The sequence below is a fragment of the Hemibagrus wyckioides genome, linkage group LG16 (assembly GCF_019097595.1).
Source record: "Hemibagrus wyckioides isolate EC202008001 linkage group LG16, SWU_Hwy_1.0, whole genome shotgun sequence".
NCBI classification, from domain to species: domain Eukaryota; kingdom Metazoa; phylum Chordata; class Actinopteri; order Siluriformes; family Bagridae; genus Hemibagrus; species Hemibagrus wyckioides.
Genome location: NC_080725.1, coordinates 10,112,501 through 10,655,000, shown reverse-complemented (window position 1 = coordinate 10,655,000; position 542,500 = coordinate 10,112,501). Strand labels below are relative to the sequence as shown.

Here is a 542,500-nt window from a genome sequence, read left to right as displayed (position 1 = left end):
TTGCAGCTCTGTGAATATCTGACCAGATTACGCAGATTCCCACATCTGGCTTGATCTGATTTTCTGGATCCTGGAGAAGGCCCTGAGCTGCACTATTTAGCATAATCTGCTCTGTGTCATTAGCATGAGCACATTTCATGAGTTTAAAGCTGAAACATAAAAGCACATTCTCTGCCATTCCCAACAAAGCCAGCCATCGATCATTATGGTGTAATAAATACAGAATAAAAGATGAAGCGCATGTTACAGGGAAGAACAGTACTGTAAAAGCTGGGGGGTCAAATCTGACAACAGGGTTAATATTCACAAAGCCACAAAGCAGGAGTCTTGAGATTCCTTTGGCAAAGGAAATGCTATATACACACACACACACACACATGCTGTAAATATATAAAAGCCTTCTGTTAAAAAAAAACAAATGCATCCAGTGCATGCCTCCCAGATTCCTCAATTGTACATCCTTCAGCCCATAACTTAGCCATTCATCCTAGGTCATCATCGTTAAGGATATAATTCTTAAAACTGAATTGAAGAAATTGTGTGATGTACACTTTTGTTTAAGGCAAATTCAGCGTGCAGTGACACTTTATTAGGAACACCAATGCAGCTACACTGCTGTAACCAGTTCATCTTAAGGTTTGACATGTTGCCTATTCTGAAATGCTTTTCTGTTCAACACAGCTGTACAGTAGTGATTTGAGTTACCGGTCAGACCCTTCTTCTCAGTCCTCTCTCATTTCTGCCACTTAATGGATGTTTGTTTTGTTTAAAAACTCTACAGTTGTTGGAGAATATCCCAGACAATTAGCAGTTATCTGAAGCTCTTGTCCTGTCTGAATGATGTCCCCCTTCAGGCATTGATTACTTTCTTTACACCCTTTCATCACATCCTCAGTGGGTGGAGCTAAGAAGTGAAGACTGGGCACAAGGAGAATGCCGTGGTTATGTCTCTATTAGTCGTATTTATTAACACCATTTGATGATTGCATTAAACACATATGATGTAGATACCAAAATACAACCAACATTGAGTCACATACAAGTTTATTGAAACACTAATCAAGGTAAACGTCCTAGTGTCACGTCAACCACACATTAATCCATTAGCAATTTATATACGATCATGACAGTATTCTCTTGCATGATGTTGGGCTAAAATGTAGACCTGTATCATTAAATTATAGAAGAGAAAAGGAAATAACACCAAGGTAAATTAATTTAAAATGATTTATCTAATATGTATAATACTGAGCACAAATTAAGAAATAGAAAACTATATTAAAGAATTATCTGCTAATTATTAACAAGATTTATTTATTTTTTAATATTTATCTGAACCCTGAAAGTATTTTGCTTTTTTTAATCTCATTTTCTTCATTTTTTTTCAAATTGAAGATATAATTGAGGCCAACAGAGAGAGAGAGAGAGAGAGAGAGAAACTATGATTAGATTCTGTTTGAATTTTGATTCTTTTGGCATAAGGAAGCAAAAGTGTAGAATTAAAATTGGCAACAAAGGAATGAAACTCTTCCATCAGGAGCATGGCGTGAGACTGAGTTGCTGCCTAAGTCCTACACTATTTATTATATACATTAACAAATCAGTCTGCATTTTAGATAGATCAGCAGCACACAGCCTGACTGGACAGCAGAACGTGGAGCTGCTGCTGCTGCAGTACTGTCAGACCTGAGCTAGGACACAAAATGTCAAGAAAACACAAAAGCCTTCTTCACTTTAAGGGCACACAGAGTTGAATTGAATGGAATTGGGAATTGAATTGACTGAAATAGCCAGAGAGAGAGAGAGAGAGAGAGAGAGAGAGAGAGAGAGAGAGATGGATCCATCGAATAGAATGAACTCCATGACATGCATGTGTGTGTGTGTATATGTGTGTGTGTGTGTGTGTGTGTCTTCACAGATGAGCTGGATGCAGAGATAACTCGTCTGGCTTCTCAGGGCTTTACAGGCTGCCTGTCAGTGGTCCAGTTTAACTCCATCTCTCCTCTGAAAGCAGCACTGCTTTATCCACACACCAGTCCTGTTATTGTCACAGGGACACTGACCGAGTCCAGCTGTGGCTCATCTTCGTCATCCAGCCCCTACGCAGCCGAGACCACCCACTCACTGCTTGGTATGTATCACAACACACCACATCACATCCTTACTACAGTTCCTTAAAGCTCCGGCCTCAACTTGAGGTTCTGGCTTGAAAGTTTAAATAATTTACATCTTGACAGCCAGTATTTTTTTTTTTAAGAGGGAAGAACACACAACCTCCGCTTCAGGCTTAAAAATAACATTCCTGCAGATATTAACACACACTACTAAGTTAGGACACTACGCTGACAGATATCACAGCTAGGAATCTTTTTTTTTCTATTCTTGTTTTAATGGATTTTCACCCACTCTTCCCTTCATTGTAGAGCGTTTCCAGTTCTGAGATAACCTTGGGCCATCTTGCATGCATAACATGTTTAAGATCTTCCTACATACAATATTTTTAAGGATTTTCAAGTCAGGAAACTGTGAAGGCCATTCCAGAGTTTCAGCTGGCATTTCCTGAAGTAGTTTTGGATTCCTGTCCTTTATTTTCTTCAGCTTAAGTTTCTTCACTGATTGTGTTACATATGCTTCCACATATTTGCAGATATTTACTAGACTCCATTCTACCTTCAGTGCAGTGATTCCTGTGCCACTGGCTACCACACAACCCCAGAGTATATTAGATCAACCCTTATGTTTAACAGTTCTATTTTTTTTGCTCAAAACATACTTTTGGAGTTCCATTTTTTCTTCAGATCACAGGACTCGTTTCCAAAATGCCTCATTCAGATATTGTTTTCTGTACATCACTTTTGTGATGAGGTCACATTTAAAGTTTCTTGCTGATGACTCTTCCATGCAGATTATGTTTGTGCAAGCAGTGCTACGGAGTAGAAAGCTAAACCTTCCTGCAAGGCCTTAAGGTTATATGATGATTTAAGGTTTTTTTTTTTTTATTGCTTGAACTTTCTAACTAGTATACCTGCAGTTCTGTTGGAAAGTTTTCTTGATCTTCCACATATGACTTCCACAGTTCTCTGTCTTAATGACATTCTGATATTGTGAGCTGGAGGTGCTATGATATTGTTTTCAAGCCATTTTCTTAGTAGGCATGAATTAATCTTCATTAACCAACAGCTGCTTAGAGGAGCTCAAGGTTGTACAAGGTTTGAAGAGACAGAATTTGGTATTCTCTGGAGTTATTATTCTGACGATACTTGACCTAGTTACCAACTGGAAGGGTGTCTAAAACTGTAGTTGTGTTTACTTCTTTTCACTTTAGAAATAAATATAAAATGGAAAAGTGTCCAGGGTTGGGGGTCACTTTGGTTTCCTCCCCATTCTAAAGACATGCGCTGTAGGCTGACTGGCATCTCTGATTTGTTCATAGTGTGCAATAAGGTGGCGCCAGGCTCCACACAGCTCTGTGTAGGATAATTGGCACACAACATGGATGGATTGATGGAAGTAATTTGGCTGCCCAGACTTTTTACAGCTGTGTATTATAGTTACTGCTACAAAAAAAAAAAAGAGATGACTTGAGCCATTAGGAATAAACTGACATGAGAGTAAAATAAATAAAAGTCATGCACACATTACAGTAACCACTTCCATAATAACAGGAAGAGCAGCTCCTTCTTATTATAAAAGAAATGGCATGGCAAAGTGGATTCTTTTCAACACTACAGCAAAAAAAAAAACTTTGTGAAACAGGCTGCATGCTGATAATTAAATGAAGGCTCTATGCTGATAATTAAATTAAGGTGGCCAATCAGTTTATTAATCTGCATGCTAGAGAATTTCATTTGCATAGCCTTTCTTCTCTCGGTTTCCACTTTCGCGCTTTACCGCCTCTCTGCACTGCAGACCTGTGAATGCCGACCATGACGCTGTGTGAGTCTTTTCTTTTCTCTTCTTTCTCTCTGCTGTAGATCATGTGGGCACTGTAGGAGAGCCCGTAGTCAATGCAATCAGCGGCGACTCTGCTTTGATTGGAGGTAACGGCCGTCTTTGGGCATTTTGCTCGTTTTAAGATGAAGAGGAAATGCATGTTCCCTCACAGAATCTGACTGTTTGCTTTTTCTTCTCTCCCCGGCTTTACACATCTGTACTTCTGTTACACTTTTCCTCCTACAGCAATATCAGCAACACTTTTTAGTTTATCGCGGCTGCTTATAACTTTTTATTTTGAGAGGGATGAGGTGAAACACCATTTCTATTATAGCACAGGGGTAATCTTAAATCGGATTGATCAGAAGGTGATTGATTTTTCATAACAGCAAATCTGATCTGGTATTTTTGTCTGTAATTCAAATCTTCTTTGAATATTTGATGGTTTCAATAGTAACAGCTTGTTCACAGGCATGCTTCATGTAAACAATTTTTTTAAATCGTGTTTATATTTTTAAAAAGTAATCGTATATATGGTGATGGTTTCTGTAAAGGTTTTTTATTTTTTATTTTATTTTATTATAATTTTACACATTTGTGGAAGGAGTCTCCAGTGGAGTCATTTTATTCCTCTTACCACATGTCAAATTTAACAGCAACTTAGTTCCAGTTTTCACTTACTTTAAGCAGTTGTTCCCTGGTCGGCCCTAAAAACAAAATTAAATAAATAAAAAATCTAGATTGTCATGTACCAAGAAACCTTTGACACTTTAAGTTACTGCTTTACTGTGAGAAAACACTGCTTCCATAAATGTTAAATTAATATATTCTCCACCATATCAACAATTCCACATGCTTTTAATCTGTAGATGTGGAGAGTCCACTATACAAATCCCTGTGTGTGGAAATGATAATGTAAGAGAAGTGCATTATTACAAACTTTAGAGCCAGCACTAATGACAAGCTGCTGCTGCTATAGAAAATAATACCACAGCATGGTTAAATGCTCAAATCTGATCGGTCAGAAGGTGTGCATTATTTGAGTATATAGGTGTGCTAAGAGCACAGTTAGTTTTGGCTGTAACAAAAATTAATATGAATATGCTTGTTCTAATATGTTAGTTTCTTAAGTTACAGCTCAGACAGACCAGCCTGTACAGCAGTGCATGATGGGAACTGCGTTGCTTTTGATAATGGCTCACAATGAATCGTTGTTTAATTTGAACCAAAGAAGAGGTAAAGCACCTTCGTTCAAAATCGGTCTGATGAACATATTACTGAGGAAAAAAATTAAAGAAAGCACGTCTCTCCATTTTAAAATGACCTGTAATGACTTCAACAAAACAGGTTAATTGCAACATTGTTGTCGTGATGAAATATTGATTTCTGCTCAAACCGATCAATTATAATAACAGCTAAAAAGAAAGCAGTAATAAGATCGCAGACCTGCTGCTGGAGCGCTGTGAGCAGAGGACAGGGACATGCTGGAAACCAGACTCACTCTGATCAATGAGAGGACAGCTTACTCATGTGATTTGCATAAACACATTTCTGTATGTTTTGAAGTGTTGCGCTGAGAAAGTGGACGGAGCAAAACGCAACAAACATAAAAATTTAAGTCCAGATCTACAGGTCTGAAAACAGCATAAGACTAACAAGATTTAAAAACAAGTTTAACAAAATAATTCTCATAGTTGTTAATGTGAAAATATATTCAGTCTCTGTGTGAGAGCGAGAGAGAAAAAGAGAGGCTGGTGAACAGGGAAAGACTGTTTTATCGCAGCTATAACATAGATGAGAACAGGAACTAACTTGTCTCTCGGATGTTCCACAACATTAAATCCGACTCTTAAACCGATAAAATGTGCGACATGTCACTCGCTCATAAATTACACAATGTACTCAGTACAGACAGAACGACACACTCCAGGCTGCTGTTATACAAAAATAACGCACTCCAGGGGAGTAGCTGCACTCCGCCTCACGCCGCCTCACACCACCCCAGTGTGCATTATTTTTATATAACAGCAGTCAGGAGTGTGTTGTTAATCCTTACTCAATCAACACCTTCTGACCAATCCCAGTTAAGAATTCAACAAATAACTCACACAAAAAAAAAAACTATAGACACTCCACTGATGTTTAATAGAAAATCTTAAGATCTTAAGGACACCAAAACTAATTAAGAAATGATTTGGCTCATTTTAGGAACTTCCACCGCCATCCTCTGCTTCACAGGAGTAATGTGGTAATAAATTAAGCCAAGATGTATTTTTGGCACCGCAATTAGACATCTCTTTTATCCTGCATAATTACATAGACGCTGCCTAACACAATGCAATGAAAGATATACACAGGAATCAAAACAAAAATTTGCATATATGCATACTATATAATAAAGTGAGAGGATCATAACACCATAAAAAGTCCAGATTTCTCAGATTTCTTAATAACATTAGTGTGTAATTACAGATTGTCCTAATTCCTGTTAAACAAGAACAAGACTCTGATCTAAAAATTCATAAAGACCTCATTATCCCCTTTAAATGCACGACTAAATGCATGCGACTCTGATGCTGTGTTGCTTTACATCAATCTTTTAATCTCCTTGCACTGTTTTACAAAAACGCAAGCACCGGTTTTACAGAGGACATTCAGCCCATTGAAGAGAGAAATATACGCCACAGTAGTGTTTATGGTTTTAATAAAAGCTTACAGTAACAGGAGCGTAGCTGTGATGTAACACTGTTCCTCTGCGTCTCGTCGTGCTCATATATACGAATGTGTTTTTTTCAGGCGTCATCGCCGTGGTTATATTTGTGATCCTAGCTTGCCTGGCTGTCATGGCACGATTCTTCTATAGACGGAAGGAAACATTTCAGACCCAGGAGTCGAAAGGAGCGAAATCGGAGGACGGACCCGAGGCGGCGTTTCAGACTGACCCCAGTGCACAGAGTGTCATCAGCGAAAGCCAAAAAGAGTACTTCATATGATGAGCCTTTCCTTTTTCGTCATCATTAAACAAACTTTTTTTTGACCTAACCCACGATCGCCGGAGGACAGAAATGCCTCGGCAAGCCTCGACTTAGACTTTTGCGTTGTCCGTGATGGTGATGCCCTGCCAAAAAAAGAAAAAAATCACTCACACGTGGGCCATCGTGCAGAAGACAACCCTGAAAACCGTCCGATCAAACGTGTCTGAGAACTCACTCTCGTTAATTTTTTTTTTTTTGTACATAGGGTGAAAAGTTCCAAAATTTACCACAGATAACAGTGTTTCTAAGATGTGTACAATGATCATCCACTGTAAATATTATTTTGAAATGTACATGTGGAAAAAAATAATATCTTTGTAACTGTTACCTTTGCGTTTTATTCAGGATTTGTTGAAATGCCCCGTTGCACAGTCGCACAGGAAGTGGAAAACCACCAACTGTCTCGTACACTGAGGTCCAAAACCCCGAGAATTTTCTATCATAACAAATGATACAGAATATTTCATCATCACGAGCCATATTATGAACAAAGCCTTGAGTGCAAGGTAGAAATCTTACGTTTTTCAAAATCTCACACAGAAATTTCATAATATTTCATCGTATGTCAGGCTTTAGCTTTTGAGCCATAAGGACTTCACAAGAAGTGTGTGTAAAATCTGATGCTGTAGGGCTTTTCACACTTCAAATATAATAGTTAACCCAGGGTGATTGTAAACTGTGTAAACACAATCCTGGCTTTTCTTGTTTCTTGCTTATACTTCACTCAGGGTTAACAATTAATCCTGGCTATTTATAATCTGACCTTTGGCACTGTATACTCCTCAACCCTGGCTTAACCTTCTTATTTGTGTATTTGCCGTGTCAACAACCATGAATTGAATGAATACAGTGAGAAATATAGGCTTGACACTTCGCTGCTCTTTAAGTATTAGGTCCAAAATTTAATCCAGCTTCTTCTAATTTTCATTTGTTATTTCTCACTGCACTATCCAGTTTGTCCTGAACAGACATTTCTGACCATAACTGTAAAGTCTCTTCCACTAAGCATGTGGTTTAGGGCTAAAGTGCTGTTCAGTTACGTTCAGAGTAACGTTGTAACATTGCATTGTTTCACACGTTTTGGCACAGCAGTGTGGGGTTAACACTGTGCTGCACCAGAGCAGGGTTTCATATCCCCGGGAAAAAAAGCAATGTTAATCCTGTGTCTGAATTCAGGTGTGAAACAAACAGTCCTCGAGCCTGGGCTAAAAGCAGGGTTTAGAACAATGGTGTAACCGTGTGAAAAGCCCTAAAGTGTTCAAACAAATCCATCAGATTGTCTGAATAGAGACAAATTTTCTGAATTTTAGACAATGAGCTAGTAATGGGTCAGAATCTTCAACAGTGAATATGCAACATATTGTACATCTACTTTTTTTTTTTAAAGGTAATATTTGCTAAAATTGATTCCCGTTTTTAATGAAAGAAAAAAATCCAAGGTTTTTCTTTGGACCTCACTGTATAACGTTGGTGAAATCTATTGGTAAAATGTTGAGAATGTAAAGCTATCTGTGTAGCGTATATATTAGAATATATTCGTGTGCCCGCACACACACACACACACACACACAAACACACACACACATGAATAATGAACTCAGCACTGAGTGATCCTCAATCCAGAAAGTCAACTGCTTTCTATTCTCTTTTTTTTTTAAAAAAAAAAGAAAAAAAAAAAGAAGATGGCTCGTCTTTGAAGATCAAAAACGAAAGCGTGGCGTTTGATGTGCTCTCGCGTGATTGTTCGGGTTCTCGGGTTGTGAGTGTTTTGCTCTGTGTGGACGGCAGACCTTGTTTGTTTTGGTGCCTCTTAATCTCCATTAGACTGAAAGCTCTCAGCAAGCGCTCGTAAGGTCCCCCGTTGCTTTCTGTGCATTTCCTGGATGAAAATAAATTGTGATTTGCACCTAAATGCCATCAAATGCTAATGTAAACCTTCTGCATTGAGGGGAAAGAGTGTGGACCTTTGAAGAACTGAGACTTCCTACATGTGGAAACACTGTAACTATGACAAAGTTTTGGAAAAGAGTGTGAAAATGAAAGAAAATGAATGTATGTGAGATGACGCTGGAAGTCATGGGGGGGGTAGTCAGTCAAATCTCACTGATTAAGTGTCAATTTATCAGACATTAACCCAACATACTTTGTTTTTTGTGCCATTTCTGGAGCAAAATCTATAGTGACTGCTTCTTTCACATACCATATACTACAGTACAAACCATCCACACTAGAGAAGAAAAGGTTGTAAGCACACTAACATACCCCCCAGATCTCAAGTACTAGAAAAAAGGTTCAGTCGAGAACAGAGAAACCTTCTTCAGCTTGTCTGTTTATGACAGGCTTTTCCTGATACTTACACTTCCAAAAAGGAACATTGAAGAACCCTTCAGGAACCTTTTTTTTTTTTTTTTTTTTTTTTTAAATGGAAGGTCCTAAAGTTCACAAGATTTTGCATTAGAATCACAACTCTCTCAAGAAAGTCTTCAGAAAGCAAATCATTTTAAAGTTCACACGACATTAAAAACATTTTTTTTTTAGATTAAAAAGACTATAAGAAAAATGTTCAATCTAGAACCTAGAAAGTTCTTCTAATCTTGACTCTATAACAGCCTGTAACGTTTCCCTGTTAGAGAGGGTTCCGTGAAGAGACCTTTAGAAAACAGAACTCGAGTAGATAAATCTTTCATGACCTACTGTATTTAAGAATGCAAGGATCAGGGAAAAAAAGTTCTTTCATATTTTTAGATTAGAAACACAATGAGAAAAGGTTACTGTGGGTGCATCCACACCCAGTTTACTGAAAGATTAACTGATTAAACAGGTCACTTCTGGATAAGATTGGACACCCCTGGGCTAGAACCTAGCCTCTCTGCAACAAAAAGTTTTCCTACATCTCTTAATCCTTCAAACCTTTGGGTTTTTTTTAGATTAGATTAGAAACCCTTACTGTAGTTCCTAAGGGAAATTTTCTTTTACTTTCTTTTATTTCTTTTAAAAGATCTTATACTTCAGAGAACAGTCCTAGAAGAAATCTGTGGGGAGTTCAGAGCTCAGAAGAAGTCTTCAGGAATCAATTTTTCAAGATAGACTTGAACTTGGAACATTACTTTATCTTGTTTTTGTGAATGTTCCCCTATCAAAGAGGGTTCTATGAAGAAAAACTTTTTAGGAAACAAAAAGCCCTTCAGGAATTTTTTTTTTCTTTTTCTAAGAATTCTGGAATTAAATCTTTTTAAATGGGAAAGATGATCAGAAAATGTTTAAATCAATAAGCTAAACAAGTCGTTTAACTTGTCTGTATATATATATATATTTGTCTCTATGGATGTTTCCATATCAGAGTGAGTTCCTAAAGAAGAAACAGGTCAGGAAACAGGTCAGGAACCTTAAGGCTTCACAAGTTGCAACACTTTATAGATTAGAAAAGTTTGAATCTAGAATCTTCCATGTCTCTCCAGGACAGAGGGTTTTCCATATCTGAGAAATTTCCAGAAAGAAACCCTTTAGGTAGCAAATAATAAATAATAAAGAAACCCTTTGGGGTTCCGTAAAACCCTTCAGAAACCAAAGAAACACTATTCTAAAAAGTTTCAATCATTAACCTAGAAGAGTTCTATAACTTGTCTCTCTCTTTGACTCAAAGGTTCACTCCCAAGTGGTTCAGTTTCATTAATTATGAAAACTTAATAGAAGCTTTGACCCACTTGGGATTTAAGAATGAATCATTAAAATGAAGATAGATGGTTCCCTGGATTATTATGCCACTTGGGGAAAAGTTCTACTCTAACAGTATTTCTATGTTACTGAGTTTGTCTCTAATCACCACTTGTCCACCACTGTTAAGAATCCACAACCGACCACGTATTTTATGAGTACAGCAGATACACTGATCTAGTACTGGTATGTTAGCTGGTCTTACAAGTGTACTGCATCTGAAGATTCTGTTCACTGATTCATTTTCCATGACCCAACACTTCCTGGGTTTTAAATGTTGCCATAGATGGCCCTCTTATCATCTTACTCCATCAGGACACACACTGAAATCCCTGTCCCTGTTGCTTTCCAAGCATTTCTTGTTAAAATTAAACTGGAACTGCTTCTTGTTCTTACCAATAAGCACCATGACCCGCCTGCAGGAGCTCACTCTGACAAATGTTTTATAAAAGCTGAAGCATTTTTGCTGATTACTGCTTTCTTTTTAAGTCCAATTTTGCGGTCATTCAGTGGAAAAACACTACTTACCTCAACTGAGCGGCTGCTGGCAGAGACGATGTGACCACAATGACTAGCAGGTTGTCGTGACAGTTTTGAAATTATGCCTGCTGCCTCTATGATTTAAGGTAATAATTGAAATATTCCAGTTAAAAATGCAATTACCCTTGTGCTGACTATCCCAGGGTTGGGGGTTTGATTCATGCCTGCACAGAAATTTACATGTTCTCCCAGTGGACTGGGGGAGGAAAATGGTGTACCTGGAAGAAACCCCTGAAGCGAAGACATGCATTGTAGTCTGATTAGCATCTCCAGGTTGACACCAGCAACACTGTAGTATACGTTGTACAGAAAATGAATGCATTTCTTACAGAAGGCGTCTAAAATGTATTTTAAGCATTAAGGGGTTTGCTCATGGGTCCAACATTGGCAGCTTGGCAGTGCTGGGATTTGAACTTGCAACCATCTGATCAAACGTTCAACATCTTGACACGCTGAAATACACTGCCCTGCTATCTCTGATAACCCTCATGATCTCATGGTCTAATGCCTGCTCATTCATACAAATATTTAATTAGCCAACCATGTGGTAGCACTACAATGCATTAAAATACACAAATACATGATAAGAGCTTCAAAATAATTTCAGTTATGATCTCAGATACTAGAAGAAGTAAGTGGTGAATAGCTAGATAGCTTCAAGCTGACAGGAAGACTACAGTAACTCACATAACTACTCTTTACATCCATGGTGAGCAGAAATGCATCTCAAAGCCCTGAACACAACATCTTTGGAATCTTTGAGGCTACAACAGGGTCAGACTCCCCATCTGAAGATTTGTAATCAAAAACTATATCCTGCTGCTCTTGATATAGATAACATTTTGTACTATTTCCAACCAGCCAGCCTATCAAATACTTCCAGTGGCCTTGTCCAATGTTCCAATGCTTTGTCCATTAGTTATTAAATACTATTAGTTATTTAAATAACCCCCTTTTAATAAAAGTGTGCAAATAATAATAAGACTGTCAGAATAAAAATCCTATTACATTAACATTAAGCTTGCAGCATTACAATATTATACTCCACCTGCAACATTAAAAATGTATGACTCATTTCTCCTCTAAGCCAAGATGCTGAATACAGGCCTAAAAAAATAGAAACAATTTCTAAGATAAGAATCAGGGGGAAAATTGTTAAATCCATTTGTAAGTAGCCTGTGAATTTTTTAGATACCTCAGTGGATGGTAATGTATGGATGTTTATAATGACTGTCATTTTAATGCCACATTAGCTTTTAGACAGGAAAAGTAATGGGATTTTTGTCACAACTAGCAGATCTCAATAAAGTCCTAGAGCCTGTACATTTTTTAACTTGAATAAAACATTCTGAGTAGATTTAGGGCTATTAACAAAACTGTACCTATCAGGACTGGGGAGAAAGAAGAAAAGGTACAAAAAGACTAATTTATCATACTATATTACATGTGCTACCATCAATACCAGATAAAGGAAATTAATAAAGGATGCTACAGTACATACGGTACCTTGTAATGATGAGGACCTTATTTTTCTCTACTATGGTTTATTACAATTTTCTGGACATTAAATTAGCAATTGAAGTGCTGCACGCTAAACAAAAATAGTAACTGGGTGCAATATTTATACCCAGCACAAGTCACAATCTGGTGTCTCAAACACACAGGAAAATCTGAAACGTTGGAAAAGAAGACTGTTAGCACAATAAATAAATAAATATTAAAAGACTTTTTCCATGTTTGGTCCATATTTTCTAAGCCTTTTTGCCAATTAATATTGTTTGTTAAAAAAAATACTGCTTCCTAGTTTAGTCCACATATTTTATTCCTAAGTTTATTTTTGCTTTTGTTTTGTGTTAAAAATAATTTTAACCTTTTTGATTTTCTCTTTTTTTGGCATTAGCTTTTCTTTTGTTTGTTCTCTTTTCTTGTTTGGTCCACATTTTCTACTCTTGATTCTTTTTTGGGTTAATTGCTTGTGTTTAAAGGTGGTGGTCTAGATGCTTTAAGACTTAACACTGTGTTTAAGCACCAGGAAACATATGATAACTTCCTGTAGATGCAGGTCTTTTGAAAGGCGAACTCACATAAGTATGTGCGTAACTCAGTTCTGAACACAGAAAACTATCCCTGTGTAAATAAGGACGTGTTTGAACTTCTGAATTAAAGGGTAGGTTTTGGATTATATTCCAGCCTCACTTTGTAAATCTTCTTGGATTAAAAAAACATCTGCCAAATGCAAATGTAAGCAACTGCATGATGAATGTTGAGAGCAAAGCTAAACCTGAGCGGAGATCAGATTCTAGTCATCAGGAGTCATAACGCAGTCAATCAACCAAATGATATAATCAGACGGGTCCAAAGTCTCAGGTCCTGGAGTTTTCACATCCAATTCCATTCACAAAGCTGATGCTAATCATGTGATAAATTGAATCTGCTTGGTTAAATGAGGTAGAATGGTAAATTCTTTCTATTTTTTTATGAGGCACCATTTCAGATTGGTGGCATTCCGACTGAGAGATTCAACAGATTTGGGATGTGATGCCAGCTGTACCATATGTCATGGGTGCTTGTGACCAGATTTAACCATGTAGTCAGTAGGCAGGAAGGTCCTTCACTCCCTCATGGCTACTTGAGCTAATTGAGCATCTAGGCGAGCGCACCGAAGCGCACGATAATTCAGAATAGCCGTTCATTTGCAGCTCAGGCTTCAGTGCACAGTGGAGATATTGCTTTTCCTCCCAAGCTGCTAGTGCTCATGTGGAAAGGAGAAACTCATTCTGCCGAGATACAACAACAACTAAATTAGACACAACAGAACATCTCTTTTTAATTGTTCCCTAAAATAATTGACCATGTAATCTTTTTTTCATGAACTGAGTTCAAACGGTTTTATGGTCTATTTTAATGATCATCATGCAAACAGTGTAATACTACATACAATACAGTATAATAATGCACAGGATTTTTTGTTTTTGTGACCATTTGAAAAAAATCTTGGCATGTTCAGAGAAAACTGCTGTGAGAAGCTTCTCTCCATCCCAACACGAACATGTTGACATTTCTCACGTCCAAATTGAACATCAGTATTTTGCGTCTGGCTGAAAGAACATTCAACAAACGACTCTTTCAGCTAATGAATCTGCAGCGGCTGGTATTTAAATAGTTGTATTGGATATTTTTATTCGTTCACTTAATGGTGTTCCATGTTTAATGATGCATCCTATGTCTGGTTCACATGAAATAGACGAAGACAGAAGACAGAGTTATTTGTTATATGAGAAATAAAATATGACAAGCCGTGCTGTTATTAGAAATAATCTCATATGGGAGTGACTTGATGCCCTCAAGTAGCTCCTGGAATTACTTGTGTTTTGGGAACCAGTCATTTGTCTTGAAGTTAATGAGATGAAGGAGAAAGAGAAAAAAACCTTGTTTTAAAATTACAGCATTACCTCCAACTATTACAAAGCATTCGCACTGGAGACAAAAACTTTAAATTAATGTCTCAGAACTTTAACACATCATTGATTATACATTTTTCTTTGGTAAAATAACTTTCTAAAAAATGATTATCAGGCAGCTTAGGTTGAAAATGAATGAACAAACCTATTAGAGGTGAGTTTATGAATCCAGACTGAATATGCAGACGTATAATCCCAAACAAACCGTTACACCAACACAAGTGTTCACAAGATTATCTCAGATGTTTCTGTGCTGTTTTTCTCCACTCTGATCCATCTGAGCTGAACCCGAGATCACCTCTATTATTTTTTCATGAAAGTGCTCTCACTCCTCCTGCTGCTTTCATATACAAACTAATGGACAGTGTCATACCAGTGAATAGGAATGCTAATGCAGCGTCCCGAGACTCTGTAACGATGGAAATATGGATACAGAAAAATGTCTGCAGCACAATCGCACAATTTAGAGATGCTAGTCAGCTTACCATGCATCTTTGGACTTGGGGAGGAAACTGGAGAACCTGGAGAAAAACCCTGAAGCACATGGATAACATGAAAACTCCACACACAGGGCGGAGGTGGGAACACCCGGAGGTTCGAGGGAAAAGTGTTAACTCTTTAACACTAATCACCAACTTAACCCCTTTACCTACTTTCTCTCAGATCACAACGATCAGAACATAATCTCTGTACAATTGAGTTGTTTAAAATCTAATTGTCTTTTGTTAGAGAAATTGAGCCAAACAAAAGACTTAGTTATATATAGCTAAATATAGTCATTTTGGCACGAGGCAAAAAAATCAAAGCTTCCTGAAGGCTTGAGGTCTATCCTAAAGCTTGAAAAAAAAATCTGATGATCTACACAAAGATCATGTGGTATTCTACTCTGATCCATATTCTGCCTGTACATTCAGACGAGCCTCTTAAAATGCAAAGAGAACCGGCCTGTTTGCTTACTCCATATCTGGAACATAATCAAGTGTATCGGCAATTAAGCACACGCTTTATTACGACCTTGACTTGCCAGTAAGTAAGACACGAGTGATATGCTGCTGAAGGTTTATTTTCGCTTAGAAGATGCCGTGTGCTGATTAACGGCAGTGTTTTCGTTATTAACAGGCCTGTCACACGTTTAAAGGCTTTTAATCCGGTTCAAGGTTTTATTCTGATTTCCTCCTCCGTACACTGAGACTAATTGGCAGTGATGAAGGTGGATGATGAAACCAGCTCTCGATCTCGGCGGCGTGGGTTTATTCTTGACGCCTGTTACACAGAATCTGTTTGTGTCCCAGATGGTAAGGTAGTAAAATCAAACGATAGTCAAATATTTGTTTCTTAGCGCTTATGTAACAGATGTGACTGACTGTGGCATCTTAGGATGTTCACCTCAAGTAGATCAAAACTATAGCTACAAAAACACCTGCTATGCAAAATCATTAATCATGACTTTAATGTCTACAGTGTTCTTAGAAACTGAGCTACAGTCTGGTATATAAGTTGAACTGAAGTCATATACTGAAGTCTGTAACTACAAGCATTTACACAGGTTTATGTCAAGAATGATTTAGAATTGTGTAATCTAAAGCTTGTTAAACTTAGAATTCTCTGCCCACAATCAGTTAAAAAAAATAAACACACCGGAAACAACCTGTAACTTGTCAACTTGGGGAGGTCTTATTGTGTCCTCCTGGGAAGTTTGTATTTACGAGTTAGGAAGTCGTAATTATGACATCGGTTTGGTCAGAGCAAGGGTATGGAGGTCTGCCTTCACTTATTTAACTTCAAAAAATATACAGAAAAACTCGACTTCTAGAAATTAAAGAACATAAACACATATCAGGTGTGTTTCATTTTATGTTTTTAAATCAATTTATCAAGCTTGCTTTTCCATATACAAGTTAGCACATGTTGAGGGTGCATTTTCATTTGAATTAGTTCACAGTTTGTGTTCATAAACAGAATATGCAATTCCTTTTGAAAATTGTCCGAAAACAAAATGTCCATATTAATGGAACCAGAACATTTATGAATTTCAGCCAGTGCAGTTTAGCCAATCACAGAAAAAATAAATAAATAAATAAACAAATCATCTACTGTATCTATCTAAGGTCTTATTTCACTTCAGCTAACACACCTATAACATCACTACCACAACAACCATCATGGACGTATGTGTTTAACAAATGATCAAGTGGAACACACACTGATCATTTGGTTTTATTTCTTTTCCATGGCGTCTTGCTTGTTCTGCAGACCTAGAAGCCCCAAGAAGCTTTTGCAGGCTTTCATATACTGCACCAAGCTGGGAGTCATATAACTTATTTAAGGCAGGTCAGGAGCAGCTGAGTGCAGAATTATATCACACTGGAGCAACAGAACATCAGAGTCCCAAACCAACGCAGCCAATGGGCTTTGAAAAGGGTCGCATGAGCGGAATAATAAGAAGCGTTTCTATTGCATTTTTCATTTCCAATCATGTCAGTGTGCTATACACAAAATTAATGACACGTTACAAAAGGCATAAAATTAAGATTTAAAAATGAAATAAATGAATGAACAACTGTCTTCTTCTTCTTCTTTCGACTTTTCCCTTCAGGGGTTGCCACAGTGAATCATCTCTCTCCACCTATCCCTATCTTCTGCATCCTGAACACTTGCACCCACTAGCTTCATATCCTCATTTATTACGTCCATATACCTCCTCTTTGGCCTTCCTCTTTGCCTCCTGCCTGGCAGCTCCATGTCCAACATTCTCCTACCAATATACTCACTCTCCCTCCTCTGGACATGTCCAAACCATCTTAATCTGGCCTCCCTAACTTTGTCCCCCAAATGTCATGAGCTGTCCCTCTGATGTACTCGTTCCTAATACATCGGTCCAACTTTGTCACTCCCAAAGTGAACCTCAACATCTTCAGCTCTGCTACCTCCAGCTCTGACTCCTGTCTCTTCCTCAGTGACACTGCCTCTAAACCATACAGCATGACCGGTCTCACCACTGTCTTGTACACCTTCCCCTTGATTCTCACTGATATTTTTCCATCACACAGAACTCCCGACACCTTTCTCCACCCATTCCAACCTGCCTGCACTCGCTTCTTTACCTCTTTCCCACACTCTCCATTACTCTGGACTGTTGACCCCAAGAACTGTACCTGTCCTGTACCTTCTTCACCTCTTCACCCTGTAATCTTACTGTTCCACTTAACTCCCTTTCATTCACACACATGTACTCAGTCTTACTACGACTGACTTTCATTCCTCTTCTCTCCAACGCAAACCTCCACCTCTCCAGGTTTTCCTCCACCTGCACCCTGCTCTCATTACAGATTACAATCTCATCTGCAAACAACATTGTCCAAGGAGACTTCTGTCTGACTTCCTCTCACAACTGGTCCATCACCATAGCAAACAGGAAGGGGCTCAGAGCCGATCCCTGAAGCAGTCCCACCTTCAATATAAATGAACAACTCTATAGATGATAAATATGCCCAAAAATATATTTAGAAATATTTATATAATTATATACATATAATTTATAGAAAATAAATATATTTAGTCTGTACGTTTGTATAATTTGCATTAAATTGGTTAAATCTAAACCTTTAAAAAATGAAAAACAAGTTTAATTAATCTTGGATCTAATTTGTTCTGTTCATAGAAATTTCATTAATAAAAAGTTCTATAGCTCGGAGAAAAAGCCAACATTTTTGCTGTGTACATTTAAACAATGATTATGAATTAATATTTGAATAGCTGGATTACGTCTTGAGGGCATCTGCAAAATCTATTTTATTTTTAAAGTGCTCTGCACGATGTTTGCAAACATCTGCATTCATATTTTGATATTAAAATAGAAAAAAGGTTTCAATGTTTATCTTGGAACTATAGAGTAATTGAAGTTCAAACACCTATAATATGTTTAGGACCCTAATTCAATAAAAGTATTTTAAAAATCAATAAACTCTTGGGAAGACTGTAACAACTACACTTCAGGTGAGAGAGAGAGAGCGAGAGAGAGAGAGAGAGAGAGAGAGAGAGCACTTTGTCCAGGCAGTTTCTCATATTGAAGCAAAAAAGGGAAATAAATATTTAAGCTGAACTGTATAATATATAGTAAAACATGAAATGTAAATCTTTTTCAGAATATAGAGAGTAAAAAAGTGTTTGCTGTTTAAAGTGTTTAAAGTCTAAGGCGAACAGTATTCGAGTGTGACAAGGTTCTCTGTCTGAATAGGGTACTGCGTGTTGCTCATACTGATCATTTTAATGCCTCTTGCATGGCCATTGTTTGACCTCCTGCAGGTCTACACTGAACACCCTCATTTAGGACGACAATCAAGCCATTAGCTCCATCTGTAACCAAACACACATGACTATGTGAAAGACAAAAAGAGCAAAGGAATAAGAAGAAAGATTTGGTGGAGCTCAAACAGATCATCAACTAGTTGTGAGATTTTTGGCTGGATGGATGGATGGCTGGCTGGCTGGATGGATGGATGGTTGGATGGATGGATGGATGGAGGGACGGACAGACGGACAGATGAACAGACATGTGGATGGATGGGATGCATGGAAGGATGGATAGCTGGATGGATGTTTAAAATTGTCTATATTTTCATGGCTCCTTTTAATTCTGATTCTTTTCAAGACTTCAGTATCTATGTGGAAGTTTGTGAAGTTGCTTCCACCAAAGCCACTGAATACTTTTCATAAGGAATAAAGCACTGCAAGTTATAGGAAAATGACAGCAATGTGATCCAACCCAAAGCAGAGTTTCTGTAATGATCCTGAGGTTGATACAGGTCCTGAGGTCTAGCAGCAATTCTGTAACACCAGGGATGCAGGGATACCATAGAGCAATAATAGAGTTGATGTGTAATACAGTACTGTAGAGCTGAACCACTGATTGCCTGCACTTCATGCTCACGTGTGACCTACACCGACCTATATAAATATCCACCTGAATGAGGAAACAAACAAAATGGCTGCCAGCTCGGAGGTCATGCAGGTGCACACGGTGTCCTGCGGTGCTGAGCTGGGAGATTACCAAAATGAATTCCCATTATGCGATTATAAAGAAATCCTTTGAATGAATCTGTGCTCGTGTAGAAATGGATGGCTGGTGATAATGCTGAAAAATTCATCCAACTAGAGAATGACTCCATATGTCACCTCAAAGACCATCCAGGGTCCATTATATGATAATTGGGTCACTTGTCTTCCTGCTGAGCCTTTTTTTTTTTCTTCTTTTTTTTTTTTTCAAATTAAGTTTTCCCAATCAGTGGCCTTGAACCTGGCCAAGTGTCATATACATCCTGGCAGCTCTTCTTATATTATTGACCATTTTTTTCTATTTGAATCAGTCAATTCCACTAACAGATGTGTGAGACATTAAAGACTATCTTTTTTTTATTATTGTTATTATTATTTATTTAACAAAGTCACAAAAATAAATAATAAACCAGGAACCACCATTTCTGATGTATTTTATCTGCCGACCTACTCTCATTAGACCACTTTATGTTTATTAACCTGTAAACCCTTCCAGGTGGCGAATTTCTTCATTCAATCAGCCTTCAAATAGTGATAAAATATGCAAAATGAGCAAAGAGGAATGAAAATAAGTGGCATGCCATGTAATGAGAAAGGACAGGAAAGATATTTTAGTCATATTCAGAGTTACAGCAGTATTTACACTGGGAAAGTTATGAGTTGGAACTGTTTAAAAGTACAAGCTAAAAATGAAGCTTTAAAGATTTGTTGTTTTGTTTGGAGTTTCTTGTAAAATCTGTAATCTAGCCAGGGTAGTGGATTTCCCATTTTATTTTAACTTACGAATTAAATCAAGATCATTGCAACACAATCATTTTCAGCATGTGGTGTTTTTCCATGTTTAAAGTTCACACCACATGCCTTGATAAGTTCACTTTTCTTTCTGTTCTGTAACTGGTTGATTATACAAATGTCTTCTTCACCTGTTCTGTGTTTGACTTTGCTTAGTTTGTCCATTAATGCCCTCTTGATTATGTCCCTCATTGCGAAGTCTTATTCTACATTTGCCAGAGTAATTCCAAGCCTTAGTTTCAGTATTCTGTGTTTCCTGGTGTGGTCCTCTTATTTTCATTATTGATTGTGGATATTCCTCCTTTAACCCTGTCTGCCTTTTCCTTGACCAAGATATGAACCATGGAAAAATTACTTGAATTTGCCTTACATAGACTGGTACTATCATCATAATCATCATCATTATCATCATCATCATCATCATGTGACCAGGATTGCCAGATTTGAACAAAATTCCCAGCCCACCCTCATCTCACAAACACAAAGCTCAAAGAAGTTTGAAAACAAAACTTTTTCCTTTTGCTGTGTGGGAAACAAAGTTAATGTGGCATGCACAGGTTTCTGAAACGCAGTGTTTGCAACCTACCTCTTTATCACGTCCTGGTACGGCTATTAACCATTCCATAGTTCTTCTTCCCTTCTCCCAATCTTCCTAATATATTCTTTCATATGTAGACAGTTTTAGAAGAAACACACAGATGAAATGTTCACTAGTCAGCCTAATGAATTTGTTATCTATCGAGGTCTGGCAGCAGGCTGGTGGACTTTCATATTAATGCCTTCATTAAAATGGAAAAAATAATCAAAAGAACCAAGGACTTACTGTATATCACAAGAACTGTCACAACCTCAGTAGCTCTATCAGGTCTACATCCACCATGAGTTTGACTCTGGAGTCCCCATAAAGCCGACAGAGCGAATCGATCAGGCCATCAAGCGCGCTGATTTGTGTGTAAGTCAAGCAGCTTGAGAGTCTGAGCCCTGTAAGTACTGCTGATCCCTCCTGTAAGGTACTCACTGCCACTTAATGGACTTCAGGAGGGTCAGAAAAGCAGGTTGTATTTCTTATGAAGGATTAAAATGTATGATGCTTGCTGTTTTATTTTTTATTTTTTCAACTGTGTCAGCCTGATCTCATCTTGAAAGCCATGAAATGACAATAAATCTTAACCTTGTATACAGTTGGTTTTGAATTTTGTTCAACAATTATATAAGCGGCAGTATTTAAGCTATGCTAAGCAGCCTTAGTTATTTCACAAAATATGTATTTATTCTGGCGAGACATGAAGGAAAAGTTATATATTGTGTAGAAGTTCTTATTCCGTGAATACGTTTACATAAATTGAAATATGCTTCATGCATACAGGAGAACAACCAAACTTCAATTAAATTTGTGAGTTAAACTCTAAGTGCAGGAGAGACCCAGACGGTGGCCTTAATCTAGTATATTTTTTACACAGGATCTCCATTTTTTTTTCTTTTGACATACCAATTTTAGAGGACATCATTCGCATGCTGCTCTCAGTCACATTGTGCATGGTCACAATTTTACATAAACCCTTTCCAAAAAAAATAAAAAGTAAATTAAAGTATGTAAATAGCTTGCCAGAGTGTCACATGTCAATGTATCTATTAGCTGCTTTTGCAGAGAGCGCTAGCTCAAACGTACTACTCCTGGCTGGAGTTTAATGATAAAAATCTGTCTGCTGCTTCTTTGATTGTGTCACCAAAAGAAAAGCTTGAATGTCCAAGCGCTACAGTGATGTATTGTGTCTCGGGTGAGCCACGACTGCACTATTTCAATTCAAGTGCATTTTCTGCTATGGCAAGCGGAAAATGGATGACACTTTACAGTAGCCTGTAGGCTTGTAAGGGAACAGTCCTCACTTGGTCATTTACAGACATCATTTTACATGGATGCTGATTCAGTGTGCAGGAGGACAACAAGCTCATCCCTTCATTTGTTTTTTTGTTTTTTTCATTAATATGTACATGACATAAACTAAACATTATATTATTAGTTATAAATCTTAGTCTTGTTGAAGTGACTGATGCATACAGACAAAAGTATTTGCAACCTGCCTTTAGTAGTCTGAACAAGCTCCTTTTGCCAACATGACAGCATCTTTCCAGAATTCAGCATGGAGATTCAGCATTTCAATTCAGCATTTAGTTGGCAGGTTCTTTTTCCAGAGTCGCAAATCTGGTGACAATGGGACAGTTTGTTTGTTTATTTTTTTTGTTCAGCTTCTCACTGGAAGCTTCAATAAAATACCTGCTCAGAGACCCAGCATCTTTCCAGAATTCAGCATGGAGAAGACTATAGGACTTCCAGTGAAGCTTCCAGTGAGAAGCTGAACAAAAAAATAAACAAACAAACTGTCCCATTGTCACCAGATTTGCGACTCTGGAAAAAGAACCTGCCAACTAAATTAATGTAAAATAAATAAATAAATGAATAAATAAATAATTCTCACCAAGACCAAAGAGAAAGTTTTCACAGTGGGCACATTTGCGGTAGTCCGAATCATCACAAAAAGACAGAGAACACAACCATATTGCCTCGCTAGATTTGTTTTTGCTGCTATTATTCACCGTCAGGAATCTCACCTATCCTATATGTCCCACAACATTCCTCTTTCACTCATACTACAAGCATGTTGTGGAAACTAATGATGTTGTTAATCGGCTAAAACACATATGCAGGTTAGTTTACTTCCTGAAAATGTGGCTCGAGTGACTCTCGAGTCAGAGTAGCCTTCAGATTCAAGGAAATCTTGGCACAGTTCCAGTGCAACCGTACTCGCCCCACCTCCTAGAGGAAGACTGTTTTTCATGCAAACCATGCTCTGATTAACCACCAGTGTGAACGTTCACTAAATTATATTCCATCACATTATACAGTAACGAAAGCTAGGCATATCATCTACACTGATTAAAACACTAAATATTACAGTAAGTCCTGGGGTAATGCATAGGGGTTGTGTTTTTTTTTTTTCTCTCTAGTAACCAAGCCTATTTGTTATGATTGATTGTTACAGGAGTCACTTGCTCTAAATAAAGATATCTGGAAACTACAATATTCTCTTGTATAGAGACAGTGTAGGTGGGCTAGATAATTATGCACGGGTTCGTTATCTGATTAGGAGTCACGCGAGACCTAAATAGTACAGGGAAAACATCTCCACGCATCGGCCAATTACAAATGACACCACAGACCTTCGTTGTCAGTTTGGATCCATCATAATCATCATGCGCAATGCCCCAAGAATATTAATATGACGTTTATTGATGCAAAAGAGACCCGCGGTGGGCCATGGTGTCTTCCTCACTGCTCTTTGCATGCTTGCCTGTCAAACACCATGTTGGTGCAGGTGACATGGGTGCAATGAAACTATTCCCAGGTCAGTAAGTAAGTTCATGAGTCAAAATCTGAAATGGAACAAAACAACAACACAAAAAATGAAAGGTGTCCGACTTCCAGTTAAATTGCACAGCTCTGGGATGATGGGATTGTTGCTTGTAGTGTTACAGTAATTAGGCCTCTTTGTCCTCTTTTGCCCAATGAGATGTTGAAGTGATGACCATCAGGTTTTTAGTAAATGAACGTAAATAAAATCCACTGGATCACATCGAGACATTAGAGGAACAGCTCTTTTCCATATAAGATAATTAGCATGCATGACATTCACAGTGGAACTTCATTTGCATGTCAGAATGCTTTCTTTCTCTTTCCTTTCATCTTTGCATGCAGAAGTGTCAGTGTCAGTGTGTAGGGTCGGCCATCGAGCGGTCAGGACTTAATTATCCTTTGTAAAGGAAGTGGGTAAATGTTGTGCGTGTGAGCATGTGTGTTGACTTCACAGGCTGTCAATCAAGACCCAGATCACATTTCAACCACAGCCTGATAATTAGGTGTCCCTAACACCAGCCTCCTGATCAATAAACACCAGCGTTTCTTGTTCAGACTGTAAATTGATCTTTCCAGAAATATACCCTGATATCTTCTCCAGGCACTTAATCAAGGTGCTATATACAATACAAAACAACCCCCATGTTCATTCTGGGTTCACATGACAACAGGACGTGTTAATGAAGCAACAAAGCAGATGCGTCAGATCTGATAGCTCTTAAGGCATAGATCACAGAGTTCTCTACAGTGCAAGATAGGATCTTAGAGCGAAAAGCCACATAAATAAGGAGCGATGTGAAGCTCCTTGAGCTCATGTTTTATTGATGCCAACCAACCTTAGCTCTGCTCGAGCGATAAGACTTTTCACTCGCCACTTAGCTGCCAAATCCAATAACGTTCGAACAGAGTCCTACTTTCATGCACTCTGGAATCTGCCACGTCGGGGAGCGGCACATGGTGCATTTTGTACCGGATGAGAAGCACAGTAAGAATATCGCTGCAACTAACAAAGGCATTTCAAACGGATTGACTTGCTCTCATTGTTCACGCAATGGTGAAAATTTAAACTGAGGCAAGAAGTCAACCCTGGCTGGGAAAGAATTTGGTATCAATGGAAAGACTCTAAATCAATGGATTCATTTTTAATGTACATGCAGTAGGGGCATCTGTAGCTCTAATGCTTAGTGCTTAGAATATCTGTATCTTTATTCAGATTTAAAGTGAACCTTTTTTTCATTTAAACAATACTGAAACAAACCACAAAAAAAAAAGAATTAATGTTTCTTTAACACGATACACAATAGCATAGTAATTCAATTAAATGCGCAATTTTCCTGTAAGACTTTTCATTTAACAGTAATGAACGAAAAACTGGTGCAATGAATGTACAACATAGTTGATTATATTTTGGAGAGATATGTTGCACTGGGTGGAACATATGGAGGACTGATTATACAGGATTCAACTGACAGGTTTTTTTTAAGGTAAGGTTAAACTGAAATAGCGCAATGGGATATTACAGACAGTTGAGCAGTTGTGAATCAGAATGACTGTATCGTATTGCAGGAACAATGAGCAGTGCAGATTGAACTATCCTAACAATGACCAAAAACAAAAACACGACACTAGTGAAAATGACCAGGCAAAATTAATCAGGAACCCTGAAAAGCGCACCTCGTATTCAGATCTCATGATTCTCAAGGACACTGTCACTCACAGTAGTATTAGTATTAGTGCACTTATAGCACTGTTTTGCTGCTGCCTGTTTTCAGCATTGAATTTCTGTGATGTCACATGACACAGTAGTTGTTTCTTTGCAACAAACGTATATATGGTGATGTATATATGGTGTTTTATATATGCAGATGGTGTTTTACTTTCACAAAAAAATTGTTTTATTTGTACTGTAAGATCCCTCTCCCTTTTCCCACTGACCTGCTCACCAGCAGCTAAAGTCACCAGCATACAGAAAACCAACAGTGACCTGACTAATCTTGTAACAGACTAGCATTTAATTAGATGAAGCCTTACATGCATTAATACATGGAAATTTTATGAACTAAAAATAAAGACAAAAAAACCCAACATGTAACAATGCAGCAATGGCTTGGCAAAGCCTGTTATATCGATTGTTAAAAAACAAACAAACACACAAACACAAACAATTAAATATTCAACAGTGCTGTCTTCCCTAAAAAAAAATAATCAAAGTGTCATGATATCAATTTTTAAAACTCATACTATCAGGATTCTCTACAAAGACTAAAATACTGACCAAAACACACCATGTTTCCCTCCACTCCTTTCCTAGAAAGCTCTTTCTCGCTCTTTCTTATATATTTTTTTAATTGTGCTGATTACAGGCTTCAACTTATTTCCAAATCCTTTTGCACAGTTGTTTTTTCCCCTCCGCTAAACTTAATGATGCCTTTAGATAGAAACGGAATTGGCCCCGTGAGATAAAAATGGCAATCATTGTGTCTATAATGTGGAATATTGTTCAATTTCCCTTTTCTATCAAAACCATTACGGGAGAGGAAATTGTCTTGATTTGGGTTGAGGTGGTGGAAGAGAAAGGCTATGGCGGCGAGCCGCATTGCCGCGTCTCAATTACTCCAACATTTGACTTTTCACAGATTGCATTATTTGAACACCTGTCATCTGTTTTGCTTCTTAGCATGAAAATCAAGTCAGAATAATGGCGAGATTGCATTTGCGAAGAATTTGGAAGACTCCGTAATTGTGGTGGATAGGGTTTTAGAAAACCATGATGTTGTGTGTTAAACTGTTTCTCGCTGGACAAGTGCTGTGGGTAAGTTCCTAATTGCTAAAATAAGTGCAATAAATCATTCAAACAACCCTGAAGGCATGATTTTTTTTAACCACTATGGCTTTGATAGTCAAGAAACTACTAACAATGGCTTATGAATATGTGTACACTTTACTCTAATAAAGGTTGAAAGAATCTATGGATATGCATGATATGCAAATTAAAAGAGCCTTAATATGGTAGCACGATCCCAAACCCTACCTTTTTTTCCTCTGTACTGGTGGTGTAATATGCTATTAGAGGACACTAAGAGACGACATCCTTGTACAATATGCAAGTCGCTTGTTAATATAGAAATATATATATCAAGCAATAGTTAATCAAGTAAGAGAGCAGCTATAGCTGAATATCGGCACAGCTGTAGAAAATGAACCTACGTTGTAAGTTCCCCTGAAGTACTTACACTCATGTATCAGATAATATAATGTGAATAATTGAATGAATTAATTGGTATTGAAATATATTTGGTGTCAAATTTAACAAATCTTTTTTTGTATATAATAATAATAATAATAATAATAATAATAAATTATAAAACGGCCAGAAAGTTTTTGGTGAGACAGAAAGTGAGGGGAAAATCACTACAGTACAACCATAAACATGCAATTTCAGTACATATTTCCATCCTTCAATTCAATTTCAATTTCAGTTTAATTTATTTGTATAGCACTTTTAACAATAGACATTGTCTCAAAGCAGCTTTAAAGAAGTATAGAAACATAGAAAAAAATGATAAAGTTTAAAGTTAAGTTAATATTTTATCCCTAATGAGCAAGCCTGAGTTGACGGTGGCAAGGAAAAACTCCTTGTGATGATATGATGAAGAAACCTTGAGAGGAACCAGGCTCAGAAGGGAACCCATCCTCATATGGGTGACACTGGACAATAAATAATGTAAATGTTGATAATGTCCTTTCTGCAACAGCAACCAAGAGCTCTTGAAGAACTAATAGGAAAAGTGTAGTTTCTGAGTTCATTACAGACTTAGTTCAAAGAGTTCAAAGACGGCATGATAGTGGGTTTATCACAGCAGTCTTCTGGTCACAGGCTGTCCACACAGGTCTATCCCCAGCAGCAGTGAGCACCACCAAGCGACGAGACTCCAACCAGGGGAAGAGCGTCTGGATGGATCAGACAGGTCCGGAAAGAAGAAGTGGTCACACTGGGAACTCAGAACACTGAGAGCTGTGGAGTTGGATGTATAGCTTGACAGAGAAAGACAGACAGGCAGAGAGAGAGAGACAGAGACAGAAAGAGACAGGTATTAGGTAAGCTTGTGATCATGTAATGTTTAAAGGCAATGTAGATTATGTGTAAAGTGCAGACAGGGACTCTGGCAAGACTAGCTATGACAGCATAACTAAAATGGAAAGCCAGAAGGTCAGAGACATGAAGGCTTCCTGAGACATAAAGCGTTCAGCCACGACTTGCGAGGGTGGTAAGGCGACAGCATCCAAACATTCCAGTACACCAAACACTCTTTGCCTTCCAAATCTGCTCCTTTACCCAAGAAAAATTATACATTGAAAGCTCGACTATACAAATGTGTTTTCAGCCTGGACTCAAACACTGAGACTGTGTCTGAGTCCCGAACACTAATTGGAAGGCTGTTCCTTAACTGTGTAAGAAAAAGCTCCTGCTTTACCCTTTGCTACTACCAAATAGCCTGCACCATTGACCTAGATGGTCACAGATATAAAACTAGACTCAATTATATAAAATCTTCACCACTACACACCCCTGTTGAAAATGGCAAGTTTTTGTGATGTAAAAAAAAATAAAGTCAAGGTAAATCTGTCAAATTGATCTAAAGAAGTCTTACAATAACCTAGTTAGCCACAGGTGTGCACCCTCCTAAACTAATACTTGTGTTGAATCACCTTTAGATTTTATTCCACTACTCAGTTCTTTTTGGGGGAAAGGTCAATGGCAATATTCCTCCACTTTGTCTTGCAAAAAAACATTTTGATTCATCAGATAGTACAGGCGGACTTTTGTACAACGCCTGCTTCAGGTCACCCTTTCTAGTTTTAGTTGGATTCAGGTCTGGGCTCGGTCATTCAGAAACACTGATCATTTTGTAAATTTCATTCTTTTTTCATTCCTTTTCATCTTCAGCTTACTAGCAGACACCTGAATGTTTTGCAGGAAAATCCACTGGTTTCATGATTCCTTGCACCTTGATAAAAGCCAAACATACCATACTGTATCACCTTGATATAGCACCAAACATACCATTTGGTTTCCTTTGACCATAACACATTTTGCCACATGGTTTGGGGTGATTCAACCTGCTTATTTTTCCTATTAGATATTTTTCTGATTTTCCCATATGAATGTTACAGATTGTTATTCACTTCATTTTTATATGCTGTAATTGCAATGAAGGTGAAAAAAGTTCTGACATAATTCATCTTGGTTTCATTTCTTACAAAGCCCTGCCATTTTAAGTGGAATGTGTAGACTTTTAATATCCATTGTAGTTTATAGTTTTTCTATACATAGTACTTTCCTTTAAAACTTTCCATTGAAAATCGAACCCAGATTAGTTATAAACTAGCATTACAGGCTATATTATGCACTTCACCACTTCAGTAGTGAAATTGCAGTGAGGTAAAAAAAAAATATGAGTGCTGTTATTTCATGACTGCTGCTCGATGTCATTTTATTTCACTGCAGTTTATTTTATACTCGACACTTCATTTATCCCAGCCGAGACATTTCATTTAGGCCCGGTTCCCAACTCTCCAGTCACCTAATGCAATTTGTTTAGATGCTATCATCACACCAACACGGCTTCAGCAGAAGGCGATGTGATTATGAGCCTCGCTTCATTTATTAGAAAATGCATATCACTTGGAAACTCCTGCTCCGTATCTGATCTCCATGCTCATGTCCGCCTGTCCGGTGTGTTTAAGGGCCACAGTGTTTGAGGATAATTATTCATCAGACTGCACTCATAATACATCAGCGGTGCTGTTTACAGCCCAAGGTCACAGCGCCACACCAGGGGAAAGAGATGCTTGATGGATTAGAATTTTGCAAGGCTCAAGACCGCACGAGACGGTGACGGATTCTGCGTTTCAGAAGAGAAGAAATGGACTTGTTTTTTTCTCCCCAAACTCCTCCAAACATGTTGCTATGGTGGAAAACAGAATGAAGAATGTCTTGCGCCTGAGAGAGGGGGGAAAAATGACTTGTTTCTCAAGTTTACTTAAGTTTTTTTTCATGTTTTGCCTTAAAAGAATAATCCTGAGGGATTTTTTTATTCATCAAATATCAAAGAGCTGACACCTACAAAAAGCATACACACACACACACACACACACACACACGCATGCATGCATAATGCAATTTAAAAAAAAAAGAATAAATGTGAATAAAAGGATCTGGAGCGTACAGACCACTAAGAATGTGCATAAAGAAGAACACAAAAAGCCTAGTTTCAAAATACATTATGTATTATTTCTGTTTGGTGTTCTGCTTTTTTGTGAGACTTTTCTATCTAATAAAACCTCACAAACTAAAAAAGTTCATGTATTTGCTAATATTTCACTTTAGACCACAGTGCTTTTCTCAATTCTGATTGGTCAGAAGATGTTGAATAAGTTTCAAATCCAGGGCATTTCATATTAAAGGAACTTTCGAGGAGATGTTTATTTAGACCTTTTTAGCAATAAATCTCTAGTGTCAGAGCTTTATAACAGTAAAGTTGTTGTTTTCTGATATAAAAAAAATAATAATAAAAGAGGCTGCTGGTGAGGGAATGACGTTTATAGCTGCTATAACGTAAGTAACTTGTTAGTTCCACAACAATTACTGTCACTATCACAGACAACATTTATGACTTGCTGTGTAATGAATAAATTGTAATCGTCCACACATTGCTGTGGTATGAAGGGAATAAAACATGTTTGAGACGCTTTCAGTGTGCAGCAGGAACAGTTGAGTGTAATCACACAACCTTGTCAATGAATATTTTTCTTCACCAGCAGCAAAGTGTTTATCCTCCTTAATTAATAACATCGTCAAGGTTCTGCCTTGATTTTTAATGATAAATAAAGAATAAATAAATAAAAATAATGGAGCATACTATAGTGATCATGATGGCGTTGAATTTTATATAAAGCAAAAAAAAAAAAAAAGTGGCAAAAATTTGCCAAAATCCAATCACATATGGATCCAGCAGAAACACCCTATGGGGTCTGTGCTTCTCTAAATAAATAGTGAATTACATTAAATTCAAACACAAGCCATCATAAAACAAACATCACATTCAGCAGCACTCTCTCTGCCAGTCAACATATTTTTAGACCGCACCAAGAACAGTGTAATTATGGACTGTAACACAACACAGGACATTAGAACCTACAGCAGTGACATTTATGTTGCAACATGAAAGAATTGATGCAGTGCCTAATTCGCATATGCAAATAGGCGTCCATGCTGGCAGACGTGATTGACGTGACCTCTCTCTACCATTAGCTGAGAGGGCTTGATGATTATTTGCATTTAGAGACTGCGGCACAATTCATCGACTAAATATATACGTAACATAACGTCAATCTATATATATATATATATATGTATATATATACATACATATACATACATTTTTTTTTGCAAATGCATATAATAAAAAGCTAAACCAAGAAATACAGAAGGGATATTAGAATTTTTTTATTACTTAATTTTATTTTTTTTATTCATTTATTTATTTATTTATATAGGCATATGCTTTTTATGTAACATAATGCAATGTTATATAATACAGAACATCTCTAAGCGTTTCACCCTGTTGTAATGTAATTTTTAAACGCTCTTCACTGGTACACTGGTGTATCATTATGCCAGCGGAATCGACTTAATCGGACATTTTTAATCAGTATAAACAAATGAATTACTTTTTGGCCTTGAGTCAGGACTCAGTGTAAGACGTGTGTTGGATAACCTTACACAGGGTTTTAGTGTTTGAAGATAATGCCTTCAGATTTTAGATACCTTAAGCACTTGGGGCATCTCAGAGAGCAGAAATGGGTTTGATATCAGCATTTAATTTGAGGATAGAAACATTTGTGGGGAAAAAACTTTTCTATGAATATATCGTCCCTGAATATATGGGTAAAAACAGAAATAATTATGAAAAACTACAAATTCTTAAAGCTCTGAGTGTCTGATTTCATATGAGTTTCATATTAAGCACCACTGTGGAGTACACTCTGGTGAAAAGCCGCTACTGCAAAATAATCAAAGACAAACTTCGCTACACACTTCTCCTTCTCCCTCACAATGGTGAATGGTGACAGTTCATCTCAAACAGGAAAATGAAACCAAATTCACCAACCATAAGGTGTATTCAGTAGGCAAGCGTTGTATACATTCAACATCCTAATATTAAATGTTGTAATAAAAAGATATTTAAAAAACTCCAACACTTCGGAATAAGAGTTTGTTTTTAGCCAGTCTCAATGAGATATTAAATATAGCTATCAGGCATAACATTATGACCACTGACTGATGACATAATGGCACCTCTTAGTGGGTGGGATATATTAGACAGCAAGTGAACATTTTGTCCTCAAAGTTGATAAGCTAATAGTATAAATTTAAAGTATGAAAACTGTAGTTAGCTGCTAGCCAGCTGTTTGTTATGTCTTTAGCTAAAACAACTTGCCAATTGGGTGAAGATACAAACTCCAACACAAGGATAAATCGCATAATTGTTACTTATTAGCTAATAGCTCACTGAGTTTCTTACAAGTGTGACATATCTGCCCTGGTGTATCATGTATGCATAGAAGTAATAAGTTGTTATTTTAGTGCTATCTGTCTGTTTTGAAATCACATTGTTGTCATTTAGTGCTGCTAGCATTAATTACTGTACTTAATAAGGCTTGATAAAAGTTTATTTGTGAGGGGGGAAAAAATGCAAGTCACCAAACTACAAAGAATTAGCAGTACAGATCTAAAGGTTTATAAATAGTGGCTTTAGAGGAAGTGTTACCAGGCAGATAAATCCACCTCAGCCCCACATAACCCCACATCTATTCACTGAACCACACACTAATCTCTCGTTTTCTCCCAAACAGGGAAAAGAATAAATGAGCTACTCTTCTCTTTCTTCCTCTCTCTCCCTCTTTAATCACCTCCCTCCTCCTGCACAATTACCTTTCTCTCACATTACGTCAGTCTGAGAACATTGTATCGGAAATATCCGAGCCCCTCCTGTACACTCTCCTTACTTTTTTTTTATGATGTTCATCCAAAACCAAGTGCTCAGGTTCTTTAGACGCTTGTCTTTTGATATTTTTAGGTCAATGGGCCTGGTGATTACTCCCTCAGTTCAGTTGGGAAGGAAATAGTTCAGGGTTAGCTTGGATGTGCATGCAGCACCTAATGCTGAGGGCTGTGTTTGTTTGAGCTTGGCGTAATTGTCCTTTCTTCAAGGGCAGCCTAATCAAAAACTAGGCCCAGAAGATGATAATGACTACGGCGGCTTTATTTGGACCCTTTTTAAAACAGCAGGAGTGGTTTAGTTGTTGCACACTGACCCGTAGGCCAGACCTACGGCAGAATTTTAATATTTTTGACTTTTTTGATCAAGTATTAAATAAAGAGGCACACTGGCCTTAATGGTTAAGCAGGTTTGCCTCACACCTCTGGGGTTGAGGGTTTGATGGAAGGCTGATTGGTATCTCTAAATTGTCTGTAGTGTGCGCGCGTGTGTGATTGTGCCCTGTGATGGACTGACACCCCGTCCAGGGTGTCCTCCGCCTTGCAAGTCCCTTTGGACAGGCTCCAAGTCTCACAGAACACAGATGGAAACAGGAATTAAATCAGAGTACTACATGATGGTCTGTTTTAATCGCCTAGGTGTTGAACAGCAGCTCAGACAATAATTTAGACTTTTACACACCAGTGTAAAAGTCAGTAGTGTCAGTAATTTAGAACCGCCACAGAAGGGTGATCAGCTCAGAAGCGTTTGCTGTTCGTTGGTAACATAACAGGCTGCAAATTTGTTTTTCTGATTTCTCTGTCTTATTAACCACAAGAGAACAGGAGTGGGTGAGTGTGTTATTTTGTAATATCTATAAACAAAGTAACCTGTTTCTTTGTGAATGTTCTGCAATAATAAACGGAACTATAATCAAATAAATTGTATGTGGTGTACCTGAAGAAATATGACTTGTTAGTGGTATAAGATGAATAAAACAGTAGCTTTACTTCAAAACTAGCTGCACTCATTGTATCTTTGTATATTGTATATTTCCCTGTCCTGTCATGGTTTTTCCCCTCACATCTCTCAATTTATGAATTAACATTTTAATATCCAGAATGTACTACATTTATTGATTTACCATGATTTAAAAATAGCCCGATTCATTTTTAAAGTCATGTGAATGTTTAACTTTCGAAGTCGTTCAAGAAGGTGATGCAACATTAAGTCGTAAAAAAAAAAACCCTCCCGTTTCTGATTTTTGCAATTGTAATATCTTAATAAAGAGAAAATATAATTGCATGTAATAATTTGTTTTAGCTCTGCGGCAACTGTCCTCCTGTCAAGGGCAGCCTGATTAAAAAGAGAGAGAGAGAGAGAGGAAAAAAAAAACACAGGAATATAATAACAAAGGCACAACACAAGCTCAGAACCTCTTACTTGTGATGACTCTATACAGACCTGCTGTGCTGCAAAAACACAACGTTAGATATAGGAAACGTTAGATTTCGTATAAATAAAAATTCTGATTCATGTGTAAACGTATTTTTTTTTATTGTCATTCTAGCAGATTTTTTTTTTTTCTTGCGATGAAGAAAGACAGATTTGGTCTGTCACAAGGTGGACAGTTTAGTATGTAATGTATGCAGCATCTTGTTGTCTTTGCATATATATTTGTATATCATACTGCGGTGTCCTTTCTGTAACCTCCCCATTTAAAAAAAAAAAAGAAAAAAAAAGAACTTTTTGAGCCACCGGGTGCAAACACAAAGCTCCCAGTAGAGCAGGCATGAATTGGTAGCGTTCTATTTTACCCATGATGCATTTAACATCTATTTAATCTCTCTTGTCCAGGGGCACAGTGTTTGCTTCTTTGACATTGACTTGATGGCCCAGATTTCGCAATAAACTCCCGGCGTAATTTTCAGCTCTGCTGTGTAAACAGTGGTGTCATGATCGGCGGGTGATTATACAGGCTTGACCGGCCGAGGCCGCCGTGTTCTCTCTCATTACGGGTCGACAATCAGAGCGTGTGACGAATGCCTAATGTCATAATTACTCCAGTGTCGGGCAGAAGCTGCTAATCAAAAGCCACTCGAAAAGATTTCGGCATGCTAACTTGGAGTATGCCGAGCAAGCTAGCATTTAGGAAACTGTCTTAATTCCAATTACTTAACATGTAGGTTATGAATTAGGGCATGAAAGTCAATTTAGCTTATCGTCTGGATTATGCTAAAGTGTAGAGCGTGTAATATTGGAAGAGGGTTTAGGTTTTTTGCGAAGGCTGAAATATATACTGACACGGGTTAGTTAGGATGTAATTCTGAGGACCTAATTAAGCTGTCATTATTTCTTAGATCTCTATGGATATGATTATGCCTCTGGCCCAAATTCTTTATTCTTACAGTCAGCCATATTATGAAACAGTCTCACAGGCGAGACCACACAGAATGGATCGTTCACCCATTTCAATACTCTCTCATGTCAGTATCCTCTCATGACCTGGAAGTGTGCAACACGCATAAGTTTTCTCTTAAGTCAGTCATTACTGTAACTACTCCAGTCATTACATTAACTACTCCAATTATTCTAAAATATATTGGGAGTTTTGTGATGAATCGCAAAAAAAATCTTTATTTAATGGCAAGCAGAACTGAGAATAATGAACTGAAAATAATGAGCTGGAATTCACACGCAATGTTCCTGAGTTAAAATCAATTTATTCACCAGGACCAGCACATCGACTCAGAAGTGTGACTTCCTGACTGACTGCAGCAGATATAATGTTTTGTCTACACCATGGGGAAAATAACACGTTTAAAAATGTAATAAACAACAAGCAGCTGCTAACATTAGCAGAGGGTGTGAATTTCAGCTCCACTGAGGCTGCTGTTGTGGCAGATGAAGTCACAGCAATTGAAAACAGGACTCCACTCCGCTCCGGTGCCACGCCACATCCAAATCTAATATATGTAAATGCATGCTAATGTGTGGTAATGAATAAAAGTACCACATCAGAAATTGTGTTCTCAGCCAGACATACAACTTCTTCCAAAGCTTCTTAACACTGCATAAACATTTCACCTGTCACATACGGAAATACATTTTCCAAAAATGTGAAAGTGCACCTGTTTTAATTGATGGGCTGCAAAACCTTGTAATGACGCGCTGAATAACAAAATAGTTAAAATGACATTGATTCAGGTTTAAGTAGTACATATGATCATAGAGCAGCATCACAGAAATCAGGAAGTTCTCAGAACAAGCCCAAGACAAAGTGATGAAACCTTGAAAGAAACCAGACTCGGGTAGCAAGCATCTTCTGGATAATAATCAGATAGTGGGATTATAAATCCTTAAAGTATACAGTAGATAAGTGAAGGAAAAAGAGTATTAATGGTGTTGATGTTCACTACAATGACTCGAGACATTTTCTGTATGGACTCGTCTCAGTCTCAGACATTAGTGTCTCTGTATATGGTCTTGGTTTTGAACGAGGCTTTGTAAAAATTACGTTTGTGTCGTCTTTTTCCTTTTTGCATGTACACAATTTGAGAATTCTTTCCTCTGCAAAACCTGAATCATTGGAACAGTGCACAAATTAAGCCAACTAAGGAAAGGATTGGCTATGAAAAGGATTTTGGTGGTTTCGAACTTCAAATTGGACTTGATCTTGTTTAGTCCAAGTCTTTGGTTTGAACCTCTAGTAAGAGTATTAAGGGTATAGATAACTTAACATTATTTGAAAAGAACAAAAGGATACCGTGTTCGAAAAATCATGTTAATTTGATACAGAATCGTGTTAACTGGAGCTGAATTCTGGTTTGGGGAGGAGTTTGTTTGGTTTTTGTTTGAAAAGCTTATTTTCAAGCCAGTCAGATTTAAAGCTAGAGGGATAAGATAGAATATATACATGTGAAGTTGCTCGAAGCATGTACAGCATCCTTAGTAACTGCCTGTTCAGGGTTACAGTGGGGTTAAGATACTAGTTTTAGAGAATTGTACTAATAACTGATAGAGATCAAATAGCAGGGAAAAGAACCCACATACATGTCTGGTGACCAGGAGACCAATAGAGATACAACATACACACTAAGCTGACAGTGCTGGCATTTCTACCATTTTATCCCGTTTTTTTCCAAGGGCATAGCAGTAAGGTTTTTTTGGTTTAAATGCATATTTATTCTCACTCTTTTTTGTACTTGCTATATGCTGTAGCGCATGTGCACATTTTGCAAAGTACTTTATTACAGCTTTCAGCACCATGTCATCACTGAAGATGATGTCAGTGGTTTTTGTATTCTACAGAAGCTGGGTCTCCTTCTCCATTCAGCTAGAATGAAACTGAAACGTGACGATTATCAATTTGATAAAGTCTGACTGCTCAATTAGAATTTTAATCCCGCTTAAGAAATAATGCGGCACATCCCTGTGCTCGCTGAAAAACATGAAACCCAAAGGCCTTGCTTAGAACTGTGAGATTCGGTGCATTTAGCTGTTATCATTACAGTGCGAACCCCATTACTCTTTGCTCACGTTTAATGGACTTGCCCAAGAGGAAAGCTGTAGAATATGAAATTAAATTTGGAAATGGGAATGCTTTAATGCTCCGCAATCAACATAATGAACTTTAAACGGAGATGCTCATTACTGCACGCAGTCTGTGGCCTCGGTTTGAAAGCATTAGTCTGAGGGGAACTTCTGGCTTCCTCCCACAAAAAAAAAAAAAAAAAAGAGAAGAGAAAAACAAAAATCATTCGCAGATGTACTTGTGGTGAAAATGTGTTAAAACTCCTTCGCTGTTCTATTTTTTGCTCCCTTCCATGTTTTATCAATATGTCTGACAGTAATACTGTCTCACTGTGTCACTGAGAGGTTTCCTGAAAAGAAAAAAGAAGGATTTCTGTGTTTCAAGTGTTATGAGATTTTCAAACCTGGAATAAGTGTAATATTTTCTGGCACAATGTAATACGTTGGAAAATAATACCATCTGGATAGCTGAGTTGCTCTTTCAAACAGGCTTTGAATACACAACGTGAAAAGAAATCCTGATTTTTTGCCTTGTATTAAATCCAGTGGAATACAAGCACTTAACTGAGCATTAATGTGATTTGAAGTTTGCTGAGCTTACTGTATAATTCATAGAATAATACTGGCAGATTTCTGTATTATTAAATCAGATGCAATTTTACATATCCATTTCCTCTCCGTTATAATCAGATGTGAAATGAACTTGTGTAATTGTATGCAGTTATATACAATACAAAACCCTGTGCAAATAAATAAATGACATTCAAGAAACTAAATTAAAAATTCATATGAATAGAAATAAGAATATGAAAAAGATATGAACTCATTTTTAGGTTGCTTTTAAATAATAAAGAATAAATAAAGAAACTGTGGTTCTTTCTGTAAGTTTTCTGGAAGGAGACGTTTTTCTTCAGCATTTATAGAAGGAGTCTCAAGTGGCAGCTCCATGTGACGGTCAGAACAAAAGTGTCTGGAAAACTTTGTACTTTGCGCTAGAGAATAAGTAATAATGGGACCAAACATTACATTACAGAGGCATAATTAGATGTTTCACATTACATAAATTAATAAATTACTCCATATGAGAAATAAAATCAAATTTCAGGGTGCTCAACATGTTTTGCACACAATGCTGTGTTTGTTATTCTTGATTAATGCTATTTCAAATGAAATAAAATCAAACTTAAATTCTGCCCTCTAATTTCAGCATAGATTTACAGTAGATACTGTTAGACTCCATACCCACACTTTCACTTAAATCTAATTATTCTGGACTTTTCCCGACACAGGTTTCGATGTTGGTTGTAGTCAATGCTGTCTCTAAGACTTTAAACCTATTTTTCTTATCCCGACAAACTGTTTTTCCTCTAACAGCTCTAAATGGTCTACCTACATGCTCTATTCACTCCGTGTTCTTGTGTATGGCAGCACGCTCTTGTTTTCCAGTGGTTTTGACAATCAGTCAGGCTTCACTGGGCACGGCTCGGCCTCTGATAGCCAATATTGTCTGGAGAGTGACAGCTGGCCGGCGCAGACAGAAGGCCCGGGAAATAAGAGGAGGCTGATAAAAACCCATTCAAGGTGAAATGATAGAGCCTCTTTTATTTACTGTTTCTTCTTCCTCACACAGCCTGTCTTTGGTTTTAGCTACTGTTCTGTTCAAGACTCTTTTTCCCTTGCCTCAGTTCCTGTTCTGGCTTTACTTTAATTCTGCTTGCCAGGCTAGTGGGTGTCTGTCACGTTCATTCAAATAAAAATCAGACATCTAGAAACCTTGTACCGAGCATCCAAAGTTACTTAGAGTAGTGTCAAAGCTAATAGACGTATAAATAACTTGCTAGCTAATAGCATTCATAAACCAGTGCTCCAAATAAAATGACACACACCAAGCCTGACATAAGGCTCAGATAGAAACACATTATACTCCATTTTATCTCTCTGAATAACTGACTGCTCACAACTTGCAAGCATTTTCACAACCTGTGCTGAAACCGTTCAGTGCTCACAGCATGTTATGGGAAAAGACCAAGGTTGTAAATTTTGAACATTAAAAAAAAAAAAAGAAAAGACGCTGTTACAATGGACTCTCTCTTTAAGCATTTGAGACAGAGTTTTGTACACTAACTAACATGTCGTTTTCCCGCTGGGAGAACCCTCAGAGGTTCCAAGAGAGAATTAATGGACTAATGGACTAGTCATGGACTTCATTGTCCAATTATACAGTGGAAGAAAAACCTGAAGAACCTTTTTTTTAAGACTGTATGTATTAACTGGGTGTGTGAAAAATGATTAGGGGTCCAAGCACTGAAGGTATAATTAGTCATTTTTTTCTTAATAATGAGAATGAGGAATTCCTCCAGCATTTTTTTTCATAGTTGCGGCTAAAAATGTTGGCTGTTTACAAAAAAAACAAAAAAATAAATTTTGGGTGTGTCTTTACTCAGCCTTTTGAAAAATTCCAAGCACAGGACTCTACTCTTTTAAACTCCTACCATAAGTAATTACTTGTATGATGGCTGTGAATCGAAGAGGGCTTTGACAAAACATGTGTTTCGATGATGTCATAAGGCACAACCCAAATCTGCAGACAATGTGTAAATTTTGAAAAACTGCAAGCTCATCTCAATAGCAGGGAGTTTGCTTTATTTTGTGCCAAACCCTAAAGAGACTGCATATGCATTTAAGACTTGGCTCAACTTGGTACACTCTTAAAGGGAAGGGCTATTTAATGGTGTGTTGGATAATTAAGCATTCTTCTCTGAACTTTTCCTGACAGCTCTGCTGTACTTCCCTACAAAAAGTCCCTACAAATGGGCAGGCAAAGAACACTATAAGAAAGGTTTTCAATATTTTCTTAAGGTTATAGTCATTACTTCCTTTGTTTATCTGTGTTAACTCAGTTCTCTGATCCATGGTAGGTACTATGACTAAGAAAAAAAACTCAATAAAAAGACTGTACACCTTTTGCCTCAATAAATATATCTTGGTCCTTTGGGTACTATTTGTTTCCAGGGATCCCAGAGAAGAGAATTTGTAGCACAGCTGCAGAGCTTTTCTGTGCAATTCCACTTCCATCATTGGTATATTTTAGAGCTTTGCAACAACAAAAAGAGAGAGAGAGAGAGAGAGAGAGAGAGAGACAGACTGTTAAATGCTTGTTTAGTTCACCTGGCTGCTCATTGCCCTGTTTTGTCTGCTGGAAAAAACTAAAATCATCCGCCTCAGTTTCCCATTTCCCCTGCTGATTTACAATAGGATCACAAAAACCAATCTGTAATCTTACAAAACATTACCCCCACTTGGTTGTGAAGCTTTCAGACGCCTACCTCAAGCAAGAGATGGGGAAAAATTCATAGCGCCGTCAGGATTATACCAAGTAAATAGAATGTTCCGAAGAGGGCGCAATAATCCCCTCAGGGTGAAGTGACATCATGGCAGCCAAGGAGGGGGGAGAAGAAGCCTTTTAAAAGCTCCATCGATGGGCTTCTTATCACTCCAGAGAGCATTGCAGAAGATATCATTTCTCATTTTGCGGTTCATCCGAATTACCTCCATCCTCTTTCCCGTGCTTATAAGAACACTCTCGCCACCAACTCTTATCTTTACACCAACCGTGTGAACCGGCCAACTGCATCGGCCATTTTAACAAGCTGCATCTGTCCCTCAAATAGAAAAAAAAAAGAAACTTCAAATATCTAAAACTACTTTCCATCTCTCTACTTGTTTTTTTATTTGTTTTGTTTTGGGGTTTTTTTTTTTTACCAGATTGATACAAATAAGAGCAGCTGTGTTTCATAACTAGATTCAAGCTCATTAGTGGTTTTCCAAGAATGGTCCAGAAGGTACACAGTGAACATGTGTAGCTATGATTCGTCCTCATTAATGATGAAGATATGTATTTCCAGGTCCTGTTTTGATTAAATTAACATCAGCAGCAGAAAGAGGAAAATGCATAAATTGCTCGGGAACTGGTAACACAATGCAAAAAAAACAGAAAAGTGATTTCCAAATGGCTAATTCCTCTAAAATGGCTGGTTGTGATTAGCAGAATTTGGGTCAAATGTGTCAACACAGCACAAAATTCACTTGATCTAGTATTGTTTTATTAACCCATGGTAAAGTAAGCAAATGAAAATGCATTAAATATGAGCTCAATTAGGGAATGAAATATTTTAACAGAGCAATTAGCTACAGAAGATCTTCCTTATCCAACTAGTTAGCTATGTGCCATATAACTGCCTTGTACTGTTGCTACTGTTAGCAGATTGCTAGCTAACTTGGCTAATGGTGTGACGAACAGAGCTTAACTGACAGGGTTTTATTTATTTATTTCTGACAGGAAAATAGACACTTCCACTCCTATACAAAAATCCTGTCAGCTAAGATCTGTTTACATTGCCATATTCACAGTTAGCATTACAACTGTAACATTTAGCTGCACTAATTTAAATAGCTAGCTAACTAAGCTAATGGTATAATGAACAGATCTTAGCTGATAGGATGTGGAAAAGAAAATGTCCATTTTCCTGTAAAAATAAATAAATAAATAAATAAATAAATAAATAAATAAATAAATAAATAAATAAACCGTCAGCTAAGTGCTGTTCGTCACACCATTAGCCAAGTTAGCTTGCTTGATAGATTAGTGCAAAGAAAACCAAGAGTTAGCAGTTAAACATCATCAACAGTACAAGGCAGTGATTTCTCAGCAATTTTTCCGGAATGTTCTTGACAGTCTGAATAAAGACAGTTGCATATCATAATCAGGGTGAATACTTTAAAATAAACCATCTCTGATTTACACCTCTGGTGTAAACAAATTAGAACCTTTTTTTTTTTAAGTATTCAATTATTTACATGGTTTGTCGCACACGTTCAATTCGTTTTATTTTAAGTTCTACTACCAAATGTCCTCAGAGACATCATTAATTAAACGCCAAAGTTAATTCTGTAATCCTTTAAAACTTATTCCACAACAATTTCCCTGCATTCAGGTTTCATTTATCTTTCCAAGCGAACAGTCCGCTCCAAATTTCTCCCACTTCTCTTCCTCTCTCTTTCATGCTAGGAAACTAATTAGAGTCTAAAATGAAGTTAGTCACTCCAAATGCTTGTGCTGAGAGCCTGCAAATGGCTGAAAGGAACAAAATGGCGTCTATGGAAATTCAGTCCCCTGTGGATTAGGATTGGGTGGGAAGCCACTGGTTTGAAGACCAATTAGCCATTTCTGTAATCAAATTCATAAGTGTTGTACATTTTAGAGGCCAAATCCTTGCAGTCCTAATGCTACAGGGGAGAAACAGGAGCATTTTAGAGAGTTGGCGTGGATGAGAGCTGACTTTTTGTGCTTGAACCGGATTCCCTGCTGCACGATCGGTCTAACAGGGCTGGACGGCGGCCAGTGGACTGCATTCAGGTGTTGGTCCTTCAAGCTTTGGCAGTTCACTGATTCTCACTTATTAAAGGCTTTCACCTCGGTGTGTGAAGAAATTGGAGTATATCTGGCAAATGCAAGAAAAGTTTCTCTTACTTCCAAATGGCCTCCGCAAAACTTTATTGTCGAATAGTTTTGTTAGATTTAAATTGCTTAACACAAGACCAAATGTATACGAATAGAATTACTGTTAAATCTAAAACAAGACTGCATCATGATTTATTAATGTAAGGAAGTTTATGTATCATTGACCGAAGAATAGTGCAGTAGAGTGGATAATGCACAATGCACAGAGAAGCATAGTACAACTGAGTCAATAAAAAAAGGCAACAATTAAAACTGGTGTTTCTGAGCAGCTTATGATATTTAAATTTTGTATATTAAATATTTTGTATATCAAATATTTTGTATATATATTTTTTTTCATTAAGCAAAGTTAAACAAGATTTAAATAATGCATTATTGAAAAGAATTTTGCATTCACTCTGAATAAATAATTTCTTTAGAAAACTTAGCATAAACAGTGAACTTAACATTTATAGACACTACAAACCAAACACAAGGACAGTTCAGTCATCTTTCAAGGAATAAATGTTAATTTATTTAATCAAGTGACATCCTCTACAAACTGTGAACAAATCTCTTAAAACTGTGTGTGTATTAGAACATAATCCCCACAGTGAAACATGGTGGTGGTAGCATCATGTTGAGAGTCATTATAATAATGATGCACTCTTTACCACAAAACTGACTTTTGATGGATGGGTTCCTCTATGCGAAGACACTGCTGTGTCATATTCATTCCATACTTTAAGACTTTAACACACTTTAAAACATGCAGTTTGTTTAGGGATACTACTTGAACCAGCTCTGGGACCTGAGACCGCATGACATACAAATCAAAACCACTAATTATGCCACTTCTAATATAAAATCCCCATAAAGTCCATTTACAGATTGTGAAAAGGTTGAGGTACTATACATAAATACCCATGCAATGCATTGTACTGTTACGGCCTACAGATCTATACTTCAGAAATGATGGCAAAGATAAAGGAAAGATTTCAGAGATGTTGGATTCTTTTTGAGAAAGAGGACTACTGAGAGTGTTGGCTACTCTATGGTTAGATGTATTTAACGGTAGCTCTTTAATTAGCTCCAGCCTCGCAAAAAAAGCAAACTGGGAGGAAAAGAAAAAACAAAACAAAAAGAGAGATTATTTCATTCACCGTGATAACATGGTGGGAAAAATGACCCTCTAGCTCTTCACTCCTGACCCCACATTAAAGCATTAATGTGCTGCCAAATTGCTTCTGTTCTCTTGGGTGCTACTGATTATTAAATATGTAACCTTAGACGAGAAACAGTTCACACCTACTCCAGGCTAAACCGTCTCTGAATAATGCTTTTAAATCAAGTTGAATTTAGAATCTTTATTATCATCTCTACAGATTCTACTTGGTTGAATCTGGACTGCTGTGTGTGGTCACCTGTTATTACTAAGTTTGAATGGCATTTTTGCATTGTTGCCTTGCGGCTACAAAAAAATTGGAATAAAACGTCCTTATTATAAACCAAAGATAGATCAGACCTAAACAACAAATTGGACTGAAACGCACTTATTATAAATCAAAGACAAATCTTCCTTAAGACTTCCCATAACCCGTAAAAAGCAGAACCCGGTCCAATTAAGTGCACTGTTTATCTGCCTTTGTTCTTCTAGCCAATGCTTTTTTTTCTATGTACCACATCCTGCGTACTACAACACGCAGTGCCACAGTGGAAGTCTTAGGGGGAGGCAGGAAACAGATCAGTGGAAGTCTCACAGCAGGCCAGTTCAGCATGACAAAACAACGAGAAATCAATAGTTAGCACAGCATCCTTCACATCTCTCAGAAGGCATTCGTCTTCTATTACTTCTAGTTGTTTATTTTTTTATTAACAGTCCACTGTACTTTGTTAAAATATGATAGCATGCTGTATAAAAGAACAAAAGGAGTGAAATTTTTATATATTTCATCTATCCTACTGTTTTTGGAAACGAGAAGTCATGGTGAGAGATTACGCAATGTTTAGCTTTGATAAAGTTGGGAGGTTTTGAGAAAAATCGCAACACATGAGATTTCACAGAATAGCACACAACGTTGGGAGTAGGTATGAGGTATGAGGCCTGAGGTGCGAAGTGTGAGGTATGAGGTAGAAAACAAAGAAATTTGTGCATATTGGCATTTTTTGTGCACAGCCTCCAACCAAGTCAAGCAGCCAGGATACAGAACAATTCAATCAGTGTCTACTGCATGTGCCGGGGAAAAAAAAGCTGCAGGTGTCCGGAGCAACCAGGGATTTTTAATGCAGCCGTTGAAAAATTTCCCTGTCAAACGACACAAATAACTCAAAAGCTGCTGATTGATTTCGTGGAGGCGGCAGACCTGAAATAACCGAGCCGACATGATGCTCGGATGAGTGGAGACTTAGCCTGGGTGTGCAAGCGTTACCTATTGGAGCATGAAACTTTGACAGTATATGAAACTCGATCAATACGTGAAAACAGAGTGCTAGATTTAGACACATCTGTATGGTCTGAACTTGTCTTTACAGAACAAACACAATACAACAACAATATCAATCCAGATTATTGCTCAGGTTCAATCTGAAATGACTAGGCCTTATTGCTAATATCTTTATTTAAAAAAATTCTTTCTCCGTTCAGTAGAGAACAATCTAAAGAATAACAACATATAAAAATCATATTCTGCTCAGTTCATTCTACAGTATATATGGGCAGTACACAATATGCATATATGTGCAGTTTAATTAATTTAAACGTGCACATCGGTTCATTGTGATTGATTTTACTCAGGGATTTGAAAATATGTCATCAAATCATGTTGGATGTACGAAAACTAATTGTGTTAATGCTATTCCATTAGATCACCAAACTAAATCTTGAGCTGAGACTCAAACCCACCGTGCAAACACTATAGTTACGGATCACAAAAGTGGCAACATCCGCATGGAATTTCCCAATGTAATCGGTTTGTGTTACATCGATCAGTACCAGCAAAGAAATTAATATTTTGTTGAGAAACTTCATATTTATGTAAACTACATGTAATATTTGTTATTATATTTGACTGCATATTCCAATTTTTCCAGTGCAAGCTCTTGTCTAATCTACAAGAATTACAGGATCAAGATGTTTGCAGCAACAAGTTTGTGGTAAAAAAAATTTTCTGTTAGAAATAGTCAGTGGTGGCTAAGTAATAATCAGAATGGAAGCAAGAATCAAAGCAATTTAATTTCCGTAATCATAGGCTATTACAAAGAAAGGGAACGTGTAAGTGCAGATGATGTGGCTATTGAGCAAAAATTATATTGTAAGATATGTGGTGGTGATTGAGAGTGAGAACCAGGGATTGGTATATTATGTCTTTTACTTCGATATTGTGAAACAAACCATAATGCAGATACCACATATGCATACACACCAAAACAAACAGAAAAATGCATTTCCCTTTTACCTGCCCAAAAGCTAGTTTCAGGTGATTTCATACAGTTTTTGAGATGTAGTTGAGTTGGAAATGCTGCTGACACATGGCAACCCATGCCTATGAGGACCAGAGATGATCACTGTAAATTGAGTGACGGAAAGAATTTGAAGCAACCCTAAAATCACTTCCGCTGTGATCTCACCTCTCCCAGGATTGTCCATCAAACTGTAACAACCGAGTACTTGATTGTTAGAATGGTAGAATTAGAACCTTAAAATTATGAGGTCAAGCCAACTCATAATGAGGTTTGTAATTATATATTGTATGTTGTTTATGTAGCACCATGGTCCTGGAGAAACGTCGTTTCATTTCACTATGTACTGTGTCAGCTATATGTGGTTGAAATGACAATAAAAGCTTCTTGATTTGACTTGATGTGACAAAATGCTAAGCTGATGTTTTTTTCTGTTTTTTTTTTTTGTTCTCTGCAGTGACCCAAATCATATTATTGAGCCTGAATACAACAGAAATCCAGCATAACTATGAATTGTATTCAAATGGTAAATTGTTTGACCCAGTGTGAATAGAATAGCTGCCACACTATGGAGTCTTCAGAGCCCTGGTGTCATGATGACATGAGCTGATTGTTTGAAAAAGAGGTGTTCTTTTCACTGTCAGGGTTTAACAAGTTCTCTGGGGCATTTGCTGAGGTGCTTAGTTCTCACTCGGATCAGAGTGATCTTTGATTCCAGCAAAATCCTCCTTTTTTAAATTAAACAGTTATGGGTCCACTGTGGTGTCAAAGTGGATGCTTTTAACAAGACATAGCCACACACTTTTGGACAAAGGTTTGTGAATACCTGGCCATCAAACACAAATGTGAGCATCTTCAATCCCAAAAGTGGCAATAATGGCCACATAATCAGAACCTGAGCATGGAGCAATTGAATAAGGTGGCCTGGTCTGATGAATCATGTTTTCTTTTGCATTCTGTGGAGGCTGAGTGCATGTGCATCACTTGGAGAAGAGATGGCACCAGGATGCACTATGGGAAGAAGGCAGTGTGATGCTCTGGGCAATGTTCTGCTGGGAAACATGGTTGCTGCATTGATGTAGATGTTACTTTGAGACATACCACCTACCTAAACATTGTTACAGACTAAATATATGGACCCCATCATGGCAACAGTATTCCCTAATGGCAGTGTCCTCTTTTGAGCAGGATAATCCACCCTGCCACACATCAAAAAATGGTCAGGAATGGTTTGAAGAACATTACAAATGTTGGTTACTTGGCCTCCAAATTCTCAGATCTCAGTCAGATTGTGCATCTGTGGGATGTGCTGGACAAAGTATGATCCATGGAGGTCCCACTTCTCAACTTGTTTATAGGATTTAAAGGATCTGCTAATATCTTGGTGCCAGATACTACAGCACAATATCAGGTCTTATGAAGTCCATGCCTTGATGGCTCTGAGCTGTTTTGGTGGCACAAGGAGTTCCTACACTATATTAGATACCAGGTGGTTTTAAAGGTATGATTGGTGCATTCTGTATCACCAAACATCTCCATCCTTTAGTTCCTGTTTCAATTGATTTTTCTGTGTATCTCATCTTAAAATATAATTTTAAACCCAGTTAAGTATTTGCTGGCTATAATATAATCTACAAAACGGTACTCAAGGCATTGGTTTATTAATACGTAGCCACACCTTATTAAAAATCACACCTTGTCACTTCAGCAGCTGTGTCAGCATTGGGCAGAATATCTAGTAGATGGGATCAATAATAACACCATTAAAGTCCTGTGTTTTTCTCTTTTGAACCACTGCTTCTAAAAAATATGCAGTCAATTTGCTTATTCTGTGTTCATAGCACCTTGCAAGTGGTCACGTGCAAGTTGTAATATTGTAATTGCCCACCTCAGGACATTGGACATTCTAAGTGAAAGGGGAAATGGCCGCCTTTATGAAAGTATGTCTCTTTTTTGTATAAAGCTCAATCAAAGCTACTTTAAACACAGAGAGTAACTTAGAAAGTAGCTAGCATACATAGCTAACATGTAGTTATTCTCAGTATACATGCTTCCATTGGGTGACATCATTAGAAGGCATGGGATTAGTTTCCATCGTTATGCCAATGATACCCAGATATATATTTCATCAAAACCAGATGAAATATCTAATTTGTCTAGACTAACTGAGTGTGTCAAAGATATTAGAGATTGGATGACCGATAATTGCCTATTATTAAATTCTGACAAGACAGAGATATTACTTATTGGCCCAAAAACCAGTACACAGAAGCTCTCGCAATTCAGCTTGCATCTAGAAGGATGCACTGTTACCACTAGCTCAACAGTGAAAGACCTGGGTGTAATATTAGACAGCAACTTATCCTTTGAAAATCATATTTCCAATATCACAAAAACAGCCTTCTTCCATCTTAGAAATATTGCCAAGCTTAGGAACATTTTATCTGTATCTGATGCAGAAAAACTAGTTCATGCATTCATGACCTCCAGACTGGACTACTGTAATGCATTACTAGGTGGTTGTCCTGCATCTTCAATAAACAAGCTACAGTTAGTCCAGAATGCAGCCGCCAGAGTTCTTACCAGATCAAGAAAATTTGATCATATAACCCCAATATTATCATCCCTGCACTGGCTACCTGTGAAGTTTAGAATTGACTATAAATTAGCTCTACTCACGTACAAGGCTCTAATTGGTTTAGCTCCCACCTATCTCTCCAGGCTTCTAACACGTTACAATCCACCACGCTCTTTAAGATCGCAAAATTCCGGACTTCTAGTAGTTCCCAGAATATCAAAGTCCACAAAAGGGGGTAGAGCATTTTCGTATTTAGCTCCAAAACTTTGGAATAGTCTTCCTGACAGTGTTCAGGGCTCAGACACAGTCTCCCAGTTTAAATGTAGACTAAAGACTTATCTCTTCAGCCTGGCATACATTTAACACATCCCATAACCTTGTACTCCAGTACATCTGATTAAATGCACATTCATCTAGAACTGCTAATATTATGAACAGCAGCTACGCTAATGCTGTTCCATTGTTTCCCTTCTTCTACCCATCCTGAGGCATACAGAGACTGTGCTGGCTCCAGTGGCATCCGGAGATGGACGAGCTCCAGCCGGGTTCTGCTTGTGAGGATTGGGATATTCAAGCAGCGCCATGGACAACAACCTCCTTATTGATTTACATAACACTATACACATGCTGTATCTGCATCACACAATTGTCACCCAAATGAGGATGGGTTCCCTTTTGAGTCTGGTTCCTCTCAAGGTTTCTTCCTCATACCATCTAAGGGAGTTTTTCCTTGCCACAGTCGCCTCAGTCACCTCAAGCTTGCTCACTTGGGATAACATCTAGGTCTGTTTGTCTGTTTATATGTTTGTTGTTTTCTTATGTCGTTTCTCATGTAAAGCTGCTTTGACACAATGCTCTTTGTTAAAAGCGCTATACAAATAAAATTGAATTAAATTGAATTGAACATTATTAAGAACTCTAAAGCCGAGTACCTTTTTAAAAGAGTGATTAGTATGAGCAGTGTTCTATATTGAACCAGGTACTGGGTCTGCATAGTAACTGATTATAAGCCAATACTGCTATAAACAGCATGGAAGGGGTATTTTACAAGGGCAGGCAATGTCGGTGTTTTTTACTGATTGTAGGTGAGGAATTACAAATGAGTTGTAACTTCGCCTTCAAACAGTTTACATTACACTGTAGATATTAAATTACCTACTTGTTTGAAAAGTATTTCATGTCTGAAATGTTTTGCTGGCTTCATGTCATGTTTGCTCCAAAAGTTCAAACCAATTAAACACAAAACTTTCAGTTCTGTCACCTGCCGTTTTGTTATTCATCCTAGATTAGAGATCTAATCTAGAGATCTAATCTAACCTAGAAGGCATTTCACTTTTTTTGTAATCACCTGACTGACTACAAGAGTTGGTGACTACAAGTCGGTGACTACTGTTGGTGACTACAAGAGTCACCAAGAGACTGAATGTATCTACAGTCTGGTCTAGAAAGAAATCAGCCCCAAAGTCATTTCTTCAAAACATTCTTCGTATTTTCCTTATAAGGTTCCCCAGAAGTCCAAAATAATCCACCTTAAGACATTTGTTAACATGCCAGATATGATGTATTTCTATATTAAGCCTTAGCCTTGCTAGTTCATTAATACCAACAACCCCCTGCTCTCCTCTGCTCCACTGTTCGAAACCATGGCTCAGACGTTCCACACATACAGCATGTATAAATCATCTGTGATACCTTTAGCTGGAGATTTTTAGTTGCTGGACTGTTTCTCAAGATGGTGACATGGAGGTATTTAAAATTCCAACCATCACTGCTGTGCTATTCACTTTCTCTCTCACACACACACTACTATGTCAGTGTCACCGCTGTGCTGAGAAAAGTCCACCACCCCAAATACTATGTAGTCAGCAGTGCTCCTGTGGTCGTAGCATCTTTTGATGGACAGGGTAAAGGGCGGCTGCTCAACTGTGCATAGCAACAGATGGACTATAACCGCATGCTTGCAAATAGACCTACACGGTAGATAAACCTGATAAAATGGCAATGTGGGGTATAAAAGTCTGCGCTTAGTCTGGAAGCTTCTCGTATACTGTCACTACTTGCTCCATGAAGAGCTTTTTCTGATTTATGCATTTCCAAATGGCATGCTGCCGTTATTTACTAAAAATAGCAGGAAAATAAAAGATATATGCAATCTATAGAGCTAAATAATTGAAGTATCTGTACATTCGTTTGGAGAAAGCCACTGGGAAATGGTGAGAGGTGGCTTTGTTAGGTGACTTCTCACCATTTCCCAATTTCATATTAATGAGAAAACTAACAGAAGTAGTGATGACACTGGTGCAAATGTTCCTGAATGTTCTAAGAATGTACAGAGATGTCTAGAGTGATGGTGTTGACGTCGGTTTTAGAAAGCTGATCTGTTTGAACAGAGTCTACAGATGAGGGAGGTGAGAGAGCTGGGCAGACTAAAGGACTAAAGCGCCACATCGATCTCTTTTGGAAGCAATAAAGCAAGAGCTTTTGGCACCACTATCAGCAGGTAGTTGAATAGCATTGTAGCTAATGTACAAAACTGTTAACAAAAGTGAAAATGGGCCAACATGTCAAGAGAGATGAAGGGCTTTCTACCAAAATGGCCTACATGCAAAGCAGCATTTTGCAAGTTGATCAGAAATGGATTAATACAGTATAATACGTATTGTCTGTCGATAGTACAAGTAGAAAAGGATTTCCAAATATATCATCATCATCATGTCCATTAGTTTCTAAATGAAGAAACCATACATATGTTCTGTGTTCATAAACAGTTGGAAATGTTTTGGAATTAAATATTTGTATTAAATGTCAAACATTATGAATAACAAAGTGGTAAAAGATCTTTGATTTGCTTTGCCATGTGGCTAAGTCTATAAAAAAGCTATATGTTGACTGTCAATAATACAGTGATGAAAAGAGTTATTGTCATGTAGTCAACCGGAAAAAAAAATATCAATCAATCATATGTAATATATAGACGCAACCTGTTTTTTTGTTTGTTTGTTTGTTTGTTTTTCAAAAATATGAAACCCAATTTTTTAAATTGAGCCAAGGTAAATGTGAGATTATTTTTAAACTGATATAGTAAGTACTAGAATGTATTGTGTATGAAAATAAGTATTTTAATACATTCTTTAGATTATTTAAATATATATTTCTGTATGCGTTATTTATTCTGTACATGGTGTTATTTTTGTGGTTATTTTGGTTTCTTTTTCTCTCTCTGTGATATTGCACAAATGTGTGTAAGGAAGAATTAAAAAAAAAAATGAATGAGTGATATAAAGAAGCATCCGCATTAATATATGTACATGCTCTCATTTGTTTTCATCTCTTCAGCTCCTGCATAAGCTTTGTATTTTCTCTCGTCAAAAAGAATGTGTTTTCACATCCACCGTTCCCGACAGGGATGAATTTCCCAGGGTCGCTGGTGTCACTCTGAACACCGAAGTGCATGTGTTTGCATTTCAATTTTTCCCTTCAACCTGAGAACAAGCGTCTTTAAAAAACGTTCATGTTTATGCCTCCTTCAGACTTCATCTCACAGCACACTACTTCATAAATCCTGCAAATGAAATTGGAACAGACGAGGGGGAAAAAAAAAAACCTCTGTCACAGATCCATGGCCTGTACGTGAGAATTTGCAGCAGATTGCTGATAACTCCGTTCCGTCCTGCATCTGAATAATGCTTTGGCGGTACAGGAGCTTCATGCGTATCTCTGGTCTGTGTGTTTTGGTATTAAGTCTCTGCCCGATGGCGGTAAAGATGGACGCGGGCCGCCACGGACGGCTTGGAGATAATGGCATCTGCAGGGAGGAGATGAGGTGAATTCCAGCTTGCTGATGTATCCATGTGTCCTGTAGGCTCCATGCTTGCATGGAGAGATATGGCAATGGAGATAATGTGCACCGTGAATGACATTCCAACATGGGAAAGTAGTATATTGCAAGATGGTGTCAGATTTACTGGGAGGGGTTTTTTTTTAGGATTTTTGAAATAATAAGGAAGAGGTTTTAGTGTGAGCGTGATATGAGACAAATGAGTGTGTGGAAGCCTATGACACATTATACTGTATCTATCTGTGTGTGTGTGTGTGTGTGTGTGTGTGTGTGTGTGTGTGTGTGTGTGTGTGCGTGGAGATTGTGTGGAATCTGCAAGCAGACAGGCTCGGTTATCTCCGCAGCTCGCTTAATGACACTCGGCACACTCAATCTGTAGCCCAAACAAATCACAGCCACTTCCTGTCACAGTTCCTCGAGGCGTTACAGTATTGCTCAGTATACATCATTAAAACAGCTGAGAGAAGCACGCATGCTGATCTGCTGCTGCTGTGTTTGGGCTGCAAGATAAAGCACGGAGACCATATTCAGTTAATGATCTCTTAGGGATATCTAGAAATATAAGGCTATTCATGAGCTTTAGTGGGACTCGGCACAGTCAAAAATAAGGTCTCATTTTCTTATTTCTCATTTAGTCTCCATGGCTGTACAGTCATATTTTTTCCCCTGCATGTACATTGCTAATAAAAACCACTGGGAGTTTAATGGGAAAATAGTGCACTGGCACATGTGAGGGTAAGCTACTGAAAAGATGATTACAGCATGTGAACTGAGGCTGAACCTGATTCATTGATTTTCTTCTATGCTTATAGAACTAAGAATATACTGTTGTGTAGTTTATTGTCCTAGATTGGGTGGAATATTTTCAAATACAAACAGCAAGAAGACTGCAGCTTATTCATCTATATTGGGGATGTAACCTTATATGAATAGTTTATACAGAATGAACTTTTTTCTGTTTTTGATGTTTACAGGGCATCTGGTTGAGACTAGAGTGAGATCCTGCAGGGGTTGTAAAAAAAAAATAATTTAATAATTAAATAATAATAATAAAAAAAATAAGCAGGAGGATTTTTTTGTGATTTTCATGTGATTGTGAGCAAGCAGTCTGAGGCAGCATGAAGCTCACGAGACAAACAAAGCCTGTGTTCATTAACATGACCAGCATGATGTGTTTACAGCATACAGATCTCCATTCTTAGTTGAAATTAGGCTGTCGATACTGTATTTTGGGACATATTGTGGGCAGGTACAAACAAAATTAACTGTCCAAGTATGATCTTAAAAAAAGTCCCACAAACATCTCTAGCTGAGACCAATTTGGCAAACTGGAGCAGGAGTCTCTTTATTCCCTACAATTTTTTTCCATTGTTTTTGGTGCTTGTATGGTAAGGCCCAAACTTATAATTAAAAAAAAAAAAAAATCAACTGTCCAGTTTTTAGCATAATATGCCTGTTCATGCTTTCTGAAATACTTTTCTGCGCACTATGGTTGTTACCTGGAGCGAGTCAGTCATTTAAAATGAGGCGAGTCGGTCATTTAAAATGAGGAGGGGGAGAAATAATTATAATGATGGCAACCTTGCTTTTTCATCGAATGCTGCTATAGGACCTATTTAATGATGTTACCGAACAAATAGCAGAGTAATAGTTTAAATAAATAAATAAAAAAATAAAAATAAAAAAAAGTAGAATATTACATCAAGGTGTGGCCAAGAGTTTGGTGTACAATGATATCATCAGCAGCTGCTTCTCTTTAAAAGTCCCAGGGTGCACCAGTGACATTTTTCAAATGATTAAATGATTAGAATTCTCTTTCAGTTTTCAGAAGAACTAAGCAGCTGGCAGAGAGAATTTACAGCAAATGTGTTATCTGCATTTCCATGGCCTTTTTGTGGGAGCTGGGTAACGTGTGAGCCTCTAGGACAAAGTGTTTATGTGCCAGTCACATTCGCAAGCATGATATTCAACCGATTTTATGCCATTTCAGTCAGTCTAGATTAGATCATTGAGTCAGGTGGATTTAATTAGACGGTGGTAAGTAGAAAATGCAGTATGATGAAAATAGTGTGACAATGAGTACAGGAAAAATGAGACCTCAGAAAAATATTAATTCAGTATTTCTGATATGTTAGGAGAGAAAGCTGAGAAAATAAACATAAATAAAATCCCTCTCTAAGGTAAATATTGTAATAATCTGAACCAGTTGTTTATACTTTCTTAAAAACATTCAGCATATTTAATGTTCAAGCATTGTATCAAGTCATGTCTTCATATTCTGATTTGTCTGTATTTGTGAAATATTTAATAAAACACTTGGGTAATAAATGAAATATTGTAAATGTCGGCACATTGCTGTGGTGTAAAAGGGATAAAAAAGAAAAAAACCTTCAGGATGTGCTGTTATTGGAGAATAATCACAATTGGGGTGATCACACCACATGCTGTCATGTTTTACGTGTTATATATATCTTATTTACAGTCATAGGAATATTATATGCTGCTTCATTTTTACCAGTCAACTGAAATCCCGTTATATAATACTGTTTAATAGAAAAGACAACGTGTCTTAGCCTTTTAAGCATTTAAATCAATCCAAAACTATAAGAGCGCTATAAGAACTATAAGAGCACTACACTATTTATGTGCATTTAATAAGAAAATCCATTTGTTCATAAGGCTGGAAGGAAGACATTGCAATAATTATCCATGAAACGACAATTGTTTACGTTTTAAACTGTGTAGCAAAAGCCTAAACACATACCACTACAAATTTAAATACACTTCTACATCAACACTATTAAAGAAATGTATGAGAAATGAAAAAAAAAAACAACAACAGCTAAGACTGAAGCATATTGAAGACAAAGCAGCATTTATCATCCTACATGTACATTTTCTTCAGTGGAGGCACTCAAGTAATTCTATTATAGCCATTAGACAATCTCTAGCTCCTCTCTCTCCCCCTCCCTCTGTGTGTGTGTGAGAGACAAAGCTTTGTTTGTTTATGTCAGCAATGGCAACGAGCGACAGTCACCTGAGCGAGTGCTCCCGTTATTATTCCTCTCACAGTGGGAGACACACCGTGCTAATGACACTGCGTTGTTTGCACTGAACACGTGTCTGTCCGATTGAAGCGCAGTGGGGTCCTCGAGACATAATGCGGCTTTTGGTAACGTTTTTCACTCCAAGCGACAGGCCTTGGCTGGGGACTGGCCTGTCAGAAAGAGATCTAATTGTAAATCATCCTTGAAAATATGCAGCCATTAGCAGGGAAAGCTGAGAATGCAGGACAGCAATTAAAGTGCGCAGTTATGTCATCTGTCCGACATGGCAGTGATGTTACCCTTGTATCCAAATTATATATTTATATTTGCTTCATTTCTTGGAACATCCCCACATCTCTCTTGTTCTTTTTTGTGAATAGACTTGGGAGATGCATCACGAGAGAGTTTCGTCCCAAATCGCATGCTTATGCAACAATTGAAAATGATGCATTTATTCAAATCACGTCTGGAATGTTGGACACATGATGTAATCAATGCTAGCAGTTTTGCTCATATAGTGCAAGAGGGCGGGGCTACAGGGTGCTGAAAAAAAATGTTAAGATGGACAAAACACTCTAGTGGACAAGACATCTTACAAATTAGGCTTATACGTCCACTTAGGCAAAAAGTGTTAGTGTTCCATTTGAGATGACACTCTACTTCTAAATTTCACACGCTAGATACTATACTAGATAGCACATAGTGTAAGTGCATAGTGTGCACTGTGTCATTTACAGCTTTATTCTCCAACAACAAAGACTGCTGGTTTTCAGTTAGGTTTATACCACAAGGCTGTTGAATGCTTGATTCTGATTGGTCAGGAAACATTGATTAAAATTCTACATCAGCAGCTCTAAGTCGTTCTGGCAATTCACACATTGACATATTAAACTTATTGTTTCTATAGACACAACACATTCATAAAGACTTACACCTAACACTAAGGATAAATAATTTTTTCTTTACCGTTTATGGAAGAAGTCTTCAGCGTAAGCATTTGTTACAAGAGGAAAAGCTTTCACTTCATGCTTTCCTCACTGTGTGTGTGTGAAATTTACACACCTTCTCCCTGTACTATGGGGGTTTCCTCCCCCAGTCCAAAGACATTAATTGTAGGATTGTTTGCATACCTAAATTGTCCATAGTGTGTGTGATTGTTTTGGCCAACCCTTCCAGAGGTGTTCTATGGAACATGTTGCAAGTTCCCTGTGACCCTGTGTAGGATAAGCGGTGCACAAAATGGATGGAGGATCTCTTGCTATAGACAGTGTTGCCTTCATCGTGACAAAGATCACCAAGGACGTGTACTCACGTGTCTCGTGTTTCATTAGGAAGAGTAATTATGTTTAACAACACAAGGTACAGGGACCGCATAGGCATGTAATTGCCATTAATTACTTCGAGTTTGCATGTGTGTGTGTGTGTGTGCGTGTGTGTGTGTGTTTTCTGCAGGTCATCATCACTGACGCGTTCCAGTTAAATAGATTCTGTGGTTAAAGCGGCTAACACACTCTGGATAGTTTTCTTTCAGTGATGCCTATGCTTCATTATTTCCGAGTTTATCTTAAATGCAATCTAATCTCTCTCCATGCACCGTCTATGAAATGAAAATATATGACTAATATATTGTAAAGAACATCCACATCTACATCTACACTGTGCTATTAATAAAGCAGCACAGCACTATTATAAGCCCACTTACTGAGCCAGGTGATAAATCAAATTTGCAATTGAAATATGCCAAACACTGTGTGACCTTTTTTTCCCGCTCGGATCCATTTAGCACAACAAAAAAAGGCAGGGGGAAAAAAAAGAAGCCCTACCTACAGCTGATAAATACTTTTGCAAAGCTACATTTAACTGTATAATTTCATGCTGTCTAGCTGAAAGTTAGAATAAGTAAAGCTTAATGGAGTTATACATCCACATGCATTATTCATGTCCTCCTGTTTCAGGAGCGTCGTCAAAGTGCCACGTTGAGGAATGGCTAGAAACGTGACAAATCCAGCACAGGAAGCCATGTCAAACGTCACGTGTCAGCTTACGTCAGTTTAGGAGGGCACGACATCTGTGATTTAAACCAAAATCGGCCTTGAACCTCATTACAGTTTACCTGATTACAGTCAGAGCTGCAGTTTCATTAAGATCGTGTCAAATGGATGAGATGCGTCTTTGTTAAAAAATGACATTATTTACATTACTGCATTATTTATACTGGGTGTAGTACATGATATTTTATGTGACTGGCAACATGACAGACTTGTAAGGATTAAATTTAGCATCTAATCTAGCAGGCAAGTTGTAGTGTTGTAGGGAACAGGGGGTCATGTGACAAATGAAAGGGATTATAATGCTTTATCAAAAGAAAGTTTGACATGGCAGTTTTGTTTGTGCGATGCTGCATGAGGATCTGTTAACTGCCTTCATTTGTTTATCAGCTCGAAGTGATTAAAAAGTTCATTACAAAATATTGCAGGTACAAGCAAAAACAACTAATACAGGAGGCTGGATTGGTGAGAATTACTTTGGGGGGAAAAAAATCCCACACATATCGATCAGAAGTCCTTTGAGGGAAAGAAAAAAAAAATCCCACACACATCTTTGGATCTTAGCTTTTCTTTTCAGATAGCACTCATGTGGTGTAGCTCTTAAAGGTTCATCCAGTGGGACAACTAAAGAAGTAAAAGCTTGAACATCTTCGCTTCGAAATTCTTGGAGAGACTTTTCTTTGGTAACATGGAGTGTTTAAAACATTTAGAAATGGAAATACAGCCTTGTGGGATAAAGAAAGTACAGACTCCTTTCATTCTACTGGAGTTTATCTATACCGAAAAGTCGATCACAGCTTTAAAGTGCTCATCTTGATATCTAACCTTATATGCTTTTTTATTTGTGTCTGTAGGATTTATTCACTTTTATTGCTTAGAAAATCTGCTCAAACTATCACTTACAGCACATAAATTCTAGCATTTTTGCTTACAGAACAGTTCCAGATGAGACATAAGTCACTTTTGTTCAGGTTGATCAGCTGACAGGAGCAGACACTCCTGAGATTAACTCTAGATTAATTGAACGAAGTGCATCTCATCAGGGTTTCAGGGTTATAAACTACCTATTTGTTCTAAAGTTCGGAAACAAATAGCCTGGGACAACACTTCAAATTATCACTTTATTTTTTGCCTCATGTACTGTACCGTCTGTTGTCTAAAAGGTTCCCTGGTGGACTAGTGGCTAGCATGCGGTGCTCTTAGGGAGAGAGAGAGAGAGAGAGAGAGAGAGAGAGAGAGACAGTTGCCTCAGGAAGAGCCAGAATCAAAATATGCAGGCTCTTGATTCAGACACACACACAGAGCTCAGCTAGCATTAGAAATCCATATGTCAGATATGTTACCTTTCAATATATGAGCTAGCATTATCTTGCCATACATTAGCTAGTATTAGCTTTCAATATATTAACTACAATAAATAGCTATTTTTAATATATTTTAGCTAACAAGCTTGTTAGATGCTAGTTTTGAGTGTTAGCATTATATGAAACATTAACTCTGTCAGAATCAAAAACTCTCTCTCTCTCTCTCTCTCTCTCTCTGTAACTAGTATTAAAACCCAGCTATATGACCTTTCATTATATTTAGCTCTTTTAATATTACTGTAGGGTATTGTTTTGCTGTACATCACAGAAATCTGCTATTTTACCAGGAGTTTGTAGATTTTTTTATACCCACTGTATATTCTTATCCATTTGTTTTCCCAACCAATATAGTAAAAAACACACTTTTGAGATCTTACATTGCCACGTCTCCCTGCTCTGTTTGAAATGATTGCTTAGGTGATTAAATTTAATGGCCATTCTGACAGCAAAACAGATTGATCATTAGTGCTTCAGAGAGACAAGTAATGACTGCTTTGTTCACCAAGCTTAAGGTTCACATCGCAGACCAAACGACAGGAATCCGAAGCTATTTGAAAAGCACTTTTGTTCCACACCTCAATGATCTGCATTCAATATTTAATTTGTCCTGAATAGGATTTGTCCTGAATGCTAGGCTGGAACACTACCTCAGTGTTAGTGTGTAGAGAAAGAAATGTGGACACATGCATTAAGTGCAATAAATAATATAGCTTCCTAGAATACACTAGGTGTAAAGGCAAAGCAGTCGAAAACAACACTTTACAACACAAAGCACTCCTTTGTGTATCATTAAGGATATTTAGTGGGTTTTTTTTTTTATAAACAAGTGTTTTATCATTTTTTTTTTTTAGCCAACACAGAATTGGCTGTGTTCCTCTGGTCTACGTACACATAAATATGTATATATAAATATGTGTGTCTATGTATATAATGAATGAAAATAAAGTTTCAAAAATCTCATTACTGAAGTGAAAGAAAAATCATTCAGCATACAGTTTGTCACAAATTTACAGCTAACATTAGCTTTTAAAAATTAGCAACAGTAAATTGTCTTTTGTACGTAATTTAGCGTTAAATCTCTTAATGTTAGCTAGCTTGTTAGATGCTAGCTTTATGTTAGCTAGCATTAGCTACCCTCATGCCAGCTGACATTGTGCTATCACTCAATTTAAAATTTAAAAAATGAGGTACTTCCTCATTTTTTTTCCCAGACAGAGATCTGAAATTGTGGGAAAACGTTAGATAACTAACTCATTGCGTTAGCTGGAATTAGTTCTAACTATCTACAGCTGATGTTAGTGCTGTGTTCGAATAAAGCTCGTAACTTGGGGTACCTCAGACTAAGATAAAAAGTTGGAATTCCTTCTTATTTCTTATTTCCTTGAGTTTTTTCAGTTGAATAAATGTCAACCATGTTCTTAAAGTGCACTTCATCTTGGAATGTGCAGTATATATTGAACACACTACAAAATGGAATGGTGCACAAGTATGTGATTTGGGACACACCTTTTGCAACCTGTATAAAAAAACAAAACAAACATAAAGCAGTATTTACAAAGTCTATGGTATTGTGTGGGCAAGTTCACAGCTTTGCTTGTAGCATCACCGGCTGCCTGCGACATGACTGCAAAACAGCGATAACGCAAGAAGTGGGCTGTTAATTAACACATCAATTTCGAGAGTGCGTTTCGTTTCACCCCATAGTCCTGAGCAAACTGTTCAAGCAAGAGAAATTTTTTATCCTTGTACTCATGTTACACTGTTAATCATTGGCATGGGGTTTTACTGTTCACTTCCCTCCCTGAGCTGAGAAAGGTCTATAAGACATTAAAATGAGTTAGTATTAAAACTCGGTGTGCTTCAACTGGCACATATTCAGATGCTTATGCAGATTTCTTTTTCTTTTTTCAAGTCTGTGGGTTTCATCCCAACGCCTTCGCTAATAAGCTTTTATGTAGTTTAATAAGCTGCCAGTTGTTAGGCTATTAACCCTACTTTTTTGAACACATATCAGCCAATTCATCAGCTAATAACTACTTTGAATCTCGCAGTTGAAACATTTTTATCCTTTTCATAAAAACGATTCAGAAATGTTTTGCATGTCTTCTGAATGAGTTGTCACTGATATAAAAGACATCACAGGTTTTTCTTTTTTTTGATCATTCACATTTAAGTCAGAAAATGGACAGTCAATACTCATATTGTTATCCCCTTAAAGATATTATCATTACTGTGTGTGTGTGTGTGTGTGTGTGTGCTTGTTGTTGTCCTCTTATCATTGGTTTTGTTTTGTTTTGTTTTTGTTAGTATTTCGCTTCCAGGAATTTCTATTCAATCTAACTGGATTGTTTTCACACACTGAAACTGTTTTCTTGTGAAAACTTTACAACATAAAATCAAAGCAAATAATATTTGAAATTATAGTGCACCTGGTTGGGGTTTTGACGTTTTTAAAGACCCCAAAAAGTTTTACTAAACACCATCTTTGAAAGAATTGCACAACTGCAGGGTAAAATGAACCTTTGCTAAAGCACAGCTACTTTGTAATTTCTTAGCTTAATGGTATGTGAAGTTGTTATTTCGTGGTGCATCACCTATTAGGCCTAGCACGAGCATAAGGACAGCCGATCTTAGCTCAAGGAAGCATTTTAGCGTGCGTTCTCATTGACAAAAAGTGATAGAAGCAACATAAATAAAACTTAACCTTAATTGCAGTTTTTTTTTTAAAGCTAATTAGCGACACCTGCCCACCTAGAGATTTCTAGTTCTTACAGGTTAAAGTTCAATGCACTTTAATCAACCGCAGCTAATCTGGGATCTCACAAATAATTGCTTGGAATAAAGATAAGAAATTGCTACCTGGACAAATGTGGATGTATGCACCTTAATATAAAAGGTGAAAAGAGCAGTTTTTTAGTTTTTTTTCTTCACAGGTTCTGAAATCCTGTGTATTTTCTCAGCTGTCATAATGTTAACACCTATCATTTTCAGAGTTCTACCTTTAAAGGTATCACGTTTTTACATGCATTTCTTGTTATGTTTTCAGACAGTGTTATGTATTTATAAACACAGGCATCTCAAATATAATATCTGACACATCTCACATCTGAAATTATCACACTGCCTTGAAAAAATGGAAACAATGTCACATGGCTTTGATGTGAAGACGTCAGAGGAAGTGGGAACTTCACATTTGAAAAGTTTTATGAAGTTGTTCAAAGTCTGTTATCTTCCAGTTTGATCAGGCATAACATTATGACCACCTGCTTAATATTGTGTTGGTCCCCCTTTTGCTGCCAAGACAGCCCTAACCCATCGAGGCACTGTGTATTCTGACACCTTTCTATCAGAAACAGCATTAACTTCTTCAGCAATTTGAGCAACAGTAGCTCGTCTGTTAGATCGGATCACACAGTCCAGCCTTCACTCCTCAAGTGCATCAGTGAACCTTGGCTGCCCATGACCCTGTTGCCAGTTCACCACTGTTCCTTCCTTGGACCACTTTTGATAGACACTGACCACTGCAGACCGGGAACACCCCACAAGAGCTGCAGTTTTGGAGATGCTCTGATCCAGTCATTTAGCCATCACAATTTGGCCCTTGTCAAACTCACTCAAATCCTTACACTTGTCCATTTTTCCTGCTTCTAACACATCAACTTTGAGAACAAAATGTTCATTTGCTGCCTAATATATCCCACCCACTAACAGGTGCCATGATGAGGAGATAATCAATCTTATTCACTTCACCTGTCAGTGCTTATAATGTTATGGCTGATCGGTGTATGATACATGGTGAGTCATTTAATTTTTTTATTTTTTTTTAATAATCACAAACCTTTAACATTAATTTAAGTGGATATTTGATTCTTCACAAAAAATGCCTAAAGGTTTAAATGTGTTTCAAAACAAAAAAACGCTGTATCTACCACACCAGCATCAGTACAATAAGACACAAGGGATTAATATTACAACAGACTTAACTAGACTAGACAAAAACTTCTCACAACTGCACATTCATAAGAATTTTCCCAAACTTGTTGGCATGGTTGTAGTTTTTTTTAATGATTAATTCATAAGTATGAACTCCAATGATATCACTCTCACTCATCCAAATTTCATGTGAAATCAATAAATCATTCTATTAAACCATACATAATGGAAATGGTGGTAGGATGTCAGGTTGTAGGTTATTTTCTACACCGCCTCAGTCCTCATGCTCTGTTCTGCAAAGAGGCAAATTAGCATTAATGCCATCATGCTTACTGCTAAAGCTTTATTTCCAGCTAACTTTCAAATAATGACCAGCCAAATTAGCATTTGATCAAAAGCATCCTCTCCCAAAATGGCCTTTAATCTGATATGATCCTTTACCAGATGGCGCACTATGCCCTATTTACTAAAGAACTGGGATTCGCTACTCTCTTTATCATTTGGACCCAAATCTATTGCATTATATATTTTCAAGAGCACGCTAAGTAGAATCCACTATATTCCATATATGGGCATGTTTTTAGACAACATGTGACAAAAACACCTCGACTATGATCTAAATTCTGACTGATTCAAATAATGCAGGTTCGACATTGTTTGATGTGCTTGCCTAGGGAGGCAGAAAACATACAGCCATTTAAATTTTGGCCTCTAATGCAATATGTTTGGCAGCTTGTTGACTTGAGAACTCCATTCCCACAGTGAAGCATGGTGGTGGTAGAGTCATGTTGCATGTCTAAGTCCTCCTCTAGACGGAGTCAGTCTGTGATTCAGACAGTCAATCGGTGATTCAGACAGTCAGTCTGTGATTCAGACAGTCAATCGGTGATTCAGACAGTCAATCGGTGATTCAGACAGTCAATCGGTGATTCAGACAGTCAGTCTGTGATTCAGACAGTCAGTCTGTGATTCAGACAGTCAGTCGGTGATTCAGACAGTCAGTCGGTGAGTCAGTCAGTCGTTGATTCAGACAGTCAGTCGGTGATTCAGACAGTCATTTGTTGAGTCAGACAGTAGCCAGTCTGTCAGACAGTCAGTCAGTGAGTCAAGCACCCAGTCAATGATTCAGACTATTAGTCAGTGAGTCAAGCAGTCAGTCTGTGATTCAGACTGTCAGTCAGTCAGTCAGTCAGTCAATCTGTGTGTCTGTCTGTGAATATCTGCTACACCTTGCTGACTTCCACTGCGATGGAATTAAACCAGAAAGGGATTGATAATCACATTAAGACAACATGAGGTACATGCCACCATGCTCACAACCCAACTTAGTAGTGAGCTTACCTAATTCACACTACATGTCTTCAGTCAAACTGTTCTGTTCACCTGAAACAGTCACCTCAGTGACGTTAGCACACCGCTCAGTTCTGCTACTCAGCTCACCTTCTGTTTTGTGAGACAGTAACTCGACTCCCTAGACTCTAATTAGTGTGAGCCAAGCAACTGTATTTCCCTTCACCTGGGGAGCGCAATTAACACCATGATCTCACATTCTGTCCCACAGACGACATCTCACATTACTGCCTCGTTTAGTGACGAGACTCAACTCAATATTACCCAGAGCCTTGTATAAAAGCCTCACTGAAAAGAGCTCCATTAAAAGCGCCAACCAGACACGCTGTAAACGAAGAAGGGTTTTTTTTTTTAAGAGGTGTTGAGAGCAGCCGGAGAGAAGCTAGATCATTTGCAAGTACAGAATAGCCACCTGTAAATTTCAGGTGAGGTTCTCACTCAATCAGTCGCCTGAGGGAAGTGATAGACAGAGGAGGACAAACTTGGGCGCTAGCAACAAGGTCAAGACCTGGATGTGAAGGTAATCCCTTAGAGAGCTCATAGAGATAGTAAAAGCTGAGCAAATAATGATCCTCTCATGGACTACTTAATGCACAATTTGACGTCTTCAACATTACAACAACGACATGCCCAGTGATTGAAGACATAGATCTACAGGGATGCCACAGCAATAGAGAGACAGAGAGAGAGAGAGAGAGCATTTCCATTGCTAATCTCTTGCCTGTTATCATATCGATTCATATTTCATCAACATAAATGATCCCTCCATAACGAGCTCCCCAAGAGCTTCCTACCAAAAAAATGTAAGACTAATAATAATAATAATAATAATAATAATAATAATAATGAACAAACATCGACAACAGCATATTGATTCCCCGCCTGTATCATCATCCATAGCATTATCCAGTCAGCAAGTTTATCTTTGACAAAATGAACCCAACCTTCTCAGAGGAAAAGCTTTTACTTTGTTGATGGTGACACCAAGAGCAGAGATATGGAAAGAGAAATTTGTATCTAATCTACTTCCATGACACCCTCTGAACTATCTGGCAGAATTTAGATCAGATGGCAGGTTGCAACATCTCCTGAGTTTGACAATTAGCATTTCCCTAGTGGATTTCTTTTAACCTCGAACCTTTGAGGAAATTTGCTAATTAACTTTTATTTTGTAAACATGTATCGGATATTTTTCTCCCCTCAGCACATAATCTCACAGGTCTGAATTTCTTGAAAAAGAAGCATTTTCACTACCATGTGGATTTCTTTTCTGTTGGAGGAAAAAGGAAGTGAGATGGAGGGAGTGGGGGATGTGGGGAGGTGTTAATTCATAAATGGAGTATTATTACTTTTACCACCCGCCAGAAAGAAAGAGAAAATTTGACTTTTATTTTGTAAACTTTTTATTGGATTCTTTTGGGGGGTTTTTTGTGATATTGTTGGACGACGGAATCCAGAACAATTGAGCAAAGGAAAGAAAGGAGGAACTTCATCTTCATCATAGTGAAGATTAGATTTTTTTTTTTCCAGAGTCAAAACTACTAAACTCGATTTGAAAAACTGAACTTATAGAGAAAAAAAATAGTCGCAGTGCTGAGGGTAAACTGTCTTTAGTACTAATTCAGCGATTTCAGCTGACATAATGAAGTTAGTGTTTAAGATATGTGTCTGAAAGTGTATTTTCAGATTAGAGTCAGGGTAGAGCTTTGTGTAACAATGCTACACAAACTTTTTACATTCTGTATTGAAAGACGTAGTCTAATTCCTTGTGTTTTAGTGTCACTTTTCTTTTCAAGTCACCACAAACTGTACACCAATTGCTGACAGGAATTTTTGCTGATGGTCACTGTGTCTGAGAACAATGCAGTTTACTGGAGTTTAAATGCAGTCATATGTTAATTACCACTGCATTGAGAAAACACTGGAATTTTGGGAATACAAAAATGCTGGCAGGTCTCTGTATCAACAGCCTTGATTTGCACAAGAAGTTAGAATTATTGAATTTTGGAATGGAGTAAAGTGATGTCTGATTGGGAAAATTGTAAATCAAGACCTGGATTGAATCTATCTGGATTTCTGGTGCATGTCATCAGAAATTTGGCCTTTATGACCACCCAAAGAGTCCGTTCCTCAAACTAACCCCCTGACCAAAGGCTTTAGTATGATTTATTTTCTCAGATGAACATAGATATTTGCAAAAATACTAAATGATACTAAAGTCTGCTTCAAAAGCATCCTCACTAATCTTAATATCTCATGACGGTAGCAGCAGAATGTCAACAATTGTGTCTGCCGATTTACGGAGATCCAATTGCATCTAATTGGGAGGAACTTCATCCTGCACCAGGACAACGATCCAAAACACACTGCCAACACAACAAAGGACTTCATCAGAGGTGGGAACAGTGGAAGGTTTTAGACTGGCCAAGTCAATCACCAGAACACAACCCGATGGAGCAGGACTTCACCATCTGACAAGGACACTGAAGTGATGACTGAAAGAAGTTGTGGTACAAGCCTGGAAAAGCAACACTAAAGAAGATTGGTGATTGGTCAGTGGGTTGCCAGCTTGATGCAGTTATTACAAGCTAAGGATATGCACCCAAAAAACAACTGGGTGGTTTTCCACCAAAAGGTACCATCTGGTTGTAAGGATCAGGAAATAAAAGCCAAAATCGCATCATATTTGTCTTTTGATCCCAAATGTCTTCAGTGTGTAGGGAAGAAAAAAAAGAAAAAGAACTGGCCTTGCTGTTCCAATACTTTTGGAAGGGAACTGTGTGTGTGTGTGTGTGTGTGTGTGTGTGTGTGTATATATATGTAGACCAGGAGCTGAGCTGCTGCCATCCTTCTATTATCTAATCCCTTAAACTGCCAAAATAGGCAAGCCAGCCATGAGGAGCGATGTATTGCCGCTCATATCTGTCACATATCCAGGAAAGAGCACTTCCAGCAAGCCTTCACACACTTCAGAAAGCTGCTGCAGGAAGAACGTGATGCCACAAAAAAAAGTGCACCCTGTCAAAGTCATCTCACATAGAGCTTTCGCTGTAACAGGGACCTGATGCGCCAGCACTACTCAGCCGAAGTTAAAGACTTGCCTTTAAATCATGAGCAAATGCAGACTGTAATTAAGTCTCCCTTAATGGAATACCTTGACCTAAGGTTTCAGCAAGTGACTACCAGTGAATGAAATATAACAAGGAACAGTTAGCATGATTGCATTTGCATAATGCTAACTGGTCCGTACTAGCTTTAATTACAAGCGTTAGCCAGACTCTCTTTGACACCAATGGAGTCCAAGGTAAGTAGATGGCCTTCGTGATCAGCAAACTCATTTTCAGCTCTTGGATTTGGAAGGAAGCAACTTCCCGAGTAGCAGATCAGCATGCACCACCTGGCTTCTGCTAATCAATTTACATGGAACTAAACCAGAGGGTCAGACCAGAGTCTTAACCCGAAACGTACAACTTTGAGCCCATGCGGTTTGCAGCAAAGGCGAGCTAATCGCACCATCATACAGGAAGGCGCTCGTCCGGTCTACGTCTGGAAAAGTTGCAAGAACGTGCCAGTGAAAGCCGCACCCACATCTCAGCTGGTGTCACGATAACAAATTGATCTGACCTCTGCAGCGGAGACACTTTGATGCATAAAAATCTATTCATGCGCTGTGCATTAATCCATTCTCTACTCCCGGAGACGGCCATGCAAAACTGCAGCCATTAATATTCATGAGGCAAGGCGGAATTACACACATCGCTGATAGGGAGAGGGTTACTCGTCTGGCAAAGAAGTTGCACGGTGTCACAAACAAGTCAGATTCACTGAGGATAAGAAGATAAATTGGCAATATGTTGTGGAATATGTGCTGAATGACATTAGGAATAACAAACATGTAAGTATGGAGTCTGCATATCAAATTAGGGATGTGGAGGCAGTTGTTAAATTTGAGTCGAGAAAAGGAATTTTCGTGGCTCATTCAACTAATTATGTGAATTCTGATGGGAACCAGAACTAATTTAGGAGTTTCACACACACTGGGAGTGAATACTTATGCAATCACACAATTACATTCAAAAGTTTGTTTACTTGTACAAAACATTTGCATACTACACTGATTTTTCCATTTCTCATTTCAATAATAGAGTATTTTTAATGTTGTTTGAATGACCTGCCATTAGAAATAAACCAGGGTTATGATGTCACAACTGTGGCGATATTTGCATACGATCATTAGCATGGCTCCACCCAATCAATCAAACTCAACCAAAAATTGCAAAGAATTGCACTCACTGAACTCATTTTTTTTTCCCTTTCAAAATTTTTGTCTAAATTTTAGCGATGACTGTTTTTCCACAAAATTTTGCCACTAATGTTGCATGTAAATGTTTTCCGTAGGCTTGAAATAAACAAAGGTTTAAGTACTAAAACCTTTTTAGTAATTTTTTTTGTTCTTTGTAAAAAAAAAATTAAAAAAAATAGTTTTACAACATTTCGTGATGTCCACAAAGCTGAAAAAAGGCAAAACAACAACTAAATAGCTAAATCTCATCTCCTAACATAACGTGCTAAATCCACACTAGCTCTTTCACCTGTCATTGACTAGCTATAGATGTTTTGGACTGCTTTTGTTCAAGTAATTCTTATGAAACTATTGCTTTGACAAAATTTATAATGTTTGCGTGTGCAGATTAAATAACCAAGCGATTTCAACATAGATGGTGTAATTCGTAGATTAATTGCATTAACTGGTTGCCAGTTGTACGATTTGAAGCCGATCACATGGAAGTTAAATGCAGTTAGTTTTCCAAACTAACTTTATTTTCTGTGAATCACTTTTCCTCTACAAGCAATTTTATGAATAAATTAGTCAAATTTTGAGAAGACGCTCAATTTTTACTCAAAGGCTACGGTTTCATCGTCTACCACAGATCCGAGGTTCGGAGTGTTTATGTAGCATGAGGGGAAGTACACAGCAATATGATTCACGATTCTGAGATTTCACAGTAATGTTTAAGACTTCGTTTATGAGTCTGTGTTCAAACCCCTGCCACTATTTGACCCCAGCTCCAGGCTCCACAATACACTCGATAATGCACGACCCTGAGCTCCGGCCCCGACTTCCTAATGAAAGATGGAAGGTACAGGAAAATGAAATTGCCTCCAGCTTTGCTTACACGGCAACAAAAGATTGATTTCATAAAACTCATGAATATAAATGGAAAACCTTTGACGTTTTAGGGCGAATCGAGACAATAGTAGGAGTATGGCTGGGATAGAATATCAGGACGTAACCCGTCCAACTTCTTTATTACATACTGATTGGATTAGAGCGGCTATGATTATACATGATGCCCGACATTTGTCCGGGAAACTTTGGTTCATCAGTTGATACAAAGTACTTGGGGACGATATAAAAATTCATAAGTGATTCTGCTATCATCCATATTTATGCTTAAGGCTAATAAATCATGCATATTGGCAACAGGATCAGATTTCACAGGCGTACATTAATCAACTGCACCGGTCAGGCACTCGCATAGCAGCACACACGTAATTAAGGGGAATATTATTTATACGCTGCACGTCATGTTTATATCATTCTGTACCATTTAAAAACAAGGTGGATGACAGAAATATCTAAACGCTTTCATGTTCACTAATAAACCTATATATATATATATATATATATATATATATATATATATATATATATGTTTTGTGTACAGAGAAAGTCCGGGTGGTCAGAATTTTTCCTGCCAAGCACCTGGGCTGATGATTTTGATTTCACAAGTGTGATTTTTGAAGCAGTAAATGGCCAGAAGCAGCCTCATCAGATCTACAAGGAACTTACAGGAACACCGTTACAGTTACAACTACACTGCCATCCAGAGGGCAGTCAGGGTTAATGCTTTACTGCTGATCACATGCTGAGGCTGTATGACGGCACTCCGTCCAAGCAGGAATGTTAACAACGGGTCAGTTTAAACAATTTTAGAGTGGGAGTCTGGATCACAGTGGATCTGGAGCTTATGCCAAATAAGGAATAATTTGACTTATAATAAGGAGCTTATGCAGGAACACTGGATGCTAGACACAGTGGAGCAGCAGTACATCATAAGAGAATCACACACACAAATACATGCTTAAACGGTGGAAATCGTGAGCAGTTTAGTTGCTTGCTTTGTTCTGGAGTCAATCATGGTGGAGGAGGAGCTTATCGGGGCAGGGCCCATCCTAGAAACACTAGGCAAAGTAGGCAGAACTTGGCCTATGAACAGTGGGCTGAGTTTGTCCCAGGAACAGTGGGCGGGGTTTGCCCTAGCAAAACTAGGCGGAGCTTGTCCTAGAATCAGTGTGTGGAACGCTAGACGGAAAGGCACCCTCCATATGGGCACCATGTCATTCAACAAACATTACATATACACTAGATTAACATACATATAGTAGAGATCAGACATTTACTTTTTTCTTTAATGTGATATCATAAAAAATGCATTATGTATTTTATTTGGTACTCCCCTGAATAACAGATGTTTACTTATTCTCCACAAGACGCAATAATACTTGAACTGACACAAATGAACCAGTTCAAAAGTTTACACACGCTCAAATCTTAATACTGAATGTTACCTGGATGATCAAAGACTGCTTTTATGTGTTCATGAAGCTCTTGTTTGTGCCAAGTAGTTAAACTCCCTACTGCATATTTGAAACCCTTCCAGTAGAAGCTAAATGATGTTGATCCATATTTCCGTACTGAGGACAACTGAGAGACTCGTAAACAACTACTACAAAAATTTAAAATGTTCAGCGATCCTCAAGAAGGCAATGAGATACACTAAAGAGCCGGGAAGGGAAGGTGGTATGAACCTTTGAACAGGATGATCAGTTTAAATGATTATTGTTTTGTCTTCTGGGAAGCATGCAAATATTCTATGTAGTGATCATCCTATACAAAAGTTTACATCCCTGCCCCCACGGGACAGTTGGGTGTTTATTATATTCTTATTAATTGAACGGTGAGGTGTTCTGAATATAAAATGATCAAATATTATCTTTAAGAACTAACATAGTGCTAGGCAAATTATGAGCTTTAGTTTATGTTGCTTTTGATTTTCTTCTTAGAATCAAATGTGGCCTAAGAACTGATGATTGCATGAACACCTACAAACATTTGAAGGAAACAAAGAAACATAGACAGGAAGTGCAGTGGAGGAGGTGTATAAGCTACAGTAGCTAGTGCACAGACCTGACTATTGTGTGCAAGCATCATCACAGGAGCGTGAAGTTAAATTATGTTACAGTATTTAAGTCTGTTTTTTCCCTTGAACAACTGAAACATTTGAGGGTGGATCAATACATTGAATTTAAATATCTCTACATGATACTCATTATATTTCTTAACCATCCGACAGCAACCGAGGAGTCGATTTATCACTAAAAAGTCTACATATGAACAGATGTCCAAGTGAGAATGAGATTTATTCCCATCACTTAGTACTTATCGAAAAGGAGCAATTCCTTTTTCATTTTAATTTTTACCTGATTAAAATGTTAAGTTATTTTGGTTACTTTTATAACATCTGGTGTGAAGAAATACAAAATAAATAAAAAATAAATAACTATCACCACAGCACCCCCTGGTGGACTAAGGATGCAAAACAAACCACTCGATACAATTCCTTGCTATTCATAACCTCCGTTTTATTCCACATTTACTCCACATATACCACCAAGACATGACTAATAGATAGAGAAAGTTGCTGTATCAGCACTTGAAGCAGTACATGGTATTTACACTCCTTTTGCAGGTCTGCACATGGTTTTACACTTCAGGCACGGTTGTGCGCTTTCTCTCTCGAAAAGACGAGAAAGTTGCAGAGATCTTTACACAAATACTGGAGACAGCTGGCGTTCAGGGCCGCCTCTGCAGTCTCTTGACTTGAAAAGCTGGATTTAGGCCAGAGCTGGTGAAATGAGCCGTCTGGGGAACGTTTTCCTCAGACTGGCTGAATTCATAGAATAATTTGTACGGTTCGTATGCGGGTCCAAAAATATAGCGAGTTCTAGCAACAATATATTCCGTTAACACTAGTCAGTACATGTACAATATTTTACAACCTTAAAATACTTATATATAGAATATTACTGTCTGTTTATTTATTTTTTTATGTTACATGGTCAGAATAACTGGTACAGGCTGTGCACCACAGACCGTCCACGCATGCCCATCACGACACGGCAATTTACTAATAGTTGGACGTCGATGCTTCGATGCAATCTTTTCTGGGGGAAGGGGGGTGGGGTTACAGATAAATCATGTGCACTACTCCACGTTCCAGTAACACTTTCAACACACCCTCGTCAAGTATAATTAGTGGCCACTTGGAGTTAAATTAGCTCAGGAACTCGCTAGCTAACTACGTGTCATGTATGGCATGTGGATAGTTACTAATGTAATGCTGATGATAAAACTCAAATCGGAAGTGTTTGATAGATGAAATAGATTATTGCTTTCCTTAATTGAGCTTTGTCCAGCCATTTGTATATTTATATATAATATATATATTTGAGGGTGTGTTAAAACCGGAACCGGGAAGCAGTCCTGTTCTGCCGTCTGTACGTGGTGTTAGAACCCATGCATGGACACATTCCTTGTGGGCAGGGGACACATGATGCGAATCTGGAAAAAAGCTGTCTGGGCTGTAATGATGACAGCAAGTTGGGATGAAAGGAGAGGAGGCTGGAATGCTAGAAAAGGACCATCAAATGAGGAAGGAGTGAGAGAAGGGGAAAAGAGGTGTTAGGTTCCTGTGTCATCTCCTAGTGACATGCGGATGGATGAGAAGTAGCCGGCGATATATATGACCAGCAAAACCTCCATATGGAAGGTTGGAATGCATAAAAACAGTACACTTCATTCATCTGCAATCTGGATGGAGAACTGGGGTGTCAAAGAGAGGGGAGACAGACAGAAAGAGAGACAGAGAGAGAGAGAGAGAGATGTTGCAAGTAGTAGTGAGCGGTTATGACTGATGATCTGCTAGACCAGCTGTTCATTTAAAATAAGGTATGGTCCTGTGAACGTATAAATTACTTAAAATTTCGGTGATGCCATAAAAGAAAGAAAGAAAAATTCATTCGTGCACGCAAAAATTTTGTGCCTTTCCATTTTTCGTGTACTCTCAACCCGTAACCCTTTAACAACAGCAAAGCAACAAATCCAACCAATTGGCCGATCATGATCATGTTGCACGTGTGATGACGTTTCCTTAGTTCCCTGATCACACCTGTAATTGATGCCCATAAATGGAAGAAAAACATTCGATCCTGTTATATAGGACCCCTCATTAAATATGCATAGAGACATTATGAAGAGACGTTAATTGCAGCATTAGTGCTTGGGACACGAGGCGAGACTAAAGGACACGAGTTGAGCCATCGTTCAGTCACTAATCAGATCGGAGAGTTATAAAGATAAAAATAACATTCAGGTCTATTTCTGTTTGTACTGATGTTTATGGCTGCACTGAATCGCTTATTAACTGTATAACGCAAGCTACTGCAGGTAAAATTAGTACAAATCATTGCCTTTAATGACGCATAACATCCATATATACAAAATAAAAGCATCCATATTTTCAGAACGTATTATTATTATTATTATTATTATTATTAATAATAAGGTGATATATGATTAGTAAAGATCCAGAAATAGAAAAAGCGTCACATCCGAGCTGCCTGCTGTGTTCACGCACACAAAAAAGGTTTGTGCATACAAAACGTAAAATGCCCTGGTTATTTTAGATTCAGGAAATAAATGAATAAATAAACGCTGTTTATTTCTGTAACTACTAACAATGAATAGAGAGGTATTTATTCAGTGTGTTGGAGTGTTGTGTCATGCTGAGTAGTAAACCTAACGTTTATTTGGTTTGTTGTTTACACTAGATTTGCATATTCAACAAGAAATTGTCACTTTAAGGACATTGAGTGATGTTTAGTGGGTAAAACATGCATTAGGTAAGATTTAAAAAAAAAATATATATATATATAGGTCTCTAACGTTAAATGGGTGGAGTTGAATATTTGAGCCCGCCTCTATTCCCAGCTTTTTATGCTAAGCTCTGCCCCAAAAACTTTCGCCGGTTCATGTTGGCTTGAAAGCCAAGTTCTACGACTCTGTAAATGTGCAAAATTCTCCTCGACATGATTTAAGAGGATGTGCGCAGTGTTAGAGGGCGTGGTTATAAAATGACTGAGAGGAAGTTCATCCAAATATAAACGAACGCCTTCTTCGGGTTTTTTTATTTGCCTACTAAACCTTTAACTGTTAAACATCTAACCCGGAAACAGAGGTGCAATCAATACCTTGTAAAATCGAAACAGCATCACATTTGTCCCCATAGCGTGCTCGAAATCTGTCTGTAGTGCTCACTACTAATTGCAAATGCTCTTAAAGCTCTTTGTTTGTGGGCAAATGGAATGTGTGTATCTCAAAAGTGCCCTTTGAAAATACGGTTTGTTAACATAGGTTGTTTCTAAGGGAGGGGGAAAAAAAATCATTATGAGGTTTTCAATTTTACCCTGGGTAAAGAGAGGAGGAGAAGGAGAAAGAGGATGGCTGTAGCAGGAAATGTTAAACTTGGAATCTTCAGAACCTCAGGAAAAGAAAAGGGAAAAAAAGAGGTAGCTGGTGACACTTTCATGGAATTATTTCAGTTTTTTTTTTTTTTTTTTTAGATGCGCTAAGACTGAGAACGAGCTCATGTTGTGCACATCTATGGGCTCATGGAGAGGTTCTGGAGGAAAAGAAAATGAGAATGAAAGAAAAATCTGCATGCGGTTCCAAAATAGTTGTAGAACTTTTTTTTTTTTTTTTTTTTTTTTTTAAGTAAACAAACAGCGTGCAGAATTTTCTTTTTTTTTTTCTGTATACATTTTGGACTCCCACCCACCCACAATACACACGCACACACACACACACACACACAAAACTTTCCTGCAAAAGTATAAAAACAATATTGTTTTTAAAAAAAATCATATTTCACGCAAAATGGCTTTTAAAGCAAACTTAAATAAACTGAAATAAAAAAAAAAATAGGGTTAAATGATCAAAACTCCTGCATAGAAACTTTTACCCTCCCAAAAAGCGATAAAATAAACTGACCAGCGCCTCACAGTAACTGCGTCATGGTCAGTACCTCTGTTAGCACCATCCTTCTTATCTTTTAACTTCAGCGTAACACCGTCAATGTAAAAGACACGTCAAGTGAAGGATGTGGCTCTGATGACATCCCAAGACGCTGCACAATAAAACTTGTCTGTGTCAATAAATAATGCATTAAATTCCTACAGTCATACTTCACTGGATATGTAGCTTTAAGGCTTGGTAACACAAAAAAAAAAAAAAAAACGCAACGACAACAAAAACAATCACAATCTCGTCACTGACCGCAGGTAATCTCATGGCTCTGAATCCAAAAGATGACAAATCTACGTAGAAACAGCTATACAGAGATCTATAGTCAATCGCTTAAAAACCATCTGAGCGTTTTCGTTAAACACGGTAAACTTAAGGATCTATAAAGTCTAAAGTCAAGCAATTCACATTACTGCACTTTGCCCATTAAACCTGACTCAACGTTGCATCTAGAAACACAAAGCGCTAAGTTTTCCATGTGCCCCACTGCAAGGTTTCACTCCATTTCTGCTACAGCACATCCGAGCCCTTTTTGCTGTTGCAAAATAGAGTAAAAAAAATAATAATAATAATAAAATTTTAAAGAAATGTTGCATGGAAAACCTTGGTTCAAAATTCAAGATTTAAACAAAAGATTTCAACAACAAACCGTGTTAATATTAAAACAAAATACAAAACCTAATTAAAAAGAAAAAAGAAAACAAATTCTTCTGGGAGGCTTTGCGGGGGCTTTTGCTCACTCGTTTTGTTTTTTTTTTTCTCTCTTTCTCCGAGGGCTGGAGGAAAGTTTGACGGTCACACAGTCACACAGTGCTGTCCTCCAGAAGAGGCTCGAAGTCCTCGTCGCTGCCCGGAAGCGGTGTGTTGGCGTGCGCTCCCGTCAGGCTGCCGCTTCTCTTCAGCTCCTGGCACGTCTTGGCACCCGCTGTCGGCCGTTCTGGGATGAACAGTGCCACGATGAAGGCTGCCAGCACCGTGCATGCACCCAGCAGGAAGGGAGGGCCTGGTATCGCCACCCGCTGGCAAACAAAAATCAGAAAAACTGTCGGTTTTAGTGATGACACAGACGGCTGATTGACACGGGCATCAAGACTTACACACAACCACTTTCGTGCTTACGATAACGTTATTGCAATGGGGCCAGGATTTTTTTTTGGTTATTAACATTAACATTTTTTTGGTTATTAACATTAAATATTGTCAAAAAAATATTTGTGCCCAAGCTATTAGCATATAGCTTAGCATATTTGTTTTGTTCAAATAAATCATACTCCTTTATTGACATTCTTGTTCACAACCCTTGAAACAGTCATTTAGCTGCTCTTTAACTTTTTTTTTTAAAACACATACACGCAAATATTATACACTATAATTATAAAATGTTTTTACACATCTCTCAATGGCTGACGATAGAATTTTCTTTTGGTCATAGCTGAATTAATTCACATTAATTAATTCAATTAATCTTTTCCAAATCAGGAAGGCGGAGGTGTGTGGAAACACTGACAAAAAAAAAAAGTGTGATTGTCAGGAAATCAAATTTTCAAAATCAAGGAAATCAAAGAATCTGAGTCACAGTCAAAAAGTTTAAGCGGTACTAAATTCTCAAACAAGGATCCAAAAGGCGTGAGATTTTCAGGACGATCCTTCGAACTAAAGGCGTTAATCCCTACACAATAGTGAACTGATGATCTTGTAGCACAGCCTCCATGTGGTGTAGGTTTCTATTTGTGTTTGTCATTTGAACCTGTGAGACCAAACACATGGACAGCTGTGTATAACCCTGGAGGTGTGAGTCAAACACGTTAAATCACTAAACCACTCAGTTACACCAATCAATGTAATTAATGTCAGAAACAGGAACGTCATTTCTAACTAGGACTTTTGCTTATCTGTGAGAGGGTTTGCTTTCTTGGCTGGATTTATGATTAATCTGAACAGTGATGACGAGTAAGACATCTCATCGAGATGAAACACCAGCACACGAGACATTCTGCATAGTGTATTATGATGTTAACACATTTTTTGTGTCTTATTGCACTGAACACCAAATGAGACAAACATCAGATTCCAATATAATTCTAAAATGCTCAGCGAGTTTTTATTGTACCTCGCGTCCTGACCAAGTCGACGCTTGACGTTTACGAAACTCAACATGAGGAAAAAGCTCTGGGATGGCTAATAAAATAGTAACGCTAGACATGGGTGGGCATGCCAGCAAATGTTAGCAATTTCACGCTTCCCACTCACGTCCTCATACAAGCATCAGTGAATTATTATGAGTGAAGTACACAGGACTGCTCGCTGCTAGAAAGAAGAGGGTTTAAAAGAGTTCAACATCACAAGACTGGTCAGCACTTGCAGCATAAATCATCAAAGATCAGAGTTCAGTGTAAATTTAAACCTACTCACATGCATAATTATACACTATCTGCTATATAAGTAACTTAAAGGTGAGGTAAAGATTGACTGCTGGATTCCGGCCAAAAGTTTTTTTTGCTGTTGTTGAAGCTCTGTACTATAAGCCTTTCAACAGAAACTGAGGTGTGTTCGTGAAGGTTGGCTAATACAGTGACCATCTGTCCTTGGCCTATATTTGGACCAGGCCAGGACAAAGCAGTCCTCGGAAAAGCAGATTTCGTGTCTAGGTCCAGCGTCTACAACTAGAGAAAGAAAAAACACAACCCTACTCTTTGTTATTAGGTTTGAGGGCAACAAGAATGTCCTCATGCTGGACTTTTTATTTGGTTGGCGGACAACTTTGATTTGTCCACTTCTATTAAACCTCAGCGGCTAAAAATATTAGCATGTGTGGGGCTATAAGTGGCTATGTGTAGCATGTGTGAGGCTATGAAAGACAAAATTTACACTTCATATCCATCTACACGCTGTTTGTTTATCCTTTGCTGTGGTGTTTTCGTGAACGTGTGTGAATCTGGAGTTTTCATGAAAGGTCTGGCAAGCACTCACCTCATTGGGAGTCTGAAGAGGGATGTTGTAGTCCGTCTGGATTGGTGCAATTCCACTCAGCTCCACATCGAAGAGGAAAAAGATGAAGCCGTAGAGCGCCGGACCCAGGCCGTTACACAGGCCTCGGATGCCTGTGATCATTCCCTGCACTAGCCCTACAGGAAAAGCAAGCTAATGAGTATGCTTAATCCTACTATCAATCTAAATAACTTCTGTTCCTCAGCCTCCATTTTATTCCATTCAAAGCTGTGATGCAATAAAAAATGTGCTAGCTCGAATGTTCTTTTTAATAAGTGAAAACGACATGGCTAAGAAGCATGGACGCACCTTGTTGGTCTGGATCGGCGCTGCGAGATACGAGTGCACTCACTGCAGGAAAGGTGATGCTGGACATGGCTGCCACGGCTCCAGCTGCCCACATCATCCTACACAGTTACACAAGCACACATCAGGCACAAAGTGGAAAGCGCCGGTCACCCTTCATGCTCTGAATATGCAACCTTCAGTCCGAGTTAACACAGATGAGCACACAACACACACAATACGTTTCCAGAAAAAAATCAATACAGAATTGTAAAATCACAGAGGTGTTTAAAGTGTCACAAGCATTGTGATTTATGTTTTGCCTCAAACATGATGATTTTCAGCTTTTGTGTCCTGCTGCGTTACAGCTGACATCATCTAAGACGATGTTGTTTAAGTGAACAAATAAATAATCTACTCCTTGCTAAAATTAGACAACAATTGGATTATAAACATGCATTTCAACATACACAGTAAAAAAAAATTTCAGAAGCTACAAGCCTTGTGACAGAAATAATTAGAGGACTCAGTTACTGTGTAACATGTACCTGAATGAATCTGATGTAATGATGATAATATCAGAAATTGTTGCATTAACCAATGAGAAGAAATCATGACTGGAATTTGTGGTTTATGTGAGCCTCTAACAGTGTATGTGTGACTCACTCACCATGGTTCTGATCCAAAGCCGTACCACGCCAGCTGTAGGATCTGGAATCCAAGGCCCAGCAGAACCGTGTTCTTGTTCCCAATGGTTCTCATTAGCAGCGTGAGAAAAAGCGTCTGTCAGGAGGTCAAGAGCAAACGACAGTTTAAACCAACTGTGGAAGCTCACAGGTGCTTAGCTCGGTGTTAATATTTTCACTAGAGACAGCAGTGAAAATCATTAGTTATACATTATTTAGGAGGTTTCAGATTTAGAACTGAAGTAATGCAAGTTTGGATTTGAAATGAAGTTGCAAATACAGTGCTGAGCATAAATATTCACCCCCCCCCCCCCTTCAACCTTTACATGTCGGAGTGTAGCAAGCTGAAACAATATTGCACTAGGAGACGACACAAATCAGTATCTCGTGCATAAAAACAACAAACATTATGGTTGTGTCTGCATAAGTATTTACCCCCTTAAATAAGTCACATAACTGCTGAATGTAGGCCACTTGTGTGCAGTTAAAGTGTTATGCAATCCTTATAAATAGATCTGGATCTTGTGACCCAGAATTGGACAAAATTCTGGGATATGATCAGGTTATAATGCTTAGAAATTATTTTAATGTCGATAAAGTTTATTTTCTGTTCCAGGGTGTAACACTACCTAATGTATAAACAGGGGGGTGAATACTTATACAAGGCACAGTAGTTTGAGAACAAAAGAAAAAAGATTTTACAAGGCTATAAATCAGGTACATTAAACCCTGCGACACTTTGTGTAGGGCTTGCAAAACACAGACGTCTAATAAAAATCGGCATTTGTTCCACAGGTTCTGTTTTATGCAGTGCTGTGGGGGAAAAAAATGCCTAGCGATGTAAGATGATGTGCTTTAATATTAACGTGTTCCGCTGCACAACCCGGACAACCGCAGCAGGAGTGTGGATGCGTGTGTGCGTTTATCAGCACAACTTTAATACCACTCTGTCAGTTTGTTTCATTGCCAGTGTCACTGTCGCTTCATTTACAGGCACGCTTCAGCAGCTCTCCAATGACTGAGCGATGTTCTTCAAAAAGGGCAGTGTTCCCAGATCGGCGTATTCAAATAGATTTCCGCCCATGTGCCATCACTCAGCTCCGACACTCCAATCTTATAAAAATGGCTTTTGTCTGCTGGCTGAGTCAAAGTTTACCTTGTACGATATTGGGCTATCAGTGAACACGATTCAATTACCACTACAGCTTATTAAAGAGTGACTTTCTCAAACAATGAGACAGCACAAAATCCTTCACACACACACACACACACACACACAGAAGTCTCGTCATTTAAGTACCTGGGCCACGATGGAGAGGATCCCCACCACTCCGATGAACACGGCGATTGTAGTGGGTGAGAAGTTAATGACCTGTGATATAAAGAAACAAGAGAGATGGAGAGACGCAGAACTGTATCAGTGCTCTCAGGGAATATCAAGACAAACTCCTTTTGACAAATAATAGCCTGTGTTGTTCCCGTAAGATATAAGGTGGGTAAAGGAAAATCTATTTGAATTGAAAAATGTAGTCGAGATCAGATTCAAGCTTTAATAAAAAGTAAAAAAAAAAAAAAAAGAAAGAAATGGGTGAAAATCTATACTGCCATTGAAAATCCATGTACACCCCTTAATTCACATGAGCGAGCAAGTGAATGAGTGTGCATGTGTGTGCGTGTATGTGTGTGTGAGAGAGAGATAGCGATTTCTTTTTTCAGAACCTCATGCTGAAAGCCGGTCGAAGGCAATAGCATAAGCAATCAGTTATCTAATTGCGAGGACAAGCGCTCCTATCACTCTACAGAACATGTTAGATGTAGACACGAGAGCCAAGACACTAGTCAAATGCTCGTCAGAGAAAATAGTCGAATAGTCCGATGTTTAACTACGCTGTGGTGTTTGTATCATTTTGGATCAAGATTGCTTGAAATATGGTAACATTCTAATAAAGAAAACAAAAGAGACAGACAGCTAAGGGTTAAGTCAAACAATCACTCTTTATATCCATGGTGATGAGAAATGCATTCTTAGAAGGCACAACAGGTAAAACTTGTTCTATGGTTATATCTTGCGCCATTCAATAAGATACAACAGCACCAAACCACATCAGGAAGTTCTACTATATAGATCAATCCAAGTATCACACTGAGACTCACCTGTCGTAAATACAGGAAGAAGCTGGAGTACTGGCCAGCCTCGGGTAAGTAAGACAGAAACACCGTGATGCAGATGAGAAGCACAGTCGTGTCCTTGCCCACTTTCCTCAGAGACTGCAACAAAAGTACAAATCATTACCCAGCAATCAAAACGGGTTCAATATCTCTCGGTGAGACCGTGACGAAAACGGCACTGATGTGCGTCATGTTTCGGAGAGCCAATTAAAATTTTTAACAGCTAGACGCCATTTAAGAGGCTGCCAGCCCATTAGCAATAAAGCCGAAGCTAATCTGCAAATATTGATTATATGAGAGTCATAATGGCTGCCTGAATCACTGTGGTTATTGTGCGAATTTTTTTCTTCTCATGTATTACTGACTACAACCAACATAAAGTTCCCGGGGAAAAACGAGCATTTAAGGTTGACTGCTGCTCTTCTGAGCATGAGTGATGGCTCAACACTCACTGAGGTCAATGACAGAAAAGGGGGGGGGGTTGTAAGAAATTCAAATCATCTTTCTGTATCCAGGAGAAGTTTGGATTTCTCTGCACGAGAACAATGGGAACGTTTTTTAATAATCAAGATGTTGTGAAATGCTGTACACCATGCAATGTTGTGTAATAAAACACAACATGCTGTGTTGTTACAGGAAAATAATTAATGGCGTGGTGGGTAATAATTTATTAAAGAACGACATTTAATGTGGTCATCACTTATGTTATAGTAGCTACCAGCATTGCCTCACCAGGCTCTTTTTCTTTTAATACAACAAAAAAACTTGCTAAGAAAAAGAAAAAGTGCTAATGTCCTCTAACGTACTCTCTAATTAAATCTGAATATCTGCTCGAATCACGTTTTTGTTTGGTTTTTCGTTTAAATAATTGCCATGCGTTTTATTACTCTGGCTGTTCGTGTTTGCCTGTACCGTATGTCTACATGCCGAGACAGATGAACAGATAAATATCCAATCAGTGAGCGCTAAAGATAGGGACGTTCAACCATGTTTGCAATGTTGGTGTCAGATTTCACACTCTAACCATGGAGAGCGGTGAAGCGAGACAGAAATACGAAGAAGTACGAGAAAGATATCTGTGGTGGGTTTCGGATTTGTTGTCGACTATGTTGCCGATAAAACTGAAACGGTAAACAAAAAAAATGACTGTGTGCAAGCACTGTTACACACGAGTTACATACTCAAATGGAAATACTTCCAACATGACCACACATCTGACCCAGCAATATCACTGCCTGGAAGCAGGATGGCACAGGAGGTAACACAGTCATCCAAAAAGCAACAGTCCCTAGCTGATTCCTTCCAGCATTCATACCCAAACGGTTCTGAGAGACCAGTTCAGTGGTGCAGTACGGGTATTCACTGCTAAAGATTTGCAGCCGTTTTCGGTGATCTAGGCTTTCGACACCTTATAAAAGTGCTTGACCCGCCATCACAAACTTTTTTTTGCACCGAGGTTATTCCCGACCTCTACGAAAAGACGCGCAACAAAATCGAAAACGAATTGGCTAAAGCACAAAGCCTTGATCTAACAACAGATAGTTGGAGTTCACAGGCAACTGAGAGTTATCTCACGGTGACTGTTCAGTACATGTCAGATTGGGAAATAAAGAGCGCCGTACTCCAAACCTATCCCCTGTAAGAAAGTTATACAAGCGCTAATTTGGCAGAAGAGTAGACAAATGCAGTGAATACATGAAAGTTGAGGAGGTCAAACATGTTACTTCCAGTAACTACAGATATTGCGCAAATATTGTGCATGCAATTCATGAAGCTGACGTGCTGTGAGCTGCCACTGTTCATTTTTTATATATATTTATTTTTTACATCTCACTATTTTCAGTACACTATGAATGTGGACAAGTTGATTTTTGCAATTAGGTAAAATAAAGAGAATGGCAACTGACTGTTCCTGTCACCTAAGCAAAGAATAATGGAAAAAACACTTTACTTTGCCAAGCCATTAGAACCGAACCGAAAACCATGGTTAAAAAACCGGGGTGCTTATTGAACCGTGTGTTAACTGTATTGTTGCATCCCTAATATTTACTGTACATAATGTGAAATGTTCTTACTAGTTGGTTAGTTTGTACAGCACACACACTACACGAGGTGATCACTTTGCTAAATTGCATGCTAGTAAAGTTACTGATTTACAGCGAATGGATCAGCCTGCTCCCAGGAGATCGGCGCTCCCCACGTGTTCAGTCTCATCTTGTCGGGCAGCGACTCAGGGACGGCCAGCAGGATGAAGCAGATATCTGCCAGGGCGATGAGCGTAGCCACCAAGACCACCAGGTTATCCCCGTAGTTGGCAGAGAGGTAAGCGCCGATTGCAGGGCTCGTCACCAGGCTTGCTGCGAACGTGGCGGACACCTAGAAGGAGAGCAAGGGAGAATTACAGCGTTAACAAATCAGCTAGATTTACTAAGTCATATGATCCAATTAGGATATTATGGGGTAAATATAGTTGAGTTTGAGATGGTAGCTTACGAGTCCATATGCAGTGCTCCTCTCCCGCTCCTCAGTGACGTCTGCTACATATGCAAAGATGACCGAGAAGGTGACTGAGAAAGCCCCGGACACTGAGATCATGGCAAAGTACCACCTGAAAATTCAAAACAAAGAACCTTAAATTTAAATACATATCAAACTGAGTATACACACATGGATAAAGTGCAAAAATGACCAAGAAACTGAAGTAAAATTAAGATGTAAAACAATAATTATAATAAAAGGTATTTCATTTGCTTGACTGAAAGGATATATTATGTATCTAAAAATAATCAGTGTATTAACTGTCAGTAGGTGCAGCAATTTTGGAACATCTTGTGACCTTAATAACTAAGAAGGATAAAAACGTAGTATTTTAATTCAATTTAGTACCACATTCTTGAGGATGGTTAGAACTGTTCTCTGTACAGCTGTGTAATCCTCTCAAAACAGTGACCATAGGAAGTTCCAAAAAATTTGAAATGACAGTTAAGACTACAGGATGATGCTGAAATTCATCACTGTGATCACCATTATACCACTCATTTAAGAATATAAAGGAAAAAATGTCAAACATGTCAGACAATTATTTTAAGTTTAGTCTGAAAGCCACAAGCCGATCTGACTGACAAATCAACCAACTGCAGACTTTTTCGATTCCAGTCACATGATAGTGCTGGGGGACTCGCCACTAACCACTTTAAAACACAACCTGCCTACCGGACACTCTGTTGGTTTGGAGCTTATGAATAGCGACGTCTGTTATGGTTGAAGACGGTCATAGCGGTCTGACGGTTGTTAAAACACGAGCAAAATGATTCAGTCCCTCCAGGATTTCGCTGAGTTTTTTGTGATGAATGCATGATTTTGCTGCAGACTGATGAGATTTGACTATCAAATTTGTGATGAAATTTGACTATCAAATTTGTGATGAAATTTGACTATCAAATTTGTGATGAAATTTGACTATCAAATTTGTGATGAAATTTGTGTAAGAAACCTGCTTAATATTTGGGAAATTGCAAGCACAGGATTCTTCTACTAAACCAATACCAGGACACACATGTAATTACTTTGACAGCTCTACTCATTGTCAACGCATGTGACCAGAAGAGGGTTTCGGCTGAATGCCTGTTGTGATGTCACATGACATGTTTTGGCCCAAATCTGTGGAAAATCCTTCTTTGGATCACCAAATCGCACAGTCCTGGAGGGTCGAATTATTTATGACTGGATGGTGGAGGGTTCAAAATCCAACGACTTACAGAAACTTTGATTTGATTCTGCCATAATTCTGAATAAAAAATGAGGGTGAACAGCATCTTCATAAAAGAAAATAATAAATTAAAATGTACAAACACTGCTTTGCATATTGCAGAGGCCTGAGTTTCCCTTAAGACTCAATGATGTATTCAGTCCAGAAAAAATTAGGAAATAAAAAATATAGAGAAAAGAAAAGAAATTGAGAACATACACAGAGAAATAGAGAGAGTGAGTGAGAGAGAGAGAGAGAGAGAGAGAGACATACCAGGGGCTGAGTCTCATCAGAGGAATAGGTGCGCAGGTGAAAAACACAGTCACCAGCAGAAAAGATCTCCTGCCCCAGACATCTGATAACGCTCCGATTAATGGAGCGCTCATGAAAGACAGCAAGCCCTGGAGACACAAACCACACTTTAAGCCAACAGACTAGCCAGAGGTAGTCACTAAAAATAATTCACACCCTTCAGCCTCACCTTCACTCCCTGAATGAGGCCGTTCATCAGGAATGTGTGCTGGGGGAATGTTTCGTGTAGCACCTAAATCGAAAACAGGAGCTTGTCAGTAACGTGTCGGGAAGAAGCAAGGGCTGAGATGAAAGACAATTAGTGGAAGAAAACAGACTTACAGTAAGCATTGGTGTGGTGAGCAAACCCCAGGCAAAAAACTCAAGAAAGATGACCACCACTGCATGGTACACACTCGGCTTCCCGATTCCTTGCTGCATCTAAAAAAAAAAAAGAGAGAGAGAGACAAGAAATGATGAATTGCTAAAAACAACTAAACGGCTGGTAGTTACGATTAACAAAATTAGACAATTGCAGAAAATACATTTTGACCACTCCAGAGATCTGCTTTTCTAATTCTTGTGTATATACATGCACATTAAAAAACACATTGTATAACCCTGTATCTGTTTTCTAGCACTGAAATAAAATACGACTGTAGATTTATTAAAAACCACAAAGAGAAGAAACAAATGTTCATACTAACGTGTAAGGGCATACTAACCAGTTTAATCATGCAAATAGACAACTACAAATATCATGGTACTCATGTCACTTTAATCACATTACTAAATATTGCAGTACTATTATGATTATTACATAATAGTGTATAGTAATAGTGTATTATTATTCTAATAGTGTATTAAATGATATCATACAACTGTGACACAAAGTGATTGATTTTTAAATGATTACTAGGTACATTAACCTACTTTTCATTTCCCCATCACTGTAGTTTACTGTTCATATTTATCAAAAAAAAATCACACACACTGACAAGGTGTAATCTGATGAACTCACAAGATGTGATTATATTAAATATCAAACAAAAAAATAGTGTTTTCATAAAGAATTTGATTCATTACTAAAGAAAAAAATTATGGCCAGTGAATAATTTGTGCAACAAGACACAAACATAAGGATACGAGATTAAATTAGGAAACATTATCATTAGAATTGTATAAGAATAAATAAGGTATCGGTTCAACTGATTCATTAGAAAAGGAGTCGGTTCCAGAGGACCACAGGATGAATCAAGCGTCGCTGTTGCTGTTACGTAACCCAGTGTGCCGCTAGCACTATTGTCAATGATAAAGCGCGTGGGCAGCAAAATAAACTGTCTAATATAATTATATGTATCAAATGCCTCAAAATAATGAAATCTATGTAATAACACAACATTTTACTCCATACTGAAGTAATGTTTTCCTGACCGAATGTCCAAAATGGTGACAGTAAAGAGCTAATAAATCAGCCAACAGGCTAGTTGTGTGCTAGTGTGCCATTTTAACGTTAGCTATTAAACAGCCACACTAATTTAACTATATATGGGGAAACTGTTATTTAATCCAATAGGTTTTTAATATAACTACAAGTTAGCTAGCGCTTCAGCTAGTAAGGCTGGAGGAAACACATCAGCTGCGTATTTCCCCCAATCCGTATTCCGAAAATCCCGCCTCCTCTACTATGATTGGCTAGTGTTCAATGGTAAGTCACCTTTGATTGGACAAGTCCGATTTCTGTCAGCGCTCTGCAGGTGCTTATTAGCCAAGAAGGCGGTATATGTCGTAAAACGGGTAGGAATGGCTAACGCGTCAGCTAAGACAGCTGGCTAGCTATCAGGCTAACTAGTTACATCACAGATTACAATTTCTTCGCTTGTCAGTAGCTAACATTAATGAAATAGTCTTACAGGGTTAATAAAACATGGTTATATTCGCTTACCGGGTTGTTGTCATCGTTCTTTATTATTCTCTTGACCAGCACAACACGGTTAGTCCGTTTCGGTTCTTTCCCTGCCTGAGCCATCTCATCACATCTCATATTAGAGACATAAAAGCCATGTTGTGTGCATATCTTCTCTCCTCCGGCTCCTTCCAGGATTCCTCCGTGTTTGGCCTCTGTAGGCTCTTCTATAAAGATGTACAGTGTGCGTTTTAGTTCAGCTGTAAAATGGAGATGTTGCGGGAACGTTAGCTCAGCAGCGGAAGTACAGTTTATTTTAATCCCGGCTTTCCCCCCGTGGAGAGGATTATTATTAGAAACAGCTCCACCGTGCGGCCATTTTAATGAAACACTCCACAGCTGCTCCTGAATCAGTAACAGGTTTGTGGAAAAGGAAATGCTTGTACACAGCCAGCCCTGTCGGCTGATCTGAGTTCAGCTCCCACTCGAAAACCCCTCCCAGTTACTTGTTTTCTTTACGTCCAAACATGACTCTTAGCGCCAAAAAATGTTTTTTTGTTTTCTGTTTCCGTCATCACAACCTACTGCATGACAACAGCATGGGTGTGGGCACGTGGTTGGCACAGGGTGGCAGCAGTCACCCTTAAAATAAACTCTGCCACCTCAGGTACCACCCCAACTCTTTTGTTGTCACATATTTTTCATCTTTGTCACAGATTTTGTTTTTTAAATAGCAAGTAGTAGCATTAGAAATAGCAAGAAAAATGATTTTTAAAATAGCACACTTGTGAATAACGTTTGAGAATCAGTGAACAACTGTGGCATTGATAGATTAATTCTGTGAGTCAAACTCACTGTGAAAGTGTCATTGCTATTAAACAGTGACACTATTTAAGAGAATCTGAGCCATAATGATGATCTTTTATATGATCTTTTATTTCGTTGCTGGCAACCACCTGGGATAACATCGCAACTGCATAGAAACACCCTAGCAACTACCTGGTACTCCATAGCAACCACTAATGACCCACCAGGAATCCAGTAGCAGACACCAAGCACCACTCATTCAACCACCTGCCCTATAGCGACTACTTAGCAACACCCTACCAACCACCTGTGATAATGTTTTAACTGCCTTAGAAACTCCCTAGTAACCACTTGGAATTACATTTTAGCCATTAAAACAGCACCATATGAAACCACCTGAGATGACAGAGCAATCACCTAGCACTATCCTTTTAAATTTAATAAACCTTCAACGCTGGAACCTTCAAACAACCTTTCATCATATTAATGTTTTAACATTTTTTACCATTTAACATTTTTAACATTTTTAATGAAGTTCTTTTTACACACACACACACACACACACTTCTAGTTTAGTTCTAATGACAGAGGAACACATCAATGTTTTATCATTCCACAGTGAGAATTTGATGGCAGCATCATCACACTGGATGATTGTGGTTGTGTAAACATTACCACAGCAGATTCAAACAATCGTCTTAGTGAACACCTGCCTGCATGATGAGCGGAGAAGCTTGTTTACCTCGATCACTAGGCAACGGCTTTCCTCATCTTACAGCTGGATGAATATGTTCCTATCAGTCACCAGGACTTGGTGGGACATGGATGCATGTTCAACTTGCTTTCTACTGTCCATATATTTCAAACTAATCACTAATCAATTTTGTGTGCAACAGAATTCCTTCAGTGCTTGAAATGGCCCTAGCAAGTGGACACTGGGTTGAAAAGGACACTGAAGGAATGCCACCCAGCCCGAGGTGAGGTACTCTCGTCTTTTATCTTGATACTCCTAATGCAAATTTAAATACAGAGACGTACAATTGAACATTTGTACTTTCAGAGCTGGTCATGCAGTTGCTGTGGCAGGAAATATCGCCTTCTTGCATGGAGGTGTCTCAAACGCAAACTCTGTGGTGTGTAACATTAGCAGCCTGAATAACATGCTTTCAATGTCATCTATCCATTATATCAACCTTAGTTTTATTTGATTCTCTTTCCAGCCTGAATATTTAAACGATTTCTACATGATTACAGGTATGCATTTGTATGCATACATTAAATTGAAATATTTAAAACTGTTATTATTAATGTCGCTTTCCGTTTTATTTATTTATTTATTTATTTATTTATTTATTTATTTATTTATTTATTTATTTATTTATTTAAAGTTTCCCTTTCCTGTACAACATGGGAGACGATGCCTCAGAATGGAGTTGTACCAACTGCAAGAGAAGGCCACACACTTTGGTAAACAAAAACAAAAAGAAAAGAAAAAGCAAACATGCTGAAAGAAGTGATTTTATTTTCATGTGAGTATATGATTGAAACTGGCTCTTCTTTCCAGTGTTGTCAAAGGGAAACTGTACTTATTTGGAGGCTCCTGCCACCCTGAAGCAAGAGAATGTCTTCCAGGTGTTTACAGCTTCGACGTTGGTAAGCGACTACACAACAGTTTTCATAAAAAGGAAAAAAAAATTACACTGCAACAAAGTTTTCATTTAGGTTTTAATACAATTTTACCCATGTTGCATCCATTTATTTATTATCCATTTATTTGTGAGGTGTACTGAATAAATCCACTCCAGGAGTTCTCCATTTCTGCTTATTTTGTTGTACAGAAAAATTGGCATACAGAAAAAAAGATGTTGTATTAAAATCTTTCAATTCACCGTTATTTGTGCTTTTAACAATGGACATTGTCACAAAACAGATTATACAACATTGTCCTAATGTGATGTACTTTTTTGTTTGTAGAAGGAGCCAATTTCAATTCCTATAACAATTTCCACCATTGGAAAGTCTTCAGGACTTTGCACATTTTGCACTTTGTCGTTTCTGAGTCTGTTTTATTAAGCTCAAGTGAAAGAAAAAAAAAGCAGAGACTGGTGAGGGAACAACAGTTTATAACTGCTGTACAATTTATAGCTGCTGTAATGTAAGCGATAACAGGAACAAACTTGTTTCTCAGGCAGTCCACAGCATTAAAAACTTAATTTTAAATGAATAAAAAATTGTGAGGTGTCGTTCGCTCATGTGGTCTAAAAGGAATTTGACAATTGGTGATAAAATAATGGAACAGTTTGATTTAAAGTGCGTGAAAGTTCTGGGAAAGAGGCAGACATATTGTAATGCAGCACATGTTTCCTCACTCGTTCACAGTTACATTGAGATGGGAGAAGCTGAACACTGGCGGTGTGGTGGTGAAGACTCTTAGACACAGCTCAGCAGCTTTAGGGGATAATATATACGTCTATGGAGGAATTCTGGATGGAACACCTAGAGATGATCTAATGATGTTCAACACAGGTCAGCAGCATACTGATAGAGTAGAAGATGGGATCTAGATGGCTGTATGGTCTAGTTCTAGGACTACTTATTGTAGAAGGTTATAGTTTATGAATTACAGGATTAGAGAATATGCCTCTTCCTGAAAAGCCAACAGGTTTGTTAAAACATTGTACAGGGTACAGTACTATATATCAGATTTATTGGATGTATAATATCTTTAAATATATCATGGACTTTTTACTAAACACACTTCCATTAAACTGCTTTTAGTGTCATTGATTTGGACACCTATCAAAACAGGCGGGACTCCACCATCTGCAAGGTAATGTCTTAATGTTTAGGCCAGAGAACAAGGGTTAGTTAAAAAAATAAAAAAATAAATGAATGAATAAAATAAAGGGGATACTAAACTGTATTTGTCCTTGTCACGGGGGTTGCACCATTAAGCATACATGTAACTTTGGCTTGTATGTTTTACACAGAAAGGTGCAAGTAGTCTGCCTTTAAAGGTGCAATCTTACTTGTACAAAGTGGAAAAGAATCTAGAAAAAAATAGTTTAAACCATGATCTCTGCTCAAGCATATTATGTGGCTGAGAAAACCCATTTGAGAAACTGTGTTATGGCCTTTTGTTAATCATTTTACAGATGCTCAACAACACCCTTTTATAATGCTTTTAACATTGGACATTGTCACAATGCAGCTTTACAGAAATATCTAAATGTATGGAATATTTATAAATAAATTCATAGATAAATTTATGGAATATTTCAATAAATTTCCATAAATCATTTCCATAAATTTATCCCTAATGAGCTTGAAAAAAACTCCCTGAGATGATATGCAGAAGACATTTTGAGAGGAACCAGAGCTCAAAAGGGAACCTAATCCTCATCTGGGTGACACCGGATGGTGCTATTATAAATCATTTTGCTGAAGTGATCAACCGTGAACTTGAATTCAAAAAGCTATCATATAAATTGTAATCGCAAGCCTTCTTCATGGTTTCTAAGTTGTATCTTCTGCAGTAATCTCATGTACAATCATTAATAGACAGATAATCATTAATAATGATTATCTGGATTGCTGGGTGCATACTGTGCATATTTTCATGCACAGTAAGCGCCCAGCACAGCCAGAAAATCATTATTAATAATTAATACTGGTGATGGGGTGAAACTGGATGCAAAATTAGCAATGTCAGTCCAGCAGGAAAATAAAGTCCCTGTAAAGCTATGAATTATTGGAGTGAATATTGTATAATGAATTAAGTGGCGAACCCGACAGCATTTTTATATAATGTTATCACCTGGCTATCAATCAGCAGAATGGCCTATTGTGTAGCTGAAAATGCTAACCATGCTAACTTTGCTAGCAAAGCATTAATAGCTAGAAACCTCATTACAGAGAAAAAGTCGGACAGCAAAAAGCACTCTTGGACTTCTCATAAATCAGTACGAGCTAAATTTTGCTTGGCTCATGGTGCAGCTTTAAAATGTTAATGATGCTAATAAAGGAGCTTAAAAGCGCAAAAAGTAAACCAGAACCACAAAGACATTCATGGTCAAACAATTTTGCATGTTTGTAGTGTTATAAATGAGCTTTATATGAATGTTATAAGTGTGCTTAAATGGGATTTTCCTTGCTAACTAGTAACTAGTTATGCTAACTGTAGTTGAAACGCTGTAAGTTTCTGGGGGCAGAGCTTTGTGTATATGGGTGGGCTCAAGTTTTAAATATAAAAAAATATTTATGGTTTATTTATGTATCTTCAATTTGAAGGTATATGCATGTTTCCATGTAAAATATGCATATTAAAGATACAAAGGAAATGAATTTTTTTTTTTTTAGCAAAAAAACAAGAAAGATTTTGATCCAACTGAATATGTGTCGACGGTTCAGCTCACGCAGGCTGTTGCCATGGTGTTTTGGTAGCAGGGATCATTTTCTTCAGCGACCTCATTTGAAAACGGAGCCGTCTATTTTTCATCAGGCCTTTTTGTCTGGATTTGGCTCAGAGGTGGTAGTATCCTGCTTTCAGACTCTCCCTCTGCATTCATGCAACTCTGATACGAGTGTTTCTTTCATAGATATAACCACACGTGTGCTCTAGTCAATGAGCAGATCTTCTTGTTTGGGGGATGTGAAGTGGACGGATCCTGCTACAAAGACATTCATGTCCTGAATATAGGTAAATTGCTCTATTTTTTAAGGCAAATTGATCTAAAAGTAATTCAGAATGTGACATGTTTCCAAAGTCCATCACCAGGAGTTTTTTTTTTTTTACTTTCCCACATTAAACGGTCTAATAAAGACTGATCTTTGAGCTCATCTTTGTAACTCCCTCTAGGTAACAAATCACTTTAAAGCAAAAACTAATAAATATTTGCTTAATAGACAAATAATATAAGGACTAATATAAGAATTGTGTTAATTTGCAGCATTTAAATAAAGTATATTGATACTTGCAAAAGTTTTTACCCCCTGGAACTTTTCCATATTTTGTAGTGTTACAATCTGTAACTGAAATGAACAAAATTGCATATAATGTTAAAGTTTTTGTAAAAATAAATAAATAAATAAATAAATTGATTAATGAAAAACCCCCTCAATATTGTTTGCAGATTTATAAGTAAAAAAGTAAAAGAAAGGTTGAAGTTGCATAAGTATTAACCCCCATTGTTGTGAAACCCCTAATGCAAAGAGACATGGTTACAGTGTCAGATTATTATTTTTTGCTTACTAATGAAGAATTCCATATTACTAGCACATTTTGTTTAAAAAGCTTATTTGCTCTGATTTCTCATTTGCCCTTATTTGAAGATGCTTTGAAGAAGTCTTTGAATCCTGGCCAGGTCTTATGTCTGACATACAATACTGCTGCTGTAATCATAAACTCCATCCTGAACTCATCCCAGGACTCTTCTTCACAGTATATTCAAACTCAGAGAAAAATCTCTCTTCTTCCTTAGAGACCCTGACGTGGCAGAGACGCGAGGTAAAGGGCGAGTCACCGCTCTCCTGCGCTGGTCAGACCTTTACAGCTCACCATGACAAGGTCAGCAATTACAATCTAAAGCAACCAATCACGTAAAAGGTCTGCTTTTCTTTGCCTGGGTTATGAAAGCTAGTTATTGATTTCTTGACACGCACGTTGTTTGTTCTTTTACAGGATATTTATTTGTTCGGGGGGAAGATCCAAAGCTCAGATGGAAAAATTTCATCGACCAATGAAATTCACAAGTTGAGCCTGGGTAAACACGGATACACTCTTATATCACACACATTGAAAAACAGCCAATATAAATATTTGATCATAAAGTGTAAAGATATGAAACACATGTGGAGATGTGTACATGAGGGTAGATAGATAGATAGATAGATAGATAGATAGATAGATAGATAGATAGATAGATAGATAGATAGATAGATAGATAGATAGATAGATAGATAGACACTCACCCTCCACTTTAACAGGAACACCTCTATACCTGCATGTTTCAATCAACCACTCACATGGCAGTAGCACGATCCATAAAGTCTTACAGATACTGTTCAAGAGCTTTAGCTAATGTTCACTTGAAATATCTTTAAGGGGGCAGGGGTAGGGGGAGTGTGAACTCTGTGACGTTACCATGATGTGGTTGTTGGTGCCAGATGGGCTGTGTTGATTAATTTCGGAAAATCTCCTAGGATTTTCACACACTCTAGAATCCGCATGTGTAAAATTCACAGGCATACATCATGTGCATACTGATACAGTATGTAAATTATGTACAAAAGTAACACAAATAACTCCTTTTTTTAAACCAGCAAAGATGAAATGGAAGGTACCTCTGTATGTGGGGATTCCTCCGGCTAGACGTCACGGCCATGCAGCCTTTATTATTCATAGTCACGTATGTGTGTGTTTGTGTGCTTTTGTGTGTTTAGTAAGGAATGAAACATTTTAAGAGTGTGCTGTCATTAGAAAATAATACACGACAGGGTGTGATGCAGTCCAATTGTCAGATAACAGCGCAGTCTAAAGTGTGTTATTCTAATTATAACCACAACAACTTGCCAATGATTAAAGTGATTGCCAATGATTCATTTATAAACATGGAAGTGGTAGCTCAGTGAATAAGTTGTGAGTTTAAATCCTAGAACCACCAAGCTACCACTCCTGGGCCCTTGAGCAAGCCCCTTAACCCTCAACTGCCCTATTGTATAAATGAGTTAAAGTCACTTTGGATAAGGTGTCTGACAGGCCATGATTTTTAACCCTTTATAGTTACATTTAATGTTTATTACTTACATTATAGCAACTATAAACAGTTCTTTCACAAGCGTCTGTTTATTTTTCTCTCTTGCAGTTAATAAGACACAAAATAAAACTTTCACACTTGTAATAGTTAACTCTGGGTGATTGTAAACCCTAGCCATTTACAATCCTAGGATAATAATAATAATAATAATAATAATAATAATAATAATAATAATAATAATAATAATAAATACTGCCCACAGAGCAAAATGTCCCCATGTAAATTGCTGTTTTAAGCACAAAGATGCACAAATGAATGAAAACAAAGAAAACAACCAAACATTCTATTTTAACAGTGCATCGTTTCACACTCTACACGTTTGGAACTGCAATATTGTGCTGCTTCAGAGCAGAGTTTTATAACCCTGGGTAAAAAGCAGTGCTAATCCCACCTCTGATTTACAAGTGTGAAACAAGAGAAATCTTACTGACCATTACAAAATACCTTCTGAACCTGGAGACTCCTTCCATAAACGTTAATTAAACTTCTCAGCCATTTTACTTTTTAATCTATTTATTATTAGACTTAGATTATTTGTTTACATTTAATGAGCTGTTCCTATAGAAACAATCATGTGTTCTAAGAAGTGCATTAATATAAGCCAATTATATACAAGAATTCACCAACACTGAGGTATAATATAAAATATTATAATACAGTACGATTTAATTCACTTTCTCCTGTCCTTTACATCTAACCAATACTAAACAATAACCATAAATGACTTACCATATACTGTATTTATGGTTTGTTTTAGATTTATGTCTTTGGAGGCAGAAATGAAGAACAGGAATTTAATGACTTGAAGATAATGAAATTAATCAACCCGTCAGAGAGACAACCCGGTAAAACAGTTATGCTTTTGCAATGTCTGAAGAAGGATGAAGAAATCAAACCTAAACAGCTTCTTATCTTTACCCGTGTTTGTTACAGTCATGAAGGAGATTCTGTCTGAATTTGGGCTTCAGGGTGTCAGTAACAGGTGGGTGCCCTCCTTGTTATTAAGGTCAGAGCTTAGTCATATTCAAACAAAAGCACAGTCATACGTCATTAGCTTAAAATGTACACAAGCTTCCTTTTCAGGCAAATTTCCTCAAAACAGAGGGGTTTCATTCTCAGTTTCATCAGAGACTTTTCCGTTATGTAAATCGACTGCACATGTTTATTCCTTCAGCTTCGTGCCGACGAAGGTTCCCAACGTGAGGTATGAGCTGAGTGAGACGCCGGTGACCATGAGGATCGAGAGAGCCGGGTCAGCACAGGTGATTTGTTCATGAGACAGATTTTTCCAAAAGTTTCCAGACGGTTCTTTGACAAAAATGTATTTATCATATGATACAATGTGTGGTGGTCTGGAGAAAACAGGCAAAAATGCAGATCAAAATTGGGTTTTCTGCTTATATTTGATTTTGACACCTTGACATTAAGAAAGCACAAATATTCTGAATTTAACCAAAACGACATGGAATTTTTATTTAGTCTGCTTTTCAACATTGTTTTGGCTCTTCCTTCACACGCTGAGGCAGTTTAACAAACACAGTCTGTCGGCTGAAAGACATCTAAAACCTTGCTATCTAATCAATCCAGTCTGTGATCATGTGTCACAACAGACTTTTTTTCCATATTTAAATGGTCTAACAAGGCGATATTAATAGCAATGACAGTATTTAACAGAACAGAAATGTCTGAACGTTATCAGTGATTATTTCAGTACAGATTAATGCAAGAACCATAATCAGAAGATAAGGCTTGTGTGTAAATGCCTCAAGTGAATTTTACCTCAGATGATGAGACAGAATTTGGATGATGGTCATAATCAACTATATGCAGCATAATTTCCCAGAATTAGTAAAAAAGTGAAAGCATTATTTTGGGGGGGAATAAATGCAACATTAGGTGGCCATTTCCATTTTATAGCTCAGGATAATATTAAAAATAATCATCTTGGGGAAAAGCCTGGTATAAAGATTGGCAAAAGATTTGTATTTGAAGAAATTATTATATCAAAATTACACCAATAAATATCTATTAGATTGTCTAGGTGTTGGTGTATTCTAACCAGACTGAAGGAAATATTTCAGTTCCAGGAAAAAGAAATGTGCTTTTCTAAGCTATATAGGGTATTAAATGTCCAAATTTTATTTGTGAAGTAAATTTCTCAGGCTTCCACACATATCAGCTCATCACTATATGCCATGCTGCAATATCGACACTGCAAATTTTAATTGTATACTGTGAACCAACTGAATGGGTGTTTTGATGAATCACATCACTAACACACCATGTATTAATAGATCAGAAAATAAAGCAAGTTGATGATAGATGATAGAGTATTTCAGGATTTTGACAGCGTCTTTGTTCTGTCTAGCCCACAGCTTATCAAGATTTTGCTGTAGTTCGAGATGAAGCACTGACCCTGATCCATAAAGCTTTTGCCATTTTAGACGAGCAGTCCAGCAAACTAGACAGGTACTGAACACATCCGAATGCACATGCTGAAAGCCTCACACAAGAAATCAGACATTGAATGGATTACCCCAAGGATGGCGCAAAGACACTTTTAGTGATGTTTGAGAAATCGCTGATTTTGTTAAAAGCTTCATTCCTGTGCCAGACTAGCAGAGGATTAATACACATGTCCCCTCACAACAGACTACGGAAATAAATCAACTTTTTTTTTCAGAGAAAAGTCTGATCTATCAGAAGCAGTGGAAGTGCTGCGCTGTGAGAGACAAGCCATCGATGAATATCACCAGAAACAGAGCCAGGTGTGTCACATTTATTTGTGGCCCTATCATGGGTTTGTTAGCACAAGATACACAACTGAGGTCAGGTAACAGCCGAGCATCTGAGAAAAACAGCCTCAGAAACAGATTGACCTACAACGTACTAAAAACAGATGTTTGATGTTAGGTGTTTGATGCCTTTTTGAAAAAACGAGCGTTTGTGGCTCTGGTTTGACAGGAGCTTCAGGAAATGCTAGAGAGACACAAACTTCAGAATGAGGCTTGGCTACGAGCTCGGGCTGAAGAGAATGACAAGGAGAGGAAGGAGCTGTGCAAACTCAGGGTATGTGACCACAAACAGTTACTCACCACACACTGTGTCTAGAGTGCCTGAATAGGAAGTAAAGCCACATATAATAATTTCTAACAATTATTTCTTATTTCTCCAAAATTTCTATTTCTAACAATTAGCAACCCCCCCCCCAAAAAAAAATATATATATATATATATATATAGAGATATATATATATATATATATATATATATATATATATATATATATATATATATATATATATATATATATATATATATGGTATAAAGTATATATATATATACTTTATATATATACCATATATATATATATGGTATAAAGTTTTTTGGTATATATTTTGTTTTAGTTTATGGTATATATTTTGGTTTTTTGGTTTTTTGGTATTTGGTATTTGGTATTTTGGTATTTGGTATTTGGAACTTTATGGTATAAAGTTACCCAACAGCAATGTGAAAAACTGGTGGAGTATTTGGGGTTATTCCACCAAATACTGATTTCTTAATGTTATTTGGCCAAAGCATTAACACAATTTGTTTACAAATTATTTGCATTTTGTTTTATTTGAGTTATTAAAGCTCTTAAAACAAATATTTTAGGACAAAATCTGGTTGCCCCTGCCATATACTTATGACTTAACTATATTTAACTAAATTTAAACTATAAACTACTTAACTATATTTATCAAAATAAACACAGAAATCAATTTGGGGCATGTTGGCTTTGGAAATTTCAAGCTCAGAGTTCCTGTTGAAATCTGTGGTCTGAATCAGAAGAGAACAATGCACATGCCACACCTAAGGATATAACACTGGATATTTTCCAGTGTATTTAGCCCTGGTAGACATCACAGGAAGATGCATAGTGCTGTTATGTTCTTCAGGGAATACTAAATATTATAATATTAATTTGGTTTTGGAAATCTTGAAATCCGTGTTTTGCAAAGAAAAACATATCAAATCTGTTCAAACATACTGTATACTACACAATCCTGATATTTTTAAGAATCATTGCATGTGTTAGTCTTTTTAATATATTCTAGAGTCAACTGTAAGTAAACAAAGCATCGAGAAAGATGGTCCTAGTAGTTAATGAATACAATTTAGAAGCCATAATCTCAAGGGATTAGCCATCACCATCAATCACTTCTTCAGGGAAGCATACATTTGCATCATACCAGTACAGTCCAGACTTAGCCATAGATTCCAATATGGCAGTATGACAATAACGCACACTCGGCCCATCCATTCTGTGCAGGAGGAAATGCTCCACGAGCAGGAGAAGCTGAAAGAAGAGCAGTGCAACATCCAAAAACGCAGCGAGCACCTCCTGTCCATTATGCAGCAGTTCAAAGGCATGTGAAGACACTGTCTCTATGGCAACCGGAAGGAGGGGAGAGGGGGCCGAGTTTTTTTTTGTTTTCCATCGCATTTCTTCAATGTCAAAGCGTGCTCGCTTACGGGCCGTGCCATCGATATGGACCATTGCAGAAATGCCTACGTGGATAGTATATTTCCATAATTACCATTTAGCTTCTGTCCTACAGAGAGAGACAGATGGAATTATGTAACTAAAAAAACAGCTAATTTGACTATCTAAGCAAGAAAAATGCACAGACATTTATAACTGGGAGCCAGAAGGAACGAATACCAGAAAATGGATTGATTAATTTAGTTGATTTTAAATCACATGTTGTTGAATTTAAATAGGTTTACAAAGCTATTGTCTATCTTTTGTTGTTGTCCTTATTTTAAGTAATATAGATAAAACACTGATTTGAAATCATCCAAGAAAGACATATAACATGTAGCAATTAATCTGATCAAGATCATGTCTGAACTTCAGGTTATTTATTGATTATGTCTGGATTATTGCATAAAATATAATAAAAGCTTAGACATCTTCGTCTATGAGATCAACCTTTGTTTTGACCAGATGTCTGATCAGTATGTCAGGTCTGTTTTCCTACCAGTATAATAATATGTTAAAATGTCTCCCAGATGCAATTCTGGGCTAATCATCATTTAATGTTTTCATTCTTTGTCAGTGGTTGTATTAGCATTTTCACACTAAAAGCATTTGTTACACTATGTATTACACATGGGTATGGATTCAGTTTGGTTTTCAGGGGGTTTTAAAAAATGGGTGGCAAACAGACAGGACTGTGTAAACATATATAGGACAAAGTTGCTTTTGTGGAAAATCTCATTTGTTACTTAGAGCAAAATGATTCGGCTAAATGGATCTGCTCAACATTACTATAAAAGGTCTGAATAAACCCCATTCATTCATTCATTCATTCATTCATTCATTCATTCAGTCAGTCAGTCAGTCAGTCAGTCATTCACTTCCAGAGACCGGCTTTCAGGTCAGGGTCCTGGTAGATCTGGAGCCTATCCTGGGAACACTGGGCATCAATTATATGACAGGGCACCATGTCACACACTCAGTCACACCTTGGGTTAGTCAGTACAGCTACTGGCACATGTTTTTTTTGAGAATGTAAGAAAATCTAGAGGAAATACACATGGAAAATGCATGAAACCCCACAGAGACACTAACATGACTATATAGGCATGACTGCCTGAGTTGCTGTGGCAACTTGTGTGGCAGTTTCCACCCTATACCACCCCTGGCCTGAATACACCCACACCCTGACTGAGAAGTCATTCTCCCAGTTTTAACAGAGAAATGATGTACTCAGTGCAGTACACATAGTCATGAATGTTGTTTTTTGTTAATTTGATTTAATTTAGTAAGCAAAACCATTACACAATATTTTTAACCTCGTGCTTGTCGCATTGTCTGCGCAGACACACAAATTTTTTGCCCTCAAGTTTAGAGCAGAGGGTGAAAAAGATGGAAACTGTACAGGCGCTCACTATTGTGCAGGAAGTGCGGGTTCCTTGCGCCAGACTGCCTCTGAGGGCGGAGCACTATTTGGCAGAGAATGGGAGGGAGGGGGAAGTCTCGGCCGCAGTTGAGCTCATCAAAACGGCTGCTGCTGGATTCAGAGAGCAGGAGAGGAATTTTTTCCGTAGCATGCTATAAATTCACAATTCTAAAAAGGGGGTAAGCTGACATATCACCAAACATGAAGACGGTTATTGCTTCGTGAGAAGTGTGAAACAAAACGACACCGCTTTCCGCGCGGCGCTGTAAGGCTGAGTGGAGGCGTTTTTTCCCTCTCGAGACATTTTTTTTTGTTTTCATTTGAAGTGTGTTTCTTGTCAGACAGGCAGCGTCGCTTTTTACAGTCCCTCCTTTGTTCGGCTGATGCGGGGATTGTAAATAATAGCCAAGCAAACATGGCTGACATCGCTCACTGCTTACGGAGCTAGCTGCCTGGCTAACGTTTGTGATTTTAGATGCATAGGTTGGTGTTTGCCTGCTTACGGCCCTTTTCAAATATGTGGCTAACCTTATTTTGTGTTCTCCTGGGATAATTACGACCTCTGCAGTCGATAAAGGTTAGCTGAGGTATTCGCTGGTGCACATTTAGCTTCGTTTTTGCTTAGCATTTTTGTTGAACCTTTGGTTATTGCTTAGCAGAAATCTATATAGTCTTTTTGAAAAGGCCGGTATTTTTTTTTTATTATTATTGGTAATGATCAAAAATCATGTCTTTTGTGCAGCTGTCATTGCAAAAAAAAAAAACCCCAATTACTTCCCAATTTCTAGTATAGTGAAATGATTGTTTGCAGTAATTCTGTAATCTTGTCGCGTTAATGTTCATTTAAAAAGACAGCTCTCATATATATATATATATATATATATATATATATATATATATATATATATATATATATAGCGGTCTTTTTGATAGCTATAAGGATTTGCATGCATTTTGACGTATTCCATAGGTTGTGTAAAGTGATTAAAATGCCGTGCTACAGATATGCTTCTGCTCGTCAGCTCTCTCAAATCTGGCCACTTGTGCATTTTGCAGAAAGGTGATCCGGTTAACTGACCGCGCTGTGCCATTCACTGTCCTTTAGCTCATTTGAAATTTAAAGTCCCAGTCTGAAACCTCATCACCACGAAATAATGGGTTCGGATTGCACCCCGAGATGCAGACGAGGCATGAATCAGTGGAAGGAAGCGTGGTGTGTGTGTGTGTGTGTGTGTGTGTAAGGGGGCGGGGGCCGCCGCGCCGCTTCATTTGTATTTGTGATGAACGCGTTTGTAGGGCACCTTTACAGCCCTAATGGATCAATTAGCAGTAATACTCACCTTCATGTAACAAAAGCCAACTGTACCAGCTGCCAATAATGTCCCCGGTTTGTTCCAAGACCTAATGGATTTTTCCACTAGGCCTGAATTTGTTCAGAAATGCACTTTTCCCCCCCTCCAGTTCAAAATTGGTCTTCTGGACACCAATGGAATTGTATATCTAGGAAAATTTCTGGGAAAACTTTGTTTTAGATGACTCATTCATCCTGTGCTGGTCTTGTGTTTGTCTAATTAAATGCTTTTTAGTACCTGTATGCCACGCCCCCCCCTCTTAGGCATGACTTGCGCTACAGTAGGAGCTCATTATCAGGAATCGTTTTTGTGGACGCAGTTAAAATGGCTTCTTCATTTTAAAGATGATGGATTTTGTGTGAGTTGGTGCTCATGTGACTTTTCAGGTGACTGTTTTACCAACTGCACAGTGCCAAAATCTCGCAATGATGGAAAATACAATTCAGACTTTCTACAGCATTTTGACTTCTCCATGAGTAAGAATAGGCAAGTTATAGGCATGAACGTGTACTCCAGCAACACTTGGCATAATAACTTCTAAGGTGATCATCCTCGTTAAGCGGACAGGCGTGGGTGAATCTGGCAGTGATGGATCCTTCGTAGGTTAAAAAAAGGCGTTCTTTAAACCCTTCACTTTCTCTATATTTAGTCAGTTTGCTAAGCTTCTGTCAGCAATGTTTAGATTTGGCAAAGGATTCAGTACAAAATTTATCATCTGTTGTGTACATCAATGACGCACTTTAACACGCCATGACTCTGACTTCATGTTTCAAAAGGAAACACATCAACATCTCGCCATTTCATAGGGAATTTACTACAGGAAAAACTGTATAATATAATGATTGCCATGATGATCACTCAATAATAATCAAAGACCTAAAATGTCTCTGGTTCTGTATAATCATTGATATGGTGAAGCTTTTTGAAGGAAGATATTTGTTTGATATTTCATTGAAGGAGTCTCCAGTGTCAGCCCTTATTGTTTTCATTCACAAGAGAGTCTTTAAGCCCAGGGACCTTCCAGTTTCTTATTAAATTTATGAATGAGAAATTGCATAATTTCCACAACATTATATGTGACTGTAAATGGATGAAAGGTACAAAGCTTTTACCTTCTTTACATAGTAATCATATGATATATATGTCATTATTCTGCACACTGGGCTACCATCAAGTTACAGGAATATTGTGTTTACTCAACATGTTACCTGATCTGCTTATAAACAATGCATATATTGTAAGCCAAGTGTTACTGGTAATCTGTGATCGACATTGACTTAATCCCACGCTAATAGGGTTGTGTTCAATTTTATTGGAAGAGAACAGGAATAGATCAAAGGCAGTGATGCATTCATCTGAAAGGGTCTGGCAATGAGAGATCAGGTTTAAGAACCATACTTTTATTAAGGCAATCAAATAGAAAAGCCCATGAGAGAACCTAAACTAGCATTTAGTTTAGAGTCATGCTCCATTCATCTGCTGGTCAACTTCCTGTCACCATTTCTTCTTGGAGAGACCACTTCACCATCTTATCCATTATTTTATTTTATTTATTTATTTATTTAAAAAAAGCTGATGTTTTAAGATGAGCCTTCGGAAGCCTGAGGGATCGACTAAACACGACTGTAGATTTCAGGAGCAGAACTGGCCCCAGCGGCATTGTGATCTGATGCAATTTCCTTCTCAAAAAAGCAAGAAGTGCTGGATGTATTCATGTAGTAAATGACATAAGCAACCGCGTGATTTTTAAAAATCCAAGCACAAACGTGATTTGATTTGAAGCCAGCTGTAAAGCATCTCACTGAGCCGATGCAAATTTATGACACCATACAGCAAGACAGAAAGCTAGCTAGCTCAGTTGGCTCAGCGATCCGTGCTGAACCATAAGGGGAAGTGAACGAGGGCATATTGAGAACAGTAATGGAATGACACTAAAGGTGCCGTTCTAAATATACAACTGCCACTGTTCACATGCTTACCTGAATATTTTCTGGTGGATTAAAAACGGTTTCCGAGTCAAACTGTAACGCTTAACAAATTGAACGATGAGCTGCTTTTCTGTTTGTAGCTTTCTGCTGTTGGAGTGATCACCGTCATGATCTGTGTCTCAAATTCAAAACCCTTATGCTAAATTTTAAATGTTTATTAATCTAAAAGATCCAGAACACTGGCACTCAAAACAGACCCACTAAAAAAAACTACCAAACACTAACTGTAACAGGAAACCTGGTCAGTACCAGGCATTAGTATTCAATAAAGATCTAGAAAAGGACACAAGTATGCAAGTGTGAATAAGACACAGAATTAGTTTGTGTATTCAGATGGGACATGGTGTCACATGGCGCTTTACCATCTTCGCTATTTACCTTGGTAAACGATTCTGTACCACACAGTAATGCCATGCTAATATCTGCGTATGTGGAGTAGCAGGATACGTGTGGTGGCCATCTTGGTTACACGTACCCCCAGTTAACAGCAAATATAAATCAGTCCAGTGGTCTCAGCTACAAGATCCTGTAATAAATTTCCAATATCCATTTTTAAAACAACTTTGTGCTAGCAGTTTCACAATGACCACATTCCATGCTGAAACTGATCAAGACGTGATGCTGCATTAAACATCATTTCAATTTGATTTGAATTCCTGAACCTGTGGTGAAAATGTTGTCTCTCGACACTGATTGTGTTTTCCAATAGCATTATTTTCCCTCCATTGAAAATCTTTTCTCCCCACTACAGTATTGAAGGATTGTGTCTTAGCCAGTCGAGTAATAATTCTACTGAAATAGTTTGAAAGGTTTGAGAAAGGTTGTTTTACTAAAGCTGACTTGTGATTCAAAATTTCTGCATCTGCTCCTCTTCAGTTTATAATTTGTCATTCAGGCTCAGCAGAATAAACTGTGTCAACCATTTTGCTGGGCTTTTTTTTGTGTGTTTGTTTTTAATGAAAAAAAAGAGCACCTATCAGCCTCCCTAATTTTTATGACCACTCTGATTTGTAAAGCAACAACCTTTCCTCGCTCGGCTATATGAGGGTTTTTGTTTGTTTGCTTGTTTTTTTTTGTATGTGTCAGTGCTTCTCTGATAGAATTTCTAAGACTCTCCGTATGTTTGTATGATCAAGACCGATGTACGAAACGCTCTGTAATGAGTTTACATGTCAGTCCAATTAAAAATCAATTTCCAAGTTTGGAACGCAACCAGAGACATCTGCTAAGCATTATGGCTGAAAGTTTTGAGACAAATTCTCTCTACCTCACATGTAGGGTGATTCAACTTGCCGGGGCTTCGTCTACAAATTAATAAAGCTGGCAGGGAAGCACTGTGATACCTGTTTCATGGTTTAGAATAATAAATCTGCTTCTCTTTTTCTTTCTCTCTTTTTTTCATAGGTTTTAAAAGCCCTTCTACAAAGGTAAAAGCCTGGATAACTATCACCTGCCAGAGCCCTGAATGGGCTGCTGATAACACCAGATCGGACTGTTGGATTACCTGCCAGCATTTTTTTCTTTTTTCACCCCATTTTCACCGCACCTCCCCCCCCCATTAGACAAATTTGAATTCATATTTTCACCCTAGTTTGGCAGCAAGGCTGCTCCCCTACATCCAGATGAATGAAGACCCCATTCGGGAAGAACGCAGGCCAGAGAGCCAGAGCTGATGCAGGTACAATTTTGTGTGAAGTCTTTTGTTTGTATGTATACAGTCTACTTCTCACAGGGCTGTTTTTGATAACGACATTGTGTTTCTGCATGGTTTACTGTTTAAGGACATGCCGGAGTCTCTGCAAATATGATGAAGAAAAAGAATTCCCACAAGTAAGTTCCTCAACCCTGGAGACCTTCTATTTACAATTAAATGAGTCACGCAGACTTTGTTTAGCCTTATTGTAGAATGCTTTAAGTCGTGACCGGTTGAGTCTGAACAGGCTTTAAAATGCTATACTTATTCAACTGAAATATTGCCGTGTGGGCTTATCGGTGTGGTTCACTTGTTTTGGCTGCTGACAGAATCTCTCAAGGTCACAACAGTTTTTAGTAATGCTTGACGCTGTGAAACATCTCGAATAAATAGCAAAAAGCCTTTTTGCAGTGATTTGCTGTATAGGCATTTCAACATGTTTATTTGTACAGAAAACACAAAAGCAGCGTGGGGCCCACCAAAGTGTCCCAGCCCCGGCGAAACATAGTGGGCTGCCGCATACAGCACATCTGGAAGGAGGGCAGCGGAGCAGCATCCCAATGGAAGGGCACGGTGTTAGACCAAGTGCCGGTCAACCCATCCCTCTATCTAATCAAGTACGATGGGTTCGACTGCGTATATGGCCTGGAGCTGCACAAGGACGAGCGAGTGCAGGGGCTGGAAGTCCTGCCGGACCGTGTAGGTACGCCTTGTTTTTGTATGTTTTGTTTTTTTATGTTGTTTTCTTTCCGGACACTTTGAATATGGATGTAACCAAATGCAAATACGTGATCCAGAACAAACAGATAACGCATTCTAAACAAATACAAATACTGACACTAAAAGGATGCAAATTTACAAGGTTGAGATTAGGGGTAGGTATCACGTCTGGGATCCAGACCCGATAAAAAGAAAAATTATGTGAATGGAGATTTTAATTTTTAGCTATCAGGTGAAGCTGACAGAACAAAGAAAAGAAGTTTATTTAAAATGGACTTTTGCTCATTCACTCATCCTTAGTAACTGCCTGGTCAGGATTGGTGGTGGTTTATATTCGGTAAATAAACCAATTCAAATTCTTCAGAATTGTTCAGAATATTGTGAGCACGTACAAACACTATAATAATTTATATAATAAATAATAACTATAATAATTTAAATGCTGATACTGGTATTTCAGGTATTGGTATGTCAACACATTACAGGCATTGAGTTTCACCCTTGATATGTTGTCTAGAAATTCCAGATCCAGCTACTGATAGATTACTTATTGTTCATTGACTACTTATCTTTTCGTAGGCTGCCACACACATCCTAAAAATATGATAAATATGAAAAATATCTCGATATCCCATTTTAATGAAGTGAACATTTTTACGTGTCTGCCACTACATGGCACTAGCAAGATTAGCATGATGTTATTGCCAGTAAAATGCAATTTTGGCCAAAACCAGGGTGATTTTATTTCTATTTGTTCTTTCCTTTCTTTCAACATTTGACACTTTGTCCCAGACCAATACACATATTTTCAATATGTAATTAGAAACTATACATAATTTAGGCAAACACATTAGGAACTGTGAGATGAAGGCAGAAATGGTAATTGAGAACTTTTGTATCAAGTGTATCAGTACCCTCAACTGTGTAGATATCAACAGGGCGACCTGATTTTTTTTTACTAGAACACTTATGTATCTTGGATATTCCTTTTTCTTTGTTAGGCATCTGAAAGACACATTCTGAAAGCTGCTGATATGGTGGTCACCAACCCTGTTTATTATTCTGTTCTCATTCTATACCCTTGACTTTGCCCTTGAAACTTCCTGTGGCATGTATGTATAAACATAACACTTTTCATAGTGGTGTGATGGACCCGAGCGCCGTAACTAATATACACTGAGTTGCAGCACTAGACATGTAACAATACACTCCGGTCACGTTTCAGTTCACGATTCTGGTTTCATGGTTCACATCATTTTAATTCAAAATGTAAATTTTAATGAAGAAAAGATTTTATATTTCTGAATCACAAACAATGTGAACGGGTGAGCAAAAAATAAATGTGTGGATACAAATAAGTAAATTTAAAAATAGCTATGAACAAAGATTTAATATTGTAAATATAAATTAATAAAGGTTCAACATATCTTTAAAAAAAACCTGAATAAACAAAGTCTCAAATGAAACCTAATGAGCTCCGTAGCAGCATCTGCGGAATCACTTTAACCAAAAATAGAGCTCCAAAGGCAGCTAAAATGCCTGAGTTCTGTAACCTCCTTTTTTAAACACTGTAGATTGCCGCAGCGCAGCACAGTGATGATGTTTAATAGCTACTGAAGAACTATTTTTATGTTATGGCACGTTCAAGCACAAATCTGTGTATAAAATGCATGATTCTGAGCTATGAGGCCCAGCATGCTCGCTATATATTTTAGTTCTATAGGATGAAGAGATTTGAAACTTTGGTGTTAAACAGTACAATTGAATTCGATGTATGATTGATAGACTGCTGACTCCCATGATGTGAAACACACGTTGATGAGCATTTTTGCATCTCGACGCCTCATGTCACAATGCATTTTTCCACACCTTCACAGCGCTGTTGAAACAGCAAGGCAAATATATTATATTTCTGTGCTGTCTCACTCATTAAACATTGATGGAAGGAGTCTCCAGTGGCGGCTTTTCTTTCACTCTTTCCTTCATGTACCTAACTAGCTAACTGTCCCACTAGCAACCAGTTAATTAGGTCGAAGATTTTATTTCCCCAATGTGTCATCTGATGAATTAATAATTTGTAACATAAACTGATTTAAGAAAACCTGAGCAGTAAAACTCAGTGGCTCTTATTTTTTTAACATAATTCCAGACCTTACAGAATATAGATTATATTATATTTAACCATACATTTCTTTATCCAATTCATTCATTTTTCTTCTTTCCTCATCCTCGCCCCAGCTTCCACACGCATCAGTGACGCACATCTGGCTGACACAATGATAGGCAAAGCAGTGGAGCACATGTTTGAGACGGAGGAAGGCTCGAAGGACGAGTGGCGGGGCATGGTGTTGGCCCGTGCACCCATTATGAACACATGGTTTTATATCACTTACGAAAAGGACCCGGTCCTCTACATGTATCAGCTGCTCGACGACTACAAGGACGGAGACTTGAGGATCATGCCAGATTCAAGTGAGTTTGCTTCACAGCACACACTGAAGAGATTTGCTTGAAGATCTGACATTTTTTTCTGTCCTATGTGAATTTCTATCCCATACTGAAGAGAGAAATTCAAGCCGAGTATATTTGTTCTCCTTTTTATTTGAGAGATTTTAAAGATTCCAAAGTATAGAAGAAAAGAGATGTTGCCAGAAAATACCAGAAGGTTCTCCGAACTTTTCAAATCAAAGGGTTACGTTATATGTTGCAATCTGTAACACTCTAGAGACACAGTGACTCCGATTTCCGTCTGCAATCTCTTTGCCTTTAACTTTGTTTTGCCTTTACGTTTTCAGATGATTCGCCCCCTGCGGAGCGTGAGCCCGGAGAAGTGGTGGACAGCCTCGTCGGCAAGCAAGTGGAGTACGCCAAAGAGGATGGCTCCAAACGGACTGGCATGGTCATACACCAGGTGGAGGCCAAGCCCTCCGTCTATTTCATCAAATTCGACGACGATTTTCACATTTACGTGTACGACTTGGTGAAGACGTCATAGGCGGAAAAAGCAAGGAGGTCCAGGAAGCCCAGGATGAGATTGTCTACGGATGGGATCCACAAACTCTGCCAAAAGTCCTCACGGAACGTTTCTTTGCACCATCCTAACGGAGATGCGTATTGGTGATGGATATTTCACTGGAGCCTTGGATTGCCACTAGTTAAGTGTCTTTGTTTTTGTTTTGTTTTTTCTTGTTCTCACACAAAAGGGATGGGTGTTGTTTTGACATGTTATTCCCTAAACAAAAGTAGCTACATGTTTATATTGTCTTTTTCTTTTTTTTTCTTTTTTTTTCTTGTTGTTCATTCCTGTTGAATAACAGGCGTACATCATTTCCACTCGTGAACGGGAGAATCGGAGGTCATCCTCCAGTTCTCCGCTTTTAAAATTCGGGCACTTTTGATGACTGAGAAACTCAGCCTTTAATCGCTAAAGATTTCATTTGCTTTGATGCAGTTCAACCACATAGCACACAGCAAGATGGGATGAAAATCTCAGTTACTCCCACCAAATCACACCTACTACAAATTTTACTCATCTGTTTGATAGATGATGCGTATTTGTAGTTTGCTCACCAGCTTCTTTCATACTGTGTTGTTTTCATTTGCTAGGTTGTTTTAAATGAAAGATTCCACATGATTCCATGATTCCTCTCAATTCTCGTAAGCACTAATGTATTTTTTCGTCTCAGCGACATATTGGCGCACTTGGTTATCATCTTCTTGAAAAGATTTTCAGCCACTTCTCTGAAAGCCATTTTTGATCCTTCGTTTTAAAAAAAAATGAAAAGAAAAGGTGAACAGAATTGATTATATAGTACTTGTGCTATTCAGCTATGGCTCATGGATGCCTTTGTACTTGTGTTTTAAATGTTTGCGATTTGTATTTCGTGCTGTTTTGTGAATGGCCCATAACTGTCTTAATTTTATTACGCAGCCTGCTTCATTTCACTACAACACAGGTTAGATGGTTAGATTTCCGCTGCTTTCGTATTCTGAACGAATACACGTGGGAAAATTGGCCAAATATTCCTATAAGACTAATGAGTGAAGATTAACAATACTAAGAAAACTGCAATAATAATGTTTAAGTATTCAGGTAGTACATGGCAACCCATTCTAATCATATTTGATAAACACGTAGCTTCTTACACAGTTAGCCTATTGAGATTTTATTTTATTTTTTTTAAATGTACGTGCCTCGCTGTAAACGACCGTCTGCTTTTCATACTTCTTTTGTACGTTCCTAATAGAGCTGTATGTATGTATGTATGTATGTATGATGACCTGAGGGGCTTTCTCTCCTCAGGAATGTTACAATGTTTAAAGTCACACATACACACTCGCAGCCACATGTGTTAGTCATTACCTCATGCCTTTTTTTCCCCTTTATTTTCCCTTTCTTCACGAGTATCTGTACAGCCCACTAGACCCTGTCCTATTCTTTTTCAGCAGTGTTCATTTGCAGTCTGAAATCATAAACGTGTGTGTGTGTATATGTATATGTATATATGTATATATGTATATATATATATATATATATATATATATATATATATATATATATATATATATATAATATATATATATATACACACACATATATATATATACATATACATATACATATACATATATATAAAAATAATGAAATAACAAGGACAAGGGGAGAACTTTGTCGCATTTGATACACTTTATTTCAACCATAATCAGTGGAAATGATGTCACAGCTGTTTAACCGTACGACCTTAACGCTTAGCTTACCAAAAAAGGAAAAAAAAAAAAAAGAGCTGGTGTCCATTAACACATTGTGATTCATAAGCATTCGGGAAGACTGTAAGAAAATCGTATGCACCTTTTAGTAACCATTGCCGCTTTGCATTACATTACAGACTTCTTTCAGCAGTGGCATACGGACGTGTCATTATGCAAAACGGACGCTCAGTTGGACGGTTCGGCCTTTTCTTTACACTTACCTACTGTAGTATTGTACCGTGTTTGATGTCCGGTCAACGTGGGAAATTCAAACGGAGAAAAAAAAAAAACAACTATGAATGCTAGGCCATTCTTTTTTTGCATGATATGAGTAGAGTTGTAAGTGTACGTCAGTGTGATGCATGTGTACCCGTCTTTTCTTTCAGTTCTTTGTTTCCTAAAACAAGGATTATTGTGTTTGATTGTGAATTTTTTTTTTAATTATTATTATTTTTTTATTTTATTTTATTTTAATTTTTTTTAACTTCTCGCCCATTTCTAAAATGAAAGTGTTTTATTTTTATTACTACGCTCTATCAGATCAAATGCACTGGTGTTTTATGTGGCGTGCCAACCGAAGGGCAAAGTACCAGTGTTACACAGCATTTGAGGGATCATATCGACTCAACACGTCAAAATGTACTAGCCTGAAAATCATCCAGGGGAGGAAATCAGCTCCCATTAATACCATTTGTCACAAGAATCCTATATAGGAGTTGTGTACGTGTATGCTTGTGCGTGTGTATGTGTGTGTGTGTGTGTGTGTGTGATATTTCATACTAAATCGCATACATATCTAATTCAACTTTGTACATTTGGAAGTAAGAGAAAGGGAAAGTGTTTTGTTTTTGTTTTGTTTTTTTTTCTTTTCCTGCTCAGCGCACACAGTGAGAGAAGAACACAAACTCATCATTATGGTCCCTTTGAGATGCTGATGCTCTTTGATTACTTTGTTTAAAGAAAAAAAAAAGAAAAAAAAGTGCAATTTGATGATCGTCACCGATACATGTATAGATTTCATGTTCTTCGCTTCTACGGCTTCTATTGGACGGCATTTTCTTTTTCTAAACATTGTAGATAGTTCATTTTATTTGCATTTAGAAGTATAAACACATTTTAAAACCTGTTACTTAATTCTGTAAGTAATTTTTATAATTATTATGTAAGTCTATCCTTATAAGATAAAAAAATAAAACTTCATGTGAAATTCGATATGAGTGGATCTTTTTTTGTTTTGAAATAATGGCCAGTTTTATTTCTGTGAAAAAAATAATTTAATTGCATTCAAGTTACTAAATAAACAGTAATTAAAAAATGTTTTTTTAAAAGTGAAAAAAAAAGAAATATAAATCTTATGGAATCCTCCAGCTTTCTGTTCTGTAATTTTACACAGCAGTGTCCAAGTCTAACTGTACAAAGCAGAGCTACTATTTTGTTGTTGTTAGATGCTGATGCAGACCTTAAGAAATTGTTTCCTGCAGTTGGTTTAGGAATGCCTGGAATCTACAGCTGGAGATAAAGAAGTCAGATAAAGAAACTATTATTATTATTATCATTATTATTATTATTATTTTCAGCATCATAGTTACTGACTATTGTTTTGTTATTTACTTTGCTTCTGATTTTATATATTTTTTTACTTTATATATTTATGTTGCATCTTGGGAAATTTTGGAAATATTCCAAGTTGGAATCTTAACAGGAATTTATGGGAATTTATTTAAATTATTTAGAAATTTGGGGAAGTTTATATAAACTGTATATACAAACATAAATATAAACGTTTTGTTTGGTCATAAGCTGACATGCAAGCAAACTAATGCATAAATGAGATTTTTGACTTCGCTTTAATTGTAAGTAGAATTTTAATTAATTCTTACATTGAAGAACACAAAAGCATAAATGTTGAATTTAAATAAAAAAAAACATATTTCCTTATGCTTATGCTGTAAAACAAAAGCATCCCCCATTCTTTCCTGTGGTTTCAATGTTCTTGTGATAGTCAGAGCCTGGAAAATAGTGACTGAGGGGGATTGTGTGTGTTTTATGTAAACACATAAATTTATATAATTTACATGACTACTCACCAAGATGGACATTTTTTACAATTATTTAGTGGGCAGGATTGAAGAAATGATCAGTGCATGTTATGGAGGAATGCACCGTGCATGTGGAGGTGTGTCCTCAATAGCCCTGCGGTGCTGTGTGCATGTGATTGACAAATATACAGGGTAGAAATTCAACAGAGATTGCATTCAATCTGGTTGTTTTAACCAAGATTATGCTGCAAGACATATATATATTTTTTTTTTCATTTGCATTTAAGTTCCCTGCAATTTTGCAAATTCCCAGTTTATTCCCAAAAATTCCCGTTAATTCCCATGGAAAGTTTCCAGCTTTGAAAATTCCCGGAATTTTACAACCCTACTGTTGCATCACCTGCATTTTATTACATCAAATTGAATGTGTTACTTTTTCAGTCTGTGCCTAAATAATTGCAGCTCAAATAAATAATACATTTGTTTGGTCTGCAAATAAAACACTGGTCATTGGAGTTTGCGTTTGTCTGAGATGGTTTCTGTTTTGTGCTTTGCCAAGTATCTTAATCAAAGTAAAATAATGTTAATTAATGAATCTGCAGGCACACGTGTGGACAGATGTTACCTGGCATCTCCTTGTAGAACACTTTATCATTATCTTCGTCATCATCTTCTTCCTCCTTTACCATTATAGATGGTCGACTTCATTTGTGAACACAGAGTTTCTGAATGATGCAAAAAAAAAAAAAGAAGAAAGAAAGAAATGTAACGGGGAGCATGAGGATCAGTGGCAGCTGGACTTGCAGAGGCTGCAAGAAGAGCTAGAAGGTTTTGAATAGGCTTGATGACTGGGCTTGTCCTGTTAAAAACTACATTATTGTGGATGACAAATGTTTAATAAATGTGTGTAAGAGGTTCAGCTACAACATAAGTTACACTATATGGCTAAAGGTTGGTGGACACCTCATCATTACACCATTATGTGCTTGTTAAACATTTACATTCCAGATTCTATTCCACCCTTTGCAGTTATAATAAGCTCCACTATTTTGGGAAGGCTTTCCACTAGATTTTGGAGTGTGACTGTAGGGATTTGTGATCACTCAGCACCAAGAGGAGCATCCCAAAGCATGGTTGAGGTGCAGGACACTCGAGTTCTTTCACTCCAACCTTAACATACCATGTCTTCATGGATCTCGCTTTGTGCACAGGGACATTGTCATACTCAAACAGGTCTGGGCCTCTTAGTTCCAGTGAAGGGAAACTGTAATGCTATGTCACACAGAGACACTTGTGTGCTTCCAATTTTGTGACAGCAGTTAGGGATGAACCACATATAGGTGTGATGGTCAGGTGACTGCAAACATTTGGCTATATAATGTATATCAAAGGCATATTTAAAATGGGAAGAATATTTAGATTAGTTTATGTTCAGCCTTTCCACTTCTAAGGTAAAGTCGAATGGAGAATTATGTTCACACATCTCTCATACTACAAAAATATGATGTTAGTGTCACCTTAGGAAAATGTGTCAAGTAGATAATTAAAAAGCTGATATAATTAAGATCACAGAGCCAAATTGAGGTGTAATTGTGATATTGTGTGTGTGTGTGTGTGTGTGTTGTGGTAAAAATCAATCTTCTAAATGAATCCAACACCACATTGACCAGACTAGCCCAGTGGAGCAAAATTAAAAGTAAAGAAAACCAATTATACTTCTTCTTCTCTCGGCTTTTCCCTTCAGGGGTCTCCACAGCGAAACATCTCCACCTATCCCTATCTTCTGCATCCTCAACACTTGCCACTAGCTTCATATCTTCATTTATTACATCCATATACCTCCTCTTTGGCCTTCCTCTTTGCCTCCTGCCTGGCAGCTCCATGTCCAACATTCTCCTACCAATATACTCACTCTCCCTCCTCTGAACATGTCCAAACCATCTTAATCTGGCCTCCCTAACTCTGTCCACATGAGCCGTCCCTCTGATGTACTCGTTCCTAATCCTGTCCAACCTTGTCACTCCCAAAGAGAACCTCAACATCTTCAGCTCTGCTACCTCCAGCTCTGACTCCTGTCTCTTCCTCAGTGACACTGCCTCTAAACCATACAGCATGACCGGTCTCACCACTGTCTTGTACACCTTCCCCTTGATTCTCACTGATATTTTTCCATCACACAGAACATCTCACAGTAGCTCCCTGCTCTCACTACAAATCACAATGTCATCTGGAAACATCATTGTCCAAGGAGAGCTTCCACTATTCTTTCCCATAGCTTCAATGTATGGCTCATCAATTTTATCCCCCTATAGTTGCTGCAACTCTGCACTTCACCCTTATTCTTAAAGATCGGGACTAACACACTTCTTCTTTATTCCTCAGGCATCTTCTCACTCTTTAAAACCCTGTTAAACAAACTAGATAAAAATTCCACTGCTGCCTCTCCTAGACACTTCCAGACCTCCACCAGGATGTCGTCAGGACCAACTGCCTTTCCACTTTTCATTCTCTTCAAAGCCTTCCTGACTTCATCCTTTCTAATCTTATCTACTTTCTGTTCCACAGAGTTCACCCTGTCTACTCTTTTTTCCCTCTCATATTCCTCATTCATCAGCTCTTCAAAGTACTCCTTCCCTCTCCTCTGTACACTCTCCTCACTTATGAGCACCTTTCCATCTCTATCCTTAATAACTCTAACTTGCTAACCTTCCCATCTTTTTCCCTCTGCCTAGCTAACCTGTACAAGTCCTTCTCTCCTTCTTTAGAGTCTAACCTAGTGTACAACTCATCATATGCCTTCTGCTTGGCCTTAGACACCTCCCTCTTCACTCTGTGCTGTAACTCCTTGTATTCCTGTCTATTCTCTTCAGTCCTGTCCATGTCCCACTTCTTCTTGGCTAACCTCTTCCCCTGAATACTATCCTGAACTTCTTCATTCCACCACCAAGTCTCCTTACCTTCTTTCCTCCATCCAGATGACACACCCAGCACCTTTCTTCCTGTCTCCCTGATCACTTCTGCAGTAGTTTCCCAGTCATCTGGCAGCACTACCTGACCACCTGACTACCAGAGCCTGCCTCAACTTCTGTCTAAATTCCTCACAACATTCCTCCTTTTTCAGCTTCTACCATTTGGTTTTCTTCTCAATCTTTGACCTCTTCTTCTTACAGACCATTAAAGTCATCCTACCCACCACCATCCTATGCTGTCTGGCTAAACTCTCTCCCATTACCACTTTACAGTCACTAATCTCTTTCAGATTGCCTCTTCTACATTGGATACGTAGTCTACGTGTATGCTCCTACCTCTACTCTTGTAAGTCACTCTATGCTCCTCCCTCTTCTGAAAATAAGTGTTAACCACAGCCATGTCCATCCTCTTAGCAAAGTCCACTACCATCTGTCCTTCAAGGTTCCTTTCCTTAACTCCAAACTTGCCCATCACCTCCTCATCACCTGTGTTCCCTTCACCAGCATGTCCATTATAATCTGCTCCTATCACCACTCTCTCACCCGTGGGAATAGTCTCTATCACCTCATCTAATTCACTCCAGAATCTCTCTTTCTCCTCTAACTCACAACCTACCTGTGGGGCATAACCACTAACAACATTCAAGATCACCCCTTCAATCTCTAACTTCAGTCTCATCGCCCTATCTGACACTCTCTTCACCTCCATAACACAAACTCCTCACAAACTCCTCCTTCAGGACCACACCTACCCCATTACTCTTACTATCCACCCCATAATAAAACAGCTTGAATCCTGCTCCTATACTGCTCCTACACTACCTGTACTAGCCTTACTACCCTTCCACCTGGTTTCCTGTACACACAGTATATCCACCTTCCTTCTCTCCATCATATCAGCCAGCTCTCTACCTTTCCCTGTCATAGTACCAACATTCAGTGTTCCTATTCTCCTACACTCTTACCTTTCCTCTTCTCTCTCTGTCTACACACTCTCCTCTTTCCTCCCTCTTCTACTTCTTCGACCAACAATAGCCCAATTTTCACCTGCGTCAATGGTGCCAAAGGCGGTCTTAACTCTTAACTTAACTCTTTTTGCTTATCTTATTTTAAGATGACCAGCCAAAATGCCCCAAGTCAAAATGCCCCACCTTTTTTTTCTCTTTGAAAGATTGTGCCTTTCCAGATTATATTCTACAATTATATTCTACATTTAACATTTTTATTTCCCATTATAATCGTTCTTTAATGCCAAACATATTTTAAAAATGGCCATTTCTTATTCCATTCTTATTATTATCACTGAGTGTTTCACAGCTTGTATTGTGTAACATTTACACTTGTTTGAGGAGTGATCATGGGTAAATTTTCTGAGCCACATTCTTTTCCCTTATTCATTATTTTTAATTTATAGCTACTGAGTGAATTCTAGTGTTATGTGTCCCATCTTTGACCTGTGCTAAACTTGATCTACTTCAAGCATTTATTAATATGCTTCAACAAAGTGTGGACTCCCAGGTTCCCAGGTGTGGTTCCCAGGGAACCAGCAATACTCAACCTGCCCTTGACCTCAACTTCAACAAACAGATGTGATGTCTGAAACTGCTCATGATGGCTTCTTGTCTTTTACAAGAAAGGCTCAAAAAATATTCCCAGAGAGAGAGAGAGAGAGAGAGAGAGAGAGAGAGAGAAAGAAATGCTTACAGTATTGTGACTGGTCTGGTACTTTGCTCTTGGCTTTCATGCCAAATTCAACTATAACTAAAATAATAATACATTTCAGTCACTATTCAATTTAATTCAAATACATTCTCAGAAATTGTAAACAAAACTGAACTGTAGAAAAAATTGACTGAGGGCATGCCTTTTTTTACTCTGTACAATACACAATGCAAAACAGCATGCAACAATTAAAAATAAAATGTAACTGTCTATGTACAAAGGCTTAATATTGTAAACAAAATATGTTACAGGTTCACCACATTTTCTTCAGAAAATAAACAAATTCATTTATAAATTATCATTTAACATTTTGATTGGATAAATAAAGTGCATGATTGACTAAAATACATTCGTGTAGCAGAAATAGAGCTCCAAAGTCAGCTAAAATTGCCAACTTCTGCTGCCTTTTCTTTGGGCACCGTAGGTTACAGAGGTGCTGAGATGGTGTTGTCTGAATGCTATAGAAGTGTTCTTTTTTACCATTATATCATGTTCATGTAACATTATAAAGATGTTTTTGAAATCTGGAGCTATGGTCATTTAACAAGTGTAGATGATTCCTGTCTCGGTAATGAGACAGAAATCTCAGTCTCGCCACGAAAGAACATGATCATGACCATCGTCCTTGTTATATATTTTAACTCTATACAATGCAATTGCATTACATGTGTAATGAATAGAATGCTAATATTCCACACTTCCATGCTGCACATCATTACATATAATATTATATAATATTAACTTTTTTACTATTAACTATATTGATATGGGGGGGGGCCCTTTGGACAGAAAACTTATGTTATACTTGTTTTACTTTCTTAATTATTTGTTTTTATTATTAGTTCTACATTATGTGGCTCATTCGTTGTACAAGTTCCTGTGTATGATCTGTTACTATAGAAACAGTAAGGTATGAGAATGACTGCATCACTATTAACCTATTGTTCACGTTACAAAGGAACGGAACTACTTTTCTAGGCGTGCTGTTGTAAGAAAACAATGCACACCTTCTGACCAATTTACGAGCGCTTGTATATAGTTACTTAATAAAGATAAAAACTTGTATTGGTGAACCCCAAGGCTATGCATTTCACGGAAATCCTCGGATGTCCCTCAGGGTGAGAGTCAGGTGTTAGACACGTTCCCGCGGGATTTCATCACACCTGGCATCCACCCTCCTGTCACTTGGAGTTCCTGGAGAGCGCTGATTGGTGCTGACCATCATAATTTGCATATTGGGCGGGTCTTAGCAAGTTTATCCGTCCTCGCAGTGAACATTAGAGTCGGTTGATCAAAGTTGCTAGTTTTCCGCATACAGCTATAATCTATGTCAGTGGAGGTTAAATAGAGGTTACAGCGATTTGACGAGTGTTTGTTAACTTTCCAGCGCTTGTCATAACTGCTCAATGAGTTGTTGACATATTTCTGAGTGACACAGTGCTGGTGTTTATCATTTCTCCGGTGATGGCGGAAGTGTTTGCGGGGCGCGTGCTGCTGAATAAAGACGGAGATGCGGTTGACCCAGAAGATTCACTCCGTAATAAAGTAGTCGGTTTGTATTTCTCCGCCGGCTGGTGCCCTCCGTGCCGTGACTTCACCCCGGTGCTGTGTGATTTCTACACCGAGCTGGTGGAGGAGAGCGACCCTCCGGCTCAATTCGAAATCGTGTTTATATCCTCGGATAAATCCGCCGAGGACATGGCGGAATACTATCACGACATGCACGGGGACTGGCTCGCGCTGCCCTGGAACGACCAGTACAAGCAGTGAGTACCTGTACCCTGTACTCACATCCCTGCACTGGTATGCTGCAGTCCATGCAGCGTTCAGATGCATGGCATTCTCCTTTGTAAGAGGTTTATCCAACATCAGTGGAGGATTATGTTTAAAAATATCTCCCATCTCTCTAGCCATTCATTCATTCATTCATTCATTCATGACTGGCAGATTTCATTTCACTGATAGCGGCTTTGTAAACTCAGTGCATTATTTTGACCTCCAGGAATGAATAAATCTGTCTTATAGTCAGAAAGATTTTATTAACACAGTATATCATGATATTAGAATTTAAAGGAAGGGGGTAAAATATTATGCACAAGCGTATATGTTCCTCTAAAAACCAAAGATTAGTCACAGTGTGTCAGCAAATTCAGAGGAGAAAAGGTAAAGAAGAGCAGGAGGAAATAAAAAGCGAAGCAAAGGGAAGATGACAAAATAACATACAGACAAAATTTGCAAATTAATTAAGGAAAAAACAAATGAAGGGAGAATAGGAATGAAAAGAAATTTAAGAGGAGAGAAACCCAATAAAGAAAATCAGGGTTTTATTAAAAGGAATGAGGAAAAAAAAAAAAAAACAGAAAGATGGGAAAGGAAAAGCAGAATAAATAAATAAATAAACAAATTTTAAGATAGGAGGGGAAAAGAAAAAATATTATGCACATTTGCAAAGTGGCAATTAATAATTAAAAGATAAAAAATGCAACCTGGCAGCAAATACATGAGAAACAAAACAATCATAAAAAATAAACAAAAATTACAAAGAAATAAGAACACTACAATGGGAAGGAAAAGTTGTATAAAGTGTAAATTAAAAAGGAGTAAATTGCTAAAATTAAAATAAAATTGTTAGAATATTTGTGCACTCAAACCTTTTTTTTTTTTTTTTTAAGGAATATCATTACTTAGAATTAGCTTTTCACATTTCAATATTGTCACAAAACCAGAACTAATTTTTCTTTTTTTTTTCACATTTAAAAAAAAAATTTTGTTTGTCTTTTTTTCTTCTGATTTCAGCGATCTGAAGAAGAGGTACAACATAACAGCCGTGCCTAAGCTGGTGATTGTGAAGGAGAATGGGCAGGTGATCACGGATAAAGGCAGGAAGCAGATCCGAGATCAGGGCCTGGCCTGCTTCAGGAACTGGCTGGAAGTAGCTGAAATCTTCCAGAACTTCAAATGCTAGTGATTTCTCTTAGTTTTGTTCCTTGTGCAAAGGGCTAGTGAAGAAATGCTGCATCCTGCACTTTAACCTGGGGGGGAGGGGCTGGGGGTAGAGGGGGAAGGGTTTTCTGGACACTTTAGAATTATGCTTTATAAATTATTTTTAAATTATTGCTACTTCTAATTTTATTTTTTAATAAGAGGAGCTGTTATCCTCAGTTGTAGGATAGCAGATGAGCGTATGTTGTATGGAGGATTGTCGCTACACTGGTACTCAGGGACTGTTTAATGTCTAGCATTGTCATGGTGCTTCAGATTCCCCGGCGTTTCATTAAAACACTGTGATGTATTCCCGAGAGTGTCTTTTTTTTTCCACTGTCCTCTGCTTTGGCAGCAGTTTGCAAAACACATACTTCAGCCATCCCGTGACTGCAAGAACGTTATTAGGTCACATGAGTAAAACTCATGGGGGCTTTCTTGCAAATGAGTACCTTTTACTGCTTAAAAAATAACCAGGTTGGGTGAAACAGATGAACATGAGAAATATCACACCGATGTGAGGTCTGTGTTCTTCTTCCAGCATATTTGAGGCACAGGTATATAGTATTCATCTTAGGCTTCATCAGAGACTAATCTCATAAACAATTTGTTTAACCACATCTGAAAGGTTTGCCCTCACTTCGGGGATTGAGGGTTTGATTCCCATCTCCGCCCTACGTTTGCATGTGTTCTCCCAGGGATTTCCTCCTGTCTACTCCAAAGGCATGTGTTGTAAGCTGACTGGCATTTTTAAATTGTCCGTTGTATGAATGATTGTGTTAGTGTGCTTGCAATTGTGCCCATGGTGTCTCCTGTCTTGTGCCCCGAGTCCCCAAGGGATATGGTCCAGGCATGGAACCAGTGACCCTGTGTAATAAAAGTGACTGGATAGATGGATGCTCTAGAGCAGGAGTGTCCAATCTTATCTGCAAAGGGCCGGTGTGGGTGCAGGTTTTCATTCCAACCGAGCAGAAGCCACACCTGAGTCTACCGAAAGCCAAGATCAGTCGATTAGCCAGTTGGAATCAGGTGTAGCTTGTGCTTGGTTGGAATGAAAACCTGCACCCACACCGGCCCTTTCTGGATGAGATGGGACACCCCTGCTCTAGAGTAACAATGTATATAGGGACTTACATCGACATAGAAACCGCTTCACAAAAGTAAAGTCTACCATGTGCACATTTTGAGACACATCGAGCCATTCAGTCTTTTCAAATTCCTACTTATAGCTACTTGAGGGTGTATTGATGGGCCGGGAACAGCAGTTAATGAATCCATATACAGAATACTTAACCTCAAACAACAGCAGGGATTCTAAAAGTCTGTGTGAAACGGAAGTGCTCAGTGAGGGTTCCATCTGGTGGTCTGGAGGGAGAAGTGCAGGTAGTTAGTTTTAAGGTTAAATGGTTGAAAAAGAAGGTATGTGGAAGAGAACTTATAACGAGTTCACAGATGCCCACAACTGGCCAGTGTGACGGTGATCAACAGGGAAGATGTGGTGTCTGCTGCGACACTGGGTGTTTAGTTGCTTCTTCTCAAACTACTCAAAACCAATAAACATTTTAACAAAATAATACTCACAGGAGCTGTAGATGAGAAAGGCAAAAATATAGTTTATTGCAAAATAGCAATCAACCCGAGGACCAGTTCATCAGGACGTCCCAGAATGATCTGATCTAGCTCTGAAATTCCCCTGCATTTATATTATGTGCTCACAGATGTGCCTCTGGGAACACCTTCCATATTTTTTGTAAGATTCCTGACTAAAAATTTCCCATTCTGTTCAGATTTCAGCTTTTTTGAATTCCCATTATTTTCAGTTTTTAGATTTTTCAATTCCCATTTTGTCAAATTTCCCTTATTTTTATCCACACTCTTCTAGCATATTAAACCCCCAGGGCTCCATTCAGAAGTCTCTCTCCAATCACCAAGCTAAGCGGGACAATCTCCCCTTTTTTAGATGACTTTTATCATATGTAAGTATTTTCTTCTTTTTCCTCCATCTCTTTTCTCTTTTATTTATAATCTGTTTAATTCATAATGATTCTGTGTATACATATTTGAGTATTTACTAAGACCTAAACAATGTCTGCTTGTCCACAATTTTTAGAGATAGACTGTTAGTGAGTGGCATGACTTTCTCACGCGTGTACATGCATTACCTTATGTTTTCTATGTTATTCTTTCTGGGTATATGTATTTTTTCTTCATAGGTTGCTAATACGTCCCATTGTTTGTCTGCTCCCAGCTTCTATCACTAGGTCATCTTCACCTGGTGGACTCGGTCGTTCTAATCTGGGATGCTGTGTACGTCACCAGCTGGGTCACTTAGCTGACGACCTAAAAGCCCTTCTGGAACAGCTCTGTACTTCTCCTACTCCTTCAGACTTTCCCCCTCCTCGTTCTACCTCATCCTGCCACCTGTGACCATAGCCCATGCTTCTTCTAATACACCCCTCTCACTCCTTCTGGCTTGCCCATCAACCCTATTGTTGAGGACTCCTCATCTGCATCTGACTACAGCTCCAAGTCCCACTGATCACAGTCCTACCAGTTCTGTCTCATCTCCTCACTTTAACCATCACATCAGCCTCAGTGTCAATCTAGTCAGCCCCAACTATTACCTATTACTATGTTTTATTAACCAAATCCTGTGTTGAGTGTGTTTTATTCAGTTTTCATTCCCACAAAAAGAGTAATGCATCCCATTGATGTCCATTGTCCATTGGTCTCGCAATCTCCAGATCATATGGCAAATGTTTTACTTTTGTGATATGAGGGAGCCCATAATCTGATTTTCTATTTTTAAGGTAAATTTGTTGATTATGGTGATGTTTTCTGTCAGGAGATTTAAATAGCATTTTGTAACAGAGGCAAAGTTGTTCCTTTTCCTGTTTTTCCAGCACTGAGATGTCAGAAGAGATTCACAGTTTTTCTGTTAAATGACAAGATGCTTTATTATCTTAAAAGAGAGACACAAAAGGTGAGGTGAGGGAGCTACAGCAGCTACATCTGAATAAATGATAACAGCTGAATTTTGAATGTTCCATAACATTGAACATACCTATTGAAAATAAATAAACTATAAGTTTTCCTTTAATAGCAAAATAGGTTTAGTGAATTGTTGTGATATAATAATAAAACACTGTGCTGTTATTGGAAAATAAACAACTTTTATTTAGAGACAGCAGCTCTGAAGGTAGTTGGCTGGCTGAAAGTAAACTCACAAGCAGATGTCATTACGCTCATTCAACTTAACTTATCGTTTTCATAATTTTCATAATAACAACTAAGTAAGAATTGGCCTGGATGGCGGACAATCCACATTATTTATGTCAAAGAACAATAGCCTGTGAGTGCTGCTATGGAGAAGCTTCCTGTAAAAAGTGATTTGTTTCTTAAACTGTTTCTTAGAACTGTTTCTTAAAGTTTTATGCTAATGGAAAATGTCTCAGACGGTTCTGTCCAAACTTCAAGAATAAAGGGCTCAATGGATCTTTCGTCCTTTCAATCTTCTCGGACTGGTGTAGAATATTAACCAGTGAGCTGTCTGGCTCAGATTCAAGATTGCGCTGTGCATTATCTCCACCAGGGGGCGACAAAGCAACAGTAGAATATATGAAAGTACTATATTATTATTATTATTATTATTATTATTATTATTATTATTATTATTATTATTATTATTATTATTATTATTATTATTATTATTATTATTATTATTATTATTATTATCCAAACCACATGTTTAAATGTTTTTGTTTTATTGTATGGCTGAGTCAAGGCTAACAGAAATGCTATGTTAAACAGCAGAGTTACAATGAACAGCATATTCATTCATTCTTTCAGTCAGTCAGTTATCATGGCCAGGGGTCAGGGTGGATCTACAGTCTATCCCAGGACTATAGACAGACTGACAGACAGATAGACAGATTACAGCCTGCATGGTACTCCAGTCCAATGTAGGGCAGCATGCACACACACACCTAGAGGAGAAGCCAGAAGAAGGTCATGTGGACACTAGATGAACATGCAACTCTCAGCACAGAGAGTAACTATAGTAGAAGAAGAACAAAAAAAGAGGAAATAATAGTACTGGTAATAAAAGTCATAAAAACTCAAAACAGAATGACTTGTTCAAGAACTAAAGAACAAGAAAATGACATCCTAAAGTACAGGGCTGAATAAAACCAGAAATATGGAAACAGAGTGCTATTTTCTCGGTAATCATTCTAATACCCTCACCAACCAATTTATTAGAAACATCTGAACACCTGCTTATTCATGCAAATATTAAACCAAACAATTGTACAGATCAAGAGTTTCAGTTCACCTGAAACAACAGATTGAGATATTTTGATAAATACAGATTGGAAGAATGGAAGAAGCTGGCTAACCTGCCTTAAAGTTCAGCACATCCTGAGATGCTTTTCAGCCTAGCACAGTTGTAAAGAGTGATTATTACTTGAGCTACTGTTGCCTTCTTGTCTGCTCATAATTGCTCATGCTTCTGGATAAACTCTATGCAATGTTGTGTCAAAATCCAAGGAAAAATCCCGGCAGTATCTGACACTAAATGTTCAAACCAGCATTCAACATTCAAGCAATGGTTAAAGTCACACAGATCACATTTTTTTTTGATGTGTGTGATGTGAACATTAACAGAAGCTCTTGGCCTTGTGCCGCTACCACATGAATAACATCATTCAAGAACATTACACATAAATGACACTTCCTGGTTTAATAAATCCGTTACCACAAATGAGTCACATTATTACCCTGACTTCAGTTTCTGTTGAGTAATTATGGGCGTGTCTGTCTTTTATGAATTTTGAGTCTTAAGCTAGTCTTACACACAAAGACAAGTTTGCCGATTTTGCCAAGAAATAACCACAATATTAACAAAAAACACCCATCTACTTGCAAAAATGGACACAGTCTAATTCACAGATCCCAAATCTGAACTCTTCCCAACAATCACGCTTAAAAAAAAAAAGCAGAATCAGAGATACAGAGATAAGTCTTTACTGTATACTACTGCAGTAGTCAAACGGTGTTTCGATGATGGTCAGTTTCTGGTTTTATGACTGAAACTGCATTTGCTCTCGGTGAGAGAGCCACACACACCCAGGCCATAAAACCCGCAGCACTGATAAAGGAGTCTAAAGGCCGCCATTTGGACAGAGGTTCAGAAATTCAGGATATAACAGCACTCACTGCTGCTCACTGAGGAACAAATTACTTGAATCTTGGATACAAAATGATTTCTAGACTTTCTTTTCAGTTTTTCTTGATGGGGATCATGTGTGTCGGTGCAGTGATATCAAGTGAGTTGATTGAGTTTCTGATTTTCTAATTGTCTGCCAAAAATGTTCTGAAGAAATATATTTCCTGTTGTTTCTTAAAAAAAAAAAAAAAAAACTATATCAGGTTTTGATTCTCGGTCTTGCCAAATAATATTGTCTAGAGATTCTAAAAATCACAGAACATCAGAAAAGGATCGGGATCGATTTCTTTGGGACTGAAAACCATAAACCATTTAAGTTTGATCTTACTATGTATATTTGTTTTTTTCTTTGTTTTTGTTCAGCCATGTTTATAGTTCTGCTTATGATCATGGTTGATCTGGGGAATATCCCATAAACACTGGGCAGAGGTACACCCTGCACTCTGGAACGCCATGCTTTAAAGAATATTTGCTATTAAAATATCATTGAAAACGGCTGAAATAATAGGAAATGAGCAATAATTTTATTTTCAAAACCTTTATAATAAAAAATAACATATTGTGTATATATATATATATATATATATATATATATATATATATATATATATATTAAAATAATATCTTGTATATATATTTCTTCTGCTATAATGTAAATAATTACATGAACAACAATAATCCACACAGGATCCTACTGTGTTATGGTGGTAATGTTATTTTCTTCATTATTGCACAGATCCAGATTGCACTGAAATGATAAATGAAGGCACTGGACAAGACAAAATATTGCAGTTCTACTACAACCATGACTTCGGATATTGTCTGCCTTTCTTCTATAAAGGAGAGGGAGGCAACGGCAACCGCTTCGACACCAATCAGCATTGCATGGCAAATTGTTCCTCTAAGTATCATGAGCTCTTTCCAGAAGGAGGTAAAAAAAACAAACAACTTAATTAATCATTGAAAATCATGGGGTCCAATAAATGCGCTTGAGGTATGTTATTGTATATATGTTACCTAACACTAATAATAAACAAGTTGAATTGTTATTTAAGAAATCATTGATATGGTGTAGAGAAGTTTATTTAACATTTATCTAAGGAGTCTATAATGTTAGAGCTTTATAACACTCAGAGAACTTTCTAGTTTCTCTGTCACATGACGGTTTTTGTTGCTTTATTTAGAAGTGCGAGATAAAGAGACAGTATTGGAGCCACTGTTTATTTGCTATTCTTTTACAATGGATATGATAACAAGAGCTTGTCTCTAAGATGTAACAATAAATGGATTTGAAGGACCTGTTATTCAATTATTGTTATCAAATTGATGTGGTCTAAGAGGAAAAAAACATTCCAGGACATGTTATCACAATACATCTTCGTTGATTATTTTCTAATAACAGCACACCCTGTCATGTTTTTAGTCTGTAGGTATTAAAGAAACCGAACATTTATGCTGGTGTATTAGAATAGATAAGCAGGTTTTGATGCTTTGCTTTGGATGTTATATCCACTCAGATGCAGTGTGCAGTTTAAAGATGGATCCAGGCAGCTGTTTTGCTCGACAGGCCATGTATTACTACGACAGCACGGAGAAAGCCTGTCGCCTGTTTCTTTATGGAGGCTGTCAAGGAAATGGAAACCGTTTTGATACTAAAGAAGATTGTGATAAGATGTGTCGAGGTCAGTTCTCTTCTCTTCTCTTCTCTTTTTTTCTCTTCTCTTCTCTTCTCTTCTCTTCTCTTCTCTTCTCTTCTCTTCTCTTCTCTTCTCTTCTCTTCTCTTCTCTTCTCTTCTCTTCTCTTCCACATTGCCTTATATGGCCTAAGCCATTATCAGCTTTTTTATGATGTATAGATGACTACTCTGTTCAGTTTATTGAAGTTAAACATTAATCTTAAACGTAGTGATTGTTCACTTTGACTTCCCATATCTTACCATATACCAGATATACTAGAATACTCGTGCGTTATATACTTAAAGGAGAGTTCCCAACACAGCTTCAGACTGATGGCTCCCTTAGTCTGTGCCCTAGTGAACCAGTATTGATGTATTTAAAGGATGCATAAAAGACAGTTAGAAATGATCAAGCATAAAAAGTGCATTCTTAAGATATATAAGCTATAACATGTCTCAAAACAAAGACCAAAGTTCAACAGAACAATGTTTTTTTTTTCACTCCAGCTTTGAAAAAGGCATTAAACATACGTCCTTGAAAATCATATTTCATTATTCATGCATGTCATTAGGATATTCATGTCAGTTTATTTTATAAACCCTACAAGACAGAGTCAAAACACATTAAACATTGTGTGTTTTTAAAGTTGTTTTTCCAACTTAAGTACATAATTAGAAGGATAGTACAAAGAAATGTCCAAATGTGTTTATTGCTGTATTAATTTGTTTTGTGTGAAAATGGCATAAAATATTTTTTTAACAGTGCCTGGTTGATTTAAAACAATGATATTCCAGCACTTTTCTGTATTTCTTTTAAGATTCTTCAGAGTAATATTAAAACAGTATCAGTAAATGTGGTTTGTGGAGGTTTTACGCATCAGGTTGGTACATTTAATTTTATTATTGGGCCGATTTTTTTAATACAAACACAGCTATTTCTCGTAGATGAAGTTTAAACTGAATACAAACTCTAGCTTATGCCTGTCGTGTCCACAAGAGGTCGCTACAAGTAAATCTACATACAAAACACACTACTGGTGCAAGTCGGATGGGAAAAAAGATGGCCTACTGTGTTCACACACTATGTAGTAAACTACAGGAGTAGATTTTGGATGAAACTATAAAAACTCTTTTGAATTTTACAGCAAAGTCTGGAAGGATGTTAGGATCAGCTCCTAGCCCTGATGAGCAAACGGTGGATGTAGGTGAGTAGACAAAATGAGCTCATTAATGATCCGTAATTTTGATATTTTTTTAACAATTATAACGTTATAACGTTAGTTATACTATAACTAATACTGATGTTGAATTTAATAAATGTATTTAAGTAACTCAGTCACTTCGCTACATGTTTCGCTTTTTGAGAAGTTGCTTGATCATAATAGAACTCCACACACGACCACGCCCACGTCATTTTGTGACACCGCCCATCTACAATCTAACCACGCCCTCCCCCGCAGACCAGGCAGTCCGGATCGCCTTCATTTTAATTATTATTAAAATCATCTTTTAATAATTTGTGTTTGGTTTGAGGTAATAGATGTAAATCCAATCAGTGTAACATAAAGACAAGCTCTTTTTAACTAATGAATCAGTTTTATTATTCAGATTTTTTTTTTTTTACATAAAAACTCACCAAAAGTGAAGTGTTCCTTAAAAATCTTTAAAATTCTATTTAGAAAACCTCCCTTTTTTCTCATTTCTAAAGAAATAGATTAGTCATTAGGTTTTCTGGCTAAGCTGCATACATACATTTTTTGTGAACGAAACCTTTAGATAAACAGGCCATGGATACAATTATTTGTAGGAAATTGGATTTTTTTGTCTGACTTTTTTTCAGTTTCCATGCCCAAGCCAGCTCTCTTCTGTTGTACAATAAATACTGACCAGGTATTTACCATGTTGAAGGTTAACACAAGTTCCCTCTGTAACACATGAATCCAGACAACCAGAAGTTGTTCAGTTCATGCAGCATCACAGGGAGACATAAGAGCTCTCTACCCTCTTCTGCAAACATGAGCCCATGCTAGGTCACTGTGATTGAGAGGGGAGAGAGAGAGATGTCATCCTTCCTACCCAGAGAGCACAGACAATTTTGCTCTCTATACCTCAGACCTTGGATGTCTTTGGATTCTAACTTGAGGAATGCTTTTCTTTAACCTACAGTAAAGGAAATAAAATATACAGATATGTACATAGACATGTATATATTTGTGAGTTTTTATACTGTAGCACATATAAAATATATGTGTTTGTGTGTGTTCCAGGTTTGATTGTGGGTATTCTGGGTGGTGTTGTGTTTGCAGTGGCAGTGATTGCTTCTACTGCACTATTTGTAGTCCAAAGGTGAGTTTCATCATAAACAATGAATGCTACTAAAAAAAAAAACACCAGTAGTCTGAATAGTTTTATACATGAGACACTGCGTATTGACTTCTGAGGTTTGTATTATTCATTTTATCAACAGGAAAGGGAAACGTACTGACATGAAGAAAGTGCCCACAAATGATGTTGAGATGAGATAAAACAAAAGACCAGAGCTTTGTGTGTGTGTGTGTGTGTGCATGTTCTTTTGTATGACCTTTTTATTATCCTGCTTCATGAGAAGTGTTGGAAAAATCACCTAGCATTTGATTGGTAATTGACTCAGATTTGTCCTTTAGCATTAACTGTTAACTTTTAACTGTTTAGAAACGTACAATTGTAAATGTTCTATTGTTCAAGATGATGTAATATCTTTCTAATAAGGGTTTGTTTTACCTAAAAAAATAAAGTATGAACTTGTATGTGTTTTATTACTTTTTAAAAAATGTTTGACCTCATTTGCACCACAAATGAGAACTGTTTTCAGTATTTAATAAGAAATTTGTATTTCATGGATGTAGTATTATGTAGCACAGTACTCAGTTCTCACAGCTTCAGTGATTTGACAGAATTACAATTATGCACTATTGTTTAAATGTGTGTTAATATCACACTCAAAATGAGTCATAATTATTAGTAACCGAAATGTGCAGCTCACTATACATTGTAGATATCACTGATTTGACACATGAATGCAGAATCTAAAAGGTACTAAAAATTTGTAGTAGTGTAAGTAGGTTTGATTCCTGTCTCCACCGTGTGTGTGGAGTGTGCGTGTTCTCCCCATACTTTGGGGTTTCCTTTGGTTTCTCTGGTTTCCTCCCCCAGTCCAAATACATGTGATGTAGGCTGATTGGCATCTATAAATTGTTTGTAGTGTGTGAATCGTTGTGTGAGTCACCTGGGATAGGCTACAGGCTCTCCAGGACCCTGTGTAGGATAAACAGTGCAAAAAATGATTGGATGTTACTGGAGGGGAAAAGTATATTTATATATTTGTATATACACTACTCACAAAAAGTTAAGGATATTCGGCTTTCGGGTGAAATTTCAGGATGCACCTTAAATGCACTATAACCTTTACAGGTGAACTTAATTTGACCTTCTCTACACTTTTGAATGCACATGTCCAACTGTTCAGTGTTTCAGTACTTTTTGCATAACTTGCTGTTCTCTAACAAGGTGCTTAACGGCAAAATTCACAACTGGTGTTTGATCCATGAATCGACCAATAAATTTTCTGGTTCAATTAGAATTGGTATTTAAACAGTCCTCTTCATCATGCTGTTCACATTTTGACATCATGAGACCAAGACCACACCTAACAATTGATCAACAGTTCCTCGCCATTGCAAGGCTTCAAACAGGATGTTCTCAGAGGGAAGTGGTCACTGAGCTTAGAGTGTCACAGAGTGTCATCAGCAGGTTGCAACAGAGATACAGAGAGACTGGAAGAGTCACAGAAAGGCATAGAAGTGGACGTCCTTTGTCCACATCCCATGTTGATGACCGCTTCATTGTGAACAGTGCCCTGTGGAACCGGATGATGAATGCTACTACCAGTACTACCAGAATAACATCATTAATCCAGTCATTGTGCCCCTGCATGAACAACACAGGCCTAATTTCATCTTCATGGACGACAATGCTCCAGCTCATCGAGGTCGCATCATTAGGGAATGGCTGCTGGAGGCTGGGTACCTCAAATGGAGTGGCCTGCACTTTCTCCAGACCTGAATCCCATAGAAAACCTATGGGATCAGCCAAGTCGCTGTGTAGAGGCTCATAACCCTGCACCCCAGAACCTCAATGACCTGAGGGCCGCCCTTCAAGAAGAGTGGAATGCCATGCCTCACCAGACAATAAGTCGACTCGTGAACAGCATGAGCTGTCGTTGTCAAGCTGTAATTGATGGTCAAGGGCACATGACAAATTATTGAGACATTGACATTTTTTGTTGTGGTATGCCCCCCACTGTTGTTGGCTTTTGTTTCAATAAATTGTTTGAGATGAGGAAATCACCATTGCATGCTTCTACTTAAATGCCCTACTTTCATGATATAATATCACTGTAGCGTGAACTTTTTACATTTTCCATAAATTTCACCCAAAAGCCAAATATCCTTAACTTTTTGTGAGTAGTGTATATTCGGCTATCAATTCAATTCAATCTGGATATAAATTAATACATTTATCCTTATGGAGCAATACAAAGGTGACAGCAGTAAGCAAAAACTATTTGAGATGACATGAATAAGATTCAAAAGGGAATCCAATCTCATCTGGGTGATATAAGATAATTTCCCTTCTATGACTGTATACTGACTAATCAAACATGTGATTGTGTTGATAGGACCCGAGCTTGTGAGCAGCTCATGAATACGAGTCATTTCTGAAATCATATTAGAGATATCTGAAATCACAGTTATTTAGATATCCCTCAGAAAATCCTTAGCTACAAGAGAACAGGAGTCCAAATTTTATACCAAATCCACTGGTGAGTTATAAATCTTAGCCACATTGATTGCGTAACACCTATTTTATCTAAGATGATTTGTAATGACTTCTGCATTTTTGGATCAGAAAAGGGGTTTTTCATGCCAAAAATACTGATTTGCTCAATTTAGTGTCATTTACTGCTCATTAAATAAGTTTATTTTTAATATGTCTGTGAAGATTCTCCGTCATCCAGGCGCGGTTATCTGGAAGTTGAGTCCTATCAACTGGACTTCTTTCTAGTTAGATCAAAACGTTTCACTACTCATCTGAACAGCTTTTTTCAGTCTATTTAATTATGATTAAGAGAAAACATGTCATATAAGACATGTTTGTTTCACAATAGCTAAAATTAAACTTTCTCATTAGGTCACACTAAATGAAGGGGATGCAGCGTGTGCTCCTCTCTGCTACGAATCGCGTGCACACGTTGTCGCATCCCCGGACACGCCCACAAGCATTAGTGGACACGCCCACCAGCTGATATGTCATTCAATAAAGTGTGGTACCCTGTTGATTTCACTGAGTTTGAGGTTGTCTGATTATTAATCATGCCCTGAGGGGAAGAAAACTTGCTAGATAAACCTGTAATCTGCTTAAATGTAGGAAAATGTTCATGTAAATACATTTTTTGATATGCAAACGCCGATGCAATTAATATGCAAATGAATCCCTGCCGTCATATTGGCGCCTCCTAGCGATCATGGTATTAACTGCGGTGGTTTGTGCAGCACAGCATCCGGCTAGGTGAGGGTTAAACGGCGTGTATGCGCTGGAGGCGGAGGCGCCGTTTCTCAAGCTCTAAAGGTGTAAGTGAGTTGGTTAGAGGAAGGGAAAGGAGTCAAGAGATTTGCTTGAGAGCACATGTACTGATCTGATGGCGTTACAAAACCGCTCAACCGGCCAGTTTTAAGCGTTTGAGGCATCCTTGAAGGTACCATGGAGGAACAAGCCCATGTTCAGGAAGATCTGGCGACTCTGTCAGATTTGGATGAGAAGAGTTTACTCGAGTCACTGACTAGAAGATTCAACCACAGTCACATTTATGTAAGTAATACTCCGTGTTAGGGTGTTTATATTATGAATATGTTCATAATCGGACATCTGGGAGCACCACGTACTGCAAGTTCTACAGGTTCTGACAGTCATTTTTACACCGCATTTGAACCTCATGAAGATTTCAGTGAGGTGTCGTTGGTTTGCTCTGAGTCATAGCAGAAACATTAGCGACCCTGAATGAAGCATGTCTGAAAGCATTGCCTTGTGACTTACTGACAGTGTTTTTCCTCTCCAACAGACTTATATTGGGGATATTTTGGTCGCTGTGAACCCATTTAAGCAGCTCCCACTGTATGGCAAAGAGGTAAATGCAGTCATGAACGTTTTGTTTATTTCAGCCAAGCTTTTATTTACTTTAGTTGTTACCTTGAATGCACTTCCTCCTAAGAAGATAGCAAACTAATCAATGACACTGACAAAGAGTCTTTACTCTTCCACTGATGTGACTCAATAATAATAATAATGAACTTCCTTTTAAAATGCAATTATTTTGGTTATGTAATATAGCACCAGTTGAAACTATGCATCTCTCTCTCTCTCTCTCTCTCTCTCTCTCAAATTCTAATGTAAATTATATAAACTTAAAATTTGAAATCAATATTCCAGTCGTTTTACAGCATATCTGTTATTGTGTCCCTTCCATCCTTTTCCTATCTAAGAAAAAAACACATTGCAAAATAAGCAAACATTCGTCAGGTATCAAGATTAACAGGAAGTTGCGTTATATATTTTGATCACCATTACAATGACTCAAGGACAATAAATCTCATTGTAATTTTAATTGAATGTTTGATAAGGCTTAATCACTCGTACCTTTTCAGGAACACTGGGTGCGAGGCTTTTAATGTATAAAATGCTTATAATTGTTGTTCAGAACATCATAAACTCCTACAATTTGTTTCTTGCTGTGTTAACTGCTCCCTGGGTCAGTGGTCAGGGACCTGATCAGAGAGTCGGCCATTTTAAGGTCTCTCTCTCTCTCTCTCTTTCTCTCTCTCTCTCTCTCTCTCTCTCTCTCTCTCTCTCTGTCTGTCTCTCAATGTAAAAATCCTACGTTTGCTCCCTAAAACAATCCCACAATGCACTGCAAAAACATGGAGCATCAATGTTTACTATGTTCACTTTTTGGAAACCTGTACATCATATTTACTGAAGTCTTTCAGCTCGGAAAGAAATGGCATGCAATCTTTCAGCCAACTTTGTTTACAAATGTTAGTACCTTGTTATGGTTGTCAAAGAATCACACACGAGTTATTTTGTTCTATAAATGGTTTGAGTCTAATGACTTTTAAAACTCCACTATCTAGCTTACAATCTTGCTTGAAATACCATGATAGACAAAAATACTTAAAAACTAATGACAGATATTGCTTCTGCCTGGTGTATAAATGTCAGTGGTGATGTTTTACTACACGATTGTGTCACCGGAAATTGAGACATTTGTATTGAGCCTGGGTCATTACCAGTGCCTGATCTCGTCCTACATGATGATTCAGGAGTTAGGGAGCTGATTGAGACCCATCTTCTGTGCCCTTCATTATAGAGCCACACTTTTTATTAACCGATTATCCAGAATTGCTGCTTCTGTTTGCTTTGTTGTTTTGTTACTGAAAAGTACATGGATAATGTAATATAGAATAAAAGGTTTTACTCATCCTATGTAAAAAAAAAAAAAAAAAAACTCTCCTCCATCTGGATAATAATTAATAATGTTATTAATAATAATAATAATAAATTGATGATGTCTTTTCAGGTGTCAGAGAAGTACAAGTGCCATGAGAAAAGTGCTTTACCTCCACATATATTTGCTGTAGCTGACCGAGCATACCAGTCCATGCTGGGCCGCCTGGCCACAGGGCCAAAAAACCAATGCATCGTCATTAGGTGAGTTTTTCTGCTTCTTGTCTTAAAACATTTTTTTTCTTTACAGCAGGTTGAAAGCTGTTTTTCATGTAATCCACTTTGGTTTGACTTCAACCCTGACATGTAGAGTCTGGTCTATTAGGACATTCCTGGTTAGGCAAGCTAGGACAAGACAATTGGAGGAAAAGTTTATACACAGGGTTGCTGGTAGACCATAACTTGTGATATTTGAGGATTTTTTCATCGTACAGAAGATTTTCACTTTGCATTTTTTTTTCTATTTCTTTGCTGCTGCTATGGTTACTTTAGTGTCAAAAATTCGAACCTGCATGTTGTTCAAGTGCATGCAGATGACCTCTAAGCAGTTTCATTTTTACTAGTCTTCATGCTGCTAGGGAAGAATGAGGAGGTGTGTGTGTGTGTTAGATGTGTGTTACGTGTGTGTGGTGAAGAGAGCTTGATAATCACCTCGACAACAGGGAGCACAAATTCACTTGGCTATACGCAATCATGGCATGTGACAGCACACCTGGTCAGCCATGTTTGCATGATCGTGATGAAAGATGTAAATATGGTGTCTTTTTTTTTTTTTTTTGTTAATGTCATCAGCATTAAAGGAACATGGAATTCTTTTCTTGTCTGTGTGCATTTCACTCATCAACTTCCTATAAGTTGTGAAGGAGAGCTTGTTTTACACACCTCCGGTCTATTTATAATCATTGTTTTGTTTTGTTTTTTCCTTCATGCCTGATATATTTCCAGGGTTTAGTAAAGCAATTAGCTGGGTTTGCTTAGTGGCTCCTTTGCTCTGCATAAGCGAAGGTCAGCAGTGCTTTCTTGTGGTCACAAGCATGTATTTGCAAGTTCCATTGGTTATGCAAATGGGACCGAATTGGCGCAAAGTTTTAGATTTACACGTCAAGTGGTCCAGAGCACAATCGCCATCGTGTATTTGCTTATCAAATGCCCCTTTTTTTTCTTTTTAACAAGGTTTCAAGGTCTGTCTTGGAAGTTTGGTCTGTTTCATGAAACAAAATGATATGTGGGATGAAGTTTAAGGAAGTTTCTGGAAATTGTATACAATACAAATACAATTTAATTACGTTTTAGGGTAAACCTATTAACTGCACTGCTCGTCTTGTTTTATTTCTTTTTGTTTTCTTCTTTAGTGGTGAAAGTGGTGCAGGAAAAACCGAAAGCACGAAGCTATTACTGCGCCAGCTTATGGAGCTTTGTCGTGCGAACTCGCAGCTCGAGCAGCAGATCCTGCAGGTAAGCAATGCAGCCACACTTATTTGAATATAACCTTGTCGTTTGCACATGTCAGAACCTAAGCCGCGCATAAGACAAGGGGGTTGATTCATCTAATTTGCACATTATTATTATTATTATTATTATTATTATCACCGAGATTTCAGTCTCTATAATTTATAAGTAACCTGTAGATTAGAATGAATAATAAGTAATAAGATGAATAATTAATTACATGTGATTTACATAACATTCTAAACATGCTCTATCGCCATCACACAATTGACTACACATAAATGCACAATATAATCACACTCTCCGCTGTCACCCAAATGAGGATGGGTTCCCTTCTGAGTCTGGTTCCTCTCAAGGTTTCTTCCTCATACCACCTAAGGGAGTTTTTCCTTGCCACAGTCGCCTCAGTCACCTCAAGCTTGCTCACTGGGGATAACATCTAGGACTGTTTGTCTGTTTATATGTTTGTTGTTTTCTTATGTTGTTTCTTATGTAAAGCTGCTTTGAGACAATGCTCTTTGTTAAAAGCGCTATACAAATAAAATTGAATTGAAGTGAAGTGAATTGATCAGTTCTTCTGATTGAGAAGCAAATGTGCAACAGGGATAGTGTTGTTACGGATCAGGGAAGATGAGGTACCCATGGATACAGGGTTAACACTGTGGCTGAAGAGATAAGACATATCAATATAGTGGAGAACGTGTCACAAATATCAGTATTTTTTTTGTTTTGTTTTTTTATAGAAGCATAGCATTCTAGCGTTTGACCTTTAAAATGTAGTCCTTAAACATTTGTGCAGATGTGTGTGTGTGTGTGTGTGTATATATATATATATATACATGTCATACAACAATACAAGATGTCTCTGTTTTATACAAGTGAATTTGCTGAGCCTTCAGACTGACTGACGATGTTTTGATTGGCCATTTACATCCAAATCTTGGACAATGCTGTAGAGTCTCACCTAAGAACTGCTGAGAAGTGGAATCATAAAAACTGTCCTGTGCTCATCCCAGGACTCCTGAATACCCTTTCAGCAGCATAGAGTTGTAGTAAAGTAACAGATTATAATCCTGTTTCCCCATAAAATGACATTACAGACATGACTTTGCTGCATGTAAAAGAACTGTTAGTTTCTGTGGCTGGGTTGAGTTTATTATATTATATCATATGGAACGGAACCCAACATCAGAAGGCCAACATTGACTGAGCCCTCAGCGCCTCTCTAGTGGTGTCCAAGGAATAGACAAGAGACTACGAGCAACATTTGCAAGTAAATTCTACAGCCATTTTCAGACCTAACGCTCAAGGAGACAAGTTCATTTCTATGGTAACTGCAGCACTTAAAACAAGTGCTCAGTGCTTCCTTATGAGCACAAACATGTATTTCTTGTTCCTCCAGCAGTAGAATTTCTTACACACCAGTCATCATTCTGTCACCATTATGTTTTCCCGGTGAAGCAACAGTGAAGAAATGAACGTCAGTCAACTACAGATCACCTGTAGTTTCAATAAGCAGGTTAAACACCATTCTGTTTGTAATGTAAACAGCTGGTTTCAGGGTTGTTCGAGTCTGGATTTACTGAAGGGCGTGTGTTAAAACCGACAGAAAATTATGGATCTGTAAAATGTTTAATAGGATCTTTGGGTGTATAATTAAGCCTATGTGGTAAATGAAACCCGCTGTACAGGCTTTAATCATATGCTTCAGCTTGATGCCACAGCGACGGCATGTTATTATCAGACGCTTTAAATTTTTAAAGTGAAATTGAATTGATTTCCATTGCAAAGTCACCACAAACTCTTGAGTTACATCTCTTGGGTTATGGTGGAACGTTGGCCCATGTTACTCTTGACAAATAGTCATCAGCATCCCATCGTTAGATGGCTCCTTTTAAAGGAATTACCTTTTTTAGAAACTGTATGATGGTTTTTTGTCTTTTTGAAATATTTGTCTTTTCCCAAGATTCAGCTCTTGTGTTGGTGAGATTGAGATCATGTAACACCACAGTACAATCTTGAGAGAAGTTACTCTGTATTCCTCTGAACATGTTGAGCTGAATTAGCGCCAAATGACCTTTTTGTCTTTTGTGCCATGAAGCATTTATCCGCTCACCTCACAGGGTGTTGGAATGGAGAACTTTGTTTACTGCTTATCATTAGTCAGAGAAATGAAGTGTTATAACTATCTTATGTGTGGTGTGTTACGGTTACGTTACGGTTCCATAAACTTTCCGCCAGCATGTTAATAAACCAGTTATGGTGACGGAGATGTTTATGGTCTTTGCTGTGGCACTGCAGCTTTTCAGCTTAAACCATTAAAAATGCCGTCCTTCAGATCTTTGTGAAGCTCCTTCACTTTCATCGTGATTATTAATCAAGTGACCTCTTTTATAACAACACCAGGTGCAATGTGAACGAAATAATTGTTTTTCTTACAAAAGAAATAATAAGCGAGGAATCTACAGTGACTTTGAATGCGACTCAGCTAATCAAAATTTTAGATGTTCCCTTATATTTATTTAGTTAGTTATAAGTTAACTGTTAATACACTGTACATATGTATGAAAAAAAACTTTATAAAATGTAATATTTATTTAACATTTTCCTCATCAGTTAAAATTTTCTTTTAAACCTATATTGTTCCCTTCTTGTCGGCACTGCGAGGCATTTTTATCTGAAAAACCACTTAGTTTAGTATACATTCATTGATGGTTGTGTAAGTGTTCCCCCAGATTTTTACATCTGTCTCAGCAGGACAGGAAGTCGGAAAGTGGGGGAAGGAGAGAGGGTTAAAATGAGAGTGGGATAAAATGAGAGAGGGACTGTGTGAAACTTAAGTAAGTGTGGGAAGCACTACCCTCAGGGAAATGATGTCATACGGCTGAGTAACTTTGCACTGGTCTGCCCTCAGGCCCGGCTAACACTGCTTTCAAAAGGACTGCCTTCCAGGGAATTAACTTTGATACCGAATGCCAAATTCGTATCATTTATTTATTACGTTTTCCTGCATACACCCTTTGTTTGTCAAGCATATTGTCTGTCATGCGATAGATTTGAAAGACGCTGCTGTTTGAATGTAACTTGAGTCATGGGAGGATTTCCAGAAAGAGTTCCACCAAGTCAAAACAAACTGTTTTCCAGGCCTCATGTCTGTGTTTTTTTTGGGGAGGTTTCCTCTCCTGTGTCCTTCCTAGTGGTTTGTTTGTTAACTGCTGACTTCAGGCAAAGCTGCTTAAACAGCACATCCTTACTGGCTTGTTACAGGAGATGGCTTGATCTGCCCACGTGGCACATTCTATTTTCCATGTGCTTTGTGTTGAAACCTATCCATCCATCCTTCCTCTCTTCATTGAATACCAAGCACCCTGCTAATACCGAGGAACACCTCATCTTCCTCATCTGGGTTTTTAAACAAATTAATACAAGTCTGATCTTCAGTCCTGACACGGTTTGTTTAGGTTCGCTGTGTGAAAGTGGTTTGGAGATTCCTGTAATAAGGAGTTTCTTTTTCCATCAGCTGACTTGTGGTTTTTATTTCTGCAGGCACACTGAGCTCTGTATTAGCTGCAGATTTCTGTTGCTTCAGAGTTTGTTCTGTTACTCAACTTATTATTTGCAGTGTACGGCAGGCTTTCAGGGTGTGATGGCTGGTATTCGCCGCCCTGTCTTTCAAAGCTAAAAAGCCACCAGTTTGAGGCTTAGTTTTTGACACGTAGGGGAATGTCTCAAGGGCGGATTAGGTTATTTCCGAAACTCGCTGTGTACATTAATGGGAACACCTGTAAACGTCTGTGAAAACTATAGGGCTGTATGAGAAAATTCAAGGGGATCAGCAGTTTCTTAAATACTTAAATCAGCCCAGCTGGTACCAACAACCAGGCCACGGTAGTGTGTAGTTGATGTGAATATTAACTGAAGCTCTTGACGTGTATCTACATTATTTTATGAGGACGAGGAGGTGTATAGTTGTTCCTGTGAGTGTATGTATTTTAAAGCGTGTGTAACAATTCGACCATTCTCACTATGCCATCCTATAATACACCTAGAAATGTCTTCCAAGAAAAAAAGTAATTATTTTTCAGTGATTTGTATTTTGTATGAGCACTAATATTGCTTTTTGGAACAGGTCAACCCTCTTCTCGAGGCGTTCGGGAATGCCCAGACAGTCATGAATGACAACAGCAGTCGGTTCGGAAAGTATATTCAGCTTCGCTTTCAGAACTCTTCAGGTGAGTTTATTATTAGACATAGCAAAAAAAAAAAATGATGTCCAACACTGAGCATCACAGATGGCAGATGATGACAGTGAGGGGGAAATAAATATTCAGACACTATTGTTGTTACTGAATATAGTTCCAGTTGATTATAGTTCCAGTAATATCTTTTGACTTGGAAACATGAACAGAAAAAGTATGTGTTGCAGTAAATAAGAGAACAATAAGCAATGAGCTGAAACGCAATCATTTCAGAGCACTAAAAAACGTCTGAATACTTGTTTTTCACTTTGTATACCGTGCTGTCATTACTAACACCGTCTCCACTCAATCCTGTAGTAAAAGGAGCCAAAATCAACGAGTATCTACTAGAAAAGTCCCGTGTGGTCCACCAAGACGAAGGTGAAAGGAATTTCCACATCTTTTACTGCATGCTTGCTGGCATTTCTGCACAGGACAAGGAGATGTATGGCCTCCTGGACCCGACTCAGTACCGGTGAGTCATTTTGTGATGTTGTTTAGCAACAGGTTATAGCAGCTGTAGTAAAAGACGTAATTTGTTTCAGGGTGGAAACTATTTCAGGAATGGCAGAGTGGTTTTATCATTCTGTTTGTGTCATGCATGTTTGTCCTGCCCCCTAATTTGGTTTGTTTTAGAAGGAGGTGTGGCTTTACCATTATGCTTTTTATAGACATATAACACATTCTTTTGTGGAATTTGTCTTTGTTTTCATTCCAACTCCTTTTATCTCATCATGCCACAGTCCTGACTCATGAATGTATGTGTCCTAGTTACCTGAACGGGCGATTCGGCCAAGGCGATATGGTGCAGCACTGGAGTGAAAAGTACAATGAAGTGTCCAATGCCATGGATATGGTGGGCTTCGAGGAGCAGGTGAAATTTCTACCCCTGGGGCACATAACAAGCTCTCACTCCTCTATCACACTACTCAGTGCTTACAAATACCCTCACCTGGCACTTTCAGGAAAAGGTGGACATGATGACTATCCTGGCCGGGATTCTGTCTCTGGGAAATATCACGTTCGAGCCGACTGAGAATGACGCACTGAAAGTGAGCGAGACGTCAAAGGGTTGGCTCAAAGCCACCGCGGTGAGTTGGCTCAGATGCATCAGTATTTAATAAGTAAAGATCAAAACGTGAAATGGCCATGATGTCATCACCCTGATGTTGATTATCTTCAACATTCCGAAGTGTTTTCTTCCAATATACGACAACAGTTCCCAAACAATTACAGCTTTTTATTTGTTAATCAAAAATGTTGTACTTTAAACTGTTTAAAAGTTACAGTTAATGTTGTGGAACATCTGTGAGACCATTTAAGATACCATTAGAGCATTGTATAAACAGTAGCATCTCTATCTGTCCATGTGTTAAGTTATTAAGATTTTTTTTTTTAAATTGCTTGTGTAACTAAGAAATCAGAAAGCGTCTACAGAATCCTCTTTCTGGAAAACCTTAATGTGACACTTCCACTGGACACTGGAGTATCCACCCTATAGGCAAATTCATATTCAATTCAATTGATAAGATTCAAATGGGCACATTCATTAATAAACACATTAATTAAAATGGGAACATTCATATTATACTGTCATTTGAATTATAGCCTGCAATCTTATTCAGCAATGTTTTAATATAAAGATGAATAAGCTGATCTTGTTTATGCTTCTTCAAAATATTTAACCTATTAACAATAGGTCACACTTCTTGTATTCATTTGATGTGGACTCACAACAGCTACAGAATTCCTTGAATGAAGGAAACAAAGCAATTGCTGTGCTCATTTTCAACACATCCTTCTAACTGGATCCGCTCCTGCCTCGTTTACACAATACAGCTGCAATATTACACCAAGTTCCCCTGTCGACGACTGGTGTAAATATTTCATGCTTTTTAGATTAGCTGAGATCAGGGCGGCGTTTCTGTGCTCCGACGTGTTCTTACAGACATGAGGAGTAGGTGAAGGAATACAGCTGGAGGATTTATCTCTCCAGCACATGCGTAGTAAAATAAACAGTCCCATTGTCCGCCTAAATGCCCCAGCACGGACGCAGACCTCAGGCCTGTATTCTGTGTAGAGAAAGGTTAAGTAGCCATGCAACTGCCTCTCTTCCCCACCTGATAATCAAACAGATGAATTATGGGCTGCTTGGGCACAATTAAACTCCTTAGAGCAAAGGTTGGGTTGTTGTCGCTGGCTACATCTGGCTGATTGTGATAAGATGGCTGGCACCATTAAATGTCACGAGGCTATATTTAAATGATTTCCGCATGACCACTTATAGCTGATCATAAAGTCACCCGTCATTTCCCTAAAACTGCCTACCTCACTTCCTGTAGCTTCAAGATACTTTCATTACTGATGACGGTAGGTGACCTGTGGTGAATAGAACAATGTGATGCAAATTAACATTTCTTAACAGCAGCTGTTGCAGCTAGATTTAGTTCATTGTTTAAATGAACATTTGCAGTTTATTAGCAAAATTACCTCTTTAATCTCTGTCTCTGTCTCTCTCTCTCTCCCTGTTTATACACAAACACACGCACATATGCATACACACACACACACACAGACACACAAGCATCATGTTTTATGGAACCATGTGCACAAAAGAAAAAAATGTTTTGGGGGGAAAAAAGCCAAAATACTATCTGATGCATGCTATTTCTTTTTGCTAAGCTTTAAGAAGGGTGCTCAAAATACTAAGTAGCAGACTGTTCTATGGTATTAAATTAGTTTATATATTGTCTGGTTATACGCCTGGTGAGATCTCTAATCTGACCTCACCTTTTTCCCTCCACAGGGTCAGTTTGGTGTTCAAGAGGAGGACCTGATGAGGTGTCTCACCTGCACCATGTCAGTAACAAGAGGCGAATCCATCCACCGCTTCCACAACCAGCAACAAGCTGAAGGTATGATTTCCTGCCTGCTGTGGATCAGTTTCATCACTGATGCTGCATTTTTAATGACGCTGCTCCCTTTCACTGTTCAAACCTGACATGTGTATGACGACTAGCACTTCCATTCGGATGAATGTGTTTCAAACACTCAGCCGCTCTGGCCTGATTTTTGTAAGGCAAATCCAGCTGGCCATGCCAGTCGGCAGTAAGCGGTGCTGAAAGCTTTTTTGTGATTTCCCTAACCACCTGTGTCTGATACTTTTTCCTTTCAGATGCCAGAGATTCGATTGCCAAAGTGGTATATGGCAGAGTGTTTGGCTGGATTGTTAGTAAAATAAATGAGTTGCTGACGCATAAACTGGATACAAACGTTGAGCTGAGTGAAATAGGTAAATATTTGAAGGGGTTAGTACAAGTTGCTTATTTGCTTGTATTGTATTTTGCCCCTAAACTGGCTGTACTTATTAATGACATGAAGAAAATTCAGTAAAACAGATTAATCATGCTTGATTTATTAGGTTTCATTTTCATGTCAAAGACAGGACCCAGTCATTTGCCCTGCTGTACCTCAAGAACTAATTTTACACACATGATTTGCTATGGTAATGATAATACAAAGGTTTTCCTACTCATTTGGACAAACAGCAGAATCTACATGTACAAACAGATGTAGGATTTGTTAGGATATGTATCTTCTACCCAAAGCGTTATTTTGACATATTGCAGGTATTCTTGACATCTTTGGGTTTGAGAATTTTGCCGTGAACCGATTCGAGCAGCTCTGCATCAATCTTGCGAACGAGCAGCTACAGTATTTTTTTAATCATGTAAGTACTTACACATACACACATATGACCCAGTGATGGATTGGATCTTGCAGCTTGTTTTTCACTAGAATTGCCGAAATCACAAGCATGGGATTGAAGACGTTATTGCTTTCTGTAATAGCTGCTCTTATATTCAATGCATTTGTATTAAAGAGGGCTTCGGCTGAATGTGTGTCATGTCAATCTGCTGAAAATCTGTTGTAGATTTTGAAACGGTGTCAAGCTCCTCTGAATACTGCAGAGTTTGCTTGATTTTGTAGTAATTTCTACGATAACAAATCAAGTGGTTAAGGCTTTGGGTCGTTGACCGGAAGATCAGGGGTTCAAGCCCCAGCACCTCCAAGTTGCCACTGTTGGGCCCTTGAGCAAGGCCCTTAACCCTCTCTGCTCCAGGGGCGCTGTATCATGGCTGACCCTGCGCTCTGACCCCAACCTCCAAGGATGGGATATGCAAAGAAAGAATTTCACTGTGCTGTAATGTATATGTGACAAATAAAGGCCATTTCATTTTTCATTTCACAAAATCCTGGTACTGGCTGCAGGCAGTAAACAAAGTAAATACAGTTATCACAGACCTAAAATATTTATAGTAGGAAATTAAGAGAGAAATGAATATATTACATATATTGAATATATACATATATGATCACATGATGAAAAGATGACCATACACATTTGTGCTTTAGCATACAGCAGTAACAACAAAGAACAGATATTTAAGAGAGACTAATAAAATTGCTCAATTTAATCCAATTAAATAAAAATATAAATTCTACTTGCCTACATAAATTTAATGCATCTGTTCAGTTCATGCATTGTTCTGAAGTGATGGCGTCATCTTTTCAGGTTGTCCATTCGTCTGTGCATCAAGAGCGAGTGGTTGAATGTTTGTGGGATTTATATGATTTTATTCTTCTGACCACCAGATTCAGTTTTGGAACTGATCCAAATAGGTGAAGGTCGGATGGAAGAAACAGTTTTCCATTAATAGCTTCTTTCATGTCTGGAGTAATTTTTTTTTATCTTATTTCTGACATTTAAAAACAGAGAGAGAGAGAGAGAGAGAGAGATGCAGAGAGAGCAAAATAGAAACACATGGCAGAGAAAAAGAGAAAAAAAAAGACAGACAGAAATACACACTACATTATAAGATTTGTGATGGAAAGCATTTTTTAATTGCTACATATAAAAAAAAAAGGCAAAAACATGACTCTCTCTCTATCCATCTATCTCTCTCTCTCTGTCTTGTTTTTGCTCATAAACCAGTGAGGAGCTTCTACAAGCTTACCCTCACCTTACCTCGTTTTTAATTAGGATTTTCTCTAAACTGCCACATGTAATGTCATGCTTAACATTATTTTATCGCTGCTCCTTAAAGAAAGTAATTGCTGCGTTTCCTCTTTTCATAGCACATTTTTTTAATGGAGCAGAACGAGTACAAAGAGGAGGGAATCCAGTGGGAGACCATCACCTTCAAGGATAACAAACCAATTCTGGTAGATTTTCTCCTGATCTCTATGTTGCACCACACTTTCTCTCTCTCTTTTTACTTTATGTCTATCTATGAGGCAGCAGTAGCAGAGAGTTTGGCATACTGGAGTCTTGTGGTAAAACCAAGGAACAGGAAATGACAAGTGTGAAGCATGTCAATGTTTTTAGCTGCATACCAATACATTTTAGCCCTCTCATATCAGTGCTATGCATCAAATGAACAGAATAAGGTCAACTCATAAAGGTTATAGTCAGGGTGTGGGGTGTACGGTTTTTATTGTATTATGTTTGTTTATAGAAAAACTTCAGCATGTCTCACACTGCCTAGAAAATATTAACCCTGGCCAGTAATTATGGTTGTGTGCAGCTGCTGCTCCTCCCTAAAGGAACAAATTTATTTTGGGGTGAAGTATGCTACAGGAAACGCCAGACCTTTTCACTTTCTGAAGCATTAAATTACTTATACATTGCTCAACCTTAGTCACATTTATTATAGAACCCGTTAAATCGGGTGTTCTCAATCCTTTAGTAGACAGGGGACTATAGATAGATTAAAACTCTTAGTTTAGATTAATTTGCTATTCAGATATCAGACTCATTATTTAAATGCATTACATTTAATATTTTGGCTTTGTATTTGAGTTTTAATTCCCAAACCTTCCACTTACAACACATTTTTTTTTATTCATTTATTATTTATAGAATTGCTTGTTACTGAGTTAATGAGGTAATGAGGCAACTATAAGGATGCAATAATTAACGTAATAACTGATGGGTTGTAGTTTTCAATTTTGAAAATTATTTTTATTTACATTTTTTTTTGTAGAAACCCCAGCTAGAAGAACCATGTTGTTTAATAAGTCCAGGATAAATGATCTGATTATACAGCTTGAAAATATAGTCTTTAAAAAAGAAAATCTAAACTGGAAGAAATAAATGAAATAAAAAAAATAATAATAATTAAAACCTGGCTGAGCTTTAAGTCTGACATCAGCATCATTAACAGAGTAATGATTAGCAAACACTGTCTCCCTCAGGACCTTTTCTTAACGAAGCCAATTGGGATTCTGTCCTTGCTGGATGAGCAGAGCGCCTTTCCTCAGGTGAGTGGATGAGGTTAGAACCACACGTCATTCATTTGGGAGCAGTGGATCATGCGCTTTGTTTGCATACATCCTGCTGGCTTCTCAAGTCAAATGATCATTGTTGGATAATACTAGAGCTCATTATACATACAGCGTCTTGCATAAGTATACACCCTTTTAACCGTTTCCATGTTCTAACCTGGAACTGAAGTGATTGGGATTCTATATTATAAACAAATACAAAATAGGTCAATGATTTTTTTTTTTTTTTTTTTTTTAAGTTGAACCCCTAAATTTGTTTTGTTGCTATCTCCTGCATAGAGTCAACCTGTGTGCAGTTAAAGTATCACAGTGTATAATTTCAAAAATAAAGGACAAGGACAGTAGGAATGTTGACCTGTTCCCAGAGTTTGTCAGAGTCAAGACTAATGTCATCATGAAGAACAAGAGAGATCAAAAGTCTGGGATTAAACTTCTGAAAAAGCACCAAACAGGGTTTGGTTAGATATAACACCCTAAACTTGCTAACAGAGCATCATTAATTACATTATTTAAAAAAGGAAAGCTTTGTTTTGGTTGTTCACCAAACTTTGTGCACAGGAATTGAAAAGATAACAAGAAACCACATTAGTGAACATCTTCTTGAGCATTAGTCATAGTGGCTACTTCATAAGATATCTGATTGAAGGGTTACATGTTTGAAAGCCTCTCAGTGGTCTGAGAAACTGCAGGGTGTGATTTTAAAAATTTCCATTTAATTCACAATTGGGTTTTTTCTCACCACAGGCCACAGATGGAAACTTTGTAGACAAGCTGAACAGCAAATTCAAAGCCAACCCCCACTTCGAGGTGGTCCGGAGCCATAGCCCTCTCTTTACTGTCGTGCACTACGCTGGAAAGGTAGAACAGACAAAGACGGGGAGGAAAAATAAAGAGTCGACTTACAGGTTTTGTCATCCAGAACAATATAAATGTTGGAATATGAGTAATGCTGACTTCCTGGCTTGTACAGGTGCAATATAACGCCAGCGGCTTCCTGGAAAAGAACCGGGACAACATTCCAGCCAGCATTCGCTCTCTCTTCATCAACAGTGTTACTCCGCTCCTTAGCGTCCTCTTTGCTGGTAGGTTGACGTGTCACTACAGAAAACAAGGCTGTACGATTAAAAACATGGTTTACGATTTTTTATTTATTAATATGTTTTTCACACCACACCATCTTATTTAAACAGTGTTCATAATGGTGTATTTTTTTTTTTTTTTTTGGACCTGCAGCTTGTTTATTAATTAGTTGTTAGTTTTTTAACCTTGCTTGAGTTACAGCTTACAGATGTGAAGATGCATCTGCCTGCGAAGCCACAATGATAAACAACAAGCCACAGTGATAAAAAACACTCACACTTTCTCACACTTGTATATAGTTGTTACAGTCTTATTATAAAAGTCACACAAGAGAAGCAGAATGAAAATCAGCATGACTTTTACTACAGTGCCACCTCCTGTGCAGCTGTAAAAGTGTAGCTTGGTAGATTCTTATTGTTACCAGTGTTAAACTTATTTTCTGTCCAGACCAGATTAACTTAACAATAATATAGTCAAATCCATTTCTTTATTATTATACAATATATATATATATATAATTGAATAATTCATTATTACAAAGAAATTACAAAATTACAAACTGCAGTTAATAATAAATTGCAAAAGCATGACAATTCCTACAATTTCTAAAAAAAAAAAAAAAAAATGAAACTATGAACCACGTGATTGTCAATATACATTTAAAGCCAGATTTAAAGGCATCCATAAAGACTTAAAAGCAGTAGACTAGCTAAAAGCTGTGCAGTGCTTGTGATTAACAGCAGGTCTGTCTGAGCTAAGGCTGATAACTGCTTCAGATCAGAAATACAGACTTTTATTGTTGTAAAATGTCGTTTTCATTTTTCAGCCACAATTTCCAGAACAGGGACATTGATGCCGCGGAAAGCAAAGGTAAACCTTAATCATCTCATGATGTTCTGTAGGTCACTGGTCTAGAATAAAAAGAAATGACAAAATGGAAAAATGTGGGTTATTTTTGACTGTTTTGTTGTTTTTGTAAGATGGTAAGCTTTGTAGACGACAACTTCAACTCGACCAGGAAACAGTCTGTAGGCACACAGTTCAAGGTAAAGGGCTGTTCCTGTCAATGAGATGCTTTACTGATTAATTTCACATCTATAATGGAGTTAAATGGTCTGTTTTGTCCAGCATTCCCTGGCTGTACTGATGGAGAAGATGTTTGCTGCCAGTCCGCACTTTGTGAGATGCATCAAACCCAACGGCAGCAAGTTGCCTGATCAGGTGGACAGTAAACTCATCATGGATCAGGCAGGTCACTTTTAATGGGCCCCCATGTTTTGCACAAGATCATGTACTCTTTCCATCCATATAGACACTGCATTACACATTTCTGTTTCCTGGTAATGTATACATCACTCACTTTGTCCTGAACAAGAGCATTTCTGGTTGTAAAATCTGGGAATTCACCCGCTGTCTGTGGACATGAATGCCAGTAACCTCAGCATGTAATATACGGAGTCAAATATTTCATTTAAACCCCTTTTCCTCTAATAGTTTTTCTTGTTAAGGTTATTGTTCTGTGTTCAGTCTTTAAATGCTTGACTAGTCACATGACTAGAGAACAAAAATAGAACATCAGCATGTCTTTTACTCCAACACCATCTACTGACCAAATACAAAAGTACAGTTTATAAAATAAATAAATCAAAAGTATGATAATATTAAAACTAAAATATTTATGGTAAAATATTAATAATAAAATTCAAATTTATTCACAAAAAAAAGTAAATAGGTAGAAATAATGATAGAATAATTAATGATAATGTAAAACAAAATTAAACACTGCATGTCTGTGGTAAAGATTTCAATTAAATTTCTCATTCTTAAAAAACGAGTGGCTGATAAGGTTATCTTTTTTTTCTTTTTTTTTCATGGCTATGGATGTCAGTACTGTACAGTACACATTAAAATGCTAGTCATTATCTTACACTGATATTTCTCTAATGTTTTTATTCCTTGTTCTCCTTAGCTGAGGTACAACGGCCTGCTGGAGACGATCCGCATTCGAAGAGAAGGTTTCTCCTGGCGACCGTCTTTTAAAGAGTTTGCGCAGAGGTAAATAAGCATCTGTGAGTCGTTTAATAGAGTTAGCCAAAATGGAACAGTGAAGATTCAAAAATTTTTTTTTTTTTTTTTAATCATCAGATATAACATCCTGCTGCTTAAACCGGATCTGCCAGTGGACAAAGAAAGGTAAATAACTCCTCCAAAACACTGGTGAATTAAATCCACGTTTATTTAGATAGCCTTTATATACTGTATGAATTATGAGTTTTTGTTTCTTTATTCTGTGAATGTATATTTTCTGTATTTAACTTGATCTCTGTTTTATTTGCCAGCTGTATGTCGATTCTTAATACCACAGAGCTGCGTGGTTGGAAGTGTGGGTAGGTTGGTGTTAGGCACACCCATACACATATATGATCTCTTTCTCTCTCTTAAATGATCAGTAAGATTTATATATCACAATGAGTTAATTGTTGTATTTTTATTATCAATCAACTACATTAAATTTTCAATATAAGATAAAATCCTTGGAGCATGAAAGACTAACCTTTCACCTTTTTTCCCCTCAGTTCATCTCGGTTATTTTTTAAATACTGGCACCAGGACGAGTTGGCACGTCTCCTAGAAAGGCTTGGGAAGGCAGCTGTTGTCATTCAGAAGAGTAAGTAGCACTGAAAAAAGTAGCGCCCATTATTTGTTTTATCTATTGAATAATGGAGCATGGGAATCGTTGCGTGCAACAGTTTCTCGTAATTGCTCCTCCAGCCCATTGACAGCCACCAGCTTTATTTTCACACATTATTTTGCCTAAATCAGTTACTCATGCACATGACTGAACCCGAAAGGGCGATCCAGTCACGAAAGAACATGACCAAACCTGAACAAACTGCTTGTTGTTTGTTCAGGATCATGGTCATACAGTTGTTTTGCTTTACACTTTCGGTTTTTGTGGGTGACAGAAAAAAGACAATGAGCAGAAATGAAACGTGCGGCCACGTAATGTCAGTCCTGATTTAAAACGTAAATCAACGTCAAGTTTTGTAATCATACTGCTTGTTTTAGTTGAAGAATTTTAAATGATTCGTGTCAGTAATACACTACAGCCTCAATCTTTATCGTCTTCACCCAACCTAATCCAACAATTATTTGAAATGGATATCAGGACTGTTTTCGTGCACATGCGCAGATCACAAGCAGATTCTGTAAACAACTACAGACAAACATTTGCCATCATTCTACAACTTCATGGATTATTTAAAGAGATTATCCACCTTGTTCAGTGTCAGTTAGTAACCAACCTGCACAGCAGTGACGCTGATATTTCAGTGTGTGTAGCTGGTATTCTGTGAATCACACATTGTATTTATTTATGTATCTGTCTAATATAATTTGTCAGTCATCCTCCAGTCCCTCACTGTTGATTCATGTTTATTTTCCCGAAACCCGAGTGTTTAAAGACTCACTGAACAACAATCATGTCACTGCTGAAATGAGAACGAACCACCACATAAATAACATCTAGTCCTAACGTGATGGTTTTCACTGACGGATAGGTATCAAGCTGATAAATTGTTCATAGCAACAGCTGCGGCTACAGACAGTAACTGTATACCTACAGTGTGCAAACATATGGTAGGTGAATCTGATGAAAGATAAACCAGTTAGTGAATGGAGGAGTAACTTAATTTAATTTAAATTAATAAATAATTTAAGAGGAGCCAAGCATTTAAAAATCATGTTTGTGAACTGAGGGTAGTAAATACAAATTTTTTTCTGCATAAAACTTTAATTAATTAATTGTAAATTAAAGAAGTAAATATAGAAAAATAGGGAAAAGGCAAGCATGCACTATTAAGCAAAGTGAAGCATTTAGCTAATCCCATGATAGTGTGTCATCCTTTCTTCACGTTATTACTAATCGTATTAGCCCGCTGAACCATGCACAACTGAATGTCTAGCGTAATGTGAATTTGCCAGTGTCATGCCAGGTAAAATTATATGAGCAAAATTTATATGTGTCTAGACAAGAAGGAAATTCTCAGAAGTGGCTTCTTAACAAATAGCATCCTGCCAGCTTTGATGGTGTTCCATGTGACTGCCAGCTACAGTAATTCCCTGCTTCTTTGCTTTACTTTTTTTTTTTTTTTTGGGAAGATGTTTTTTATTCAAAGAAGTAGCATTGAACAGGAACAGAACACTTCTGTGAACACAGCTGTGATCCAGGCTACAGCTGGGAGAGATGGATCTAATAATACTTGCGTCACATCCAAATTCCGAAACCAGTGTTTTGTGGGGATGATGCGTATAACTAAACTGTATATTTGAACACAAAGGCTGTTGTGTTTTATAGTTTATTAATTTCATGTAGGGTGTCTCTACTTCAGATTCTTTTTCCTCTGTTCACATGATTCATCATGACTCTTAGGATTTGATTTATTAATTTTGTGCTGAAATTTCAGACCTGTTGTATCACAATCAGGAAACTTTCCAACTGACAGTATAGTATAAAATACAATAAGAAATAATATACACATACAATATAATTGTACAAATATAAATTCAGAGGACTGAAGAATGCAGCAAACATAATGTGTGGTTTATTTATTAATGTTCTACAGAACCTCCACTATAGCATACTTTATAGCATACTTTTTTTTTTTTAACCCGAATGTGTCTCTTGTGCCGCTCTGTTTTAAAGATTACCGTGCAGTGAGCTCCAGGAAAAAGTACTTGGTCCTGCTGGCTGAGGTCAAGAGGCAACAGCAGGCCCAGCGAGAGAGGGAAGAAAGGGAAGAAGAGGAGAGACGGAGGCAGGAGCTTCTGGAACAAGAAGAGAGAAACAAGCGATTGCTTGTCGAGCAAGAAAACAAGAGTAAGACACTGCAATGCATTTAATTACTGTCGTTTCTGCATTGTTTCATGTGCTCTATGAGAAAACTGAAGCTGCTGTTCTGTGGTTGTTTCTTTTAGGGCCAGTTTCGCCTCCAGTACCTCTACCCAGGAAGAAAAAACCTCAGCCCAGACCTCGGGCTATACTTGCTGCAATTGCCCTCGCACCACACCTAGCACCTGTACCTCGGCCGCGCAGTAAGCAGTTTGAGGTGAGAATCTATATCTGTTACAAAACACACTGCTTCTACAACAGGTATCACTCACTCAGGCATTATTCCATCCAACATTCAGGTGCTGCGTTTACTTATTCATTTCAGTCAAGACAGATAATTTAAAAAAAATGCTTAAGATTTTTTAAAAAATCGAAATAATTGTTCATATTCACAGATTTTAAAAGACAGAAACATGGGTAGGATGGAGGCTGCAACTGGCAGCTGGTTTATTTTCTGAGCTAGAATTATGCAGGTCATTTACATTTGCCAATGAATTTGGCAGACATATTTACACAAAGATAAACGATTACACAATAACTTTCCATTTGAGCAAAGTCTATGTCTTTGTTTTAACAAAAATAAAGACACTTTTTTTTAATAGTCAACCTTTATCTTAATTTAGTGTATATTCTAGATCATTATTATGCTATGAAAAAATAAATGTTATTGGTACTAGTATAGAATATTTTAAGTAACTGCAAAAAAAAAGTCAAATATAAAAATATAAACAATTAAAATATCACTGGAATCAAGTTTAGTTCTAAGCCATAAAAAAGTTTCACATGTCTAACTATCAGGGTCACAATTTGCGCAATTTTGTCGATTCTTGAATATAATTTCTATCGAAATATCCCTTATTGCTCCTCACGTGCCCAGATGTGTAGGTAAAGAAAGTTTTGTGTGTCATTCATTGGAATTAAAATGTCTTTACAGGTTAACAAACAAACAAAGTCAGTGGCTTGTTAAGAATTCACCACTCGTTCATCATGAACCTTCTTTTACACCTGCGTTTTATAGGCTACTCCATTTGATAACGACCTGCATGAGAACAGTGATTTGATGAACTTTCTGGCTCAGGAGGTAGATGAGGAGTGGGCCAATGAGAAAAGAAAAAAGAGGAGCAACACCATTCGCTGGTTCAGAGAAACCCAGGCTCGCAAAGTGGCCAAAAATGGCACTTTTCCTTGCTGGTTCCATGGCATGATCACTCGGAGGTTTGTTTATTTAGACAGGAGAGAAAATTGATCGTTTCGAGTTATTGGCTTCTTGCAGACTGATCATGACCTTACTTTACGTTTTTTTTTAGACAAGCGGAGGATCTGTTGATTGACAAGCCTCTTGGCTGCTTTTTGATTCGAGTGGGACAAAGTCGAGAAGGATACACACTGACATACAGGTGAACTTTTGCTACCGTGACGGAAAGCATTCTTAAATGTATAACATTTAAGCTTTAACAACCTAAAAACCATAATGTTTTCAAACATTTTTGAAATTGTGGGAGAAGAACCTTGTAGTGTGAACACCTCTATGACATGTAGCAAGAACAAACAGCATGAACACATAGCATAAGCAACAACCAGTTGGACTCCAAGATGAAATTTAATTCACCTGAAGTCATGCTTCATGCGTCCGGATTCTAATGATTATTGTGGGAGGACGAGGGCAAAGTATAAGCACGATATTATAGCATAAAATATGTCATAACCAAATGGTTGTTAGGAATAACACGAATAAAAACATGACCTGTTTCCTGGCGATGCATCGTTTAAAAACAGCTACAGTTTTCTCACTGGAGCTCTAGTTCTCTTTGCATAACAGACAATCCTTGCTGTCTGCGTCTCCTTAAACAACCCTTTCTCTCCCTGCAGCTTGTTTCTATTCAGAAGACAAACTTGATAGACTGCTCTCACATTAATTTTAATGAGAAAGCAATTTAGGGATTTACTCCAGGTGAAAGGTCACATAGTGTGTGGTTTCATGTGTGAATATTTTTGTAGGATGCACACAGCTACATCTACAAAGCAGCACGTTGCAATTGATAAGTCAGTAGTAAGCAGTAGTGAGCAGTAAAGTGATTTAGAGATTGTAAGAGTATCATAAGTGTCATTTAAACTGACAGTTTCCTAATTCTGAAACGCAGGGGAGCTGACCGGCCTCGTCACTACATGATCGAGATGCAAAGTAACTTGAAATATGTGATTCTCGGCGAGGACCGGGCGCATGCCTCCCTGCTTGAGCTTGTCCAATATCACACACAAGTGGGAATCATGCCCTTTATGGAGCTCCTCACTGAGCCATGTGGACAGGTGAGCTACGCTCTTACACATTAAAAATTACAATATAGTGACATCACTGGTATAAGATGTTAAAGCTTTTTGGATTTGGATTCTGAGTGTTGGCTCCACTAAAATTAAAGAGAATGGAGTTCCAACAATAGCAAAGGAGTTTTCCAAATCAGTAACTACAGTAAGCTTGGTTTCTCATTATAACTAGAATAATTAATATTCATAAAAATTATTCCTAGCTGCCAGTTCTTTTGGCTGGAAAATAAAATTTACAGAAATGAGCAAACATACAGAAAACATGTTTGAAAACACTGCTGTCTCGACCAGAAGGTCTCAGCATTTGAATCAGCATTTTTGTATTGACAGTGATCTAGTCCAACTCTTAGTACTTCATTAAATGGGGCAAAATTTACTATACTGGTCCTACAAAGAAGGTTTTAATAAATAGTCTAACATCAGTATAATGAGTGGTTGCCACTGGCTGGTGATTTTTGTGCTGCTGGACATTTTTCAGGGTTTGTACTGGCTCTAAAGTCAAATACACAAGCTCCAATGTGCTATTTGTAATAAAACAACAGGAGAAGGAGTTCCTGGTTTTCCCCTGATATTATACTGCTCAAAAAAATTAAAAGAACACTTTTTTTAATCTGAGTATAGCATCAAGTCAGTTAAACTCCTGGGATATTGATCTGGTCAGTTCAGTAGCAGAAGGGGTTTCAGCTGCTTTGCACTGGATGGACAACAATGAGACGATCCCCGAAACAGGAATGGTTTTACAGGTGGAGGCTGCTGACATCTTTTCCCTACTCATCTTTTTTGACTGTTTTTCACTAGTTTTGCATTTGGCTAGGGTCAGCGTCACTACTGGCAGCATGAGGCGATACCTGGACCCTGCACAGGCAGTCCAACTCCTCTAGGATGGCACATCAATACGTGCCATTGCCAGAAGGTTTGCTGTATCTCCGAGCACATATCCATGGAGGGAGACATATCCATGGAGGGAAGCACAGACCTCTACAAGCTAGACAATGGCACCCTGATTAGGTATCAGGATGAAATCCTTGGACACATTGTCAGACCCTGCTGGTGCAGTGGGTTCTGGGTTCCTCCTGGTGCACGACAATGCCCGCTCCCATTTGGCGACCTAAATCCAATAGAACACCTCTGGGACATTATGTTTTGCTCCATCTGACGCCTCCGGGTTGCACTTCAGACTGTCCAGGAGCTCAGTGATGCCTTGGTTCAGATCTGGGAGGAAATACCCCAAGACACCATCCACTGTCTCATTAGGAGCATGCCCTGACATTGTCAGGCATGCATACAAGCATGTGGGGGCCATACAAACTACTCAGTACCATTTTGAGTCGCTGCAATGAAATTTCAGCAAAATGGACTAGCCTGCCGCATCATTTTTTCACTTTGATTTTTTGATTAATTTTTTTGAGCAGTGTATTATCCAGTATAAGTATATTACTGTATTTATGCTGGAGCTGGAGCATACAATGACCTCAGGGAGAATTCTTTCTTACTCATGTCATGCTGTAAATCAAACCCCTATGCCTTTTGGTATGTTCTTTTGGTTTCTTTCCAGAGGACCTTAAAGATATTAGTATGTGAGAATGTATCTTCTGTCAAGAAAAACATACCATAGCTGTGAAGGATTTATATGCTGGAAGAATTGATGATGATTCTATGATTTGATTCAGTGATGATTAGGGTGGAGATAAAGGATATTAATGCTGTCTGTTTCTCTGTCTGTCTGTCCATCCATCCCCTCCTAAAACAGACATGTGACCATGACCCAGACTATGAAGAGCTGAAGGCATTGCTGGGGCCTGGCCAGTCTGACAGCAGCAACACAGACTCCAGAGAGAACAACCACAAAGATACGGACCATGTGCATGTCGAAATGCAGAGACTATTTCAGCCTCCAGGGCAGAACCTGGAACTGGAGGCCCCTAAAGCCCCTGTCCTAAGGCGTGTATCGGATAGATACAGACGTGTAGACGCTGCTGAGATAGATCAGAAAGGAGACGAGGATGTAGAGAAAGGCAGACCTGTTCCCCGCCTGTACCCTTCCATCCGGTTAGCCATGAGGGAAATCCAGCAGATCCAACAGGTTTAAATGCACTTTCACTCTCCACTCAAACTCCCCTCTGTTTTATTGTGATCTTATAACCAGAAATAATAGAAATCTTTGACAATATTCATGATAAACTCAATACTAAGATGTAATGTTTTGAAGTACACATACACAGCACTAAAAAAGTGACTGTTAGCCATTACACTGTGAAGAAACATACATACTGCTGAAAAAATACAGAGCTGCTGCAAGGTGCATGATGAGGAACTGATACAGAAAGCCAGTTTGGTTTTGAATTAAATGTCATTACGAGTAGTATATTCAGTCAAGACCAACAGTTCTATCATTTTAAGATGACTGATTACCTGCCACAAATTTGCTGACCAACGAGCAAACAAAGTTGTTCTTGCAAGAACAAAGTTGTTCTTGCAACTCAACTTTAAAATATGAATCAGCTTAAATATCAGTGACTTCTGTCTGGTTAAGACATGATGCATTTTCAAAACCTTAGATTAAATATTAATTAATTAAAATGATCATTATTTAATTATATTATTAATAATTTTCTGTAAATCAGCATAAATCTACCCTTCCGAAGTCAATGTTTAGGCGGTGGACTAAAAACATTAAGTAACAGTAAGTAACTGAAAAAACGCTTTTTCTCTGATTACAGAGGGAGGCACTCTGTATAATTGCAGCCTTTGCCTACAAAGATTGTGTTGCAACAAAAGGGTTGAAACATGTAGATTCCAGTGGTTCAAGAATATTAGACACTAAAACAACTTCTAATTTTGTTCCACATTTGCACAAAGTGCCACAAAGCAAAATCAAACTGAACTGATAGAGATGGGACCACAAAGTGAAACTCCTCTCATGTGTTTTTAAGTCATAGTTATACTTTCAAAAAACAATAAATCTCCTTTCAGTTAAAAGGTTTTTCTAGAAAGTGGTGAACACCGATGTTAAAGAACCTATTTGATTTATAGACATTTACTGTATCAAGTATACCTCTGGCCATGAGCTGTTTAGGATTCAAAACTTAGTTATATACCAGATGTTTAGCTGCACATATAAAGAAATATCTCTGTGACTGCAATGCCAGTAAAGCCCCAGGAAACGTGAATCAATTACCATCTTCTAATGAGGTTAATATTAATCTTGTACAAACGTGTACAAAGCTTGAACATTTGGTGAGTTTCCAATGTCTGTTTAGGAGAGGGTGGGGCTGAACTTTGGTGCACTTTAATATTTAATAATAAGACTTGCCTTTAAACAGATTTGTAGTTTTAAGTGAATAAAAATCGAACTAAATCTAAAGCTGTTGTGGTAATTCAGTGAATTCAGTAGGATTCTATAAAAGTAAGGAGCAAAAAAGGATGGATGGATGGATGGATGGATGGATGGATAGATAGGGTAACTGAGCAGACCCTGAATCTAACGGATGAGAGTAACACCGTGATGTATATACCATACATGTAACACCGTGATGTATATAGCAGACGAGCCTTAGCCTAGATCTCCCAGTCCACATTACCATGTCCCTGTAGAGAGGTTCTGGTCTTGCAACTAGCACAATGCCTTGTAGAAAATCAACGCACCATTTCAGGTGATTGCATTTTTTCCCTATATTCCAGATTTATATCATTATATTATACAGTGAAACCTTGACTTACGAGTGAATCAACTTACAAATTTTCCGAGATATGAGCCGTCGCTCGGTCGATTTTTTTTGCTTTAAGATACGAGCCGAGATCCAAGTTACGAGCGAGCGAGCTTACGCCACCCGCCACTTGGTAGCCCAGCGAGCGTTCAGTTCATGTGGTTATCTCTCCAGGTCGTGCGTTAGTGCTGTGTAACGACACTTGCCTCACTCATTTTCCAAACATTTTGAAAGGGAGGAAGAAACAAACCTCCTTGGACAGGTTTTTATTGAAACGCCCTACAAGTGAAAGCGAGGAAAGTGTGGCGAAAAAGGCAAAAGTCAGTGAAGAAGACGATTAAGTGAAGTGAAAAATAAATAAATAAATAAAGTAGCAATTAAGTTTAGCGATAAAGTGTAGCATAGTGTGCAAGTTAAATTTAGCAATTAATTGTAGCATTAAGTGTGTAGCGAGTAAGTTAAGTTAAGCGATAGAGCGCGAAATGAAAAACTCCGCCTATCTCCTCCGCCAACCTAAGTAAATACACTTAATAAAACCAGTTTATTTCTTTACATTCTTTTTTATTATGTATTATAATTTTTTAATACATTATTTGTTATTTATAAAGTACATTTTTCTTATTTAAAAACATGTAACAAAAAAAATTGGTGTGGTTATTGGGGGCTGGAACAGATTAATAGCATTAGTTACGAGCTCGGTCACAGAAAGAATTAAACTCGTAAGTCAAGGAATTACTGTATATTTAATATATTTTTCATTTGTTTGTTAGATAGAAGAACCCATTCATGATGCCGCCATGATAACAAACATGTCTGACATCAGATATCAAGCCATTCAGAACACATCTGCACACTTGTCACGAAAAGGAGGAGGTTGTGTTCCCTCGTGTTCAGACATGTGTCTTGATGTGGATAAAAAAATAAATAAATAAAATCTTCTTCATCAGTATAGTTACTGTGCACCATTCAGGAGGATATAAAGCCATTGGGTGGTCCCTGTATAAACTTGTTTTATGTCTTTCTTGCATTCATTCACAGCAGTTCTCAGGCAACCAAGAGCAAAACTTAAACCGTTGGGCACCCTGGAGGAAGAAAGGTAAATGTTCAACAGCCTATTCCCAACATGGGCCTGTGTGTACAAGCCTCTCTTTTATACCAACACTATGTTTTCATGTATTCCAGATTCGTAATGGAAGGAAGGATGACAACATGGGGCTTGGGTTTTTTTTTGTTTTGTTTTTTTGTTTTTTTTGCTGCTACCTAGGACAAAATGTGAATGGCTGAAACTGGAGGAGGAGGAGGAGGCCTGGATGTGAATGGGGCTTGAACAAACTAAGGGAAATTCCTCAAAAAGACAAACTTTAGACTTTTGTTTACCTGGGGCTGTTTGGCTATTGTTTATTCGTTATTTTTACATAGATATTTAATTTTTAACTTATGTATTGATGGCATGGGACCCTTAATAAACGGTGTCTGATTTTGTATACTTTCATCAGTCTGGGATGTAGTATTTGTAAATAAAGAGTTTTAAATGTGCCGGTGTTAGGAACGGATCAGCAGCTGTTTGAATTTGGTGCACTGACCTTCTGTTTCGAATAGTGGTGATGTGTGTGTGTGTGTGTGTGTGTGTGTGTGTGTGTTATATACACAAAATAAATCAGTTAGAGGTTACAGCAGATTTGAAAAGTCTACAAACCTGTTAAAATTGCAGATTGATTGTGATGTATAAAAAAAGACACCAAGATAACTCGCATCAAATCTTTTTCCACCTTTAAACGGAGAAAGCAACCAACAAAAAGTCAAGTGTAAAACAAAAAAAGTGTTAGAGGAAAAGAAAGGGTAATACAGTCACACTGTCTTTTGGAATAAGATTCTTAGCATCAGCTTGACGCATCTTGATTCTGTCATTTTGTTCCACTCCACTGAATACTCCAGATTTATCAAATTCAGGTGCACAGCCCTTTTCGTCATTCTTCAGGATTTCAAAAGGATTACATTCTGAACTCAGACTTGGCCGTTCCAAAATACTGATCATAATCTTTTGAAGCCATTTTTTGTTCGCTTTGTGCTGTGAGTCATTGTCTCGCCAAAAAGGGAAATTTTTCCTTCATCTGCAGCTGTTTAAAGACAGATTTTGTGCCAAAAAAGGCAGAACTATTGATGATTCCTTGTAACTTGAACAGAGCCTCAGTCCCAGCTGAAGAGAAGCAGCCCGATAGCACGATGCTGCCACCACCACCACGCTTCCCCATGGCTGTGCTGCTCTATGGATGTCACACTGCCTTGTATTCATGCCAAACATCACTTTTGGAATCATATCCATAAAGTTCCAACTTGTTCTGGTCAGATGATCACACATTTTGCCACATAGTTTCGGATGATTTTTCTTTTCTTCTGTCCAGCCACCCAATACCACAATGCAGATTTTTATATGGGGTTGGTAAGAATCACTTTATTGATGATGGCTGTATTGTAAGTTTTCCACTTGAAGTGCATTGCTATGCTGTATCACATTAAAGCTGGACTGACTGATCTGACATCATTTATTATTAGTCTTGTCCTTTTTTTCAGTTACAGAGGCGTAATCCTTTTTCATTAATGTCACAGTGAAACATTCAAAGTACAGATTTATCTATTATCATTGTTAAAATGTCTGCAGTAATATTTTGCCTTCTTTTGGAGCCAGTAAGGGTTTTTCTTCTTCTTCATCTTCTTCTTATTCTTCTATTATTATTATTTTTATTATTATTATTATTATTATTTTTATTATTATTATTATTTCCAAGCTGTCCACCCATTTTAATTAAAACTATGGGTTGAGTGCCATGAGAGCTTCTATAGTCCCGTGTGAAACATGTAATGTAATAAACATTTTAGTATTTATGTTGAGTAAGTCAGGCTAACATTCTTTTTTTTTCTTTTTTTTTTTTAGGAAAAAAAAGAAAATGTACAGGAATACACTGATTAATGGCTTAACAATGAAGAAATGAACCACGCAGGTAATGACAACTCTGTGAGGTGTGGCTTCCCGTCATGGCTTGTATAAAAATTCATAAGCAACACAGAAGCTCTTTAAAGCGCTACAGTGAAGTATGAAGATCGAATCAGAGCAAAATGGATTTCAAAATTCTTCTGTTGGTCCTGTGCATCACCTTCACCTCAGTCCAAGGTAAACGTGAGACTTTGGTCAGATATAATGCAGTAAATTAAGTTAAAAGTTTGATTGAGTACTGATTATTGTAAGCACTTTGAATTTTTTTTTATTATTAGCATTTATTTTCGCAATTTAATGTGGGTGTGCAGGATGAGTATTACCTTTCAAGAAAACAATAAATCTGATCTCTCGTTATTTCCGATCTCCTTGTTATTAATGCTGCCAAATTCCAGGTGCCATTCCTCCATGCTGCATTGCAACAGCTCCAATCAGGCCAAGAATGCTGGGAAGAATGGACGATTTCACCATACAAAATAGCTACGGTCGCTGCGAAATTGACGCCGTTGTGTGAGTTTTAACATGACTTAGAGTACTGGTCACCTTGGTGTATAGAAGTAATCTATAGAACTATTCTATAGAACTAATCACCTTGGTGTATAGAAGTTATTAACCTAAACCTCTCTGATTTCAGGGTGAAAATCAGAGAGAAGAGATATTGTGCACCAATGCAGCAAAGGGCACTTGTGGAAAGAATTAAACAAAAGAGGCTGCGAAATAAGTAAGATGTAACGGAGATCCTGTGTTTTTACTGCTGGTACATCATTCTGCTGACTAGATCTTATTTCATTTGTTACTTCCATTTTGTCTTCCTTTTTTTTTTTTTACTAAACACTTTCACTAGATGCTATAGTTGCAGATGTCCTCAACAATTGTCATGAAAATAAATCTTGATTTTATTATGACTGAAAAAGCCCTGGGGTTATTAGAAATGATTATAATGCATGTTTATAGATGTGTTTGTGATGAAAATAATATATTCAAATCATTATTACGAGGCAAATATTTTGTACATTAGAAACAAAAAATAGTGGAAGAAAGTCATCTTAACTTTCACATTTTACATTCTACCTTTTGAATGTCAAGGGTAAAATAGGTTTCAAATAAATAAAAGGTTCAACATTAAAAATTTGCCTCAGAGCTTTGTTTTTTCAGGAAATGTTGCTTGAGGATATGTTTGTAAATTAAAGCACTAAAAATGTTAGCTTTATCTTCAAACAGCTAAACAGTGAAAGATGGTGGGTTTTTCATGTGCTGCTGTTCTTCTCTTTTTGTCTACAGCTACATGTACCAGTCCTCATGAAAAGAAAAGTGGCTGATGTAATTCACTGATCAAATCCAGTAAACAGAACTTTGTCTGACTGATGTATTGCTTCTGTTTATTTGTCCTAATCATTAGGTTTGTTAATTGGCTTGAATCCTAATCTTATATTCTGCTATACATGTACAGTGTACTATGCAGGCACTAAAATGTATTCTTTAATATAGAAGGAGCTGCCTCTATTTGTGACCTATACAATTTTTCAATCTATTGTATCATATTGTCAGCCAAACAACTGAAAACTGAATATATATATATATATATATATATATATATATATATATATATATATATATATATTCAGTTATATATACATATATATATTATATATATATATATGTATGTATGTATATATATATATATATGTATGTATATTTGCGTTATTTGGTATAAGGATTTTGTATTAATCGCATGCGTTAACGCGTTCAAGTTGACAGCCCTAATATATATATATATATATATAATTTTGCTATATATATATATATATATATATATATATATATATATATATATATATATATATATATATATATATATATATATATATATATATATGTATGTATGTATGTATATGTATGTATATATATATATTAGGGCTGTCAATAGATTAGATCTTCATTAGTGTATGCACACACAGATGCATACTATCTGTGGTAGCATTCAGTCGCTGGGTTCACACTGCACGATGGATCGGCGACAGGAGCTTTCACACTGCATAACTTCACAATAGGAAGAATCGCCGACATCTCTGTCTGATCCGCAAACTGCGTTTCACAACCGAAATAATAAGGAAATAACGCAAGATCACACGTAAGATCAGAGTTCTCACGCGAGACTGGAAATGGAACCCCACAAAAAGTTCACGATCCAAATGGTCAGTGCGAGGACAGGGATTGTGCGTTCTGTATAATTAAACAAATGAATAATTTTGCAATGTCCTGCTGCTGATGCAGTTGGTTATGCAAATTCTTCTGCTTTATTTCTGTTTGATGCTATTGTACAGATTAATTATTCTACTATAACTACATTTAAGACATTTTTTTCTGATAAGAAGCTATAAACTCTATTAAACTATAATATTGGACTTTAACCGTGCTTGCTGATATTGTGGTCTATAACTCAGAACTGCCCGCTGCCCTGTATGTCGCCCTCTCATTGGGCTGTAGGTCATCGCCGGGGTATGTTTCGGTCAGAGCTCCTTTCACACTGCACTCATCGGCGATTTGGTCAGATCGAGTTTTTGGTCATTCACACTGCGCGATTGTCACTCGCGTGCACGCGCTCCGCTTTGCCTTGATTTGGCAAAACTAGTTGGCGACTGAAAAGTCATGCAGTGTGAACTCGGCGATGATAAACTCCCGACCCTCAATATCATCTGCGTGAAGCAAATTACGTCGTTAATGACCCACCTTTGTCCTTTGTCTGTTTCTGTAACTTATTTGTGTTAAATTATTTTAACGCGATAAGGATTTTTGTATGAATCGCATGCGATAACGCGTTAACGTTGACAGTTAATACCCTAATATATACACTATATTGCCAAAAGTATTCGCTCACCCATCCAAATAATCAGAATCAGGTGTTCCAATCACTTCCATGGCCACAGGTGTATAAAATCAAGCACCTAGGCATGCAGACTGTTTTTACAAACATTTGTGAAAGAATGGGTCGCTCTCAGGAGCTCAGTGAATTCCAGCGTGGAACTGTGATAGGATGCCACCTGTGCAACAAATCCAGTCATGAAATTTCCTCGCTCCTAAATATTCCACAGTCAACTGTCAGCTGTATTATAAGAACGTGGAAGTGTTTGGGAACGACAGCAACTCAGCCACGAAGTGGTAGGCCACGTAAACTGACGGAGCGGGGTCAGTGGATGCTGAGGCGCATAGTGCGAAGAGGTCGCCAACTTTCTTCAGAGTCAATCACTACAGACCTCCAAACTTCATGTGGCCTTCAGATTAGCTCAAGAACAGTGTGCAGAGAGCTTCATGGAATGGGTTTCCATGGCCGAGCAGCTGCATCCAAGCCATACATCACCAAGTGCAATGCAAAGCGTCGGCTGCAGTGGTGTAAAGCACGCCGCCACTGGACTCTAGAGCAGTGGAGACGCGTTCTCTGGAGTGACGAATCGCGCTTCTCCATCTGGCAATCTGATGGACGAGTCTGGGTTTGGCGGTTGCCAGGAGAACGGTACTTGTCTGACTGCATTGTGCCAAGTGTAAAGTTTGGTGGAGGGGGGATTATGGTGTGGGGTTGTTTTTCAGGAGCTGGGCTTGGCCCCTTAGTTCCAGTGAAAGGAACTCTGAATGCTTCAGCATACCAAGACATTTTGGACAATTCCATGCTCCCAACTTTGTGGGAACATTTTGGAGCTGGCCCCTTCCTCTTCCAACATGACTGTGCACCAGTGCACAAAGCAAGGTCCATAAAGACATGGATGACAGAGTCTGGTGTGGAGGAACTTGACTGGCCTGCACAGAGTCCTGACCTCAACCCGATAGAACACCTTTGGGATGAATTAGAGCGGAGACTGAGAGCCAGACCTTCTCGTCCAACATCAGTGTGTGACCTCACAAATGCGCTTCTGGAAGAATGGTCAAAAATTCCCATAAACACACTCCTAAACCTTGTGGACAGCCTTCCCAGAAGAGTTGAAGCTGTTATAGCTGCAAAGGGTGGACCGACGTCATATTGAACCCTATGGATTAGGAATGGGATGTCACTTAAGTTCATATGCGAGTCAAGGCAAGTGAGCGAATACTTTTGGCAATATAAACATAAACTAACAAAAAGTTAAGGATATTCGTCTTTCGGGTGAAATTTCAGGATGTACCTAAAATGCACTATAAACTTTAAAGGTGAACTCAATTTGACCTTCTCTACACTTTTGAATGCACATGTCCAACTGTTCAGTGTTTCAGTACTTTTTGCATAACTTGCTGTTCTCTAACAAGGTGCTTAATGGCAAAATTCACAACTGGTGTTTGATCCATGAATCGACCAACACATTTTCTGGTTCAATTAGAATCGGTATTTAAACAGTCCTCTTCATCATGCTGTTCACATTTTGACATCATGAGACTAAGACGACACCTAACAATTGATCAACAGTACCCCGCCATTGCGAGGCTTCAAACAGGATGTTCTCAGAGGGAAGTGGCCACTGAGCTTAGAGTGTCACAGTGTGTCATCAGCAGGTTGTGACAGAGATACAGAGAGACTGGAAGAGTCACAGAAAGGCATAGAAGTGGACGTCCTTTGGCCACATTCCACGTTGATGACCGCTTCATTGTGAACAGTGCCCTGCGGAACCGGATGATGAATGCCACTCAACTCCAGACAAATTTAAGGGAGGTTAGAGGCACCCAAGTGTCACATCAGACCATTCAAAACCGTTTACATCAGCGTGGTCTGCGTGCTAGACGACCTGCAAGGGTACCTGACCACACCACCAGGCACAGGTGTCATCGTCTTGCATGGGCCAGGGAGCATTTACGCTGGACGAGGGACCAGTGGGCCTCAGTGCTATTCTCTGATGAAAGTCGATTCACGTTGAGCAGAAATGATGGCCACCAACGATGTTGGAGACGTCAAGGAGAGCGCTATGCATCAGTCACTGTTGTGGTGGTGTTACAGTCTGGGCAGGTGTGTCTACTCAATACAGAACTGCCCTACATCTTGTGAATGGTACAGTGACAAGCCAATACTACCTGAATAACATCATTAATCCAGTCATTGTGCCCCTGCATGAACAACACAGGCCTAATTTCATCTTCATGGACAACAATGCTCCAGCTCATCAAGGTCGCATTATTAGGGAACGGCTTCTGGAGGCTGGGGTACCTCAAATGGAGACCTGAATCCCATAGAAAACCTATGGGATCAGCTGAGTCATCGTGTAAAGGCTCGTAACCCTGCACCCCAGAACCTCAGTGACCTGAGGGCCGCCCTTCAAGAAGAGTGGAATGCCATGCCTCAGCAGACAATAAGTCGACTCGTGAACAGCATGAGCTGTCGTTGTCAAGCTGTAATTGATGGTCAAGGGCACATGACAAATTATTGAGACACTGACATTTTTTGTTGTGGTATACCCACCATTGTTGTTGGCTTTTGTTTCAATAAATTGTTTGAGATGAGGAAATCAGCACTGCATGCTTCTACTTAAATGCCCTACTTTCTTGATATAATATCACTGTAGCGTGAAATTTTTACATTTTCCATAAATTTCACCCAAAAGCCAAATATCCTTAGCTTTTTGTGAGTATTGTGTGTGTATATATATATATATATATATATATAATCACAAATACTCTTGCATGCACATTTATATATAGTCATTATAAGATTACAAGAATGTAAACTTTTTTTTTGTAAAAAAAAGATTTGTTTTTACCTCTGAAATCTGCTGCATTGTGCGACAAACCTATTTATCAGAATACACATCAGGAATTACTGCTACATATTGTTGAAATCATATTTTATTAATCAATATTAAATATTTTGCTATGTTTTCATCAACCGTAAATATTTCTAATGGTATTGCTACAGATGGTCAAGCCATTTATTTTTCAACGTAGCTAAAAAAAAAATGACGGGGGGGGCGGCGGCGTATCTATATAGAATCGCCTATATGTGTCCAATGTCTCCCCCTACTGGCAATATTGAGCATAACAGGATTACATTATATTCACTTCTCTCTTTATAAAAAGCTTGTACACAAAGGAGGCCTTTATACAGATATAAAGGCAGATTCTCCTCAGACGTTCTTCTCAAATGGTGCTACATATTAACTGGTTCCCATGTTGCTATGTACACTATATAATTAAATATTTATAGAACGCATGTTTTCTTCACTGCCATTTTTAATTGAAAGTAAAAACACCACAGAAACTATGGGTTTAGAGTGCCATGAGAGCTTCTGTAGTCCTGTGTGAAACATCTAATGTAATGAACATTTTAGTATTAATGTTGAGTAAGTCAGGCTAACATTCTTGTTTTTTAGAAAAAAAAGAAAATGTACAGGAATACACTGATTAATGGCTTAACAATGAAGAAATGAACCACGCAGGTAATGACAACTCTGTGAGGTGTGGCTTCCCATCATGGCTTGTATAAAAATTCATAAGCAACACAGAAGCTCTTTAAAGCGCTACAGTGAAGTATGAAGATCGAATTGGAGCAAAATGGATTTCAAAATTCTTCTGTTGGTCCTGTGCATCACCTTCACCTCAGTCCAAGGTAAACGTGAGACTTTGGTCAGATATAATGCAGTAAATTAAGTTAAAAGTTTGATTGAGTACTGATTATTGTAAGCACTTTGAATTTTTTTTTATTATTAGCATTTATTTTCGCAATTTAATGTGGGTGTGCAGGATGAGTATTACCTTTCAAGAAAACAATAAATCTGATCTCTCGTTATTTCCGATCTCCTTGTTATTAATGCTGCCAAATTCCAGGTGCCATTCCTCCATGCTGCATTGCAACAGCTCCAATTAGGCCAAGAATGCTGGGAAGAATGGACGATTTCACCATACAAAATAGCTACGGTCGCTGCGAAATTGACGCCGTTGTGTGAGTTTTAACATGACTTAGAGTACTGGTAATAAATCACCTTGGTGTAGAAGTTATAAACCTAAACCTCTCTGATTTCAGGGTGAAAATCAGAGAGAAGAGATATTGTGCACCAATGCATCAAAGGGCACTTGTGTTTTTACTGCTGGTACATCATTCTGCTGACTAGATCTTATTTCATTTGTTACTTCCATTTTGTCTTCCTTTTTTTTTTTTTTTTTTTACTAAACACTTTCACTAGATGCTATAGTTGCAGATGTCCTCAACAATTGTCGTGAAAATAAATCTTGATTTTATTATGACTGAAAAAGCCCTGGGGTTATTAGAAATGATTATAATGCATGTTTATAGATGTGTTTGTGACGAAAATAATATATTCAAATCATTATTACGAGGCAAATATTTTGTAAATTAGAAATGAAAAATAGTGGAAGAAAGTCATCTTAACTTTCACATTTTACATTCTACCTTTTGAATGTCAAGGGTAAAACAGGTTTCAAATAAATAAAAGGTTCAACATTAAAAATTTGCCTCAGAGCTTTGTTTTTTCAGGAAATGTTGCTTGAGGATATGTTTGTAAATTAAAGCACTAAAAATGTTAGCTTTATCTTCAAACAGCTAAACAGTGAAAGATGGTGGGTTTTTCATGTGCTGCTGTTCTTCTCTTTTTGTCTACAGCTACATGTACCAGTCCTCATGAAAAGAAAAGTGGCTGATGTAATTCACTGATCAAATCCAGTAAACAGAACTTTGTCTGACTGATGTATTGCTTCTGTTTATTTGTCCTAATCATTAGGTTTGTTAATTGGCTTGAATCCTAATCCTATATTCTGCTATACATGTACAGTGTACTATGCAGGCACTAAAATGTATTCTTTAATATAGAAGAAGCTGCCTCTATTTGTGACCTATACAATTTTTCAATCTATTGTATCATATTGTCAGCCAAACAACTGAAAACTGAATATTTATATACATATATATTAGATTATAAATCCTCGAGGACAGCAATGAAGTAAAACCATACTTGTTTTGTCTTTGACATGCTTTATTGAGCTTTGTAGTCATGAACTCTAGCTGATTTTTTACATTTTTTTTCTAGAAGCACAGCATGAAGAATTGTAACGAAATATCACTGGCATATTTTACAAACAAAAGTATAACAATTTTACATATATATATATATATATATATATACACATACAAATTTACCCCTCCTGCTCATTTTCTCATTTTCAGAACTGTGCTTTCTATCAGGTATTCTTTATTTGTGTTAAACTAATATTCACAGCAAGCAGTACAGCATGAACAGGACTCATGATTTCAGCATGGTTACAGAAATAGATTTGATTTTTGGCTCTGAAAATTTAGAGAGAAATTTAAATTAAAAAGGATTTAAAATACAATGATGTACTGTATTTCCTCACACTTTTCAGAGATATATGACAAAGTGATTGTGCCAAATGGGTTAAACCTTAAAGCTTCTACATGTATAGTTTATTGCTGTGAGTGGATAAAAGCAGTGAAATAAACATGTTTCTCTTGATATTTTAAATACTACACTTTAAGAGAAGACATCTCAAAACAATTTATCTATCAATCTGAAAATCTATTGACCAAAACAGCTTCTCTGTGCAGTATCTTGCTGTGATCAGCAGGACTGAGCCCTCCACCCTCTCCTGAAGCTGCACAAAGCTGTTGCATGTTGAAGGCTTCACAGTTATTTACACATTCCCACTGAGCGTGAAGCAGGATCTGTGTGCACATTCCTGGTTTAACACTTACACAGTGGCCAGCACATGCTCCCCTGCTGATAATACAGCAAAAAGAAATAAAGGCTTTTCCGTTATTATCCATGGCTTTGTGTTTTCTTTCTCTGGCTTTCCAGCCCGAGAAGTTCCAGCAACACTGAGGCAGCTTCCAGAGCGGAGTAAATGATCAGGATGTCAGTAGAGAGAGTAAGCCACATTACTGGAGCCTGCTATGGCTCATCTGTGTGGATGCAGTTTGTGTGAACAACTTTCTGAGCTCCTCCTCTTGCTAACATACTTTCATAAGTGAGCTGGAAGAAAGAGGGGAAAATTGTGCAGATCCTGGGCCGTGTCCGGGGTCTGTGTGTCCCAGACCCGACTCAAACGTGCTCCAGGGTCAAGGGACCTGTTAAAATCACATAACAATGCATACTGTCAAGCTGCACCCAGCTGGTTAGAGAGAAAAAAATCCAAGGTCAAGTGTGTGTGTGTGTGTACACGCATTTAAAAGTACAGGAACACGATGTAATTTCCAGACTTCTCATTAATTCTAATGTGATTTAAAACAATCGGATTGCCTCAGACTCCATATGAACAGTCTTTTGTTTACGTGACAACAGTGTGCTTATTCTCAATATAATATCAAAAGTGACAATCTGCATGACTCCACATAGCTGTTCTGAGGGAGGACGATTTGTAGGATTAAACGTTTGACACAATTTTGTGCTCACTCCCTTTTGGCCAACAAACAGCCGTGACAAGACATTCTCCATTCCCGTCTTCTGCAGTTGTGTTCTTGTCCTGATGTGATGCAGATATGATTTAAAATAATCAGCATGTACTGCAAGTATGAAAGTTAGCATCCCCCATGATTTTTCATTCCCCAAATTGACACAGTAGCCATAGCTGGCATTGTATTGGTTGGTGTGTATTTAAATCTCTACAGATTGATGTAAAGGCGGCAGGCTCCGTGTTCAGCAGCCTTGTAATAAAGACTACTATAGTAGTCGGCTTCACTATAATGAGAGCTCGCATAAAGAAATTCAAACAAAAACCTTTGGTTTCAATTAAGGATCCTTCCTCATCATACAAAAGAGGAAAAGTAGAAGGGAAGGGGAAAAAAGCATACTTTTACTCTTACAGAAGTAAGATATTCACAATATCTGAGTGTTTAGATCTGGCAGAATCTCATCTGGAACGCATAACACTCTCCATTTCGTGAGATCTGGCTGCTAACCAAGAATGGGGGCCTGAAAGCTGTATGCATCTGTGTTTTAAATGCATGTGCATCTGTGGAAAAGGTGTGGGTCAAAGCACTGTCAAAGGAAAACTCCTTCCTCTCTTCACTCATTTTCTCTTCATTCTGAATCCTCTCAGATTTCATTTCCTGCAGATCAGGAAAACAGTAACAATGTGTTTCAGACTTTCTTCCAAGTCTCTAATGCTGCAAATGAGTCAGGAGCATGCATGCATGCTGTATCACCTAAACTGTGTTAAGCTTCCTTTTCAAAAAAGAATGTGCCAAACCACATTCCACAACACAGGGCTTTAAAGATTGAAAAGGTTGTTGTACATGCCAGGAGAAATTCAACTTAGGTTAATACAAAAAGAAAATCACAGTTGCTTCTATTAAATCTTTTATCTACTAAAGAGCTGTTTATGTCTATGCATGTATACAGTATTGTTTTATGTATTGTTTGTTTTTGTTTCTAGACTATCTGCCTGTGTGCATATATATATATATATATATATATATATATATATATATATATATATATATATATATATATATATATGTATGTATGTATGTATGTATAAATATATGTATATATGTATATACATATTAGAAGGTGTGTCCAAACTTTTGACTGGTAGTGTATATGTGTGTATATATAGTATACCAGTCAAAAGTTTGGACACACCTTCTAATTCAATGTTTTGTGTTTAGTGACTTATTTTCTACATTCTAGAACAATACTGGAGATTTCAAAACTATGAAATAACAGACATGGATTTATGTAATCCATATGTAACGACAACAAAAAACATCAGTCAGTTGTTATTTTAAGACACGAAGGTCAGGTGTTCTGGAATAGTTCTTGTAAGAACAGTATTGTCAAGTGTATTTGCAAAACCCATCAAGCACCATGATGAAACTGGCTCACATGAAGACCATCCCAGTAAAGCAAGACTTTATATATATATATATATATATATATATATATATATATATATATATATATATATATATATATATATATATATATATATTATGGCTGTCAATAGATTACTCTTTTTTTTTAAAACGCGATTAATCCCCACAAAAAGTTCACGATCCAAATGGTCAGTGCGAGGACAGGGATTGTGCGTTCTGTATAATTAAACAAATGAATAATTTTGCATTGTCCAGTTGGTCATGCAAATTCTTCTGCTTTATTTCTGTTTGATGCTATTGCACTAGCGTAGCCAGGAATCACAATGTGGGTGGGCCCAGAGAAAATTGGGTGGGCCTAGCCTAAAATGCATCTTTTATCAAAATAAGCCAACATAACTACACCTGCTTGAATGCAAACCACCATTTAATCAGAGCATAAGCTTGTATGTCATCGTAAGCAATGTTAAGAACATAACAATAAGAACAGCATGAGCACGGCGGCCACACCACACATACATACACACGCGCGTGCGCGCACATGTGACAGACGCGCCGCAACACCATTATCAAATCAGCAGGACAGTATGTAAACTGTCCGATATATGGCTCAAAGGCCATAAAAACCACATGAAATGAACAAATGAACAACAATGACTATACAACTACATAGTAGGAAAATGTAGATTGGCTTACTTTTACACTGGTGTGTAGGGATAGGTACACGCTGGAGAATAAAGTGCTGCTGGTGATGGAATAAAAGGTAAATGAACACTAGCAGAGCTCCTTACTACTCGAGCTTCATGGGTCCTGAACATCGAAATTATCTTTCTCCTCCGGCTGCACACAGCGTCTTTTTGACACAAACTTTAGTAAGTTGCTCTGTTTCATTTTAGTTTAATGTGCAACTAAACTTCGGTGACCCTCTGTGAAATGTGCTCGGTGTGGAGGGAGAGGGGCGGCATGAGCGTAGAGACGTTTCATTCATACTCGAAAACGGAGGGCGCTCTCGCGCAGAAAGTACAAAAATTGACTCACAGAAGTAACATATGACGTGCCAAAAAACCTAATACGGACAAAGGCATGTATAAAGGCATCCAGCAATCTTCGTAGTCAAAGCAATCTTTTCTGTAGCAAGCAACTGACTGGGTGGGCCTGACTGATAGGTGGGTCAGGCCTAGGCCCACCCATAGCTACGCTACTGTGCTATTGTACAGCTTAATTATTCTACTATAACTACATTTAAGACATTTTTTTCTGATAAGAAGCTATAAACTCTATTAAACTATAATATTGGACTTTAACCGTGCTTGCTGATATTGTGGTCTATAACTCCGAACTGCCCGCTGCCCTGTATGTCGCCCTCTCATTGGCTGTAGGTCATCGCCGGGGTATGTTTCGGTCAGAGCTCCTTTCACACTGCACTCATCGGCGATTTGGTCAGATCGAGTTTTTGGTCATTCACACTGCGCGATTGTCACTCGCGTGCACGCGCTCCGCTTTGCCTTGATTTGGCAAAACTAGTTGGCGACTGAAAAGTCATGCAGTGTGAACTCGGCGATGATAAACTCCCGACCCTCAATATCATCTGCGTGAAGCAAATTACGTTAATGACCCTTCTTTGTCCTTTGTCTGTTTCTGTAACTTATTTGTGTTAAATTATTTTAACGCAATAAGGATTTTTGTATGAATCGCATGCGATAACGCGTTAACGACAGCCCTAATATATATATATAGAGACAGCCCTAATATATATATATATATATATATATATATATATATATATATATATATATATAGCCCTAATATACACTATATTGCCAAAAGTATTCGCTCACCTGCCTTGACTCGCATATGAACTTAAGTGACATCCCATTCCTAATCCATAGGGTTCAATATGACGTCGGTCCACCCTTTGCAGCTATAACAGCTTCAACTCTTCTGGGAAGGCTGTCCACAAGGTTTAGGAGTGTGTTTATGGGAATTTTTGGCCATTCTTCCAGAAGCGCATTTGTGAGGTCACACACTGATGTTGGACGAGAAGGCCTGGCTCTCAGTCTCCGCTCTAATTCATTCCAAAGGTGTTCTATCGGGTTGAGGTCAGGACTCTGTGCAGGCCAGTCAATTTCATCCACACCAGACTCAGTCATCCATGTCTTTATGGACCTTGCTTTGTGCACTGGTGCACAGTCATGTTGGAAGAGGAAGGGGCCAGCTCCAAACTGTTCCCACAAAGTTGGGAGCATGGAATTGTCCAAAATGTCTTGGTATGCTGAAGCATTCAGAGTTCCTTTCACTGGAACTAAGGGGCCAAGCCCAGCTCCTGAAAAACAACCCCACACCATAATCCCCCCTCCACCAAACTTTACACTTGGCACAATGCAGTCAGACAAGTACCGTTCTCCTGGCAACCGCCAAACCCAGACTCGTCCATCAGATTGCCAGATGGAGAAGCGCGATTCGTCACTCCAGAGAACGCGTCTCCACTGCTCTAGAGTCCAGTGGCGGCGTGCTTTACACCACCGCATCCGACGCTTTGCATTGCACTTGGTGATGTATGGCTTGGATGCAGCTGCTCGGCCATGGAAACCCATTCCATGAGGCTCTCTGCGCACTGTTCTTGAGCTAATCTGAAGGCCACATGAAGTTTGGAGGTCTGTAGCGATTGACTCTGCAGAAAGTTGGCGACCTCTTCGCACTATGCGCCTCAGCATCCGCTGACCCCGCTCCGTTAGTTTACGTGGCTGAGTTGCTGTCGTTCCCAAACACTTCCACGTTCTTATAATACAGCTGACAGTTGACTGTGGAATATTTAGGAGCGAGGAAATTTCACGACTGGATTTGTTGCACAGGTGGCATCCTATCACAGTTCCACGCTGGAATTCACTGAGCTCCTGAGAGCGACCCATTCTTTCACAAATGTTTGTAAAAAGAGTCTGCAGGCCTAGGTGCTTGATTTTATACACCTGTGGCCATGGAAGTGATTGGAACACCTGATTCTGATTATTTGGATGGGTGAGCGAATACTTTTGGCAATATAGTGTATGTATATATATATATATATATATATATATATATATATATATATATATTTTTTATATATATATATAGAGAGAGAGAGATACACTACTCACAAAAAGTTAAGAATATTCGGCTTTCGGGTGAAATTTCAGGATGCACCTAAAATGCACTATAACCTTTACAGGTGAACTTAATTTGACCTTCTCTACACTTTTGAATGCACATGTCCAACTGTTCAGTGTTTCAGTACTTTTTGCATAACTTGCTGTTCTCTAACAAGGTGCTTAACGGCAAAATTCACAACTGTTGTTTGATCCATGAATCGACCAATACATTTTCTTTATAAGAAATAATATAATTATTTATATATATATCACAAATACTCTTGCATGCACATTTATATAGAGTCATTATAAGATTACAAGATTGTAAATCTTCTTAGTATGTTCTTCTTAGTCTGTATCACTTGAGATCATTACTGTCATTTAAAATGAAGTTATTGTCCGGATTTATGTTGCTCTTTTGACTACTTCACATTCTCATGCTGCATGTAAATTTGAACAAAATCACTGAGATCACATAGATAGATAGATAGATAGATAGATAGATAGATAGATAGATAGATAGATAGATAGATAGATAAGCTGCATTGTGCGACAAACCTATTTTTCAGAATACACATCAGGAATTAGTGCTTCGGGTGGGGGGGGGGGGCTGGGGTATCTGCATAGAATCGCCTATATGTGTCCAATGTCTCCCCCTACTGGCAATATTGAGCATAACAGGATTACATTATATTCACTTCTCTCTTTATAAAAAGCTTGTACACAAAGGAGGCCTTTATACAGATATAAAGGCAGATTCTCCTCAGACGTTCTTCTCAAATGGTGCTAGATATTAACGGGTTACCATGTTGCTATGTACACTATATAATTAAATATTTATATAACGCATGTTTTCTTCACTGCCATTTTTAATTGAAAGTAAAAACACCACAGAAAGCCAACACACAAACAAGTGTTTTATCCAGTTGTGCAGTAAGCCCTAGAAGAACATTTCAATTAAACTTCACTTTAATTAGTTTTCTGAGGATATTCTTCTGTACCTTCAGAGTCCTACATGCCTTTATGTAAAAAAACACCACAGTTTATACACTGATCACCCATAACAATATGACCACCTGCCTAATATTGGTTTGGTCCCCCTTTTGCTGCCGTGACCCGTCGAGGCATGGACTCCACTAGATCCCTGAAGGTATCCCTGTGGTATCTGGCACCAGGATGTTAGCAGCAGAAGTCCTGTAATTTGTGAGGTGGGGCCTTCATGGATCTTCATGGATGGTCTGCAAAAATGCAACAATGCCCAAACCATGACACTACCTCTGTCAGCTTGCCTTCTTCCCATAATGTATCCCTGTGCCATGTGTTCCTCAGGTAAGTGACGCACACGCACCCGGCTATCCACGTAAAAGATCGGACCTGATCGGAGTATAAAGCTATATAAAATATTAGTAACTGAGAAGTACCAAGAAATTCTACTTAAATGAAGAATAGAGATGTGGCAATTTTTTCTTGTAAAATAAAAAAGTCTTGCAGCTAAAGAGTTATTTTAATTTTTTTTTAATGGGGGGGTATACTTTTAAAGGTCCTCGAGTATTTACATATGCACATATTAAGTTAAAGCCATGTGCTTTGAAATGTGCTATTTTTCTTAGTTCAAACTAATTTCCATTTAAAGCTGCTATTTCGTTTTGCCTGAAAACATCATTCAGTCTTTGCAAGTTCTGCAACATTTTCCATCAGCTTGAATTTCTAACGTAGCATTAGCAAAGAAAACAGGCTAAATCTGTTCAATGCAGCTAGTTAGCAAAATTTAACTCGGAATGTTTTCCTTTGTTTTCCAAATTAGATGGAAGGAGAGTCTACATTTTTCATTCTGGTATGTTTGCTTACTGTAGCATACTGAAACATTTGTACCTCGAGTTCCTCTCCCTGTCTGGTGGTTTGTCCGTCTTCACGTTCACATAGACTGCTGCTAAACTGCTAAACTGAGCCAATTCTATCAAAAGCGTGCAGAGTATAATTAGCTGTAGAAAGAAGAAGAGACCTTTGAGATTTGGAATAAATTCTTTGAAGGTCTACTTAAAAATGGAGGTGTATTTTATTTTTGGACATAAGTGGAAAATATTTTTGTAATGCTACTTCGTTATTGTACTCAAATAAACTATAACTCAAAACAAGAGTTAATTGGGGGGTGCTAGTGAGCAGGCATGGAGTAGGTTGGGTTTTAGGTGAGCTCTGCTAAATTTATATTAAGTTAATTATTGTTCAGGGCGCTTTATATTCTGTTACTTTGCTTTGGTGGCTTAACTTTTTCTTCGTTACTGCGGTATATAAATGGCTAAAAGTCTGCGGCAATACACCAACACAGGAAAAAGTATTGCAAGTAGGCCTGGCACCTCGAGCAGTGATCAGAAATCGCCGGAGAAATGAACTGAAATGGCGGATACGAAAGCAGAAATTTTGTCGCTGTTGAGAAATGATATCCCCACGCTGTCAAAACGGAGGTTGTCAGTAACATCGCACTGTTACGCTCGGATCTGGAAACTATGAAAAAGTAACGGATATGGAACAAGGACTGTCTGCGTGTTCGGATGATGTGACCTCACTACAAAGTTCTGTGGGCAAACTCGAATCGGCTGTTGCGGCTTTACAAGAGAAGTGCACTGATTTGGAAGGGAGGATGAGGAGGTCAAACATCTGTATACTGAACGTGACAGAGGGACCAGGCTCAAGCTCCCCAGACTCAGTCTCGAAGCTGTTGAAAGAAGTCCTAGGCATGGATAGGGAAGTGCTCGTGGATAGATCACACCGCGGCCTCCAGCCAAGGCAGCCTGGTGGTAAACCTCGGTTAATTATGGCCAAATTGCACTACTACAAGGACTGTGTCGAGAAAAAATACAAACAGCCAGACTTGAGGAATTAACAAATGCTATACTAAAATTAGATGCTACCTTGGCGCTTACACCATCACCCGCCCTAAATAAACAAAGATTATCACTTCAAACAGAATATAATCTTTTACGTACTAAATGTATTGAAAACTTGATGAATAAAACACGTTATAGAACATGTGAACATGGTGAGAAGACTGGCAGAGATCTAGCCCATCATCTGAGACAAATGACAGCAGATCGTACTATAACTCAAATAAAAGATAAATTAGGCCATAAGTGTACTGAACATTCACAGATCAACTATTGTTTTTACGAGTTTTACTCAGAATTATATAGTTCAGAATCCCATAAAGGTAAGAATTTGATCTCGTCATTTTTTGACAAAATTACTATGCATTCAGTTGATAGTGAGACTGCAGCTGAACTTGAAACCCTTTCTCAGTTGAAGAAATAAACACCTCAATAATGTCAATGCAAAATGCAAAGTCACCTGGCCCTGATGGGTTTCCAAGTGAATTTTATAAAAAGTTTAAGAATGAGTTGGCTCCATCATTATTGAGCGTATTTGAGGAATCTTTTTCCTCTGGTACTCTGCCTCCAACAATGCGACAAACAATCATATCACTTATTTTCAAGAAAAAAAAGACCCTTTCGACTGTGGCTCTTATGGCCTTATTTCCCTTCTCAATGTGGACAGTAAAATTCTGGATAAAATGTTGGCTCATAGGTTAGAAAATGTTCTGCCATCTATTATATCCAGTGATCAAACTGGATTTATTAAACATAGACAGTTGTTTTTTAACATGCGTCGGCTCTTAAATATTCTTCATGATCCCACCCCATCTAGTGTTTCTGAGGTCCTATTATCACAGGGTGGAATGGGACTTTGTGTTTTGGAAAAATTTGGGTTCGGTTTAAAATTTAGACATTTAATTAAAGTTCTTTATACTTCACCAGTAGCAGCAGTACGTACAAATAATAACTTATCCCCTTTTTTTCTTTACAACGTGGTACGAGACAGGGCTGTCCCTTGTCTCCTCTTTTGTTTACGTTGCGTAATCAAACCACTAGCAGTGGCTCTACGTGAGTGGAGTACTATCAAGGGAATACATAGAGGATTTACTGAACATAAAGTATCTCTCTATGCAGACGATATTCTTGTATACCTGTCTCAACCACTTACAAGCTTACCAGCTCTGATCAGACTGTTAAATGACTTTGGCAAAATCTCTGGATACAAAATTAATATGCAGAAAAAGTGAACCCATAAATTCTACATCTCATTCAATATTCTTTCCCATTTAAAAATAAGTACCGAAAAATTTAAATACCTAGGTATCTGGGTCACTCGTGAATATCATAATCTTTATAAAGCTAACTTCCGCCCACTTATTGACAATTTAAAACAGGATCTTGACCGATGGAACTTGCTTTTACTATCTTTAGGAGGTAGAACACTTAAAATAAACATACTACCTAGATTTTAGTTTTTGTTCCAAAGTCTCCCCATTTTTTAAACAAAATCTTTTTTTTACGATCATAGACACCCTGATATCTGATTTTATTTGGAATAGGAAAACCCCCTTCGGATGCGTAAAAATATACTGCAGAGACATCGTTCTTGTGGTGGCCTGTCTCTCCCGAATCTTCAACATTACTGCTTGGCTTCTAATATTAAATTTATGTTGTACTGGGTTAACCCTTCTGACAGCCCAGCATGGCTGCTGTTAGAAAAAGCTTCTTGCAAATCTGCATTGTCTGCTTTACTTTGTTCTAAGATTCCTCTTTCTGACCCAGTGTCTAAATATTCTCTGAATCCAACTGTTAGAACATCGTTTAAAATATGGAGTCAGTTTAGACGAACTTTCTCGCTTACTGACCTCTCAATGCAGGCTCTTATCATGAGAAATCATATGTTTCTTCCTTCAATTACAGACGCTGCTTTTAAGTGTTGGGTAGAGAAAGGACTTACTGCATTGAAAGATTTATATGGTGATCTTAGCTTTATGTCATTCCATCAAACAAGAGCAAAATATAACATTCCAAAAACACATTTCTTTGATATTTACAGATTCGTAGCTTTATGATATCTAACACTGAGGATTTTCCAGTTCTACCTTCAGAGTCACTACTTGATACCATTCTAAAAATCAACCCACTCTCTAAAAATATCATCGGTTTGATATATTCTCTGATCTCTTCGCAAAACTTAACATCCCTAACAAAATTAAAGCAACAATGGGAACGTGACCTTAATTTGATTTTCTCAGAAGAAACATGGCAAGATATTACTAATAAGGTTCATTCATCTTCAATTTTGTCTATGACATTCAGTTTAAAGTGGTTCACCGCCTACATTGGACAACAGCAAAATTAGCAAAATTTTCACCAAATATAAACTCCTTATGCGACAGATGTAATATTGAGATCCAATCGCTCACACATGTTTTGGTCATGTTCTAAGCTTGTAAATTTCTGGCAATTAATATTTAATTTTCTTTCTAATCAATATTTGGTCTAACTATAGAACTCGGTTTAGATAATAATACAAAAAATATGATCTCCTTTTCAAATTTAATTGCTAGATGTCTTCTATTGCGTAAATGGAAGGACAAATCGCCGCCTACTTTTAATCAGTGGATTAGGGACTTACATTAGATTATTAGATTATTAGATTAGACATTAGATATTACGTTATTCCACTAGAGGCTGCAGTCAAACTTTTTTCAATATTTTGGCAGCCAGTGCTGACATATGTAGAGTGAATGGATCCAAATTTAATATTTGATGGTTAATCTTGATGTCCTTATTCTTCCTTCTCTAATATAATAATAATATGGTATAGAACATGATGTATAATAATGGTGCAGTGGGGGTGGGGAGCTCTGTTGGAGCAAGAAAACTTCATCCTCTTTTTCTTTTTGAAAGTGTTGATATATCATGTAAAATATCAATAAAAAGACTTTGAACAAAAGAAAAAAACAAGAGTTAATTAAAACTAAATATTTTCCATTCCTGGTCGTTCAAAGCATCATGTCATTTACTATGCGGAAAAGCTTATTTATTTGAATTGTTTTAGTGAAAATGGGTTGTGGTGCACCCTCTGCTGGCACCTCCAGCTGTTACACACTGCTGCAGGTAAAGCAATGGTTCAGGTAAAAAATTATGTTAACATACAAGTTGGTTTCTGCAGGGCATCTTTCCCAGCCCACTATAACTACACTTAAAAACAATCATTGAAATAGGTCATTTTAATCAAAACAGTAGTTAAAGAAGTTCTAATAATAGTTCAAGAAGTTAAACAGGAAGTTGCATCATCCGAATTTCCTGACAATCTAACTAAGACGAAAAGTATTATGCTGCAGTTCGTATTACGCTGCAGTTGTGCACTAAAAGTATCGTATCTCATAACCTTTAGTACAAAAAATGTGTAAATACTTTTCCAGAAGAGAACTTTGTTGCCTAGGTCACCATAAAAAAAGTCCTTCTTGCATTTCAGTTTTTCATTTAATTTATTTTTCCACATTTAATTTCTTCTTCTTCTTCTTCCGGCTTTTCCCGTTAGGGGTTGCCACAGCGAATCATCTCTCTCCACCTATCCCTATCTTCTGCATCCTCAACACTTGCACCCACTAGCTTCATATCCTCATTTATTACATCCTTTTCCACATTTTATTTACACCTCTCTAAATGCAGCTAAAATGTGCTAAAAAATGCAGTGAAGCAAACCGTCACAAAATTGATATCTCTGTCATGCAAGGATTTGTGAACAATCGGAATTGAAAAAGTCTGCACAGATCAACACTAAATCTACTGGAAATAGTAGACCTCATTTTAACATGTAGCACAATTTGGGACACTGTAATTCTGATCTCTGATACCATTTAGGAGGGATAGTTGAATTGAGATGCAGGGTGGTTCAATATTAAATTGAGATGTTGAATGATGATGAGACAAATTACTCAAAAGTATGTTTTGAGAGCAATGTATTGTTTTTTTCTTTTAAATATTGCTAAAAATTCAGCTAAATTTAAAAGAAAAACCCTTAGCCAAACTGAGCCACTGTCAACGAAGAAATATTTTATACAGTACATTTTATACAATACAGTTCATGTTAAACTTCATAAATGTATTCGATTCCTTATATAGCTTTGCTAGAACATTTCATATTACAGAAACAAAGAGCATTTCAATATGAGGGAACTGTTTTATTAAAAAGGTAATTATAACCACCACAGGAACGTACTAACAGAAATGCCAAACCAGGTCACAGCATGTACACATTATTCTCACAGCAGAGTTTGGCATTAAATAAATGTAATAACTTCATATTTATCTTAAGAAAATTATATAGATACAGACTGTCCAGTCTAGCTAAAGACATATGGACACAATCACGCAAGCTTTATATTAGTCACACAAGTCCAGTTTAAACCCGAACATTGATCACTAATTATTAGAATATCTTTCTTTCTTTTTTAACACCATGCCAGCTTCTATGGCTATATTCTTGGCGAGAGTCAGTTTTTGTTATTCAATATTAAAACTATATAAGATGTTTAAGATTAACTTTTTTTAGGAACCGAAGATGGGTTTACTTGTTTAAAAACTTTTTCAAAAGTGTCAACAGAATAAAAGAGTTTTCTTCTAGGGGTAAAAGTGTTACATTCGAACAAAGTATGTTTGATGGACAGAAGGGTTTTACATGATAGTAAAAATTGGTGTAGCTTTTGAGTGTCTTATTCTGCATCTTGTATATACGACTTGATCCCAACGGTTATTAAAGGGAAATGTATGTTTTGTTCCAATGTTTGGATTTATTTCATGCAGCTTGTTAATTAAACATTGGTTCCATTCTGATTGCCATTTATTTTTGATGTATACATTTAAAATTGGTTTCAGATCTGTGAAAGGCATAGAGCATTTGCTTGGTATTTTAGTTAATGCTTCTTTGGCAGTTTAGCCTGCTTGCTCATTACCTGGGATTCCTGAGTGTCCAGGTATCCAACAGAAGATTATGTTAAAATTTTTTGATTCTAAAAATGATAGCTTGATTAGGACTTCCACAATCAATTATTAGAATATAATAAACAGTAATACAGGTTTTCCATTACAACTCCATCCACTCATTACTGACGCCAAATCCAAAACGTTCAGTAGGTTTATAATGCAGGTGCACAGGAAAAGAAAATATTCCATCAGACTGGATGAATGTAGAGTGAAAATTTTTTTCAAAATAAAATATGAGAAGGTCAATTTTCATGAAAAGCTGTAAGATTATGATTCCAAAAAAAAAGGCATAAATCTTTCAAATAAGATTTACATGTAGTAATAAATCATTAAATCCCAAACGGCAGCTTTAAAAAGCTCTAGAATTACTTTTAGAAAACACGTCAGTTGGGACGATGTAAACACCGCACCAAACAGGAAGAGCTGCTAGAAAACAGAACAGAATATCATTCAACACTGAGAGAAATGTCAAGTCCAGCTACATGTTACATGTTCGTTAAACTGGCACAATAGCTTGAGTACACAGATGCTACCACTGCAGAACCCAGACAGACAGCAGAACATGTGCTGAGCGACAGATAGACCCTTGGATGCAACTTAACCAGTCAAGTTCAAAATTATACTGATTGTCACTTTGTATAACAAATTTTGTAGAACACTGAGAAGAATTCGGTTTTATTTTGTGTCAACAGCTAAAGCTACGGAGATGCTGCACAGTATATTTAGATATCATGAAAGGGAATAAAACACCACAGGATGAAGTGACTACCATGCCAATAACAGCACATGCAGAAGTGTTTTAATTCTCCTTCACCTCTGCAATTTGCCAAATCTTATTAATTTTTCATACTTAGTGAACATTGCATTATTATGCAATTATAGAAACCAATCAGTTTCCGTCATTCCTTACATTATAGCAGCTATCTTTGTCAACAGCATCCTATAATAATTAAAAAAAACAAACAAAAAAAAACAAACATGCAGGTCATCATGGTAATGCCAAACTACAAAACATCCAGTGTCAGGACGCTTTACTTCTGACCATTAAATAGCACCGACACTGGAGACTCCTTACAAAATTGTTAGATCAAGAATCTCCCTACAGAAAACGTCAACATATCGACAATTACCATATATGGCACTTCACCATACAAATCACTGGCTAAGCTGTTACTATGGAAACAATAGCACATTGCAGCCGGAACTACTTTCTGAGCGATCCTTAGAAAAATTATTCCAACACCTTCTGACCAATCAGAATGGAGAATTTTATGTCACTGTGAGATTAAATTAATTCACTACACAACCAGAAAATAAGTCTCTTGGTTGAATACCACAGTCTTGCTACAGTACATTCTCCACATTTCAGTAGTTATTACTCAATTAAATAAAACTTTCCAAAAGACAGCCTGTTGCTGGGCAGGAGGATTTCACAGGAAAAATTTCAGGTATATTCTACACAAAAGTTACTATCAAAGAGATATTTCCTTTTCTTCGGGCGTGTATGGCATGCTGTTTCATCATCGCCCCAAAGAGTTTCTTCATTAAATGGAATTACGTTTGCCATGCTTTCAGATAATTACAGCTGGGAGGATGCTCTTTTGCAGGGCCGTCTGTAGAATGTCGCCAAAAAAACTAGAAAGAAATAGTTTAGATGAAACTAAAACTTTTCCGCGTACCCAGATGAAGCCGATCAGCCTCCTTGTCTAAAAAATAAATATCAAGTAGCAGAATCACTTTCTTTCTAATCACAGAGTTTGTATATTTCTTTCTTTTTCTTTTTTTTTTAAAGTGGACATGCACATACACTATGTTGCCAAAAGTATTCGCTCACCCATCCAAATAAACAGAATCAGGCATTCCAATCACTTCCATGGCCACAGGTGTATAAAATCAAGCACCTAGGCATGCAGACTGTTTTTACAAACATTTGTGAAAGAATGGGTCGCTCTCAGGAGCTCAGTGAATTCCAGCGTGGAACTGTGATAGGATGCCACCTGTGCAACAAATCCAGTCGTGAAATTTCCTCGCTCCTAAATATTCCACAGTCAACTGTCAGCTGTATTATAAGAACGTGGAAGTGTTTGGGAACGACAGCAACTCAGCCACGAAGTGGTAGGCCACGTAAACTGACGGAGTGGGGTCAGCGGATGCTGAGGCACATAGTGCGAAGAGGTCGCCAACTTTCTGCAGAGTCAATCGCTACAGACCTCCAAACTTCATGTGGCCTTCAGATTAGCTCAAGAACAGTGCGCAGAGAGCTTCATGGAATGGGTTTCCATGGCCGAGCAGCTGCATCCAAGCCATACATCACCAAGTGCAATGCAAAGCGTCGGCTGCAGTGGTGTAAAGCACGCCGCCACTGGACTCTAGAGCAGTGGAGACGCGTTCTCTGGAGTGACGAATCGCGCTTCTCCATCTGGCAATCTGATGGACGAGTCTGGGTTTGGCGGTTGCCAGGAGAACGGTACTTGTCTGACTGCATTGTGCCAAGTGTAAAGTTTGGTGGAGGGGGGATTATGGTGTGGGGTTGTTTTTCAGGAGCTGGGCTTGGCCCCTTAGTTCCAGTGAAAGGAACTCTGAATGCTTCAGCATACCAAGACATTTTGGACAATTCCATGCTCCCAACTTTGTGGGAACAGTTTGGAGCTGGCCCCTTCCTCTTCCAACATGACTGTGCACCAGTGCACAAAGCAAGGTCCATAAAGACATGGATGACAGAGTCTGGTGTGGATGAACTTGACTGGCCTGCACAGAGTCCTGACCTCAACCCGATAGAACACCTTTGGGATGAATTAGAGCGGAGACTGAGAGCCAGGCCTTCTCGTCCAACATCACTGTGTGACCTCACAAATGCACTTCTGGAAGAATGGTCAAAAATTCCCATAAACACACTCCTAAACCTTGTGGACAGCCTTCCCAGAAGAGTTGAAGCTGTTATAGCTGCAAAGGGTGGACCGACGTCATATTGAACCCTATGGATTAGGAATGGGATGTCACTTAAGTTCATATGCGAGTCAAGGCAGGTGAGCGAATACTTTTGGCAATATAGTGTACGTCATTACTGAGCAGTCGTTTGGCACAATGCTAAATAAGCAAGGATTTGCAGGGTTGAAAACACAGCAGGAAAGTCACGAGGTAGTTTCCTACAAACATAAAAGACTAACAAAAATGTGATGCAGTCTTTCAATTCATAAATGTTCTCTCCCATAGATACTGTATTGTTTGTTCAACATGCCACAACTTTATAATTAAAAGTGTGCATATCTAACCAAAGTTGCCAGATCATGTCAAACAGAGTAAGAAGACGAGCCAATCAGACCATTTTTATTTTTTTAAATTGTCCAACGTTAACTGCCACCCACTGGAGGCCCCGCCCACTTTATCCAACTCACATTGGTAATCTATTTGATCTATGCTTTTGTGCTTTTCCGTGTTTCAGCTTTTTACCGTCAAATGTTTTCAGTTTGTTAATGTGAGATAAAATCCTGAACAAGTATTTAGTTAACACTAATCAAGTGGATCTGTTAAGGATGTTTGACCATTTAAAATTATTTGTAAAGTGACATGTTTGGACGCAAACCTTTTTAATCAACACGAAACTATGGTGGAAAAATTCAGTCATCTGAAAGCATCAGTTTTCCTCAAAAAGACTTATTTCATGAATGATCCAAAGACTGAAAATCTCTTGCTATAGGTTTTGGGCTGTGATTTCATTATTAATCTTCAGGAGTTGGCAGGTCTGAAACAACCTTGTCCGTTTTATATTGCTTTTTGATCCGATACAATTTCATTTGGATGTAATTAACCAGATTTTGTGAAGTTGTGTAGTCAACCGGTGAGGTTTAATCTGTGATTGGTGTGGAACTGCCAGTCCAATCAGACACCCCACATTTCTATGTCATCACTTCCTTTAGATGTACATGCATAGAACTAAAAATATCTATAATAGTGACACACAGGTGGTGGGGTTGGGATATCAGGCCCTGACTAAGCTTCTCTTTCTTGTTAGTTTCATTTAAGTCACAAATAAAGAAACAAAACTATAGTACATTAATTATGATCGACAACATCTGGGGTGAGGAACGTTTTTTTTTTTTGGCTAAACTACTCCTTTCAAAATGTGCTCATTATTCATTCAAGTACTTAAACCGAATGGTACGTCCATGTCATCTAATACAGATGATGAACTGAGAACTCCTGCTATGATGACACGTACGTATAATTGTACACCATGAACAACAGCACTGAACATACAGTAATGACTGTTTTGGGTACCAGGCAAAAGCTGTGTGCTCTGGGGTTTATTATGGAGTTCAAAACCACCCCATCCTTTCTTTCCTACTCCTCCAAAGCCTCCAAGAAATCTGCAATGCTCTCCACCACATAATCGGGCACAAAGTCCTTCTTCTCCGGCTCGTCACTGTCCTTGTAAACCTGTGCTTGTTCAAAGGTCGAGACGCCCGTTAGTGTGAGCACTGTGGAAAGGCCACAGTTAACGCCAAAAACGATGTCAGTCTCTAAGCGGTCGCCCACCATCAAAGAGCTCTCTGGGTCTAAATCAAACTGACTGGCGATGCACTCGAACATGAAACGACTCGGTTTGCCGATCACCGTGGCCTTCCTGCTGCTGGCGGTTTCCAAAGCCGCAGTGAGACTCCCAGAACCTGTAGATGCAGGAAACAGAGTCAGTGTTTTGTGAATGTGCTTAACCCTGGAGTGACGTTTATTCAAACAGCTCTTTTGACATTGTTGGGTTCCCTCCCACAATAGAAAAAGCATTCATCCTATTCATAAAGAACACTCAACAAGTCAACAATACACCTGTAGACTGTGCTAGTGCAGATGGATATAACATAATACACAACAGTGAGTTGTGTATTCAATACATGCTACACAAGAGAATAAATACTAAGTTTACAAATGTGAATTATCATCATTTGTCTAAAATCATGAATGGATTATTTTCTTCTGTTTTCTTTGGGCTTTGCCCTTTCATTCATTGTCAGTGATCTATGGATTTCAGTTCAGCTCAATCATACTCAACAAAGATAAACACAACAATGTACAAAGAGAATGACTTATCTTTTTTTTTTAAAAAGTCATAAAAAATTAAAAATAAATTAAAATAAAAAACGGCTACTCTTATCACCCCAAAGTAAATCTTTTCCCAGTAACAGCATATCCCAATATCAAGTGTTTTATTACTTTTATATCACAGCTATTTGTTTCTTTTTTTTTTTTATACATTAATGAACAACACGAGACTTTTTTCCATTTATATTAACATCCCATGTTTCTAAATGTCCACAAAACTGATCAGTTCTGCTTATAACTTATGTTCCAGCAGCAATACCCAGTCTCTGTTAAAGATTTTAAGAAAAAAATGGCAGCTTGTCATCATGTCAACAATTACACATGTTTAAAGTATAAAATATAAACCTGCGATTTGCTTTTTAGCCAGGACTACTGTCAGAGCTGCTGTTATATAAAAAATAAAGTAAAATAATAAAACAATAAAAAAAAAGCATTGTGAAATAAAGCCGTATATTCTACATTTTTAATATTATTTTTGCCACTTTTAATTAATAACGAATACATTTAGCTTTCTATTGTAACGATGTTACCCTGCTGACTGCTGGTATATTTGAAAGCTTCAATGTATGTGAAAGCACAATTCACACAGTCAGTCAAGATATGAATAATTTCAGGTTTGTTTAACATCACACCGTTTCAGTCAAATTTACCACAAAAATAGGAAACATGACACAGCAAAAGCCGCTAGTGAATATGGATTGTCAAACCCTGAACCAATCAGTGAATATCTACATTATTAAACCCTCCTACTGAGTTGTTTATCATTAATGCCGAAGCACAGCATGGGTTTTTTTTGCAGATAAATATCTGACTGCGCTGGGCGCTTACAGCAATATCTTTTTTTTTAACAGACTAGCATGGCGATGGAGTGAAGAGGCATTGGGGGTGTCTCTATAAAAAGAGGCCAAACTAAACACTATCATCTTAGCCACATATCACAATTGTGCTGAGTATGGCTTTGAAAAATTCATTTTTTTAATACAATTATCTGTGTGTTGCACAGAATGACTACTTTACATTTAATGGTGTTTATGGAAATGTCCTGAAAATGGATTGTTCAGAATTACTCAGTGCTATAGTGAAAACAAAGATGTTGACTGTATAAGGCCATGGAGAATGTGTTGGGTTAATTGAAGGGGAAAACTTGTCTGTTTTTGCTTTGTTTTTTTGGGGCTGGTCTAAATTAGATAGAGTTCTAAGCTCTGCGATTAACTGTATTTAGTTTGACTCTTACATTTTGGTGTTATTGGTATTTACATTAATAAAGTTTGTCCCAATCTATCTAAACAAGGCCCACTGGATGGATTGGAGCTGACTTTTTGTTTGTTTAGCTGAATTAAAAGTTTTTGAATCTTATTTTAAATGAGTGGCTATTTGCAGTTGTATGTGTGTATATTGCACTTCTACACACATGTACTTCTAGTAAATAATAAGGGTTAAACAGTTCATAAGAATTAGGCTTTTACTACAGAAGCTATCTACGTTTTGTCGGTTTTTAATGGACAAAATGGATTTAATGGACTGGTTCTGGTTTTGTAAACCGGTGTAGCTATTTGCAGTTCCAATGTATTTGCACTTCTTCACACATTCAGAAAACAAACTTTTGTATAAGCGATTAATAATTATTTAAAGCAATGTACAAGATATTTTGGGTGTTTACTACCACTTTGCTATGTAAAGAGTAGCTACGTAAAGGTTTTTAGCCCCATTCCGCAATAGAAAATATCAGACATTAGGTTAAACTAGATGCTAACTGAGCTAACTGAAATAGAAACTCAAGGTATATGTACTGAATCGACTCTCTGATTCAGAATCGTTCAATGAATCATTTAATTGACGCTTTTTTCTCGGAGACTTTTTGCAACAAATTTGACGTGTTTCTAAAAAATAATGTCTTACATTCTTGCATATAACGCATTCATAATACATTATAAGAATAACGCATTCATAAGAATTAGGTTTTTACTACAGTAGCTGTCTACGTTGTGTCGGTTTTTAATGGACAAAATGGAATTAATGGACTGGTTCTGGTTTTGTAAACCGGTGCAGTGTTGATGACGGAATCCCTCAAGAACACTTGTTACCTGGTGTGATTCTTCCTCCACGAAGAGGATGCCAAGGGTCAGGGTCAGTGGCCAAAAACAAACACTCAGAGTCCTGCAAGTAGCAGCTGGCTTTGGCCAGCTTCATGAAGCTGAATTTCTCGTCGTAGCCCACAAGCACGGCGCGCACGTCCGAGTCCAGGGCGCAGTTGGAAATGTTGACGTCCGGTCCGTCTTCTTCCTCCTCGACCACGGTGATACCGGCATCCCGCAGCTCGGTGTGCACGCCAGGGCAGCCGATGGCAAACACCTTGCCGCTGAACGTGGCCACGTCGCGCAAGTAAGCAGCCGAACAGTACGCCGAGCTGAAGATTTCGTTCTCGTCCACATCGGCGAACCCGAGCCGCGCGAACTTCTGCACGTAGCTCTGCCTCGGCCTGGTGCAGTTGTTGGTGACGAAGAACACTCGCTTTCCGCGCTGCTTGAGCGCGCGCACCACCTCGGGAGCTCCCGCCACCGCCGTCTCTCCGTTCCAGATCACACCGTCGCAGTCGAACAGCACGTTGTGTTTGGACTCGAGCAGCTCCTGCAGTTGAGCGCCGCGGATTTTCTGACAGCCACTGCTCGCTGTCGCGCCAGCCATCCTGATCGATGCTTGCGGTAACGAGCTCGCGTGCGATCCTATGATTGCGGGCCGAATCGATTGCGTCACTCGTCTGAAACCGTCGCCGTTACAATCAACACGAGACTTTTGGGGGGGGGGATAAACCGGAAAATTAACCCCTACACCTAATTCTAAATAGGTCTGAGATTCACACAATCATCAAACCTTATCCCCATTTCTCCTGAGGTACAGAGTCTCGCGCTGGGGGCGTGGCGCCACGACGGAACCAATCAGGTTCAGGTTACAGTTTGCCACGCCCCCTCACCCGGTGATCACCAATAACAGGCGACTTGAGTCACTGATGGTGTAATCAATTACCGCGGTTTAGGAACTCGGCCTTTTTAAATGGCGCAAATATGAACTCAAATAAACGTCTAGAAAATATCTTGTAATAATGTGTTTTCAGACTATATCAAGATCTTTAATATCTTTTAACAATGGAGAACAGAAAAGAACACATACTGCAGTATGATTTACTGTAATCCCTAAGGGAAGACACTACATGAAATAAAAATATAGATATCACAATCGATTATCAACAGCTCTTTGGATGTTCTTACTTTTTTACAATTACAAAATTGTCATTTATTTGTGCATTTTTAATATGTATGCAATAATTAAAGCCAAAAATCTAGTGTTTAGATTTTTTCCCCCTGTAAAGACACTCTCAAGATAAATAATTTATAGAAAGAGTTTGGGAGAAAATACTATGAACTGTTATCGTTTTTTATTTCAGCCTAAAATCTAATGTAATTCTAACAATAATCAACATTTTGGTGTAAGTACTCTAATAAGCTACTAGAACATTTCATGAATGTTTCTGCACACAGGTCACGTACTTCATGTTCAAACATTAGAATGGGGGGAAATGTGATCTCAGTGACTATAGCGGTGGCATGTTGTCAGTCAGGCTGGTTTGAGTAATTTAGAAACTGCTGACCTTCTGGGATTTTCACACACACACACCTCTAGAGTTTACACAAAATGGCGTGACAAATAAAAAACATCCAACGCCTTGTTGATGAGAGAGGTCAGAGGACAACGGCCACACTGGTTTGAGCTGTTATGGTAACTCAAATAACCACTCTTTACAAAAATGCAGTGTACAATGAACACAAATATTATTAATCATTTAAGAGACCATTGTATAGATTTTAAGCTAATATATATATATATATATTATACTTCTGAGCTAAAAAATGTTGGCATTACCAATATTGTCACTTAAAGTCAATTTGACACATTTATAGTCCAGTAGCTATTGTTTTTCTAATCCACATGTTCCCAACCTTGATCCTTGAGTAACTACACCTTGTCTTGCACATCTTTTTTTTCTGCTCTAACAGCACTTCAACTCCCAAAGGGCAGTTAGCTGATTAGTAGAATCAGGTGTTTAGAGCACAGAAAACATTAGCCTGGTGTGATTGTAAGATTAATCCATTGTTTTGATACAATCAGGTTTCTCAGCAGACGTGTGTGCGACAGGGTAAAAAGTGCAGTGCTCTCCCGGCCGCTAGGTGGCGACAGTGGCTCTGCTGAGCGCGTTTGTAATTCACAGGACCGCAACTCTCGATTTCATAGCATGAGGAAGAATTTACTGAAAGTTCTGGAGGAAAGATGGAAATGTTACAGACACAGATTCGTTCCCTGGATTGCTTTAAATCTGAGGAAAAACGACAGGTATTAAAATACCCTTTAACTTCTACTATACAGCTTGCACAGCAAAATTTATTGTGTAGCACGATGTATAATAGCTTGCTGCTTGATTTACTATCGGGACGAGTTTTTGTTTACTTCTGTGCACTTTGTTGTGATGGCTAGTGCGCTGTCTCGGGTGCTATATCCGGTTTGAGACGTAACCCGGATAGTTTCCTTCTTTGCTGTATATTTGTTGTGTAGGACCCTTCGCCAGGTGAAACAGCGAGCTGAAGACAAGCGGTTGGACGATGACCATGTCCTCGCGTCCCTCGTGAGACTTTTTACCGAGCTGCTTAGAAACGACGCGAGCAATCACACCGAACAGCTTCGCCTGTTACCAGAGTCCACTCGCCGCCATTACTACATTACCCACAATGCCGCGGTGCGCAGCCCGGAAGCGCCGCCTGGCGAGGTTATGCTGCACACCCTGGGCTTCTGTGTGGAGAAAATGGCCAGCTCTCTGCCAGGCGCAGGAGTTGGGGTGTTTGTTACCCGGGGACAGGTGCCCAAAGGTGTACCTGTAGCCATGTATCCAGGTACAACAGACTTTAATTATACGTCAAATAAAACACACTTATTTTCACCCAAAACTCTGACCTGCTGTCACATAAACCTGAGAGCTTTATTTCTCTTATACAACTCATTTAGAGTTCATATCTAGCTCATGGTGATGAGGGTGTTTTTTATTTATTCTCAGTAGAGAATTCCAAAAAAATTACAGAGAGACCTACTGTATATATTGACTGAAATCTACCTCACATTAACACTGTTTTGGATAAAGTAGATTTAAAGTTGGATCTGGACGTGCCTCCACAACATTAGGCCAATAAACATAAGAATATTTGCTTAACATTGGCACACAACAAAGGCCCAAAAGAATGACAGACATTGACCTTGCTTTCTGGGACTGATTCAAGAAATGTCATTAGTCATGGATATTAATCAGGAATACACTGCTCAGAAACTATTTATGTAAAATGCATCATATTTCATAAATATTTGAAACTTTTATTCTGAACATTCAGATGTTTTGGCAGTTTTTTTTTATTTTATCATTGAGCTTTCATAAACCTCTTTAAATCCTCATGGTGCTGAATGTCTACATAGTAAGACATCTAAGTTTTGAATATTATATGCAATAATTGTAAGATGCATGGCTTAAACCATTTTAAATGACTTGGTATTTTCAGGATACATTTTTAATGGTTTATACTTTGTTTCATCCACAGTGATGCATATAAAACAGCACCATTTAACATACTGGGTTTTTTCGTTTGTTTGTTTTGGTGTTCAAGCCATCAGTTATCTAAGAGGGTAAATGAAATGAAACATTTTTGTGAACATGAGATTTTATGCAACCTTTAATAATTTACATAATTGCCTGGTTTTTGATCAAGATTTTAATTGCTACATTAGCATTAGTGAATTTTCCCCGCCTTGCACATTTTAGTGTTTTCCCTTTTCAATTTAAATAAACACTATATTGCCAAAAGTTTTGGGACCTCTGCCTTTACATGCACATGAAATTTAATGACATCACATTTTTAATCTGTAGAGTTGAATATGGAATTGGCCCGCCCTTTGCAGCTATAACAGCTTCTAGGGAGGCTTTCCACAAGGTCTAGGAGTGTGTTTATGGGAATTGACCATTCCTCTAGAAGCGCATTTGTGAGGTCAGGTACTGATGTTGGACAAGAAGGCCTGGCTCCCAGTCTCTGCTCTAATTCCCATGACAAAGATGTAGTTTGATCAGGTTGTGCAGGCGAGTCAAGTTCCTCCACACCAAACTCGCTCATCCATGTCTTTATGGACCTTGCTTTGTACACTGGTGCGCAGTCATGTTGAAACAGGAAGGGGTCATCCCCAAACTGACCCAGCTCTGTGATTTTATGTGGCCTACCACTTTGTGGCTGAGTTGCTGCTGTTCCCAATTGCTTCCACTTTGTTATAATACCACTAACATTTGACTGTGGAATATTTAGTAGTGAGGAAATTTCACAAATGGACTTATTGCACAGGTTGGCAACCTATCACGTTACCATGCTTGAATTCACTGAGCTCCTGAGAGTGACCCATTCTTTCACAAATGTGTGTAGAAGCAGTCTACATTTTTATTTTATGTTGATTTTATGCACCTGTGGCCATGGAAGTGATTGGAACACCTGAACTCCAAACAATGATTTGGAGGGGTGTTCCAAAACCTTTGGCAATATAGTGTATTTACTGAAATATTTGTTGAAATCCACAGTGCATGATTGTTGCAGTCTAATCTTAAAAATAATTGTTTCCATTCCCACAGGAACCATCTATCAGGCCGACGAACCCATTTTCTTCCAGTCCATTCGGAACCCGTTTGTATTTCGATGCATCGATGCTGTTTTGATCGATGGCAATGATAAAGGACTCTCCAGGCTAGTCTTTCAGTAAGTCGAAACTCCATTAACTTGGCCAACATGACAAAAATACAGAAGTGTAATCATTGCAATCTGTCCTACAATTGCGAGTCTGTGCTGTTTTGTGCCATAGGTCATGCAGTGGGCGGGATCGACTTGGCCCATTTCGTTTGAGCGACAGCTCTTGGTTGACTCCCTTCCCAGAAAACCCCCTGGCGGTGGGGCAGTATGTCAACAACTGCTCCAATGGCAAGTGACTTCTGGAATATTTAGTAAAATAAGAAAGTGAAAAAGTTTTTTTCAAATATTTATGATGTATTTTACTATTAGTAGTATTATTCATATTAATGAAAAATCCACCACAGAAGTATGTAGCAGCTGTGCAATCAGCTTAACTAGAAATCTATAATGACTAGCATGATGACGTTGATGGTTGCATTAGAAGATAAAAGTTGAAGGTTTAGAAGCAGATCTGTTTGAGCTGTGTGCACAGAATAAGTTTGGAGAGCTGGACAGAATAAAAGCTTAAAGTGCTGCTGAATCTTCTGAAGATTAATATCCAAGTTGTTCTAGATATTTCCTTTAGCTACATAATGGTTTTAGCTTTCTACATCACTGTACACTGTCTTCATAGTACGATAGACAGTGATATTGGCCTGTGTACTGAGATACTAGAGACATATATTTATTCAAACTCTCCCATTCTCTTTTTTGATCCCCAGAAAAGGCTGCCAACGTGTGCTACCAGGAATTTGACGTTCCCGAGGATTTTCCTATAGAATTTCGTCAGTATCTTCCTAATGTTAATTACAGACATAATGTACAAAGGCAAGAAACAAATTCACTTGATTTAATGGACTTAATTTTAGTACTACTGAAACATCCATCTTGTTTATCACCACTAAGTCTGATGTGGTTTCTCTTTCAGGAGGTTGCGCTGTGTCATTCTTGTGTCATTAAGGGAGATTAACAGTGGTGAAGAACTTTTCTCCAATTATTACACCATAGTGCATGAGTCTTGATTATGCCTCCTCACAACCTGTTTCAATGACAGTAAAGAAAAGTTTCTCTTATTAGTTTGATGTGCTGTTGTTTTCCGTTACATAAAAAGCCATTAGGCTGTCCAGAAGTAGGCACATTGGACACACATCAGTATAATAACTAATAAGCCAAAAGATTTAGCCAATTATGTTATAAATACTGAGTCTAGGTTTCACATACAAGAAAATATTTTGAACTATTTTTTTTCCCTAGCATTTGTCCCGTATGATGGCAGGGTCTGCTGTTTTGTGGTAGATCATTTGATCCGCATGATTTGGCACAGGTTTTACGCCAAATGCCCTTCCTGTCGCAACCCTCCCATTTTTATCCAGGCTTGGGACCAGCACTGAGAATCAACTCTTCCGTGGCTGGGCCGGCGCCCTGCCTGGGAATCGAACCCGGGCCGCGGCAATGAGAGCACAGGATCCTGCCACTGGACCACCGGGGGCCAGATTTTGGAATAGTTTATTGAGGACTGTATAATTATCCAACATTTGGGTGTTTATTTTTGAAAAATGCTGGTTGGCATCAACTTTTTGTGCTGATACAGAAACTCAGTCTAACCTCAAGAATGGTCCTACAGTCCTAGGATCAGCTAACTAGCCTAGTTTTGTATCTAGATTAGTTTTTGAGGCAGAAATTGAGCTGCTTGTTTGATCTAACTGGCTGCAGCCACAGGTACAGTGGGACATCTTATGTACAGGTTAAATGTCCCAAAACCAGACAACCAGGTTATTTTTTGGTTTCACTGGAAGCTTTTTTTAAGCTCCCTGTTTTCATACACCAACTGGATTCCCTTTTCTTGCTTGCACAAGGTGTTTTACCGAGTCACTGCAGTGCATAGTGTGTACTAACTCAAACAGGGTCAGATTTATTATTTTTGTCCTTTGACCATCAGCATAGACTACAATTCAGTCAATTAATTACACAGATACCAAGCTGAAAAAAAGTCAAGAGCACGTTTGTAATATTTCCAGAACTTTATTCCTGGAAGTGTTTGCCAGTTATTTAAGTATAACGTAAAATACAAAATAAAAACCCAAAAAAAAAAAAAGTCTATGTACAAACATTATGAATGATAAAATTTCCTTTTGAATAATAATTGCTGTTTGATTGTCTATTTAACACTAGAATTTCTTTACACCAAAATAAGTGTTAAATAAATTTTTTTACTGTAATGCTTATTGTTTTTTCCCCAGCAGAGTCAATGTATGAAAAAAAATGAACATCTAAAACATAACATTCTGATAAGGAGGGTCTCTAAATTTACAATAAATTTGTATGCCTCTGGAAGCAAACAACCATCACTACATTTACAACAATTTTTAAGCTAGTACTTTCATACAAACTTTGGACAGGAATAAGTTACTTCAACACAATTTCCTAAAGCTCTGTTTTATCCTTGGAGGGAGAAATTAATTGCACAACCTACAGGACTTTATTGTTTTTTTTTTGTTTTTTTTAAAGTTTTTTTTTAAGTGTATTAAATAATGGCATCAATGCACATCCTTCAAGTATCTAAAGAAAAACAAACAAAATGGAGAATTCTGGCCTCAAGTACAGGAAATGAATGTTACAGACCATACTTCTTTCTTTTCTTAAAAATCCTCAGCACAGACTTTAGTCTAGGAAACATCCACCACTCTGAGGCGCCATTGTTTCTGCAAGTGTTTTTTCCAGGTAGATTGAACATGCAAGGTTTCTGAATGAGTAATGTACGTTAAGGCAAAACTGCAAACCAGGGTTGTGCCTTAACCAGCAAAACATTCTCTCCTTTTTCAGATGAGTTCAGTAAACCCCTAAGACGTAGTAATACTGTACATTCAACTACTTCACTAATCCTTGTGAAGAGAGAGCGCACAAGTCTATCGGCTGCGCTTGTACACGGACCACTGCGCTGAATCGCTGAGGTCGGCGAGCTTCACCCATACCATGTACTGATCCTCAAACACACTACACCCACTTGCAGTGTAAGTGAATAAATAAATAAATAACTTCTTAAGCAAATCTCTTGTAAAGCAAACCCGACAGAAAAAAAAAATATATAGATATATTTATATATAATCGGCTAAACGGTAAAGCAAGTAAAGGCATTTCTGTGGAATACTCAAGTTACAGACTCAAAAGCACAGAATTTTCAAGTTTAAGTCTGTTTGCAAAGGAAGAGAATGTGGGAAGGTTTTTACGTCCGCATCTGTACATATTTACAAATTATTGCCATGTGAGTACGCAAGAGTACAGGAACAAAGAAAACCCAGATTGAGGTAAACACACTTAATCGTGTGAGCATGGGACGTGAAGGGCAGAGCTTTAAACAAGCTCACTGAATGAGGGTAGAAGGTCTATCGATATGTGGCTTGAAAGATAATATTTAAAGACAATCTCAGTTTGTTCAAATAATTTTTAACCATGTGCAGGTTGAAATTACTGTAATAAATGCATAGATCAATTTAGTGTAATCGCTCTGTGGATCATTTAGATATCTAGTATAGCAGTACGGCCTTCCATGTCTTTAGGGAAAGAAAAAAAATAAAATTATCCTGGCAGTGACCAGGAGAACACGGGGCCACATAATGTACTTAATATAAATATATACATAATTGAGTACAGGGATGAGCTAATCCAGACAAAAACAAATGAAACAAAAAAAAAAAAATGAAAATAACGCCAGCAACTACTGCTAAAGATTCCCATGCAAACAATTCTACTTCAAATACGCAGTCACTCATGGCAACAGAACACACACCAAAACACAGAAAAAGGACATGTTCCAGCAAATTTCACAAATTCAAACGAGTACAGCTAAAGTTTGTGACCAATGTGCAGTCCAATGGTTTTCAGAGCAAAATAAATACCCCCCCAAAGTGATCAACCACTACAAACAAGAATGCAAAATGAAGCATATAAACAGAAAAATGTTTAAAAGAAACCGTATCCTGAACTGTTGAGCAGAGTTTTCCTTCTGTCTGAAAAGATCTGCAAGTACTCAAATACGGTGCGACAAATGATAATTACTGATCAATAGAAATTTACAAATATTAGTTACAGCTGCAATAAAGCTTGTGTGACCAGATATAAAAAGGATCATTTAAAGGAAATGTAATGTATATTTCTCAAAATGGAGTGTCTGAAGCCTTAATCGCAGGGCCACCTGAATGCATATCAATGAACATTCACTGGTAACTGCAGCGCAGAAGTGCTCCTTTAAGAGGCACAGTGGCTCCACTTACAAAAAGTCTTTTGCTCCAAATGAAACCATTTTGAAACAATTTGGAGTAAGCACAAAACTGCTAAATGACGCAAGGCTTGGGTACTGCTCGGCACCTCTCGGATATTAAGATGCTAGAATAGCTAGAAAGGGGGGGGGGATTTCTGCATTTTCTCGTGGGAACTACCGACGTGAAAAGTTTTGACTTCACAGGTTCGGTGTCCACAGTATTCGGACAGGACAAGCGTGACACTTTCCAAAATATTACGGACTGAAAATAAATGGCTGTTAACTCTTGAGAACTCAAGATTAAAGGTCTGTACAATAAGACATCACTGATGTCATAGTAAAAAAGGATTCTGTACATATATACACTCATATACATAATAAAAAAAGAAAGAAAGAAAACGAAAAAAAAAAGGAATAGAATTTCCAGTGACCAGCTATGTACATGGTCCGAATGTGAAGTGGAGCGAGGCATTTTGTTTTCACTCTGACTGCAGTGCTGTGTGCTGATGTAGCGTGTGGCTTGCCATGTAGCTGCCCGAGTCACTGAAGTCAGTAACTGAGACAGCCATTTTGGTGCTGGTGAAGTCCACGGCCATGCTGCGCTCGTTGAGGAAGGGCTCGGGCAAGCCCATCTTGAGCCTCTTAGCAGGGGGCCTCTCGCAATCCTCACCACACACATTCAGCTGCCCCAGCTCAGAATGGTAGAAACCAGCATCCAGGAGGTTGAGGCAGTCTCCATCACCATTGCCAGAAAAGCTGAGTGGCTCACTGTGGCTCAGGGAAGCGCGGTGGAGGCCATCAAGTGGTGAGAAACTATACGAGTCCAGGCAGCCCACATCACTGGGGTTGCACACTGACGCCACACTGCTGGTTAGCGCTGTAGGAAATACATGATCTAGGTCAAGTCCCCATCTCTATATACGCAACAATAATTCACTCATGGGAGGTTAACTTGATACACTCATCGAATAATTGTGTCTTAATACCCACCTTGACTTACTACCAGACACTCAAAACAATCATGTTAAATTATGTTAAAAAAAAAAAAAAAAAAAAAAAAAAAAAAAGACATGCATCTATGGGACCAAACTTTTATTTAACCTTTAACCAAATTAAAGGGTAAATCATCATGTTTACATGAGTTACACTAATTCAGAATTACCATTTTGATTTTTCAGATGTGTTTAGTCTTATATATCCTCTTGTCTAAAGAACATGTCCATACAATTTAAGTAGATGTAGTTCAGACTTGCTTTCAGTTAACCTTTGTTTGACAAAATAAAATATGGTGCAGTACTTTTAATACAATGCCATAAACCCAACAGTAACATGTCTCACATCCACACTATGACTGATAAAATGTCAGACACGTAAAGACTAAGCTGCAAGATGCATGTTCTTTTGAAATATTAAATCATAAGTGAATCTGTTTATATCAGACAGGAGCACAAATTACAGAATGTGACCAAAACTAATGAAAAGATGAATTGGACACATTATGAATTCATTAATTTGATGTATTAACCACTTCATTTCACTGTGAAAGGAAAGCTTGGTGTTGCTTTTCAACAATTAAATGCCAAGCAGCATTAAAACAATTTGGTTCCTAAATAGGATGAATCTCAACATTGACAATTATGTTTGGCATTATTTATACTGATGTCTGAACTGAGTTTTATAGCAGACGTGTCCAGGTGTAAACAAGGTATACAATTAACAGCGGTGTGGAAAGTCTGGTTTGTGATAAGGCAGTGGGTTTCAATGAAAAAGGCATGAACTCACCAGAGAGGTCACTGGCAGTGATGGAATTGAGGATATTGAGCTGCTGGTCAGCTGAAGTCTCTATCCTTCCGCTACTGCTAGAGCAGACAGAGCCTGAGCTATCCACCAGACCCTCAGCTTCATCCACCAGTCGGTCCATTAGGTCCCTGCAGAGTCAGAAGAAAAAAAGCATCAGCATAAGTCAGCTTTTACAAACACATGATAGATCTTTTTCACATCAGAATGAAGGTAGAAAATAAACTTACGTTACACCAGGGTAGCTGCTGAACTTCTTTTTTCCAAACCGGTTTTGTTGGACAAAGAAGTCAAAGCGTTCAGACTTTTTCCACATGTAGTAAAATGCAACACATTCTGCAACAGTTCTTGTGTGCACCTTGAGGAAAAACGATTAAAGAGCAGTGAGGAGCAGTTCCAGTGTTAGTGACTTAAACTGTCCTGAAATACTGATTACTAATCACAGCTTAATTACTTTTAGCTACCAGAACTCATCTTTATTTATGGATTACCAAATAATCAATAGGTGTTAGTATCCAGTTTTTTAAATGAAGCCCATCATCCAAAACCCAGTAGTAAAGGTCTTTGTCTTACTTTGTGTTTCTGAATAAGATGGAAATTCTTCTCATACAAAAGAAGCGCGTGTTCAAAATTCCTGCATTCTTCTTCAGTCCATGGGAGCATATCACCTGAAAGGACACGCGCGTTAGTTCCATTCTGCCCCTGTACCAAACACACCCAGTGATATTCAACAGTACACAAGCATCCATACCCTTTGATGACTTTTCTTTGCTGCGATAACTTTCAAGCGCTTCATGGACATTGTAGTTGCATTTGACAAGCTCGTACAAAGCCTGCAGGAAATAAATGACATCAGAATGATTTTAGTTCACCAGTTTAAAAAACCAAAAAAAAAACAACCACCACACCCCTTTCAATGCTGTAAAATATCCTAATTCTTTCATCTGAGAAGCTCAAAAAGGTTCATCCAAGGAATCAACAAATACCAAAAAATTAAAAGGATATCCAAACTCTAAAGGACAACACTCTGTAAATCTTACCTGTTCGTTGTCTTTAACGAGACCTTTTCGATCCCTCATAGCACCATCAGAACAGGAAAAGGTGGCTTCATGCAAAAATTCTTTCACTTTAGACTCTGCTAGTACGTCTGGCTGCCACAGTAACTGATCTTCATTCTCATAAACTGGAGATTTCAAGCAATCATGTTAATCGCATCAGGAAAATCCAATATTGTCTGAGCTGTATTAAGTGTTACATTGATTAATAAGGGTAGCTGGTATTTTTAAAGCTCTTGTCCTAGGTACTGTTCTACATTTTGTAGCACAACTTCATGACAACTTCATTTAAGTCAAACCAATCACAAATATTCATGAATACTTACCCTTTTCATGTTCACTATAACGGGTAAGGGAAGGAATTTCAGCTTGATACTGAGATCCAACCATTATTTCCTGTTGAAATGAGATTATTATAAACACACTGCATACAACAGACATACTTCTTACAATCAAGTCATTCTGACCAAACACTTTCTTAATATCACAGTAATAGCCAACATACAAAGTTTTAAAAATCTGGTTGCACCGACACTTGCAGCACTATCCTATCTGTTCCACATGCCTGTCACAGCAGTAAAACATTTTATAGTAGTGGCCAAAAATGCGTTGTGCCTATTTTTTTTTGTTCTATGTAAAGAAAAGAATGGTTCTTTAGTGAAAGCTCATAGCTTTGATAAGTGTGAATTAGCTTTGCATTGAAAATAATGGCAACAATTGCCACTGGTTTTCAACTAGGATTTTTATTCACTAATTACATTACAGTTTCTTTAAAATCCAGGGCTCACCTTTCGAGAATCCTCTGCATTCAGACCGTCCTCCTCACCTTCAGACTCTTTATCTCCATCATAAATAGCGTTGGCTGCAGAAGTAGAAAAAAAATTACTAGGTTACTAGAAATACTAGGTTATATTTGTAAGCTGCTTTAAAGAAAACTGCATTGATTTTGACGCTTTCAAATTTAGATAATACGGTAACAATTTGTTCTTATCTTCATTTTTTAATATTTACACCTACTGCTTTTTTTTAAATACTTTTAAAACTGTGAATAATGGAGTCATTGCACCTGCCATTTTCATAAACAACAGAAACACGTCTTTCCTTGTCAGCTGGTAACGTAAACATGGACTCTAAATGCATGACTTCAAATCCCATCCACAATTAAACAGAGTTTACTTCAACTTTTCCAGTGATGAGGTCAAATACAGCTTTACATCATACTTTCATGGCTGGCAACAATATAGGAATAGTACTTTCAATACGCAGCTTCAATCATAAACAACAACAACTGGGTGGTCAGTCCTTACATTTTCATTATTCCTTGTCGGTCAGTTTTGGCATCAAAATCAACATGAAACAGTAAAGCCTGAAAGAATGACCACAATCTTTAATAACCACACCATACACATAGCAGTTAAGAAATTACTCAAAAATGAAAAAGGGGATTCATCACACTGCATCATTAATTGGAAATTAAGATTGTACTTGAGTGAAAATATTTTCTTATACAGTCACAGATATCAGCTCCATTTAATTTTCAAATTACAGCCTTAACTAGGCATGGTGACTTCTAAAATATCTTAAATTTTTAATACAGACAAATATAAAAATAGAATTATTCACAATGACAACCATATAAGAAAATCGGATTATGACTGATCATGTTGCACATACAGGTTAGCTGCACTAAACCCAATGTAAAACCATAAATGTTGGGCTAGATTTTAAAGTTTGCATAATTTGGCTGAAAACAGGAAATGTTATATAGACCAGGGCCCGACATCTCAGTCTGCCTCGTCAACTCAGAAGTAGCCCATTTTCGTATTGGCTAAAAAATCTTGCTGGCACAAAATGCATCCAATGAAGCCCTCACCATATTTAACTTTCACACACACACAAAAAAAAAAAAAAAAAAACCAAGCACACACCCCCTTCCATGATCTGCCTCACAAAAACACATTACCACAATTTGTTACACACTGAAAATGTGTACTTTGCAACAAAAAAAAAAAAGAAAGAAGATTTACATTATCCATTAAGCCAGGGTTATGCTTATGGGTCTAGACACAACAGTACTATTCACATACACACCTGTGTACCTTTTGTACAGTTGATAACTACTAGACACATCAGAGCCGAGACTTCCCTGTCCAGGAAACATCTAAAATTTGGCATGCAGCAGCAGGGAGATGCTAAACATATGGACTAACTTGGTTAAGTCCCTCAAACTTTACACCTTTGTCAGCTGCATCACACATTAAAAAAAATCATCCCCCCGTCTTAATTTTGGAAGTAATTACTAATCTAAAGCCAGAAGATACAGATTTTTCCACGTGTAGACCATTACATTAAAGTTTTTTTTTTTAACTAAGCAAAAAACTATATGGGAACCAGTTAAGGATCAAAAACAAGTATGGGATTTAATACACAGATGCAGTTTTCACTCAAAGACAACGAATGATGTACAGCACATGTTTACCTACCTGTACCTTGGTATAATTGTCTACTGAGTCAGGTGTTGCGGAATAGATGAGGAAACTTGCACAGAAATTAGTTTAATAATATTAGCAAAGACTTACAGCGAAGAGTTCTGGGAAAGAAATCCGTGGTTTCATGCGAAGTCACTGACGGCGTGAGGTCATCAGCAGAAGACTGGGTTTCTTCATCATCTCCAGAGAGCAGATCTTTAGCAATTTCCTCCTGATCAAGGAATACAGAAATTGCATTTACAGCTAGGGCAATACAATATGGACCTCATATGTGGTGCAATATATTAAACTGGTGAAGCTGTGACATGTTACAAGGTACATCAATTTGATTGATTAAAATACGCTTACAGAAGACACCTCCACAACTGTAGTTTGCTACAAAGCATAGGCCAACATCGTGATAATGATTAACCATGTGTCTCATTTATCAAGCTGGATAAACACCAATTTATCTGTAAGTTTACTGAACTAAAACATTAACAATTTCAATTTCTGAAATTTTCCTGTAATTTCAGAAGACCAATTTATGCTCAAGTGTGCATACAAATATGCATATAAAAAGATTAACTAATGCACACCTCGATAAATCAGCTTCCAATTAATTTACAATACATTATTGCACTTTTGATTTGGCTTACATAAACTTTCACACATTACTCTAACTTTAATTAGAATTAATAAATGAGACAATATAATATGCAACTCTATTAAATGGCAAAAAAATTTAAACAAATAAAAAACTTGACACAATCACTTGACATAATTCGGGCCATTTAAGTAGTAAAAACAAACTAAAAACCAAGATTAGCAAGTTTCAGAGGTTCAAAAAAATAACTTAACGTACCTTGTCTAACGTCATGTCTGGTAACTCGTCCGTCAGTTCGACTGAAGAGCTGTCTGCACTCGACCCTCCGACTGTGCTGACTGATGGTTCGTACCTATACAAGGCAAGCAGCTCTTCCAATGGCATGTTCCCCTCCTGTTAAATAAACTTTTGTTTAATTGGGCTCACATCATACACGGTAATGCTGAAAATAAACAAATCAGCTCTACCTTCTCCAGATCTGCTATCTCCGAACTCCCATTTGACTCCCCTTCTCGCATCTCCTCTTCCTCTAAAGTGTGCTCGTCGTCATAATCGTGGACCAACATATCTGCTGTTGGGTCGAAATCGTGATCTTCCGATGACAAAGAGCCAACTGCCAAAAACAAGACGACAGCTTAGATACTAAGAAAATAAAACTTATTTCACATTTAGCTGTCTTTATAATGTCCAACACAGAGGATGCTCATTGCAATAATATAACAAAAACCTTTCAACAAACTAATGTCACAGAGATAAATCCTGGGATATTTCCTTTTCATATAATAGACAGGATTTTCAACTTTAAATTAGTTTGCTCAAAAACCAACACGTACTAATGTATCACAGCTGTAGGCCTGATTATTTGACAAAAATGACTGGATGTAAATTTTGGGCAAAATAAATCAAAGTTTAAGGATAGCAAAAAATTTAGATGACAATTGTAAAACAAAGTTTACCTGGGCTTGTACTTCCCAAGGAAGCCTGGAAGACCAAAATAGGGAAACTGTTAGATCATACCATATAATTTGTGACAAATACATCCTTAAACACAAGTTAAAATAGCGCTTGCTGACTTTTTATACATCTGATATTTATTTCAAACGCAGACGATCCCCTCAGGTAAGAAGTGAACCGAACTCAGTCGGAAATGTGTTATGAGTGGATGGCGGGCATTTATAACCCAAGTTACATTTCATGACTGTTCGCTTAAAAACTCGCTTCCAAGTTCTTTGTAGAGTTATTTCTACACTTTGTAAATATTCAATACGCGGTGTCGAGCTCCGAAACCGTGTTATACATACCGAAACCCATCTACTATCGACTTGCTATTACATAATTAAGATGAACGATTTTGCCATCTGATGTCGTCACTTTGCTGAGGCAATCCAGCTAATAGGCTAGCGCTCGGTAAAAAAAAAAAAAAAAACACTACAGTATTATTCAATAAAACAATTTTCAAAAAAGCTCTACAGGCAATAGATTTACAGAAAATAATTTAACTGTTCCAATAATAGCGTTTTACCGCGCAAACACATAACAGAACAGAATAAAATAAATGATGAAGTGGCGAAAACGGCTAACCATTTAACAGACGAAGAAGCATCACTATCGTATAGCTGGGTTAGCTAGCTAGCTAGCCGCTAAATGGCTGCCTTTAGCTAGCTAGCAAAGCTGACGCCGAACACCGACGCCCGGCCTAAGTCACTGATCAGCGTCCAGTCGTATTTAAAGCGTCAAAACCCGTTATTTTCCAAACAAAAGCAGCATTTCATAAACATACGACGTTCATTGTAATAATGATATAAGAAATGTCCGATATACCGGTCACTGAGTCGAGAAATTAACGTTAAACCAACGTAGCCTAGCCCATCTTTTTTCAATCTTACCTCCGCCATATTGGTACCTTTCGGATACTAAACGGGCTTTTTACGCTGGAGCCCGGATTGACGCAGCGCACCAATAGAATGAGCATATTCTCGTGCTCGCTGCTGATTGGTTGAAAGCTTTTAAACGCACGGCGGTTCACGGCTTTAGGGTCCATTACAATCATACCTTTAATTTACCTGTACAGCCGGGAGTCACCAGAGCTGAATAACTTAAGTACCAGTTACTTATGTGGTAAAGTTTAATCACCGAGAGTTAATTAGTTTTCAATTTGTCTTTAGTCAAAGGAAAACTCTGACAACTTGAAAACTCTGTGATGCCCTGAGACACTGACATTAAACAGCCAAATCACACGCAATCTCACACGTAAACAATAAAACATTCACCAACAAGCAAAAAGCTGCTTCCTATAAAATCAAGTAAATAATAAAACACAACAGAGCGTGCTGTAGGAAAATAATCAGCATGATGTGATGTGAGGAGTTGTCCAATAACCCAGAGATTGATGAGCTCCTGTGTGATTCTACAGAAATGTGTTCACCCTATTATCCAGAGATCATGAGTTCAAATCCCATCAATATTAAAACCATCCAATGCCAGAAGTCAAAGAGAGCAAAAATTGTGGGTGGGAGTGTGTATACTCTTTCCCTTGCCAATTGTGAGCATATTCATGTAGAAGGGGTAGATAGCTCTTTCTTCCAAATTTGTTACACACCCCAGTGATGGATCATTTCATCAGGGTTGCCAGGTTTTAATCAGGGATGCCAAATCTCATCACAATTAATGTTCATCTTAAAAAGCACACGAGAGTTCTGAAAATTGGCAGAAAAAATGCATTTGAAAATGATGACAAAAGCTTTTTCCTTAGTTTTTATGTAGGAATCAAGGTCACTGTGGTGCACACACATTTTTGATATATGGATGTGATGGACAACCACGTTTCCTCTCCGAATCTTGCTTTCAGAAATTGGTGATGATCTTTTAGAACTCAGATTATGCTATAAAATGAGATCTTGGTGGCTGCAGGTTTTATTTAAATAATTCTGACAGCTCTGTCAGTAACTGTCTTGTGTTTTGCTTCACTGAAAATGTTCAAAGAGATTGCACACGGGGCAGCGGGGCAGCATGACTCCTGGCACAGTGGGCCCCTACTAGCTCTTGTCGCAGTTCCCATTATTGAACATCATATTATGTCTGTCAAACAGCACAATTTAAAAAAAAAAAAAACATCCCTCAGAAGAGGTAATTCTTATTTCACCCGAATTTACAGTGAGATGGAGTTGTGAATGAGGATTTTATGAAAGTTAATACGTGTTAAACTACCTGCCTCATATCCTCTGTCCAGAAGACTCTTTGGTGTGTGACTATACATTAGTGTAATACTATTTTAATAAATACTTGATTTATCCAAATTATTTTCAAGATTAATTTCAAGATTTATCCAAATTTCTTTAAATGCATCCATTAAGTAGGAATATTAAATAATTAATACTTTATATGCTTGGAACGTTGACTAGAAGCAAATTGAAGATTTATTGGAAGATTTTACTGTTTATTACTGTACAGTTTATTATAAAATTGGCAGGAATAGTGAGACTGACTGACTAGGCAGAACCCTAAAGTGGTAAAAGTTAAATACACTGACAATGCAGCTACACTTTGTAGAACAAATTGGTTCGTTCAAAGCTCAATATGCAAATTGACTCATCACCCATATATTTATATAAACTGCTAATCCCTTTAACTACATGATACATTAATTATATATATATATATATATATATATATATATATATATATATATATATATATATATATATATATATATATATATATATATATAAACACCCCATATGAAGTGCTTTGAGAAGCTGGTTCACCATATGAGTCACCTCATTGTGTCTCCCACCTACACTGGACCCACACCATTTTGCTTACCGCCCAAATAGGTTAACAGAGGATGCCATTTCCACTGCTATTCATCTAGCTCTCACCCACCTGGACAATAGCAATACATACTATCTCACATGGTTTAATACAGTCATCCCCAGTAAACTGTTCGCTAAGCTCAGTGACCTGGGTATCTGCACATCCATATGCAGTTGGATTATGGACTTCCTAACAAATTGACCTTAGTCTGTAAGGTTAGATAATCACATATCCTCAACCCTCATCCTGAACACCGGCGTCCCACAAGGCAAATCTAACAGCAGTAGACACTGCCCTATCTACATCAGGGGGTCTGAAGTAGAGCGTGTCTCCAGCTTTAAGTTCCTGGGTGTCCACATCTCTGAGGATCTGTCTTGGCATCAGAACACCTCAACACTGGTGTCTTTACTTCCTGAGAAGTCTAAAAAAAAGTTCACCTATACCCCAAGATCCTGCCCAACTTTTACCGCTGCATTATTGAGAGTATGGCAGCTCCAAGGTTTATGAAAAGAAATTACTGCAAAGGGTGGTGAAAACCGCCCAACGCATCATCGGCACCCAACTACCTGCCAGTCCCTTTAGCACAGTAGATATCTGGGCAGAGCACACAAAATCATCAAGGACTCCTCCCACCCTAGTCACAAACTGTTCAACCGTTCAGGGAAAATTTTTCCCCACAACCATAACCACAACCATCTTCTGAACTCTACACTACACCGCTAGGACACTCATGGCTCACTACACTTCACGACCTTGCAGTTCTGCTTCACCCTGTACATCCTTACATTTTCTCTGTATAATATAATTATAATGTACATATTTTTAATTTCATAGATTACACCTAGTTTATCTATCTATATTATACTATCTGTATATACACTGTATATTATCTGTTACTGTTGTACATACAATGTACATAATGCACACATTTTTTGCACAATATATAATTACACTCAACACTTTATCTGCTGTAAATACAACTTGCACATACTTCTCAATGCACATACTGACATAGCCTTATTCATTGATACACATATTTACATATTTATCTGCACTTGTTCATTTGCACAATTTCTTCTATTTGCACTTTTGGTAGATGCAAATCTGCATTTTGTTGCTATGTACCTGTACTTTACAATGACAATAAAGTTCTATCTATCTATCTATCTATCTATCTATCTATCTATCTATCTATCTATCTATCTATCTATCTATCTATCTATCTATCTATCTATCTATCTAAATCAATTTGCATACTGAGCTTTAAATAAACCAGTTTGTTCTACAAAGTGTACATGAATAGCCATTTGAAACTTAACATTTTGTTAATGCATTCTTTTCATTAATATCATGACTTAAACAGGATACGTTGTCTTTTATTTACACAATGTAGTTTAACTGAAACTTTTTATGTAACATGGGACAATCTGCTATGTGAACATTGCTTTCAAATCAAACAAGATTATCAGCATGATGTTTTAAAAATAACTCTGACAATCATCTTGCTGCAGGACTTCCTGCTCAAACGCACATGAAGGTCCGTGGAATGCTAGTAGTTACTAAAGGTTAAATTTAGATATGTGTATAGATGTGATTGGTGAACACAATACGTTTAATGCCACTGATTTTTAATGATGTAATTAATCTTCGTTAAGCCTGCTTAAGTCATAAATAGTATTATTACCAGATCTTTCATATGTCTCATAGGCTCTTCATCAATATGCTAAAAACAAATTCATCATTAAGAAGGCATTTGTTTATTATTAAAGACTGTTCATTTGTAGTAAAGTTTTCCAGATTCAAATCATACATTCATACCAGTTCATTTCTAGATAGTCCAGTGGCCAGCTGACACATGAGCTGCTGTAGGTGTTAGATAGGTTGTGTAAGGCTAACCTACAATCACAATATCCTGACATTATTTCTATTTGCTACAGGCCTACACCCGTCTGCTATTATATTTCAGTAAACCAGAGTCTCTGCTCCCTCCTTTTGTCTTCAGGGTAAAGTTGTGTTAACTAGTGACGTCAAGTGCAGCGAGCGTGTCCAGCTGGTAGACTGACGATGTCACATTTTTTGTGACGATCCTCCTCCTATTTAAGTGCTCAATGCAGAGCTACCAGAGCTAGTATTTAGAGTCTGTTTGCAGTACAAGTCACATTGGTCCTGACAACACGGATACGACAAAGTGAAGAATGCAAAGCTTCCTTTCCTTTAGAATCTCACTTTAGTGGCATACACGTAAAGTCAAGGCAAAATATCCCAGGTTTTAGTACGTCTGCTGATTTCTGACAGAGTGCAGGGATGGAGATCGAGTCTATGGCAGCAAACACTGCACTGATCAGGGCTAGAGAAGGTAAGACAGCTTTTATCTTATATTTTGTCCCTGATAAAGAGGAGAAGAGTTCTGTTTTTGTTGGTTGTTCTTGCAGACGTGTATGCTCCTTAGACACGTTTGCAACTCATCCAAGCTGCTTCATTGACTCTTTGTAATGGATTAGTGAAACGGTTGCAAAATTACAACACAACGCAACCATAATGACCCAGGTGACTGAAATCCATCAGATGTTGTGTCCTAAATCAGTATCCTAGCCGTATAAATTCATATAAATAGATCAGACTATAGAAATCCTTAATCTTTCAATCTTTCCAAATGTCCATTTTGTTCTACAGACCCATATTCTGTGTATTTTTCTCCGGGCTGTGTTCTTCATAGCGTTCTTCAACTCTCAGGGACTATTTGCAAAACAGAACATTCCACATTTTTTTTCCTCCTCGCTCAGTCCTTGCCCATATAAAGTACGTCACAGAACTCAGGAAACAGATACAAATCTGATAACCCCTACAGTCCCAAACAGGTTGGACTTGTGTCTATTTGTGCGAGGTCTAAAATTAGAACGCTAAATCTTGAACCTGTCTGTTGAGTCATGAAGAGTGAAGGAACAATTCTTCGAACCTGTGAAAAGACTAATACAGCATTATCAGCATAGCTGGGCAAAATAAAAGGTTGCGTAATTTGGTGCAGGAGGTGTCGAGAAGTCGTTTACTTCATTTCACTGTGTTTAATTAATAATGGTTTTAAAATGATATTTTGCAACAGGAAATCAGTTCACAATTAGGCAAGTGCACAATATTTTAGCACAACAAACACGATAAAGAATCTTGAAGTAAATGTGTACAATAAGAATAACGTGTAAAGAATAATGTGTAAGTCTATAAAGGAAGCAAGCATGCAAAAAATATTTCTATAAAAATCTAATATAAAATAATATAATCTTTATAATATTTAATAATTATAAAATAATATTTTTAGAATAATAATTCATACTTATTATGTTTTGGTAATGTGTTCCAGATTTTAGGAGCAGATTTTTGTTTGTTTTAATTTTTTTTCCTTCTTTTGTTCCTGATCTCAGAATTTTACTTCTATTTGTGAGAAATAGAATTACTCAGGTTTTCTCAAAAAAGCTTCTAAACGTAGTCAATGAATTTAGAATCTTTAAGCTTAGAGCACAAGCGGAATGCAGGTGTGGCAATACATACACACATACATTTCAGAAGTGATACCATCTCTAACGTTCTTCCATTACTTCCTGCAACTATTTTTAACGTGCATATTATTCAATACTAATTAATACCTGGAATGTTTTTTGTGAACTCAACTGTCCACAATTTTAACAGCCAGACATCAGGTTGGTCGTTATATAGACACTAAGACGAATCTGTCTTTGTATTTCGAGTTGCCTTTGAGAAGGTGTTTGTGTAGTTGTTTCAGACAGACTTGATTGTTTAAGTTAAACCACACAAATCATTTCATGTACACTTGAAGGTGGTAGAAGTAATAAAAGAACCAGCACAGGTCTTTTACAGAAGACATTTCATGCTCTGGTTTACTTACATGCACAAAGAAAAAAGTTCACCTAAATCAGGAGTCTTCACACTCCACACTTGCCCTCATCTTAACACCTTACACCCGAAGCTGAAAAATATTTGATTAAATAGTAGTTTTTTATCTTCTTTTGGAAGATTTGTACAGTACTCAGTATCATGCTCTTATTTCAGTAAATGCGTGAGAGGAAAAACATACATTGTTCTGCTTATTAATATTATTTTTTAATATTTTCTCCATGCCAGAGTTTCTTTTTCTTTCCTTAGTAATTTTATTTATTTATTTGTTTGTTTGTTTGTTTGTGTTATTATATTTTTTTATTTAGCTGGAGTTTGCCTTGCACATAAAAATAAAATATCAGTCTTTAATATTCCCCATCAAATCTGAAGAAGTATGTTTTTAGGTTTGGTGTTAAAGTAGTTAAATTAGCTAAATTCAAATTCAGATTTTATTTGTCATGTACACAATCGTCAACAGTAAGACATGTTGTGAAGTGCTTTTAAGATAAAAAAAAATAATAAAAATAAGGCAGAAATTAGATACTATAAAATATAAATATAACATCTAGGGCATATAGGGAAAATATTGCAAAAAAAAAATTGCAAGAGTAAAATAAATATGTTAAAAATAGAGAAGGTAGAATCTGAATAAAAAGTGAATGGATGAATGAATGAATATGGTACAGTGATGTTGATATGTGATATATGATATATATATATATATATATATATATATATATATATATATATATATATATATATATTGGTAAAGTGCAAAGTGCTAGTTCAATCTCATTAATTTAGCTAGCTAATCCAGAGTTTGTCTTGCTTTGTGAACTAGCTAGTCATGCAGGGTCAGACATGATGAACATGTAGTCAGGGCCTTTTATGCTTGGAATATATTTACATGTTACTTTTTGACATTCAGCCTCCATGCAACTACTTTTTAGAAGACACAACACCCATAATTCACTTTTAGTTTCTCTGTACTCCTGCCTAAACTGAGCAGTCAGGAAGTAAAAGCATTTCTACAAAGGTGAAAGTCTGCAACATGATTGCCTGGGGATTATTGAGCCAGCTAGAGAACCGGTGCTCTGAGGTGTCTATTTCCAGATTTCGGAGGAATGGAATCCAGTGCAGTGTGGTGATTTCCTCACTCTGACACACCTCCTGAAAGCATGGTAATTAACTAGTTATGAATTAATTGATGGAAGCCAAAAATGTGGACCGTTTGGGTGGTTTACGTTGAATGCTTTGAGAAGTGTTGCCATAGAAAATGTAAACAGCTGTGCAAAGATTTTACAATTTCGGGCTCAAACAGTGTTATGCTATCAGGATTAAACACAATATAATGTCACCAGTGCCCGTGAATTATCAAGTGATGCAACTGAGAAGCAGATCTTAAAGTCTTAAGTGGAGTATGTTATTAATCCCCATGGGAAAATTGGTGTCACAACAGTCACAAGAGCAACAGGGAGGATTAGGACTTAACACAAGAGCAACACAAGACTTAAATCATACAATAAACATAGAAATACTGTGAATAAGGAGATTTTTGTACAGATTAACTGCACAAATATATTACATGTTTACATATACCAGGATTTCTCAAAGAGCTAAGTAATAGTTTGCTGCTTTTGCTACCTTCTCCATTAACCCTTGTAAACTAAAAAAAAAAAGCAAAAACTTTGCTTAGAACGAAACCTTGCAGCATCTGAAGGACGTCTTCAAACAATCAGTAGTAGATCAGCATGTAGTAGCAGTGTATAATCTCTGTGTTTAATATAATAAATTGTATACAGTGCAGTTTTCTAATCAGCCAATCAGCACCATGCGTAAAATCACACAGAAGCAGGTCAAGAGCTTCACTTAATGTTTACAATAATCTGAAATGGGGGTAATGTGGTCTCACAGTTTCTTGAGTTGAGGCAGAAAGGGGTGAAAAAAACAAAAACAAAAAGGCATCCTGTGAGTGGAGAACCTGCAGGCTGAGCCACCTTCTCGGTGGGAGGAGAATGACCAGACTGGTCTAAACTGACAGGAAGGATATAGTAAATTAAATAAGCACTCATTACAACTCTCATCACTCAAGAATATTTGTGTTAAACACAAAGTGAAACTTCAGTAAAAAGTGCAGGAAGTGAGAGAATTAATGCAGTGCTTAAAGTGTAATGCATTGTTTATACAAACACAAAAGCAACCCAAATGAAATGAAATAAACCCTCAAGTGTAAAGTATTAGAAGTCAGGCTAAAACTACCCTTATAGTACCTTAACTGAACAAATTCTCTGCATGCTGTATGGCTTTGATGAAGCTCTAAGATAGCTTTTGTGTAATACAATTAAAGAAAAGCAAATGAAATGGTTTCCTTCTCAGTGCCATCCACCCTTCTCTGACAGTAAAAACCCATTCATGAAGTCGAACATATGTCCATATAAAGCTACCACACCTCTCTGTAGCCAAGGCAACAGTTTCAGCTATCTACAGTAGATGAACCAGTAGAACCAGGTACAAGTTCATTTCCAGGTGCGTTTTTATACTTTCAAGTACAGCTACTTACTGCCTTAGCAGTGTAAGGTGATATGATCGAGGTGACTGTTCATGCCATTTCCTGTACACATACAGAGAAAAAAAGCTCTGAAGAATTTCAGGTTTATCACGAACCCGGCCTATGATAATGCATCTAGATTACATATATCTTCTGTTTTACAGAAATGTACAGGAAGTTGTTACTAAACTGCCATTTAGGGAGATTTGGTGCTGTATCATTTAGTAATTTTCTCTGTACATCTTTTTATCCATTTATAGTTACATTTACATTGTGGAACAAAAAAACAAAACAAAACAAAAGTCACATCTTTAAACAATCATTTCCTCACCTTTTTCTTTCTTGAAGTTAATTATAAGATAATTATAGCTGGTCATATTACCAAAAAAACTGCAAAACCCTCCATGCTAAAGATTTTGCATGGTGGAAAACTTACAAAGCACTGACACCGGAGACTCCTTCCAAAAATGTCTCCTAAACATGTAGCAACTGCTTCTTTCTGAAAGAAAAATGACTTGTACTGTAAAAATCATTCAGTAATGGAAAGCAGTGATGATGACACACAAGACATATATTGAATGTTGTCAATGTTAATTTCTATAAAATGGAAGCTGATACAAAAATGAAGCACAAATGTCATATTTCTTACAAGGATGGAGTCTTCGTTATGCCTGTTTTTTATACAGAATATATTACTAGTTGTGATGTATAATTAAAGCCACAAATACCTAGGTGCATAACCAACCCCAGAAAAGTTAATCATGAATATTTTCACATTATCTTGCATTTATGCCACATAATAATCTTTGAGCAAGTTTACATTGTTCAGTAAAATAAGTCACCATAAAGTATGTCAAGCCAATTATCTGTTGTTAACAGTTAACACTGTTCATTAGGAACATATTTACATCTATTGCCATTTTAAGGAGAAGAGGTAAGTGGTAGGAAGTTGAACTAATGATGGCAAGTTTGTGAGTTCGAATCCCAGTACCACCAAGTTGCCACTACTGGGCCCCTAAGCATGACTGTTAACCATCAGTTACTCAGTTGTATAAAAGAGATGAATGTAAGTCGTTCTGGATAAGGTGTCTGCCATATACCATAAATGTAACTGTAAATTTAAAGACCCATAAGCTGTTCAAAAACCAAAACACCAAAAACACTTACAGAGCCCACAACTAAAGCATGCATAATTCTGGGTTAGATTCAGGGCTCATGCTATAGTTTGTATTTAGACAGTGTTTCCGTTTTAATTCAATTTTCCTATTTTAATAAACATTTTCTGTAACGATCATGTTTCTCTCTCGTGTCCCTGAAGGTGGTGGTGGCAAACACAAAGGAAGAAGCAGGAGATGGAAAGAGCTGCTGCAGTTTCCTCACATTAACAAGTGCGCTGAGCTGGAACAGAATATTGGTGAGATGCTGAATTCAACAATACGAAATGAAAAAAAAAAAGTATTCGATTTCTTAGTTTTCTTAGATTAGATTTCTAGAAGCACAAAGCACCAGAGTGTGTTAATGCAATGATGTGTGTGTGTGTGTGTGTGTGTTACAGAACGAGACTACAATAGCCTGTGTGTGGAACAACCTATAGGAAAGGCATTATTCCAACTGTACTGTGAGACAAAACCAGACCTCAAATGCTGCATTGACTTCCTGAATGAGACGGTATGCACAGAGCCCTGATTTCATTCCCACTCAACACTTTAGGGATGAACTGCAAGGCTGACTGTACCCCAGCTCTCCTCAACCATCAAGAGGGCTTGACCTCACTAATGCTCTTGTAGTTGAATGAACATAAAAGAGCTGAATGTGGTAAAAATCCTTCCTAAAAGGATGGAACTTATTAAGATTAAAAAGGGGAATAAATCTGGAATTGGATGCCAAAAAAGCACATAGTTAGGGTTTGATAGTTAGGTGTCCATAGATTTATGGCCATATAAGGAATAAAATAATAATTAACAATCACATATAAATATAAACTTACGATTAATGTCTGAGCTGCTGTGACCAGAATTGAACTATACAAAGCTTCCTGCAACTTAGCTAGTAGTTGAGGTCTTCACTTCTGTTTGTTTTTTTCAGGATGAGCATGAGGTCATACCACCCGAGAAATGGAAAAGCTACGGGAATGAAATTATTTCAAAGTATCTCAACTCAGAGGTAAACAAACTTATAAAAGCAACACACTGCAGTAAATACACATATAGCTTTCAACACTATTCACAATATAACTGAACTAGTAAAGGCCAGGGGTTAAATCTGCATCTGGAGAGCTCCTTCACCCTCACTTACATATTATATCCTTTGACTAAAATGAAAATGATAGGTAACAGTACCAAAGATACTGACCAAACTGAAAAGTTGAGGTCTGGCCAACAAATTTATGTCTTGGTCTAAGGCACTGGTATGGCATAGTCTCGTTCTATAGTTTATAAAGTATATATATATATATATATATATATATATATATAGAGAGAGAGAGAGAGAGAGAGAGAGAGAGAGAGAGAGAGTGCAATTATAAATATTGTTCTTTCTCTATATAGTCAAGTGCAGTTGTGTAACCAGAAGATTTTGAGCAAATTATGAAACAGCATAATTTCTGAATTTATTATAGATTTAACACTAATTCCTTTATGCCGAAGCCATCAAATGTTCCATGACAGCGACCAAAACTGACTGCCTCAACAGCAGTTTAAAGCCGGTGCCGTACCCTCCAAGTCGTTTTCAGTCTCTCTTGACTTGCTTTCAGCTTCCTTAAGACATGGTCTTGACTTGTTCTTGTTTAATCCTGGACTTTTCCTGGACTTGCCAATGGTGGATTTGACTATACCCCTAACAAAGAAAGCATTCAGGTACATTACTCTCAACACAAACTCCCATGATAGGTTGGTGTCACTCTGATTGACAGATGGGAGAGTAACCCAGTCCCTCCCACCAAAGGGAAATGCCAGTTACTAATGATAAAGCAAGCCACTCTGAGGCCTCATGTCATTGATATGAATGTTGAGCACTCTAAATAATCATATATACATTGCTGGTACTTATGGAAGTAGTAGAGCTCCCCAAATCCTTATTTACCCTCTGGTCATGTTAATGATGTGATCTATTTCAAAATGTTGTCAGTATGTTAAAGCCTGGACTAGACAAGATCATAAGACACACAAATCAAATGTCTGTACTTATATAAACATTACTAACCTCACATCCGTACATCACTTGCTTGTATTTTTGTTTATATTAGCTTATGTATATGTTCAGTCTCCTCAATTTGTGCAGGAGATACCAGAAAATCACCGGGACATATGCCAACAAAACCTAGAGGAAGACATTTCTTACAGTCTCTTCAGAGACTGCAGAAAGTAAGTTTCTTTCTGCCCCTTCTCAAGAGACACGTTTTGCATTGTGAGTGTGCTAAATGACCACACGTTAAACTCTTGCGTTTTCTTGCTCCAGGGCACTGCATGAATATTTAAGCAAACAGCCCTTCAAAGATTATCAGAAGAGCATGTATTTTGATCGTTTCCTGCAGTGGAAGATGGTTGAAAGGTCTGATCGATTTTAATTTTTAGCAAAGATGATAAAGGATATCTGTGGATGTAGGATAACAAGCTAAACACATGTTTCTGCCCACAGATACCCAGTCACAAGGAACTCGTTTCGAGAATATCGAATTTTGGGAAAAGGAGGATTCGGGGAGGTAAGGATGCAGACACCAGCAACAGTTGTAGAGGAATATTCAGAAACTTTTAATTTCAGTGGATGCGAGTAAAATGGAAATCTGTTTGCAATCTTGTTGTGTCACTATTAAATATCAAAATGAAACTATGTGCTACTCAGGTATGTGCATGCCAGGCTCGGGCATCCGGAAAAATGTACGCCTGTAAGAAACTGGAAAAGAAGCGCATCAAGAAGCAGAAAGCAGAAATCTTGGCGCTTAATGAAAAGCAAATCCTGGAGAAGGTGAACAGCAGATTTGTGGTGAGACCTGATCCCATGTTTTCACATGTCATTCGGTATCAACAAAATAGTCCTTTCCTTTAATCTACAAAAGCTGTTGTTTCTTTTTGTGCAATAGGTCAGTTTAGCTTATGCGTATGAGACCAAGGAAGCTCTTTGCCTGGTGCTGACCATAATGAACGGAGGAGATCTGAAGTTTCACATATATAAGATGGGTTTTCCAGGATTAAGCAAGGAAAGGGTGCAGTTTTATGCAGCTCAGGTCCTTTGTGGCTTGGATCACCTTCACCAAAACAATGTTATTTACAGGTAACGCTGCTTCAACAAGCTTAATGCTCATTTTTAGAATTTACTTTTATCTCTGTAAATAATAATCAACTTCTATTTTATTTCAGGGATTTAAAGCCTGAAAACATCCTCTTGGATGATTACGGTTAGTGCATCCATCTCTACAAGAAAACACACTAAACACATTAAAATAGGGTTCAAATGCTGTGTTATGAAGCAACAAATATTCATTTTCATAGTGTAGAATTTGTTTGCTTCTGTAACAAGGAAATAATTCAGGAATACATCATACATGTAGTTCCTTATCTACTTATGCATTCTATTTTAAGATTCAGGAACAATGAATGACTTGATTCATTTCCTCCATGAAATCTGATTCACTTAAGCGTCACCACACTTAATGTAATGATTCATTCGTTTTAAAAACTTGGGATGCATCACACCATAGCGCTGCTGAATTCTTAAATCTGATTGGTTAGAAAATGTTGAGTAATTTTTACAAAAAAAGCAGCTCTTACATGAATCACAGATTTATATTAATGTGCAGGTTCGGATAAATAACAGTGGTGTAGCATGTAACTTATTCATAGGGATTTGTATGGCACATAGTCAAAGTCTAACAATAAACAATTCTGTTGTTATTGAACAAATATCTACAAGGCTTGCTTATTTAACATTTATAGAAGGAGTCTTCAGTGCCAATGCTTTGTAATAGTTCAGAGGCTAAGGAAAAAAATAACAGGACATCTTGGTTATTTTCTTATAATAGAAGCATTAGTCCTTGTACATTGTTCATTATAAATGCAGAGCATTCCTCAAACGTTTATTTATTTTAAATGTGACCATTTCTTGCATTTATTTCTTCTTTTCTTTTCTTTTTTTTCAGGTCACATACGCATATCTGACCTGGGCTTGTCAGTATTCATAAAAGAAGGAGAAGTCATTCGTGGCAGAGTGGGAACAGCTGGATACATGGGTATGTCATGTTCTCACCAGGTTTAAGAACAGACCAAGTTCTTATCTTATAGGATTTAATGTGTAGGCTAGATGTCAACAAGAATTACATGACTTACAAAACTGCTCAAAAAATATTCTTCAGATATTGCATCAATATCATACTATCCTACAGTAAAGGATCATATCATCCTACAGTTTTTAAGCATTAATACAGTTATGTGTTTTTTAAATTAATCAATTAATTACATTTAATTAATTAGTTAAATTCTTTTTTGGACAAGAGGTTTATTTATCATTTTTGGAAGAAATCTCCAGTGTCAGTAATTTGTAACAGTCAGTGTGAGATGGAGTACTGCAGTTTCCTTGTAATAAAAAAGTGACTTGAGGTTAGTGAGGTAACAGGAACTAATTTGTTACATGGACACATTAAATGGTGGGACATACTAGAAATTGACATACTAGAAATGGTTAAACAAGTACAATAGGTCAAAAGATGTGTTTTAATTGTTGAAATTTAACTGATGACAAATTGCTGTGGTGTGCCTAAAAGTATGTGGTAACCATCACACCCATATGTTGATCTTCCCCAAACTCTTTCCAAAATATTTGGAAGCACACAATGATATGGAATGTCTTTGTATGTTGTAGCATTACAATTTCCCTTCACTGGAACTGAGATGCCCAAATATTTTCCAGCATGACAATGCCCCTGTGCACAAAGCTCTGAGGACAAAGACATGTCTCTGTTAAGGCTTGTTAGGTTAAAGTGGAAGATCTCAGGTGGCCTGGACAGAGCCCTGACTCTGACTCATCCCCACTAAACACCTTTGGGATGAACAGTGTTATTCCCATTTACTATACCATTATTGTTTCCACCTTTTACATATGTATATTTATTTTTATATATCCGTCTGTTTGTGAATGCAGCTCCAGAGGTCATTAGTGACAAGTACTACAATGTCAGTGCTGACTGGTGGGGTCTCGGATGTCTCATCTACGAGATGACCGCAGCGACTCTTCCGTTTCGTGAGCGCACTGAGCGGCTGCACCGCAAGGAGCTGGACAAAAGAGTGCTGGAAACCACAGAGCGCTACGGGGTCAGGTTTACAGGGGACACCAAAGACATTTGCCAAGCGGTAGGAACACCTCACTAAGTCTGTTGATCGCTGTAGGTGTTACTATAAACGTGTAGAGTAGCATTCTGCGAGTACAGACCGTGGCCTCAATCAAATAACTTGAAGAGCAGGGACTTTTCAGAACAGGGTGGTCAGGTTAGAATGGGACAGAATATTAACCGACATCCATAGAACATTACCTAAAGGGTATGGACTGAGTAGAATATGACCATCAGACATCAAACACAGATTTGTTTGTCATCAAGCAAGCTACAAAAAAAGCCATAGCTGGCATAACATATTTTGAAGTACACTAGTGTTATGAAGTCAATATCATTCAATATCAATATTATCTAACAATAGACAAATCAAATAGTTAAATCATAACGTGTTCAGTGTGGCCAGTTTGCTTGTATTAACCCATCACCCTTAGCTCCGCCCACAATAAAGAGTTTGAGATTGGGCTAGTCCTGTGAAAGCCAACCTTCAGACTGACAGCAGAAGGTCTGGACTCCATAACAGTGTTTACCAAGCACCCCCAAGCAGGTGTCTGAATGACATCTAGAGCAGCTAATCAAAGTTCGTTGTGTTCAGTGTGAAAATTGTAAAGCCAACGTTCCTACAAAAACTGACTGGCCTGCAACTATAGATTGTTCATTTAAGATTGCTGTGCAAATTAATGAGTCTATACCGTGAACATCACATAATTTGGAAAGCATTTAGCTGAACCTCATTAGTGCAGCTGTCACAGTGGTAAACACGACAGCTTCCTTCTTCCATGAGGGGTTTCCGGACGGAGCCTTAAAAAAAGCGATACACATGTCTCCTGTAAATCCTGTAGAATCCTGTAGAAAAGTCGTTGAAAGTGTTTTTTGTGCCATATGCGTCAGAGGTTCAGCCAGAGGTTTCTGGGCATGACGTCTGAGGCTGAGACGAGGATTGGGCTGGAATTTTATGCAGCCAGGCCCGCCTCTAAAGACTACAGGAGTTGCTGAATAATAGGGAGGAGGTTGTGCTTGTGGAAACTTTGTCACTAATTGATATAGACAATTTATAGGTCGGTGGAGTATCAGGCGTGGCGTCATTTATTTCATAACTTATTTTTAGAGTTTGGAATTTATACTATTACACTTTTGAAGATTCGAGTGCTTTGAACTGAACCACATCTAGCAAGTTCTAACATCTAACTTCTTTCAAAGGCTGAATAATTCAAGTGCAAATGGTTTTGAGACTTGGCTAAGTATGTGGGTGTAGCACTGGAAATAAAAAGCCAGTTCCAGTGTGTGTCAAATGTAAACTTCTGTTTAGATATGAATTAACCCCTTACAGTGTCAGCTTACTATTTAGTAATACATCAAATGATTCAATAAACACAGTAAAGCTAATAAAATAACGTTACTAGAAATATAGGTCTGAAATGTAGTACTTTAATCCAAGTTGTGCTTTTACTAAAAGTGAAAAGTTCATCAGTGGCTTCTGCTCCATCTTTAACATCGCACCTGTGTCTTCTGTGTATAAGGAAAATAAAAACTGAATCAGAAAATAAACAAAAAAAAGTTTTAATTTCAAGATACCGTAACTCAATGAAAAAAGCTCAGTAAAAGATGTAAACACAGTAAAGTCAGAAGTGGCAATTACTAATGTTTAATTAATTTTATACTCATTTTCTTAAAGTTTTATTTATTTAGAAGTCGGTTAGCACTTTCACTGTTAACTGTAAACGTGATGGTAAATGTACAAAATATACCTTGCAGTATTAATGTATCCATAATACATGTTTTGTTGCTGCAAAACATATCAACTGTTCATTACTGTACTGCCTGCATGCATGTTCCGCAGTTGTCAGTCCAGCTCAACTGGATATTAGCTCAATTCAGAACGTGTTTTTAAGCATTGTCACTTTCCCTTTTTTCTTTCCTCTATAAAAAATATAAATCTTATCCATAAAAATGTTTTAAAAATACAAACAATTTAAATGTGTACATGATACTATAATTATTATATATACTATATAAATATGTGTGTTATAAACTATATATATTCAAGCTCACTAAAGCTCACCAGTTTGAACTGAACTGTTTCAGCTCTTGGCCAAAAATCCAGAGGAAAGACTGGGATGCGGTGCTGGTGGTGTAACCGACATTAAAAATCACCCATTCTTCAAGGAGATGAACTTCAGGCGGTTAGAGGCTGGAATGCTGCCACCCCCTTTTGTGCCAAATGTAAGTAAAACAAAAGTTTCAGCTCTTTTCAGTTTCAGAACTGTAACTGTGTAAAATACAGATCTTGCATGGGTCAAAAATCCTTTCATATGTCAGGAAGTAATCAGAGTGGTCTGATGCCACTATTAGCACATACCAGGTTAGATTTTAATCCTTTTATACCTCAGTAATTCGCACATCCAAAAAAAAATTATTTGTTAATAAACTTTAGAAGAAAGAAAGAAAATTTATTTTAAAAACGGCTGTGGGTTGCTGGACAGAAGTTTGTGGTTCAAGCCCCAGCACCGACTCCACGGCCCGACCTAAATGCTTATGCCCGACCCTTATACACTGATCAGCCATAACATATACCAGGCCACCTTCTTCCATTGCTCCGTGGTCCAGTTCTGATGCTCATGTGCCCATTGCTGCCGCTTTCAGAGGTGCACAGGGGTCAGCACAGGCACCCTGACTGGACTGCGGCTATGCAGCCCCATAAACAACAAACTGTGATGCACTATTTATTCTGACACCTTTCTATCAGAACCAGCATTAACCTCTTCAGCAATCTGAGCAACAGTAGCTAGTCTGTTAGATTGGATCACACGGCCAGCCTTCACTCCCCACGTGCATCAATGAGCCTCAGCCGCTCATGACCCTGTCGCCGGTTCACCACTGTTCCTTCCTTGGACCACTTTTGATAGATACTGACCACTGCAGACCAGGAACACCCCACAAGAGCTGCAGTTTTGGAGATCCAGCCTGATCCAGTGGTCTAGCAATCACAATTTGGCCCTTGTCCATTTTTTTTAGGACAAAATGTTCACTTGCTGTCTAATATATCCCACCCACTAACAGGTGCCATGATGAGGGGATCAGTGTTATTCACTTCATCTGTCACTGCTCATAATGTTATGCCTGATCAGTGTATATGTGACATAAATAAAGGCTTCTTCCTCTTCTAATTATAGACCTAGATGACACATTTGATTCTCTATCAAATATTTTGATTAAACAATTATTAATATGCCATCCCTTTATAAAGCTTGTGATGACTCACTTTCTGTTTCCGCAGCCAAGAGCCGTATACTGTCAAGACGTTGTGGATATCGACCAGTTCTCCACAGTGAAGGGAATCAACCTTGATGTAAACGATGAAGACTTTTACACAAAGTTCAACACAGGCAGCATGGCCATCCCATGGCAGAATGAGGTATGGTAACAAACGCAAGCAAAGAAAATACTGTTCCTTACATCAAACGCTGCTACATTCTTTGTTTTGTTGCACGTGCAGATGATTGAAACAGAGTGTTTTAAGGACCTGAATGTATTCGGCCCAAACAGCACAAGGACACCAGATCTTGATCGTTCAATTCAGGTTGGCCAGAGCCCTAAATCTCATGCTAAGAGCATGCGACAGCAGCAGTCGAGTTCCAAACCCAGGCTGATTGATAAAATCTTCAAAAGACACGTAAGCACTATATATAATCATTGTCTACTATGTTAGAAACAGCAGTACATTCATATATTTTCCCAGTCCAGAGATTCAGGTTTTGTTTAATTGAAAGGTCAGAATCAGAAATTCTCTGAAAAATCTCAGTGACTTTGACTTTCTTGGGAATACAGAGTGGTGTGAAAAACAAAAACAAAATCCACTCAATGTCAGTTCTGCAGGTGAAAACAACTTGCTGATGAGAGAACTCAGGTTATGGTAAGTTACGGTAACTAAAATAACCACTCTACATCTGTGATGAGCAGAAAAGCGTTTGAGTTTCTGATGGGCTGCATCAGAAGAGCAGGAATCTGAAGCTACAGTAGGCACGGGTTCAGTTGAAGATTCAGTCCAGTTTTGGTGCCTGTGTAACTGATTCCAATCTACAGCTCTGGAAAAAAAATAAGAGACCACTGCAAAATAATCAGTTTCTTATGTATTGGTGAGATGAAGAGTTTTGTTTCATTTTTTTTGTGAACTGCTGACAATATTTCTCCTAAATTCAAAATATCACTATTGTTATTTCGAGTGTATATTTAAAGGAAATGACAACACCTCAAAATAACCCAAGATCATGCAGTATCTGCAGAGCTTTAATAGCTCAAATAAAACAAAATGCAAATAATTTGTAAACAAATTGTGGTAATGCTTTGGCTAAATAACATTAAGAAATCAGTATTTGGTGGAATAACACTGATTTGCATGAGTTTTGGCTCCATGCTGTCCACCAGTTTTTCAGATTGCTGTTGGGGAACTTTATACCACTCTTTTTGCAAAAAAAACAAACAGCTCAGCTTTACTTGATGGTTTGTGACCATCCATCTTCCTCTTGATGACATTCCAGAGGTTTTCAATAAGGTTCAAATCTGGAGATTGGGCAGTGATCTCTCATTTTTTTCCAGAGCTGTATTGTGTGTTGTTGTGAGTCACAATACTTTTCTGCTCACCACAGAGTGGTTATTTCAGTTACCATAGCCTTCCTGTCAGCTCAAACCAGTCTGCTCATTCTCCTCTGATCTGGCCTTACTGGAATGATGGATATTTTTGTTTCTGTGTAAACTCTAGCGATCTTTGTGTATGGAAAATCTCAGGAGATGAGCAGATCAGAGACTGCAACAATCATAGTCAAAGTCATTGAGATTGCCTAATAGATTTTTCACATCCTGATATTTTATGTGAACATTAAGTACTTTCCTAAGTACGTTAATGCATTGCTCTGGCTGATTGGATGATTTCATGAATGTTCAGCTGCTCCTGGAAGGGAAAAAGATGGTCAGTGAATGTACACTGCATGTTTTTAATACTTCCACGCCAGGTGATGCATCCGTTCACCATGCGTTCTGTTTTCCAGAACCGTGCTGAACCCACAGAGCTGAAGAGCAAACCTTCAAGGAAGAATACAGATGAGCTTCGAATGAACTTACTAGACTCTTCATATGAGACCTTGTAAATACAGTGTCTATAAACTGATCAAGTTTCTACAGAGAGGTAATAAATTTAAAAGGATGTGCAGCTAGTTAAATGTAACTAGGAATTAAACTAGCAGGCTTGGTGCTGATATTTTATGGATCGTTGCCACAGTGTGAAGGAGTAAATACCTGCCTTATGATTATTCTTACTTTTTTTTTTTCATTTGTTTTATACTGTTACGTCTTCTCTAAATATATGACTGAAAATCAGTGAAACAATTTTGTAGTTTGTCTTTGTGCTTATTATTTAGTAAGCTGAAACACACTTTCATCACCATCATTTCAAGAATTAAATTAACGGAGACTTTCACAATATTTAACTTTATTAAAACAAGTTTCAGTATAAAACAAAGCTTAGGGATATGGAAACACCAATAAAATAAAACATACTTTACATCCAAGCGAACAACTTTTATGGAATTTACTAACGAGGAATTAAAATAAAGAGGGCTCAAAGAAAAAAAACTAGGACTAAATGTATGGCCTGTTATTTCTGGTGTCTGATATGCGACAGAGAATATGTTGGAGTTTAGAATTTTTTAAAACCAACTCCAGCCATATCACATATTTCATGTATCATGAGTAAAAGAAACAATGGCACACAAGAACTCCTGTACTTTACTTTAACTCTCAGCAATGATGTGATACAATTTCTTGATAATAATACACATTGGATAACACACATGAGCAGGATAATAACTCACATAAGGCTTCACTGTCGACGGTACAGATTCAGGACCATAATTTAACAGTGTAATAAACATCCGAATGTTCCTCACTCGCTAGAAATGTCTCTGAGCCTTACATTTCTCTGAAAGATGCTGTGTACTTTGCACAGCAGATTCACTGACGAGTGAAAAATGAAACAGAGATGAAGTACAGTTGTGATTTGGGCGTTTAGAAGTGTATTAGCTTCACGGGTAAGGCTTCACATTAAAGGAATGTTCTAGCGTATTTCAACTGAATTTCTACCCAGCGCATATGTAATGTCTGTGCAAGAACCATGGAGCAGAACTGACACATTTCATTATACGAAGAAAAACAACAGAAAACCCATTAACTCAATTCTCATTTATAGTTTAGTGACAATAAACAAGTATTTATGTTAGTTAAGTGTAACTTCTACAGTACTTGTATATATGAATCACCGACTTAAACAGGAATTGCTCTTTGCTCCTTCGCTACAGTGCTACAAGACTGATTATTTTCTAATTATAGCACATCCTGAAATGTTTTTTTCTTTTCAGTCCCTTTATACCACAATAATCCTTTTTTTTTTTTTTTTTTTTTTAACCAAACACCGTTATACTTTTAACTGAAACGACTGCTCGTAGTTACATTTAAGAAACAGCCGTGAAACATTACAGCAACATTAGAGCGACAATAAACAATCTACACCACGGTAAGCGTTCCCTCATGTCTGTTTCCTCAGAACATGTTGCAGTTGTGATCTTAAAATCACATGATATTTGAGTATTTTAAAGGATTTTTAAGCCGCTATCATTATAAATGAGTTTAAGAGAAATGGGTTTTCCATTCTTTTCTTGATACGAGAAAACATGTTAGAATTGCTTGTGGTAAATCAGCCACATGGTACAGATCCAGTACCCAGACATCATGTTTTCCTTTAACGTGTGTAGCTGAAGAAATCTGCGGTTAACCTTCCCATGGGGGGCTGCGCCGGCCATCGACCTCCGTTTCCACATGGTAAAGGATGTCTGCTAGAGAATGTTCGATCACTGCACCCCAGCCCATATCACTCATCTGAACATAATAAAACACAACTCAGAAAACTCTAAAACATAAAAGAAACATAAACCACCATGTATGAATGCAGTTACTGTACTCACTGGCTGGAACTTGACGTCTTTTGGTGGGTGTTTGAAATGTGGTCCAAAATTCACTGATACCTTAAAAAAAAAAAAACAAAAAAAAAACACAACGACGACAAGCAAATAGTTGATTACACTGCCACCTAGAATCTCTTAAACTGAACTGCAACTTCATCTGGAATAAGAATGGGACGATCCAGCAAAAACCGAAATCTTGTGTTTATTTGCTGGCTGCTCACATATCTTAAAAAAAAAAACAAAACTCTAAATAAAGGCTGATACATTTGGAGGGGAAACACGAAACCTGTTGATAAAATCTGACGGGTTGTATGTTTAAAAGTTTTTTATACAATGCAGAACACAAATCATTAGCTTAAGGTGCTTGCTCATATTTTTAGTTGCTTAGAAACAATCAAAAAAGATATATAAAGGTAATAACACTACAAATACAAAAATATATGAATGAAATAATATAATGAAAAAAAACCCACAAAGGCATTATTCATTATCTTTTTAAAAAGTGTATGAGGTATGACGATTAGTCAGCAAGTCACTGGACAACGTTTCAGCTCCATGTCCATGGCTCCTGCATGTCCTCCATATTTCCTCCTTACAGCATCACATTAAATACATTTTAAAAGCCCCAGATTTACACAAGAAATCCAAGTGATGCAACAACAATCTGGCTGGTAGCAATGCTGCTTGGGTGGAAAGGATGGTATACCGTCTCTCCTTTCACCCGTCAATCACAGTGACACTAGCTGCATAAGATGCATGTCTGTGAGCTTGTCTAAGAAGGCAGGATGCACTTAAATAACACTGACTAGTTACATCATGTTAGTTAAGCTGATGTGCATTGCAGCAAGTGCTGGGATTTGGCATTCTCTGGTTTCTTTTAACATAAGGGGAAAAAAAAAACATTTTTCATTGGGCAACTCTGAATTTAAAAAAAAAAAACCCTAGTAGCCTAATAGTACTGTTTTGTCAACCCCTACAACGCCAGCTTGTGTACAACAACAAAAAGTCCATTCCTATCATGTAAAGCAACTTCTTGTTCAAAGAATAAACAGTACAGAAGAAAGTATCATACCTGACAATTTTTGTAGAGTGATATGGCAGGGAAATACATTCCCTCAAACAGGTTCTCATAAGCCAGCCCCTGATTCACGCCGTTCTTGTAAAAAATCATCTAGAAAGATTTATTCAGACACAAAGCATTTGTGACGGCAAATTCCAAGAGACAAATTGTGCAACTTTAGAACAGGATGTGCTACTCACTCGACTGTTATTCACTGCCTTCAAGCTCTTCTCTGCCTTGTCCACGTAATCCTTCTCTTCAAAGTAGAGGTAGCTTTTAAACTTAATCAGTGCCTGCAAGAAAGAGAATATTGATTGAGTTGCTCAACAATTATTTATAATTGTGTTCATTTTAGAAAAGAATTTCAAGAGAGCATTTGTGCTAAAAGCTCTGCTCATACTTTGTCCTTGTAAGTGTCAGGCAGTGCCTTTGCAATCTCTGTGCTGTCCGGTAGCTCGATGAAGAAGCCCAGGATGTCTCCCTGTCCGTAACTATCGGAATAATGTTTCCCAATGGACTGATGGAAGCGTGTGCCCTTTTTGCTGCGCCACGAATAACTGAACTTATCGTAGCCGAGAGGAGCCTGAAGATTACCTACAACATACAGCAACAACCAGTGAGGTCTTAATTTGACTAGAACAATACTGAGGTTAAAACATAATTAGCTGGTAAGCCACTCAACATGAACCACCAGTTACAATTCACTGTATCAGTGTTCATAGTTTCAGGTTATGAATGAAAGTCTATGCATGAATGTGTAACATTTGCGTATACTTCTTTGAATAACCCGAAAGATATGTAAAGCATAATCAAAAATAATGGTTTAAGCCACGTCCTTAGCAATGAATATCAAGAGGCTGAGAAAACCCATTCATAAAACTGTCTCATAAAACTAATGGACAAAGAACAAAGACTTCTACATCTACAAAAGCCACTGTAGCAAGACCCAATACTGTGATCTCATTTTCCTGATATTACACCTATTTGGATGAAATACTAACCTAACGGTTGGGACCAACCGAGGCGGGCAGCAGTGTCAGGGGGCATCTCGTCTATGGTCACCTCAAAGTACCAGGCCCCCTTTCGTACCCCATGAGATGCTCGCACCATTGAGTAGCCTTTTTCTCCAGTCACAGTCAGACGATCATCAGAGATCTTTAACTGGGGAGCTTAGAAACATAACAGGAAGTGGAGATCAATTCATTCATGTGAAGGATGGAGAGGCTGCATAATTATTCATTATAATTCTATATTAATTCTATATTTCCAGATAGTCCAGCAACACAAATAACATACCTCGATCATGCAGGGCAAGCAGCACTCTCTCATAGAGACATGCTCGGTACAGATCTCCGGGGATGGGTTTTCCTGCCCAGCAGTCTAGCTCCAGTTTTTCCGGGTCGGGTGCGTGGGGGTCTGGCTCAGCCAGGATATATCGATAGCCGTCTTTGTTAAATGGGTGCTCAAGAGGATAGCCGTGAGGAGGCAGGCGCTGTGCTGAAAACAAGGGGTCACTGGGGAACAAGAAAACACTGATTAGAGTGGAGCAATTGTACAACTAAAGAGTGCTCATAAACATGTTAAATCAAATAACTTGTACCTTCGTGTCCTCTTGGCTGTTCCTGCAGTGGTTCCATCCTGCTGCTGTTGCTGCTTGCGTTTGGCGCCTCGGCCTTTACCCGTACCAGGTGGAGGAAGGCCACCTTGATGGAAACAGGAGCTTATGAACACAGATCTCAATACACAAAACACCAACCACAACATTTGTTAAGGGCATCTAACAATTTTTTGTGCCGCTACTGCCAAAACAGTATAATCCAAATGAGATACAAACTGACATAGGGTGTTTTCACATATGCAGCGTTTAGTCAGTTTGAACCGAACCCTGCTGTGTTTTCTGCCTCACTGTGGTTGGTGTTTTCAGGTGAGAAGGCAATTGCAATCGCAGCTGGCATAAGGCAGCCAGACTGAGAGCGAGTCGCCAGACACAAACACAAACTGAGTCAAGAGACACAAAGTGAGCCAAAGAAGAGAGCTTGAGTGCTACAAGAATACAATATAGTGTGGATATTTCAAATGAAACAAAAAGAGAGAAAATAAATGAGGGTTGAAATGCAGAAAATATCCCAAGCTAGCTGTTCATATCAATAAGATATTCACTTATTTGTTGCCGGGTCTATGTTCTCCTAGCTAATATGTAAGATTTATTTTCTCAATTATAAAAGTTTGTTTACATATTTCTTCACAATTTATATTTGAGTGTTTTTTTTTTCCTACACGCCCCTCAGCTAATGCTTTTTGGTTTGTTGTGAGGTTTCAAACCAAGCCAAAACCCAAATTATGTGAACTTGAGGTTTGAACTCGACAAACCTGTAAAAAGCAGTGTGCTTGAAAATAACAATAAAAGCCTGAAGACTTTCTGAAACTAAATAAAAAGAATGAAGGAGAATCTGTGCTTAAGAACCCAAGACTCAGTTTCCCAATAACAATCCTTCAGTACTATTAACACTGAAATAAATATTTATACACTAGATTGCTAGATTGGTTATCTTGTGCTCATTATGGTGCTGTGATGCTTGTTTTTGGAAAACCAAGACCAGGAAGCATTCTCAAAGTCCTTCAATTGTCCATCTACGTTACACTTGGAGGGAAAAAAAGAAAAGTAGGGAAAAATACTCAAATGAAAGGCACACTCAAGACACCTACCACCAAGGACAGAGGTCTGATCAGGGCTTGGCTGTTATCTAATAACCACAGGATTAGACACAAATCTCTATTCAAAGCAGTGCAGACAGAATTTTGGTAAGCCCTGACACCAAAGGCCGTGGCACATGAATTTCCATTTGATTTGTTTGCGGCAAAGAGGACAAGCGCAAGCACAAATAAGCAAGAATTAGTGGAAATGTCAGGATGAAGGTTGAAGACTGTACATCCCAACAGGAGGAAGACAAACAACAAGCTTAAAAACCAAACAACACGCAAAGCTTTAGATAAGGAAAACAAAGTCAAGGAGCAAAAGGATTAAAAAAGGGGCATGGAAAAGCAGTACGGAGCTCCGAAACGCCACAGATGTTAGGTTACATATTCACCTGAAAATGTCGATCCACCTAGAATGTAACGTAGAAGTGTTAAGGTGCACGCTCAACAAGGGCATTAATGAGAACATTCCTAACACCAGTGATTGCATAACAAATACTAATAGGAAAAATGTGTACACTGGACAATAAAAATAAATCAAAAACATGTTTTATTAAGTATAATATGGATCTTAATAAATTTGTTTGAATGCAAACATCATTAACATGCTAGTATCGTGTATGTCTGATTTTCCTGTTAATCATTTCTTTAGATTCACATTAGTGCGGCTCGACAGGTGCCTTACCATTCAGACTGCCCCCTGTTGTAACAGCGGTGGTTTGCTTTTGGCTGTCATATGATGGTCCGATGTTGGCCAAGTCCTTAAACAGATGATAAACACTGCAATTTAGCAAGTGCACTTATTCACAGTTTCATGTTTCATTTAATACTCTGTTGGTTAGGTTACACAGTTTATAGCAAAACAAGCTCCGTAGTGATAACACAAACAGGTAAGCTTTAGAAAAGGCAAATTTTGAGTACTCTGTTCACTCCACATGCTTGTTGAAGCACCTTATAGTGTGAAGCCTGCATAAGGTTGATGCTATGGCTTTGGATCTTCTCTCATTCCTCTCTGCAGAACCTCTCAGGCTCGTCAGCTCGGATGAGGAGTGCCACATTTCCATAGCATCCAGGCAAGGACATATACAGTCTTGTCCCTAAGCCAATATTTTATATTATGGGGTTTTTTTGTCTCCTTTATTGTGTTTTGAACTGTTGTTTTAAAACTTGATCATCCTTGCTTCAAGGGTGCCACTACTGCTTCATCTTTCTCTCAATCCAAAGAAGTCTCACAGCTGAGAATAAAACATCTTCACAGTTCGATGCTACCAGCACCATGCTTCACAGTAGGAATAGAAGTGGGTGAGCAGTACACAGTTTCCTTCAAATGCTTGGCAGAAATGAATTTTGCAAAGTATAAAATTTGGTACTCATGACCTGGACAATGCTTAATTGTCATTTGGCAAATGTTATGCAAACCATCATGTGTCTTTTACAGAGAAGTTTAAGTCAGATAATCCTGATTGCTTTGGATAAGGTAGTTCTGCAGATCCATCATCTTTGAATTAGATTTCTGGAGACCTGACAGGCTTTAGCTCCACTTCCAACAAGAGTCCTGCTGCTTTGTCAGTTCTTATATTTACATTTTACATATTTAAGAATGATGCACACATCTGTGGAAAATTTTGTTGACTTCATAAGGTTTGTAGAATATGTGAAAGTTACTCAAAATAGAGAATCCTCTCAAACAATTTGAATATGTAGGCAAGATTTTTTTTTAATCCATTTTATATATGTGCTGTATTAAGGCTGCAACATAAATTTAGAAAGAAAGTCTTAATTTCTGAATGCACAATAAAGGCAAAAATCAGGCGATAGGAACAATACCTGATCAAGCAGACCAAACTTGGGGTAGTCTTCCTCAGGATCTTTACTTCCAGGGTCAGGATGTTCCTTCACAAGGAATACATCACGCTCTTTACTCTAAAAAAAAAAAAAAAAAAATTAAAAAAAAAAAAAATTAAAAATAAAAATTACAGACAAAGAAACTTCACACAAGCGGAAAACACGGTCCAGTGAAAATGAGGATTAAATCTACTTACCATAGTCTTTACTATATTATTCGGCCATGTGAGCTTTCCTGGTCTCTGACGAGTTGTCAGACACTCCCAGTACTTATCAATGAAGGGAATAATATCCTGGAAGAGAGACACATTTTTCAAAAGATTGAGGTAAAAGTTAATGCTTTCCTGAGACTATTATAATATGTTTAATGTTTAATATGAATTTATTTACCCCATCCATACTATACAGTCTGCAAGTGAGATCTTATTAAATATATTACCTTATCTTTGGAAAACATGGTCTTGGGATGATCCTCGCGAGTCCGTGACGTCCATGTCAGATTAGCCAGAGTAGTGAGGCACATCTCCTTCAGATCTGAGGACCGTTTTAACAGTAACAGAAATCTAAAGCAATGTTCTTCTGAATAAATGTTTAAAACTGTAGATAGACTAGACACACAACACTCACTCGCTGGCTTCTTCAAGAAGTACGTATTTCCACTGTGATGACACACATTGCAGTGGAACACATAATTGGTTATGAATGGAAGGGAGGTCCTGTATGAAAGGGAAAAGGGGGGGGGGGGGGGCTTTACACATTTTATACTCAATACACCTGTCCTGCACAGAAGCATGTATGATCAGAGTTTGGCATTTGATAACAGCTCCAAATAAAGCTCATGCTTATCTAATCATGATGCCAGCAACACCAGGTATGACTTTCTCTATTATTTAGAACTTGATCTAGCAACAACTGCTTAACAGAATGGACTGTGGAGCACAGCAAATGATACTGCATTCACACAAACAGCAACTAGCAGTAACAAAAAAACGGAGCTCATCCGGAGAGCTGCCAACTTCCAACGACAGAGACCATTGGTGACTATATGTGGGAACGTCCACATCAGTGACGTGACCAAGTTAATAAAAGATGAATTTTAATAAATATGTAAATATGGAGTGATCTGGTGCAGCATCTACCAATGAGAGTGAAGACAGTAGAGTTCACATGATCTGTAGCAAAGAGCACACACAGCTTCTTCTTCACCTCGTATCATATGATGCAGATATACACTGGTGAATTTTATAAACAAACACCAAATCCCCCTGCAGAAAGTTTTATTTTAGATGCCAGAAAATGTAGCTAAGAATCCCTTGTATAATATTTAGTAGCCAAAAATGTTCCTCTGAAGTAAGAGTGCATTTTGATAAAACCACAATCAGTGCAGAACTGGGGCACAGGATGCATTTCTGTTTTCAACAGGCATGATCCTGATGACCATACACATGAGCATAACTTTCTCTTCCTCTGATGACCACAAACCAAACACACTCATTCTTTAAAAGTTGCGAGTTAAATTCCCAGTACTGCCAGTCAGTAGCCTTCTGACCCTCAACTTCTCAGCTCTAGTTTTATACTGAAATATGTCCGGTAAATAAATGAATGAATGAACGAATGAATGTAGGTAAAATGTCTGCATTCTTACGCGGTGTCGATGCCAAACGTGTCTGCCGTGAACCACTTCATACACAGTGCACACTGGAGCTCGACTTCACCCAGCTGTCGTCTGTTCTCCTCATCTCCTGAGCCGGTTTGCGTGTCTGTACCCTCAGGACCCTCACTCACCTGAAAAACACAACAGTATCTGCAATCTCACCGGGAATCGCTCGATTAACAAATGGGATTGCAATAATCCTTCACTATGAATCTGGCCAAGGCTTGCCATAAGAAATTCAGTATTTGTGGTCAGTTTGTGCACCCCTGATATAAGCCTAGATGAGCACACAATTATTAGTCAATTAATCTTTCAAAAACTGTATGAATTCATGTTCCTGGGAGCTTCAGTGTGCTTAGAAACCTACCGCAGGCTCTTTTCCACTGGAGGACTCAGACTCCATGCTTGCCGTTAGGTCTCCTAATGATGCATCTCTGCAAAGGTGCACAGAAACTGTTCAGTTCAAGTCAACAGGCGAGTTTACTAGTTAAAGTCGTTATATTTACGCATTCTTAATCCCTAAAAAATTGACGTATCCAGATCAGCCGTATTCTTACTCGCCTGCAGTGAGACTCTTATTTACTGTCCTGTGAATATTGCTAACTAGCATGAAGAGTCGTTACAATGGAACTGTTTACAGTTTTAAACTCCGTGTGAAGCTCTGGAATTAAAGCGCTCAAAGCGAAAGTCGGCTAGATATCATCCCTGTATCACTTCTTTTCAAGTATTTCATGTATATTATGTATATTCAGCGTAATTTTCATTGAAACTCGCCTTTCCGCGGTTTCTCCCTCAACAACAGCTCCAGCGCCCGCCTCAGCTTCGGAAGCCATGTTTGAAAACTAATTCACGGCATGAAGGAACTCTCGCGAGAACACGCGCCTTCTTCGCCGCTCACTTGTGATGTTAGATTAGATTTGTACTGCCATCTATGGGTACTCTTCAGTTCTACAGCTTGTTGGTACGCTCTGTGGATCGTAAGTATGTGGACACCTGGCTATCACATATCCCATCCCATATTTGGCTCTTCCCCACACTGTTGCCGCAGAATTAAAAGCACACAATTGTTTTGATTATCTTTGTATGTTGTAGCATTAATATTTTCTTTTGATGGAGCAAACCTGGAACCTAGAAAGACCTGGGTTGAACCGGAGTAAACACAAATGGAACACCAAGCCTTCTAGCTCAACATCAGTGTCTGACCCCACTAATGCTCGAATGGGGGAATAAGAAAATAATCCCCACCGCCACGCTCCAAAATGTATTGGAAAGCATTTAAAGCAGCAAAGGCAGGATCGGCTCCATATTATTGCCAAGCATGTATATGTGTGATGGTCAGGTGTCCACATACTTTTGGCCATATAGCATACATTATGCTATATTAAATTGTGTATTTATATTCACACTGTTTTGTCCTAATACGGTGGTGGCTCAAGTGGTTAAGGCCCTGGGTCAGTCATCGGAAGAACGGGGGTTCAAGCCCCAGTGCTGTCAAGTTGCCACTGTTGGGCCCTTGAGCAAGGCCCTTAATCCTTTCCGCTCCAGGGGTGCTTTATCATGGCTGACTCTGACCCCAACCTCCAAGGATGGGATATGCAAAGAAAGAATTTCACTGTGCTGTAATGTATATGTGACAAATAAAAGCTATTTCTAATATAATCTACATGTTTCTTTCTTCTTGAAAAAAAGCTTCTTGAATCATGTATATGGTTACTGACTGTAGTCTTTTATTATACATAATTCACAAGCCTCTATGCTATTTCCTACAGTGGAAAGAGACCATCACTGTAAAATTTACAGCTTTTTATTTACTTGGCCAAACTGAAAAATTAATGTTAGAGTTGCCTATATGCTGCATTATTTTCTTAACTTGTCCATGATGAAACAGTAGTAGTAATTCAGAAGCTTCAGCATGTCCCAGCTGTTAAAGATAAGCAATTAAGCAGAACTGGCAACCAAGTTTGACCAGTTCAGTCTGTGTTTCAGTGGCTAGTAGCTGGTCAGACTAAGTTGGATTTTTCATTTGGGTATTTGCTTGGATGATAGCAGTGACATTGGCATGACACTAGTTTGCATGTATCTCTGTCACACACACACACACACACACATATACACACTTTGTACACTTGTACACATACTGTTTGCTCTCTCCCATCAGTGGACAAGATGCTGATGAATTGTTTATTCATTTATATATTGATTATCTCATTACAGTGGCACCTGTCAAACGTAGCAAGCAAGTGAAAAAATGTAAAGATCTGTGTGACCGTGACGAAGGATGTGCTGGACAAACAAATCTGGTCCATGAAGGCCTCACCTCACAACTTGCTTAAATGACTTAAAGGATCTGCTGCTAACGTCTTAGTGCCAGATAACACAGCACACATTCAGAGATATAGATTTTTTTTTTTAATAAAATAAGATCCTTATTATTTTATTTAAACTATTATACAGTTCACATTAGCCTTAACCCAGGATGTAGGGTCATTCATAGGACAAGCTGACACTTCATATAGGTTGACTCACATCTTTAAAAAGGCAGATTTTTTGGAAAAAAGGACAAATATCCACTGATGTGCTCACTGAGAATCCTTCGTTATTCTATTACAAGTTGATGACTGTATAACGCTATTAATCACACACTGTACCACTGTCAACAAAAAGAATCAAGTGAATCTGAGTTATTTGGTACATTCAGAGCCAGTTCAGACTCGCATTAAGACGCATATTAAAAATTAATTACAGTTAAACTACAGGTGGCAAAATAAATATATATCAGAATTCTTACCGCAGGCTATTTGTCAGTGTAATGATGCAACACCTTGTTGTTGTGTTTACATATATTTAAATAGTTTCTTATATATACAGCAAGTGCAATGCAAACTATAACACAGTGAACAATTATTTATTTTATTACATAGTGGTGTACAGTAAACAGCAAGAACAACTGACAGGTGGCGGAAATACCAGAGACCTTTTTGGGAGTCAAAAGAAGAGTCGACTCTTTTGGGCGAGTCGACTAAACCAAATTATCTGACTCAGTGAAAAGAGGCAAGAAAAAAATTTCCATCACTATTGTGCCGTTCTAACAACAAGCCAGTAAGTAAGGTGTGGCCAAATGTCACATGATTGCCTCCTGTCAGAAAGGCATTGGCTAGATTCAAATTCCAGCTTACACTGAAGATGAAAACATGCAGCATTAACCCAGAAAACCCAGATAAATAATACAACAGTAAATATTTTAGGAACACAGTAAGAGCCCAGTGATGTTCCTCTCTGCTTTCTTCCAGCATGTCACCATGTCAAAAGCAGCAGGATTTCTTTACTCAATATATCTACGTTATTCATCCATGAATCTTGACTTATAGCTAAAACCGTTATTAATTATTTTTAAAGTTCACTAGGACTACGTTTAACTAAACAGAGGAAGCAGTGTGGACAAAAAATACACACTATATTTACATTTTTGACAAAAATCGGTTATGTTATGAAACAAAGATGAAGAAAATTATCAAACACGAAGCAATTCACATATAAAGGACTACTTTCATATTATTTCTCAAACCCCATTCAGAATTCTGGCTTGAAATGTCACGGCCCACAAACGACCCATAAACCCGTTGAACGTGCTTTAAACATCTATTACCACTACGAGTGCCATTGTTCTCTTAAAAATTACATGGCACTTATTACTTCAACTGTTGTTAAATGTGGCAGCCAGACGACCAACGGGGTAATTACCCTCTTTGCGGAATGTAAAATGTGGCCAGATGAATACAGGGACAATTGCTGGGATACATGACCGTTTGCATGTCTTCCTCTGTGATCTATTGTTGGCCATCTGTGATTTGTGGACAATGTCGGAGGGGGATGGACTGTTATAGTCTGTAACGAAATGCCCCCTACATACTTTATTTCTGAATGAACACTTCAAAAGGCACTGTTTAACCTCTCAGCATGACACAGTGGTGTGGTTTTACTTCCAAATGTATGCAAGAAACATTATCATAGTCTTACAGTGAATCATTTCCTTGGGACAGAAAGAATGCTCGTATGAGCAGCGTGTGATCAAGTGATCAAGTTAAAAAAGGAACCATAGTAATGCCTTAGGTTGGGTTTTTTGGGTTTAATTGTAATGGCAACAAATGCTTTTCGAAATGGAAACAGACTTTTGCTCTTTGATCCTATTCACTAGGGATTCATACAAATGTGTAAGATTCCAAGTAGTAAAAAATATCATAACTGCACCTTTTTTCTCAGATTCTTTAATGGTTCATTAGATGCTTATTGTCCTTAAAGGGTTTTACTTAGAACAATCTGTGATAAGAAAACAATACAGAGATTGCCCAGAGAGACATCCAAAGTATCATTAAGGATTAATCACAGTACAGTACATAACTCTTATGACATTCAATACTATTTTCAATACATTAAAAAAGGCATGATATGATACTAGATGTCGTATCACCTCCGTTCATTCACCTTCCTTAGAGAAACTTTTATAAATTAACATTTTAAATGATAAATCTCTAGTTTTTTTGCCCCCGTCTCTTGGTTGTTTCATTAAGAAAATCTAAAATAACCACAACAAAAAAAGAGACCAATTTAGTGTTTCATGTAATCTTTCCACAGTTATTTCAGACCCACCACATTCTTCTATGCTCACACAATAATGGCACATTCAACTCAAAAGGAGCTTGGTTAACAACAAGGTTAATAAGGTTAATCAATTTTTGTGGTTTAACTCTACAAGCCCACATCTCCTGTGGAGAATGTGATTAGGTTTTAAAAGTGAGGATCTTCAGGCACACTCCTCTTGGCTAGCCCCTTGCTGACAAAACTCTAAACCCTCATCTAGCTAGACAAAGAGGGAGGTCAGCGAGGGTCAGCACAACTCGTGACATCTGCTAATTGTCCTGGTGGGCCGGCTAAGCCTCGCTCTCCGAATACCAGTGCTTTAGTTGGTGTTGACACCTGGGAGGACTCTGGCATCTGCCACGGCAAGACCACCTCTGGAGGTGCTGGGGATTATTTACAACACTACACTGACCTGAACACACAACGATTTTGATACGGTCATGCATCTGTTGGACTGACACGCAAGGGCTTTTTCTTTCTTTCTTTTTTTACAGATAAATTTGGGCCAAGTCTAATCATGCAGACTGAATTATTATTATTATTATTATTATTATTATTATTATTATTATTATTATTGTTGTTGTTGTTGTTGTTATTATTATTATTAATATTTATTTGTTTATACTATTTGTTATACTAGTAATTTATCTGTTGAAAGCTCTGCTTTGGTAGACATGCATTTATTATTGCTACATCTCACTTGCTCATTAGGGATCCAGGACTATATCTGGATTTGTAAAGAGTTTTGCTTTGGGTTCAGTGCAAATAAAATTGAAAAACGTAAGTTTCAGTTAAAAAAAAGTTAATTTCTTAACATACCGCGTTAAGGCTAAACATTACAACATGTTTTATTATTCATAACTTCAACAAAACATTTTCATTTTCCTGTGTTTTCTGTGAGTGGTGGTGGAAAAAAAAAAGTGTTGAACGCACCACAAGTCCTACTCACTTGCTGACAAGTTACAGCAGAGTCGATTAATTACCATGACAACCAGCACTCGCGCGCCGTACCGTCGTAAAATCAGTCAATTGCAAATAACGACAAGGGTCGCAACAAAAAAACTACACGCTCCTTAAGAAAAGGGGCACATTTTAACCAGATGCGGGGTAATAAATGTCCGAGGCCGTGTTACCCGCTGCGAAGTGAGCATTTGCATTTTAAAGTATAAGAGATGCCTGTGTTGAGAGAAAGAGAAAGGGGGAGGGCTGTTTATAGTAATGACAAGAGAGTAAGGACATTTGGGAAGCAGGGCTCTGGGTGAAGTTTTTTTTTTTGTGTGTGTGTCCAAGTCCAGTCTTTATAAATGTTAATTTTTCTACACGCGCGCGACTCGTGGGTTCCGCCAGTATAAATGCGCGAGGATTGGTCCAAGTTGTAAAGGGCGAGGACACAAGCACGGCTTTCCCTGTCACTCCTCACTCCGACCTTTACGTCTGGCAGTTTCCGAGTTAGTTCCCTGAGAGAGTGTCCGTGAATATGCAACAAGAAACGGGAAAACCTCAGCGGATTTCTTCTTTTTCCATCGCCGACATCCTAGATCCCTCGAAATTCACAGGAAGGCATCGGGATGCGCAAAGTGACAAACTTTCCGACTACACAAACAAGAGAATCTGCGGTGAGTTGATTATTTATTTATCTATTCATTTAATAGCAACTGAAGGTACAGGTAACATCTCACTTTTTTTTAATTAGTGTTTTTATTTGAATACAGAGCCCACAAGAGGGCACATTTGAGCGTACATGTCCCCAAATCCACAAATTTAATGGGTTTCAGTGATTCCTCCAAACACAAACTTTCTGTTAAATGATTTACTTCAAACGATTAGAATGAAATGTTAGAAGAAATAAACACTTTCAAATCTCAGGGATCCGTCAGGACTTAAAATAACTAGAAAAAAACAAAAAACATTTCGCAAGTTCGCCTTTTCGCAGATGCAATCAACTGTACATCTCTTGTATCTTTGACCTGGAACTGTGAATATAATGTAACTAAATCATTGCAACTCAGTTATCTAGCTTTACTCAAAGTCATGGTACACCATATGCACTTTGCTAGATAAAAACACATTCACAGACTACTAAAGGTATGAAACAGAAAGGAGAATGACAGTTTGGTGCCATTATTTTTGAGCACGTGTGCCTGTGGTTCTGATACAGGAACCTCTGGGGTATCCTGAGGAGTTTGTGACGTACAGCCAAAGGATCCCTTGTGAAACTTTTCCGCATGTGCTTTTACGCGTCAGTTACGTACAAAGGGCCCATGTTCAATACGTTTAGTGTGTATTGTTTACTTGAAGATGTACCTTTTTAAAATAATTCATTCATAAAGACAGTGGTCTTACAGATACACCACGTTCATCTTCTTAGGTAAAAGATGCACAAAAATGATGGTACCACCATAGCAACAAAAAAAAGTCCAGGTCGATCCCTTTATTCCTGAACACGCTAAAGGTTTTGCAGGATTTGCTGGTTAGTGATAATAAACTTAATAATATTTATATATAGCCTATTAGAACTGCCGATATCTCCTGTCGTTGCTTATTCTTCAAAAACACAGAAAACAAATGGGAAACTGCCTCATCTACGGCAGAAGGCGCAGCTTAATTTTCCTAGTGGCTGTTTGTGACTGACAAAGCTAAAACGTGTGAGAATGCAAAACACCATCAGCTGGCTGCTCCTGCAAACTGTAGGTTTAGAATGGAGAAGGGAAAAAAAAATACCAAACACCATGCTGCAGCCTAGGTGCAAGTTTGTTAGTCATTTCTAACATAGCAACATTCACATGGGTGTTTAGGATTCCTGTATATGTTAAAGCGGTTGTCTGAAACTGCCTGTTTTTGAGATTGATGCACTCTCAAGGACTTGAGAGGACTTGATGCACGAGGCATTTTTACTTTGCAAATCACAGGATTTAGAGCATCATTAGAGACAAAGGGCCTGAGTCAGTTCTGATCACGTGATAACCCGTGCCCAGGATGACCGTCTCAAAGGAAATAAACAAATGGCTTCTTTACCCTGTATCACCGATTCATAATAGTAGAAATCCTTTATAACGTATTATATGTGGACCAGATTTTGTCTTCTTACTAATGCCTGCATTTCTCACTTGTTCACAAACCCTCACAAGGGAAGACTGAGAGTTAATTCAGTATATAAATACTGTATGAATAAAAAAAAAAAAGCTGATTTAAAAAAAGCTCTAAATCAGTAGATATGCAGAATGTGAATACAAATTGAATTGAATGGTATTTAATTAATTTCTATATTTAAAAAAAATAACTACAACCATGTATTGTCTGTTTTCATTTCAGATGAATTATCCGGTGATGAAAGTGCTGAAGGCTCAGATGAAGTTTCAGCAGGCACAGAAACGAAGGAAGGCCCTCGCATCGGCGGTAAAGCTAAAGTCAAGGGTCGGCGCATGCGCACAGCGTTCACTCTGGACCAACTGCATGTGCTCGAGCGCAGCTTCCAGAGCAGCCACTATTTGTCGGTGTTTGAGCGCCACGTCATCGCCAAGGCTCTGGAGCTGTCCGAGACACAGGTCAAGATCTGGTTTCAGAACAGGCGCACCAAGTGGAAGAAGGAGCAAGAGGGACGAGAGCTGGAGGAGCTGTACCAGTGCGCCACGTTAGCACCGGTGGTTGTACCGACCACACTGGCACTCGGTGGTGCCTCCTGCAACAGGTCGAGTCCAGTGCACTTCTACTCGGCACGGAACCTTCTGAGCGCTTATCCTGCACTTACACTGCTTTGAAACCAGATTTGACTCTCAACCAACTTTCCTTTTCAGCGACTCTTTGAATGGATTTTTTTTCTTTTTGAAAAGACTGAATTCGGATTATGTATTCCATTGTTCGCCGTGGTCTGGGCTAACAGGTGTATTATTAGCAGTTAGCATTCAAACTAGTCTTAGCTGGGCTAGCTAATATTACACAAATGGGAGCTAGAACACAGAATATAGGCAAGTAGTACATTAGTAATTTTTTTAAATTTACAATTTATTTTAGGTCTCACTGAAACCAAACATCTCCATAACCCCTCAAACATATGGCATGTTCCATAAAGCATTTTCTTCAGGTAATATTTTGATAAAAAAATAGCACAATTTATTTTGCTCTGAATTTCAATTATTTGATATAGGACCTATCAAAAGTGTTATGGCAACGATTTATTCACAAATGTGGTTGTTGATAAAACCTGATCTTCCAAAACGACTCGCGATGTCCCACATCACTTGAATTTACCTGAAGTTTGGGATGATGCTCTGTGTGCTAAATTGAACATTTGCGTAGTTTTGATTTCCTTAGAAACAAATCAGTAAATAAGTCGTAACGCCATGGGTAGTTTACTGAACGTGGAAAACAAATTGACGAGCCTGATCAAGGAAGGTTGCATAAGGTCATTTCTTTTCAACTTTACAGGAAGTTAATATCATTAATCTGTGTATTTAAATGTCATGAAATATTTATGAGTTTAATTTGCATATTTATGTCATGTTTTTAATTATGTTGAAATATTTTGCAAGGGAGTTTGTGCATTTTATTTCTTAAAAAAATACATTAAAATGTATATTTTTGCATTCAGATGTTTATTTCTCATTTGACATCTAAAACCTGATATCATGTGTTTTTTTAAGTGTATATTACTTGTGAATAAAATTTAATAAAATAATAAAAACACTTTATGGAACTATATAGTTCTGAAGTTAGTAATGGGGGAGAGAGAGAGAGAGAGAGAGAGAGAGAGAGAGAGAGAGAGAGAGAGAGAGGGAGGGGGACAGAGAGGGAGAGAGAAAGCGAGAGAGAGGGAGAGTGAGAGGGAGGGGGAGAAAGACAAAGAGGGAGATGCCCATATGGAGAGCAGATCGTCGAGACAGACAGGATATCACTAGAAGTAGTCAAGCCGTTTCAGCACACGAAATAAGAAAGGACGGGGGAAAAAAAGATGTTTGAAATGATTCCAGATGAAAACAGGAGGACCACATCTGTCTGCAATCTTAACACATGGCTTTTATTAACTTCAGCTGCCTTGCCAGTGACATCGATAACTTCAATGCCTTTCCAAGGTTGTGCAAAGAGTCTGTAAGTGGTTTATATAATATACTCTACATGGCCAAAAGTTTATGGTCACCTGACCATGACGCTCAGTGTTTGAACATACCATTACAGATTTATTTGCACCCCCACACACACTCTTTGTAGCTGTTAATAGCCTCAACTCTTCTGAAAAGGTTTTTCGCAAGATTTTGGATTGTGGCTGTGTGCTCATTCTGCCTCAGAAGTATTAGTGAAGTCAGGCACTGATGTCCGGATTGGCGTCTGTGTTCCAGTTTATCCGGAAGCTGAGGTCAGGCTGTGCAAGATACTCGGGTTCTTCCACGTGTTCTTGCTGGAACAAGACTAAGCTGCTTAGTTGTTCTTGAATGAAGGAATACTACAGTATAATACTAATACTACAGTATACAAAGACATTCTAGAAAATTGCAGTGAATCAGGTGTCCACAAACATTTGGCTATAGTCAGAAAAGTACATTTTTATCTCTTATGGTGGGATACTTCAAGTTCGTCTTAAAACAGCTCCTGAGATGGTGTCACAGCTAAACTCGATAAAATATACTTGCAGTATAATAATAGTCACAGCATTTCCTCTGTATAATATAAATCAGGGAGCATCTGTTCATTCTATCTTGCGCCAGTCAAACTGAAACTGAGACAGACTTTCACCCTCTAAATTAAAAGCAGCAGAGGAGCACAGGAATGGTGTTATCTCAGCGCACAGGATTAATGGCTCTGTCTTGAATTACGTAATGGATCTGGCCAAATGAATTCCCCTAATTTAAAAAAAAAACTTCTCAGCTGCATTCTCTGCTGGGAACCACTACGTTTTAAGCAGCAGGATGAATCGTGTCCTTTAAAAACCCTGGACCCGTATTCTCCAAAGATCCTGGCTGGATTCTAACATCCTATCTGCTATACATGTGATTTGCAAGTCACATGATGTCTTAAAGGAGCTTTTTTATTAGGAACCAGATGACCGTGCACTCTGTTTTGACCAAACCAGACGAGTCTGCATGATTTAACTAGAGTGCAATGTCCCCTTTGTTTTTTCTAAAAAAGGAATGTGGATTTTTGTGAAACCATAAACAAAACAATTCTAACATCGATAAGAAAAAATACGCAGATCAAGGCTGGGGCTGATTTCTTTCAAGCCCAGACTGTAGATTCATGCAGCTTATCATTTACAGTCATGTGAAATCTTTACACTTAATGAAATGCCCCCAGGAGATAATTTACCCCAGTACACTGGAATTCGACTAAATATTATAAAATGTTTTCAATCAGTGTAAACAAATAAATGATAGTCTGACATAAAATTAGTCAGGACACTGTTGGTTTTTACTGTGAGGCTCTGTGCATGTGTTTTAACCTTACACAAAATTTTAGTGGGTCAAATATTAGATGCTTTCAGCACTTGGGGCATCTCAGAGAGCAGAAAATGGTGATATCACCATTTATTTTAAAGTTAGCAATATTTATTTGAGAAAAACAAACTGTTTTAGTTTTTTTGAAACTTTTCTATGAATATATTGACCCAAGTAGGCTAGGTAGAAACAAACAAAAAAAACTTATTTATAAAAAACTACAATTTCTTAAAGTCCTGAGTGTATAATTTTTTTTACACATTAATCAAGACTGTGGAGTGTGACCTGACAAAGGCATTCACTGCTGAACATGGACACAACCAAAAGAGGTGCAAATTCCATTTTTTGGCCTCTGCTATAAAGAGTTAAGTCAATGACAGATCTGTAACACAGCATGAGCAGTGAGTGAGAAGGTGCATGTGAAATTAAAACATTGGGTATAATAAAGCAGCATGGGTTACATAACTTTTTCAATTGTTGATGTTTAAAAATGCCTTTGAGGGGGAAAAAAAAGATAATAGACTTAGCAAACAACATTTGATTAAAGTACAGATGACAGAAAGAGACAAACAGCAGAAGTCTGAAAGAAAGTTTTTAGAAGAAATCCAGCTTCTCAGTTTATCACGCTTACTTTTCATTAAAGACCTCTCATGATTGTCTTTCTACATTCTAGGTTTTTGCCTATAATAACACACCGTGGCTTTCTAGTTTGGGTTTGCCAGGCTGATTAGAAATATCCACTGAATCCAATAAAGTCATTTATTTCTGCACTCCATTACAAATAAATAGTCCCATTTGTCTCTGGTGTTATATGGGAATTTTAACTGCATGAGGTTTGGTTTTCTGTGAGGAGAAAAAGTCCTTGGAATTTAAGACACTATGGTTAGTGGGGGTGGATAGTGGAAAAAAAAAAAACATCCAGCATGGAAACAAGCAACTAATTTCTATTTAATAAAAACGACCAAACAAATTTGCCAACACATATGAGATGGCTTGGTTAAGAAAAAGGGTGTGTATTATTTGGGTTGAAATAACTGATTAAGAACTTTAATCTGTATTTTATTAAATCGATTTAATACAAGATGTTCGAAATCATTTGTCTTTACTGACTTTTTTTTTTTTTTTTGGAGCCACACACCCTCCCCCTTCCTCAAGCCCTCCTTCCAGTACCCTCCTCAGACACCAATCCTTTTTTCCCCAAGACTTCCCACACTCACTCAGAGGGGGCTGTCGGAGGAATTCAGCTGGAGGAACAGCTCGGTACGAAAAAGCAAGCGAGATACAACTTCAGCTCTACATCTGATTCCACTGTTGTTCTCGTTCATTCTTCCTCTGGTTCAGATTAGTGTGTTGTCTTAAAATTTGACCACCGTCTTTGCTTGTTTAAAGAAAACCAACACACTCCTTTCCTTTTTCCATTTGCTGCCTTGGCACATTCTTCTGTGACAGCGAGCCTGGATCTCCACCTTCCTCCACCTTGATTCTCCATTCGGCTGCACTGAATGAAGATGCACAGGTCAAAGGTTAGGCTCTGTCTCACCTTGTTCTCACTCTGCTGGACTTTATCATGCTTCGACAACGTGGAAGCAGACGGCATCATCAGGCCTGGAAAGACCACCAAAGGTCTCAGAAGACAATCAGCTGTTGCTGATCAGCAGAAAGAAGAATTAGAGTCAGAAGACACTCAGCTGGACAAACCCAGTGCAGATGTGGAGGGTAAAAATGACAAAACAAGCAGTAAAAAGTCACCAGAAGACATCCTAGCAGGTAAATGTTATTTAGCATCAGCATCAGACTGTTCAGTAATAAAGCATGTGCATTGGTTTAAGATTGTAAGAGTAGTTTCTTCTCAAACGATTATACAGGGTATTATTAACGTTTTGACCAATCTGGCTTTCCTTTTATGCAAGGCAGCCTTCTTACATTGACACAATATATATTTTCTACAAACACTCTCAGGGTAGTGAATGGAAAAGAGATTACGGTTAGGCGAGTAGTGAAGGAGTAGATGGTAATTACAGATGGCAGCATGGCCAAGTGAAACATGGACGTTATTCTCCCCATCCAAGCACGCCTCCTTTACTCTATTTTGCTAATAAAAGATTCTAGTGTTCAGTTTTTTTGCAGAGGCAGAGTCAGGAAGAGAAACCGTCCTTTTGAATCAGTTGCTTTGGATTAACACAGATTAAGACAACTATCTGTCTTAAAGTCAAAATTGTTTAGGCTAAAAAGGACTGAGTATTGAAGAAAAAAAAATGTATAAACACACCTACACAGACTCGTGATCGATGAGTATAAATGATTACTAGATTATCTGCAGACGAGCAAGAGATTTATGCCTATGATCTGGATTCAATTTGACACTATTAATTTCATTTGCTAGCTATCATTGTCTGACAACTGTTTAATAGCTGTTACATTCTTAAATGTTTTTAACACTGAATTGCTAAAAGAACGAACACTTGGCCCATGGAAACTGGAGAGTTGAAGACTGGAAAAAAACATTTGCGGAGTCTGTGCCTGAATCTTCTGTAGCCAAAGATTTCCTGTTCTTGGATGACACGAATGAACTCGATGTGGTCATCTGCTGTTTTAGCCTCAAGGTTCAAAGTGTTTTGCATTCTCAGGTTACTTTTCATTTCACCTTGGATATAATGAATGGTTATTTGAGATCCTGAAGGTTTGAACCACCCTTGTAGTCTCTCACGTAAACTCACAGAAGTTTTTTTTTTTTGTAAGATCTAGAGACTATGCGTGAAAATCAAAGGAGATTTCTGAAATACTCAAATCTGACAAGAACAACCATGCCAGTCACAGAGATTGCAGTTTATCTTGCAGTTTTTATTTAATGAAGCCCTTGACCTTTACTTGCATGATTTTATACACTGCCTTGCTGCCACATGATTGTCTGAGTAAATAATTGTGTGAATGAACTGATCCTAAAGTGTCTAGTGAGTCTAGCTTCATGAAAAGTGTATCAATCCATGCTGTAGACTGTATGTCAAGGTTTGAAAGCAGTGTAAGATTGGTGTAAGTGATTTGGATGACCTACATATACATACATGATGAATATTATCTCTGGTATAGTATGCGATTTACTTTTCTGACTATATACATATATTTTCCCCAAACAACAAATTGAAAAATGACTTTTGATTATTTCTATGCAGTTTATATTCCGCCTCTATTCTTTTTTTTGTGTGTGTGATATAATTTCTTTTTCTTTCTTCGGCTCAAGAAAAGGCAAAGAAAGCAGCAGAGAAAGAGGCCAAAGCAAAGAAGCCAAAGGCGCCCAAGCCCACCAAAGCACCCAAGCCTCCGAAACCAACAAAGAAGCCAAAACCAACCAAAAAACCCAAACCACCAAAACCAACCAAAAAGCCCAAACCACCAAAACCAACCAAGAAACCCAAACTTCCTAAACCTACCAAGAAGTCCAAGGTAGTGAAGGCCACCCCAAAGTATGAAGTAAATGAGAAACCCAGCTCTCCATCAAAGAAACCAACCATGGAGGAGGAAGAAGAGGAGAAAATTCACACAGAACTCGGATTTAATAAATGTACATATTTGCCAGTATGCGTTATGTCATTTTGTTATTTTCTAAAGTATATATTTTTATTAGTGGTTGCAGATTTGTGATTAGTCCTTAAAACTCTACTGGCTTCATGCCACATTTCCTCAGAATACCAAACACTGTAAACTGAAAAGTTCAAACCCTTTCATTCAAACCAAAAATCACTAAATTGACGGTTCTGCCACCTGTCCGTTGGTGTAATTTGTAGTTTCTTTGGTCAGCGTGTGCTTAATCTATCTGGGGGCAAAACAGGATGATAGAGTAAATAATCCACTTGGTTGGTGTTCATTACACCCACAACTGTACTTCACAACTGTACCTTCTCAATCATTACTTATAATGTGTTACGGATGTGTCAGTAAAGTGAAAATCAGCATCTCAAAATGGAAAATGTAGCCAGAATTTCACTCATAAATGACTCACACTGATAAATCTACAGTCTGGGCTACAAAGAAATCAGCCCCAGTCTCATCATTCCATCCTATATATTTTTGCAGCAAGTAATCTGATGTGGATATGAAAAACATTGAAATTCAAACAAATATGCAAATAAGTAAATTAGTCTAATGACATAGCACATACTGTTCATTTTAGAGAAAATGTTCCTGATTTGATGGTTTTACTACTAATAGTTTCTTTTATCTTTGTCTCCCTTTTCTGTCACAGATCATCCCCCTAAGAATGAAGATACAAAAATCCTGAAGGAGCATGACCCCAGTTACTGGGATGCCAGATGTATGTATAGTTTTGTGTATGCGTGTAAACCAGTATTAAGTAAAATGAAAAAACAGCTGAATATTTTCCTTTATTATTTTCCTGATAGATGAAGTTACAGAGCCTGGTCTCCCGCCTAAAGTCAAGGAGGCCGACCCCATTACTGAGGATCCCAGCATATATTTACCCATTCCAGGTATTTGAAAGATAATTATGCTTCATGGCATAGAGTGGGCTGAGATACCTCATGTAGAAAAACCCACTAAAAAAATTGAAGGCATAATTATGTTCACAGTTGCATTCTGTAATTAGACATTCTGTAATCAGGCAATGAGAGTCAAAACAGGATCGTTTTATGAGATGGGTGAAATGTTTTTTGTCATTTTGTGTGGTTGTGTGTGTGTAGAGGAGACCACAGGCACACCACTTGTACCACCACCCTGGTATGAAGAATACGATTATTCTGACTGTACGTTTACTTCAATTCTTGTCTGATTAAAATATTTAAAATGTAAATATTAAATATAAATTAAACATTACTGTATGTAATGTTCGGTTCAATCTATCTCTCTTTCTTTCTCTTTTGCTTTCTCTGTAATCAGTGGTAGCAAAAAAACTGGAGGAGGAGATGGAGAAAAAGCGGAAAGAGAAGGAGGAGAAGGGTCTTTATTTTTTTTATGCATGTCTTTTGCAATAACAGTTCAGACCTCATTTGACTTCTTGGTGGTCTGTGTGTTGTGTTGTAAGAAATGTGCAAAGGAGTGCAACACTTTAATTCATTCATCTCTCTGCACTTTCTGTACTTATTTAACCTCTGACTTTAACATCTGCTTGATTGTACTGGTTCGAGCTTACATTTAATATGAAACTCCTTCAAAACAGCTGAAAAACTCAGGAAAATATGGGAGGAGGAGGAGGAAGAGAGAAGAAAGCAAACTCCTGTTTATGTCGAACCCAAAAGTAAGTCATTCCAAAAAACACAACGATTATCTAACATTGTGCAGAACAAACAGAGCAGCTAATAAATCATGAATGCACATGATGCAGAATTTATATGTCTATAAATACACTAGTGACATATGCTTTTCTTCTTGAATGGTTTTCTTTACTCCGCTTTCCCAAACTACAATAAATGTCAGTTCTTAGCTTCACAACCCCCGCAGTGTGTTTCATGTCCAGCTGGAGCGAGGCCTACAGTCCCCGACTGACTCCCAGTGTTGGGTGTTTTAAGAACGAGCCAGCATTCTGTTGGCTCGCATTTCATCCTTTTCTCCATTCAAATGAGCTTCTCCTCCCAAAAGGCCTCTCTCATTCTGGGGTGGAATCAGTTAGTCAGAGTGATCACTCATTCTCATCCTGTACAAACAGTGACAGAGCTTTTTATGACCATCAGCGTAAAATATGCCTTAGATGTTTAATTGGGGTTAGTCAAAGCCTGGACTTATTCACTGTTACTCATTCACATGAACAGGCCCAAATCTGAAAATGCAGGACAGTCCTCAAAGTAACAACCACACACAATTTTTATTCCTGTGGAAAAAACATTTAGATTATACAGCTAGAGATTATATAGTAAATAAAGTTTCTCTGTTGTCTCAATACAGATTGTCCTCCAATGGGCATGGAGTCGCATCGCGTGGAGGACGACCAAATCTTGTCCTCTTCGACATCCCATCACGGATTTGCAGCCCAGAGAGGTCGTTTGAATATGCAGGTGCTGACACCAACCCTACAGTATCGTGCTCAGAAAAAGTATTGGCCCCCTTTCTAAATACCTAGTCCTTTGCCTATTTCTCCTATTTCATATATCTATGAAGTAAACGAATCAGTTTGAACAAATGCCACAATGATCTCGATTTCTTCTGTCTGATTGGTCAAAAGGTGTTGATTCGTTCTCGGTAACAACAATTTGGACAGTTTCGAACCATGAGTCAAATAATAATAATATTAATTATTTATTTAATAATAAATGTATAGTAAGAGCTGATACACAGGGACTTGTAAATAAGTATGACAGAGAATTAATAAAAAAAACTGCATATAACCTATGAGGTTTTCTGCAAGGACAGGTTTATTTAACATTTTTTTAGAAGGAATCTCCAGTATCTGCGCTCTGTGTAACTATGTATCTGTAACAATTTAAAATTTAAGGAATGAAGAAGCAACTGCAATCCTTAACCTTTAGTAACAGGAATAAAACTGTTGATTCATTTCCTATAACAGCATGCCTCATCATGTATCCCTGACTTATGTTCCTTTCTTTCTTTCTTTCTTTCTTTCTTTTTTTTTTTTTTTTTTTTTACAGATAACTAGTTGTGCTGAATTGTCCTCAGATGACTATAAAAGTTTCATGCAGGACCAGCTGATGGAGGAGAATAAATAAATCTGTGAAATGTTTAAGATCCATAGCAAATATTATAGCAAAAAAAACGGAGGATGTACAAAATTCAGAATCTCTCAAAGGGGGCCAATACTTTTCATTGCACTATATAAATTTATAATTAGAATTTGACTGCATTACTGAGAGGTCATCAGTCATTTTTCCCCCCTTTTTTAAAGCTCCTGTTTAACTGTATATTACACTTATGTCAATAATGATGCATATGTCAGTGATGATAGGATTAAAATAAAGCTTGATTTCCTTTGGTTTGCTTTTCTAGGCCTCAAATGACGAGGAAGATGTTTACGGAGGGGCCTGGTGTGCTGACCCTGAGGAGAAGGAGCACTGGTTTCAGCTGGATGCCCGGCGAGAGGTGGAGTACACCGGGGTCATCACTCAGGGCAGGAGCTCAGAAACAAAGTAAGTAAGGACCAAAAAAAGTTGATCTATAAAGTCTTTAGAGGTTTGCAGTAGAATATTTGAGGTATTTTGACGATCAGGTCAAATCCTGCTAGAGGAACAGTTGTGGATTGTCTTGATAGCCATTTTTCGATAGTTTAGTTAATAGATTACAGGATGATAGAGCAAGAAATAAAGCAGCTTTTTAACCAAAATGAAATTTGTCCTTGCAGTGACGATTTTGTTTCATCGTATTTTGTGGCCTTCAGTAATGACACACGTGAATGGACGGTGCTTCATGACGGCTATGCTGAATGGGTGATCAGATTTATTTATTTATTTATTTTACCTCAAGTGCACATGATGTAATAATTAGGCCATGCCTTCCTTGCTTTATGGGTATGATACTAAATCCAGGCTTTATTCATTATTCACTCATTCACTCATGAATTCAACTCTCTAGCTCTTCTATGGCAATGTTGACAAAGATACTCCCGTGAAGACCGAGTTCTCCCATCCTGTGGTTGCACGATATATCCGAATCTTACCCCAGAGCTGGAACGGCAGTCTGTGCATGAGGCTAGAGGTGCTTGCCTGCCCCCTACCTAGTAAGCACTTTGCTTTACTTTACAACCAGGTTGAACGTTTTTTGTTTTTTTTCTTAATAAACAAGCTTTTTTCCTTTTTTGTTTTTTTACAGATAGTCACCCGACAGAGAATGATGTCACACCCACCGATGACTTGGATTACAGGCATCACAACTACAAGGAGATGAGGCAGGTGAGGCCAACGTGCCCCATTTTCATAATGCAAAGTACCGGTGTGTTAGAGTTAAAGGGCAGTCCTCCTGTTTGAACATGTGCAGTGCTCTGCTTTGCCTCTTGTTGATCTTTGCCTCTTCACTTGTTTGCAATCCAACATCCCATCCCATTGTTCTCTCATTGTTTTTTTATGCAGATGATGAAAGTGATAAATGAAGAATGTCCTAACATCACTAGAATCTACAACATTGGCAAGAGCTTTCAAGGGCTGAAGATGTACGCGATGGAGATCTCCGACAACCCGGGAGAGCATGAGACAGGTCCTGGGTGACAAATTAAAGGAATAAAACAAAGAAAGACTGCCCTAGTGAGGAGTTATGCCACTATGAGGCGAAATAACAGCTTCAGTACATTGTGGCATAGATTCTCACAGTTTAGTCTAAGGATATTCTCTTAGATGGTGTTTTGACGATAGCTAAATCTCCCAAAGGTGTTCATTTGGGTTGAGATCTAAATGCCATGTCATATGATTTCCATTATTTTTTAACCAATAAAACCATTCGCTTTGTAGATGTAGGTGGAGTCACACTTTAATGGACCACTCCCATCATAGAAATGTATCATAATTAATGTGATAAGTCAGAAGACCTTTTACCATTACAAAATATTCTGAGTAATGTAAATGCTTGGTGCTTCCTGTTTATATTTCAGGCGAGCCAGAATTCCGCTACTCTGCTGGTCTGCATGGGAATGAAGTTCTAGGCAGAGAGCTCCTGTTACTGCTCATGCAGTTCCTCTGCAAGGAGTACAATGACAACAACCCTCGAGTGCGACGCCTGGTGGACGGAGTGCGCATTCATTTAGTGCCCTCTCTCAATCCAGATGCGTATGAGCTGGCTTACGAAATGGTATTGCAGGTTCCACACATTATTAACTGATAAGTTAATGTTCATCTTCTATAACACATTCTATAATTACTTTTGTGTTTCAGGGCTCAGAAATGGGAAACTGGGCACTAGGACACTGGACTCAGGAAGGTTATGACATTTTCCAGAACTTTCCTGACCTTAATAGCATTCTTTGGGGTGCAGAGGACAGGGGCTGGATTCCCCGCATTGTGCCAAACCACCATATCCCCATTCCTGAGAACTTCTTGAATGGATCAGTAAGCACAAGCAAAGCACTTCATACACAACACATTCAATTTTGTGGGCTTTATTTTCTGGTTGGACAATATCACAGTACGATAATTTAATCTCTGTGATATTCTGTAAAATCACCTGGTTAACAAAATAATTCAGAAAAATAAAAAAAAATGAAAAAACTTATTTATTTATTTGTATAATATTTTTTCTTCTTCAATAATTCCTAATTTATGTTGCTAACTGAGACATTTTTTAATATCTTTTTTTCTGGTCAACAGTATTTTTCTAAAGGGGAAAAAGAAATATGAATTATGTAATGCTTAAATGTTCAAAGTATTCTATTCATTCTTATCCAAATAATTTAATATTTGCACTGCACTTACAGTTAATTAATACCGCTACCACCCCCCTGATATTTATTTATTTGTTTGTTTGTTTATTATAAGGAACAGCACATCTTACTTTTATATCAGTGCATTATTACAATTAGTTCTCTCTCCAGTGTTCTTTTTCCTTTCTCTTTTGAAGTTAATAAACCAAAAAACAAAATAAAAATAGAAAGCACACCTTTTCATGTCTTGTTGGGGGAAGGGAAAAAAACTTGCTGACACTAGAAGCTCCTTCCATAAATATGAATCACACATCTCATTACAGAATTATATTAATTGTTTCAATCTGTGTATTATTAGGCTTAGATTATATAAGATGTCACAATGATTAGTTGTTACCATAGAAACGCTAACATATTAGATAGAGTGCATTAATATAAACTTCAAATAATAGAAAATGAATCCAAGCTGTGTGACCAATAAGATATGAGAATACAACCGTGCTGTGGTATAATTTATAGTAATTTATTTGTGAGGCAAATTTGAGAAGATCCATAGATCACATCATACCATGTTTGCAGGTGGCTGCTGAGACAAAAGCCATCATCTCCTGGATGCAGCGAACGCCCTTTGTTCTGGGAGCAAATCTGCAGGGAGGTGAGAATATCGTCACATACCCGTTTGACATGCAGCGGCCACCACGGGCCCGTGGCCCAGCGGGGCGTCCAAACTACAACATGAATGAAGAGACATGGGCCAGGATCCAGAGACAAAACGAAGGTGCACTGCGTGAGACGCCAGACGAGAACATGTTCCGCTGGCTGGCCATGACCTATGCTCACAGCCACCTCACTATGACGGAGACGCAGCACGGCTTGTGTCACACTGATGACATCACAGATGGCCAGGGCATCGTTAATCGTGCAAACTGGAAACCTGTCGTAGGCAGTGAGTGAGAAATAATATACTGTGCTCTAAGACCACCGGTGTCCGATCTTATCCGGAGAGGGTCAGTGCAGGTGCAGGTATTTATTTCAATCAAGCAGGGGCCACACCTGATTCCTCCTGTTTAATACACGGATCTTGGTTTTCTCTAGATTTAGCTGTGCTTGGTTAGAATGAAAACCTGCACCCCCATCAGACCTTTCTGGAAAAAATTGGACACCCTTGAATTAGATATACGACTTAACATGTCACAAAGGTTAAGTTCAGGCACAAAAAGGTTTCTGTGCATATTTAATTATTTACTACACTTTGTCATCTGCATTCCTATAGGCATGAACGATTTCAGTTACCTTCACACAAACTGCTTCGAGATATCTATCTTCCTGGGATGTGACAAGTTTCCGCATGAAAGCGAGCTGTCTTTGGAGTGGGAGCACAACCGGGAATCCCTGCTTGCTTTCATAGAGCAGGTAAGGACTTTTGACAAGTGTCACAGTGAAGTGTTGTATAAGCAACAAATAATATTTCCTTCTATGTGTCATCCATTAGGTGCACCGTGGCATTAAAGGTGTGGTAAAGGACACTGATGGGAATCTAATCGCAAATGCTACAATATCAGTGGAGGGCATCAGACATGATGTCAAAACAGGTACCACCTGCTATATGTGTTCCCGTTAGGGTACAGAAATAGTTCCAGGTCTAGTCCCTCAGAAATCTGATGTTTTCATTATCTTGTGGATAATATAGCTCTTGTCTTTTCCCCCTCAGCTTCTACAGGTGATTACTGGCGTCTTTTAAACCCAGGTGAGTATCGTGTAACCGCCAGAGCTGATGGTTATACATCTCATACTCGCTTGTGCATGGTGGGCTATGAGGCAGGTGCATCACGATGCAGCTTCACATTATCCAAGTCGAACTGGGCCCGGATTAGAGAGATCATGGCCCAGAGAGGGAATAAACCAGTTCGGGCAGTCACCAGGACCCAAACTGGAAGCACAAGCAATGCCGGTCCAAATAAAAATCATGTGCCTGTTGGTGGAAGAAGGGAGCGATTGCGCCGTCTGCGTCTGATGCGTCTGCGCAGGCTGCGGATGCAGAGGCTGAGAGGCAACAGGACCACCACTCTAGTGCCCACAACCACTACAACCACCACCACCACAACCACCACAACCACCACTCCATTTCCCACCACCCACACGGAGCTGATAACTGAGACCACTGACTCGTGGTTTGACACGTGGTATATGATAGGCAACACAGACGCACCAGATCCCATCGAGCCTGAGCTCCCCGAGACAGAACCAACACGAGACTACACCTTTGAGTACAGAATAGATGATTACTGAGCACAGACACCACCTTGGCGGTATCGCAGCTGATGATTTTTCTCCCAGCCTTTATTCTCTACTAATATGAACACTCACTCTGTGGAACAGAGTGCCTAAAGATTTTTGGATATTGTTCTAATGAGATTTAACAAAACCTATATAAATATAAGGCCACCTTGCGTTTAATTTACAAAAGGGCACTCTTTTTTTTTTTTTGTATTATTATTATTTTTTTCATATGTTTTTTTTTTATAATAAAATGCCTGGATTATATGATGGTCTGCGGTTTTATTCAATAAATAAATAAGTAAATAAATAAAAACTGAACTGTTTAAAAAATCAAGGACAGTTATTCTTAAAGTTGGATTCAATGAATAATAGTGAATTATTTTCATAAATTATTATTATTATTATTATTAGTAGTAGTAGTAGTAGTAGTAGTAGTAGTAGTAGTAGTATTTAATTTTTCATTTTTTGTGGAAATCACAACCCAGTATATTTAAAGTTATATTCACAATTAAGTTGATATAGAAATTAATGGCTGGTCATTTGAATAGAATGGGTTTAATCAAAACAACCAGACGTCAACTTGAATCTTGTGTTCGGTAAGTGAAAGGGTCAAGAATAATCTTTAAAAAAGCAGTAAATAATAAATAGCAGAATTTTATTGTACGTTTAAATAATAAGACTAACACCTGAATAATATTTGTGCCTAATAATGGATTTTTAATGTCTGCTCTAAAGATCGTCGCTTGTCTTTTATTTTGTAATCCTCTCAGAGCTGTCGTACTTTTTCTAGGGGCCTGTTCCCAAATGACGTATTATTCAAAGTCGAGAGCACTAGGTAGGCTGTGACCCCATTATTTCTTGCTTATCTTTGGTAATTTGTACCTGTTGCGAGTGGTTATACTTGTACAATTCTGTATATCATTTTGGCATAACAATAATAATAATTAAAAAAAAAACAAACAAACATTATTTCTTGCCCTTCGTAGTGCGTAAATATAGGAAGCCATTTGTAACACAGCCTTTTTCGACGCGCAGACTTCTCAGCCACTTAGCAGCCAAGTTTCACTAAGGAATATATGGTGATATCGTATATTATCTGGTGTGCCGTCGTGACTGTTGAATAATCGATTAGAGTCAGATTTGTGTTTTAAAAATTATGCTTTTCTTCACTTCTTAGTGAGGCAGTCATTGTACTATATTAAATCCTACGATTAATACAGGTAGCAAACCGGCTAGCCTCTGGAGCTAGCTGCTTCACAAGTTGTTAGGAGTCTGTTTAGAATTAGCCTAGCCTAGCTAGCATTCCTTTTCCCGCATCAAACTTCACAGGTAAGATTTTAGATGTCACCCTGAACATCGTGTTCATAACGCATAGTCTGTTGCTCTATAAATAATAGCTATCCTGTTACCGTATGTTGATATTTTTTTCTTGCTAGCTTGCTAACGCTGTGAAATATATTTAAGTGACACGTCTACCAATATTACGACAATCCACCCTGTAATCCGACTGTAACAGTACTGAAAGTGTTTTAATCTGCAGCACTGTCAGAATGTGATTGGGTAATGAAGTAATTTGATAAAATTATGGTTGCGATATGAATCCTGTTGTTATGCAGTTACACTGAATTACTTGATGAGCTTATGAAAGAGAGAGACCGTTAGAGAGACAGACAGAGCGAGAGAGAAATAGTGTGTGTGTGTGTGTGAGAGAGAGAGAGAAATAGTGTGAGAAAGAGGGAGACAGAGAGTGAGTTCATTTCTGTCAGTGTCATGCTGATGTTTATCTGTGTGTATCTCTTCCAGGTCTGCTGATAACCCAGACTGAATAAGAACCATGAAGCTGTACAGTTTGTGCGTGTTGTACAAAGGATCGAGCAAGGCCAACCTTCTCAAATCAGCCTATGATTTATCTTCATTTAGTTTTTTTCAGAGATCCAGGTGTGTACCTGTTCTCCTCTTCTCTGGAGGCCGGCCAGGGTTTCACTTGTAACATTTACAGCCATCAACAGCCAGTTTCCCGGTTTTATTTTCTCTTGTATTGACTTTAAAGGCATTAAATTAGAGACAGGAATCTTTCATGTGAAAACATGGTCACAATGCTAAAAATCCCATGAATAAAACTTGCATGAAAGGCTGTGTGTCTGTGCAAGTGATCATTAATAGGTCACATGACTGCAATGAACCATGTATAATCATTTTAAACAGATTGGGTTTCATTTATCACTCTCTTTTTTTTTTTTTTTTGCATATGTGAGTAATTGTTGAGGTTGTAAGCCAAACTAAACATACATTTGCAAAGCATGTTCCAGTCACAGCTCATTTGCATATCGCAACACCTACAAAACTCCATGAAAGATCAAGTGCACGTAAAACCGGCGGCACTAAATGAACAATCGGTAAAGGCAAAGCCAAAAAAAGCTATGTTGAATTGAAAGGCTAAAATGGGAGTTATTTTGACTCGCTTCAAGGCACTGTGGCTGGCTGATGGATGACATTTGGCTGTGATTAAATTAGGTTGAAAATCAAGAAAGCTCTGGATATTAGTGCAGTACATATAATTTAAAAATAAGCAATTTAAACCCAGCACAAGCAGGATACGATTATACAGGACTTTCCAGAATACCAGGTTTCTAGTGCATATGCATGTATAAAAGCAAATAGAGAGAGAGAGACTGCCTTGAAGTGATTCAACTGAATCATTTTTAAATGGCGTAATACAACATGATCTTTGGTGATGTGTGCCTGCCATAACAGATTTGAACATGACAGAAGTCCCTGAGATGCTCCTGTAATAATGACATTACTCCACCTCCCCATGTAAAAGAAGCATTATGTAAATGTAAGCATTGTGCCCCCAGTATATGTATTTATATGGACATGTGCTTGTATAATCAAAAGTTTAAAGGCCTATTATCAAAACAAAGAATTGGGATGTAATGCGTTACCATGTAAAAGTGGACAATGTGTGTTGAATTGTGTTCCTCAATCCTGTCTTCCAGTGTACAAGAGTTCATGACCTTCACCAGCAGCCTGATAGTCGAGCGCTCCTCAATAGGAAGCCGTGCTTCCGTCAAAGAGCAAGGTTAGTAAAGGTTTGCTGGATGATGCTGAAGCTTTACACTGATTTGGGAAAAAAAAAGATGTCTTTATTCCAAACCAGTCATTAATCTCCCTTCAGCCTGGGAGAGGAAATGAGTGAACTGAAGCTTCACAGTGATTAGAACAACAAATTGGCCAGCTGATGTTTATCTTCTAACTGACTGACTCTGGCCAGCTGTAGTTAGCCTGCCACTTGGTCTGCTGCTTTCTCTGTGATTTACAGCCTAATAGAGTTTTCTGTAAGCATATTGATTATTTTAATCAGAACATGCAGTCAGAAGTGTTTCCTGTTTAGATTTAAGGCCTCGATTTCCTCCTCAGACGATGCAGATGTTAGTGGCATTTAAAGTGCATGAGCAAGATTTGGGGTGGAAGTGCAGATGAATTAAGCACAGCAACATCGATTCCTTAGTCAGAGTTAAAAAATCCACACGTTATTTGATATATAAAATCAAGCTATCAGTTAAGCTTATGATTAATAACTAAATAATTCTATAAAAGAACAGATACAATCTTAACAATTTTCTAATTCTAATATCATCTTCAGTGTCCAAAGCAAAACTCATTTTTCTCATCTGGAAAAGTTTTCATGATGGATGGCTTTGTGACGAGACATGCTCTATTTTTTATTTAATGTCATGAGGGAGAAAAAGAGACCGGCTAAAAAGATTATATGTTGTAGTTGCAATAAAGTTATAGCATATAAAAAAGTGATGAAGTGTACAGATAGTCCAACTTGTAATGTAACTATTCTTTAATAAATAAAATAGTTAGTTTTGGAAAATGGTGCGCTAAATAATAGGAGGTATAAAAAACTTCAGGACATGCCGTTATAGCAGAATAATCAACACCATTGTTTTAATCATCTTCCTAAAGTAGCATCTTTAATTCCTTACTTAATCTTGTATGAACAAAAATGTCATCCAGATAGAAAGTGTGTGCTTTAACCATAGTGTTAAAAGTTTATTCCTCACTTGTCTTATCCACAGAATACCTGTGTCATGTGTACGTCAGGAACGACTGCCTCAGCGGAGTAGTAGTTGCAGATAACGAGTACCCCTCCAGAGTGTGCTTCACTTTGCTCGATAAGGTGGGCTTGTGTTGTAACACGTGGTTTCTTAAGTTCCTCAAAATTTTAATTGTTGAGCTGGCCTTGTTAGCATTTCCTCTCTTATTTATTTAGGCTTTCATGCTTAATTTCAGCAGAAATAAAACATCTGAAATCCTGGAACCTTCAGATCTTAGTGTAAAGTTTTTGCAGTTTGTCCATCAGACATGGTGGGGTGGGGCAGGGCAGGGGGAGGAGTTTGGGTAAAATGGTAAGTAAAAGGTAAAAACGTTCACATTGTTGCGTGTTTTGCTTCAACTGATAAGAAGCCCACAGCCTTTAAAGTCACCTAGCAGGAATTGTATGCTTTGTATACTTCATAGCTACATCAGAGAAATCCTACTGACCTGCTGACAATTTAAGGGGAAAGGCCTGTGGCTCTGTTATGCGATTAGAGTCATTAATTAAGCTGGCATGGTTTGGGTTTGCTTGTAATGTTGGAGATCAGTACAAAGTTACTGCAAGAAGATTAGAGTTCTGCCTTCCTTTCACAATGAAACATATACCAGCCAACTGGTGAGAATTTTCCTTATATAACATTCTAAAGCAGCTCAGGCATCTGTTTCAAATATCTACATTTAATTTGGTTCGTCTCTGTTGCAGGTATTGGAGGAATTCTCTCGGCAAGTGAACAGCATAGATTGGCCCTCAGGCTCACCAACTACTGTTCAGTACACCGCCTTAGATAGCTACCTGGCCAAGTATCAGGTGAGAGGGATTCACATCCTCGGTAATCTCATGGGCATTTTAGCCAGAATATATTTTTCTCCCTGAAATTAACAGGCTTAATTTGGAAATGTGTATGAACTCTACCTACTAAAATTCAATTTGGTTAAATTTAATTCAATTAATTTTGCCTAATTTATTTACAAAAGTCATTTACAAGAAGGTTCCTAAATCCTGTTATCGTTTCCACAGAACCCACGGGAAGCCGATGCTATGACCAAAGTGCAAGCTGAACTGGATGAAACCAAAATTATTCTGGTAAATAAACATGATTACATAAGCAGATTGCTAGTCATAAATTATTAAAATGGTTTATTGCATAGTTGATCAGTCAGATCAGTGTTGCACTGTGAGCGTGAGAATACTGGATTTTGTGCTTTCAATTTTTAAGCCCAATCCAGTTATTTTGACTTGCTTCGTTAGTTCAGCAAACATCCCAGTTTTCTGTGGTTAGCTCTGAGATCCGATCAATCAAGTTCAGATACCTAGTAGTGACTTCGGGTCACCACAACATCTGGTGTTTGTGATAAAACTTTAACTACAGATTGTCTGCATGCCAACGTACATGTTGTTGCTTTAAGTGAATTTCTCATGTCTTCTGCAGCACAACACAATGGAGTCACTTCTGGAAAGAGGAGAAAAGCTGGATGACCTGGTACAGAAATCAGAGCATCTGGGAAACCAGTCAAAAGCCTTTTATAAAACGGTTAGTATAATGACTCTGCATGCAGAATGTGCTGAGAGAAAATGATTTAAAGCACCACTGCAAAAATAATACAGAGTCTGATGGTTCATTCTGTACTACAGTAGTGGCAAATGCTGTCCTTCAGCCTTGTAACCATTAAAACATCTGGAATTATATGATCATGTTAATATTATAATATGTTTACAAACCCGGTTGTTTTTTATGATTCTGAAAAACAAATAAGTTTGCAACTGTAAAATGACTAATGCATGCCTGCCTAGGAAAATAATCAAAAATGGAGTAAAAAACGTGAAGCAGCATTACTGATACCAGCCTACTTTTAATCATTTATATAAGGAACAAAACACAGCAGACTGTGTGTTTTATATGAAAATAATATTTTTGTATGACCACACAGTCTGGAATGTAGTATTGAATGTAGTTGAATTAATTAACATGTCACGCTTGTGTAGAATTTCCAAGAAAGAAGTTCCTGTTATCACTTCTGTCGTTCATGTGCTTCCCTTTCTTTTCTCCGTCTTCCCACAAAACACTTCACCACATCAACGATTAGACATTTTTCTTTGTTAAACATAGTTTTTTTTTAAAAAAAAAATAACAATAATAATAAAAAATGACCAATCATTTTCGAGGATTCAACCAAGATCTGGTATAATTTCCAATAACATCACATCATGACTTAACAGTCTGTTGTTGCTAGCAATTTCATAATTTTTTATGTTTATACTAATAATTTGGGTTTGTCATGTCAGGTCTAAACATGTCATGTTTCACCATATTGACATTCGAAAATCTTGAAACACATGAAATTTATATGGCACCTCTGCCATATGAGTGTCTGTATAAGATGTTGCTATAGAAACAAATTACTTAAATGAGCACATTAATGCCAACAGCTGTTATTTAGACTATTAATCAGCCCTTCTGACCAATCAGGTTTAAGAATTCAACAGTGTTGTGGTATAATGCAAGTTAATCTTGGTGCTGCACATTGAGAGTCACTGTAATCAGTCATTTTTGTGCTCATATGTATATTCAATTCCAGTAATACACTAACCTTGTACATGTGTGTATTGTGTCCCTGACAGGCACGGAAGCAGAACTCTTGCTGCGAGGTGATGTGATGAATGCATCGTGAAAGATCCGACTCTTCTGGACCACCTTTTCTTTATCTCTTTATCCCCCTTTCTCTCTGTCCCTCTCTCGGCCTGGGCTCAGACACAGAGCAGGCACGACAGTTCCAGAGACCTTATAGTGTGTGTTGGGGATAGAGAGAATCCATGATATATATATATATATATTTTTTTTTCTTTTCTTATTTCTGTTTTCTTTCCCTCTCAGATAGGTTAGAGGGACTGATTTCCCAGACTACACCACACTTAACTGCACTGTAAGAGAGTTTGCTTTTTCTTCCGTTCTCCCAGACGGTCCGCTCAGGCCCTGGTGTCGGCAGGGTTTAGAATGGAAAATGCACAGCACAAAGAGAAGGTTAAGACATAAAATCTCCATTGTGCCTTACTTTAAGTGGCTGCGCATTGTTAGACTGTTAGCCTTAATAATGAATATTCCAAGCGATTGGTTATAGTGGGGGGGGGTCTTTTAATAATGGAAAATGCATTGATTAGTGGTGATGACCAGGTTTCAACGCTCATGTCTTATAGTGTGTAAACTTATAAAATTGTCAAATAAATTGAGTGCATTATGTCAGACTGGCTTTTACATTGCCTGCATCCTTTGTGATTAATTAAAATCAATATTTAGTTACATTCACATTCCCAGTTTTATTAGGATCAGCACTTAAGTGTTAAGGGTAGTCATTAGGCTTTTGTTTTTCCAAGTGTGGTCTCCTCTGAAATCAGTCCCTTACCCTTGAATGACATTTAATAACAATATATAGATACAGCATCCAGTTCTGTTTATTTTCGGACATGAATAATAAATGTGAATTGTCTTTATTTTAATAAGCGGTGACCCTCTACAATCAGTGTTGAGTCTAGAATCACATTGGGTTCTCCATCTTTCTAATGTTTTGATTCCTTTCTTTACTTCTGCCACAAGCTAAAGTTCTAAAAATACTAAGCCAACGTAATCCCTATCTCGCTACTTTTAAATTCCTGAAACGTTTGTCAGTTAGGACAAAACTCCTCTCTGTGCTGATGTACATCAGAGAAAGGTTTAAGACTATCAGATATCTGGCGTGCATAGTGTGGCTGATGTTTTTGATTTATTTCTTTTTCCTGAACATACTTGTGATTCCATGGCGTGAAAAAAGTTGTAGTGATCTGATGGTGTTTTACTTTATGCAGAGTTGTTGCTGAATCTCTGTGGCTTGTGTGTGTGTGTGTGTGTCCCTACGCAATGTAAGGGTTGTATTGTATAAATCAAAGTGTGTTTCTTTGTCCAAAAATATAATGCGCTGCTCTAGAGGACCTTCTGAGATGCCTTTTGGGTAATTGCCAAATCCCTGCAGCTCATTCAATCTTAATTTGGAGATTGAATAGCACCATGTTTTGTGTAGTTGTGTATAAAACTAACTTGGCAAAATATACTCCTGACATGTACATTAAAAAAAAAAAAGTATTTATAGGCAACATATTGGATATTAGGCATTAAATATGCTCTAACATTTTTCTTCTTCGGTTCCAATGGACAGCTAATCTGCTTTGTACTGTAGTTTTTAATCTTATCTCCATTTCAGTGTACTCATTGTATAAATGTATAATTAACACTGCGGTTGTATCAAGTGGGAAAGTTCTTTTCAATCTCTGAAAATGAAATAACACCTTGCTGAATCTGTGAGGATGAGAGATTTTTTTTTTTTAATGATAAATTTAATTTTCATACAGTGAAGACTATGGATGAGAACAATGCTGTAATCATTTAAAACTAAAACTGATACGGAAATGAATTCATTTTAGTTTGCATATAGTTACATACATATAATCAAATTTTTAAAAGAGGGACAGAGAAATAGAATTAATTGACATTTTTTGATTAAAAGTCATAGCAAAAGGATTGGGGGGAAAAAAGTAAAGTAAATTCCCTGGGTGTGTTAACACTGAATGGCATTTTTGGTATTAATTCTAACATGGAATGTTTCTAACCACCAGAATACAATAATAGGTTTAGTTTTAAATGATTACAATAACAAACAAGGCTGAAACACTGTTCTATATGATAAGAAAAACTCCTTGGAACTTGTTCACATTAGAACCGAGTGAAGGAAATGAACCTTGGAGCACTGACCATCTCAGCACATCCGTCTACCTCAAATACCATCTAAGTGGACATGTTCACTTTCCTCAGGTATTACTCAGCGGCATCCTTTATAATTTAGATAATGTTACTGCCCTGTTAAACTCTTTATTCATAATGATCACATCAGTCTTATTTTCAAATGCATTTGCCTCCGCACAGAATGTCCATCCAGCAAGGGGATTAATGAGCAATTTTCCCTCCCAGTGTGTAGAGGTTTGTAGAATAATTCAGTCCTGTGGTGTTAGGATTTGTTCTTCTGCTTGCTGGCTTTCCTGGTGTAGCGAAAACTCTTCAGCGGGTTCTTCCCTCTGTTGTTCTTCTGCAAGGATGAGGTAAGGAGACATGGACATGATGTACTGTAAATTGTGCTTCGTTATTTTTAATGCTCTGTACAATGCATTTACTATAAGCAACATGTTAGACGATGAACGGATCACATGCCACTAATATAACCCAGTAACACTTTTGCTTACAATGCTGTGGTGTTAGTAGAGTAAATATAGTACACAGTCCTGATATAGAAAGATGCTCTTTAATTATTGTGTTGAATTCCACCCCCACACACAAGAAAAAAATTTCCTCAGATTCAAACAACCCACTTTTTTATTGAATAAGGAATTAAACAACTGTATATGCTGCAATTGGAAAAGGATCAACGATGGGGTGATACCAAACACCTTAACATCATAGTATTTATCCATTTATAGTTACATCGTGGAATGTCCAAATGACAAGTTAGTTCCTAAAGTAAGTCGCTTCATTCTCACCTTCAAGGGAGTTATCATGACTCCCTTTGGGTGGGTCTTGAGTTTCTTCTTCCGGCGTAACAGGGGGTTGACCAGACTTTTCAGCGTTGACGGAACTGAAATAAGGATTAAGAACAGTGTGTTTTACCATCCCTAATAACTTCAATTTCAACTGTTCAACCAAAAACTATTGATATCAACAAGGTCTTACTCAAATACTCCGGCACATTTTTCATGTGGGGTTTAATGATGGCTGGATGGAGGTCTTTGTCGTGACGGAGTAGCTGCAGATCTCTCGGGTTGTCCTCGAAATACATCTGGATTAAAACATAGCGGTTCAAAAGAAGGCCTTTGCAAGCTTTGTATAAATTGTTTATGATTTTTTTTTTACACAAACCTTAAGCTTCTCCGAGTTGAGCAGCTCCTGCTTGATCTCCTTTAATCTGGCTTCCTTCACTGCCTGCTTGGTCACAGACCTCATCGCATCCTACCGGGATTTATAATAATCATAACTTATTTGCAGAGCTCCTTACACATTAAAATGGCTTTAAATTATATTAAGCCTAGTCAAGTTCTAAGACTGGTACATGTTAAATAAAATTGGTGGCAAAAATGATGTATAAATCAGAAACTCTCATACCCGACATCTGTATCTAAATCCTTCTATTTCCTCCATTCTGAACCCGTATGGCTTCAGGGCACAGTTTCCACTGTCTGCATGTGAGGAACACAAACATTTAGCTTGCAGAAAGTAGCTGTTTCAAAAGTGTTTAAGCTTTCTATTTTACAATAAACATGCAGTCAGGTACAGAGTGTACTTCAATAATTTAGACAACTTGTGAGGCATGTGTAGGTGTGTTTACAAATGCAGTTTACCTTAGAGGCAACAGAGGGAATAAAATATGTCTAAGTAATAAAACAGAATACACATTAATATTTTGGGGACCTGCACTCTAATAGTCTTAATTCATCCCCTTTCTATGTCTCTATTGGATGAAGGCACATTTGTGAGAAGATCATTTGAAGGCCCAGAAGACTTATTGACGGTTTGATTGACTGTTTATGAACATGCACATGTGGTATAATTTATCTGTATTCTAAAAAACATTTAATAACATGGTCATTTGGTAAGCAGTAGCACATCAGTGGGATCTCACAGGGGCCATATACTGGATATGTGCTGTTCCACATATTGCTGAAATACTAATTACCTCTTTTGAGTGACAAATGAGCTGCCCTATGCATAAGGTAGATGAACATTTACAATTACAGCATTTTGGCAGACGCCCTTTTCCAGAGTGACTTACATTTCAGCATATTTTATACAACTGAGCAACTGAGGGTTAAGAGCCTTGTTCAAGGGAGCAGCAGAGACAGCTTAATGGACATTGGAGTCAACCTTCTGATCCGTAGTCCAACACCTTAACCACTAAGCTACCATGTCCCCAGATAACAGGGCCATTAAAGACAGCGCTGCAAGAGTCACAGTTTTTACACCAAATTGGACTAGTTCAAAATTCCACAAGCTCCTTTTAATAGCTAGTACCTCAAAAATTGCCCTTGTACTGCAAGTGGCCACTAGTTTGTCATCAGTGTTCTGGCCTCCTGACACGTATATGAGCTAATGTCAAAGAGGGAATAAAATAAAATTGTGTGTCTAAAAGTCATTAACCAATGCAAATATTTTGAACAAATATATAATAATCTGCCATTGTTTGTTAAGCAAAATCCTTTAGTGTAAATAAGAGTGAACATAGAGATCATACAGTATGTAGTAAATAATAAATACAAAATGTTTTTGACTGATTTCGCAGCCTCCATTTACAGCATCAGAGCTCATACCTCCTGTAAGAGCACTTTCAACCTCCTCCAGCAACAGGACCTCGGAATGGGAGACGAACGTGAGAGCTGTTCCTTTGTTGTCTGCCCTCGCAGTCCTGCAAAACGCCAAGAAGCCAAAAAATATGAGCAACGAGAATCAGTAGATGTGAATGTGTCTGAAAAGTTCTAAAGACGTTCACCTGCCGACTCGGTGGATGTAGGATTCAACAGAAGTAGGAAAATCAAAGTTTATGACATTTGCGATGTTCTGGAAGTCCACACCTCGGGACACACCATATTCTTTATCTTTGCCTCTGAAACAACCCAAAGAATCCCAATGTTTAAGTCAATTTATGATATTACACAAGTATTGGCACCCTTCATTAAAATGAGTAAATATTAATATATGGAAAAAGAACAACATGGTTTAGTTCAATGTTTTCCCCCAAAAAACAGAAAGCAGTTGCTCAAGAGAGGACAGAACCTTATTCCTTTTCCTACATAACAATGGTTTCAGTTCCTTGTATTCTTGTACATAAGTTAACTTAACTGTATGACTCAACAGCTATATCGTCTTGTTAGTATTTTTCAGTGGGAATGGATGATTTGGAAATGGGACATGGTTAGAAAAATAAGAGATTTTAAAGAATGACAAACTTTGTATTTATTTAAAATGTACCTTATGGGTGTCAATAATTTTGCCATTTCTGTGTGGAGAGTAAATTGTATTTTAAAAGTAGTTCTAAAGAGAATTATTTCCATTAAAATAAAGATAAACGGGTTCTCAAGTTTGGAGTGGTGCAACAGACATCAGAAGTTTACATACTGAAGGGTGCCACTAATTCTGAAGGACATAATGTCAATGTAAATATTTCCAGACACACAATTTTAGTAAATTTCATATGTAATGTGGACACTGATCAATTACAAAAAAACAACATACGTTTTACTCTTCTTCTTCTTCTTCTTCTTCTCTTTGTTTTTAGCACTTTGGGAATCAGCAGTCGGTTTGTCGAGCCCCTGCTCATCTGTGGCTATGATGTAATCGTAGAATCCTTGATTAAACTGTGATATGATGTGACACCTAAAGTACGAAAAACAGTTTATGTTAAACATGAATAAAAACAGCAACTCAGACATTACAGGAGAGAAATTGGAAATGATAACTTCTGGAAGCATTATTAGACTTTGTAAACTAACACATTATTCTGAAAATAATGTCTATATTCCTTAGCCACTCTAGGGAACAAGTGTCCCTATTATCATTCATGCATGTTCCATGCCACTGCCAACCATTTTGGTTGTTATTTGTGTGATGGATTTGTTACTACAGCTTGGTCGGTAGGGGACGTGATGTAGTTGGCCAGTTACCCAGTCCTAGCTGCTGAGGGGAGCAGCCACCTCACATGGGTGCTGCCCCGGAAGAGCATCAACAAGAAGCCAGGAAAGATAAAAGCAAGAATATGCCGCAGCACGCTCGGGGGTTTGTATGGAACCGTTTGTTTTTGTATTTCAGTGTTGACTATTTGTGTTTTTGCGTATTACGACTGTGTATGTGCTGCTGATGGGGCTTGAACAGGTAAGCAAGCACTCACTTCTACTAAACTAAACTTCTACTTGTCTAAACACCTTAGGTAAGGGGCAGGTGTCACCCCCTGTACTTAAGTTTGTGAGGTAAGAGCAGAGTAGCTATTTTTGTGTTTCATTTTGTTTGTAGATAAGCATGTATAAAAACAAAGCGTTTTTTTACACTGTCTTTGTCAGGCCCTACGTTTGTCAGTGTCCTTCAAAACTATAAATTTTGTTCCATGTTGTGGGTCTCCAAAGCTTTCATCCCCATTGTTCCGAGTTTTAAATTTTTCTGCACAGCCTGCACCGGGCCTCCAACACATTGCCACTAACTGGTCTTAACCACGGTGCAAAATTAGATTTACATTTCCCCATGGCTAAAGGCTAAACCACAAACTTTTCCACGGTTCACACAGCTACCGTAAAGCCTGTGTTAAACAAACTCCGCCTGTTTCGTTCTGCGTAACAAAAACAGAAAGATTTCAAACTGATTCCAAAACAATAAAAATAAAATCTTCTTTATGGGGTCGGTTAGATTTTATTTTTAAGACCTTTGAAACACGAATTTAAGACATTTTAATGCTAATTAAGGCCTTATATTATGGAATTTAAGACTTTTTAAGGATCCATGGACACCCTGTTTTTATATTGTTTTTGTGGTGGTTGGTTTGGTTTGGTTTTTCTCCTCCTGTCAGCTTGGAAACCCACCCGTTGCTGACCCTCAGGTCACCCCCTAGGCCCACCTCAGGTTCATAACAATGCAGTTATCCAATCACGTTCCAGCATTACGATGCATGCTAAGATTCTAGGACTTGCCTTGAGTGCACAGGAAGTTCAGAGTTAAGGACGCAGGCTGGAACGCTGAACTGCTCCAAGAACAGCTTGAGCCTGTAGCAGCGATCTAAACTGCTGACGAATATGAGCGTCTTGCCTCGCACCAGGCCAAGTTTGAGGAGTGTGTAGATAAGGAGGAACTTGTCCTCCTCCTCGCATTTTACACTGTATTGCTGCAGCTGGGAGCTGTCTGGAAGCTGGGAGCCTTGTAGCTTCAGCGTCACCTACAGACCACAGGGGTAAGAATTAGATAGGACAAGAACCAGGTCATGTTCGATTATTCAAATTTGAATCTATTAAATTGATGCTTGACTCTATCATGCTTTTGTCCTAAGCTTATATGGAGAAAAGTTTTGCTTTTATATCTTGACATTTAACAGTGGATTGAATCCTGCATTATTATTATTAGCTTTTAAAAAGAGGTATCCCTTTCAGTAGTATTTTAAATGAAATTTCATTGCTTCTGATACTTACAGGATTGTGTAAAACAAGCTCCTTCAAAGCCTGAACGTCGTCACTGAGTGTAGCAGACATTAAGAACGCCTGATAGATCTTAGGCAAGTTACTGAGGGAAACAACAAAAAAACCACTTCATTAAAGACTCATCTTCCATTAGGCACCAAGCAAATGCTGATTATTCAAAGCTGTCATGCATGTGAAAGCTTTCAAAACTCACCAAATGAGGCTCTTAAGATCAGCCTCGAAGCCGAACGAGAAAAGAAGGTCTGCTTCATCAATGACAAGCACTTCCAGAGCGTGCAGCTCCAAGTTCTGGGCCTTGATGTGGGCTTGAACCCGAGACGGTGTTCCTACCACAATATCTGGTTTTTCCATCAGAATTGGCCTACGAGGATTAGGACACACACACACACACATATATATATATATATATATATATATATGTGTATATATATTCATGAAAATGAATACACAAATTTATGCACAGAAGGTGAAATCATGGGTGTACTTTATGCAGTTGATGAGACCTTTATCTGTAGTCTGGTTAAAAAGGAAAAAAAGGAAAAAACAGATGAAAAGGAGGGAGAGGGAGAGAGAGAGAGAGAGAGAGAATTACCTACCTTTTTTTTCCTAATGTGCTCAATAAATACAGGTTATAGATTTGAAAAGATTTCGATAACGTTCCTCATTCTACAACTGACTCAAATAAATAAATAATGAATTATATATATATTTTTTTCTTAGATACAGGTGACTGGAAATTGAAGGTCGTTATGCTTCCATCAGAACATTTCTGGTAATGTTTATGCCTGTGGGTGGAGGCAGTACCAACAATGTAAAGCGGAAGAGTGACATGCAAATAAACAAGAAAAGCGTGCGCCGGCTATCAGTATATACAAGTCGGACAGTGGCAGTATTGTCGGTACATCTACCTGTTTTTTTTGTTTTTTTAAAGCAATAGAACTTTGATGACTGATTATCATCGCCTTAATGGGATCATCATTATCAAACTGGTTACCCATAATTCTCTGCTGTGAATATCTGCAGACGTCAGAAGAACATAAGCGGAAGAGGAGGAATAAACCGCCATATACACAACATGTACGGGTAGAGAAGGGCTGGTTATTCAACACACAAATGGATTTCCTTTGAATTGGTAAATTGTCAGAACGAGGAACCAGAACAGATGATCCTATCTTTGAGGAATAGCCAGAAGGGTAAGTTTTTACACTTGTTTTTAGCAGATGTTTCAGAATCATATATGCAATTGAACTAGAGACTGTATGTAGCACTACAGACTTCAGAGTCTGATAGAAGAGCAATGTTTGGCTACTGAAATCTGAGTGTTAAGATGAAAATTGTAGCAGGGAAAACGTTTCTGGATCATGGTTTATGAATTTTGAAGCCTAAATACAAGTTGGGCAGCTTCCAGCAATACAGTGTAAAATGCGAGGAGGACGAGGTCCTCCTTATCTACGCGCTCCTCAAAAACGGAACCCGGAAATGCAAAAATGCAGAGTCATTCCCGGGTTTCGGGACTCATTCCTGCAGCACTCCATTAGAGCGAACACAAGCTAATTGTGTTTAAGAAAAATGTTTAAATAAAGAAAACAATTTTGTCTCAATGAAAGGTTACACAGAAAAATAGTTATATACACTACCAATCAAAAGTTTGGACACATCTTCTAATTCCATGGTCTTGGTGATGTTTATTTCTTTCTACATTGTAAAACAATGCTGAAGGCGGCCGAAATACACAATAATGTCCTTTGAACAGTTGAGATATGTCTGCTACTGATGCTCTGTAAAGCCGTCATAACGGCTCTAATCTGAGGTGCTGTTAATTGGTGATTTCTGAGGCTGGTAACTCTAAATGAACTTCTCTGCAGCAGAGGTGAGTTTTGGTCTTGCTTTACTGGGATGGTCTTCATGTGAGCCAGTTTCATCATGGTGCTTGATGGGTTTTGCAAATACACTTGACAATACTGTTCTTGCAAGAACTATTCCAGAACACCTGACCTTCGTGTCTTAAAATAACAACTGACTGTTTTTTGTTGTCATTACATATGGATTACTTAAGTCCATGTGTGTTATTTCATAGTTTTGAAATCTCCAGTATTGTTCTAGAATGTAGAAAATAAATCCCTAAACAAAAAACATTGAATTTAAAGGTGTGTCCAAACTTTTGACTGGTAGTATATGTATATACACTATATTGCCAAAAGTATTCGCTCACCCATCCAAATAATCAGAATCAGGCGTTCCAATCACTTCCATGGCCACAGGTGTATAAAATCAAGCACCTAGGCATGCAGACTGTTTTTACAAACATTTGTGAAAGAATGGGTTGCTCTCAGGAGCTCAGTGAATTCCAGCGTGGAACTGTGATAGGATGCCACCTGTGCAACAAATCCAGTCATGAAATTTCCTCGCTCCTAAATATTCCACAGTCAACTGTCAGCTGTATTATAAGAACGTGGAAGTGTTTGGGAACGACAGCAACTCAGCCACGAAGTGGTAGGCCACGTAAACTGACGGAGCGGGGTCAGCGGATGCTGAGGTACATAGTGCGAAGAGATCGCCAACTTTCTGCAGAGTCAATCACTACAGACCTCCAAACTTCATGTGGCCTCCAGATTAGCTCAACAGTGCGCAGAGAGCTTCATGGAATGGGTTTCCATGGCTGAGCAGCTGCATCCAAGCCATACATCACCAAGTGCAATGCAAAGCGTCGGATGCAGTGGTGTAAAGCACGCCGCCACTGGACTCTAGAGCAGTGGAGACGCGTTCTCTGGAGTGACGAATCGCGCTTCTCCATCTGGCAATCTGATGGACGAGTCTGGGTTTGGTGGTTGCCAGGAGAACGGTACTTGTCTGACTGCATTGTGCCAAGTGTAAAGTTTGGTGGAGGGGGGATTATGGTGTGGGGTTGTTTTTCAGGAGCTGGGCTTGACCCCTTAGTTCCAGTGAAAGGAACTCTGAATGCTTCAGCATACCAAGACATTTTGGACAATTCCATGCTCCCAACTTTGTGGGAACAGTTTGGAGCTGGCCCCTTCCTCTTCCAACATGACTGTGCACCAGTGCACAAAGCAAGGTCCATAAAGACATGGATGACAGAGTCTGGTGTGGATGAACTTGACTGGCCTGCACAGAGTCCTGACCTCAACCCGATAGAACATGGGATGTCACTTAAGTTCATATGCGAGTCAAGGCAGGTGAGCGAATACTTTTGGCAATATAGTGTGTATATATGTGTATATATATATATATATATATATATATATATATATATATATATATATATATATATATATATATATATATATATAGATACAGGGGTTGGACAATGAAACTGAAACGCCTGGTTTTAGACCACAATAATTCATTAGTAGGCATTAGGGCCTCCTTTTGCGGCCAATACAGCATCAATTCGTCTTGGGAATGACAGATACAAGTCCTGCACAGTGGCCAGAGGGATTTTGAGCCATTCCTCTTGCAAAATAGTGGCCAGGTCACTACATGATGCTGGTGGAGGAAAACGTTTCCTGACTCGCTCCTCCAAAACACCCCAAAGTGGCTCAATAATATTTAGATCTGGTGACTGTGCAGGCCATGGGAGATGTTCAACTTCACTTTCATGTTCATCAAACCACTCTGTCACCAGTCTTGCTGTGTGTATTGGTGCATTATCATCCTGATACACAGCACCGCCTTCAGGATACAATGTTTGAACCACTGTGTGCCCATGGTCCTCCAGAATGGTTCGGTAGTCCTAGGCAGTGACGCGCCTCCATGCTTCACCCTGGGCATGTAACAGTCTGGGTGGTACACTTCTTTGGGGCTTCTCCACACCGTAACTCTCCCGGATGTGGGAAAGACAGTGAAGGTGGACTCATCAGAGAACAATACATGTTTCACATTGTCCACAGCCCAAGATTTTCGCTGCTGGCACCATTGAAACCAACGTTTGGCATTGGTACGAGTGACCAAAGGTTTGGCTATAGCAGCCCGGCCATGTACATTGATGCTGTGGAGCTCCCGACGGACAGTTTTGGTGGAAACAGGAGAGTTGAGGTGCACATTTAATTCTGCAGTGAGTTGGGCATCTGTGGTTATATGTTTTTTGGATACAATCCGGGTTAGCACCCGGATATCCCTTTCAGACAGCTTCCTCTTGCGTCCACAGTTACTCCTGTTGGATGTGGTTCGTCCTTCTTGGTGGTATGCTGACATTACCCTGGATACCGTGGCTCTTGATACATCACAAAGACTTGCTGTCTTAGTCACAGATGCGCCAGCGAGACGTGCACCAACAATTTGTCCTCTTTTGAACTCTGTCACCCATAATGTTGTGTGCATTGCAATATTTTAAGCAAAACTGTGCTATTACTCTGCTAATTAAACCTTCACACTCTGCTCTTACTGGTGGAATGTGCAATCAATGAAGATTGGCCACCAGGCTGGTCAAATTTAGCCAATTTAGATTCTTTTGTCATGCTGGAAACAATCTATATATAATCACGTTTTCCACAATATGAGAATTTCAGAATTTCTATTTAATTGCACTCACCTCTGCGCTGATACCTCTGCCTTCCCGGAAATGTCAGCCACGCGGACATCTCTGGCACAGTAAGCGGTGAGCTGGCGGATCATAGCCTGTACCTGCTGGCCCAGCTCTTTAGTGGGGACCAGGACTAAAGCTCGCACTGCCTGCTCTCGCACTGTCTATCGCAAAAATAAGATATAACATCATCAAATCCCCCCCCAAACTCAGTCATCTGTTACTCCAACATTATACAAGCAGGTTTATGCAGGTCTGACAGTCAGCCATCATGTCTGGATGTAGAGGGTTATTTTTTATGTTTGTTTAACTTGCCATTGCTTACTGCGTCAAAAATCTGAATACTTAGTTCTAACATATTTTTCCAGTTTACAGTCATGAAACTCGCATCCACTCAACAGAATCAAGAGATTTATTTATTAAGTCATGTCCACCTACAACTACAGCTTTTCTTTGATTGTTCTTTGTATCAGATCAGACACTTAATACTGGCTCTAAAGTACAGCAGCATTTCTTTTGGCTTCAGCATTATTAGTCTTTATTTATGGATTTGTGATGTCATTAATATGAAAATATCAGTAAATGTTTGTGACTAACTGAAATAAATGACTATAAGTTGATTGTAAATACTGTATACGAAATTGCAGTAACTCATTGACATTAAAATATCTGAAGCAGATTTAATTGTATCTCTACCTGTTACAGACTACCAAATTTCATGTGTACATACCCCAACAAACGATTTACAAATAAATTTCTTCATATCCAGCTTGAAAAATAAGGCCCAGTGTCTTCAAACGAAGCCAAAATAAGGATCTTATCAGCACATGTGTATTCACTCCCTTGTGCTTGGTGCATGCTCACCAGTTATAAATGTTTATGTCCTACCTGCTTAGAGGTGAGGATCTGCTGAATCAGTGGCACGGCATAGGCAGCCGTCTTCCCTGACCCGGTCCGAGCTCTTGCCAAAAGATCCTTTCCATCGAGAGCCAGTGGAATGGCTTTTTCTTGAATGAGGGTCGGTTGAGCCCATCCAAGGTCAGCGACCGCCTGCCAACATATACAGCGTCATAAATGTGAATGTAAAATGCAGAATAATTTGCTGTAGATGAAAGGATACGCTCTATATTTCAGTCACATGTTAAACATTCAGGTAACTGGAAATTATCCAAAAAATTTTTATCTTCAGTAGAGTTTTTCAAGAAAATCAAATTGAGCTTAATGTAAGAACTTATTTATTAATGTTTTTTTTTTTTTAAAAGCGCAATTCTTTTTTCCTTCTTCTATTGCAGACGCTTGCAGCCAATCACACGCATTAAAGTGACAATTTAGACTAAAGGTAATTGTCATATCCATGTTTGATTTCATAATTCTCTTTTAGACCTGGACTGTTTCTAATTTGATTGAGAATGCTTTGTTTTTATAAGAGTTGAATCTCAAGTAATGTCAAGAACATTGTTTTGCAGTATACTCTGAAAACAACATTCCTCTATACATACAAACATCAAGAGGTCCAACACTGGCCTCGAGAACAACATTTAACATTTAAAAGAACATGATCATTTAGGACACATGCCTCAATTTTTGTGTAAAAACTCTCCTGCTCTATAGACTTTATGACTGTTAAAAAATGTGTACAAGTGAACAAATCAATCAGTAAAGATGTTATTAGGAGTCTGACCATGATGAATAGGAAATTAAATAAACAGATTTACGTCACAGCAGACTTTCAGTATAGGCTGCAATACTGAACTCTGTAACCAGCAGTTTAAACTCAACAACATGTCTGTGTTGTTTTCCATCTCCAGTGAGATGCACACCCCAAGCCATGGCTTGAGCAGACCAACTACATCTAAAAAAAAAAAAATACAAGACTGAAAAAATCAGGCATTTCAGTTCTAAACCGCACCTTTGAGCATTTTGAGGCAGTACAATGCCTGAGCCCTGGTCAATTTTGTAATTCCCATTAACTGCTATAATACATTCACGTCTGAAAGTCTTGTTTTTGCTACACACTCAAGTCATGTTCGAGCTCAAAAGATGAACTGACTGAGAAATTCCTTTCCTGATATCTAGATGTGTTCAACAACTTAGAACATGGCACTTTGAACATTTTGAGTTTTCCAAGTGACCCAATACTGTAACCTGTGACTGACATGTTTTTGGTGTCCAGATGTGCTCTGTTAGAGGGACCTGTATAAACAGTTAATAGCTCTGAATGTCTCGATGAAGACTATGAGAGCAGAAATACAGAAGCCATGCCACAAGATGCAAGTGGTAGAAAAGGACAAATTGTGGAGACAAGAAGGATCTACTCATGATCCAAAACATAAGAGCTTATATGTTAAACCCGGTGGAGGAAATATCATGGCTTGGATTGGTATAGTTTCTGAAACACTTTATGGAAATTGCTAGTCTCTTTTAACTAAGGCATCTCAGAGCTTGTTAGCTAACGAGCTAGCTAACGAGCTAGCTAACGAGCAGCCACGATAAACATACAATTGCTAATCACTGGTGTTTCTGGTTATGGTGTTGTTTAATTACGATCCTGGTACCTTTAAAATACGGTCATCTAATCCCATTTCGTGGAACTGTATTCTTTCGGGGTCCATGTTGTTCTTTACCCTCGTGGTAAACAGGCATGCGCAAACCAAACGTCGTCATTCTATTTGGCCGTGGAATTTAATGCGTTCGAAGGAAACTTCCGACTTGGACCTGAGCGAGTTTGACAACGGCCGAATTGTGGTGGCTAGACTCAGAACATCTCATCAGACATCAGAAAATGGCAGGTCTTGTGGGATGTTCCTAGGATGATCAGTATCTACCAATTAATTTTGTCTGAATGCAGGGCTTTTGAGCCTGAACTGCTAGTTTCTCTTTCCACAGGATCCTAACTGGGTTCAGGTCATCTTCAAAACATGAGGCGGAAATGACTTATATATGTTCATGCACAGTCCTTTAAGGATTGGAATTGCACTAAAGTCCCAGAGATATTTATGCAAGAGCAAGTCAGATATAATAGAAAATAAGGTATTGTTTGCTAACTTTGATTAAGCCATCATGGCCAAGGAGGTTGGAATTGTTAGTATACGTAAAGGGAATGAGCAAACTCTATTTTCTGAGGAAGCTCAGATCTTTCAATGTTTGCTACAAGATGCTGGAGGTCTTCTACCAGTCTGTGGTGGCGAGTCCCATTTACTCTGTTGTGTACTGCTGTGGGGGCAGCATCAGCACCAGGGATAACAGCAGATAACAAACTAATTCGCAAAGCTGTATCTACCACTGGACACAAACTGGAGACGTTTGAGTCAGTGATGAACAGGAGGTCTGGTGGTCTGTCTCACCCACTCTACAACGCACTACAGAGTCAGAGGAGCTCATTCTCCGAAAGATTCGTTGTCACAGAGAACGTTACAGGAGGTCATTCATACCATTCACAATAACATTGTACAGTAGTTCACCTGTGTGTGTGACAGGTGATAACACTCTCACACTGCACTACTACAACCATTAACATCATTATATTCTAGACTCTCAAGGTTCGTCATATTCATTATCTACTGCCAGTTTGCACATGTGTACTGTGATGTAAATACTGATGTAAATTTGGTTAAATCCACAACTGTGTTTCATATTTGCACTACTACATTTAATTTAACTTATTGTATTCTGTATTTAAGGTTTTCTTCTTTCTTCTTACCCTGTCTTCTAAATTATTATGCAAGTGACATCAGGAGGATTTAAGTTAAATAAACATTTCATTTCAAGTTTTCCAGTGAAAGTTTTTGCTTGTTTTATTTCTCCTATTATTTTAGATAACTGGGATCAATCTCGGACAGGTTTGTTAATTAGTTTGCCAGGTGATCTTAATTAAAGGTTGTTCCACTTTATTATCAGGTCAAAGTTTAATGCAATATGAAGTCAAGATGATGCAGTACATAGTGAAATGAGATAACGTTTCACCAGGACCCTGGTGCTACATAAAACAACATAACAACATATAGCTACAAAACAACACAGAGCTAAGGACTGAAAGTAGTTATTAGTAGTTATATTGTGCACAAACAAAACAACAAATACAAGAACAAGTGATATATATATATATATATGCCACCGCACCTCCCACTGTATCCAAATCCACTGAGATACACTTTTGGCCTGTTCAGTGACCTTGCCTACTAGCTGTCTCCTGGCCATCCCCCCAATACCTAGCAGCCCGAGGGCTCTCCAGAGTGACTGCCCAGCAAACCCTCTGCAACCAACCTCTACTGGTAAATTCCAGGCCTTCCATCCATCTTGCTGGCTCTCGAGGACAAGGCCTTGGTATTTCTTAAGCTTACGCTCATGAGCCTCCTCCATCCTTTCTTCCCAGTGTACTGTTAACTCCATAAGCACCACTTGCTTGGTGCCTTTAGACCAGAGTACAATATATGGTCTGAGGCTAGTGTGTGCTATCTCCTCTGGGAATTTTAACCTCTTCTTCAGGTCTGTCTGCATTTCCCAGTCATTTGCTGAGGCCAGAACCCCCCCACTCCTCCATCCTGCTGCTATGCTTTCTCCTGCCTTGACAAACTGGATTAAATGGTGTCCATTGGAAAGTTTTTTAACCCTCCTCCTTGCCTGGTCCACACCCTCTGCCAACTTCTGTCAAATCTCCCATCTGTCAAACTTGACTGGCATGGTGAAAGGACATGCTCGAGGTTGGCTTGTTTTCCACATAATGTACAGCTGGGCCTCTCTACCATCCCCCAAATATGGAGGTTTGATGGAATAGGCAAAACATCATAGACTGAACACATCAAAAACTTTATCTGGCTGCCACGTCAGGACCCTTTCTCGTACACCCTCCCACCTTGTCCAGCTACCCTATTTTTTCATCTCAACAGCCTTGGCATGCCGGGTTTCCTCCTCTGCCTTGTGGACCTCCCTCCCGGCGTTCCTTTGGGTCAGCTTTATTCCAGCTTGTTCTGGTGAAGCAACCTAATCCAAGCCTGCCTTGAGCTACTGTCCCAACAATATCCACATGCTGGAGTCGATCCTCAGCTTCCGTCAATGCCCTGCTGGCAGACCACTTCCGTCCTGTCCTGACCACAATGCCTGCCTGGCGTAACAAGTAGTGGCCAGAGCAGTCTAGGAAGTACCCCATGCTGGTAACTCCAGACCTTATACTTGCCAGGTAGGCCGCTCTTCTCTAAGGATGTCATCCAGGTGTCTACTTGGATAATCATCTCCCTCAAGCTCTGCTTGTCATTGAGGTCTGCCCTGTACCACTTCCCCAAGCTCTTCACTAGTCTCTCCCGAACCGTTGGGATGATGGTATCTTTAATCCTGAAGCAGAACCGGTCCTGGATAGGACCTGGATAGATCCTGGATAGGTCCTGGATAGAACCTTTCTCAACACCAGGCTTCTGGACTTTTCTGGTTTAAACTCCATCCTAGCCCAATCAGTGAGTTTAACCAGATCCTCCAAAATCCATCTCCCTTCAGGTACTGATTTTGCCATGATGGTAAGGTCATCCATAAAGGCTCTAGGTACCTGCTGGATGCCGCTAGCCAGGTCACCACGGTTCTTCTTCGCATCTTCAATGATCTTAGTGATTATGCTGGTGTGCTCATGACAGTCTGCTACTCCTGAAACTACCCCCTTTTGGACAGACGTATCCATGTACCCGTTGTCCATCATAAAGGAGGTCAGCCTCTTTGCTAGAATCCCAAGAAAAATCTTTCCTTTGACGTTGAGGAGTGAGATGGTACGGAATTGCTTGATCCCTGTCGAATTTTCTTCCTTCGTGATGAAATATCCCTCAGCGACTAGCCAACTATCCGCTAGCCACTCTCAGTAGCTTCCATAGACGTGTCCTGAGCCTTTTACAATATTTATACACCTTGTATGGAATGCCATTCGGACCTGGGGCTGATTTTGCTCTGACCTTCCTGAGAAAGGTATTCATCTCTTGCCAGCTCAGTTCCTCATCTCTAAAGGGGATAGCTGGTTCTGTTGGTTTAATGAGTTCCTGCATCTCCTCTAAACTGTCCTCCCTTCTAGGATCACTGTGGACCTGACGAAGGTGCTTCTCCACCTCCTCCTTTGTTGCTTTTAGCTTCCCTGTTCTTACATTACTCAGAAGTTTCGACATATATTTGAAGGGATTCTTGGTGAAATCTGTCCACTCCTTCATTCTTCGCTTCCTATCCCTGCTATGACATTCAGCTCTTCGCAAGGTCTTTATGCGTCCTCTCAGGTTGTCACACATTTCTGTTAGTGCTGGTTTCTCATCCGCTGTTGCTTCGCGATATGCCTTTCTCAACCTCCGCAAATTCCCCCTAAGGATTGCTATCTCCTTCACACGTTTGTTTTCCTTTGTCTGGACATATGTTCTACCCTTCAGCTCTTTCTTTCCAAAGCAATCAGCACCTATTATGGATGCCATGGCCTTGAGCTTGTTCCCCACATCTCCTGCCAAGGCTGTTCCCAGCACCTCATCCACATAATGATCAAACCTCTCCCACTCCTTCCTTTCCACTGCAGCCAGCCAGTTCAATGCTTCTTTTTGGACCACTCCTACACATCCTGTCCAGGATGTCTAATATCCTGTACACCCTCCCCCTCTGTCTGGTGCTTCATGACCTCTGCCACATCAATGATGCTGTTCCTGCTCCCATCTTCATCATGCACCTGGATATTCTGAGGACTGTGGTTTGCCTCCTGCCCTGTCTCTCCTCCGTCTCACCAGGTTTCTTTGTGTGTTATGCACATTATGCTCAGGTTGCAAGCACTTCATCTTTGACTGATGTATCTTCAGACCCCTCTCATTTTTACATATCCTCCCACATCTGCAGACCCGGGATAAATTGCTTTGCTGTTCCATGTTCAATAGTCCATCATGAGTGGTCATAACTCAGTTCTGTCCTGTGGGCCGATCATCCTCCCCCGTTCTCGCTCGACCCTGGGGGTCTTGTAATATACCTTTCCATAGCAATTAGCAGTGGGTTCCTCCTCACAGAGGTTGTGCTTCAGCTTGCCAAGCCTCCACACCCCGATTTTGGTCTTTCCCAAATGTCAGCCGTCTTTCCTAGCTGTCACTGTTCTTCCTCAGTCACCAACTTGTCTTTCCAAGTAGACACTGGGTCAACCAGAAAAAGATATGCAAATTACGATGGGACAATCACAAACTAGCCTACCTTTACAGGCACTCAACCCTATGAGCCAGTGGCATCGCTTCTTCTTTCCTTCTCTCTTCCTTTCAAGCACCAGATCAAGGTTGGCTACTTCCCTCAACTGTACAGGGTTGGTAGTTACAGCCGGTCATCATATGGGCATCCCCCTTCCTTGGTGTTTCATTGAAAAGTAAAAGAAGAAGTTTGTTTTTAGGAATTTACAAGGATGTGCATGGGGATTCGCATGAGGATGTGCATGGCTTTAGCCCCAAATGTCTCATTTAAACTCATTTAAACTGATATATTGCTTTTATTTTCTGTATAGTTATGTGTTCTGTAAGAAGATTAATCCAGTGACTGATAAGTGATAAGTTTTTAGTTTTCCACTTAAGAAGAATGATTTTCTTTGTGATAGAGAAATGAGCAGTGGGTTTCTTTATTTAACTGGGAGATAGTCAACTTCTGAGATGTTTCAGAGCAAACAGAGAGATGAAGATGTGGGGATTCTGCAGCTCAGGATGGTGGAGAGTTTCTCTGTTACCACTACCCAGCAGGAGTGAACTGGTTTGCATGCCCAAGTGGCATGGAAGTAATTGTCTATGCTACCTGAGGTGCACTGTGAACAGGTGTCTGTGTCAGTTAAGCCCATTTTAAACATTTTACTTTGGATGACATGGGTTCTGTGGATAGTCTTGTACTGTATGAGTTGTAAATTTGTGTTGCTGGTCATAGAGAAGATGCAGTTAGAGATTTCTGTCCAAAAATTCAAGAGTTAGGGGAGAAAGTAAGATCTTTTTCCCATTTTGCTATTGGGATTGTTGTCATTGTGCCTTTATTGGATATGATTTTATAGAGTTTAGATAGTAGTTTCTTTGAGCTTGTAATTTTCGTAATCTCATCAGTTAGTTTGGAAGGCTGTAGTGGGTTATTAGTTATATTAATTTTTTATTTAATTATGGATTTGAATTGTTGGTATTGGAGGAACTGTTCTCCATACTTCTCCATTAGTGTCTTAAATGATAGAAATTGGTTATTCTTAAATAGGTGGTGAAGGTGAGTGATTCCTTTGTGTTGCCATGTTGGAAAGTGGATTGGATTGTAGTTGAAAGTCAGGATTGTGCCAGATGGGGGTGTATCTACATGGTGTTAATGTTAATTTGGTGATCTTGTGTCCACCAGGCTGTCAGAATTGATGAAATAGTAATATTCTTGAAATAATCTAGCCATGGGGTCACAGTCCAGTGACTTCTGTGCTGGTCCCAAGCCTGGATAAATAGAGAGGGTTGTTTCAGGAAGGGCATCCGGCATAAAACATTGCCAAATTTAACCATGCGAATGGTCAGTACTCTGAATTTCATACCGGATCGGTCGAGGCCCGGGTTAACAGGGTACTACAGGGTACTGTTGGTCGAAGAAGTAGAGGAGGGAGGAGAGTATGCAGACAGAGAGACAAGAGGAAAGGTAAGAGTGTAGGACTGAGAATAGGAACTCTGAATGTTGGTACTATGACAGGAAAAGGTAGAGAGCTGGCTGATATGATGGAGAGAAGGAAGGTGGATATACTGTGTGTACAGGAGACCAGGTGGAAGGGTAGCAAGCCTCATAGTATAGGAGCAGGATTCAAGATGTTTTATTATGGTGTGGATAGTAAGAGAAATGGGGTAGGCGTGGTCCTGATGGAGGAGTTTGTGAGGAATGTTCTGGAGGTGAAGAGAGTGTTGGACAGGGTGATGAGTCTGAAGTTACAGGTTGAAGGGGTGATCTTGAATGTTGTTAGTGGTTATGCCCCACAGGTAGGTTGTGAGTTAGAGGAGAAAGAGAGATTCTGGAGTGAATTAGATGAGGTGATAGAGACTATTCCCACAGGTGAGAGAGTGGTGATAGGAGCTGATTTTAATGGACATGTTGGTGAGGGGAACACAGGTGATGAGGAGGTGATGGGCAAGTTTGGAGTTAAGGAAAGGAACCTTGAAGGACAGATGGTAGTGGACTTTGCTAAGAGGATGGACATGACTGTGGTTAACACTTATTTCCAGAAGAGGGAGGAGCATAGAGTGACTTACAAGAGTGGAGGTAGGAGCACACAGGTAGACTACATCCTATGTAGAAGAGGCAATCTGAAAGAGATTAGTGACTCTAAAGTGGTAGTGGGAGAGAGTGTAGCCAGACAGCATAGGATGGTGGTGTGTAGGATGACTTTGATGGTCTGTAAGAAGATGTCAAAGATAGAGATAGAGAAGCTGAAAAAGGAGGAATGGTCTGAGGAATTTAGACAGAAGTTGAGACAGGCTCTGGGTGGTCAGGTAGTGCTGCCAGATGACTGGGAAACTACAGCAGAAGTGATCAGGGAGACAGGAAGAAATGTGCTGGGTGTGTCATCTGGAAGGAGCAAAGAAGATAAGGAGACTTGGTGGTGGAATGAGGAAGTTCAGGATAGTATTCAGAGGAAGAGGTTAACCAAGAAGAAGTGGGACATGGACAGGACTGAAGAGAATAGACAGGAATACAAGGAGTTACAGCACAGAGTGAAGAGGGAGGTGTCTAAGGCCAAGCAGAAGGCGTATGATGAGTTGTGCACTAGGTTAGACAATAGAGATGGAGAGAAGGACTTGTACAGGTTAGCTAGGCAGAGGGAAAAAGATGGGAAGGATGTGCAGCAAGTTAGAGTTAAGGATAGAGATGGAAAGGTGCTCACAAGTGAGGAGAGTGTACAGAGGAGATGGAAGGAGTACTTTGAAGAGCTGATGAATGAGGAATATGAGAGGGAAAAAAAGAGTTGAAGGGGTGAACTCTGTGGAACAGAAAGTAGATAAGATTAGAAAGGATGAAGTCAGGAAGGCTTTGAAGTGAATGAAAAGTGGAAAGGCAGTTGGTCCTGACTACATCCTGGTGGAGGTCTGGAAGTGTCTAGGAGAGACAGTAGAATTTTTAACTAGTTTGTTTACCAGGGTTTTAGAGAGTGAGAAGATGCCTGAGGAATGGAGAAGAAGTGTATTAGTGCCGATCTTTAAGAATAAGGGTGATGTGCAGAGTTGCAGCAACTATAGGGGGATAAAGTTGATGAGCCATACAATGAAGCTATGGGAAAGAGTAGTGGAAGCTAGGTTAAGGAAGGTAGTGGAAATTTGTGAACAGCAGTATGGCTTCATGCCGAGAAAGAGCACAACAGATGCAATTTTTGCTCTTAGAATGTTGATGGAGAAGTATAGGGATGGTCAGAGAGTTGCACTGTGTGTTTGTAGACTTGGAGAAAGTGTATGACAGGGTGCCAAGGGAAGAGCTGTGGTACTGTATGAAGAAGTCAGGAGTAGCAGAGAAGTTTGTCAGAGTGGTGCAGGACATGTATGAGAGGAGCAGGACAGTGGTGAGGTCTGCTGTAGGGCAGACAGATGAGTTTAAAGTGGAGGTGGGACTGCATCAGGGATCGACTCTGAGCCCCTTCCTGTTTGCTATGGTGATGGACCAGTTGTCAGAGGAGGTCAGACAGGAGTCTCCTTGGACAATGATGTTTGCAGATGACATTGTGATCTGTAGTGAGAGCAGGGAGCAGGTGGAGGAAAACCTGGAGAGGTGGAGGTTTGCGCTGAAGAGAAGAGGAATGAAAGTCAGTCATAGTAAGACTGAGTACATGTGTGTGAATGACAGGCAGGGAAGTGGAACAGTAAGATTACAGGGTGAAGAGGTGAAGAAGGTACAGCAGTTTAAGTACTTGGGGTCGACAGTCCAGAGTAATGGAGAGTGTGGGAAAGAGGTAAAGAAGCGAGTGCAGGCAGGTTGGAATGGGTGGAGAAAGGTGTCGGGAGTTCTGTGTGATTTCAGCAAGAATCAAGGGGAAGGTGTACAAGACAGTGGTGAGACCGGTCATGCTGTATGGTTTAGAGGCAGTGTCACTGAGGAAGATACAGGAGTCAGAGCTGGAGGTAGCAGAGCTGAAGATGTTGAAGTTCTCTTTGGGAGTGACAAGGTTGGACAGGATTAGGAACGAGTACATCAGAGGGACAGCTCATGTTGGACGTTTGGGGGACAAAGATAGGGAGGCCAGATTAAGATGGTCTGAACCATGTTCAGAGGAGGGAGAGTGAGTATATTGGTAGGAGAATTTTGGACATGGAGCTGCCAGGCAGGAGGCAAAGAGGAAGGCCAAAGAGGAGGTATATGGATGTAATAAATGAGGATATGAAGCTAGTAGGTGCAAGTGTTCAGGATGCAGAAGATAGGGATAGGTGGAGAGAGATGATTCGCTGTGGCGACCCCTGAAGGGAAAAGCCGAAAGAAGAAGAAGTAATATTCTTGAAATATTTCATTTTTTTGGATTGAAAGCAGGATCTGCAACTGAAATAGATTTACACTGATTTTGTTCTAGGTCTATTCTTGTTGAAATTATGCTTTAGATGTTGGTGTGTCAAGTTATTTAAATCAATTTTCTGTGGGAGTTGTGGGAATCATTGAAAAAAGATAGTTTATGTGTGGTATAATCTTCATTTTAACTGTGGCAATTCTTCCGATGAGTGAAAGTAGAAGGTTGGTCCAACGTCTGATATCATCTTCTGTCTTTTTTGACAGAAGAGTGTAGTTGAGATTAAGCCTGGGGGAAATAGTAATACTTAAATATTTAATGTTGCCTATACGAAATGGAAGAGGGGATTCCTGAGCTGCAGAATCCCAAGCATGCTCAGATAGTGGGAGTATAGTTGATTTATTCCAGTTTATAATGTAGTTTGATATTTTGGAAAATTAGTTAATAATGTAAAATGTTTCCTTTAGTAAACTGTAGGGGTCCTGCAAGTGTAACAATATGTCATCTGTATAAAGACTAATTTTATATTGTGAATTTGTATCCTCAATTCCTTTAATTTTGATGTTTTGTCGTATGGATGCTGCTAGTGGTTCTATAAAGATGGCAAATAAGTACAGGGAGAGTGGGCATCCTAGGCTTGTTCCCTGGTGAAGTGTGAAACTCTGTGAGGTGACCCAATTTGTGATTATTGTGGTAAACTGTATAGTGTTTCTATCCAATGGATGAACGACTCTCTGAAACCAAACTTGTGTAGGATGCTGAAGAGAAATGACCAGTTAACCTTATCAAAAGCTTTTTCTGCATCTAATGATACTATTATAGTTTTGCTTTGTTTTTGTTGTGAAAGATTAAATTAAATAGTCTATAGACATTGTCTATAGACAGGCAGGGGTAGGCAAGTTCGGTCCTAGAGAGCCGCAGTCCTGCAGATTTCAGCTCCAGCCCCCCAAAAAAAACTCACCTGCTTATAGCCTTAGCAGTCCTGAAGACCTTGATTAGCTTGTTCAGGTGTGTTTGATTAGGGTTGGAGCTGAACTCTGCAGGATTGCGGATCTCTAGGACCGAACTTTCCTACCCCTGGTCTAAGGGGTTCCTGTTTTTGATGAATCCTGTTTGGTCTGGGTGGATTAACATTGTGGTGACTGTCTCTATTCTGGTGGCTAGTGTTTTGGTAATTAATTTTAAATCCCTATTGATGAGTGAAAGGGGGCGGTAGCTGGAAGGGTGGGTTGGGTCCTTATTGGGTTTTAGCCATGGCACCTGTATTCATGAGTGCTGGTATTGTTGAAGTAGCTTTAATTTATGTAACTGCTCTGTGAAATAATGGTGATAGAATTTGCAAGAACTGTTTATAGAATTCTGCTGGAAATCTGTCAGGTCCAGGTGATTTGTAAATGGGCATTTTATTTAGTGCTTTATGGAGTTCATCTGGGGTGAGGGGTGCATCTAGACTTTTTGCATGTTCTTGGGGTAGTGTTGGCAGTTTAAGGTTGTTTAGAAAGATGTCTATATCTGACTGACTTACATTGTGTTCAGAGGAGTATAGGTCACTGTAGAAGTTTTGAAACAGCATTAATATCCTGAGTTGTGGACCATTTCACCTGTAGAGTTTACTATGGATGGAATAATTTCTTTTTCTTTTTTACGTTGTAGTTGATTTGCTAGATATTTACCTGTTCTGTTATATATAACATATATATCGGAACTGTTCATATTTAAGTTGTTGAATGATTAATTGGGATTTTCTGTTTATAATACCCTCATATTGCATTTTATAATAACTCATTTTGTTCACTGGGGTTATTTGAATATGAGTGAATATTTGAATATGATAATTATTTAATCTTTTCGTTTCCTGTGAGGAATGAGGAAAAGATCAATTCAGGAAAATGTCTGATGGAGGAGGGAAAAGTAAATGTATTGTCTAGACGTGGGGTTATTTATTCTCCAACTGTCATTGAGTCCATGGAAATATATATATACATCATTGTATGATTACTTGATGCATTAATGATAATAAATCTTTCTTCTGGGTCAATAATAGATGTATTGTGGACCAGTGGGATATTTTTATTGATTAAGATTGAGACACCTGATTGTTTACTATTGTATGTTGATGAGAATATTTTATCATATTGTTTAAATATTAAGTTTTGCAGGTCTGAGTTCGTCAAATGTGTTTCCTGTAAGAAGCATATATCAGCTTTAAGCTTAGTTAGGTGACTGATGATGTTAATTCTTTTTGTCTGGGTTCTGAAACCACACGCATTTCACAATACTACTTTAAGGTATTGTGTTATTGGTTGTTAAAAGTAAAATGTCTTAATCTGAACAATGGAAAGTTATGCCTGCCTATGTTTGTGTTTAATACTGGTGCCGAGGGAATGGTGGGAAAGAAGGAGGGAAGCAGGAGGAACTGGTTGTTCAGTCCATATGTGATGCCTTTCAGTTCTTTTGCTTTACTCTTAATCAGTACTTTGTGTTTGTAGTGTTCCAGTTTCGTGATGATCGGTCGGGATGTTTTGTTGGAACATGATCCAAGATGGTGAACACAGTGGAAGGTGATCTGGTTGACTGTGTCCAGTGGTAGTTTGAGTTGTATTTTCATAAATTCTTTTCAGTGCTTCAGGGTTGGGAGTGGGAGTAAAAAAAAAGTCAGTTCTGGGTATTGTTGGTGGATTCAGTATTCACAGATTCACAGTTAATAGTCTGTTATTTTGAAAAAGAATAAGGAAAATCATTAGCTTGATTGTTATTTACTGACTGGGCGCCACCATGTTCAATCTCCCCCTGTGCAAACTAAGCCAGCACAGTTGGACATTAGGCAACCTAATAAAGGTGGGCTAATAAAGCTGGGCTTTCTTAGTGATGGAGCTGATGTTGAGTGACCAGCTGAAGTTCTCCACCAGATGAACACCAAGGAATTTGGTGCTCTTGATGATCTCCACAGAGGACCTACGGAGATTGGCCACTCTGTGCTCTCTTAAAGTCCACAACCATTTCTTTGTTTTCTCAACGTTTGGAGCCAGGTTGTTAGCTGTTGCACCTCCTCTCTGTATGCTGACTCATCATTCTTGCTGATGAGACCCACCACAGTTGTGTCATCCGTGAACCTGATGATGTGGTTGGAGCTGTGCATTGCTGCACAGTTGTGAGTCAGCAAAGTGAACAGCAGTGGACTGAGCACACAGCCCTGAGGAGCTCCTGTGCTCAGTGTAGTGGTGCTGGAGATGCTGTTCCTGATCCGGACTGACTGAGGTCTCCCAGTCAGGAAGTCCAGGATCCAATTTCTAAGGTGTTCAGGCCCAGCAGGCTCAGCTTCTCAATCATGGATGATTGAATTGAATGCTGAACTGAAGTCTATTAACAGCATTTATACATATGTGTCCTAATTGTCCAGGTGGGTGAGGGCTAGATAGAGGGTTGTGGTAATGGCATCGTCCGTCGAGCAGTTTGGATGATACGCAAACTGCATCTAGTCCAGTGAGGTTGGTGCCCTGCCACATGCACCGGGTGTCTCCACTGCCCTGAAAGTGGCCATGAATTCTCTGGGTGTGTGTGTTTTGCCTCTCTGATGACTCGGGACAGTTTGGCCCTTGCTGTTTTTTGTTTTGTTTTGTTGTTTTAACATTCTTTTTATTAAGTTTTCTCAACTGGCACAAAAATTCCCTTACAACTTTTTATATTAATAAATTAATTTTTAACAATGAATTTTAACGTTATTGTAATGTTATATGTGAAAGAGAAAGGAAGAAAGAGAAAAAGAAATTAAAAAAGGGGAGGGGGGATTTTTTTGCATTCAATTATTGCTTTCTCATTGAAATAATTAATAAACAACTTCCATGCTGCATAAAATTTTATTTCTAAAATAAAAAAAAAAATTCTAGTTTTCTTTTTTAGGGAACATCTGATCTTTTCAAGCTGCATGTAGGACATTTTTAATCAATGCCAACCAGTGTGGTGGATCTTTCTGTTTCCAGTTGAGAAAAATCAATCAACATGCTAAGAGTGTAACAAATCCAAGAACTGTATACTGATTTTTAGATCGCTCCATATTATCACTACTGACACCAAAAATTGGGTCTGGGTCCAACTATTTTCCCAACACCTCTGACAATAAATGACCATATCTAATACACAATGAAGAAGAATGAACTTGTTCTAGTGCCTTATCCCATTGCCAATCTTCAATATATGCTCCAAGGTCATCTTCCCATGCCATTTTTAGATGCTCTAATGAAACATCACATTCTAGCTGTGATCATTTGTTATATATAATTAAAATTCCTCCTTTGATAAATGTATTCTGTAAAAACAATATCTCCATTTGAGAAGTTGGCGGCTCTTTAAGAAATGATGAAAAATTCTTTTGAGCTCAACTGCGAGCTTGTAAATATAAAAAGATAAAATATCTGCTGCAGTTGCTGAAATTTTGGAAAACACTTGCTGCTAAACAGATTTTGAAAGGAGTGTATCCCTTTATTGGACCAGATAGGAAATATTGAGTCCATTTGGGATCAGAGACATGACTGATTAGCAGTTAATGGGCTTAAAACAGAGTATATTTACAACTTAAAATGCCTTCTTATCTGTTTCCAAATTTTGAATGAGTTGGAAACACTGGATTGTTCAATTGTGATGATGGAAGGGTAGACAAAGCTGAATAGATTAATGCTGACCAAGAGGAAGGCGAGCATGATTTATTTTCCATATCACACCATTCTATTGACCCCTCCTGCATTCCACATGAAAGCGCTTTTATGTTACATGCCTAGTAATACAGCTGAAAATGAGGTAGACCCATCCCTCCTTTTAGTTTAATCCTCTGTAAAATATGATTCTTGATTCTAGGATTCTTTTTGTTCCAAATATACTGGCTAATTATTCTATCCAAATCTTTTAAAAAATGACTTATTAATGTAGACTGGGATACACTGGTAAAAAAAAAAAAAGGGTATTTGTGCAAAATGCTAATATTCACCATGTTAATACGACCAGCTAAGATATAAGAGGGATATTGGCCCACTTCTTAAAAATATGTTGAGAGTTTTCGTACAGCTGCAGAAGATTTTCTTTAAAAAGTAAAGAAAAGCATTTAGTTATGGTGATCTAAATATTTAAATGAGTTTACTACTTTAAAAGGAAGAGATGAAAGTTTTTCTAATTGGGCTTTAGGGTTAATCGGAAATATAACACTTTTAGAGAAATTAATCTTATATCCTGAGATTTTTCCAAATTGATCTAAAATTGACATAATGTTTGGTACTGACTGTAAGGGGTTAGAAATGTAAACTAAAAGATCATCAGCATATAACTATACTTCGTGTTCTTCTCCCCTCTCATTATCCCACTACAGGCTGTAGATGCACATAGAGAAATTGCTAAGGGTTCTAAAGCTAATGCAAATAGTAGGGATGACACAGGACAACGCTGTCTCGTAAATTGTAAACCATGCTCATAATATGTGGCTTTTGCCCGTATCAAATGTTCAGTAGTGGAAGTGAAGTGGATAGTAACTGAAATTCTGAATACTCCTGATCTATTTCTAGTATTCTGTTAGTTAATTTCTTTTTTTTCTTTACATTTCTTCCTAATCGAGACAGGTTAAAGGTTAAAGGTTTTCATAAACATGTGTAGCAATTTGGCTGATTTGAGTAGGGGTATCGTTCCGTTTGAAGATTTGTCTAAGATTGGGTCTAACACAAAATTAAAATCACCCCCCATTATCAAAACAGAAGATATAAATTATTTATCATCTATATTGGGGGCATATACGTTAACAAACAATGTTGTCATGTTATAAAGTCTCCCTTCTACTATAACATAATGTCCCTTGGAGTCAGAAATAACTTTTGTTGCAGTAAATTGCATACCCTTATTTATGAGGATTTCTGTACCTCTAGACTTTTCTTGTAAAAAAAGTGATATCAGCTCCCAGTCTCCCAAGATGAGCTAATGTTTTCCCGCTTTATAGCTCCATTGAGCCGTTTACAATTCCATGAAATAAACTGAACATGATTCTTCTTAACAGCATTTACTCCCCTGCTGGTCATAATAAAAGGAGAGAGAGAGAGAGAGAGAGAGAGAGAGATCTCCTTTCTAAAAATATTACAAAAAAGTACTCTATAGACGAATTTACACACACACACAGATGCTAAAATGGATTCTGTGTACTCCTCCAAGTGGATAGTCACAGTTGGTTGCAGCCTCCCTGAACATATTCCAGTCAGCGCACTCAAAACAGTACTGAAGTGCAGAGGTGGTTTTCACCTGTTTCAGAACCGGTTTAGAGTGATGAGCAGTGTGTATACAGGAATTAGCATAACATAAGAGTAGCCGAGGTGGGGGTGAGGCTCCACACAGTACACGCTGAGGATGTTTGTGTGAACAAGTTCCAGCATGTTCGCCCCTCTGGGTGCAAAATCCACATGTTGATGGAGTTTAGGCTGTGGCGGGCCGTGCATTTCACACCTACGCCTTCACTTGTGTCCTTTCTGAATTAATCCATCTCTATACCATCATTATGACGCCATGGCAATAGATACTAATCAACCGCTAAAGAGCAAAGTAAAAAAGAAATTAGACTACAGTATTTCACACCTCACAAGGAATAGTCAATTTTATTACGGTTACTTTTCTCAAAAAAGACATTCTTGATGACACATGCAGCAAACTGCAATCTCCGGAGGTTGCAGCATCTGAAATGAGACTACTCCAATTATCCAATCAAAGGACGGGAAATTGCTAATCGTATGCCTGCTAGATGGCCCCAGTGATCCTAACTCGAAATCTGATTGGTTAATGTAACAATTTCATTGCCACTTATTTTAAGCTATGGGCGCTTGCACTACTGATTCTGAAGGCCTTAAGGCAGATTTCTTTCACCCTGGCAACACATGATGTCAGCCACTAGCTGAAATATGATTGGATAAATACTCTTATCATAAATATACACTACTGGAAGCAGCGCAACCAAGAGAAAAGCTACAAAATGTAGAGAATAGACTATTGGGAATAATTTAATACACATTCATGGAAAAATATATTAAATATATTAAAATGCAAGTCAGTGATTCAGATCACTGCTGTTTAGGCCAGCAGAGAAGGCCGTGCTGGCCCTAATGGCCCACCACTGAATTTAGGGACTACTGATTTGAGATTTGCATGGTTGAAATCATATTCAAAAAACATTCTGCATTCTGGGGAGGAAGAAAGTTTTTTTGTGCATAAAGCTTTATTTCGGCCACCCCTAACCAATGCTCACAAAAAGAAACGTTTGCATTGGGCTCAGAAATACATGAAGACTAATTTTCAAACAGCTTTATTCACTGATGAATGCATTGCTACACTGGAAGGTCCAGATGGATGGAGTTCTGGATGGTTGGTGAATTCCTACAAGACTGAGACTGTAGATGGGTTAATAATTATAAAATTATCGACATACAATGTCGATTGTGAGTGAACTCCATCAAAACTTTTGTGTTTTTGTTTATTGTGTGTTCTGAGTTATCAGGTACAATGTACATAATTAATTCTGTAAGGAATCATGTATACAGAATTTTGTATTTGTATTAACCATATATACAGAATTTTGTATTATGAGCACACATGGTCAGTAGTATTATTTCTCGCTCGGCTAACGACAGCCCTGAGTGAAGGAGAAAGATGTGTGTCCAAAGAATTCATTGTGTGTATTTCTACAGAATAAAACATTCTGGGACCTCCTTCATCAGCATTGCCTTTATTGAGTGGAAACACAACCAGAGTAAAACTGCTACATGATGTCAGCAAGGAAGTGGCGGAGTAATGTTTTGGGCAGGAAGTTTGGGAAATGAGATAGTAGGTCCCTATAGAGTCCCTGGGTGTCTTAAAATGACTTCAGCAAAATATGTGGAGTTCCTAGCTGACCATTACCTTCCATGGTATAAAAAGAATTGAGTATTTTAGAATAAAATTATTTTCATGCAGGACAACGCACTATCCCCTGCTGCAAAAACACTATTGACTCCTTGGTTGCTATGGGAATAAGTTTTTTTTTTGTTTGTTTGTTTGTTTTTTATATTTATTTATAATTATTTTCTCCAAGCTTTAACAGAACACTTTATACAATTAAGTTCATAACTTTCCCCCATGATGACCCTTACACCGAAATAATTACAATAATAACAAAATAAAATAAAATTACAAAAACAACAATAAGATGAATAGACAATTTTAGGAAGAATGAAAACAAAATAAAATAAAAAATACAAGATAAACTTCACAATATTGTACATATTAACAGATGGACAATATCATAGTAGGAATAATCTAAATAAATAAATATCTAGATAATAATACATTTCAATACTCTGACACATTCATAGTGGTCTTTACATAAATATAAAACCAAACAATATTGGTAATCACGTTTAAACCAGTTTCTGCAAATCTCTTTATAATGGTCAGTTAAAGGGGAGAGTCTTCATCTTTTCAAAATATGTGATCATAGGTTGCCATGTCTCATAAAATTTTTGGACAGATCCCTTCATTACATTTTTTTTTCTAATTTCAAATATAAAACCATGTCACACATCCACATTAAAGCTTTAGGTGGGACTGTTGATTTCCATTCAAGTACTATTCTTCTCACTAATAAAGTGGCAAAAGCGTTAACATTTTTACCTTATTAGAGGAGAAAGTGATGTAGAAGTATTTGCTTCCGCTTTATACCAGTCAACTTGTGGTGTATTGTACCAACAAACAGTTTTTGGAGGTTAGCGGCCCAGTAGTAGTTCATAAAATTAGGAAGCACTAAACCTCTCAGGGACCTGTGTCTTTTGAGAAACTCCTTACGAATTCTAGGATTCTTCCCCCTCTACAAGAATGCTAAAATAGGTTTATTTAGTGTATGGAAAAAAGCTTTTGGGATAAAAACTGGAAGGGACTGAAATAAGTACAAGAATTGAGCTAAGACATTCATTTTTATACAGTTTACTCTGCCTGCTAGAGGTAAGTATAGTGCGTCCCATCTCTGAAGATCAGATTTAATTTTACTTATTAGAGGTAAAAAGTTTTTTTTCCAGCTAATGTGAACCCCCAAATATTTATGTTTTGAAAAATTATCTGTTCATAAAAGAAATACAACATATTTCTGTATTGAAATAATTAGAATAATATTAATTAATTAATTAAATGATTAAAAGTGCATAAAAATTTGGAAATTATATAGCGCTATATATATTATATATATATAGCGAAGAAGCACAGACCAGGCGTTGTCAGCGAAGCCCAGTTTCCAAACACAAGTGAAGTGGTTAGCATATCCCTCAGCTCTCTGTAAGGCAAAACTGCCTGGCCTCACTTGGCTCTCTCCTGTTCTCTCTAAATGTGGTGCTTTTTGTAGGCAGCTGTGAAAGACCTGCTGCCACATGACACTACACCAGGCTATTACTCCACTCTGTATGCTCACTCATTCTTGAAGATGAGACCCACGATGGCTGTGTCATCGGCGAACTTGATGATGTGGTTTGAGCTGTGCATTGCTACACAGTATGCAAGGGGTTCAGTGAAGGTGGCAGCTGGGTCTTGATGTGCCTCATGACGAGCATCTCATTACTATGGGTGTCAGTGCAACGGGACGATAGTCACTGAGGCAAGACACTGTAGACTTGTTTGGCACGGGAACGATGGTAGTGGTCTTGAGGCATGTTGGAATGAAGGCGCTGCTCAGGGAAATGTTGAATATATCAGTGAAAACATCTACTAGCTGTTCTACACAATCTCTAAGCACTCAGCCAGGTATATTTTCTGATTCAGCAGACTTCCATGGGTTAATGCTGCATAGAGTTCTCCTCACATCAGCCGTGGTTAGACAGAGCATTTGCTTGGGAGGAGGGATGGTCTTATAATAATTAATAATAATAATTTGCCTTTATTTGTCACATATACATTACAGCACAGTGAAATTCTTTTCTTTGCATATCCCATCTTTGGAGGTTGGGGTCAGAGCACAGGGTCAGCTATGATACAGCATCCCTGGAGCAGAGAAGGTTAAGGGCCTTGCTCAAGGGCCCAACAGTGGCAACTTGGGCCCTTCCTCACCACCACATTGTTCTGCACCTTAAGCCAAGCGTATCTGGGAGGCAGCGCACTGTCACAGGCAGGTGGAGTTGTCTTGTACTTAGTGATCACCTGGATCACCTCCCATATGCGCCAGGTGTCACCGCTGTAACAGAAGTGCCTGTGGATTCTCTGGGCGTGTATTCGCTTTGCCTGTCTGATGGCTCGGTACAGTGATGACCTTTGCAGTCATCCAAGGCTTCTGGTTGGAGCATGCTGTTATACTTAATGCACTCTTGGAATGCCTCTCCTTCTCGACCAATCAAACAAGTGGATTGGAATTAACTGTTGTGTGTATATAGAGCCATTTTACTTCACATGTAAAACGAATCCCGAGTTGCCATTAACTGTTGTATCCAGTTATGGCCAATAGGGGCGGTAATGCGCCTTAATCACCATGCTCGTTACAATTCAATCCAAGAAGAAGACGGCGGAAAAGAAGACGACAATAGCGACAAAATAATCTATAAAAGGGATTAAGGTAAGTTTCTGTATTAAAATTGTTAATAGAAATTGCATACCGCTAAAAAGGAGCATGAGCAAACACCAAAATAATGCAGTTACTGTTGACCCCCTAGTCAGTTTAATTATTTAAAAAAAACTGCTTCAATAAATACGCTAGCTAACTAGCTCGTAGCCAGCATGAGCAATGACTAGAATTAGCGATAATCCGAGGTTGCGTTACAATGAGCAGCAAAGGTACATGTTTTTTTTTTCCCCCAAGTGAAAACATGCATTGTTTTCATTGTAAACGTCGTGCCTTGCTTTCACCCCTCCCCCACACGGATCCTACTTTATGTCCAGATAATCAGCACTAGTATTCTTAACCAAGTTAAAATGATTAATACTTACTTATCCAGGTGACTGGAGGTGTGTTGTTTTGACCCTGAAATACATTACACTGCTGATCCCAGATATATCAAGATGACATCAGTCTTGATTTACTCCTACCAGACTATCAAGATGTGTCCTGCATATATAAAAAAATCACTTTTTTATAAAAAATCTTAACAAGTGTGTGATTAATCAATCTTCACAGATGAGGCAGCGAGTCTTTACTGGGGTTGTGACGCAGCTGCAGGACCGCCATGGGACTGTAGACCGGGATGTACGCTTTGCAATGAGGTTTGTCTTCATCTCTAAATGCTTTGCATTAAACATTGCATTGCAGTAGAGTTGCATGCTTAGTTGCTGGACTTTCTGTTTCTCCAGTGCTGTAGTAGGCAGAGCGCCCTTGGTTGGCGAGAAGGTGCTGGTGAAGGCGGTGCAGGATCCTTCGCAGTCTGTCAAGTGGACAGCACAAAGGGTGCAGGTGCTCAATGGCCAGGTAAGCTGTCAAGGCATCCTTGTACTGTTTGCATGCACTTTTTCCCTTAAACACAAATGTCAGTTTGATTTCATTGCTGCGTTCTCCATCAAGCCGTTTAAATCTCCTCCACCGCTTCTACACTCCACGACACCAAACCTGATGCCGAGCATTTTGGGAAACAAGCGTCAACCACTGCTCAAGTCACCAAAAATACCACCACTGATTCCTGGTATGCAGCCAAATCCAGGTAATGGTGTACTACTGAAACAGCCATGTTGTACAGTTCTTCAGTGTACAGATTAAAAGCAAACCTGTTGTCATATGTCAGGTGGCATGCTCCAGATTCCCCATCATCAGAAGCTGCCATGGTCTGCTCCCTGGGCTGGAGGAAGCAGGAAAAGACACAATGAGGTTGTGGCTGGGAGGAGAGGCCGATACTGGTGAGTGGTGGATAGCAGATGGCTATTTGATATATTTCCTAGGACTCTTTTGTTACAAACTAGAATATTGAATGAGGAAATTTATGCAAACTTGCATATCACTTCACTGAGTGAAGTTAACTACCATGTCAACTCATAGTGCATGTGCAGTATGAACATTTTTATACAACTTTAGTCTTTTGAATGATTCCAATTTCTTTAAAAGTTAATACTTTGTTTCATGTATATTATACCACAGATAGGGTGTGTATTCTCTCAGCATGCAATCAGACATGACATTAAACAGATTCTCTTCAACTTATTTTTTATTGTTTGATTCAGGGAGGAAGCCGGTGGCTCTTGGGGAGGTGACAATGCGCACCAGAAGAGACGGCGATGGAAAGCCCCATCTGATGAGGAAGCTTCCAAAAGGAGCACCTCTCAAACCAGTACCAACTCTCCTCTCTTCTCCTTTTTCCCACGAGACAGGTGGGTCCACTTACACCAGAACAGCACAAGGTTGATTAAAGCACACTGTATCACAGCATCTGTTTATTTTCCTCTTTCAGCCTGGCCTGTGATAATCTGGAGCTACAGCGGCGCTACCCACACCTCCATGCTCCCCTTTCACTCTTTCATGTTCAGCTTTGCTGGCCTGAGAGCTTCCCTCCCAGCCATCCACTTCCTCTGGCAGGGCCCTGTCACTTCCATGTAGGCTCGCAACAACCTAAAACAGAAGTGACTCCATCTCCAGACTCCACAGACAGCTCCATCTACTCTGTTAAGGTAATCTAAGGAGGATAATCTAATAATCTAAAGCCAGGTTTAAATTGTATGATTTCAGTTGTGAGCTCTGGGGATGTGACACACATGATGCAAAGACAGCCAGTAATGTTGACGTTCTGGCAGTGTCACAACACGAAATATGAAATGAACACTCCGATCATCGAGTGTAAAGTATGTATCACAAAAATACTAGTTGTTTACAGTAATGTTTTTCCATTCACCCTTGCAGGTGCTGTTACTGTCCATGCCTGACATTGAGGACTTCTATACACAGTGTTGTAACTATGCAGAGGATGGGAAGGTGCAAGGAGATGCGGTCCACCCTACAGCACTCTTCAAGGTTCCTGCCCCCCCCATCCCCTACACTTTTCACATATAATATTTATCTTTATTGGTATGTTTTAGCATTTGTACCACAATTTGATTGCAAATTCTTACAAAAATCAGCATGCAAATGCATTTAGATATACACATACAGTAAACAAAAGATGGATGTAATTGAACATGCAAACAATTGTTATAGTATTCAAGGTGAGCATGGGTGAGGCACTGAAGGCTGCTGTCTGTCCTTCTTTAAAAATGACTTGGACTATATCCTGTTATGCTATATACCAGAAAGTTGGTGTTTTTCTGTCATTTCATTTAGTCATTTTGTGCTTTATTCTGCAAGGTCACAGTGTCTTGTACACTCAGTGGACCCCATTCAGCACAATAGATACTAATGCTGTCAGACATTTTGCACTAAATCATAAATGTGGTTCTCATTTTTTCCCCCCGTCTGTCATTTTGTATTAGTTTCTGTTACTGGAAAAAGCAGGAGAGCTGCAGCTCCCAGGAGGATCGTGGTCCAAAGAGGACGGGTCCAATCCAGCCAAAGACAGCAGCACCTTCATACGCACTGCAGTGCGCTGTGTGATGGAACAGATGGATTTGGACCTTTCAGCTTGTACGCAGTGGTCAGTAAATGCAGCATGCATACAGAGATTCACATTGTGGTCGACTCTCCATGTTGCAACATGTTTGATCTGCTTTAAGAGTAATTCAAGATGATGTTCATTTGATTTAGACATCATTGCATAATCCTTGTTGACGTCTTTGTCTCCCTTTTTAAGGCATAAAATGACAGAGCTGAGATTACTTTCTGGGGATAAAATGGAGACCGTTATCATCTTGATGCCGGATGTGTGGAATTTAGTGCCGACAGCAGAAGAGTGGGCTAAGTTACAGGAAGAGCGAGAGGTCAGGACACCCACATACTGCATGTTTAAACACTTTTTCAAGATTCAAGAAGCTTTATTGTCATTTCAACCACATGTAGCTGACGCAGTACATAGTGAAATGAAACAATGTTTCTCCAGGACCTGGTGCTACATAAACATACAACAACAAAGTTCAACATAAAAACAACACCACAGAGCTAGGACAGAAGATTGTCTTAGCCACGTAAAGTGCACAGTGTGCAGCTAGGTACTTCTGAGAACATCAGCAAAATGTTTCATTCTCATTTTGAATATTATTTTTCTCTTGTTCTTTTTTTTTCAGGAACATGAGTCTCCTCTCCCTGATGTGCCCTCACTGGTAGTCCAGCCCTCTGCAGGGTTCACACTGTCTACAGTCTCCCTCTTGTCTTTATTGGGGCCACGGATGTCACAGTGCAGAGATGCATTTGAGGTTTGCATCCACGTCATGGCCATAAAAACACATCAGTCGATCACACTCCTGTTTTCTTGCAAAGGATTTAGCAAAATATTCAGCAGCATAGAGGATCATGATTATCCAAGTTCTCAAACAATGCAAATATCAAAGCTAGGAAATTAGTATTTTCTGTTTTGGGTCAATTTTTTTTAAAGAATAAGCACTTGTCCAAACATGACACAACAGAATGCAGGGATCTAGTTTTTACTCATTTTCCACCAAATTTATAGACAAATAGAGCTGTAATAGTGATGAAGTGACAAGAAAAAGAATTGAACTCATAAACTTGCTTTTGACAGCACGAACAGCACCAATGAAACAGACTGTTTGTGTGTGTGTGTGTGTGTGTGTGTGTGTGTGTGTGTGTGTGTGTGTGTGTATTAGGTGGGTTTGGTGAGTGAGCTCTTCAGCGAGATGCTCCAAAGGGATTTTGGTCTCCAGCTGTACCACTCCCTCTGCAGCCTGCCTCAGACTCAGACTCTTCCAGACTCTGAAATACAGGCAGAGGACATCAGCTCTGCCCTGGTACACACGTCTCATGTGAACCGGTTTAAATAATATGTTCACTTTCAACAATTTGCATTTCAAAGGACATGTTGCAATTTTCCTAACCTCCTCCTTCCCCCCTTTGCCCTTTCATTTTCTCCATCAGGATGATGAGGCAAAAAAGGAGAGTAAGGACATCAGAAAGAAAGGAGAGTGTGATGCCAAGCAAACAACAAGCAAAGAAGGGGGTGAGGAAGAGGAAGAGACCAAAATGGAGGATGAACCGGAACAGAGTGAGCACCAGGCAGAGATTCAGGAAGAGCCTGAGAGTCACACAGAGGGTGAAGAAGCACTGAGTGCTGACATAGTAAGAGCAGATATACTTTCATGGTATTATGTTTTTGTTATTTTCTGAAATGACACCTCATCACTGATCAGGTACATCTTAGTGTGTCTCGTTTAAGGAACAAAACTGAGACTGGGGCCTGCTGGAAATTAATCAACAGGGTGGTGTGATGCAGCTGGACATTAAGCGAGATCACCCCAAAGTTGATTATTGTTCTTTAACAGCACATGCTGCAGTCTTCTATTTCTGTTATGTCACAGCAATTTTCCAAATCAAAACTTAAATAACTTTTATCCATTTATGCTTACATCCACAAAACAGCTGTGAACTGTTAGCTATCTTGCCGCTTTTTTCTTCCTGCTTGAGATTAGTAAAACTCTTATTGGGCACTGACACTAGAGACTCCTTAAAATTTCTAAATTTCTAAAAAATCCTAAATAAATGTCTCCTCAGAACATTCAAAATATTGGACTCCTCTGTGCATGGTTTCAGTTTGAGGGGGAAAAATGAGGAGAAACTGCTTTATGAATGGATAAGATGATGTACGGATTAAAATTAATCAATTAAAAATTTTCAATGTAAGGTGGATTTCTGTCCATAGCGAACATTTTGACAATTTTTTATTTTTTTTCAAACTTTATTTCCTTTGCATAAGCTATTTACTTCCCTGACAGTGGATTAAACAAGTAAACCATTCAGTGTTTCTCTCTCTCTCTCTCTCTCTCTCTCTCTCTCTCTCTCTATCTCTCTCTATCTCTCTCTCTCTGACTCCCTATTAAGGAGCTTCCCCGTAGGGTCCTTTTGTCGTGGGTGTTTTTTGATCGGCAGCTCTCTGGCTCCCTGAAAGAAGAAGATGTTCAAAACATTCTGCTCTCCCTTGGACTCTACCTCACCAATGCTCAGGTCTGTTTCAGTTAAAAATGAGCATTAAAGTGTTATATATATATATATATATATATATATATATATATATATATATATATATATATATATATATATATATATAATATTATTATTATTATTATTATTATAAGTATTTATATAAATTTCTCAGGCAAAGGATCTGGCCAGAAAAATGTCAGTGGACGGGAAGTGCATGTACCGTAAGCTGTGCTCTCGCTGGACTGACTCAGACGAGGTAGCCTGTGACCTCAGCGCAGAGGGTACGATGTAACAACATACAGCTTACCCAATCACACACTTCACAAGAATATATTCTTCATTTTGTTTTGTGTCACCATCTCTGCCATTAGGAAATAAATCCCTGCTGCCCGGTCTGCCTCGTAAGGAGAAGGGCTCTACCCGTCGCTCATCCAACAACGCCAACCCCGATGTCGTAAACTACAAAGGGACCGTTGTGAACATCCCCAACCTGCTGCAGCACCTCGAAAGCAGCAAAGCAGCACAGCACGAGATGGAGAAACGGCTCGCTGAACTGCAGGCAATGCTCGGTACAGCATGGAAAACGAGGTCCCTCCCTCTCTGGAGGGTTCACTGCTAGTGTTAAAGCAGAGGTGTATGTGAGGAAAAACCACTTAGCGCTTCATTTCTCAATATAGTTTTCTTCTGGAAAGTGAAAATCTGGAAAAGTCTTTTTTTAAACAAATTGCCAGTGCAGTAGGGAATACTTAGGAGGAAAAACATGTCATCTCAGTTCCTTTTAAAGCTGCCTTCAATGGATTCCAGGTCCGTGTGTGTATCGCCACTTACTGTATGCCAGACATTCACTCTTAGTTGTTATTTTTAAACACACTTTTTGCAGCATTTTTTCATACAGAATCTGTGATATTATCACAATATTTACTTTTGCCAATACTGATTACAGCTGCATTAAGTTTTTTTTCTGAATTTTTTTAATCCGCATGTTCACTAAATAAGAACAGAGGAAGAGGCAAATAAAACCATCTAAAATATTAGTAGAGTCGTTTCGTTCTGAAAGATGAGTGTTTGACAGTTTAAAATAAGTTCACTGATTACGTTCATTATTTATTTTAAAGTTGTCTTATACATGGTTTATACCAGATAATCATAAAGTGTATCCTGAAATTGACGATAATTAAGGAATAAAAAACAAAGGGACGTAATGTTACAAGGAAATAATCTTATACTACAGCAATAATAAGTGATTCTATGTACTTTTTATCCATTTACATACATTTACATTTCTGGCAGACTCTCTTATACAGGGCGATGTACAAAAGTGCTTTAAAGTTTCTATCAATGAATACATTAACACTGGTTCAATAGGTCACAGACACATATAACAATACATAAAACAGTGAAAAAATAAGAGCTAGTTTAAGTGTTTCAGGAAGAGGTAGGTCTTTATCCGTCATTTGAAAACAGTGACTTGGCTATACGGACATGTAGGGGAAGTTCATTCCACCGGCTCGGTGACAGAACAGAGAAGAGTCTAGATTGTAAACCTACCTTTTACCCTGAGAGATGGTGGGACCAGTCGGGCAGTGCTAGTGGATCTGAGGTGCAGTGTGAGGAGTAATAAGATCTTTGAGGTAAGGTGGTGCTGGTCCATTCTTGGCTTTGTAGGCAAACATCATTATTTTGAATCTGATGTGTGCAGCTACCGGAAGCCAGTGGAGTGCAGTAGTGGGGTGGTGTGGGAGAACTTGGGCAGGTTGAAAACAAGTCATGCAGCTGCATTTCAGATCATATGCAGTGGACGAATTGCATTCAGAGGAAGACCTGCCAGTAAAGAGGTGCAGTAGTCCAGTCTCTAATGACCAGAGACTGAACAAGCACTTGAGTAGCCTGTGTGGATAGGAATATTTGATTCCTTCTGATGTTGTACAGAAGAAACTGACAAGAGCGTATCACATTAGCAACATGGGAGGAAAAGGACAGTTGATTGTCCATGGTTACCCCAAAGTTGTGAGCAGTGGGGTTGTTCAGAGATAATGCAAGATCCTGGGCTGTGGATGAATCACCTTGGATGAACCATCATCCAAGATGAAATGTCTGCCAGACACGCTGAGATCCGAGCACATTCTTTTATTTATAATTATATTTTAACTTTATGGAACAGCTTAGTTCCTGTTATCACTTACTTTATAGCAGCTGCTACTACTAACAGTCAATTTATTTGTATAGCACTTTTAACAATGGACTTTGTCTCAAAGAAGCTTTACAGAAGTACAGAAAGATAGAAAAAAAAATTATAAGGCATAAAGTTCTAAAGCACAAAGCTCTCTGTCCTGAAGACATAATGGAAACCTCAAAATTACAGCTTTACATCAGTTTCAAAAGTGCTTTCTTTGTTAAATAACCTTTAGGTATATATTCAATCTTACAAGTTCCTGTGAACCAGAAAACTGTTGTTATAGAAACCTGTGACTTGAAAATGTCCATTGTTAAAAACGCTATATACAAATAAGTTGAATTGAATCTATCAGAGCTGCTTTTATAGATAATGGATCAACCGTATATCAGTAATAACAAAACCACCTCTGCTGAGTAGCCAAATGCCAAGTTTTTATTTTATTTGAAAGTTTCATTAGAGCAACTAATAACCATCATTCTACACAATAATTTGTTTATTTGTTTAGGTACCTAATTATTATTCGCTAATAATAAAATACATATACAGATTTACATGTGTATAATGTCACTGAAGATAAAAGTATAATACTTGGTTTTAGGATGAATTAAGTGTTAATGAACCGTGGATTAAAGTTTGCGCATGTTTGTATTTTCAGAGGAAGCCAAGGCGAGGCCGGACTCGGATGAACAGGAGCAGCTGAAGTCCAGGTTAGAGAAAGTCGAAGCCTTAAACAAAACCTATGAGAAGACTCTAAAAGAGAACGCCGGCCACATGCTCACTGTCATCGAGAAGATGCAAAAAATGGTAGATCAGGTAAAGACCCATAAATTTTCTGCCTTTTGTTCCTTTTACATTTTTTAAAAATGAAGACACTTACTTCAGTTTTTACTTTACAGACGACAAGCCTCACAAGGACAAAGGACTTGAAAGCAGAAAAAGACTAAGTTTCTTCACATGGCAGAGTCAACAGGGGCATTTGTAAAACCTCGAAACCAATTTCTTTTTCACCTCTTTTAAATCTCTCTTGGGATATTTAATGGAGTTGTACATTTTTTTTAATTTTCAAAACCTCAGAATCGCTCCGTTTGACATTTCAGCCGTACATTTTTTTTAAAGAAATGTTTGAGTAACCTGCGCAGATGTATTAAGATGGGGAGGTTAATGTCTTTATTTCGTATAATTACTTTGTTTGTTTAATCACATACGTAGTAGAATGATATTAAAATGTTGACTTTTTAATTTTTTTTTTTGGTCCTCTTGTGTAAAAACATGAATAGTTGTGTGTATATCGGCCATCAGTGCTGCTGAGACTGAAGGATGTCTTGTTGCAGTTTTTTTTGTGTCTCTGTTTTCAGAAAGTTGAACTTAATGGTCTCGGTAAGGGATCACTGTTGTTGTCAGGAATTTGTTTGGACTACTGCAATAACAGACACCTAAAGATAAACCTGACTCTGCTTCACTGCTTGTCTCAGCGGCTATAGTGTGACTTCTGGACTTTCTTCCCTTAATTTATGAGTCACTTGTATCACCAATTGTCATGTTTTCAGTTCTTTTGTGCACTCCTGTGATCCAACAATAAAAAATGCCATTGTGACTTATAACTTGTTTCAAATGAATTATTACAATAAACAAATATTTAACTCATACATACGGTTATAAAATATATGTTTAAAGTGTCAAAGCATTTAAATGTGTCATATAGAGAAACGTGTAGTCAGACAAGTTTAAGAAACAAGTGCTGCAAACTAAGTAACACTCCTTGTGACCCTGTGTAGGTTAATTCCTTCAGAAAAATTAATCTATGGATGGATTTATTGTAATAATCTTATTCAGTAACACCCAGAGAAGAGAAATTCAGCGTGTACACGTCTCCATCAGGCTGTTGTGTTACTCTGCAGTGGGATGCTCTTGAGTATCATCTTTTATATTATAGGCATTAGAGTAAGCAATCGAAGGGATAACACTGACGATGTCGTTAATCAGTATTTGTTATAGATCCACGAGTAGTTAATAGCAAAATGCTCCCAAACTTTAGTTCATTATTAATTACAAATAATCAGTTTTTCTTTTAATTAATAATAGAAATGTAATGGTAAAATAGACTTGTAATCTTTAATGGTATCTTTTTTTCATCTCTACTTAAAGAGACAGATGCAGCAGCACTTTAATCCTTTGGTCTTTCCACCTCTCTATCACCACAAACTACCACCATAACACTCATCACTTCTTAGATCTCCAAATACTTCAGTCTACACACACTTTAATACTCTTCATTGTTGGTAAACAGATTCATATAGTTCATTTTCATCTGACCATGAAATTAGACACACGTGACACTTAGCTGTATGTTTGTTTGTTTTTTTTTGTTATGCTTCAACGTATAAAACAATCGAGAAAATGGCCACAACTATTTTAGATAAAGTGACCAAGCTCATGAGATGCTTTAAATGTCACGTGGATGTCACACATGGAACTTACACGTGCCTCCCACACGTTTCATATGCAGCACATGTATTGCTATTTTCACCTTATCTTTATGCATGGCTCTCTTATTTTTGAGTATAATAAGAAATGATGACATACTGTTTCACAGACACACGTGTGGTACTTGGGGGGTCTCGTCTAATTTCAGGGCTGAACTTTGACGTGTTGTTTACATGTGATCACATGTGAGTCACATCATCGCGTGTAAAACAACAACAACAACACAAAATCTATGATCAGATGTAATAGCATATTCTGTAAGTGTTTTATATTAGTGCGTTGCATAACCTTCCCCTTCTCCTGCATGACTTGAACACACCGCCATCACGGCAGCAACGTAAACAGTAGCATCAGCAGCCGTGTCGTGACCGCATCCTCCGCCTCCTCTCATCTACACATGGAGTCTGGCTAACAAGCACCGGAGACCTTTCGCCGGAGAATGCCTTATTTCCAAAGAAATCGACTGAAATATTTAAAAACAGAGGCGCCATCTTCATCCAAATCTTCGACGGACCCTTTCAGAATGGTGAGCTGTTAACATTGTTAGCTGCGCGCGCGCGCACTAAGTATTTCAGGAATAAAAAAAAACCCCAACAACACAACACAACATTTCTTCTCGTCGACATCTAGCCAGTTTCTGTACATGTATATTTTCTTATTTATATTCAGAAACGGTTTCTAACTAAAAAGTTGTGACCCTTAGAAACACGACGTAGACTTAAAGTAGTTTTAATAGCTACGTGATTTTCCCCTCATGTATGTATGAAGTCATGTATGAACACAGTACAGTTCTGAGAAAAAGACCAGAGACCACCATTTTGTTTTCAGTCAAATGGTTTATCACTAATTATTTGGTGGCAAACAATAATGATGGGGAAAATGTACAGCACATTATTGAAATTTTCAGTCAGACAGCTTTGTAGTACTTATTTATTCAAATAAAATGCAGATGAACAACATAGATATCATACTACAGATAGTCATAGTGCTTTTCTGTGATTCAAGAATAATGACAAAAATGAAGAGAACACAACAGTAGAAATAGTATGAAAAGTCTAAAGTCTGTCTTTTTGTTAATCTGCATGAATATGTAATGAATGTCTGTTTAAATGGAAAATAGGATTAATGTACTGTACATTTTCCCATCGTTATTGTTTGTCACCAAATAATCAACGTTAAGTATCAAATGGTTGTTTGTTTGGGGGGGAAAAAAGCTGGTCTCGAAGTATGCAGAACAATAACATTTTCAAAGAAAAAGCTGTAACACATACCAGGAGTAATTTGAAGAGGTTTCGTGTTTCTTTGTATCAGTACTCTGACAGGAATCTTAGTGTACTCGCACCTACAACCTTCAATCAGTTCACCTTTTTTACTTTGTCTCTTGCAGGGCACCTCGAATTACAGGGGATGATCCGCTTCGAGAGCACTATGCCTGCTGTTGCCTTTCAGGACCTAGTTTTGAATATTTACATAGTCATCTTCGGCACCGGGATATTTGTCTTCATCTTGAGCCTGATATTTTGCTGCTGCTTTATAAGGTAAATTTCATAGCGCTTGCCTGTTTATTTGTATGCAGCCAGCATCATTTTCAGCTCTTGGTCATCAACTGTACAACAATATGATATGCCTTGGATCTAGTCAGTGCTTTTGCTATGTCCCTGTTCTTTACAATATTTAGTGTCGTTTGGGATGGATCTGCTGACCTGGTGCTGGGATTAGAAACAAAAATATTTCGAGTTTGTGAAACACTAGACAGCATTTGCGCACTTATTAGATACTGTCATTTTGATAATGTATTTGATAGACACCAGGTCTAAGGGACTTCCTCTGGCCTTAGATACTTCCTGGCTCAAACAATTCAGCAGCAGATCATATCACCCCATCTTTTTCCTGTTGCTATTCTTGGCACTCAGCAGCCTCACCTTTGTTTGACAAATCCATGTGGACGAAAAAAAGTGGATAAGATTAAGATTTGCATTGCAATGTTCTGTGTCAGAAGAATAATTATAGGATTGTTCCACTCCACCGATGGGAAAGTGAACAGTGACACCTAGCTAAACTCTTTAACCATTCCATGTATGGCAAACCTTTTTTATAGGGGCATTATATAGATGTAAATATCAAACTTTCAGCCTGTTTTAATGCAGAGGTTTTAGCACTGTTTACCATATCCAACAATGGAAAGGGAACACAACAGACACAACACTGGCCAGATATTATTTGGATGATACACTGTTCTTATCACAGCTGTGACAGGGATTGTAGTGTGGGTGCTGCTGGTGTGAGTGTATCTCAGTGTACATCAGTGTTTCAGGGATTTTTAAACATTGTGTACAGTAACTGCTAGATAAGTTTCAGATCTGTTTCTCATCAAGTTTCTCATGGACTTGGCTTGTAAATGACTGACTCACTCAGTGACTGACCTACAGATTGACTACCTCACTCACTGATTGATTGAATGACTGACTACCTCTCTCAATGATTCACTTACTGATTGACTGACTAACTCACTGACTCAGATTGATTGACTGATTTATTCACTCACTGGTCAGTGCTTCTGAATACCTGACTGACTGAATCACCTACTCACTAACTGATTCACCCACTGATTGATTGACTGTCTGACTGTGTCCCTCACTGACCCACCCATTCACTTACTGGATGCCTGACTCACTCATTTACTCACTCACCCACTGACTTAGTTATTCTCCCATACACTAACTGATTGACTGCCTCACTCGCTCAGACTCTCATCCATTCACATACCCACTCACTCACTTACTAAACGCCTTACTCCCTCACTCACTGACTCAGCCGTTCACTCACGGATTAACTGACCGACCTCCTTACTTACCGACTCACCCATTCACTCATGGATTAACTGACTGACTCCCACATTCACTGACTCACCCAATTACTCACGGGATAACTGACCGACCACCTCACTCACTGACTCACCCATACACTCACGAATTAACTGACTCACTCACTGACTCACTTAACTGACCGACTGCCTCATTCACTGACTCACCCATTCAATCACGAATTAACTGACCGACAACCTCACCCACTGACTCACACATTTACTCATGATTTAACTGACCAACCGCCTAACTCACTGACTCAGCCATTCACTCACGGATTAACTGACCGACCGCCTCACTCGACTGACTCACCCATTCACTCACGGTTTAACTGACCGACCGCCTCACTCACTGACTCACCCATTCACTCATGGATTAACTGACCAACCGCCTCACTCACTGACTCACCCATTCACTCATGGATTAACTGACCGACCGCCTCACTGACTGACTCACACATTCACTCACGGATTAACTGACTCACCCATTCACTCATGGATTAACTGACCAACCGCCTCACTCACTGACTCACCCTTTCACTCATTGATTAACTGACCAACCGCCTCACTCACTGACTCACCCATTCACTCACGGATTAACTGACCAAGCACCTCACTCACTGACTCACCCATTCACTCATGGATTAACTGACCGACCGCCTCACTGACTGACTCACACATTCACTCACGGATTAACTGACTCACTCACTGACTCACCCATTCACTCATGGATTAACTGACTCACTCACTGACTCACCCATTCACTCATGGATTAACTGACCAACCGCCTCACTCATTGACTCATTCACTCACAGATTAACTGACCGACCACCTCATTCATTGATTCACCCATACACTCACGGATTAACTGACCGACCGCCTCACTCACTGACTCACCCATTCACTCATGGATTAACTGACCGCCCGCCTCATTCACTGATTCACCCATTCACTCACAGATTAACAGACTGACTCCCTCACTCACTGACTCACCCATTCACTCACAGATTAACAGACTGACTCCCTCACTCACTGACTCACCCATTCACTCACAGATTAACAGACTCACTCACTGACTCACCCATTCACTCATGGATTAACTGACTCACTCACTGACTCACCCATTCACTCATGGATTAACTGACCAACCGCCTCACTCATTGACTCATTCACTCACAGATTAACTGACCGACCACCTCATTCATTGATTCACCCATACACTCACGGATTAACTGACCGACCGCCTCACTCACTGACTCACCCATTCACTCATGGATTAACTGACCGCCCGCCTCATTCACTGATTCACCCATTCACTCACAGATTAACAGACTGACTCCCTCACTCACTGACTCACCCATTCACTCACAGATTAACAGACTGACTCCCTCACTCACTGACTCACCCATTCACTCACAGATTAACAGACTGACTCCCTCACTCACTGACTCACCCATTCACTCACAGATTAACTGACTGACTCCCTCACTCACTGACTCACCCATTCACTCACAGATTAACAGACTGACTCCCTCACTCACTGACTCACCCATTCACTCACAGATTAACAGACTGACTCCCTCACTCACTGACTCACAGATTAACAGACTGACTCCCTCACTCACTGACTCACCCATTCACTCACAGATTAACCGACTGACCGCCTCATTCACTGACTCACCCATTCACTCACAGATTAACTGACTGACTCCCTCACTCACTGACTCACAGATTAACAGACTGACTCCCTCACTCACTGACTCACCCATTCACTCACAGATTAACTGACTGACCGCCTCATTCACTGACTCACCCATTCACTCACAGATTAACAGACTGACTCCCTCACTCACTGACTCACAGATTAACAGACTGACTCCCTCACTCACTGACTCACCCATTCACTCACAGATTAACTGACTGACCGCCTCATTCACTGACTCACCCATTCACTCACAGATTACCTGACTGACTCACTGACAGTTTAGCCCAGTGTGGCTCTCCTGGCAGGTTAGTAGCTTTTAGGCATATTTCCACTACAGGACTATTTTTTGCACCATTCTGTGCTGGTTCAGGCTCATAAGTGTAGTTTTGTTTTTTCATTTTATGTGCCAATGGAAATCCACTGAGCACTCGTTTCACATAATTATGTGATTGAGAAAATAGCACAGAAATGAAGTTTATTTTATAAAGCCAGGTACGGTTTAGAGAATTACATTTCCAAATTGTATATTTTAGTAAAAGTAGAAACATAAGAAATGTGAGAAAGCAAATGTGATTCTGAAGAGAATGCAGTATTTGCTGTTAAAAAAGGGAATTTTTAATATTTCTAAATACTTTTTAATTGCTACTGATAAAACAGGTAAGTATATATGAAAAAAGTGCATTCCAGCTGGTCTACAGGAGAAAGAAGCCACAGCAGAAGGTAGTTAGTTAAAACTGCTCAGCGATTGTCTAATTATAAAGCCATTCTCTTCATTCTTGTCTTCCTGACTCATTGTGCTCCTGTGTCTTTCAGTAAATTGCGACATCAAGCCCAGTCTGAGAGATTGGCCTACAAGCTGGTAAATATGACTCAGCAGACACAACACAACAACCTGCGGGATAAAAGATCTGAGTACACTCAAGTGTCCTTGATATTTCTTGCAGGTTGTATTGAAGGATGAGACAAAGCACTTGAATATTCATGGGGTAAGTTTTCTTTTTTTTTTAATGTAAATATCTAATCAATGAATCAATAAATAAAGTGTAGTTTAGAGGTGCTCAGTAACCAGGCTGCTCTGTCTTCTTCTGTCCTTTAGCAAACATGCGCTGTGTGTTTAGAGGACTTCAGAATAAAAGACGAACTTGCAATGTTGCCATGCCAACACAGCTTTCACAAAAGGTAACCTTCAGCAATGCTGAAGAGGTGCAGGTCTTCATTGTGCTAATACCTCAAAGATGAGAGATATAATGTGATGGGTACTAAACAAAATCGCCAGTGAACCTTAGAAATCTGCTTTCCTAAAAGGGTAATAAGACGGCATCTGATCTAATCCTGAAAATAGTTCATCGCTCTGAGTTTGATGGAGCTCCATGTGAAGTGGAGTGACCCTGACCTCACCACAGTTGAGTTTACCGCACAGCACTGTCAACGCTGACCATTTCCATGCCTCTGCCACTAGGTGGTGCTAGCATTAGGTTTTCGGGTATGCTGTGCATCTGTCCCAGATTCTCCTTAGCGCTATGACTCCAGGAGTGGTTTATATGGAATTATCACTGGAGCAGACAAACTCGTTACATTCTGGAATCGAGCCAAACAAGCTCGGGTTACTACAACAGTCAAATGTCTGAAATAGTTTCTTTTCAATAGCTTCCTTCCTGTTTGAAAATACATATTAGTAACCAGTCCTTCCCTCACCAGCCTCTCCTTATGCCACTGCCACTTGGTGAACTTTGTCGATTGTCTACACATCCATCCGTGTTTGAGAATAAGAAACACCCATTCAAGCTTAACATTTCAGGCAGTGTTTACGCTCATGAAATATAAGGGAACATTTAGACAGTTGATGTCTGAATGCATCTCAGTGAAGGTACACTTAACACTTCAAAACAGAAATGCTCAGGGTAGGTTTTAACAAGATGTCAGACATGTTTGCATGTCTGAGGACAGGTAATAGTGATAGCAGCCATGACTAAAGGCTTAGTAATTATCATGACATCAATATTTGGTAGATACTTACTTTCCACAGTGTAGCATTTCAATAATCTGGGTGGCTATACATCTAAAACTATCATGAAATAATGATTAATTAGATAGGAAGATGAACCTCAGTACTGTTGATGTGCTTTTTGTCCTCATCCTGAATGTTCCTGTGCTGCAGGTGTCTGTTAAAGTGGCTGGAGGTGCGCTGTGTGTGTCCCATGTGCAACAAACCAATTGGTGCACCTAACAAGCACATCGGCAGCATACTGGATGAACTGGTGTAAATAACTAGCACAAGCTCGAGTACAAACGCTCCAGTCAACATCCTGCAGCAGGACGTCTAGAGTCGGAAAGGACCAAGATCTGCTACAATACACAACACGTACAACAGGCTGGTATTCTGGCAATGGTAGGATAAAAACATGTGCCAGTTGAGGTGAGATTATGTAAACAAAGCCGAAATGTATTACATTGAATTGCTAATTTATGACTAAATGTGTCAATTCATAGAACATTGAGAAGTTTTCAGATTTATTTTCCTCTCAAAATGCATACAGTGCACAGTAAATACACCTTGATTTCCTTTTCCATTAAATTACAGTTTTTAGTTCCAACAACTTCTAAATATAGTGCTAGGATTCCAGGAAGTATTAGGTCTGTTTAAAATATCCAACTTGATTTGTAAAAAACTAATTCTTGTGCTGTTCCTGCTGCCTGTGGGACATATGAAAATAAATAAAAAATAAAAAAAATGCAGCAGCACCGTTTTGAAAAATCAATTATATAACCACCACGTTGGGCCTAGAAATTTCTAAGGAATGATATTCTATGGTTTGAAAAGCTTGATGCTTGAATAAACAAAACATTTGACATCTTGGAGGCAATCATAATAAAACAAAACAGATCAAAAGGTTTCTTGTTCCACCTTTAATATTTTTGTTAAATGTTCTATTTATGACATCACTGTATTTTTTGTAACAAGTGTTTCAATAATAGGAATGAGGAAATTAAAGGAAGAGAAAGGAATGCACGAGACTGAAGCTAGGTGTCGAGTGGAAGCAGTATTTAAAGTTGGCCACAGTTACTGATGACGACCTTGGCAGTGCACTTGCCGGAATCATGTCCCCTGGCTTCAATAGCCCTGACGACGTTTATGCCCTCAACCACGCTTCCGAACACAACGTGCTTGCCATCCAGCCTGTGCAGAGGGAAGAGGGAGAGCATGAGCATGACACTTGGCTGTTGGGTTACATATTGATCGTCCACTTTAAATTGGAACACTGGTACACTTATTTACTCAATCACATGACAGCAGCTCATGAGCTTCGTGCAAGGCAGTCTGGTTTAAGGATTTTAAAAGGTACTGAAACCGGGCATTTTAAATTCACACCATGAACCCCTATCCACTAAGGCTACAGCACCTCAACTGCAGTGAACAGAAATACATTAATACGAAAGCTACACTAGTCACAGACTGACTGAAACTGAAGAGGAGAGGAAAAAAAATTAAATAAAAAGAGTCATTCAAGGTCTAAGCAACATTAATATTTCTATAGTAACAGCTCAGTGTCATTATGGAAGGAGTCTCCAGTGTCAGCACTTTAGGTCAGAAGTAAAACTGTAAGCAGGTCTTGCACTATGGAAGTATTTTCAGGGCAGAGATATGCAGAACACTTGTTTTATTAAAATCACGACAAAAACCAGACAGATGCAGACAACTGAAACACCTAGTGTTGGAAGCTTAAAATATGTTCCTCTAATAAAAAAAAAAAAAAGCATAAATAAAGAAAAGCATTATTAATAGTATTTATAAGGCGTTACATTGCATCTCCCATGCAAAGGGAGGAGAGAAAAATTTAACAGAGCCCTCACCAGCTGGTTTTCGCAGTGCAGATGAAAAACTGTGAGCCATTGGTGTTGGCTCCTGCGTTTGCCATGGACAGAATGCCAGGTCCTGTGTGCTTCAGAGTGAAGTTCTCATCTGCAAACTTGCTGCCATAGATGGACTTTCCACCAGTTCCATTGTGATTTGTGAAGTCGCCACCCTAAAGAGTTGGAAGAGCAATTCAGATCCAATTAATAACCCAAGTGGTGTAATGCCCCAGTATGAAAACAATCTTGATCTACTTTAGAGGTATTTAGAGAGAAGGAGCAGGGCTTTACCTGGCACATGAACTGTGGGATGACACGGTGGAAGCCAGAACCCTTGTAACCATAACCTTTCTCTCCAGTGCACAGAGCTCGAAAGTTCTCTGTATAGAGATGATCAAAGAAGAAACATTAATTTTTTAATGGTCATTAGTCACAGAGGAGATAACACCAGAAAAGAAATGAAACTCACCAGCAGTCTTGGGGACCACATCTGCTCTCAGCTGAGGAGAAACAAAGAGCGAAAAAGATCAGGATCTGCTGATTTCAACATGCATTCACTGCTCTGTGTATAATCACCAATGCACAAATGGGCAGAAACAAAGCCACACTTTGCCCAGTTATTTACAGTGAGGGAAAAAATTTGATCCCCTGCTGATTTTGTACATTTGCCCACTAACAGAGACATGTTCAGTCTTTAATATTAATGGTAGGTGTATTTGAACAGTGAGAGACAGAACAAAAAAAAAAAAAAAAAAAAAAAAAAAAAAAAAAAAAAAATCCACAAACACCTTTCAGAAAATTTCTACATTGATTTGCATTTTAATGAGTGAATTATGTATTTGATCCCCTATCAGAAAGATTTCTGGCTCCCAGGTGTCTTATACAGGTAATGAGCTGAGATTACAGTAGGAGCACTCTCCAGGGGGGTGGGTGGGGGGTGCTCTTAATCTCAGCTCGTTACCTGTATGAAAGACACCTGTCCACAGAAGGAAGCAATCAATCAGATTCCAAACTCTCCATCATGGCCAAGACCAAAGAGCTGTCCATGGATGTCAGGGACAAGATTGTAGAACTACACAAGGCTGGAATGAGCTACAAGACCATCACCAAGCAGCTTAATGAAAAGGTGACAAGTTTGTTTGCAGTTTTGCGATTATTCCCAAATGGAAGAAACACAAAAGGACTGTCAATCTTCCTCGGTCTGGGGCTCCATGCAAGATCTCACCTCATGGAGTTTCAATGATCATGAGAACGGCGAGGAATCAGCTCAGAATTACACTGGAGGATTGTGTCAATGATCTCAAGGCAGCTGGGACCATAGTCACCAAGAAAACAATTGGTAACACTACGCCATGAAAGACTGAAATCCAGTAGCACCCGTAAGGTCCCCCTGATAAAGAAAGCACATGTACAGGCTCATCTGAAGTTTGCCAGTGAACATCTGAATGATTCAGAGGAGAACTGGGTGAAAGTGTTGTGGTCAACTCGCCATGTTTGGAGGAGGAATGCTGCCTATGACGACAAGTGCACCATCCGCAGGTGACAGGACAACTGCACTGCATCAAAGGGACAATGGATGGGGCCATGTACCATAAAATCTTGGATGAGAACCTCCTTCCCTCAGCCAGGGCATTGAAAATGGGTCGTGGATGGATATTCCAGCCTGACAATGACCCAAAACACAGCCAAGGCAACAAAGGAGTGGTTCAAAAAGAACCTGTAGGTCCTGTAGTAGCCTAGCCAGTTTTTAAGCTCCTGGTCTTTTAGAATATTTCAAGACTTTAAGATGCTAAAACCATAACAGTACATTTTCAATGTATTGCTGATCCAAGTATAGAAATGCACTCAAATGTTGAAACATGCAGCTCCTACACAACACATGAAGGCAAGCTGAATACAAAATCATCTCTAACAACGGCAGCATTTTTGACCGTGACTGGATTATGTAAAGGTTTACACAGTTAGTACATCAATCCAAAACTCATCTGTTTGCTGAATAGCTAAACGGGGTTATTCCATGAGATTCCCTTAGACACACACAAATACGTACTTATGGGTGGATACCTGAACTAAAATGCTGTAACAATACCTCACATCCAAGTTAGTTGCTTTTGAAACGTAGTTGTGCTAGCTTGCAAATTACCCCAAATTTCTACCAGTTTTCTCTAAAAACCTTCTTGTGCTTTGAAGGACCAAATACTAAGGATCTCTACTCGAGTTCAGTGTAAATCAGTGTATTAATTCGACCTAGCAATTTACATCTCTTTATATAGGCTTTGTGATGGTAAATGTTAATGACGTTTGTGCTTCACAACATTTGAATTAATCAGTGCAAGTCTGAGACACCAGTCCCCCCCTCTCCCCAACCGCCCCAGAGTGGTGAATGTAGCAGTGCGCCCTCTGTCGGCTATAGTTATTCAGTTTTTTTTTCAGGGAGTCAAATCTGCTCCGTTTTTCAAAAGGAACCGACACTCCCTCCCTCCCAAAAAGACTTTTCACTGCATGTGTTACAAGAACGGTTTAAAAATCATTGTAAAACCACCGCATGGCTGTACTGAAACACGGCTTCACTTTCATTAAATAACAATCGAGTATAAATGAATTTCAAATTGGCACTAAAGATGCACGAGGTTTACAAAATCCTGAATTTTCCGTAAGCGGGTCAAAGCAGGCCTGAGTGTCGAGTTGGCCCATATGACTCACCGGAAAGAGTCGATTCGTGCGTGAGCTACACCTCACGATTCACAACAGGGATTTACTAAAAACTAGCCTAGTTGAGCATTAAAGGACAAGTTTTTTTTTTTTTTTTTAAGAGAACATGTATAATGCGAGACAAATTTTTCGAATTATGAGTTTTCAGTGTTTTGAGGCTAACGTGGCTGAATCAACCGTTGATCTCCATTCGGCTCTTCTGAAGTCTAGTTTTCGGGCATGTGAAGACATGGAGGCTCAGAAGTCGTCCCGCTGTATTAGTCTCCATGCCGTCTAAGGCAAAAAAAAAAAAAAAAAAAGTTATCTTAAGCAGTAGTAACGTTTATTTATGCTAAAATCGAAAACGACCTGACTGACGACCACTTTAATAACGCTATTAATAGACACCTAATAATAATTTCGACAAAATCGTGCGCGCATGCGCCATGAGTTACGGACGCAGATAAATTCAGACCCTGCAGAACAAAAAATTTTTACTCTGAAGACGGATACACTATACTTAAAGCCACAGGATGGAGCAAACAACCAATTATGCAAAGATGTGCATTTTAATGGCGATTTAAAATGGCACCTTTTCAACAAGATAGAAACGAAGATGGCGTCAGTAATTTCCTCAAAACGTGCAGTTACTCGTCTTTCAACTTGGTCTAAAACGGAACACGTGACCATTTTAACGCGAGGTGGAAAAATTTCTCTCTCATCAGAAGCTTTAACCTAAAAATGAAGCCCTCAGGAAAGCTGCGAATGCAACTAAATCTAGTCAAAAGACTAAAAATGACACTAGGTCGCCTACATAATAATAATAATAATAAATTATTATTATTATTATTATTATTATTATTATAGCCTAAGGTTGCACCAATTGCTTATATACAGACACGTGTAGGGTTAAATGAGTCCTAAATACCCTGAAATTAAATTTAATTATGAAACTAAATCCCCTAATTCTGCCACAGTACTAGCAACAGTATGAGTAACGATATCCTCGAGGTTTAACCGGAGAGAGTCTGACCGTTAATCATATTTTGGCAAATTTAACAATTCCGCTGCAGATCATTTTTATCTTCTCACCTCCATCACAATCCTTCCTGTAGGAATTCCATCGATGGTGATGTCGAAAAACACTTTGGGATTGGTCATGTCGGACACAGACGTGTTTTACTCTCTGCTATTAAAAGTTAAACCCAGGCGAGCCGTGAGCAGGATGTAGCAGACCGAATGTTAGCGAAAACTTGAATATATAGAAGCAAGACGGAAGCGGCTTCCTATTGGAACATATGTAGACGTGAGACCGTTGGTTGACATCCAAAACAACCAATAAGAGACTGCGCTGCGCTGTGAGCCTCCTTCTGATTGGCCCATCGCGCTTGGCATCAACGCTTGACGACACTAAATGTTATCCAATCAGCACTGTGCAAACCGTGTAGGTGTGTGTCTGTATTCGCGCGGTTAGTGATGTGTGTCATGGCGCGAGGGCGTTGGCCGGGGATCCAATTCGCCATTATGGCACAAATCAGCACGAAGAGCGCCAGAATGTTTATGGACTATGAAAAGTTTTAAATGGTGTCTCTTATTCACGTCTTTATTGTGTCAGTTTAAATACAGGATAAAGATTAAAATTCGAACGTGTTATAGCACAACAGGGAAGTCTTTACTGGTTAAAAAAAAAACATGGACGCCATTGCATGTTTTCATTCCCCTGAGGTTGTGTAATGGCGTGTACTGCTTAATGATGGCATTTTGGATTGTTCATGGTTTTAATACTACAGTGTGCAGACACCTGATGGGTGAACAGGTGACATGTGACTCACCTGTCTGATGCTTTTCTAATGGGATTTTAAATGAGTCCTGCAGGAGGCTGGTTATTAGGATTGTGTACAAACATAGTGCTTTAATGACAATTTAATGAAACTAAAGGACCAGCTTAAGTGCCAGGAGTATGTGTAACACGGCTAGGGGTCTATGATAATTATAGAGCAAGTATAGTTATCGGCTGGCTTAATCATCAATTCAATAAATTACACACTAAATATAATGTGGATTTGTAACTGAACCAAAGACAATAGAAATCTTAGAAAGCAAACTGTCAAACTTGAATGTAGGCATTTAGTCCACTTCCCACTGGGAAGCATTTTCGACCCAGCAGTGATCACACAATCACAAATAACCCAAATGCAACAGGATGGGGATTAAGTCTTTACTTAAAAAACATAATGGAAATATTTCACATCTTTAGAAAAACAAACAAAAAAAAAAATGATTAAGATTATTCAAGTTTAATTCCATCATTAAAACGTAAAGGATTCACCTACACATGACGGTCAAACATTTTTTTTCTTAACAGTTGGATGAAAAGTAAGTGACATAATTCTGGTCTCAAAGTCACTTCTCTGCTCTCTTATTGAAACCCTTCATGGTCACAGAACTGATGGTGAAATGAACTTTTTTTTCCTTCTTTTTTTTTTTTTTCTTTTTTTTTCTCAAATTCATAAACTTTGCTAGATAACACACATAAGAGAGATGCATACAGGTCCACCAATTATCTTTATAATTATTATAATAACAATAATTATATATAATCAAAAGATAAAATTGTATGATACACAAATGTCTTCAAAAACAATTGCACATCCAAGAACTCCTGACTCTCCCTGGATTGTTTAGGATACAAACTGCACATAGCCGACAGCATCCAGAGAGCAATCATAAATAATAAAGTAAGACAAGACAGGATACAGGGCATCAGACTGTCCTCCTCTCTCCAGCGAGTCTCTTTTTGCGAACTGAAAAGGAACAAGAGCTTTTCGGACAAAAAGAAAAAACAAACAAAAAAAACAAAAAAAAAAACTGTCATAGTGTTTAAAGTGTATGCGTGTTTTATCATGGGGTACAGAGAGTGTATACATCTGTAACAATAATAATCCTATATCTGTACATATTTTCAAACCCAGCTCCCTAATTGTTCCTCATTAGTAACAAGTAATGGGTACTGCCATTAAGACCAGACTATCAAGAGGTCATCATACTGCAAAAATGAACAATCCGGATGTCAGAGACGAAATCCACTACTGCAATATTTTAAGACCTGAATGCACTCTTAAAATAACAGAGTTGCATTTTGCGAGCTTGTGTGTGCATTTTGTGAGAGAGATACCCTGTCTGAGATGTGTGATTGGGATGCTTGTGCTCTGCGAGACCTCTTGTTTCTGCCGAGTCCTTCTGCTGAGTGATGGAGATATTGCATATCTAAAGGCAAACTAAAATAACACGGTGCCTAATAAAAGGTAAAGGCTGTGTGGATAGAAAACGATCAGGATTGAGACTTTTGTTCCTTCTCTTGTGTACAATCAGCACAGGACTTTGTGCCAACAGTGCAGGAAGACACCATTGTTGAAGGAGAAGGAGCCAGGAGGCAAACAGCTGCAACTAGAGGAGTGCGTGTGCAAGAAACACACTTGGTGTAGCTTGTGTTATGTCTGTGCATTAATGTGTGCTTCTTCTATTTCATCTTGCGTGAACACACTCCCAGGGATTGAAAGTTTTACTCATATCTACAGTGGCTAGGCAGGACTCAAAGCCCCTCCTTCTAGACACAACCTATTTTTTTTTTTTTTTTTTTTTTTTTTTAAGTCCGGCAAATGAGTACAGTACGTTTCTTTGATGCTACAGCGAGATACGCTTTGTGACTGCATCTCTAAACAGCAAGGCGAAGGACAAGGGCATGCAGGCTTGAAAGAGGCTCCTAACACAAAGTATAAGCTAACTCCTGGACTTCAAGTACAAATTTGTGAGATCAAGTAATGGTGTGGGCATATAAGATAGCATGCGAGCTTACTGGTGGAGATTTTTCTTTTTTTTTTTTTTTTTGAGGTAAGGCATGTCCGTGTCTTGTGTTTGCAGGGTCCATTGGCATTCCCAACATTTTACATGCATTCAAGTTACAACAGAGGCCAGACATATGTTGGCTTTTTTGTTCTGATGTCATTCTCAAAGATCCCGTAGCTTTATGAAAATTCGGTTCTTCTTGTTATCGACAAATTCTGGATTTTTAAAGAATGTCAGTACTTCACAATTGATTAAATCATTATCAAGAATAAATGACAATGGGCAAATTCCATAAACTTTAAATGCAATGTAATTTACACCAAGCACAAGTTAGACATCAGATGAGGTGCTTTTTCTACAAATGGGTGTTGCAGGAGCTGGAAATATAAAATGGACTCTTCAAATTAAGAAAAAAAATAATAATAAAAACACAATAAAACCATGACATTTTTCAGAGGCAGACTAACAGTAACGTCAAAGTCAGATTATATCTTCTGCACCTTCCTTGCTATGAGCATTTCTGCATTCCAGTCTCAAAGGAACAGAGCAGGCCAATAATTAGACTCAAATGTTTGTGAGGATTCCAATCCCTGATCCCCCAAACACCCTTGTAGCGTGCTAGAAGTATTTACTGCTGTTTTTTTTAAAGGATGGTGTGGCAAAGCTAGAGGTGGTGTGCAAGCTGTGTGTGAATTCAGTTGCTCTCAAACAGCGAGAGCAGGTCATCATTGCTGTTGTTAGGGAGGTCAGGAGGACCCAGGTAGGTCAGCAGCTCATCTGGGTTTGTTAGCTCTGGGAGCAGCTAGAAAATCGAAGAGAACAGACAGTATTAGGGTTGTTGATCTGTCATTTCTGTCGTTAAGATCTGGCATAAACCAAATGACTTGGTGACTCACATCAAGACCAGGCTCTGTTACATCTCCTGGCCCACCGGGACCACCCAGGCCAAAGCTATCCGTGTGCAGCCGGGGATTCTGGTTGGAGTTGCGTGAATGCATGGGTCCTCCTGGGCCACCCAGGTTGGAACTGCCATGGAGAGGCTGATGCTGCTGTTGCTGCTGCGGCTGCTGTGGTTGTTGTTGTTGTTGCTGTTGAAGGGGGTTGTGGGATGGGTCCATGCGACTTGAGTGGGGAATCTACAAAAAGAGAAAAAAAGAAACAAAAAAGAGGAAAAGGGGAAATCAGAGTGTGACATAAGTGATCATGGAACTGTAGGTGCATACAGAGAAACAAAATGTGTGCCTAAAAGCAGAAGCTTTAAGTGTGCGAAAGCTGTGGTTCAGAGTAGCAGCTGTCAGTGACATGGCTGAGGGTGTAGCAGGTCATTCTGTCGCCTCCAGAACCAGTCAAGGAGCTCTTACTCTCACATGCAGCACACAGGGCCGTAAAGCGATCAGCTGCTTTCGCTGCAGGATGTTGATGCAACTAAGGCACGTCACTGGTGTAAGGTATGTTCTTCCAGTCAAGTTACTTAAGCCCTGAGTTACATATTTGGATATTAAATTCTTTAAATACAGGCCAAAAAATAAATACATGATATGCTAAAATACTTGTCAGAGGCACAAATAGTGTAGATTTGCTACCTGTCCAGACATGGGGTGCCCCACGGGTTTCTCAGGTGTCAGTAGGCCACTGGGAAGGTCAGACTGGTAAGAGAGGGGCGGAGGACCCGAGGAAAACTCGCCCAAGGTTGGAGTCCCGGGGGCGTTGGGGAAATCTGAGAAGCCAGGCTGACTGGAATATCCCGAACCGGCTAAGAGACCAGGGAAACAAAATGTACTCCATCAACATTCAGTATTCAAGCTAAAAAGGTGGACTTCATTATTCAGAACAGTCAGGCATTGCTTATCTGTCTACACAGCTTTATCTATTAATGTTCTATCTATATTTTCCCACCCTCTTACTACTTCTCTTCCATCTCACAACAGCTATTGATCTGGCTTGAAGAAGGTTTAACTGTCCTCTAAAACACATAAAAAGCAGTTACAATGTTTTCTAACTGCTGTATTTGAGGCATTGTAGAGAGAGATCTAATGTATCTTCAGTATGCATGATCCAAAATAATTAACAACCTTGACTGGGGTAATCTGGCGTGCTGCTGCTGCCGCCTTGTGGTAAGGACTGGTAGGGTGACGAGGCCGGGCCCAACGCAGCGATCATCTCCATAACACTGGGCAGGATCATGTGACTGGGGCTGAGGGTGCGACATCGTTTCAGTGCTGGACCGTCCGGATCTTCTTTAATATGTAGGTCAGACTTCACAGGGACTGGCTTCCAACTACACACTGGATCAATAGTGATCTCCTCGTAGTCCGAGCTATAAAACACATTCAAATTCAGGTTAAAGAGCACTGGAAATCATTTCACAATGACTGAACTAAGTTCACAACAATGTACAATAACTTACTTCTGTATATAGATGAGAATGCCCAGCATATACTGATCCACTTCTAGTCCCTCCAGAAGAGCTGTCTTGCTACAAAAAAAACCAGCACAAGCGATTTGAGCATTGTAGCATAAGGGTCCTTTTTCATAAGTTGTGGTGGTAGTTCTGGTTTTAGCGGTAGTGTTGAAATTAAAGTGGTTGCTGGAACATTTGATTAAATCACTTTTCCGTTATTTTAAAAAGGAAAACCATGTGTTTTGCTTCTAGGGATTAATAAATTACTAAAGAGAGTGAAAAGAATAATGCTTGAAAGGTTGCCCAGCTAAATCAAGCTATGGTAAACTGCTTAGCTCATAGTTAATCTGGACAATTTCCAGAGTTACACGTGGCATCTGAACCTAGTATTGATTATACATTAATAAGTGTCTCACTGCCTGCACAAGCTTAGCATCATTGAGACACTAGATATTTTGTCTGGTAATACATATATGTTTTGTCTTAAAATCATTAGCTAGCCCATAAGCATTTGCAACTTCAGTTGTGCTCCCCAGTCCGTTGATATTTGTTGCCAAAAAGTGATAGCTAATCTAACTTAATAATGCATGATCAGGTTTGCTAGTTAAGTTAAAAGATTTATGACTATTATCATATCCTCCAACAAGTATGTAAATATAACACAATGTAATTTAAAAGTGTTTTTCCTCTATATGTGAGCCTTACTTTCCTGGGGTAAGGTTGACTTTTGCATTAAACTGTCCATTTGGATCAAGTGTCTGCACATTAAATGTTATACAAGGTGCAAACGGTGTGTGTATGTTCTGCTTCAGAAGCTCACTTCTCAAATGAGCAATCCATCCCTTTATGACTAACAGTACCTAAGGGGGTGTCTGAAGCGTTAATGTTTTTTTTATGGATAGCACTTCATCTAATTCCATTTCACATGAGGTTAAATGTGATAACTCTAAAAATGTCTTGCGCAACAGGAAAGGACTCTTACTTGCACACAGGACAGCGCCAAGTCCCCCTCTCACAGTTAAGCTGCAGGTACGACTCCAGGTCAAAACACTGCGGGGGAAACACAGGCACAGAGAAGGGTACGTTTACTAATCTATAAAGCATGACAGCATGTTAATGGTACAAACACCAGTAATTAGAGCATCTAGTGAGCGGGTTACTTGTTTACTCACCATTTTTATAGGCAGAGCTCTATGGAACCAATATACAAAAGAAATATTTGGAGCTCAAACAATATGCTTAGCATACTTTTATTAGCTTGATACATACAACAAACAGCTTGATCCTTATCCTAACCAAACACTGGCTGAAGTTGAATATAAGGTTTAAGAAAACCCTCAACTCTCAATTTCAAATGTTATTTATTGCACAATGTTAGAAAGCAGGACTCACTCCCTTCATCCTCTCACCTGTATGTGCCTGCAGTCATGACCCCGAGCTGGAAGCTGGATGCGTCGGAAAGTGATTGGACACTTGAGGGAAACCTTGATGGCCGTCTGCTCCACGCCATCCTCGCCGTTTAACCCAGGAGTTCCCGGTATGGTTCCGCTGCTGAAGTTTCTCTTGACTGGCAGCAGAGAAGTGAAGATGAATGACTGTGATCCATGCAATATTTTATACTCAATGTAAACAAAGAGTGAACTGGCAGGACTGAGGCTTACTTTTGGTGACACAATGCTCGGCTGGAAGGAGCCTCTTCTTCATAAGACCCTGCAGCACAGAGCGCACCGAGGGCCGGTGGACCAGCTGCAGTACGAACAGATGAGACTGGAGAAGAGGTGAAAATATGTTAAAAATATGTCAAACATATATCATACTTAACATAATATATTTCTCACAGTTATCACAGGCAGCATAGTATGATATGAGAAAGGCAAATGTCCAATTTATATTCTTCTTTACTTTGTGCCCTTTCCTGTGTTGGTTAATTTCGCTTTCATCCTTAGTGAGTTAAACTCACTCTCATGTGATCAGGGGTACTCTATGTGTGGGTTTTGAAGGTGTTTCTTCATATAAACTATAACAGTTGCCATTCCTCCACTAGCCCAGAACCCAGTGTTAGCATGGATGTAACACTTATGATTCTAATCACAATTTTATTCTAATCTCTCTCGTCATAGCTGCTTTCATATTGAACACAAATTAAACAAGTGTCAGAAAGCACAGACACAAATACTTACACAGCAACAGGCGGTGACTGTAATCTGGATGGTGTTCCGACCAGGCTGACACACGTGTTTCAGGTAAAGAGGCTTGTGGGAGGTTTTGTTGTCGCCTCGCTCGATGGTGAGGGGCGTGGCGTTCACGCTCACCTGCACAGAGGCCGGCCAGTTGGTGTTCATCTGCCGGTCTTCATGATGGTAGCACTTAAACTGCAACTCCAGGTCTGGCCTAAGCAAACAATACAATCCAGTACATGACATCAGTACAGACTGTATTGTGTGTATACAACCAGAATTTTACTACTACCACTATATTTTTCAAGAAAGCATATTTTGCAAATGTGTGCCAAAAACAAGCAAGCCAACACCTGAGCACTACTTAATAATAAGCAGTTCCTCCAATTTAATGACCAAAGATAAAGATCTGACCACTTGTTTTTAACTGGCTCACAAGATTAAGGCTTGCGAACTAAGCCCTACCAATAACAACTGTGTCTTTCACATCCTGTGTGTTTTCCCCTTTAGTGAATTTTATTTTCCATTCAGTCTGCTTGCTGTTTTAGCACAAAAGTCAGAAAAAAAGTGGGTAAAAAGTGGTATCCTTTATATCACCCCAGAAAGGAGTCAAAAGCTTTCAATGCTACTAAAGTGCTGGCACATAATATCTGTTTTAGTTTGATGTGTTTAAATGTGAGAAGATGTGGAATATCAGTAGTTTAGATGTATGACCTTGTGCGCTGTGCTGTAGTGTAATCAGTTGTTCCCCATTCCTGTGCAGCCATTGTTAGCCAGCTAATGTTACATTCAACCTTATTCTTAGTACATTATACTTACGCTTAGTATTTATACACAGTAAACACATACTATATGACTTAGAAGCAATAAATATCAAAAAACATGAGTTCATGCCCGACATTTATAATAGGGAGATATATTCATGCAAAGATCCAAGAATATTTAAGCAAAGATACAAGAGCCAGGGATGGGGATCATGGGATGAGGCCCTAGTGTGTGGTTAGTGTGAACAGTGTGTCTGACCTCATCATGAGTGTTTTGTAGACGGAGTCACGCAGCTGGAAGACGTGGTTGCTGACAGCCAGGTTGTGCTCCAGCCGGAAGGGTTCCAGTACCACCCCGTCCCGAACAGGGAAAGTCAGCCGCAGGTCATCGCTTGGGTTTCCTTTACACAGAGGAAGTGTTAGACTGCATGATAGCTATTTTTTTTTTTTTTTTTTTAATTTTAAAAAGACAAAAAAAAGCTGTATTTTAGAACATAGAGTTACTATAGACAGGGTTTTAAAAAAAAAAAATGAAAAGAAAAAGAATTGAAAACTCTGTTTACACTAATTTCACTTATAATTTAAGTCTAAAGGCAGTAGCCTATTACCAGCTAAAAGCCTGTAAATCAGTATATTTCAGAGAAAGTCTACATTAGCCAATAGTATTACAAAAAAAAACGAATTATACAATGTTAATATGATTTTAGAATTTGTTTTGCTTTATGATAAATTTCAGTTGTCAAAGTAGCAGTTATTTCACATTTTCGAGAAAAAGCATCAGGTAACATCAACTAAAAGAAAATACAGCAATCCAGTAAATATTTTTAAAAATTTCATAAGGTGCTGGTTACAGTGGAAGCATGTTTAGTAATATATATGTATATAGTGAACTGCAGTTTACATGCAAGTAAAAAATGTGAGAAAATCTAATGAGAATGCTTGAGCTCTGGTACCTGTAGGGGGCTGCATTGTGTTGATATTGGGCTTGACATCAGGAAGGAAGGGAGACTTCACATCCTGACCAGGTGACACATAGGGTGTCATTGAACCACCAGGAGTCATGGGAGGAGTAGGGTTCCCAGGGAGGGGTGAGCTGGGGTAGCCAGGCATTGCCCGCCCAGGCTGAGGGGGAATAATGATAATAACGATTACAAATACACATCTGGAACAGTACAACTGCTAACAATGTAATGTAAACTTCACACATTCTGGTAAAACATTCTGTTAATAACATTGCTAATAAAAGCTAGCTTAGTCACATGCAAATTACATTATGCTAGCCCACTGCTTCAGTGAACACGAGCATTTTTTGAGGAAGTGCTCCTCTGAGAAACACCACCCAGTGACAAAGTCCAATCAGGGTGCTTATGAAATTGTTAAATATTAACTGGATTTGACCTGCATACTTATTTACAAGAACACAAACACAGACGAAAGACAAAAGGAAAATGAGAATGGAGAGAGAGAGAGAGAAACAAAGAAAGAGGGGACACTGACCCCATTCACAGCTCCTTGGTTAAACGTGTTGTACCCTCCACCTCCACCCACTCCTGTGGCCAGACTCCCGTGGGTGTTGCCTTGCCCGTTGAATTGATCAGCCTAAAAAACAAATAATTATCTTAACATCAATCAAAATATAAATGGTTATGTCAGTATAGAATATATTCAGACCCATATGATCATCATACATGACTAATATTTTGCAGCAGTATCAGCAGCAGCAATATCAGCAGCAGTTTTAAGGCAATATTCGTATTTGTGAATCTTTTAAACCACAGAACTGATCTGGTCTTTTGCTGTGTGCGACATTTACAAGATCTTTTTATGTTCACTCAGGCGGTAGCACTATCAGATTCCAGCGTTTTTCACGCTCACAAAGCAGCAGTTTGTCTACCACAAAATAAAGAAGCAGGAACCTCCTCACCACGAAATCTGATACTGTTTTGCTTGCTATACAGAGGCACAAGCTGCTTGCAAAGAGATGTGAGAGCTGTCAGAATCTTTCAAAATGTCTTCTGCTGTGATTGTAAGTAAGCCATTTCACCTTGTAATATTGGCCTGGGTTTCCTGGTCCTGCAGGATACTGGCCCATGCTGGACTGCTGAATCGGCATTCTGTGGCCCGTGTAGGAAGGCGAAGGTGCAGAGCGCTGTGGGCCAGGGCCGTGGTACTGCATGGCCTGGCCAGGGTAAGGACCTGCTGCTCCCATCCCAGAGCCATACTGCTGCCCTGGGAATCCCTGCAAGAGGAAACAGTTAAATGACTGAGAGTGAGACATGACAACAATACACATCATGCTGCTTGTTTCTTTCCAAATAAATTGGGATCTTGAGAAGTCTGACAATCATTGATGGCTTTACTACACCAACATATTACTGAGAAATTACCAAATAGCACAGAGGAAGTGCTGATGAATAGGAGGATCATGCTAGGATGAGAATGTGATGCAGGATCTTGTGCAAAACACAATCATAGTAAAAACAAACATTTACAATAGGGTTTGTTATGAAAACGAGAAGAGTACACTAATATTATTTTAGTATGTGCAAAACATTTTACAAGCTCTCAACACTGTGTCCATTAAATTACAGCTAACATCTGAAAGGGAAAGACAAAAAAGCAGTACACCTCCTTTCACTAACCTCAGAGTTGTAAGGGCGCTTCAGCCCCTGCTGGTGTCGTGATGGGGGTCCTTGCTGCCCCGCAGGGTAACCAGAGTGTTGGGGCATACGCTGTCCCTGTGAACCGTACATGCCTCCCATAGAGGGGGGTCTGGAGCCCACCATCCCGGAGGAGGCCATGCCTGGCGGGCCACGGGGTCCAGGGTGGGGCATGAATTGTGTGTTGTAAGAGGAAGCACCACCCATCTGCAAGGTAAAAAAAAAAAGGAGTAAAACAACCCTACACCCAACAGACCTAGCAAACTTGAAACAATGGCTGGAGATTTGCCTGCCAGTGACAGGCACTGGGCACAGATAGGAAAACAGCAACTAGGTCACCATAACGGACAATGAAATCCACCCTCAACACCGCGGTTATGATGTGATGTCTACTGCTGGCCTGCCAGTGTGTAAAGTCTGCTTTTATAATGAGAATGGAGGGAAGGCAGGAAAAAAACTCTCATTTTAGACTAATTAAAGCCATATTCTAGAATTGGTATTGTGTGATCTGCTGTTCCAGCAGCAGGGGGCACAGTGAGTGCAACCATCAGCTTGTACTACACAATGGCATGCTAGATTTCAAACACAGAATGCTCAACGTGAAAAAGAAATTTGAGCTGAAATCTGTACACCTCCATCAACAAGAACACAACAGATGACATGCTCTTTGTTTTCCTGCCTCTTTTCTCAAATGAAGCAAGTGTCAAAATAAAGGTCATCTGCCTTTGGTCAAGTGACACTCCTTTTTTTGTGCAATAAAACATCATCTGTGGTCAAATGTGAGCAAGATGACCTGATAAAAACTGAGCACACAAAGACAAAAAGGAGATGCTTCTTACAGGCACGTAGTTCATCTCCTGGTTCTGCTTTTCCTGTATTGCTGCAACAGTCGCCGTGGCGGTTGCGGTTGCCGTGGCAGCAGCAGCAGCGACAGCGGCGGCGGCGGCGGCCTGGGTGAAGTCAGTGGGAGGGCGAACGCCGTGAGGAGGCATCCCAAGGGAACCTCCACCATTATTGGGGTAACTAAAAACACAGGGCACAAACACAAACATGCTGTCATTCATGCTGACTCACATCATCTCCCATTCAACTCAACAGGAGACCATTACTGGCCGTATTGAAAAACAGATGTTACATATTTTGGAACATGGTGTGTGAGCGTAGCTGATTATGCGTGTTGCTATGCAAAATAGAAAGCCTCATTGTTGGAGTATTCCATAGAGAAAAACCAAATGATCAGAGTCCAAAGATATATCGCTATGCAAATCACTTTGGCTGGGGGGCGTATGTGCGTGCACGGGTGTGACTGGGTAGGTGAGCCAGTGCAGGGACAGGACAGAGCACGCTCAGCCCCCACAGTACTGACACTCATCCAAAACACTGATGTCGTCCTACTCCTTCACCACTCAAGGCCTAATCACAGACCCTGCAAGAGTGAATTAACACCAGAACTGTGGGAACCTCTTACCTGCCACCATATGCGGGTCCGGTCGGGTATCCCCCGCTAGGCCGACCATACATCCCCTGCTGCATGTAGCCCTTGTTGGGCTCCGGGTAGCCCTGCTGCCCCATGAACTGGGGAGAGTTCATGCCAGGGCTGTTGCCAGGCATCATGTGACCACCAGCTGAATTGCCACCCGGGCCCATAGGAGCACCAAATACCTAATAGAACAGAGATAGAGTACACTGTGTGAATATATTTGCTTCTCTGTAATTATCAATCATTGGCATTCCATTGCATGATTTTTAAACTAAATGATTAAATAATAAAAAGCAATACAGTATTACACCAAGGTGACTGGACCAAAAGTACCATCCAGAATACGTGTCATGAGAAGATAAGTACGGTGATGTCAAATATTATTTAAGGAATTAAACGCTTTGGAGTGTTCAGTTATGGGGAAATAATCAACAGGCAGAGTGTTGTGATGTGACCTGGCACAATGAAGAGGATTACTTTCTAATAAAATCGTGTCCAAAGTGTTTTATTCCTCTTGCAACACATCACAGCCAACAGTTACAATTTATAACTCTTGCCAAATGACGAACAATACATTAACAGTTTATAGTTACATATCATGTTGTGGAACATCCATGAGACAAGATAATTTATCACCTATGTTTTAGCAGCTATAAACATCAGCCTCTTTTCTCTTTCTTTCAAAGTAATGAGACAAAATAACTGCAGCTTACCGAGAAGAGCAATGAGCAATGAAATCGCACTGACTGTTAGAAAGTTGACTTCTTTCATAAATGTTAATTAACACTTCTTAATTAAATACTGGCACTTTTTAAAAAAAAAATCTATTATTTACACGATCCACTACACAAGTAAAAGAGCTGCTACCATAAACACTATACTGTATTAGAATAAGAGCATTAATATAAAATTTATCATCAACTTTGGACCAATTAATTTTGAGAAATCAACAATGCTGTGGTAATGAAGTCTTCTTCAATGCTGAAGGCCAGGCTTACCTGGCTGGGTGAAGGACTGGTAACCCCCCACACTGTGGTTACCACAGACAGGGAGCCGGGGGGCTGGTTGGTGCCTTGCTGCCAGGACGCTGGGTCATAGGGGTAGGAGCCGTCACTGTGGGAGAGGGATAGCCGGCAAGGACGCCAAGGTTAGGATTAGCGGGAGAGACAAAAATGTTAGCTTTTCCCTCTTTTTGTTCATGCTGCTCCCTTTTGACCATGTGACCGGGCAGGTGGTGAATGTTTGATTTACCTACTGTAGGCTGATCTGATTGCCGAATCGACAGGGCTGAAATGACATAATGGATTTTTACGCTCATGTCTTCATGTGATCTTGACATATGGTGTTAACAGAGTTAGTGTGTAAGTGAGAGAGAGAGAGAGAGAGAGAAAGCATGTGTGTGTACGTGTTTGGAAGTCTTTGTGTGACTTGAATGTGCTACAGCCACATGCTCTAGAGGTGCTCAGCGCAATGTTTCCATGGCGACTACAGTCACTTAGAGACAGGAAAGAGTAGCGATGCCAAGGGAGGGGTGTGTGTGTGTGCGCGTGTGTGTGTGTGTATGAGAGAGAGAAAGAGAGAGAGAATGTGTGTGCGCGCTAATGTTCGTGGATGTGTATGTGTGTTAGAGTACCTACTGTTTTCTGTATAACTGGATCAAACCAGATTGCTCTCATTTAATCTTTCCAAAATTAGACAAACTACATTAGGCGGTGCAGTGGATCAAAGTGGAGAAAATACAGCTGGTAGAAATATCAGTGTGTGATTACACACATCTCAATTTGTTTTGAAACAAAACTGAAATATTAATTCTGTTATAGCGTATTAACAAGCATCCTAAAGACAGAAATTCCAGAAGATTCCCTGTGTGCACCAAAGAGCTCAGTGCGTTTACTAGCATCACGTCATCATAATAATATTGTCTTTTTCATTTATGCCATAGAAGCAAAATGGGCATCAGATGCTAAAGGACTATGTTCATGCTCTAGTGTACTTTCTGCAGGAATTAAATTCACAACCGGTTTTCTTCACCACATGGTTACCACAGTGAGATTGTGATACATGGCATAGCTGTTATCTGAACATTTAACCCTGAGAGCCCTTTCACACTCGATATTAACAGCACCACTGTGGCTCTCCAGAGCCCCACTGAATGCATTTCCAGCTCAACCAGCAGCCATTTACCGCTGACCTGCAGCCCACAGGATATTGGGGCTCTACTGTTGCTCTGAGTGATGGCCTCCAGCGTTGCAGGATTTGTGGAGTCGATCGAGAGGACCGGATTGCCATCAGTGGCACAAAGCATTCCATGGGAGGCTGAGGTTTTTTTTTTTTCTCAGAAGAAAAAAAAAAAAAAAGAAAAACCCACCAGATGCTCTTCCATCATAACCCCCCTCCCCCGGCCTCACATCAACCCACCCGCACTGAAACAGGAAACCGCTGTTCCGGAGCCAAACCCAAAGGCACCCAATCAACACAGAGCTGCTGGCACAGCCAATCAGAATTCAAATCAACGCAGAGGGATGTCTGAGGCTGGGCGAATGACAGGCGAGGATTCGGGACGCTGCTCAGGAGTAGTGAAGCCACTGCAGTTCCTTTTGTGAAGCCAATATTCACTTTTGATATTTGGTTAATTATGTTCCCTCACTGCTTGTACTTAATCCTGGGCACAAACAGCACTACTATAGGAAGGAAAGGCAAAACTCTACACTACAGTTGATAAAATGGATCTCGGATGTTAACTGAGATATCTTAAATGTTGTAAATGCTAAATGTATGTCTGTGTGTTAAATCAGTGATAGTGATAAGATGGCAGAAGGGGTTAAAGGCACATTTAAAGCCATGTGACTTTTGAGTCTTCTGGGAACATGAGGAAACTAGCTGACAGATCAAGAAATTCAGGGGCTCGAGTGTGCCATTTTTGAGGAGGAAGTGTGTGTGGGTGGGTGAATTGTGGAAGACAGAGACGCACACATACACACACAGTGTACTGACACATGAAGAAAAGAAGAGCAGACAGTGCATGCACACACAAACACTCATTTATTGCACGCACCTGTGTGGCGTTGGAGGCAGGGCAGGTTTCATGGAGTTGATGGGGTTCATCGGAGGAACGTGGGGGTCAGCTGAGAACCCCAAATCACCTCAACCTGGCAGGCAGTCTGATAGAGAGAAAGAGGCAAAACGTCAGATTGACTGAAACTAAAGGTGTTTTTTCTTTTCTTGTTTCATTATGAGTCACTAAGGGCACGCGAGTGCAGTGGTGTTGTGCAGCTTTTACTTTGATGGCAGCAGTTCAGCCCCTTCGGCAGAACGGGTTAATCACCGAGCACAGAGCGCTGGGACCCATCTCCACTCACCCCCACGCTTCAATAACACACACATTTCGCAAGCATTGCTTGAGCTGCACCAATCACAGCCCTAAAAATAAAGAACACAAAGAAACCACTTTTCCAGAAAACGCACAATCCTCTCAGATTCCCCTCAGTGCTGGCTGGAAAGCACAAGAAAACAAAGGAGGAAAAAAACAAAAGGCTGAAAGTGTGTGTGTGTTACTAGAGGGATCAAGACGATAGATTTTGTGGACAAATGAGTACGCCCTGCTCCACAACACCACTGGCTGGCTGGCTGGAGATTCCTTCTCTCCATCGAGAGAGACAGAGAGAGAGAGAGAGGGAGAGGGAGGGAGGGGGAGAGAGAGAGAGAGAGAGAGAGAGAGAGAGAGAGAGAGAGAGAGAGAGAGAGAGAGGGAGGGAGGGAGGGAGACGAGGGGGCTATTTATAGCGCTTTGATTTCAAAAGGAAGAGAAAAATGCAGTGTGGAAAAAGCAGCTCAGGATCTTGTGGCAGTCTGTGTGCGATTCGAGCCCTCCTTGAAGATAATGCCTTCAACCCCCCATCAATTATTCAGAGTGATCGGGGGAGCTCGTTTGAAGAAGTGGTGGCTTTGCTGATTCTTGTTAAGCTTTTTGTGGACATACGTACCCGTGTGTGTGTGTCTCAGTCGTTAAATAATGACAACACCCCCACCTCCAAACACAATCACACACACCCCTTCATCAGAACGCTATCCTATCCTTTTCTCTTGTTCAATTCCTCCATGTCTGTCTCCTATCTCGAGGGTAAGCACCATTAACAGACATGCTAATTTGCTGCCAACATCAGTGCCTGTCACCCCCCCACCCCACTTTATCCTCCACCCCCTTCTTTCCCACTCTCTTTCTGTACAGATTTAGGTCAGACGCCCTACAGCTTGGAAAAGAGGGATGGAGAAGAGGCTGAGCAGGGAGGAGGGGAGAGACGGAGTATATCCACGAGAGGGTCACCTACAGGGATAATGAGAAGAGGAGAGTGAGAGAAATGATGTGCATGTATACGTGTGTGTGTGTGTGCGCGTGTGTGTGTAATTAGTAACAGCAATCTGGATGCATGAGCTCCTCCAATGTCATGTTTTGATAACCACTTGATTGAAGCAAGCTTAATAATATTAACATGCTTACACTGGCCTCTTTTTCAGCCACGTGCTAACACACAGTTTGTTAAATCGCACATCTTTGTCTTCCCACACCGCAACGCTTCACAAGTGCACGGACACCTTTTGTGTGTTTAGCCTCCTAACCACGCCTGAACACCCTCACTGTGGCGTATAACGTCTCGATTTAATTAATGTCCGCCGAACGGCTGATGGACTGAACTGTCTGTGCTTAATTAGGCCTGCACTTGAAAAGCCAACCTCTGTGATTATTAGCGGCGTGCATTTGAGAGCCCCTTCAGCAAAGGAGCAGCCATCCAAACTGGCACTACAAATTACAGTAACGCATCTGCTGGCGTGGCTAAACGCGACACTGCGGCGTTCTCTCACTCAATTCCTCATAAAACCACGCACACTGCCTTCTGAATGAACAGTTTGAAGTGCAGAAAGCATAAGCTATGCGTCATGGCGGCAGCCAAAAGAAGGCACGCACACACACACAGCTTGGCACCATGCAGACAGCACGCGCGCGCACACGCATACACGCTCATAAACCACTGGATCTTATTTACGAGCCCCTGGGTAGCACACTTCAGCATCCTGATCTCTGTCTCTCTTCTCTTTCTTTCTATGTTTGTGTCTGTGTGTGTGTAATGGATAATAGCACAAACTGTTCTTTCTCGACAAGGAACAGAACACGCTGTTCTTTCTTTCACTCTTTCCTAGGTGGATTTTATCCATCTCTCATTCCTCCCCCTGCCTGCAGTGCCCAGATCCTGCTGCTGTGCCCCACCACCACTGCCCAACACCACCCCCAATCACCAGAGCACACTTGCTAACAACCATCTCCCTCCTTCTTGTGAAATCTCAGCGTCTACCCTTACGCTGCTCTCTCTATTTTTCTGTTTGTGTCGCAGGTCGTGTCCTCCGCTCGCAGAACAGGAACATTTGGGCTCGAGCTCGAGCCAGGATGCTGCTGTGAGAGTGTAGATGTTAGAAAAAAAGGCATAAATGTCAAATATGTAATCTGTTGAGCGCAGCTCAATTAAATAAGCACGTGCATTACTAAACGCTTCCATTTCTCCAAGCGGCAGCTCGCGCTGACCTGGAAAGCCTTTTTTTTCCTGATAGGCCATAGAAACGGCTGCATGTCAGCGCTCTTAAAACCTGAAGTGCAGATTCAGCTCTCTGAGGAGACGGTGCGTTTCAAGTTCACAACCATGTACTAGAGCAAAACGGAGACCAGGCAAGAAAGGAGCTCCTACACCAGTCAACAGGAATTAAAAAATAAATAAATAAATAAATAAATACACACTGGTGAAAAGCAGTTCCTCAGTTGATCTTGATGTTTAATAGCATCAAGCTACAACAACAAACGGCCTCTCCCTGCTTCATCAAATGGATTTTTTTGTAACATTTACTCAATCACGGGTCAATAACTCAAAATGGAGCATCACTAAAGACAAAATGAGCTAATGACCCACTTGGGACTGCCATCCGAAAACTGCCATTTGTCTGCATGCCAAACCTGGGAGCAACTCTAGTCATGTGACTAATAAGCAGCCCCTCCCACTTTGTGGCCCCAGGCTGGAGGAATGAAGTTTAGAGGTCTCCAAAACACACACACACACACACACACACACTTAGAGACACACAGGGGAGGGTAGCCGGGGGAAGGGGATTAGTAGTCACAGGAAGACTGGGTCTGATAACACATTCCTGCACACACAGACACACATGCCAAGTTGAACACACTTGATAAGCACTGCAAAAATCATTAAGTATGCCACCACCACTGTAAATAGAACAGGTTTATGGTGATCAGGACAGCAGGGCAGGAAGTCACAAACAAACAGAGGGCATGATGAGAGAAAGTGATTTAGAAAACCAAAATATTTATACCATCTGCCAAACGCGAGTTATTTATAACTAAATATATCTTTATTTGCAAAATCAGAATACGATCTGCACAGCAGGTCTGCACAGCGGTCCTTGTTTATAGGGACAATTACTGTACAAAGCATTGCTGGATTAGCAATCCACACCTGAGTGCTGGGTCAATTTTAAGCAGACAGCAACTGACAATGTACTTGCCTTGAGGACATCCCTAAGCACAAATAAATACGAACAGAAATGGATTTCCGTCCTTACTGTTGTGTTCACCAGAGTAAACCCGCAGGGTTCTTGCTATTGCCAGGTTCAGGAAGGTATTGTCACTCAGAATGAAGCCAAGGAGAATGGTGAACTGGAGTCCTGAAAATGGCCTAGTCGTCTGTGTCTGGTTGCATGCTCTCTATAGGAAGTAGTTTGAAAAAAATGTGCTGGTTGGGTTGAAGTATTTCTGAGAAAGGACACATCGATAGGCTGGAAATTGGCAAGGAGTGAAATGAAAAACCCAATGTAGTGAGTAACCAGGGTTTAAAAGAAAAACAGATTCCTCAAGCTTGATCTTCTATCCATATATCATGCTCCACTTGCTGTCAAAGTTTTTGCTGCCCCATGGGAGTTATAAAAACAGGTGAACAAAAGCACAGGAAGCCACTGAGAGTGAGATTTTTGCAGCCATTTTGAAAGTGTACACTATTTGTAAGTATGGAGGTGGAGCTTTTGAGACAATTTTCTCAGCAGACATTAGTGGTGGTCATGTACTCGATAAAGAGCGCCAGTTCAAAAACGAGTTGCACTTGTGTGAGCCTCTGTTTCCATCAACCAATCAACTGATTGCTATTGTTCCCAAAAGAACAATCACACAGCTCCAAAGACATAAGCGAGAATATTGTTGATGTGCAATAGTTAGAGGGCATGAAAGGACAATGATATATTACACAACCTCACAACCCATTATCTATTATTTGCTATTGTGAAAACAATCTTTTTGTTTTCATCTAACATTTCAAAATAAAAACAATCCAAAGAATACACAAATTAGTCCTTGCAGTCACCTAGTGGCTTCTAGCAACATTTCTGAGCCTACATTAGCTACTTTCCGCTTGTGAGCGCATGCAGCCGGGAGGCAACTACACAAATGTCATCCTCCAGGTCAGCTGTGTTTGGCTAGCAGTCAGTCAAAGCTTGTTTGCCTTCTTCATACTGACAAGCCTAAAGAATGCTACGTTCTTCAAACACCTCCCTTTGAATAAACTGATCAAACTTCACCAGGTAGCATGAGACAAGGCTTAAAACCCAGCCAGTTATGCTAGCGGTATAATCCCTCAAATAAAGACGCAAGATTGTGACACTCTCTCCATCCACAGACGGCTTGCCATGGCATGGAAGCTACACCTTGCGGCTATGTCTTTGCCGGTATGGCATCTCTCATGCATCCATGTTTCATGTGACATCTGTAAGTAGTTTGTAAGTCTGTGTCTTGCTGAGAGGCACAGAGCCAAGGCTGAGGACCTACAGCAGCAGAGTGGAACGAGACTATCTCTACTCAGCACAATTAATGGTGCAGTGAGTGTTTTCTCTAGGTCAAGTGTTCCACCCTTTTTCTACCATGCTCTTGTTCTCTATTCACAAAAGTTACAGAAAATACTCGGTCTCTACCATAGTCACCTTAAAGACAAGAGGGAGGCCAGTAAACATTCAGAATTTCCTGCATGCCTTTGGTTTCTCTCAGAGTCTCACACACGTGTGGGAGTGGACTGGGTTTGCCTAACACACAAACACAAAGTTCATGTTAGTGTAACATGCTTTAGTTTCAAATGATTGCTTATCTAGTTTAAACAGGAAATGAAAGTAAACAGGGTTTATGAAAATCAAGTGATTAACGATACCAAACAGGAATAAATGGATAGTACTGTTTACAATGATAAGCAAAATTGAATAATATTTGTATATCAAAAGAGTTCAATCAAAGCTGATTAAGTGAGATCCTGTCTTGCTGATAGTCTACAGTCTATTGAGTGAAGCATTTGTGCTTTTATAGGGAGAACGCACATCTTGACAAACTGTGGTCTCATGTAGACAAAAATACTTCGCAGGTGCATTCATCTGCCCTGTGATACTGTGTGAACAGTAGCTAGGATTACTGGGGTAATAATCTCTACAACGACTACTCTAATCACACATATTTACATTAGACTAGCAAAATTTTCTGCACATACAGACAGATCATTCCCAATCCTAATATTTCTCAGCTTTCCTTTTCAGAACAGTGCTCCTGGTGTAGAGTAGGAACTCCCAGCACTCTAAAACTCATTTTCCCTGCATGAGCCGCTTTGAATCAAGCAGCCGAGAATGCAAATGGAGCCACATTGTATTGATTCCTCTTTAACGACTTTGTTACGCCGCTGACTGTCCTTTATAAAAGCAGCGTTGGCTGGTTTGTTCAAGGGCCTCTGCTTGATAAACTTGTCTGACTTCAACACTCAGAACAACCCCCCTCCCTGTCACCCTTCCCTTCCCTACATGCTCTCTCTCTCTCCCTCCTGCAACGTGACTCACTCTGCACACAGTGATGGCTTTCTCTCTTTCGATGGTGTAGAGGGGAGAAAACAGGTTGACTGACTGATGGTTCGCCTGATTAACGGTGACACAAGCACCCGATGGAGACTAGCGCACAGACAGCTTACTGCTGCCCTGCCTCGCTGACAAAAGCCACATTATTCTTCTAATATTGGGCAAAAAAAGGCATGCTGAGGAGCTACTGCAGGGCAGTGAGAGCGCCTCGCTCGATTATCTTGGTGCAAAAATTATGATGCTCATTCCAGGAGTCATTAACAATACACTCACAATGATTATTCTTTTATGTTACAGTAGCTTTAGAAGTATAAAATTTGATAATCCAGTTATTCTGTGTCGCTTTCCTTTTTGTTATTAATGAAAACAATAGATAAGCCAAATAAAATTTTCAAAAGGCTCATTGTTTCACCTTGTCCGTAGCCTGCAATGAGTTAACCAGTGACTAGCTTTGAATAATGAACAGGGCCCTGAGGCTAATAGGCTAGCTGAGCCTGCTAGGCTTAAACTCCTCTTCAGAATGAGATTTTACACCTAGTTGATATTCAAAGCCTCAGCAGTCTCAATGTAAGCACCTCAAACTGACAGTGTGTGTTGCCGCTTAAGAGGGAGATCAGACTAAACATTTCGCGAGGGAAATGTTTACGCGAGACAGGTCTCCTCTTTTATTTATCTAGGGAGCTCTCGAGGCGAGCTCAGAACACCGTTCAAATGCGTGGCCTTCAGGCTTAAAATAGAGGCACAAGGATCCATCGCTAGTGCACAGTGTGCAGTTGGTGAGAGGAGCATCGGCGTCAGAAAGTGTCGGACCACAGTCCACACAGAGAATTTAGCTGTTTCAATCACATGTGAACAAGCGGCCAAGAATCCCCTTTTCTGACCCACGTCAACACTTGAGGTCTCGTCTCAGACTTACATAGGCCATTGTGGTGAATAAACAGTAGCTACGGACAAGAGCAAGCAGAAAAGCTGCACACATGTGGCCTTTTTTTGCAAATGATCAGGGTATGGTTAACCTGATTATGGAGTAAGATCAGCTAAAAAATCTGAGGACATTTAAGAAGTGCAGCTGGCTTTCCAGGAAATAAAACCTCTTGCACACTTGCTGGATGTGAGCATGCTGTGAATCAAAGATGTGGACTGATAGAACAACGGCTGGGTTTCCAGGCCGTGGGCGTAGGCTGTGGTCAGAGCTCCTACGTAAGCCTCGGAAAGAGCAAAACAAGACAGTGACGAGGCGTTTGGTGTAGAGACGTCAGAAAGCTCAGGCCGAGCGTGTCACAGCTGCGGAGGCGCTACGCAGTGTCATAGCGTCCGTCAGACGAGGAGTTCCACCCCCTGCACCCAGCGCTGACTCATTGCAGTCTGACACACACACACACTCTTTCTAGCTCACATTCACACACACTCATGCAAATGTACATTGATCCAGTACCCAGCATATTTGCAAGTCCTTAACAAACACTGTGTATAGAAGCTGCTAGATTAGACGGCAGAAGCGAGAACCCTGGAGCCTTTTCACAGATAGAAGCCATTCTGTTTCTCACTACTATTTTAACCTTGTTTTGCAATTCTGATTAGCATTTCTATCCATTATGCATTACACTGACTGACTGCTGTACTGTCTAATAACTTCCATTTTCCTCACATTGAATAGAAGCAATAGTGAAATGAGTAATCTACTAAATATAAAGCAATAATGGCGTCATGGAACGTTTTATTTAGCTCTGTTTATGTTTTTGTTGCTGTTGTGTGCTGCTAGTCGTAAACTCTTCACGCCGAGTTTTATGTTTTACAATGTTATAGCGTTCGAGCGCTCAAATAAAGAGCACGAGGTCGGCCGAGTACTATCAGCGAGCGTGCTCATTAAAAGGGAGAGCAAGGTGCCAGGAATTGCACCTTGACTCACGAGCAAAGTGTAGACCCTGGTGAGCAAGCGGAAAGGAAGTGCTTGTGTCGTTATTCTCAGAAATGAACTGCACAAAATGGCCTTGCAACCGATCATGCTCAATGGCTTGAATTTTTTTTGCCTTCTCTTGCTCTTCTCACATACACAACAGTATATCCCAAACTCCTGAAGTCAGCTAATCTGTCACTGGAGTAATTCATGCTCTTAATTATAGAGGTGATATGAACATAAAGCAAAGCAATATATCCTCAATAGAAAATCCTTTAGCGGTTTAAAATTGACTTCCATCTTCAGAGGAAAACAGAAAGGGATTTTCCCTTAGTGTTTAAAGCAGATAAATAGCCTCTATAAACCAGTGTGTCACCACTGAAAGAATCTTCAAATGTTGAATTTTGTGTTTCGTTGTCCTTTTAAGACATAGTCACTTCCAATTCAGAGATACAGACTAAATTAGCAGTGCTGTTGTTGGTCCTCCACTATCCCCTTCTGTCTGAGCCACACTACAGGCTGGCATCTCAATGACCACAAAAATGTTGAGACTTTACGCTTGTCTAACAAGCTTGCTCTTCAGACAAAATACATTACAATTTCTTAACACTTTAGATCTACAGACAAACCAGTCAGGACTAGACTCGAGAGAATTTCCTTGTCTCGAATATCGCAATACAAAAGACAAATTTTGCTGCTATGCTGTGTATCATGATGCTTACCTTTAATATTAATTATGAGCTCTACATCTTACACTGGTCTCGGTAACATACCGCCAGGCCTCGCAATTGTGCAAGCAAGAGCCTAACTGTCTTGAAGCAGGTTTAGTTAATAGTCCAAATCGTTAAGTCAAACAGAAGGAAGCATCATGGCATATGATACTACCACTAAATATTTTCTCCCCATCAAGAATTCACAGCAGATACTCATCTCAGATACAGATCTCAGAGATATATATATATACACACACACACACACACACACACACACACACACACACACACACACACACACACACTGTGCAAATGTTCCAGAAATTTCTATCATGGCTAGCATGACTGTGGTGTGTAAGGCTGGCTCCTGTGTGCTGTGCTTGATGTAAGTCACACTCGCGTCTAGACATGGCTCAAAAGCATGTTGCATGTTGTGCTGGCAGTGACAAATTGATTTTCGGTGGGATGAGGAAACATACAAATTAAACTCATGATTGCTTTTCCTCATTTGTATAATTAGATTGGAAAATGTGATGTGCTCATGCATTTAAGATGGATGCCAGACAGTAGGAGCAGGGATGACTATTTAAGGAGCAATATACAATCAGTTTTTTATATTTATTAATCTTATCATGTTAAAAATGTGAAGGATTTGTGAAGGAAAATGAAGCATTGCCCAAGCACTGGAAGTTCATCTGGGTGTTATCTAGTGACCACTCCACCTCCTCCACTACACTGTGTGAGGCAGAAAAGGTTAAAGATCAAGACTGTTTTATTGTCCTGTTGGCTTCTTAGTGCTATAGCAGACAGAGTGTCTACGGAAACGATTTTATGGCACCCCCTATCTCTACATTCTGAGAGAAAAAAATCCAGGACGTCCAATTCTGTGTTTGAACTTTCTGCTTGTGTTAAAGCCTCCGTAATCATAAAGGCTACTCAAATCAGACATTTGTCCATAGACTAATTTGGTCACTCTTAGTAATCGAAAACCCTTGAAAACGACCCTCTACGATAAATTATTTGCCACTTGAGTCGACATCTCAATGCAGATGCTGTTTCTCTGAACCACCAACAGTTTCTTCCTATAAGCAGAAATTCTGGTGTCATTTAGATGCCAGAAATCTGGTGTTAAAGGTTTTTTTTTAATTTATTTATAATATTTAAAAATAAATAAATAAATAAACAAACAAACATATTACCGTGTCGATAAGAACATCATAAGCTTTGTTTAAACTACTACCTGATTATTTTAACGTCTGGTTTTGCTTGGCTAGCACGAGGGGGCTCGTGACGTGACGCTAATGAGGCATCCATCAGGATCCACGATGTCCCCGTCAGTGAGTACAGAGAATCCATTAACCCGCTTGACCTTGCATGGCTGCTACTCAGCTCTGCCTGAGAAAGAACCTGAGAATGAACCTCTTGAAGCCAGCCAGCTGAGCCTCTTTACACCAGAACGACTCTCCTGGAGGAGGAGGATAGAGGAAATAAATGGAAAGGAATCGAGAGTCGACTTGTGCTGAGCGTTTCATGCGGAGTACTTAATAGCGATTTGAATTTCATTTCCAATCCAAATCAAACTCATGGAATAATAAGCAAATGCTTCTCCTTGCTCAAAGCTCGCACATGCTTTTCAGCCTTTTATAGTACCAGACTGTTCCACATATTTATCTGAAAGCTCTTTGATGAGCACAGAAATGCCTCACTGTGATGCTAATAGTAGGATTTCTGCTGAACTAACGAATGTAATTATTTGCGCAGGCCTAATGCTGCTTTAAACAAACGAACAGTCGGCAATTCAGCCAATGCAAAGCAGCTCATGTTCTGAACTAAATGTTCAAATGTTACCCTAATGTAAGCAAATGAGCACATTTCCTCACACAAGAGGCACAGCTCAGAGCCCCCTCGCTTGCTCGCCCTCCTTTTGTCGGTAGGATGATAAATTGTACTGTACCTGTGCCTCCTCACATAGGAAGGCATGCCATATGGAGTGTGAGTGATGACATTGTGCCGTTTTCCTCTGGTGGCCAGATTAAAGGGAAACAGGCTTATTTAAGGGAGTAGCCACGTGGCACAGCAGAGTGGCGGCAAAACTGCATCAGAGCCAGGCACAGCGCTGATGAGCAGATTAGAAAGAAGCCGACTTCACAGATGAAAACCACAGGAAAAGACGTGACAAATGACATGTCAATATCTCGTCACGTGTCTAGCTTTTTATTGAAAACAGGATATTTAATTAATCGTGGCTTTGCTTTTATTTCACACAAGATGCCATGCAGACTAAAAAAATACTTTTAAAAACGCAGAACAGGGTTTTGTTTATTTCAGGAAAGTGGCAAAGCAGTGCTTCAAAAAGATACACGTGTTAGTGCTTGATATTTTCATGCTATGATAATGTACTCAAAGCATGACTTGCTTGGTAATTGATACAAAACTTCTCCATTTAAACAACAACAACTTTTTTTCTTTTCTTTCTTCTTCTCTCTTAGAAAGTTATTTTACAAGTAATCTATTACGCTGTCAGGATTGATCACGCCGTCATTAGAAGGCTGAATGCAAATCCATACATCAGGAGAGCATGTATTAAATTTGCACAGGCCATTTTCCAGACACAATTTCACCATTCGCTGGCTTTTAATAATGAGACAGTTCATCAAGATTATGCATGAGTACTTTAAAAACGATCAAAACGTTTCATAAAATAAATCGCTTGCTACGGCTGCGGCAAAACCGGTTCCATGTTTGACTTTCGCTGCACGTTCACACCGACGGCATTTAAATTTAGAGTGTAAGATTTACCCTAGGAACAGAACACGCTCGGTTATAACGCATTTACTACAGCTTTCAATGCATTTCACAACCTTTAATCAACGTTATACTGGATGTGCAATTATGACTATGTTTAGTTTCAGTTTGACTTTTCCACCAGTCTATAAAGATTTTAAGCTCTGACAGTAGTTCTGGCTATAAGGCAAACACACGTATACACAATTGTGCTCATTTTGTTGGATCAATACATTACCATGTCTAAAGTAACAGCTGCTTCACCGGGACTTGTTTGGTGATATGGTGAAGTTGTAAAGTCAGTATGGAGACATTCATGTTTTAAGATTTCTTTAAGAAGTCTCCAGTGTCTGAGACTTCGTAACAGTCAGAAGTAAAGTTTTCCACCACAGAAATGTGTTTCTCTGTCTTATTAATTTCAAGAAAGAGGGGAAAAAAGGTGAAGAAATAACTATTTATATCTGTTAGTAAGAACTTGCTTCACAGATGTTCCACAACATTACATGACTATAAACGGACATAAAAAAAAATGCATGATGCATCATTCTTTAACAAACTTTAAAAATACTGTAAGTATTGGGAAATGCCTCTGGTATAAGAAGCTATTCTGTCCTTGGGGTGGTGTTTCTTATTTCTTGGTTTAAAAAAACCAGACCATCACCTTGCTTGTTGGAAATCACTGTTACCTGTAGTAGAGATAGTGATTGGAAGGTTGCGAGTCGAGTCCCAGCCCCACCATGCTGTCACTGCGGGGCATAAATGAGATAAATGCAAGTTGCTCTGGATAAAGGCATCTGCCAAATGCCATAAATGTAACTGTTGTAAAGACAATTATTCACAGCATGCGACTTGTACAAGCATTATCGGATTAATGGATCAAAGTTCCCGCCAATTTCCACTTCATACGTCACAGACTTTTCATGTTCTGTGGTTCATGCTTCCCATGTTGCCCCACTTGAAATAAATTTCCTAATCTTCTGAAGAGAGCATAAACCTGCTTAAAGGGTGCTGAGGAAAATGTCTATCACATGTCTAATCACAGTGTCTATGGACTTAAGTTTGGCAAATGCACCAATACAACAGCTCAAGAAACAGTGGTTAAGCCTCTGGATTGCTGAATGAGAAAGTTGTGAAGAAGCAATAGCTCTCAACAGCTTCTCCTCAACTATTTTTAGTTTGCAGTTCAAACGTATCACTACACCACTTCAGAGTGTCGACTGCTCTTAAGAATCAATTAGTATTGTAATATATACGCATGTATAACAACACTAAAGCAGAGCACCAACCGAAATAACAGCCTGGCACATTTACAAGCATAACTTAGCATATTTTGCAAAGAGCCAAATAAAGGAGAAATCCATTAGTAGCTAGTCATTCATCTGAACACCCTCTTCACTCACATTCTCAAGATTCCCAGCAGCTGGTAGAAAGGTACTCTGGGTTGACCTCGGTGACCGCTGCACATTCATATCCGAGACAAAGTGTCTTTTCCCTCCTCATTTTTCAGAAGAATCAACAGTCCCCAGGCCACAGTGCCTACAGGAGCAATTTGAGCGAATGGTCCAAAAAAGCCTTGTGTCCAACAGAGATCAAAGCTGTTCCTGTGTAGCCAAACACACCGGGGGGAGTGAAGGAACATCAGTTTGCACAGCAAACGGCAGCTGTTCCGAAAAGGGAGAGTTACCTGCCCCCACCGCGCTGCACAGACCAACCCTTCCCCCAATCCCAAGAGTGTAGCCTTTAGTCGTTTTAACAGCCATTACACCTCCATAACAAAAAGGTCTGACGCAGACACGTGTTCAACATTAAGGACAGCCACATGATTTCATTTTCTTTCTTTTTAGACTGAAATTTAGAAGATCGAAAGAAGACGACGACAATGACAGGACGCACCATAGTCTTGAGCCAAGACCTGCTTGTGATGAAGCGTTTGCGACTCGGTGTCGGGTACGTCTGGTCGAGTTTGGGATTTCCAGGTTACTCTGGGCACAGGAGAATTCGTTAGCAAGCCAGGCCGCAGTTTGGAATTCTAATCATGCTGAAATGGCCACAAGACAACTTGAGTGCGTCTCGACACTTTGGCAAGGCCTCTGCCTGTGGCTTAACTAACAAAAGAACGCAGCCTAAATTCTGTCTTAATGGCTTCACGAGAGACGGTGCAGAATGTTCAGTCTTCTCTTAAACGAGGGGGAAAAAAAGACACCTTGTTCCATGCAGCAGTGCTGTTTGGCCATGATTCTGCGTTTATTATCCAAGTTGATGACCCCTGGCCCCTGCTTTTGATCAGGGAGATGTGTGCGGAGAGAAAGGGGGGGGGGTAATGAAGCAGTCAGCTACTAAAGATCTGTGCTCTAAGCCAGTCAATAGGAGGTCAGCCATCTCTTTCTCCATCTGTCTGAAAATACACTGCAACAGTGGAGCAGGGGGGAGAAGCGTCAGGCAGGGCATAGACAGATTACACAGGCAGAGCTATCTGATGATCTGCAGGCTGTTCACTCTTACTGTCAACCTTCTGTTAACACTTGTGTTGTGGTCGGAGTAACACCTGTGTGTGTGTGTGATCTGCTCTCTGATGCTAGGGACTGTGTTGTGTAGGATTACCGCTGGATGAACATCCTGGGCTTATGCTAATAACGGACATGTGATTGTTGATGGTGTTTAAGCTAACTAGGCTTGATAGGGATGTTACTGTGTCCCAGTTGTTATTGTGTCAGGGGGTTACAACAAGTCATGTTTTTTGTGCCACTTTTCCTCGCAGCCATATTCCCTTTTAACTTATGATACATATGAGATTTTATACAAATATCAGTTTATGAAATAGCTTTTAATAAAAATTAGATTTCATGTGTCTTTTTCATATAAGAACACTGCAGGAAGGCTTCTTCATCACCTCACTGTATACATCTGGATCCATATCTAAATATCTATCTATATTTATACACACACCCACCAGCATCACAGGTAAATTGTTCCAAAAAGATATTTTTCAGTTATCCAAGTACACAAAATTACAAACCGTAACTCCACCACTTGATAACAGAGCCCCATTTGCATGGTATCACAATTTGTCTGCAGCCAAACCACACAAACTTTGTACTTAAGAATACGCAGCCCTGGGCAGCAGATGTATGCAATGCCATGTATATGATATCGGTGATGTGTTAGTATTGCTGTGTGCAGGATTTTGGTTAAGGAGCTGTGCTGTTTTGAAACTGATCTGTTTGGTGATTTAAGGCAAGCGGCAACCTGCGGTGTTAATTTGTATCCAACCTAGTGCATCGCAGAAAATTACTCAATGCAGAACCAATCATCTGAACGAGCATCCGCCCGGGAGTGATGATTGTACAGACTTTAAGGCTTAGTCATTTTTAACCAAGGAGTAACAGCACCAGTGCTGAATATTCAGTCTGGATGAATCGGGTCTCGTTATGGTCACATGTCCATCTCCGTTATTGACAAGATTGATTTTCACCATCTTAATGTTTAATGGTGGTCGAGCCTCCGTGCACTGCTGTTACATGATCTGATTAAACCTGTTTACAGAACATCTCTCCCCTGAGCAGAGGGTCCTGTCTCAGGACGGCCTGTTTGTGTGTTAACGAGAGGGACGTTCCTCTGAAACTCAATCCCACTCCATTAACTATGACGACCACAAACCAGAGTTCGAGAGCAGAACCTGACATAATGCCCGCCTCAGAGCGATCCTTTAGCACAGCCACAATGAGTCGATCTGAGCAGGCAGCGCGGGCTGATTATTTCCATGGCTCGGCCTGTGGCTGCAAAAAGCCAGCAGTGTGACGGTAGACAGGCAGACAAGACAGTGGAGGACAAGGACTCAAGATAGCGAGCAACACAGAAATGTTCAATGTCAAATAACAAGCTGACTAAACAACCTAAATGTAATATTTATAGCTGCTTACCAAATGCTGAGGTGTGGCTGTGTCAGAAATCCCTCGCTGTATACAAGTAATAACGGCTGGTTATTCATAACAACTTAAATCCCCAGTCAAGGTCATTTCCTCTGGGCCTCTTTTAGTCATTGCTCCACAGATGATGGTGTTTTACAAGTCTGTAATCCTTCACCACAACTATGAGGCAAACAGGCTAAAAAAGAATCAGGGTCAGTGTGTCAAAATGGTAAATGGACTCAGTTAAGGAACAGGCTTCATAAAGACACAAAGATGTCATGTTTGTAGCAAGGTGTTCACCGTCCTGGTATCCAGATGGAATAAACTTCCTCTAGCTGTCGGAACAAGAAGATGAAGTCCTACCTCTTCCCAGGGCATTGATTTAAATAAATAACTGGGAGTGAGCAATAAGCAATACAAGATGATGAGTGTGGTAATAATGGTTTTAGCATGAGAGCTTTGGAAGCAGATTTGTTCATATGAAGATGGACAGACTAAAGCGCCGCTGCACTGGTGGTAGACAATAAGTGAGTGCTAAATCCTGTTACACCAAGATCAGCAGGTATTTGAACAGGATGGTGGATGGAATGTTGGAAACCAGCAACTGAACATGTCGAAGCTCAAATTTACACACTGTGAATCTGGGACTGCACTAAAAAGCAGATTAACACGCAAGTTATTCCCTCCCAACAAATACACAACAGACCCCTTTCCCTATTAATCCCTACTGTCCAAATGACAAATTACACACCAGGGCACTGTAAATGCCAATTAAAACCGTTTATTCAATAAGTACGTGAGCCATTTGTTTTCGAGGCGTGACTCGAAGGTGTGAGGGAGCCAAATCCTCCTAAATCATCCATTGTCTCTGTGAGCAAGATCTAAATTAAATTACCTGCTTGTTCTTTTGTTTCGCCTCTGGAGCTCCTGTTGACACATCCCAAAGAGGGGGAAAAATTGCTGTCTTCAACATTGCAGTTCTGGCTTAAGATCGGTGTGTTTTCACAGCCCAAGGTTAAAAAAAATATATAAATAGATTTAAGGGTGTACTGGAACTATTTTAAACTTGGCTCATTCCCAGGACATGTTAATTGATGGAGTTTATTAATATGTTCGAACAGAAGGTAGTGGACTCAATTAAGATATGATCAAGAGATTGTAAAGCTTCTCCATTTCGTGTACTTGTGTACAGAGATGCTAAAAAAAAAGAAAGGCTGTTTTATGGAAGCGTGAATCAAAAAAACTGAAAATAAACTGTTTATTAACGACCAATGTCCTTACGTCAGGAGCACAGAAATGAACGGAAATGAGTGGGAAGCTCTGACTAATCTCACAAAGTCCTAAAAATCTCACTAGGACATCTAAAAACAGTGTGCATGACTCTGTCTCGCATGAGTGAGCAGAGTGTAAAGGTACAGCGCTCGTTTTCAGAACACAGAGGTCTACTCAAAGCCAGAAGCCATCCGCTTATCAATAATTTACTAAGCCCTTCTGACAAGAAGGGCTTCATGTAAACATTACCTGCCACTGTGAAATAAAAGTATCTATTTTATTAGGAACACCCATACAGTCAGGAAAATCTCCAAATCAGCCAATTGGCTTACAGTGGAGCAAGACATACACACAGGTCAGGTAATGTTCACATGAGGAACTCAGTAGCTGTCACCGTGGGCCTGGCTGGGGAGCTTGCAGCACTTTCAAGCTGATTTTCACTCACAACAGTCTCGTGAATTTACACAGAATTAGCCTGGAACTCAAATAATAAAGCAGTGAGCTGAAAAGCATCTCAAGAGGCGGATGGACTACAGCAGCACAAGATCACGATCGTGGGATTTCACTCCTGCAAGGCCAGGAACAGGAATCTGAAACTACAGAGTGCACAGACTCACCTAAAACACCTGAACAGATAACTGCATTAATGTACATGTGTAACAACCAACATTTGTTGCGCAAGTGCAAGGAATTTGCATTTTTTTAAATAAAAGATCTTGAGTAATTATAGGATTACTGAAACCTCATCTAAAGAGAGAAAGTGTGCCAGAGAGTTTATTACCACAACGGTTTTAGGCACAGGGAAGCAGATGGGATGTTGAAGAAAGTCATTTACACTACAAACTGACTATTTTAGATAAGTAGTTCCAGGAATTTCCATGACATTATGGCATTAAAAAAAATGCCACAATTACTTCAACTACTTATTTTTTTTTTTTATTCCTTTGTGCAACTTTTGTGGCATTGTGGAAAAAGTCTGTCAGGAGTCTTTATTGCATTAGAAAACAATAAAAAGCTGATCATTACCACAAGTAGCCACATATTGCTTATTACAACATATTAAAGGTGCAGTAGATAAAATATCTTTTTTTTCCCCTCCCTAACATTTTGAAGGGTTCGACATTCGAATGATTCACGAAGCTCCGCCCCCAGGATCTTCGGGGGAACATTGAGTGTATGACTTATTTCTGATGTTTCATAAATCTTCCAGATTATTTTCCCAAGAAAGAAAGAAACTTTTACACCTATAAGAACTGTTATTATTAAAATTGCCTCTTCAGCATGTACTTTAGAAGCTGTTTGTCAGGTTTGTTGCGCTACAACCAGCAGTGGGACGTAAAACGAATGTTAAAGACATCTGATAAAACTAGCCAGGTGGCCATGACTTGACCCTTGGAAAAGGCATCTGTAGCCTACCTGTTCTCTGACCCACAAACACAAAGCCTGTAGCATGAATCCTGGCTCATAACAAGAACCTCACCATCTGTCCCCATCACCATCACCGCCTTTTCTGACCTGAGCCACACTCAGCATTCATAGAAAGCAGACACGCATGTGCAAGAAGAAGCAAATTAAACATCTGAATATTACACAACACCATACCTGGCTTCATGTAAAGCACATGGGTGGAGCGCTCCAGCACAAAGGCACTGAGACACACACAAAAAAAAGTTGTTGTTCACACATAGCTCAGACTGAATAGATTTCAAACTCGATCACACTTTCCTCCCTTGTGATCCAACAGATCTCTCCGTTTCGACTGGTGTCATCAAATCAACTAAGCTGACTTTTCAGAAAAATCTTCAAATGTGCAACATCAGCATGCTGCCTTGTGCTTATGTGCAAGATCTGTCAACTCAAACAATATAACACGCATGAAAGACACTCTGACGGCATAAAATATCCATAATCAGATTGGAAAGTGTGTCGGATTCAATCTTGTGAACTCTGTAGTGAGCATCAATCCTTTAGCTGCAAATCGTTTTGTATAAAATCACCTGCCAGATGAGCAGAGGTGTATATTGAACATTTCAACAAAGACAATAATAAAAAAAACTGAAAAGGCAAAGCATGTTCCTTGCTATATTTTCCCAGACCCTGGAAAAACATCTCAAATGACTTATCTAGCTCTCTGGGAAGTTCTCAAATGTGAAGGAAGGTGAGGCAGGAAACATACTATTACACTGGTGTTTCATCACACCTACAGGACATAAGGCAAACTTGCAGCAATGAGCGAGTGTAAAGACAGAAAGAAACTGTACTCCAGTTGAAGTTATGTGAAAATGCTAGGAGAGGAGCTGGCTCAGGCGAACAGAACACTGTGAGTTCAGATCCCACTACTGGCTCCAGCACATTGGATAAAAGCATCTGCCAAACTAATGTATGTGAATCAATTAAACAGCTTTTAATTATCGTTCCTCTATACAGTGTGTATAAAGAAATGTCGTTTCTCCACGACCATGGTGCAGCATTTAAAAGTACAGCCCAAATACACAGCAGTGTGAGACCAGAGCAGGATGATAAACACACAGGACAATGACTGTAAACTGTTTAACTGCCAATAAAGGTATGTTAAAATAAATAAAGGTATAAATGTCTGTGGAAAGGCTGTGGGGCTACTGAACAGGAGGTTATGAGTTCAAATCCAAGCCTTGATGTAACTCCAGGCTCCATCAGCAACGCAACAACATCAGCTACATGTGTTCTCCTTAGTGTTATGAATGGAAATGTGGTAAGGTGAATGTAAAGTCACACAACACCTGCCTTACTGCATTTCAGCTTAGAATCTCAGTGATAACATGATGGTGTTACTGAAGACCAAAGTGAACTTGCGGGTGAAACTATGCACCAAATCTGGCATGGCAGCCAGTTCAGACTAAAATAAGCCTGGAATGAAAATAAAACACCGTCTTACAACTTTATTGATCCCACAGTGGGGAAATTCATTTGTCATCGCAGTTCAACAGACAGTTAACGTGCAGTTAAGTTACTGTACTTCTAATTAATGTTTCAAATAGTGAGATAAGACCCAAAATAAATTCCACACCGCTTACAAATCATTTGTCACAATAATTTCGCCTGTCTAGTTTTAAAAAACCCAGAGAGGTACAAAACACCAGTCCGGTTCGTGTAAAGCACCTTAGCTTCAGAAGCTAATTCGAGTTAGCAGGCTTGCTAACCAGCTAGCTAACCTGATTTCTTATACCTAGTATTGATGCTAACGTCTTAGCATCTCTTAGCTAGCTAACCAGCTGTTAGCATGAATAAAAAAAAAATACCATTAAAAGCACGGTTAAAGGACATAAAACCGTGTGCAAAAAGAACATGGAGAATGCTTAGAAAGTATTTAGCTTAGTGAAACGTTTAAAACAGTAGCAGCACTGCACAGCCTTGCTAGCTAATTAGCCGTATAGCTACACTCTTGACTCTTACCTTGAGACTCCAGCTGCCCGTGGTTGCTCGGCTTGTTGAATCGTGTAGGACTCGGAAACACACTGAAACCTAACCGCTCCTCCGCCTGCTACAAGGAGATTTAATTTTCCGTTTTTCTCTCAATCGACTTAACTTGGAGTTAAGACGCGACACCGCGACTTGTCGTCCTAGTTCTGACTGTAATCCATCTACGAGCGGGGGAAAAGCGAGGCTAAGAGCTAGGAGCTCGCGCTACCAGTAAAGCTACCGGGCTCTGAGCGTGTCTCTGGCGGCGGTGGAGCTCCCCGGAGTCCGGCGGTGAGACCGCAGCATAACCAGCGGCGGCTGTACTGAAGCAGACGAGCACTCGGAGCTCCGGAGCGGTGTGTGTGTGTGTGTATGTGTGTGTGTGTGTGTATGTATATAGTCCGTAACGTTACCCACTCGGCCGTATTTTGCCAGGCTCAACCGCTTTCCTCCCTCTATTGCACAATGAGCCGCTATAATTTATTCATGAGCTCATGGGGATGGAGGTTCGTTCTCTCTCTCTCGCCCTCTCTCTCTTTCTGTCAGAAGAAAAGAGAAGCAGTTTTTTTGTCACTCACCCCCTCATCATCATCATCATCACCGCCCTCCCCGGGCTGAACTTCCCCCTCCGCTGCTCTTCAGGCCAGATTAACAGATCAGCACATCGAGCGAGTGACAATCGAGCAACCTGACTATCGCTTAGTGACACGGGTTCCGTCCCAAACCGAGCGCTCGCACACTAAAGAGTCATACTCGCGCCACCAACACTGACTATTTACTACCACGGTGTGCTATTTACTCATACTATTTAGTAAGCGAGTATTCATGTTCGTACCTAAAGCTTAAGTGCACTATTTATTACAATAGTATGCAGTTTTGGATGTAACCCGCACACTAGTAAGTAATGTAGAATGCAATTTGAAATGTGACCTAAGTGTTTATTCTGTACATTGGTATATGTTTGTTGTTTATCGTTGTTGTTTGTTTGTTTGTATTCACATACCACAAGTAATTTATATGGAGGAACTCCATATGGTAAAACGGAATATATTTAAACATTTTAATATAATTATTTTATCTAATTTAAGTGATTTAATAGTAATTCAATATGAAAAGTTGGAATTTTAACTTAAATTCCGTGTAATGGTTCTCCTTTTTATACACGTTTAAATAAAACTTACGTAATTATAGTAATTATAATAAAATTATTATTATTATTAATATTATTATTATTGTTGTTATTATTATTATTATTATTATTATTATTATTATTATTGTTATTATTATTATTATTAATAATAATAATAATAATAATAATAATAATATGAATATGAATATCAGCATTTTTAAAAGTCTAACAATTAGATTAATTTATTTTAAAAAACGGTTTCACCTTGTTTATGTTACATATGTTTACACAGCTTATTATATCTATTCATTTTATTTTTCAGTTTCTCACGCAGAGGAGCAGGCAGAGTTTTCATTTCACTGCAAGTTATATACTGTACGCAATTGTGTACGTGACAAATACAACCTTGAGCCTTGAATATAATACAAAACAGATAGTTAGCACATATAATAACTTGTGTAATTGCTTTAGCTTCTTAAAATGGTGTTATCTAAGTTATATTATTGTGTTAAAGTATGCGTTAAAATAATTACATCAAACTCTTTGGGTCACAACCTAGACAGAAATTGGGTATGAAGCAAATGAATGGATTCCGGTTAGAATTTGTCAGGAGCTAGGGATGGTCTGGAGTATGCAGTGCACAAGTGCAGAGGTCAAAGGTCAGCTCCAAAATGTTTCTAAACCATACAGCTAAGGATTGGGTTCAAATTCCTTGCATTAGTTATTTGATTGCATGAACCTGATTATCTCAAACCACATATTGCACTTCATGACATGGCTAGCAAAGTCTTCTGAAGTTGGTCTACTTTTACTTTAATCTGGATAACGAGAAAGACTTCATTAAGTTTCATGAGTGTGTTCTTTCTAGATAAACAGGAAGGAGAACTTGGAAACTGTGTGAACAGATGTTGCTCAGTTTAGGAGCAGCCAGCAGCACTGTTTGTTACTGGCAGTGTCAAGTTAAAAGACTTAAAGAAACATTTTTGGGAAGACATTCAACTTTTGCTAGTCACAGATGCTTGTCAAAAATAAAAATCTGAGATCATAAAAGACAGATGCTGTCAGTCAGATGTTGTGAAATATGTTTCACATGTTTCTTATGCATTATTAAAACGTTAACCTATCCATAGATGAAAGAAAAAGAATCCTCAGTTAAGTATAGCAGCAGATTTAGAGTCTTAATTACTGGCTGCTCTCAGATCCTAATAGGTCTCTAAATGAGTGCTTTATTAATCCTGGGTAAATTTAGAGGGTAAACCTATTAAGTCATTAAAATAAAAGACTTATCACTACCAATGTTAATGGTAACACATTACATGTACTTCATGAATACATCCTAATTAACATTAACAAAGTGACTTAAACTTGCATTCATTGTTTTTTGTCTTTATTTAAGCAATGTTTATACCATAGACGAGCCTCCGATATGAACCAACACATTAATGAACATGTCTGAGGTTGTTAATTGGCAAAAATACAGAAAAATCAGATTTCAGGAAGTTCAGGAAGTCACACTGGGTGTGAGGTGAGAATATACCATTGACTAGTATGTCTGCATATTGCATGGCACAAGGTACAGGCATTTACACAATAATTCACAATCTACCTAAACGATACCTTTTTAAGAGGTGAGAGGAAAGCTGAGAAGCCAGAGGAAACCCAGGGAAGAACATGTGAAACTCATAGTCAGTAACCAGAGCTGAGTGTTGGAACAGAGAAACCCTGGACTTGCGAGGCATGCTGTGTTTTAGGAACGTGCTGTAATTTCATTTGCTTTTAAGCACAAATTGTTTAAAGAGTTATTAATACAGATCATGTTATTCTGCATGCTAACGTTCCTTGTTAATGGATTGTTAGTGCAGTAATTATACTAGTTAAGGGATCCTTAAGTCATTTGGAAACAAGGTCCAGGGTTCTCTGGTTTGAGTCTGAGCTCAGGTTACTGTATATTTGGAGTTTTGCATGTATTCCCTGTGTCTGTTTAGGTTTTTCTATGGATTCTCCAGTTTCCTCCCATCTCCAAAAAACATGCCTTTCCCATAGATTTAAATGCCAATGTCACATTAGTCACTGTTCCTTCTGAAACCCATCCAGCTAAGCCATCTTTATCACTGAAGCTCTTGTTATCTCTGCCCTAATATTGAACTCTCTTTCAAAGTCACTTAGATCTTTTCCGCTTTATCTTGATTGAAAATTGATGTCCTCTGCATATTTATACATCCCATACACTAATAGTAGGATGTGAATGACTGTCAGTCATTTTGTCATATGCCTAATCATCATCGCCTAATTTGGGACTTTTTTAATTTATTGTAATTCTTCACTAATTTCAATCTCTAGCTCATGTCTCATTCGATTCATTGCTTGAATTTGCATCTCAGTGTATGTCTACGCATGTTACATGGCCGCTAATCCTCTAAAAAAAAGTACTTTTTTCAGCCGTTAGACAACATCAGGCACACCTCTTTAAGTCAATTATGTCTGCATGTTCCTTTGTTTGTCAATCCCTTGCTCCTTTGCTGGAGTGTAATTGATATTCCTTCCTTGTTCTATCTTGTTAAGATCTCACAGGGCAATGCCATATCTGCAGAAAAGGAGGAAAAGAACTGCCCTTAAGACACTGAGTCAATAAAACAGACACTTTACCATGCCAAGAGGGAATAGATCGCACCACAGAGGCACAGAGATGAGAGGAGAGGTGCAGGAAGAATGGATCATTTGGATCATACAGAATAATTTAGAGCAGCATGTGTATCGCATTTGAGTGATTTTGTTGTAAATAATGGCATGTGTATGAGGCAGAACAGAGCTGCGGTGATATAAGGAAAAAGCTAGAGTGTTGTAGTTTCCTTTCGTCATCCCCCTGTTAGGGAATGGTATGTTCCATGCCGGTGGCAAGAACATATCATGGGAATTATCCAGCAGAGAGAGACAGCAGGAGGGAGGGAGAGAGAGAGAGAGAGAGAGAGAGAGAGGCTAGACTGAAGCTGCTGAGAAAAGAACAATAGATCTGCAGTCTTGATGAGCGTGACTGAATGCGACTCTAGAGGTTTGGAACCAGACAAGTGCTGTAGGGAGTGAGCGCTTTGTCAGAGGTGCAGGGAACAAAAGGAGTCAGCTGACCAGGTAATGAGAGGACAAATTAGAACTCGTCAAAGCATTACAACCTCACAAGCAATATCGATTTTTCATCCCTTCAATTAGTTAATTAGATTAGACCTCGGTGAACACTAAGGGGACAGATCGAGTTTGAAGGATGTTGCACAGGTCAGTCAGACAAGGGAGAATATATAAGATCTACAGAATAAAAAAAGACTACATTGAAATCATTATCATTGCTTTATGCTTTTGTGTGTAAGATCAGTCACTTGAAGTGCCTGCATCTCTGTGTGAGGCCAGTGCAGCAAAGGCAGGAGGAGGAGGAGGAGGGGGACAAGGAGGAGGGAGGGATAAGTCAGACTTATGTTCAGCAGCTCCCTGTTGCCCTGGAAACAGGTGCTGAGATTCTTTGCCTTTTTCCCCCATCTTTTTCTCCTCGCTATCGATGTCAGTGCCACCTCCCACAGCCTCCCTTCCCCCACGACCTGCCGCATGCCCCCCCTTCCCCTTCCCCATTCCCCATTCCCATCCACTGCAGTCATTTAACAATGTCACAGGCCAGAACAACCCACCTCCCCCTTTTTTTGCCCTCCAAGAATGGAAAGCCCGCCATATCAGGGTCAAACAGCACCCAAGCTATTGCCTTCAAAGAGTGCTGGGGGATTTCATCCACTGCTGCATCCACTGCTCTCACCCCTGGCCTGGGCTGTTCCAGTAGGTTGAGTGAAAGCATACAGACAAAGAAGAATCTGAGAAAAGAGTAGTACATTCCCGGCTTTCACTCTTTTCCAGCCGCGTGCAGCTGTCAAATACACATGCACAATCTGCACAAGAGTGAAGGATGAAATTGTTGATAGTGAAGCTGTTTTTTTCCTAATAGAAGAGATTTATCTGCTGTTTAGACCACATTTCTCAATCTGGCCCAAAAATGAAGCATGGTTCTTAAAACACATGGAACAAACTGGAGGAACTGGAACTGCAGTGTTTGATTTCATTTTCTGGCCTTTTAAAGTCAACAGTGCTTTTTGGAGGGGCCGTGCTCTGCATTCCATTGTAGTGACTTCTCCCTGGCCTGGAGAGGAACATTCCCGAGAAGTGGCTAACAGCAATGAAAAAAAGGGAGGGAGGGCGGAAGGTGGGCTTTGGATGGCTGGATCAGGAAGAGAGACTTGTTCTCTCCCACCTTCCTTGTCTGACACAACAACATTGCAGCACTTGTGAAAGCAGGGATGGTAACTTAAAATGCACAAAAATAAATCTGCAACATTATATAGACAAAAGCTTTTTTTTCTCCTTTTGAAGCCCCACAGAGCACATATGATCCTGGTTCATAATTTCAGACAGCTGTGTTCATAGTAGATGTGTAAGAGGTCACCTAAAAAGGGGCGGGGAGAGCTTGTTGTGCAAGCCTGAGGATAGCAGTGGCGTAACTCAGAAGGACGTTAACAGCCACATCAGTCGGAGTAACAGCAATTGAAGCAGGCATTCTGTCCCGCTCAATCACACTGTGGCACTCCTAATTAGGATGAAGAGAGCCAAGGCTCCAGAGAAAATACGTCAACTGGAATCTGCTGTCCTCTCTCACTGAAATAGGAAGTGTTGTGATTCCTGCTGGCCGTGTGCTGGTGTAGTAAACACTGTCACAGTGAAAGATGTTCACTGTTAACAGGCAACATTGAAGCAGATACTTAGGAGTAACAGAAAAATACATTAAAGCAACAACAGGAAGTATAATTAAACAGTAAACAGAGGCAATATCTAGTATAATTTAATTATTACTTTTGGTTAGGGCAACATAGATAAGACACAAGCTTAAGATAAGAGTCCAAGCATGTGATAGTGTAGAAAAAAGTTAGGGGGAAAAAGCAACATACACACACACACACTCACCAACCCTCAGGGTAAAACCATCTGACTCAAACAGGGAGAGCTTTTCACATTTAAAGTGGCCTGTTGTTCTGGTTGCCAGAGGTGATTCTCTATGAATGGTGTCCTGCAGAGGGGGTCAGAGGACTTTGGTCGGTGAGTCAGTGAGGACAGATCTGCATTGTCAGTGAGAGCTTATAACATTTCGATGTTGGACTGTACCTAAGCTGGGTGAAAACAAAAGAAAAAACGATTATAGAAACATAAAAACAACTTATAAAACATACAGTGCTTTAGAGATTATGTATTAGACATCAGGAACATTTGGTACCTCATTAATTTCATTAGTTGTGGTCATGTTAAGCTGTGTGTTTTTTGTTTTTTGTTTTCGTTAAAAAACAGAGATGAAACTCTTCTTAACAAAATAGTTGATAGTTAGGCAATGTTTGAAACTGAAGCTGTAGCAGGATAAACAGTACTGAAGCGAGTTGAAATGAATATAATTTGAGTTGTAGCGCCATCTATTGGGTAGAATCACGCATACAGACATTCAGACGATGACCCTGTAGTTCCTCTATTTGCTAAAGCTGTACATTTTTAGCCTTGTGCTGAAACCACTTCCGGTTTTGCTGACTCTTTTTCTCTATATATCGATCACACACTTCACACTCCCTTCGTTTGTAAACTTACAGTACACTCACACAGCAATAAGGGCATCTAAACCTAAAACAATAAAGGAATTCAAGTTAGAAGTAAATATATATATAACCTAAAACAATAAAGGAATTCAAGTTAGAAGTAAATATATATATATATAAATATATATATATATATATATATATATATATATATATATATAAAGGATTAAGAATAAATAGAGTACACAGTAAAAAAATATTCATGATAATAAGTGCCTTGGTTATCAGAATGTATTATAGAACTGTGTATATTGCATAATATGAAAAGATACATTCCACAGATACGTATAGTGTAAAGAGAGTACTATCATTAACAAAAAAAACTTAGAGGGGAGTAGCGTAATACAAGCACATCAACAAGACTGTTTTAATGTATTATTGGTATTTTGTTCAATAAAGCACTTTATGAAGAGGTAGGTCTTTAGTCTGCATTTGAAGACAGACAGTCACTACACCACATAAGTGATAGAACAAAGAAAAGTCTTAATTCCTTGTACGATTAATTCATAGTATGATTCAAGCTACATATCTATCAAATGAGCAAAATTGCATGTAAACATTAAACTGAGATGAACTGGAATGCTGACTGCACCACAGGCCTCCTCACCTGCCCTCACTAATGCTCTTGTGGCTTGAATGGGCAAAATCATTTCCACAGTCATGCTCTAAAATCTAGTGAAAAGATTCTACTTTACAGAGAAGTGAAGTTGATTATAACAGCAAAAAGGGACTTAAAATAACTAATTTGTTTAAACTGATTGAAAACTTCCATTTCCATTATACTAGTGGAATAGAATGTCAATGTACTGGTAAAAAGATTATCAGTGATCCAGAAAATCACTCACGTAAAAAGTCTTCCATTTTACTAAATGCAAAAGTACACGAAGGGTGAACCAGTTCAGTTTCTATGAACTGAAAGACAATTTACAGTAAAAAAAACTAAATCGCATAAATATTTGTCATACTTTTAAATCAGTTGCATTGAGGTGCTGTCACTCAGTAACCATGTTGAAGAACTTGCTTTACATCTTCTAGAGACCTTCACTATCATTTCCATCCATTCCTGTAACACCAGATTTTTTAAAGTCCCCACACTCCTAAAACACACACATGGATAAAATTTACTTTACACATCCGTCAGATGCGTCTCAGACATTATACATCTGAATAAAATCATATATAAGCACACATGCATCTACACTCACATTCACATATATGTACATACCTATATGTGCCCATATATACATGCATATATTACTACTAATACGTTGTGATCTGTAGTGAGAGTAGAGAAGAGGTTGAGATGAGCCTGGAGAGGTGGAGGTCTGCATTAGGGAGGAAGCGAATGAAAGTCCATAGGGAGAAGACAGTACATGCAGGTGAATGAGAGGGAGGGCAGCAGAATGGTGCAATTGCAAGGAGTAGAGGTGAGGAAGGTGGATGAGTTTAAATACTTGGGGTCAACTGTTCAGGGTAATGTGTGGTAGAGAAGTGAAGAAGAGAGTACAGGCAGGTTGGAATGGGTGGAGAAGAGTGGCAGGAGTGATTTGTGATAGAAGTGTGCCTGCAAAGTTGAAAGGGAAAATTTACAAGACTGTAGTGAGGCCAGCTACGTTGTATAGTTTGGAGACAATGGCACTGTCAGAAAGACAGGAGGCAGAGCTGGAGGTGGCAGAGATGAAGATGCTGCGATTTGTGCTGGGAGTGACGAAGATGAGGATTGGAAATGAGTAGATGGATGGATGGATGGATGGATGGATGGATGGATGGATGGATAGATAGATAGATAGATAGATAGATAGATAGATAGATAGATAGATAGATAGATAGATAGATAGATACTTTATTCATGCCAAAGGGAAATTTACAGAAGTATGTTAGAGGGACAACACAGGTGGGGCAGTTTGGAGACAAAGTAAGAGAGGTGAGATTGAGATGGATTGGGCATGTGCAGAGCAGATAGAATAGAATAGAATAGAATAGAATAGAATAGAATAGAAGAAGATATACATGCATTTATTACATACGCAATAATCCACTTCTATTTAGGAAAGTAGGTTGCTTTTATCAGTAGCAAGTGGATCAAAGGGCAGCCTTTATACTGATATGAAGCCAATAGTAATCCTATCAGAAACTGGGCACCGATAAAATTAGAAGGAATTTGCAAGGTGACTAACAACATGGGAGAGATAAGAAGAAATAATGTCAAACGAAAGTGTAACGAGCAGAGCAACACACTCGATACTCTCCCATGATAGACAGGGTTTTTTTCTGGTCTGTCAGGCTGCATTGCAACAGATGGACTAGAGTCAATAGTGGGGTTACACAGTACAGTGGAAAAATATTAAACAGCGTGAAATTTGAAACATTTTTAGGACCACGCCCACTGTTAAGAGTCGAAGCGGAAGTCTGTAAGTATAAAGCCGCAGTTGACAAATATTAGACCACTGTATTCTGTACCTGAAAGCAGTAAGGCAACTTTCTGGACAGCATTACTGCGAGCCTCACATGCCTGCTTGGGGTTTGAAAAAAAATCACATCTGGAGGTAAATTCACTCACAGTACGCTTCATGGAGAACAATAGAAAGCAGCTTTTGCAAGTATGCTAACAGTCTTCTAATGATTGTATTGCATTATAGAAATAAGATAATATACGGATTTTCTAATCTAGGAAAAATGTTTAAAGTATTTAGTAATAAAGTGTGCGCGTAAAGTTTAGTATAGAGACAATCAGCAGTTTTTTTTACTGACCGTATAACCCTGTATATACGCGCACGGAGGCTATCCACCGCTTGGGCAATGTTGTTTTTCCGGATTTCAAGGAAGCATTTCTTTTATTAAATACGGTATATTACACTGAGCCACCCAGCTGCCGTTGGCGTATACACGCTTTTTTCATGCAAACCTGAGAGCATTTGTTTACGTTGAGTCGAAGAAAGAGCAGGACGATCCGAACCCTTTAACCGTGTTTGTGTTTTGACGTTTATTATAGCTCTCACCACATGACCCAGCTAGGATAAGAGTCTTTTGCGTTAGAGCGATTTGAGAAATTAAATCGCTTTGTTTTTACTTCATGAAAATGATATATAAAAGGACAGTCGTCGGTAGCGTAAAGTTTAATAGGAGATAAAGAAAAGAAATAGTCTTGCATTTCCTGTGGAGAAGTTAGACGACTAACATGAAGAAATTTATCATCGGATATTTAGCTTTTTGTACCAATCACGGACAAGCAAGATGTCAGTCTAAGGTACAGCACATTTGTGTGTGTGTGTGTGTGTGTGTGTGTGTGTGACTTGACACTTTCACATTCGGTTTCTCAGAAACCAGCCCTTTGTAGTGAGCTGAACGACACACTGTGAGTAACAAACACCCCATCTGAGCTGGGTTCACCTACTCTGTACTTGTTTTTCTCAAAAGATTTGATGTGTGCAGTGATCCTAACACACCGGGTAGAAGTTCTCGAAAGTTAAAGTAAAACTCGTTAAAAATCGTTTAATGTAATCGAAAGCAACGTTGACACAGTGGGCTTCGGTTCAGTGAACTTTAGTGCATTACATGAAAAGACAACCACACATATCTATTTATCTATCTGTCTATCTATCTAGCTGTCTGTCTGTCTGTCTGTCTATCTAGCTGTCTGTCTGTCTGTCTGTCTGTCTGTCTATCTAGTTGTCTATCTATCTATCTATCTATCTATCTATCTATCTATCTATCTATCTATCTATCTGTCTCTGTCTGTCTGTATATCTATCTATCTATCTATCTATCTATCTATCTATCTATCTATCTAGTTGTCTATCTATCTATCTATCTATCTATCTATCTATCTATCTGTCTATCTAGTTATCTGTCTATCTATCTATCTATCTATCTATCTATCTATCTATCTATCTATCTGTCTGTCTGTCTTTCTGTCTATCTATCTATCTATCTATCTATCTATCTATCTATCTATCTATCTATCTATCTATCTACTTATGTCTGTCTGTCTGTCTATCTATCTATCTATCTATCTATCTATCTATCTATCTAGTTATCTGTCTATCTATCTATCTATCTATCTACTTATGTCTGTCTATCTATCTATCTATCTATCTATCTATCTATCTATCTATCTATCTATCTATCTAATCTGTCTGTCTTTCTGTCTATCTATCTATCTATCTATCTACTTATGTCTGTCTGTCTGTCTGTCTGTCTATCTATCTATCTATCTATCTATCTATCTATCTATCTATCTATCTATCTATCTATCTATCTATCTACTTATGTCTGTCTGTCTATCTATCTATCTATCTATCTATCTATCTATCTATCTATCTATCTATCTATCTATCTAGTTATCTGTCTGTATGTCTATCTATCTATCTATCTATCTATCTATCTATCTATCTACTTATGTCTGTCTGTATGTCTATCTATCTATCTATCTATCTATCTATCTATCTATCTATCTATCTATCTAGTTATCTGTCTGTCTGTCTGTATGTCTATCTATCTATCTGTCTATCTATCTGTCTGTCTGTCTGTCTGTCTGTCTGTCTGTCTGTCTGTCTATCTATCTATCTAACTGTCTGTCTGTCTGTCTATCTATCTATCTAGTTATGTCTGTATGTCTATCTATCTATCTATCTATCTATCTATCTATCTATCTATCTATCTATCTATCTATCTAGTTATCTGTATGTCTGTCTGTCTGTCTGTCTGTCTATCTATCTATCTATCTATCTATCTATCTATCTATCTATCTATCTATCTATCTATCTATCTATCTATCTATCTAAATAATTTCACAATTCAATCTTGAAGAATACATTACCTTGGAAATGCTGAGTGGTTTCAGGGCTACATACTGATCAACTACTAAATATTACTAAATATTAAATCAGAAGACAATTCTTACAATTATTCCTACAATTATTTTGTTGGAAACCTCTATGTAGTTACTTCATAGGAAACCCTGTTAAGTTAACCATGTTTATCAAATTGTTTGCTGCAGCTGAGGAACGTTATATTAAGATGTCTCAAATGGTATCTTAAGAATTAAGTGTACACACACACACACACACACACACACACACACAAAGACAGACAGACAGCCAGCCAGCTACATCTGTGTTTAAAAAGTTTTAAGTCAAGTGTGTTGTAACGTGGTTCCTATGATTAAATGTACTAAAAGGAAAAGTTGTATAGCAAACAGCCATAATATAAAACCACCTGCCTAATATTGTGCAGGTCATCCTTTTGCCAGCAAAATAGCTCTGACCCATCAACAGTGGTGTTGATCTTACTCCGGTAAAATAGAAGTCCTTAATCTGAATTTCTACTTGAGTTAAAGTACAGTAGTACTTGTATCCAAATGTACTTAAGTAAAAATTACTCCATTTATCCTAACTCTAATGTTGTCATTTTTAATTAATGTAATTAACTATTCGTTTTATGTGAGAAGAATCGGTCCCTCTACTCACACATGCACACAGGTTAATACAAGGTCTGAGAAATGATCATGATACAGATGCCAGTCAACATTATTCTAAATCCAGTAGCACAAGGGGAACATGGGGGCTGTAGAATAGCAGGACTTGAGATCATATAGGTTTTCCTGTTAAGACACATGTTATACTTAAGATAGTAGCAAATTAAAACACTTTACCATGTACCTGTTGAAATGACACATTTGCTTGCTTGTGTGTGTGTGTGTGTGTGTGTGTGTGCACGTACTTGGACACTACACAAGAAAAAGGACCCTTATATAAACACAGGGTCTGTAGCTTGTAACTTGTTTCCTACATAAAGTGCCTATAAAATGAAAATATACATCACTGCCCAAAAAAATAAAAATTGTTAACTTATACAGAATAACTAATACATGCTGAATCCTGGGAATCAGTTTTAAACAAATGACAAGCGAGGATCTAAACAGATTGAATTTAACTGAAACTTGCTGATCTACGGATTCAGAGGAAAAAAAAAGTTCACATTCAGCACTAGTCAATATTTCAGTATTTAGTAACTAATGCTTTGGTGTGTGATGGGCAATTACAGCGTTTGTGCAGTAATCTTATCCTGCATTACATTAAAAAAAAAAAACTATGAAAAAGAAATGTTACTTGGTGACTGGTCAAAGATCAACAATAAAAGTTGAGCTATTGGGTTATTGTGTTACTGTATAACATCAGTAACGTTAATATAGACTACTGCTAAGGAGGTACTGATTACATTAGCTTACTAAAGCATAATCATGCACGACTTAATTAAGATAATGACAGATTTATTCACATACACAAGAAAATTCTTCAATGCTATGAGCTAACATTAGATTCATATTAAAGAAAATGGCCATTATGGTTATCACAGGATGTGCTCACCTCTCCGTTTTTGCAAATATGATGAAAGAAGAAATCGTATGTTACTGAGGTGGGCAGAGCGGGTATCTGAATATCAAAGACTTTCTTCTGGTCTGCAACTTAAAACAAATCCTGAAGGTAAGGCCACGGGCCATGGTTGTGCAGGAGGTGACGGGATGGGGTCAGGGATTTCTTCCAATGTAAACTACAGTATTTCAGACTGTGAGACTGCAGTTTTAATGCTCTACAGAACTGTTTGCGCTCGCTGCATTTAATAAAACTAAAAAGCTACATTGGTTAAAAAAAAATGCGCACGCTGTAGCTTGGATTGCTTGCTGTGCTGTAATTTCTTCTTTTAAATACAAATAATGAAAGATGTGGGATCATTTAGTTGAGTATAAAGTACGGTATGTTACTTTAAAATGTAGTTAAGTGAAAGTAAAAAGTCTTTTTATACTTTAGTAAAGTACAGACACTGGAAAAAGATACTTAAGTACAGTAAGGAATTATATTTACTTCATTACTGCCCACCACTGACCGTCAAGGCATGGACTCCACAAGACCTCAGTTTCAGATCATCAGGATTTTAAAAGCAGAAAGCAAAGTCCTATAAGTTGCGAGGTGAAGCTTCCATAGACCAGTGGGAGAACTAGCTGATGGGTGGAAACGGCAGAAAAACATGGAATTGCATGGTTGTAAATTTTAGGATATTGGGATATTTTGTTCTTTTTATATGTATATATAATTCCATGCATGTAGGCGGTGTGGAAGTCATTACAACATGAAAATAGTTTGTACTTATTCACCAAAAATTCCTATTAGGAATGATCTTTCCTTTAGAATTGAATCCACTCTCACCCTGTTTCCAATCAGATGGCTTCTAAAAATGACAGCTCTCAGGTGAGCAGTTGCCTCAATCACTCAGACCAAGCCAAGGACAGCAGAGCAGGACTTAGCCAAGAGCCAATACGCCCCTCGCCCCCAAATCAAAGGCATGATGAGGGCTTCAGAACTGAGGCCACCGACTCGAGGCAAAAACCAGGTGACAAGGCACAGCCAGGAGGTACATGGGGTGAGGCAAAGCTGAAGAAAGAACCTGAGTGCCACATGCAGCTGGACAAACTGTGTCCAAACAGGAATCACACAGTGCTCATCGATGTAAGAGCCATTACATACATTAATATGAAATTCCTAAAAAATTCATGGCAAAAAGCGTCAGAATTGTAACTTGTGTTTTTTTTTTATAGCTATTCAAGACAGACATAGGTTAGCTTCTTGAGAGTGACAGAGACATTCTTATAATGACGTGCAAAGGCAAGTTAGACGTGACTGTAACTTCACCCATTCATGCAAATCATTTTATCTCAACAGACAAACAAATTTTTACATGACAGAATAGTTCCATATAGGGGACAACACGTTTGGGACAGCAAGCATGTGAAATTACCCCCACATTATGTAAGTGTAATGATTTAAACACTTTTAAAACTAAATTCATAGAGGAAATTTCCATCATACCTGAATACATTAATGATGTGCTTTTTTTCATAGCCAGGGAATTCCAAGGAGTCTCGCTGGGCAGCCACACAGAGAGCTCTGCATGGTCTTATGAGGCATAGGGGTGTTTCAGTAGGAGATGTAGAGGTATTGTAATATACATAGTACATAAATATACAAAGTATACAGCACAGTGTTAGCAACTGAGTGTCTTCTGTTATTTCAGGGGGCTATTAAAACTTACAATCAAGCCCACAATAAAGACTGGAACTTTGATGCCCTTCGCATGTATGCTCATGTAAGTGATGTAAATAAGCTACTGAATGTAGCCCAAAGTTTGTTCTGGACCATTTGGTAGCCCTCTCGATGGACAAAGATGATCAGATATCATTTGGGTGTCCCATCTGAGGTCCTAGTGACCTACTAACCAAAAAATAACCAGCTAATAACAGTCCTGTTTTCAGAAACAGACAGTGATAAAGGCTAGAGATCAATACAATCTGGCTGATAATCATCTACTAAAAAGATGTCACCTGCTCAGCTGTGGTCTCTGGTTGTCGATGGATGTAATTTTGTACTTCCATAGCAACCTACCGATATCTTCTGCAGAACACTGATTGGTCATTTATTAATTCATTCCTCAGGAATCAAAGCATGAGACAGATTTTTCCAAGGTGATTTTCAAAATGGCCAACCTGGCACTCAGGCTGCCTGAGCTCATCCAACATGTAAGTACCTCCTATGAATTTTATTCATTGTCAAAGCAAAGATTTCTCCTTTTATTGCCTAATAGGGTTTTGTCATTTCATGATTTTGGGATGTTCATTTATGTCTGTCTTGTGCATATATGCAGCCCATCCCTTTGCTGAGGCAAAACTGCAACCTCGCAATAACACTGTCCCAGGAGCAGATCTCCTGCCTGCTGGCCAACGCGTTTTTCTGCACCTTTCCCCATAGAAATGCAAGCCATCACGGCAGTGAATACAGCAATTTCCCCACCATCAACTTCAGCAGGTATCACGGTGCACTTCACTTTCTTTTGTGCTTCTTTATTTAGCACTTAAGACATAAGAATCCAACTGCATTGCAGTCTGCCCTCTTCCACATACATGAGCTCACAGTTCGCCTCATATTGCTGTTATTGAGCTAGAGTAATGTCATCCCTTTCACACTGACTCGAGGGGAAGGTCAGGGTTGAACCAAAAGATCTTCCCTAACTCAAAAACTAAAACAAAGCAAAAAAGAAAACAAAACTACATAAGAATCTTTTATTCTTTTAGTATTAACAGTTATAGACAGAGTAGATCATTTGACCAGTTTGTATTGGCTGCACAGTGAACTTCCAATGCTGGGATATGTGGGGAAAAAAAGAATTTCACTCTTCTGTAAAAGTATATGTGACAAAAATAAAGGCTTCATCATCATCCTCTTGCACAGGCTGTTTGCTGAAAACTCTCCACGGACGTTTCAGAAGCTGAGAGCCCTTTTTCACTACTTCAACACTGTAACTGAAGACGGTAACTAAGGCACCTCAGTAATATTATCATTAATGAGAATTCTCTGGAGTCTCACTGGACATTCTCACCTCATTCTCACACGTCTTTTATGTCCTTTTGAAAACTGTAACGCTTACTGTAATACATGCTTTAATATTTTTCTGTGTTGTGAAACAGGCACCAAACCAAATGGACTGGTCACTTTTGAACGAATCTGCATTTCTTCTTCTGAATACCCTGAATGGAATAAGTAAGTGACTTTCAGTTGGTTTGTGAAGTCAGTGCAATCACGCAAGCTCTCACCAAATCAGTTTGACTTCTAGGCGGACGGAGAATTTGACCAACCTCTGCGTGTATGACAATGGCTTCATCGAGAAGGAGGGCAAAGGCATGCTGCAGGTTAGTCTTTCCAACTCGCCACCCAAGTTACATTTTGCAGGTTACTGATCATGTTAGTTATCATTTATGTTATAATAAAGAACTAAGTTTGTTTGAATTTGAGCAGTTACTATTGTAAATAGTGAAACAGCACCACAATCTCTTTCTCTCATTCTGGAAAGGTGGACTTTGCTGCAGATTTGATAGGTGGAGGAGTGCTCGGGCGAGGACTGGTACAGGAAGAGATTCGCTTCCTGCAGTGCCCCGAACTGATCGTGGCTAGGCTTTTCACTGAAAGGCTTTCCGACAACGAATGCCTGAAGATCACAGGTAGGCGCCAGGTCCAGTAGGCTAGTGGAAGCTTTCTGAGGTGGCATAAAAATTTCCGTCATCTTAAACTAAAAGTATTTGGGTGCCGATAACCGATCCTGAGTAATGACACAAGATACAAACAAAATGAAACTAGAAATGTGTATTTAAAATAAAATCAATAGCAGTTAATTTTGGATTAGACTTTTCAATTTCAGCATTCAGGTGAAAGTAGGTGGATTTCTAAGAAACATCAAAATGAGCACCTGACAAGGAAGCATACGCATTAGAGAAATATTTTACAAATGCTGTTTAACCCAAAAGGAAACCTGTTTCACTTAAAAACAAGTAAGCTAAACCTGAATTAAGTGAAACTTGTGTAACTGGTGGAGTATAATCCTTTCAGAGACACAGATATAGTGATGTTAAGGTTGTAGTGATATAAAACTTGTCTACTAGAATAATTCAGTACAAGAGTTTTTTTTTTTAAAAAAAAAAGCCACTCTTGATTCTAAAGTCTAGTGTCAAAGTGTGGTCAGAATAAATCATTCACTGACACTTCAAATGTTTTCAGGTGTCACATGTTAAGGACATTGTCATGATGGACACTGCCATGTAAACTAAACTATATAATAGACATAAACTAAAAATAATTATAATAATTTAAAAAAAAATGTCTTTTGCAGGTGTTCAGACATACAGCAATACCCTCGGCTACAGCGATAGCTTTGTCTGGCACAGCCCCCATACAGACAACACAAAAAGGTAAACGCCTACGCAAGAAAATGCAGTTCACTGGAGATAAATTCAAGGCATTTGCATATTATTAGTATTGCATCTGCATAATTTATTTGTAAATACATTTATTTTGATATTGTAATAATTGATTATTGAGCTGGAGAGAATATTCTCCAGCTGTCCATTATGCCTCAGTTACTAGCATCGAGTAAAAGTAGGTTTTAACCCCGTGGCTTTGTTATAGGGACGAATGGAAGCGGCGTTACTGTCAGATTGTTGCCATTGATGCAACCAACTTTAAAGACTCAAAACTGCAGTTCACCGAGACAAGCATAAAACGAGAACTCCTCAAGGTCAGCTGTCTCTCTGTAACAACAATAATTTTGGACCTTGTGTTGAGCGGGCTGAACTTTATTCTTCATCTTTGTTTTTAAAGGCGTACGTCGGTTTTAGGAACGATCCAAATATTCCTATCGAGTACACTCCCGCTATTGCAACTGGCAACTGGGGATGCGGAGCTTTTAAAGGCGATCCAATGCTCAAAGGTAATCAGCAGTTCGTGCTCAAAACATCATGTTATGCTGCTTGTAATAGATATTATCATTTAAATTTTTTGTTTTTACTTGATCTCTTACTGTCCTGTGAAAGCTCTTATCCAGATGATGGCTGCAGCTGTGGCTCAGAGAGACTTGGCCTACTTCACCTTTAACAATAAGAAGCAGGCAGAGGAGCTGCAGAGAATGCACGAGTTACTGAAAATTCACAAGATGACCGTGGGTGAGTAGCACAACAGTATTGAAACATGCTAGCACATTTATCTCGCATAAACATATCACTGTAGTGGTAATAATAGCATGCAGCGTTTCATTCCAGCTGTTAATAAAAGTCTCTGTCCTTCCACAGGCAAGTTATACAATCTGCTGCAGGATTACTGTGAATTCAGTCATCATCACAAAGTGAAGAATGTGTTCAAGTACATCAGTGAGAAGATTAACTCCAGTAACTTGTGAAAACCTGTAGTTTGATGGGAAGCAATACAAAATATTACTTCAATACTGTATTTCTTTTAGTGAAAGAAAACTTTAAATGGGGTTTGATTTTGGTTGCAGGGTTTACATTTAACCACAGCAGAAACACAAATGAAAATCAGTTCAAGGCACTTTATAAAACTGTTTTAATGTGATTTTCATTAGGGGGAAATAAATGTAATGTAGTGTAGATCATACTTTTAATAAGGTATATTGTGTCACGATTTCTTAAATTTTAATTCTTTTAATTGCAACACTGTATGATCGGTCTAAGAAAAGAATGGAAGAAAATCTCCATGAAGCCAAGCTGCTTTTATTGAATGAGGTATTTTAAGAGTGCAACATACAATATTAAGAAAATAAATTAAAGTCGCTAGTTTTGTAGAGGTTTGTTTGACATCCTGTTTGACAATAAAAGGAGATTTCATCTTTCTTGAGTAGTCTCCTGAGTGTTCTGTTTCAGAGGTCAGATAAAGAGGATCGAGAAGGATAGAAATAACAAGAGCTATATACTTTGCTTTCCCACTTTCCTTTTTGCCTGAGTTATAGCCACAGAAGACAAATGGGCCTTGGGTACAATCAGCTGGTCAACGAAATTAAATAAATTCATAAAATTCCATTCGCAGTCCGTTAAAAACAAGATCCACAGGTTCAATCTGTTTCCTTCCACTCTCACTTAAAACCTAGCCTTCAGTGGTACGCATGTTTGGATATGTCGTATTTTGGTACATAAATAGCATCTAAAAGTGGAAAAAAAAGTCTAAAATGCCTGTTGGTTCATGCACCATGTCAGCAGTAAAAGCTGCAATGTCCTCAGTTTCAAAGCAGCCAGTGTTTTGAATTTAATTTAAATAGGAATTATTGCACCAAAGTCTAGCCGGTCGGTCTTACAATCTCTGATGCTTCCTTGCTGTAGCAATACAGAGACGGTGCCAGTGTAATGACTGGGAAACAGTTCCATTATATCTGTGTCTGGAGAATGAAGATGAAGATGAAGATGGAGATGATTGGATGCCGCATTTCTCTGCAGGGAAGGGGGGGGGTGTTTGGTGGAGTGATGTTTAAGGCTGATCTTGGAAGGCATCCAATTTGAAGGCTGTGTTCAGGAAACGATCCAGCTCTATGAGATGGGCCTTCTTGTTCCCAGTGGCCGGGGCAGCAGCAGGCTCACGACCAGCGTACCTGAGCATAAGAGAAACACACATTAATTCCAGAATCATGAGGAGAAAAAAAGAAAGACTCCAGAGAGGTGGAGAAATATTTACCAGACAGGACGTGTGCGGGCGATGGTGGTGCGGATACGCGGTCTGATGTAGTCGTAGTAGCCCTGGTTCTTGTGCTCCTCTTGGCACCACACCAGGTCAGCCTCCGGATACTTCTCAACCTCTGCTTTCACCAAGTCAAATGGGAACGGAGAGAGCTGCAAAATTATATATATATAAAAAAAAAAACATTATAAAAAGACGTTTTTCTGTAGGATTTACAGCCTCCCCATTTCTCTCTGTCTTGCCAAGGCTCAGGAAACAGGAAAACCAAGCTGTGTACATGTGTGTGGATAAATTCAATTTTAACAACCACAAATGATTCTCTGCCATCACTGCAGCCCTCAAGAACTACAGTGGATGTAAAACGTCTACACACCCCTGTTAAAAATGGGATGATTTTGTGAAATTAAACCAAGATGAATCATGTCAGAAACTTTTCCACCTTTATATTGTGAAATTGCAAGCTACATATTAAAGTGAAAAACAACATGAATCATTTTAAGGGAAAAAAGAAAAAAAAAAAATGCACAAAAACATGGTTGTATAAGTGTGCACACCCCTAAACTAAAACTTAGTTGAAGCACCTTTAGATTTTAACACGGCATTCAATCTTTTTTGGGTATAAGTCGATCAGTTTGGCAGATCTGTACTTAGGCAGATCTTTCCTCCAGAAGCACAGATTTTTCGACTGGATTTAGAGCTGGACTCTGGCTGGGCCATTCCTAAACCTTGATCTTATTTTGGTGAAGTCGTTCTTTTGTTGATTTGTGGGTGTGCTCCGTGTCATTGTCGAGGGTTAAAATTCCTCTTTATCTTAAATGGTTTAGCGGAAGCCTTAAGGTTTTGCCCCAAAACTGACTGGTATCTGGCGCTACATGTTATTTCCTCCAGCCTGATTAAAGCCACTTCCAGCTGAAAACAGCAGCCTGAAAGCATGACACTGCCACCTCCATGCTTTACAGTGGGGATGGTGTTCTTTTAATGATGCTGCTGTGTTTTATGGGCAAAACATTCAACTTTGGTTTCATCAGACCATAAAGCCATTATTCCACATGCTTCTGGGAGACTGGATGTTTTTTGGTTTTTTTTGTAAAGATGTAACTTTATCCAGGCTTGGGTGGACATTCAATTATCATCGCATGTAGGGAGCAACTGGTAATTACCAGAAGTTGCTGCAATTCTTTACATGTTGCTGAAGGCATCTTGAAAGCCTCCCTGACCAGTTTTTTAGGGGCATGTCCTGTTCTTAGTAATTTCACTGTTCTGCCATATATTCTCCACGTGTTGATTATTGTCTTTAAAGCGTTCCATGGTATATTCAATGTCTTGTATGGTTTTTGTAACCTTCTCCTAACTGATATCTTTTCAACAATGAGTTGAGAAACTGCTTTGTAAGCTGTTTGTGGCTTTTAGAATCAGAAATGATCAGAAAAATCCTACAGGAACAGCTTCCTTTGTACGTCATTTGTGCTTAAATCAGTCACTTTAACTGATGAGAAGGTATATACTAATTAATATTTAACATGAGTTTGAATGTGATTGGTTGATTCTGAACACTGCCACATTCCTAAAGTTTTCCACTTGAACATATTGGGTGCAATTTCACAGAAAAGTTGGAAAAGGCTCTGACATACTTTATCTTGGTTTCATTTTTTTTACACAACAAAAACCTACCTTTTTTTAACAGGGATGTGTAGATATATATTTTTTATATCCACTGTACATGACTGCAGAATTAAATTCCTCACATAAGTGCATCTGTGTATAGCACCTGTTCGATGCGGGAAATAGCCACTGTAGCGTCCATTTCTTTGTTCTTGCGCTCTTTGATCAGGTCATAATACACCTTGCCAGTGCAGAAGATAATGCGCTTCACTCCAGCTGGATTCTGGGATGCTGGGCCCTCTTCTGGGATCAAACGCTTGAAGTGTGTGCCTATATGCATTCAATCAGCACCAAAATGTTAACACAAAAATAATGGATATATGTTTAGTGATTAAACAACAAGGGTAAAGGTTACTTAGGGATACACAATATGCTCATTTTCAATGCAATAACAATAGGGCTCAGTGATACTGAAATGTGACACTGCTTCCCGTAATTTTTCACTAACAACTAGAAAGTGCTTCTTGGGGTTTGCTCTCTGCAAATACTTGCATGCAAAATATCCCAGATATGATGGCACCAAGTATTTCATCAGAAAACTATGTGTCAAATCCAGTCTGGAATGAAATAAGCCTGTACTGAGAGCACTCACCAGGGAGCATGTCATCGAATGTGGACTTAGCTTCCGGGTGGCGTAACAAGGATTTGGGGGTAAATATAATTAGCTGTAAATGCAAGAATGATAAGAAAAATAAGACTTATTGTCATGTTTTAGAGAGATTATATTTTTGTTCATTTTAGAAGTGCATTACACTAAAATAAATGTCTTAGTATGTATGTATTAGTAAAGTGACCCTAAAAGAAGACAAAAAACATGGTTAGAAACTTTAACAGGAAATTAATTCAAAAGGTGCATATTAATTGAGTGCAGAAAGGGTCAGCTCACTTGAATTAAGTAGTATCAAGCTAGAATCACTAATTTCGGCAAGATAATAGTCTAGCATTTACACTGTATACTTGTAAAAGTCTGTATTTTCTGTGTAGGCAACATTTTTCCTGCCATCATTTGATTTTTAATGTAATTAAATTAAACATCTTAAGTTTAAAGTTTAACATTAAATCTCTTAAGCCTTTTCAGAAGCCTAAAAGCAAATTGGGTAAACTGGTTATCACAGTAGTTGGTAGAATACATGTAAACATCAAGAATTCTAGTGAACTTTAGGTACTGAATAGCAATGCGTGTCATTTCAGGCTCTCACAGGTTTGCGGAATGCTTGAAGGATCTGCCTCCTGAGCACATGAAAGTAGTTGGCAGGGGTGGAGCAGTTCACCACAATCCAGTTACAGTCATACAACTGCTGTACCTCAAAGCCAGCTGTGATTTTCTGAAATGAACATTAACAGCATGAGCAAAGACATACAAAATAGGCTGTCTGTTACACCATTGTAGAAGCATATTGTGCGAGACTTACAGGGAAAACATCAGGGTCATCGTTGCACATCTGAAGGAAGCGCTCCGGGCGAGCAGAGGAGTGTTCAGGACCCTAGGAAAATCAACCGTTTGTTATGAACGGCCAGAAATTAAAATCAAGACAGAATATACAAGGATAATTGGAACATACCATTCCCTCCATGCCATGGGGAAGCAGGAGGACAATGCCATTTTGGCGCACCCACTTAGCCTGGCCTGCACAGATGAACTGGTCGATGATGCACTGGGCTGTGTTGTGGAAGTCTCCGAACTGTGCCTCCCAAAGCACTAGTGCATTAGGGCTAGCCATCGCAAAGCCCAGCTCAAAGCCTAAACAGGGATGGGGTAATATTTATATTTGATAGGAAGACGACTAATAACCTAATAACCACCCGGTTTGCATTAAAATGGTGCAAATATATGTATGTGGTGGAACAAACAGTGCCAGACTGCATTCAGTGGAATTAACATTTTAAAAAATTAACATTCCTTTTAATGTAGTTTTTAATGAACTGGACAGGAATAGCACTAAAGACAAACTCTTCATCTACAAGCTTTTCATCTGTGCTGCATGACAGAACAATTAATACAAAAGGGGACAACCCATTATTTGCTTATCTAAATTTGTGTACATGTCTGGACAGTTGATAATGCGATCTGAAATACAGTTCTAGTTTAAGTATGACATCTTTTTAAAAAAGCAAGGATAGTTTCCATGTCATGTAATCTGAAATGTAAAGATTTACCTAGTACCCCATACTCTGACAGCGAGCTATTGCACACAGTGTAAGGAGCCTGGTTGTGGTCGATGTGATTCATAGGGATGCAGGTTCTCTTGTCTACCTTCTGATCATGCAGTACATGGTGGCGGTGGCTGTGGTCAGGACAAAGAGAGTCCATTAGTGTAACTACTAACAATCTGACATGTCAGAGGTAAATAATCTACTCTGATGTGAGCAGAACCTGAAGGTGCCTCTCTCCACATCCTGGCCGCTAAGCCGCACATGGATACCCTCTTTCAGCAACGAGCCGAAGGCCATGTACTCGCCCAGGGCCCAGTCCACTGTCCGGTTCTCCACCATCGCCTCTCTGCTCTTCAGGATGCGTTTCAGACCTTGAAGAGCAAAAAAATGGATTGAGATCTGAGAAGGTTACTGTCTGTTACATGTGAGAATGGTGAACCTCAAACACACCTCCGTGGATAGTGAAGTCATCAACAGGCACAGAGGAAGCCACTTTTCCGATGTGGGCAAGCTGCTCTTCTTTCAGGCCGGTTGATGGACAGGTCATGCTCTTAGGGTGGCCATCCAGAGTGAAGAAATCTGCACACCCATTCATTCCCATTTAACTCAATGAGACTACAGCTAGAACACATGCATCTTATTCACATGTACACAAGCAAATAATGTGAAAAGCTTTGGTTCGGGCATGGTGGAGTGGAAAATTACCTCGAAAATTGTTATGAAGCAAAAAATTGTAGTATTAGAGAGCTTTAATTCATGACACACTGTCACACAAACACATACCAGGCCAGGGAGAGTCAAGCCAGTGTTTGATGTGGAGGATCTTCTTGTCTTTGGAACGTGCGTAAGCCTCCTCACAGATCTGGTCATAGTTAGTGATCTCTTCCTAATTACGAACAGTTAAGAACATTTGCTTTAATATTTTCCAGAATATTATAATAACTATAGTGTATTTAATGCAGATTATGTTTGTCTTTATTTGCTGAATTGTGTGCGATCACCACATCTTTATACATCCTGCCATCTGACCTCATACTCCTGCCTGGTGACAACTCCCTCTGATATGAGCTTCTCTGCATATTTCTGCAGCACTGGGCTCTGCTTTTTAATCTGTTTGTACATCAGTGGCTGTGTGAACATTGGCTCATCCATCTCGTTGTGGCCATTCCGCCGATAACATACCTACAAGTCAGAGAAGAAACTGAGATGTAAACATGGGATGTAAATTGTTGTGATAACAGATAAATGTTAGAATTGCATAAATGTTCCTTTTCAAGTAAGAAACTTACCAAGTCCACCACCACGTCTTTACGGAACGTCGCCCTCCACTCGGCAGCAACTTTACACACGTACATCACAGCTTCGGGGTCATCGGCATTGACGTGGAAGATGGGGGCATTGACCACCCGGGCCACGTCAGTGGGATAGGGAGAAGATCGAGCCATACGTGGGTCAGTGGTGAAACCAATCTAAACAAAAGATGTTGAGGGTTGGAACTATTCCTATATGTAAGGTCCAAGTAATCAGTAAAGAGTCTTCAATGCATATATTTGGATTGCATCCTGAAAAGATTTGAAGCACTGGCATTTGCACTTAGTGGATTGATTGATATCTGAGGGGGTGACAAATTTCTAAAGATCACTACCAGTTTTAAGAGACCAAAGCTGATGCGAGTGTATTCATTCATACCATAGCTTCTTTAGTGTAGCAGCAAAGTAGAAATCGTACATGCGATTAGAGTAGCAGAGAGCTTGACAATGTTCACAATGTTTAAAAGAAACAAAAGCGGAAAAACATCCGTTGAACCCACAGTATCTCACAAAAGTGAGTACCACCCCTCACATTTTTGTAAATAGTTTATTATATCTTTTCATGTGACAACACTGAAGAAATGACACTCTGCTACAATGTAAAGTAGTGAGTGTACAGCCTGTATAACAGTGTAAATTTGCTGTCCCCTCAACATAACTCAACACACAGCCATGCCCAAGAGGGTTAAGACAGTTCTGGAAAATAATGGTGGCCACACAAAATATTGACACTTTGGGCCCAATTTGGACATTTCCACTTAGGGGTGTACTCACTTTTGTTGCCAACGGTTTAGACATTAATGCCTGTGTGTTGAGTTATTTTGAGGGGACAGCAAATTTACACTGTTATACAGGCTGTACACTCACTACTTTACATTGTAGCAGAGTGTCATTTCTTCAGTGTTGTCACATGAAAAGATGTAATAAACTATTTACAAAAATGTGTAAATAGTTGTGTGAGATACTGTATGTGTCCTGTTGTGTTCAGTTTGTCATTGTGTTTCATTTTGAGTCCACAAAGTGGTTGTAGAATATTAATAAACTGTCAGATTACGTTTTTAAGTGGACTTTATTACAAACACAGTTGGCACAGCTACAGCTGAATATTTGCTGTAATATACTTAGGCGAGTAGAGCCTCTGAAATAAGCAGATGGGGGGGGACGACACACCTGGTTGTTGACAACCACATGGACTGTGCCATGAGTGGTGTAGGAGGGAAGATCACTCAGGTGAAAGGTTTCATACACGATGCCCTGCCCGGCAAATGCTGCATCTCCATGTAACAGAATAGACATCACCTGTGGAAAGCCATAGAAAGGTCTGTTGTGTTTAGAACATTCAAATATCCACTTTTTGCTGTAACAACGTAATCTGCTACACTGAAGCAGGTTCAGGCATTAAAGATGCTGCAAGTGTTCTCGTAAAGCGATAAGCTAGACAGGCAGGATTCCACAGAATGAAAGTGGGAACAACATATAGACTGGTGACAAATTACAGGAAAAACCTGAAGCACTGACAGAAGAAAGATATAGATATAGATGCTTTAAGACAGGCGTACCACGTGATATCCTAAAATGCTCTGTAGCACACACATGACTTGCCTGGCTGTGTTTCAATACTTGTACAGTGACTATGGTCTAAAGTAACATCTGCATTTAAATCTACAAGAAAAGATCAGTGTATAGGGTTGGAAACTGTGGTCGAAAGCACACATTCAACAACAGAAGAGCAACAGACATTTATGAGACAGAAATGTCATTTTGGGTCGTTAGGAAAAGCATAAAGTGGGAGGGATGTTCTAGCAGGGCTGCAGTGGATAAGCACCATGTTACAAAGACAAATGCACATCTAAGAGTTCAGTGGTGTAAAAACCAAAGGCACTGGTCTACAGAGATAAGTGATTCAGAACAGTCAGATGAGTCATCATTATTCAACCATATTCCCGACAAGTGGGCGAGAGCATGAGTGGATTTCACCAAGAGAAAGGTACTGGGGGTCTGATGACTCAGTTTTGCTGTGGAAGGCATTTTTGCTGGCACAGTTTGTTCCCTTAGAGTGAAACCTATATCCTATAGTTCTACCTGATGTGAGCGTGTTGCTTCTAGGATGACTCTGCCCCCTTATAATGACTTAGGATTGAACAGGCAATTATATTTGATATGGACATATTTTTGGAAAGTGGAGTATGCAGCTCTTGCCTGAGGATTGTGTTTTCATAAGCTTTTAAAAGAAAACTTTATCGAACAGTCTGTGCTAAGCAGCATATAGGATCTGAATAGGTTTTTTTTTTTTTTATTATTTTTGAGATAATCAAACTGTGAAATTTATGTTAGAAAATGTACAGCCTGAGAGTTACAAGCCTAAGCAGTCTGGGTTTGTAAGACAGATAGCAGAATGCAGACCCTGTTGCCTTCAGTGTCTCCACAGTAGAACTGCTCAGCCTTGGTCTTGCCCTGTACTACCGGGTTCACTGCCTCCAGGTGAGATGGGTTGGCCACCAGCGACAGGGTGATGTTGCGGTTGGTCACACGGTTAATACATCTGTGATACATCCCCAAATGATACTTCACGTCACCTGAACCCTGACAGACAAACAACAGAAGGAAAAGTGAAAGAACGCAGAATGAAATGCTGACAATGTTCTAAATCCTGTTTCGACTGCCAAAGGGTAAGCAAGAAATATCTGCAGGTTGCATTTCTGGTTCATTTTATTCTTCCCATTCATTTTGTGTTTACTTACAATTGTGTGACTGGGGCTAGGCAAAATGTAATATTAAATCATAAATTATTTGTAATGGTTTTTAATATAAATCATCAAACATGAATCACTATTAACAAATGTACTGCTACAAGAAAATTGTTTGCAAACCTGCGTGTGTGTATAGATAGATAGATAGATTTGATATGGGATATCACATAATATGATAAAATTGATAGAGTGAACAAACCAATCTTATAATAAATAAATAAATAAATTATATATATATATATATATATATATATATATATATATATATATAAATATAAATAAATAAATAATCTGACTTCTATAAAGGCCGTGGCTGACACCTGCCAATCGTTCATTCCAAGAAAGTGTGGTTAAGTTCATGTACATGGTTCTCACATACCATATGTCTGAGATGGATTGCTCATTTGGCCACCTAAATACAAGTTTGGAAACACCTGATACCATAGCAACAGCCTAACAATGCCCTATTGACACCTTAGTGAATTAGCTTTGCGTCAGCTCCAAAAATCACTCTGTATGGTCATTATTTCCTAATGAAAATGCACTTTTTTTAGTTTTGTAATAAAAATAGATATTCAATGTTATGAGCAGTCATGACTAGTGTGCAAAAAAAAAATGCCAACCTCATCAGCAGCCTCGAGCTTGGAATCAAACTGACAAAAGATCTGCTCCAGCTCTTTACGGATGACGTTGGCCAGTACGTTCAAACGTCCTCTGTTGGGAAAAAGAAATACTCACGTGATACACGTTTGATGCACGCAATCTTAATCAAACTTACTCAAATTGTGCTATAACTAAAATGCAGCAAACATTTAAAATAAAGTGAGGAAGAAATTTGAGGTACCTATGGGGCATGCCCAGGATTACATTCTCTACACCGTTCTCACTCGACTTGTCAATGATTGTCTTGAGTGCAGGGATGAGTGCTTCGCATCCCTCCAGTCCAAAACGCTTCTCTGAGGACCACTTTCTTTGTAAGAACTCTTCAAACCTTTTAGAAATAGAGAAAACCTACCATATTATACATAGTATGATCAACAGCAGGGGTATCCAACTAAAATGTTTACATTTGTAAAAACCTACTGTATGCAATACCATTACCTTTAAAAAACTTAATTAACAATCAGCTGAAAGGGGCAAAATTTCACCCACCTAGTAGAGTGGACCATGCGGGCTAAAAGATTGCGTTTCTCGTTTGGAGTGAACTGCATTGCGCCAGGCTTCTCAAAGTTCTGCCGGATCCATTGGCACTGGGCTAAATCGTTGATGAACATGAACTCCACTCCTATGTGCTGACAGTATGCCATCTGCAAGCAGGGGGCAGCATTTACACATCATTATACTATTCCAGGGCAAAGGCCTGAAATACCTGAAATCCTTTCACAGTCATGCAAGAAATGTTTAAAGGGAACACAAGGTTTAAAAAAGGACAGTTCAGCATGAACTCTAACTTTCTATTGGTACATTTAAGTCAAAATTAAAACACGACAGGCTGTGCTGTAGTAAAAATCATTTTCCAATAACAGTGTTTTTTATTTTGTATTAAAGGACGAGATGCATTTCTTACACATCTACTACTGCTCAAGCTGCTGTTATGGAAAAGCATCATCTTCTGACCAATCAGAAGTGACAAACAGTCATGTGGTATAAATGTTTATTATTTCATACTATTCAGCCATTACTTAAATATCCCGATTTATTTTATTGCATTATTTCATTTCTATTACATAACAAGAATATTTTAATACATTATTACAGTACAGTACGTTATTACAGTGCACAAAGCTTTCTGGAGTTGTTTTTTAAGAAGAAATATGTTGTTGATCACTGAATGTATCTTGCTTTCATTTCACATCAGCACTGTTGTAAAGTGGCAATTTCACTCCAACATGAGAAGAGAAAGGGTCGTACCTCTAAGCGGCGGATGATCTCCCTGAGTGGCAGAGCGCTTTCACTGCCCCCAATGAAGGTGGTGGTGGGAAGTCGGAAAACTGTGTCCAGGTCCGAATCGCTCAAACCATAAAACCCTGAACATGCAGATAAGACAGTGAAGACAAAATGGACATTCATTGGACAGCCGTTCCAAAAAAGTCAAACCAGAATGGTGTTAAAGGAGTAACAAAATACAACAGAATTTCATGAACACACCACAAGAAAAGCTGACACATGCAGAGAATGTGAAAAGGGGGAAAAGAAAGGGGGAAAAAAGTGAGGAGAGGATGGATAGAGTATTTTATATTGGGCTCTGAACATGAATTCAATTGATTTCTTGGTCACTTTTTCAATGTAACATTCCAAAAACTGCCTTGGAACATTCACATGCTTTCTAGAAGTTTCTCGTTCCATTTTACAGTCAAGGTGAAAGGTCAACACCTTTCCAGGCACCTTTCCAGGCAAACCGTCACTAAATACCAGCTGCATGTGCACCAAAACAAGAACATTCCTTTGTACATACCGTGCTCCCGAAGGCGTGTGTCTGTGTTTCACAGAACATTAGAAAATAACACTGCACCATATCAGATGTAAAAGTTCAATGATTCAGAATATTGTCAGAGCTGGCAATCTACATGCAAAACAACTTTAGGCAAAAACACTGTATAATAATACTGCATTCTTTCCATTTACTCATTTACACACTGTTAAGCAGAGCTTGTCTCTTGTAACAGACTATACACAAGATTTGTACTCGAATAGCTGAGAGAACTTTGCTTGAACCTAACCTGTTTCTCCATTACTGTAAAGACTCTAACTGGGAATACTTTCCTTGCTCAAAAGCCTATTAACTGAGCTATTATTAAGGTTATAAGTGTGAACTTGTTACAGAATGAAGTGACGATTGGAATAATCAATGCTTGGAGAACGTAACACAAGCCCCAGATGTTTACATGGTTTAATTTTATAGTCAATTCATCTATAATGATAATGATTTTTAATTCAAATGCTTCCTGTTTAAAGGGCAATAACAAATGAAAGCTGCCTGCTTGAGTGACGCAACAGTCAACCCCACTACAGATATCTGTGTCCGAGAGTCCAAGAGAGCACATTTCGCCACGAGTTCTGAATGGGAAGTATGACTTCACCCTTCCCGATTTGAGTGAAATAAAGTAATTTGTGATGAAATGCAAAAAAAGACAGGAAAAATGGCACAATATTACAACACACCAACTCTGAAGACAAGCTTATAATCAGAAAAATGTCTGAGTGCAAAACCACAACAAGCTAGTGATTCAGTAATCCATGTGCATGCTGTGCTCGTCTACATAACAACGCCAAAAGGGTTTGGGTTTTGGATAAATGTCTAAACCTGTTTTGCTGCTAACATCAATGTTTAAAAGGAAAGTGAAATAAACAGAATAAAACAGAAGATGGCTTCGGAAAGTGAGAATGTAGGAATGTAACCTGGTGAGCAAGTCAAAAGAAGCACAGTGCCAAAATTCTCAGATGTTGGTTCCAGTAAATGAGACACTGTTGACAGATATAATGAGGTTTTTTTTTTTCATGCCTGCCATAATAGCATTGTTGAAATTGCGATTTTATTTAGGCAAAAGGTGTAGATGCATTTATTAGCTCTGATGGCATTTATTGCTGCAAAGATGGATCATGTGTTTATATTAAAGCACTCTTTCTAAATAAAAACCTACACTCAGTGACCCCATCAGCGATGGTGTGTCCAGATATAATCACGAGAAATGTATTTAACATTTATGGAAGGAGTCTCCAGTGTCAGCACTTTGTAAAGCTGTCCTACATGGGAAAGTCTTCAGTATGAAGGTCTGTTGTGGTTTCTCAGTCACATTACAAGCTGCACAGTACCATGGTGCTATGAAAGAATAAACTAAATGAAAGAATCAAATTGCAACAGGTCACATGGACAGTCTCCAATGGGTAAATACTCAGGACTCAAAATGTATGTATACTTTTTCATTTTTTTTTCCTCACTGCCAATCAGATCTTTTCCCCTTTTCCCTACTGACCCTGCAGTGAACTTGGCCTACCCATTGTAAACATCCACGCGAGTCAGGCTGTAGCGACATGTCATTCAAGCACAGTGTGGGTAAACGTGCAAGCTTTTGGGACAGAGTGACATAAATCTTCCAAAACGTTCTCTCCACACCCACCGGTGGCATAACCTCACCGAGCTTACTGGAAGATGTGATAATATCCATGGGGACACACAAATCGAGATCAGCATCCATGATTCCCAAGGGGTCCAGCTGAGCTACGTGATGCCCACGTATCTGTAATAGTTCAGGTTTTCAGGAGAAATAGAGACAAACAGGAGCAACAGCGAGAAAGAGAGAGAGAGCAAGAGAGAGAGAGAGAGAGAGAGAGAAGACAATAATCCGAAAGAGAGCGAAACAGTAAGTACAAACAGCCAGAAAGGATGAGACGAGGACAGAAAGGGAAAATAAAAGCAACATTAATTAAGCAAGGACGCTTAGAACAGACACTACACCGCACAAGAGCCTCTCACCGACTTGGTGGAACCCCACTGTAACCGGGGAATCGTCAAAATTTACACAACTGATGCCCAAAGGATCAAGTTTGGCCACGTGGTGACCTCTGACCTGCAAACAAGGCAACAGAACTATCCAAATAATTGAGTGTTTTTTACTACTAAAGATGGTAAGAATATTTAATAATATTTCTTGGGATCTTATTTTGCGCTATTACACCTATGAAGTTAATACAGTTAATTCAACAGATTTTTCTGTCTGGACATCTTTTGATTAATATATAAAAAAAAATTGTAGATATATTTTAATTGACAGTTAAATGGATTCCATTGTGACCAGTGATGGTTAATAATGTTAAATATAAATGATAATACATTCTTTGTAATTCTATTCTAATGTATTTCTGCTAATACAATTACACAGATTTATACTGGCGCAGACTAATGAATGTATTCATCGGTATTCACCTATTTGAAAAGGAAAAAACAATTAGTATGATCATAACTCAAGTCAAAGTGAATGTAGATTCATAAAAAATATAATAGGTACAATAGGCACAATAATGCCTGTGCTTGGGAGAGTGAGAGGACTACCTGGTAGGCGCGGATGAGAGACTGCACAGCCAGGTGGTCCCCCACCAGCTTCTCCACATTGGCTTGAGATCCAACCAGCAGCTGGGATTTTATCGCTGTGGGTGATGGGGGACTCTGGTAGGCAGTGCCGGGGGGTACATCAGCATTGGCATTGCGAAAGAAGATGTCCCAAGACTAAGTGATAAATATAAAACAGAAAAAACACTGTTGGATAATAGTATTACAGTATTAAGAGCCTAAAATGAACAATAAAGATTTTACCCAATCTCAATTAATAGATTTCTAACAATTTAGCACACAGGACAATGACAACACTTTGAAAAACATACACTTCAATCTTTTTGAAATTATCCTTCCTCTGAAGTGCAAAAAATGTTTTAGCTGGCAAAAAGAAGTGTTTTTAAAGAATGCCATCACATCATTTCTAGTGTTAAAATATTTAGCAGCCAAAAAAAATCATTTAAGACCCAAATAAAAACCCATGAAAATAACAACAAGAAAGAGAAAAGAACTAAAGAGGTCATTAGCATTTTGGGGGGACAAGCACACAGACTCAGTAAAATTGTATACAGTCATGTTACAATCACAAGAAAGCAGAGCCAAGATTCAGGAGTGATTTTTAGTTTTACTGATGAAGTGTGTGTTTAGACCACAGACAGTGGTGGAATTCTCTGGAAGGAAAGATGTAGATGAACTGGGCAGCAATGATTCATTTACACTAAACTGGAGTCATTGATTTAATCACACTAAAATTGTAAATTGGAGTCAGTTGACTTGTAAGATAGCTGCATATAAAATCCAAGATGGCGAAAACTCTAAATTAGGTGGAAATCAAAATCAATCTCAAATCAGAAAATCTAGGAATGTCTGCCATTTTATAATTCAGGTACACTAAAATTACAAACTGGAGTCAGATGAGTCAGATACACTAAAATTACAAACTGGAGTCAGATGAGTCAGATACACTAAAATTACAAACTGGAGTCAGATGAGTCAGATACACTAAAATTACAAACTGGAGTCAGATGAGTCAGATACACTAAAATTACAAACTGGAGTCAGATGAGTCAATTATAGTAAAATTACAAACTGGAGTCAGATGAGTCAATTATAGTAAAATTACAAACTGGAGTCAGATGAGTCAATTATAGTAAAATTACAAACTGGAGTCAGATGAGTCAATTATAGTAAAATTACAAACTGGAGTCAGATGAGTCAGTTACACTAAAATTACAAACTGGAGTCAGATGAGTCAATTATAGTAAAATTACAAACTGGAGTCAGATGAGTCAATTATAGTAAAATTACAAACTGGAGTCAGATGAGTCAATTATAGTAAAATTACAAACTGGAGTCAGATGAGTCAGTTACACTAAAATTACAAACTGGAGTCAGATGAGTCAATTATAGTAAAATTACAAACTGGAGTCAGATGAGTCAATTATAGTAAAATTACAAACTGGAGTCAGATGAGTCAGTTACACTAAAATTACAAACTGGAGTCAGATGAGTCAGTTATAGTAAAATTACAAACTGGAGTCAGATGAGTCAGTTACACTAAAATTACAAACTGGAGTCAGATGAGTCAGTTATAGTAAAATTACAAACTGGAGTCAGATGAGTCAGTTACACTAAAATTACAAACTGGAGTCAGATGAGTCAATTACAGTAAAATTACAAACTGGAGTCAGATGAGTCAGTTACAGTAAAATTACAAACTGGAGTCAGATGAGTCAGTTACACTAAAATTACAAACTGGAGTCAGATGAGTCAGATACACTAAAATTACAAACTGGAGTCAGATGAGTCAGATACACTAAAATTACAAACTGGAGTCAGATGAGTCAATTATAGTAAAATTACAAACTGGAGTCAGATGAGTCAATTATAGTAAAATTACAAACTGGAGTCAGATGAGTCAATTATAGTAAAATTACAAACTGGAGTCAGATGAGTCAATTATAGTAAAATTACAAACTGGAGTCAGATGAGTCAATTATAGTAAAATTACAAACTGGAGTCAGATGAGTCAATTATAGTAAAATTACAAACTGGAGTCAGATGAGTCAATTATAGTAAAATTACAAACTGGAGTCAGATGAGTCAATTATAGTAAAATTACAAACTGGAGTCAGATGAGTCAATTATAGTAAAATTACAAACTGGAGTCAGATGAGTCAATTATAGTAAAATTACAAACTGGAGTCAGATGAGTCAATTATAGTAAAATTACAAACTGGAGTCAGATGAGTCAGTTACACTAAAATTACAAACTGGAGTCAGATGAGTCAGTTACACTAAAATTACAAACTGGAGTCAGATGAGTCAGTTATAGTAAAATTACAAACTGGAGTCAGATGAGTCAATTATAGTAAAATTACAAACTGGAGTCAGATGAGTCAGTTACACTAAAATTACAAACTGGAGTCAGATGAGTCAATTATAGTAAAATTACAAACTGGAGTCAGATGAGTCAGATACACTAAAATTACAAACTGGAGTCAGATGAGTCAATTATAGTAAAATTACAAACTGGAGTCAGATGAGTCAGATACACTAAAATTACAAACTGGAGTCAGATGAGTCAATTATAGTAAAATTACAAACTGGAGTCAGATGAGTCAGTTACACTAAAATTACAAACTGGAGTCAGATGAGTCAATTATAGTAAAATTACAAACTGGAGTCAGATGAGTCAATTATAGTAAAATTACAAACTGGAGTCAGATGAGTCAGTTACACTAAAATTACAAACTGGAGTCAGATGAGTCAGTTACACTAAAATTACAAACTGGAGTCAGATGAGTCAGTTATAGTAAAATTACAAACTGGAGTCAGATGAGTCAATTATAGTAAAATTACAAACTGGAGTCAGATGAGTCAGTTACACTAAAATTACAAACTGGAGTCAGATGAGTCAATTATAGTAAAATTACAAACTGGAGTCAGATGAGTCAGATACACTAAAATTACAAACTGGAGTCAGATGAGTCAATTATAGTAAAATTACAAACTGGAGTCAGATGAGTCAGATACACTAAAATTACAAACTGGAGTCAGATGAGTCAATTATAGTAAAATTACAAACTGGAGTCAGATGAGTCAGTTACACTAAAATTACAAACTGGAGTCAGATGAGTCAATTATAGTAAAATTACAAACTGGAGTCAGATGAGTCAATTATAGTAAAATTACAAACTGGAGTCAGATGAGTCAATTATAGTAAAATTACAAACTGGAGTCAGATGAGTCAGTTACACTAAAATTACAAACTGGAGTCAGATGAGTCAGTTACACTAAAATTACAAACTGGAGTCAGATGAGTCAGTTATAGTAAAATTACAAACTGGAGTCAGATGAGTCAGTTACACTAAAATTACAAACTGGAGTCAGATGAGTCAATTATAGTAAAATTACAAACTGGAGTCAGATGAGTCAGTTACACTAAAATTACAAACTGGAGTCAGATGAGTCAATTATAGTAAAATTACAAACTGGAGTCAGATGAGTCAGATACACTAAAATTACAAACTGGAGTCAGATGAGTCAATTATAGTAAAATTACAAACTGGAGTCAGATGAGTCAGATACACTAAAATTACAAACTGGAGTCAGATGAGTCAATTATAGTAAAATTACAAACTGGAGTCAGATGAGTCAGTTACACTAAAATTACAAACTGGAGTCAGATGAGTCAATTATAGTAAAATTACAAACTGGAGTCAGATGAGTCAGTTACACTAAAATTACAAACTGGAGTCAGATGAGTCAATTATAGTAAAATTACAAACTGGAGTCAGATGAGTCAATTATAGTAAAATTACAAACTGGAGTCAGATGAGTCAGTTACACTAAAATTACAAACTGGAGTCAGATGAGTCAATTATAGTAAAATTACAAACTGGAGTCAGATGAGTCAATTATAGTAAAATTACAAACTGGAGTCAGATGAGTCAGTTACACTAAAATTACAAACTGGAGTCAGATGAGTCAATTATAGTAAAATTACAAACTGGAGTCAGATGAGTCAGTTACACTAAAATTACAAACTGGAGTCAGATGAGTCAATTATAGTAAAATTACAAACTGGAGTCAGATGAGTCAATTATAGTAAAATTACAAACTGGAGTCAGATGAGTCAATTATAGTAAAATTACAAACTGGAGTCAGATGAGTCAGTTACACTAAAATTACAAACTGGAGTCAGATGAGTCAGTTACACTAAAATTACAAACTGGAGTCAGATGAGTCAATTATAGTAAAATTACAAACTGGAGTCAGATGAGTCAGTTACACTAAAATTACAAACTGGAGTCAGATGAGTCAGTTACACTAAAATTACAAACTGGAGTCAGATGAGTCAGTTACACTAAAATTACAAACTGGAGTCAGATGAGTCAGTTACACTAAAATTACAAACTGGAGTCAGATGAGTCAGTTACACTAAAATTACAAACTGGAGTCAGATGAGTCAGTTACACTAAAATTACAAACTGGAGTCAGATGAGTCAGTTACACTAAAATTACAAACTGGAGTCAGATGAGTCAGTTACACTAAAATTACAAACTGGAGTCAGATGAGTCAGTTACACTAAAATTACAAACTGGAGTCAGATGAGTCAGTTACACTAAAATTACAAACTGGAGTCAGATGAGTCAATTATAGTAAAATTACAAACTGGAGTCAGATGAGTCAATTATAGTAAAATTACAAACTGGAGTCAGATGAGTCAATTATAGTAAAATTACAAACTGGAGTCAGATGAGTCAATTATAGTAAAATTACAAACTGGAGTCAGATGAGTCAATTATAGTAAAATTACAAACTGGAGTCAGATGAGTCAGTTACACTAAAATTACAAACTGGAGTCAGATGAGTCAATTATAGTAAAATTACAAACTGGAGTCAGATGAGTCAGTTACACTAAAATTACAAACTGGAGTCAGATGAGTCAATTATAGTAAAATTACAAACTGGAGTCAGATGAGTCAATTATAGTAAAATTACAAACTGGAGTCAGATGAGTCAATTATAGTAAAATTACAAACTGGAGTCAGATGAGTCAGTTACACTAAAATTACAAACTGGAGTCAGATGAGTCAGTTATAGTAAAATTACAAACTGGAGTCAGATGAGTCAGTTACACTAAAATTACAAACTGGAGTCAGATGAGTCAATTATAGTAAAATTACAAACTGGAGTCAGATGAGTCAATTATAGTAAAATTACAAACTGGAGTCAGATGAGTCAGTTACACTAAAATTACAAACTGGAGTCAGATGAGTCAATTATAGTAAAATTACAAACTGGAGTCAGATGAGTCAATTATAGTAAAATTACAAACTGGAGTCAGATGAGTCAATTATAGTAAAATTACAAACTGGAGTCAGATGAGTCAGTTACACTAAAATTACAAACTGGAGTCAGATGAGTCAATTATAGTAAAATTACAAACTGGAGTCAGATGAGTCAATTATAGTAAAATTACAAACTGGAGTCAGATGAGTCAATTATAGTAAAATTACAAACTGGAGTCAGATGAGTCAGTTACACTAAAATTACAAACTGGAGTCAGATGAGTCAATTATAGTAAAATTACAAACTGGAGTCAGATGAGTCAGTTACACTAAAATTACAAACTGGAGTCAGATGAGTCAATTATAGTAAAATTACAAACTGGAGTCAGATGAGTCAATTATAGTAAAATTACAAACTGGAGTCAGATGAGTCAATTACACTAAAATTACAAACTGGAGTCAGATGAGTCAGTTACACTAAAATTACAAACTGGAGTCAGATGAGTCAGTTACACTAAAATTACAAACTGGAGTCAGATGAGTCAGTTACACTAAAATTACAAACTGGAGTCAGATGAGTCAATTATAGTAAAATTACAAACTGGAGTCAGATGAGTCAATTATAGTAAAATTACAAACTGGAGTCAGATGAGTCAATTATAGTAAAATTACAAACTGGAGTCAGATGAGTCAGTTACACTAAAATTACAAACTGGAGTCAGATGAGTCAATTATAGTAAAATTACAAACTGGAGTCAGATGAGTCAGTTACACTAAAATTACAAACTGGAGTCAGAAGAGTCAATTATAGTAAAATTACAAACTGGAGTCAGATGAGTCAGTTACACTAAAATTACAAACTGGAGTCAGAAGAGTCAGTTGGAGTCAGATGATTCAGTTACACTAAAATTACAAATTGAAGTTGGATAATTCAGTAACATTAAAACTGTAAATTGGAGTCAGATCATTTGTGAGATAATTGTATATAAAGAGTATTTGACTGAAAAATGTATTGAGACAGGTTACCTTATGTACACTCTTAGGGTTCTCTAGCCATGCATAGTACATCTCCTCCAAGTAGTTGGAACTCGTTCCATTAAGAAAGGGCTCAGCAACAACAGGCACTGTGTAGCACCTTTCTGACTGAAACGTCCTTAACGCACAAGCCGCTGACCTCTGCTGCAGGAACACCTGAGCACTCTGTGCGGTTGTGAGCGGCCGAAGCCGGGCAGCAAAAGTCCTTAAGCGATGCATTGCAGTCTTTAAAACAGCTCACTGCACCTTCACCACTTCAAACCCACAGCCTCAAGAAAGTCCTTAGTGATAAAGCGCCAGATCCACAACTCATAAGATGTAGGTAGCTCTCCCAGTGTGTCTTGGGCAGTTCCACAAGCTGATGTGGTGAAAAACCAGACAAAGCTGTTAAACAAAAATGACAACACTGTACTTTTGTTATGTGGCATTATAATTATCTATCTGATGCAAATAATGCACCTAATGATGTCTACACTAAATGTAAGGTATGACATGCTCTCATTTGTTTCTGTCAATGGTAAATATATAGAGTTGTATACATTATGTGGCAATCAAATTATGTTTAAGAATATCACATTAACAATATACATTTATGGTAAAATCACAAGAAGAAATTTTGTTATGGAGTTCTGGAGAAATATTTCACATCTAGAAACAACAACTGTCTGTGACATGATGCAAGGGATTAATAGTGGTTTATTAAAGCAGCACCAGTTACTTTTAAACTAATATCACAGCTAAGTGTTTCACTTGTTAAAATAAGACTAACATTAGGCTGTCCATGTTTTTTCCTACTTTGTACGAAATACACAAAAATGATGCTCTGACATCCCAGTACTGAGGTCAAACACAGGATATGTTCCAAATGAACAACGATCACGTGCTCCCATGGACCAATCACATTGTTCCACTCACACAGGTCTTTATTCTTGGACATACACTATATTGCCAAAAGTATTCGCTCACCAATCCAAATAATCAGAATCATGTGTTCCAATCACTTCCATGGCCACAGGTGTGTAAAATCAAGCACCTAGGCATGCAGACTGTTTTTACAAACATTTGTGAAAGAATGGGTCGCTCTCAGGAGCTCAGTGAATTCCAGCGTGGAACTGTGATAGGATGCCACCTGTGCAACAAATCCAGTCGTGAAATTTCCTCACTCCTAAATATTCCACAGTCAGGAATTATTATTAATATTTAATTAATAATTAAATAATAATTAAGTTGGAATTAATATTCCAACTCAGCCACGAAGTGGTAGGCCACGTAAACTAACGGAGTGGGGTCAGTGGATGCTGAGGCGCATAGTGCGAAGAGGTCGCCAACTTTCTGCAGAGTCAATCGCTACAGACCTCCAAACTTCATGTGGCCTTCAGATTAGCTCAAGAACAGTGCGCAGAGAGCTTCATGGAATGGGTTTCCATGGCCGAGCAGCTGCATCCAAGCCATACATCATCAAGTGCAATGCAAAGCGTCGGATGCAGTGGTGTAAAGCACGCCGCCACTGGACTCTAGAGCAGTGGAGACGCGTTCTCTGGAGTGACGAATCGCGCTTCTCCATCTGGCAATCTGATGGACGAGTCTGGGTTTGGCGGTTGCCAGGAGAACGGTACTTGTCTGACTGCATTGTGCCAAGTGTAAAGTTTGGTGGAGGGGGGATTATGGTGTGGGGTTGTTTTTCAGGAGCTGGGCTTGGCCCCTTAGTTCCAGTGAAAGGAACTCTGAATGCTTCAGCATACCAAGACATTTTGGACAATTCCATGCTCCCAACTTTGTGGGAACAGTTTGGAGCTGGCCCCTTCCTCTTCCAACATGACTGTGCACCAGTGCACAAAGCAAGGTCCATAAAGACATGGATGACTGAGTCTGGTGTGGAGGAACTTGACTGGCCTGCACAGAGTCCTGACCTCAACCCGATAGAACACCTTTGGGATGAATTAGAGCAGAGACTGAGAGCCAGGCCTTCTCGTCCAACATCAGTGTGTGACCTCACAAATGGTGACCAAATTCCCATAAACACACTCCTAAACCTTGTGGACAGCCTTCCCAGAAGAGTTGAAGCTGTTATAGCTGCAAAGGGTGGACCGACGTCATATTGAACCCTATGGATTAGGAATGGGATGTCACTTAACTTCATATGCGAGTCAAGGCAGGTGAGCGAATACTTTTGGCAATATGTATATAAAAGTGTATTTACAAGCATGACTTATTTCTTCCATGTCCATATTTGTGGAAGTCTGTACATTTTCTACCATGGGAAAGTTTTCAAGACAAAGGTGTTGACTGTCATAATACATGCTGTTGACTGTCATAATACATGCTGTAATGTAAGTGATAACAGGAACCCAGGTCCTGCTGAACATTAAATGCAACCACAACACGATTAAAAAGCATGAAGAGTCGTTCCTTAATAAAATAAAAAAGCTTCAGTTACAGACTCCTGCGATAAAAAAAAAAACTCTTCAGGATGCATTGTATAAGAGAATTATCCGCTTTCAGGTGGTAAAAGTTTCTACACCAGCCCATTTTTCATTATTTTCATGTAACAGCATTGTCCCCAAGTGTGTGTGTGTATTTTACTAAACCTAATATGCGTCTTCTTCGATAAAACACGTGACTATATGCAAATAACCACAGCTATGAGCCATGACGTCACCGCGCTACTCTTAGCGGCTTTTTGTGCACGCTTTAGCTTAACCTTCCCTTAAAAAACAGTTTGTAAAACACTGCAGGCGTGCTAGCTAGCGGCACAAACAATCCGTATATCCAGCTAATCTGCGCTGGAGACTGTTTCTGTGAAGATAGCTTACTGTTAATCACCTGCGCTAGCTAAAAGCCAGTCTATCCGGCATTTCACCACGGAGCACTGCACTTATTTATCTGTCACTAATCTTTCGGTTATAATACAGTCAGGGGTTTAGATACAACTGTAGATATTAGGAATTGTTGAGGTAAAAGAAAGATAAAAAAAAAAAAAAAAAGGACGGGACAAAATAAGTAGCTAATTAGACACACCGCAGCATGCTATCCTGCTGATAAAAACAGCTTAGAGCAGCAAAATTCCTCCAGCAGGACCACAGCTGCTGCATGGGAGTTACACTGGTGTAAACTGTTTGTTTTTCGCTCTCTTGTTGTTTTTGTTTTGTTTTTTTTAAGCATTCCACACAACAAAGAGAAGGCAGCTGACTGTTATCTATTAGATATACAGAAAACTAGTTAACCAGCTCAGAGCATTGACTCACTACATGCGCCAAATAAAATGAAGGGGAATGAAACTTTACCTTCAGTTCGCAGTGAGAAGAGAGATGGAACATAAAATAAACCAACATAAACAAACCGTAAACGATTTAATTCCCGGTGTCAGAGCCAGCCCAGCACCAGCACTGGTGTGTTTCTGTTTCAAGTTTCAAACACAAGGAGCTCGTGGTATTGCGTCATTGGGGGATGTGGCGTCATTAGCGGAGGTTCCGCCCATAACAGAAGGTAGAAGAGGATTTCTCCAAATATTGGCAGCCACGGTGACCATGTGCTAACAGGGCTAATTAGTAAAAATAAATACATTACTATAGCGTTTACTTTCGGCATCAACATATTGGATTTCTGTGGCCATGTGACAAAACCAAACAGAATAGCATGAAGAAGCAAGGCACAAGGCTGGGGCTGATTTCTTTCTATCCCACACTATAGATTCATGAAGCCTTTCAGTGACATTCGTGTTAGGTGGTTATACAACATCATGTGCGACAGTTTGGATTAAACATCATAATCATGCATTTATATGAAATAACTTGTTGACTTACACAAGAATTCAATTTTTGTCCATTGTGCAGCATGTCACTAACGATACATATCAGACGCTTTATATATATATAATATAAGGATTATAAGGACACATGGATTATATCATGTCATATACAGCGCCCCTGTTCAAATAATGTATTTTGTTTATTTTTAATGTGAAAAGAATTAACAATAACAGCCATTTATTTAAAGAAATATATAGATTTTCGGCAAATGTTAATGCACAGTTATTTATGCTATATAGTTAGATATTTAACAGAAAAAAAAATCAATAGTTGCTGGGGTATGTTAAAATGCTTGGGCATCTCCGAATTTAATGAACTCACTAGCCCTTAATTGAATAATTAATTCTTGTTTGTCAGAATAAGATTAGAAATAACAATTCCAGACTCTTCAAATCTTGTGCTAACACTCAAAAACCACAAGCTCCTCTAAGCAGCTAATGGTCTGAAATAAAGCTATTTGATGAGGGGGGAAGGATATGACTATAAAAAGATATTAAAATGCTTCCAGCTCATAATTAACACTGTCTAAAATGTCATTAGGGGAAACTGTGGAAGTCAGGGCAAGATCTGCATGACAAAGAAACCTTTTAGATAGAACTGTTTGCCAGAAAGGCAAAGCTAAACCCCCACAGGACACTAAAGACCTGAAAGGTTTAGCTGACACGATAAGTGGTACAACATTCAGCTCTACAGCTTTTTTGCACAAACATGGTCTTCATGGAAGAGTCATCAGAAGGAAACCATCAAAGGTATGAATTAACAAAAAATGAACAAAAATGAACAGATTGTGAACTATTAAGCATGGGGTGGGCTTATTATGCTTTGGGGTGGTGAAACAATCAGTGCCACAGGAACCATTGCCCAGGTAGATGGAAGAATGGATTTCAATAAATATTGGCATATTATGGAAGCAGACATGACACGGTCAATCAAGAAACTGAAGCTGAACAGACATTGGCAACATGATCCAGGCTGTATGGAGTGCACTGTGACCTATAGTGTGAGCACACAATCACTTCTGGATGTGCATGTTGAATATCCTGCCCTGAAATCATGGGCAGTAATATGGAGTTGGCTGATATAACAACCTCCACTTATCTGCAAAGGCTTTCAATTGGTTGTGGAACATGACAAATCGTGATTTTGGTATTTGAGCTGATTCGATTACATGAGCATCAGTGAAGTCAGGCTCACATTCTCTTGATGTTCGATGTTCTAACTGATCCCAAAGATGTGCAGCTGACGTCAAAGCTTTGTGCAGACCATTTAAATCCTTTACCAACCTTGACAAACCATATCTTTATGACCATCGCTTAGTGCACTTAGTGCTGACACAGCTTTGGGCAAAGTCCCTTACGCCCAGTGAAGGGAAATCTTAGATGTAGAAAATCCTAAACAATTCTAAGCTATTCTGTTTCCAATATTGTGAAAACAGCTAGTTAGAAGGCCCACATTTCGGTGTAATGGTCAGGTGTCCACATATATTTGGTCATATGGTGTAACTAAAGAAACACAAGCTAAAGCTTTTCAAATGTTCCTCATTGCCCCAGGAATTGAACCTCATTGAAAATCTGTGGGTAAATCTTCAAGATGGCATTAGAATATCTCAGAACTCTGCAAGGAAAGTTCAAACATGAATAGAAAATCTATAAACCTATTAAATACTGACTTGGGAGGGTGTCCAAACTTTTGCACATTATATATTTTTTTCCTCTATTTTTTTAACATCATCTATAAGGTGATGACGAGGGGTGCCTCAACATTCGCATACAACTATCTAACTGATTACATGTTAGTACACTATTATGACTCAGCACTTCAAGGTAAAATCTGTATTTGACTCATGCTACCATAACAGATACTGGATTTAAAAAACTGCTGACTGATGTGATCAGGGCACACAAACGAGCTCAAAGAACTCTTGCCAAACAAAAGTACAGAGATAATAATGTGTCTACGTTGGATCTGTGAAGACAGAGGTCAGCTTCTCTCCAGAGTTTGTTCCCTTTGTGTTATAACCGAATGCAGCACAAAACTAGGGGGCAAAAGGTTTTTGTGAAAAAGGAAGAAAATATCCATGTTCATGGTGACAATTTTTTTTTTATTGGTAACATATTGATAACATCTTAACACATTTCTTATAAGTTATATGGGAGAGAGAGAAAACACTGGAAGAACAGAGAAGAAGAATCAGAAGAAGAAGAATCAAGAGAAACATGGGACTCATAGTAAACTAATTTTCTAAGAAGAATAATCAGCATTTAAGTTTCACATAATCTCGATTTACGTTAAAGAGATTATATACAATATCCTCCAAAAAATTTGATTTGAATGATACATTTTTGAAGGCTCAATTTTTGTAGAAACAAATAAACCTGACTATAACCAAAAAAAAAAAGAAAAGGAAAATTCTTTGGGGAAAAAACCCCCAAAACACCACAAATAGTTATTGGCTTGATGTTGTAAGAGCAGCAAGGTAAGCACTGTATGTGAAACACACAACTGATTCACTTCTGCTTCATTCATACACTCAACACAAACACACACAAACCTTGTTTTAGGCCATGAGGTTACATCATTCATTCCTTAACGCTGTTTTATCAAAACTGCTTGATTGTTTCAGGAGGTGAAACTGCAAAATCCACTATATATATATATATATATATATATATATATATATATATATATATATATATATATATATATATATATACACACACACTTTTTTTTTTTGCTTAGCTGGTGAATTTCATACGGTCTTGTGAGATATGTAAAGCCACTGGTGAACGGGATAATTGATTTTATACTGCCACCTATGGGAATATTCTCAAATAGGCATTGTGTGTGATACTGTGGCATATTTATACTTACCACGTGTACTGAAATTTAATATTTGTTTTCCTAATCGATTACTTTTATACTTTTCCCATTTTTTTACTCCTTATATTTTAATTAGACCACAAAGGTCTGTTCTTCTCTCTTCTAGCCCAATAGCTATATGCTACATGTTATAGCAATTATTTCAGTTTGAGGCATCATCCATGCTGAGCTGATCATGTTACACAACATAGTTTTTAGCGCTATAGCTATCAGTATGCGGCTGAATATGAATAAGAGACTGCAGTGTAAAATCTTTCAATATGCTGGATATGCCTGGTAAAAAACGAGGCGTTTGCTCTGATATCATGCTGACAGAAGTTCAGCTAATTTGCTAACCATATCTGACTATATTATTTAAATTAGCTAACGAGCTAAGCTAGTCTGGCTAGTAAATGGCTAGCAAGTAAAATACTAGCTAATGGTAAACATTGATAGTTTACATGCTATTTTATCTCGGATTAATTCAATAGAGAGCTAGTTTATTTAGTCATGCACAGGAGCAAAAAAACTTGCAGAAACGGATGTTTTCTAGCTTGTAATAATGTTAGATAATAATAATAATCTAGTTTTGTTTCAAACTAGCAACATTTTTACTTGAGTGCGTTTTTGGCTGAAGAGCGCTTTTACAAAGATCGTTTAGTAATATTTCTCAGAACTTTTCCCACACCAGATTTGACTCCCCAGAGACCGTAACATTATGCGAACTACCACGAAGAGGTTCGGATATTGAAAAAGTATATATATAACTCTACCAGAAACACTCATTTCGAAACGACCTCATGGCACATTTCAATGATGATTGCCTAACACTGCTCAGACAACACCAAAACCCTGTACAAAAGCATGCCATACAATCATCATGACACGGTTTACTGATAGTCAGAACTGATCATAATAATCATCTTCTAGAGACAAAAATAGTCATATACACTTACAAAAAAAAAAAACCCAAAACTCTGGAAATCGGTAGAGTTAGCATAATTCACCAGCATTCAGTAGAAAAGAAACGAAGAAACAATGATGGAAAAATAAAATAACCAAAAAAAAATAAAAAATTCATGCAAGTTAATTTGCCACCTATATTATGTTAGCACTACATAGCATTTTTTTTTTTTTACAAGATATCTATTTAGCTAAAAATGTAACTTGGTTATAGATCTCAAGGATTCCTTGCAATACTAAACACGAAGAAGAAAGGAAGAGCAACACTACACTAGAGTATGCTGACATGCTGCTTTGTTTGCTTGGAGGAAAAAAAATATAAAGGTTTCACACGGTTCACTGTTTATGAAGAGGTCTTCTCTGAAGTGATGTGTGGGGTTCAGATGCATACTACAAAACCATATTCACATTTCAGAACAAAATGTATAGGAATAAAAGTGGAAAAAAAAAAAAATCAGCAGTCTTCCAGTGAATTTCCTTAACAGCTTGAAAATGAAATGCTCCTCAGACAGGGAGATAGCTTTAAAAAAAATGCTATTTAAACTTAACAGTATTTTAAAAAATCAGTCTCATGCATACACACACGCGCACACATACACACGCACTTGTGTATCCCTGATACCCATGCAGTGGCTTTTCCCTGTTCTTTTCATAATCTACAGGAAAACAATGATTCTTTCCTCTACATACTGGAGCTCATGTATATAGCGAAAGCGCTTAAGCTTCCTGTTCGTTTTTCAGAAACTAGGTTCACATTCAAGAGGTCAAAAAGAAGACTGTTCATCTTCATATCAATGAGGAACCCATGAAATATGGCCCCATCACACACTTTTCTAAAAAGACTGATGAAAAAAAAAAAAAAAGCAAAAACAATGCTAATACCCTGTATATAGACAAATAAAACAAAATTGCTGAACTGAATGACTAGATGTCTAGAAATATTTCATATACTCTCTTTTTATCTTAACTGCTAACCTGATGATCTAAATCCATAATGTGCCTTAATAACTCTATCTATAAATCCTCTAGGATTGTCCCATACTCTTTAGGCAGGAAATATAACCACTCATTAACTTACTTCCGGTCATCAATTACTCTAACAGTGCAGTAAGGTTCTCCTCAATCACGACCCTAATTTCTTATAAACAGTTCTAAAGGGGGGGGGGGGTGTTTATATATTTGTATATATAGCTTGTCTCAGCAGACTCAATAAAAACGCAGGGATATCAGTTAAGACGTACAATGTGACCACAGACGATAGTCACCGAGCTGCTGGGACGTGAAACAGATGTTCAGCATCTGTTTGAACTGTGTCGTCCTCTCGTGTAATGTATACTGTAATGAGTAGTCACGCATTCATGCCAGCGCCATGCTGCCGAAGTAAACTTCATTTGACTTGAAATCAACAAATAAAACCGGCACTAGATAAAACAAAGAATCCTTGCTCTCAGGATTAACCGTTTCAAATCGATTTACATCAATATTTATACTTTTTTTTTGCAACTAAATAAACGATAGAACAACATCGATACTTAAAATGATAGAAGTAGTAATAATAAAAAGTAGTAGCCATTACAACAATCAGAATAATAATAATATTATTAATAATAATAATAATAATAATAATAATAATGCTGATATAGTACTTCATGAACACGTGATCTATTATAGTGAGGAGTGCCTGGGCACACAGGTCATAAGGCCAATGGAGACGAGAGTGAGGCAGGGAGAAGGGGGTTGTGGGGATAAAAAGGCATCGCACAGGCTATAACACTGAACCTAGAGTCTGTGCTCACTCTCCTGGACTGATGGCTGTGTCAGTAACTTGAATCTTGTCCTAAGTGGTTATGTGTGTAAGTGTGTGTGTACCCCAGGTGCCTATGTTGTGTCATGTTTTGAAGGTTTAGGGTAAAGGGGAGGTGTGGCAGGATGTGTGGAACTGTGGTAGAGCAGTCCAGTAGGTGGAGACACAGGGATAGGTTTTGCATGCAGACGTGGACGGCTGTGACCAGAACTGGAAGGCTGAAAGCTCGAGCTCTCCAATGCTGGACTTTCCTGCCGTCCCCCGCTGATCCTCCCTCTCATTCTTCTCCCCAAGTTTCAAACCACGTCCCGCTGCCGTCCCACTCTACAACACACACCCGAATGTCAGAGCCAAAGCATGTTATTAAAGATGAAAAGTAAGGGAAATGGATAAATGAAGAAGAAAGGATTGCTTTGTGCCTTAATTTGATTATTACAATGTAGGCCATGAATTTAAAATGCTTTCGATCGGATTTTGTTTTTCTATCAGTTGTTTCAGCTGTAATTAAAATTGCAGGTTTATATTAACACACTCATTTGAAAATATTCATATTCTATCTAAAGTCTAAATGCTGATTTGGTCATTTTATTTCTGTAATAAGCTGAGGAGACTTTTATTTAATTTTTATGGACGTTTCTGTTGTCAAGGCTTTGTAACAGTAAATTTTCAGGTCAGACAAAAGTCTTGAGGTCTTTTCTGGTTTCTTATAACAACAAACTAATGTTTTTTGTCTTAGAAACTTCAAGAGAGACAAAAAAGGAGTCTGGTTAGGAAACAACAGTTTCCACATTAAATGTAGCTTTAAATGGTCACAAGCACAATTTGTCACTAGAAAAGTTAGCAAACTGTTTTATTGGTTATATATTTTATTTTTCCGAGCTTCATCAATGAAGCATATCATCAGCATTGCTATTTAAGTTCTCCTTATCACAGTGTCACACCCTTACACTTTATGCACTGAGCACACATCGGCAAAGAGCAGGGCACTGCATAAGCTATATGATAACTTCACTGGAGTGTGTTACCTTCACTGGAGTGGGGCAGCAGGAGCGCCCGAGCAGTGGAAGTGCACATTCTGCCATTTGGAGTCGCGGCGATGCCACACACGAGTCTCCTCTGACTGGCTGCTGCGCGGCCGGCCCTGGCCATCCACAAATTGAGTAAGGCGGATGTAGGCGATGCAAGCGGCATCCTCACCAATCAGGTGCACATGAGGGTTCAGGATAGTGGTGTGGATGGGCTTACTGTTCTTAGACAGCACTGGAACAGAAGAGAACATCATGCCATCATAAATATTCATAGTACATTTTATAATGCAACAGGGAAATCTAGTAAAAGTTTTATGAAGAACAGAAGGTTTCACAATCAGAAAAGGTCCCAATGTTGAACGCAGGAACCCTTAACTATAAATAGATCCCAGGTTTTTTTACTGGTATAATGCTGATGTATTACTAGAATCGTTTTGCTTTATATTTGTCTTTGTGTAAAACTCAGCACTTCTGTAAAAGTTCTCTCATGTACCTCAGACTACTTCACAAGGCCTGTAACAAGGACACAGCAAGCAGCTTTCAAAAGAAATGACTGAACTGAACAGTAAACACAACATGTTATTGAGCAAGGCTCTCATGGGCATGTGCAGGAGTTCGGGAGGGGGGATTGTACTGCCATGGATGAAAGACTCTTGCGACAGCTCCCCATAGTCAAGCAACTTCCACAACAGTGTTCAAACCCCGTTTTTGTCACTGTTATGGCTCCAGAGGGGGCATTCAAGGTGTTAAGTAACGTCCTAATAAACATCTACTCTGCTGAGTTTTTATTACTTGCATGCTGTTAACCAGTTACATTTCTACTCTGACAATTAGAAGAAAATTTATCTCCATCCTAACTATACCTTTTTCAGATTGCCTGCTGGCACAGCTGCTTCTACCTACTTCCCTGAACACACTCTGCCTTCTCAAGTGATGCCTTCCATCTGCCAGCTGTCTGACATTCTCCAAAACGACAGATCGACAATTCCAACTTGACATTCTGATACGCATCAGGCACTGCTTACTTCCTTTTAATCTTCTGTTACTAACATCAAGACATTCATTATAAGATGAGCACATGTCTCTTTCTCTCCCTTGCTTAACCTCTCTCCTCCCCAGAAGGTCACTGATATTAATACATCCATGTCTTCTAGCCGTGGTGGAACAAACCCACACTCAGGATTCAATCTGCTGCATTCTCCCTGAAAGGTTATTTAATGCTGTATGTCTTCTGTCCTCATCCTCCATGATTTCCTGCATGCCTTTGACACTGTGAATCAACACACTTTTGTTTCCATTAGGGAACAAGGAGTTGAAATAGAACCTGATTCTTGTTGTACCTACAGGATCAATGACTGATCCTCACTTGTACAATCTAACCTTTGTGTCTTATCTAGCTCATGAATTTGATTTCATACTTTGCACACTGATCTGAACAAAAGAGAACATTATATGGCGCAAAATTTGTGGATGCTTGACCATGACACCCACATTCTGACATTCTCCAAACAAATTTGGAAGCCAAGAATTGTCTAGGATCTTTCTGAATGCTGCAGCATTACGATTTCCCTTCACTGTTACTAACGTACAATACGGCTGTGCAAAAAGTGAGATCTATAAAGACCTGATTTGCCAGTGCTGATGTGGAAGATCAGAAGTGGCCTGCAGGGAGCTTTGACCTCAACCTCACATACCACTTTAGATACGAAATGAAATGATGGATGTGCACTCAGGATGCCTAACTCTTGCTGGCTAAATGGAACCAAATCCCACAGCCATGTTCCAAAATCTAGTGGAAAGGCCTCTCAGAAGAGTGAAAGGGAAAACATCTCAATATGAAAGCCCATGTTTTTGGAACAGGGATTTCAGGTGCAGTATTTAAAAACCTCACATGGGTACTTAATAAGTAATATCCAGTATATCTTACCATTTTTTAATCACATAATAAGTGAATGAAAACTGGTGCAGCCTTATTTAGAAAATGTATGAATTGTATTAGTATTGCATAGTTTATGATTGTCTGTAATATATATAAATTTAGATAGTAATCCCAAAAATGCTCAAAGATATCTGCGGCTTGAAGTGACACAGCAGATAATGATGTTCTTGTTAGTGTACTGACACTTTTACACTAGTGAGAAAATGTGAGAGCTGGTTTGGAGTAGTGCTTTCCTGGACTCTGCTAAATTCTATTCAATGTAATGATGCATAAATAACAAAAACTCTGACTTACAGTTCTCAAAGTAGAATCGATGGAAGTCCATGCCCTCTACTAGGTTACCCAAAGCCTCAGGTTCAAACGAAGTCAGTCCAGGGTCGCAGATCTTCCTGTTATAAAAATGCAGCGATTATAGGATAGTTTCCAGCGGACCAGTGCCGATAGTTATTTCTGCACATAGTCACGGTATGACTCAGCATTCCATGATCAGGTCTGAGATCAGAACACACTTTCAATAAGTTGTATATAATATTGCAGGCTAATTATAGCACACTAGAAGGCAGTGACTCACGCGTAGGCCTCGAAGTCCCCATTGTTCACAGCCTCAATTAGCTGCTCTGTGATCTTAATGATCTCCTGTTTGCGTGCTGGACGGGGAAGACAAAAACACAGCACTCATGGTGACATTGTACAAATATTACAACATCTAACGTTTTAAGCTTTCTTACACAACCCCCCCCCCCCAAAAAAAACAAACAAAAAAAAAACAAACAAAAAACAGAAGGAACATCAGGATCACTTACTACATGCTTAATAGGCTCAAAAAAGCTTTGGCCTATGTTACAGTATCTATGGCTTTTCCCCATAATAGTTTTATAATATTTCTGGCAGAGGAACATTTGCACATAAACTATTTTTAAAAATATACAAGCTTTATTATAATAGGGCAATAAAATAGAATATAATGAAGCTCTATTTTCAAGATTATTCACTCACCAACCAATTCATTTCCTACTTGTATAAAACTCGGTCATAACATGGTTGTTGCAATCCTTCCAGTGAACAGCCACAGATCAGAAATAGTAAACAGTAGACTTGTAGACTCACCTGACTGCATCTCATGCAAAACACTTGAACCAGGCTTTCATTCCTTGGCTCATTCCTTCCTCCCTTCATGCTACATTCCTTCAGTATTTACACATTAAGCCTAAAAAGTCAATGTGTGACTATAGAAATTAAAATCCAATCCACAAACCATGTACTATAATATGAACACAGTTTATTTTCTCTCTCTGTTGTTTTAGGTTTTGAGTTCCCTTTCTAAGAGTATGAAGCTGCATCAGCTCAGCGTGCTATTCCTGTCTCTTGCTTCTTAGATGAAGCTTAGGCCTTTAGTCCTCCTTCCCTCTCTCTATCTCCCTCCCTCCTTTTGTAATTTCCTGTTCCGCAACAGAGAGCTTAGTGACCGGGTTTCTTGACAGATCTTCCTCTTTCTTCATCTCTACCTGGCACAAAAGGCCAAGGCTGTATGCTTTAAACTCTACTTCATCACTGTCAAAAACCAAAGGTAACCGAGACCAAATACACTCCCTGCATTTAACCCTGCAGCAGGGATAAATAGCGTGTTTAACCGCTTCCCGCTATGGAAATACCACTCTAGACATTTAAGAAGGAACCGTGGTCTTATGTAAGAGAGTCCACCACTTTGAACGATCACTGAAAATGCACTGAAAAAATAAGACAGAGAGGAGAAGGACTGGGGAAACTTGAGAATAGAATTTTCAGAAAGGAAAATAAGGCAGCCCCAAAACACTGAAGTGGATGGATATGTGGATTTGAACGCATACAGGACAACCAAGAAAAAAAGAGAGAAATGAATGGAGAAAGGATTAGCTCAGGACTTAAACAAGGGTGTGCGTTCAAATCCCAGCTCAGCCAAAATGCCACAAATGTCCTTAAGCAAGTCCCTTAATCGCTCACTTGTATCCTACCTGAAATGTAAGTTGCTCTTGTGGGATTAAACAAAGAAAAAAATCAAACAGGTTGAAGGCTAATTCACTGAGCATGTGCAGAAACTTAAGTCTGAACCTAGCTAGTGAGTAGTGGTGAGCTAAATGTGTGGGATCTACGGTGAGGGGGTAAAAGGGGTGGGTCAAGACAGGGTTCCATTGCTGGGCAAGGCTGCAGGTCTGGAGGCTCTGAACACACAGCCCAAGGTGTGGCCATGGAGGGAGTGAGTCAGGGATGAGGAAAAAACATGTCCAGGCCGGAGGGAAAAGGACAGCAGAGATGCTTTCATCACATGCTGGCCAAGGGATCCTCATGCAGGTAAAAGGGCCAAAACTCATGCAGTACAAGCACAGTTATACCATCATAGGGAAAGTGAGCTGGAAAATGACAAGTAAAATGCAAGAGCTCTCAATGTGGCTGATTAACAAGCTAACCTTCTGGCCTGCTGGCAGGCGTTGAATATAGCACAAGTGTTCCTCCAACGTTATGACTCAGTGGAAAACTCTAATCTAGCCCTCATTAAAGTATTCAGCAGCCTGATACCGCTCAAGCTAAAGTGTTATTACATGCTAAGCTGCCTAAGATTACCTAGATCCATCACAGCAAATCTGATCCAGTGACATTTTAGAGTAGGGTGACATGACTAAAGCGTCCAAAAATACACTATTTCTGAAGTTCAGAAAGGTCTTGTTACTTTTCCCAATCCAAAAAAGTGACTGTAGGAGCAGGATGTCTACACACCAAGCCAAACAGAGCTGACTGGTGGAAATGCACTGGAACTTACAGAAGACAGCAGAGCCTGGAGACGACCGGCTGCGCTCTGAGACAGCCTTAAGTGAGCTGCTGTCTACCCTTTTTCCTATTGAGTGGCAGGGAATAAAGTGGGGAGAGACAGAAAAAAAGACAGCACTGATAAAAAAAACGACCCTAGAGTACAGTCTAATGGGGGATGGAGATGGGGTTCAGACATTTGAACAAAAAAATGACAGAAGTCTAGTGCTGAGGTCACACGAGTCAAGCCACAGAAATGCTGGTCTACATAAAGAACCCCATTCTAACACGCTAAACACATGCATACTTGAATATCAGTATCCGGGTTTAAACCCAAAATGGGTGTGGCCTATGCAAGAAGCCCCTCAACCTCATGTACATCATTCAAGTTCATACCTGAAATATAGAAATTTCGATGGTTCTGTTTCCCAAAACAGATGCCACGCTTAGCCTAATTTATACCAGAATGACCCTGACCAGGCAGTTACTAAGAATGAACGAGTTAAAGCTGTAAATGTATTGCATACATATTAATAAAAAAATGTCTTTCTTTGTCCCGTGGGCTTCGTATCTGACGGTTAAAATACAATGAAACATGAAAGCATGATTTCTTTTTGTAGGATCCCAGTCCTGTCTTAATCAGAAGTCCTGGTGAACATTCCACATCATATTCATATCTAATGATTAGTCAGGACACATCTGTTCGTGATGAACGCACTTACGTCTGCAGATTAAAGAACATATATGCCTGCTCCTACGCTGCTTTCACGCACAGCCTCAATTAAAAGTATTACATTCAAGGTGACCGTGTGGTGTTCCTGACTGTCCCTCCCTGGAGAGCAAGACAGAGGTTTAGCATTCTCTATTAAAACTGGTTCAAAAGCCAATAGAGTATAGGCTTCTTTTCACACTTTGGTAGACAAAACATCCAAAACTGTAATGTTCTGTAATATAAAGGCTACTGACATTAAATAGGTTAATATAAGCACGTTTTAAATGGGGAATCTGTTCTACAGACAGTCCACTGAAGCTCTGTATGTCCTGCAGTGTGATCTAATTTCATGTAGTGTCATTTGTGCTTCCTATAATTAGGTCCATTAAAGAAGATTAGAAAGGAAAAGATGTAAGAGGAAATCAAATGTATCTAAGCAAAATGTTTTTTTTTTGTGAATTAGCTAGCTAACTTCTAATTTAAAGGTCCACTCCAATATTTTTACTGTTCTTACTATTACAAATATCATGAAAGTCATATGGAAATAATTTTTGATATAAAGTGAGTGAAGAAAAAAAGAACACAGTTTATATCCCGCCTGTCAGTCATGTTATAGACACACCCCCAACAGCCCTTCACTCCGCCCACTGCTAAACAGCAGAAAGTGGAGAAAGCTGCTGAAATGACAAAGTTTGGTGTTTGTGTGAGAAGATGAAGCCCTACCTTTAACATCCTCATCCTCGATTGTGGTGTTGCTGCTGTCTGAGGACTCCTACCGGACAGACACACATCACTGATTACCATCTGCTCATTCAGAAACAAACACACACACACACACAGCTCAAGGCACATGACAACCCATTTAGCACAAGTGATGCTGCTGTACAAATAAATGAGGACCATCATCATCACAAATGGCACTGGATACGGTCGACTCTGAGTGAACGCATGAGGTAACAGCTGGAATTCGGCGATGGACGTATTGCTTTATCAAGTGAAGACAGTTATGACAGTTATCCCAAATCTAAATAAGATCACGCTACATTTGAAAGCTTATTCTCTAGCTGGCCATCTGGCGAGGCTTTAAATAAACTCGCTGTTCTGAAACACTTTCCCCAGATGGCAGCAGAGAACACACAGCTGTTTATTTTCCTTTACACCACCCCACCTCAATGCACCTACCCTCTCTCTCTCTCACACACACACACACACACAAACCATGCACTTGTTAATAGCTCGCATTAATCTTTGACACTTTCGGAATAATGATGCTTTTGAGTATCCCCAACCCCAAGCATATCATTATCTGAAACTTCCTGTGTGTTGGTTATCTGCTTAATGCACATACAGCAATGGAGGCTGGACAAAACAGACACACACACACACGCACACTGGCTATCAGGCTGAGGCAGGCGAGCCCGAGCGCAGAAGAACAGAAACACTCCAAAAGTAAAAACTCATATGGTTGGAGTCCAGAGAGAATGACACAAAGTAAATACGCTGGTTATTTAGCTTCAGATACTGCAATGGATTTGAGAGCTAATAAAGAAATAGGTGGCGAGTTGAAACATTTGGCAAATCAAAGGCAAACAGATGGAAGGAGGACAGTTTTAATAAATAATAATAGAAAAAAAAACGTTAATGTGTTGTAAACCCTGCTTATTAACATGAGTTAGAAGAAAAAGTTTTACCAAAAAACCTAATCAGCCACAATGTATTTGCTGTCTGCTGCCTGCTTTGCACAGTGGCTTACAGAAATATTTACCCTCCTTTGACCTTTTACTCATTTTTTAGATTTACACCCTGGTTCATTTACTGATGTCATAAATCAACACAAAATAGCCTGTAAAATCAAAGTAGGCATAATAATAATAATAAAATTATTATTATTATTATTATTATTATTAATGTAGTTTGCAAAATTACTTACAAAAATATCTAAAGGGTTTTTTTTTGCAGTTGCATAAGTATTCCCTTCCAAATTGATGTGATCCCCTTAAATTAGCTCTGCAACTATATAATACCAATAAAGTCCATTTCAGATACTCTACATACAAATGTAGCTAGCAGTTTATCATAATGCCTTAATCATCACGACATTTGTACATAACAGACTTTATAAAACAGCATGGGAAGTATAAAAAAGGTTTATTAGAGGAAAGATTTCTCTAATGTACAAGGTTAACTTTAAGGCCGAAGCTTGCAAGGACTGAAGCTGAACAGCGGTAAGGAAAAAGGTGATTCTGATTATATGAAATTGTTTTTTTAAATGTATTTTTAGGGAGAATATATTTTTTTGATCAGCTTGTAGTCAAGACCGCCATTGTGAAGTCTAAGTCAAGACTTGATCAAGATTGTATAACATCAGAACATACTTTTGGCTTCAAAATGATCTTGGCCTCAGTTGTGCGTCAGTGATTACGTTATGTTTACCAGTAAAAAAAAAAAAATGAGACAAGCCCAAGCACAAATGGCACTAAATATAACAAAGAAAACATCTAGTGACCAGTTCAAGCCTGATAACCAAACTAGTTCACTGGGTTTGTGATAATTTAGACATGCCATGTACACAGGGACACACTAACTAAAGCAATATGTTAATTTTATTTGCCTAAATAAGCAGACACCAAATATATTATGGTAATTTTGTATGCATATTATTCATATTTCCAATGAAACAATGAATTTAAATAAATAAATAAATAAATAAATAAATAATGACTGCCTTGCACCTATAGTTTTAAATGATAACTTACAATATATTTATATCTGTTAATAAAACTTAAAAGAATAAACAACAGACAAAAGTAATGACAAAAATGATAATGCAATTGAGAAGATTTAAAAAAATAAAAAAATAAATACGGAGGGAAAGGGCGTGGGGAAGGATGTACCTTGATCCCATCCACTGGGTTATGGATAACAGTGGTCTGAGCCTCCTATAGAGAGAGAGTGAGAAGGAAAAGGCAAAGGATGGCAAGAGCAAGAGTGACAGAGAGAAAAAGGAATAGGAGAAAAAAAACAAAAAAACAAGTGTAGATGAGAAATGGAGAGAGCAAAAATAGTAGGTGTTAGCAGAGATTAACCAGTGAGGAAATGCAGAGTGGAATAGAAGAGCAATCAGAGTTAGTGTGAGAGAACTTAAAGTTAATGAGTGGAGGTTATAGACTGGACCTGATGCTCTGGTTTGTAATAGAAGCGAGATAATGCAGAAGAACTAAAGCTAGTCAGCTAAAAAAAATTCTATAAGCACATGCGTGAGTGGAAAATGACTAGATAGAATGTGCTGAACATGATGAACAGGGGCTCGGAAAACGTGTCCATAAATATCCGAATATCCATAAAGCCACCAAATCCCCAGAACAGAAATAAGCTGTTCATTTACTATATATATTTTATTCTAATGCACTGATTCTAGAAACTGAACGAGTTTGAGCTTCGCATTCTCATCTGTGAAAGACGCAAGCTGCCCATAATTTAGGGATTTGCGGTTCTATGGAGCGGTAAAAAGGCAAACCATTGTATTTTATAGCACAGCACTGCTGAAGTCACAGATGTTAGCATTTCTGTAATAAAAGTAACTTCACATGGAAAACATAGTGAACTTATAAAAACAATGTGTTATTCAACATGCGTTGTCTAAGCAGATGTTTATGTGTTGTTATTATTGTTTCTTACACTCAAAGGTTTTCCACCATGTTAAAGTCTTCAGGACTTAACTGTAACAAGCTGCATTTTTTTTTAACAATTACCCATGAACAAATAGTCTGGTGAGGGACTGGGTGTTTACAGCTGCAATAAAATAAGAGATAACTTATTTTGTGAACGTTTCAGAAGATTACATAGATTAAACATAAACAGATAAATGTATGACATCTTGTTCTTTAACAACTAAAAATGTAAAAGAGGAATAAAACATTTCAGGGCTTTGTTACAGATCGTTGATAATTTTCCTATTTGTGCACAACTAGCATGAGGATATTATTCCTGAAATTTAAAAAAAAAATCTAAACCTTTTCACTTACAAATCCAGATATCTACTGATTATTCAGCTTGCTCTGTTAGAAGATTTAGAGTTGCTATATTAAAAATCAAGTTCACATGCAGGACTTTATTAGGCACACCAACGCACAAGAACATCAATATTGAGATCCAATAAAAGATGCAGAACGTCACGAATACATAAACATATGAATTATACAATATAGAGATAAAGAAGATAAGGGGGTTAATATTTAAAAACCCAACACAAAAATGTTCCTTCATGCACCTAAACCACCCCCCCCTCAAAAAAACCCCCAAAAACCTGATGTTCAATATCATGTTCATATCAAAACATTCAAGAAACATTAGAAAATGGTCTGAGGATGAAAAGTAGATAGACATTTAGATATACTGTGCTGCTAGGGAAACAGAGAAATAAGGGCATGGACAGAACAAGGAGAGACCGGAGGGAAAGACATGGATGCAGGAAAATATACAAAAAAAAAGAACAGAGGGATTGTGAAAGGAAAAGAGAGAAATAAGGAGGTAAATACCAGAGCAGGAGAGGGGATGTTCCCTTTGGGACTGGTGACTATGCTGTTTTTCGTGCTGTTTGACTGCGGCTGTGCAGAAAACACAACAGTGTTATTAAAAAGGGGCTGATAAACACAGAGAGAGAGAGAGAGAGAGAGAGAGAGACAGAGAGAGAGAGAAAAACAGACTTGGGACTACCCCATGCTTACTATATAGAATATATATATCCTGGAAAACACAAGCTGATTATCACTTTGTAATAAAGCATATACAGCTCACACTAGGTACGCATCACCCCAGTGGAGACCGAGTAAAATTTTTTGGGTATTCATACATACAAAAATACTGAATACTACTTTAGCTATATACATAACATATAACTAAGCTCTTAGTTTTATGTTCCTGCTTTTAGGCGCTTTAACAGAGCATGTTTCAGCAGAGCAGTACAGGGGAGCTTGATCTGTGAACTGTAGATTGACTTCGAAAGCAAAATGTTAACACTGGAGAGTGAAGGGGAGAGGAGAGGGGAAATTGTTTGTGTGTGAATATATTTATATATATATATATATATATATATATATATCAGTGGTGACTGACTTGCATTTTAGTATATTTTATATATTTTTCCATGAATGTGTATTAAATTATTCCTGATAGTCTATTCACTGCTTCCAGTAGTGTATATTTATGATAAGAGTATTTATCCAATCATATTTCAGCCAGTGGCTGACATCATGTGTTGTCAGGGTGAAAGAAATCTGCCTTAAGGCCTTCAGAATCAATAGTGCAGGCGCCCGTAGCTTAAAATAAGTGGCAATGTAATTGTTACATTAACCAATCAGATTTCGAGTTAGCATCACTGGGGCCATCTAGCAGGCATAGGATTACGTCAGCAATTTCCCGTGCTTTGATTGGATAAATGGAGTAGTCAGAGGCAGCGAACCTCACAAACTAAATAAAATATATATATTTTAACTCACAATGGTTGACAGAGGAGAAGAAATCGATTTGGTGAAGGCCAGAGAAGGCCTAGGTGTGAAATGCATGGCCCGCCACTGGTATATATATATATATATATATATATATATATATATATATATATATATATATATATATATATATATATATATATACACATCAGTGCTCAGTGCTTGCAGAAACTTCTCACACCTCAAACATTACAGTTGCTTTGGATGTCTTTGTGTGTCCACAATTCACAACACCTATTTTTAACGTTCTCGCTGATAACTGCTCTGCAAGCTCCGCCCTCACACTCACTATCAAAGATACAGATACATTTTTTTTGGCATTTGTATTTAGAAAAACAGTGTAGTACCTGTAAGATCAATAACAGTATGAGTATCGATGCATCCCTACTGAGACAAAGGCTAGCTTTACATGAATTATTTTAGGACCCAATTCTACTATCATTTCTAATGTAACAATATCTAAATCATTGTTATATGATCATATAAAAGTTGTCACATGACTACATCAATTCTATCAATTTATATAAACATTGTTAAAGAGAATTATTTCCTTTTGGCCACATGAATATATAGAATATGCAGTAATCTGATAATCTGAAGTAATCTAATGAAATCTGTCCAGAAAGGGAGTACTCCACTATGTAGAGATGTTTGGGGTTATAGGACTATATGTTTTCTAACGTCTGAATTGAATTGAAAAATCTTTGTTTAAGCCACACAGACAGCTGGTTAAAGATAAAAGCACACAAGCAAAAAAGCAAAACATTCAACAGCTTGACGTCAAAAGAAACACACGGATCTGAAAACTGATACACACGTGAACACAGTGACAATTCTGGCACACACACACAAACACACATACTTCATAGCACCTCATTCATTGTATGAAGAAAATGTTTGTGTTTGTATATGTAGTTCCAGTATAATACACAAAATATAAAAAATAAATAAATAAATAAACAAACAATGGAACTTCTATATTGGCCTTTTGGGGCTGTTTAAAAAAACACACAAACACAAAAACAAGATTTGAAGAATAAGTTTTGAAAATAAAATCAGAATTTAAAAGAAAAAAGGTTAATATTTCAAGAATAAAATGATTATTTTTCAGAAAAAATGTTTTAGGAAATAAGCCATAACATTTCAGGAAAAAAGAAATACAAGAAAAACAAAAGTCGCAATGTAGAATGAGTAATGACATTATAGTTTAAGAAAAATGCCATAATTTATTACAAGACAAGGCTTAGGTTTATCATTTCAGTCCATATATTCTATCCCATAATTCTGGGACTGCGATTACGATCATTTTAATAATAGCTTTATGGTTTTACGGCACACAGATGTAACCATCGATAGCCTTAAAGACGAGCACTCAAATACATTACATCTTTATTCTCTTGTTTTTCTCCCTTTTAACCAGCTGCGTTAAAATGTTATTAACTGTAATGTTTTAAACTTTATTTTACATCATCAGCATTTCCTTTTTTACATAAGCCCCTTAACCATGGCAGTAAAAATGTACGTGTTGCTGTATGCTTGACAGATACTTCTCAAAAAAAGGTGTAAGAAATGCAGGTATGTGTGAAGAAAAAAAGAAACTGGTCCATATAAAGAACCCAGACGCGATATGAAGGATTAATCCTATTTTGAAGAGCTCATATGCAGCGAAGAAGACATTTTATTATTTCTCTCCAGGCTGTCATTATAGTTACAGGCATATGGTTATGACTCATGAAGAGAGCTGACCTTGTACTAAATGTCCACTTAGGCAAAGTCTCTTGCGGACGTATACAAATAAAACATAATGGTCATTTGGGACAGTTTCACTAACACTACATCAGTTTCATTTACTGTCATTAGAAATGAAACAGTCACTGTGTGAACGTTTATGAGGCTTTAGCTATGATAAAAAACAGCTAACAAACTTCTAGGCTGACCCTAGGCTTCTTTTTAAATCCAGATTCAGTCTTGATTTAGTAATAAGTTACTACCCTTTGGTGTATTCAACTTACCACCAAAAATCCCACAAACTAACGACAATCAAAATAATATCTAAATCCAACACTTACTAATGGTCCTGCAAAATTAATAACTAAAAATGTACAGGATTTGAAAACAGGACAGAAAACTGTAGAATAAAGAGCTAACAGGAATGATCTAAAAAAATGAAAAGGATTAAATAAGATCCTCACCATGTACTGAACGGTGGAGCTGGATTTCCTTTTCTGGTGTGATTGAGGGGGTAATGGCGTGGCAGGATGTACACGGAGTGGGGAGAGAACGAGACGAGTGTGAACATGAATAATGTGGATGGATTAATGCTCATGACTTGGACAATAAAAAGATGAAGAACACAAGGAGAAGCACTAGGTGACTAGAAAACTATATAAAAAAGGCAATATTTGGGATCAATGCAAGCAAAGCTGTACTGTTATTTTCCATCACTATGAATCCAAGCTTCGTTAAGTTAGTGCATGCACTTAGCGTAAGCTGTTGCTTTTCACATTAGCATATATCTTATTTCTGCCCCTGCCATCATCCACCTTAAAGTCTACACACCATAATCAACTCTTTTTCTAGAGGAAAACTCTGACTACTGTGCTACTATTTAGAAGCATTATTAAGTCACCACAAAGTTGTATTTACGAGCAGGACTTTCTCTGAGTTTCTCAGTTGGGGGTCAGTAACGGTAAATTTGCTGAACTGACTTGCAGCCTAGCCAGTTTTTTAGCTACTAGATTTGCGGCTAGTCTGACTTGACATTAGCAAAGCAATCAGGCTAACTTGGATAAATATAGCCAGATAAGGTTAGCAAATCTTCTCAGCATGTATTTCTTCCCCCAAAGTCTTCCAGAGAGGTAAATGTGAATCCTCCTTGTGTATGACTCTTTACTTTTTCCGGTATATAGAATCGGTTTATGGGCTGCACATGAAGTTCAACCCTGTAGCTTGGTGGTTGTTTATCCTGATTTTGATGCACAGGGATATCTATAGCACTAACTACTTTGTGTAGTATGAGAAAGCCGTCATGTTTTTCTTGTAAATGTAACTAATTAATCATTTCAGTAATATTCAAGTAAATTATAAGAAGCAAAAATAAAAAGTATATGAATGACTAATAAAATTACTAACTGGTTAAATATTGTAATAAAGTGCAATTACTTGACAATATCCTGACTACGAAATAATGTTTCATGTATGAGGTATGAAGGCAATCTACTCTTAACCTTTTCCATGTCTCAGGCAATGCAATTACAATGCAACATTTATATTAATATTAATTTCCAAACCCTTCATGAAAAAGGCAAAGCCATATAAGTAGGAATGCAGTAGCAATCCGAAGTAAAAGCAAGAAATCCCAAAATGTCAGAATGAAGAAGTGCGGTGAGCCGGTTACTAAGCAATGAGTGAGGCTCAGCGGAGGTGTCTATTTCCGTCTCTCAGCTCGCAGGGTTCAGACCACCAGCTATTCCTGGAGCAGGAGCTGCATTTCACGCCATGGTGGCCGCACCCTCTGCTGCCTATCGTTACACGGCGGTGCTCGCACTTCAAATCTCACAAGGTGATCGACGGCCTAAGCTGGAGCAAGAAGGCAGAATGATTACAGCATGCTAAAGGTAGAATGATGGGAGATGAGGGAGGTGAAGTGGACAAGGTACAGCTAAAGAAAGCAGGGAGCTCCTCTTTAAAAAAAACATCCCTAGGCCCTTAGAGATGTGTCTGAAATAAATATTTCCAAGTGAGGCTCCAGCATTTGCCATTTGATTTTTATGATGTAAATAAATCAAACAACTTAAACCGCAAATATATCCTGAATAAACAGGCATGAACAGAATTCAAAAGATACAAATATTGCTTTTCATTGCACAGCTACAAGACATTTGTCTCTCATTATTTCTCTTCATTTTCATGCTAATTTTACAGAGTATGATGAAAAACAGGCAACGATCATATGCTGGCAGAGGCTGCTGGAAACAGGGTTAATTATTTTAAGAGCTGCATGTGTAGGAGCTTGTCAGAAAAGGGTTTTCATTACATGTGGTTTCTCCAACACAGAGCAACATAACACACTCAGAGGAGAGATCTGCCCTCTTCCGCATTCCGGAGCTCACAGAACTGCGATTGGCTAGTGTCACTGTGATTGACAAGAGAAAGAGAGAAATCACGCCATCCCTCCAACCCGCCCACACACAGCTGTGTATCATCAGGATTCATACTGTAAACATTGCTTTTTTTTTTGCTTCATGCTCAGGACAAGATTGGGGTCTCTGCTAAATACTTTAAATCTGTATTTTTTTTTAAAAAATCACGATTTCCAGTCAACTAATGGTGCACAGAAACATAAAGTAATTTCTAGGAGTGTGTGTTTATTTGTCTGTTTGTTTAAATAGTGTTGTGTAGGATGAATCCAGTTTAAAGGAAAAATGTTCCCCCATTTTTTATATTTTAACCGGAAATGAAAGTCCACAGAGACACGAGAAGAAAACGCATATAAAATCCATACAGAAAATAAGCCATGATTTTGGATGCCACCTTTTTACTGGTCTGGACAAAGCCTTATATTGTTTTTGGATCTATCTGAACATTTTATACTGTAAACTAATATTGCCTGAATGATTTCGGAAAATGCAATGCCTTTAATGTGTTTATAATTGTATAACCAATGAAGAAGGGATGTATAAAGTATGAAACTGCCATCCTCTCGCTCTGCCTCTTGCCCCCCTGTTTAAAACGCCTGTGCTGATGATGGATGGAGAGTTAGAGAGTGCAAGCAGGAAAAGAAAAATGAGAATGCAGGGCGAGACAGCACGGTTGGTCTGTAGGCGGAACGCTCAGCTGAATGAGATACGACTACGATCAGGCAGCCAAAGGGGTGAGAGAGAGAGAGAGAGAGAGAGAAAGAGAGGAAGATAGAGAAAAGGGGAAGCAGGAAGAGAGAGAGAGAACTGTAGGTAGATGGAAGGTAGAGATGAAAAGATAGAAACGTAAAGACAGAGAGAGTGAGAAAGAGAGAGAGAAAGTGGTGAAGCAAAGCCGACGTGTGAAGCAGGGTATAAAAATCTGCAAAAATGTGAGATCTCTGTGGCATCCGAGTTCAGAACATCTATAGCTATTTGGAGCTGCTGCACATTACAGAAATAAGCCATGAGAGGGGGCAGGAGGGCCAAAAAAAATTAACAGCACAATTTCCCCCCCATGTGCATTTCATCATCAGCATGCTACTAGATTATGTAAGGTATGATTAATGCGCCCGAGTGAGGAATGCACGACTGGAGAGGATTATTTTACAGATTATTCGCCATCCAATCACTCATGGAGAGGAGCAAAGAGGTTCATTTCTAATTCTGTAGCATGGCTGATGTGGAAGCCTGAACCACTTGAAGGGGGATTAGGTGCCATCAGACCAAATGAAGCCTCGCACACTGCATCATACTGTCACATCTGCTCATATTTTTATTCTTAAAAAACACACTAGCCATTTTAAACCATTAGATTTACACTACCATTTAGATATACACTCTTGAAAATAATGTTCGTCTGGGTTGCCCTTAAGAATATTTCTGGCTTATGGCTTTGCCTATAGAATATTTTTGGTTAAATCCTTCCACATAATGGTAACATTTACAGAGGACATTCGTGTTGCACACAGAAGACCATATTTATTACTGTCTGATAAACTAGTAAAATGATTTCGTTCGTCACTGCTAGCTAGTTTTGCACACTGATTTTCTGGTAAATATTTCTATTAAAGAAATATTCTAAACAGAAAAATGTGACTGACACAGTGTGCTATTTAATAAAACTACATTTCCAAACTCCTTTTTAAGTTGTCTGAAATCTGATCATGTTTTTGAGTGTATGAATAGTTCCTAGTTATGTAGACAGAAGAGCTGTGCACTTTACTGACACTTTACTGAGACGTGAGTGAGAACTAAAATGAGGTCAAAAAACAAGGTCAACTTGAATCAAACGGTCTGAGACTTCATCGACCTGACAAGTGGCCCCCAACCTAGCCCGAGCATTCTCCCGTCTAATCAGACACAGACAGACACAAAGACGAGACAAAACAAAACAGAAAAAAAACATACAAAAACTGCAGACAAAAACATGACAAGCAAACTGACTCCAAACTATCCAAGCCACTTCTGTACAGTTTCTGTACACTTCTGTCTGTTGCGAAGGGAAGGGATACTAGACTAAAATATGCTTGGTGATAAAGATGCAGAGAAAGAGAAAAAGATGTGTATCGGCAGTAAGCAAATCGACCTTACCTTGACATCAGCCTTCTTGTTAAGCAGGCTCTTGGCTGCTGTAGATGGAGAGAGAGGGAGGGAAAACATGGGTATGCAGAACAGAGAGTCGTAGTCACCATAACCAGAGTCAGAGCATGTATGTAATGCTTTCACGGCCAAAATGCTGGGCAATGTCTCTCCTCAGAGAGGATTAACCGGCTTTTAAAATGCTATGTGGGGCAAGCGGAGCAAATCAAGGGCATACGTATGTAGAGAGATAGGGTTACAACATACCGAAAGGCGAAAAATCCCTATTACAGGTACGTTATGAGCAGAAAGGGAGCATTTCCCCCCTGAACCAGGGGCATGCACAATGCGGGACGTGCATCGTGCACATGCAGGAATGTGCACACACTCGATCATTCAGTCACTCACACAGACACACATACACATACACACACAGTGTGAATGCAGGGAGGACAATAGGAGGATAAAATAGGCACCATTTATACCTGGCATTAAAAATCTGTATCTGGATATATCAGGAATTGTATACTAATTGGAGACTGTGATGAGAACAGGATCAGATCAGTAGTCTGCCTCGTATTGTAACCGGATCTCTGGCAAGTGTAAAGATATAGCAGCCTAGACAGACAACAGTGTAGCAAAAAATGTCAGATAGACGTATCCTGATGTTCAATTTTTAAAGGGCCTTCTTCTGTAAGCTACCACATGTCATACTGGGCACTTCCAAACAGAAATACAGCTTAAAATGATTTCCAGACTTACAGCTCTCTTTTTTTTAATCACAGAAACACCAGCAATTAATTTTTTATTACTTTCTAGATCAAAATTAATCAAGGAACCTTTGAAGAAAAATGGTGAGTCTTATATGGGAGATTATAACTATGAGGTTCTGCCAAGGGAGAGTGGAAATTGGCTACCCTAAAATGGAGTGTGATTATGATGTGTTTTACTCCATGTTTAGTCACTCAGGCCTCGCAGAACATGAAAGCATGGTTATGCCCAGGCTACTGTTACAGGCTGAGTGACTACAAGAGAAAAGAGCTTTAGAAAGATCTCTGTAAAGTTTCGCTGGAGTTACTGGAACTTGGAAGAGCGCTCATATGAAAAAGGTGATGTGGATTTCTGCAGGGTAAAATACGTCTTTAAAGTGAAATGCGTGTCCAGTGATGACCATATTAAAGTCTGGACTTTCTGTTTGTTTTGACTGCTTGCTTTGATTCTACAAATCGTTTGATTTAACTAAAAGCAGATTCCTTGTCTCCATAGTCTAAGACTTCTTCAAACTGTTTGGTTTAGACCAATAAATCAACCTTTTCTGGGCTCTTTAGAGCACTGCTCATCTTTCAGCAGCTTAGAAACCAGATGTTGTGCCCCACTGTATATATGTGCTTTTTGGTAATGAATGACATATGATTACATTTATATTTATGGCATTTGGCAGATGCAAATTTTTTTATACAACTGAGCAATTGAGGGTTTGAGGGGCCCAACAGCAGGAGAGTCCAGAACTACTGGGACAGTTCCCTGCCAGACCACCAGAGTGGGTGCTGGCAGGCAATTCACCATAGCCTGCTTTTTGTTTGTGTAGTCCCCACGTGTTGTGCCACACCCTTCCTATTGTTCCAGTTTACCGCTGTCACCTGTTGCCCATTTACCCCAATGTTGTCCTATATATACCGGCGCTTTTGTATCTGTCTGCCAGTCATTGTTTTTTGTTTGTTGTTCAGTCTGACACTATTGTTTCCAGGTTCCCATGTTATCATTATGTTTTGTTACCCACGTTGTATTTGTCCAGTGTTCTGTTTTAGTTTTGCTTTTAATTTATCCTACTCGTGGGTCTGATAAACTGTGCGGATGATCACGACTACCACGCAGGTCGAGGTTCAATCCCCGCTTCAGAAAGTGTCTCCTGAATGTCTCAAGCAGCTTGGTGGACCGGGGTTCAAAGTCGCAACTTTCTGATCATTAACAACTTAACCACTGAGCTACCACAGTAGTGGTCTTGCTTTTCTTTTGGTTTATTTGCTGCCAACTAGCCTCAACAAGCTCTGTTTTTGAATAGGTCATTAACAATTATTACTATCACTATCACTATCATCCCCATGAAAAAGGCTAGACAAGAAAATCACCTCTTGTGGTCCTACACCTTTATCCTTTGAATTCAGCTATCTGAATGGCAGCTGGTTGATTTCCTGCACGTCTGCAGATTTGCATAGTGAGTGGGAGAAATGAGATCCGATCACAAAGCAGACCGAAATGCACCTAAAGTATGACTCGATTATCCAGATAATTAGATCCAGATACACGTTACACGTTAATGCATGGCATAGATGGTGCTGTACAGTGTGGTCTTACAAAATCTTCATAAAAAAACATATCCCTGCTAATCAAACAGAACAAAGACAAGCATGGATGCAATTATTAATTATAGTAGCTGAAAAAACGTTAAATGAAATGATCTTGATGAGCTGAGGATGATTTCTTCACTGGCATTGCAGTGGGGTAAAGAGAAAGCAACCTTTCCCTATGTATCTAAGCCTCGTTCTTATTGCAATAGAGCAGAGAGAGGACAAGAGTTAAAGAAAGAAGAACGAAGAGAGAGAGAGAGAGAGAGAGAGACTCCTTACCTTGGCACAGATTTTAGAGGCACAGAAGGCAAGACAGAAAGGAAGAGATTATAAGAGAATGGATTAAGAGTGAGAGATAATAAAAGGTTCGCTCGGAAGACCTTTGGTCGTTGAAAGAGGGCAGGGGGTTCAAATGCACGTGGACTAGGGAAAGAATTCTAAACAGTGTGAACTCACGGAAATACGAATCCAAATGATACTAAATCAACGATTACACTAAGCTACTTAAAGGAATACTTTAACCAAAAAAGGCTGAAACAGCTTTTTTGGTGGGTATTCCTTTAGGAAAGCACCAGAATCCTCTTCTAATCATGTCCTTTCAAGCTCAGATCCTCCTGTCATGCCTTAATGGTACCTGGAGGTAATAAATTTAGTATCTTGCCCGAATAAACCCACAAATATATACACAATGACAAAAATGCGTAACACAGAGAAGTCAACAAAAAGCTAAAGAGGAAAGAAAGGCAGTCAGAGCTGAGAATAAAAGAGAGAGAGAACAACTATTCCTTGGTGCTACAGCAAATTGAATTGAATAAAACAGACACACATGGCTTTACACAGGGCACGAGCAAAATACAAAACAGCAAGGATATGTTCAATCAAGTGCAATCTAAGGCTAATCAACAAAATTGAAGTTATTGTTTACTTCGGTCATTAAATAATGACTAGAACCTCAGAGTACAGATTATAATTTGAGTAGATTTACATGTTTAATAATATAAATGTAACTAATATCCAGCTTGGAGCATGTGGAAATGTATAATCTTATCCACACACATGGTCTCATTTATAAAAACTATGGTTACAGAACCTTCTACAAAGGGCATGCATAGATAGTTAACCTTTACAAAAAGGTAAAGGAAACTTAACCGAGTCTAAAGCACACAAGTGATCTTAAACCGTGTGGCATTATGTAGTACTACCCTGACATTGAACCCCCTCTCCTTAATGCAAAGATTAAAGTCTTCTCGGTCATGCAATATGATCTGAGCCACCTTCTTCTGCACCACAAACGCATGCATGCGGCCCCGTGCAGCATTCAGCAAACCAGGGACAGGAGCACTGGCAGGGAAAAGAGACCTATCAGGAGAGAAGTGACAGGAACCCAGAGAGAGAAAGAGAGAGAGAGAGAGAGAGAGAGAGAGGGAGAGAGAAAGTGAGGGGGTGGAGAATGAGGGCAGAGAGAGACAGAGAGAGAGCACAGCTGGAAGATGAGCATACAGCTACAGGACAGTGATGAAGGGATGTGGTGATGAGTGCAAAATGATGGAGTATGCTGACTACTGACAGAACATATTACGGAACTAGATAAGGAAAAGAGAGTGACAGTATGTATCTGGTGAAGAGGAAGAGGAATGAAAATAGGACAGAGATAGAAGTGAGGAGGGTGTGGAGAGACACAGACTATGTTACATGCTGCCTAATAATATAATAATAATGGGAATAATTGCTAGCTTTATGTAGAAGGCAACTGAGGCAAATCTCCTCCACCTATGATCTTTGGTCAATAATTGGAGAATGGATTAATAATCAATGATTAATTCAGTAAATCTTGTTCTTTTTTTCTTCCCTTTTCTCCCAATTTTGCTCTTGGCTCATTCCCAACCTCCAGCTAGCTCTCTACTATCATACAGCAGCTACCACGTGCTTCCTTCGATAAACACGAGGCAAGACAAACACATCTTTTTCGAATCGCTGCTCATGCTGTATGATGGGGCATTGCAACATAGATGCATGACCACTGCAAACAAACTTAGAAGCTACCCTGAATAAAACAATCCCACATGATTTTTAATAAAATGTGTTTGTCAGTGTGCATTACTGGTAGAAAAATTCCAGTTACTATCTGTTTGCTTGTGCTTGTGAACTCCCATCTTCCAGAATTTATTAATTTTGCAATCAACATTTTTGTATAGATTCGGAATAAACATTTGCATTATAATTCAGAATGAATAATATTGAAAGAAAAGCTGATTTTAGAATTTTTTTTAAAAAAAGCAAATGGACATTCAACTAATTTTGAAGTAGAATTGTTTAGAGTATCAAGGCTTCTATTTGCCTCCTTTTGTTCAACCTTTGACACAAGTGGTCTAATTTTCAGCAAACCAGTAAATACTTTAACTTAGTAGTCAGCGAATAAAAAAAATAAATCCATAGGTACAAGAGTAAGGACTATCAGTCTCCACTTATCCACAAGTGCTGCGAGTTAAACAACTTCTTACATAGTGACAGGATTATGACTATACAGAAATATTTTTTAAATGGGACTTCCATCTAAAATGACTCAATAATTTGGCTGGAAATTAAATTCAAACATTTATTCACTTGGATTTTCGAGAATCTCCACATGTAAACACAACTATGAAACAACAGAACAAAAAGACGGTGAACAACAGTGAGAACAGGACAAAAACAGGCAGAAACATGGGAAGTGATGAAGTCTAACAAAAATAAATAAAGGCACGCCATTCCAACTGCTCAGCCACACGCTCCAGTCAGTTCACAGTGCACGTGTCAGTATTAGACAGCATTGAGATCAGGACATGCTAAAGGCTCCATGCTGAGGTGTGGCCTCTGAAACACCAAAGAAAGAGAAAGAGAAAGTATGAAAGAAGAAGAAGAGAGTAGCAGGCTCTCCTGTGAAGAAGGGCTACCTTGTTCCACCAGGCCGGCGGCATTGCCAGCTGCAGCGGCAGCAGCCACTGCCGAAACCGCGGCCGGAGCTGTGGTCTGCCGGCCCACTGCCAGAGACACACACACACCCGCCGTAAAGACACACCGCACAGAGTGTGTGAGACAGAAAGCAAGAGGACGAAGAGGAAGAGGAGAGGAGAGAAGATCACTGTGTTAATGTGCAGTTTGAACTGTGTTCAACAGAAACACGCCCTGATTTTAAGGCACTGCTCCTAGGAGAGATTCCTTTTTGCTTAGTATCAGTTACTCCTATCACAGTGAGACAAAAAAAAAGACTTTGTTTGATTGTGAGGGCTTTGGCTACAGTTTATTAGACCCAAACGTTACCTTCAACATGGATTCTTAACACATCTACTACTTTCCTACTCAAGTATATAAAACTAATAATTAGTAATAATATTCCTGCCTTAGATATAAAATATCAATTAATTAAGACAGAATATATAAAATGACAAGAAGAAATATATGGATAGGTAATTTGTGAGTTTCAGTCAGATGTAAACGGCAGCCATTTTGTTTTCATCCAAAGTACCAATGAAGCTACGTGCATTTGTTTTTCCTTTCAAAGCAAAAGGTTGGCAACCCACTTGAATTAAAGCTCTTAAAAGTCATTGTTGAGAAAAATATTAAAAACACAATAGCATCAGTCCTGCGTTTGGAAATATTCATAGCAGGAAACAATACTTAAAGAGAAAATATGTTATGTTATTCTGTCTGTATTCATCAGTGACCTCCTGAGCATTTTCTCTTGATCCCTGGACTGATGGCTTCATATCTCTTTTATCACCTGCATGTTTTTAAATTATGGGTTTTGGACTATGGCATTAAAAGGAAAATAAAAAAATAGAAATTGCTGTTATTCCTACCACTAAAAGGGACTATGAAATGTAAAGTGAAATCTAATTATATGTGTCATTATATGCTAATCTGTGTTCTCTTTTCTTAAAGGGAGTTTGATGGACCGGATGGAGCAGCATAATTAACCAGGGTGCGTAATGATGTATTCGCTGAAGCCCCGCCCCCTTTCTACATCTGCACCCTTTTGCTATATGGATTTTATTTATTTCGCCGCAAGCAAATGATCCAGAAATGTTTTCAAAATGGTGACCTTCCCCTTTAAGGTTGTGTGTGTGTACATATGCATGTGCGTGAGTGATGCTTGGACACTCCTCCACCTCCTCTTCTGCTGACACACCCCACAGGATGAGGTAATTACAGTAATGAGAGCACAGAGAGAGAGGGACAGAGAGGACGAAGAGAGAGAGAGAGAGAGCTCATCCAAAAGCTTCCTTAGAACAAAAACTGTCGCTGCCGCCCACCAACCTGCTGTTTGAAGTGTGAGTGTTTGAAATGTGTGATTGTGTGTGTGTGTTGCAGGAGTGTGTGGAGAGAGCAGATGCTTCATTAGAGCAGACATAAATCACATGTTATTATAAACGCCAGTTACTGAACACATTCTGGTACAGAGGCACACGCCCAAAAACCCTCCTTCCCTACACCACTGGTTTTCCAGACCCAGAGTATGAACCTACTAAACATCCTGGACACGCATGCAGAAAAAAAAAAAGAAGAATCTTTATGACGTTGCTTCGACTTTCATTCTACATTAGAGAGAGTCATCTCAGTCAGGAATCCCGTAGAAGGGGTTTTCGTTGTGTTTCTTTTATTCGGGTTTCAGATAAATAAATGCTCGCTGTGGCTTCATGCTTCAGGATTAACGTTTACTTACCAGAGAAGTTGCGTGAAACCAGCATGGTGGTGAGAATGGCTCCCTGGAAAGAAACAGTTCACAGCGCAATAAGTTACAGAATAATTGTAATGGGGGAAAAAAAAAACGGCTGCGGTCAGCGCTTTTCCATTGACGCAGTACTGGTGCCTAATGAGAAATAAGTCATTCGGAACATTTCCACTGCAAACCCTGCTCGGATCCAAGCTTGAAAATGGACGTAATAGCTTGAGTAACTTGTTTTTTTATCATGCGTTTAACTGGAACTCCCGAGTCATGCTTTTGATATTGACACAAGAAGATATCTTACTCTTGGTCTCGAAAAAAACTCTTGCTAGGGAATGGTCACCAAGCCTAGTTAGCTAATGAAGAATGATATAAAGTGATATAAAGTGGAGGCAAGACAAATTCATTAGAAAAACAGGCTTTGTCATATTGAGACACATACTGAAGGCTGTCCAAAATATGTAAAATAATAATAATAATAATAATAATAATAATTATTATTATTATTATTTATAATAATTATAATATTTTTTAATAATAATTATTAAGCAGCTAAAGCAGCATCTATGTTTTTCTTAAATCTAGTATGGTCATAGCTGCCATTAAAATAAATCATTTCTTGTGGGTGAACACCGTTAATAATAAATAAATTACATATTGTCGTTGAATCTGGATAAACGGTCCCATTAACATTTGATTATTTTTAATTATGATCCAGTATTTTGATCTGCACAGGTGCATTACTGAACTTCCACAGCACAGCAGGTTCTTCAGTAAACATCAGCATCTCCTGCACCAGCACCTTGCCAATGGAAAAGGGGAAATGAGGCAGGACATAAAATCAGACCTTGAGTTTTCTCCTGGCGTTGAACTTCTTCAGACACTCTACTGTCTCTTGTCTGTGCATCATGGAGGCCACGGTTGAGCGTTGCTGTGAAAAAGAGGCATGTTGTTAGACAAATGAGATAAGCTGTCATGCACAACCTTCGGATTGGAACAAATTGGACATAATATATATCGGACATATTAGTTTGTTGTTGTTTTTTTACAGAGAACTTTCAGTAGACTACTAACCTGTGCTCAGTTGTTTAAATTTTTATTGTAGATCTTTACAGACATTTTTTAATATCGTATAATATACAGTGCCTATTGGCACACTTCAAAAAAATTGAGCAGTATATTTTAAGCTCAAGGACATTACATATGTAGTTTTAGTTCAACATTTTCCTGTTTCCTGGTTTCAAAATTATTGGCACCTGATATTTTTTTTCTGTGATCTGCACTGTGGAGAGTCTCTTCTTATAATGCCTAGCAAGATAGAATTGAGATGAACATCGCAAAACATTGTTTTTGTGTTTCCTTAACCATTTGTGTATTGAACTGGAGGTATGTTGTATATGCAACCAGGAAATATCTCGGAAATATATAGCCAAACCCTATGCCACAAAACAGCTCCAAAGAGTTACTGCTGCACCTCCAAGTTTTATAGTGGCATCAAAGCAAAGAGGTTGAGCTTTGTCATATAACCTTATACTATAATATATGCTGGCAAATTTAGATCTAATGCCACTTGGTGAAGTTCAGCACTTTCAAAGATATTTTTGTTATGAAAGTGTAATTCTGAAATTGTAAACTACCAACAGCTTTTCAAAACTAAAACATCAGAGTAAACATGTTATTTTGGACCCATGCAGTAATCATCAGCTCCATCAGTGCTTTTATAATGTTCAAGTATTTCTGACTGCTCATCTGATTATGTCTGTGATGAGGAAGTGAATGTGTGTGTGCTTGCATAACCATAGACACTTACGCAGACCCATGGGTGTTTAAGAGCTTCCTGTGCCGTGATTCTCTTGGCCGGGTTGATGGTGAGCATCTGGTTAATGAGGTTCTTGGCTTCAGGGGTGACTGTGTCCCACTCTGGAGAAGGAAACTGGAGGACAGTACGTACACGCACGCACACACACACACACACACACACACACACACACACGACTGAAGCATGTTGGAGTGAAAGATACATGTAAAAATGGAGTGTAATAATGTCCGACACTTACATCATAGGCTCCAGCTTTGATCTGCTGGTAGAGTTTGTGCTGGTCCTCATCCCAGAATGGAGGGTAGCCCACAAGCAGAATGTACAAGATAACACCTGTGTAGACATTTTACAGCAAAAAACATTATTTATTGCGCTGCATAAAAAATCCTTACTCATAAAAATCCATTTTATTAATAGTTGCATTAATATTACTAAATTTGATCAGTGGCATAGAGATTAAATGAATTTTTCTGACCAAATATCTCCATCTCTGTATCTCTGTTCCATTGAGCTTCCTTCATTTACATCCGCTACACAAGCCATATTGGTTCACGTTTTGTTTTTTTTATTTAAATTTTTCTTGAAAAAGTTTGTCAGCTGTGCTACAGTTATCCATCAAGTACTCCAAATACTTTGCTTAGACCACAGTCCTCCAGTGGGCAACCCCTGGTTTAGGATATGAGTGTGGTTGAGATCTTTAAGAGCAGGAACAGCTGGGTATAGATATAACTCGGTAACAGACATGAAAGAGAGAGAATGAGACAGACAGGATGAAAGAGCTGACTGACCACAAGCCCAAATGTCCACAGGTTTCCCATAAGCCTCTTTCCTTAGCACTTCAGGAGACAGGTAACCTGGTGTGCCTGCGAATCCTGCACATTGAGATTAAAAAAAAAAGAAAAGGAAAAGATAGTGATCAAAACAGCTGAGACATCAGTCAGATATGGTTAGTTTCATTTCAGGGTACATACCAAACCATGCCTGCTGGTCCCCTTGCACTTCAATGGCCAGCCCGAAATCGGCTAACTTCACCGCCGCATTCTTGCATTTGCTGGCCAGTAGCAGGTTCTCTGGCTAAAATAAATAAGGACACCAGACTTTAGATTACTGTAATAAAGAGTAACTCATCCTCTCTACCTAATCACAAATCACACACGCTGAAGCAACATTAAACAGCTTTCCAGGTCAACATACTGTATATACAGCACAGGAATGCATTAGTAACATTTCATGATTATTATTATTAGATATGACTGCATGAGTAAAGCCTTATTTTTGGAAAAAAACAAGAATGACAGAGACGTGTGACGGTTTGTGGTTGAAACCCTGAAGCTGTCGAGGTCAGAAGCTGCCTGTGGCTGTGAGCTCCGTCACTGTACTCCCACTCACATTCTGACCCCACAACCGCTCAGACCCTTACAGCCATCCACACACACACATACTAATGCACACACAAAGGCACACAATTTTGCAGACACAGTGTAAGCTATCCAATTTCACAATAATCAAAGCTGAAAAAAAGAAGAAACTTTTACATTTAAAACAACTAAATAAAGTGGAACATGTAATCTGAGATTTAATAGTGATACATCTGGTGTGTTGAGCTTATCTTAAGTGTAAATCAATACCATTTTTCCCCCCACAGTCCAAGTGTGACTATATACCCATAGTGAAATGAGTAACGTACAATTTTAGTATCAATCATCATTCTTTTTCCTCGCCTAGCTATATCTGGTGGTAGTTTTTCTTGCCTACCCTTCATCGATGTTTGAACTTTTCTGCTGCAAGTTATGAACTCGTATGAACTCGAGTTTCATACTTAAGTTTATTTTTTTTATCAGGTTACTCGTACTGCAGGAAGATGCAGTAGTTTCTTTTATTAATATTTTCACGAGTTTGCATGACCTTGTCTGCCATTGTTAATTGTGAAACGTGCCCCCAGATTGCTGTGGTTTTGTGTCGCACGGTGGTTAAGCACAACAATGTGCACAAGGTTTTCATCACATAGCATCGCATGCTGGTATCTGAGAACTTCTCTCATGAAAGAACAACTGGAAACATGAAATCCCAAACACATTGAAAGGTGGACCTTACATTCCTCGAGTGCAGAATGTCTCATGAAATATTTTATTGATTACCATAAAATGATAAAGCATGAAATTAAACCCTGAAATTCTACAAAAAAAAAGCTCATTTTTATTTCGTGAGTGCTTTAATAGGCTTAATTGATGATGAAATCTAATGTGGTAGTTACAAAATCTGACAGGAATTAAGCAGAAATGGTGTGTTGATATGCAAGGTACCATGTCTTATACACAAATGATAATATTTGTTATGTAAATTGTAGGTACTGGTGTGTGGAGTTGGACGGTGTCGTGTCAGCATCAGATGTAAAAAATCTCTAATTCTCTCTGACTATGAAAAAAGGGATGACTGCGTCCCTGCTCGCAGGTTTCATTATGATTCATAGTGAAGAATGTGAAAGCCTTTATGACAGTTTCAGATCTGACATTTTTGCTTCCTTTCAGAAACAGCAGACTGAAACTCAAACGTTCATCAGCTGGAGGCTTCAAAACACACAGGTAGAGAGGTGGCATATTTCCAGCCCTGTATAACATGTACATGAGTAATGAAAGTGTGTGTGTGTGTGTGTGCAGTGCTGCAGTCTCTCACTGTGTGCCTGGTACAGTGCTAAGTAGGTTAAGATCCTTCTGCTCTGGTGGAAGCTGGTCGGGGTGAGAAAGTGGGTTAGAAGGCAGAGGAGAAGAGCAGTATGGGTTTTTGGAGAGCGATTCCAGTGATTCTCTCCTGATCTTCTGCTTGCTGCCCAAGTGCTGCTCCCAGAAGAACAGGAGACCAGGGGAGGAGAACGTGTAATACCACAGCTATCTCCAATCACGGCTGCTATTCAGGGAAATGAGACGCGAACCGCTGTGACTGTTCAATGTCACGTTTGGGGAGGACACCGGGGAATAGAAATGTGGAGCACAGTCTGGGAGGTTAAAAGACCTCAATATTCAGCCTTCGTGTTCATGATCTCATTCTTAAAGATGTCATAATGTACTTAATCTGGTTTAATCGGGGACTCCGGAAAGGACTGGGTTATTAAACCCTCATCATTTCTACAATAACAACTAATTTGAATGCTGTATGCGTTACATAATAAAAGATACGCTCTGTATGATAACTGGTATAGTGAAGTTTTCGGTAAGCAGAGGTTCATCTAATGATTACAGAAGGAGTCTCCAGTATCAGCGCTTTGTAAAAGTCAGTAGGTTTTCCACCACTGGATGGACAAAGACTTTCCTCCCTCCAGGTAAGTAACATAATAAGCTGCATTTTTTAACATAAATTTAATTGTTTACATCTGCTATAGTATAAGTGATAACCAGAACTAACTTGCCCCACAAACGTTTCACAAACAAGGAGTGTAAATATAAACATTTAAGACACATCATATGTCTTCAAACAATATATAAAAATTGTAATCATTTGTTGTGGTATAAAAGGAATAAAACACTTAGGGATGTGCTGTTACAACAGACCTCAGGCTTCGTTGCTTACTTGCTTATATTAGAACAGCCCAAAGTGTAGTGTTTTATTCCTTACATATCTAAAGCATTTACATATAGACACTCATTGGCCAATTTATTAGGAACACCTACCCAGCTTCACATTCAAATTCAATTAAAAGAAAAACAGCTGATCTCCCAGGATTATCACACATAACAGACTCTATGGCTTATGTAGAAGGCTCTGAAAAAATAAAAAGCATCCAATGAGTGTATTGTATTGCGGGGAGCCCACTGCCCCATTTAGCACCATAAGATTATTATTACCTATTAGTGGTCAAAACAAGAACTGCAACAATTGCTAATGGGAAAGCGATTGTGGAAAGAATCATGCTGCCCCATGGTCACTCATGGAGAAGCAGCAAAGAGTACACTTATTAACAGGGTTGCTGTTTATGCTAGAGTTTGAAGTCCATCAGGATCTAGCTTTATAGCAAATAATGGGAATTAAATCTAATAAGTGTAAGTGCAGGCGTGTCTGTAATGTACAGAACCATTTCTAATTTGAGATGCGCTGCAAAGATCAAGAGAGGAAAAAGCGGATAGTTATGATGTATATTATGGAGTGCTGTCTGTACATCAGAACGGCATGTGAACAGTGACCTTGATTCCCACACAAAATGTGAAGGAAAAGAAAAAATACAGCTCGCTAATTTCATGAGTGCTTTCAGGTCAGTTGGTGTGGACATTTTGATAAAACCTGATATCCCTGGGTAATGATATAAACGTGTCCAAATTCAAAATCAAAATAATGATGAGCTGCTGCTGATGAATGGCTAGAGGTTGTGTGTATGTCAGTGGCCTCCTCAGTCACCAAACAGATTCGGGATGTTGTAGAAATGCACAAAGTCGGCCTATATGTTGTTTGTCTGCACTACACTTCCTGTGCACTTCTGTTGTATGTCTAGTTCTTAAAGACTGCACCTTAAGTATAGTTACATTTTTTAGTTTAATTTTAATTTTTAAATTAAAGTTAATTTTTTTTATCTCTATGTTATAGCTCTATGTTTGTCTGCATCACTGTACTTTGTCTGTGTTATGTGTAGCACCTCTGGTCTAGGAGGAACGCTGTTTCACTTCACTGTGTACTGCATCTGATATATATGGTTGAAGTGACAATAAAGCTTCTGTGACTTTGACTTTGAAATCTACAGGCATTATGTGAAGTAACATGAATCTCAAAGGATTGTTTCTGACACCTTGTCGAATACTTGCCATGAAAAATTGAGGCTGCTGAGGGCAAAAGTGAACCCTCTCCAGTATGAGAAAGATGTACCTAGTAAAGTGGCCAGTGATTGTATATAGAAATAACATCAGTACCAGCAGAAAAAAATATTTAAACAGAGACAAGGAAAGTTATTACATCATTATTTACTTTATGCTGAAAGCAAGCATATTCACACATGCAAAACTCATGACATCAAAATCACAAAAAAATTCAATTCAATTCATTTAGAAATGGACTAATGGAAGAAAGCAGTGGAGTTTCCTGTGCATCATCTGCTGTCACATTTACACACTGTATAACACAACAGCAGTGTTTTCTTCATCGGTATGCACAGGGTGGAGGGACAGACGAGCGCACGGACACTTGGTGCAAGCATGCGACCGAGGCGAGGCGAAGGAAAGAACCAAGAAGCCGTCACTCACCTTGAGATCTCGGTGCACCACACCCATTTGGTGGCAGTGAAGCACCGCCTCCAGGATCTGCTGGATGCAATGACTGCATGCAAACACCAGGGGGCGTGTGTTAGTTGGAGCAGTGCTACATTCTCTCGTGCACAGGCACAGGCAGGGAATGAAATACTACAGCTGTGGCTTAACAAACTCTTGTCCTATGCATCACACATACATACTTATCATTTTGAATTTTTTTAATAGGCATCAGGAAGAAGCATCATATCGATAGAATATCTGTTCTCATTATGTCATTAAGTGCACGAAATAAAAGTCCCAGAGGAAAAGGAAGGAGAGGGGGTTGTTTGTTTCTGAAAGTGCTTCAAAAAAAAAGGGAAGGAGAAAGAGCGAACAAAGCGGATTTGATAACAGCCCAGACTCGCAGACCAGAGAATGCTGTATTAGCATAAAACCAGCACAAGAAAAATTCAACACATTTAGGCACAAAAGTCTGTTTCAAGCATCTTCCCCTCATTCTTTCTCCAAAATTGTCACTTCACTACATTTCCAAACATGATATCACTAAATACTTATATAATCAAATATCTGCAAAGTCATAAGGTGAAATTTTAGCACCAGAGAGCTGCTAAAATTTTAGTATCTTAGCCTTTAGCTATATGTGAGCGCTTAGCATGATACTTGTCACTGGAATCTGTCTGTAATTATGAACGATTTGTATTTCTCACAGCAGGTTGGTTGTATTGTGTCAGTGTGTTATACAGTAAGCACTGATCTAGTCTATATCCTCAGAGTTTTCAGGCTAGCTAACATGAGAGATTAGCAATAAAGCTATTAGCTAGCCTTAATCAATGTTTCCCCATTTATCATCAGTAAATTAAATTAGAATGTGGTTTGTGAACCTTTCTTTGTGCTTGCATACGTTTAGTAAATGCTTGTACTTTTTCTACTTTAACATTTACTGAGGAATTAGTGTGCTTTTAGCTTTTAGGATGAGAAAAAACGAAGGATGCGTCTGGTTTTTTTACTTCTTAGTGGCTGAACATACAAAATAAAAGTACCACACAAGGATGTCAAAAAAAAGTTACAACTAGGGTTGAAATGCTGAACATTAACACTTCTATGTTGTGATACTGACACAGGAAGCTCCAAATGACGCTGTACCACTACAGCAAAAAGCCCTCCGACCGTCAGATTGTCACACCACCACCCACAAGAGAGAGAGAGAGAGAGAGAGAGAGAGAGAGAGACAGACAGAGTGACAAAGAGAAAGAAAGAGATATACAAAAAATGGCAGTCAAACAGAAATGAAGAAAGAAAGAAAGAAAGAAAGAAAGAAAGAAAGAAAGAAACAGTGTGGTTGAGACAGGAAACAAGGGAGCAGAGGAGACAAGCAGTAGGAGGAAGCATAGACAGGCATAGAGAAAGAAAGAGGAAAAGAGAGAGTGAGAGAGAGAGAGAGAGAGAGAGAGAGAGGGTGTAAGCGTGACAGGAGCTCCTGAAAAAAAGATGGCGTCTGGAAATATGGCAGTGTGTCAGAATCAGGATGCGGACAGTGTGAGTCAGGCTGTGTGGGTGCAGGCTTCTGATTTGCTGATTATATCTATATCCCTGATACTTATAATGTATATGATGTATATGAACACCTTCCTTCCGACACAGATTCTATCAACTGTACAAAGCTCTGGCACTCAATAAGGTAGCTGTTCAGACCACCCGCGTGGCCGATACCAGATTCCTGGTACATCTTGTACTTGACAAATAAATATTCTGGTGTGTATACTGAGCGAAGCAGGATGTGTAAAGTGTTCCTGGAGCTGTAGGAGGTGAAACCGGCGGATATTCAAATATTCGAGTGTTCACTCGATGGGGTTGTTAAGAGAGTGAGGAGTCCTTTCTCCTTAAGTTTCTTCACTTCATTGCTGCCATAGCAACAACTAGTAATGCTAGTGGAGACATCGATAATGTTACGCCGTTGAAGTTGAAGTGTTTCACTAGCTGAAAATACTTAATCCAGAAGTGCTTGTGTGATTGAGAGGGGCCAAATCTGATCCTTAGATTTATTTGATATGTTGAATCTATATTTAGTTAAGTGGTTGTGTTAGAAAAATAAGGATTTCTGGAAGAAAAAAAAAGATTCCAAAATAAAAAATTATCTAACAGAAAACCACTGAAATATAGGAAAGTCTATGGCACAGCATGACTCCGCCCACCATAAGTCAGTGTGCAGGTAAAGAGTGCATTAGTTAGAGCAACTAGAAGGCTACGGAAAAAAGGTAGATAAAAATTTCAGCTGATCATTGGTTTGCACTTGAATCCCAACAGTACTCATCACCCTCAGAACACCATTGGCACAGTGAAGCATGGTGGTGGAAGCATCAACTTTTAGCTTCCTTGATTGAAAAGGTCTGAATAATTAGAATTATTCAAACAATATGAAAAACAGGACTGCTTTCTGTATATTTATGGATTATATGGAGAAACGACTACAGCAAAGGTTATCTACAGGATTTGGATAAGTGATAGTTATCTAAACTGTATTTCTGCAAAATTTAAAAACATTAAACAACTAATTAGCACCATACTCACTAAGCACATCACGAATATTTCATTATAAACATAGCTAATGATATAATAATGTATACAATACATGAGAGATATTATATCTGTGTGACAGGCATTGGGATAGTGTAAATCCTAAGCTAACTTCACACAGTCTGTACATGACACACTGATATGGCATAGCAAGAGCCTCTGAATTCCAAAACAGTAAGGACAGACAGATTGGGCTTCCCTTTGCCCTGTCAGCAATGCCACATGTCCTATCAGATATCCCTCTAGTGAGCGAGGGGGCGGCATGGTCCTGCTCCTGCTCCTAGAGCTCGGACATGCCGCCAAATCCAGCACACACACACACACTCAGTGGCCATGTATGAGCGTATGAACAATTGCAAATAAACAGCCGTCGCTAAATACTGGAAAGTTGAGTGTATTTCAGGACAGCATTGTGAATCGACTGGCCGTTATTCTAAACACATCTCGTGTTGTGAATGAATGTGTGTGAGAAGCTGAAAAGAAAATGCAAGAAAAAGAAAAAGCAAGACTACTTTTTAGGCTAGAAAACAAGATGCCTTGAGGAAGCTAGAGGAGGTAGTCAGTTGTCAAAAGAACCATCATCCATACAGGTTAGACAGTCAGGCAGACAGACTCACGGACAGGTCAATGCTGCAGGCATTTCGAGTCGCATGCGGTGGCCAGTGCACTCGCTATACTGACCTTCAGGTCCCTGTGCACTATGTCATTTTGGTGAATGTGATTGACACTGTCTAGAATCTGATGGATACAGTGACTGCAAAGACAAGACAAGAAAGGGAAGGACAGAGATAAAGGCGGAGATAAGATGAAGCAGATAGAGAAGAAGTGTGTGTGTGTGTGTGGAGGGGGGGGTTAGTAATGATGACAGGTGGAGATATTGGCATAGAAGAAGTGAAATAATACAGGCTACAGAGCATGGTGATGGAAAAAATAACAGTTTGTCATTTTTTAGGGCTGGCAATTGCAATAACCCTTCATTCTCCTTTCCTCTTTTATTAATTCCACCCACTCAGTATTGGCTGGGGGGGGGGTGTTCTGGGGTTGGATCTTATTTCTAGGCTAGGACCTAGAACAATATATTCCGAAGCTGAACATGAAGAAGCTAGGCAGATCTGCTGTACTGCAATATTTTTTCTTACGGTATCATTGAAGTGATGGTTATATTTTAGGCCAGGATGCAGGATTGAACATAACAGACTGCAACTTAACACAGAGAAAATCCAACACCTGAAACATTCAATCATAGAAGAGCTAAGTGACGTGAGGGTGTGTGTCATGCTGTGTGTGTCTACTTTCTAAGGAAAAAAGATGCCATTCTCCTTGGTGTTATCAGATTAGATTTTGATCTCTGGAATAAATCAGGATGGAGACGGATCAGTTCGGCGCACGCTTCACACGAGTCGCAAACGATGACGCCATGCAGACAGATGTGCGGCTTCTCGAGTGTCTGTGATGTTTGTCTGGTGTTTGCTTCATAATGACACTTCCTCTTAATCTGATTTGTAGAGCTCTTATCTGATCAGGTGAAAGGAACAACAGTACTCCAAACAACAGTACCGACGCTTGAAATCTCGATCTAGTGCAGCAGCACTGTTGAGGAGCATCTATACGGAATAAATGGGGAGAACTGTATACGTGTGTGTGTGTGTGAGAAGGTGGATGCGTGTGAGTATGAGTATATGCGTGGACTGAGCTGATGGTACTGAGCTGGACGTGTGGCGGGGGCTTGAGTCAGAGCTGGCACACTAATTATCTGTGTTAATGAGAGGCCTACTTTCTTCTCTCTCTAAGGATATAGAGGATGGGCCGGGGGACTTTAAAGCACGGCGGCGTGGACTATGAGGATGAGGCTACAGTATAATCCTACAACAGTCTCAGCAGGGGAATGAATGCTAGAAGGCAATACAGCAAAGGATATTTTCAGGGGAAAAAAACGTGACACAAAAGCGTTCGTTCCTGAGATTCGAACCTTAAGTCGTGACGATGCCAGAGCCTGGTTGGGAAGAATGGCACTACTCTCGTTTCTCTGTCAATCATCGTGACATTAATGAGTATGTAGAAGACGGACAACACTTTACTCTGAGTGGGTGATGCAGAAAGATCAAGATGTGCTTCACGTGTCTCAGTGTAAGCACGTGTTTGACTCACCCTCTGTTAGAAGTTAGCTGGTAGAGCTAGAGACCAAATTATGGAAAAAAATTGTAAGAAATCTCTCCATACGGCAAAGAAATAATAAAAGAAGAAAGATTTATTAGATCCTACGTGCAATTCTGTATGGTGTTGTGTGGATTTCCATGTTTTGAACCTTGATAGGTTACGAGAGAGCACTCAAAAAGCTGAAATCAAAACGAAAGATTTTTTATTGTAAAATAATTCCATAAAATATGACTCTCGGTTTATCATCCTATTGAATAGTCTCGCCTCCTCCGAGGCATCTTTCCTTCTCCTTTTCTCACAGTGTGTCTTACGCCCCCCGCAATACACCCACGCAGTCAAATTGATTAGAGTCCCTCTCCTGAAGGGGACTGCAGTGTGTGTGTGTGTGTGTGTGTGTGTGTGTGTGTGTGTGCGTAGCTAAGAAGAGAATGGAGATTCTGAAAACAAAGGTGGGGAAAAAAACTGGAAAAAAAAACAAAAAAGGGAGTACACAGGGACCTGCATAAGCCGAAATCTACTCTCTGTGTATGTGTGTGTGTGTGTGTGTGTGAGTGTGTGTGCGCGCTATGAGCTATGAGACACTGACACAGCTCGGCCGCCCACGCTGGCTTTTTATGAGAGAATGGCTGAAAATTTATGAGCTATTTATGAGTCAAAATACTGCTTCAAAATGCTGGACAAGCTACACTACCCCGAATCCTTCTTTGGTATTAGCATACAAAGTTATGCATGCACCCTTTAGCCCAAGAAACACGGCGATGTGATGAAGAACGAGAAGAACGGGACATGGGTTTGGGTCTGGGAGGAGTGATAGAGAAAATGGCGCAGAAAGAAACATGTGCAGAGAGAGAGAGAGAGAAAGAAAGAGAGAGAGAGATAGAGAGAGAGAGAGAGAGAGAGAGAAGGGGGGGGGCGAAAGCAGTTTACCTGGCATCGGCTTCACTATAATATTCACGCGCTACAATGTCTTCAAACAACTCGCCACCGGTGACCCTATAGGAAAGAGCAAGAAAGGGATTAGTAATTGTTACTAATTACAGACCATTAACAGCCTGTGCATGTGCATTCAAGCAAAGCTGTTGTGCATAGAATGTGCAATTTTCTAATACATGACAATAATATGCGTATATGTTGCTATTAACGTAGGAGAGAGAGAGAGAGAGAGAGAGGGAGAGAGAGAGATGGGGGAATCCTCTAGAAGAGTCATCCTGGGGCTTCAGGGGGGAAAGCCCCTGCTGCAGGATTTCTCTTTAGCTGGGCAGCCCGGCTCTGTTTCCATGGAAACTAGCTCTTCAGAATAGGAGACAGCGAAGGAAGCTAAGGATGGTGGGGAAGAGAAAGGAGGTGGGAGGAAGGGAGGGAGGGGATGCAGGGGAGGGGAGGAGGGTCGCTGGTGGGTGAGTACAGAACCAACGAGTAGGAGCCATGAAGCGTGCGGCGAACACAGACAGCAGAGAGAGGGACATATGGCGGCGCAGGCATTTTTAATGACACTCCATATCACGAACATGCACTCACAAGTCAAACAGGAGGTAGTGGAAGCCTTCTTCTGATATACTGTCATGGAGGCGGACTGCAGGGGTGAAAAGAAAGAGGGGTTAAGCCTTTCACGGTGATGGCAGAGAACGCGTTTTACATGGAGAAATACAAAAAAGCACAATATTTATGGTAGACTACAGAGCCCGATGAAAGGGCACATGGGCTTTTCTGCCTTTTTTTCCAGTGCCTTCTTTCTTATGATACCTCTCATATATGGCACCGATATATAAGCAGGTTGGAGGACAAAACTTACCGATGTTGGGGTGCTTGAGAAGACGACAAATACGAGCTTCACGTTCAAGCTTCTGGTGATCTGTAAGACAAACAAATAAATAAATAAATACACAAACAGAGATGCAGTCTTGGGAAACTCCTAGTTTAGTCACTTGAAACAGTATTCTGTAACTGCTATAAATTAAAACATATGGACTTGAAGACAGGATCCGAGTCTGTAAGGAGTTTAAATCTGCGTTTTAGTTTTTTTTTAATCGTCAGAGGAGATATGAAATTTGCAAAAAGAAAAAAAATCATTGGTATCATTTCAAAAGGGTTCACAATCTGACCAACAGTCCACCCACACACACAAAAACACTTCAGTGCTGCTGTGAATGGCATTCAATATAAAAAATAATAATAATAATCATAAAAAACCTGGATTAACAAACAATGACAAATCATGTAAGGTGATGATTATGATGATTATGACCTATTCGCATCCTTCTGTACGTTTATGACGCAGAACAAAGAGACCTGAGACACACACACACAGAGTAATCTGTTAAATCCACCTACAAATCTATGCTAATATGTGCTGTGGGTTCGTGTGACATCAGAAGAAACAGGGACACTAGTTTATATGCGTTCTTCTTCACATTTTCTTCACATTTGTGTTGTTAAGTCCAACGTTGTAAGTAAGATTAAGTGATAATTCTTATCACACAACAGAAAAGCAGTAAAGCCAGTGAGACAATATGAAGATGTACAGAGGCCGATGTGGTGTAATGGCAGAGCGAGAAAGCCACTGAAGATGTATGGGAAAGCTTCGCTGCACTGTGTCTACTGTGTCACTTGCATTTTATGCAAAAGTTGAACATGAAAAAAAAAAAACAAAGAAATGGAATTTAAACCAAGAAAATATTTAGGATCTTTATGGTTGAAGAAACTCCTTTCAGGATCCATCAAAATATATGAAGCGGTCATTTCAGTCGTTGAAGGAAGTAAATGAAGGAAGTAATCTCCAGTAACATGCCTGAAGGCTTGTCCAAGGCTCAGAAATGGACTTTAATAAATCAGTCGGTTTGCTCCAATCAGAAACAGCATTTTTAACATTAAACCTGTGGAGGCTCATCCATAGGGGCATATCAACTATTAAACAAATACTATCTTCATCAAGACCTCATAAATTAATAAATGAATAAATAAATATCACCTAAAATGGACTTAAATAGAATATTAATTTGTAATAAAAAATTACCGGATAGAACGTTCTGTCATTGTGTCATTTGCAAGCCAGATGAATTTGATGACTTTTAACATTTTGTCCTCAAAGTTGATGTGTTAGAAGCAGGAAAAATGGACAAGTTTAAGGATTTGAGTGAGGCCAAATTATGATGGCTAGACCACTTGGTCAGAGCATCTCCAAAACTGCAGCTGTTGTGGGGTGTTCCTGGTCTGCAGTGGTCAGTATTAAAGGTGGTCCAAGAAATGAACAATGGTGAACCAGCAACAGGGAAATGAGTGGCCGAGGCTCACTGATAGACGTATGGAGCGAAGGCTGGCTTGTGTGATCCGATCTAACAGAGGAGCTACTGTTGCTCAGATTGCTGAAGAAGTTAATGCTGGTTCTGATAGAAAGGTGTCAGAATACATAGTGCATCACAGTTTGCTGAGTATAGGGCTGCATAGCCGCAGTCCAGTCAGGGTGTCTGTGCTGACCCTTGTGCACCACCGAAAGCGCCAGCAATGGGCATGTGAGCATCAGAACTGGACCACAGAGCAATGGAAGAAGGTGGCCTGGTCTGATGAATCATGTTTTCTTTTATATCACGTGGATGGCCGGGTGCGTGTGCGTCACTTACCTGGGGAACACATGGCACCAGGATGCACTATGGGAAGAAGGCAAGCCGGCGGAGGCAGTGTCATGCTTTGGGCAATGTTCTGCTGGGAAAAACCTTGGGTTCTGTCATCCATGTGGATGTTACTATGATCTGTACCACCTTCCTAATCATTGCTGCAGACAATGTACACGCTTTTATGGAAACAGTATTCCCTGATGACTGTGGCCTCTTCCAGCAGGATAATGCTTCGTGCCACAAAGCAAAAATAGTTCAGGAATGGTTTGATGAACACAACAATGAGTTTGAGGTGTTGACTTGGCCTCCAAATTCCCCAAATCTCAATCCTATCGAGCATCTGTGAGATGTGCTGGACAAACAAGTCCAATCCACGGAGGCCCAACCTCGCAACTTGTAGTTTTTTCAAATAGCTGACAGTTTCAGGTTTATTCTGTAGGAAATCTGGCAGCCCCGGTTAATGACATTAGCTCTTCTTGTGTGTGGAAACTCATTTCTGTATAATACATAGGTGAATGACGGCAATAAAGGCTAAGCTGATTTCCACTCATTCTCCGAATCGAGAAAAGATTTTCTTTTAATATGTTTAATTGGCTTTGTTTCTTCATCTGTGAACTGAAGCCATGTAAATGTGAAGCGTGTGATGAACAAAAGGGAAGACATCGGTAAAAATCTAGTGACCACCACCAACTTTTATGTGCTAATCAAAATGAGATTCGTTTACATTTTCATTTTGCTTGAATCTTTTTTGTATTATCTTGGCAAACCTCTGGACCTTCTTGAAATACTTGTCCCATTTTCTTACTGACACATTTGTTCTAATTCTTTCTGAATCCTTGTCCAGTCTGCATTTTCCTTTTGACGTAACCCAGCCAGAAGTTACACACTGTCTTTATTTTTAATCAGGCCAACAGAATGACACATGGGGGGTATTATATATACATAATTTTTCATTATTTAAATTTGTACATGGGGGGGTTACAAACTTTTGCCCTGCACTTTGTTTCAGGCTTGTTTGAATCGTTAAATTGCTAGAACAATCTGCTTACGCTTGCTATATATAGGTTTGTGTAGAAAAGCATCAGTTTCTGATCATCTTATCATTATAGCACAGGAATAATGGGAGGATGAATATTTTGGGCAGTTGAAAAAAAAGAAAGAAAGAAAAAAAGAAACAACATTCATAATTTATAATCCGCATCCTGCACAAGCCCCCTGAGATTCTTTTTTTAACCGTCTGTACTGGTGTGACATGTTTCTTCCTCTAAAGCTTCCAGTGACATAAGCAGCTCCTGTTCTGTGCTGCAGGCTCACATTCACACTGATATGTGATCAGCTCGCTCTGCCTCCAGACCTGCTATTAAATGCTATGAGAGAGAAGGTAGAACTATGGATGTGAACTGGAGGCACAAACCTCACGTCTCTGAGAGTCAAGAAATCCGTTATAAGTGCTAGAAAATTAACAAATAAAAGACCGCACAATTTCTCTGGATTAGATGGAAAAGGAATCAGACATGGTATGTATGTGTCATTAAAAATAATGTGTCGGAAGACTGAAACTGTAAATTAAAAAAAATAAATAAAATAAAAAAAAGGACGACAACAATGCAGTGGTGACAAACTAATAATAAAAAAATAATAATAATAATTATTATTATTATAAAAAATATAAAAATATATATGTATTCTATATATTTGATATATGAACAGAATAAGAGAAAACTTTTCCGTCATATGCAATATTTTAAATGTAATCGCAACACAACAACAAGATAAAATTATATTTGTATTTTTGAAAAATGCAACAAATTATCAAAAGTAATATTTAAGCAAAACCTCCCCAAAGATACGTTGAGTTGGTGGTTCTAACTGGCGAACGTAGGCACATCCTTGGTGTAAAACGTGTTATATTTCAATCATAAATGCCAATAAATTTACCCAAGTCTAAATCTTAAAAATGTAATTCTGAAGCCATGATTTACATGATTTAGGATCCCCCAGCACCAAGAAAACTGCCTCCTACTCCTGCTCCTGAGTGTGTGTAAATTCACACATAAGACAACAAAGTAATGGAAACGTTATCTGATTGGTATGCTGTTTTTTTAGAAAAAGATATGTTTATTGGAAAAAGATTGCAATCCTTCTGTACTGATAAATCAGCTTAGTATGTGATTTATACATGCAAACCTGTGAGTAATTTTGTTCCTATGAGCTTTTATTATGACAATTATGATGAGTAATTTTGAGACTAGATGATTAAGATCTCAGGCCTGAGATCAGAATGAAACAAACAAATGCAAAATAAAATAATAAAGTACTGGGGGATTTTGGATTAGTTTGGCTCACACTTCAGGGTTGTGGGTTCGATGTCCACCCTGTATGTGCGTGTTCTCTTCATGCTTTGTGTTTCCCAGATTCCAAGGAACAGTGTTGTAGGTTGATTGGCATCTCTAAATTGTCTGCAGTGTATCAGTGGATGAGTGTGTGACTGTGCCATGTGATGGGTTGGCTCCCTGTCCAGAGTCTCCTGAGACACTGTATAGAATAAATGGATGGACTGTTGGATAATTGGACAGTTCCTGTGTTACTGGTATGTAAGTCTTACTAAATTACAAATAGGTTTAAATCCCATTCTATTAATCTTACGACAAAATTCCTGTCTTTGAAGCTTGGAAGGAGGTGTTATGCTATAGTGTACATTTTCCTGACACAGGTATTAGTGCCCCCTAATATATAAACGTTTCTCTGTGACTCTTTAGGAAACAGGGATTAAATCTACAGGCTGTGTGTCTGTACTCCAGATCTAGGTTACAGAATCTAGAGCTTCGGTTCAGGCAGTGGCTAAGAATTTTTAGCACATCATCCCTAGTGCACTAAATGTAATTGACCTAATATCTTCCCTTGATGCTTTAGAATTAGTAATCACGGAGGTTGGGATCTAAATCAGGAAGTTCATTGTATACTGATTCATGCAAAAAAAGCAATAAATCTACTGTGAGAAACAGCAAAGCGTAGCTGATCGTATCTGTAACAGACCTAAATGTCATCACTTAACGCCACGGTGACCTTTCCAAACGACATGAACAAACATCAAACACGGATGATCTTTTTTGCAATTCAGCTTCATAGAATGTGTAGCGCTTCGAGAAAAAAAAAGAAGAAGAAAAGGACGAGTTTGGCTTGTGTGTCTGTTACAAATTTAGGATTTTTTTCTTTTAATTTGTGAACAAATGATAGATAGATTCATTAGCTGGCAAGTCAATGCTGCCAAGTGTGTAGCTGATGTAACATAAGGAGGCTAGGTAACAGGTTAAGTGCATTCAAACAGACTACACAGTCTGTAGGAAGCAGGAGAGTTATACTGTGGTCTGCTTTAACCTTTGTGTCAGAAATTAAATGCTAAAATTTACGGCATTTGACAATTTTAATTAAAGGTTTTATGTTTTGAGAAATTCAATAAATAATATTGTTTTGTTGTTCCGGCTGTTGAATCTGCTTGTCTACCAAAGTGCTGGTTTGTTCACAACAAATTACATGAAAAAACAATCAGAATCATTTTACATTTAAGGGAAATAAAAAAAAAAAAAGTGACAATAATGTGGTTGCAGAAGCCACACCCCCTGTCGTAATAGTGTCTGAGCTTAGAAAAAATATTTATCATATAGTTGTCATAAATGTAGTGATTCTGATAAACCCAAAATACAATCTACAGTCTGTTTCTGTAGGATTTTCTTCAGATTTATGCGCGATACACTATACTGCCAAAGGTTTTGCACATTAATGTAATATGGAGTTGGCCCGCCCTTTGCAGCTATAACAGCTTCAACTCTTCTGGGAAGGCTTTCCACAAGGTTTAGGGGTGTGTTTATTGGAATGTTTGACCATTCCTATAGAAGCGTATTTGTGAGGTCAGGCACTGATGTTGGACGAGAAGGCCTGGCTCACAGTCTCCGCCCTAATTCATCCCAAAGGTGTTCTATCAGATTGAGGCCAGTCAAGTTCCTCCACACCACTGCACACTGGTGTGCAGTCATGTTGGAACAAGAAGGGGCCATCCCCAAATATAGTGTACACAATATAGTGTATCTTGCTTGTTGAAAGTAACGATCAGGGGGGCATATAAAAGAATTTCCAAAACACTTAATGTACCATGACACCCTCTAAAGAGAGTCAACAAATAGAGGAAATGAAGCAGCACAGTGACCAAGAACGGGACGTCCCTCCTCAATGTATAGTGACAAAAACGTACTAAGAAGGCTGCCAAGAGACCTACAGCAGCATAAAAGAAATATCTGACAAGAACTGATTCGCCTCTGCATGTGACAATAGTCTCATATTCTTCACATGTCTGGATTATGGCGTAGGGTGGCTTTGATGGATAAAGAATGTTTTTGGCAAGAAACAATGGGAAAATATTGCAAGTCAAGAGGTTTTATGCTGACAGGCTCGTGAAATCAAATCAAATTTATTAGGTTAGGGGTGTGCATAATTGTAAGTATATTTTATTTATCCTTTTTTCTTCTTTTTGTCAAGACTGTGTCGATTTTTTTTATCCATTGTACATTTTTATATATGACTGAATACTTTGATATTAATATTTTAACATTCATGAATTCAAAGTTTTTTTTTATTATTTTGCAAAACAAAGGAACATCTGTGAAGAGTGCTAATTTGCTTGTACGCTCAAAAGGCGTGCAATTAGTAGGCAAATTTTTGGGTGATTTTCAAAGAATAATTGTGCAAGTCATTCTGCTGGGAAAAAAAAGGAAACACATCAGGAGTTAGGTGTCAGCTATAACACTGATCGAAAGGAAGGTGAAAAGCATCAGAAAACTACAATATGAAGAGGGAATAAAAGAAGTGTAGACAAGAAGAAGTGTTTCAGTGCTTTTTCAACCTGTCTATTATTGGTATAGACATCAAAATAGAGATAGTTTCATTTTTTTTGTGATGTTTTAAATCTAGGCACTTTCAATATTATCCAATTAAATGAACTATATTATATATATATTATATAGCTTGTATGTAGTAAACAGTAAATGGCTTATTGGTGTGTGTTTTTTGGCTGTGTTTCTTCCCTTTCCAAACCAATGCATGGTGCAGAAAGAAATAGTTGAAACATTCATTTTGAAAGGGTAAGGATTTGTATTTGTACGAGATTTGTACAAGGCTCTCATGAAGGCTCTTCCTCTGTTCTCCAAGTTACTGTAAGATGTGTAGCTTTAGCGGAGATGTGGCATATTTTGGCTATAGAGTAAACCAGTCAAGCAGTTCAACCCGGTGAAATATGCTGGTGTCAAATCCAATCCCAGCTCAAGCGCCATTTCTTGGAGAGTTTAAATGTTCTTGGCACCGGTAGTGCAAAGTATCAAAAATAAACCGTTACCATGGTGATAAGTCTTTCGCCTTATTTTTGGGAACGAAGGCATAATTTCAATAAACTTTCTAATTGGCAAGTGGGTTTTTCAGTTCTGTAAAGTGACTGTAAATGAATCTTTTTCCTTAGAAGCCATCCTGTGTTTCGTACCTTCAGATAGTAACGCCCAAAATGACACATGCGTTAAGCAAACACACAACACCGACACTGGCAAGCTTTGCTTGTGTACAAGTTGTAAGACTCTGGGTGTTATCAAGTTATACACAAAGTGTTATGCTTTCTCTATTATCTTCTATCTAATCGATGATCTTGTGTCGTTCAGTTACAAAGATAGCTCTGCTGACATTACAAAAAAACCCTGAAAGTGCAGTCACAGAGCCAGTAAGGCTTGTAAAAGCATGGAAATGATAACAGCATGCTGCAGAGTCTTAACCAGATCAGTTATTAAGTAGCATAAACGAAGCCAAAACGAACAGGTTATGACTATAAATAAAACCGTGGTTCTTATAATTGATCTGTAACATAGCGTTTCGTGTGTCAAACGCTACAACAGCCATTATTCAAATCATCTGAGTTCATCAGAACCCTTCCATACTTCCGCAAAGCCTTCTGGTCAAAACCATAAATCCGGCTTTGGAGGACTTAGTTTAGGCACGCGGCTGTTTCGGCCGCGTAATACTCTGCATATGGATCTCTAAGCATTTGCACTTTAGATGGCAGCCTGGCCTATAAATACCCGTTAGGTTACTGGCTTGATGACAAGCTATGATCAGTCTCACACTGAAGAACAAATTAAGAAACTGAGCATCAAACTAGGGGTTTTTTCTTCCACAGGAATGGGCTTCACGTAAGAGCAATCAGAAAAGAAAATCACGGTGCAAGAGCATGGCCACACAGTTTTTGAACACTGACAACTTCACTGACAACCGTGAAACAACTTTCGTTATGACTAGATTGAATGATGTAGAATGAGCGTGATTAATTCATGTAGTATTAACGTAAACCAATTACGTTAAAAACCTCACCAGGACGTCGCCACTGACGGGAACTTAACTATAGTATTAGATTTAGGCGTGTGATAGAATAGCACATTTAGGCACGTGGTAATGTGGCTGCTTCGAAACACAAGTGTTGTGGGTTTGATTCTCAGCTCAGTGTTTGATTTTATTCAGGGTTTTGAAAAAATGTGATCAATGTTATATAATGTTATTCAATTTAAATTACATGGAAAAGGTGTACACATTCGAAAAGCTTTTTTTAACATAACTATCAATTTATTCTTGCTGCAGAGATGGCTGCCTTGTCTTATTCTGTAAATTTTATATTAAAATTCTACACTTAAATGTAGACATGATTAATGTTCAGATTTAGCTTTGCAGTGCTAACCTGTAAGGGGTGGTGATAGCCTGATGGTTAAGGCATTAGGTTACTGATCAGACGCTAATTTTTTAATTGCTTCAGTGAAATGATGTAAATGTGTTTACATAAATAGTGTTTATGAAAATGTGAGATTCTGTTTTCAGATAATCTATGCAAAAATATAGATTATATTGATATAAAGAGATATAGAGATGATCCATTATCCTTGATAATAATAATAATAATAATAATAATAATAATAATAATAATAATAATACGGTCCACCACAGTGCTGATGGATTCTCCAATCTGATTGGTCAGAAGGTGTTGATTTATTTACCAGATTAATTTACCAGCAGCTCTGAGAGTATAAAGTAAACAAGAAGTTTAAATGAACGGTTACCATGGAAACGATAACAAAGTAGAATGACCACCTTCATTTTACTGTTTTTGTTTCTACAGTCATTCGTAGGGACTATGGAAGATGCACTACTTAAATTAGGGCTAATAATAAAATAATACAGATAATAAAAGGATGACACAGAACTGTTAATATGGTGAAGGTTTCTGTTAGGAGACGTTTATTTAACCAATATGATTCATTCATTTCGAGCGCTTTGTAACAATCTGTGTGGTTTGCAACAGAAAAAAGTCTGAGGAATTTGCGATTTCTGGTTTCTCAGTGACAAGCTGCTTTTCATATGAACCTAAAGCAAGAAAACATTTATAGCTGCTATAATGTAAATCTTAACAGGAACAGATTTGTCTAAAACTAAAACTAAAAAAAAAGCACAAGATGTGTCATTATTGGAAATTATTGTACAGGCTATTATAAGTATTAATTGTATATATTATCTTTGCACTGTCACTCACTGTACATTCTCTCTAATGACACTGTTTGAATGCACCATGATTCTCACAGTCTCTTTCCATCAGTCTGTGATGAGATGAATGATAATTAAGCATACGTGACTTCACAAGGACAATGCATAGCTGAAACCTATACTGGCAGCCATTTTGAACCGTGACCTGATTCCTGATTATTTTTTTTAATGATATACAGAGACAGACTTATTTTGATGTTACGAAATGGTTTTAAAAATTACCAATTGTCATTTCAGAATAGTGTTTGATGATGATACTTTTGATTTTCTAATTTTATCAACTTGAAAACAGGATATAAATAAACAGAAGTAAAGGAGAGAAATTAAAATCTGCACAGACTGACAGATTTGTCCTGTTCAAATCTAGAACATAGAACAAAAACGATAGCAAGGAACCACAAATTATGCACCAGGCGATCTGCGTGCAGAGAAATGACACAGTCACTCACACACACACACACACACACACACACACATGAAGACACATGGAGGAGGCCTGGGCTTGGACACTGTGCTTCCCACTGTGGGGGCCTGCTGTCTAACACTCATGAGTCATGAGGAAAGCAGGACAACTAAGGGAAGAGTAATGCCTGGTTTTCCTACAGACTGGTGAAAAGGATTTCTGTAAAATGAAATCAGAGTTTCTGAGTTTTTGTGTACCCGTCCCTGTGCTATGGACACCAGCATGACACAAACACCTCCCTTGTTTTGAAAGAAATGGTCGGTGTTCATTTATTGTCTACCTCAGACTGGTCAAGAATGTGGTTCTGCTGGGATTTCTCCATCAGTATGAGTCAGTGATATCATTTTATCTACCACTCAGAAGTCTCGGATGCTTCGTGGTGACGACTCCGTTTCTCTACGTCTCCATTTACGCCTCCGATGGTTGACCTAGGCTCAAAAGTGTGATGACCTAACTCCAAAAACACATGGCAGCTTGTCAACTAGGAGATGGTCGTCTATAAAGTTGACAGGCGTGGGTGAAGGCGGCAGTGAGAAATCCTCCACAGTCGGAAAAAAAAAGACAGGTTTCGCAATTCTCCATATTTAGTTCGTCCACTGAGCTGCTTCGATTCGGCAATGGTGTGGTGTATTGTTTGTTACCACCGTGCTTACTTCCTGCTTCAATAGGAAATACGTCCTCTCACAGAATTGTATCATAGTTTTTGAGCTGTTTTATGAAGTACAACCCTACCTGATAACAGGGAAAGTCTTTCTGCTCCCCAAAACCAGTTCACTTTTCTATGCAACAGAGATCAATTCAGAAACAGTGAACAATACTGCAGGGGTTCAGTCGATTCAGTTTTAATTGAATTTTTAGTCACAGGCACAGGTTTTTTCTATTCCAAGCTCAATCATTTGTGGTAGATGCTGAAAATGTAGCTGCTTGTTATATCATAAAGTTTATTATACATTATTTACATGATGCATCAGTATAATTATCTAGCTTGGTACATGGGGTCTAAGGCTTAAAAAATTCAGAAATTCAAAAATTCTCAATCATCCAAGAAGAGTTAATAGCTTCAATTTTCATTGTGGGGTTTTGTTCATATTGTATAAATATTCATTCAAACAGGAATCAATTTCCTAGCCATGTTAACTACCTTAGCTTTCACCTTAAACTAGCTTTCATGCACACATTAGCATTCCTGATTTGAGCTCCAAGATAAAGCCTTTATGCTAAAAATAACCCCGAAGCCCACACGTGGAGTTATGTCGTGTGCTGTCTGAAATACATCTGCGTGAGGAAGCGCTATTACGATAAACATAGCTCCCGCTGATTTGACATGAACTCAAAGTGACGAGTGGTGCAGGCTTCGCCGTTTGTCCTGTCAGAAGTGATTACTGATCATATGATCGTTAAATTAGTGTGTAATAGTGAAACCTTCGCAGTAACGTGACTCCGGTTGGGCTCATGTGTAGATTTAGCGTACGCTCCAGCTCTCAGGGAAGGGTGACGCTGTGGAGGAATCCATGAGTCTTATATTTGATACATGCTCTTGATTACATGAAAGGTGAACCTCTAACTGGTAGCACTCTGGTGGTGATATGCTGTATACAGGCAAGCACTTGGTCCACTTGCTTCAGCGTTCTCTGTCCACACTTTGCCCTTAACATCTTCACAGGGTTGTGTACAGTGTCATGGATTTGTTCTTGGTCCTGGTGTACGATTTAATACTTAATAAAATGCAGTACTGTCAATTATTGACACACACTACTGTTTTCCACATGTACCCAAGTCATTCACGAGGTCAGAAATTATGTAGCTTTAGGTATTGATCTATTGTTGCTCAAAATTAGATGTGGTTTTTTGTTTTCTATTGTTTTTTTTTATGCCACTAAACTCAGCTTAGTTATCCATGTTAAGCAGAGTATACGAATTTGCAAATGATGCGAAGATGCAAATTTCATCTGTTTCATTTAGTATTTAATTGGTTTCAAACCATTTTATGATTTATATTTACCAGTAGCTACAAAGATATCAGGATAGCGAGAGCTACACTGCTTGCGTCTATTTCTGCCAGCAAGTTTATATAGCTTTATCACAAACAACAGAACTAAACCAGAACTTTTCTCACAGCCACTCTTTATCAACTTATGACAACAACGTGATAAAGATTGTCAGCATCAAGAACAACAACAACGACAAAAAAAAAAAAAATTGTTTGACTACAAACTGTGGATTTTAATCTTTGGAAAGAAAAATCTTTCCCTTTAGTTTTCACCATCAGCTTGATGTGAGGATTTTTTTTACTGTGATACCATAATACAGTATTTTTAGATAAATTGTGTGATAAATTGTGTCAAACTGTACCACTTGTTCGAAGCAGTGTCACTTTATTTAAGGTTGTGTAACGATAACACATCTACTCTCGCATCACAGGAGAAACGGTCTGTGTGTGGGCGTGCTCACGCAGTTATGAGTGAAATCAAAACAAGATCCGGTTCCACTCCAAGGTATTGCATCGAAAATGACAACAACTGAAGCACAGATGGCAAGCGGTAGGAATCAGCCACAGGACAAGACTGCGGCATTTTGACCTCCCTGCGGCCTGTGGGGAGTTTACGTGTTTGTGTGTGTGTGTGATACTGCTCCTGAGGTCCAGTTATGGTTGTATATGCAGAGTGATTATACCCTGAATTATGACCCTAAACTCCAGGGCGTGTGTGTGTGTGTGTGTGTGTGTGAGTGAGTGAGTGATCTTGGTCCAGGCATGTTGGGTTCACAGACACGCTGTGTGCAGTGTGCCAAGTGCTCAAGCTGCCTCAGCAGCCTGCAGACCATCCTGCACCCCCTGATCACAAACACACACAAACACACACTCTCATGACCAGCAGGACCGTTAACAACGCCCTCTCAGCCAACACCTAAGTCACACCAATGCTGCCTCGTCATGTCCGTGGCCTTATTACAGTAAAAAGTACTTACAAACTGCTTTACACCTACCTTGACATCAGCAAAAAAGGTACAAATTATAAACACTTCAACCATCTAAACTGCCTTTTCTTCCCATTACAAATAATTTAAAGCATAGATGACTAAACAGGTTGAATGTAAGTATCCCAGATAGATAGATAGATAGATAGATAGATAGATAGATAGATAGATAGATAGATAGATAGATAGATAGATAGATAGATAGATAGCATCATTAGGGGTGCATAAATACCATCATTTCCAAGCATACCCAAAGTAGACACTGTAACGAGTAACCAACGTTTTTATTAAGCAATCAGGGAAATGTTATTTAGTGCAATATTAAAAATGAGTACATGATGAGCAAGGAGAAAGGAGGGGGGGGGGGTCTCAGTGCTCGCTGAACTGAACTGCTTGCTGTACTAGTACCTTTATGTACGTGCAATTCACAAAACATTTTAATGACTATTAAACTTTCAGAAAATGTCTTACTAAGTTGCTTGATGTCAAATGAAGCTGTAGTCGCTCTTGTTGATCTATGATTGATTTTTATAATCTGCTTTGTTAACAAGTTCCAATCATAAATCTTGAAATACGCCATCCTGATACGTATTATCAGATGATTGTATTGGAGATTTTTTCCCTGTACCAGTAAATGAGCATGGTATTAAATGGATACTCAATACATGGTATCAGTAATGATGCATCCTGCACAAACATCACATCATGCTTTTCAGTAACAGGGCATTAAAATGTAGTCAGAATTTGGCTGCAGGTTTTTTTTCCTTGTTTAAACAATAGCCTAAAACAGGAAAACTGCTTGTGTTAATCCTGTACGTGTTTCAGATTTCACTGTACATCATGATTGTAGTAATCCCTATTAAAGCAGTTAAACTAATCCAAAGATTAGTATACAGAATGAACAAAACGACATGGGATATGACATCATGTGGGCATCGACATGCAGTTTGCCTGCTGATGCTGTTCAGAACAGGAAACATTTCCCTAAACCGCCCAAGCCCAAATAAATACAGCTAGACTCATAATCCTGCTCTCCACACCAGCACCAACAGGAGGTCTATACAGATCCCCGCACCCTCGTATCTGAACATAGTTTACTCACCCCTAGCTGAGAGCTTTTTGGTGTTGATTATTTTGGCAGCATATTCTTGGCCTGTGCACAGCTTGACACAACGCCGCACAACTGAAAAAGCTCCCCTGAAAGGAAAAAAAGACAAGATGATGAATATTTCCCTGCAAAAGAAAACCCAAAATTTGCATTCACTTGGCTGATCAAAAAAATTCTAATCAAAATTCCATCAGGGTTTGTTTTGTGTGAAACAATAACTGAACCAAATGAGGCAGTTTCGCTTCTGGTGTCATATCATCAAGTGAAAAATAACTTTCATATTAGTGTACGAACAACACTAACAGCCAACCAAATATACTGCTGCCCAGATTTTTTAGCAATTATGTGAAACAGTATTGAAAGCACAAACAGCTGATGTTTGACACAGAGATCCCCATTAAATTTCTTTTTGTGTCTACATATACCGTATGTCAGACAACTGTTACAGTTATTGGGAACGAATAAAAATGATTTAGTCGCACCAGGTCTCTTCGGATCTTTTCGGAACAGCTGGCGTAACAAACCCTGTGGGGACATGAACACCAATGCCTGATGTCATCTTTTAGCAGCTAATTTTAGTGCACCTTTCTTCCGTTATACAATATGTGTTCAGCGTCTTGGGTGGTATATCTGCTGACACTCTGGGGGATAAGTGGCCCGGCGTGTAACGTAAGACTCAAACCAAAAGCCCACTGTGTCTGCCCTTTAAATCAGAGCTGACCTTGGGAAAAACAAACCTTTAAAGATGTTATAAGAAAAGCTGTGCTTGATGGCTGAATTGATTTTGAAGACTCAAAGGAGAACGTTCACACACATTAGGCTTTGTTCATCTCATAATATTTCACGCTCGTCACGCATAACAACATATTATTATATTCAATTATTATAGTAAGCATACAGAAAAGGATACTCTTATGCTACTTAATGTAAAAGAGAGCTTCCATGGCCAAGATTTGGCAAAGTCTGAATAGAAAACTAGAACCTTCATTAGCTTCTAAGCCAGGCCGGAGGAGACCCAGAGACGAATTAGTGCTTTCTGTCATGAGATGGGGAAAAATACAGAACTGTTTGAAGACGACCAGTCAGCCGGGATCTGTCAGCGTGAGGTGTTCTGGTTTCACTGGCACAGGATGCCTCAGAGGCAAAGTGTATATACTTCACATTGTTAAGAGCATGTACACTCGAGGACAACACGGTCCACTTTAGCAGGGTTTCCTAACCTTGCAGCTCTCAGCAGCCATCATCCATAACAAACAGCCGGTAGAAAAATAGGATTGCTATCCTAAAACCACCCGCTTCAAGGTGACTAAATAAAGTTAAACAATTACATTACATTTAGGAAGGTCATAATATTCCCCTGGATTATAAGATATGGGACGGGATGAGATTATTACGCAATAATTATGATAACATGATCAGAATTTTTTATGAATTTCTCTGACATCTACTGAAGCTAAATATTCTGCATGCTATCAAAATACACCATGTCAGTATTTTACTTGAAGTATAATACTGCAGGCTTAATACAAATGCATACTTATTACATTTGCAACGTATAATAATAATTTATGCAAAAATAATTCATGCTTTTGTTATTCCATTATATATATATATATATATATATATATATATAGAGAGAGAGAGAGAGAGAGAGAGAGAGAGAGAGAGAGAGATAGATAGATAGATAGATAGATAGATAGATAGATAGATAGATATTATTTGATTAATGATGTTAAAGACTGGTCTTAAATCTGTCCAATTTTGTCTGAGAAATTGGACAGGCCAGTAAGAAAAAAACCTCATCCAGGAAGTACTTAATGTACACATAATGTAAGTCTACCATGTCACGATATGCAAATGACGTCATATCATGTTAATAACAGTTCACGAGACAAACGTGGGGGATAGATAGATAGATAGATAGATAGATAGATAGATAGATAGATAGATAGATAGATAGATAGATAGATCAAAGTCAGGCGATATTAGTAGCTAATGATTATACAGTATGTTCAAATGTACGACTCAGCACGCAGCCAATCAGAGAGCACGCTCTCTCAGGATGAACTCACCTGGCGCGTGAGCTCGCGCGCTTACGTCCACGCCACAGCAGGCAACTAAATGAACCTTCGGGCTATTCTGCCGAGGCTAATAGTTTGGGCTAATAATTCAGCACTTAAACAGGGCGAAGAAACGTAATGCTAACTGAGAGAGAGGAGTGCAAAATAATTTCCTAACGTCAGGGGCCAGGCATGTCTCTCCTCCTCTCCACACTCAGATTATAGACAGCAAACAGCCGCCTCGCGCTTTTTTTTTTCACAGCCCCAAATGTCACTCTGCAGCTCGCTGTGTGTGTGTGTGTGTGTGTGTGTGCGCGCGCGCGCGCAAGCCAGCAAGCAAGTGTGTAGAAATGATAGAGTTCCTAAAATTTACTCTCAACAACTACAAACCCACATGAGCACACGAGTTTAATGTAACAGCCTGTCACATGAAGGCACGCGCTCAGCTTAATTGGATTTTATTTATCTTATTTCACTTTACAGTCAAATGAAACCCCAGACCCTATTTTTAACCAGCCGTAATGACTCTAATTATCTAACAACGACACACCAGGTCTGCATTTAAAACTCCCCAAAACAGCACGAAGCACTTGTCTTACTTTCCGAGTTCTTCATAAAGCTGGTATTCGTCTGTAAAGCGTGTACAGGTTGTCGTTGCCATGTCTCTCTCTCTCTCTCTCTGTCTCTCTTTCTCTCTCTGTCTCTCTCCTCCTTTTCGGCTTTATGGATATATCCGAGATGTTATTCCTCCACGGTGCAGGACTGCCAGAAATGCTTCTTGGAAAATCTTGGTGTTGTTTGCTAACTTATATGATTTCTTCAGTAAAAGCAGAGATGTGTGCTGGGGTGAGGGATAAGGCTGGGTGATGAGTGAGCTCGAGCGCCTTCCAAACCCGCTCACTGAATGCGCCGTGTGACTGCAGTACAGTATGTTTTCCGCTGCGCTCTGCAGCACTGAGCTGATCTCGCCGCTAGGGGGCGGTGGAGACAACCGATACATAACGTATATGGAAGAGCAACCTCACCTCATGCGACTTTTCTTTACATTCCACGTCTTTACTCCAGATAGAATAGCAAAACAAAGAGAACATTTATATAGATATTTCTTGATTTTTGGCAGCAGTATGATCTCAAAAACGTATTATACGACAAATTCCGATGTGGAAAGAAAATGTCCTCAGAACCTGTTATCTTAAAATGGGAACCTCAGAAATCTGCGATTATCTCAAAACCTTTACTTATTATCTGAAATGTTTTTCCCCAAATCTCAAAATTTCTGGCATCTCAAAATGATGTCTCATCTCAAAGGTTCACTTATTATCTCAAAGTCTTGACATATTTCTAAATTCTCACCCAACTATCACAAAACATTGACTTAGTAAGTTCAACATTTAATAAAGTGAACAAAGACTATAAAGTGAACTGAACTGAAGTCGAAATAAAAGAAAATCTGACATACTGCTGTTGACATGTTTTATGTTGGAGACATTTTCTGATTATTAGAATACAATTGTATATCAAAATATGCTAACTTAAGTTTCATCATTCAAATCTTGGCCCTGAGTCACCTTTCCTCTCAGGTGGGGTTTTCTTTAAGGACCAGTATTTAAGTGAAGAATATGAGACGATAAAGGGATAAATTCAACATCATTGTAGCTTTCACAAGCTAAACATGAAAAAATGGTTCATTTACTACGTTTCAAGTGACTTTTGTGCAGCCGGCGGATTTGACGTGTACTTGGCAAGATGATGGTCTCCTGGGAGATTCGCTATAATTTGATCATTACTCATTCCCTTGTTCTTCAAATGGACACTTATGTGACCTAGTTAATATGCGCTTTCAAGTCATCAGGGAATTTTTGGAAACAGTACCATGGCACGAAATACATATCCTCAAATGTATACCTTGAAGTGGAAAGCCATACAGTATGTTCATGGTGTTTAAATATGATTTGTAATCAAACTCATAATTTATTTCCTGATGCGTGTTGTTCTATCATAAATAAATGTGTTTTTTCCCTTTACATAGTATTTTGTATATCAGTATATGAAGGACACATTATTTTTCTAATGTATTTTATTAAATTCAGGCACATAAAATCAAAACACTGAATGAAAGAAACTGAAAAAATAGTCAGAAAATCCATTGAACTCCTAAACCTGACAAACACTCGACAAGGCTCAAGAACATATGGTGATGTGCAGAACTGCTGGATGACATTATATATTATATACCCAATCCCCTGTAATATCTTTCAGTATTATGATGTTGAATTATTCTAGAATCTTCTGAAGTTGTATAATAGACTTACTGCAGTCCTATATTTTACCAAGCACCAACAGAAAGGTATAATCCATATGGCATGTGAGTAGGTGATGTATTTACTGCAACAGCACTGAAATAAAAATAAAGTAAGATATCTCCAGATCTGAATGAATCCTCATGCCATTTGTGAAACTGATCTTTTACAGCTTTAGCGATTCAAATTCTGCAGTGCTGTCATGTTGTCCATCATACTGTAAACGCCACAGTTGTCAGTGCTTGACACTTCAGTGTATATATGATGATACGATGCAGACAGATGTTTTTTGGTTTCTCTCTCGCAGCATCTACCAAAGACTCTTTGCTTTAAAACTGAACGGCGCTTGGCGTTATGTCAAACATGGACGGATCAAACTGCTGGCCTCTGAATGGCGATCCCTCGGCATCCCAGCCCTTCTTCAGCATTTCGTGTACTTTCTAAAAAAAAAACACCACCACCACAGTCAGCAATGCAGCCAATTTGCTGGCTCTGTAATGATCTGTGGTGTCTGTAACATTACCAGCTCGTGGCTCTGGGGCTTTCCTTGCAGTTTCTGTTGGTAGTCAAAGGTGAGCCGGTCTAACACTGCGTGCTCCTCCTCGCCCACGGTGGCCATGGATCGCTCTCGGTTGATCTGGTTTACGTCGATTTCTTGCTCGCCTTTCAGCACTGCGGTCCACCACACTTCCCCGGATTTACTCAGAGACAGCTACGAGAGGGGAAAAAAACAGCACATTATCAGTAAGTCTGAAAGAACTGAAAGAAATGTCAAAAACTGACTAGCATTAAGTCAAATCAACTGAACTTGTGGAAGAATCTTGTTTCTGATTTAAAATGTTTATTATAAGAAATGACTGGTCTGTATTCAGAGTTGAGTTAACACACAAATCACACAGGCATAATTACAGACTTTTCTATTCTGAGAGCTGTTCCGAGAGCGTAATATGTCATGCTGAAAATCAGACTTTGGGCTCTGAATTTCCCTCAGAATCTATGAAATATTTTTTGAGGCCATTGTGAAAAAAATAAATGGGACACTTAATTAATGAACAGTAGTGTTCCTTTAAAGTCCACAATACAGGGGACGTCTGAGGAGACAGCAGTTGACTTATCTCCATTTAGAGTTGAATGTCTTTGTAAAATTTTGAACATTACTTAATTCAAATGAGCCCAGCAGCTGAGTTCAGATTGTTCTTCAAACCGTGGGTATGTTTTCTTTACGCGAGAGTTCATCAAATCAACCAAAACAGTTCCATTATTTCAAAATAGCTCTGTTAAGTGCATAAAACATTTTTTTCATTTCACTGTCTGTACCGCTTATCCGATCTGTCCTCGGGTCACGGGGATCAATCGGGCAATCAAGGGAGGATACACCCTGGACAGAGTGCCAACCCATTGCAGGGCACACACACATTCACTCACGCAATCACACTAGTAAGATGTGCTGGATCAAGTGCTATTTGAGAAGCTGATGAATTTGTGGTACTTAATGTGACAATTACTGACTAGTCATGGACATATACTACTCACAAAAGTTAAGGATATTCGGCTTTCAGGTGAAATTTCAGGATGCACCTTAAATGCACTATAACCTTTACAGGTGAACTTAATTTGACCTTCTCTACACTTTTGAATGCACATGTCCAACTGTTCAGTGTTTCAGTACTTTTTGCATAACTTGCTGTTCTCTAACAAGGTGCTTAATGGCAAAATTCACAACTGGTGTTTGATCCATGAATCGACCAACACATTTTCTGGTTCAATTAGAATCGGTATTTAAACAGTCCTCTTCATCATGCTGTTCACATTTTGACATCATGAGACTAAGAAGACACCTAACAATTGATCAACAGTTCCTCGCCATTGCGAGGCTTCAAAAGGATGTTCTCAGAGGGAAGTGGCCACTGAGCTTAGAATGTCATCAGCAGGTTGCGACAGAGATTGGAAGAGTCACAGAAAGGCATAGAAGTGGACGTCTTTTGGCCACATACCACGTTGATGACCGCTTCATTGTGAACAGTGCCCTGCAGAACCGGATGATGAATGCCACTCAACTCCAGGCACATTTAAGGGAGGTGAGAGGCACCCAAGTTTACATTAGCATGGTCTGTGTGCTAGACGACCTGCAAGGGTATCTGACCACACCACTCAGCACAGACGTCATCATCTTGCATGGGCCAGGGAGCATTCACGCTGGACGAGGGACCAGTGGGCCTCAGTGCTGTTCTGTGATGAAAGTCGATTCACGTTGAGCAGAAATGATGGCCACCAACGATGTTGGAGACGTCAAGGAGAGCGCTATGCATCAGCCACTGTTGTGGTGGTGTTACAGTCTGGGCAGGTGTGTCTACTCAATACAGAACTGCCCTACATCTTGTGAATGGTACAGTGACAAGCCAATACTACCTGAATAACATCATTAATCCAGTCATTGTGCCCCTGCATGAACAACACAGGCCTAATTTCATCTTCATGGACGACAATGCTCCAGCTCATCAGGGTCGCATCATTAGGGAACGGCTGCTGGAGGCTGGGGTACCTCAAATGGAGTGGCCTGCACTTTCTCCAGACCTGAATCCCATAGAAAACCTATGGGATCAGCTGAGTCGCTGTGTAGAGGCTCCTAACCCTGCACCCCAGAACCTCAATGACCTGAGGGCCGCCCTTCAAGAAGAGTGGAATGCCATGCCTCAGCAGACAATAAGTCGACTCGTGAACAGTATGAGCTGTCGTTGTCAAGCTGTAATTGATGGTCAAGGGCACATGACAAATTATTGAGACATTGACATTTTCTGCTGTGGTATACCCCCCACTGTTGTTTCAGTAAATTGTTTGAGATGAGGAAATCACTATTGCATGCTTCTACTTAAATGCCCTACTTTCAAGATATAATATCACTGTAGTGTGAACTTTTTACATTTTCCATAAATTTCACCCAAAAGGCAAATATCCTTAACTTTTTGTGAGTACTGTATATAAGCAACACACTAGACTATTGTAAATGCATATTTTTATTTGTATGCATTACTAGTCTATATCAAATTTTAAACTTTTTTAAAAATGTCTCTCACTTTTATGTTATATTATATTACACTTGACAGCAATAGAAAAAATGCTTTTTGGACCTCTTGTGTTTAAAGGTGGTGGTCTAGATGCTTTCGGAAGAGCCAAGTCTCGGATTCTTCTACCCAAGAAAAATCTGGCAACCTTGGCAGCATGGACTACACACATATCATTTGCATAATTTAAACGCAATGCCCAGAATATCCACTTCAGCGCTTGTGTAACCCACCTCTGAACACACAGACATAATTCCCTGCATAAACACTGACACACTGAGTCTTTTGGACTCAGTTAATCCTCTGATTGGTGATATAATAACAGATCATGAACGGTGTCTAAAAATAATTCTCACCAGTACACAGCGGCCTGGTTCCAGACTCCACAGAGAATTCTCCGTGTTGATTTTGTGTGTAAACTCGCCTTCCATCAGGACGTTTTCTGACGCCCCCTCCTTCACCGCCACACGCACGCCACCAGACTGAAGACTGACGGACACCTGCGTGCACAAAGAAACGTGTCCGAGCTGATGGCGAAGAGAAACAATGGCCTGATGATGAGGAGTCTATTTTAAGGTGGATTTCAATTGATCCCTTTGAGAGACTGAGAAATTAGCTAAGTGGGCTCAAGCTAATTTGGGGTCATTATCAACGGTGAAGTGGCCTGTCTGAACAGATGGTCATTAACATACGAGTTTCTGTATAAATAACTAAGGCTGAAATGAATGCGTAAAATCCAGGTGTTAAAGGTTTAATCCAATTCTGCATATTTCCATGCATAACATTTTTGGAGTATTGAATGCTTTCAGCTGTAAATGTATTCACATTTGCATCATTAGCTACCTCTGTCTCAGCTTTGCACAAATAATAACACAATCAGTTTATCCTGGATGTGTATTAAATAACAAAAACTAAAGTATTTATTCATAATCAGGCACTTCGCCATGATACACTGCACCGTGATAACAGCAAAAGTGTATCTGTAAGGCACCTGTCTGCCCTTGACGATGCTCGGCGGCACAAAAACACGAACTTCCACATCAGAGTAGTCCTGTGACCAGCTGTAGGTTTCTCTGACAGCACCGTTGTAGCTATCTGAGTTTGCCTGGAAACTGGTATGGCCACTGCAAAACAAACCACATTTTAAAGGCAATGACACAACCACTGAAGGGGTGGGATATACAGTATTAGGCAAGAAGTGAACAGTCAGTTGAAGTTGATGTGTTGGAAGCAGGTAGAATGGGCAAGTTTGAGGATCTGAGAGGCCAAATTGTGATGGCTAGACGACTGGAGCATCTCCAAAACAGGAGGTCTTATGGGGTGTTCCTAGTATGCAGTGATTAGTACCTACCAAAAGTGGTCCAAGGAAGGACAGGGCCCATTGATTGTGTGAGGAGTAAAGGCTAGCCCGTCGGGTCTGATCCCACAGAAGAGCTTCTGCAGCACAAACTGCTGAAAAAGTTACTCCTGGTTATGACAGAATGATGCCACAACACACAGTTCATTACAGCTTGCTGTGTATCTGCAGAGCGGTCAGAGTACACATACTGACTTCTGTCCACCACTGAAAGCACCCACAATGAGCATGTGAGCATCAGAACTGGAGTATGGAAGGGAAGAAGGTGGCCTGGTCTGATGAATCACATTTTCTTTTACATCACGTGGATGGCCGAGTGAGTCACTTACCTGGGGAAGAGATGGCACCAGGATGCATTATGGGAAGTAGGCAAGCCGGTGGACGCGCTGTGATGCTCTGAGCAATGTTCTGCTGGGAAACCTTTGGGTCCTGGCATTCATGTGGATGCGACTTTGACACATACCACCTACCTAAGTATTGCTGCAGAACAAGTACACTTCTTCATGGTTACAGTATTCCCTAATGTCAGTGTCCCGTTTCAGGATAACACATCATGTCACACTGGTGTTCATTTGGCCTCCAAAATCCCCACAACTCAATCTGATCAAGCATCTTGATCAAAGCTCTTTGGTCTGGTCCAGAAATTTCCATCCATCCAGACTGCATCCCAAACCACATACTGCTGTTCTAAAAAAGATGTGTCAATAAATGGCAAATTTTAACACACTATTTAATATGGTAGTACACAATTTGGAATGCAGCCCTAGATTTTTTTGTGTGATTGTGTCTGACCATTCAGTCAACGATGTGCACTGTATACATCAATCAGGCATAACATTATGAGCAGTGACAGGTGAAGTGAATAACACTGATTATCTCCTCATCATGGCACCTGTTAGTGGGTGGGATATATTAAGCAGCAAGTGAACATTTTGTCCTCAAAGTTGCTGTGTTAGAAACAGGAAAAATGGGCAAGAGTAAGGATTTGAGCGAGTTTGACAAGGGCCAAATTAAGATGGCTAGACGACTGGATCAGAGCGTCTCCAAAACTACTCTTGTGGGGAGTTCCCCGTCTGCAGTGGTCAGTCAGGCTCATTGATGCACATGGGGAGTGAAGGACGCTGCGTGCCACAAAGCAAAAATGTTTCAGGAATGGTTTGATGAAAGCAACGATAAGTTTGAGGTGCTGACTTCGTTTCCAAATTCCCCAGATCTCAATCCCATCGAGCATCTGTGGGATGTGCTGGACAAACAAGTCAGATCCATGGAGGCCCAATCTTGCAACTTGTAGGACTTAAAGGATCTGCTGCTAACAAGTTGGTGCCAGATACCACAGCACACCTTCAGGGATCTAGTGGAGTCCATGCCTCAATGAGTCAGGGCTGTTTTGGCAGCAAAAGGGGGACAAACACAATATTAGGCAGGTGGTCATAATGTTACGTCTGATCGGTGTACAACTCCACACACACATCTCTGTTTAGTAGAATTACCCACATACATAGACACGATACTTGGTAATGAATCCTGGATCATGAACTGTTACAATGCACATCTTATGAGATCCGTGACAGCCTCCATCAGTGAACACTGGATCATTTCAACAAGATTAAAACTAAAATGAAGTTCCTGGTTCCACAATCACTCTGTTTAATCATATGGTACAGTTACAGAAGGGAAATGATTTTTAATCACATTCTCTGGTGTCACCCAGATGAAGATGGCTTCCATTTTGAGTCTGGTTCCTCTTAAAGTTTCTTCCTCACATCATTTCAGAGCATTTATTCCTTGCTAAATTGATCAATTTTAAACTTTCAAACGTATATCCTGAATTTATATATTTCTGTAAAAGTGTTTTGTGAGTATGTCCGTTGTTAAAATCACTATAAAACTAAAACTGAAATGAACTGATTTAAACTTACGGCGCAGCTTCACAAGCATCCGAAGCAGCCGCCGGTGCGGACGCAGATGCCTCAGGTTGTGGAGACGCATGCGCTGCTGTTGGCTGTTCGCTCTCTGCAGATTCTATTTTAGCTTCATTGCCCTCTGCAGATGCTGCAGCTGCAGGTACCGGCTCTGTGGATGAAGCTCCAGCAGACATGGATTCCTGTGTGGGTTCTGCAGGTCCTGCAACTTCTAACTGTGATTGAACTTCGATTTCCTCCACTGCAGCAGGAACAGCTTGGGCTTCTTCAGTTAGCTTCATCGCCCTCTCTCTGTCCTGCACTGCCAGCTTCTCGAACAACTTAAAGGTCTGGAAAAATGGGAGAAAGAGGGAGATGTTTTTGTTTTCCTTTCACATTTACACCGATCAGGCATAACAGTGACAGGTGAAGTGAATAATACTGATTATCTCCTCATCACAGCACCTGTTAGTGGGTGGGATATATTAGGCAGCAAATGAACATTTTGTCCTCAAAGTTGATGTGTTAGAAGCAGGAAAAATGGGCAAGCGTAAGGATTTGAGCGAGTTTGACGAAGAGCCAAATTGTGATGGCTAGACGACTGGATCAGAGCATCTCCAAAACTGCACCTCTTGTGAGGTGTTTCCGGTCTGCGGTGGTCAGTATCTATCAAACGTGGTCCAAGGAAGGAGCAGTGGTGAACCGGAGACAGAGTCATGGGTGGCCAAGGCTCATTGATGCACGTGGGGAGAGTATGCTGACCCATGTGATCTGATCCAACAGACGAGCTACTGTTGCTCAAATTGCTGAAGAAGTTAATGCTGGTTTACCTTCAGGGATCTACTGAAGTCCATGGGATGGGTCAGGGCAGCATAAAGTGGGACCAACACAATATTAGACGGTGGTTATAATGTTACGCCTGATCGGTGTAGATACTTTCACTAGCTTTCAAACTAACAAAGACAATTAAGATCATCCAAACTCTTCAAGATAGAGAGACTTTGCTCGTTTTGTTTTGTTTCTTGCAGGATTTTGTTTGTCGTAATTTCAATAGGGAAAAAAACCAGAGGCTGGTAAGGGAAGGACTCTACAGCTGCTGTAAAGTAAGTGATAAACAGGTGCTTGACTTGTTTCGCAGAACCTCCACAATATTAATATGTAACTATAATCAGATTTTTAAAAAACTGTGACTTGTTAAGTAGTGAATTGGATGAAAATCTGAATTATTGGCAACATGGTTTATTCCTTAGGGAAGAAAAACCTAACTCAACTTATTCCCTATGGCCTAGCTGTGAATAATCATGCATGATACCCCAATTCCTTCAGTTTTTCTCCTGAGTATTGTAGTATATGTTTGCTGTATGAGATATTAACCCCTGTGAGCTGATCTGCAATGACAGGTGACAATAAACAAAGCCGAAACTTCTCTGCGGCGCAAAATCAGCTTATTAGACCCAGGAACATTACCTTTAGGACCATTTTTTCTGCCACTCCAGGTGGGAAGCCCATTTTGTCATTGGGGCTGAGCAGGAGCCGATAGAAGTCTGTTTTTCTGTACAAAAAGCCGAAATAGATCTGAAGAAAATTCTGAATGTTTCCAACATGCTGCAGGATTCCCAGCAGCGCGTTATCGTACAACTCTGTCATTTCCAGCGGCGAAGACATTGTAAAGAGAAAGTTCACTGACCAACAAAGAATATTTAAACAAAAAATAAATAAATAATCAGGCTAGTCCTAAATGGAGGCTGGGGCTGTTTTGTTTACTGAAGCCCAACGATAACACAACTGACAAGCTCATGGAAAATACGAGACCGTCCGGAGGACACGGGGTTACCGACGACTTCCGGATGCACCAAAAACAAAATAAAAGCCTCCTTTAATGAAAAGGGAACTTTTTAAAAAAATTATTTGTAAACACAGCTGTTTGCGTGTGATGTGAAGAGATTTGAGCCATATGATTTAAGGGAGAGGAAAAAATAATATGACACATTTTATTGTTTTCGGGAAATTTTCAACGGTGTGGTGCGAGGCGAATTATTTTCTTATAACATCGCGTTTCAGAGTGCTTTGTTGTTATATTTAATTTATTTCTTGGACACGTTTCTGTTTTCTTTTTTTTTCAATTATTTGTTTATTGATTTTAATATACATAAGAGTATAATAATAAAATAATAAGAGCAACAGTTTTTAAAAGTAAATACATAAAAAGATGGGAATAAAAAAATTATTTATATATATATATATATATATATATATATATATATATATATATATATATATATATATATATATATATATATATATATATATATATATATAAAGCATCGTCCCTGTCTCTTAAGTTGTACGTATACTGTTCCAATCGTAATGTCTCATTCAGAAGTTGTTGAAACAGTTCAAATGTTGGAGGCCTTGGTTGATTCCACTTGAGCAAGATGCATTTTTTACGTTTCTGTTTTCTGATGAGATACGGTTTGTAACTCTATACCTACAGTAAGAACCTTTGTACCTGATAAAATGACCTAAGAGCTGTAGCTAATAACCTGGAGTCTGGTTGTATTATGTAGTATAAACTATGGAGTACAATTTGCATGGGATTTGTAATATCTGTAATATCACGGGGGATAGTAAACCCCAATTTAGACAGAGGCGAGAATCTCAACAATTGAGTCATTGGTGTCGACAAACGGACTGTTAAGAAATGTTCAATAATTATGAATTTGATATGAGGTAATATTTAAAAAAAAAAAAATTGTGAAATTTAAATTTCTGTGCAATCCGCTAGGTGGCAGTAATGAGCTCATTTAACCAGCTCTTGGCGAGAGCACGAGTTAGTACGGGAATGTAAACGACATCAAAATGGCGGCGTCCTTGAGCAGACAGGGAAGAATATTATCTGTAAGCACGGTTTTATTTTAAAGTTCAGTGACTAAATTTTATGTTTGACAATTTCTTTAAAATCTGTGTCTGTTTACCATTAATGCGTGTGACGCTTTGTGTGTCCTTTTTTTGTCTCTGAACTGAAATGAAAACGTGTAGCTTGGTGACGGGGGTTGAGTCCTAAATGTGATTTTATTCTCTATACAAGTGCACTTCATGATACTAGGAAGCAATGGGTTTTAACACTCTGTGTAGTGCACTTGAACTTAATTATGGAGTCATTTGGTATACAGCCGGTGTGTTATTCAAGCTTGTTATTGCGCTTAATTACTTAGTTTTTCCTAAATATTAATAAACCTTTTGTACATATTTTTCGATCTTTAGATTGCTTGTAGCCAACTGAATGCTGCAGCGGGTGTCAGCGCTGGATCAAGGAGCATAAACACCAGTGCAGTTTGCTATAAGGTGGGTAAGGTTGTCTTTATCAAGACATCTCTATTATAAAAAAAAATAAGCAGGTAATAATATGAAACATTTCTACATTAAGTTCAAGGGAAGACGTATGTGGACCCTAAAGTTTTAATAACGCAATGTTTCTTTCATAAGAAGTGCCATTTATTTTGTTTTCAAAATGCATCTACATCTGGCATCTGGCTCATTCTACCAGCATTTATATAAAACTTTCCTTCGTCAACAATTTATTTTGAACCATACTTTGAGTATGAGTACTATTGTTGAACAAAAATGTCATATGTATATATGAGCAGTGAGAGGTTAAGTGAATAATACTGATTATCTCCTTATCATGGCACCTGTTAGTGGGTGGGATATATTAGGCAGCAAGTGAACATTTTATCCTCAAAGTTGATGTATTAGAAGCAGGAAAAATGGGCAAGCGTAAGGATTTGAGTGAGTTTGACAAGCACCAAATTATGATGGCTAGACGACTGGATCAGAGCATCTCCAAAACTGCACCTCTTGTGGGGTGTTCCCGGTCTGTAGTGGTCAGTATCTATCAAAAGTGGTATAAGGAAGGAACAGTGGTGAACCGGTGACAGGGTCATGGGCGGCCAAGGCTCATTGATGCACGTGGGGAGAGAAGGCTGACCCCTGTATTCCGATCCAACAGATGAGCTACTGTTGCTCAAATTGCTGAAGAAGTTAATGCTGGTTCTGATAGAAAGGTGTCAGAATACACAGTGCATGACGGGTTAGAGCTGATAGATATATAGGTGATTTGAAGTACATTTGTTTGAGATAAAGTTAATTGAATTAATGTTGTTGTTTTTTTCTACAATCAGCTTTTAGCCAGTTTATTTGAAAGATAGCAATAATTCTTGCCTGTATATTGTGATTATGCAAGATAAACTAATAGTTATTTATTAATGAGTGGCTACAGTAGTAAACTGCATAAATATTGTAATAAATACTTCTGTAACATTGTGACTCTTTTTCTTTGCCACAAAGCTTTTAGAGTAGCTCTTTGCTCAATGTGAGTCAGTGTCCAAATCTTGATACTGCTCTTCTGCTTAACTTAGTTGTGTTTTTTGTAAATCTGCAGAACCGTGCTGCTCGCATTCGGGTGGGTAAAGGCGACAGGCCTGTGACTTATGAACAGGCCCTGCATCCACACCAGATAGCTCACAGGAAAGGCTGGCTCTCACAACACACAAGTAAGTCACATTTCTTCAGTTAGGTTTGGTTTTAGTTCTGAATGTCGTGTTACGGATGTGTGTATCACTTACATAACACAACTAGGTGGTACCTGCAGTGCATGGATGAAAAGGCACAAATATCCATTTGCTCTTGACTGCGTGATATTCTGAGGAGCTTGCAGTATTTCAAAATTACAAGATTCATCCAAAACCCTCTTCCATTCATGTGCATTGACCATGAATACCAATTTAAGTAGTTCTCCGCAAAAAAAAAAAAGAGAACAAAAAACTCTTTTGCAAAATAAAGCATTTTTGGCTGCAACAATCAAAAAATTTGCTGGAGGGACTGAAGAAACGTCACATTTTTACTAAATGTGACGCTTGTTATTACTGAGTTATATTAATATATATAGTAACTTGCTAGCAAAGAAAGATAAAATTGAAAAGGTTTAAATTTCACAAGACTGTACTGTGTACTGCTCTTTCTGCTTCAGAAGATCAATAAAATAAAACAGCCAGAGAGTGATGAGGAATCTTTTAGAAACAGGAAGGAGAAGTTAGTGATGGCACAATAAGCACAAGAATAAACACGACACACAAGAAGACACTATATCCTGACATAAGGTATAAATTTACTGTACATCCTTAAAAACAGATGAGCTCACATGAGACGGATGTCCTGTAACACACTTCCAGATGTCTGAGATGAAATTTTAAAGTAACTAGTAAACTTCTTTATTTCATTTCCTGTATCCATGCACAATGACACTAAAGTTGAATCTAAATTAATCTAATCAAATCTAACGTATGTTTTAAAGACATTAAATTGCAAGTGTTGTAAAGTAATTGAGGACTGGAAAAGAAAAGGACACATGACATAGTAATTTAAAATCTTAATGTGTTCATGTAGCGTTTGATTGGCATCAGAGGTTTGCAATGCTGTTGAAATAGTAAAGAATATGGACACAAGTTATGTTTGTGTATCTGTGCAGAATCGTTTAGAGGATGAATCGTGAATCGCTATCACACACACGAATTAGTGTTCAGGCTGTATAAATAGAATAGTAGTGTGTTTCCACTTGGTGTGGTTTGTTTAGGCAGGTGAGGAGGCCGAAAGCAGCTTCGCAGACAACTCTAGAGTCGTTCATACAGCTTGAAAGCGATTCAACTCCGAGTGACACTGACCACAGGAAGTGAACCAAACGTTCAGTGTTTGTATTTTGGGTTGACAGTGAAATATTTTTTATGGTAGAATTACAGAAAAACAATAATATCCTGGACCAATTAGCAAAAAGAGAAATCTCTGGACGCAGGGGGAAAGGAAGTTGTTAAGCCAGATTCAAGGACAAATATGTACAATTCACATAAAAACATTCCTTTTCTCAAATGCATCGATTTAGCTCTGATTCAGATTCAGCAGACTGACTACTAGGCATGAAAACACATTTAAAACTTGCAGAATGAAGAACTTTTCACTCTTTTCTTGTAATGGGCTTTTACGCTACTCTTACATATTATAACACTGTCCTCTCGTAGGTAACCTCCAGGGAGAAGGAGGTGCCGCAGACCGGACTGTAGAAGACATATTCATCCGCCGGTTCATCTTTGGCACTTTTCACGGCTGTCTTGCTAATGAACTTGTCATCAAGCGCAGGGGCAACATGCTGGTCATCTGTGCATTGATGCTGCAGAAACTCCAGCCTAATAAATATTATTTTCTTATCGGCTACACGGAGGAGCTGCTCTCGCACTTCTACAAGTGTCCTGTAAAGATGGAGATACAGACGCTGGAAGATAAAACTGTCTACAAATATCTCTGAGGGGAGAACTGGTAAAGCAGCAGTTAATGCTTTTTTTTGGTATAATGCTGAATATTGTTTGGCTGTAATGTATCTATGTAATTAAAATAATACCTGCCTCAGTGTTTTTTTTGTCATGTATATCTGTTATGACGAGCTTCAGAATATTACAGAGAAGAAGGGGAAAAATCACTTTCCTCAGAACTGGTACAAAAATTTGTAGAATTTTAACTGTTCATGAATTGCTGTGCCAAATGTCAGGTGGTATGTGGTACCAGGCAGATATAGAAACAAAGAATGATAGGCAAAGGTGGAAAAAATAATGCTCACAATCATTTATTAAATATTTTCTTTAGAATTTAAATGTTTTGATTTTATTTTTCCACAGCTGGATACGCAAGACCAAAAAAAAAAACAACCTTAAAATTACCAGCAACAAATCCAGCTGTACTCCAAAAGGCACATACAACATTTCAATGTGAAAGGCAAAGCTTATTAATTATTAAAAATGACAGTTCCCTTTAATATTTGACATTCAACATTACTATTTTTCTTTTAAAAGTGCAATAGCCCTGGTGCATCACCTACCATATCTATCCTGTTGTCAGCTGTTTTATTCTACAACAGACAAAAAGAAGACTCTCAGATAGATACAATCACTGTGTATAGTGACATGCACCAGAAAACCCTGTTAAAACGTTCCAACTCTGAAGAAAATAAACCAGCCAAGGTTGAATGGAATAGAGAAAAATGACTGAGTTCTGCAAAGCCTATCAGACACGCACAGAAATCAGTCAAACACATCTCCAGGCTGATGCCATGAATACATTCACATTTAAGGGAGTGATTTTTAAACATGTCTTTTCTAGAGCTGTATACAGCATTTAAGGCAGGAGAATACATAGAGGTGAAGTACATTTTTAATCATGTGATTTCTATGTTTCCTGTAATACTTCTTGTCACATTACAGAACGGCATGAAGTACCTACAGGCCTAGGAAACGACCCAAGGTATTTGATTTGTGTGATTTTGAATGATAAAATCATTAAATAAGGACAAATCGAAGTAATGTTAGTGATGTAGGAATTATGAATTACGGTCATTAATCTATAAAGTGTCAGTAAATCATCATTGTATCTTAACTACATGCCTTATATTACTTTCACTGTAGTTACTGAATAACTGGTGAACATAAATGAAAAAAAAGGTTAAGGGGTGAACAACTGTACGCGCCATCATCTCAATTCACAGTGTGCAGTGCCGAGCACTATTCTTATTTGCAGTGCATCTAGTAGGATATATGTTTAAAAAGTATGTAATACCAGACACCACTCCTCCACTCTATAAAATCAAACTGAAATGGAATCTAGCAGCAAGGGAGGGCTGAGTGTAAACAAAGGTTTAAGGTTTTTTGTTTGGTTTTTTTTAAATCACTTTAAAAAAATCACACACTCTTTGGTTACCACTTCAACCTGAGCAGAACTTTTGTGCTCGAGCTGTTAGAGATTTCGACAGCCGTCTCCCTTGCATGACTGAAGCTTGATGAGCTTTTGGTTCATGGCCTGCAGGAGCGTAGGGTCCACCTTCTTCACAATGTTCTCCAGCTGATGAGGATCAGCCGTCAAGTTGTACACCTCCACAAATGCCTGCGTGAAAAGAAAGAAATGCATGGTTTGCATCTGCAGGTCTCGTCCACATCACTGACTTCATTAAAATATAAAATCACTTTAGCTGAAAAAGAAAGGTTACTGTAAACTTTTTAAAAAATGGTTGACGCTCTTGGTAGATGCTGTCCTGCAGACCCAGGTCATCTCTTCACAACTATAATATATCTTTTTTACATCATCATACATAACTTTCAAACATCATCCATGTAATCACATGAGTCAGAGCCATGCCCCTTTCTGTAGGATTGATATGCACAAAGGCCACACCTCTTTCACTAGGAATTACAGGCATAGAAACCACACCTCCTTCACTATGACTGACTGGCATAGAGGCCACACCCCCTTTGCTAAAAATGACATGCAGAGAAGCCACACCTCCTCTATGGCTAACTTGCACAGAGGCCACACCCACTTCACTAGGACTGACACACATAAAAGCCACACCTCCTTTACTAGGAATGATATGCATATAAGCCACACCTGCTTCCCTAGGACTGACTGGCACAGAGGCCACATGCCCTTCACTAGATGTGACAGCTACAGAGGCTAAATAAAGTCAGTCGTAACTAGACCCCACTTTGAATCAGTGCAGCCATAATGATTAAAACTTGTTCATAGGTCTTTACATCTCCAATAAGAAAGAAAAGATTCTAATCACTTACCTCATCATCAGCAAATTCACAATACTGCAAATTGTTGTCCTTGAAAGTCCTAACACAGGCATACGTGTTGTTAAAGGCGTCTTCACAAACACAGTCTGGAAAGCATTGCTGTAGAACCAAAGCAACCAAGTCAAGGCTGAAGTAATGACACTATTACGTTTTGAGAAATTAAGAAGTCGTGAAATGACAAAGACACTTACAGACACACCAGGGCCGAGTCTGGGGCAGTCGGGATCTTTAGTAACGTAGCCCTCACCAGTGTACTCCACCAAGAAGTAGGGACGTGAAGTGCCATTGCGTAATGACGGCGCCTGCATACAGAATGAGATCACAGTTAGAGCAATTCTACAATTTACCAGACTGCTACTGTATAAAAGAACAGAAATACTAGGTGATAAGCGAACTGATAAATCTACGCTTCCAACTTTGTTTATCTTTTGGCTTTATTTTAATCTACAATACGTGTTACCACCAAATTTCTCATTAACTATTGTACATATCCATTCATATAAACATATGATTTGCCATAAAGCCAGATGACTTCCTCACCTATGCTGTTAAAGAAAAATAGCCAACAGCCTCTGACTAAACAAAAAGAGAAAAAAAACAACCCTGTGGTGTATTTATCACTATTTGGATATCATAGTAATAAATCCAAATTGCATATAATAAATCAAGCACAAAAATAAAATAAAATAAAATAAAATCAATGCTACACCAATTTACAAAAACATACAACTCAGCAAGGATAACTGCCCCAAAACTGAAATTATTTTATTTAACGAATTATTTCATTTTAAACTGCAAGACACAGCTTTAACTACTCAGTTAAGGAAGAAATGCGGTAAAGCTGCTCTCAAACCACCGCCAATGCAAACCACAGTGGTGGACTAGAAGAGTGCAATGGAAAAAGATAGAAGAAATGTGTCTAATGCATGCAGATTACTTAGAATACTAGTTTACTCAATAAAGGGAGTTTAATAATCAATCTGTTGGTCTAGCACAATTTGAGATATATATCTATAAAAGAGAAGTTATGATTTTAGTCATCTTCACTACAGAGTGTACCACAGGGGCAGAGCTGAATACAACAAGAACACTCACTGACACACTGATGAACTGTGTGTCACTGAGCAAAACATAACAAGCCCAAACACAGTGTGACACCTAAAGTTTCAGCTCGATGTGAGAAGTACATTTCTCATATGCATGACAGCTTTCAGCTTTCGACTACGGTGGGAAAAAAAACCCACATTCCTGATAAGCACAATATGCACTTTACCTCATAAAATGTGCAAATTCACTGTGCACTTTAAACAAGAACAAGTGTTTCTGTATTTCTTTAAATTGTTTATTATTTTAACTATTTATTTCTTATTTTATATACTATCTACTATGTTTTTTATGCTATTTTATTTCAGTGCACTGTGTTTGAGAAGAGCACTCACAGTTACAATAAAGTTTATTCTTATTCAAAAACTCAATCTCTTACTCAGTCTGTACTAGTGAGCAGAAGTGTGCAAGACTGTAGAAGTGAATGTAAAAAGCCCTTAAGCAAAGTCTTTAACTGACAATCACTCAGCTTGGATCGGATCAGTCTTAACTATGGATTTTTTATCTGCCTCAGGCATGAATGTAAATAAATTGAAGAATTTTAAACTTTCACTTATGATTACACACATAAATCTGGTCATTAATTAATAATACATTTCATTTGGCTTGGTCTTCTTTTTGTACAATAGACTGTCCTGCTTGTATCAGTTAAGGACAGAGGTGTCCATCTAGTGAACATGCAAACCAGAGGAGTCTGATCTTATCTAAAATGGGTGCAGATTTTCATTCCAACCAAGCAGAAGCCGCTCCCAAGTCTATTGAAATCATAATTCAGTCGATTAAACAGGAGGAATCAGGTGCGGCTCCTGCTTGATTGGAATGAAAACCTGCACCCATTCTTATTTATGAAGGCTGACTCCACTGGGTGAAGGGAATGAGTGGAAAATGTGCTAAACAATGTGTGCGAGCTGACTCCTTGCTTCCAGTTCAAAAGAGTCTAAAAAACAGTCTATAAATGTCTATAAATGAAAGAAATCCAGAGCACACAGATGTTCAACGATGCAGATATATTATTTCTATCACGCTCAATCAGCATTTTGCTTATTTCGAGCTACAGAAGAAACAGCAAGTAGAGAGAATCATAAATTCAGAGGAGCTAAAAATGGCTGCAGGTGATTACCAGGGAAATGCACGTCATCTATTCTTGACTGAAAAAGGTGATTACTGTAAAAGAAAAGTGACCGTCTATAACATGATTGACTGTACGATGACTGCAGACAGCATGCTGTATTTTCTGAATAGCATTCTACATGTAAATCTATTTAGATGTATTGAGTATAGAATTGTACTTTACACATGAATTTCTTCTATATAGAACTGTGGCGTATAAAAGAAATGTGATTCAGTATAAAATTTCAGTCCACAGATCTGTCAAATATCCAACGATTTCTATTTATTGTTTATTATAATTCAAGCTTACAAAATGTATTCAGTATAGAAGTGTAGTGCATATATCTGTAAAAAAATAAATAAATAAAGCTTATTCAGTATAAAACTGTGGTGTGTACATCTGTCAAAAATGTAAATCTTGTTAAATATATTAAATATAGAACTTTGGAGTGTGAAACTGAAATAAAAAAATTATTACTATTATTATTAGTAGTAGTACTTTGTGGCATATAACTGTGTTAAAATGGTGCATAAATCTGTCATGTATATAAAAACGTTAAAGACTATTATGGTTATTTGATACAGAACTATGGTGCATATAATTCTCTCAAAAATGAAAATATTACTAAAATCACTGAGTAGAAAATTTATAGCATAATTTTCAGTCAAATTTGTAGTAAACAATCGATGAGAAATAGAACTGTGGTGTTTTATCTGTCTATTTTTTTCTGTCAATATTTAAAAGATGATCAAATATATAGTAAATATGAAGTAGTATATCATGCTGTGAAGAAAAATACTAAACTTGTATTTTTTGGTGTACTAAATGTACAGAGTATAGAATTGGTCAATTTCTGTTGAAATTGAAAAAATTACTATGCCGTAAGATGCTGTGACAAATAACTAAATTCTGTATATTGTGGTAAAAATCACAATCACACTCACGATCTGTGGTAGAAACGACTGCCCATCCATATCCAAGACAGAAATATTAACTCCGGCGATGTCGAGGATGGTCATGGGGAGATCGATATTCATGACCGGGGCCTAGAAGACATCACAAACAAACGTTACCTAGTCATGTACACACACACACCTCGATAAGAAGGTGTCTGAGTGTTCAGAACAAACCTGCAGAGTTTGGTTGGGTTTGATCCCGGGCCCGCGTACCAAAAGTGGCAGACGGATGTCAAATTCGTATAGCTGTCGCTTGTCAATGGGGAGGGAGAACTGACCTGGAATTAAAAGGCGACATGGCGTAGAGTGTTAAAGTCAAATATGGTTATTAGGAAGAGGGAGGGAATGTGGAGTGCGTACCTGTGTGGTAGCCGTTGTCAGATGTGAAAAAAATGTACGTGCTGTCCAGCTCTTTTAGCTCTTCCAGTTTCTTTACCAGCTTCTCAACCATGTCGTCTACAGACAACAGGGTCTGCCACCTTGTATAGAACCAGACAGAGCAGTAAACACACCAAGCATGCCACGTGAATACTAATGACACTTAATGCATGTTTTAACATTTCTATACCTTTTACGGAAAGCATTGTCGAGATAATTAATAGAGCTGTTTGGCATAGGGTTAACAGGCTGACGCAGCAACCAGTGCTTGTCCTGGAGAAGAAAACCAAACACACAAACTGCTCACAATGCCCACAATTATATGAAAAATATGACAGACTTTATTTTCTGTTACTTTTCCAGGTTTGTTGAAACTGCCATCACGTGGAGCTTTGACATCAGTGAAGCTGTTCTGGTACGCCGGAGCTGCAGTCCAGGGAGAGTGAGGAGCTGGAGGGCACAGCATTATAAAAAAGGGATGCTGGGGGCTTCGTGAATCCAGGAAATTCAGTGACCTGTTCAACTAGGACAAGAAAACATTGACACAAGTGAAAAAAGATATCCAGAGCTTTATCTATAATCTACATTAACCACCACACAGAAACAAACAAGTTGTACTGGCTACGCCTACTCAATAGCTTCACAGACGATCTCTGGTACTTCCTCCCATACTTTATTTTTCATCATAATGTCTCTACATTTAATTAAAGGTTGCATACAATGGATTAGGATGAATCTTTCAAATTAAGATTTTCTTTTCTTTTTTGTGCATTAAACAGCAAATGGGAACCAACTGTAGGTAGAAACAAAAGTTGTGACCACACGCGACGCACCAAAGACTGTTCCAAAGAATCAATCAGGCAAATTACGTGAATTTCTCACTTAGATCAAATGTTGCCTCATTGCACTAAGGCTGAAATCACAGCACCAAGACGCACCGAAGCATACGAGAGGAAACAGAAAATGAATAATCAGCTATCGCTTTGCTAGTTTGAGTATGCAACGTGCCACTAAAAACACAATTTTATTCTATATATTTATTAATAATAGGCTGAATAACATCTCCAGCTTCTTAGCTTAGGTTCCAGTTTGTGCACTGCAACAATTAAAATCTCTTCAATCTAGTCAAATATATTTGCTATTTCTTATTACAGTATAAGATTACACACTAAAATAACTATGAGATTATTAAAAATGGCTGTCATTTTTATGGGTGGAGATTCACAAAAACAAGTCAGTGGATAAGAAACTCTAAATTGTCTCTAGGTGTGAATGAGAGTGTGAATGTTTGTGTATCACGCTCAGCATGTATTCCCCAAGACAGACTTGGATGAAGCAGTTACAGAAGATGAATAAATAAATATATATGTTTTGCTAATTACAGTTTCAAGTCTCTGGGTCTCTCTTGTGATGTGCAAATGATCAGGGCCCCAAAGGGCATGTATGGCATCATTAGGTTACAAAAAAGCTGAACAGAAGAGAATGTGGTTCCGCATGGAAAGATAGATTAGGCTTTTTCATGTATAGAGGTTAAAGCCCAGACTATACACGGAAACAAAGCTCAGCAGTTTTGCAACTGGCTAAAGATGTGCAACAACATGACCATATGAGAGTTGCTTGGAAATTTAATATAGCTACTCAGACATGGTCAGTGTGGTCAAGGTTAACCAAACCTGACAACACCTTTAAGTATTACCACTGAATCATCCCTTATACACATCCAATGTTGAGCATGGACTACTAAAAAATATAGTAAATATTTATAAATTTCAGTAAAGAAGTAAATAAAATTCTTTTTGTTTTAATTGAACAACTTACAATAAGGTCAGTGAGGTAGTCATTTTCATAGTTGTCTTTGTGAACCTCTGCTTTTCCATTCACAGAGAGAGTATAATTGTAGTATTGAGAGTTCCCCACCTGTAAAAAACAAATCACAAAAAATGTCATTCTTAGGAAACTAAAAGATGTGTGGCAAACTTTTAGTCCAAGAAATGTCAACACAGTTCGAATGAGGAGGAGGTGGGTCATTCATGTCATCAGTTAAAGATGTCTGTTGCACAATTCAAGACAGAAAAAAAAACAAGAGAGGCTGATGATGACCCACCAGTACATGCCACTGGTCCCATCCAGGAGGAACATGTCCCACACCTCCTGTCTCATTAATCCCGTACTAGATAAAAACAGCACAATAAAATGTGTTTACTATAATGAATGGTATAAACAAACAAACAAACAAAACCTCAAAAACAGACCTGATTAAGGTATTTCCCTCCATAAAAGGTCTGATAGTACTTCTTGCTGAGGTAGACAGGAAAGGCTTGCATCTCAGGACCAGCCTGCCAGGCTCTGCTGCTGCAGTTGCCTGACAACGAATTGTTGTGGACCATGTGATTGTGTGGATATTTCCCAGTAAGGATGCTGCTCCGGCTGGGACAGCACAGGGGAGTTGCTGTGTACTTGACATCACAAAAAAACCCCAAAAAAAAACAGATTAAATGGCTAATATTACAGACAACAAAGAGGCAAACATGTCACCAAGCATGCCTGATTTCATCTACGCTTTCATTACAGGAAGAGTTGTTTGACTTTACATGAAATCTGACAATAAGCCAAGCTCAATTAAATTTCTATCTGGAGGGAAGTTAAAGGAGATTAAATCTTTGAAATAATCTATTAAATAGAAAAATCGTTTTAACCTCTGTGTCTGATAACTCTGACTATAATACTCTGTATAAATGCTCCTTGTGCAAGAAAATGGTCCAGTATAAGAACTCAGTAAATATTATAGATCAGGTTTCAAAATATTTGAGATGAAATGTGCAGTTGGCAGTTAGATGGGTGTTAAACTAACATCGGTGAGCATGGACTGGGACACACTTTCTCCACTCATGGGAGTAATATTTCAACTGGATTACAGAGTGTCTGGATTAGTATACATGTTAAACCCGGATGCCTGATTTTACCCAGAGTGGACTTCATTTCAATCAAGCAGAAATAACACATAACCTATTGAAATCCAAGATCAACTGATTAAACTGGAGGAATCAGGTGTGACCCCTCCTCGATTGGAATCCAAATAAAAATTAGACACCCTTGGTGTAAACAATTCATTATGAAAGCTACAACTAATTACTGCATACTTGGCACTAAAGTTGCCTTTTCTATTGAGAGCCAATGCACACAAGTGACTGCAACCTTCACAATACTGAAGCATGTGTCCATAATTAAGTATTTAAGTTATCAGGCCTTCCATGGGCCACAGGCGGAGTATCTGAGTTTGACTGACCACCCGTATATTCAAAATCAGGAGTGTCCAATCTTATCCGCAAAGGGCCGGTGTGGGTGCAGGTTTTCATTCCAACTGAGCAGAAGCCACATCTAAATCTACTGAAAGCCAAGATCAGTTGATTAGCCAGTTGGAATCAGGTGTAGCTCCTGCCTGGTTGGAATGAAAACCTGCACCCACACCAGCCCTTTCTGGATAAGATTGGACACCCCTGTTCAAAATGTTTCCGGTACATTCACAGAAAAAAGGGTACTAAATAGTACCTTCCTTGTCACTGGAGTGGTATCTCAGAAGCAAAGGGAGTACATACAGACACCATGCACACAGAGCAGAGGTAGAATTCAAACCTCCTACACTGAATAGTGCAATTTTTGTTTTTTACTCACGGCGTGTGAGAAGGTGACACCAGCATCACCAATCAGGGCTTTGGTCTTCTTTAACGGCGTCTGTAGTGAAATATATTTGTACAGACATATTTTGGTAATGGGTATATTCTATACCGTGATCATCACAACTGCTTATTTAGAAGTACAAATTACACATAGTACATAGGAATATCTGCCAAACTCACCATTCCACCAAGCTCCACGTCCAAGTCGTCTGTTACAATGAGAATCATGTTGCTGGATTTGACACATTCTGTACACCTCAGTATGCAGGTGAATAGAGTAAGGAAAAGCAGGAGAGCAAAACCTCTTTCAGGCACTCTCCTAAGATGGTTCCTATGCGATTTTCTTGAAAATGAACTAGCCATGAGTATCCCCGGGTCTGGTCCAGAGTCTTGTAGAGGTTTGTTTTAGAGCAGTATCTGAAACAGAGTTAAAGTAGAAGTTGCACGCGCGCTGTAGTGAGATGGTGTGTGTCGGGTTTGAGGAAGTGCAACTCGAAGGTCATATGACTTTCATGCTCTTTGCAGAGGGACTTTAACCTGACGTATGGAAATAAAATCGACACTAACGAAACCTGTAAAGAAAAACAAAACAAAAAAACACAGACAGTTCTTTCAAATGTGGAACAGAAACAAACTTTCCAATATATTTCTTCCTCTGTGGCAATACATCACTTCCTCTAGCTAATGAAGTCACTAAAGTTTACTATTGACAGTTTAGTATATGTGACAGGTTTTAACAATGGTTTAGTAGAAATTAAATCCAATGTGTGAGGAATTAAAATCATGGACTAACTTATCGGTTTAAATGGTATTGACTTTACAGGCTTGCTGCGGGGAAAAACCTGTTCTGTCACTGTGAGTCTGCCTCGAGTCACTGTGAGTCAGAATCAGGAGTTAACCGAGTAACATTAATTCATTAATGTGGCATTTAACTACGTTACAAAACATTCACTGTAAAACAAGCAGTAAACATTTTGTTTTCCCGACTGGATTAAAGAGCTAATCAATTAGCTAAGTAAACTCTGCTCGTGCACGGATCACTTCATTGGTACTTCCGTGGAATCACGGTTGCCAGATATTTTCGAGAAACGCACTTCAAGAGACATCCAAAACACAGGAAATAAATTCATCCTAATTTTAAACGTGGGGAGAAACAAAACCACCGTCAGGGCTTGCTAGCTGCATACAAAACAGGGATCTGGCAACACAGGTCGGAACAGTTTAGAGCTCACACACCTCTTCACTTCTACAATCTCTGCTTTCAGAAGTCACCGGTCTGATGTTGTGCTGAAGTGACTAGTGATCTTTGCGCCAGAAAGGTCGCTAACAAAGCATATTAATTACCTGTATAATTTCCTATCACGAGAAGGAAGCAATTGCTTCCTTAACACCACTAATACGTTGTTTACGTTTTTAGTTATGGTAACTAGCTGGCTAGCAGTGCCACACAGATAATGGTTCCCCTAAAACGCAGGAAAGTGACTACTGAACAAACTGCAAGTCATGACGAAGCGTGTAAATATCCAGATGTTGCTATAGTCATCGTGGAAAGGAAGATGGGTGCGTCCAGAAAGTCCTTCCTGACGCGTCTTGGAAGGAGTAAAGGATTCCTGATTCAAGAGTCTTACAGGTAGACTTCAAGAAATTGTCCTCCTGTCAGTCATGCATCCTTCACTGTCATTTTTATAAAATAATGTCGAGCATACTGTTTGGTTTTGCAGCTCCTCCACCACGCACGTGGTGTCAGAAAACAACACTGGAGATGAGGTTGACATTTGGATTAAGAAACAGAAGGACACAGAAGGAAAAGCCTCAGCCCACTCAGTCAATCTGCTGGACATCAGTTGGTTGACTGAGAGCATGGCGAGCGGAAATCCTGTCCCCATTCAGGACAGACACAGGTTAAAGGTAATAGTTGTAAGCCATTGCACATGTGTATGTTAAGGAACATTCGGACAGTGGGGTGATGAATATTGTTGTTATAGACCAGCCCGAAACCCTTTGAGACCACTCCTGCGGTTAAAATGAAGAGTTACGCCTGTCAGAGGAGAACTCCACTGAAGCACCACAACTCATTCCTGACAGTGAGTCCTTCACATCCTGTGTGTTTTCTTGTTCACTTTGGGTGCATTTTATATGTCATACAGGATACAGGACCATGCACAATTCTCCATATAGCCTCAATGTAGTCAGTCATCTCATTCCCAAACTTGTTTTAAAGCCTAAATTACCTGACTAACACACCCTTTGCAGTTTTTTATACGAATATGTCAAATAAAACTGGTTGCATATGAAATATGAATATGAACTATAACGAATTTCTGGTGAAATTTATTTTTGCAGCACTTTTCTATTTTTTAATATTAGAATTTGTGTTAGGAAATTAAATCAATCCTGACCTTTCTACAAGTCTTATGAAACCCCTACAGTGCCTCCACAATCCCCTAGGGGTTCACAAACTTTCTAAATCATGTTTGGTGTCTGGGGTCGGTTTTTTAATATCGCACTCAGGTGGCACAGCATTACTTCAAACCCTAGGTTTCGCTACAATCAGTGAAAGTACAATGCTGCTCAAATTGTTTTGCAGGACGCTCTGGAGATCCTAGCCCAGAATGCAGAGTTCAGTGAGAATGAAGGCAGGAGCGTAGCCTTCCGAAGGTCGGCGTCTGTCTTAAAGGCACTTCCTCATGTTGTGCGCTCCATGGGCGACTTGAAGGATTTGCCCTGCTTGGGTGAGCATTCATTGAGAGTTATAAAGGTGAGAGATACAGATTTGAGGTTGAGGTTCATGTTAATCTAAAATGCTCTGTTGCTGATATGAACGCAAATCTTTTAGGAGATTTTAGAAGATGGCACGTCAAGTGAAGTGGAGTCGACAAGGCAGTCTGAGCAGTTTCAAGCCATGAAGGTTACCAATTGACAAATTTCATTATAGCATCACAGACTTGTAATTTGTCTAAAAAATATATTTCCCCACCTATTTCAGGCACTGACCGATGTTTTTGGTGTTGGAGTTCGGACTGCAGATCGGTGGTTTAGGGAAGGCCTACGGAGTCCATTAGACCTCATTCCTACAGGACAAAAGCTGAACCATGCACAGCAAGCAGGTACAGGATAATTCTGTTCAGGAATTACATAAAAATGTTGCTGTTGCTCTTGCGGCTGCTCCCTGTTTGGGGTCGCCACAGTGGCTCACTTGGTCCACACATTTTTCAATTTTGTTTTTACGCCGGATGCCCTTCCTGACGCAACCCTCCCATTTTATCCGGGTTTGGGACCAGCACTGAGAGTTAACTCTTCAGTGGCTGGGTTAGCGCCAAGCCCGGGAATTGAACCAGGAGGCTGTCAGGAATGAAATAAAAATACAGTTAACAATTGAGTTTCTCATTTTGTTACTCAGGCCTGAAAGTGTGTAATGTGTGCTTCAGCTATCTCTTTCTCACTGCTAGGAGTGAAGTATTATAATGATCTGAACACACCTGTCACTAAAAAGGAGGCTATGGTCATCAGTGACATCGTAGAGAAGGCAGTAAAAGCTGTGCTTCCCGGGGCAATTATTACACTCACGGGAGGATTCAGAAGGTATAAACATCTGATTCATACACTGAATAGCATCAGATGCATAATGGATAAAAATCATCATTTGCTCAATATTTAAAATACTGTCAGAACTGCTGTTATAGAAAATTAATCAATAGCTGACCAATCAGAGTTCAACAGAATTCAGCATCGGATCATTAGCTTCACTTTAGCTAAGCTCAACAATATTATGATTAATTGTCTCTCATTAATTGAGGAAATTCTTAAAACACAGTCGTATGTACAACACTAATACATAAATATGTCTTATACTTTTTTGTCCTAGGGGTAAAGAGTTGGGCCATGATGTTGACTTTCTCATCACACACCCGGAGGAGGGGGCAGAGGAAAGGCTGATGCCAAAGATTGTGAACTGGTTGGATAATCAGGTAGTCAGTCATGTTTAAACGTTAAGATGTTTAACTATTATTGAAGACATGGATTTTGTGCTGAAGATCTGTTATCTAATGTAATGAGTGTTACTGTATACAATCAGAAGTACTTGTATTATTACCATAATGCTATAGTGTTATAGATATAGACATCATCAGATCTTTTTCAGTTGTTGAACATCACGTTAAGGAGAAGTTTGTCTGTTTTGAGCCCTCTGTTGCCAGCAAGGTGGATTGTAATTGTGTTGAAAATGTTATCAAGCCTTCTTCTTCCTTGTTCCTCTTTAATATGAGTAACAATGCTTTGATGGTGTGTTTAAGCATTATCCCAAAACGAAGTTTGGGAATCTCTGAACGTTATTCCAAACAGTAAGATGATCTTAGCATGTAGTAAATACTACAGATTAAAAGGCTTATCTTTTGTCTTTGGCCTAATTTCAGGAACATTACACAGAAACACATCATCCAATGAAAAAAGCATATACTAAATACATTCTTTTAATAACATAACATATTGCAGTTGCACATGACGTGTAGGCTGTTATATATTTGGAGGATGTTAGTTGTGAATGGGGTGGGGCATGGTGACGTAGTGATTAGTATGTTTTGCCTCGAACCTCCAGTGTTGAAGGTTAAATTTTTACCTCCACCTTGTGTTTGAATGTTCTCCCTGTGCAATACCCCAGTCCAAAGACATGTATTGTAGGCTGATTGGCATACGTATATACATTTATATTGTCCATAGTGTGAGTGTGTGCAGTAGTGCACTGTGATGGGTTTGCACTCTGTCCAGAGTGTCCCCTGCCTTGTGCCTGATGGGATAGGCACTAGGTTCCCTGCAAAACTGTGAAGGATAAACGGAAACATGTTTTCAGCCTGTCCCATGTTCAATTTTAACTTTAAGGTGCAGTGAATTTAGTGATGCAGTTAGCTGTTCAGATACAATTTAAAAATATAATACAAAAGCCCACGAAAGAGAAGTATGAGTGGAATGATCGCAGTTATATCTGTCATTTTAATACCACACATATGTTTGGAATTGTTTACCTAAAACCATTCATTTTCATTCCCAGGGTTTGCTGCTGTACCAGAAAACAACTAGGAATTCTTACCTAGAGAGTAAAGATGGACCTGCTCGTCCTGCTAGCAACATGGACCGATTTGAGAGATGCTTCTCTATATTCAAGCTTGAACAACTGGAGAGTGATACACACACCGAAACTTCTTCGTACAACTCCGGCAGGGCGGCTGGAACAGAGGAACGTCACGCAGGGTCTACATGGAGAGCTGTTCGAGTCGATCTTGTAGTCAGTCCTTACAGTCAGTTCGCTTTTGCTACGCTGGGCTGGACAGGATCTAAGGTAAGGTTTATTACTAGGGTTTATTAATTAATTGGCAGATAGATCGCTTTCATACATGGTGTAAATCTGTTTATAGATTAAAAAAAATTATAGATGAAATGCTCAATTAAGGGAACACTTTAAACCTATTGAAACCCTTTCCTTGTGCAGCTCTTTGAGAGGGAGTTGAGGCGCTGGGCAGGACAAGAGAAGGGAATGTCCTTAAGCAGTCATGCACTCTATGACAGCAAACAAGTAAGTACATGAACACAGACATTATGTTTTGAAAGATATATACTGAAAAGAGAATAAATAATATTTTTTTTTTCAGACAGTGTTTTGCTTCAAGTAGGGCAGGGTATTGTAGTCTAAGGCTAAATCATGTACTTTCCTTTGTTGTTCCAGAGTCACGTTATGTTATGTAGGCTAGCAAAACATTAAGTGCAAAACTACATTTGTCTCAAATGAAATTGTTTTTCTAGACGATTTTGCCTTGTTATTGTTTAGACAAAACAGGGCAAAATCATTTGGAATTTTTTAAATGTTCACATACAAACTAAGCGTTACAGTTTTAAAATGGCTGTAAAATATGTAATTACTTTTTTCTTTTTTACTAATAACGTGAAGTGTGTGTGTGTGCATGTGTGTGCGCGTGTGTGTAGCTTTGTTGCCCCAGATCTGAAGAGGCAAAATTGAAATGCTGTACTGTCTTTACTTCTCAGATTATATTTGAGCTTAGTGGAAAATTTGCGAACATTTCGTTGTTCCTTAAATCCTGTGTCAATAGGTGGTTATGAGATTCGAGGTGGGCTAAATCGCCTAAGATTTACCTGCAGTTTATTCAGTGTTTCTACTTTAACACTCAGATCTTAAAAGTAGGCTAAAACCACAGTTGTGAAAATACTAAGCACTTAAAACAGCCCCAGTTGTATATACATGTCTGCATATACATGTCTGCTGGTTCTTCTTAGTCTCCTTAAATTTTACAGTCTTCCTGTCTTCTGTAGCAGCGTTATCTTCGAGCAAACTCTGAAGAGGAAATTTTCGCCCATTTGGGCCTGGAGTACATTCCACCTTCAGAGAGGAATGCATGACGCTCTTCAGTCCTGCCCAGATTTACACTCTACCTCAGCTGAGCAATCATTGTGTGAAATCCTACAGGTTGCCCTATTGCCTTATTTAAGAACTTGAAATGATGCTTCTTTCAGTCAATGCTGTGTTAAAAAAAAAAAGAGTGAGATGATTATTATTATTATTATCATCATCATCATCATCATCATCACATCTTGCAAATGTCCACATCATATGCTGTGATTTATAATTTATTTGCAAATTCTGCTTTTATTAGTTAGTTGGCTTTTAATTTTTTACAGGGTATAACGATGAACTATTAATCATGTCCTTTAATTAAGAATTAAATTCTTTCTTAATGCTCTGTAAGAAGCGATGCATCAATGGCACATGCTATCATTCAGAAAGACAAAAATCTACCTTTGTATTTATTTATTGTGATTTTCTGTAGTTGAACCATGAAAATAAAATAGTTTTAAAATAGTTCTCTAGTCATCTGTTTCTTATGAAGGCTGTTTAAGTTCAGACATTTTGTTCTGTGTAATATATCAGTGATGAGCTGTATTAAAGCTGTCGTTTATTCTGATGCTTTTGTCATTTACATTTTGCCGGTGTGCGTTATGCATTTGCAGTAAAGCCACATATGTCAGTTTCTACTTATAAGTGCACCTGGCATGTCCTAGCCTCCTTTTTCCAACTGCCATTTCTTACAGTATCTATAAATCATGGCTGTATTCACCACCACACGGTTTAACTGTCACCTTAAGAAGGTTATATATGTCTAACAATAATTTAGTTATAACTGTCAGTGTTAATACATTCTTTATAAGCTTGTTGTTAGAGTTTAATTAATTTGTCTTGTAGGTAGTAGTAGTTATTGTAGGTGGTTTTTATGTTAAATTCCTGGTTTAGAGAGCACAAACCTGTCCTGTATTTTCCTAATTTACATTTTTACACATTTGTGGTTCAGTTTTGTCTTGAATTCTGATCTAGTTGTAGTGTTATTTAGTTCCACTACAGAAAACTGTCTGACTCTTTTTTTTATCATGACATCTTCGACATTCGGCTTTTGAGTGTGGGTTTTGTTGATCCTCACTTATGCATGAAACCAGTCTGAGCGGTAAAAACAGTCATAAACTTCCATCCACCTTTCGCAAGCGACCTAACTGACGTCCTTTGAACTTCAAAAGCTAACCTAGCACCTTGTAGCATTCATTACACCACCCTTTAACAGGAAAAGGAAAGCCCCAAATGTAGCTCTCCCCCTCCCCGGTATAGACTGTCCTGACACTCTTTTCATACCCCATTCACAAACATGTCAGCAGTTCCTCGGCTCCTACGTGACCTGCACCGGGAGTTTCAAATGTGGATCCGTGTGAAGGGTGTGGGGGGGATCAGTGATGCTCAATAGGCCTTAATCCCTTCTTGACACTTTTTTCTTTCCCAGCCCATAAGTGTGAAAGCAAAAGTCTTGTGAATTGGAGACGACAGTGGTGTGATGTCTTTGTCATCCAGCAGGGACGGGCAGAAGACTCTTCAGCATTCGTCTCTAGCTCAGGGGACGCAGGTCTGAGTGGATTCTACCTCAAAGCCGACGGCCTGAGTCCTTTCACACACCCCCTCCTTTTTTTTTTGTTTGTCAAATAACCACAGCTTTTTTTTTAAATGAGACCCATGGGTTACCTCTTTAAAGTTCCTGCTGATTAGAATCAATAGGGGAGGGTTAATGGGAGTATTGTAGTCAAAATGATGTGATTATAAGATGAACTGAAAGTCCAAGGAGACAGGGTATATAGAGCTGCTTTTAATTAACCTATTAAAATATATAGTTCCAGTGCAAACTACTGTTTCCACACAATCTAATTCAACAGTTCAAGGCAAATAATACATTCTTCCAACATTCACAGCTTCGTAGTTACAGCTAAAGAAATTCTGTTAAGCAAAGCTTGATGTACAAATCTTGCATTTGAAAAAACAATTAGGTCGGCTGTTGTGAAGCTCTTCTGCAGACTTAGCTCTTGACTTTTTTAAAAAGGATTTTTTTCTTTTACAAATAGTTCTCTATAAAAATTTTACATTTCTGTCTGAAATTGTGTGTGTTTTTGTTTGTTTGTTTGATGCACTCACAAAACATTTATATTTAAAAATGGGAAAGTTTTACATGGTACTGTATATGAGCATTAAATGGAAAGAAAACTTGAGTTCTCCAAGCAAAAAAACAGCTGTGATGTGGATGAAATCACACCCTGTGCAACTTTGTATGGCAGAACATTACCCTGATTACCCTCTCACATCTAATAAAGCTATACGGAGGTGTTCCCATCCTGTGTGAAATATGACGGCTCCGGGTTGCTCGACAGAAACCCTAAGGTGTCTTCGGTCACTGTTTTCAGGGACGAGGGCCAGTCAGGCAGGGAAGGGATGATACATTTGCGTCCCTAACAGGGCAGCAAACAGCACCCATTAGAGATGAAAGGGGATTAGTGAAGGCAATCAAAGGCAATCACTGCTGGAGCCCATTTACTCTGAGAGACTGTCGTCTGTACTGGCTCCCAAAGATTGACTGGAAGGGAGGGGGCACCGATTGAGTGACACTTTCATTGCACTGACAGGGTCTAATACAAACTAAGCTGCACTACTGCATTGAAAAGTAATAGATTTACACAAATAGTGACACCAAAGCAACTCTTGAGTGTTCTAATTTCAACTTGACCATAAGTCAACTATCTAAACAATCTTGCTTCATAATAGAAAGTGCATCTACATTTGCATATATATATACTTTTTGCTATTTTAATTGGTGTATAAAGAAATACCCTTTTTCTCTCAGGTAGTAGTAGCCTCAAGTGTACAGCTGTGTCCAGCCAAATCAGTTGTGATATTGATCTAGCACTAAAGACATGTTTTCTGCATTAAATTAGTCAAAACACCTGCTTAGCAGTCTCATTATCCTGACCACACCATATCATCCCAGTAGCAGACAACACATACAGACTGTAATCTGCACTTTGATGGCAAGATCACGGGGACAGGAGGTGGACACGGCGTCTCCTGCTCCTCCCGTCTGTGCTCCATAAAACCACGCTGCAGTCTGTACTGTATCCCTGTCTCTCTGTTTTTCTCTATTTCTCTGTATCTCTCTGTGCTACCACTCACATCAAAGTCATTCCACCTCTTTATCACATCTGACGACCTGAGGAAGCTGGAACCAAGCTGGCGACTGTCCCCCTCACCACGCATTCCACTTGGGAGTATAGAAACTCCCCTGCAGCGCCCAGGAGAGATCAGCAGCAGATCCAGACAGGCATGATATCTGGGTTTTGTTGTGGCCTTTAACTGAAAGAGCAGGAGTGAGATAGCAGCATAGATATGATGAGAGAGAGTTAACAAGTTATCTACCCTTTGAAGTCATAAATAGGGAAAGTTAGGTGGTGTTCATTTGAATGATGGAGCAATCTGAGGTTTTTAACTTGAAAAAGCAAAACATTTCGTAATAAAGGCAAATGACTGGGTGTAGCACATATCCCAATATTGGCCTTTTTTATTATTATTTCAGATCAGGCCTTTATATAAAACTTGCACTTTATAGCAAGAGTTTTCAAAGCCAGGGAGACATTTAACTGTAAAATAAATGATACTGGGTGAAGATAACCCAACTAAACAAATTTTATTACAAATGTTTACAATAATATGTTGTCTATTTATTAGAACCACAGCACATTTTATACAGTTCCAGCAACAAAACACAGCAGATTTAATTAGTGAACTTGTTACTGAGTTAAACTGAAGGCACTAATAATCAGTCCCTCCAAGATTTTGCATTTCTACAATCTCAGAAATTAACCCAAAATCAAGCAAACTTCATGACATTCAGAGGAGCTTGCAATTTAAAAAAAAAAAAAAAAAATAGATTTTGGATGCCTTATGTGATATCCAGCCTGTTCCATCCAGCACATTCAGCCAAACTCTATGATTCACATCCTTCGAATGTGAGTACAGCTCTCATAGAAAGTATTTGTCTTCACTGATAGTAGTTTAAAATAAGACTCTTGTGCTTGCAAATTCAAATAGTTTTCTGCAAAAACTGCAAGTTGCATAGCAAATATTTAAAAATAAAAATCACACACAAAAAAAAACCTCAGCAAAGTTCTAGAGACTCTGAATAATTATAGTAACTTAATAATTAATACATTATTGTTAAAAACAGTGGGCTATGATGTGAAAAATGACACACAGACACCATTTTGTGAATCACTGACTTATATCATCACGGTCTTGTTTAAAAGACATCTTGCAATGAGGTTTTTACATACCAGAATGACTCAATCTAATTTTTTTCTTTAAATACAATTTAGTATCTATAAGGCACATGAATAACATACATGGCCAAAACAAGAGCTTCACATCTTCTGCTGAGGGAAAAATAGAAATACACCATAGGACCAAAAGTCTATGGACAGCTAACCATCACACCCATATTTGATACTGGAACACTGTCTGTGCCCCATGACTCCTTGCCCGACTTCAGTGCCTGACCTCACTCATGCTTTTCTGGCTGAATGAGCACAAATCTCCACAGCCATGCTCCAAAATCTAGTGCAAAGCTCTCCCAGAACAACAATCACATATGGGTGTGATGGTCAGATGTACACAAACATTTGGCAGTACAGTATTGCTTTCTCTAAAAAAGTGGAACACTTGAAATACACTAATGCTAAAGTACTAATATGAAACTATACATAAGGATTATATTTGTATTATATGTCTATTTGTATTGTATGTCCTTAGCGTGTAATGTTAGCTTTAATAAATAAATAATAAATAAATAAATAAATAAATAAATAAATAAATAAATAAATAAATAAATAAATAAATAAATAAAAAACAAAAACAAAAAAAAACTAACTACTTTTATAAAGACATCGCCTGATAGCAAAAAAAACTAGGGGGGTATTTTGCTACAAAATCGATTAAAATCTCCACCCATGGCGCCATATTTTCTCTCCTTTGTATTCTGTCTGATTTTAAGGGGATCAAATCAATCAATCAATCAATCAATTAATCAATCCCAAACAGTGATGGAGCTTGCAATTTGCAATCAGACCTGTAGTGATGAATTTGATTGATCATTTTAATCCCTAGCTAAATATTTGAGCGAGATATTTGAGGATTAGAGAGATTTTAGATTCAATTCAATTCAATTTATTTTGTATAGCGCCTTTTACAATGAACATTGTCTCAAAGCAGCTTTACAAAAGAAGAGAAACGGAGAGGAGGGGGGTATATAACTAAATAACTAGAAATACGAATAAATTATTAAATTATTAAATTTTATCCCTAATAAGCAAGCCTGTGGCGACGGATAGATCCTCAATAGTGGTGTAAGTTGTTGGTGCGTTAATACGCGGCTTTTGTTAGTCACAGTGGCTGTGTTTCATTCCCTTTCGGTTAGGGAATAGGGCTGTGTTTATCTGGATGAGAGGTCGGATTGGGCCAGACTGCTGTCTCGGCACTACGTGTAGTGTTTCTGTAATCGGCCATTAACCGCTTACTGGCACTTCAAAGGAGCAGTGGGCTTTGATACCAATACCGACTTAAACAGCGCATAAAGCAGGGGCCAATGAGGCACATTTACAGCTACTCACTGTGTGTGTGTGTGTGTGTGTGTGTGTGTGGGTGTGGGGGGGGGAGATCGTGGGTGTGTATTTCTCTCTTGGTGAAACTACACGGTGATACCCTTTATTATAGCAAGCAACACATAATAATCTTGATCTTGCTGGGACGCAGCTTATATTTTGCGGCTTTGTAAGGTAATATTACACTATATTAGCACACAAGTAATAGGCTATACAAATCAATGAGTTTGCCCCGAATATAGTGTTACATTACTCAACGGAAGTACCTCACAAAGACTACAGATGCGCGCGGATTGTGTGAGCGCGCGCGCGCGTGTGAATGTTCATGAGCATGCTTTTTGGAGAAGATTTATAGTAAAGAAGAGCATGGATAGAGAAGGCAAAAGATAGATAGATAGATAGATAGATAGATAGATAGATAGATAGATAGATAGATAGATAGATAGATAGATAGGCAGGCAGGCAAGCAGACAGACAGACAGACAGACAGATAGATAGATAGATAGATAGATAGATAGATAGATAGATAGATAGATAGATAGATAGATAGACAGGCAGGCAGGCAGGCAAGCAGACAGACAGACAGACAGACAGACAGAGATAGATAGATAGATAGATAGATAGATAGATAGATAGATAGATAGATAGATAGACAGACAGGCAGGCAGGCAAGCAGACAGACAGAGATAGATAGATAGATAGATAGATAGATAGATAGATAGATAGATAGATAGATAGATAGATAGATAGATAGATAGATAGATAGATAATCTTGATTGAGTGAATTTACAGATTTAAATCAGGGTTATTTATTATTTACACAGTATGTCAAGATATTTCTAACTTGAAACACATATGGTATTAGGTAGGTACAATATGCAATATACAGTCAGCAAAACCCCTGTGTCCCACCCACACACAAACACACACAAAACCAGAGCTTAAACAATGTAATTATTAATAGGCATACAATAGGTACAAGAAGAATGCAATATACAAAGGCAATATACAGTATACTGTATGTAAGGATTAAAGAGAAGTTGAGTAATGTAAACATGACAAAGTACAAACACTACTGTGGTAAAGTAGGGTATAAAGTGACCAAGGTATTATAGGATTGAATTATAATTTCAATTGTGCTTGGCGTATATTTAAGGTAAATTAAGACACTAGTGGGTTTTTTTTTGGCTGTTTTAAATCATATACAATTCAGTCATGGGAATTGCTGCATGACATACATAAGTGTGTGTGTGTGTGTGTATGAGAGAGAGAGAGAGAATCTAGTGCCAACTGCATACAATTCCATAACTGTAAAATAACTATAAAACAACCCAAAACCCCTTGAACATATCATACCTATTCATGGATATTTAAATGTGTATAATAATAGTTTAGCTGATTGTTGGAGGCATACAGCCATTTTGGAAACTACACAGTACATTCACCTTTTTTCTATTTAACTACAGATCTTCACATCTCTTGATGAACTATATAACCTACAAAATATTTGCGTCCAAAGAAATACAAGCATCCTCTTTACAAGTTTACCAAAAAGATCTTAGATTGACTTCAATCTGAATACAAATCAATAACAGTTGAGATTTGAGATTTGAAGAGTTACTTTATATCCATTTTTTAAAACAATGGAGTTCAACTGTTATCAAAGCATAAAAATTTGAGTATACGTAAACACAGACAGACGTTCTACCATCAGAGAGGAGACAGGATCAGAGATGGTTTTGGAAGTCGGGAGGGGGATCTTGGTGCATCACCAGACTTACTGGAGCCAGGAATTAATGGGCTCATTCAGAGGCGATTGAGACGTCTTAATTACCACACTTGTGAAAACTCAAGGGGTGGGGAGCAGAGTAGGGAGGATGTTTCCTTTGATCCTGGCCTACAGTCAATTGTAAATGAGCCAGGATTAGCCCTATAAATACCCCAGGACCTGCAGTGGAGGTGGTTATCACCTATCTGAAGACAAACAGAACTCTACCTCATTCACTCAGTCCCAGGACTCCATTCTTTAGACAACTCTACTGCCTGCAGATCCAGAACCAGGACTAGGAATCTTAACAGAAAGAAGCATTTTTACCCATTTTCATTTCTTGGATAATTTTCTTTTGGCTGGACTAAAGGTGGAATGATGAAGGGACACTTTTCTGTCGAATGGCTTTCCCAAAGCAGCCAGAGCAGCGCTAGCACTCCATCAAGCCCTAGTGCAGTGAGCCATTCCAGCTCCTGCATTTCCATGGCCTCTGATAGAGCCAGCACCTCTGGGACTGTTCCGGAAACTCTCCCTGGTTTCTACAGGAGAGTGGATAGCATGGAAACCCAGCAGATCCAGTCTGAGCCAATGGGGCCAGCACAAAGCTGCGTAACTGTGCCAAAGAAAGAGCCTGGCACAAACAATACTGAGAGCCTCCAGCATGGTAAGATCTTAATCAATTACATCCCTAGTAAAATTGTTACATTGTAAAATTGTTACATCTTAAATTGTCTTAATTCTTAGAATGAACATGTATGAAGATATTATTAGTAGTTCATTAGTTACTGAAAATATAACCAGCAAGTTAGCTGAACATTTCTACTGTTTCTAAAACTGTTTCTAAAACATTGGTTAATCAGTTTCCTCCAATAAAGAGATTAAAATGGTCTCATTCAATTTTCTTTCCACATTTTCCTTATTCCAGCTCCAGAGTTAGGCTTCAGCAGTGGGACAGAGGAAGAGGAGACATCTGGGTATGAAAGCGAAGGTGGGCGTTCTCTCTCACCCATGGCCTCCAAGGAGCCAGCACCTTCAACCTCCCCTGGTACAGGGCGGCGAGCTAGAACAGCCTTCACAGCTGAACAAATTGACAGTTTAGAGAGAGCATTCAAGAGGAATGCTTATCTGGGAGCCCAAGACAAAGCTGAGCTGTGCAAGAGGCTCAATCTCTCTGATAAACAGGTGAGCAGTTGTGCCTTAAAGGAGTAGTTTGAGTAGTATCCAGCCTGATATGGTACTATAATGATATAAGAAGAATAAAGTATTGAGACATTGGTATTAGAAAATACTGAACCTGGGAGATGGTAACATCATGCTAGTGTCGATCATCTAATGTTGTATTACTTACCTACTGTGAATTCTTAAAATGTGATCTAGCTATACTGTCATTAAGATGAACAGAGTAATTTGAAACTAATTATTATGTCTTCCCACAGATCAGGAACTGGTTTCAGAACAGACGAATGAAGCTGAAGAGGACGGTGCAGGACGCTCTAGCACATGCCTGCCAGGCCAACGTTGCATCACAGCTAATGCATTACCCCGAGCTGCAATCTTTCAGACCGGCACCTTACCCAAGTTACTACCCAGCACAAGAGGGCCCGAGTCCCTACATGTGTCCCCCCAACATCCATTACTCTCCTTCTGTTGTACCAACCCTGTCTGCCAATGCTCTCTACCAATACAGATGTCCTCAGGGTCTTCCTGTGGCCCCTAGCAACCCAGCCCTCATGCAGCCATTCCAGCCATACTCTCACCAGTACTTCAGCTCACAATGAACACGCTGATTAGAGCCACATGAACTGCAGATGAATTTGTTTTAATGAAGCATCTCTTCTCAATATTGTAATGCACGGTGACGTGCAAGAATGAATGTATTTTTTTCATACTGTTGAATATTTAAAGACACGCTTGTAAATGCTTAAATCTGTAAAGTTATATTTTGTTCATGTTTATATGTACAAGAGAACTGTATAATAAATGTTTATCTGTTTATTTGAATTTCACTTTGTTCATTAGACATTAGAATTTGCATGCAGTACAAAGTTAATTATATACTTTCTTACACTCAGGATATACACGGGGTTATACCACAAGTGCTGCTGAATTCTCAGATCTGAATTTTCTATAACATGTTAATAATATGCTATTGTTTTTCTTTAGTAACTAAAGAAATCTCTGTGGAAAGCTGCTTAGAGTTCTGAAACATTTTATGTAATAAATTTATCAGGTCACAACCAATGTAAAATGTTAGAATGAGTCAAAATCATAATTACAATGACTATTTAATTCTTATTATCCTTAATAGGAGTATGAAGGTAATTAAAGCCAGCACTGATATCAAATGACAGAAACGCAATATTTAAGAAATGTCTTTATGTATAAAACAGATGTAGGTCACATGCAGAAATACACTGAGAATGCACTCTTGTGCCTTCCTTAACCCATTGAAAAAGGATTAACTATGCTCTGTTTTTTTTCTGTTAAATCTATGCATACAAAATAACCAGACAAAAGGATCAAAATAAAACAAATGTTATGACCATAAACTGATTTCTATGCAGTTTTCTGTTGGCCCTTCTTTCCAATCAGAGACTTGTGAATGTGAGGAATCACACCTGTCACAAGAAAACACACAAGAATGTAAATGAAATGGCTTTACATGGGTAAACAGTCTTCTTCAAATAAGTATAGAAATGATACTGCTATATTTAAGACAGTAATGTGGTGTTTAATCAAGTAATTTCTTTGACTAAAAATAATCCACATTACCCACAATAGCTCTGCTTCTTTTGTGAGTCAGCTGTTGCTTTTACATATGTGCAAAATGAATCAGTGGAATGAATCACATTTCTTAGACTTGCAATCCAACTGTGATTTTTAAATCTAGTTTGACTTCATAAGCAACAGAACAACATCTCCCTTATCGGTTTTAATGCATCATATGATCAAATGTAATATGAGACTTTTCCTCAACCTTCCCTCGAGACAATCTCTCAAGTGGACGAGGCATTATATAGAACAGAAGGATGTGCTGTTAAACTGACCTCCACCAGCAATTGTGGCTTTTATAAGCGAATCCAGCTCTTCATCACCACGAATGGCCAGCTGCAAATGCCTGGGAGTGATGCGTTTCACCTTCAAGTCCTTTGAGGCATTACCAGCCAACTCCAACACCTATTCGCATGCATGAAAGGGAAAGCTGGGATGATATCAGTGTAATATATATGGTACATATACACTATAAATAGAAAACACACGTGTAAGTGGGAACAGTCAGTGTTGCTCGGTTTAAATGTTACCTCGGCAGTGAGGTACTCCAGGATGGCTGCACTGTACACTGCAGCGGTGGCACCGACACGTCCGTGGCTTGTAGTTCGCGTTTTTAAGTGTCTGTGGATACGGCCTACAGGGAACTGCAAACACAAACCACAACCATCACAAAGCACGCTTTAAAATGAGTCATAGAACCAAGTTTAATCCTGTGATAGAAACACCTGCCTGAAGACCAGCTCTCTGAGACCGGGACACTGCCTTAGTCTTGGCTTTGCCACTGTCTTTCCCAGCCTTTCCTCCCGCCTAGTGAATGGAGAATTTCAAACGAGAAAAAAAGACATCAGGTTATAATTGACTGATCAAATCCGACTGATCATAAGGTGTCATTAATATTCTATAACAGCAGTTCTGACAGTTTTCTGACTGTACTTTAAATCACATGTTTGCATCAGTGTGCTGGTTCATATCGATTATTATTGTTTATTGCTGGAGGCACGACATAATCTAAGCCTAATAATAAGCAGATTAATACAATGTGCTGTTATATAACAAAGAACAATGCAGAATGTTTGATACGGTGATCATTCAATATGGAGATGTGTAATTAATATTTTAATACTATTAAAATATTATTATTATTAATATTTTTTATTTATTGGAGCCAACATTACGAACTTCAAGAACGTCATCATCAGTCAGGTTTCCTTTGCAGTAAAATGTTTAGAAATGTTAAACACTTAGTATGGGAGACTGAGCTAACCTGTCACAGTGATGTTTAACAACATTAAATGTTACAATAAATTGATTAAAAAAGCATAGTTGCTTCTTATTATTATTACTATTATATTTGTTAAAATTAGTTTTAAAAAAATTAATCACTGGCTATAGTTATAGTATAACAGGAATAAACCTCTCTAAGTGGGGTTTTATCACACACAATTTGATTATGCCATTTAAAATCACAGACAAACTACCAAGAGTCAAACAAACAACAACAACAACAACTGGTAGATACTAGAATGATACAGCTAACAAATAAATACAGTCCAGCTTGTAATAAATAACAGCAAAATAAACAACTAAGCACATAGCGACAAACTTTCCACTGTTCGCTTACTAGTGGTGAAGACTGTGCACTTTTGTGTGCCCAAAAACATTTTAATTAGCCATCTCAATAAGAACACAAAAATAATAACAAAAGTATAGAAATTTTAGGTAAATAATAGCATATTCAGCGAATGTAGCAGCCAAACAGTTATCGCAGTTATTAACCAAACGAGTTGGTTAGTTAACCCGGTAATCCCAGTAAGACAGACGAACTGGAGTCTGCTTAGCAGGTTAGCTAGCGAACATCAGATATCAGATAGCCGGAATTTCACATGGTGATGAAAATATTTAGTAAATAGGGTGAAGAGAAAAAAACGGGATGAAATGTAACAAAATCTTAAACTGTTTTTCAACTCTTACCATGGCACCGATAGAGATTTAGCCAAATCGGAAAGTGTTTTAAGCAACACACACACACACACACACACACACAGCAGCCGGCCCCTGGTGGTAGATTAGTGCACTACACAGGGTATAAAAATAATGATCTTCTATGGATTTTTCACCGATCAGGCATAACATTATGAGCACTGACAGGTAAATGAATAATACTGATTATCTCCTCATCATGGCACCTGTTAGTGGGTGGGATATATTAGACAGCAAATGAACATTTTGTCCTCAAAGTTGATGTGTTTGAAGCAGGAAAAATGGGCAAGTGTAAGGATTTGAGCGATTTTGACAAGCACCAAATTGTGATGGCTAGACGACTGGACCAGAGCATCTCCAAAACCTGCAGCTCTTTTGGGGTGTTCCCCGTCTGCAATGGTCAGTATCTATCTACAGGGTCATGGATGGCCAAGGCTCATTGATGCATGTGGGGAGTGAAGGCTAGGCCGTGTGATCCGATCCAACAGATGAGCTACTGTTGCTCAAATTGCTGAAGAAGTTAATGCTGGTTCTGATAGAAAGGTGTCAGAATACACAGTGCCTTGCAGTTTGTTGGGTATGAAAGGGTTTAATTCGTATGCGTGTGCATCACTTACCTGGGGAACACATGGCACCAGGATGCACTATGGGAAGAAGGCAAGCTGGTGGAAGTGTCATGCTTTGGGCAATGTTCTGCTAGGAAACCTTGGGTTCTGCTAACCACGTGGATGTTACTATGACCCATACCACCTGCCTAATCATTGTTGCAGACCATGTACACCCTTTCATGTAAATGGTATTCCCTGATGGCTGTGGCCTCTTTCAGCAGGATAATGCGCCGTGCCACAAAGCCAAAATGGATCAAGAATGCTTTGATGAGCACAACAGCGAGTCTAAGATTCCCCAGATCTCAATCCAGACGAGCATCTGTGGGATGTGCTGGACAAACAAGTCTGATCCATGGAGGCCCCACCTCACAACAGGTCTTGATCTGCTGCCAACACCTTTGTGTCAGATACCACAACACACCTTCAGGGATCTAGTGAAGTCCATGCCTCAACGAGTCAGGGCTGTTTTGGAAGCAAAAGGGGGACCAAGACAATATTAGGCAGGTGGTTACGATGTTATGACTGATTAGTGTATATCTCCTGTGTATTGCACATATACATTTAGCAGGAAGCCTTTCAAGATTTGACAGTCGATTCAATTGTCCTACTAACATGACTTGTTAATCAAGTAATAATTGAGTGTACCATCAAACCTCAAACATACAAATCCCAACTTGCAAAGAAAGAGCTGGAAAAAACAAATAAGGGGTATACTTATAAATACTTATAAAGGTACAATTTCCCATAATTGCAACAAAGGATTCCAAAACTTTACTTCCATGACAGTGTCCTGTGCACAAAGCAAAGGTTAAGCTTAGGTTAGGCCTTGACATCATTCCTACTGAACATCTTAGGGATGAATGCCAACTATGTCAGGCCTCCTCACCCACTATCAGTGCCTGATCTCACTAATGCTGTTGTGGCTGAATGAGCAAACCTACTACAAAACCACACTCCAAAAGCTAGTCAAAAGCCTTCCCATAAGTACAGGGGATCAGTCCAACAAAACAAAACAACAAAAATATAACAACATAAATATGCTTAAAATGAGACACAATGAACAAATTGTGTTTGGGCTTGTTTTTATTTCTCAATTTTATTTCACAGACTGAGGAATTGGAAAAAAAAAATCTGCCAAAAAGAATTCAAGTATCAATATAACCAGGGTCCATTATAGTGGCAGGATAGAAAAAAGAGCATAGAACATGAAATACAATGAGCAATTTGGTAAATCAGAAATGGACATGAACAAACAGATTACACATTATTTCGCATTTCACTTTGAATTAAATGCAAAGCATAAAAATAAGGAAAATATTTATGGAACATTCTTCTTCTTCTTCTTCTTCTTCTTATTATTATTATTATTATTATTTTATTTATTTAGGTATTTATTTTTACATGTAACAGCTTCCTTTGTCCATCTGTACCAATTAAAAAAATGTTTCCACCTCCGATTATATCTGGTATTGTGATAATTCCTCATCAAGATGATTAAAAATCCTTTTATAGTAAAAATCCCAGCCAACGTATTTTGAAGAATCAGATGAAGGTTTTTACACAGAGGGTGTTTTCATCAACAGTGTGGGCAGTGCTGTTTGACAAATGTTGCTGGTTTTTCGTAATCATTTATAACAGTACTTAGCTGCTGTAGGATGATAATCGTGAAGGTAACGTTTAGATTTGATGATAAGTTATTAATGTAGTAGATCATGTCACTTAAATAATTTTTTTAAGGTTGATTTTGAAGTTCTACATATTGTGTCATGATACCATAAATGTTACAGACAATGCTACAGAACCATTCACAAGACACCTCAAATCAAAATACAGTATACAGTATATAAGCACATTTCTAATTCTAACAACTTGGTATCACACCCAGGTTATTCACACCACACGGTTATGGCTTGGTGGCAAATGATTACCAATGCAGCATGTTACAAATACTGACACTATTGAGGTATTTATCACTCATGGATTTAGAAATACCTACGTTTGTATATGTATACACATACACACAGAGTATAAGCACTACTCTATGAAACCTGTTTCCCTCTAAGATCTTAAAGAGTGCAGAGAAACTATTCATAAGACACAATTTGGTGTGCAGTATTGTTCCTCTTATTGAAGATTTTGTGGTCCCGATTTCAAAAATTTGCCATACAAACTTATAAACAACACACTAAAATCATACCGTAAATGTTTCTCCTTTAGGTGATTCACAGAATAACACTTTCATATACAAACACTGTGTAATAATAGCCTAAAATTTTATATTATATGAAATACCACTTGTTAAGGCAGGACAAATGTAAGTGTAAATGTAAGTAACTAGACAAAATGAAAGGTTTTGTAAAATTCTTTGCTAATTTGTACGTTCTGTTGACTACAAAAACCTAATTATCAGAAATGAATGTAGAAACAGATGCATCATTGATGTTCCTGCAGGTCTGTTATATTGCATGAACTCATACAAAAGGGGCCAAATCACTGCTACATTAACAGCCGCCTAACGCGAGATGGCTGCATAAAGTCTGTGTAAATATTCTGTCATTACATGAGGTCAGGGTTTACTTAATACTAACCCTATTCTCAAAAAATGACATTTGAGGAAAGCAGCTTAGAAGAAGCAGATTATATGCAGATACTGTATGTTGTGAGAATCTCTCCAACGTAGTGAATCCATATCTCTTCACTGTTTGTATTTCTTTGAATACAGTTAGAACTTAATCCTTTCAGGCTGATAGCCTCACTCTGATAATCAGACAAAAATCAGAAGCTTGTTTTTCTAAAATACAGCATTCATACTCAGAGCATAAAACTATAGCTGGATATGCACCAATAATTCATTCACCGTTTCTTGTTTGCTTTGGAATTTGATTTACAGTGACTTGTATAAGTATTCACCTTCCACAGGCCACGTGGTTTATGACTAAATACGTACTGACTCACAGAACTTTGGTGAATGGCCTCCACTAAAGGCCTCTAGAGACATTGATGTGCCATAATCTACATATAACCAAACCCTGATTGATGCTTTTACCAAATTTTGTCTTTGACTTCTAGCAAACTCTGAGGTCTTCCAGAAATTGACATAATGTGATACTTTAATTGCAAATACGTCAGGTCCATTCAATAGGCAACTGGTTTCACAGCAGTGGGGTTAATATTTATGCAGTTGCAATCTTTTATCAATTATGTTGTTCCCTTTGTGATTTACATGGGCCATTTTGTGGAGATTCTTGACAATAATCCCAAATTATTTCATTTCAGTTCTAGGTTATAACACTATGGAGAATTTCAATGGGGTGAATACTTATGCAAGCCCACTTTAAGAAAAGTGAAACCAAACCAGTTAAAGAAGGTCAGTGATGTGGTCATTTGAACAAAATATCAGGGTTAACACTGAATAAGGCAGTATGCACACCTCAAGAGGTCTTAATGTGGTAAGGCATTTCTACTGATCACAGAACAACAGTGTGGAAAATGGTACTACATGTATACACATTGGCCAAGGCAATGGGTTTGGAGTGGGAGTCCAGAGTTTACCGGTTCTTTCAGGTTGTCTTTCGACTGGCGCGAAGAATGCTGTCTAGGCCACTGAGCTGCCGGAGGAAGCCTCGGTTGGGGGTGACACCTCGGTGGTCCTTGACTGTCTTAATGGCTTCTACAAGGGTCATGTTCTGTCGAATCATAAGGTAGGCCAGCACCAGAGTAGCTGAGCGACTCACCCCTACTGCACAGTGCACAAGCACCGTTCCTGTGAAGCCAAATACAGACTATATATAAATAGAAGAACACTTTATTACATGCTGTAGCTTCTTAATCTTGGGGTTGTGACCCTGTGTGGTGTTGCTTTAAATGTGTTTGGAATCACATGACTTTTACTAACCAATATTGATAATGTCGTTGCACCCAACATCCTGTCATGTTAATCAATATTTGGCCTTACCTCCCATGCTGAGAGCTTTGTGAATGAATTCTGCAGCAGGGTAGAAGTTGACACTCATGTCGAAGGAGGGAGAGTCGTGGGCCTCAATGCCATGGTAGGTGATATTCATTCCCTCATAGTACTCCGCACCACCCCGCCATTTGCTCTGTGCACAGTTGAGGATGTGCGTGATCCCAAGCTTTATAAGTTCCTGCCGGTTTGAGGCAATGTCCCTGGAAGATTTTTTTTTGACAAAAAAACAGGTGGATATGTTATTTGGTGATATACAACATGGTGTACACAGGTGAGATACACAAGTACATATCCAAGCCATTTACTTTCTAGAAGGTGAGAAGAATAAACTACTCACTGGTCTCCAATGTAAAGTCTCGGCCAAACTTCGTCCGCATGATTACACGCTGTTTTTCCAGTGTACAGGAGACGCTCAAGTTCAGCAACGCTCAATACAGGAGACCCTTTTTCTGAATCCCTTCTGCTGGGAGACCTTGAATTGCTTCGTGATCGGGAGAATCTAGACATAAACGCCATCTGCGCTGATTGTTAGTAGGATTCTGTGGAGAAAGATAATATATAGCATAATCAGGAGCAACTTACATACAACGTATTTCATTACAACTAAGCAGTTGGGGGAAATGTTTAGTCAGATGTGAGCATACGATCTTTGATCCTAACCACTGAGCTACCACTCCCTTTAATTGTGTTTCATCAATTGAAAAAACAGTCTCAGTGTCATTAATTCCTGCTCTCAACACATGGTGCTGCTCTTGGCACCACAAGCTGCTTTCATGTCATGTGCTTTTATTTATGTTGCCATGCTTTGTTGCTTCTGTTATGGTCCTGTTTCCACCTCTGAACAGTAGTTGGTTAATTGTCCTACTGTGTTCACCTGTTGTGTGTTTGTGTTGTGTGTTTGTTTCTTGATTGGTTTGTATGTTGTGGCGTGTTTGTGGCATGTTGTGTTGTAGTATTTTTGAAAAGCCTTTATAGAGTCTCTTAATTGTCACAAGTCTAAATGGTGTTTAGATCACTGCTCTTTCTTTGACATTGCCTATTTTCCATGTCTTATGATTTTGGTGTATAGTTGCCTGTCTGTGCTCTGACCCTTTCTTGCTCCAACACAGTGAGTTTACACACTTTCATTTTGCTGTCACACACCACATGTTTACAACTAGATTTTTCTTCTGGAAAGAACATTAACTGTGTTTTTAAAACAATTTGAAATCAAGCAGGAAATATGGAAAATCAATTCATGCCTGATCTACTCCAGCAACAAGTGTGACACCATTTTGATTAAAGGTCATCAATTAAAAAATATCATAAGCTCAAAATATTCAATTTTGGCCTTGTATAAAAGCTAGTCCAGGTATAATTCAACAACTAGTTTTCATGAGTGTGAAAGATGAGATTAAGAGAAAAAAATTTAGAGGGCCTTCATGAAGATTGTACTGTATGTACAGTAGATGCTGTGCATATCCACATATTTACATTATATATTTAATGCAGTTCCAGGAAATAATAATCTGGAGATGAGTAAGCCTGCAAAGTGCATCTCCCACAACAATCAAATCAGCATTGAGTAGTTAAGTAGTCCCAGATGAGTTATAAGACAATCCTACCGATTTAGTAGAATTTAGTTTAGAATGAAGTAGAATGGAAATAGAAACAATGTATTTTCATAAAACAATATAGTGTATATCACCACAGCTCTTCTTAGAACCAATATGGGTATCTTATTCTGTGCTGCTGGAGGCGTTTTTCTCTGCAGTGCAACGGTTTATAATACAAACATTAAAAGAAAAACGTATATCAATAAAAATGATGAACTTTTCATTCAGTGGTAGCGGATCCTCATGAGCATGTATGCGCACTGATGATTTGATTAGAAAAATAAATGTAATTAATGATCTATGTTTCAGAAAATGTGGGCAAATAACAAGCATGAATGCATAGTGTATGCCAATAGCACACTGGACGGTTCCATATTAAAATAAATAGAAAACAAAAACAATTGTCCCTCGTTATAATCATCTGGATTCCAACATCTGGTCATCAAATTCAATAGCAGGCTCATACCACCATAACGCTTATTGTTTATTGCAGGAGGTGGACAGACAGAATGTCTGAGAGAGAATCTTACCTTCCATCCACAGCCGTTTCCAAACACACGACAAAAATATCGCTTTGTTCGCTCGTGCTTTCCGATTCTGAAAATACTCTATGAAGAAATGCATCCGACATATTTTAGTGACTCATATTGGACTGCGTAATGAGTGTCATTGCAGCCTGTAGAGGAGAAGCAGCACGGAACGCCCACCTCATGCACATTCACATAAGACTTAAAGCAACCACACGGGCTCCGCGCAGTGACACGTACAGCACCGCGCACTGAGGCTGTCTGAAAGCGTACATGCGTAAGGCATGGATTGCAGAAGCCTTTCAGACATTTTTTTTTTTATGAATTAAGCTTTTCAAATACAGAGGCCTTTGGAAATTCTCCCACAAAAATCCACCATGAACCATTTGCATTTGCAGATCTGCACTTTACAACCACAACGGTGGTGCCAATGAGAGTTTTTTTCTAGACTCTAGGGCTAAAGGGCTCATCAGGCCAGCCCTCCATCATGCATCACGTGAAATATTATGTCTTGGAATTTTCAGACCAACGTTGATGGATTTCTCATTAATATGACCGTTGAACGTTGTTGGGAAATGCTGAGTGGGAAGCTCTGCACCATCATCATCAACACCAACTGAGGCTGGATTGTTTGGAAGAATGGTGCTTCTCCATCCAGTTCATTTCTAGTTCATTTCTAATTGATGCCAAGGTGCATTAAAGCCTAAAGCATCTGTATTAGTGTTATTCTATCCAATACTGTTCTTTTGTCCTGTCTAGTTAGCATGAGCTGTTCTGGGGTTTTACTGTATGTTTTGTCTAACATTGTTGCGCATTTGCACTATATGTAGTCCTATGTACCAGGCTACTGCATTATTTGTTGCACCATTGTCCTGAAGAAACAGCATTTCATTCTAATGGATCTAAGTTATAATAAAGGGAATGACAATCAGAATCATTTGATTTACTTGACTTGGGATGAAAAATGGTAATAAAATCCCAGAGATTCTCTGGTAATAATTATATTATTTAACCTCAACATGAAAAACGAACCCAGTCCAAATACGTCCTCATGTTACGGCCTCAAGACTTTTGTTATTTTTGTTCGGTTCCACCACTAGAGGCAGCCAGTGACCACAGATTTCTCCTATCATCAACTCCCTGTCACGTAAATGTTTTGGTCTTCTTAAAACGAGTAATCGTATGGAATAAGTTTAAAAATAAATGATGTATATACGCTCAGTAGAGATGCATGTAGGACCATTACGCATTCCCTCTACGTCGCGGTTTCCAGTCTCGTGCAGACTTTTCGCCAGTTGCCATAGCAACGCAGGGTATGCCTCGCGCTGATGTTATTCTTCATCGTGCTAGGCATCTAGCTGGATAACAGTATCATGAAAGAGCAGTTTTGTTCGTGAGTAGACAGGCTTTGTGTGTTGTCTGTCTAAAGGTAAAGCCGTTATGTCTTGTTTAGTTTTATGAAACGTGCTTGATTTAAGCAAAGGATAAAACCTGTTTCCTGTACTTCCTAAGTTACTGCGCCATATTATGCTAGTTAGCTGGCTTAGCCAGGTTTGGGCGTGAAAGGATGGAGCTGATGGCTAACGTTCCTGCTAGTGCTAGCTAGTGTGATAGCCTCTGTTACCAACCGAGTGTGTTGTGTGTGTGTGTGAGAGAGAGAGAGAGAGAGAGAGAGAGAGAGAGAGAGAGAGAGAGAGAGAGAAAACTAACGGAACAAACCCCTGGGATGCAGCTCATAACATTCCTTCACTTCTTGGGGTGGGGCAGTGTTTAATTTAGAAGGTAAGACATTATCTTTTCTTTCTTTTTTTAGTCGCAGTAGCTCGCTAGCCAGTGTATTATAAATGTACAAATATCGTGGCTAGCGAAGTTGTGTTCGACAATGTATTTTTCTTACAGTATTTTAGGCAGCTAATAATTTCGTGATGAGCTGCTTAACGCGGATGGCTAGCAAAGTTCCTAGAGGACATGAGTTTGTGTTATTAAAAAATAAAATCTCAAAAGCTTTACTACGTCAGCTGTAATGTATTTCAACAAAAAAGCCGAAAGGTTGAAGTGAATAAATTATGTAAACAAATAATGTCCGCTGTTTGGGTGTAGATGGAAGTCGCTATTTAGGTTTTTACTCTTGTCTTCTGTGTGAGTTTATTAAAGGCCCGAGTAAGATAGCCAGAGTCAGTGTATTGAATAATGTCTAGCACCAATGCCGACGATTAGTGTATTTTGTTTGTAGCTTGTTTAAGAGGTCTTATTTTTTTAAACCAAAATTGTCACAGTAAACTGTTTACATATTAAAGAACTATAGACTAGAGATCTTACTGCGACCAATTCGTCTACTTTATCTCGATAGATTATGTTTATTGTTATGCATACTTTATTTACATAAACATTGATTACTTGAAGAAACCTGTACAAAACTATGGAAAACTATAAATATGGACTTTTTCTCTATTTACACCTATCACATAGGCCTGGCACATAGTTGGCATTCATCCCTGAGATGTTCAGTAGGAATGACGTCAAGGTCTAACCTAAGCTTATTAACCTTTGCTTTGTGCACAGGACACTGTCATGGAAGTAAAGTTTTGGGATCCTCGGTTGCAATGATGTGAAATTGTACATTTTATGCTAAAGCATACAAACATATCCTATACAATGATGTGCATCATGTTTGTGGCACCTGTTTGGAGAAGACACATATGTAGCAGTGACTGATGGGTGTCCACAAACATTTGGCCAGTCATGACAAAATATCTCCCAATGCCCCTTATTTGTTTTTTTTTCCTGCTCTTTGTATGCAAATTGGGGTTTGTATGTTTGAGGTTTGATGGTACACTCAATTATAACTTGTTCAATTAAAAAAACAAACAAACAAGTCATATTAGGACAATCTTTTTTTTGACTGAATCGACTATCAAATCTTGAATGGCTTCCTGCTAAAAGTATATGTGTAATACACAGGAGATATACACCAGTCAGGCATAACATTATGACCACCTGTCTAATATTGTGTTGGTCCGTCTTTTGCTGCCAAAACAGCCCTGAACCATCATGCACTGTGTATTCTGACACCTTTCTAACAGAACCAGCATTAACTTCTTCAGCAATTTGAGCAACAGTAGCTCGTCTGTTGGATCGGATCACACGGGCCAGCCTTCACTCCCCACGTGCATCAATGAGTCTTGGCCGCCCATGACCCTGTCTCCGGTTCACCACTGTTCCTTTCTTTCACTTTTGATAGATACTGACCACTGCAGACCGGGAACACCCCACAAGAGCTGCAGTTTTGGTGATGCTCTGATCCAATGGTCTAGCCATCACAATTTGGCCCTTGTCAAACTCACGCAAATCTTTACACTTGTCCATTTTTCCTGCTTCTAATACATCAACTTTGAGGATAAAATGTTCACTTGCTGTCTAATATATCCCACCCACTAACAGGTGCCATGATAAGGAGATAATCAGTATTATTCACTTTACCTGGCAGTGCTCATAATGTTATGCCTGATCGGTGTATATCCTATATAAACTTTGGTAAGTTTTACTGTATCCACCAAACTTTCATAAATTCATGATCCCTATCCAATGTGTTCATAAATTATGACCACACATTATTTTTATTAACTAGAGACTCTGTACAGTACAAGACAATACAGGTGAATAGGGTCATTTAAAAAACACACACACACAATAAATATAACAGTATTCACTAGGAGATATTCTTACACATTTTCTCATTATGGAACTTGATGTTTAATTTTTAATCTTGATGTTTTAAAATATTTCTCTAATTTTAAAGACCCTTTCAAGACAAAAACCTACCTTTTTTCCTTCTTTAATCAATAAAATACCATTCACTGTTATAAAATATATTTTTATGTCATTTCAGTATAAAATCTAAAGGAAATACCAAAAAAACCCTAATTTTTTCCTTTTGGAATAAAGAAAAAAATTCAAGAGTTTTCATCAAACAGTTCTTGGTTCTGAAATACAGTGTGGTTTGTTCCTTCGCTCTAGTTAGTGGGGTTTATGAGATTTAGAAACGAAATTGACTTTAACTTTTAAAGTCATCATGGGACATAAATTGACATATGCACTCACTGGCCTTGCTACACCTGTACAGCTGCTTCACACAATTATAGTAAATCATGCAGCCAAAGTTGTCCTTTCTACCTGGTGTATCTTGCCCTAAGGGGGGCTTTGCATGTTTTTTCCTACAGATTTGTTACTATAAAATATTATTGGCTTATATAACAATGGCACTACTGCACTGTTACAACTCACTTTATGATCTAAAATAATTCCCATGAAGTCAGTCATCAATTTAAATATGTATCATCATTATAAGTATGCTATAAAGAACATACCCATACAGAGTCAATATCACAGGTATCACAGGTTAATCCTATTTCAATACAAACACAAATATTCCTTTTTTACTGTTTTATCTTAATTACATCTATGTCTCAATTTAGGCAAAGGTTTAACTTCCCGCATTACCCTGCAAGGCCAACATATTTACATGCACAGAGCAAGGAAACATGAGTACAGGGAAACCAAGTGGTCTCAAACCACCTACTAAGATTAGTAGGCCTAGCTCTGTACCAACCAAGGCCTCCCCTCCCTCAGGTAAGAATATATTACAGGTATCATTAATAACTGATGTGATCTAACATGAGGATTCAGTCCTAAACTAATGTATATAATTTCTAGCCACCACAAAGACTTTAACGTCCCCAACTCCTGGAGCTCCAGGTGGCAATGATTCGGCTGCAGAGTTTACTGTCGGTGAACGTGTATGGGTGAACGGAAATAAGCCAGGATATGTCCAGTTTGTTGGTGGAACCCAGTTTGCACCAGGCCAGTGGGCAGGTATCGTTTTAGACGAGCCTATAGGAAAGAATGATGGCTCTGTCGCAGGAGTGCGTTATTTCCAGTGTGAGGACTTGCGAGGCATCTTCACCCGGCCTTCCAAACTGTCCCGGACTCCTCTTCCAGAGTGTGAGGCCAATGGTGCACCTTCTTCCACCAGCCAGGTTTCATCTGCTGTCATTCCCAATGCTGCTGCTAATGAAAGTCAAGCCCCCACCGTTACAAAGACCTCAACAAACCTGGCCACAGCAGCCAGCGGATCTGTCTCCAACCTGTCTGAGACAGATTCGACCATGAAGGGAAAACGGGAGCTAAAGCTGGGTGATCGTGTACTGGTAAGCATTTCTATAATATTTATATAAGGACCTGAGCATATTGTATCTCAGAAATAAAAGTTGAGAGGATTTTTAAAACAGTTCCAAAAGATTCATGAAAAACAGGACGTCTTAGATGAACTCAGCTGTGCAAGCAATATATTCCGTCTGTCGACACATCCTGTTTCTGTACTTTTCTGGCGTCCACAAAAAAAAGGACAACTGGAATTTTTGGCACCTTACATCATCACTGTGAGAATAGAAGGGTTTCAGAGTGTAGGTTTATGTGGTAGACTGTAGGTTGAAAAAGAATTTCAAGTGACAAATCTCCAAGAATCCCCTTCTTTCACCTCTTTGCTTCCTGTAAAATTTAAACTTTCGCTGGTGTCAGCAAACAGGGCTTCACTGCTGTATTTGTGCTGGTGCCTACCTCCATAGTTGTGATTCATCTTGACATTTTTAGAGTTTAGGAGACATAAAATGCTTTTATGTGGGTGACAAAGGACCTGTTCTTGTAAAATGATAGAGCGACATAGAGACTACAGCTCCCTTTATTACTCCACCCAGTGTTGCTTCCATTTATGTCTATAATTAAAAAGATGATAAATATTCATGGCTGATTTAAAAGTTGGAAGGGGCCGGAACGTCCCCAGTTAAACCACTGTGGGTTCTCTCAAAGAGCTCAGAGGTTCATGGTGACCTCACTGCCATTTTGTGGCCAGATGGAAAGTTTGGCACTGTTCCTCTCATGCTTTGGTTGAAAAGTGATGCAATCCACTTGCAAGAGCTCAAAGCTATCCAAGTTAAAAAAAAGTTAAAAAATGTGCAAAGCCATTAATGCCAATAAATCTTTCTTATGGTGTTTGGAAACATACCAAAACTGTTTCGTTCTTAATCACAGATTGGGGGAACGAAGGCAGGTGTTGTGCGCTTTCTGGGCGAGACTGATTTTGCTAAAGGTGAATGGTGTGGGGTGGAGCTTGATGAGCCGCTTGGGAAGAATGATGGAGCAGTGGCTGGTGCCAGGTATGACCGCATATTAACCAACGTAAGTGTGCATCCTTGCCTATATGTTCTACATTTCTATAACCCTTTTTAAAAAATTCCTTTAGGTATTTTCAGTGTCTACCAAAGTACGGTCTGTTTGCTCCAACACATAAAGTGACTCGCATTGGTTTCCCGTCCACCACCAAAGCCAAAAGCTCAAGACGCAAGTCCACTTTGCAGCATAGCCCCAGCGCCTCTTCAGTCAGCTCACTGAGCTCAGTCACCTCTTCTGTAGGGGGAAAACCTAGTCGTGCAGGCCTGGTAAATACTTCTACCTCATACATATGATGTTGGTTATGTATGCAAACTGCCATTAAAGTAAAAACAAAAAACATCTTTTTTTTGTATGCGTTCCTCATTGCCTAGCTGACAGAGACCTCATCTCGCTATGCAAGAAAGATCTCTGGGACCACAGCCTTGCTGGAGGCTCTGAAGGAGAAACAGCAGCACATTGAACAACTTCTGGCTGAGAGGGATTTAGAGAGAACAGAAGTGGCCAAGGCAACCTGCCATGCTGGAGAAGTGCAGCAGGAGTTGGCCTTGCTAAGAAAAGGCCAGGAGCAGGTCTGCTGAGTGTTTATGCTCTTAGTGCTACATTGTGGTATATGCATAAATATGTGCTTTTCATGAAATAATAACTACATTTGTATATTTTGTAAACATGCATATATGTGCTCGTGTTACAAGTATGTTCTTGAGATGGAGGCTAAACTCGACCAATTACGCCGGCTTGTGGAGACTGCAGACAGGGAAAAGGTGGAGTTGTTAAATCAGCTTGAAGAGGAAAAAAGGTAAAGTTTATCGTGCAAAATGTATGACACATAAGAGTTTGATTTTGATATGTTTTTGAGCAACAAGTAAATGCTGGTTGAAAGTTCTTTGGTCTGTTATGCAGGAAGGTAGAAGATCTTCAGTTCCGTGTAGAAGAAGCTTATATTACCAAAGGTGACTTAGAGGTAAAGTGATACACTCATGATCTCAATTTACCTATCAGGAACAAGCAACGCTACTAAGCATTACATATATTAAGTAAGCGTATTGTTTATTGCATGTAATTTATATTGTCAAAATTATATTGTCAGTCATCAATACTATTAAAGTAATTTGTTTTTTCACTTGTATTTTATATTAGATGAAATATCTAACCAAGGTTTAATCACATTTTGCAGTCAGTGTTTTAGATTTAGCTCTGAGCATGTTCAGATTCTTATTATATCTTCCAGTCTAAAACATTATTTTAATTTGTATAAATTTTTAGGTGTGTATCAATGTATCTAAATACATATATTTTGCTTTTACTTTAGTTTTTCAAAATGTTTTTGGTTTTATTTCACATACTGATATTTTATGAGAAGACATAACTCATCTTTCTATTTATATCCACATATGCTATAATTTATACTAAAATGGTTTTACAGTGTTGTGGATTAATCTAATGTTATTTCATAGAAATGTGCACGTTTCATTCACTTCTCACTCACTTCTCATTCAACTCCATTCATCTTTTTATACTTTCATTCATTTGTTTGCTTCCATGAGATTCTTACTCATTTTTGAGTTCCTTGTGTTTTGGTTTCTCCGATCCTTGGTTTTTCTTTGCAGACCCCTTGTTGCCATTCTCGTCTTCTTCTTCTTTCTTGTGTCCAGCTGCCACACACATAGCTGTTGTGCCACTGCTCTCTTTGTCCTCATTCATCGACAGTGGATGATGTCAAGGCTTGCGTGAGGCTTTTCGTACTTGGCGTTAGGCTTGCATGTGACTGCAGCACTGCTGTTCTCTTTCTGCTCTCCTCTTTCTACTAACAGACGCAGACCAAACTGGAGCATGCCCACATTAAGGAGCTCGAACAGAGCCTTCTCTTTGAAAAGACCAAAGCTGATAAACTCCAGAGGGAGTTAGAGGATACTAGGGTAATTCAGTCTCACATTATCAAATAAGGCAGGCGTCTCGATGAGTGAGACTGCATGTATGGTCTCTCGGGGCTTGAGTCAATCCCGCGTGTTTGTGACGCTTTTGCCTTTATTGCATGATGGAGCAAGGTAGGTTTGGAGTTTTCATTAACAGGATGAGCATCATCAACAGCCTTTTCAGAAAATACTAGTTATCTGTTCAGAACTCTTCAGACTGTATTGACTGAAAATCAGTTATGCATGCTAATAAAGGTGACTCCTCTCTTATGATGTGTGTCTGTGTATGTGTTACTCATCACAGTGGGTCTCGTGTTATAGGTGGCCACAGTATCTGAAAGGTCCAGGATCATGGAGCTGGAGAAGGAAGTCTCAGAGCTGCAGCTGCGCCTACGATCTCAGCGAGCAGAAGCTGGATCAGGCTCACCTCCATTACAGGACAAAAAGGTCTGAGCCTTTGTTTCAGGGCATCTGCAAATTGTAATTGTAATTTTTTTAAAAATTATATAAGCTAATATTTATACTATATTGCTAAATTAAGTATGAATCAGGAACATTTCCTAACTGATGTTTAGTTTATATTTAGATTTATAAAGTGCTTGACACAGATTATGTCCTCTTTAATCTCACAGGTTAGGGAGCTGAGCAGTGAGTTGGAGGCTAGACACAAGGAGGTGTTGCTCCTTCAGCAGAGACTCAGCTCCTCTCATCAGGAGAACACCTCCCTTCAGAATCAGCTGGATGATTTGGTATGATGTTTATCTATTACAAAGAATATATAATTCTTTAGATCTAATTCTACATGTTTTCTAAAACTATAACATTTATAGTTAATCTTAATTTAGTTATAATTTTTTTCAAATATAAATTTATTATGATGTTATGGAATTTCCAATGAAAGTAAAGTTAGTTTATTAGTTAGTTAAGACAAGTTAGTTCATGTTATCACTTATGTTAGAACAGTTATAAAGAGTCACTCTTTCACCAACCTATCTTATCCTCTTATCTTATTTCTCTGGAAGTTCATATGAAAAGCACAAAGAGACACTCCTATGGTGGAAAACTTTCTGACTGCTTTTGTGACACATTTACATTTATATTTCTGGCATTTGGCAGACGCTCTTATCCAGAGTGACATACAAAAGTGCTTTAAGTCTCTATCATTGAAAACATTAACACTGGTTCAATAGGTTACAAACTTAGGATACCATTAGCCTAAAATTGGATGTTTTTTTGTTTTTTTTATTAAACATACAACAATACATAAACAGGGAAAGATAAGAGCTAGTTTAAGTGTTTCAGGAAAAGGTAGGTCTTAAGACGTCGTTTGAAGATAGTCAGAGACTCTGTTGTACGGACATCTAGGGGAAGTTCATTCCACCACCTCGGTGCCAGAACAGAGAAGAGTCTAGATGAATACCTACCTTTTGCCCTGAGAGATGGTGGGACCAGTCGGGCAGTGCTAGTGGATCTGAGGGAGCGAGGTGCAGTGCGAGGAGTAATAAGATCTTTGAGATGGTGCTGATCCATTCTTGGCTTTGTAGGCAAGCATCAGTGCTTTGAATCTGATGTGTACAGCTACCGGAAGCCAGTGGAGGGAACGCAGCAGTGGGATGGTGTGGGAGAACTTAGGCAGGTTGAAAACAAGTCCTGCAGCTGGATTTGCAGTGGACGAATTGCATTCAGAGGAAGACCTGCCAGTAAAGAGTTGCAGTATTCCAGTCTCTAAATGACCAGAGACTGAACAAGCACTTGAGTAGCCTGTGTGGATAGGAATGGACGAATCCTTCTAATGTTGTACAGAAGAAACCGACATGAGCGTGTCACATTGGCAACATGGGAGGAAAAGGACAGTTGGTGCTGACACTGGAGACTCCTTCTTTAAATGTTAATCAAATGTCTCGTTAGAGAAAGAATCACCATATCAATGATTACATGCTTTTTTTTCGTGGCAGATTATATGGTGTGTCAACTTGTGTCAATGGCTGTGTTTTTGTTGCTGATATTAGCACAAGATGAAGGCACATTTTGAGCAGTGCTTGTGTTGAAGCGCATGCATAAAGAAGGTTTCTAATGTATTTTACAGTGTGAAGTGATGAAGAACAGTTAAGCACCCAAATCTTAAATGGCTCCATTAAGCTTATGCTCATTTGTATTTCATTATCACAGAAGAAAAAACTTGATACAGAAGCTGAAGAAAGGAAAAAAATTGCACTCTCCTTACAAGGTAAAAAATTCACATCCATGTATGAATGATTGTATGAACATCTGGATGTTGTTGAACCTTTGTCATTCTTTTGCATTGCTGCATATACAGAGCAAACTCCATAGTTTTGCACAATGCAGCAACAGAATAGGATCCCATTAGTCTGTATTTTAAATGTTTGTTTGAGTGAAAAATGTCTATGTTGCAACGAGTGGTTATCCTTGTGCCTGTAGACATGCAGAGTAGCATGCAGGCAGACAAGGAACGACTGGAGCAACTGCACAGTGAAAATCAGAAGCTAGAGGAGGAGACGGCCTCTAGGCAACAGCAGGAGCAGCAACATAATGAGGAGCACAAGCAGCGGGAGATGGAGTTGCAGGAGAAACTAGGCAGAGTGGAGCAGGAGCTGAGCAAAGTGCAGGAAAGGAGTGCTGAGCTGGAGCAGAAGGTGGCTGAGCTGCAGATGTTCAAGGACAAAACCCAGGTGAGTGTCTGACCCTAAAAATACAGAACTGATCTAGTTCAGTGACGAACTAGATGAGGATTTATCAAATTTGTTATATTTTAGAATAAATAGTGTAGTTAATGCAGGATGCATTTTTGGGGCTTATATTTACAGCTAGTGCATTGGCAAACAACAAGTAGTGCATGCTGACTCAGTATCCACATTTACATTTATAGCATTTGGCACCCTTAGTCACCCGTATTCAGAGTGACTTATATTTGCCTTATTTATACATCTGAGTAATTAAGGGCTTGCTCAAGGCCCAACAGTGGCAGCTTGGTGATCCTAGGAATTTTAACTCGTGACCTTCCTATCAGTAGTCCAATATCCTAAGCACTGAACTACCACTTCCCCCACTTCCAGTATGTTTGTCACATTTGCTTAAAGCATTTTATTGTGTATGAGATGAGCAAAAAATAAGCATGGAAGGAAACTTCCTGTGAAACTTTCTACTAGTAAAATGTGTTCCCCAGGGATCAGGTCTACAGAATTACATTGACTGAATTTCCTACTTGGCAGTGCATACCTCACTTGGAAGGAATCCACTCTGTAGCTCCATCTCTCTGTTCTGCAGGCACGAAGGAATTGGTGGGGGAAAAGGGTTTTCTCTGTTAATCATACTGCTTGGCTTATATAATTTTGAACAGCTACACAAAGCAAAAAATAGCATGAAGTAATTGTTGTGTTTTCATTGCATGGAAACACTAACTTATTACAAACATTGGGTTTGGACTAGAAGAAAATGAGTGACAGTTATTTCAGTTTTCTATTAATAAACATATTATATATGAAATATATGACATTTCTGCTGAACAAGGCTTGAGTCATCTCTCCACCTCACTTTTGAAAACTGAGGTTGCACAAACATATCTTACTGGTATACTGTTAAAATATGCCCATTGTACAGCAGCAGGGGTATCACCAGGTGTACCCTTGTTGTCATGGTAACAGACATTAATGCAGACATAACTGTTCACACCAAGCTGGTGTTACTGTAATGAGCTACGTGAAACATACACAGATAAAAAACTAATGGGTAATTGGTTAGGAAGAAAGACACACAGCACCACAGGTAACTTTTCAGCATTTACTGAGATAAGTAAATGTATAAGTCTCAAAAACTGTTCAAACTAAAACCAAAACCAAACTAAGAGTCAAGATTGTTATTAATTCCAGTCGGAGAATGAAGCTGTGATTAGTGAGAGAGCTGAGGGAGAGGCAGCAGCAAGTACCAGTGTGGTAAAGGTGACCAAGCAGCATAGCTCTAAGCATCCCATTCACAGAGAAAGACATTGCAATGCTCTGACAAACAGTGCCATCTTTGTATATGCAAAAGAGTGCTTCTTCCTGTTGTGTTTCACCAATCCTTCAATTCTTACGGAATGTGAGATGCACGGGGCACAAAAGTGCTAAAATTGCATAGTGACTAAAAATAGCAGTATTTTTAGCATTGTATGTGGCAGTTCTGGTGCTCTCACAAAGACATGGTGTGGTGCCTTTAAAACTCAACAGTTATATGCATTTTTTCAACAAAGTTAACTGTGAAGTGATCAGAGAGTAAGAAAGGTCACCAGAGACCATAAAAAAAAAGTTGTAAATATGTCTTGTTTTTTGTCAGAAAGCCTTGGTACTGTTATTTTAACCTAATGTTTTTTATTACCAGAATATCCAATCTGCAGATGCTTTGGAACAACTAAAACAAAGAAATCAGCAGCTGCACCAGGAGGTGAGGAAGCTTGGCTTTTTCTGATTGGTTTTGATGTGAGGTTGACCTTCTGGGAAATAAGTGTTGTGTTGATTTTGTGAACTTAAATTCAGTGACCAAGTGTTCTTGTAGAGGGTAGAGATTTGAAGTGATGTACCTTGCTATGTAGTTTCTATTCTGCAGATTTCATTTTACTTGACTTATGACCTATATTATTGATCTGCCTTTGTACAGGCAGTATTTCATAGCATTTCAGTATTCATACAGTGCAGTCATTTTTCTCAAGTGAAAAGAGTTGTCCTGTCACAGCTCTAGGGCCTCTAGTCTGAATCTAATATCTGTGTGGAATTTTGCATCTTCTCCTTGTTTGTATGTGGTGTTCCTCTTGGTTCTCAGGTTTCCTTCCCCCTCCCAAAACATGCTGGTTAGGTAAATCAGTGACTCTGAATTGGCCCCAGGTATGAAGTGTGCAGATGCACATATTCAAGGTCCCAGATTAAAGCGGTGATGTTGAATGAACCATAAAAATTATAACAGACTGACATAATGATGCAGCTGTTACCCAACTTGTGTATGGTTTTCCTTACAGCTTTATGAAGAGCATGTGGAAGCATGTGAGCTTATGTAATCACTGACATGGTCACTAACAGGACATTCAGGGTGTTACGGCATATGTAGGGCTGTGAAAAACATTAGGCACGATGCGTTTATTATTTAAATCTGCATATCTTTTTTCTGTGTGGCTGTAAACCTTTTACTATCAAAGAAATAGACATCATAACAGTCTGATAGGCATAAATTTTAAGTCCATTATTTCATCTCATGCTGTGATAATTGAGCAACAGTGCATTGAAGTACAGAGCTTAGAAAAATGTGCCATTGCTGTCAATACAGCAAAAACATCTTTCTTTCTTTTTTTAAGAACAAAGAAACAAAAACAAAGGGCAGCAAACAAAACAGTGATTCTGGTTACATAAGTGACCATCCGTTTTAAAATGACAGAATTCACATGTTTGAATTTTATTGTAAAGACTCACAACTTGATTGTAGTTTGGCTTAGGGGTACATTCATCACACTCTGTTCTTGAAGAGCAATGCAGCAGTGATTGTTAATTTGACACCTATACTGCTGAAGCTGAGCTTTGAAATCATAGCTCTATTTGTCTTATAGTCTGTGTTAGCACTTTTTCATACATGATGTAATCATGCACGTTACTGTGTGCTTGGTGGCTGGCTGCCTTGTTCCACTTGGCTGGTCATAATATCAGGCATTGGAAGCTGCGTTCACTTATCTGTGCAATGTTAGTTGGCAACATTTGATTATGCCGTTCTGTATATGTTTACTTTCAAAATAAATATAAACAGGCAGTTTTAAATCTCAAATTAGTCAGACCTTTTTGGCTGATAAATGAAAATCCTACATTCTGTTAGAGAGGGCAGACTGTAGGATGTAGCGGCGTTGTGATGCTACATGTGCATAATGTGACAGATTTTGTGAATCAGTATCTACAGTCAGACAATTGGCAGAGCTGAGAAAAACATGGAGGCAGAGAGAACAGGTGATGGATGCAGGATGCCTAGCGACATGGACGTTGAAGGCGGTGAATGTATAAACGGACCAGATTGGTGGAGAAAGTGGGATGGAAATGGAGGGAAAAACAGAAGGTGGAGGGGGTAGTGCTGGGAGAGAGAGACAGAAAGACACAAAGAGAGAGGGAGAGGGAGGAGCTTGGCAGTGCTTACGTATTGAAGCTGTCCTGCGAAACATGTCAGAGAGGGTGTGAATGTGAGTGCTCGGGACGGCATCATCTCGAGAACGTGTGCATGCTGTGTAAGCTGCTCTCGCGTGCTCTTTCGCTGTCACTCCGCAGGGGGTCGGTGGCAATGCATTATTGATCTTGCTGGTTTGTCTGCATAAAAAGGTTTTAAGGCTATACAGACATGGATGTAGCAGCTTTGCAGCAGAGCTACTCAGGAGGCATGTATACCTCTCACTTCCAGGTACCGTATTCCTAGTCTCAGTGTAGAGAAACCTTCTATTCAGAGTATATGGAGGGCATGTTGTGTTTTGAGTCTGAATAAACAGTTTTTCAGAAATTGCTAAAACGTGATACTGATTGTGGATGTATATTTACTGGTTTTGTATTGGATGTTATAAAGTTAAATTAATTTTTTTGTGCATCGGTTTTATTGCATAAAAATGCTTGGTTCAGCTTGATAGGCAGCATGCCAAAATAGACATGGCAGCATGTCTATTTTAAGTCCAACTGGTCGAAGTAGGCTTAGTTGACATAACTATATATATCATAATATATTTTTTCATGTGAGTATTATTATTCCTGTAACACTGATTCACAGAACATTCTGGCTGATTGGATGTTCATTTTTCCCACATTCATAAGGAAACCCTCACATACTATTCCTGTCATATAGCCTTATCAACTCTTTTACTGTTTGTGAAATTTGGGAGAAAGGATAAGAATAAGAATAATTTTAACTAAATCTTTGCTTTATAACTTGCAACTGATAATCAGCAAATAACTTATTAAAAATATTAAGGCTGTTGTTGAGCTATTGTCATCAGTAACGCTTACCGTTTCTGTGTGTTGTAGACAGACCCAGTTTTTAAAAGTTAGTCACTGGTAAATTGGATTGTATTGAGAATGAGAGAAGTGGTTAAAGTGAAAGAGGAATATATATATATATATATACCGATCAGCCATAACATTATGAGCAGTGACAGGTGAGGAGATTATATCCTCATCATGGCATCTGTTAGTGGGTGGGATATATTAGGCAGCAAATGAACATTTTGTCCTCAAAGTTGATGTGTTAGAAGCAGGAAAAATGGACAAGCGTAAGGATTTGCGTGAGTTTGACAAGGGCCAAATTGTGATGGCTAGACCATTGGATCAGAGCATCTCAAAAACTGCAGCTCTTGTGGGGTGTTCCTGGTCTGCAGTGGTCAGTATCTATCAAAAGTGGTCCAAGGAAGGAACAGTGGTGAACCGGCGACAGGTTCATGGACGGCCAAGGCTCATTGATCCACGTGGGGAGCGAAGACTGGCCCGTGTGATCCAAACCAACAGACGAGCTACTGTTGCTCAAATTGCTGAAGAAAGTTAATGCTGGTTCTGATAGAAAGGTGTCAGAATACACAGTGCATGACGGGTCAGGGCTGTTTTAGCAGCTAAAGGGGGACCAACAATATAAGGCAGGTGGTCATAATGTTATGTCTGTTTGGTGGATACATACAGATACATGCATTCAGCTAATTATAATATTCATAATTCATAATATTCATCAGCGATCAAAGAGATTGATGCATATCTGCTTTTATCTCCTTTTTTTCAGCGTGAAACCCTGAAGCAGCAAAACTCGAAGTATCAGGAGGAGCTTAGTGTGTGTAAGGAGCAGCTCGGTTCTGAGAACCAGCGCATTGGAAACCTGTGCAAAGAAATGTGAGTAGCCTTTTTTTGGTCACCATCAGAGACCCACTCATGGCCATCGTTATGGGTCCTTATTTTTGACTGTGTGTTTGTGAAGGAAATTATAGAATGAATATTATTATACCACACTGAATCAAACTTTAAATCATGCGGTTTACGTTAAAGGATTTTCGGTCAGGTTTTGTGGGAATTTACCCACAAGTCATTTTCCACTGAGTCCAGACTTAATACATGGAAACTAATAGGTCTTAAAAAAGCACAAAGCCACATTCCAGATGCTTTTCCCATGATGCATTAGATAATTGTGTGGCTCTCCTTTTTCTCCAGAGACTTTTCCTCAGCAGGTCTATCCGTGACCTGACTAGAGGAGAGCTCTTTTCACACAGGGCGATAGAGTGACTCCTATAGCAACATATCTCCATATCTCTCATACAGGAAACCAGTTCTGTAGCATTTGATTTTAGGAGATTAAGTTGCGTTTCCTTTGGCTCAATTGATGCTTGTTGTTACAGTTTACCATAATGTACATTATAATTGTTTGCTATGTTTCTTGTGGTATGTCCTCAGTTTATTATGAATACTCCAAAATTCTTTTCTGGTTGCATTTGAACTTGATCCTTTTAAGTGTGATAAATTGGATTTAACAGTGCTCAACTGAATCAGTCTGAGCAGATGGTAAAAATAAAACACAGTTTATGTGCATACTGAGGGCAATACTGACTATGCATGTGATGATTTATCTGGAATCCTAGCTTCTTAATAGCATTCTTTAAAAATGTAATCTGTTTGCTTGTTAAGTCTTTTAAATATTCACATTCTACCAAGAGCCAAGTGCAGGCGATCACAGTTAAGCAATACCAATTAGGAGAGACAAGTACATATATAGAATGGAATTATGTACAACATCACAAGGGTGAACAATGAGCAGAATACAGCATCAGCCACCATTACTGTAAATAAAAGTCAGGAAGGTGAAAAGACTGCATGGATTTTGCAGCTATTACTGTGATATTGGTATGGCCACATGTCGGATAAGTACAGATGGATGACCAAGGAAAAAACAAGTGTCAATGTTAGAGGTTTACTGGAGCAAGAACATCATACTGCTAAAGGTTTTTCCTTCAGTTGGTGCTTTGATTATGGAGATGGAGAGTGCTGTCAAACATGACATTTCAAAATCTGCCATATGTGTTTAGCTTGGTTGTCATCTGGTAACTGAAACATACATAGGATATAATTTATATCATGCTCATCCTTCTAAGCCATCCATTGAGCTCTCTTGTTTTCTGGATGGGACGAAGTCGTCCTGGTTAAAGCCACTACCATCAGGATAACTTTGTATGGATTTGCACTGACTCTTCTCTCTAAGCAGACATGTCGACCCAAACCGTACCAGGAAGCAGACCATGGTTGAATTTGTCTGTATGAAATTCAGGGCCACATATTTCTAAAAGGGCCAAGTTTTTAAAGATGGCTTTATAGAAACCACTTCAGTGGACAGAAAGATACTAGTGGATGGCTTAAAACATCTGTCTGTTAAAAAAAGATCTGTCTGTTAAAAAAGATCATTTGTGTCACAAATTTGCACCATGAAAGCGCCACTGTTTATGAGAGTACACTTTCTCCCCTTGCAGTGAGGAGCTGAAGCTGGCAGCCAATCAGAAGTCATTGAGGCTTGTGGCCCTTCAGGAAGAAAATGGGAAGTTGTCTCAGAAGCTAGACAGCAGCCAGCAGGTGAGCTTAAAGCAGTATCTACTATACAGTGTCTGTGAGTTTCACAGCACTCATCATGAATCTGTGGAGATTTTTAAGTGACCTTTTTTTTTTGTTTTACAGCTCAAGGGTGACCATCTGACTCCAGACATCCAGTCGGGGATTAGGGAGAGGTGAGAGTTGCTCTGACGCAGTTTCACTCCACCCAGCTGTAATTACACTGCCTTGAAATTACAGTTATTTCCTGAGACTGGCATTTTAAGTGTCTTCAGCGTTGTGTTGCAAGCCAGATTAAAAATTTACCCTTCTAATGAAGTTCTCTAAAGAAGTTACATATTTCATCTGTAATATTAATGTTAAACCTTTATTTCAACCTGGGAGTCGTAGTTTAGAGAGCCACTGATTCAGATCAGCAAATCGGTCTCAATGTTTACAATACAGCTAGAACAGCATTTAGGAAATGCTGCATATTTGTATGGTTTTTCATCATTAGTGCTTTTCTTCTCATTTAGAAATGTTATCAGCTGTATTTTTGTCTCTTGCTGTTTTTATTCAAATCCTTGTTTCTCCATACTGCTCACATCCAGTACAGCAGACATATTCTCACTCAGCTAAACATGTTTTTCAGCTAAAATGAAATTAAAATTGTTTGCACAATGCTGCATCACAGTTTTTACATATTGTACCGCAGTGTTTTACCAAAGTGGCACTTAATCACACTGTATCCCCTTAAGGTTTTCTGACACCCAGCCAGAATAGGTTAAATATGCCAGAACAGGAGTGGAGAGCAGCTTTTTAAAGGCATGTGGGAAATGAGGGCCAGTGAAGGAGAAGCTAAAAACACTATTGTATTCCTTGGAGAGATAACCTAAAATAAGCTCTGTGCTATATAAGGATTCACAGTATGTTCTGGAGAACATGCAGGTCGTTTCTTCCTGGTTCTCCCTGGAACATGGTTTTGTCTGCAGAAAATAATCCTAGCAAAGATTACTACTACTTTTTTCCATGCATATTTATGTCGATATTTTGTCACCTTAATTTTAGCTCCATTTCAGCACCTAAGATTAAATTTCTTTTACTGAAACCTCTGTGCTCTTTTAGGGAAAACTTCAACAATTTAATATCCGAGAAGGACAAAGAATTAGAAGCGTTAAGAAATGAGGTAAGAGCTTTGAGAACCGATTCAATCTCCACAAAGCGAGTCTACATCTATACACCACTGGTGTTGAATTACTATCATAGTTGGTGTGGTGGCTGTCTGAACTAAGAACACTGATGTGTCAGATTGCAGTGCTGCGTGGAGAGAATGCCATGGCTAAAACACTGCAGACAGCGGTGGAGTCTCTGGAGCGGGACAAGGTGAAGCTACAGAGCAGAGTGCACAGTCTCGAACAGAAGCTAGAGGGCAGACAGAGTGAGGACCAGGAAGAGAATTCCTCAGGTAAGATAGAACACAGATAATGTTTTACTTTTAAAGCTGCACTGGTGTTGTTTTATGATCATCGTGGTTTGAACTGTAGTATGTATTATGTGTCTATACACAGGTGATGCAGCTTTACGCCAGCTTAGAGAAGAGAAGGAGTTTGCTGAAGGACAGGTAAACAAGAGTGAAACGTTCTTGTTTTCATCTACAATACTTATGGAGTGTGTGCATACATCATTGCTCAAATGTGGAAGCTGTTCTGCTTTTATTAGCATATTACATTAAGTTCTACTTACTTACTATCACATTAAAGGAAGTTTCTGTTTTTAGAATACTGACAGCTCTGTGTCCCTAGTGAGAGAAATGTAGCTGTAGGCATTTAGTTAATGAGCTCAGTAAAACTTTGGAGTCATTAGGATGACAAAGTGTGCATAATATTAAAAAGAGATTTAAACCTAATATACCTTAGGCTGCTCTGACTGAGTTTACAAACAGTTGTTGAACTGCAATGGCAGTAGTACAGTGCTCAGCGTGAATGAGTACACCCAATTTGAAAAGTAACATTTTAAGCAGTATCTCAATAAACACAAAAACAATCTCCAAAATGTCGACAAGACTAAGTTTTATATAACATCTGTTTAACTTCTAACATGAAAGTAGGGTTAATAATATAACTTAGAGAACAACATTTTCAGTTTTACCCAAATTAGGGTGATGCAAAAATGAGTACACCCCACTGAAAGTCTCTGGAGCAAAGCTAAATTTTAGACTACAAATGTCTAAAGAATTCAACCACAAGTAAGTCTAATTATTCATTACACATGTGTCCAGCAGCCAGTTGACTATAAAAGGGTGTTACTTAAAGAAAACCCCTTCCCATTTCATGCTGTCAGCAATGGCACCACATGGAATAGAAATGTTACAAGATATAATAATTTCTTTACACCAGAAAGGTGAAGGCTACAAGAAGATCAGCAAAGCTTTACTTATCAGTCAGAATACTGTAGCAAAAGTGGTACAAGATTTTTTTAAAAAGATGGAACTGCAACCATCTCACAGAGACGTCCAGGTCGTCAATATGGCGTACACTGCAGAGGAATGGCATGCATGGGTGCCGTCCACCAAAGAAGCCTCTCCTAAAGCCCAGGCACAAAAAGCCCACCTAGAGTTTGCCAGGGTCCATGCTGACAAAGATGAAGACTACTGGGACTCTATACTCTGGAGTGATGAGATCAAGATAAATGTTTTTGGAACTGATGGCTTCAGAACTGTATGGTGTTGCAAAGGTGAGGAATACAAAGAAAAATGCATGGTGCCTACAGTGAAACATGGTGGTCCTTATGTGGGGCTGCATGAGTGCTGCTGGTGTCAGGGAGCTGCATTTCATTGATGGTATCATGAATTCACAGATGTACTGCTCTATACTGGAAGAGAAGACGCTACCATCACTCCGTGCCCTTGGTCGTTGTGCACTTTTACAACATGACAATGATCCTAAGCACACATCTAAGGTCACTGTTGGATTTCTGAAGAGGAACAGGGTGAAAGTGATTCAGTGGCCAAATATGTCTGATCAGGATCTGAACCCAATCAAACACTGATGGGGAATTCTGAAGAGACAAGTTGAGCATCACTCTCCATCCAGCATCCAGTCTCTAAAAGAGGTCATTATTGAAGAATGGAAAAAGATAGATGTTGCAAAACGTCGCCAACTTATTCATGGAGGCCATACAAAGTACTAGATGTAGTAGTTTTTGTTCTAGGGTGTACTCATTTTTTGCATCACCCTAATTTGAGTAAAACTGAAAAATGTGTATATTATTAACCTTACTTTCATGTTATAAGTTAAACAGATGTTATATTAAACTTAGTCTTGTCAACATTTTGTTGTTGTTGTCCTTTACACTGAGCACTGTATGTGAGGATGTGTTTGAGGTTTTTGCTTTATAAACAGATGATTGATACAAACACTAATTGACGAGCAGCTCCCCCTTGTGGAGGATTTTTCACGGAGTTAACCAGGTTGATAAGGTCCTTCATATTTTAAAAAATTCAGTTTATTTTTTCCAAGTGATTTTTTCTGAAATTCCCAAACTAGCCCACCTGGCACCAACAACCATGCAATGGTTAAAGTCACAGAGCTCACACTTTTTCTCTTATGTGTGTGTGAATACTGTTTTATAGCTGTTTGCTTTGCTCATCAGATCAACTTCCTCAACTCGGTCATCGTAGATCTTCAGAGGAAGAATGAGGAGCTGAAGGTGAAGCTGAAGAAATTGGCCTTGGCTGAGTTCAATGGGAATGAGGACAATAATGGGTGGGTTTTCTTCATTACTGATCCACATCCAGTATATGATATATATGTATATGAGCTATAGGTTTTAACAATAGTGTCAATCAAATTCCTCTTACTTTCTTATTCAGTTCGGGCGAGGTCAAGAAGAAGAAGAAAGCCCCACCACGAGTCTTCTGTGACATCTGTGACTGTTTTGACCTACACGATACAGAAGACTGTCCCACCCAAACGCAGTCTCCTGACTCGCCCCCTCACAGCACGCATCACGGCAGCCGCGGAGGAGAACGGCCCTACTGCGACATCTGTGAGGCGTTCGGTCACTGGACAGATTCCTGTAACGACGACCAAACCTTTTAAACCTTTGATGTTCCACGTTCTGAAAATCAGGCAAGGCACAAAATATTTTGACGTAGGTAAGCTCTTATTTTTGTATGCTCTATGCTTGTTTAGAAGCATTCCTTTCAACTGAAGGCTATGTGATGCAACTTTATTGGAAGGTGAACGTGAGATGTCCTGCTTGTGTGATTAATATCGTTTCGTGTATAGTGTAGATCATGTTTTGACAATGATCTGACCTCCTTGTGGTAAACGAACACTTATCACAGACACATGGAAGCTTTGGCGCCAAAAGACGTTTAAGCTGACTGATAGTAAATTATTGCACTGCTCACTTTAAATGCATTCCTTGTTACATAATAAGCACATATTTTTAACTGCCAGTTGTCTAAGTTATTCTTTTATATTAAATGTCAAAAAGAGGTAGATTAAGACTCTGTCTTATGAATGCTTTTTAAGTGTTTTTACATTGTGTACTAAAATTATTAAAACACAACTTTGCATCAAATTCCATCACTATGTAGAGCCGTAATATTTATATCAAAGACAGTGTTTACAAATTAACTTGGTAAACTCCCAAAAAAAAAGGTTTTTCGGGTTCTGCAATTGCACATTATGCAAAGATAACTGTCTGTTGTGTTTTGGGCATTTTTGCTTTGTTTAAATGAGATCACATATACACGACAGGCCAAAAGTATTGAAGCAAACTGAACTCGCTCATTAATAAGCAACGGAATTGGAACGATAGCAGCATAAACCTCATGAAAATATGCCTTGAATATGTCTGTTATTAGAGCTAAAGGAGAAGATAACATTCAGTAATGTTGAATTTAAGAAACATTGTTCAAATCTGATGTACTGTACTGATGTATAGCAAATGCTGCAGACCTTTCTGTCTTTTGGTACTGTAAATATACATATGTTTGTCAGTTATCTCTGTTTTTACATCTGCTTCCATGCTTGTGGCCTGTGGTGTGTCTCTCATTTTACACTTATTGGCAAATTGTTTCTAATGACAGCAAAATATGATTAACTAATGTTCTAACATTCAACAGTCTGTAATTATTGTACTGTTCATGAAGTGTATACACACTAATTCTATATAAATCGTAATGAAGTTTTTGATGGTTGCATGTATTTTTTGTTTTGCCATTGTTAAAAAAAATTGCATATAACCAACAGTGTGGTTTTTGCTAATAAAGAATTTCTTGTTTTTTTCTACTGACATATTATACTGCCAATACCGGAAAAGGGTAATCATTTATCTGATTATGGTAATTTATTCATTTATTTAATAATTACCTGGAAACTAGTTTCTTTTAGTTTTTTCTTGCATTGAGTCAACTCCAGAATTATTGGCACTCTCTCTGAAACCGAGTCTATAAAAGAAATATTTCATACAATACAATATATTTAAGATTATTTCTAGAGACAGCTGTGTGATGTCACACACCATATTATCACACGAAGATCCTTATACTAGGATAAAAGTGACTCTTTCTCGGATGTCTAACTAGGTTGGAGACCCCTGTAGAGGATCTTGGACCAATCTTCAATGCAGAACATTTCAAGCTCATTTATGATTTCTGCATATGGACTGTCCTCTTCATTTCAGACCACAGGTTTCGAGTGTGTGATTCTCATACATTGTCTTCCTGGCAAATTCTCAGATCAGATGAGCCTGGTTGTGCTTAATTCTTATACGAATGAATTGTTTATCCATTCTGCCTTTATGACAAGAACTTATCTGAGCTCATCTGAGACGGCACAAAATGCCTGCTGTATTTTTGATGAATCCTGAATCACTGTAGTCTAAAAATAGAAGCTGAACAAAGCAATCTAGAAGTAATGAAAAATACATATGAATGCAGCCCTGAAGTTCCCTGACCCAGCTGCTTTTATGTGGTTGAACTGAAGTGAAATCACACTGTTTTTTCCAAAATGCTATTTTCTTCATTTTTTTTAATAGGTCTACACAGTGCAGTCGTCCATCAAGATATCCTCTGCTCCTTTTCAACCTTTTCAACCTAACCACCAAACCACCACTCTCAGAATGATCCATAATTATAGAATTATATATTATATTATATAATATCTATTATAAACACGTCATACCCCGCACTGTCGTTAATTGGTTCCAAGAGGTGCGGCGTAAGTCGATTTTTGCCGTAAGTTAGAAATGCCTCTATAAAGTGCTGTATATGTTCCCTATAATGACACTATGACTTTATTTCTAATATGTTTTGTGCGGTATCAGTACTATTTTTATATTGATTATATGTATTTTCTTATTTTATAAAAAGAATTTTGTTTAGTTTGGTTTTATTAGCTATTTTTCATTGTTACTATGTGACGGAGGGACTGACATAAGGTTGTGTAGAGGATAAGCGACATAAAGTCGGAAATGATGTAAAACGGGGCTCTACTATATAGTAGTGCCCCGTTTTACATCATTTCGACTTACGTCGTGTGTATACATATATATATATATATATATATATATGAGCTGTGTGTAGATGAATAGAGATCAACTTACTCAGAAATGAGTCATAATGGAGATGCCCACTGGGAGAAAAAATCTCCAGTGGTATGCATAATACACTTTAATTAATAAGGCTTTCCATAGTAACTTCTTGCTTTGGTGAGTCCTTTGTGATTAGCATTTTTCCCATAAACAGTAAAAATAATCACTGGAAATGATCATGCATTTTTGCCCATCCTGTACTGACTGTGGATTGAAAACTGATACACCAAAAAAAACCCAGAAATACACCAGATTTTATTGAGCTTAAACAGGCTTCATTACTACCTAATGTTAAACTGTCATTTACATTTTATACATTATTCAGTTTCTAAATTTTAAACAGGCTGAAACAAACAGTATATGCAGAAAGTATTATGTGTTTTATTCTACATTACTACCACAATGATAAAACAGTGTTTCACAATATAATCTATCAGCTTTTGAAATGTGAAAGCTGGAATAGTATATACATTATTTACCAAATGGTGTATGATCTTCATTGTCACACTTTCACACTTCTCTTTTCTCCATTTACTTTAATCACTTGTTACTGTAGCCAGAATGCTGTCTGCTTTCTTCCCTCTGAGTTTCAGAAGAATGCTCTGTATGGTCCCACTGAATGCTGGAGTGGAGAAATAGTACACCAGAGGATTGAGGACACTGTTGAAATAGGTGAAGACAACCGAGGTGTAAAAAGCCAGATTTGCCTCACTGAAGTACGAGCAATCGCTGTACCAGACCTTCAGTATCCAAACAGCGACCCGCGAGGCAGTGCTTGGAAAGAAGCAGATGATGAAGACCATAGCAACGATGAAAATAAACTGCACGGCCCTCTTGATTTTGCCCGAGGTGTCCATCGTCTTATTTTTCAGCTGCCATGTAATGCAAGCTGTGCAGAAGACAATGATGACTGTGGGCACGCAGAACTGAATCACATAGAAAGCGTTGTGCCAGTTTGAAAGTGGGTTGCTGCCCATGCAAATGTTGAAGCTCTCGCATTGTGTGCGGTTGCCAAAACTGTAGAAGTGTGGCGAACCAAGCAGGTATGCTGTCATGGCTATTATCATCCCCCACATGCCTGCAGAGACACACATGGCATACCTCAGGTCCATCCGATTGATACGGTTGAGCGGGTGCACAATCTTCAAGTAGCGGTCCACAGCCACCGCCGTGAGAAAGAAAATACCCGCAGCCCTGTTGGCTGCAAGGAGGAAGAGAAGGATGCGGCAGAAGACGTCCCCGTGAACCCAGTCCTTGCGCCTGCGGTAGTAGTCAGCTCTGAATGGCAAGCAGAAGAGCACCACAGAGTCGGCTATAGCCAGGTGCGCCAGGTAGATGGAGTTGGGCTTCCAGCTCTCCATGTGGAAGGCAAACATGCACAGGGCCAGAATGTTCCCTGAGAGGCCCAAAATGAACTCTACGAAAAGGACAGGGGGGAGGACTTTGTCCAGCATGGGGGACTCAAAAGCGCAACAAACTGAAGAGTTCGACATGTGGAAGGCACTGATGCAAATGAGCTTCAGAAATCGGAGGTCTGAGAACTTTACGTCCCTGAGCCGTTTTATCACGTGTCCCTCGAGGAAGCGCACCTCAGGGTGTCTTTTTGTTTCCACTCATGCAAATCACGTTGCTGTAAGCTACCTCACAGATAACAAACCCAGGTGTTGTGTGAAAATGATCTCAAAAGGGATTACAGCCACAGCCATTTAACTAGGCAAATGAAACGTCCCACTGCTCACCACCTTGCATGCTTAGAACAAATAAAAATGATTATATCTATGATGCAGTACCCTACGGCACGCAACACTCTGCCACAGGGGAAAATGTAATAATTAAAACACAAATAGAAACACAAACAAAAACAAAGCATTTAGGCATTGTTAATTTCAGTATCCAGCTTCGTGGTGTCCTGTCTCTTCGTTGCACTTGCTTAACTGTATACGCTTCTTAATAAATAAACCATGTTAAAGTAAAAAAGTAAAAAAAAAAAAAAAGATGTTCCACTCCCCTGCTGCTACACCAAATAAATAAATGAGTTACAAGAACAAGAGGAAGCATGTTGGGTCATTGATCAAACTAAATAACTGACAGATGGAGTTAGACTGGAGGGTTGATTACCTATCAAAAGCACATCAAACAATGCTGGCACGACCCAGGATTGAACCGGAAACCCTGCTGGGCCATCTTCAGTCAAAATAATGAGGGAAAAGCAATCATACCTTCCTCCTGATTCTCTAGGTTCCACCCTTCTCCTAGTAACATGCACACAGGTGGATTTACCAAGATAAATTGCCAACAGTAATGAATTGTCCTATTTAGGGTGCCAGATACACAAGGACCTGGACCAAGAGTGAGTGAGCTTTTGATAAGGTCATATCCTCACATGGGTTTGTATAAAACTGCTTCGAAGATGACACTCATCAACTAATCAGCTGAATCCCAGGAAAACCCAGGTGATTCATCCCCCATGTCATGATCTTGTCATCTTCCTGGACAACTCTCAGATCTCCTCTTCTGTCATCCACAGTAAACTGTCCTTTTCCTCTCACATTATTGACCTGACACATTCATGCCAAGTACAACATCAGAAGAATTTGTCCATTTTCTTTCCCACACAGACCACTCAGGTTCCTATTCAGTCCCTTGAGACTTGACTACAGTAACTCACTCCGGAAGGTCTACGTCCACACCTTAACCAAAATGCAGCTGCATGTCACACTACCCCAGTACTTTGTTTCCTCCACTGGCTTCCTTTATAGCTGCCTGCATCAGATTTAAAACACTCATGCTTGCCTGCAAACCTAAAAATGTCCCAGTACCCACCTACCTTAAAGCACTTATCAAACCCAGAAGTGCACCGTGATCCCACGGATCCTCCAGTACAGCTCGGCTGCTCCCACCATCTCTCAGCGTCCAGGGAAGGCCTGCATCAAGACTGTTCTCTAGATTTCCTCGAGGTGTCTGACCAGCTCACAAACTGAGAATCAGCCTGTATTTATTCATTTCAAGTCATTTCTGTAAGTCGTTCTGGATAAGGGTATCTACCAAATGCCATAAATGTGAGTGTAAATGTAGTGAGATGAGTGAGAAACCTTACGGGAAATGAAACGATTATAATAAGGCTGAGCTTATTGTTGGTCTTTGCATAGGTGTAACCTAGATTATTATAAATTCTAACACTTTAAAGCAGTATACCTTCTAATTTAAAAGTAGCAAGGTGTTACTTGCTTTCTCAGATTTAGTAAATATTCATGTGTTTATGAATATGTTGCTGTTTAAGTTTTTACATATCAACATTTTACATATCCTATTTTTCGGATTCTTCCTCCGTTACTCAAATGGAATAGAACACAGATCTTAACTCAATTATTGAATAGATTGACTAGACCACACCAGTCCTCATTGAAATGTATGTGATTAAATGCATTAGAGAATCATGAATACAAAACACTAAGAAAGAAATTTAATCCGACGTTTTTACTACTCTTTAGATACGCGAGTCAGTCCACCAGCTTTCACAAGTTGACTCTTTGAATTGACTCAGAGTCCACTCATTTGCGAACCAGATGGATAGATGAAGCAATAGGAATAGCACGTTGTCTCTTTTGGGAAAACATGATTTGATCAATTTTGAGATAAAATTGTTAAGAGGAAAAACATGGATACGATTGCCCAACTCAGTGCTTGGAAAAGAAAGACAATCGTCAGACTCAGCCACTCTAGTGAAGGGGTTGTAGCGCTCACTGACTGAAAACTAAACCTGTGCAGACTTCAATAAGATCATTATTTCATTACAGTTCCAAAGAAGCCATTTCTTTGGAAGGCTCAAATTCTTTTGGAAAATAATTTTGCGGTCTGAAGAGACTAAATGTGAGCTGTTTGGTCTAAAGTCAAAGCATAATGGCTGTTGTGGACGAAATATTGCCCAGGTAACACCATTACTGTGAACGAGCACATTGGTGAGTGCATCATGATCTAAGTTTGCTTTCCAGTAGAAGGAACAGGAAAGCTTGATAACAGGAAAAAAACAAATATATGCAAATTGTTGAGATGCTCCTGTTTCAATCAGCCAGACTGTTGCATGTAAGATAAATATAGTTATTTACAGTAAATGTACTGTTACAGTAGGATAATGAGTCAAAGCACAGGGCAAAACACAGAAAGGAAATGGCTTGGGAGGGAGAGAAAAGGGCTTGGAATTCATAGTTGCTTTTATAATCATAAATTTGTCATCATGATATAATACATGAACTGTATCTACAGGTTCGTGTTATAGCAACTTTGATGCGTTTTCTTGTTAGGAAAGTTGTAGATTCCGGTTATTCTTTTGTGTCTTGTGTCCTTATCCCTTTAGTGAACTGCCTTTTCTACCAGGGTGAATTTTACTCATGTTAGGTCTGACTGCTGCTTTAACTGAAAAAAAGTGACCTTTTTAAGGGAGCTGAAAAACTACTAAATGGCAACAGCAAGGGGGTCCTTGCTAAATTCTACACCTCAGTTGTACGTTTATATTTTTGCCCCAGATACAAACAAACCACTAATCATCTTATAACCTTAAATTTTAAAAGGAACAATGAAAGCTAAAAGCAGTACACCGCTTAAGACAAATAGAGTTAGTGGAATACCTTAAAAAATAAAAATATTATACGAAGAACAAACCAATGAGCCTGGAATTTATTAGCTTGCAATTTGATTGAGCAAAGTGTTGAGATATTCACACCATACCAGACCTTTGGCAACCAAGAGAACAAGCAGCTATCTAGAACTGGGGGAGAGAAGGAAAAAAAAAGGGGGGCAAGGTTGTGGCCAAGTCCACCATGTTCTATACAGTAAATAAAATAGATATAAAACGACTCGATGTTAACGTGTACATTTGTCCGTGGGTTTTGTTTGTTTTTGTTTTGTGTGTGTCATGTTGCATCTGTTTCAGTAAAAGTGCACATCAGATTTTCATTTCTTGACTTCTCCGAGGTCGTTGATGCTGTCGTCATCCACCTGGAGGAAAGAGAGTTGGTTTTAAGGCGAGGGACATGACGGGGAAAGGGGGGGGTATTACTTTATTTGGATAATGCAGTCTCACCTCAGGCCACTTCTCTTGGATGACGTCGATGATGTCATCTGTAAAGTCTCCCTGAATGATGATTTCATCCTCTGCTGTCACTGAGGCACCGCAGGAGAATTTCTGAGCAAAGAATCTCTGAGCCTCTTTAAGATCGATGTCTGGGGAGAAAAATGGACAGCTTACACAAATTAATTCCTGGTCTTAAAAAAACCCCTTCATTCTAATAATTATCATCGTTAGTGAAAATAAAGCGCTACAGCTTACCGAAGGTGGCCAAGCCGCACACTCGTGTGACATACTTTTTCTTCGCACGTGGGATTTTTGCTATCGTGACTTTCTGAGGAACGGTCTTCTTCTTCTGTTTGATTTGTCCTCTTCCACCTGGACACACAACGGACACCAGGTCGAGTTCAGAGTCACAACTGAGCAATCGGCAATCACAGTCATGACCTCAGAGCTGCAGTAAATCCAGCATTTAAACTCTAGTTACTGTTGGTGTGTTATTTTTCCATGTCAATGCAAATGAGAGGTCATCCGCAGACATGATGCACTGATAATATGGACGTGGCAACTTGGAAAGAGGAGGAGGAAAAAAAAGAGAGAGGAAAAAAAGAAGAAGAAAAAAACAAAACAAAACAGAATTTTCCATGTAGATTTTAAGAATATTTGAATAACTATATTTAATCGCTGCATATTTTGATTTAAAACCATTTATGCTGAAATAATGTGGACATTTTTTCACATGTGGATTCAAAAATATTTGATTTCTAGACTTTGTGTGATGAAACAAATACAAAAACAGAGAGAGGCAATATTATTAAAAATAATAAGAAAAATTCCCTATTTTAGTGTGTACCAAAGGGGGAAAAATACTTTCATTTCAAACGAAAAATGAATGACCACACAAGTGAGACTGATTAAAATAAAATTAGGACACATATGAATGAACATACAATAT

The 542,500-nt window shown here is 38.7% G+C and overlaps 34 protein-coding genes and 1 pseudogene across 79 annotated transcripts in view; 18 read left to right on the top strand and 17 right to left on the bottom strand.

Annotated features, from left to right (window-relative positions):
* cntnap3 (contactin associated protein family member 3) overlaps nucleotides 1-9,285 on the top strand; it is a 121,934-nt gene extending 112,649 nt beyond the window's left edge. The window contains exons 18-20 of one of the 3 annotated variants that reach the window (XM_058412697.1): nucleotides 1,919-2,131; nucleotides 3,975-4,040; nucleotides 6,730-9,285. In XM_058412697.1, coding sequence (XP_058268680.1) covers nucleotides 1,919-2,131; nucleotides 3,975-4,040; nucleotides 6,730-6,926 — 476 coding nt within the window. In that variant the 3' untranslated portion in view covers nucleotides 6,927-9,285. The remainder of the gene's footprint in view (nucleotides 1-1,918; nucleotides 2,132-3,974; nucleotides 4,041-6,729) is intronic. The other 2 variants (XM_058412695.1, XM_058412696.1) reach the window with 2 other exon arrangements.
* Nucleotides 9,286-72,322: 63,037 nt separating this feature from the next.
* mfsd14ba (major facilitator superfamily domain containing 14Ba) lies at nucleotides 72,323-88,238 on the bottom strand. Its single transcript, XM_058411983.1, has 12 exons — nucleotides 87,955-88,238; nucleotides 86,352-86,450; nucleotides 86,200-86,262; nucleotides 85,992-86,119; nucleotides 84,464-84,578; nucleotides 84,128-84,346; nucleotides 81,956-82,069; nucleotides 81,102-81,173; nucleotides 79,786-79,898; nucleotides 79,140-79,237; nucleotides 78,813-78,967; nucleotides 72,323-76,861 (listed from the first exon to the last, which is right to left on the bottom strand). Exons 1-12 carry the CDS (start codon nucleotides 88,051-88,053, stop codon nucleotides 76,646-76,648), a joined length of 1,491 nt encoding a protein of 496 aa, XP_058267966.1. The 5' UTR covers nucleotides 88,054-88,238; the 3' UTR covers nucleotides 72,323-76,645.
* A 1,302-nt stretch (nucleotides 88,239-89,540) lies between these two features.
* zmp:0000001301 (uncharacterized) lies at nucleotides 89,541-100,481 on the top strand. Its single transcript, XM_058412366.1, has 18 exons — nucleotides 89,541-89,699; nucleotides 89,783-89,855; nucleotides 89,943-89,976; nucleotides 90,111-90,189; nucleotides 90,287-90,375; nucleotides 91,102-91,248; nucleotides 91,501-91,552; nucleotides 93,321-93,421; nucleotides 94,203-94,288; nucleotides 94,403-94,484; nucleotides 95,044-95,129; nucleotides 96,295-96,382; nucleotides 96,471-96,519; nucleotides 96,712-96,799; nucleotides 97,906-98,006; nucleotides 98,221-98,305; nucleotides 98,502-98,606; nucleotides 99,852-100,481. Exons 1-18 carry the CDS (start codon nucleotides 89,638-89,640, stop codon nucleotides 99,954-99,956), a joined length of 1,512 nt encoding a protein of 503 aa, XP_058268349.1. The 5' UTR covers nucleotides 89,541-89,637; the 3' UTR covers nucleotides 99,957-100,481.
* A 1,052-nt stretch (nucleotides 100,482-101,533) lies between these two features.
* LOC131367249 (spindlin-Z) lies at nucleotides 101,534-113,201 on the top strand. 3 transcript variants are annotated; one of them, XM_058412567.1, is made up of 6 exons: nucleotides 101,534-101,666; nucleotides 106,232-106,505; nucleotides 106,609-106,657; nucleotides 106,973-107,223; nucleotides 109,479-109,712; nucleotides 110,036-113,201. In XM_058412567.1, exons 2-6 carry the CDS (start codon nucleotides 106,454-106,456, stop codon nucleotides 110,233-110,235), a joined length of 786 nt encoding a protein of 261 aa, XP_058268550.1. In that variant the 5' UTR covers nucleotides 101,534-101,666; nucleotides 106,232-106,453; the 3' UTR covers nucleotides 110,236-113,201. The 3 variants fall into 3 exon arrangements, with proteins under 3 accessions (XP_058268550.1, XP_058268548.1, XP_058268551.1); XM_058412565.1 differs by having other exon boundaries at nucleotides 101,602-101,752; XM_058412568.1 differs by lacking the exon at nucleotides 101,534-101,666 and adding an exon at nucleotides 101,821-101,970.
* Nucleotides 113,202-119,950: 6,749 nt separating this feature from the next.
* nxnl2 (nucleoredoxin like 2) lies at nucleotides 119,951-122,024 on the top strand. The gene is made up of 2 exons (XM_058412291.1): nucleotides 119,951-120,485; nucleotides 121,516-122,024. The coding sequence occupies exons 1-2, from the start codon at nucleotides 120,184-120,186 to the stop codon at nucleotides 121,682-121,684; spliced, it is 471 nt and encodes a 156-aa protein (XP_058268274.1). The 5' UTR covers nucleotides 119,951-120,183; the 3' UTR covers nucleotides 121,685-122,024.
* A 4,828-nt stretch (nucleotides 122,025-126,852) lies between these two features.
* On the top strand, nucleotides 126,853-131,391 carry wu:fb59d01 (uncharacterized protein LOC322379 homolog). The gene is made up of 6 exons (XM_058412405.1): nucleotides 126,853-127,028; nucleotides 127,665-127,859; nucleotides 128,446-128,610; nucleotides 129,750-129,809; nucleotides 130,872-130,950; nucleotides 131,072-131,391. The coding sequence occupies exons 1-6, from the start codon at nucleotides 126,962-126,964 to the stop codon at nucleotides 131,127-131,129; spliced, it is 624 nt and encodes a 207-aa protein (XP_058268388.1). The 5' UTR covers nucleotides 126,853-126,961; the 3' UTR covers nucleotides 131,130-131,391.
* A 2,841-nt stretch (nucleotides 131,392-134,232) lies between these two features.
* LOC131366868 (myosin-IIIb) lies at nucleotides 134,233-164,629 on the top strand. Of its 2 annotated transcripts, none has more exons than XM_058411821.1 (33): nucleotides 134,233-134,511; nucleotides 134,762-134,827; nucleotides 136,277-136,407; nucleotides 137,556-137,658; nucleotides 141,782-141,884; nucleotides 142,209-142,365; nucleotides 142,662-142,764; nucleotides 142,856-142,981; nucleotides 144,697-144,805; nucleotides 145,066-145,182; nucleotides 145,520-145,620; nucleotides 147,030-147,116; nucleotides 148,149-148,214; nucleotides 148,983-149,096; nucleotides 149,209-149,320; nucleotides 150,145-150,188; nucleotides 150,299-150,364; nucleotides 150,447-150,566; nucleotides 151,288-151,373; nucleotides 151,464-151,511; nucleotides 151,658-151,705; nucleotides 151,895-151,986; nucleotides 154,024-154,197; nucleotides 154,296-154,426; nucleotides 155,228-155,424; nucleotides 155,517-155,606; nucleotides 156,351-156,516; nucleotides 158,282-158,614; nucleotides 161,280-161,334; nucleotides 161,421-163,407; nucleotides 163,626-163,740; nucleotides 163,865-163,951; nucleotides 164,512-164,629. In XM_058411821.1, the coding sequence occupies exons 1-30, from the start codon at nucleotides 134,404-134,406 to the stop codon at nucleotides 161,426-161,428; spliced, it is 3,261 nt and encodes a 1,086-aa protein (XP_058267804.1). In that variant the 5' UTR covers nucleotides 134,233-134,403; the 3' UTR covers nucleotides 161,429-163,407; nucleotides 163,626-163,740; nucleotides 163,865-163,951; nucleotides 164,512-164,629. The 2 variants fall into 2 exon arrangements, with proteins under 2 accessions (XP_058267804.1, XP_058267803.1); XM_058411820.1 differs by having other exon boundaries at nucleotides 134,234-134,511; nucleotides 161,277-161,334.
* Nucleotides 164,630-184,062: 19,433 nt separating this feature from the next.
* On the bottom strand, nucleotides 184,063-193,038 carry pdxp (pyridoxal (pyridoxine, vitamin B6) phosphatase). The gene is made up of 2 exons (XM_058412521.1): nucleotides 192,194-193,038; nucleotides 184,063-189,679 (listed from the first exon to the last, which is right to left on the bottom strand). Exons 1-2 carry the CDS (start codon nucleotides 192,792-192,794, stop codon nucleotides 189,354-189,356), a joined length of 927 nt encoding a protein of 308 aa, XP_058268504.1. The 5' UTR covers nucleotides 192,795-193,038; the 3' UTR covers nucleotides 184,063-189,353.
* Nucleotides 193,039-194,343: 1,305 nt separating this feature from the next.
* setd9 (SET domain containing 9) lies at nucleotides 194,344-197,979 on the top strand. Of its 2 annotated transcripts, XM_058412255.1 has the most exons (6): nucleotides 194,344-194,495; nucleotides 194,715-195,049; nucleotides 196,813-196,936; nucleotides 197,040-197,155; nucleotides 197,629-197,734; nucleotides 197,835-197,979. In XM_058412255.1, the coding sequence occupies exons 1-6, from the start codon at nucleotides 194,398-194,400 to the stop codon at nucleotides 197,926-197,928; spliced, it is 873 nt and encodes a 290-aa protein (XP_058268238.1). In that variant the 5' UTR covers nucleotides 194,344-194,397; the 3' UTR covers nucleotides 197,929-197,979. The 2 variants fall into 2 exon arrangements, with proteins under 2 accessions (XP_058268238.1, XP_058268237.1); XM_058412254.1 differs by having other exon boundaries at nucleotides 197,629-197,979.
* A 1,409-nt stretch (nucleotides 197,980-199,388) lies between these two features.
* mier3a (mesoderm induction early response 1, family member 3 a) lies at nucleotides 199,389-209,023 on the bottom strand. Its single transcript, XM_058412253.1, has 13 exons — nucleotides 208,978-209,023; nucleotides 208,048-208,072; nucleotides 207,559-207,704; nucleotides 207,350-207,484; nucleotides 206,596-206,716; nucleotides 204,805-204,878; nucleotides 204,343-204,412; nucleotides 204,002-204,144; nucleotides 203,713-203,794; nucleotides 203,535-203,629; nucleotides 203,192-203,319; nucleotides 202,947-203,092; nucleotides 199,389-202,041 (listed from the first exon to the last, which is right to left on the bottom strand). The coding sequence occupies exons 1-13, from the start codon at nucleotides 208,984-208,986 to the stop codon at nucleotides 201,644-201,646; spliced, it is 1,572 nt and encodes a 523-aa protein (XP_058268236.1). The 5' UTR covers nucleotides 208,987-209,023; the 3' UTR covers nucleotides 199,389-201,643.
* A 3,997-nt stretch (nucleotides 209,024-213,020) lies between these two features.
* grk5 (G protein-coupled receptor kinase 5) lies at nucleotides 213,021-229,134 on the top strand. Of its 2 annotated transcripts, none has more exons than XM_058412128.1 (16): nucleotides 213,021-213,260; nucleotides 218,659-218,754; nucleotides 218,896-219,008; nucleotides 219,426-219,503; nucleotides 220,620-220,702; nucleotides 220,797-220,889; nucleotides 220,977-221,040; nucleotides 221,181-221,321; nucleotides 221,419-221,609; nucleotides 221,696-221,733; nucleotides 222,475-222,564; nucleotides 223,473-223,681; nucleotides 225,745-225,882; nucleotides 226,937-227,074; nucleotides 227,156-227,332; nucleotides 228,705-229,134. In XM_058412128.1, the coding sequence occupies exons 1-16, from the start codon at nucleotides 213,209-213,211 to the stop codon at nucleotides 228,801-228,803; spliced, it is 1,800 nt and encodes a 599-aa protein (XP_058268111.1). In that variant the 5' UTR covers nucleotides 213,021-213,208; the 3' UTR covers nucleotides 228,804-229,134. The 2 variants fall into 2 exon arrangements, with proteins under 2 accessions (XP_058268111.1, XP_058268110.1); XM_058412127.1 differs by having other exon boundaries at nucleotides 220,602-220,702.
* On the bottom strand, nucleotides 229,128-238,795 carry ash2l (ash2 like, histone lysine methyltransferase complex subunit). The gene is made up of 17 exons (XM_058412129.1): nucleotides 238,703-238,795; nucleotides 238,296-238,362; nucleotides 237,920-238,059; nucleotides 236,902-236,990; nucleotides 236,714-236,808; nucleotides 236,472-236,567; nucleotides 236,257-236,352; nucleotides 235,115-235,190; nucleotides 234,822-234,839; nucleotides 233,333-233,435; nucleotides 233,029-233,246; nucleotides 232,734-232,901; nucleotides 232,133-232,326; nucleotides 231,933-232,025; nucleotides 231,745-231,843; nucleotides 230,673-230,732; nucleotides 229,128-230,586 (listed from the first exon to the last, which is right to left on the bottom strand). Exons 1-17 carry the CDS (start codon nucleotides 238,759-238,761, stop codon nucleotides 230,479-230,481), a joined length of 1,779 nt encoding a protein of 592 aa, XP_058268112.1. The 5' UTR covers nucleotides 238,762-238,795; the 3' UTR covers nucleotides 229,128-230,478.
* Nucleotides 238,796-243,785: 4,990 nt separating this feature from the next.
* pnx (posterior neuron-specific homeobox) lies at nucleotides 243,786-247,124 on the top strand. Its single transcript, XM_058411220.1, has 2 exons — nucleotides 243,786-244,182; nucleotides 245,879-247,124. The coding sequence occupies exons 1-2, from the start codon at nucleotides 244,044-244,046 to the stop codon at nucleotides 246,322-246,324; spliced, it is 585 nt and encodes a 194-aa protein (XP_058267203.1). The 5' UTR covers nucleotides 243,786-244,043; the 3' UTR covers nucleotides 246,325-247,124.
* Nucleotides 247,125-250,194: 3,070 nt separating this feature from the next.
* Nucleotides 250,195-260,689, top strand: aebp1a (AE binding protein 1a). The gene is made up of 19 exons (XM_058411141.1): nucleotides 250,195-250,758; nucleotides 252,230-252,550; nucleotides 253,232-253,300; nucleotides 253,389-253,475; nucleotides 253,686-253,748; nucleotides 253,882-253,941; nucleotides 254,162-254,239; nucleotides 254,884-254,993; nucleotides 255,940-256,079; nucleotides 256,292-256,376; nucleotides 256,522-256,666; nucleotides 256,759-256,838; nucleotides 257,016-257,139; nucleotides 257,531-257,727; nucleotides 257,811-257,984; nucleotides 258,875-259,241; nucleotides 259,569-259,708; nucleotides 259,788-259,887; nucleotides 260,007-260,689. The coding sequence occupies exons 1-19, from the start codon at nucleotides 250,494-250,496 to the stop codon at nucleotides 260,582-260,584; spliced, it is 3,183 nt and encodes a 1,060-aa protein (XP_058267124.1). The 5' UTR covers nucleotides 250,195-250,493; the 3' UTR covers nucleotides 260,585-260,689.
* A 909-nt stretch (nucleotides 260,690-261,598) lies between these two features.
* Nucleotides 261,599-269,013, top strand: ykt6 (YKT6 v-SNARE homolog (S. cerevisiae)). The gene is made up of 8 exons (XM_058411153.1): nucleotides 261,599-261,904; nucleotides 262,379-262,513; nucleotides 263,575-263,657; nucleotides 264,664-264,764; nucleotides 265,386-265,490; nucleotides 265,701-265,766; nucleotides 266,113-266,214; nucleotides 267,303-269,013. Exons 2-8 carry the CDS (start codon nucleotides 262,410-262,412, stop codon nucleotides 267,336-267,338), a joined length of 597 nt encoding a protein of 198 aa, XP_058267136.1. The 5' UTR covers nucleotides 261,599-261,904; nucleotides 262,379-262,409; the 3' UTR covers nucleotides 267,339-269,013.
* Nucleotides 269,014-269,683: 670 nt separating this feature from the next.
* On the bottom strand, nucleotides 269,684-282,174 carry ddx56 (DEAD (Asp-Glu-Ala-Asp) box helicase 56). The gene is made up of 14 exons (XM_058411151.1): nucleotides 282,021-282,174; nucleotides 280,354-280,515; nucleotides 279,475-279,629; nucleotides 275,119-275,286; nucleotides 274,917-275,007; nucleotides 274,425-274,666; nucleotides 272,983-273,123; nucleotides 272,240-272,353; nucleotides 272,061-272,155; nucleotides 270,859-270,932; nucleotides 270,616-270,705; nucleotides 270,430-270,535; nucleotides 270,240-270,334; nucleotides 269,684-269,791 (listed from the first exon to the last, which is right to left on the bottom strand). The coding sequence occupies exons 1-14, from the start codon at nucleotides 282,075-282,077 to the stop codon at nucleotides 269,714-269,716; spliced, it is 1,668 nt and encodes a 555-aa protein (XP_058267134.1). The 5' UTR covers nucleotides 282,078-282,174; the 3' UTR covers nucleotides 269,684-269,713.
* On the top strand, nucleotides 275,804-310,231 carry ccar2 (cell cycle and apoptosis regulator 2). Of its 2 annotated transcripts, none has more exons than XM_058411150.1 (18): nucleotides 275,804-276,118; nucleotides 302,061-302,146; nucleotides 302,234-302,348; nucleotides 302,442-302,577; nucleotides 302,659-302,770; nucleotides 303,092-303,238; nucleotides 303,319-303,535; nucleotides 303,765-303,875; nucleotides 304,331-304,491; nucleotides 304,648-304,774; nucleotides 305,078-305,206; nucleotides 305,615-305,755; nucleotides 305,883-306,083; nucleotides 306,843-306,965; nucleotides 307,117-307,225; nucleotides 307,316-307,513; nucleotides 309,776-309,933; nucleotides 310,017-310,231. In XM_058411150.1, the coding sequence occupies exons 2-18, from the start codon at nucleotides 302,061-302,063 to the stop codon at nucleotides 310,062-310,064; spliced, it is 2,319 nt and encodes a 772-aa protein (XP_058267133.1). In that variant the 5' UTR covers nucleotides 275,804-276,118; the 3' UTR covers nucleotides 310,065-310,231. The 2 variants fall into 2 exon arrangements, with proteins under 2 accessions (XP_058267133.1, XP_058267132.1); XM_058411149.1 differs by lacking the exon at nucleotides 275,804-276,118 and adding an exon at nucleotides 301,347-301,502.
* LOC131367136 (uncharacterized) lies at nucleotides 283,387-284,611 on the bottom strand (annotated as a pseudogene).
* On the bottom strand, nucleotides 285,225-285,896 carry LOC131367135 (uncharacterized). The gene has a single exon (XM_058412392.1). It carries the CDS (start codon nucleotides 285,894-285,896, stop codon nucleotides 285,285-285,287), a length of 612 nt encoding a protein of 203 aa, XP_058268375.1. The 3' UTR covers nucleotides 285,225-285,284.
* Nucleotides 310,232-311,905: 1,674 nt separating the features above from the next.
* Nucleotides 311,906-319,669, top strand: LOC131366575 (RING finger protein 122). Its single transcript, XM_058411155.1, has 6 exons — nucleotides 311,906-312,130; nucleotides 312,992-313,142; nucleotides 316,986-317,031; nucleotides 317,117-317,158; nucleotides 317,269-317,351; nucleotides 318,331-319,669. Exons 2-6 carry the CDS (start codon nucleotides 313,012-313,014, stop codon nucleotides 318,434-318,436), a joined length of 408 nt encoding a protein of 135 aa, XP_058267138.1. The 5' UTR covers nucleotides 311,906-312,130; nucleotides 312,992-313,011; the 3' UTR covers nucleotides 318,437-319,669.
* Nucleotides 319,065-323,967, bottom strand: ppiab (peptidylprolyl isomerase Ab (cyclophilin A)). The gene is made up of 5 exons (XM_058411154.1): nucleotides 323,808-323,967; nucleotides 320,494-320,524; nucleotides 320,316-320,404; nucleotides 320,025-320,197; nucleotides 319,065-319,350 (listed from the first exon to the last, which is right to left on the bottom strand). Exons 1-5 carry the CDS (start codon nucleotides 323,874-323,876, stop codon nucleotides 319,218-319,220), a joined length of 495 nt encoding a protein of 164 aa, XP_058267137.1. The 5' UTR covers nucleotides 323,877-323,967; the 3' UTR covers nucleotides 319,065-319,217.
* A 952-nt stretch (nucleotides 323,968-324,919) lies between these two features.
* Nucleotides 324,920-359,546, bottom strand: zmiz2 (zinc finger, MIZ-type containing 2). Of its 7 annotated transcripts, none has more exons than XM_058411142.1 (20): nucleotides 358,981-359,546; nucleotides 339,099-339,204; nucleotides 337,295-337,330; nucleotides 337,042-337,156; nucleotides 336,032-336,225; nucleotides 335,403-335,586; nucleotides 334,546-334,770; nucleotides 333,948-334,142; nucleotides 333,401-333,502; nucleotides 332,857-333,025; nucleotides 332,163-332,304; nucleotides 331,143-331,353; nucleotides 330,624-330,729; nucleotides 330,372-330,529; nucleotides 329,945-330,012; nucleotides 328,969-329,037; nucleotides 328,634-328,878; nucleotides 328,145-328,314; nucleotides 327,458-327,697; nucleotides 324,920-327,363 (listed from the first exon to the last, which is right to left on the bottom strand). In XM_058411142.1, exons 2-20 carry the CDS (start codon nucleotides 339,146-339,148, stop codon nucleotides 327,256-327,258), a joined length of 2,787 nt encoding a protein of 928 aa, XP_058267125.1. In that variant the 5' UTR covers nucleotides 339,149-339,204; nucleotides 358,981-359,546; the 3' UTR covers nucleotides 324,920-327,255. The 7 variants fall into 7 exon arrangements, with proteins under 7 accessions (XP_058267125.1, XP_058267127.1, XP_058267126.1 ...); XM_058411144.1 differs by having other exon boundaries at nucleotides 359,404-359,544; XM_058411143.1 differs by lacking the exon at nucleotides 358,981-359,546 and adding an exon at nucleotides 339,324-339,463.
* Nucleotides 359,547-368,048: 8,502 nt separating this feature from the next.
* Nucleotides 368,049-378,003, top strand: pargl (poly (ADP-ribose) glycohydrolase, like). 4 transcript variants are annotated; one of them, XM_058411579.1, is made up of 16 exons: nucleotides 368,049-368,189; nucleotides 372,999-373,283; nucleotides 373,497-373,583; nucleotides 373,677-373,769; nucleotides 373,849-373,920; nucleotides 374,267-374,350; nucleotides 374,476-374,636; nucleotides 375,060-375,139; nucleotides 375,296-375,368; nucleotides 375,442-375,517; nucleotides 375,679-375,826; nucleotides 376,492-376,570; nucleotides 376,788-376,896; nucleotides 376,980-377,088; nucleotides 377,192-377,320; nucleotides 377,447-378,003. In XM_058411579.1, exons 2-16 carry the CDS (start codon nucleotides 372,999-373,001, stop codon nucleotides 377,551-377,553), a joined length of 1,692 nt encoding a protein of 563 aa, XP_058267562.1. In that variant the 5' UTR covers nucleotides 368,049-368,189; the 3' UTR covers nucleotides 377,554-378,003. The 4 variants fall into 4 exon arrangements, with proteins under 4 accessions (XP_058267562.1, XP_058267561.1, XP_058267559.1 ...); XM_058411578.1 differs by lacking the exon at nucleotides 368,049-368,189 and adding an exon at nucleotides 368,334-368,378; XM_058411576.1 differs by lacking the exon at nucleotides 368,049-368,189 and adding an exon at nucleotides 368,649-369,025.
* ogdhb (oxoglutarate dehydrogenase b) lies at nucleotides 377,869-401,534 on the bottom strand. Of its 6 annotated transcripts, none has more exons than XM_058411572.1 (23): nucleotides 401,383-401,534; nucleotides 398,090-398,482; nucleotides 391,766-391,939; nucleotides 391,190-391,283; nucleotides 388,627-388,742; nucleotides 387,868-388,022; nucleotides 387,560-387,706; nucleotides 387,339-387,429; nucleotides 386,369-386,548; nucleotides 385,136-385,264; nucleotides 383,945-384,124; nucleotides 383,685-383,837; nucleotides 383,439-383,541; nucleotides 383,106-383,234; nucleotides 382,876-383,026; nucleotides 382,659-382,786; nucleotides 382,064-382,242; nucleotides 381,914-381,985; nucleotides 381,701-381,826; nucleotides 381,094-381,166; nucleotides 380,608-380,771; nucleotides 378,837-378,991; nucleotides 377,869-378,753 (listed from the first exon to the last, which is right to left on the bottom strand). In XM_058411572.1, exons 2-23 carry the CDS (start codon nucleotides 398,315-398,317, stop codon nucleotides 378,633-378,635), a joined length of 3,048 nt encoding a protein of 1,015 aa, XP_058267555.1. In that variant the 5' UTR covers nucleotides 398,318-398,482; nucleotides 401,383-401,534; the 3' UTR covers nucleotides 377,869-378,632. The 6 variants fall into 6 exon arrangements, with proteins under 6 accessions (XP_058267555.1, XP_058267553.1, XP_058267554.1 ...); XM_058411570.1 differs by lacking the exon at nucleotides 391,190-391,283 and adding an exon at nucleotides 390,851-390,953; XM_058411571.1 differs by lacking the exon at nucleotides 391,190-391,283 and adding an exon at nucleotides 390,851-390,953 and having other exon boundaries at nucleotides 398,090-398,456.
* Nucleotides 401,535-406,899: 5,365 nt separating this feature from the next.
* On the bottom strand, nucleotides 406,900-463,357 carry LOC131366887 (calcium/calmodulin-dependent protein kinase type II subunit beta). Of its 21 annotated transcripts, none has more exons than XM_058411847.1 (22): nucleotides 463,029-463,357; nucleotides 460,364-460,458; nucleotides 446,384-446,443; nucleotides 446,110-446,164; nucleotides 445,519-445,584; nucleotides 443,116-443,188; nucleotides 435,604-435,706; nucleotides 435,421-435,504; nucleotides 434,871-434,965; nucleotides 434,624-434,746; nucleotides 433,661-433,744; nucleotides 432,811-432,853; nucleotides 431,042-431,128; nucleotides 425,773-425,810; nucleotides 418,532-418,600; nucleotides 416,888-416,932; nucleotides 414,717-414,765; nucleotides 413,295-413,369; nucleotides 411,072-411,147; nucleotides 410,795-410,889; nucleotides 408,559-408,793; nucleotides 406,900-407,857 (listed from the first exon to the last, which is right to left on the bottom strand). In XM_058411847.1, the coding sequence occupies exons 1-21, from the start codon at nucleotides 463,088-463,090 to the stop codon at nucleotides 408,561-408,563; spliced, it is 1,710 nt and encodes a 569-aa protein (XP_058267830.1). In that variant the 5' UTR covers nucleotides 463,091-463,357; the 3' UTR covers nucleotides 406,900-407,857; nucleotides 408,559-408,560. The 21 variants fall into 21 exon arrangements, with proteins under 21 accessions (XP_058267830.1, XP_058267829.1, XP_058267831.1 ...); XM_058411846.1 differs by lacking the exon at nucleotides 443,116-443,188 and adding an exon at nucleotides 439,855-439,927; XM_058411848.1 differs by lacking the exon at nucleotides 443,116-443,188 and adding an exon at nucleotides 439,855-439,927 and having other exon boundaries at nucleotides 425,773-425,807.
* Nucleotides 463,358-464,497: 1,140 nt separating this feature from the next.
* nudcd3 (NudC domain containing 3) lies at nucleotides 464,498-472,895 on the bottom strand. Its single transcript, XM_058411636.1, has 6 exons — nucleotides 472,517-472,895; nucleotides 471,068-471,399; nucleotides 468,783-468,915; nucleotides 468,148-468,291; nucleotides 465,253-465,441; nucleotides 464,498-465,169 (listed from the first exon to the last, which is right to left on the bottom strand). The coding sequence occupies exons 1-6, from the start codon at nucleotides 472,712-472,714 to the stop codon at nucleotides 465,059-465,061; spliced, it is 1,107 nt and encodes a 368-aa protein (XP_058267619.1). The 5' UTR covers nucleotides 472,715-472,895; the 3' UTR covers nucleotides 464,498-465,058.
* Nucleotides 472,896-473,827: 932 nt separating this feature from the next.
* mrps24 (mitochondrial ribosomal protein S24) lies at nucleotides 473,828-477,537 on the top strand. The gene is made up of 4 exons (XM_058411638.1): nucleotides 473,828-473,947; nucleotides 474,314-474,394; nucleotides 475,491-475,602; nucleotides 477,121-477,537. Exons 1-4 carry the CDS (start codon nucleotides 473,909-473,911, stop codon nucleotides 477,402-477,404), a joined length of 516 nt encoding a protein of 171 aa, XP_058267621.1. The 5' UTR covers nucleotides 473,828-473,908; the 3' UTR covers nucleotides 477,405-477,537.
* Nucleotides 477,538-477,703: 166 nt separating this feature from the next.
* Nucleotides 477,704-488,002, bottom strand: gnsb (glucosamine (N-acetyl)-6-sulfatase (Sanfilippo disease IIID), b). The gene is made up of 14 exons (XM_058411633.1): nucleotides 487,741-488,002; nucleotides 487,128-487,364; nucleotides 486,943-487,002; nucleotides 485,523-485,726; nucleotides 485,375-485,440; nucleotides 485,089-485,187; nucleotides 483,626-483,793; nucleotides 483,461-483,543; nucleotides 483,253-483,371; nucleotides 483,067-483,170; nucleotides 482,881-482,982; nucleotides 479,913-480,023; nucleotides 479,713-479,820; nucleotides 477,704-479,029 (listed from the first exon to the last, which is right to left on the bottom strand). The coding sequence occupies exons 2-14, from the start codon at nucleotides 487,308-487,310 to the stop codon at nucleotides 478,883-478,885; spliced, it is 1,554 nt and encodes a 517-aa protein (XP_058267616.1). The 5' UTR covers nucleotides 487,311-487,364; nucleotides 487,741-488,002; the 3' UTR covers nucleotides 477,704-478,882.
* A 162-nt stretch (nucleotides 488,003-488,164) lies between these two features.
* On the top strand, nucleotides 488,165-493,794 carry polm (polymerase (DNA directed), mu). Of its 2 annotated transcripts, XM_058411634.1 has the most exons (12): nucleotides 488,165-488,266; nucleotides 488,365-488,577; nucleotides 488,669-488,855; nucleotides 488,933-489,031; nucleotides 489,535-489,705; nucleotides 489,784-489,855; nucleotides 489,934-490,054; nucleotides 490,397-490,529; nucleotides 490,813-490,915; nucleotides 491,992-492,279; nucleotides 492,430-492,513; nucleotides 493,266-493,794. In XM_058411634.1, exons 2-12 carry the CDS (start codon nucleotides 488,402-488,404, stop codon nucleotides 493,350-493,352), a joined length of 1,521 nt encoding a protein of 506 aa, XP_058267617.1. In that variant the 5' UTR covers nucleotides 488,165-488,266; nucleotides 488,365-488,401; the 3' UTR covers nucleotides 493,353-493,794. The 2 variants fall into 2 exon arrangements, with proteins under 2 accessions (XP_058267617.1, XP_058267618.1); XM_058411635.1 differs by having other exon boundaries at nucleotides 488,171-488,577; nucleotides 493,248-493,794.
* A 7,317-nt stretch (nucleotides 493,795-501,111) lies between these two features.
* On the top strand, nucleotides 501,112-502,631 carry ved (ventrally expressed dharma/bozozok antagonist). The gene is made up of 3 exons (XM_058411158.1): nucleotides 501,112-501,397; nucleotides 501,659-501,915; nucleotides 502,170-502,631. The coding sequence occupies exons 1-3, from the start codon at nucleotides 501,112-501,114 to the stop codon at nucleotides 502,509-502,511; spliced, it is 885 nt and encodes a 294-aa protein (XP_058267141.1). The 3' UTR covers nucleotides 502,512-502,631.
* A 72-nt stretch (nucleotides 502,632-502,703) lies between these two features.
* LOC131366578 (histone H2A.V) lies at nucleotides 502,704-505,583 on the bottom strand. Its single transcript, XM_058411157.1, has 5 exons — nucleotides 505,477-505,583; nucleotides 504,235-504,312; nucleotides 504,036-504,149; nucleotides 503,781-503,910; nucleotides 502,704-503,351 (listed from the first exon to the last, which is right to left on the bottom strand). The coding sequence occupies exons 1-5, from the start codon at nucleotides 505,477-505,479 to the stop codon at nucleotides 503,290-503,292; spliced, it is 387 nt and encodes a 128-aa protein (XP_058267140.1). The 5' UTR covers nucleotides 505,480-505,583; the 3' UTR covers nucleotides 502,704-503,289.
* Nucleotides 505,584-507,158: 1,575 nt separating this feature from the next.
* LOC131366654 (dual specificity protein phosphatase 26) lies at nucleotides 507,159-512,428 on the bottom strand. Its single transcript, XM_058411277.1, has 4 exons — nucleotides 512,186-512,428; nucleotides 510,398-510,599; nucleotides 510,049-510,260; nucleotides 507,159-509,856 (listed from the first exon to the last, which is right to left on the bottom strand). The coding sequence occupies exons 2-4, from the start codon at nucleotides 510,574-510,576 to the stop codon at nucleotides 509,654-509,656; spliced, it is 594 nt and encodes a 197-aa protein (XP_058267260.1). The 5' UTR covers nucleotides 510,577-510,599; nucleotides 512,186-512,428; the 3' UTR covers nucleotides 507,159-509,653.
* An 886-nt stretch (nucleotides 512,429-513,314) lies between these two features.
* LOC131367090 (CAP-Gly domain-containing linker protein 1-like) lies at nucleotides 513,315-535,131 on the top strand. Of its 3 annotated transcripts, none has more exons than XM_058412309.1 (22): nucleotides 513,315-513,575; nucleotides 516,658-516,811; nucleotides 516,896-517,389; nucleotides 518,270-518,394; nucleotides 518,481-518,676; nucleotides 518,782-518,979; nucleotides 519,103-519,206; nucleotides 519,311-519,371; nucleotides 520,222-520,326; nucleotides 520,645-520,770; nucleotides 520,956-521,072; nucleotides 522,493-522,550; nucleotides 522,763-523,013; nucleotides 524,698-524,760; nucleotides 528,094-528,200; nucleotides 529,823-529,922; nucleotides 530,025-530,074; nucleotides 531,003-531,063; nucleotides 531,186-531,342; nucleotides 531,446-531,498; nucleotides 533,529-533,641; nucleotides 533,749-535,131. In XM_058412309.1, the coding sequence occupies exons 2-22, from the start codon at nucleotides 516,724-516,726 to the stop codon at nucleotides 533,975-533,977; spliced, it is 2,856 nt and encodes a 951-aa protein (XP_058268292.1). In that variant the 5' UTR covers nucleotides 513,315-513,575; nucleotides 516,658-516,723; the 3' UTR covers nucleotides 533,978-535,131. The 3 variants fall into 3 exon arrangements, with proteins under 3 accessions (XP_058268292.1, XP_058268291.1, XP_058268294.1); XM_058412308.1 differs by having other exon boundaries at nucleotides 513,316-513,964; XM_058412311.1 differs by lacking the exon at nucleotides 520,222-520,326 and having other exon boundaries at nucleotides 513,316-513,964.
* Nucleotides 535,132-536,748: 1,617 nt separating this feature from the next.
* hcar1-2 (hydroxycarboxylic acid receptor 1-2) lies at nucleotides 536,749-538,284 on the bottom strand. Its single transcript, XM_058412312.1, has one exon. The coding sequence runs from the start codon at nucleotides 537,971-537,973 to the stop codon at nucleotides 537,017-537,019; it is 957 nt and encodes a 318-aa protein (XP_058268295.1). The 5' UTR covers nucleotides 537,974-538,284; the 3' UTR covers nucleotides 536,749-537,016.
* A 2,856-nt stretch (nucleotides 538,285-541,140) lies between these two features.
* denr (density-regulated protein) overlaps nucleotides 541,141-542,500 on the bottom strand; it is a 4,114-nt gene continuing 2,754 nt past the window's right edge. Inside the window, exons 6-8 of the mRNA XM_058412164.1 lie at nucleotides 541,807-541,923; nucleotides 541,561-541,700; nucleotides 541,141-541,475 (exon numbers count right to left, since the gene is read on the bottom strand). Of these exons, the coding sequence (XP_058268147.1) occupies nucleotides 541,431-541,475; nucleotides 541,561-541,700; nucleotides 541,807-541,923 (302 nt within the window). The 3' untranslated portion in view covers nucleotides 541,141-541,430. The remainder of the gene's footprint in view (nucleotides 541,476-541,560; nucleotides 541,701-541,806; nucleotides 541,924-542,500) is intronic.

Bases quoted from the DNA above. Each gene is read 5' to 3' on its own strand.
- ved (XM_058411158.1), top strand. From the start codon at position 501,112: ATGAAGGGACACTTTTCTGTCGAATGGCTTTCCCAAAGCAGCCAGAGC. The intron at 501,398-501,658 runs GTAAGATCTTAA...TCCTTATTCCAG, and splicing joins TACTGAGAGCCTCCAGCATG to CTCCAGAGTTAGGCTTCAGC. The intron at 501,916-502,169 runs GTGAGCAGTTGT...GTCTTCCCACAG, and splicing joins TCAATCTCTCTGATAAACAG to ATCAGGAACTGGTTTCAGAA.
- pdxp (XM_058412521.1), bottom strand. From the start codon at position 192,794: ATGGCTGGCGCGACAGCGAGCAGTGGCTGTCAGAAAATCCGCGGCGCT. The intron at 189,680-192,193 runs GTAACAAGTGTT...CTGCATCTACAG, and splicing joins TGGAGGAAGAATCACACCAG to GTTCTGGGAGTCTCACTGCG.
- grk5 (XM_058412127.1), top strand. From the start codon at position 213,209: ATGGAGATCGAGTCTATGGCAGCAAACACTGCACTGATCAGGGCTAGA. The intron at 220,890-220,976 runs GTCTGATCGATT...TTCTGCCCACAG, and splicing joins CAGTGGAAGATGGTTGAAAG to ATACCCAGTCACAAGGAACT. The intron at 221,734-222,474 runs GTTAGTGCATCC...CTTTTTTTTCAG, and splicing joins CATCCTCTTGGATGATTACG to GTCACATACGCATATCTGAC.
- mier3a (XM_058412253.1), bottom strand. The intron at 207,485-207,558 runs GTAGAGCTGATT...TTTATTTAACAG, and splicing joins AGATAGCAGATCTGGAGAAG to GAGGGGAACATGCCATTGGA. The intron at 206,717-207,349 runs GTACGTTAAGTT...TTCCTTGATCAG, and splicing joins CAGACATGACGTTAGACAAG to GAGGAAATTGCTAAAGATCT.
- ddx56 (XM_058411151.1), bottom strand. From the start codon at position 282,077: ATGGACCCCGAAAGAATACAGTTCCACGAAATGGGATTAGATGACCGT. The intron at 280,516-282,020 runs GTACCAGGATCG...ATATGTTGGCAG, and splicing joins TAGATGACCGTATTTTAAAG to GCGGTCGCTGACCTTGGATG. The intron at 270,536-270,615 runs GTTTGTGTAAAA...GTTTTAATCCAG, and splicing joins TCAACTCGGAGAAGCTTAAG to ATGTATTTCGAGGACAACCC.
- ash2l (XM_058412129.1), bottom strand. From the start codon at position 238,761: ATGGCTTCCGAAGCTGAGGCGGGCGCTGGAGCTGTTGTTGAGGGAGAA. The intron at 232,026-232,132 runs GTATGAGCAGAG...TCTTTCTTGCAG, and splicing joins CTGACACTTACAAGGACAAA to GCACTGATTAAGTTTAAAAG. The intron at 231,844-231,932 runs GTGAGTAGCACA...AAATCTTTCTAG, and splicing joins AGGCAGTGAATAACAGTCGA to ATGATTTTTTACAAGAACGG.
- zmiz2 (XM_058411142.1), bottom strand. From the start codon at position 339,148: ATGAACCCCATCAACTCCATGAAACCTGCCCTGCCTCCAACGCCACAC. The intron at 333,026-333,400 runs GTCAGTGTCCCC...ATTCCCCCTCAG, and splicing joins ACCAAGGAGCTGTGAATGGG to CCTGGGCGGGCAATGCCTGG. The intron at 328,879-328,968 runs GTAAGTTATTGT...TGTGTTTTATAG, and splicing joins ATTCTCATCTATATACAGAA to CTCGGACTACGAGGAGATCA.
- LOC131367090 (XM_058412309.1), top strand. From the start codon at position 516,724: ATGAGTACAGGGAAACCAAGTGGTCTCAAACCACCTACTAAGATTAGT. The intron at 528,201-529,822 runs GTGAGTAGCCTT...CTCCCCTTGCAG, and splicing joins GGAAACCTGTGCAAAGAAAT to TGAGGAGCTGAAGCTGGCAG. The intron at 531,064-531,185 runs GTAAGAGCTTTG...CTGATGTGTCAG, and splicing joins TAGAAGCGTTAAGAAATGAG to ATTGCAGTGCTGCGTGGAGA.
- zmp:0000001301 (XM_058412366.1), top strand. From the start codon at position 89,638: ATGGCCCTAGCAAGTGGACACTGGGTTGAAAAGGACACTGAAGGAATG. The intron at 90,376-91,101 runs GTAAGCGACTAC...ACTCGTTCACAG, and splicing joins TGTTTACAGCTTCGACGTTG to TTACATTGAGATGGGAGAAG. The intron at 98,306-98,501 runs GTGTGTCACATT...CTGGTTTGACAG, and splicing joins ATCACCAGAAACAGAGCCAG to GAGCTTCAGGAAATGCTAGA.
- setd9 (XM_058412254.1), top strand. From the start codon at position 194,398: ATGAGGAAGAATTTACTGAAAGTTCTGGAGGAAAGATGGAAATGTTAC. The intron at 194,496-194,714 runs GTATTAAAATAC...TTTGTTGTGTAG, and splicing joins AATCTGAGGAAAAACGACAG to GACCCTTCGCCAGGTGAAAC. The intron at 196,937-197,039 runs GTAAGTCGAAAC...TTTGTGCCATAG, and splicing joins CTCTCCAGGCTAGTCTTTCA to GTCATGCAGTGGGCGGGATC.
- nudcd3 (XM_058411636.1), bottom strand. From the start codon at position 472,714: ATGTCTTCGCCGCTGGAAATGACAGAGTTGTACGATAACGCGCTGCTG. The intron at 468,292-468,782 runs GTGCCTTACAGA...TTGTGCACGCAG, and splicing joins GCATCGTCAAGGGCAGACAG to GTGTCCGTCAGTCTTCAGTC. The intron at 465,442-468,147 runs GTGAGAATTATT...CCCCTCTCGTAG, and splicing joins AACCAGGCCGCTGTGTACTG to CTGTCTCTGAGTAAATCCGG.
- wu:fb59d01 (XM_058412405.1), top strand. From the start codon at position 126,962: ATGATTTCTAGACTTTCTTTTCAGTTTTTCTTGATGGGGATCATGTGT. The intron at 127,029-127,664 runs GTGAGTTGATTG...ATTATTGCACAG, and splicing joins TGTCGGTGCAGTGATATCAA to ATCCAGATTGCACTGAAATG. The intron at 128,611-129,749 runs GTCAGTTCTCTT...TGAATTTTACAG, and splicing joins TTGTGATAAGATGTGTCGAG to CAAAGTCTGGAAGGATGTTA.
- ccar2 (XM_058411150.1), top strand. From the start codon at position 302,061: ATGAGGCAGCGAGTCTTTACTGGGGTTGTGACGCAGCTGCAGGACCGC. The intron at 302,147-302,233 runs GTTTGTCTTCAT...CTGTTTCTCCAG, and splicing joins GATGTACGCTTTGCAATGAG to TGCTGTAGTAGGCAGAGCGC. The intron at 302,578-302,658 runs GTAATGGTGTAC...GTCATATGTCAG, and splicing joins TGGTATGCAGCCAAATCCAG to GTGGCATGCTCCAGATTCCC.
- mfsd14ba (XM_058411983.1), bottom strand. From the start codon at position 88,053: ATGAGATGTGATGAGATGGCTCAGGCAGGGAAAGAACCGAAACGGACT. The intron at 84,579-85,991 runs GTATGTCTCTCT...TTGAATTTTCAG, and splicing joins CTGATGAGACTCAGCCCCTG to GTGGTACTTTGCCATGATCT. The intron at 82,070-84,127 runs GTAAATCAGTAA...CTTTTGTTGCAG, and splicing joins AGCAGGCTGATCCATTCGCT to TCTCTGAGGAAAGTGGGCAA.
- pargl (XM_058411576.1), top strand. From the start codon at position 368,957: ATGAAGAAATTTATCATCGGATATTTAGCTTTTTGTACCAATCACGGA. The intron at 376,571-376,787 runs GTAAACGCCTAC...GCTTTGTTATAG, and splicing joins CATACAGACAACACAAAAAG to GGACGAATGGAAGCGGCGTT. The intron at 376,897-376,979 runs GTCAGCTGTCTC...TTGTTTTTAAAG, and splicing joins TAAAACGAGAACTCCTCAAG to GCGTACGTCGGTTTTAGGAA.
- LOC131366575 (XM_058411155.1), top strand. From the start codon at position 313,012: ATGATCCGCTTCGAGAGCACTATGCCTGCTGTTGCCTTTCAGGACCTA. The intron at 317,032-317,116 runs GTAAATATGACT...TATTTCTTGCAG, and splicing joins AGAGATTGGCCTACAAGCTG to GTTGTATTGAAGGATGAGAC. The intron at 317,352-318,330 runs GTAACCTTCAGC...CCTGTGCTGCAG, and splicing joins CAACACAGCTTTCACAAAAG to GTGTCTGTTAAAGTGGCTGG.
- LOC131366578 (XM_058411157.1), bottom strand. The intron at 504,150-504,234 runs GCAGGTGTTTCT...TTGTGTTTGCAG, and splicing joins CTCAGAGAGCTGGTCTTCAG to TTCCCTGTAGGCCGTATCCA. The intron at 503,352-503,780 runs GTCAGTTTAACA...TTCTTGTGACAG, and splicing joins AGCCACAATTGCTGGTGGAG to GTGTGATTCCTCACATTCAC.
- LOC131366887 (XM_058411847.1), bottom strand. From the start codon at position 463,090: ATGGCAACGACAACCTGTACACGCTTTACAGACGAATACCAGCTTTAT. The intron at 425,811-431,041 runs GTAGCCCTTCTT...CTCCATCTACAG, and splicing joins CGCCGGCCTGGTGGAACAAG to CAGCCAAGAGCCTGCTTAAC. The intron at 408,794-410,794 runs GTAAGTCAGAGT...CTTCTGTTCCAG, and splicing joins TCGATTCTACTTTGAGAACT to TGCTGTCTAAGAACAGTAAG.
- LOC131367249 (XM_058412567.1), top strand. From the start codon at position 106,454: ATGAAGACCCCATTCGGGAAGAACGCAGGCCAGAGAGCCAGAGCTGAT. The intron at 106,658-106,972 runs GTAAGTTCCTCA...TTATTTGTACAG, and splicing joins AAGAAAAAGAATTCCCACAA to AAAACACAAAAGCAGCGTGG. The intron at 107,224-109,478 runs GTACGCCTTGTT...TCCTCGCCCCAG, and splicing joins AGTCCTGCCGGACCGTGTAG to CTTCCACACGCATCAGTGAC.
- LOC131367135 (XM_058412392.1), bottom strand. From the start codon at position 285,896: ATGGCATCCATAATAGGTGCTGATTGCTTTGGAAAGAAAGAGCTGAAG.
- mrps24 (XM_058411638.1), top strand. From the start codon at position 473,909: ATGGCGGCGTCCTTGAGCAGACAGGGAAGAATATTATCT. The intron at 474,395-475,490 runs GTGGGTAAGGTT...GTAAATCTGCAG, and splicing joins CCAGTGCAGTTTGCTATAAG to AACCGTGCTGCTCGCATTCG. The intron at 475,603-477,120 runs GTAAGTCACATT...GTCCTCTCGTAG, and splicing joins CTGGCTCTCACAACACACAA to GTAACCTCCAGGGAGAAGGA.
- ykt6 (XM_058411153.1), top strand. From the start codon at position 262,410: ATGAAGCTGTACAGTTTGTGCGTGTTGTACAAAGGATCGAGCAAGGCC. The intron at 262,514-263,574 runs GTGTGTACCTGT...CCTGTCTTCCAG, and splicing joins AGTTTTTTTCAGAGATCCAG to TGTACAAGAGTTCATGACCT. The intron at 264,765-265,385 runs GTGGGCTTGTGT...TCTCTGTTGCAG, and splicing joins GCTTCACTTTGCTCGATAAG to GTATTGGAGGAATTCTCTCG.
- ppiab (XM_058411154.1), bottom strand. From the start codon at position 323,876: ATGACCAATCCCAAAGTGTTTTTCGACATCACCATCGATGGAATTCCT. The intron at 320,525-323,807 runs GTGAGAAGATAA...GTTTCTCCTCAG, and splicing joins CAGGAAGGATTGTGATGGAG to CTGAGAGCAGATGTGGTCCC. The intron at 319,351-320,024 runs GTGAGGGCTCTG...CCCTCTGCACAG, and splicing joins TGCACTGCGAAAACCAGCTG to GCTGGATGGCAAGCACGTTG.
- LOC131366868 (XM_058411820.1), top strand. From the start codon at position 134,404: ATGGAGGAACAAGCCCATGTTCAGGAAGATCTGGCGACTCTGTCAGAT. The intron at 150,567-151,287 runs GCAGGTCACTTT...TGTTCTCCTTAG, and splicing joins GTAAACTCATCATGGATCAG to CTGAGGTACAACGGCCTGCT. The intron at 158,615-161,276 runs GTTTAAATGCAC...ATTCATTCACAG, and splicing joins AAATCCAGCAGATCCAACAG to CAGTTCTCAGGCAACCAAGA.
- ogdhb (XM_058411570.1), bottom strand. From the start codon at position 398,317: ATGCATCGCTTAAGGACTTTTGCTGCCCGGCTTCGGCCGCTCACAACC. The intron at 381,167-381,700 runs GTGAGAGCCTGA...TTGCATTTACAG, and splicing joins TTCAAGCATTCCGCAAACCT to CTAATTATATTTACCCCCAA. The intron at 378,754-378,836 runs GTAAATATTTCT...TCTTATGCTCAG, and splicing joins GCCCGCACACGTCCTGTCTG to GTACGCTGGTCGTGAGCCTG.
- gnsb (XM_058411633.1), bottom strand. From the start codon at position 487,310: ATGGCTAGTTCATTTTCAAGAAAATCGCATAGGAACCATCTTAGGAGA. The intron at 485,441-485,522 runs GTCTGTTTTTGA...GTTTTTATCTAG, and splicing joins GAGGGAAATACCTTAATCAG to TACGGGATTAATGAGACAGG. The intron at 485,188-485,374 runs GTGGGTCATCAT...TGTTTTTTACAG, and splicing joins GGGACCAGTGGCATGTACTG to GTGGGGAACTCTCAATACTA.
- polm (XM_058411634.1), top strand. From the start codon at position 488,402: ATGGTTCCCCTAAAACGCAGGAAAGTGACTACTGAACAAACTGCAAGT. The intron at 488,856-488,932 runs GTAATAGTTGTA...TTGTTGTTATAG, and splicing joins AGGACAGACACAGGTTAAAG to ACCAGCCCGAAACCCTTTGA. The intron at 492,280-492,429 runs GTAAGGTTTATT...TTCCTTGTGCAG, and splicing joins TGGGCTGGACAGGATCTAAG to CTCTTTGAGAGGGAGTTGAG.
- pnx (XM_058411220.1), top strand. From the start codon at position 244,044: ATGCAACAAGAAACGGGAAAACCTCAGCGGATTTCTTCTTTTTCCATC. The intron at 244,183-245,878 runs GTGAGTTGATTA...TTTTCATTTCAG, and splicing joins CACAAACAAGAGAATCTGCG to ATGAATTATCCGGTGATGAA.
- nxnl2 (XM_058412291.1), top strand. From the start codon at position 120,184: ATGGCGGAAGTGTTTGCGGGGCGCGTGCTGCTGAATAAAGACGGAGAT. The intron at 120,486-121,515 runs GTGAGTACCTGT...TTCTGATTTCAG, and splicing joins TGGAACGACCAGTACAAGCA to CGATCTGAAGAAGAGGTACA.
- hcar1-2 (XM_058412312.1), bottom strand. From the start codon at position 537,973: ATGTCGAACTCTTCAGTTTGTTGCGCTTTTGAGTCCCCCATGCTGGAC.
- aebp1a (XM_058411141.1), top strand. From the start codon at position 250,494: ATGAAGATGCACAGGTCAAAGGTTAGGCTCTGTCTCACCTTGTTCTCA. The intron at 252,551-253,231 runs GTACATATTTGC...TTTCTGTCACAG, and splicing joins AGAACTCGGATTTAATAAAT to ATCATCCCCCTAAGAATGAA. The intron at 256,377-256,521 runs GTGATCAGATTT...TCAACTCTCTAG, and splicing joins ATGACGGCTATGCTGAATGG to CTCTTCTATGGCAATGTTGA.
- LOC131366654 (XM_058411277.1), bottom strand. From the start codon at position 510,576: ATGGCGTTTATGTCTAGATTCTCCCGATCACGAAGCAATTCAAGGTCT. The intron at 510,261-510,397 runs GTGAGTAGTTTA...AAAATCTTCCAG, and splicing joins AGACTTTACATTGGAGACCA to GGACATTGCCTCAAACCGGC. The intron at 509,857-510,048 runs GTAAGGCCAAAT...TTGGCTTCACAG, and splicing joins CAAAGCTCTCAGCATGGGAG to GAACGGTGCTTGTGCACTGT.